The following is a 425,532-nucleotide window of genomic DNA, read 5'->3' on the forward strand; positions in this document are numbered from 1 at the left end:
GTCTGGCTCCACAACTGCTTAGAAACCTCTACAGAATTTGAGAGCACCCTCTGCCACGGCTGCACAGTGTGGGACAGTGGCTGCAAAGTAAAAGACTGAGAAGATTTGTCCCGGGTGGTAAAACTGGCACCTGTTAGGGAATTCTGCGATGTCGAAAGAAGAATCAGGAGGCAAACTCAGAGACATTCTGGAGACTCAGATGGCTTATGTTGAGAATAAGGTTTGCTGATCAGGAGAATGATAGAGCGAGCAGCACAGTGATGTAAACACTGGCAGCATCAGTTCTAAGGAGTCTCTCTGGCCTTGGGTTTATATACAGTTGGAAGGCATGCTATGTTAAGGTCACAATCCAAATATGGTGACAGGGATACAACAATTTAACCTTGTTATTCTTATGTTGTCAGCCAAATAGTTGTCTTTCATTCCTATGTTATCTTTACCAAGCGTCTCTCTGTCTCAGGGTCATGTTAGGGACTGAGTGAGCACAAACAGATCCTTAGTTTAGGAGAATCATGAGTCAAGGGTAACATCCTGTAGAGTAATCTGGGGTGACTGTAGGAAAATGAGGCATTTTTCCTCAACAGCACCGTCTAGTGAACAGAAACTCATTGACAGACCATAAACACTTTAAAGCAGAAATTGCACCTCATTGCATTGTTACACTTTTTACATTTTTTTAAAATACTTGTTTTTTTAATATTTGTTTTTATAAAGCTGTTTGTTGTTGTCTTTCATACTGTGTTGTTTTTAAAAGTGCAAACAAAGTTTCATTGTTGAAATGCAATGATAATAAAGGTAGTTGCTAGAGGTACGGACCCCTACTTTCCATTTGCCAATCAGATACGTGAGATCTGGTCACGTGACTCCCGGTAGACGCTGGAGGTACGGACCCGTAGCATCGGTACTACAGGTACGGACCCTAAACATGACCCTAACACTAACCCTAACCTTAACCTTTGCTTACCTTTCAACAGTTTGCAGTGGTTAGCAGCTTCTTGACTCGCAAGACTCGCGTACGGGTCCGTATCTGTCTGGCAAATGGAAAGTGCCGTATCCGTAGCCTGTGGGCTACAGATACGGGTCCGTATCTGTAGACACTACCGATAATAAATATCCATGAGTCCTCGAATCCTTCTTTGCTGTAGCTAAACTTCTCTATTTACAGACCCAGACCGAAAAGTTGAACACAATATTGATTTTACCAATTTATGAAGCCTTGCAAATTTGTTTTACTGGATGAAAAATTATTTCATGCTTTTTGAATTAATATTTATCATATTTATATTTTTAATATATGAGAAAAAATAAGGATGTAGTTGACAAAAGAATGAAAAGAGGTAAATTTCATCAATCAAAACTAAACAAGAAAAGCACTCTGAGAGCATATTACTCCACAAAGGCTGTTCATTCCCCCAAATGGCATCGTCAGAAATGCAGCATTTTTTTTTTTTTTTTAGAAATGCAACATTTGTTCATTAGTTGTTTAATTTAGTTTGTTGTTTAGAAAACACGACACCATAGAATGTGACCATTTAGTATAGATGCACCCACAAACAAAATAACCTTGTGCTGGTCATAGGCGTGTGTTATGCATATGTATGTTATGTACGAATACAAAATAGCATAACCTAAACATGTAGCAGGCAGCAGGAATTGATGAGATTCAGAAACATCCCCACAATTGAATGAATTGTTCCTTGTATCATTTCTGACTGATAAGTCCCGATTAGACCACAAAGGTTGTCATAGTTACAGTGACGCTGTGCCGCTATCTCCCAGTGATACAGAAATCTATCACAAATCCGTGGATCCAGAATAAGCTGTATCACTGCCAAAATGTAATCACTTGGTTCTTGTGTCATTTCTGGCCTTCCCTGTAAAATTCATCCAAATTCGTTAGTCCGTTTTTGAGTAACAGACAGACAAACCAACGCTGATCATCACATAACTCTGCTGCCTTCCTTGGCGGAGTAAATAGAGGTTGTTGCTATTCACACCCTTAATAGCCGATACAAACGGAAACAAAATTTCAAGTATTTTGAGTAACCCAACCATCACAGCCAGCACATAATAGTGATGATTTCCATGAGGACCATGATTAGAGTCCCAGATGAAACTCTTGCTTTTCCTCCTCTTGGTGTATCCACAAAGAAGCAAGGATGTCACAGAGAGGCAGCATGGCTCTGCAGGCCACAAACAGCTTATCATCTGTCAAAGTGTTCAGGTTGATTCCGTTATGCAGCTGCAGGGAGGCTGAGTCCAGCTGGACCAGACTGATCAGAGATCAGCAAAACACACAGTAGAATCAGAGAAGACTATTACCAAAAGATAGACCGACTTTGTGTGTGCGTTGGTGTGTGTGTGTGCCTGTAGACAGCAGATGGGCGCAAGAAGAATCAGTAAATTAATCCTCAACACATCGCAGAGCACTAATTACTGATTAATAACCACTGGACTGCTCACTTTGTCTTCCCCCCCCCTCTCATACTCAGTCAAATACAGGTTTATGTGTATGTGTTTAAACTGGAATTATCCGGAAAATGAGTCGGAAATGGATGGAGGTAGGTCAACAGAAACACAATCCGACAAACAGGGACAATGTGGTGGGTAAGACTGAAAGGACACACACACACACACACACACACACACACACACACACACACACACACACACACACACACACACACACACACACAGATTTGGTCAGAAAGAGGGTGGGAAAAAGACAGAGCGAGCCATGTAGAGATGCAGAGGGAATGAAAGTCTATTGTCTTTTCATCAGAGCATTTATTGTCTCCAATCCAATTACACACACACCCACATGCATGCAAGCATACACACACACACACACACACACACACACACATGGTTGCAGTTTACAATAGACACATCTATCTAACTAAAGGACAGTTATGGGACTTTTTCTGCTATAGAAACAGTGAGGGATAAAATACTGCACGTTCCTTCATCTGAAATTGCTACAAACATAAGCTTAATTACATCCGCTCTATTGTTGTTAATGATGCTGTTTCCAAGCATATTTGTGGTAACTTTTTCTTTCCTGTCAGAGAAGAAACTCCATGATTTTAGTGACTAATACTCTCTTCACCCACACAGGAGGAAGATGGATCATTGTCATGAGCTGGTGAAGTTTTTTGGCTGGTAAACACTTATGCCTACTCACAATGCCATGACAAATGGTCGCCTACTTCTTGCCCACTTCTGCTCGAGGCCACTGAGTAAAAATCAGTTTGGACTGATCAAAAAGACAAAGCTGTCTGGAAGATATTACAAGTCAAGTCTTAAGTAATTCAAGATAAGACCAAGCCAAGTCTGCAGTCTTCATCAGTAAAGTGCCAGCACTTACAAGCATTTTAGAACTCTGATTGTTGGCCATTGAAAAGAAACATACAGTAGTTTAAAGATTCTGATGAAACTGAACCCTGCTCCTGACACTATTTATGACTTTCATTTATTTTATTTGCTTTTAATCAATGTGTTGTCATTACCTCTTTGCACAGAATAGTCAGGACAACTCTTGGCTAGGTTATTAACTCACGTTAATGCAATATGTATTTTTACTCCACCAAGGAACACAGCGGAATTATGTGACAATCAGCATTAGTTTTGTTTGTCTGTTCGCAACATTACCCATAACCGGACTAACGGATTTAGATGACATTTTCAGGGAAAGTCAGAAATTATATATGGACTAAATGAAAAGATTTAGACAGTGATGCAGCTTATAGTCTGGATCCATGGATTTGTTCAACATTTCTGTATCATTGCAAGATAGTGACATGGGTCACTGTAACTATGACTACAAGTGAATACTATGTCAGCTGCCTGCTGACGACCACACGGTTGCGATCCTACTACAAATCCATCACTGTGGACTTATGGGGACTTGTTCATCAGAAATGATACAAGGAACAATCGACTAAATTGTGGTGGTGTTTCCAAGTCCCATGATTCAGTATCTGTACATAATGTACAGTGCATCCAGAAAGTATTCACAGTGCTTCACTTTTTCCACATTTTTTTTATGATGGATTAAATAAATTTTTTCCCTCAAAATTCTACACACAACACCCCATAATGACAACATGAAAATGTTTTTTTTTAAGTTGTTGCAAATTTATTTACAATGAAAAAACTGAAAAATCACATGTACATAAGTATTCACAGCCTTTGCTCAATACTTTGTTGATGCACCTTTGGCAGCAATTGCAGACTCAAGTCATTTTGAATATGATGCCACACTTGACACACCTATCTTTGGCCAGTGTCGCCCATTCCTCTTTGCAGTACCTCTCAAGCTCCGTCAGGTTGGATGGGAAGCGGCGGTCCGCAGTGGTTTTCAGATCTCTTCAGAGATGTTCAATTGGATTCAGGTCTGGGCTCTGGCTGGGCCACTCAAGGACATTCACTGAGTTGTTCTGAAGCCACTCCTTCGATATCTTGGCTGTGTGCTTAGGGTCATTGTCCTGCTGAAAGATGAATCGTCCCCCCAGTCTGCCACCACCATGCTTCACTGTAGGGATGGTATTGGCCTGGTAAAACGTAATGTATGCCATTCACTCCAACGACTTCAATTTTTGTCTCATCAGACCAGAGAACTTTGTTTCTCATGGTCTGAGAGTCCTTCAGGTGCCTTTTGGCAAACTCCAGGCGGGCTGTCAGGTGCCGTTTACTACGGAATGGCTTCCTTATGGCCACTCTACCATACAGGCCTGATTGCTGGATTGTTGCAGAGATGGTTGTCCTTCTGGAAGGTTCTCCTCTCTCCATAGAGAAATGCTGGAGCCCTGACAGAATGAGCATTGGGTTATTGGTCACCGATCTAACTAAGGCCCTTCTCCCCCGATCACTCAGCTTAGATGGCCGGTCAGCTCTCAGAAGAGTCCTGGTGGTTCCAATTTTCTTCCACTTATGGATGATGGAGGCCACTGAGGTCATTGAAACCTTCAAAGCAGCAGAAATTTTTCTGTAACTTTCCACAGCCTTGTGCCTCCATACAATCCTGTCTCGGAGGTCTATAGACAATTCCTTTGTCGTCGTGCTTGGTTTGTGCTTTGATATGCACTTTCAACTGTGGGACCTTATATAGACAGGTGTGTGCCTTTCCAAATCATGTACAATCAATTGAATTTACCACAGGTGGACTCCAATTAAGCTGCTAAAACATGTCAAGGATGATCAGTGGAAACAGAATGCAGCTGAGCTCAATTTTGAGCTTCATGGCAAATGCTGTGAATACTTTCAGGATGCAATGTACACATGCGTAACACACGCCTGTGCTCAGTATATGGACATTTTGTTTGTGGGTACATCTATATTAAATGGCCACATTCTATGTTGCTGTAATTTCTGATCATCAACAACTAACAAACAAATGCTGCATTTCTACAAAAACAATGCTACATTTCTGACTATGCCATATGGAGGAATGAACAGTCTTGGCGGGGTACTACGCTCTCAGAGTGTTTTTCTTGTTTGGAAAAGTACTCACAATTAATTTGTACATGCAAATACAATTGATGAACTTTTTAAACTGAAACGATAGGTTATTTTCCATTGTAGGAACTTCGGAGCCCTTTTAGATTTAGGGTATTCCCTCCACAAAGACTGATCCTGTAGGATAAGGGGAGTAAAGGTACTTATATCCCACTGTAGGTACTTCTGACTAGCCCTAAAAACTTGCTGTCTCCAGGCTGATTGGTAAACTCAGAGAAGACAAACCCTGATTGGTTAAATTCAAAGAGGACATCAAACACTTTTTTTATCTTCTCCTTTCTAACATGGGGATCTTCAATGTAAATTTCACCATACAGACTAACATAATAAACCTACATTGTTCTAGTTATTTATTGCTCATAGAACTACAGTCTCATCCAATACATACTATTTGTTGTTGGTCTGGTGCACTTGGAGTTTACACTGTGGAAAAGCTATCGGATCCTACAGCCTAATGGAAACAGAACGGCTGAAGAGCCAATTAGGGGCTGTTCCTGCAAATGTTTGCACTGTCTCCGCTTTCCCGGACTTCCTGCAGTAAGAGACTACTTTGTGAACTTTTTTGGTGGCACTGTAAACAGATACAGCAGTTGCTCTTTTGTTGTATTTCTGGCATAGTAGTTTACTGTACAGTAAAATCAATGCACAGTACCCATGGCAACCACAGGTGCTGCTCAATTAACAGGACTGACTATAGGGTCAAAACTGTAGTGTCTTTGGTTTCAGGTGTCAGAGTTGAAAAAACCCAAGTTAAGTAGCAGGACATTGTTTTTGTGACTGAACTCAGACAGAAATCTCAAGACTCAAATCTAAAGGGAAATTGTTTATCCTGAGTAATGCTAACTTTGCTGTGTATTAAAGCATTGTTGTACCCTGCAGACAGATCCTGATTCTTTTGTCCTGGTCAGGGTGATCATCTTGCATCCTGTGCGTCCCTTTAAGAGGACAGTGAGTCGTGAATGGACTGGAAACTCTGCACTCATTACTCAACATAATGGACAGACAGAGAAAGAGGGGGAGGAACAGGGAGGAAGACACTGAAGGAGTTAGTGAGAGTGTGAGTGGATATGTCCCACACTTGATCATGCAATATTACCACACTAATAGATAAAGTAAAAAATGCTGAGTTGCAGTTTTCCCACCTCTCTCCTGCACCATCTATCTCACTAACTGCTCCAGCCTGTGGAAGCTGCTATTTCTACAGGAAATTACCATAGAGCCTTTACTTCCCCCAAGAATGACCACATTAGCCTTATCTCCAGCAGAAACTACAATATGTGAAGCTATTTCCAGAGAATAACTCAGATATAGTCTCTATATTCCCTTTGTTCCTTTTCATTTTGGGAAAATAACATTTTAATTGAAAAATTACAGTATTTTGTGTGATGATTAAAACACCAGTGACCCCTATGAGTCCTATAGACCCAAGAAAATCATTCATATCTGACTGAAAAAAAAGTAATTTGAAATCTAATTATGAAATTATTCATCTTTAATTCTGAGTTAAGCTTTTTTGAAAACACTTTTCTTTTTTTTCTTTCATCTGCAGCAAAACCATCAGAGACATACCCACGTTAAGGGTCATAACCCCCTTGAACATTACACATTTGGCTCTTTTCGACCAGGAAGCTGAGACCAGCAATAATTTACATTAAGTGATGTTGAAGTAATTCTATAGGGATGTATATTGTTAATGCTTCTTTTATATGTTACAATTAATTCCACTTACGGTTTTTTACTGGAAGATTTCAACTGAACTATGTACGCAAAGGTGTTGTGTATAAGGGCATTTTTAATTTCATTTTTTTATATATAAAATTGAAATTTAAAAAAATGTGGTAGGAATATACAAATACAGTGCAAATTAGGAAAATACAATTTATTAATTTGTCCAAAGAAATTGTTACATGACTCACAGCTAAAGAATTTCAATCATCAGCACAAAAGACAAAGAGCTGCTTTGCAAAATATCTGGTTCTTTGATTAAAAGTAAAAGCTTCAGGAAGACGTGTACACAAACACTTTCAGCTTGACATTAACTACAAATCCAACTGTACATTCTGGAAAAACAAAACTTCAAATCACAGAGCTTGAAATTCTGTTGAAATTGAGTTCAGAGTCCGCAAACTGCAATGTCAAAGCATTTCGAATTGTTTACTGTTCCAGTTTGCACCTCTGACTGGCTTCTACGACAAAGGGAACCCAGACTCATGAGTATTGCAAGCTATCAGTACTGCCAAAATTACAGACAAACAGTGTTTTTTCTGTCTCACTTTGCTGGCATACAACAATATCTAAACTCTAACTGAAACAAAAGGAGAGAAAACTATTTAAAAAATACAAAACACATTTTCAAAAGTCTAGTAATCTGTGTATCATTGGAAGGCACGTTTTGTAATCATTTCATATTCATTGGATTTATGTTTTACTTCCCTGTTTTTTTAAGTTACTTTTTTTTTTGCCTTTTAGCCTTTCTTATATTTGACAGTGGAAAGAGAGACAGGAAATGTGGGGAGAAGAGTGGGGAAAAGACGTGCAGCAAATGGCTGTGGGTCAGACTCGAACCGATGGCAGCTGCTTCAGGGATTACATGGGTTCATGGGTCGGCTGCTCAACCAGTTGAGCTACCAGAGCAGTCTTTATGTCCCTATTAAAAAGGTGAAAAGGTAAAAACAAATAAGACGAACAGCTGTCGAGGTTTAGGATCAGATATACAGTACCGTTCAAAAATTTGGGGTCACTTACAAATGTCCTTATTTCTCAACGAAAAGCTTTTTTTTTCAATACAGATAACATTAAATTAATCAGAAATACAGTCTAGACATTGTTAATGTGGTAAATGACTATTCTAGCTGGAAACTGCTGATTTTTAATAGAACATCTACATGGGGGTACAGAGGAACATTTCCAGCAACCATCACTCCTGTGTTCTAATGCTACATTGTGTTAGCTAATGGTTTTGAAAGGCTAATTGATGATTAGAAAACCCTTGTGCACCCTTTTATTAATTTGTTAACATATGAATAAAAGTGTGAATTTTCATTAAAAACATGAAATTGCCTGGGTGACTCCAAACTATTGAATGGTTGTGCACCTAGTCCACTAGGGCCAGATATCCATCCATCCATCCATCCATCCATCCATTCATTGCCTATACAACACTGAATCCTCAATAGGGTCGCAGAGGGGCTTGAGACTATAGCAGCTGACTTAGGGTGAAGGCAGGGGACACTCAGGTCACCAGTCTGTCACAGGACTATATACACAGACAAACAATCACACTCACATTCACACCTACGGACAATTTAGAGTTACCAATTAACCTCAGCATGTTTTTGGATTGTGGGAAAAAGCCAGAGTACTCAGAGAAAACCCATGCATGCACAGGGAAAAAACTCCATGCAAAAAGATCCCAGGGACCAGGGATCTTCTATCTGTGAAGCGACATAATGTGCTCATTATGTTGCTAAGGCCAGTGATGCAATATCATTATTTCATCATTTATGATTGTTTAACCTTGTGTGTTAGCAGGCCACCAGTTGTTGTTGTTTTTTTGTTTTTTTTTACAGCGGCAGTTGAGCCAGAGGCAGAACTGAGATCAAGTCATAAAGAGCTAAGCTTTGGCTTAGAATAAAATTCAAAGTATGTACAGTTGAGGGTAAAGTAAAAGAAGCATCCAAGTATTAAAGCACATGATGTGGAGAAAGAAAAGGCTTGCGTGGTGCGGAAATGTACGAAAGGCAGCAGGTGCAGGAACCAGAAACAGTTTTCACTGGCTACTAACCACCCCATATATGAATCAGTGCAGGTGTAAATATATTTTGAAATAGCTATTCAGCAAAACATGCTTGGAAAAGTGTTTGAAAGGGCTGGTGTTTATTTTTTATTGATTCACACACACACACACACACACACACACACACACACACACACACACACACACACACACACACACACACACACACACACACACACACACACAGAGAGAGAGAGATCATCCTGCATCACGCCACTGAAACAGAGCAGATTAACATCTGTCGAGGACCAATATCACTAATGACTGGCCTCACAATATACACACACTCTGACACACACTAGACTTTGGATACCAATAGGTGCAGCATGTGTGTTGTGTACTAGCACATACACTGTACAGTATGTGCGTGTATCTGTGTCAGATGTGGGTCACTGTGTGTGTGTGATCTGTGTCTGATGATATTAATTTTAATCATCATCTGTCTGTCCACATCACAGCTGCCTCAGCACAGAACAGGAAAATCTAGACAACACTGTGGTGCCAAAAGGACTTGATAGTAATTCAGTTATCCATATGTATTCTAGCAGCAATGATAACCTGAATTACACTTTAGAGCAATCTACTTGTAGAATGCATGTTGTGAGAGGACATACATTTCAGGTGTTTTCACAAATCAGGGAAGACATGAACAGAATCAGAGAAGAAAGAATGTCTGCTTCCAGTATCTGTATTGCAGAGCTGCTTAAGTGGGTTTCAAGGATGTTGCTCGTTTGAGAATGTGTGATGTTTACACAGAACATTATGCAATTAAGCGCTGAAAAGCACATATGAGCAATATATACACACACACACACACACACACACACACACACACACACACACACACACACACACACACACACACACACACACACACAGTCTTTGTGTTTGCCTCTTCATTTGCAGAGTATTTTGTGAATGTAGTGTTAAATCAATGAATGTTTCTTCATTTGCTCATGGCTATTTTTTCTTTTTGCACCATGCTATAAATGTGACTTGTGCTGTAGAAGTGCTGGGCCCTGCTACCACACCGTTTACTTTTACTTAGACAGATCATACACAACTGTTCAACTGTGAAATTTCCTTATTTTTGAAAGAAAAGCAGCTTTTTTCAGTGAAGATATCATTCAAGAGTAGATAGAAAGACAATTAAAGTGTGAGTTGTCATGGAACACATAAAACTGTCTGGGTGACCATAAACCTTTGAACAGTGGTGTATATCCATTATATTATGTGATATTCACATGCTAGCTTTAGCCAGACATGCTTTACATTTAGTAAATATTAATACGTAAAACAAATTCAACAGCCAAGGTTATTTATTTAAGGTTACTTTCACATTTGATATGAAAATGATACATTCCGTATGCTGTGCATCCCTCCCCACTTACTACCCACAGATCTAACCAAGGAGCAGTCTCCTTAACACTGACCCACCCACCAGACAGTTTCTTTCTTAAATCTACAATTTATAAATACAGCATGGAGCTGCCAACATTTTCAGGAAAAAATGAGACGTTCCAGGAAATTAAAAACTAAACGAATGACTTACATGGGAGATGATTATTAGAAGCTGCAAACTGGAATTGTGTGAAGAACATGAGAACTTTTAGTAAATATCAGTAACACATGCCCATAATGATGCTAAAATGTTCACCATGCAGGAAGCTGTTGGGTTGATTCTGTTTGTTCCATTTCTATGATGAGGCATCCTCCACATCTGCTGACCCCAAGCTCAAACAGATTAAATATGATCCAGGCTTATTAGAATGTTTAATTATCATAATGTGCTCATTATGTTGCTAAGGCCAGTGATGCAATATCATTATTTCATCATTTATGATTGTTTAACCTTGTGTGTTAGCAGGCCACCAGTTGTTGTTGTTTTTTTGTTTTTTTTTACAGCGGCAGTTGAGCCAGAGGCAGAACTGAGATCAAGTCATAAAGAGCTAAGCTTTGGCTTAGAATAAAATTCAAAGTATGTACAGTTGAGGGTAAAGCAAAAGAAGCATCCAAGTATTAAAGCACATGATGTGGAGAAAGAAAAGGCTTGCGTGGTGCGGAAATGTACGAAAGGCAGCAGGTGCAGGAACCAGAAACAGTTTTGACTGGCCCATTTTTAAGGGAAATGGCTGGGATGAAAAGATCAATTTTGGGGATTTTGGAACTCATTGCAGTCGCTGGCAGCTGCATAGTAGAGTGGGTTACAGCCAAAGAAGGTGTGAGCTTCGGGGAGGAGAGGAGAGGAGAGGAAGAGGGGGAAATTGCTGGAGCTGGTGAGATGTGGACTGGTGAGCTCAGATAAAGCAGAGTCTTGCCAAGGATGGATTTGCAGATGAGTTGGTCTGATGAATGAGTGAGTACAGCACTGATAGATTTGTAGGACTGCCCATAACTCGTTAATATTTATGACGGCGCCAGCTGACCAAAGTGGTTTTATTATAATGTGCAGGCCAAGCTGAGTGCTCAGTGGCCCAGCTAGCATGCTCCACTAGAACCTTTTGGTTTAATATATTCCCTAAACCAGAAGGTTTTCCAAAATTATGTGAAATACATTACCGTTCAAAAGTTTGGAATCACCCAGACAATTTCATGTTTTCCATGAAAACTCACACTTTTATTCATGTGCTAACATAATTGCACAAGGGTTTTCTAATCATCAGTTAGCCTTTCAGTACCATTAGCTAACACAATGTAGCATTAGAACACAGGAGTGACGGTTGTTGGAAATGTTCCTCTGTACTCCTGTGTAGATATTCTATTAAAAATCAGCCATTTCAAGCTAGAATAGTCATTTACCACATTAACAATGTCTGTTCTGTATTTCTGATTAATTCAATGTTATCTTGATTTAAAAAAATCTTCTTTTCTTTCAGAAATGACATTTGTAAGTGACCCAAACTTTTCAATGGTAGTGTCTGTACTGTAAAAGTGGAATAAAGTCAAAGATAATAAGCATGATCATGAATATATATACCTAATGTCTGCAACTTTATTTCTGTTGCTCTCTGTTAAGCCCTTCCCAATCTTTGAATTTAGAAAACTTGGCTTTGAAACTAAAAGTAAAAACACAAGCACCCAAACAGCAAATTTAAAGACAACTATTTTCTAACATTCCCAGCAAGCTGGAAGTACAACACAAACCAAAAGAACATATGCTCATTTTGAAAAGGCTGAACATACAACTGACAATATATTTAGATGATGAAAATGTTTTAGTATTGTAATGTTTGTGTTACTTAATTTGAAACATGATGCCACTGACTGCTCATCTTCACTTTGTTAAATATTGGCCACATTCATCCCGCATGTATTGAGCATGTGCTCAGCTTGAACTTCAGTTTGATGTATCTGATGCGAGACTCTGACAATGATTAAAGTGCAGCTTGGTCAGGTAAAATTTGCCTAAAATACAGTTCTGAGAATGTGAGCCTGGACTGAAAAAGATGACCACATTAGCCCCATCCTGACCTGCTTGCATTTGCTTCAATTTCAAGGTACTCCTGCTGACATATTACACAGAATTGCACCATCTGAAGCCTGTCTGAACCTACAATGTTGAGCTTAACAAAAAAATAAATCTCTTATAGAGTAGACTTTTTTGGAATAATTTCCTAGCTCTTGAATAGGCACAGATCCACTGCTCGCTTGTCATGTCCGCTTTCCAAAGACAAAGATGTTACCAGCTCAATTCCAAAGTCGAGGCCTCAAAATGATGGTCCACAAACCAATGGGTGATGTCACAGTGGCTACATCAATTTTTAACACACATTCTGTCACCTCAAACAAATATTTGGTTAACACCATTCACATTTGAACTGTAAGAATTATTTTGCATACTTTGCTGCAGAGCTTTTCAAGATACTTGACAAATACGTGGGTCCAAGCATTTAAAAAACTCATCACTGCTCTTTGAATTTAGGCTTTCTCACTTGCTACAATTTCTTTGTGTGATTGCTGACTGACTGATCTGTCACTCCATTTTTTGATGATGCACTTTTGCACTGTTTGCTCTTTCTGGGTGTTCATTTGGGGGTCATTGTCATGCTGCAGAATGACTTTGGGACCACAATGGCATTGCATGATGGAAAGGAATCCAAACATCCAAAGTTCCTCAGACTTATGGCGAGTGCTGTATTTTGCAGTGAACGTATTAAAACTGTATTCTTTTCCCATGAATTTCAAAGGTATGCATTTCACTATAGACAATTCCACCAGATTTACTAAAAAAGACATTAGTAATGTTGAAAAAAAGCTTTTTCGCTGGAGATGCAAACATTTTCTCTAACGAGAAAAGCACTGAGAAAGTGCAGTACTCGCCAAGGCTGTTCATTCCCCCATATGGCATTATCAAAATGGCAGCATTTTTTATTTTTAGAAATGGTGCATTTGTTTATTATCGATTGATAATCAGAAATCTTGGCGAGATAGAATGTGGCCATTTAATATAGATGTACCCACAAACAAAATGACCTTACCCTGAGCACAGGTGTGTGTTATGCATGTGTACATTATATATGGATATCGAATCGTGTATGTAGCGGGTGGCGGGAATTGATGGGACTCGGAAACACCCCCACAACTTCATCAATTGTTCCTTATATCGTTTCTCACAGATAAGTGCCGATATGTCCACAGTGGTTGATTTGTAGTAGGATCGCAATCATGTGATCGTCAGGAGGCAGCTGATGTAGTGTCACTTGTAGTCATAGTTACAGTGACGCCATGCTGCTATCTCGCAATGAAGCAGAAATGTTTAACAAATCCGTGGATCCAGACTATAAGTCGCATCACTGTCAAAATCTAATCACTCAGTCCTTTTTTTCATTTCTGACCTTCCCTGAAAATTTCATCCAAATCCGTTAGTCAGTTTCTGAGTAATGCTGCAAACAGACAGACAGACAAACCAATGCCGATCGTCACATAGGTCCGCCGCGTTCCTTGGCAGACTAATGAGGATTGAAGGTCTATAGGAGATCATTATCCCACAGAAACAATTCACCAAACTAAGCCAATACAACTCCAGAGCAGCAGTAGGGTGGTTAAAATTCAGCATGACAGTTTTATCACTCTGAAAGCAGATCCGAGCTCAAGGCATGCACACACACACACACACACACACACACACACACACACACACACACACACACACACACACACACACACACACACACACACATGCATATATTCACATACATGCACCCACGCAGAATGTATGGGCACCTGCATTGACGTATGAGCAGATATTCAGAAACTCACAAACAAAACAAAACAAACACATGTGTGCACACTGCTCTACAATTGCACTCCCACATACATATACACACAGTGTCTTTGCCAGCCAGATGTAAGAAGGATTAACAAAATTGGCAGCCAACACAGAGCTCCTTATCCACTGGAGCTAATTCACTTTACTACACTACCTCGCTCTCGCTTCTCACTGGCAATCTTTGTCTCCATCTTCACCTTTTGATCTTCCTGTCTGTCTCTGTTTCTGTCTTTCACTCTTTTTCTATTCTGCTTTTTCTCATTTTTCTCATATCTGTGTCTTCCCCTATCTCCCCTCGTTCTCACTCCTCTGCTCACCTCTTCTTCTTTGCTGCTTTCAGTTCCAGTCAGAGTGCTTGAATTTCTTTGTCAGGACGGTGAAGATGTCTTGGAAAGCTCTTCATGCCTCTGGCAGTAAAAGCCCTTTGCTGATAAAGATGTAGCATAGATGGGTGACGATACTTGTGAGGCTCTGTGAAAATTGATGAAAGGCATGTCAGTGTTACTCAAATATTTGAAGCCATTATGAGTTATTTGACCTGTGTAACAAGATGAACAAGAGAGTAATTCCTAATATGAACAATCAAAACAAATACTTCTAAAAGCAACAATCATATCCATAAATATTTGGACACTGACACAATTTGTCATACAATGGGAGTGTGAACCCAAGCAGCAGGCGTAGACAGGAGGGTGAAATTAAATATGATTTAATTAAAAGAAACCAGAAAATTAAATGAACAGAAACACTGAGTGAGGGAGGGAGGTCGGAGGGAAACAACGGAGAGGAAAAAACAAAAATGTCTACAAACAAACACAAAATGTCCAGATCAGTCTGGCGTGGCTCTGAGGCACGCCAAAACACAACAAGTTCAACTGGCAGCGGGCCCGACGGGAACTCTCTGGAGGCCGGGCTGGGAACCGGCAGCGGGCCCAACGGGAACTCTCTGGAGGCCGGGCTGGAAACCGGCAATGGCGGGACCCCTTCGGGGGTCGGGCCGGTGGCCAGCGGAACTCCTCCAGGGGCTGAACTGGGACCGGGGGCCCCTCCGGGGGCTGAGCTGGGGCCGGAGCCGGGGGCCCTTCCGGGGGCAGGACTGGAAACGGCGTCCCCTCCGGGGGTGGAGCTGGAAACGGCGGCCCCTCCGGGGGTGGAGCTGGAAACGGCGGCCCCTCTGGGGGCGGAGCTGGAACCAGGGCCAGAAGCCCAGAGTGGAAGCCTGGACTGGGGTCAGAGGCCCCTCCGGGGGCAGAGTGGAAGCCTGGAATGGGGTCAGAGGCCCCTCCGGGGGCAGAGCGGGGGTCTGGACTGGGGACTGACTGGACTGGACTTGAGCTGGACTGGACAATGGCTGACTTGGAGTAGAGCTGGGCGGAACTGGATTGGACCTGAACTGGACTGGTTTAGTACTGAACTGGACTTAAACTGAACTGGACTTGAGTCGGACTGAATGGACTGGAGGGTCAGAAGGGACAGAAAGGACTGGAGGGAAAGAAAGAGCCGGAGGGACTGACTGAACTGGAGGGACAGGAGGGACTGACTGAATTGAAGGGACAGGAGGGATTGTGGCACAAAGTCTCAGCAGGTATTGGGGAGAAGCGCTACGCCTCCTCAAGGCTGCCGGAGAGGAGCTATTGCTCCCACAGGGCTGCCGAGGAGGTACTGTGCCCCTTCAAGGGTTCAGGGGAGGCGGTATGCCTCTTCAGGGTTAGGGGGGAGACGCTACACCTCCTCAAGGCGGCTGAGGGGGGGCTATGCCACCTCGAAGCTACCGAGGAGGCGCTACGCCTCTTCAAGGGCTCAGGAGAGGCGGGACGCCTCACCAAGGCCGCGGAGAAAGGCGGGACGCCTCACCAAGGCCGCGGGGAAGGCGGGACGCCTCCTTGAGGCTGTCAGGGAGGCAGTTCGCCTCCTTAGAGCAGCAGAGGGGGCGGAATGCCTAATAAAGGCTGCAGGTGGAGCATCTGGCTCCTGAGGTGTCGCGGGGAAAGCTCTTGGCTTCTCCAAGACTGCGGGGGGAGCGTTAAGCTCCTCCAAGGACACCAGGGAGGCTTTATGCCTCTCCGAGGGCGCCGGAGAGGCGGAACACCTCGACAAGGACACGGAGGAGGTGGGACGCCTCGAACAAGGACACGGAGGAGGCGGTATGCCTCAAACAAGGACACGGAAGAGGCGGTACGCCTCAGCAAGGACGCGGGGGAAGACTTAGACCTTCTCAAGGCTGTCGAGGAGATGTTACGCTCCAAGGCTGCGAGAAGGCTTTACGTCTCATCAAGGACTCGGGGGAGGCGTTTCGCCTCTTCAAGGACTCGGGGGAGGCATTCTGCCTCTTCAGGACTGCAGGAGAGGCGGGGAACCTCTTTAAAGCTGCAGAGGGGGCGGAACACCTCCCTAAGGCTGCAGCTGGAGCTTCTTGCTCCTTTGACGCTGCATGGAGAGCCTCTTGCTCTCTTAACATGGCAGGAGGAGCCCGTCGCTCCTCCAGAGCCGTGGCGGGAGTCTGTTGCTCCTCCAGAGCCGCGGTGGGAGCCTGTTGCTCCTCCAGAGCTGCGGCGGGAGCCTGTAGCTTCATTAGCACTGCAGTGAGAGCCTTTAGCTTTGCTCGTGCTGCAGCGAGAGAAGCGTTGAGCTCTTCTAAGACCGCAAAGGAGGCCTTATGCCTCTCCAAGACTGTAGGGTCTACAAGGGCCGAAGACGGGCTGATGGGCCCCACATGGACAGAAAACGTTGCTTTAGGCCCCTCAAGAACAGAAGGTGGGGCTCAGGCCTCCACAGGAACCGGAGATGGGGCAATGGGCCCCGCAGGAACAGAAGACGGGGCAATGGGCCCCACAGGAACAGAAGACACGGCGATGGTCCCCATATGGACAGGAGTCGGGGCGATGCCCCCACAGGAACAGGAGAGAGGGAGACAGCACGGGGCCTCTCCTCAGCCAAGAGTGAAGCGGCTCGGGGCCTCTCCTCAGCAGGGAGTAAGGCGACACGGGGCCTCTCCTGGGCAGGGAGAAAGGCGGCACGGGGCCTCACCTCAGCGGGAAATGAGACAGCGTTGACCTGCTTGGAAATAGTGGCAGCGTAGACCCGCTCAAAAGGTGAGGATGCATCTGGCCCCTCTAACACAGCAGGCAAGGTGACATGGGGCCCCTCCAGCACTGCAGGTGAGGTGGCGCAGAGCTCCTCAGGGACAGGAATAGGCGAGTTTCTTCGTCTTCTAGAGCCGCACCTTCGGCGACCAGCTTTTATGGTGGCGGGCTCTACGGCTAGTGGGAACCCAGGAACGGGAGGGTTGTCAGAGGAATGAAAGCCCCTAAGGTAGGAAAAAAATCTCACGGGCTTCAAAGAAGATTTTCGGGGGAACTATGGAGACGGGAACGCCTGCTGGGTTCTGATGTGGCCGATTCATTCTGTCATACAATGGGAGTGTGAACCCAAGCAGCAGGTGTAGACAGGAGGGTGAAATTAAATATGATTTAATTAAAAGAAACCAGAAAATTAAATGAACAGAAACACTGAGTGAGGGAGGTCGGAGGGAAACAACGGAGAGGAATAAACTAAACTAACTAACAAAGGACTGATCAGTAGACTGAGAAGGAACTAAACCAAAAACTGAACTAAATAACGGGGAAGATAACTCACAAGTCCATGGGAGGAAGGCAGAAGCGGGCAGAATGGAGGGAGCAGAAGGAGAGATGTGGCGAGGGCAGGGAAACAGGTAATAAAGTCCAACGGGAAGCTTGTGTCCAGGAAGCCGCGTGCAAGAGGTGGTGACCGGAGTGCAGGGGACAGCTGAATGCGTCGTGGCATGGATGGTGGAATATGGAGCAATGAACCGGCCGTGAGCTGTGCAAGGAGGCAGGCTTATATGCAGCGGTGATTGTCAATTCCTGCCAGCTGCGCTCTCCGCACAGCCGTTCATCGTTTGGCTGATTAAGCCAGTGCACTGGAGCAGAAGGATCATGACACAATTTTCAGCATTTCAGCTCTGTGCACATCACAGTGATTGGATTTTAAATTAAACAATCACGTGCCGACTTTCACCTGTAATTTGAGTGTATTTACATCCAAATCAGGTCAACAGTGGAATTACAACACATTTTATTCGTCCACCACCTTTATAAGAGACCAAAAGTAACTGGACAGTTAGCTGCTTAGCTGTTCCATGGTCAGGTGTGTGTTATTACCTCATTGCTTCTTTTACAAGGACCAGATAAAAGGTCTAGAGTTAGTTTAAAGTGTGGTATTCAAGGTTGGACTCTGGTGAAGTCAACTCTTGATATGAAATCCAAAGACTGTAACTATTAGTGAAGCAAGTCATCATTAGGCTGAAAAATCTAAACAAACTGATCAGAGAGATAGCAAAAACATAAGGCGTGGCCACATCAATAGTTTGGTACATTCTTATAAAGAAAAGACCTGGAAGACCACAGAAAACAAGTGTGGTGGATGACAAAAGAATCCTTTCCCTGGTCAAGAAAAAATAACCTTCACAACAGTTGGCCAGATCAAGAACACTCTGTAGGAGTGAGTTAGTATCTGTGTCAAAGTCAAGAATTAGGAAAAGATTTCACCAAGGTGAATACAGAAGGTTCACCACAAGGTGGAAACCATTGGAGAGCCTCAAAAACAGGAAGGCCAGATTTGAGTTTGGCAAATAACACCTCAAAGAGCCTGTGCAGTTATGGAACAACATCCTATGGACAGAAGAGTATGGAGAAGGGAAGGAACTACTGCTCAAGATCTAAAGCATACCACCTAATCAGTGAAGCATGGTGGTGGTAGTATCATGGTGTGGGTATGTATGGCTGACAATGGAACTGAGACTCTTATATTTTTTGATGATATGACTGCTGACAAAAGAAGTAAGATGATTACTTGAAACAAGACTTCGATTTCCAATCACCGCATGAGCATGGTTGCAAAATGAGCTCTGCTCAAAATGAATTTTCCCATTTTTTTCGTTTGCACTTTGTCTATCTACACTGCTGCATCATGGGTCCACGTGGAAAAAAATGTAAATGAGAAATCTGATTGATACTTCACAAAGATGGAAAAGGATGCAGAAAGGTTAGTGAACAACTGAAAACCATTTATCATGAATCAGAGTTGCAGTGGCTGTCCTCTAAAAGATGACACCACAGACAATCGACAATTTTGATTCATTTGACATTTGCAAGTAACAATGTACAAACTCTCCTGTCTTCTATAACATGTAGTTGTATACTGACACTAAAGCCCTGGCCATACAAGACAGAGACACAATAAAATAGTAAAAGAATAGTAAAAATGGGTCATGTGCATTCCATTAAACATTTTCAAAAGTTGGGTGACATAGACTACTCACTAGTTGGTAACAATTATAGCTATTTAACCACTGACCTGGTGCAGACTAAAAATACATGAAGGAAGTAGGTATACATATCCCATTTAAACTGAGAAGAAGATGCTAAGAAAGTTGGAAAAACTTACCCAGCTCCAGCAAAATGATTGCTGAACACATCAAAAGTGGTGAAATCTTTAGTACTGTGCTGTTTATTCGCGCCTTCTGCCTGATCTATGTCTCAATAAATAGCTTGTACACAATGTACTATTAAAGTTCTATCTGTAGATATGTTGCTATGTCAGCATTGCTACAGTGTAATCATTGAGTGGTGTCAATGGCAAAAACAAACATTTTCCTAAAGCTGTGCATCTTGGTGTTGTGAGTTGTACTAAAATGTGGTCACTCAGGTGTGGAGTCATTCCAAACTCCAACTTCCGGGATTTTTGTGGAGTTTGTCAAAGGCACATGCATCACTGTAATTGCATACTGTTGCAGCTGAGATCATTTGACAGCCCCTGTAGTACAAATCCTTACAAATGCACACATACTCAACCTGACATCTGATGGCACCACAGCTTGCAACTGGTCACCAGCACAAATTTGTATGTTAAGTTCTCCTTTTTTCTGATGAAATCTAGAGAACCAGAACTCCAGGAAGTTACTGCTCCTCACCAAGAAATAGTCTGGTACATAACCCCCTAACGTATCCTGGTAAATGCTGGTAACATATGTATCCATATGTTACCAGCATTTTTCCTAGGCTAGCTAAGTTAGCAGTCGTACGCTACCAATCAAAAGTTTAAGTTAATTGATAAATGCCCTTCTATTTGAAAGAAAAGCATTTTATTTTCAATAAAGATAACATTACATGAATCAGGAATACAGTCTAGACATTGTTAATGTGGAAACTGACTATTCTAGCTGGAAATGGATGATTTTTAATGGAATATCTACATAGGGGTACAGAGGAACATTTCCAGCAACCATCACTCCTGTGTTCTAATGCTACATTGTGTTAGCTAATGGTGTTGAAAAGCTAATTGATGATCAGAAAACTCTTGTGCAATTATGTTAGCACATGAACATAAGTGTGAGTTTTCATGGAAAACATGAAATTGTCTGGGTGACTCCAAATGTTTGAATGGTAGTATGCAGGGACGGCTGGTATAAATGGGCTAACAGGGCTAAGCCCTCCCAGGCCAACTCAAAAAAGATGAGAAATTATTTTTTAAATAGCTTACAACAGATTGTTTTAAGTTTAGGTGAAAACAAAGGTAGCAACATTACCAATCAGTCAAAAGAAAAACATAGAATATCTCTAAATGGGCTTATTTTTTTACAGCCCCAGCAGATACAGTCCGCTTTCATTCATTTCGTTCTTGTAAGTGATTGACAGGTGTCATGTCCCGCCCCGTGATTTACTGATCATTTGGGCTAACTTGAGTCAGCCCACAGGCCTTGACTTTGACCAATAGCAGCGAGTTGACGCAACGGTGCTGCTATTTGTGCCAGAGTTGGGAAGGAGGGAGAAAAGGTTAAGCTATGGCGGGCGTTAGCATGAACAAGTTGGATTATTTGCTTTCATGTCCATTTTCCTCAATGTCTTTGGAGGAAAAGCTGGAAGTTAAGAGACTGAGATCACATTGGCCGTCGATGTGAGCTTCTTTTCAAATAAGGTAGGCCCATGTTGACTTGTTAAAGGACCGTGACACCTTGTTTTTGCTGAGGTCATCTGTTGTACTGAAGGCGTGTTTTGCACTACATGTCGCCAAACAGTTGTAATGAGACAGTTGCAGCAGGCTATCTGTGGGAAGTCGTTGCAGTTGGAACACGTATTGTAGTGGGGTGTGTGTGTGTGAGAGTGAGTGAGTGAGAGAGAGTGTTGATGTAGAGCACTAAAAAAGTATAGTGTACCTGTAATTGATGTAACTGTGTATATCATAGGTGATGTTGCTTTTGCAGCTGTGTTAACCATTTAATCAGTATTATGCATTTGTTAGCCCACCCAACAAATTTCACCACCAGCCGCCACTGGTAGTATGTATATTTCACACAAAGAATGACATTAGTACTGTCATCTAACTCTCAGTAAGCAATCAAATGTATTACTCCTAAAATGTCAAATGTTTCTTTTAAATTCTACTGACATCAAGCCTTAAAGCAGATAGATTACCTGCTTGCCTTCACAGGGGTTTAAATCTTGGTCACCCAGACAGTCTCTGTGATTGCCAAATGTCACTCAATGGACACTTTTATCCAGAGCAGCTCAGTGTGGTGAATGTGAACCTCTTGCACATAATTGGCTGCACTGGGATTGACTGAAACAACTTCACTGCCTGACCCTAGATGACATGGTATAACCCAGCCCATGGGAAGGTTAAATCAGAGCCAGTAAAGCTAAAAACGCTACTGTGCCTGTGCTTGTATCAAGGGACAAAACGTCAGGGCCAATTGTAGAACAATGAACAATTCTTCAGTGAGGATGCAAAGGGATCATACTCTCTGTAGGTCCTGCTGTTACTGAAGTTGAATAAACTAAAAGGTATGGCAAAAGCCCAACTTTTGAATAGCATCATTTATCACGGGAAAGTATAGATCCAAGTATATGGAACACAATTCTGGGGACAACTGCAGCAATGACTGATAAAAAAGTATTTGGTCTCCTTTATTATAAATCAATAGATCCAGAGGTCACCAACCACAGAATGAACACTGGTTAATTTTCTGTGGCTTCCAATAGGTTGTTTGCTCTTGCTGTTCAAGATTAATGCTGTTTTAGCACATCAATGGTGAAAAAATAACAACAGGAAAAATTATCTGTTGGGATTTTGTTGCTATTGAGAGTGCAAAGGACTTAAACACTTTTGATAAAATAAAATCACACCCTCTCTACCACATGGTGCTTCATTTCATAAGATGATTCAACAGGAATGTTTATTATTTCTTAGTACTTACAGTTTTTCTCAATTGCTAAAACACTAAACTCTATTGTCTGAACCAAATTCTCAGTTGCCTGAACCCACTTATTGAATCAGTCACTCTTTTGGCAAAACCATAAGCACCTTTCACCTGTTTAGACACATCTTGTCAACACGTTGTCATTGTGATGGACCTGTGTTGCAAAATGGTGAGCAATGATACGAGGAATGAGCAGCCTTGGTGAAGTATTGCACTCTCTGACTGCTTTTCAAGTTATTGTCATTATTATTCAGCGACACAAAAGCAGTTCATTTCTAACTCAAATGAAGTCAGTTTTCAGCATAGACTTGGAAGCACTGGCTCTCTTTCTGTGACTCCCAAAGCACATGCCTCCTCACACCTTGCAATAATGTCCATGACAAACAGCACAAGATGTAACCTTGGTGGAGTTGAGCACCCGCCTGAACATTTTGTGCCAAGAATACAAACCTTCAGTCTCTCTTTTTCTCATCTGTTTATTGCAGTTCTTTGTTTTTTCATTGTGTCAGATTTTTACATGAAAAATGTGGACAAAGAAAGTCATGTTTGGATACCACAACAATAATCACGCAACGCACTTCTGCCATATCTAATTTACATGTGACAACTGTCAAAACATCATTAAATGTGAAATGTGTGCACACGTAATACATACTCAGAGCTCTGCCTTCAAGTTTTATCTGCTGCCATGTTTATGTTCTACCACAGGAAGTATTCCCAATGATTTCTGTCCATTGGTAGCCAGGCAGAAGTGTAGTGAGCTACTTCACAAAGCCAGTCATGCAACAACCTGAGGCCAGACTGACGCTAAAGCTGTGACACGACCAGGTGATGGCTGCCAGCATTTCGGGTATTTTATCACACTGATGAATCTCACACTGATGAGTGTCTAAAGTTGAAGTAAACTTGAACTAGTCAATGTTCTGGTACTCTGAGCGGAGAGTTTCTAATGCTGCACACTATAACTTCACATTACTGCATGAAAAGGAAGGAAACCGACATGTTTAGTTTGTGTCAGTCTGGGTTGAGAGCTTATTTCAAAAAGAACAGTGTTGAACATCTGACTTATTGCTTAAGAACCAATCGCTGTTAACCATCAGAATTATTCCATTTATAAAGAAGAAAATTGTCTGCTGTGATCTAAAGGATGTCTGAGTGAGTATCCAGTTTCTCAGTGTCACTTTCTTTCCAAGGCCATTTTGAAGTGGAGGCTGGACACCCGACAGACTGACATGCTGTGTACATGTCACATCACAACATGAAACCAACCTCAACTGTGCTGTCTAGACACACACACACACACACACACACACACACACACACACACACACACACAGGTCTTATAATGATGTCTGTATGGACGTGACAGGTGTGCTGGCTTAAAGACTTTGTCACTGTGTCAGCTGTGTGAGTGTGTGTGTGTGTGTGTGTGTGTCGTAAAGCAGAATGAGGTTGTAACATGAGAAAGTAGACAGTTTGTAACTCTAAACCTGAGAAAAAAGAAGAAAAACTGGAAGAAGAAAAGAAAGGGCGGGAAGAGAGAGAGAAACAGGCTCTTTATTATCACAAACCAGTGTTAATATTACCCACAAATTACATGTTTGCTGTGTCTGCAGAGCTCAGTACTTCTGGTTTTGTTGAGCTTTAAGTTTATACAACAGTATTTTAATCTATATTAAATATATTATACGTGGCATTCTACAGTGCTGGTCGTCGAGTGCGAGATTAATCGAGCTATAGTGTCATGTAAAAGTATTTGTAATTTCAAATTCTTTTTTTGCATATTCCCGCACTTAAATGTTTAAGGTCATCAAACATATTTAAATATTAGACAAAGATAACCAAAGTAAACACAAAATGCAGTTTTTAAATGATGACTTAATGTTTTAAGGGAAAAAAGCTATCCAAACCTACCTGGCTGTATGTGAAGAAATAATTGCCCCCCTTCTTAAATTATGAATTAACCATGGATAGTCTAATTTTTTTTGGAAAGTGAGTTCAATTTCATTGACCACACCAAAGCCTGATTACCTCCAGACCAGTTCAATCAAGAAACCACTTAAATAAAACCTGTCTGACAAAATGAAGTCGGAGATCTCAAAAAGCTGCAACAAAATGCCATTATCCAAAGAAATTCAAGAACACTAGAAATAAAGTAAAGTAACAGTCTGGAAAGGATTACAAAGCCCTTTCTAAAGCTTGAGAACTCCAGCGAACCACAAATGGAGAAAACATGGAACAGTGGTGAACCTTCCCACAACTGGCCAGCCGACCAAAGTTACTCCAAGAGCACAGTGGCGACTCATCCAGGAGGTCACAAAGGAACCCAGAACAACATCTAAAGAACTGCAGGCTTCCCTTGCCTCAGTTAAGGTCAGTGTTTATGACTCATCAATAAGGAAGAGACTGGGCAAAAATGGCACCCATGGTAGAATTCCAAGGCCAAAACCACTTCTGACAATAAAGGACATGAAGGCTTATCTGGTTTTGAAACAAACATCTGAATGATCCCCAATGAAGGTGTGTGTCTCGTTGGATCTGGCATAAAAGTAACACAGCATTTCAGAGAAAGAACATCATACTAACAGTCAAACATAGTGGTAGTAGTGTGATGGTCTGGGGCTGCTTTGCTGATTCAGGACTGGGATGACTTGCTGTAATTGATGGAACCATGAATTCTGCTCCACCAGAAAATCCTGAAGGAGAATGTTCAGCCATCCGTTTGTGACCTCAAAGCACCCTAGGGTTCTGCAGCAGGACAACAATCCAAAACACACCAGCAAGTCAGCTTCTTAAAAAAAACAAAAACAAAATTAAAGCTGCAAGCAGCGATGGACGGGTCCTCGCATCCACGCTGGTCGACGAATCCATGCACGTCCACCAGGTGGCACTGTGACTGAGAGTGTGTGCCGGCCTCTGAATCACATCTGGACCAGAGTTTAATCACACGTAAAATTTCAGCCAGATTGGAGCATGTTCAGACTAGTTATACAGCATTTACTGCCCATCCACCACCAGGTGGCGCTGTAACTCAGAGTGTATTTCAAACAGTGGATGTGATGAGGGTTGGACTCTGATCAGTCATGGAAAGTTTCAGGCTGATTTGACCATGTAGAGGCCAGTTATACAGCATTTACTGTCCATCCAACAGGTGGCACTGCGACTGAGAGTGTCTGTTGGCCTGTAGATGTGATCAGGATTGGATTGTGATCACACATGGAAAGTTTGAGGCAGATTGGAGCATGCAGAGGAGAGTTATACAGCAGTTGATGTTTCTTGGCGAAGCATCAAAACTCTAATGGTCGCCATGGCCACGCCATTTGGCTTCTGGTTAAACTTTTGATAACTTTTCATCACCAAGTCCTGCTGTGTGGACTGACAAAATTTCAGGTCTCCTGGAATTATCCCCTTGGAGGTATTAACTCTCAAAAATGAGAAAAATCATCAAAAATCTCACAATTAATCCAAGATGGCCGACTTCCTGTTGGGTTTGGGACATGGCTCCAAGAGGCTTTTTGTGCGTCCTGATGTGCTCTATAAGCCTCCCAAATTTCATGGATGGAGGTGAAACGTGCTGGGGGGGGGGCTGTTTGTTAAAAATACTGTAGGGGGCGCTATAACATGCACAGTGCCGAGATGCATACAGTGTCGTTCCTTGGGTCGATGGTGATGTGTGTGGTAATTTTAGTGAGCATTGGAGTATTCCTAACCTGTCAAACAGCACTTTGTTTTGCATGGCGATATTTGGTTGCTACGGCAACAGCGTTGCATGAAATGTCACACCCTTGACAGTGTGGGATTGTCAAGAGGTGAAGACTCGACTGACCAATTTCCAGCATGATATCACCACGTTTGGGGCCATTGTACCTGAAAATATAAGGCCTTAAACTTACTATTACCAACAGGTGGCGCTATGACTTTTTCAGAATTTATGAGTGTGGATGTGTTCAGACTGGACCTGGTGTCCATCATGTGAAGTTTGGGGCAGATAGGATCTTGTTCAGCTGAGATATGAATCGTTAAATTTTCATGGCGAAACATCGAAATTGGTTTGGCCGCCACAGACACGCCCTTTGATGACAAGTCACCATTTTCACTGAGATGCATCATCAATGTGTTCAGCCTGTTGTCATTTGAAGTGAATATGATCAACCGGGTAACAATAGGGCATGAAAGTGTAAAAGATGTCTATTTCCTGAAACCACAAGGTGGCGCTATGACTGTCAATGAATATCCCTATGTGGATGACATCAGGACAGGACTGTCATCATACATGTAAAGTTTCAGGCAGATTGGAACATGTTGAGAAGAATTAGACACCACTTCCTGTTTCATGGCGAAGGATCAGTTGTTTGAGGCTCCGCCATGGCCACACCTTTTGGCTTCTGGTTGAGTTTTTGATAACTTTTCATCAGAAAGGTCTGGTGCATGTACTGGCCAAATTTCAGTTCTCTCAGACTTATCCACTAGGAGCTATTAAGTTTGACAAATGTACAGCAAATTCAAGATGACCGACTTCCTGTTGGGTTTAGGGCATGGCTGTGATTGACTTTTTGGTGTGTCCTGATGTGGTGCATATGCCCACCAAATATTGTAGCTGTAAATGAAACATTGTGGCAGTTGGCCTAATGACCACTTTTTCAATTTTGTAGGTGGCGCTATAGAGCCATTTTTCCACACACATGCGTAACTCCCATAAAATATCAAATTTTTCGCCAGTCCTGATGTGCACGCCAAATTTCACGCGTTTTGGTTTATGATAAGGCCCCCAAAAAGGCAATTCATTTGCCGGGAGAAATTAATTTTGACAAATTTACAGCAAATTCAAGATGGCCGACTTCCTGTTGGGTTTAGGGCGTGGCTGTGATTGACTTTTTGGTGTGTCCTGATGTTCTGCATATGCCCACCAAATATTGTAGCTGTACATGAAACATTGTGGAAGTTGGCCTAATGACCACTTTTCAATTTTGCAGGTGGCGCTATAGAGCCATTTTGCCACACACATGCGCAACTCCCATAAAATATCAAATTTTTCGCCAGTCCTGATGTGCACGCCAAATTTGACGCGTTTTGGAATATGATAAGGCCGCCAAAAAGGCAATTAATTTCCCGAGGAGCTATTAAGTTTGAAAAATTTACAGCAAATTGAAGATGGCCGACTTCCTGTTGGGTTTAGGGCGTGGCTGTAATTGACTTTTTGGTGTGTCCTGATGTTCTGCATATGCCCACCAAATATTGTAGCTGTACATGAAACATTGTGGCAGTTGGCCTAATGACTACTTTTTCAAGTTTGCAGGAGGCGCTATAGAGCCATTTTGCCACGCACATGCGCAACTCCCATAAAATATCAAATTTTTCACCAGTCCTGATGTGCATGCCAAATTTCACGCGTTTTGGAGTATGATAAGGCCGCCAAAAAGCCAATTTACTTTACGGGAGAAAAAAATAAAAATAAAATAAATAAATAAATAAATAATAATAAACCCTAGGGTTTCAATAGGGTCCTAGGCACCGCTGGTGCCTTGGACAGTCGGTGCCCTTGCACCGCCTGTCCTTCGCACCCTCGGTGCTCGGACCCTAATGAAGGTTTTGCAGTGGCCTAGTCAAAGTCTGGACTTGAATCCGATTGAAATGTTGTTGTATGACCTTAAAAAGGTTGTTCATGCTGGCAAACCCTCCAGTGCTGCTGAATTATAATAATTCTGCAAAGAAGAGTGGGCCACAATAGCTCCACACAGAGAACATTGCCAGTTATAGAAAACACTTGATTTCAGTTGTTGCTGCTGAGGGCGGCCTAACCAGTAATTAGGTTTGGGGGGCAATTACTTTTTTTTACACAGGACCAGGTAGCTTTGAATAGTTTTTTCCTCTTGAATAAATAAAATCATCATTTAAAAACTGCATTTTTGTGGGGGATATATGCAAAAAATAAATAAAAAATAAATTTGAGAAGGGGGCAAATACTATTTCATGGCTCTCTATATATTGTGCATTTTTGATTTGGCTTGGTTGGTTTTCAGGTTTATTCTTGTTGCATTTGCTGCCTTTTAACACCCCCTCTCGTCTTTTTCATTCTGCCTGTCATTCTCTCTTTATTACACTTGATCAGTTAAATCTTCATTAATTGTGCAAAATCCACACTGCGAGCATTTTTTGCTTTGGAAATACATGAGAGGTGTTGTGTGGCTATATTTTGCTAGGTTGTTCTCGTGCAGTGATTTGTACACTTGTGTGTCTCCTTGTGTGCATTTTCATGTCTCACCAGTCACTGTGAACACAGTATTACCACAGATGCCTGACTTGTCCTGAGTTATACAAAACTGCAATGAGGGAAAGTGAAAACTTGAATTTCTCTTCTCCTCCTCTCCAACTTTCTCTTTCTGTTGACCTTCTTTAATTCATCCGTGACTCAATTCTTTTGTCTTCCCCTCTCTCACTCTTATCTTTTTCCTATTCATTTTTCCCCTCTCATTGTTCACATTTTTATTCAGTAGATGCTTTCCACTGTGTAAAAAACCACTGCAGTTTCATTTTGTCATTCTTTTTGTTTCTGTAACCTCTTTTTTTGTTGTTGAATAAAATATTTCTGTTCTTTCCTGACAGAAACAAGACAGAGAGGGAAATGAGATTTTAAACTTTTGATGGTCTGGTTAATAGAATGCCACAAACAACTCACATACTGACAGGTGAATCCACAAGAAGACAATAGAAACATGCAGCTGTCGTAATAATGTTCTTTTTGTATTATTTCACTCGTCTTCACACGTTTAACAACAGGATTTTACTCTTTAATTATTGCAGTGTTTTTCTATAATGTGCAGCATGTATATTGTATGGAAGGAAAATGACGAGTTTGCAAGTTTTGATATCTTTAAAATGAAAAAGGAGTTCTTAAACAGTTTAAATAGCAGTGTCTTCCTTCGTTGACATAATCTTGAGTTGAAACTGTTTTGTCCAAGCAGTAGAAATGTTCTTTTGTTCCAGTGGTGAATCTCACTCAACTCATCCATTGTAAGACTCAATCTCATTCACATGAATTCAACATTGGAGATCACAGTATGGAAAGAAAATGTTAGATTTATACAGCGGATTTAACCTCTATACATAAAGAAGACATTTCTAGAATGAAATCTATGATTCATGTGCTCTCTTTACATCCACTCATCTTCATTATTTACCTCTCACTATATGCACACGGTGAACTACCAGATGATTTCGTGTTGCAGAAGTTATGGTTCATGACCACCTCATAGCAAGGAAATTTCCTGCCTTCACTTAATGTCAGCTGGGGTAGGATCCATATCTTCATCACCCTCTGCAAGACAGAGCAGGTATAGCTAATAATGGATGGAAACTGAGCTTGTGGTGTGTGGTGAGCATTTTTTGTGTGACTTTCCAGTTATATTTCTCAGTAAATGTTGTTGTTCATTGAATAGGAACTGGAGAGAGGATTTTCTCTCTCAAAAATATTTTTTGAAAAACAGTTACTTGATTTGTTAAATACTTATGCAAAATGTCCATAAGTTGTTTTTTATATGCTAGAAGACACACTGTCAGCAAAATAAGCAATCGACACCATGGCTAGGCATTTCCATCCTGATATAGTAGTGTACCAATGGCAGTCTTAAAAACTTGGACTTCCAAGGTTTTATATGTAACAAACCAGAAGAACCAATCTGGTTAGCTTGCAGAATGGGACTTTTTGTATCATTATTACTCTGACAAAGAGGTGATGCCTCAGCGGAGTCAGAGTCTATCCAGAAAGTATTCACAGCGCTTCACTTTTTCCATATTTTTTTAATGTTACAGCCTTATTCCAAAATGGATTAAATTCATTTTTTACCTCAAAATTCTACACAACACCCCATAATGACAACATGAAAAAAGTTTTTTTGAAATTGTTTCAAATTTATTGACAATGAAAAAACTGACTTAAACTGACATAAGTATTCACAGCCTGTGCGCGATACTTTGTTGATGCACCTTTGGCAGCAATTACAGCCTCAAGCTGTTTTGAATATGATGCCACACTTGACACACCTATCTTTGGCCAGTTTCGCCCATTCCTCTTTGCAGTACCTCACAAGCTCCATCAGGTTGGATGGGAAGCGTCGGTGCACAGCCATTTTCAGATCTTTCTAGAGATAATCAATTGGATTCAGGTGGGCTCTGACTGGGCCACTCAAGAACACTCACTGGGTTGTTCTAAAACCACTCCTTCGATATCTTGGCTGTGTGCTTCGGGTCATTGTCCTGCTGAAAGATGAACCGTCACCCCAGTCTGAGGTCAAGAGCGCTCTGGAGCAGGTTTTCATCCAGGATGCCTCTGTACATTGCTGCATTCATCTTTCCCTCTATCCTGACTAGTCTTCCAGTTCCCGCCACTGAAGTACATGTCCACAGCATGATGCTGCCACCACCATGCTTCACTGTAGGGATGGTATTGGCCTGGTGATGAGTGGTGTCTGGTTTTCTCCAAACGGAACATATGGCATTCACTCCAAAGAGTTCAATTTTTATCTCATCAGACCAGAGAACTTTGTTTCTCATGGTCTGAGAGTCCTTCAGGTGCCTTTTGGCAAACTCCAGGCGGGCCTTTTACTAAGGAATGGCTTCCTTCTGGCCACTCTACCATCCAGGCCTGATTGGTGGATTGTTGCAGAGATGGTTGTCCTTCTGGAAGGTTCTCCTCTCTCCACAGAGGAATATTGGCACCCTGACAGAACATCGGCTTATTGGTCACCTCCCTGATTAAGGCCCTTCTCCCCCGATCACTCAGCTTAGATGACCGGTCAGCTCTCAGAAGAGTCCTGATGGTTCCAAACTTCTTCCACTTACGGATGATGGAGGCCACTGTGCTCACTGAAACCTCGAAAGCAGCAGGAATTTTTCTGTAACTTTCCACAGCCTTGTGCCTCGAGACAATCCTGTCTTGGAGGTCTACAGACAATTCCTTTGTCTTCATGCTTGGTTTGTGCTTTGATATGCACTGTCAACTGTGGGCCCTTATATAGACAGGTGTGTGCCTTTCCAATTCATGTTCAATCAACTGAATTGACTCCAACTAAGCTGCTAAAACATGTCAAGGATGATCAGTGGGAACAGAATGCAGCTGAGCTCAATTTTGAGCTTTACGGCAAACGCTGTGAATACTTACACACGTGGACAAAATTGTTGGTACCCCTCAGTTAAAGAAGGAAAAACCCACAATTCTCACTGAAATCACTTGAAACTCACAAAAGTAACAATAAATAAAAATTTATTGAAAATTAAATAATCAAAATCAGCCATCACTTTTGAATTGTTGATTAACATAATTATTAAAAAAAAAAAAACTAATGAAATAGGGCTGGACAAAAATGATGGTACCTGTGACGGAGCAGCCCCGTCAGCACACGCAGTAAGCATAAGAGGCTACAGAGCAAACATGTCCACATACACTCAGTACCGTCGATTTTACTTGCCTGGCCGGTTTTTTCTTTTTTCTCTTTGTTTTTCGGTTTTGCGCGGTTGGTTTCGGCGGCCGTCGGGGGTGCACACTCGGCGGCTGTTGGAGTGGTCCTCCGTTCGTGGTTTTGTCGGGTGGTGTCCGTTGTGGGGTTTCCGTGCTCCGTTCACGGCTTTACTCAGCCAACTTGAGCATACACAACACTTCCGTATTTATCCGCGTCTTACGTGGGGCGTGTAGGGGCGGCATTTCGTGACATTACGTAACTTCCTGGGTTTTGTGTAAAATAATATTATTTTTCGTTGTAGGGGGTTTTGAAGCTTCATTTTGAGTATTTTTGTTTATTATGATATTTGTGTAAATCCCAAAGTATATTGAGTTTGGTTTGTTTTCTGTGAGTGGAGAAATGACTGAATTTTGTTTCAATTACTTTGGAGGGAGGGGCTTCCTACTATAAAGAGGGGCACTCAACCACACAGAGCTGTGTGTGTTTTTAGGACTGGAACAGTGCACATGGTAGGTGCTTAGAAGATGTTTGTGTATATATGTAAATAGTGAATTTTGTAACTTTGGAATTTTTTTTTTTGCTGCACATTTTGGATGGATTACACAATAAAGAGCATCACCTTAAAAAGGAAACCAGCTGACTAGTCCATAATTGATTTTAAAGGACAGAGCCCACGACAGTACCCATAACTTAATATTTTGTTGCACAACCTTTTGAGGCAATCACTGCAATTAAACGATTTCTGTATTTGTCAATGAGCGTTCTGCAGCTGTCAACAGGTATTTTGGCCCACTCCTCATGAGCAAACAGCTCCAGTTGTCTCAGGTTTGATGGGTGTCTTCTCCAAATGGCATGTTTCAGCTCCTTCCACATATGTTCAATGGGATTCAGATCTGGGCTCATAGAAGGCCACTTTAGAATAGTCCAACGCTTTTCTCTCAGCCATTCTTGGGTGTTTTTTGGCTGTGTGTTTTGGATGGTTGTCCTGTTGGAAGACCCATGACCTGCGACTGAGACCAAGCTTTCTGACACTAGGCAGCACATTTCTCTCCAGAATGCCTTGATAGTCTTCAGATTTCATCGTACCTTGCACACTTTCAAGACACCCTGTGCCAGATGCAGCAAAGCAGCCCCAAAACATTACTGAGCCTCCTCCATGTTTCACCGTAGGGACAGTGTTCTTTTCTTCGTATGCTTGGTTTTTGAGTCTGTGAACATAGAGTTGATGTGTCTTACCAAAAAGCTCCAGTTTGGTCTCATCTGTCCAAAGGACATTCTCCCAGAAGCTTTGTGGCTTGTCAACATGCATTTTTGCAAATTCCAGTCTGGCTTTTTTATGAGTTTTTTTCAGCAGTGGTGTCCTCCTTGGTCGTCTCCCATAAAGTCCACTTTGGCTCAAACAACGACGAATGGTGCGATCTGACACTGATGTACCTTGGCCTTGGAGTTCACCTTTAATTTCTTTGGAGGTTGCTCTGGGCTCTTTGGATACAATTCGAACGATCCGTCTCTTCAATTTGTCATCAATTTTCCTCTTGAAGGCCACGTCCAGGGAGGTTGGCTACTGTCCCGTGGGTCTTGAACTTCTGAATAATATGAGCCACTGTTGTCACAGGAACTTCAAGCTGTTTAGAGATGGTCTTATAGCCTTTACCTTTAAGATGTTTGTCTATAATTTTTTTTCGGATGTCCTGGGACAATTCTCTCCTTCGCTTTCTGTTGTCCATGTTCAGTGTGGTACACACCTTTTCACCAAACAGCAGGGTGACTACTTGTCTCCCTTTAAATAGGCAGACTGACTGATTATGAGTTTGGAAACACCTGTGATGTCAATTAAATGACACACCTGAGTTAATCATGTCACTCTGGTCAAACAGTTTTCAATATTTTATAGAGGTACCATCATTTTTGTCCAGGCCTGTTTCATTAGTTTGTTTTTTTAAATAATTATGTTAATCAACAATTCAAAAGTAATGGCTGTTTTTGATTATTTAATTTTCAATAAATGTTTATTTATTGTTACTTTTGTGAGTTTCAAGTGATTTCAGTGAGAATTGTGGGTTTTTCCTTCTTTAACTGAGGGGTACCAACAATTTTGTCCACGTGTGTATGTACCAACCCGGTCTCACGGGGATTCGTCATGAATCCGCCGGTATAAACCACTTTCAGATGAGATTACCACAGCCGGTTTCGTTCGTGGTGAGCTGCACGAAAAACATGACGACATCGTGTTGGTGCGCACGAAACCGAAACAAAAACTTACATCACAGTTTCACGAATCCCCGTGAGACCGGGTTGCAACCATGTACATGTGATTTCTCAGGGTTTTTTTTTATTTTTAATAAATTTGCAACAATTTAAAAAAACTTTTTTCGCAATTGTCATAATGGGGTGTTGTGGATAGAATTTTGAGGAAAAATGGATTTAATCCATTTTGGAATAAGACTGTATCATTAAAAAATTGTGGAAAAAGTGAAGCGCTGTGAATATTTTCTGGATGCACTGTATGTGACGATCGGAGTTGGTTTGTCTGTCTGTCTCTCTGTTAGCAACATTATTCAAAATTGGCTTTACGGATTTGGATGAAATTTTCAGGGAAGGTCAGAAATGACCCAAGGACCAAGTGATTAGATTTTGGCAGTGATGCAGCTTATAGTCTGAATCCACAAATTTTTAAAAAAGATGTCAGCTATCAGAAATGATACGACTGGCAGCCATGGGAGAATACTGCACTCTCTGAGTGCTTTTGTAGTTCTTGTTTGAATCAGTTTGTGGTTTGAACATCTGTGGCTGAGTTACTTCAATATTACAACTTGCCACTGTGTTTTCAATGGAGCGAGAGGTGTTGATTTCAGAGATCTACCCATTCTCGAGGTGTAAAGTTACATCTAAACCATTTTAACTAAAAATGGGATGATTTTCATTGAATAAACCTGCTTCTAAAGACACAGCTTTAATTTACAGAGATGAGTTTTAAGGGATTTAATGAATGTCTAGAGAGGAACTTCGATGCAGAAATGAATATAAAGCAGAACCTACCCTTGAACTTGACCCTTCCTACAGTGTCTCCACCAGCCTTTTTATCGAACAAATCACACCAGACACACTACAGATGACTCCCAGACCCAATATACCCACATCTATCAACCGGTCCTTCACGGTGAGGCATCCCCATTGCAGTCTAAGGTGAAATAAACATGGCAGTATGAGTGTCATTGCTGCCCCGGTCACACTGCCTGTCAAACCCATCAACAGGGAGAACCTGGGCACCAGTAGAGCCAGCAGGTATGATGTTAGCAACAGGGCGCCGCGGACAACCAGAGCTGGACGAGACACACCTCGGCCTCCATGCTTGGAGTAAGATGAGACAGCAGCATCTGAAAGGAGAATGAAGCAGAGAAGGTGAAAAGATATCCAGTGTGTGTGAGGGTGACAGTGTGTTGATCATGTTTGGGGGTCACTCTGGTCTGACTCATTGCTGCACAGTTCCAGGTTCACAATCAGGGGATCATATTTTTAAATGTTATGACTTAAATATACTAAGGTGGTATAAGTAAATATTAAGTAACCTCACTTACAGTATAGTCAGAATTGTCAATTGACAATTTAAAAAGAAAAAAAAAAACACTGAAGAGGACAAAAATCGACTGAAACTCATTACATCATAATCTGAAGACTTCACAGCCATTGACAGTTGTTTCAGAAAATTTCAGCTGTGGTGAGCGATGTGTTGATAGTCTACATAAGGGTTATTTTTGACCTCTTTGAAAAGTTTTTTATGTTTTATCTATTTCATAATTACTCCACCAAGGAACACAGTAGAATCATGTGGTGATCGGCGTACATGTGTCCGTCTGTCTGTTTGTTTGCAACATTGTTCAAAAACGGATTAACGGATTTGGCAGAAATTTTCAGTGAAGGTCAGAAATGACACAAGGACCAAGTGGCAGGGATGTGGCTTATGGTTAGGATCCACGGATTTGTTAAAGATTTCCATATCATTGTGAGATAGCATCACAGCGTCACTGTAACTATGTCAGCTACCTGCTGACGATCACATGATTGTGATCCTACAACAAATCGACTATTGCGTACCACAAAATTTTTTTTAAAGATTTCATCCATCGGAAATGATGCAACAACTGAGAAGCATTGGCAGAGTGCTGTCTGAGTGTTTCCTTGTTATTTAGGAATTGACTATTTGTCTTATATGTGTATTTTTAGTGTCATTTACCAATGTTGTCATACACTCTAAAAATAATGTTTTGGCTTTACAAGCAAAAAAAAAGAAAGAAAAGAATAATGCAATAATGAAAATTTCAAATTAAACTATGTTCAACCAAAAAAAACTACATGGAGTTGGGGGAATTAGTTTTTCCTCTTTTCCTCCCTAAATTTTTAAGCTGATTGTACCAACTAGTTGAAGTTGCAGTACCAATGTGCTCCAGTGTTAAGTAGGCTGGAAGGAGAATATTAATCCTCAGCTCAAAGCAATAACTACAATTTTCTTCAGTGAAGAAACATGTAGTTATATAGTTGGAAAATCAAAATTTGAAAAGTTATGATGACATAGCATGATCAGTGGATCAAAACTCCACTTTTAATAGAAAGTCAACTGGAAGCTCATCCTCTGTTCCAGCAAAACTTTCATTAAACCGAAACAACTGGACACTGCCCATTATACACATTTTACTATTCATGACCTCTAAACTAATAAATTTTCTTGTTCAAGAGTAACTTTACAACATGACAAAGTAAAAAAATGAGTTTGAACTCCATTTTATAGACCAGCATCCAGGACTCTGCTTCTTCAGTCTTCTGATGCTCCACAGAATTCAAAGATATGTTCTACATGTTTTACATTAGTCAGTGCAACTCAGAAAACATACACTACCTGTCAAAAGTTTGGACACACCTCCTAATTTAATGATTTTTCTTTATTTTCTTGACAGTTTAAATTGTAGATTCTCACTGAAGGCATGAAAACTATGAATGAACACATATGGAACTATGTAGTAAATAAAAAAGTGTGAAATAAATCGAAACATGTTTTATATGTTGGATTCTTTAAAATAGCCACCTTTTGCTTTGAATACTGTGTTGCACACTCCTGGCATTCTCTTGATGAGCTTCATGAGGCAGTCACCTGAAATGGTTTTCAACAATCTTGAAGAAGCTCCCAGAGAGGCTGAGCACTTGTTGGCCCTTTTGTCTTCACTCTGTTCTTAAAGTTATGATGGACTGTTGTTTCTCTTTACTTAGCTGATTGGTTCTTACCATAATATGGATTCTAACAGTTGTCAAATAGGGCTGTCAACTGTGTACCATCCTGACTTCTGCACAACACAACTGACGGTCCCAACCCCATTAATAAGGAAAGAAATTCCACAAAGTCATCTTTAGAAGGCACACTTGTGAAGTGAAAACCATTTCAGATGACTACCTCATGAAGCTCATCCAGAGAATGCTAAGGATTTGCAAAGCTATCATCAAAGCAAAGGGTGGTTACTTTGAGGAATCTAAAAGACAAACATATTTAGAGTTTTTCACAATTGTTTTTTTCCTACATTAATCCATATATCTTGCTTCATAGTTTTGATGTCTTCAGTATGCATCTGCAATGTAGAAAGTAATATAAAAAAAGAAAAAATATTGAATGAGAAGGTGTGTCCAAACTTTTGACTGGTATCTACTGTACAATGCATATCAATCATCACACCCCAGATCTTAAAGTTAGACTCAAATGGAAGTTATAGTTTCTGTAAGAGGATCACACTTTAGGAAAGTCAGTGGCTCGGAATATGAGAATTTTCACCTCTAAGCACACAGGTCTGCAGTATTTCAGCAGCAGAGTAGAATGGTAGAGGGTAGGAAAGAAGGGCTTTAGCCAACAGACACAGGTTGACCAGAGGACGCAGGTCAGAGGGAAGGTTGTCAGTGATGACTTCGCTGGTCTCTGTCCCCCAGGTCAACACCGCCTAATGAAGGAAAGAAAGAATCCATACAATGAGTCAATAAGTCACTCCACTTGTGTGTCCCTTTTTCCATCTCTGCAGATCGTTGTCAGATGGATGCTGAGCAAAATGCAGACTCTTATTCTGTATTTCTGTTTTCACATTTGCATTTTTGTAATAATTTTACTATGAAAAAGTAAAATGAAGAAGCTGTAAAACTGAAGTGGGGCTGACACTACAAACCCATGTTTTGGGGGTCTTGAAAAATGTTATCTTTGAAAAGGTTGTTGTGTTAGAGCAACCTCTATCTAGTTGCCACTAACCAGCAAAGAAAACATAGTTTTCATGATGCAGGCTGCCCCATGGGTCCACCCCAGCATGCTGTTGAACTGCCCTCTGTCCTCCATACTGCCCTCTAGAGGAGGCAGGAAGATCTGTGAGGTGTAGGAGAAGATGATGACTCCCACTGAGACAATGAAGTTCTCTGGATCCACAGACAGGGACAGCGAAGACCAAGACCAGCTGCTGGCTCGACTCAAACAGTACAGCATGACCAACAAGCTGGAAGAAAAGATCACAAAAAAGTCTTGAAAATACATGCAAAGTTAATCTTTTAATTTAGTCAGTAAATACAGACTTACTTCATTTTTCATTCTGAGTTGTACTGAACAATGTAAGCAGGGCAAAGGGTAGGAAAAGAGATTAATAAAGTGGCAAATTTAAAGTACATCAAAATAATAATCTTGCAGTCTAAATAAAACCCTGTATCACCAGATGTGTTGATTTTTCCATTGTCAACTGAAAAAAAAAATCAAGTGATCCTGCATAGTTTCACAAAACCTCTCCAGTTTTATTTACTTTATTGAACCACTTAATAGCCAGTTTAGTTAGCTCAACAAATGTAATGTAATACCACAACCAACACACCATGGACATCCAAAAAAAGAAGCCACCCCGAGACTCTCAACCATCTGTAAACTGAAAGGACTTTACATTGCCCCTCATCTCCTTCTGTTGCAGTACCAAAGCATCATCCAGTCCAGCCTCCTGTACTGCTCCACCTGCTTCTATAGCACGCTAACTGTTAAAAACAAAACCTAATTCATACGCATACCCACCACAGCCTCCAAATTAAACAGTCTTCCCACACCAAACTTCACAGAATTAAACAACAGGGTCAGTACACAAATTGCTAACATAATAGAACAGGACACAACACACCCACTGAACACATGCGTCACCCTCCTCCCCTCAGGACATAGATACAGAACACTGAGATGCAGACGAGCACGGCTAGTCTGATGCCATCTGTTCTAGCAACCCTTAACAAAAGGCCAAGGTGATCTGACCAGAGTGAAAACTACACTTACATGTTGAACAGTGTTTCTGTAGAATGTCTTTTTGTTTTGTTTTTGTACTGTCCTGTTAATGTAAATCAACTGAAATGGTTCTGTGGAAAAGAATTTCCCCACGGGGACAATAACATCCAAGTCTAAAAAAATCTAAACAATTCTGAAAGCATCTCCAAAAAATCGAGCATTACTTCACTAACTAATGCTGTACAGCTAACCCAGCCCGAGGTGCCACAAAGTGCATTCAAGCAGTTACTCGGTGCAACATGTGGTTTGATGCTTTTATTTGCTGCTTAACCTCTGGTCCCTGGTGTGAATTATTCCAACAAAAGTGCAGTAAAAACCCAAACTAAATATCTCTATCTCTGCATGAGTGTTGAATTTTAAGAGACTGAACTGGGCCGTAATGTGTATGTGCGCAGGACTTAAAAGGCCAACAAAGCTCTGAGAGATCAGATAGCTCTAAGAACTCCAGTAGCCAGAGAAGTCAGACTGGTTCCTGTGTTTTCTGTCTCATGCAAAGCACCTGGCATTAGAAATAAATCAAAGAACCAGTAACAGCAGGGTACAGTGGGTGAGAACAGATAGCTTAACCAGCAGCAGCTGCAAACACCATGAAGTGTTGACAATGAGAGCACATTACACAGACTGGTGCAGTGATTGGTGACTTTTTCATGAGATACTGGTCAACCTGTACAAACCCACTGCTCTGTCAGAGCAAACGTCTTTCATTCCATCACCTGATCAGTATGTGAGCCAGAGAGCAGAGCAGACTGAGAGTGGAGACTGGTCTGAGATCAGTCAGCAGCAAGCAGGGCAGAAGGAACACCAGAGACACCAGTGAACACACTGATCTCGGAACAGCCAACGCTGAGAGACTGTCAGACAACAGACTGGTGGAGACGAGAAGATACAAAGTACAGGTCATCAGCAGTTCAATGACCTGAAAGAAAACACAAAGAGCCATTTTTGTGTCATATTTTTACTGGATATTGAGGGAAACAAAGAACATTTCCTCTCTTAAGTTAAGTTTTTTAGTGTAATGAGCCACAGGATGATGCAATTTCACTGGTTTCCAGTGCAATTCACTTTGAATAAAGGTTCTTTCTGAATCAAAAACAATGCTCAAAAGTGACAGTATTTTATGAATCTTCCACAGTCTTAGAAGATTGTTTCATATGTTTTAAAGAAAAGTCAGAAGGCTCAGTTTATTGATGTGTGGCCTCATTTGCAGAATACAGATTATGTGTGCTGGTTTATATTAGTGTTACCTGAGCTATATTAACCATCCATCCTCCCACTCCAGACCAGTTTGGCCACAGTCCTTTGCAGCAGGCCTCCATAATGTCCAGGTAGGTGCGTCGTACTCTGATCTTTGACACTAATCCTCCACTAAAATGTAGGGAAAAAAACAATTCTATTCATTGTGTGATATCAAAAAGAGGTATAAGACAATCCTTTATTGATCCCACACCAGGGGAAATTTGCATTGTTACAGCAGCAATAATCCAACCCAATCCAGCTTTATTTAGCCTATATAGCACTTTAAACAACCACAGTTGAAAAAATACACATCTCTACTCTGACCAAAGTAGAATTAAGATGAAGAATCCAGTATTAACATTGTGGTTTGTAAAATAAATCTAAAAGTGCAAGATGCAGCAGTGCATTTTTTTTTTTTTAAATTTCTGATCTGAGATGATGCTGATTATATTCAACCAGTTTTATGTTAACATCAGCCAGTGATGCTGATGTTGTACAGTCTGACAGCAGATGGTATGAATGACCTGCAATAGTGCCCTTTCTTGCATGGTGGATGTCTCAGTTTGCTGCTGAGGGAGCTGCTTCAAGTCCCCACGGTCTAGGTATAGGACTCTGCAAATTCACATTTATTTTAGCTGTGCCAGAACGGCATATCTAAACCTCATCACTGCTGAATGAATGAAATATTGGTGCATCTGGGCCGTAAAAACTCTCTGTTCACATAGAAGAAGAGGTTCAATTCCCCTGAAATGCCTTAATGAAGCAGAAGGAATACATATGAGAATGATTTTGTTCTCATAAATAATAATTACCACTGGTGAAAATGCAGAAGTGTAACTCCATCTGTACAGTTAGTTAAAGTGTGGTGCAAATGGGCCAGAATGTCAAACTGTAATATGATAATTAAGTGACATTGCAGGTAGCCAACAGGCCATGAAATTCACTAAATTTAACAGAAGCCCCACCTTCGCTCCTCTTCATATAAACAGGCCACCAGGGTCCTTCCTGTGTGGTTGCAGATCCAGGCTGACAGAACCAGCAGTACCAGACCCACATAACCTGACTGGACCAGAGCAAAAGGCAAACCCAGTACAAAGATTCCCTAAGGGAGAAGAGAGAGGCAAATAATGAACATACAAAGGTAGGCTGATAATGAGGTACATTAGAAATGTGGAGTGATGCCTCAAAACCTCCTTATGGAGCATCCTGGTATTTGAATGCTTAAGGCACAAAACATATCACAATGGCATTTCTGCTTTGATTTGCATGTCAGTAGCTTCTCTTCCTCCCTGTGTTCCTCATACTATTTACATGAAGCAGAAATGATGATTACCTTACACTCCTTCAGATGGTTTCTGTTATTTTGATTAGGACAGGATTTAAAGGTTTTCTTTTTCACTTGTTCAGTCAACATTTTCAGTGAAAAGGAAAAAGGAATAAAAAGGAAATTGTCTCTTTTTAATGATGCATCTATAGCAAAAAAGATGGAACATATTTGTACAGATGAGTGGTATATAAACAGTAAAAAAAACCACAAGGACATTTTCTTGTGATGAAATGGTAAATCTTTTTGGTGTCTCTATAGTGAAAAACAGGCTCTTCTGTTATTTAATGGTATATCTGCAGCAGTGGCGGATCTAGAAAATTTTATATGGGGTGGCAAAGGGGTGGCATGGGAGGACCGTGTGTGGAAAGCCCCATATATGTAAACAGATTCACACAAAAACACTTTTAAACTACTTATTGTTGAATAATGCAATGTTTCAACACACTCTCCAAGTAGTGCGTAGTATTTTGTACGTGGATTATTTGAAATTTGATGCGTGGGACGTAAAATGTCCTCCAATTCTGGAATGACCCTTATCATAATAATTTAAATAATCACTGGAAATGAGTAAAATGTGAAAAGTCAAAATAAATATAATAAGAACGGATGAGAAGGAATGGAAGAGAATAGAGATGAAAGAAGTGTTTATGATTGGACGATGAGGAGGCGAGGGGAGAGCTCTGGCGTGATGCCTGGAGAGTCTGAGGATGCAGGAGACCAGCAGGAGCAGAAGGAAGAGAAGAGCCGAGCTTTGGCCCAGCACCAAGGGAAAATGGAAGTGACTGCCAGACAGAGAAGAAGGAGGGAAGAGAATGGAGGTGAAAGTAGGAGGCAAGAAAAAGGAGGAGAGGCAAGAGACGAGAGGAGGAGGACACAGAGAGGAGAGAAGGTGGAAGGAGAGGTGCAGCCTCACTGCAAGAGAGCATGAGGTGGGATGAGAGGAGATCAGAGGAGACAACAAGCTACTTTGATGGAGTTGCTGTGTTTTGAATGTTGAACATGGAGATACGCAGACTCGGAGAGAGTTATGGAATCACATCATAGATGGTAGACAGAAGCACACACTGAGTATGCATAAACAGACAAGCACACATTCTCTCTCTTTCAAGTTACTATTTTGTAACTGGTGTCTGTTAGGCATATGCTGATAGAGCTTTGATGTTCAGATGGAGCTGCTGGGGATGAAAGCAGTTTGAGAGACGTCTGACGCTCAAGTATCTGATTTCATCTCCCCCTCTGTAGTTGCACTTCTGTTTCTCTCTATGTTTTTGCCAGCTAATTCCTCATTGGTTACTCCGAGCACAACCTGAAGCAGCTTCCAATCACAAAGGGCTAAAATAAAGCAAGAAAGAAATCCCTGATTGGCTTGAAAAAAAAATAAAGAAGAAGATGATATTTTTATTTTAACACCCAAGACACCCCATGTGTGCCTTATTTGGCTATAGCCAGGAGATTTCTTCACTTAAAGAAAACATAATAATAGCATTCACCTCCTTAATAGCCAGGCGTCTCATACTTCTTTCCTGGAAGGAGCAGGCACCTCCCAGCTTTACTAGATGGATTAGAGACATCATGCATTTTCTAAGACTTGTAAAAATAGAATACACCCTGAAAGGCACTTTGTACAACTTCAGTAAGACTTGGTCCCGATTTTTGGAAAATTACGACAGCTTGCAAGTCCCACTACATAGAGATGAATAAAAAATAGCAAAGTAGGAGAAGGATGGATGACATCCCCTCCTCTTTTATTTCTTTATTTTATTGTTCAGTCTTTATTTTATTTTATTTATTATTGCTATGTTAAATGTTATTTATTATTTAATTACTTACAAGTGCTTTGGTTTACTTCTCCATATCTTTCCTAATAATTGTATATTTAAAGGGGGAAAAAAATGACTCATCACAACATACACTAATGTTCAAAAGTTATGTTAAATGGTGCATTGTGTTAGCTCATGCTGTTGAAAGGCTAATTGATGCTTAGAAAACCCTTGTGCAATTATGTTAGCACATGAGTAAAAGTGTGAATTTTCATGGAGAGCATGAAATTGTCTGGGTGACCTCAAAATTTTGACTGGTAGTATGTACATGTCTGACACTTTTGCAGTCTTAGATTGATCACACACAGTACAATCACATATGTAAGATCTGGGCCTTGGGGCTAAAGGGAAGGCTGGGGTGGAATGGGACAGTGTGAGCAGGGCATGGGAGAGGAATGGCAACCTTAAATACCGTAACCAAAATTGACAGCTGTTCTGTGTTTTGTATTTTCCTACCTGCATTGTGTGTCGCAAACAAAATGTATTAAAAATGAAGGTAATAGAAAACTTTATTTTATTTTGGGCATGTTGACCAAGCACACACACACACACACACACACACACACACACACACACACACACACACACACACATACACACATACATACATACATACATACATACATACATACATACATATATATATATATATATATATATATATATATATATATATATATATATATATATATATATATATATGTCCCGAAGAGTCAATATTGGCTACCAAACAGCATCAAGAGGATCTTGGCAGCAGAAACTGAAAAATAAGAAAGATTTTTGCTCTTTAACCGCTCCACATCTGGACTTCCCAGTACAAGATTTCAACTACTGTCCTTCAGGTCACGTCCAATATTTTATGCCAGGACATGCCTTGTTCACAAAAACTGACAGAGAAATGTCTTTCCCCACCATGAGGGGATTAGGTAGAGCTGACACGAGCAGAAACAGACAGGTTTGACATTTAAGTAACTGGAAGTGCCAATTTTTAAACCATGACAAAAGTCCTATTCTTGAGTTCAATCAAAATTGTTTCATTTGACTAAATTCAATGGGAGAAAGACAGGATAAATGTACTGGACAAATGGGATTTAAACATATTTTTCGTAAAAATACGGCATACTCCTGAGTTAATCAAACGTATTAAACTAATTGCAACCGCTACTTCCGTTGTTGCAAGGCTGTCCATGTTGTCCATTATATCTGAATAAAATCAAACTACTTTTATGGTAAATATGATATCTGACAGGGAATGATTAATCTATCAAATCAGTCCATGGTGAATAGAAAATCAACTCTCAACTATACACTGGAAGTAAATCCATAGAAGTATAGTATGTGTACTGGTGGCTCATTACATAGGCTTTGTCTTATAATTAAAAAAAAAAAAAATTCCTGTAAGAAAAGAGTATGTCCAAAGTAACAACAAAACAGAAGAAATTATAAATTTCTTCATTTCTGAAAAAAAAAAGGACAGCGTCCTGTTATTTAATAGTGAATATATAATAGAAAAAAGTGGCTTTTGCTATTATTTAATGATATATTTTTTGCGGAAAATGTGACACTTCTGTTCTTTAATGGTATATTCACGGTATAAAAACTACAAACAGCTAAATAAAGTTAATTTAATAGTAGTAAATGGTGTAAGTACTAACTCACAAATGCATGACAGTTATGCTTTTCAGATCATCTAGGGACAAATCAGCAATAACAGAGCTACACTATGTACACTATATTATACTATACTTAGAATTTTTTTAAAAATGGGGACAAAATAGGGACATTGATCATTTTGTTGTGGATTGTGTTTGGATTTGAAAATCACAATTAACTTATACCCAACATTTTTAGGGCAGTTGAAAGTAAAATGTAACTCATAAACAGGCTGTCCTTTAATCATAGACAGATAAATATTAGTTCTTCTCAATGTAAAAAGCATGAAGTCCACACCTCTGATCTGTGATGAAGACACACAAACTGGAGCCGTCTCATGAACAATCAGTGAGGAAATCAAACTGAGCTTTATAATATTCCCAAGTTGGGAGCCTTGAGAGTTGGAGCTGGTTTTTGCATTTCTGGCAGGAAATTTTGTCTCTAATAAAAACTTTATTAAGCTGGCAGACAGTCATTTATATTGGCATCAATAAACCACCACAGGAAAATACATATTTTCTTTTTAGCCTCGATAAAAGATAAAACTGCTGTTCTTTTTTTCCCCCCAGTACTGAGACATCTGTTAGCAGACAAGACTGTGATCATTGCACTGACGACTGAAACTTAAAATTCACTCTTCATCTTGATTGTTAATGTGTTCTTGTCCACAATTGTGTAGGATTTTAAACAAGCATCCTGCAAAACATCACCTTTAAAACTAGAAAAGCACTCAGAGAGCACAGTACTCCACCAAGGCTATTCATTCCCAAATATGACATTGTCAGAAATTCAGCTTTTTTGTAGAAATGTAGCATTTTTTTGTTTATTAGTTAATGATGATCAGAAATCATGGCAACATAGAATGTGGCCATTTAATACAGATGGACCAACAAACAAAATGACCTTGCGCAGAGCACAGGTGTGTATTTTGCATGTGTACGTTATGTAAGGATACCGAATTGAGGTACCTAAATATGTAGCGGGTGCCGGGAATTTATGGGACTTGGAAACATCTCCACAATTTTTGTGGCCTTTTGGGCTTTATTTGATACGTCAGCGAAAAGGCAAACAGGAAGGGTGGGAGGAAAAATGGGGGAAGACATGCAGTAAAGGGCCGTGAGCAGGAATAGAACCCAGACCACTGCATCGGGAGCTATCTAGGCAACCAACATCCCCATAATTTAATCAGTTATTTCTTATATCATTTCCAATAGATAAGTCCTGATAAGTCAAATCAATGGTTGAATTGTAGTCATAGTTACAGTGACGCCGTGACACTATCTGGCAATGATACAGAAATCTCTAACAAATCGATTGATCCAGACTACAAGCCGCATCACTGCCAAGATGTAATCACTTGGTCCCTGTGACATTTCTGACCTTCCCTGAGAGTTTCATCCAAATCCGTAAGTCTGTTTTTGAAAAATATTGCAAACAGGTGAAGTAAAAACACCCTTCAACCATAACTTGACCTATCTGTGGCCTGAACTGACAGGATTACTGAACAGTTAAATTGGTGAAAAATTCTGATTACAGAATGCTGCAGGTAATGCACAACCTACAAAAGGTTGTTCATTCCACGTTTTGCAGAGTTTCGAAAAAAAAAAACTGCCAACAGGAAAGCACAATAAAAATTTGAGTTTGTTAAAATCACTATTTAGGTTTGGGGCTGAAATCTATAGCTAGATAAAAACTGAGGTTACATAAGTAGCAATTTATAGATTCAAATAGGCGATTTAAATCAGTTACTATGTGACATCATCAGTTTCCATAGCAAAATTTTTCCACACTGCCTGACAGAAACTTGGGCTCTCATGAAAAGAGAGAATAAGTTAGACAGACAAGCATCAACAAACCAAACACATAAAATATTTGCTTGTCCAGTAAATATCATGTGTTAGAATATAATGTGTGCATGCCAATCTGCTGCCATCAGCAGTGATTATAGTCTGTGTTCTGACAGCCATCTAATGCAAACACCTTTCATATTAATCCAGCTCAGCTCCTGGAGGAACGCGCTTGCACGCGTGTGTCTTCACTTGTCAGTGTTTGTTTACATGTGTCTGCGGATGTGGACACTGTATTCATACCCCATGAATGATGTCCTAATGTATTCTTCAGGGACCCTGTGACACTGTTCAATTACACCACAGTTATTCAGTGAAAGAACACATTTACATGAGTGCACTGTTTGAATACGACTAAGCATTTACAGCATAATGGGCTATTAGCATTACTACCACGAGGACACACTGTGACTGCAAGATCCTCTTTAAAAAAAAAAAGATTTGATTCATGCTTAATTTGATTACTGTAGAGCGCCTGACAGACAGCCTGCAAGACAAGGCATTGTTCAGTAAAATGAAAATACAATGGGAGCGAACAAAATAGTCTATTTAATGCTTTTTGAGCATAGTGTGTGTCTTAACATCTAAATAGTTGGCATTTACATTTTGCACTTATTTTTAACAAGAAGACAGATGGAGAGGGACACATTAAGTTTAGGGGGAATTGGAGGATTGATATGCTGAAACTGAATCCAAAAATGAATTTACAACTGCAATTAACATAAATTATGTTATGGGAAAGCATCTGGAGTTCCTAAAAAGGACTGAAGTGTAGTACAGTCTAGCATTAAAAAGCATTGCTGTTCATCAGGGGACTGAAAAACTGGGATGAAGAAAAAATATTTTATTATATTGCAATGAATGAAAAACAATGATCCAAGCTTAGTAAGTGTTCTGCCCGCAGATGACAATTCATCATTTCTAGTTAAATAACATACAGTTTAAAAAGCAAGTTAAAAGTATTTCATCAGAATTTTATTGTGAAAGATCAAGTTGGAAGTATTTCATCGGTGTTTTACTGTGAAAGGTTAAAAGGATCTGCTTTGCATTGTGGGACAGAGATGCTCATATGTACACACGCAGAGAGAAGCAGACACATGGTGACAGCATTCCTCCTGTTACGTTTTTTCCTACACCCGCGAAAGCAATGGCTGTAAGTTTTTCTTCATTGTTTAACGTTCAGGACGGCCATAAGATGCTTGATTTGACTGTTGTTTATTTGTAGAAATGCATTTATTGTGGTTTATTCTGTTTTAATCACGGTAATATATGCTAATGTCTAACTGTGTCAACACGTTTTTTAGCTTGTGAACGAGTACATCAGCATATCGGTGGCTTGCGTGACAATTTGCATAGCATGTTAACATAGCATTTAGTCAGTAGTTTGATGTTTAATGACTGTTTATAGCACTTGCTCGCGGTTTATATTAACCAGGCAACTTTACAACTAAGCTAAAAATGCCTTTTTTCTCTTCTCTGTTTGTATATTGCAGTTTCACTCATAAGTTTTCACCTGTCATCCATGAGATGCTAATAAAGGAGCAAGGCGCTCGCTTCCTGGCTCGTGAAAACCGAGTTTGGCTGGCTGTTTAACTGCGTTGACATACAAGTTGTATATAACACGTAGAGAGAACAGTACAGTGAAAAGCCATACCATCAGTGGATGTAAAATAAAACAACACAGCCATGGACACAGAAACCAGTGTCAGAGATGAACAGGCGAAGTCAGAAGCTAGCCTAAAGAATTCCATTGCATCTAAATCTTACAAATCTGCCCATAAAGCAAGCTCCAGACACTCAGCCTCTTCCAAGCCTTCTGTCGCTGAAGCAGCCATCAGAGCCAGAGCTTCAGCTGAGGCAGCGCGTACCAAGTCAGCCTACGCTAAAAAGCAGTTGGAAATTAAGAAGAAGAAAGCCAGATTAGACCTGGAAAAAGCTACTCTGGAAGCAGATTTAGAGGTCTTGGAGATCGAAAAGGAAGCAGCAGCTGCTTGCATCGAAGCTGAGGTCCTAGAAGCAGCTGCAGCTTTGGAAGATGAGGATGTGCAAAGTGGGAGGAGCACTGTTCCACCGCAAGTGGTGCAACAGAGAACTGAGGACTATGTGCAACGCCAAACACAGTTCAGTCTGCAAGTCAACACTCCACTCACACATAATGAGGTTTCCCACTGTGTGAAAAAGTCTTCTCTGACAACATCACCTGCAGTCAAGAAGGAAAAGCACACACATATCTTCTCACCTCTAGCTAATGAGAATATGTGTGCAGCCAATTACACACATACTCCAAATCCACAAAACAATCTCCAAAAACAATTTACCACAGATAACACTCTCACTCCCGGTCCAGTGGATGACCAGCAAAGACAATGCAATCAGCACCTTCCTCAGTACACCAGCAGCCCACCTATGATAGACTTTGCCAAGTTTCTTGCACGCAGAGAGCTGGTGACCACAGGTCTCACAAAATTCGACGACTCACCAGAGAACTTCAGAGCATGGCAGTCATCGTTTCTCAATGCAACACAGGACTTGGAGCTCACGTACAGCGAACAACTGGACCTCTTAGTCAAGTGGCTTGGTAAGGAGTCTTCTGAACACGTGAAAAGAATCCGAGCTGTTCATGTTGCCAACCCCAAAGCTGCTCTCGAATTGTCTTGGGATAGACTACAGGACTGCTATGCCACACCAGAAATAATCGAAAATGCCTTGTTTAAAAGATTGGATAGTTTCCCCCGTCTGTCTGCCAAGGACAACACAAAACTGAGAGAGCTTAGCGATCTTCTCATGGAGCTGCTGGTAGCAAAGGGTGATGGCTATCTTCCCGGACTTGCTTACCTCGACACTCCTCGTGGAATAAAGCCTATTGTAGAAAAACTGCCTCCTGGCCTACAGGACAAATGGCTTAGCATAGGTTCCAGATACAAGGAAGAACACAGAGTGACATTTCCTCCCTTTTCCTTTTTGTGGACTTTGTTTATGGCCAGGCCAAAGCCAGAAATGACCCAAGCTTTGTCTTGTCCAATAGCAGCCAATCTTACAACAAACGTGATAAAGCTCCCTTTAATCTGAGTGGGTTCAAGACTGCTGTATCTGTGCATAAGACAAATGTCACTGCAAGCTCTGATGCAGGCTCAGACAACGATCCTGCTCGCTATTGCCCTGTTCACAGGAAAACTCATCCTCTGGCTAAATGTAGAGCCTTCAGAATGAAAACACTGTTTGAACGAAAAAACATCTTAAAAGAGCACAAGCGGTGCTTTAAGTGCTGCTCTCCAAACCACCTTGCTAAAGACTGTCAGACTATTCTGAAATGTACTGAGTGTGAGAGTGACAGACACTGTTTTGCAATGCATCCAGACTCAGCCCATCTCTCTGCTCCATCACCCACAACTGAGCCAGATGCAGAACCTCAAGACAGCCGTGCACTTGAGGTGACGTCAAGGTGCACTAAAGTCTGCAGTGAAGGCAGCCCTTCTCGGTCATGTTCAAAGGTGTGTTTAGTACGAGTCTTTCCTCGAGGTCAGTCAGAGCGCTCTGTAAAAATGTATGTCATCCTTGATGATCAGAGCAACCGTTCACTTGCTCGCTCTGAATTTTTCCAACTGTTCGGGGTTGAAGGCAACCTGTCGCCATACATGATGAAAACATGTGCAGGTACGACAGAGATGACAGGAAGGAAAGCAGTGGGCTTTCAAATTGAAGCAATAAATGGAGGCATGTGCATGGATCTCCCACCTCTCATCGAGTGCAATGAAATAATGAACAACAGATCCGAAATACCGACACCAGAGGTCGCCCTTGCTCATGCCCACTTAAAACATATTGCTCCCAACATTCCAGAGCTAGATCCTAATGCTCAGATGATGATTCTACTGGGGAGAGACATGATACGAGTGCACAAGGTGAGACAGCAAGTAAATGGACCTCATAATGCACCCTTTGCTCAGCGCCTGGACTTGGGCTGGGTGATTGTGGGTGAAGTGTGCATCGACAGTGCTCATAAACCCATTGTAAGTGCCTTCAAGACTCACATCTTACAGAACGGACGTCCATCTCTCCTCACTCCTTGCCACAACAGCATTGATGTAAAAGAAAAACCAAGCTACGGCGGGGAGCAAAGGAGTGGCCATTTTAGATGCACATCAAAGCCCTTCTCAGCAGAAGACAAACTTGGGCTCAAGGTGTTTGAACGTACAGAGAACGACAACAAGTGTGCTATGTCCTTTGAGGATGAGATGTTTCTAAAAATCATGGAGAAAGAAGTCCATCAGGATGAAATGAACAGTTGGATTGCTCCCTTGCCGTTCAGGTCGCCTCGTCTCTCACTCCCAGATAACAGAGAACAGGCTTTGTCTCGCCTCAGCTCTTTAAGACGCACCCTCACCAAAAATCCTGAAATGAAACAGCAGTTCTCTGCCTTCATGGAAAAGCTGTTTGAGAACCAGCATGCAGAGCCTGCACCACCAATCCAGGAGCAACGTGAATGCTGGTACTTGCCCATCTTCGGTGTATATCACCCCCAGAAGCCAGCACAGATACGAGTCGTGTTCGACTCAAGCGCCCAGCAACAAGGAGTCTCCCTCAACTCAGTCCTGTTGACCGGGCCTGACCTCAATAACACTCTCCTGGGCGTCTTGCTACGGTTCAGAAAAGACCTCATTGCAGTCACTGCTGATATTCAACAAATGTTTTATGGATTCCTAGTGAGAGACGACCACAGAGACTATCTGAGATTCCTATGGCACAAGGATAACAACCTGTCGAAAGAGGTGGAAGAGTATCGCATGCGTGTGCATGTATTTGGAAACAGCCCGTCTCCAGCGGTCGCTATATATTGTCTCCGGAGAGCAGCTCAGCAAGGTGAGACAAAGTTTGGAGCAGACACCAGACAGTTTGTTGAGAGACACTTCTATGTGGATGACGGACTGATATCGCTTCCCACAGAGTCTGCAGCTATAGACTTGCTGAAGCGTACTTGTGCATCACTTGCTGAGTCGAACCTGAAACTCCACAAAATTGCTTCAAACAGCCTCGCTGTGATGCAGGCCTTTGAACCTGAGGAACTGGCTTCTGGAATCAAAGATTTGGGTCTTGATGATGAAACCCTGCCGACCCAAAGGAGCTTAGGATTGTGCTGGGATTTAAACACAGACACCTTCACATTCAAAGTAGCTGTTGCTAACAAGCCATACACTCGCCGTGGAGTACTCTCCATCATTAACAGCATATTTGACCCTCTAGGACTGGCGGCACCGGTGACAGTTAGGGGCAAATTATTGTTGAGAGAGCTGGCTGGTGGAATTCAGGATTGGGATGCCCTTCTTCCCGATGACAGACTGAGTACATGGGAGGCATGGAAATCATCGCTCCAAGAGCTGAGCAGCCTTAACATACCTCGCTGTTACGTACCAATGTCGCTCTCAAGATCCTCATACACCGAACTGTGTCTCTTCTCTGACGCCTCAAACTGGGCCATAGGGGCAGTGGCTTATCTCCGAGCTGTCACCGAAGATGGTCGCTGTGAAGTTGGATTTGTACTAGGGAAAGCAAAGCTAGCACCACAGCCTGAACCCACAATTCCCCGACTTGAGCTATGTGGGGCTGTTCTGGCAGTTGAGATGGCAGAGCTGATCTTAGACGAACTGGACCACAAACCAGACGCAGTGAAGTTCTACTGCGACAGCAGAGTGGTCCTTGGATACATCGGTAATGACTCGAAACGTTTCTTTGTGTATGTGCATAATCGAGTGCACCGCATACGCCAGACAACGTCCCCAGAACAGTGGCACTATGTCCCTTCAGAACAGAACCCAGCAGATCTGGCGACGAGATCTGTCTCCGCATCACAGCTTATGGACACAAGGTGGTTCAAGGGACCTGACTTTCTCTACAAGCCTCCTGAGCCTGAAGTCCATGCACTTTTTGAACTGGTAGATCCTGAAAAGGATGTAGAAGTCAGACCGCAAGTGACTGCCTTTGCTACCTGTGTTAAAACCAGGAGACTCACCTCTGAACGTTTTCAGCGTTTCTCCACGTGGGACTCCTTGTTAAGAGCTGTCGCCTTCTTAATTCACCAAGCACGTTCTCACAGGCCTGCAGACTCCACCGACCCATTACACCACACATGCAAGGGATGGCATCGATGCAGCAGGCCTCGTACACCTGGAGAGCTTGCAGCTGCTAAGAAACTTATACTTGAAACTGTTCAGAGAGACACATATCCGGAAGAGTATGCTGCTCTTCAAGCAAAAAGGGAAGTTTCTACTTCAAGTGAAATCCTGAACCTTGACCCCTACATGAATGATGGTCTGTTGCGTGTTGGGGGACGACTTAGACATGCTTCACTTGAATCAGAGGTAAAGAACCCAATCATCCTCTCAAAGCACAGTCACGTAACCAGACTGCTAGTAAGGCATTATCATATGGCAGTGAAACATCAGGGACGACAGTTCACAGAGGGGGCCATTAGGGCAGCTGGTCTGTGGATTGTTTCTGGAAAGAGGCTGGTTAGTTCTATTCTTCATCACTGCATAACATGTCGCAAGCTCAGAGGGAAGGTAGAGGTACAGAAGATGGCAGACCTGCCTCCAGAGAGACTCGACACATCCCCACCTTTCTCTTATGTAGGACTTGATGTGTTTGGACCGTGGGCAGTAGTCACTCGTCGCACACGAGGGGGTGCGGCTCACAGCAAACGATGGGCCATTCTGTTCACATGTATGAATACCAGAGGTGTCCATATTGAAGTCATTGAATCGTTGGATACTGACAGTTGCATAAATGCACTGAGGAGATTCTTTGCAATTAGAGGCTCAGCAAAACAGCTCAGGTCAGACAGGGGCACTAATTTCATTGCAGCTAGTTTGGAACTGGGCATGGGACAGCCTGACGAAAAACAAACCAGCATCCTGAAGTATCTCCATAGCAACGGCTGCACATGGAAGTTCAACCCACCACACGCTTCCCACATGGGGGGAGTGTGGGAGAGGATGATTGGAGTGACACGCCGAATATTGGATTCCATGCTTTTGCAGAACAAACACACTCATCTGACACATGATGTGCTGTGTACCTTAATGGCAGAGATATCAGCAATAATCAATGCACGGCCCTTGGTTCCTGTCTCATCGGACTCTTCCTCACCGTTTCTGCTTTCCCCTGCCATGATCTTGACCCAAAAGCCAAGCTTGCCTGCTCCACCTGTAAACTTTGCTGAAAAAGATCTCCTGAGAGCCCAGTGGAGACAAGTACAAGTGCTTGCTAATGTATTCTGGAGCCGCTGGAGGAACGAGTACATTAATACTCTGCACTCAAGACGCAAGTGGCATAAAACGCATCGCAACCTGCAACCTGGAGACATTGTGATGTTAAAACAAGGCCAAGCTCCTAGGAATGAGTGGCCTATGGCTGTTGTCACATCTACCTTTCCAAGTAGTGATGGCAAGGTTCGCAAGGTCGAGGTACGGACATCATCTAAGGGAACATCAAAGACTTACCTGCGACCCATCTCTGATGTCATCATCCTCCTTGAAAAGGACTAACAAGTAAAAGTTAAAGTTAGTGACATGGTAATGCCAGACGGGGAGTGTTCTGCCCGCAGATGACAATTCATCATTTCTAGTTAAATAACATACAGTTTAAAAAGCAAGTTAAAAGTATTTCATCAGAATTTTATTGTGAAAGATCAAGTTGGAAGTATTTCATCGGTGTTTTACTGTGAAAGGTTAAAAAGGATCTGCTTTGCATTGTGGGACAGAGATGCTCATATGTACACACGCAGAGAGAAGCAGACACATGGTGACAGCATTCCTCCTGTTACGTTTTTTCCTACACCCGCGAAAGCAATGGCTGTAAGTTTTTCTTCATTGTTTAACGTTCAGGACGGCCATAAGATGCTTGATTTGACTGTTGTTTATTTGTAGAAATGCATTTATTGTGGTTTATTCTGTTTTAATCACGGTAATATATGCTAATGTCTAACTGTGTCAACACGTTTTTTAGCTTGTGAACGAGTACATCAGCATATCGGTGGCTTGCGTGACAATTTGCATAGCATGTTAACATAGCATTTAGTCAGTAGTTTGATGTTTAATGACTGTTTATAGCACTTGCTCGCGGTTTATATTAACCAGGCAACTTTACAACTAAGCTAAAAATGCCTTTTTTCTCTTCTCTGTTTGTATATTGCAGTTTCACTCATAAGTTTTCACCTGTCATCCATGAGATGCTAATAAAGGAGCAAGGCGCTCGCTTCCTGGCTCGTGAAAACCGAGTTTGGCTGGCTGTTTAACTGCGTTGACATACAAGTTGTATATAACACGTAGAGAGAACAGTACAGTAAGGTTACCATCATAGTGAACTTGTGAGCTCATTACAGTGAAAGTAAGGCTACATGATATAGGAAAAAATGACACTGAAATTCTGTTTGTCTATGATACATACTGTGAGGAACTTTTATCAGATGACTCAAATATACTGTGGTACTAATTTTAAGAGGCAAATAAATTAATTGTGTTGCCATGTGGTGGCAACAATTGCAAGACTGTGTCAACAGAGCACCTGTTTTTGTTCCAAGTCAAGATTTTTGTAGCTGAAAACAACAAAAACAAAACAACTAATGTTGCATAAGTTCTTGCAGCCAAATGTTCCTTTTAAGCATTTCTCTGTTGTTTGCTGCTCATTTGGTTGTGCACATGTAGAGTCTTCTTGTCAACAAACTCTGTGTCTCATAAATGAAGATCTAAAAAAACTGCTTTGCATGCATTGTATGTGTATTCATGGACTTTGACTGGGAGCAGATGATGTTCTATCAGATAGCTTCTGCTATACACTACCATTCAAAAATCTGGGATCACTTAGCAATGTCATTATTTCTGAAAGAAAAGCATTTTTTTCAATGAAGATAACATTAAATGAATCAGAAATACAGTCTGGACATTGTTAATGCGGTAAATGACTATTCTAGCTGGAAACGGCTGATTTTTAATGGAATATCTACATAGAGGTACAGAGGAACATTTCCAGCAACCATCACTCCTGTGCTCTAATGCTACATTGTGTTAGCTAATGGTGTTGAAAGTCTAATTGATGATTATAAAACCTATGTACAATTATGCTAGCACATGAATAAAAGTGTGAGTTTACATGGAAAACATGAAATTGTCTTGGAATTGTAGTGTGAATTAGTCATCAAAAACCACATCCATGCAAGTTTTCCTATAGTATCAAGCAGCAAAGAAGTTGACAGTTATTGTTATATTTCAGTGCAGATTTGTTCTCTTGTCTTGTTAGGAAAAATGTTCAGACCATGCGTGTGCCATGTATTTGTGTACCTGTATAGCGTTTGTGACATTCCAGCTGGCTTCCCAGGCGGTGATGGTGGGATAAGGATTCAGACCTGTGCTGCTGGTATTGGAGCTCTGACCTGCAGTAGCTGAACTGATGCTGGCTCTCTCTTTTTTAAAGCTTCCACACAGTCCAGATGTCTCCTCCACAGCTCTGTCTCCATCAAGCTTCTCCTCTTCATCTTCAGAAAGTGTCTGTTGTAGCGCAGCCAGTCTGTAGGACCGTATCCTGTTCCCCTGATTCTGGCTGAAATTTAAGTTTTCCTTACTTCCCATCCTTCCAGCTTTCGTCTCAGAAGATTTTCCTTCTGTGTCATAACTTCCGTTGTTTTCAAACCAAAGGGAATCTTCAGTGGAAACAGCTGAAGTGATGGTGATGGTCTTGGTTCCAGAGGAGATGACAGTAGTTCTGGTTTCTTTAAAAGCCGGTCTCTCCTGCCATAAAGTGCTAGTGGATGCTGTCATGTCAGGATCCTGTGCATCATCTTTGTGAGTTAGAACCAAGCTGTTGTCTGTTGAGGATGTTCTTCTTGTGTCATCAAAGCACAGATTATTTGTGCTTGTCATATTGTTAAGGGGCAGTCTGCTGTCCTCACAGTAGGTCCGGTTCAACTCATCACTCTGAGTCAGAATCCGCATCTCCTCATCTTCTTGAAAGATTCTGTTTAACATCAAAACTTCCTTTAAGTTCATATTTTACTAAGAAACAGGACACGAAGAAAATCTTAGAAAACAGCATATTTTTACTCCTTGACAGGTTCCACAAGTATTTAGACAGAAAAGAACAGCAAAGGTGTCCAGTTATGTGATTGTCCTTTCATGTGCCGAATTACATGAATGATGGTTGACCACAAATAGTACGCTTCAATTTAACAAAAAAACAACAATAGTTGAAGCCTACACTTGTGTTTAATGTCAACAAAAATACTAAATAACATAATAAATACAAAAAAACATGTTTCAGAAAAATTATAAACCACATTTGCACATCCATTACGACTGACTTATTTAATGTTCAGATATGTTCACAGATCCTTGTTAGTCATAATTAACCAATTTACATTCATATATTCATTGATAATACAATATTTGAACAGTTTCTGGCATGTTTATTGTAAACCAACAGTTGAGTAAATCAGTACAGAATAGATATCACAATGTGGCTCACCTTGTTGTCCAGTCCAGATGCAGCCTTGACGCTGCCCATCCCCACAGAGACCCAACAGCACTCCAGGGCTGCCCAGCGTTTCGAACCCAGCGAAAAGAGCCCATCGTCAGCCTCAGTGTGCAGCGTCAACCTCTTTTACTCTGGAGTCTTCAGGTCTGAGGCAGCTGAACTGAACCTGGATACATAAGCATACAAAAATTCTCAGCCTAAAACACAGACGCACACCAAATTGTAGGCCGATAAAGTACACACAGGACTCACATTTACAGCCACATGAGCACATCTACATAAATACCCACATGCACAGGTGTGTATAATGACTGACAAGTTGGTGAGCTGTAACATTATAATATGCTGGTGCTTTCAGCGGTGAAGGAGTAAACAGCTATAATGGCCCACATAGTAAATAAGTACACTCAGAAACGTAGTGGCAAAACTTGAGCTAGCTGAATACAATCCAATTATTTCATATATTTATATGCTGCAATATATAAAGAATCATATATACAAGAGTAAAAAAATTGTAATAGTAATTAACATTGATAATCACAGACTATAGGTCATACACTCAATAAAAATATAAACGCAACACTTTTGTTTTTGCTCCCATTTTTTTTATGAGATTAACTCAAAGCTCTAAAACTTTTTCCACGTACACAATATCACCATTTCTCTCAAATATTGTTCACAAATCTGTCTAAATCTGTCTAAATCTGACAGTGAGCACTTCTCCTTTGCTGAGATAATTCCTCCCACCTCACAGGTGTGCCATATCAAGATGCTGATTAGACACCATGATTAGTGCACAGGTGTGCCTTAGACTGCCCACAATAAAAGGCCACTCTGAAATGTGCAATTTTATTACACAGCACAATGCCACATATGTGGCAAGATTTGAGGGAGCGTGCAGTTTACTAATCAGCAATTAGCCTTTCAACACCATTAGCTAACACAATGTAGCATTAGAACACAGGAATGATGATTGCTGGAAATGGGCCTCTGTACCCGTGTGTAGACATTCCATTAAAAATCAGCCGTTTCCATCTAGAATACTCATTTTCCACATTAACAATGTCTAGACTATACTTCTGATTCATTTAATGTTATTTTCACTGAAAAAATTGCCTTTCTTTTAAAAATAAGGGCATTTCTAAGTGACCAGAAAACTTTTGAATGGTAGTGTACAATACAGGGAGGTCAATGAAATAAAAAAAAACCCAACAACAATAAAATAGAATAAATATGGACAGGAGGTTGCATAAAGGAGGTTGGAACATTTCCATATACAGATGAAACCATAAAATGTCATTTTAGACTTGTGCTTATATAACTTTTATGTAGATTGATATAATTTATTGTATCAAATTTATTGTGTGTTATTGTCTTCTGTGTTATATTACTTTTTAATCCTTTTTTATTTACTTTTTTGATGTAAAACACATAAGTTACACTTGCTATAAAAAATGTAGTATACAAAAAAAATTCTAATTAGTTAATATTTAGTTAGAAATTACACATGAAAGTTATAGGATTCACCCACTGTTTTCCTGTTTCATGCCCTTAGTGCATCTGGATTTTTGTTGATGAGTGATCATTCCATGTTTTGCCCCAGAGTGTGGTTAGTTATGCAGGGCAGCAGGAGGAGCCATAGAACAGTAGTGTCTGGAATTGGGTGGACTGAACCAGAACTTCTTCTCCCTTCTGATGTACTGCTCTAGTTCTGCACAGCATTGACTGTGTAAAGACCCTTTTTGGATGAAATGCTTTAGCACCTGTCGGCAATGGCAATTTCATATGTTTGTATTTTTTAGCAGCTGTAGACTGTTGAAATATAAGCTCTGTGAACTGCAGTGAAAATTGTTTGATTAGCCTAAATTAAACCAATCAGAAACTCTATTCAAGGAGTCGCAACTCATGGTTTTTTCTCAAGAAAGTCCTTCATTCTGTGAGTAAATTGGTCTGCACTCATGTAGTTTTAACCTTAAAGTGGCATAGCCTTTTTTTCTGTGATGTAGCACATTTCCGTTTGAAACACACTAGATAGTACATGGCAAAGCTCAGCTTAAGTTGAGTAGGTTTGTGTCATTATTAAAAGAGGCAATTTTAACACACAATGCACAATGAAGTTAGGGGGTTCAAAAGTCATTAGACAAACATGCAGTCTGGAGTGAACTATCCAGATATTTCTGTTCTGAACTGCTTAATGGAGCAACAACATTACTGATAGGGCAAGAAAGGAATAGGGTGCAAATCTATCTAAAAACTCCCTCCAGACATGCATTTCTTTCTGTTAATCTGATGACATCTGAACAGTCATTTTCATGTCTGAATGAACATCCTGGTAACTTTTCCTTAAAAGTCATGACAGCAATCTTACTTGCTCCTAGTGATGTAATTTATTTATTTTTTATCACATTCACCACAACACAAGTCTGAACTGCATGGTACCACATTAACAGGCAGGCATGCACAATATCGCAATGCATTTCTTTTGGTGTAAAGAACTTTTTGGGAAGATTTTTTTTAAAAACCTGAATCAATGATGTTTGTCTAAAAACATCACAGACAGCAAAAGACATAGCTTGCAGCCAGAAATCACAGAACACCTCGCTCTCTTTGTTCTGTGGATACTTTTGTGGGGAAACTAGCAGTGTTACAGCAGCAAAGACAGAAAAAAACAGTACAAAAAAGAGCAGCTACAATGCCCACAGTACACAGATATAAAGAGACACTTTCTTGTTTAAGAAATATAAATGTTTATAGTATTAAATATAGAAATCAAAATAAAAAAATAAGAAAATGGTCATGTTATTGCATATATCTGTCTTTATATTGTATAGTGCCATGTGGACCATTCCAGAATTGGAGGACATTTGGGCTTCAAAATTTTTGAAAAATAAACCCTCTCTTTTGCAATTTTTAGGCAACAAATTCATCTATAGGTAACAAACTATCAAAGGCTTGATTGGCTCAGTGTACACATCAATGGTACTATTTTTATTCCATGTTTTATTTGTTGTTTGCTAACCCTACTCTAATCACAGTAACAGGGTTGCTAATCCATGCTAATATTAGCTTTTTCTCAGGAGTAGAAGCTAGATATGTAGCTAACTGGTACTGCTGACCAAAATGACAAACCTATTGATGGAAAAGAGTAAAAATTATTTGTCTTATTCTGATAATATACATCCCAGAGTTGCACGAGGTAGAGTGTCAAGGCTGACAATGTTATGAAAACAAATAGAAGAGAGGACATAGCTTTACTCTCCAGCTTATCATGTGATTCACTGTTTTCTTCTTCTACCAGCTAAAAAGGTTACGTCAACAGGGTTGCTGTGGGATACACATTCCATACATAATAAATATTATTTAAAATATTGTGTTGGTTAAAAATGTTCCCACAATTACAAGAGACATCAATCGGAAAAAAATTACAGAAAAAAGAAAATTTAAATTTAATTTTAACTGTTTTATTTGAAATTCAATTTGGTCATCATGGGGGTGGGACGACAGAAAAATGGCATTTTAGGGTGGGGGGAGGGCTATTCTTTTATTAATAATAATGATAATAATAATAATAATAATAATAATTTCTCCAACATTCTTTTCTTCTAGTTTCTTTTTTAAACTTTGCATCAGGACAAGTAAATTTACACATCTGCATGTTTTAGTATTTTGAACATGCATTATTTGAAATTTGATTGGTGGGATGTAAACTGTCCCCCATTTCTGTCTATTTATCTAGATATCTGATCTTCCTTCCACATGGTGTTAGAGGTTTCTCCTCCCCTCTGCCCTGGCAGGGAGTAGGGAGGAGGAGGAGGAGGAGGAGGAGGAGGAGGAGGAAGATGAACTTCTGTGAAACTTTTCCCTGACATTCAGCTGAGCCGCGCGAGGACACGGCGGAGAGGGCACCGCGCGCACATCAGAGTCGACAGGACGACATGAAGCGACTGGTGTTTATCACCGCTTTGCTATGGCAATGCTGCCACGGCCAGCAGAGAGGTAAGTCATGAAAGACTGATAGATAATCGATATATCATCAATACACGGCGCTGCGGAGAGCAGTCGGACCGCTCCGGTATCGTTCTGTCAGCTAACGTGTGAGCAGCTTGCAGGACCTCCAGCAGCACGGGCACAGGAAGCAACATGTTCTCCCACATCTGTCAGTTATCCAAAGTTGTCGAGAAAGCGGCCTCTGCTAAAGCATTCTGTACTTTTGTTTCATTAGCGGTGACAGTAAACGGCAGTTCATGTAAAAGTCCTTCAAAACCAAAGTCTTCTCTGTCACAAGTAAAACAACCACAAACCCAAAAGAGGACATGATGTTTCCCACAACTCTTGTTCTGCGAGGTCTCTTGCTTGCAACATTTGTTGTATCAGAGAGGCACAAACTTCTGAGGTCAGACAATTACAGATGGTTTTGTTATTTTTAGACCCATAAATCTTACTTGAACTTCAGCTTGTCAGCACAGTTGTACTGTGGCTATTTACACAACACAGATGTCATTGGTCTTCTGATTAGGCTAAACTATTTCTATTTAGTACATATATTTCATATATTAGTTTGCATGTTCTCCCTGAGCATGTGTGGGTTTTCTCCGGGCACTCCGGCTTCCTCCCACAGTCCAAAAACATGCTGAGGTTAATTGACTACTCTAAATTGCCCGTAGGTGTGAATGTGAGTGTGATTGTTCGTCTATGTATGTAGCCCTGCGACAGACTGGCGACCTGTCCTGGGTGTCCCCTGCCTTCGCCCGAGTCAGCTGGGATAGGCTCCAGCACCCCCCGCGACCCTAGTGAGGATAAAGCGGTGTATAGAGGATGGATGGATGGATTTCATATATTAATATGATGCGTGCACAAGGAATATGCTCCAGTAAACACATTCACAGGGTAATAAATTCATGGAGGCATTCCCCAATGACCTGGAGAAGATGCCCTTCCTAGAATGATAACTCTGCTTCACTGATCAGTCTTTCCAGGATTTCGCGGGCGTTTTTCAAGATTGTTGCGGCCAAAAATGCATGAGTTCACTAGCCTAGCCATGCTACACCCATGTTTCTGACGGCACAAGGGTCTAGGGAAGCTCGACAGGGAGGGAGGCGGGCTAAAAGGTTGTCTATCAAATCCCTCTGCAGCAATTGGGTAGGTATACAACCAATCAGCGCAACAAATAGGCTGACGTAGTTCCAAGAGCACCAGCGGATTGTGGCTAAGTCCCATTAGCTTCCCAACCAGCGGAGCCGCGGAGGCGCGGAGCCAACTGGTATATTAAGGATTTGCCATATCCGTCGGCATAAGTCCCAATACGTCTTTCTTCTCAATGAAACACTTAAGTGCCGTCCTTTGTTTATCTTTCAAGTTGAATGCTAGCTTCAAATCTTTAAGGGCTGTGGCCAAAGCCGAGTCGAAAGATAACTGTTTATTGTGCGCGGGTTGTTTCTGTCAGAATCGCCACGCCTCTGTCGTCACTTCGTTACGCCCGCCTTCTGACTCTACACTTCATGGTGATTGGTCCGGCCAGTTTTAGGAGAATCCAGCCTCGAGCCTTATGGAGGGTAACAAGACCCTCCCTGGCAGAGAATTAAATTCGTTGCCGTGGATTGTCTAGCGCGGCTAGGCTATGAGTTCGCAGCAGCTTTTCTAAAAAACTGTAATTTTTTAAAGTTGTGATGTTTTAAGCTTATTTATTGCGATGAAATCGCGGGAGACAGTGGCAATTGCTAAAAAAAGTTGTATTTTTTCAGCTTTTAGAACATGTTTCAACATTGTAATTGACAATATTTATTGTCAATGTGAATTATTTAACGTTCCAACCCATTTACACAAGCTGGCACACCACGGTGGTGGTTAGCAGCAGCCAGATACTGGTTTTACAGGAAGTTTTTGGTAGGTTTGAGGCACAAAATGATCATTTACTATTGAATGAATAACATTTGGACATATCTGTCAGTGGCCTAAAAAGTTAATTTCACTTCCTGGCACACATTTATTCACACACGCGCTCACGGCTTGTCACATCAGTTAACAAGAAAAACAATCAGACAGCGCAGTACTCCACCAAGACTGTTTTTATTCCCTGACCTTGCGCTGAACACAGGCATGTGTTATGCATGTGTACGTTATGAATCACGTGACGTAAATATGGAGCGGGCGGCCAGAATTGATGGGACTCAGGATATTTTTTGTTGGTAAATGAGAGACATCAAGATGGGACATGTCTGCATCTTCAAACCAAAAACAAGGAAGTGAATTTGGTGACGTACGTCCATTACGTTTGCGCTGAGGACTGCTATGATTGGTGGAACTCAAGGAAGACAGCCCAAAATTGCGGAAAAGTTGGGGTGAATGGACAAAATTGCAAGGTCGCGCAGAACGACTGAATTACAAGCAAGATATGCATTTAGAGCAGGGGTCGGCAAGTAGATGTGGCTTCGGGCCAAAATGTTTGTAAACAATCGAACAGCGGGCCAACTTGCGGGGGGGTGCGCTCCGATTCCGCGAGCGGGGGGGTGGGGGGGTGGGGGGGTGGGGGGGTGGGGGTGTGTGTTGTCGATACCGCGAGCAGCAGAGCTTCTACTGCTTGGGACACACGTCTCAATTCTGATCACAGATGTATTAAAAATGACTCCCGAGACACACACGTTTTGCACACACTGTTGCTCAGTGAAATCTGGCTGGTACAACCGTGTCCGACCAGTAGCGCAAACGCGGAGATGCCCGGCAGCAGCCAACCATGCGAGTTTCGTGTTGCGGTGACGGACTGGCTTGGCTCCGTGCCAAATCAAATTTTCAAAATCATCTGGCGGGCCAGATATTATTCCTGACGGGCCAGTTTTGGCCCGCAGGCCGCCAGTTGCCGACCACTGATTTAGAGGGTGCAGTACTCTGCCAAGGCTGCTCAGTTGTTATTTCATTATCATGTTTAAAAAATTAGTGGTCCACAGCGGTTGAATTGTAGTAGGATCGCAGTCATGTGATCGTAAGTAGACAGCTGACGTAGTGTTCACTTGTAGTCCTAGTTGCAGTGACGCCGTGTTGCTATCTGGCAATGATACAGAAATCTTTAACAAATCCAGGGATCCAGACTATAAGCCACATCACTGCCAAAATCTAATCACTTGGTCCTTGTGTCATTTCTGGCCTTCCCTGAAAATTTCATCCAAATTCTTTAGTCCGTTTTTGAGTAATGTTGTGAACAGACAAACAGATAAACTAACACCGATCATCACATAACTCCGCTGCGTTCCTTGGCAGAGTAATAATGCCACATCACATGGGATGCCTAGGCGACACTAACAAAGGATTAGATACTAGCTAGGTAGCTCGTCAGTTGACTAGCTAACACTGCTATAAGCAAGAGTGCTTAAAAAAATTTGTATAGCTAGAAAATTCTACAGCAAGCAAAGTAATGTGAAATTTTACGGCTGTTTACTTAAATATACAGTTGATTGTTGGGTAATGTTTGACCTATAGCCTGCAACAATTAGTCAAATCATCGATTAGTTGTCTTCTAGTAATTGGCGTGATGCATTTTTGAGAAAAGGAAAATAAAATTCTGAATTGAGCTTGGCAAAAGTAAACATTTTCTGATTTCTTTCCTCCATGGTGACAGTTAACTTATTATCTTTGGATTGTGGACCAAACAATTTGAGGATGCTATCTTAGACCTTGTGAAACACTGATGAACATTTTTGAACATTGTTTATAGACCAAACTGCTAATGGATTCAATGAGAAACTAAAAAATGCATTATTTGACAATAAAAGTAATAGGTAGTTGCAAAGCCCCCACAAAAAAACTCCGAATAGCTGCATGGGTGTATTTAGGTTTTAAGTGAAAATGAGTTATTTTGTAAATATTTCAGATAAATCTACCCTTTGAACAAATCATATAGTGAAATGCACTTGAGAATGAAACACTGCTCTTCTACTTGCTGTATTTGCGGGGCTGTGAAAGATTAATTTATGGGCTGTGTGTCTGTGTTAGGGCCGTGACATAGTCAACAATGAAAAATGAGCAACAAAGACGTAAGCAGAGATGCGGATTGACAGCTGAGACAAAAGCAATATATCATGGTTAACAATTAGAATCGAAATATTCATGCAAGTAGCCCTGTAATAGACTGGTGACTTGTCCAGGGTGTCCCCTTCCTTCACCAGCCAGCTGAGATAGGCTCCAGCCCCCCTGCAACCCTAGTGAGGATAAAGCGGTGTGTAGAGAATGGATGGATATTCATGCAAGTACTGCCACTTAGTGTAGTTAGGCAAATTGCCCCACTTAAACACTAAATGCAGTAGAATTTGACTATTTTTTTCTGGGGATTTAAACAAATGCTTCCAATGAAGATGATCAGTAACATATCGGTGTGTATTTGTTTGGTGCGTGTCTAGTGTGGATTGGTCTTGGTAACTGTCGCTTGAAAGATCAGACAAATCTATTGCTTGTCATGCCCCTTTCTATTTATTCCTTTCAAAACATCTCAAACTAACCCAGGAGAGCTCTGGACCTCCTGCAGAGGAGAGGAGGGTGACTGCTGTCTGGATGTGAGTCTTTCTGCATACTGTGAGAGAGAGAGAGAGAGAGAGAGAGAGAGAGAGAGAGAGAGGGAGAGAGGGAGAGAGAGAGAAGGCGAGGGTGAGAGAGGCCATCTACATTTGGAGCCTCATTACCGGGCTTGTCAACCAGGCATGCTCTCTATCAGGGACGGAGCTCAGATAGACACCAGGAGATAATCAGAAAGAGAAGAGAAGGAGGGCTGAAAGAGAGAGAGAGAGAGAGAGAGAGAGAGAGAGAGGTGCATTCAATACTTATGAAGCATTGGATGGGACGTTAGTGACAGAGAAAAGATGGATGAAACAGATAGACAAAAGGTTCAGAGGACGTAAGACAGAGGATGAGCTTGAAATCAGGGACTGAAAGTATAAACGAACAGTGTGAACTGAAAAGCTTTTGAAAATGTTCCTTCAGTAAAAAAAAAGGTTTTTTTTTGCTGGCTTGAGGGAACATTTTTGTCAAACAAGTTATTTCTTTTTTTTTCCTCCGTCAAGGAATGTGGTGAAGCTATGTGATGATTGCCATTGTTTTGTCTGAAAGTTAGCAACATCATTCAAAAACGAACTAATAACACGCCTGTGCTCAGCGCAAGGTCATTTTGTTTGTGGGTACATTTCTAATAAATGGCCACATTCTATGTTGATGTGATTTCTGATCATCAATAACTAATAAACAATTGCATTATTTTTTTTTTAAATAGCTGCATTTCTGACAATGCCATATGGGAGAATGAACAGCCTTGGTGGAGTACTGTGCTCTCTGAGTGCTTTTCTTGTTTTTGTAATTTGATGATGGTGAAAGTTTTAGTAAATTGTCTGATTTTGTACTTACTCATACAGATAGCTGATTTATCTATCAATTGAACAGTTTTAATATTTTAATAGGAAACATCAGATGATCTATTTCCTTCAATCACACTCAGACACGTTGACAAGCCTCATTTGGAAGTAAGCAATGTGCTTCAGTTCTGTGCAACAATCATTATTTATCAGTAGAATTGCTTTTCTGTTAGTTTGATTCTGTTTCTTCAGCACTGACTTTTCAGTATTTTAGCCATTTTTTTTCCAAAATTAAATGTTGATTTACTTCATCTTGCTTGTTAGACAATTTGAGACAGCAACGCATTTAAAAACTTCATATGGAGCTCGAGAAACCATTGTTATTCCAACATTTTATAGACTGATTAATATGCTGAAAGTGATCAGTAGAATAATTCACAGTGAAAATAATTCTAAAGTCCTAAATTGAGTTTTCTTTAACGCTACCAGTCAAAACCTTGGACACACCGTCTCATTCTATGGTTTTTGTTTGTATTATTTTCTACATTGTAGATTAATACTGAAGATCAACATTTTTTTTGTTTACAACATAATTCCGTATGTATTCTTTTATAGTTTCGATGTAATGTACAATGCATAAAATAATTAAATAGAAACAATTGAATGAGAAGATGTGTCCAAACTTTTGACTGGCAGTGTAGGTTATTTGACAGTACTAGTCAATGAATGTCAAGTCATATACTAATTCCACCGTATTATAACAAGGCCACAAAAGTCCAATTTATTCTTCAACAAACAGAATATTGCCGCAATACCTTTATCATTCTTAATTATCTAGCTCCTGTAAAAAATAGTTTTTATATTCTCTCTTATAAACCAACACGATTCTTCTTGCAATATAGGTTTTAAACTCTGACTTTCGACCAAACGAGAGATGGTATGATGCACGAAACTCTCGAGCCATGCCAAAAAACTGTATTGATGAAAGATAGTAAAATGTAACAATATGTGCCTGTCACTGTGGAGAACTGGAAAGCTCTGAGAAGCTGGCAGAAAAGTTGACTTGTTGGAGTTATGTGTGTATTAATGCGAATGTTACCCACATGATTTGCATAAATAGATGTGAACTAAAGCCACTAGAGACCCCACTGTGGAATGAATTCAGACAAGGCTTATAAACCAACTGAGAAATCAACATTTTTATTTAGCAAATCCTTGTGACTTATTTATAATACCGCTGTCCTGCAGAAACCTCACACTCTGTCTTCAAAATAGCAAGCATATTAGGAAGGTTGAAAAAACGGATTGATTTCCCTATTGATGTTTATGGTATTTTAGTATAATTAAAGGCGCTGACGGATCCTATGAAGTATTTTCTCCTTGGCAGGATCTATGCAAAAAAGTGAAAAATAGTTAATTTGTAGATAAATGGTCTCTTCACTACATGTGTGTTGATAATTTATGGTAATGTAGATTAAACCAAACTAGGCTGAATGTGATGTGAACTCACTCGAGGTATCGCAGTGGATGCAGTGTGAATCTAGAGTGGGTTTTCTGCCCATCAGAGAAATCAACATTTTTATGAGGTGAATTCATCTCAGTGTCATAATGTTTCTGAAATATGTTGATCTGACTTTTTTATGTTAATATGTGAGCAGCCGAGCTTAGCTGAATAGATTTGATGGTGTACACCAGAGGGAAAGCTCTCAACTTTTACTCAGCCTGGTACCCAAATTCCCTGAATATAATAAATGTGTCCTAGAAAAAAACAGGGGAAGGAAGGAAGGATGGAAAAAATAGTGTCGAGGATGAAAAAAGGAAACAAATCAGGAAGATAAGAAAGATAAAGGATTGTTTAGTGCCTTTGTGTTTGTGTTGTAATAAGGGGTTATGTGGCAGAATTATATAGACGTTGTTGAAACATGCAAATGAATGCAGATTGTGAATACATAAGTGGTGCATTTGTGTGTTATTTGAATAAAAACAAGCAATACACACTCATCACCTACTCCTAGACTGTTATTTACACAATACTGTTTGGACACTTAAAGTTTACCTTATCTTAGTTTTCACATGTACAACTATTACTGTATTTTCCTGGTTGTCAGACGACATGACAGCCAGACATTTTCAAAGAATGCCTGCATTGCCAAGCATTGACACCTCTGCTAATATTATTAATTTTTGCATTAAATGCTTGCAAATAGAAATGTACATTACAATTTTTCCAAAACTTTTACATTTCCAGTGTTATATAAGATAGGAAAAAATAACTCCTCACATTTGACAAGCTGCAAAATATCTTCTTTTTTTTTTCCCAGTAATTGAACTCCAGTCTTCTGTCCACTTGTCAAAATGTCCTTGAACTCTCAGTTGCTCCTGGTGTGTGTATGTATAGAATAAAATACAAGTCAGTGTGATCTGTAGCTGTACTGTGCCTTGTATGGACAAATGCACTGAATTGTATGTCTGACTATTAGAATTTACATGCGCAATTCTCTGAATACTCTCTTTTGTCTTCTTGAGCCACCGTTATCTATGGCATTCACAAAAAGTCGTGACAAAGCTAACTGTAGTGCAATTTTTTTTTATTTTGACATTTTTGCTCGAAAACATCTTGAACTAAATCTTAAAATGTAACATTCAATTTTTAACTACTCAAAATGAATTAAATGTTCTGTTCTCAAGATTAAGCTTACAGCACATGTATGTGTTTGTCTGTATGCGTGTCATTTATTGACCAAGGACAGCTTCACACTCTACTGTATTTGTAAAATTGTCTTTGGCTTCAAAGCAGCCAGTAATTAATCAGTGACATTGTGGCAAAGACACAGGTCACATGACCACCAACAGGTGTTTATATGTTTGTGTACTTCCCCTGGGTGCTAAAATTAGCCACGTACTAAGTTGGAAGTTTCTGTCAATAAGGAAGACAGTGGAAGTGGGTTTGGTGTATGGTGTGCTAAGTGGAGTGATGTGCAGAAGGTTTATTCATATAAAGTAAAGTGTGGATGCTTTCGAAACAATACCAAGAAGAATTAAGAAGAAATTAAGTGAAGAAGAGTAGTAGTGTTTGATGTGACCGCCCTTTGGCTGTAGTACCACACCAATCTACACCTGAAAAAAGTCGTTGGCAGGTATTTTCAGGGCTCAACAATTAATCAATTTCAAACCAATTTGAAGACTCCTCTGCTATGTTTAACAGTAATTTGTTTAGTGTTGGATGGAAGTCGGACGGATTGCTTGATATCACAAGACAAATAAAGAAAAGAGATGTTGTTTTTCCAAAAACAAATACAAGTGAAGCTTTCTGTTGAAACTGATAATGGTGAAAATGGGTATAAAGCGGGTGGGACAGTTAATGGGTTGCCTAAAACAAAGAGATTTATTTTTTGTCGTTCTCCAAAGTAAAACTTGAACAACATAGTGATGTGGTTATGGAGTTGTAATAATTATAATAATGAGTAACACGAAATTTCATGTAGCTCTTTCAATGCTCCCAAATGCTTCATTCTTCTGATTGCAGAAGTAATGCATGAGCTTGTGATGCATAAACAGTCTATTGTTTCATAAAACCTTGTTTGCACTAATGCATGTGTAATACAGCCCACAAAGTATTTGGTTGAGTTTGTTTTGCAAATTTGCATGTATCATTGTGAATTTGTCAGTGTATGCTTATTACAGTAGCATGTTAATATTTGACTTGTACTCTTCCCTGTGGGGATGTGTTGCCTCTTACAAAGCACATCTTCCACTGAACAAATTCTAGGTCTGTACGTGTGTGTGTATGCCAATGTGTGTGTGTGTGTGTCCTCGCTGTTTTGTTGTCAGAACAGCATTGATAATGCTGAGGAGAAAATCAATAGTTAATTCTACCAGGGACACAATAGCTGCTCTGCAGCTCCATTCTACGGTGGGCTTAGACACAGAAAGAAACAGGGCATGAGTTGATGCATGGGTAAGTGTGTGCATGTGAGTTTGCACCAGCTGCAGCACCCAGACTGTTAACTATGCCTGAAAAATAAACTACACTACTATATGTATTTGCAGGAAACAGAATAAAAATTCCAAAATAGATTGGAAGACAAACTTTAGGTTGGTGTGCAGCTCCCAGCAATGGAATACAACACAGAAACAACCCATGTGTGTGCAACACAGAATACATGGAAAATAATGGAAATTAATACAAGTGTGTTGTCAATAGCATCTGCTTCCCACATTGAGAGGCTTCAAAATATAAATGAACATTTTGGAAAGTCATGTGATTGTGGTCCAGCTTCAACATTTTAATGTGACCTTCCTGAAATAACAGCCAAAATTAATTATCTTCACTCTGAAGCACCAGTCCAGTGGAGTTTGATGGTTTCTACTAAGATTTTTTGACACATCTGCTGCTGATGTGGGGGGAATTGCTCACTAGTAGTGTTTTACTTTTAATCTACCAGGTAGCATACTTGGTATATCGGCTACGTCTTTGGAGTTTTACTGGAAAACCCATGTTAACTAAGCATTCAAGTCTAGGAAAACTCACCTTTTTAAAAACACACAATACATTTCCAGTTGTTTCACAATAACACTTACAGCTAACTATAACTATTAATTTAATCTGATTGATTAGATTGTTTTCTTGATTACTCTATTAATTGTTTGGTCTTTAAAATGTCCATAGACAGTAAAAACAAACAAACAAAAAACATGTTAAAATGTTTCAAAGCCCATTGGGAAAATCGGTTGGAAAAAAGGTTGGAAGTAAATAAACTGTTGTACTTTTTTCTTTTACCTAAACAATTAATTAATAAAATAGAATAGTCATGTAAGTTCTTGAGCAGCCATCTTATCCTAGCAGACTAATCTTCTCTATATTCTATCAGTTTCTGTCTTGAGAATCTGTTCTTCTTTGTCAAAAAAATCAACATTTACCTTCTTACTCCGCCAAGGAACATGGCGGAGTTATGTGATGATCGGCGTTGGTTTGTCTGTTAGCAACATTAGTCAAAAACAGATCCACAGATTTGGATGAAATTTTCAGGGCAGGTCAGAAATGACACAAAAATTATGTGATTAGATTTTGGCAGTGATGTGGCTTATAGTCTGGATCCACAAATTTTTAAAAAAGATTTCTGTATCGTTGATAGCAGCATGGCATCACTGTAACTATGACTACAAATAGCAGCCTGCTGACGATCACATGATTGTCATCCTACTACAAATCGACCACTGCAGACTTATTGGGACTTATCCGTCAGAAATGATACAACTGAGCAGCTTTGGCAAAGTACTGTGCTCTCTGAGTGCTTTTCTAGTTTTAAGTGTTTGGTTGGACTTTGTGAAGAAGCTGTGCACTTCTAGAACTCACAATAATAGCATCAAGTGAAACAGATGCGTTTTCAGTGCTAATGCATTGCATGCATGTCTGCCATATATAGAAGGTTGGCTTCGCTACACAGACAGACAGACTGATGGATCTATGTACGTTTGCTGTGCGATTTGTTGCTGTGAATTTGTGGCTAAAACACTGCATGCCTCACATACAGATGTGTCACTGCAAAAACAGAGACTGCTGTCCCTTATACACATAAACACGAACGCCTGCAGCTGCAAAGACTTTGGAATGACCTCTGTTTCTTCATTTTTCCTGTTTCATTCTCCCATCTCTCCTTTGCTCTCTGATCTTTCTGGGTGCTTATATTTTCCCAAGGAGCTTCCTGTGGTAACACATGGTGTCAATAATGAGCCCCCTATACACACACAAACACACACACACACACGCGCACACTTTTCCCCTCCTCCACTGCCCATAATCCTTCATCCCCTCTTGCTTTCCTTTTTCTTTCCTGTCCGTCTCTGACTTTTCTTTCCTTCTATCCTTTCGTTCCTTGTTCCCCTGATTGTTCTACTCTTCCTCTCATCATTTACTCCTCTGTCTTTCTTTTCGTTGCTTCGCTTCTTCTTCCTTCTCCTCTCTTTCACTTCTTTTGCAAGCGTGATTTTAGTTTAGTATTTAAAAAGTACACTGGTGAGATGTAGTTCTTCTGAATTCTGGAAGCATTTTGCACTTTGCTGCTTCTTTATTTCATATCATTGCCCCTCTCTTCTGTGACCCCTTATACATTTTCCCTCTCATCTCCCCACCCACCTCCTCTCCTCTGTCTCCCTTTCATCCTGTGTAGGAGTACTGTTGACAACCTCTGCGGCCATAGCTGAGCTCACTCTCTGGCCTCACTTTGTTTGTCTTGCTACTCCTTCAATGTAGGTTTCTGGAGGTCTTATTGTTTTGTTCTAACTCAAATCACTTGAGTTCAAAACCTCTGTTTATCCACAGAGAACACACTGAGAGCAAGCTGTCTTTTACAGGAGAAATCCGTCTGACACAGGCAGTTCAAAGATAGCCATAAAGCAAGACAGGCGCCCCCCAGCTTTGTTTTGGATTTTTTAGTTTGTGGGATTTGGTTTGTGTTTTTTTTCTTCTTCCCAGAGTTAAACTTTGAGAACTAGTGCTCAGTTTGTTGATTTTGGTCCAGGGTTTTCCTTTAAGCTGTTTTAATAAAACTTATCTAGGTCATATAGCTACAGCACTGGCTTATACTATAATGATTTATTCTAACCAAATGATGATCTGCAGTGGATGAAATGAGGTTTTCGCCAGGTTTATCAATTGTACTGTAGTTTTACAGTAAATAATCCTAGTGTGCAAGTCAGAGGAGTGAGGAATCAGATTCAAGACAAATTTATATTTGCGTACTGCTTGATACAATCAAAGTAGACATGCAAATCTTTTTGCCTGAGTTTTGACACTGATGGCCTCTGACTTGGGTTGAATACTGAGATTTGACATCCCTGTACTTCCAGGGAACTCTTGCCTAAATATACTCATGTTTCCCCAGGAAAAAGCTGTGTAAACCTTAGAATTTGCATGCTTGTGTGTCTTTGTGTGTGCCTGTGTGTTCATACAGAAAACTGTGATGTATGCTGTATATAGTATATATATTGTAACAATAATGCCTTCTTCAAACCTCAGTAATGCATAACTCTGGGAAAGCCAGGCTGCACAACCTTTTGTAAGCCTTAAAGTTGTACGAAATATCTGTCAATATTTTATGCGGTTTCTAAACTGATGTATCGATGTTGATTTTTAGTGGACCCTGGTTTACAACCATCACTGAAAAATTTCCCTAGTTCCATCAGTATGTATAGGATGTCAGTATTTTCCAAATTTACTGAGTCAGAAGTTAGCAGACAGTTGAAAACAATAATATTGTCAGTGTCACTACTGTTCGTTTTACCTTTATAAATAGTCGAACAAACACTATGTCTATCTATCTATCTATCTATCTATCTATCTATCTATCTATATATATATATATATATATATATATATATATATATATATATATGTATAGCATCTGTGTATTTTTTGCAGTGGACAGAAACTAAAGCAGCAACAAAAAGGATGAATTAAAGAGTAAAGCCAAACTTCTTTTTTGACTTTGTCATGCAATACACAGTGAAATTTTCAACCCAAGCAATCACAGATTTTATATAAATGTTACGCATAGCAAGCATTGTTTTCCCCTGTTGTTTTGCACCAGAGTACAGTTTCATGCCTTTGTTATCGATGCAATCGTTTCAGGTTGGAGCCAGTAACTGCCACATATGATAAGCGGCTAAGGACAGTGACACTTGAAACCTAAATAGAGCACATGGGTAACTTATACATTATGGTTATTATGTTGACAGACAAAGTGCATTGTGCACATTCAATTTAGCACTAAATCTAAATCTAAAGTACATTAATGAAGATCAATTAACCGAAGAAAAGATGACATTATTGTGGACCAAAAACGGATTAAGACATCCTAGTGAACAATAAAATTCAAACAAGAAAAGCACAGAGAGAGCGCGGTACTCAGCCAAGGCTGTTCATTCCCCCATATGCCATTGTCAGAAATGCAGCAATATTTAAAAAAAAAAAATGCAGCATTTGTTTATTAGTTATTGATGATCAGAAATCATGACAACATAGAATGTGGCCATTTAATATAGATGTACCCACAAACAAAATGACCTTGCACTGAGCACAAGTGTGTGTTATGCATGTGTATGGCCTAGCTATATCAAAATCACTTTATTTGACATGCGTATCTCATTTAAAATATTTGCCAAAAATGAATATGCACTACCTGAATTTGTTAAAATCAAAAGAATCTGTACTCTTTTTTTGCAACCAGAGTTGCATAAAAGACTCAGCTGTGATTAACAGTCAGATTCAAGGACTTTTCAGCTGAACTGCAGGATATGTTTACACAGAGCAGAGAGCAGAAAAGTTTTAAAATGTAAGCAGTCAATCTATACAATCATGATTTTTTCTTTCCATTGTTTGACTTTTTAAATTTTTTTCTACCTATTTTTTAAATTTTATTTTATCATTTGTAGCACTATACGTTTGTTATGCTGCGCAAAAGCCATTTTTGATTTCTCTCTACTTTCAGCAATGCTGTACTGCTTCCATTGATGTCTGACTTTGTTTTGCAGTGAAAAATGAGCCCAGACTGAGTAAAAATATGACAGGAGCAAAACACACCGACACCTTGTTGTCCAGTGGTTTAGGACTCCTGCATTGGCTGCAAATCTAAGCCATGCTTATCCCATAAACAACCTGAAACTTAATTCTTTAAAGCATCAGTCACTTTAAGGCAACTCAGAGCTGCCTGCTGTGATGTCTCCTGTTATGCACCACATTGTCTACACGTTTGTTTGGTAAACTTTTTGTCAGTACACGGTTTGATTCTTTTGCTTTCTTGTGGCTATATGTGTGTGTTTTTAGAAGAAATATAAAACTTTGTGACATTCGGAGTTGCTAACTTTTTTCTTTGATCTAGATAGAAACCTGATTAGAAATAGCAATCATTTCGAACAACTTTTAGTTTGATTTCTTCAAATAATTGAGCCAAGATAATAAAACTGAGTTGATTATTTCAAGGCACATTTCTGTAGGGCATATTTTTCCTTTGAATAATTTAGGAGACCCACTTAATCTTAACAGTAAACCCGCTGTAGCAGACTCCCACTAACATCACAATGCTTTGTAGATCGTGTTTCAAAAGCTAAATTTTTACACTTTTGTTGGCATGTTTGCTGTGGGCCACTGCAGAGAAAGAATGTTTGAGCTAAGGCTTCTTGTTAGACTGGGGCTTCTCTGAAGTCATGTATAGCTTGGCTTTAGTGGCTGCTAGAAATTACCAATTACCTCACCCACAGCATCCTTGTTAGACACATGGTCCCAATATGCTTTCCAGGATGTCTGTGAGTGTGTAAGAAACAGAAAGACTTTATTGGAGCAATCATTTGAATGTCTGTTGATGCATCTGTTGTTTCTTTCTGTGTGTCCAGCTGTAATGATTTTGCCATGACCTTCAATATGAAACTTCTAACCTTTCACCTTCATGACCGTTGACCTGTAAGGGTCACCATCCTCCACTCTGTGTTATCATGACCTTAGCTAGTTGTGTGGTCCAAGTCACAAGTATCTTATGAGTGTTTTAGGCTGTCCCTGTGCTTTGTGTAGTGATTGTGCTTTAGAGTCAGGCTAGATTAAGTCTTAGAGGAGGGGTTTTAGGATTTTTCACCATGCTTTATTTGAGTTTTTCTGAGGTCTGAATGTACCTCTCAATCTCAAATCACCAAGACAAATTTACTGTTTATATGGCTAATGTCTGTAAGACCCCCATCTCCTCCAAGGCTGCCAGCAGTGAGTGAATTTGCTTCAGTTAACCACCTCAAACCTTTGGCTAATTTGTCTTTAAGATTTGTTTGAAATATGGTTTAAAGTGAATAGTTTCCTGCATTAGTTGTAGTACTGTGTGAATGCATGACACTGTTTGACTAACAAGTAATATCTGACAGATGCAGTGAACGAAAAGTTGAATGACCACTGAAATGTGAACAAAAAGTAGTTCCCTTGCAAATTGCCACTTTAACTGAAATGCCTCTTATCGGACACTGAAAGCAACTAAACTTCAGCAGCTAAAATTGGTGTGTACTTCATCAGTACCTGCTAGGCTATAGCTTTTCCTCATTTGTAACTTTTAATTAAAATCAAATACGTACAGCCAGCTTGACTGACAGGTGGATAAATGAATGAATGGAAGTCTCGGACTTCCGAACCCAACAATCGCCGTTTCTGGCTTTACTGGCAAATCTGTATGCAGTGCACACTCTCTGTGCAGCACAGCTCCAAGATAGAAACACACACACACACAGAAACACACACACACACACACACACACACACACACACACACACACACACACACACACACACACACACACACACACACACACACACACACACACACACACATAGAAAGAAGCGGCAAACAGAAAGGCCATTATTTTGGGGCTGAATGTTTGTGTGATTGAGCTGATAAAGCGTCAGAGGAATAAGAGTCTATTAGACTGGCCTGGTTAGCTATGGATTTAACATTTATACGCACCTCTGTGTGTGTGTGTGTGTGTGTGTGTGTGTGTGTGCGCACGTTTGTGTGTGCCTGTAGATGTGTGACAAAGAGTGAAAAATACAGGTAGAGGCAGAGTGAAGGAGGGAGAAAGAGGTATGTGTTGTGTATACATTTTTACTTTTCCATTATTCCAGTTGCTTTTATCATCAATATTGTGTGTGTTTTTGTGTCTGTGTGTGTGTGTGTGCAGTGTATGGAGCGAGGGACGTATTCCGTATGTAATTTCACATTTCCATTATATTCTTTGTATTTCCATTATTCTGGTCCAAGGCAAATCCACAGAGAACCTAATGCAGAGCAAATGTTCACATCTGACATGAGATGAAATATGTGAAAAATGTGTATGTGTGTGTGTGTGTGTGTGTGAGTGAGTGGACAACGGCTATAGAAGCTTTGCAGGCCTGCAATAATAGATTGGTGACACCCGGGAATTTGGGGCGCTGGTCTGTGATTGGACAAGACCAGAGTAAATTGTTCTGCAATGTCATTTCCTGTTCAGCTTGCAGACATGTAGCAGAAAAAAATAGTTTCTTTTTAAAACCATAAATAATATCGTAATGGTTGACCTGATGTGGACAAAAACACCAACAGGCCAAAACAGACACAAACTGAATTTGATAAAGCAGGGGGATTAAATAATCATGTTGCTGAATGTCTCACAGGCTGCCATCCTCATTAAAGAAAGATGGTATTTGTTTTTGACATGTTTAGTTTATTAACTGCAATCAGTGTAATTTATAAATCCCTAATGGATACATATCTGTATGTTATCTTAATTAGCTGAACAAATTGTAGATGCATTTGCTGACTTGCTTTAACCAAAACACCTAACTTCAATTCTCAAAGCATTTACTTTACTGAGGAAAGAGCTTTACCACTGTTCACTCCCTGTGTGCTATCTGGTGTACTGTATTTATTTTTTCCATCATTTTTTAAAGGTGAAACAGAACTGTTGCATCCGTCACATTTTACAAACTAAGGGATTTTTTTTAACTACTTAACCTTGAGTTTGGAAAGACCAAATCCGCAGACACTCCAAGCATGGTTGTGAGCAATCCCCTCTAGAATCTCTGAGACCTTTTCTGATTATTGTCATATTCAGATGTTATGGCGTATCTTTAACTGTTCAGTTATTACTTCATAGGACTGTATTTCCCAGCATAGTAATCTGTACAAATGTGGTTAAAAAAACTTCTTCAGACTTCCAGGAATATATTGTTGATGCATAAATACAACATTTTATTTATTGAATTTTATCCCACATTTTGAAAAAAACAGTCAAATATATAAACTGAGTCTAATATATAGACAAAAGTATGACAGTTCCTCTGTCCACAGTAGTGTCTGAAGTACACTGCTCAAAAAAAATTAAAGGAACACTTTGAAAACACATCATATTTCAATACGGGGACAAACAAACTGGATATTAGCATTGATATGGACTGGTTAATGTGTTAGGAATGAAAAGTGCCACATTGTTTGATGGGAATGAAAATTATCAACCCCCCCAGGAGGGCTAAATTCAAGACACCCCAAAATCAAGGTGAAAAACTGATGTGGCAGGCTAGTCCATCTTTCTGAAATTCCTTGGCAGCAACTCAAAATGGTATTCAGTAGTTTGTATGGCCTCCATGTGCTTGTATGCATGACTGACGATGCTGGGACAAGCTCTGAATGAGACGACGGATGGTGTCCTGGGGTATCTCCTCCCAGAACTGGACCAGGGCATCGCTGAGCTCCTGGACAGTCTGAGGAGCAACCTGATGGTGTCGGATGGAACAAAACATAATGTTCCAAAGGTGTTCTATTGGATTCAGGTACGGTGAGCATGGGGGCCAGCTAATGGTATCAGTTCCTTCATCCTCCAGGAACTGCATGAGTTCTCTTACCACATAAGACTGGGCATTGTCGTGCACCAGAAGGAATCCAGGGCCATTGCACCAATGTAGGGTCTGACAGTGGGTGAAAGGATTTCATCCTGATACCTAAAGGCAGTCAGAATGTCATTGTCCAGCCTGTAGAGGTCTGTGCGTCCCTCCATGGGTATGCCTCTCCACACCATCACTGACCCACCACCAAACCGGTCATTCTGAACAATGTTACAGGCAGCATAACATTCTCCATGGCTTCTCCAGACCCTTTCATGTCTGTCACATGCGCTCAGGGTGAACCTGCTCTCATCTGTGAAAAGCACAGGGCACCAGTGGTGGACTTGCAAATTCCTGTGTTCTATGGCAAATGCCAGCCGAGCTCCACGGTGCCAGTCAGCGAGCACAGCGGGCACTAGAGGACGCTGGGCCCTCAGACCACTCTCATTACATCTCTTTCTGATTGTTTGATCAGAGACATTCACACCAGTGGTCTGCTGGAGGTCATTTTGTAGAGCTATTGCAGTGCTCATCCTGTTCCTCCTTGCACAAAGGAGCAGATACCTGTCCTGCTGATGGGTTAAGGACCTTCTACAGCCCTGTCAAGCTCTCCCAGACTAACTGCCTGTCTCCTGGAATCTCCTCCATGCGCTTGAGACTGTGCTGGGAGACACAGCAAACCTTCTGGCAATGGCACCCATTGATGTGCTATCCTGGAGGAGTTGGACTGTCTGTGGAACCTCTGTAGGGTCCAGGTATCGCCTCATGCTACCAGAAGTGACACTTACCCTAGCCAAATCCAAAAGTAGTGAAAAACAGTCAGAAAACATTAGGAAGAAAAAAATGTCAGTGACCTTCACCTGTAAACTCATTCCTGTTTTGGGGGTTGTCTCATTGTTACCCCTCTAGTGCATCTGTTGTTAATTTTATGAACACCAAAGCAGCTGAAACTGACCAAAAAGCCCCTCAGTTACTTACTTGACCAGATCAGTATCCCACATGTTTCACTGATTTGATGCAATACTTAGATTAAAAAGTGTTCCTTTAATTTTTTTTGAGCAGTGTATATACTGTTCACTGTACAGTTAAAGTTTGAGGATCAAACGTTTACATACTAGTCAGTGTTTGTTAAGTTCAAGTCCTTGAAATGAGTTCATAAAGTGTTGATTATGCCCATGAGCACCAGGTCAATCTATCTTTATTACTCTGCCAAGAAATTCGGCAGGGTTATGTAATAATTGGCGTTGGTTAGTCTTTTTGTCTGTCTGTTAGCAACATTACTCAAAAACTAACGTATTTGGATGAAATTTTTTGGGAAGGTCAGAAGTGACACAAGGACCAAATGATTAGATTTTGGTAGTGATGTGGCTTATTGTCTGGATCCATGGATTTGTTAGACATTTCTGTATCATTGCAAGATAGCAGCACAGCATCACTGTAGCTACGACACTATGAACGCTACATCAGCTGCCTGCTGGCGATCACACGATTGCAATCCTACTACAAATTGACCGCTGCGGACTTATCGGGACTTATCGGTCGAAAATTAAACAAGGATCATTTGATTAAATTGTGGGGCTGTTTCCAAGTCCCATCAATTCCCGTCACCCGCTACATGTTTATGTCACGTGATTTGGTATTCATACATAATGTACACATGCATAACACAAGACTGTGTTCAGTGCAAGGTCATTTTGTTTGTGAGTACATCTATAGGAAATGGTCGCATTCTATGTTGCCATGATTTCTGATCATAAATAACTAATAAACAAATGCTGCACTGCTGATAATGCCATATGGGGGAATGAGCAGCCTTGGCAGAGTACTGCACTCTCTGAGTGCTTTTATAGTTTAAAAATATTTTAGATTCTTAAATTTGGTTTCTTTGGTTTCATTTAGACTCTAGCACACCAGTAACGATGCATTGTAGGTGAACCAGCAGTGATTTCTTTACAAGAACAGAAGAGGGGGATTGGTTGTATCGACAGAAATGGTGTAGACTGCAGCAACTTGGAGTACAGTGGAACCTATGGTGGAAAAGCTAGAAACTGTCCAAGAACTTTCTGATGCTCCAGATAAAAAATAAACTTCAGAGGAGGGATTATGGTCAAAAAAACAAGCACTCATGCACATGATGAGGTCTACATCATAAACATAACCACTAATTGACAGTGTTAGTATAATTACTGTCACTGGCAGAAGAGGAAGACACAGATTTAATTAGGACCATAACCAACATTTTTTCTCAATTAATCTGAGGATGATTTTTATAATTTCACATGATTATTTACTGATTACTTTGTCTATAATCCATCCTGGTTTCCTGCAGGTGAAACTATCAAATGCTTTGTGTTTCTCAATGAACAGCTCTACTGTCCTACTAAAACACAAAAAAGCAACACATCTGAGCAGCCAAAAGCTGTGGATTTTGCGATTTTTTCTGAAATATGTATGTGATTATCAGAATTGACTGATCAATCAAATAATTGTTGCAGCTCTGTCTTAAACTACTGATTATTTCTTTTGTTGGAATCATGAATGTGTGAAAGAGTTACTTGTGGAACACAACACATCTCTTAAGCTGAGTCTGACCTCTGACCTCCCCCCTGTTGGGATCAATGAACTATCAAACCATTAGTTTATCCTAATATCAGGAACAAATGCCAGTCTGTAAAGCAGTAGGCATCAATGAAGCAATAAAGCAATATTTGGAAAAAGTTTCCTGACTCCTAAGAGAACATGACTTTTTTTTTTTTTTTTTTTAAAGCTGTGAGTATTCCAGTTTTTAATATCTGTGAGACTCATACTTTATGTTTCTTCTGCTGACCTTGTTTGGCCCCTTAGAGGAAAGCCGACCTAAGCATTCAGCCGAGCCCGAGGCTTGTTCTGACAGTGGGTGGGAGGTGGGTGGTCCGTCAGCACATTTATTCCTGGAGGAGCCTGCTGCTGTCTTCTAGCAACTCAACCAGCTCATTGTCCTTTGCTGGCTTGGGCAATGTTAACAAAGACTTCTGTTAGTTTGACTTCTGTGGGGTCTTGATCTGCTCTGCTTTGGGATATGCATTTTTTTTCACTGTTTATTGTTTTTCTTTTTTTCCTTTTTCTCCATTTGAGGTCAGATCTGTCCACGTTTGATTCACATTTCCATGTTCAAACAAATGCAAATTGTTCTTTAAATCTGAGAAGTGCTTTTGCTCAAATGTCCTCCCTAAAACATGACAGTGTACATGGCTTTTGGCACTGCACAGGTATTAATATTTCCACTTTGTTGTTCATTTGCCCTTTTGTGTATAACTATTTACAGTGGTGGAAAAAAGTTTTCGAACACCCTTAAAATTTTACACAATCTCAAATACTATATTGAAATATGTGTGGTAGCATCTTTTTTGTGTTTTGAAAGGTGTGGTTACATTAGACAGACACAAACAAATACAAATTATATAATTTTTTGTTTATTGTTTACAAGAAGAAACAACAAAATTAAATTCTGGACAGTTTCAATATGTCAGTTATTAACATTGTTGGTATCAAAGTCAACAAATAACAGAGAATGTGTTCAAAACTGAACAAAAAATAAAGCATCTCATCATCATATTAATATTTAGTAGTCCTGCCATTAGCACGTAGTAAAGCTCTAATTCTGGCTGGCATATTCCCCACATTTCACATTGTTGAGGGATAATCTTGTCCCATTCTTCTTGAATTACTGCTTTTAATTCTTCAAAATTATTTGGTTTACGCTATGAAACAGACCAAACGGGACTCATCTGACCTCAGAATCTTCTTCTAATTCCTGGCTGTCCAGTTTTTGTGTACTTGGGCCCAACGATGCCGGGCCAGCCTCTATGTCTCATTGATCAGGGGCTTCTTTTCAGCTTTGTAGGACCTTAAGCCATGATCTAAAAGTCAGCCAGGCACAGTGCGGGTGCAACACTGGACACCAATTTGGTTTCACCTCTGCTGTGATGTCATTTGGCCGTTTTTCTCTGCACATCAGGATGCAGTCATTTCTTGCTGAAGAAACTCTTGGTTTGTCTTCCAAGCTATGGATTCATCTGTATTTCTACAGAGTTTATCCAACTGCTGAAGGACTATATCTGTACTTCCTGGCTATTTGATGGCAGCTGTACCATTCCTGGCTGAGAATCTGTATCTTCAGGAGTGTTTCTTGCGTTAGGTTCTGAGTTTTAGCCATTTTTGTCTCTGAAGAACTTTCAAATGTGCTGGCTTTATATAGACATGAAGCACGGCAACAAAAATGGTCTTTTGATAAAAAGCACAACTTTTACGAGTAGATCACTGGTACCTTAATGACCCAATACCCAAAATCTCTTATGTATTTTTATGGAACCAATCAGTTTTAAGTTTTTAAAGGCTTTTTTAGCATTTGTTTACTATTTTGGCTATGACTTCTAAAAGAAATTGCACTTGAAGACCTAAGAGTGATTCTTAGAGCAATATTTCACAAATGCATGGTGTGTCCGTAAACTTTTTTTCCACCACTGTAGATGTTGATAATATTATAGATAATGGCCTTGGTAGTCCAGATTGCAATACAAACACACAGCTTTTATGGGATATGTTTTAATCTCTGTATGACCTGGTGTAGCTGTAACCTAATGTCATTTGAATTTATAGTGGTGGAGCTAATTTCCAGGTGGCCTACATAAAATTATTGGCAGACCGCTGAGTAAAACGGGCCCCACTCTAGACAAATGCATCTTGGGAAATGTAGAAAGGTATCAAATGGAATGCAAGGAGGTAAGGTTGATTAGAGGAAGGGGGATTAAAAATGATTACAACACTTAATCACAATTTAACTGCTGGAGATTCTTGACCATCACAGATTAATATTGTCTGCCATTATAAGAATATCTGGGAGGGTGTGATGGGGTCCTTTAATCACCCTCAGAGGGTAATGTCCAGTTTCTAACTCGCTCTGTGTTGTGCCACTGAAATGCACTTTTATATGTTATTCATGCATTTTTCCTTAGTCCTTAGTGTGCCACTATAATGAGCACATTATTATGACATGTGCATCACACTTACAACCTAATGAACATGTTCATTTGAAGTAGGTTCTCAGGTCTTAGTCACAGAGCCTTCACTAACATTGTCTGGTTGTTACACACACACATACAGACACACACACACGCTTTCCCATGTCTGCTTTTTTTTTTCTCTAAAATATAGTGTGTCCAATGGAGAAAAATTCCATCTGTTTCCCAACAGACACGCCTGTTGTATGTGTCACAGACTCAGCAGCTGTTCACTCACTGAAAGCAATTGGACAACTTTGAAGCACTCTTTTTCTATTCTACTCTTTCATATTTAGTTTTCTGGCGGCCTATGTTTTGTTCTAAAGACAGGTTTCCAGTTGATATTTCCTTTCCAAACAACTGAAGACTGATGATGTTTTGTGTGATACCAGACCACAAACCTGTGTTCAGTTTCTCTGATTTACATACTGACTCGGAACAGAGCAGAGCCCCTGTGTGCTTTTTTTTTATCATGGCACTTTTCCATAGCTCTCTGCTGATGTGTGTGTTTCTGTGTGTGTATATTTGCTGAGACAGCAGGTCTGTGTACTAGTGGCCAGCTCACAGCCGAAGCTGGTGATGCATGGAGGAATCAGAGCTCCAATAATGAGCGGAATCAGCCTTTAACATGGTAATATGTCATTTAGGGCCTATCCATTTAGCTAACGACTTGCTTCCTTTTGAAACCTATTAGCAGTAATGGTAAATAGCAGCTCCCCTTTCAACTCACATCTGATCTATTCCCTTTCCTTCTGTTAGCTCCTCTCTTCTCCTGTTATTTCTCTTTCTTCTTTCATTTCATTCCCTCTCTGTCTTTTTTGTATCTTCTCTCCATCCTTAATCCCTTTATTTTACCTTCCCCTACTGGTATCATCTCCTCTTTCATTTCTTTGTTCACTTCTTCCTCCATGTTTTTTTTGTCATTAATCTACTTCTGTTAGTCTGTTAATCAGTTTTGTCATTAATTCAAAAATTGTCCATTTTCTATCTATTTCCTCCTCTCCTCTCCTCTCCTCTCCTCTCCTCTCCTCTCCTCTCCTCTCCTCTCCTCTCCTCTCAGGCCCATAGGGGCTCATTCATAACATGTACCCATTACCCACCAAGCTATTAAGTTTGCTAACAGTGAGATCCATTGGGTGAAAATCAATGTCTATCCAGGGAGCAGTTTGTCTGTACCTCCACTGTAATGAATGCTATATACTCCAACACACACAGCTCTGTCGCTCTTCCTCACCCTCACACACACACACACACACACACACACACACACACACACACACACACACACACACACACACACACACACACACACACACACAGTGCTGGTGTAACAGATAGTTTTGTCAACCGTGCTACTAAACTTGAGTGAAAACAAATCCAGAGCAACATGAATGAACATTGTAATCAATGGTATATTGTGTTCACTCATCCTACTATTTCTCCTAATCGATCTCAAATAGTTTTATCTCTTTTCTTTTCTTTCTCTTAAAATTCTCATATGAACATGTTCACTGAAACAGGCAAGAGTCTATAAAGAAACTCAATCTTTATATGGTGACCAAAAAGAGAAAAAAAAGGATATTTAAAATGTCAATATCATGAGGCCTATAAGAATAGTTTCATAAAGCACTGCAGGCACACATACAGTATATGTTGAGCTCTTGCTCATACTCTAATGGATCCTATATTGTCAAGCACACATTTCAGCTGTGCTTGATCTAACCTGAACATTTCCCATGCCAGAGCAGTTAGTGGTAGCCTAGGGCCAGCTAATAGCAGATGTGTAGTCGTCAATGCAGGTCAGAAACGATGATTCAGCAACCTGTACTTCAGTTGTCGCAAAATCCATAGTCATTATTTCATACTGTACGAGAACCTTGTAAATCTAGGGTAGCTGGTCTCTATTCTGTTAATTTGAGTCTAAGCTTTCAGATGTTGAAATTATCGTCATCACTAATAATATATAGCATTTACTTAATGTTTGAATGTTGACAAGTGTCCTGTCAAGTTGAACAAATATCTAGTGTATTTAGCTTTCACTGTATTGAAATAGTACTCGTAGATTCATATTTGCATACTCTGTAAAATACTCTGGCCTCGCTCTGGTCACAGTGCCTCCTGTTAGTAGATTCATGTACAACCCAGGTCTACACATCTGTTTTGTATTTTATTGGACTGCAGAGATGTTATCTATGTTGACATTCAGATTTCTGCTGTTAGCAGACTGTAAAACTGTTTGAGCTAATGGTAAGGTCACGGCAGCCCTGCCAACTACATTGCTCCTAACTAACAGAGAGACTAATGGCAGCAGCTCTAGCTTCCATCAGTCTCTCTGATGGCGAGTGAGCTACATTCTCCTCACCACTGTGAAGAAGTTGTTCCCCAGAGATACCAGATGTGATTAATTGTGGTGTTCCTTTTGACTACTGGCTGTTCTTTTTGTGCACATTTTGTTGATTGGGCCCCATGGACACACCCACTCAACTCTTCAGCCAATTGTACACTGTTTCCTGTCACTTCCAGTGTCACTCATCAGTCATCAGAAGAATCGCGACGAGAGAAGCAGTGAGAGGAGGAAAATATCATGAGGAAAATGAGAAAGGAATAGGAAAATTCTAAGAATAAGAGGACTGCACAGACAGAGATGAACAATGTTAACATTGTAGAGTGTGTTCGGTTTGATCTGCGTGGTAAACGTTTCTTCCTAGAAGCTCATGCACATCCATCTGGATTTCCAATTCCCCTCAATCCCTTGTGACTCCCGCGGGCCACGTCAAGAAAATTATGTTATTTCCTGATCTGACAAATACAAAACACTTTCAGGATAGACAGACCTGCACATTCACGCCAAAAACATCGACATAAACACATGTAAGAAGCACAGTTTCTCAAACACACAGAGCAAGGTCTCTTGTCAGCACACTCTCTCCTCCTTGTTTTAAAAAGAAGGATATCGTTTTAGCATATACATTTAGTATTTTTAAGCTAAACTAGAAAATATCAAAATAACCAATAAATAAAAAATGCAGTACAAGACAAAATAAGGCATTTTGCAAACTTGCCTGTGGTAATGTAGTTATTGCATTGATATGCAGTTCTTTTCAGCATCTGACTAGTCAAATTGCGTCAATGTTTGGCTACAATAGAACATAAAGGACACATACAGTGGGTACGGAAAGTATTCAGACCCCTTGAAATTTTTCACTCTCTCTGTCATTGCAGCCATTTGCCAAAATCAAAAAAGTTCATTTTATTTCTCATTAATGTACACTCAGCACCCCATCTTGACAGAAAAAAACAGAAATGTAGAAATTTTTGCAAATTTATTAAAAAACAAAACTGAAATATCACATGGTCAGAAGTATTCAGACCCTGTGCTCAGTATTGAGTAGAAGCACCCTTTTCAGCTAGTACAGCCATGAGTCTTCTTGGGTATGACGCTACAAGTTTTTCACACCTGGATTTGGGGATCTTCTGCCATTCTTCCTTGCAGATCCTCTCCAGTTCTGCCAGGTTGGATGGTGAACGTTGGTGGACAGCCATTTTGAGGTCTCTCCAGAGATGCTCAATTGGGTTTAGGTCAGGGCTCTGGCTGGGCCAGTCAAGAATGGTCACAGAGTTGTTCTGAAGCCACTCCTTTGTTATTTTAGCTGTGTGCTTAGGGTCATTGTCCTGTTGAAAGGTGAACCTTCGGCCCAGTCTGAGGTCCTGAGCACTCTGGAAGAGGTATTCCTCCAGGATATCTCTGTACTTGGCCGCATTCATCCTTCCTTCAATTGCAACCAGTCGTCCTGTCCCTGCAGCTGAAAAACACCCCCACAACATGATGCTCCCACCACCATGTTTCACTGTAGGGATTGTATTGGGCAGGTGATGAGCAGTGCCTGGTTTTCTCCACACATACCGCTTAGAATTAACACCAAAAAGTTCAATCTTGGTCTCATCAGACCAGAGAATCTTATTTCTCATAGTCTGGGAGTCCTCCATGAGTTTTTTGGCAAACTCTATGCGGGCTTTCATGTGTCTTGCACTGAGGAGAGGCTTCCGTCGGGCCACTCTGCCATAAAGCCCCGACTGGTGGAGGGCTGCAGTGATAGTTGACTTTGTGGAACTTTCTCCTATCTCCCGGCTGCATCTCTGGAGCTCAGCCACAGTGATCTTTGGGTTCTTCTTTACCTCTCTCACCAAGGCTCTTCTCCTACGATTGCTCAGTTTGGCTGGATGGCCAGGTCTAGGAAGAGTTGTGGTCATCCCAAACTTCTTCCATTTGAGGATCATGGAGGCCACTGTGCTCTTAGGAACCTTGAGTGCTGCAGAAATTCTTTCGTAACCTTGTCCAGATCTGTACCTTGCCACAATTCTGTCTCTGAGCTCCTTGGGCAGTTCCTTCTACCTCATGATTCTCAATTGCTCTGACATGCACTGTGAGCTGTAAGGTCTTATATAGACAGGTGTGTACCTTTCCTAATCAAGTCCAATCAGTTTAATTAAACACAGCTGGACTCCAATAAAGAAGCAGAACCATCTCGAGGAGGATCAGAAGAAATGGACAGCATGTGAGTTAAATATGAATGTCGCTGCAAAGGGTCTGAATACTTCTGACCATGTGATATTTCAGTTTTTCTTTTTTAATAAATTTGCACAAATTTCTACATTTCTGTTTTATTCTGTCAAGATGGGGTGCTGGGTGTACATTAATGAGAAATAAAATGAACTTTTTTGATTTTGGCAAATGGCTGCAATGACAGAGAGAGTGAAAAATTTCAAGGGGTCTGAATAATTTCCGTACCCACTGTACGTGCTGTCAAAGCATCAGTAGTCATTGAACTGTAACCTCATCTTCAGGGAGCATTTTAACTTTAAGACTGAGAGCAACGAGCTGTGTTAGGACTGAGAAAATTGTTCTATTCTATTCTATTCTATTCTATTCTATTCTATTCTATTCTATTCTATTCATCGATATTGTTGTTGTTGTTGTGGGATTGCAGTGGAGTGTAGTGGTTATAGCTATGAGAAGATTACATCCTCTCTGAGGCCAGAGGTCAAGTTGCTCTCTCCTGTAAATCTACTCACTGGCATGTTTTCATTACGAGCACCAACATATCCCCCATATTCCCCAGACAGTGTGTGAGTCCGACAGTGTGTGTAGTGGCCTTGGCTGCAGGCTTGACTGTAAGTACTAACCAAGGCTAGCACCAATAGTTCCTACTTAAATCACGCACACACACGCACACACACACACACACACACACACACACACACACACACACACACACACACACACACACACACACACACACACACACACACACACACACACACACACACACACACACACAGAGTCATGTCTCTGAGGTGCTTGTGGATGATTTAACAAAGTCCTCATCACTGCCTCATCAGGTATGGATTGGGTGTGTGTGTGTGAGAGAGCAGTTGGACCATTGCAGGGCAGATTTACTGCTGGCTGGTCTGAGCTCAGCTAAATCACTTCAAACACTTATCCAGGAGTTATTGCACATAAACATTCTCACTGTCCCCCTCTTCCCTTTATATATATATATATATATATATATATATATATATATATATATACACACACACACACACACACACACACACACACACACACACACACACACACACACACACACACACACACACACACACACGCACACGTATACATTACTCAATAAGTTAAGGATACTGTTATTTACATAAGTGCTTTTCCTGTTTGGTCTGAATTTTAATGAAATAAGTAATAGTTGCCTTTGATATTACTATTAATGAATGAGAAGAAGCACTGTTTTCATTACTGCAATATTTACTACCCCAACAATTTAGACAATAACAAAGGTAGCCCTAAATAACCAAAATTGACAAAGTCAATAGCAGGTGTTTCCACCATTTGCTGCAATGACAGCTTGACAGCGACGTCTCATGCTCCTAACAAGCTTCATGATGTTGTTTTGAGGCAACGCGTTCCATTCCTCCACAAGTGCTATACGCAGTTCTGCCAGGTCATGTGGGGGTGGGGTACGAGCATCCAGTCGCTGTTTCAGCTGGTCCCACATGTGCTCTATGGGGTTCAGTTCAGGGGACATTGCTGGCCATACCATATGAGGCACTCCGACTTCCTTAAGTCGATCTATGACAATTCTGGCACCCTGTGGTGGAGCATTATCATCCATGAACAGAAAGTTGGGGGTGTGCTGGCGGAATTGTGGGATGATGATGATGGGTTCTATGAAGTCTCTGAGATAAGAACGTGCAGTGACTGAGCCATTTACAATCACCAAATCTGTTTTGCGCTGACTGGTGATGCCTGGCCAGACTGTTGCACCTCCAAAGCGAACCCTGGGGACCACGTTGACCTCAGTGTATCACTCACCTCGTCTTCTCCAGCAACGCTGACGACCATCATTTCTGTGGAAGGTGACCCAACACTCATCAGTGAACAGGACGGTAGACCACTGCTGCATTGTCCAGATCACATGTTATTGTGCCCACTGCAAACGGTCATGGCGGTGTCTTGGTGTCAGTGGAGTCACCTACAATGGTCGTCTGGCATTCAAGCCAAAGCGGTGCAGTCGGTTGCAAATGATTTGTGTGGAAAACCTAGTACCCCTCACTTCTCGTAAACAGGCCTGTAGCTGTGTGGCACAACGGTGTCTGAGTGCATAGGTTCTTAGGTACTGGTCATCACTGCGGTACATCACTCATGGGACTCCACTCCTGGGTCTGTCACCAACACTGCCAGTAGTTCTGTGTCTTGCTGCCAGTCTGCTGAAGACACTTTTGAGACGCACCAAGTTCACAAACAACATTTGACTGCCTGTTACTGACCTGAAGGTGTGCTATGGCCAAGTGGTGCTGCTCGTCCGTTAAGTGACGTCGTGTGTTAATGGCTGCTTGAATGATGAACTGGGAATGACTTACTGACAATACCAGCTTTTTATATCCCTAGAATGTTGAAATTGATGCTACATTGAAAAGGGTTGTCTTTTTGTATTTTTTGATATCGGCCCCAATATGTAAGGCGCTCTGTATGCAGTGAGATCATTATGTGGAAAACACAAAATGAGGTGTGTGTAGCACCCTAATACAGTTGCCTCCCAATCCCCAAAGTCACTGAAGTGAAACAAACACTTTATGTATGAAATCCACTGAGGACCTCACTGGTTTTTCATATGAAGGGTGAGCCTGTATCATATTTTCATAGATGCACGTTCATTTTATAGACAGGAATTGGTTTCATTCCAACCAGTAATACCATCAATTGGTCATCAATTGGTAATACTTACCAACAAAAGCTGTCACAATAATGGAAGGAAATTTTCGACTTACCCGCTAAACTGTTCATTACTCTGCCAAGGAATGTGGCGATTGGTGATGGTTTGTCCATCTGTTTGTTTGTCTGTTAGCAGGCAATCGTGTGATCATCAACAGGCGGCTGACGTAGTGTTTACTTGTAGTCATAGTTACAGTGACGTTGTGCCACTACTTTGCAATGATACAGAAATTAAAAAAAAATTATGGATCACTTGGTCCTTGTGCCATTCCTGACCTTCCCTGAAAATTTCATCCAAATCCGATAGTCCGTTGTTGAGTAATGTTGTGTGAACAGACAGACAGACAGACAGACAGACAGACAGACAGACAGACAGACAGACAGACAAACCGACAGCAATCATCACATAAACTCCGGCTTGGAGAAGTAAGAATAATAATGCTCTTAATGTGCAACAACAAGTCCTCCAATTCATACGACCGCATTGGTCGTTTGCACCGTGCACCGGAATACGACCTATGCGGTCGTGTGAACGTTTGCGCCCCTACGGGGAAAACGAACGCATTACGGGATTTAATTCGCGAAACGGCTTTTCCGTCGCAAAACGCCTTTTTTCTCACTTTCCCAACACGTTTTTAGGGTTATGGTTAAGGTTAGGGTTAGGGATAGGGACAGGGATAGTGTTAGATGAAAGTTTGTTCACGATGACGTTTCACCTGCGACTCCAGAGTGTTGATATTTACTCAACCGCCAGAGGTCGCATAGTCAAAACGTAACACTGGGTCGTAATACGGGCGTGTACAGACGACCTATGTGGTCGTTTTTGGTTTGAGGACAGGCTCTGTGCAAGGTTGGCAGTTTGATTCCTAACCACTCCAAGTAGCATTGTCTCATGTAGGCAACCCTGACAGCCAAGTTGCCCCCCTGACAGGCTGGCATTTTGTAAGCAGCTCCATTGCCATTGGTCTCTGAGTGTATGTGTGAATGGTGTAAAAAGTGTGAACATTTTGTAGAACCTAACTGTGGTTGACAAGGTGCTAAATAATGTGGACTATTTACCAAAACTACTGTGTATTGTCCCAATATTGTAATCCAATTTTGTACTTTAGTTGGTCATATTAGACTGTTAAATGTCACATAAAAATTAAAAATCAAACTGTTATGTTAAAATAAAAAGCTTCCCAGCTTTAGAAGGGTTTTCTTGTGACATACTGTTTAGAGAATGTAAAAGAAATATTATATTGACAAAGCCCTCCCATGTGGTAATTTAGCCTGCTTTTAAGTCTCCGACATTAATTTGACTGCCGAGAAAACCAGTGGCCTCCTGGGAGCCAGACACCCCACAGTCTGGATCACAGTGACCACCGTAGCCTCCAGCAGACACAGCCACTTCATTCAAACTGTTTGTGTGTGTGGAGAAGTGTGTGTAAGTAGGGGATTAACTGTCTATAACTTGGTGGGTTTCCTGTTTAGTCTGCGTTTATGACCATCTGGAAGAGGACAGCATTTCTAAAGGTCAACCACACAGACACACATACTTTAACCCACATCTCCTTCTCTTCTCTGATCTGGAAACAGACAGCATTTGAGGTTAATTTTCGTAAATTTGATGACATTGCAATCACAACTAAAAGCTTTATACTCAAATGAAAATGAGTGCAATTCTTTTCTAGCTATGCAGTACAACAATACAAAACAATCTAAGTGGTAATATGTGAGATCTTCTTGTAAAAGTGTTAATTACACTAATTATAGTGATTTATGAGTGGAAACAGTTACAATCAAACAGTTAGTGTTGCTTGTAGTTGCAGTTAATGGGTATAATGGCCAGTAGTGGACATGTGAGATGAGGCAAGAATGCTGGAGAAAGGAAGAGCTTGACATGTAGGCCATAGAATTATGTTTTGTACAGAGTCAATGGATTGAGATGAGCTGATGTCCTGACTCCTTTGATCTGTCCACAATCTCTTTCCTTCTCTTTTACAAGCGCTTTCTGCCTCTGTTCTCTTTGTGTAGTAACTCATTCATTGCTCTTTTTCAAGGTAGTGTGGCCGACAGACTGACTGCTTAGTTTTTCTCTGCAACTTCATTGCTGAAAGAAGCCCACACACACACACACACACACACACACACACACACACACACACACACACACACACACACACACACACACACACACACACACACACAGGGGCAGGAAGTCTTAGTGAGAGCAGGATGTTGACTTAGTTTTCATTTCAGCTTTCCCTGAAAACCCTGGAGGTCGACAGAAGAGCAGCCAACAGATGTACAACCAGAGTTGGAAGTAGGGCAACCAAAGTACAGATTAATGTAGGCTGCAAAAACCTTTAGGTACATTTTTGTTTACAGCAATAATGCAGAGTGATGACATTGAGACAAGCAGCAGGGTAAGACACACAGGCAGTGCAAAGGAGGACCACAGCATGGAAGGAAGCAGTGTGACACTGTTGACAGGGTCAGCAACAAAACATCATTTTCTATAAACAGAAGCAACATAAAGACAAATTTTACTTTGAACATTCGCTATAATTTGTTATCTCCAGTCCGACAGCCTTTTCTGACAGAGAGCTTCATTAGTAGTATATCGCTGTCTTCAGAGCCATCAGACCAGTGCTGCTGGTCTGTCATTGTCCCAGCTATCATATTAAAATCACAGCATCACACAATAGTACAAACAAACTGATCAATTAGGGCAGAGGTCGATCAACAACTGATGTTTTCTGAAAGGTAAAATTGCAATTTGTCAAGTTACTGTGGTGACTTTGAAGACACGGTTCTAAAAGCTTTAGCAGAAGCAACTGTCTTACAGTAAGGTAAAACACTGAAGATAGTCATAATATAAATGCACTTAAACTGATACTTAGCATTTTTGCTGGCCCTTTTCAAGGAAATTAACATGTTGCTGAACCTGTCCACAGTATTACAGAGCTTATCTTCTGTGCTGCTCCTTATGTTGTTCCTATTACACTATCTACTGTCTATCCACTATGCAACCCCACTTCAAACTAAACAAACTACGGTATTCCTTTGAACTAAAAAAGGCTTTAAAATCAGTATATAGTGATACATGTCAATATTGTGATTTCTGACTAAATATGTGGAAAACCAAGAGCATTCCCATCCTCCTTAGCAAACAAAGGAAGCAATCGTATGACAACATGCTACTCTAAGATAACAGGATAATAATTATTATCCCTCCTTAAAGTACACATGCTGGCTTTGTCACTGTGACCATGTTAGCATACTAAGTAGAATAAGTACAACACTACAGAAGTTGAGATATGGTGCCTGTATCGTTTCAGATGTTCAGCAGCAGTTACAAAGTGAACCACAACAAACTAGTTTAACTCTTAGATGCACGATTGATTGAAATGGTACACTCTTCAATAAGCAGGTCAAAACTGACTTGTTTATTAATCATTGTGTTTTTATGGCACTTCTGTCATTTTGGTAAAGAATAATCATTTGTATTATTGTTTGGATTAGATTTTTGTCCACACAAGACAGACTGGATGTTTGAAATATGTTTATTGTTCACCATAAAACAGATTTTCAACGTTTTGATGATTGAAAAAGAAGAATATTAGACAGAACACCAGTAGATGTCAACGTCCATTCTGTTGACATTTTCCACTCTTTTCCTCCAACTGTTGCTGCTCTATGTCCCTCCAAGTTTGTGCACTGCTTCACCTCTTGTATGATTTTATCAGTGATAAAGACCTTGGGGTAGTAATACGAATATTACGATCTCTTTAAAAGTCTAAAAGGTAATTTAAAAATGTAAATGGAATGATATCCAAAGCATGTTTTTAAGGATTAGCTGGAATATGAAATGATAAAAACTTTCCACTACAAAGGTATTGCAAGAAAACGACCTCACCTGGTCATTTTTGACCCACTTCTGCATCTACACTCTAAATCTAAATTTGTATCAGAACAGAAAGCCACTTGATGTCCAGGAAATGTAGTTTTCCATCTATTACAAAAGTTTATCCAACATGTCAATATGAACTATGTCACCATAGAAACAACACACAGCAACCAGGGAACACTGATGCCCGCCTGTGTGTGTATTTAATACTTTATTGTTGTATGTTAGCTTTTCTGAACTGAACTCATCAATAAATGTTGTGTGTGTGTCAGTGCAATATGATTAAGATGAAAACTGATTACATGCTGTATTTAAATCTTTCATTTGTAATGCTTCTAAAGTGGTGCCTGTTGGGTTCATTTCATTTATACAGGGCTGTACAGTGCGAGCGTTTCACTCGCATATGCACCGAAAAATAGATCGGTGCGAGTAGAAAAAATAAAAAGGGAGCACACGTGCGAGTACAGATGTCAACCCTATCATTCGCATTTGCTCCTAAAATAAATCCACACAAAGTGGATCAAACTAAAAGTCATAGCCTGCACCTTCTTCTTCAACAACTTGTTTTCACATCGGCACGCTACAACACGACATGGTCAGAAAACCCGTGAGCTCCTCTCGACTCTCAGGCCGTCTCCCCCACACAGTACCGAGCATCACACAGATCGCCGCACTTTCTTAAAGCGACAGGCTCCTATTTCTGTCTTTAGCTTTTATGAACACATTAACTTGAAATAACCAAATACTGTGTCTGTCTAAATTATGATAATGCAAATGACACTAAATTAAGCATGTAAAAAAGTGTAAATACCATAAAGTAATAACTGAACTAAAATTGTCATCAGTTAACACAATCTATGCATTCTGCACCTATAATCAGACTCCCCTAAGAATGCAAGATATGGCATCAAAATATGTCTGGTATTTATGTATAAAGTCTTTAATATAAGTATAGTTCTTAAGTATAAAGTCATTTCTTATTGTTGTTATTTTTATTGGGCCAGATAACAATATAATAGAATTGAAATTCTTTATTTGTCCCACATCTGGGAAATTATTTGCTACAACAACTACAACACCAAATCACAAAAGTTTAAAAAAAACAAACGAGTAAATTACAGTCTGTAAGAACAGAATAATAAAATAAGGGGCTAAATGATCACAGTATGGGAGATTAAGAACAGACAGACTATTTCAAAACTAGGACTTTAACAGAAATATGCAGGTTGAGTTAACTGTGCAGATTGTATGATATGAAATAAAATCTGGAGTCAGAATTTATCGGGCCACTTAACAAAATCTGACTCCCCTTATTGTTTTGGGGATCCAAGAAGTGACAACCTCCAAACTTTCTCAGCAACATCTGCACCTCTGCTGCTGTTGTATAATGTCTTGTGTACATGGTAGCTTCCACCAAGTTTTTTGCTTGGAAATTGGAAAAATGTAACACGATGCCATCTGAGTGATAATGGAAAATATGACAAAAGAAAGAAGTCAGTGGACCAATCACACTCCAAATGAAAGGAAGCCATATTGGTGAAAGTTTTTTCTTTTGTGAGAACAAAATCAATAATTCTTTACAAACTAATTACAAAATACACATACATATGTACACCTCATTTTATGAGAAAAAAATCAGACATAATTCTTTGCCAACTATTTACAAAATACACACACACACACTCTAAACATGGGCTTTGGTGTTTCCTTGTGACGGATGTAGTATAGATGTCCATCTGTAAAAAATACATTGGTTTATTAGTTCACAAAGTCCTGAGGACCAATGAAGCTGATGTATCTGACACTGGTGAGGGATGATAATCTATTTTGTGGGAGAAGCTTTGTTTGTGCAATGTCACTGTTAGAACTGCATCCATTTATTTGACCACCACCGAAGACCTCATGAGGATCAGCTTGGAGGGGCCATGGCTGGAGGACTTTGATCAAAGTCCTGCTGTGGACCGCTGGATGAACTCAGCCAAGCGTGCCAGGCGACTTGAATACAAAAAGATGTGGGACAGGGATGTTCTCTGTGTTAAATAACTGAGCCTACTGCTTGGCTTGTTGTGTGAATATTAATAATAAAATTGTGCGATTCATAGTGAAAATTCATAGTGCTCCTAAATTTTTTTCTGTGCTCCTAAATTTTTTCATTTAGGAGCACCTGTGCTCCTAGTGAAAAAGCTAAGCGTACAGCCCTGTTATATCTTTTTTCTTTTCAAACAGCTCTTTACACTTTCATCACACGACACAACAGTAAATTTACGCCATTTAGAAGCTAACCAAGATTGACTATTTTTTGGTAACTTCTGGTGCTTCTGTTCATTATTCACTGATTGTTTTCACCTTGCGCCAGTACTGAGGACTATTGTCAGCTGATGTCTTTTCATTTAGATTATATTATTTCGATCAGGGCTTCTCAACATTCTGATCTCGATTTGACCAAACAGCAAATCAGTCTGAATCCAGCCCATACCTGTTATGAGCACATTACATAATGAAGTGTAAAATTTTCTGTTTTTGTGTTAATACTTTATTAGTGACAGTATAGCTGGAGGCTGTTCTCATCCTGTCTCCAGACCAATATGGTTTCGCTGTTGCTTTGCCTTTGTCTAATTGTTGACATTATCGTCTGGGCAATGTGTTATAGAGAATATTGAATTGTTGGCCTGTTCATGCATTAATGCTACACCAGAGAATTAGCTACCACATGCACAGACTATGTTTCATTTTTCATTTTCACCTTTTATGAATGTAAGGGTTGTGGCGGAGACGGCCCAAATATTCGGATCCTTTCGTCCCGGACGCAAATTTTGCACACTGCTTTTGTTTTGTCTTCAGTAAAACTGAAGAATTCCCAAACAGTGGATGTCTTCGGCATCTTGTCTTGTGTTTATGCAACGAAGTGAAGTGTGACGTCAGAGTCGGCAGCCACCTGGCCATTCGGGTGGTGGTAACAAACACAAATGGATGAGCCGAGATGTTTATGATTAAATTAATATTAATATCCGGATACCGCCGTAGTGAACGAATATTCAGGTATTTGCGTCCAGCCCTAATATTTTCCCCACTTTAATGTTGAAGATCATCAAACAAATGTAAATATCAGAAAAGATAACCCAAGTTAACACAAAATGCAATTTCTAAATGATGATTTTATTTATTAAGGCTAAAAAAAAATATTTAAAGCTTCCTGGCCCTGTGTGAAAAAATAATTGCCCTTTAACCGAATACCTGGTTGACCCACCCTCAGCAGCAACAACTGAAATCAAGCGTTTTCTCTAACTGGCAATGAGTCTTTCACATCTCTGTAGAGATATTTTGGTCCACTCTTCTTTACAGAATTGTTTGGATTCAGCAACACTGAAGGGCTTTCGAGTATGAACGGCCTTTTTGAGGCCATGCCACAGCATTTCAATCGGATTCAAGTCCAGACTTTGACCAGGCCACTCCAAAGCTTTAGAAATGGTTTGGTAACCTTTTCAGACAGATAGATGTCAATGACTGATAGATGTCAGTGACTTTATTTTTCATCTGTTCCTAAATTTCTTTGGATTGTGGTGTTTTGTTGCAGGTTTTTGAGATCTTTTGGCCGATATTGTGTCAGATAGGTTCTATTTAAGTGATTTCTTGATTGAACTGGTCTGGAGGTATTCAGGCTTGGGTGTCATCTGTGAAACTGAACTCGCTTTCCAAAAAAATGTTATTAACCACAGTTAATTCATGATCTGACTAGGGGGAAATTACTTTTTCACAAAGGGCCGGGTAGGTTTGGATAGTTTTCTTCCCTTACAATATTAAATCATCATTTAAAACTGCATTTTGTGTTTACTTTGGTTATCTTTATCTAATATTTAAATTTGTTTGATGGCCCTAAACATTTAAGTGGGGGAAATATTCAAAAAAAAAAAAAACTTGACAAAGGCACAAATACTTTTTCATGACATTGTATGTCTGCCTCCATTTTTATGCTGCCCTATCTCAAGAGATATATTTGTGGTGTAATTGTGTCAGAGTTCAAGGGGCACACTGATGCAGGTGATGACTGCATGCAAAGTAGAGCAGTTTCTCCCAAAATTATTTGTAAGGCTGGTCAATATACCTGCAAAACACATACATAAGCAAAAGTAAATAAGAATACAAAATTGATAAACATGAAATAAGCAAGTGAAACCCACAGGCGGTATCCAAAGGGAGAATTACGAAAGACAACGGCTGGAGCTCCGTTAATAAGGGATATTTTTAGTGTGTTTTTACTGTCTTGAATGTCCTTAACTTGACTAGATGTTGCTTAAAAGTTATAGGTAAGTTTATTAAATGTTATTTTGTTATTATCAGTCGTTTTGGATCTCTGACCTTGAATAAAACCCCTGATTTAAACAAAGAGCTGTCACATAGGGTTCTAGATCTGATGCCTGTGCACAGAGCCAAATGTAATGTGAATATATTTTCACCATAATGATAGATAGTACATCCGTATACTGAGAGTAGCCTGTGCACTGTGCTGTCTCGGTATCTTGAGATAATTGTCTTGTTGTCTTGAGCCAGCAAATATTTTTTGTGTTGTTATTTTACTGGAGATGAATTATGACACAAGCTACCATCAAGCAACTATTGCAAAAGTAATTTGTGGTCTTGAGAAAACTTTTTGTCTATGCTTCTCAGTGATGGCTGACATTTACTAAAGTCACTTTTTGATAGAGGTTCATTATTATGAGTTATGTGACCATCAGCATTGGTTTGTCTATCCGTTTGTTCTCAACATTACTCAGCTACAGAAAAACAGATTTGGATGAAATTTTCAGGGGAAAGTCAGAATTGACACAAGGACCATTTGATTAGATTTTAGCAGTGATGCAGCTTGTAGTCTGGACCCAAGGATTTTTTAAAGATTTCTGTATTATTGCGAGATAGCGGCACAGCGTCACTGTAACTATGACTACAAGTGAACGCTACGTCAGCTGCCTGCTGATGATCACATGATTGTGATCCTACTACAAATCGACCGCTGCGAACCACACATTTTTTTAAACATTTCATCATAAAACAACTGAGCAGGTTGGTGGACTAGTGCTCTCTGAGTGGTTTTCTTCTTTGTACTTGGGATTCATACCGTTTTGCTCTTGTCTTGATGAGAAACAGACATAGTGCATTTAAAGCACTGAAGCAGATAAATTGACACTGAAGATTGTTTTGTCTGCAGGAGAAACTGTCAGCTGAATCATAAAAATTGACCACATGATGTTGGTCATGAGCAGACACAGGCAGGCATCATAACCACAACCAGTTAGCAAGGAGCTGTGATCTCAAATTACCAATTCTGGTTTTCTTACTGTGATGAGAAGTTTGATTCGTCCACATAATAAGACAATTTGATTGTAATTGCAAGACTGCAGAAGCAGACATAGCCACTGCAGATTTCACCAGCATAAGGACATTTTGTACATAATTGTCACATCTTTGGGCATGTGTTGAATCCGCCTGTCCTTGTTAAACTGTTAAAATCCCATTTCCTGCATTGCCTTGTTTATGAAATTCAACGAAAGAAGAGAAATCGTATTTTAGGAATTTGAAACAGCTAATCTAACAAAGCAGTTAGGTTTCCTCTGCTAGAGCTCCTCAATAGGTCCAGTGCTGATTCGTGTTTATTCCAATTTTGGGAATAAAGGCTGGAAATTAATTGTGTTTTTTTATTCACCCTTTTTTATAAAAGTGCAAAAATAAATTTGATCAGTACATACCCTTTCAATATACAAAATAAAAATAAAGACTTCCGTATCTGTAATACTCACTGCTTAAACTTTTGCTAAAAAAAACATCTTAAATGTATCTCCATTAAAGAATGTCATGATGTGAACTTTCAACAAATTGATAAACAGATTCTCTCTGTGAACATTTACATTTTCATAGAGAGCAGAGTAGAATCTTTCTTTTTGTGATCCCAAGAATCTTTGCCAGATTCACAATCTAAAACTGCTTCTCGGTTGAGAGAGAAAAAAGACACAGGGCATTTCAGTGTCAGATGTGAATGTATTTTGAGCATATTCTAGATGTGTATTCATTGTTCAGTAGCATATTTGTGAAAGTATTTTTTTACATGAGCATTTACAGGGGATAAAGGTCAATGCGTGTCAATATTTTTGCAGCTGTGTGTTAATGCACGTACACACCAGGTATGTCAGCGTGCAAATATCTGCATATTCAGGTTGTGTGTGTGAGAGAGGATATACAGGATTATTGCAGTCTCATTCCTCATTCCCCTCCTCGCCCTGACCCTTTTAAACAACACTCCATCTTTCTCTGGGAATCCCTCCATCCATCTCTTGCTTTCCATCAATCTTTCTACCTTTTTCTGCATCCATCTCTCTCTCTCTCTCTCTCTCTCTCTCTCTCTCTCTCTTTCTCTCTCTCTCCATCTATCTCTCTATCTATCTCTTTCTCTCTTTCACCTCCCAACTACTCGGGACGGAGGGAGAATGGAAAGTTACAGAGAGAGAGAGAGAGAGAGAGAGAGAGAGACAGAGAGATGATCCTGTCTTTTTCAACCTTCTTTTTATTCTATCAAGCATACATCTAGCCTCAAAACCCAACAATAACACATCCATCACACACACATAAGCACATACACACACTGCAAGGCAAGCAGTGCAGTCATCCTCTATCATGACAAAAGAAGCAAATAAAGTTTTATTCAGAATATAATAAGAAGCCTTTATAAGATAAAAAGAATATGCTGTCATCCTGTGCTTGTGGAAATCTGGTCAAGGAAGACATTTTCAACTGAGATTTAAAGTAGAATTCTGTATTGATCTACTTTTTTCCTTATTACCACACTGATGAGTTGCATGGTTTAGTATTCTCACTTTGGTATAATATACATGTCATGTGTGCGTGTGTCTGGTGATATATAGATGAAATGCAGGCCATCAGATGTTCACTTTTGACAGCAATAATGTTGTTAAAGCAGTTCAATTGGGCTGCCAAGACAGACATTTTTTACGTGGTTAATGCTTGAGGAACCAAATTTCACATCTGCAGTGGGGCTGCAATAAATCATCAACATAGCTGATACCAAACAATGATGAAATTAGTTGCCAGTGATTTTACCTGTTGATTAGTTCAGTCAGAATGCTCTGACATGAAGGCATTAGAGGTCCGTGCAGTGAAGTGTTCACTAGCCAACATGAGTTGCAGCCTGGTGTGATCATATAAAAGTGTGACCCACCTTCTCACAATCTGAAGTTTGCTGCAGATCTAAGCATTGAAGAACTGGGGGAATGATGATGAATTGACAGAAATAACTGGACCTAAGCATCAAGGAAGATGTCTTTTGAAACTACAGTTGCACTGGTCAAGCACAGTTAGGAAGATTATGATTGACATGTAACATTAGAGACTCACTGGGTCAAACATGGCAGCCTAGCCTAGCTGTTCGGACCCAATCTTAATGCTGCCATCTGTCTTCCACTTAGCCTCAGTGGTGAACCCCCATCAGACCGTCAACATGTCCATAACATTGTACAGGCCTGTATGTGTCTTTACTGGCCCTCTCTGTGTTCCTGTCTTTAAGGAGCTCATGAGAGCATGCCGTATGTAGTCCCAAATGTCAGATTAAAAAGTTTTCAGCATAATATAATAAAGCTTCGTATTAGAAGTTTGAGTTTTGTAGAAGTGATTGATATAAATCATTGAAGAAATATACTGTATATTACAGAAGCAACACGAGCATTTTAATTGTCTTTATTGTGACTTAGCATACACAACTTATCAAAAGCTTTAAACACCTCAGTTTTTCCATTTTTTTATAAATTGAAATTCAAATAGTTGAAGTCCAATTAATAGCTTGAAGGTACAAAGGTAAGTGGTGAACTGCTAGAGGTTAAAAAAGGTACCCAAAACTGAAAAATAATGTACATTTCAGAATTATACAAACAGGCCTTTTTCAGAGAACAAGAAATGGGTGAACAACTTAAAGCTGTTCAGCAGCAATAGAGGTTGATCAAGCCTTGAAAGTTGGTGCTACCAAACCCTACAGGTGTCCCAACTTTTCTTGATCACTTATATCCCCCTCTGTCTGTATAAAAATAGTATTGGAACACACCGTGGCACCATACCCTCCAGAGCATTATTTGAACAGGACTGCACTGCAGAAAGTAGTGTGTTATAAAAATGGTGAGGTAAAGGCAATTAACAATAGAAGAGAGACAGACCATCATAACACTTAAAAATGTAGGTCTTTCCTACAGAGAAATTGTGAAGAAAGTCAAGGTGTCAGTGAGTACAGTTTTCTTCACCATCAAAAGGCACACAGAAACTGGGGGAAACTCAAGGAAGAGGTCTGGAAGACCGAAAGCCACAACAGAATCAGAAGACAAGTTTCTGAGAATCAACAGCTTGGTGAAGGGCAGCTCACAGGACAACAGCTTCAAGCACGGCTTAACAGTGGTCATAGTGAGCAAGTCTCAGTTTCAGTTGTGGAGAGAAGACTTGGAGTTGCAGGTTAGACAAGTGGAGTTGCAGCAGGAAAGGCATTGCTAAGACATCAGAAAAAAAGAGGCTTGCCTGGGCCATGAAACACCACCAATGGCCTACTGAAGACTGGAAGAAGGTATTATGGACTGATCATCTTAGAAAATATTTGGTTCATTGTGCAGGGTTATTGTGCACCATCTAGTAGGAAAAAGGATGATTTCTCAGTGTGTGACATCAACTGTCATACATGGAGGAGGAAGCTTAACGGTCTGGGGCTGTTTTGCTGGATCCAGGATCGATGACATGTACAGAGTGAGAGGTACCCTGAACCAAAAACCACAACATTCTGCAGCACCATGTAGTACTCTCTGGTCTAGTTGGTCAGGGGTTCATCTTAGAAGATAATGACCCAAACTATCAATCCAAGCGATGCCAGAAAAAAAATGCCACAAGTGTGTTCAGCTGTTATATTCGCCAAAGGTGGTTACTTTGATGAGTCAGAAGTTTTGGTTTCTTAATTGATTTTTTTTAAAAGGCTTCATTTGTTTTGTTTTTTTTGTTCTATGCTTTCATTTCAGAGTACAATGAGATATTAACATGCATAATTCCTGGCTAACTGGAAAAATTTGGGTGTTAGTGAAATTTGTAATAAGGTCAAGCTCCAAACTTCATCTACTTTATTAACAGTTATATGCGCCTTTAATACTAGCAAAACATATAAAGTTGGATATTGAACAACTCCTTTGGCAATGACACTGCCCAGCTTTCACCAAGTATACTTATACATTCTGACAGTATTATAATTTAGAGCCTGTGTGGCAGTAAATCCTCTGAGACATCTGGTTAACAGAGCGTAGACGGGGGATAGAGGGGCCAACAGACAGACACAGAGACAGGTTACCATAGTTATCAGAGCAGAAAGAAAAGAATAGAAGGTGATGAACCTGAGGAGTGTGTGTGTGTGTGTGTGTGCGTGTGCATGTATATATGTGTGTGTGTGTGTGTGTGTGTGTGTGTGTGTGTGTGTGTGTGTGTGTGTGTGTGTGTGTGTGTGTGTGTTTAAGACAGCCACAGACCCGTAGGCAGACAATCATTGTGTCCTTGTCATTCAGTGAATCTGAAATGTGAAGCCCCGTCTTTATCCAGCCCTCTCCATTTCTCTGCTATCTCACCTTATTGTTCAACATAAAAGGCAAGAAAGAAAAAATGTTATCAACAGCTGAAGTCAGAGTTATACACATGATCAGGTTTTTCCAAGAAGTCTTGATGTTTAGTCGAAGTTGCTATGGCGGCCAATACAGACACAGAGAAGATCTCAAAGTGTTGAAATGTACTTTTCTCTTGCTGCTTCCTGCATTATTTTGTGAAAGCATTTTTTTCCCCAAAGTTGTTGTTCTCTGCACCAAGATAATTAAATTGGGAAAATTGTGTTTTGATTGAGATGGAATTAACTTGGCAACTTTATTTGGTTAAAGTGAAATGCTTGAAATGCTGTCCACAACCTAATTTAGCTATGTAATGAATGGTCTGAATGGGCTGAGTCAAGATCTCAAAATTGCTGCCCTCATCTCACATTTTTTCAGTGATTTGAATAGGTCTGCCGTTGGATTCATCAGTTTTTTTCCTAGTTGGAAAAGGCGACCACGAAGCCAATCAGAGCTTTGTAATAAGACATATGGATGACTTTTCCTTTAATGGGATTTCACAGAAGCAACAGTAATGGGGCCAAAAAGTGAAAAAAGAAACTCTCAAATTGGAATATTTCTCAGCTATGACAAACGACACTAAACTGACAAATAGATCTTTCACTACTGACAGGGTGGAGCAAAACAGCTCTGACTTTTAAATCAGAACATGGAACTAAAGAATAAATCTAATTATAAGGCTGTACACTGTATTGCAACTTGAAATGTTTTAGGAAGAATGACATCATTTGGCTAACTTCATGTATTTAGTGTTTAATATTAAATGACAAATATTAAAGCAAAAGTGGCTGCTGGAAAACTGGAAAGGATGGTTTTCAGAATTTCAATTGTCAAAATGAATCTAAGCCATGTCAAGTGAGACCCTTTGGACGCAACATTGGATTTCATTTTGCCCAAAATTTCTCACCTAGACTTGGAAGCAATTAAGTTCCCTTTTAGATCCCTTGTGAGTCTTTAAATCAGACATGCAGAACTGATAAGAAGCTTAAGGTATTAGCTGTCTCAAATCAAGGTAAAATGACACTTTTAAAGATTGCACTGTCTCCCACACACATTTGTATCTGGAGATTCTTACAGGTTGTGGATCAAAACCCAGAATGTTGGCTTAAAGCAAGAGGCAGCGGTTATAAATGGTATAGAGATGAACCATAAAAATTTGTTTCTGAAAACAACTGTTTTGATCTTGCATTAAGGCCTTACCTAAACACTAGCTATTTTTAGACAGGAATCTGAATTTTCTGCGTTGGCCGAATGACAACTCGATGTTCCTTCCTTTTTTCTTCTGCTGTGATAGGAGCATGGGTTGGTAGATTCAGAGGGCATTTCTGCATACATGTCTTGCATGCTTTATTTTCCTTGAGGGCTTTATCTTTTGCCAGTTGCCACTGTGGACATTTGGCAAGTGAACAAAAGAGTCCAGTGAAAGGAGCTGAACCTGCCCTCTGCTGACTAGGTTCTTTGAGAGGTTGACCAAATATCTCACTTAAAATCTTGATACATCCAAAAAGAAATTACACAATGGATAGATGAAACTGAAAAGATTTAGATATACCATGTACAAAAGCACCTTTGTTATTGTAATGTTCAGGTTAAAGGACAGAAAGGGCACGGCTTCATTTTTAAGGTTGGGAAGCAGGCATTGTAATAATTGTATTTGTGTGACTATAATTCATTTATTATACATACACTGCAGCACATATTACCAGTCAAAAATTTTAGAATGCCCCAGTATTTCCAATTTTTTTTAATTGAAATTCAAGTAGTTCAAGTCTAATGAATAGTTTGAAATGGTACAAAGGTAAGTGGTGAACTACCAGAGGTTAAAAAAGGCAAGGTTAACCAAAACTGAAAAATAGACATTTCAGGATTCTACAAAAAAGCCTTTTTCAGAGAACAAGAAATGGGTTCTCTGGCTCTATTGTTCTGCAGCAATAGAGGTTGATGAATCCTTGAAAGTTGGTGCTACCAAATCCTACAGGTGTACCAACTTTTCTTGATTACTTGCAACCCCCTATGTCTGCATAAAAGAAGTGTTGGAACACACAATGGCACCAAACTCCCCAGAGCATTATTTCAACAGTATTAGTGTGTTGCTAACAGTAGCGTGTTGCCATAAAAATGGTGAGGAAAAGGCAATTAACTCATTGGCTGCCAGCCGTTTTCAGAGCAAAGAGCCCCCTACTGCCAGAGTTTTTAAGAATTTTGACAGAATTTTCAAGACCTACAGAATATCAAGTTTTTAGACTACATAAACATTGAAACTATCGAAAGAAAGTGTAGATTCTCTTCTTTCATCAGGAAAAAAAAGTTTGTTTCTAGCATTTTCGGTTCTAAAGTTATCGGCAGCAGAACATAGGGTAGTTTCAGCAAAAACACCTGTTTTTGACCAAAAAACAGAGAAAACGAGCTTTTTTTTTGCAGAGAGGCACATCAATCACTTTGATGCCAATATTTTTTGGTTTAGTGACATCCCACACAACTGAACAGTTGTTTACTCAAATGAAACAACAAAAACAACTCGGAAAAAGCATTTTGAGGTCAACTTTTTAACCTTTTGTTAGCTAAATCATTTATTTACAAACAAACAACACAAGTCAACATTTTGGTTCAGAACAATACATCTTACAAAATTTAAACAAAATATTTTTAGGTGTGTGTGTATGTGTGCTCTCTCTAAACTCATCTGACTCTGCTTCGTCAGATGAGCTCAAGAGAGCGGTGGTGGCCAAACCGAAACCGAAAACTAGCGCGGCTTTGATCGCCAGCGGCTGTTGTCAACGACACTTTTTGCTGTCGGCCCACCATGGTCACTGTCTTTGTCATTTTTTAGGCCCACCGCAACACTCTCACGTTCCAATACTCCAGGATTTTCACCGACAAGCTCTGCCAGACTGTCCTGCAGCCCCCCCAGTCAAAAAACATGATTGATATCTATAGACGTCAATGGCAGCGAACGTTCGGATTTCAATTGACGTCTATAGACGTCAATGGCAGCGAATGAGTTAAGAATAGAAGAGAGACAGACCATCATAACACTTAAAAATGTAGGTCTTTCCTATGGAGAAATTGTGAAGAAAGTCAAGGTGTCAGTGAGTACAGCTTTCTTCACCATCAAAAGGCACTATGCAATTGGGGTAAACTCTGATGGGAAGAGGTCTGGAAAACCTAAAGCCACAACAGAATCAGAAGACAAGTTTCTGAGAGTCAACAGCTTGGCGATATGTGACTCACAGGACAACAGCTTTAAGGTTTGATAGGTCAAGTTGCAGCAGGAAAGCCATTTCTATGACGTCAGAATAAGAAAAAGATGTTTCATTGCCTGGGCCAAGAAACACCACCAATGGACAACTGAAGACTGGAAGAAGGTTTTATGGACTGATGAATGAAAAATTGATGTGTCAAAATTTGTGAATACATTTGGGTGTCTGAATAGATTTCTTTTTAACTTAATTGGTTTATTTGTTCTATGTTTTCATTTCAGAATACATTGAGACGTTAACATGTATAATTTTTAATAAAAAACTACAAAAAATGTAGGTATTCTAAAACTTTCGACCGGTAGTGTATACAGAAAACAGAGGCCAAAATTAAGAGATCAACCCCACATTTTGTGTGTAGGTTGCACAGGTTATGCTAATGCATTGTACATCTTTTCATTCTGTCTAGTAGTCTGGGGTAATGACTTGTGCTAAACAATACAATCCATCCTTCCTATAGCTTTCCAAATTATTGCAATTTTTACATGAATTATTTCAAATGCTTAATGCTGACTGAATCGGCTTTTGCAACATTTTTGCAACCGCACATATGTGTTGTCAGTGCTGATAAAAAATTTTAACTACATGGATATGCTAATGTGTACATTTTAAACTTTGCTCCTTGTCTCTTTCCTGTTCTGTATAAACACAGCCTGCCGTTCAGCCAAAAAGTCTCAGAATTTTTGTCAGTTAACTGTTGGTTACAGCTGAATCACTAATGGATTCTCAGTTGCTTTGGATATAAGCAAACAACTCTACAAAAGGAACCTGTACAATTGTAATTATGAGTTTGCACCGAGGAGTCAGGTTACTGCAAATACATTATTTTTAGAGACATATAGAGTCGACAAGTAATTATGATGAAGAATAATAATTGTAATCCAAGATTTGGATAATTTTCCTGAAGGAAGTTTTCATCACATATGATTATTTCAAGGACTATTAGAAAGTTTAAAATGTAATGGTTCTTTGTGTTTTCACAGTTTCTGGTTCTAATGAATGATGCAATTTTAAAGATTTTTTTGTTGAAAAAGGTAGCATGCCTTTCAAACCCACTAGCAGGATTTGTTTGTCAGATGTCTAAATAAACACAGAAAATAGTTGCCTGGAATGACCATTTTGGCTCACTGCATAGCATTTGACATCCATCATTTTTTCATACATCATTTTTGAGCGGACTTGCAGACAAAAAAAAGAAAAAAAAAAGCATTTGACATCCATGGGATCTTACTCACCGACTTGCTCCAATAGATCTTTTGACATTAGTCGTGCTAAAAATTGGATTGTAGGGCTGTGAAAACAGCTGACTGTCTATTGTAACATCATCCTCCTCATAGTCTGACTCACTGTATGTACACTTTGAGTATAAACATGCCGTTTCTGCCATTCATTTCATGCAGCTTTCTCATGCCCCATTGCTATCTGCATGCTATCATTTTCAAAAAAATCCCCTTTGTTACATGAAAAACAACAACATGAGACCAACACTAAGACCGGCCTCACTTCTGTCTGTTATTTATGCAAATTAATGACTGCCCTGGCCTCCATGTGTGCAATTGTTTCACCAAAACAATTCCTGTTTTGCAGGAACACGTCGCTGCATTCTCAGCTCAGCAGTACACAAGACGTTTGTTATCAGTTTAGAGAAATGGAAACAATCCATGGCTTTTTTTTCTCTACAGCAAAAAGATGATAAGCTGCAGTCATACCATTCTCCAGCACTGACACTGCACCATGGACACCGGTCTGACTTTGTAGGACTGCCACTCCCCTCAAACAGCATGTGAAATGACAAGCAATTTAGCAGAAATATGGCCTGATTTTAAAAGTACTTGTAAACAAAAATCAGGGTGAGTCTGTACAGTGTCCATCTTACTTTAGAGGGTTTTGATGAGTATTGAGATGCATAATTTACTGCTAAGTCCAACCATGAATAATTTGATTAAATTTAAATACCCTACCCTAATCATAGAAGTGTAAATGTGTTGAGTAAACAATGATAGGTTTATCTCTGTAAGAGCTTTGTACTTTGGAAGTCTGGCCTTTCTAAGTGGTGAGGGGTCCTTGGATGTGAAAGGTTTGGATGCACGTGTCTTTGACTGACTGTGTATATGGTATGTTGTGAGTATGTGTGTGAAAATGTGTACACATGTGAGAGAGACTTTGGGTGTCTCAGATGTTCTTCACAGTTCATCAGTGTTGACATCTGGCCAAACAGCTGGACTCATCTGGACACACACACACACACACACACACACACACACACACACACACACACACACACACACACACACACACACACACACACACACACACACACACACACACACACACACACTGTCCACACTTTCCCAAGTGCTTCTCCTCTGTGCTTTTCTTCCATTTTTTTCTCTGCTTTCCATCTCATCTTCCCTTCCATCTGGCTGGTCTGTGTACAAAAATATTGTAAATTGTCTGTACATGTCTCTTTGTTTATGACTGTGTACAAGTGCGCTTGTTGTAAAAGTTGTTGACCTTAAACCCGAACTGGGATGTGTTATGTAACATAATATATTTATGTGTTTATCAGTGTGTTTTCCAGACAGGAAATGTGAACCATATGTATGTTCAGCATTCCAGTACTGTCCGTCACTCTAAGCCCTCTAATTTGCTTTCACTATGGGAACAGCACAGGGCAGTTAAAAGCTGAGAAACTTACAGATTGCTCATCGTGCGTTTGTGTAGTAATGACATGTAGATGTAAATGATCGGTCTGTAGTTCCCCAGATGTCCATTTCTTACAATACAGGCTACTTTGGCTTGCTGTATAGCAAATGTCACACGTTTTATAGTATATGCACAAACTGATAACAAAATGATCTGTATAAAATTTATTTTATGCTTTTAATATGACTGAATATTTTTTGCAGTACTTTTGTTTGTATGCAAATCATGAATACATTGTTAAATGGGACAAAAATGTCCAGTTTCTGTTACTGGATAAATTTTGGACAGGCTATTTAAATGTCGGCTAAAGCTGGAAAATTGTGATCGTCCTTTCTTTATATACACACGTGGACAAAATTGTTGGTACCCCTCAGTTAAAGAAGGAAAAACCCACAATTCTCACTGAAATCACTTGAAACTCACAAAAGTAACAATAAATAAAAATTTATTGAAAATTAAATAATCAAAAACAGCCATTACTTTTGAATTGTTGATTAACATAATTATTTAAAAAAACAAACTAATGAAACAGGCCTGGACAAAAATGATGGTACCTCTATAAAAGATTGAAAACTATTTGACCAGAGTGACATGATTAACTCAGTTGTGTCATTTAATTGACATCACAGGTGTTTCCAAACTCATAATCAGTCAGTCTGCCTATTTAAAGGGAGACAAGTAGTCACCCTGCTGTTTGGTGAAAAGGTGTGTACCACACTGAACATGGACAACAGAAAGCGAAGGAGAGAATTGTCCCAGGACATCCGAAAAAAAATTATAGACAAACATCTTAAAGGTAAAGGCTATAAGACCATCTCTAAACAGCTTGAAGTTCCTGTGACAACAGTGGCTCATATTATTCAGAAGTTCAAGACCCACGGGACAGTAGCCAACCTCCCTGGACGTGGCCGCAAGAGGAAAATTAATGACAAATTGAAGAGACGGATCGTTGGAATTGTATCCAAAGAGCCCAGAGCAACCTCCAAAGAAATTAAAGGTGAACTCCAAGGCCAAGGTACATCAGTGTCAGATCGCACCATTCGTCGTTGTTTGAGCCAAAGTGGACTTCATGGGAGACGACCAAGGAGGACACCACTGCTGAAAAAAACTCATAAAAAAGCGAGACTGGAATTTGCAAAAATGCATGTTGACAAGCCACAAAGCTTCTGGGAGAATGTCCTTTGGACAGATGAGACCAAACTGGAGCTTTTTGGTAAGACACATCAACTCTATGTTCATAGACTCAAAAACCAAGCATACGAAGAAAAGAACACTGTCCCTACGGTGAAACATGGAGGAGGCTCAGTAATGTTTTGGGGCTGCTTTGCTGCATTTGGCACAGGGTGTCTTGAAAGTGTGCAAGGTAAGATGAAATCTGAAGACTATCAAGGCATTCTGGAGAGAAATGTGCTGCCTAGTGTCAGAAAGCTTGGTCTCAGTCGCAGGTCATGGGTCTTCCAACAGGACAACGATCCAAAACACACAGCCAAAAACACCCAAGAATGGCTGAGAGAAAAGCGTTGGACTATTCTAAAGTGGCCTTCTATGAGCCCAGATCTGAATCCCATTGAACATATGTGGAAGGAGCTGAAACATGCCATTTGGAGAAGACGCCCATCAAACCTGAGACAACTGGAGCTGTTTGCTCATGAGGAGTGGGCCAAAATACCTGTTGACAGCTGCAGAACGCTCATTGACAAATACAGAAATCGTTTAATTGCAGTGATTGCCTCAAAAGGTTGTGCAACAAAATATTAAGTTATGGGTACCATCATTTTTGTCCAGCCCTATTTCATTAGTTTGTTTTTTTAAATAATTATGTTAATCAACAATTCAAAAGTGATGGCTGATTTTGATTATTTAATTTTCAATAAATTTTTATTTATTGTTACTTTTGTGAGTTTCAAGTGATTTCAGTGAGAATTGTGGGTTTTTCCTTCTTTAACTGAGGGGTACCAACAATTTTGTCCACGTGTGTAAATATCATTATCATTTGCATAATCAAGAAAACAGGTGGAAAATTGTGTGATTATTATTAGTGATTGCAAGCAGTGTAGCTTGTCATCAAAACATGTGTCAAGCTTATATGACCCTATTTGGATTACAGTGAGCATATTCTTTTGGTTAATAACAGGAACAAACTCCCCTCGGTTGTAGTAACATGATAAATAACTTTATTTGTCCCCAAGGGGCAATTTAAAAGGGCATACAAGCAGCTTAAAAAGGGACAATCAAGCAAGACAACAGTTACACACAAAAAGTCAAAACAACATTAATAGAACATTATTCAAGAACATAACAACACTCACACTGATCACATTGCACAAAACTGAGACAGAAACATATATTCTTCAAGCTACTCTCTGCACCACCGGTCAATCTCACGAGCTCTGACCCGGAACTGATGATCATAAACACTTGATCATCAGCAGGCAGCTGACATAGTGTTCACTTATTGTCACAGTTACAGTGATGCCTTGCCGCTATCTCGCAATGAAACAGAAATTTTAACAGATCTGTGGATCCAGACTAGAAGCCACATCACTGCCAAAATCTAATCACTTGGTCCTTGTGTCATTCCTGACCTTCTCTGAAAATTTCATCCAGATCCATTATTCCGTTTTTGAGTCATGTTGCACACAGACAAACAGACAGCAAACGCATACCGATTGTCACATAACTTTATTTATATAGCACCCTTAAGAACAGCGTTCACAAGGTGTCCATCCATCCATCCATTCTCTATACACCGCTTTATCCTCACTAGGGTCACGGGGGGTGCTGGAGCCTATCCTAGCTGACTCGGGCGAAGGCAGGGGACACCCTGGACAGGTCGGTTCACAAGGTGTTTGACACTTAAAACATGCAAACACAGACAAGCAAGGAGACAAGGCAGAGCAGTCAAGTAAAATAAATAGTAAAAATGATCATAACTTAAATGAATAATTAGCTAGACTAGCACGCATATCAATCAAGGGAACTGGGCAGTTTAAAAGTTAAAGAATCAGATGGAAGGTTAAAAGTGGGAAATTAAAAATAAAAAAGAGAGAATTAAAGAATTAAAGATGACATCACACCAAAGAACCAGGCAGCTAAAATTAAAATAAAATGAGAGAACATCTGAAATAAACAGGACACAATACAAAATAAAGCACTAAAACTATTTAAAGCTAAAAGTAAACTTCACATAAAAGCAGGTCTATATAAGTGGGTTTTCAGAAGTGATTAAAAAGAAGTTACCGACTCTGCAAGCCTTATCTGCTTAGGCAGGTTGTTCCAAAGTCAAGGGGCTGTGTTGGAGAAACCTCAGTCACCCTTAGATTTAAACCTTAAATTTGGAATGACCAGAAGGGATCCACCTGAGGATCTAAGGCTGTGAGCAGACTCATAAGGGGTCAACAGATCAGAAATGTAGCTGAGGGTGTGACCCTGGCAAGCTTTGAAAGTGACCAATAAAATCTTAAAATCAATTCTAAATCGAACAGGGAGCCAGTAGAGGGAAGCCAGGATTGGTGTGATGTGATGTCTGTTAAAACACGCAAGAAGCCTCGCTTCTGCATTTTGGACAAATTGGAGGCGACAGAGGAGCTTAACAGGAATGCCAGAAAGAAGGGAGTTACAATAATCGAGACGGAAGAAGATGAGTGTATGGACAAGGTTTTTCAGGTCTAGATGTGACAGCATTGACTTAATCTTGGACATGAAGATTGGAGATGAGTTGTAAAGTTATGACTCCCCTTCTCATTTTCTAAATTTTAGTTTTCACAAGTCTTGAATGCAACATGATGTTTGCGTAGGGCTTTTTAAATAATGACTTCCAACAGTATTCTGGAAAAGAATAGGTGTATTTTGTGGAATTCTTCATAATAAATGTTTTCACACTATGGTTCCAGCGGTGATAAATATCCATGGACAGAAAATGAAAGTTGCTTAATCAACACAATGCAAATGATCTGTCTTTTGATGCAGTGTTATTAAATTGCTCAAAGTCTGCCCACATTAAACCTGGCCAAAAATGCTCTCTCTCTGCTTCTTTTATCCAAAGATAATGTGAACATGGGTATTTCAATCTGTGAAGGCTAAATGATATTAACTGCATTAGAATGTACCGAAAATACACCCAGATTAAATAATTTGGACGATATGAAACCCTTGCCCTCCCACTCATGTTCTAGGCTAATTACTCATAACCTCAGTACAACAGAAATACAAGCGTTTGTTGGCTCACTCAGACGCAGAGACACTGAAATAGTTTAAATGATTTGAAATACAAAGCCTGAATGCAAAGCAAAATGTCCTGGATGTTCCTAATAACCATCATAGCAGCATTTTTTCAACTTAACATATTTATTTTCTACTTGAAGAAGAAAATGAGCCTGACCTCATTTGAGCTGCTCTGAACACTCAAATCTGCAATTAGAGAAGATCTGACAACACAATTAAGTTGAACTTGGTGGAAATACAGTGTGTACTGCATTGACATTCTGTCTTAATACATGTAATATTGAGAATAAATCAACTGGCATTTTTAGAAACATGGTTGTTTGCTGTTCAGCCCGCAGATAGATGGCAAAATCAATACGCAGCAAATGTTGATGTAGGTTTGATGTGTTTCTCGCTTCGTCTCTCTTTCTTTTTAACCCTCCAAACACCAAAACAGCGGACTGATGTACAAATATTGATGAACCCGACTGTAGATCCTGCTCAGGGTAGAAGGGTTAACATTCTTTTTGTTGCCTCCTACAACAGAAAAGAAGTTGCATCTATACAGCTTCATCAGTACAGATGTTTCTCTTCATTATTTATTTCTGTTTGCAATTGTCTGTGTGTTATTCTTTTTCCAGGACTGTTCCCAGCAGTACTGAATTTGGCAACTATGGCAGATATAACAGCTAACGCTACCTGTGGTTCAGCGGGACCAGAGATGTTCTGTAAGCTGGTTGAACATGTGCCAGGTCAGCCAGTGAGAAACCCACAGTGTCGAACCTGTGACCAAAGGAGTCCGAAACCATTTGGTAAGAAAGATTTACACCCACACAAGACTTATTGTCTTGGTGATTACAGTAATCAATCATGCTAGATTAGTTAATTAGAGCACGATTGGCCAGATGTTAACCAATCACTTTGTCTGAAATGATAATTATCAAATGAGCTGAGGAATCACTTGCAACATGACAAGAAGACTGCAAAAATACCCTATTATCATTATTCAAACAGTCGATCAGGCTGTCATAATAATAGATCAACAATTCAATTAACCACTTAGCCGGTCGTACAACTAAGCAGCCAGTTAATCAGTTTGTGAGTGAAGAAGTCATTAACTAGTATCCAATGATTAGTTAGTCAACAAACCATTTAGTCAGTCAGCAATCACTCAGTGAGTATGTTCATATAGTAGTTAATCCACCCGTTAGTCAGACAAAAATAATGAATATAATGATGCAATACTGCGAACGGGATAAAATAGGAGAAGAGAAAAAGGAAGAAAGCAGTGATGAAGGTTAAAGCGAAAGAACGATGAGCTGATGAACTTGAATTTAATAAATTTAAGCCAATGACTGAGTCACTGTTCAAAGAGAATAGTTGGACCTTTCAGAAAGTTTGGATTTGTGCTTATGTCTTTTCTTGTTGAGAGTCAGATGAGAACAATTACACTGCTTTATTTGCCAGTTTAATATGAAGCAATGCATAAGAGATAGTTTAATGAAACATAACACTAGCTTCAGGATGGGAAAACCTGCTACAGTTACCTCTGAAGCTCTCTTAGCAATAACTCATTTGGAACTGGTATTAAAAAAAAAATGTCAGTTTTGTGTTTTTTTCCAAAGATATATGGATTATTTTTTGGCAGGGTGCAGAGGCTTAACACTTTTGCACACCAAATATTTGCTGCAGCAAGTTTTGGCGCACTTCAGAATAAACAACACAACCTGACTTGACTGTCTGACAGTGCTAATAGTTTTACAGCGCAACAGAGTGTTATAAAAATGTAACAGATTATCTGGACTTTAAATCAAATTTAATCCTAGTTATAATCTGCATACAGTTCTGGGTCCATCGTGAAGTAAAGGTCGTGAAATTGCCCTAAAAATAGTCTAGGGTGCATAGGGTTAATGAAGTCTTTCATTAGTTCTAGTACTGTAAAAATTTGATCAATGAGATGTAACATAATGCCAAATTTAGAGGTGTCTTTATTTAAGTGCTGTATACTATACTTCACCTTGGCTCTATCTTAATTAATAATAGAAGCCAAGTACTCAAGCACAACTAGGTAAGGCAGCAATAAAGATAATTTCAGAAAATATTAAAGGCATTATGGAGGATGTTTTTTTTTTTGTTTAATTTGTCTGATTCACATGAAATGAATATACTGACCTTTAGTGGATTTGTATGTATGGTCTCTAAAAGAATTAAAAAAAAAAAACTGTGGACGTGGCAGGACCTGAAAAACATCAGCCAATCAACGCGCTCGGACCGAGGCGTTTGCTTTGCTCCCTTTCCTGTCAATCAAAAATCTTCCGGCTCAGGCCTAGTTACGTAGATTACGTACGCCTTGGACTTACGTGTTTTGTGTATGTGTTGCTTTGGTATAGCTTCGTAGTTAGCTGGCGACTTGTTTTGCTCATCTTTTTTCACATAATGGCAGATAAAGATCTAGGGGGACCCAGCCGTAAAACACAACTTCACGAGTCCTACGCAAGTTTCTGGAGGGGGGCATTTCTTCGTAAATGTTAAGAGGGGGGAGGTTAGAGAGGGGTGAGGGAGAGGTTGTATGTGCACATGCGCATGCTACGTTCAAAGTCGTCGGAAATTAAATCTCCTCTAATGCCTTTAACTGCTAATTTTCTCTTAACTGGCTATATGATAAAGTGACCAACTGGCCAGACAATCTGATTTATTACATTACAACGTTTTGACAGTATTTTTTATTCATTTTCTGTATAACAGGAAATTGAAAGAGGAGACTGGAAAGATGTAGAGAGAGTTGAGTATGATAAAAGGAAATGATTTTACTGAAGGATATATGGAGAGTTTCTTTATTTAGCTAGAAATAGTTACCGTGGTTTTAATGAATAATGTCACACAGAAGTAACCAGATGACTGACATATGGCAGTCAAGCAGAAATAATGCATCTTCTCGAAAAAATCATCACTCACACTCAAGTACTCAAACAATCCCACACACACAGCATACATAGAAGCTCTGCTTTTTGACCTTTCCTTAATAAAGCTAGTGTGTGCAGTAGTAACAGCATTCAGAAGTAGATTGTGCAAATGGAATAATTTTTTTTTACTGAGAAGTAAAATTACATCATCTGAAAGGGACAGATAATTTATTATGTTTGAAAAATATAACTTCTCTTCCTTTCTGTATGTGTTTGTTTATAGAGCTTCACCCCATAGAATACGCAATAGATGGAACCAACCATTGGTGGCAAAGCCCATCCATCAAGAATGGAATGGAGTACCACTATGTGACGATCACACTGGACTTAAAACAGGTAGAAAACACAGAGAGTGTGTGGAGTGAGAAGAAGTATCACGTGCATAGAATATCTTTGTTCATGTTCTTTCATATACTATGTCTCTTTGTCTTTTCTGATTAACATACACTACTATTCAGAAGTTTGGAGTCTCTGAGAAATGCCCTTATTTGTGAAAGAAAAGCAGTGACAAGCATACAATCTAGACATTGTTAATGTGGTAAATGACTATTCTAGCTGGAAATGACTTATTTTTAATGGAATATCTACATCGGGTTACAGAGGTCCATTTCCAGCAACCATCACTCCTGTGTTCTGACACTTTGTGTTAGCTAGTCATGTTGAATTAGTGATTAGAAAATCCTCGTGCAATAATGTTCGCACATGAATAAGTGTGAGCGTGAGTGAGTAAGAGTTTTCATGGAAAACGTGAAATTGTCTGGGTGACCCCAAAGTTTTGAACTTTGAACGGTAGTGTATGTCAGCGTGTGATTCTTCCTGCATACACAACAACACTACATACACCAGTGTTTGACAAGTTGCACATTAGTCAATAGAAAAGTGCTTACAGTGCATTGTTGGACAAGTTGTTTTATGTTAAATACTAAGCTAGTCTTTCTCACAAAGTGCCTTTAAACAAGAGGAGTATCCAGAAGTGTTTCATAGCGGTGGCCAGATGGAACCAATGCAAATCTTTGGTGACACACGAAAACCAAAAGTCATGAATGAATGAATTAATGAATGAATGAATGAATGAAATGAATTTCGGAATTTTTTTATACTGCTTTTTCTAGAGACAAGTTACCAACTATGTCAAAATGATAGTTAAGTAATCACGTACTTTGGTTTGTACACTTTCTACTCTAATATCTGATGTGCATCGACAAATAGAGGTATTGCCAGACTTAAAGTTATTTCACAGCTCTTTAAAACAGCCCAAGAGAAGAAATGCTGGGGAGTACTTGAGGAATAAAGTTCACCCATAGGCCAGACTTCAGTAGCTTATTCATACTTTTAACACTGAGAATTCTGTTTGTTAATGCCACTGTTGCAAATGCCCTGCTGTGAAATGTAAAAATCTCTGACAGAAAACCTTTACATAACACAAAAATATTTCAATTTTATGATAAGATTTGTACGGTAAAATAACATCCAACTGTGATGGAGCTCAGGATTCAGGACTGAATAACTGCAGCTAGTAAACTGTACCAAATAGTATAAAACTGCTTTTAATAATAAAGACCACTTTGTTTTTGAACTCAAAGATATTTGTGCCCACATACAGTCATGTGAAAAAAATTAGGACACCCTATGAAACCCTGTGTGTTTTTTAAAAACATTTTTGACATATGGATATTTTATATTTATTTTAACAGTAATGAGAGATTCATGTAATATTACTGAACAATTAAAAATGAAGAAAATAATTTACAAAACTTTCTGTAAAATGTAATTTAGAAAAAATGCAATTTCTGGTGAGGAACAAATTACACATTTATTCCCACTTAAAAGGGCTAAAATCCCACATAGTTGTGTTATCTAGTGCACATGATTACAACATCAGTACTCAGCATTTTGAAGGAGGCTTGCCCTATTAAACCTCAGACATTTAGTTTAAAGTACTCCTAACTGTTGAAATGAGAGTGAACAGCATGGTGAGACCGAAAGAGCCGTCTGAGGCCATCAGAAAGAAAATTGTAGCAGCTTATGAGTCTGGTAAGGGATTTAAAAAGATCTCAAAATCATTTGAAATCAGCAGTTCCACTGTCTGGAAAATAATCTGCAAGTACAATACAGTACAGTACAATACAATACAAGAACTTTATTTATCCCCGAAGGGAAATTCAATACAATAAGGTGGAGGACTTTCAAAACAGCTGCCAATATGCCCGGGTGTGGTCGTCTGAGCAGACTGCAAGAAGTCTCCAAAAATCCCTAAAATGTCATCACGGGACCTACAGCAGGCTCTTGCTACTGTTGATGTGAAAGTGCATGTCTCTACAATCAGAAAGAGACTTTCACAAGCGTGCAAGGAGGAAACAGTTGCTCTCTATGAGAAACATGAAGGCCAGGCTGAAGTTTGACATGGAGAACGTAGACAAAGACCAGGACATCTGGAGTATTGTTCTTTGGACAGTCTAAAACTGAATTATTTACTCACCAGAACGAAGAACGTGTTTAGCGTAAACCAAATACAGCATTCTAGTAAAAACACCTCATACTCAACCTCAGCTGTGAAGCATGGAGGTGGAAATGTCATGGTTTGGGGATGCTTTACCGCAGCAGGACCTGGTCAGCTCACCATCATAGAATCCACCATGAATTCTGTCATGTATTCTCATTAAACATGGTGATTGTGAGACCATCTGTAAAAAAAACTGAAGTTGAAGCGGAACTGGATGCTGCAACATGACAGTGACCCAAAACATACCACGTAGTGAGTAAATTCACTAAGGACTGGCTGAAAACTAAGAAATGAAGAGTCCTGGAATGGCTGAATCAAAGCCCAGAATTTAATCCCATTGAGATGCTATGGGGTGACTTGAAACGGGCTGTACACGCAACAAACCCCTCAAACAGCTACAGCTGAAAGAACTGCATTGAGAAATGGGGCAAACTTTCCTCAGACCAATGTCAGAGACCAGTAGATGGCCACAAGAAGCATCTCACTGAACTTATTTCAGCCAAACGGGGTAACAGTAGCTATTAGGGTGTCTTCACTTTTTCCTCAGTTAAAATATGCATTCTTGATGATATCTTTTGTTTAATGAGAAAAATTTACCCAACATTAAATCACTTTCTTTTTCAGAGATAATTAAAAACAAGATTAGACATCGATATGTGAACATTTCTTTAAAAAGAACTGAATATTTAATGGGGTGTCCTAATTTTTTTCACGACTACATATGAACATGCGTTTGCATATTGTAATAATCATGAATGTGCACATAGTCAATGTGGTGCATGTTGATGAAGAAACATAAAGAGACAAATACACAGTGTGAAAAGAGCATTTCATCTAGCACTATCACATACATGAAGTCATACTGGTGTGGGATTCTTCTCTGACTTTGTACTGTGTGTTAATTGCTTGGAGACCTACCTCCATAATATGTCTTTTCAGTATTAAACTGTCATTTCATGTAGGACTGCAAAATGGTTTCCAAACTCCCTCAGAATGAAAGCTGTGGTTCACTTGGACAATTAGTGGGTGGGAAGGATGTTAATGGTAACTTATCATTATTGAAATCCATTTTAACTACTGAATCAAATCTGAGTATAGCCTCCATTCTCTGTGGAGAGACAAACCTTTTTCCATTTTTCTCGGCTCATTTAACAATGTCAACGACACGAATAACTCAGGCTTAGCTGTTGCATTGTGTGTATAAAGCATTCAGACACTGAAACAGTTATACATGTTTTAAAAAACAGGTCCCAAAATTTCATCCGCATCATTTTCATGGAGATTGGTCCAATGTGTCGTGTATGGTGCATTTCATTTTTGGAAAGGAACTTTTTCTGTTACAGTATGTAAACAGAGGGAGGGAAAATAACACTTGGGAATCAAGAGGATTAAATATACATTTTTTTTGTTTAATTGGTTTGTATTGTCAAGTGTCACACAAGAAGATGAGACAGAAGATGCCTGACGCACCTATAGAGAGAAACTGTACATATGACAGATTTGTACAGACATGGAGAGAGTACAGGTTGACTTTAACCAGGGAAACCTATTATTATAAACACTCCGCCAAGGAACACAGTGAAGGTTATGTGACGACTGTTATTGATTTGTCTCTTTGTCTCTCTGTCTGTTTTGTTAGCAACAAAAACGGAAGAGATCTGGATAAAATTTTCAGGGAAGGTCAAAAATGACACGAGGAACCACGTGATTAGATTTTGCCAGTGATGCGGCTTATAGTCTGGATCCATGGATTTGTTAAACATTTCTGCATCATTGTAAATAGTGGCAAGCTGTCACTGTAACTATGACAACAAGTCAACACTACGTCAGGTATCTGCTGACGATCACATGACTGCGATCCTACAACAAATCGACCATTGCGGACTTATCATGACTTATCCATTGGAAATGATACAAGGAACAATTGATTAAATTGTGGGGGTGTTTTCGAGTCTCATCAATTCCGGCTGCCTGCTGCATGTTGAGGTCATACGATTTGGTATCTGCATATGCACACATGCATAACACGCCTATGCTCAGCACAAGGTCATTTTGTTTGTGGGTACATCTATATTAAATGGCCACATTCTATATTGCCATGATTTCTGATCACCAATAACTACACTGCTCAAAAAAATTAAAGGAACACTTTTTCATCTAAGTATTGCATCAAATCAGTCAAACATGTGGGATAGTGATCTGGTCAAGTAAGTAAAAGAAGGGGTTTTTAGTCAGTTTCAGCTGATTTGGTGTTCATGAAATTAACAACAGATGCACTAGAGGAGTAACAATGAGACAACCCCCAAAACAGAAATGAATTTATCAGTGAAGGCTGCGGCATTTTTTTCCTTCCTAAATTTTTCTGACTGTTTTTCAATAGTTTTGCATTTGGCTAGTGTCACTGTCACTACTGATAGCATGAGGCGATACCTGGGCCCTACAGAGGTTGAAGAGTCCAACTCCTTCACGATGGCACATCAATATGTGCCATTGTGAGAAGGTTTGCTGTGTCTGCCAGCACAGTCTCAAGAGCATGGAGGAGGTTCCAGGAGACAAGCAGTTACTCGAGGAGAGCTGGACAGGGCTGCAGAAGGTCCTCAACCCATCAGCAGGACAGGTATCTGCTCCTTTGTGCATGGAGGACCAGGATGAGCACTGCAATAGCTCTACAAAATAACCCCCAGCAGTCCACTGGTGTGAATGTCTCTGACCAAACAATCAGAAAGAGATGTAATGAGAGTGGTCTGAGGGCCTGACATCCTCGAGTGGCCCCTGTGCTCACTGACCGGCACCGTGGAGCTCGGTTGACATTTGCCATAGAACACAGGAATTGGCAGGTCTGCCAATGGCGCCTTTTGCTTTTCACAGATGAGAGCAGGTTCATCGTGAGCACGTCACAGACATGGAAAGGTCTGGAGAAGCCATGGAGAACGTTATGCTGCCTATAACATGGTTTAGCATGACCGGTTTGGTGGTGAGTCAGTGATGGTCTGAGGAGGCATATCCATGGAGGGACGCACAGACCTCTACAGGCTAGACAACAGCATTCTGACTGCCATTAGGTATCAGGATGAAATCCTTTGATCCATTGTCAGACCCTACACTGGTGCAATGGTCCTTGGTTCCTTGTGGTGCACGACAATGCCTGGCCTCATGTGGCAAGAAAATTCATGCAGTTCCTGGACGATGAAGGAATTGACACCATTGACTGGCCCCAATACTCACCTGACCTGAATCCGATACAGTGCCTTTGGAACATTATGTTTGGTTCCATCCGACACCACCAGGTTGCTCCTCAGACTGTCCAGGAGCTCAGCGATGCCCTGGTTCAGATCTGGGAGGAGATACCCCAGGACACCATCCATCATCTCATGAAGAGCATGTCCCGATATTGTCAGGCTGCATACAAGCATATGGAGGTCATACAAACTACTGAGTACCGTTTTGAGTTGCTGCCAACGAATTTCAGAAAATGGACCAGTCTGCCACATCAGTTTTTCACTTTGATTTTGGGGTGTCTTGAATTTTGCCCTCCTGGGGGTTGATAATTTTCATTTCCATCAAACAATGTAGAATCTTTTTATTCCTAAAACATTATCCAGTCAATATCAATGTAAATATCCAATTTGTTTTGTCCCCGCATTGAAAAAAGATGTGTTTTCAAAGTGTCTCTTTAATTTTTTTGAGCAGTGTAATAAACAAATGCTGCATTTCTAAAGAAAATGCTGCATTTCTGACAATGCCATTTAGAGGAATGAACAGCCTTGGTAGAGTACTGCACTTTCTGAGTGCTTTTCTTGTTATCAGTAGTATTGGTGGTGGTGGTGGTGGTCATCAGATTAACACAGCATTGGTTCCAGATGTTCCCTGTCTTTTGATCATTTATCACTTTTGCGGTCCATGTAAATTTCTTCGGTCTTTCTTTGATCTTATGGTCAGGATCTAATCTTAACCAGTTAAATGTCCTTCTCATCCAATCAAGCTCCTTCTATTTGCAGTTTATTTCTGTCCTGAGAGTAGAATAATCATCAACTTGCTCAGATGCGATCACTTACCAGATGCTTGGTCTAGCAAGGTCATCCCAAACATTTACTGTCACCATGTTGCTTTTCTGTCAAAATGTTGCTCCTACAGCCATTGCGTTTTTAGGTTTATATTAGCACACCAGAATATATATGTTGTCATAATGAGCTCAGCCTGGATTTCATTGTATATCCAATTACAGCTACTGCTGTAGTTAATCGTTTAAAGGTGCAGTGTACAGCTTTTTAATGGGTGTATCTTTGTCATCATACAAAATATCATTCTACCCACTGTTGTTCCAGTAACTCTTAAAATGGGCTTGTATTTTTGAGCTGAAAACCTTGGCAAAAATCACTGTGACTGAGGGGCTGTGTACTGGCAGGGAATGATTTAGGACATCTAGTTTGGTTTAGAAGTGTGATTAAACATATTAATCTGCCACATTATAATTATGTGGTTGTCTTGAGAGTAAAACTAATGAGACAGATTTATTCATGGCCCCCTTGGTTCATTAAGAGAAGCCAGTCAAAAATTTAGCTAAAGGTTGAAAACAAGTTTCAGATGAGCAAAAACAACAATATTCAAGAAAAATGGCACAATATAATGATAAAATCAAAGCATCAAGCGTCAGTGACAGAAAAGCTACATTGACTCAAATAACTATTCAGGTGTTGGATATACAGGTAAAAGCCAGAAAATTAGAATATTTTCATAAACTTGATTTATTTCCGTAATTGCGAACAAAAGGTATAACTTTTACATTATATGTAATCATTGCACGCAGACTGATGCACTTCAAATGTTTATTTATTTAATTTTGATGATCATAGGTGGCAACAAATGAAAATCCGACATTCCGTGGGTCAGAAAATTAGAATATTACCTGAGGCCAATACAAAAACAGGATTTGTAGAAATGTTGGCCAACTGAAAAGTATGAACGTGAAAAATATGAGCATGTACAGTACTCAATACTTGGTTGGAGCTCCTTTTGCCTCAATGACTGCATTAATGCGGCGTGGCATGGAGTCGATCAGTTTCTGGCACTGCTCAGGTGTTATGAGAGCCCAGGTTGCTTTGATAGTGGCCTTCAGCTCTTCTGCATTTTTGGGTCTGGCATTCTGCATCTTCCTCTTAACAATACCCCACAGATTTTCGATGGGGCTAAGGTCGGGCGAGTTGGCTGGCCAATTGAGTACAGAAATATCATGGTCCTTAAACCAGGCACTGGTAGATTTGGCACTGTGTGCAGGCGCCAAGTCCTGTTGGAACATAAAATCCCCACCTCCATAAAGCAGGTCAGCAGCAGGAAGCATGAAGTGCTCTAAAACTTGCTGGTAGACGGCTGCGTTGACCTTGGATCTCAGGAAACAGAGTGGACCGACACCAGCAGATGACATGGCACCCCAAACCATCACTGATGGTGGAAACTTCACACTAGACTTCAGGCAACGTGGATCCTGTGCCTCTCCTGTCCTCCTCCAGACTCTGGGACCTCGATTTCCAAAGGCAATGCAAAATTTGCTTTCATCAGAAAACATAACTTTGGACCACTCAGCTGCAGTCCAGCTCTTTTTTTCCTTAGCCCAGGTGAGACGCTTTGCGCGCTGTTTCTTGTTCAAAAGAGGCTTGACACGAGGTATGCGGCAGTTGAAACCCATGTCTTTCATGCGTCTCTTGATGGTGGATTTTGAAGCACTGACTCCTGCAGCAGTCCAGTCCTTGTGAATCTCCCCCACATTTTTGAATGGGTTTTTTTTCCACAATCTTCACCAGGGCGCGGTGATCCCTGTCGCTTGTACACTTTTTCCTACCACAGTTTTTCCTACCCTTTGCCTCTCCATTAATGTGTTTGGACACAGAGCTTTGAGAACAGCCAACCTTTTCAGCAATAACCTTTTGAGTCTTGCCCTCCTTGTGCAATGTGTCAATGGTTGCCTTTTGGACAGCTGTCAAATCTGAAGTCTTCCCCATGTTTGTGTAAGCTTCAGAACTGGACTGAGAGACCATTTAAAGCCCTTTGCAGGTGTTTTGAGTTAATCAGCTGGTTAGTGGGTGGCACCAGGTGTCTTCAAACTTGACCCATTTCACAATATTCTAATTTTCTGACCCACGGAATGTCGGATTTTCATTTGTTGCCACCTATGATCATCAAAATTAAATAAATAAACATTTGAAGTGCATCAGTCTGCGTGCAATGATTACATATAATGTAAAAGTTATACCTTTTGTTCGCAATTACGGAAATAAATCAAGTTTATGAAAATATTCTAATTTTCTGGCTTTTACCTGTAAATGATTTTTGACCAGACAGAATGCTCTGTTCACTTTCTTACATTCTTTTCATTCAGTTTAAAGTACATTGTGTTTTGTGGTCTCAGTGGACCAAGGCTCATACCTAGCTGTTGGAACATTGTGAGATTGAATCTGTTCGTCAGTCTCCCATCTCTTCTGGTTTCTTGCCCCGTGTACTGCAAAGATGACTTAAAATTCATCTGAAATGCATAAAAAGAGAGCTAGAAAAGGAGGAGGAAAGTGTGGCATAACAGAGAAGGAACATGTGGAAAACAAAGCAAAGAGGTGCAATAATTTTCAAAGCTGTCAGGTTAATGACAATATGTTGTTTAAAAGATTTAAAGCTTTTTTAATGATAAAACAAAATATATAACTATAAATAGTTCAATTTAAATAAATATTTGATATGAGCATAAATTGTAAAATATGTTTCAAAATCTAATTCGGAGTAGCCCTGTGATAGACTGGTGACCTCTCCTAGGTGTCCCCTGTCTTCACCCTAAGTCAGCTGGGATAGACTACAGCCCCCCAGGACCCGAGTGCATACAGAGCAATATTTTCTCTTGCCTTTGTGGACTATTGTGTTAAATCCTCAAGCTTGGAATTTTGCTGTCGCCATGTTAGTCTTTTGAAAATGACGAAAATGACCGAGACATGGATCTGACTGGAAAAGTCAAGGACACTGCACAAAGTGATATAATAACAACCTGTCAATCACAAGGTAGCCCCACCCTAAAACATACCCTGCTTTTTTTGTCTATTCTACTTTAAATTCAACCAGAATTTACCAAATGAACAATATGCTGTACTGAAGGAGACATGAAACTAGCGACTGAGACCATAAACTCAATAGGAAAATGTTTACTGACGTAGCAAATCAAGAGAGAAATAGGGTTGTTTTCTCATTGACTTCTGTACAATCTCACTTCTTTTTGCAATCAGCGGAGTCACAACCTACTGGCTGTTAAAAAGAATGCAGGTTTAAGACACTTCTGAGTTGGCTTCAAACATTCAGATCAGGATGCTACGTCTCATTTTTGCACACAGTCAGTGGTTACAGTTTGTAGTATTAGCAAAGCATATAATAGTCACAGTAGCTAAAGCTAGGTAAGGGGCCTGCTTCTCGGGTCCTGCTATGGTTGTTCTTCCTCTGTTTCGCTGTTAGAGAGGTGCTGCCTTGTGGGATTTTGAACTCAAGCACAGAGTGCTGTGCTGTGTTCACGGTACCCTGAAAACAATGATAACAATAATAGAAAATTGTTTGCAGTGTTATTAGAGTCTTTTGCACATCTCTACCAATAAGTGACTAACCAGAGTGGCAAAATGTAGAGAACAGAAACTTGAAATTATAGCAAATGGTTGTGCACTCAAAGAGCAGAGTCCTTCATAAACAAACAAACCATAAAACTCTGAATGTTAACATCTCCTTTTTCAACAGTGTAATCTTCCTTTTACAATCTTTCTATTACTATGGTGACGCTAAGCCGAGACACAGACGGATGGATGGATGGTGGAAGTTACAGAATGACTCTGCTGTTGTCAATGCAGTGTATTAAGCAGAACCAACACAAAACAATTGCAATAAAATAAATAGTTAGATTTGAATGCTAATGTAGCATGAATATTGTGGTATTTCATTTCACACTTCTATTTTTCTAGTTAGAAGGGAAAAATAGAATTAAAGTAGTAGCAAAACTGTGGAGAGCTTCAGTGATCTTTTTTTCACCAATTAACACCTACGTACCTTCTAATTATACCTATAGACAGAAAGTATAGCAACAGTCATTTTGACATGTTCATGTCTTCAGACTCATCAGTTACACCTTTCTCAGTGTGGTGCAGCTGCTGAATAGTTATTCAGCCTTAAATAGTCTCACCAATACACAGACACACACAACCACATTATTTTCACTCTTATCTTTGTTCCAAAGGTAAAATTCATGCACAGACAATGAGATTTGCTTCGTAGTTTTACTCCGCCAAGGAACGCAGTGGAGTTATGTGATGATGGGCGTTGATTTGACTGTCTGTCTGTCTGTCTGTCTGTCTGTCTGTCTGTCTGTCTGTCTGTCTGTCTGTCTGTCTGTCTGTCTGTCTGTCTGTTTGTCTGTTTGTCTGTTAGCAGCATTACTCAAAAATGGATAAGCAGATTTGGATGAAATTTTCAGGGAGGGTCAGAAGGACCAAGTGATTAGATTTTGGCGGTGATGTGGCTCATTGTCTGGATCCACGGATTTATTAAAGATTTCTGTATAATTGTGAGATAGCGACATGGTGTCACTGTATCTATGACAACAAATGAACACTACATCAGTTACCTGCTGACAGTCACATGACTGCGATCCTCCCACAAATCGAATGCTGTGGACTTATTGGGACTTTTTCATCGAAAATGATTCAAAGAACAATTGAGTCCCATCAATTTTCGCCGCCCACTACATATTTAAGTGACACGATTCGGTATTAGTACATAACGTACACATGAATAACACAAGCCTGTGCTCAGCGCAAAGTCATTTTGTTTTTGGGTACATCTATATTAAATGGCCACATTCTATGTTGTTGTGATTTCTGATCATCAATAACTAATAAGAAAATGCTGCATTTCTGACAGCGCCAAAGGGGGAATGAACAGCCTTGGCAGAGTACTGCATCATTTTCTTGCTTTTTCATGTCACCTATAATGTAATCTACACTATTACAATGAATTTGGCATTTGTTTAATAGATGCTTTGAGTAACTTGTTAATAAATTGTTCAAGTGAAAAATGGTTTCAAAAGTGATTTTGAGTTAGGACTGGGCAATATAACTGGAAAATCTCTAACATTTAAATGTTTTATTTTGGTCGATAATGGTAATTACTGAAATTTTTAATGACCTATTTCTAATAAAGACCTTCAGAAAAAGCTTCAGAATTTAGCCACTTTCGCATGTTTATAAAGGTACATAGATCATAATTTAAATGGCAACACAACATTGAAAAACACCTTTACATAAATTTGGACAGATAAATAAATAGTGATAAATAAGGTAAGTTGCTACACTACACTGAGGTAAAAATTCTTAGTGAGCGGTCATTACTTGGTGTCACCAGACAGAGATTCCACACCTGCCTTCAAGTCTATCCTGATGTCAAGTCTGTCAGCTCTCAGTGCTAACTCATGTTGCTTAGGTGGAGATTTTGTGGAGCACAGGATTCTGAGTGTTTTTAGACCATAAAACCTGTCCCACAAGAGCAACCACTGGTACGTGTCGATTGAAGTCTCGAAACTAGAGTACTAGCATGCCTATGGGGACTTACACAGCCATAAAGAGTTTGCGTCTGATGCATTTACATGAAACTATCAGTCTATTAAGTTTCTTTTGGGCTAATTTTGATTAAGTGGCACAATCATTTTATTGTCCAGGATATTGTGGCTGTAGTTTGTTAGTGCCAAAAAAGAATCCTGAAAGAACTCATTTCAGTTTCCTCATAGTCCTATTACTACAGTCTCACTGACGTCTGTTTAGAGCATTGTTCATTTCAGCCCAACTGATAAATCTGAAATTTGCAGCATTGCCATTATGTCAGTGTGAAGATATGGTATTTGTACATTTCCAGCTTCATTTGAGAAGACTAAAAACTACCCTCTTGTCATCAAGTACCTGTTCAGTACTTTAGCTTAGCATGGTCGGTGACACTGGAGTGATTGCCTCTATGTGTGAATGTGTGAAAATGTGCATGCTCTGCGTATATGCATGTCTGAGGTTTGATCAGCGCAACGGAAAGCTATTTACCCTCCAGTGCACTGAATTTCCCTTGCGACCACAGTCATCTCACTCAGAAAATGACAGTGTGTGTGTGTGTGTGTATGTGTGTGTGTGTGTGTGTGTGTGTATGTATGTGTGTATGTATGTATGTGTGTGTGTGGTTATCGCCTGTGACGTCACCACTCTCATTTTCCATCTTGTTATTTTCGAGCCTCTCTGGACAGAAAGACTAAATAATGACAAAGAGTTGGGGATGGGGGTCCACGTGTGTCACTGTGTGTGTGAAGAAGATGGTTGATGTCTGTGTATGTTCTTAATCTTCTTTTTAAATGAATTCTGGAATCGTAATTCTGCATGATGATGCATCTGACGTGCTACAACAGTCCTCTGTAGAGATCCATGGAAGAGGGTTGAGCATCATTTCTGTCTTTGTAAAAACTTAGTTTTTAAGTTGTGGTTATTGCAGTGGTTTAATGTACACATTTAACAAAACTTTTCTTAATTTTCAAAAAGTCACTATTTTTGTTATTGTTGAGCTATTAAACGTCTGCCATATCAAACTAAAAGTTTTTCAGCCATGCCATGTGAAATCTTGTGTTGCCTTTGGCACTGGCAATAACATGCATATAAATTAAGAAATTACTAGTAAATGTATCAGGACTGTTGGCCACGAGGTGCTAAATTTGCCTTGCCATGGCAACAATCTTTTTTCAGCTTCAGACAGAATTCAGTTACATTGCAGTTATTATGGAAACGCAGCGATCAGTTTGATTGATGGACTATGGTCGAATCATGCACCAGCTATGCTCTCTTGGAAAATTTCCAAAAACTTGCTAAAGCACATGTATACATGCACTACCATTCAAAAATTTGGAGTCACCCAGACTATTTCATGTTTTCCATGAAAACTCACACTTTCATTCATGTGCGAACATAATTGCACAAGGATTTTCTAATCATCAATTAGCCTTTCTACACCATTAGCTAACACAATGTAGCATTAGAACACAGGAGTGATGGTTGCTAGAAATGGGCTTCTGTATCCCTATGTAGATATTCCATTAAAAACCAGCCGTTTCCAGCTAGAATAGTCATTTTCCACATCAACAATGTCTAGACTGTATTTCTGATTCTTTTTATGTTATCTTCATTGAAAATAAATGCTTTTCCTTCAAAAATAAGGACATTTCTAAGTGATCCCAAACTTTTGAACGGTGGTATGCACTATATGGAAACGAGTTTATAATTGGCAACATTGACTCTGCACATGCACAATGTATCCACAATGATTGAGTCTTAACCTTGAGAACTATGATCAAAATTAATAAAACGAAGTAAATTTTTTTTTTTCATAAAGTGCTCTATGAAAGATCTGATACAGATGTTTGAGTCTGGAGTCTCACAGCTTTCATGCTGGCTTGGAAGAAAATGGCATATCCATCTTATTGGACACATTTTGTGTGTTAAACGGTATTTTCTTTTTGGAAATGGTTCTGTGAAACTTACATCATAGTGGCATTTGGCAGCGTAACTTCCCTTTCTTTACTTTTTATTATAGAACAAACGCAACAAATATAACAGTATTATGGTCAGTGCTTTTAGCATCAGAAAAAATGTCTTCATTCATAACTGAGAGGACATAAATTAAACATCTGTTGTACCCAATGAAACTTTGTTGGTTTATTGTTTGACAGTAGCTTGAGCCAATGCAAGAATGTGGGAGAGATTGCAGCATCTGGTGTTTTGTGTAGACTAAAGCCTATTTAAAAGCTTAAGGCCAAATTACGACCCAGTCTGTGAGCGAGCGCGTTAGTGTGTATAGGCATTTTATTTTTGTGTGTGTTTTTTTTTTTGGCTGTTCAGACAGAGAGGCAGACTTAAAGAGAATGGATTTCAAATGGCTGTTACACAACAGGCCATGTCTCTGTTTTATCCAGAAGCTCATGTCAGTATATACTGCAGCCTATTTACTGTTTAAGTCAATGTGAATGAGTAATTTGTCTGTTTTCCATATGTCATATTATGATGTATGATTAAATTATTATTATTTACACCATATTATTTCTTCTGGAATTTGGGCAGATATGAAGCTCTTCTTGTGCTATACTCAAGGCTTCTCCTCAGATTGTTTTTAGTGACAGCTCAGTGGAGAAGTAGAAAGATTTTGCGATGAGATAAGTGAATGGCTTCACTGAATGTCTGCTGCTTGCTTGCATGCATTTAGTTTGGCAGTCAGAGATGTGGGATGATTCATTCTATGTCGAACTGAGCCAACAGCTATTTTATTAGTCCAGTGAGATTTTAACACGTTTTCATTTGAAGAGACTAGTCTGCATACCAGCTCTGTTATTCTGATGGCTTGTCCACCTGTGTGTGCATAATTGTGTATATGTGTTTATGTCTGAGTCCTAAAACGTTGTTTTATGATTTTGGGGCATGTTTTTATTTCATGCCTCTCATTCTGATCTTATGCCACTTGGTCTCTGATCAGTCTTTTGTTCCTTTGTACTTGAGTTGACTGGAATACTAACTGGAATTGGAGCCTGATGCCAGTTTATCAGGCCAGAGAGATTTTAACACGTTTCCATGTGAATGGCCTGTAAACACCAGCTGTTCACTAAAACCGCTGTCACTGTGTGTCCAAATCACTGTGAGACAAAATGGATTCTTCACAGTCTATTTAATTGTAAGCAACCCAACCATACTGGAGACAGAGCTTAAACGGACTGATTGAGCATTAAAATAAACATTTTAAGTGCTCATTTGGCTGTTGCGCTCAAATATCTTCCAAAAGCTGTAGCCTGGCACATCATGACTACTTTCTGTCAAGTATGTTACATGGCAACAGTAAAGTACTTGAGAACTTTGTGGAAATCAACAATGATTTGTATAGTTTTGAGCAATAAACTTGTATGTGAGATTCATAAAAGGACACACCAGAGGCTTAGCAACTGCTAATGAATACTTTTGCCTCCGCTCCTCTGAAGTCTCAACAGTTGTATATGCAGTGTATTAATAATTTAAATGAGGCAGTCTTTCTTTTTTAGAATTACAGAATTATTCATCAGTGCAAAAATAAAATCTGGGAAAAAAATGAATCAGTGATTGTATTAATGTTTAACTTTAACACTAACTAAATTTGTTTAGAGCATATGTGCCCTCCTTTGAGATAAAACAAGTACTCACATGAAAAAACAAGAAAAGCACTCAGAGAGTGCAGTACTCCGCCAAGGCTTCTCATTTAACATATCATTTCTGATTAATGAAATCTTTAAGAAAAATGACCTTGTGCTGCTCACAGGCATGTGTTATGCATGTGTATGTAATATATTTATACCAAATTGAGTGTTAATTACTCTTATAAAGGTCTGTTGATCAGTACATCAATTTTCACAAGCCTTTGTTTTACTACTGTTAAAATAACGGTTCACTTCAGACTTTTATTGTGAAGGTGTATTTTTTAATGCTACAGGCTTTTATTTTGTAACCATTCCAGCGGCACAGAAAGTGTTTATCTTAGAAGCGTTTTCTTGACATGATGAAGACGCTGCCGAAAAGTCCGAAAATTCACATAAAGATGTAAGAAAACAGTTCCACGCTATTGCTGTCTAGCAAAGGATGTGTCTAAACTTAGAAGCATGTAGATGCAATGGAGACAAGCTCTTACGGTGTTTGTGAAGAAAGGAGTGAAGATGAATTTGTGGTCAAAATAAGGCTTACGGCTAAACATAAATAAAAGCTTTGTGAAACATCAGGAGCTTCACCACTGTCTGGCTGGGGTTTGCTACATCACGTGACCTAAATATGTAGCAGGCAGCAGGAATTGATGGGACTCAGAAACCAGTTGTACAATATACCAGAGGGCATAACCAGGCCATGGGGCTCTTTAGCGTCTGCCATTATCTTCGGCAGGTGCGGCACAGAAAGCAAAAATGGGCAGTAACGAAAATGACTTGTATTTGGTGCTGCTTGGTGATCCTTTGAAGTTATAAGTTGCCTTTTAATTTTCTCCTACTACAAACTAGTTGGTATAGATTGAATACCAGTATCACCCTTTAACTTGTATACTTTGGATAAAATGAAGGCATGAAATATGTAACGTCAGTAACGTGTAACGTCAGTAACGCATGTAACGTCAGTAACAATATTTTACAAGAGTTAAAGAAGCAGTTGATAGTTTTAATATATACTAAGACAAAGGCTAGTTGCCTTCTCTAAAAATAGGGGGCAGCACCTCTTTACTTCCATGTTTAATAGGCCTCATTAGGCCTAGATGACAGCACTTATCAGTCTGTTTTACTTCCTGTTCTTTGTCTTTGGTTATTCACATGCATATAATCAGTTTGAAGATTTTCAGCCATCAAAATCCAGGAACATTGGCCATAATCAGGCAAGAAACAAACTTAAACTGATGAAATGAGCAATAAGAACAGATCAGGGAATAATTACAGCCATTTTGCTGAATTTTATGAGGAATAAGAGTAAACTATAGCTACAGGTCTATACAGGAAGCACATGTGTGATAGGCATACAGATAATTTGTTTTAAGTTACTGAATTGCATTCTAAACCAACAAGTTATTAAAGGGAAACTTTGATTTTTTTCAACCTGGGGTCTGTTTTCATATGTCATTTCATACATGTGAGTGATGGAGAAATGAATTTTCGACATAGCTCCAGTATTTAGCCAGGCAGGCAGCTTAGCAGCTCAGCTAGCGAAAAGTATGAGGCAACTTACCCCCCTCCCCCGCGTCAAAGTCTGCCCTAACGTGCTTTTTTCCCCACACTGACCGGCTCGGACCGGTGTTTTAGCGGAACGAGATTTGCTTTCTAGTGTCCTGAGATTTGGATGCAGACCACAACAAAGAGCGATCGCCAAGTAATGTGGAGGTTTTCGTTCACTTCTCATCTCTAGTATGTTGTGGGACACTCGTTGAGACTATCCGAGCCGGTCAGTGTGGGGAAAAAAAGCACGTTAGGGCGGACTTTGACGCGGGGGGCAAGTTGTCCCATACTTTTCACTAGCTGAGCTGCTAGCTGAGCTAGGGTTAGGGTTAGGGTTATCAGCTGATCCGTTCAGTAAAACATTGTTCATGTTGTTGGAAGTGTTCCATCCATTACTGTCCATGCATTTGTCCATTTTGTGTATTATTATGTAATCATTATGTACTTTCACAACCAAGTATAGGTTTAGGTCAGCCAGAAACATGTCTATATACTTAGTTTGTCATACAGTAAAAATTTTGAAGTGTTAATGATGAATAGAGAGCATCTAGTGAGACATCTTTCCATGCTGCGAAATTGTAACGTCAGTAACACGTAACGTCAGTAACACACATTTTTACAGATAAAAATGAATTGACTATCAATTTTGGAAAGGAACGTATTTTGCGAATTAGTAGACATGTATGCTTTCAAATGATATCACTATCAGTTTTCACCTCTTCCTAGTTGGAGGAGAAATTTCAAATAAAGTTGACTAAATTTTTGTCATGCCTTTTTTTCGTAACGTCAGTAACGCATGTAATGACAGCCCTGGCTCCATACATGGAAGTGATGAGGAAAATTTGATAATGCTGTCAGAGCAAATGGTGCCCAAGTATCACAGACACATAAGTTCAGAAACCAGTATTAAATAACACAGGAGCAACTGTGACATTTATCTCAAAAAATGTAACGTCAGTAATGACGGAATTGCCCAAATGAGGATGCCAGGCCAGTCTACTAGGAAGACGAAGGAAGCAGCACACAAACCACCACTACCGATCATCTTTCTCATCAATGCCAGATCCGTCTAACAGAATGGATGACCTAAAACTACAAATCTCTTGTGAACAAACTCACACAGGACTGTTGCATTTTGCTTATACTTGGGACTTGGATGCATTCACTCATCTCTTGATGTTGCCATGGACATGACAGGATGCACATATTTCACTGGGACAGAAGCAAAAACTCCAGTAAAACCAAATCAAGGGGATTGTGTATTTATATTCACAACACTTTTCTTGTGACTTGGAGTACCTGACAGTTCAATGCAGGCCCATTTACCTTCCGGGTGAGTTTACCGTTGTTATATTCACAACTGGTTACATTCCACTGGATGTTAACGCTAGCAGAGCCCTAAACAACTTGCACAGCACCATAACCTCACAACAGAGCACATATCCAGGGGCAGCTCATATCATAGCTGGGGATTTTTTTACCATGGTGATTCAAAGACGGCTTTCCCTAAATTTGAGTAGCACATCACTTGTTTGACTAGAAGGCAGAAACAACTTATTCTAACACCAAGAAAGCCTTTAAATCAACACCACTTCCACACTTAGACCAGTTGTCTGTACTCTTTAACTCCAGCATACATCCCCCTCAGAAGAAAAGCTCAACCCACTGTAAGAATTGTAAAAACATGGCCTGAAGGAGATTTCTAGTAGCTAACTGGCCAAGGAACTTAAGTGTTTCTTTGGCCACTTTAAAGTGAAAACAGCAGACACCACACCCTCACCAGCCTCAGACAGCTACATGCTCTCTGCGATGGAGCATGAAGTGAGGTGTGTGCTGAGAGCAGTGAATCTGAGGGAAGCTGCTAACCATGGTGGTATGTCAGGATTGGTACTGGATGACTGTGCAGATCAGCTTTCATCACTAACATCTTCAACATTTCCCTTCCTGGACTACCAACACCACAGCAGCAGTAAAGAAGGCACAGCAGCAACTCCACTTTCTGAGAATCCTTCGGAAAAAAAAACAACTTACAGGTAAAACTGTAAGTTTTTTTTTATTTTTAGCTGCCTATCTGTTGAGAGCATGCTGTATCACTCTCTGGCTCCCCTGCTGTTCAGCAGTGGACAGGAATAACCTCCAGAGGATCATCAACACAACACAGAAGATCCTCGGCTGTTCACTGCTTTCTATTCTATTCTATTCTATTCTATTCTATTCTATTCTATTCTATTCTATTCTATTCTCTGTGTATATAGGTTATATCTAGAAAGTCCCTGCAAACAACTACCGACAGTCATCTGCACTATTGCCTTTGTAGCATAGTTGAGTCATATGGGGCCACACTCTCAATGACTTGGTGAAAGTTGTCAGGTGTCACACCCCTTTGCACCCCCACTGGCCTTGCAGTGGCAGGGCAATTGTCCTTGCATTGTCACCACACTGCTGCCTGAACTTGCAATTGTCCTTTGGCAAGTTATATTTTTGTACTTAAATTTCTAAATATTACCTTCAGGTCAACAAAATTTCTTGAATTAAAAGAATTATTTAAACTGAATTTCACTGTCCATTGCAGCCACATAACATTAAATAATGGATCGTCCAGGTCTCCCATTCCCAAGCCGCTTGTATGCAGACTCTTGTGTATTAGCAGATATAGAAAGTGACCTAACATTGGTCTAAAGGAGATGACCAAGACACTGGATTTGAACTGTTTGAATAGTGGTAACTCTATTGGAATGATACTGCATTTTGCAAGTCTGTTTGAGATATCTTAACTTTTCATTTATTTGATGCTGGCCTATTTTTCCACTTAAGACATTTTCTGACTTCATTGTAGGCAGAAATAACAATGCCTCAAACAAAACCTGATGAAACCTGCAGATATCCTGGTACTTTTCGATTTTAGTTCTTGCAGTAGAAAAGAATCAAAACAGAAAATACATTTTCAAAATCTCTTTGAAACAAGAGTGTGGCCAATTAAATTCAGTTCAACATGAGCTCAGCATAAACGTACAAACCTGACAGTAAATGTCATAAATATGAGATAACATTTATTTACTAGCTGTGTGGTTTCTCACAGGCGGGTTATTGCTGTGGTTGTTTGTTGATACTGTGTTGAGCATTAGAGTTAAAAAAAAACAAACTCTCATCTGATCCACATCTGATCAAAACACAGAATAAGACACATTGCGATGCTCCACATACAAGCCTCATACGCTGCAGTAGCTAGCTGTGTTGATCTATGTTTAGCTGCTGGAGCTGCCTAACTGTCCCAAAGTTGTCACCATATTACAAGCTACCACAGAAAGCTCTCTTTCTCACACTCTCACACAAACACACACAATCATGTCCTCGGCTTGAATACAGGTAACAGTGACTCTTTGTAGGAGGTTTGAATGACTGCTATAAGGTTACTCTAAAAGACACTTTTACTTACACACACACACACACACACACACACACACACACACACACACACACACACACACACACACACACACACACACACACACCAAGCAGCTTTCTCACTTTTCTAATTGCTGCAATGTGACACTGCTTCCCACATCATGAGAAGAAAGAGGGATGCACTTGCAAAGAGAAAGGATGCGGTAAAAGACAGGGTGGTGAGGAGACAGGAGAGAGAGAGTTGGCATTTGACCTACATCTAATGTTTGTATCTATATGCATCTATCTGTCTGTCTAGTGGGCTAAGTGTGTCTGCTCCTTAACATATCTATCTGCCTTTGTGATCAGTAGTTGTGTTGTTTGAATATTAAAGCCCATTGCAAAATCAGATGTTTCAATAACTGAAAAATATATAGTCCAACATTCTACAGTGTCATCCATGTGTACAGTTTGATCAAATCCAAGTCTTCACAAACAACACACACTCTGGTTAGTTATGGTGGTGCTCTGCAGCAGAAAACAAGACTATAAACCAGATCACTGTCAACATCTAATCAATTAGTCTTTGTGTCATTTCTGACCTTCCCTGAAAATGTCATCCAAGTCCGTTTTAATATTAGTATAATATTAGTAATATTGCGAACAGACAGACAGACAGACCAACACAGATCGTCACATAACTTTGTTGCATTACTTGACAAAGTAATAAAGGAAATGTTGAATTTCTGAATTTGAATCAGCTCCCCCGGCTGAATTATTATCATGATGTTCATTATATTATGTTCATAATAAGTTCTGAACATAGAATGTTATATTATGTTCATTCTAAAATCAGTGATTTTTGACACATCGCTTTAACAATGTTTATGCAAACCAGTATGAGCAATAAAATCATAGCTGCTTCTGAAGGTGTCAGTATGTTATGAATTTTTCTCTCATACATTTAATCTTCTGTGTTTTCAGGTTTTCCAGATTGCTTATGTCATCATAAAGGCAGCCAATTCACCTCGCCCAGGTATGCATTCTGCCATATTATTTGTATTTCGACAGCAGCATACAGTTTCATCATTGCTGCTTTGATATAAGGTCAGGCAATGACTGTGACTGAAGTACAAGTTACAGATATATTTTCTGCTAACAGCTAAATGCCATGATTAAATTCTTTTGAGTAAATTCAATACAGTACATTTTTACTTCTGTCTTGATGTGCAGATGTTAAAGTTTGAAACCAAGCATTCAAAACATCAGTAATTGTCTGAATATCTGTTGGCATCTGTTACTGTGTTTTCCTAAACAAGCACCTTTTGACATCATTATGTGAGTATGTGCACAGCTATGCTTAAACACAATTTTCATAAAGGTACAGGAGTCGGCTTTTGTATACGGAGAGGTTGCATTTAAAAGGAAAAGTTACACAAGTATTTGCCAAAGTTTGTTGTCTCTCATGCTATGAATAAACAACTGCCCACTGGAAGACTAGTCCACAAGATTAAAAGTCAAATGACAACTAGGTTAACAGTAAGAGTGAAGGGTAATTAATTAATGTCAATCAAACTGTTGTTTGAGAACCAAATTTACAACAAAAGAAAAAGTTCCTTTGGGATTCTGGAATTTTCCAGTAGTAGCCATTTGCTGTATATTTGCTTAAAAACTATGATTTTTGAAAAGTACAAAATTTGTAAAATAAGTGAGTTATAAACTATATTATGAGTGCTATATCTTTGCAAATTCTTATTATCACTCTGTTATTCATTGAGGATTGAAAGTTTATTTAGATTATTATTTGAAATTATTGTGATCAGTGTAGTGTATTTGATGCTACAGTATGAGCAGATATAATGATGGAAAGATTTTGTGTTTCCGTGACAATTATGGTGATAAAGGCCAGCATGATGATGACATTGAAAGTGAGTTGTGCTTGTATGCAAGAAGTGTCTTTTCTTGTCTTTGTTTAGTCTTGTTCCTTTCATGTGGTGTAACAAAAGGTAGTTGCTATGTTGTATGTTGATTCTGTAAGCTAGAGCACTGGCTCTTCATATATATGCATATATACTCTGTTGAGTGCTATCTAATATATTTGTTTTTTCCATTAACTGGGCTCCATTTACTTTGCAGTCAATCAGTCCAACATCATAGTTTTTAAATGTTATTGACAAATATGGAATTTAATATTCTGTCAATATTCTATGTATATTAAGGAGTATCACCGAACAGAGGCTTGGATGTCCATCATTATGTTTATTGATCGCATGTCCACATTACACATTTAAAGCATTTCGTCAGTAATTCCTCCACCGATATTTTTGTCCACAGGTAATTGGATCTTGGAGCGTTCAATAGATGGTGTGACTTTTGAACCCTGGCAATACTATGCTATAACAGACACTGAGTGCCTGACAAGGTTCAATATAAATCCAAGGACGGGACCTCCATCCTACACCAGAGATGATGAAGTTATTTGCACATCCTTTTACTCAAAGATTCACCCGCTGGAGAATGGAGAGGTAACACTGGAAGTTATTACACACTGTAGACTCTAATTGGGTTGAGTTCAGGGTTGACAGGATTTTGGCAGTCGGTTGGGCTGACCAAGGCTTGGATACATGCATTGAGTCAGATTTGGTTGAGGTGGAATAGGTTGGGAGGGCATTACAATGAGTTAGATTAAGATGGGTTTACCTAAATTGCACAAAGCTATGACTGATTTATTGTATTACGCTGTCTGGGCTCTTCTCAAAGCATGCAGAATTTGACAATTCAACCAGCATAGAAGCTACAGAAATGCACTTGCTTGCAGTCCTCCAATAAGCCAACAGTGCATCATCCCGTAGAGTTCATGCTGATTTGTTGGAAAGTTTGCTCGAACTGGAACATGTTTCCTTTTGGTATGACGAACAATGCACGTGTTTATATACGCTGCTAGTGACTGCTGATGCAGCAGGACTCAGATTCACTCTTTTTTCTGCAACAGAGGTAAATTCAAAAGGACCCACAACAATACAAACAGAAACAAAACTGACCTAAAGTTATATTCAGGTGGCTTCAGACAGCTACAGCATGTTGTAGCTCTGTACAACACCAGTGCAGGTTGGTTAGAGATTTATGTTGATGTTGGGTGCACTGGGTGGGTGAGTAGGGTTAAGTTGAATCGGGTTGAATGTTGTTTAGTTGAACTGTCTAGAATTGCTTAATTTCTTCAACTAAGCCCTGCATGGCATTCCTTGCATGGAGAAGGCGAGGAAGAACATTTCCAAGTAGGCAGAGATCACAGTCAAGTTGGCAGGATGGGTTTTGAAACCCACTGGCTGCGAGACACATATGACGATCTGGGAAGCAGTAGTTCACTAATTAGAGGGAATGAAGGGTAGGTGTGCATGCAGATAATGATCAGGTAAGTAAATTATGTGCACTACCGTTCTGTAATGTTAACCAATGACTGGAAAAGAAGTTTATGATTTATTTTTTTAAAAAGCACTCACACTGACACACATGTGCACACAACTGTTTACTGCTTTGTTGCTTTGATCAGCCACATGTGATTGCATCCAGTACGACCAGCAAGGCAAGCCTGCTGTAACTGACATTAATAAAGAGAAAAGAGGACTGCAGAACACACACAAACAAACTCACATATACACAAATGTGCAGTGAAAACAAATTAATCACACATTTACATCCCACACAGGACTCTAATTGTAGATGCCTGTCTGAATGTGTGCATGCATTTTCAAGGGTGCTGCTGTGTGTTCTTGCACGTCTGCATACATGCGTGTTCAGCGTGTGTCTTCTTGTGTGCCTTTACTGTATGTGCTTGTGTCCTGCGGGGGAGCGCCTGAGGGGGTGCGAGCTGGGAGATGTCAAGAGCTGCAAGTAACGACGGAGGTGTCTGGATTTCTGTGTACATGTGTGTGTGTGCGTGTGTGTGTGTGTGTGTGTGTGTGTGTGTGTGTGTGTGTGTGTGTGTGTGTGTGTGTGTGTGTGTGTGTGTGTGGTTGACAGCTCCCGAGCCGTCTGATCACAGTGAAACCATAATGAGTCGTAGGCGATGTGTCACAGCAGCGCACACACATTCACAATGTCACCCCACCACTCATCACACACACACCAGCACGCACACATACACAACCAGTACCTTTGTTACTTCCAAGTTTGCAGCTTACACCCATCAAGTATTCCCCTTTGACGCAAAGACACACGCACACACACCCGCAAGCACGAATGCACACACACACACACCCACACACCCACACACCCACACCCACACACACACACACACACACACACACACACATACACACACAGAGTCAGCCCACTGCAAGACTTTTTTTTACAGATGCCAAGTCCTGCTTTTGGCCACATTATTGAGACAGACAGATGGACAGTCAGACAGGCAGGCAGACAGAACCTCACACTTATTATGTGGCTGCATGTTGATTATTGGTGATAGAGAATATAAATGATTGCTTCTCCCACTTCTACACTGATTCAGAGTCCCATATTGTTCTGCTTTGCAACAAATTAATGAATGTTTGTCTTGTCCCACAGTGTCTTTCAAGGTTTCACAGTGACTGTATAAACCTTAGTTTTAGTCCTGTTTTAAGCAATCTGTTTCAATGTTTGTAGCTTTAATGCAGCTGAGCTGCTGTTGTCCATGGTCCCTTCAGAAAAAAGACTCTCTCTGCATCTGTGATTGACATGAAGGAAACAGCGCAGTGTAGAACTGCAGCTTCGCAGTAGTTCTGAAATATCTTCTAGTTAATAGAAAGTCTTGATGGGCAGTATTTCAGTTTTATAGGCATATAGGCATATTTCAAACTCATTCCACTGTCTAACAACAGAAACTATGTAAATTAGGCAAGTGAGGAAACTTCAATCAGATTTTGGCTATAATAAAGAGTAGAAAGAGTAGAAGAATAGCAAACAGGTGTAAACATGCTGTGATCAGGTTGCAGTAAAGCACAAAAGATGCCATTCAAACAAAATAACCCACACAGTCTTTGTTTATTGGCTTCAACTTAAAGTTTCCCCATTTTCTGATTGTCCCGCAGTTTTACACTTTCCACAGAGCTGTGACCTGTAGGAATATGATCAAAGCCAACGCTAACGTTACCCACATAACCGTCGCAACATCCATCCATCCATTATCCATACACCACTCAGTCCTCTGTAGAATTGCAGGGGGGCTGGATGGCAGGCTCACCTGGAAGCAGTGCGCAGTGAGGAGGCAGGAATTTGCAATTGTTCATTTTGATAATTATTACTTACTCAGTTTTCTGTGTGGAATCTGGATAAATCTGGACTCTTTAAAAGGTGTCAGACTGTAATGTTGAGGGGGAGCTAGAGGAATGACAGTAGTAAGCTTTTATTTTGTGGTTCCAGCTTCATAAAACTCACAAAACATTGTAAAAATGGATTCTCATCATCTGAGACCTTCAAGGTAATCCTTTGCTGGCACCATATAAGGTTTGAGAATTAGTTCCTTAACAATCTACAGCAATAATTAATGTAATTTATCTTCCTAAGAAAGACATATCATTGCTATAGTATTAACCCCTGAAGTGTTGGACTCTTATTTTGCATTGTGGACTATACCTTATCAGTTATTTTCCCATTGCAGGATGTGTTATTCTCTATTGTATTAAATATATAATGTAAATGTGGCAGAAAAAACCTTTGAAATATAAAATTAGCAATGAGTGAGCTGAAAAAATTCCATTGTCATAGTATGGAGTAAAAAATCACAGAAATACACTCTTGATAAAGAAATAAAATAACTAACAAGCATGATTAGGGTTGTTATAGTTTTCCTTGGGATTTGTGAAAGGTTTTGTCTGTTTTTGATGTAGATGTACTGCAATAAATGCAGATGCCGCAGATTTTCTGCTTAATCAATGATATTGAAACAAGAGAGCATGATTAGATCTTCTAGTCTGTGAAGAATTGAGCTCTTTCATGTTGTGGAAGGCTGCGTTAAATTTTCCACTGATAAATTATGTTCTGTTTAAATTGGATGCTCCCATAAATAAATTGTGATTGTCAGCAGTAGCAGAGGAATCTTACAATCATGCTTTTTTCTTATTCAGTGTTTAATGGCTGTGTAGCGGGTCAGCTCACCCTTTGGTTAACTGTGCTGATGGTATGTCCCACTTTGGTGAGACTGGAAAGATAAAATACTATTCACTGATCTGTACTGGTGGGTGGATACTGTAGGCATCTGGTTTTATTGTGTATTTTTACCTCCGCCAGGAGGTTATGTAATCACCGGAGTTTGTTTGTCTGTCCGTCTGTGTGTGTGTGTCTGTCTGTCTGTCTGTCTGTCTGTCTGTTTGTCCGTTAACAGCATAACTCAAAAAGTCATGGACGGATTTTCACCAAATTTTTACAGGATGTCTGGAAGAGCAAGAGTAAGAATCGATTAGATTTTGGAGGTGATCCGAATCACCGTCTGGATCCAGGAATTTTTTGAAGGTTGAAGGACAATTGAGAGATGGCCTGGCGGCCATCTCTCAATTAGGCATCCTGTAAAAATTTACATCCTGTAAAAATTTGGTGAAAATCCATCCATGACTTTCTGAGTTATGCTGTTAACAGACAGACAGACAGACAGACAGACAGACAGACAGACAGACAGACAGACAGACAGACACACACACACAGACGGACAGACAAACGGCATGGTGGAGGTATGCGCTCTCCGAGTGCTTTTCTAGTTTTCTATAACTTCAGCCTTTTTGTGGTGCTTGCATGTGTTTGCATTTGCCAGAATATATTTTTTAGTGAACAGTACCTTTTTCAATAATTTCCAATGAAGTCATCATCTGTTGCTTTACTGTAATTTCAGTACCAATCTCCATGCTAAGGCTTTGGCTTTAATCCCTCATGAACTAAACTGATGTTACAGCTGTAGTGCTTGAGAGTGAGAGCTTGAGATAGCACAGAAAGGAGAAATGAGAAACACTGTAGTGAAGCACACATTGTTTGGAAACAAAGCATTTCCATTAAATATTGTAAATTTGTACTTGTGTTGGGCTGCATGGCAGCTTGGTGGTTAGCACTTTCGCCTTGCAGCTAGATTCGGCCTTCCTGTGATCTTTCTGCATGAAGTTTGCATGTTCTCCCTGTGCATGCATGGATTTTCTCTGGGTTCTCTGGGTTCCTCCCACATTCCAAAAGCATGCTGAGGTTAATTGGTGATTGTAAATTGTCCGTAGGTGTGAATGTGAGCGTGATTGTTTTGTCTGTACATGTGACCCTGTGATTGACTGGTGACCTGTCCAGGATGTCTTCTGCCTGGGATAGACTCCAGCCCCCCATGACTCTAATGAGGATGAAGCAGTGTATAGATAATGGATGGATGTACTTGTGTTTCATTCACACTTTGATCAGTTGCTCAGTTGTGTGTGACATTTTAGTGTTCATACATTTCAGCAAACTACTAAAAGACAAGAACACCATATAATTCTGTAAATTCGATGCAGAGTTCGACTGAAAATACAAACAATTCTACGAATGTGCAATAAATTACAAACTGGGAGCAGCCAGATACAAATTAACCCCTTAAGCTTCAGTGTACCGCCGGCGGTACACTTACTAATTTGCATAGGAATTTCAAGAATGTCCGACGGCTGCAAACACAATTATACAAACACTATACGCCGATGGAAAGCTTAGATTCTCATGAATCCGCCGGTATAAACCACTTTCAGATGCGATTACCACAGCGGGTGAGAAAAACACATTTGTCCGACAAAAACAAATATTCATCCATCCGTTCTCTATACACGGCTTCAACGCACACAGCGCGACTCACATTTCCGGGTTTATTATTACACATAAAAAAAAATTCCACAAAAAATGGCCATAATCCAACCTTTTACATCCAGATGACACAAGCCAGTAAACTATTTTATCCAAAACATGTCCTGAAGTCGGTATAAAATCCCCGAATCGGTCATTTTCAAGGAAATGCACCTCGCGATGCCCGTCCAATATTCCCTGTATTTTTCGTAATTTTTTTATTTAAAAATAGAATATTAGCGATTTTTTGTACTGAAAACGACTGGAATTGACTGCAGCTTAAAGGGTTAACTCCCTGGTGGACAGTCCAAGCTTGATTTGTGTACATTTTGTGAGGAGCAGGACAATCACCATAGTTCCACTATGAACTATGGGCAAGTCCCTACGAAAGGTCTGCACACATGCAGACTTACAGAAAGGGCACATAGTAGTGTCAGAGTTGACATCAGAGCCTTTATAGACTTGATGATTTGACAGTGGGACAACCTGAAGCTGTCTGTGAGAGTAGAGACAGAGATTGGGCTCTTGGCAGCATCAAACTGCTTTCCTCCTATTCCATCCTAAAATTCACTTTTAACCCATTTTAGATTAGTAGCCCTTTAATCAAACATATTACAACTCAAGCATCTTTTGGAATTTTATGTATATTATTACCACTTACAACAAGTAAAAACGGGGGAAAGACCACTAATAGCATATATCTCAAAACAGTAGCCTTATATTTTCTCAAATTTAAGAGTAAATGCAACCAATACTATCTGTTGCTGCTCATTCTTGATCCACTTACACTTTTTTCCCCTTTGGCTAATCAGAGACGGTTTCTTCTATCCACCCCTGTAAACAAACTAAAAGCACCATGAAGGTGCTTGTCTTAGCCACATGTCTTAATGTTACTCTGTTGTTGCATGTCAGTTTGACTGTTGCTCTGTCTATAGATCCATACGTCTCTCATCAATGGTCGACCGAGTGCCGATGACCCGTCCCCGACCCTGCTGAACTTCACCTCTGCCCGCTACATCAGGCTAGTGTTGCAGCGAATCAGAACACTGAATGCTGACCTCATGACTCTGACACTCCACGACCCCAAAGATATTGATCCCATTGTGACAAGACGGGTGAGGCTCAGAATACAGACATGCCACTTCTTTTCTTTCATTTATTTTTTTTTCTGTCTGGAAAGTATGGGAATCTGATTACAACATTTTACACACACACTCTCTCACACACACACGCACACACACACACACACACACACACACACACACACACACACACACACACACACACACACACACACACACACACACACACACACACACACACACACACACACACAGTCAAAACATTCTTTGTTTAGTGAGGTTAAAGTTGAATCTCCACTAACATGAGAGTACAGAGTGTTGCTTGCATGCTTTCATTTTGCCTCCTGATCTGTTGTATTGGTCATTAACACTGAAGCAGTCATTCTAACGTGTTGGTTCTCTCCTCCTCTGTCTCAGTACTACTATTCCATTAAGGACATCTCAGTTGGAGGGATGTGTATCTGTTATGGCCATGCCAAAGCCTGTCCACTCAACACTGTTACCAAGGTAAAATATGTGGCTTTCTCTTTCTCTCTCTCGGTCCAGCTGACAACACCATCATGTTAATGGAGCTCTTCCATTGTGCTGAACAGCAGCAAAGAGAGCCCTCAGGCATCAGCTTTTTGTTCATTGCCTTAAATCAGACTTTCGATGTGTGTGTGTGTTTGTGTCTGTCTGAAGGGGACACAGGTGACATAGTGAAGCGTTGTCTCTTGTGTCACTTCAAACAGCGGATTGTTTGATACCAGACACCTGATCTTTCTCTGGTTCTCCCATACCACCAATACCACCACACACACATGTACAGTCTTGCGCCCTTTACATGTCCCGAGGCTGAACCAAGGAGTTTGAGATGTGGCGCTGGTGTCTGGTCCCTTGGTGATGATGTCAATGGCAATAAGTGATTTCACTGGCGTGCAGAGAGCTTCACTTTTTTTTTTCTTCTCTCTCTGTCTGATTCCCATCAAAGTGAAAAACATTTGCTTCTTGTTTTAATGGCTTCACATATGGCCAACATGTACAGTTTAGAAGATATAATCACTTTTAAATATAAGATTTCAGGTACTGTACAGCCACACACACACACACCCACACACACACACACACACACACACACACACACACACACACACACACACACACACACACACACATGTGTGTGTTCCATTTTGGATTTCCATTGTGGAAGAATGCCATGAGTGTGTTCAGCTTTTATATCTGCCAAAGTGGGCTACTTTGATGAGTCAAAAGCTTCGAATACATTTTGCTTTCTAAATTGATTTTTTTTAACTTCATTTGTTTATTTGTTCCATGCTTTCATTTCAGAGTACAATGAAAAATTAACATGCATAATTTCCAATAAAAACCTGGAAAAATTGGATTGTTCTAAAGCTTTTGACCAGTAGTGTATATATGCAATACCTTGTGTTTTCACTACATTTTTACTAAATTAGTAAGCATTCAATTATTTACATTATTTCTCAAGTCTAAAGGTGGCACATTAATGTTAATGTATTTGTATGCATTTATGTGTTTTATGCATTTACACATATGTGGCATTCTGTTTTACTTACCTGTGACTTGGTAGAAAGTGTCCCCTGCTGTATGTTCCCACAAACCATTTAGCTCCTCGACTTTGATGTAAGTTCAAACAATTCATGCAGCAAGTCCTGGGCAGACTTTCAGAAAGCAGAAAAGGTGGAGACCTGGGAGATGATTTGTTGATGATCGTCAACAGAACATTTGTTCAGATGCATGCTCAGCACAAAGGCAGTCTGAAGCTGGAGCTGTACTGTTGAGTCTCAGATAAAAGGGGCAAATTTACTTGTGCCAACAAATCCAGACTTGGCTCTGGCTGGGCTATTGTACTACTCTCCTCTCAGTTAAATCTGGCACCCTCACCACATCAACCAATTTGCAGAAAGTCCTAAATTGAATTACTGAACCTCAAAGTTGGCAAATATCCTGCTACACTCTGCTTTGACTGTGTTTAGTTTCAAATTTATTTCTCTCCTGGGAGAAGAATAGTGAACCCAATTGCTACTAACAGAAAAATCTTGAAAGGGAACCAACTTCTTTCATTGCAGTTGGCTCTCCTGTGAATACATTGGTATTTGATAGCCTTTCAATAGGTCATGCATGTCAGTAATTACCTATTTGCAGCCCTCTATTTTTTACATTTGTGTGAATGTTTCAGTGTCATACAATAGTACACAAAGAAGACAATTTCCTTACCCACTCACAAATATAACAACATTTTTGTAGTGTATGATACTGAATGAGAATATATTCACAAAATAAAAGATTTTATGAGTTGGTGTAGAATTTCACATTGCAACAGTTATAAAAATAAACCCAACTATTCGGGATCAAGCAGTCAAAAGACAAACAGGTACAGCTTTACTTCTAAAAAATACCTTATTTTAGCCACCAAAATGTATCAAAAATGCAAATCAATGAAAATACGCAAATCTAGTCAATAACCTCCACTTTAAAAGAGATCAGCCAAAGAGAACTCCACTTGATATGTACTCTAGTATTGGAGCAATTTAGCTGTATGTGTTCAAACCGAAAACCAATTATTAAGAGAAGAATTGATACAGATAACCACATGCAAGGATTGACTGGATTTGTTCCTTACAATTTTTGTATATGAAACCTCTCAGGGCTGAATCTGTGTTTTTGGGATTGTCATCACAACAGTGCAGTTTCAATGTGAAAATGTTTAACAATGCTGACTATCCATTATGCCAGTGTTGTAAGTAACATTAACAATGTCATATGGACACAACTAATTTTCAGTGCATAGGGTCTTTTAACTGCCTTTTCTCTTTACCAAATTGGCATGCTTCCACAGCAGATATAGTGTCACAAAGGCAAAGGAAAATAGTAAAAGCAGCTTATTTTGGATTTGGTTGTTGAAGAGACTGCATGAATATTTCCATATTTCTAATTCGCTTGTATTGCTGTGGGTATGTCTCTGTCACACCAGCATAAACTTTTGCTTTATATTTTGAAAATTTAAAAAGTAGCGAGCTGAAAGGGAATCTAAAAGGCACCTTGAATGTTGTGTGTATACATATATATGGTTTTCATGTTACAATGTGAAATGCCTCAAGATGACTTATGGTTTGAACTGGTACCATATACACTACTATTCAAAAATTTGGGGTCACCCAGACAATTTCATGTTTTCCATGAAAACTCATGTGCTAACATAATTGCACAAGGATTTTTTTTAACCTCCACCCCTATGTAGATACTCCATTAAAAATCAGACGTTTCCAGCAGGAACAGTCATTTACCACATTAACAATGTCTGGACTGTAATTTCTGATTCATTTAATGTTATCCTCGTTGAAAAAAAAATGCTTTTCTTTCAACAATAAGGAGATTTCCAATTGACAAAAAACTTTTGAACAGTAGTGTAAATAAAACTGAATCGAGTTAAATTGAATTGAACTGACTTGAATTGAAACAAAATCTGGGCCTTCTTTGTGTGGAGTTTGCATGTCTTCACTGTGCCTGCATTTGTTTACACAAAGTTAAAAATCACTACTACTTCAAAACTCTAAGCCTGTTTTACTGAAGGTATGGCCAGTACACCTGACACCACTATCACTGTAGGTGTGGTTTCACATGCAAAGGGCCACAATTGATCAGTCAAAAAAGGTAAGCAATAGATTTTAACTCAGTGCAATTTCTTGAAATGAAGGGCTCTCGTTCTTTAATTATGTCAGAACAATCTCTGCAAAGTTAAAGAGAGATGGTTGACAACCTTCAGCATTTCTGTAGTCCAGGAAAGCATATGGTTAAGCATGCAGTACAAGCTCCTTTTGCTTGGAATTCAACAGATTTGAAGAAGAGGTGGCTTCAGTAAAATTTTTATTTGCCATGACTAAGATTGTTACCATGTTTAACACTTTCCTAAAGATCAGCTTTCAGGAAGCACAAGATCCATTTAATTTAACACACCTCACGGCTGACAAATGTCTGAAACTTACAGCAGTACTGTTAATGCATATGTATCATGTATTTGTGTGTGAATCTGTGTCTGTGTCCATATAGAAGTTCAGCTGTGAATGTGAACACAACACATGTGGGGAGAGCTGTGATCATTGTTGCCCAGGTTACCACCAGCAGCCCTGGATGGCAGGAACCTTCCTCACTCGACATGTCTGCGAGAGTAAGAAACAAATTGCCTACTTCAATTCTACACATCACCCCACTACCTTACATAAGTTCATCCACAACACATTTCCTCTTAAACAGAAACAACATGTGATTCATCAGATTACCTTGACTTGGAAATACCATGTTTATTGTAATGTAGCATGCTATAAGTTCCCTCGATTGTCTGTTTGTAGAACTTTGTGCAATATTAATACAGCAGAACCACAACTTAGGTACATGCCATCTACAAACATGAACTGTGAAGCAGTGAACTGAAATTTACATTCTTCCCAGCCATTCAGAATCACTCTTTGATCTAAGACTGTATAAAGCCATCAAAAGTCACCTTTGCATCCATTAACCTTCATCAACGATGTAGCAGTAGAAAGATGAGGTTCGAGGCTTCCACCTGTCATCATAAAACTAAGGTTAAAATGTGTAATCTTCATTTTATTTCACACAGACTACACCTTCTGAAAGGCTCTGTAGTCTTAGTGACCTGATAACTGCTTCTGCTGCCTTGATACTGACACAACATGACCTGAGGGATGAAGGATTCTGACTGGCACAATAGTTAAAGAACCAACTATGACATACTCAAACCATTCAGGGAAGGACCCCAATGTCTGAACAATTTATAGTTTGCACAGCATGAATGGATGTTATTACAACAGGTTTAATCACCTTGGTTCACAATTGTTGTTAAAAATGATATAAAGGAAGGGATAAAAAAAACTTTTTACTTGAAATGTGGCATCCTATGGAGGACTTTCTTGCACTGAGGGCATCTTAGTAGAACATAGGGGGCAGTAGGGCTGCATGATAATGGGAAAAACTGTCATGATATTTTGTTTTTCTGCGCTAAATATTGTGATATAAAAAAATATGGACAAATACAGACAAACCAACACCGATCGCCACATAACTCTGCCACATTCCTTGAGGGAGTAAAAATGAATCGTTCTAGATGCCTTTTGATGTAGAATATTGGCTTTTTTCAAGTGTGAACTGTTTTGGAAACATCCTCATATGGTGTAACACGAGCAAACACATTTGAAGTAGTTTTTTTTTATTGTGGATCAAATTCAGGTATGGCTTTTCACTCGTCATACAGAGCTTTCTGATGCTGAGTTCAACAAAGCATTTATGTTGTTCAGTGTATTGAAAGACAACTGCAAGACACCACAGCAATCAAACACAAGTACCAGTTTTTTTTTCCGTGCACATCACAGCTATGTTGATCTATATTTAGATCATCACACATACATATCACATTTCAATAAACTGAGCTGTGCTTTACTCCCATGTTGTGCTACACTCCTGCAAATTAACAAATCAGTATCAAAATAAGATAGAATATTCCTGACTCACCTCAATTCAGAGCATCTCCTAGAAGCAAAACATGTCATTGTACCCAAAAGGGTATGTTTGAAAACCATCTGCTTCTTGAGACACACTCCCGTTTTTCAATATTCACATGCAGGATATGATAGACAGTAGCTTGGTAGCTGTACACAATGAATCTTAGTCTTCATGCAGTTACTGTAGTGCAGCATCTTTGACAGGTGTGAGACCAAAAATTACTTGGAAAAGAGTGAAATAAGGCATTTTATTGTCACTTTTACCCAAGCTGATCCTGAGTGATTATATCGTAATAGGCTGTCTTCCAATCGACTATGCTTATTTCATTGTTGGAAGCCAAAATTGTGATTGTGATTAACATGATATTCGTTGTGCAGCTCTACAACTGACACTTCTTTGTTCAGTTAAATCTTTCTTTTCAGTGTTTCTCTCCTGCTCCTCGCTCATTTTGCTGTGCAGGTGTGGAGTCTGCATATCAGCAAACTCTGAATCTTCTAAATAACAAAGTCAAAAAAGTAAATACTAACACAGTACATCCAAGACCTCCTAACCTGGACAAAAAGTAAATGTTTTATCAGACATCCTTCTCTTGTACATTAGTTATGAAAAATGAAGACTGCTGTTTTCTTGTTTTTATCAAGCAGCAAAAAGGTTGTAGCATGATGTTTTTGAGTCATTTGCATCTACATTTGCACATCTTAATGTCAACACTGAAACTATATCTCATGCAGCCCTAGGGGGAAGCTCAACAGTGACATGTTATACAGGTTAGCTTTGCCAACTCTGAGATCGCTTTGAAATGAGCCAGATCAAAAGACAAGATTTCCACTACTCCTATTCCAACAGAGCTGTGAACACTGTCCATGTGGATTAACAGTGGCTGGAGGGTATCCATGCCAACTCAGGACTGTTGAGGTCATAACTTTCAGTGAAACACAAATCTTATAACATAGACCTTATAAAACAGTATGCATTGTGTCAGGATGTGGCTGCTACTCAGAGTATCTGCCCTTCAAACCAACCATTCTGGACTGAATTTATTGTGCCCTAAGTACCCATAACATCATTCCCAATCAAAGCTTCAAGTACAGTTTTCTGAACACAACTTGCACAGCTGACTTATGTAATCCTTGTTATTTAGAACCTTTTTTATTTAATGATATCCACAGTCATGTCACACAGAGCCGAAAGTGATTAGTAGTAAATCAAGAATATCTGTGTAACTCTCAAGAACTGAGCCATGAAATCAAGGTCTAAATAAAAGAAAAGCTTTGTGGCCCGGACTCAGGACTGTTTGAATGGAAGATTTCTAATCCAGACAAACTTCAAAATATAGTTTCTTGTTAAAATTTCTAAAGACAATAGTTTTATCAAACTCAACACTGAATATTAGACCAAATGTATCACACTACACAGAAATGGTCAGGGAAGGACGACTGAATAGAAAGAGCATTTTTTTTCTCCTCTGGAATCCTGTAGATGACTCATAGTCAGATTGTAAACCTTACGGCACTGTCTGAAAAGCAGGGTAGGATGTTTTTCTCAACTTCTGAGCAGAAGAAGTAAAGGGATTAGAGAAGTGCCCCCTCTGGCTGCATATCATATTTTGATGGAGGAGGCAGGACTCAACAAATCCTATCAAATACAGCTCTGCAGCTCACCAAGTTTTTGTGTGTGTTTTCAGAGTGTAACTGCCATGGTAAGGCAGAGGAGTGCTACTTTAATCAGACTGTGGCAGATCTTTCACTCAGCCTGGACACTCACGGTCAGTACAGAGGGGGCGGCGTCTGTATAGGCTGCCGTGACAACACAGCTGGCATCAACTGTCAGAGCTGTGTTTCTGGGTACTACAGATCCACCGAGGTATGTCTCATAAGGATGCATCTCCTTAGCGCACTTGAGATTTTACTATTTGAAAATGTTTACCTTCTTCACCTGTCCAGGTGAGTGCTGAGGAGCAGGAGCCCTGTACCCCCTGCTCATGTGACCCACATGGTTCTGTCAGCCAAACATGTGTTGCAGATTCCAGCCAAGCTACGCCCAGTATGCGCAAATCTTTACATTTTGTTTCTTCGTATGTCTGCATGTTATTTGTCTTGAAATATAGATCACTTCAGCACCTCAGTAGACACACATACAGACATTTAGAGCATGCACACAATTCACATTTAATTCATTTTAAAGTGGTCCTTCAGTAATTCCAGCATTTCATCGATTCAGCCCAGCTTGATTTCCTATGGGACTGAGGTTAGTCAGGTTCAGCAGCGCGCACAGAAGCTTCTGTTACTCAAAAACGTCTACAACAGGACAGAACTATTTATATTAGAGATAATTTTACTCCTCTGTGTATTTTTGCTGTTTTTATGTCAAGAAATTGGAGCTATTTTAGGTGCTGCCTCTTCAAAGAGATACACATGCTGTCTCACTCACACTGTTTTTAAAATGAATGTGTGTGTGTGTGTGTGTGTGTGTGTGTGTGTGTGTGTGTGTGTGTGTGTGTGTGTGTGTGTGTGTGTGTGTGTGTGTGTGTGTGTGTGTGTGTGTGTGTGTGTGTGTGTGTGTGTGTGTGTGTTTGATTGACAGGCCAGCCAGCAGGGTCATGCTGGTGTAAGGAGGGTTTCGGGGGTCTGCGATGTGACAGGTGAGAGACACACATAAGCACACACATATACCCATACAGAGGGAGATAAGACACATAGTGACAGGTGAGCAGAACCTTTCAGCTGCTGTCTGCTCCAATTAGTGTTTGGAAATTACCAGAAAGTTTGCATTAAGATCTTTGATGACCTTTATTATGGCTCTATGTCATTGAGTAGACAGTATACATTTAGGGCCAGCTGTTTTATTTGTAAATTTCAGTTCTGTTTTTCTTTGACTACAACATTCTTTAATCCGTAATGGATCCTGTCTGAGATCAAAAAATGCCTCGTGATACTCCATTTCCTGTTAAAATCACAACCAGTGAATCAAACTACAAACAACAGAAACACTTTTAATCTGACCTGTAAATCTCTGAACAAGATGCTTCATTGTTAACTTGTAGATCAGTTGTTGTGTTATCATTACGCTTTGTTGCTGTAATTTCTGGTTGGATCATCTTCTTTGCCGATAAACTCAACATCCCCGTGGATATCATCCAAATCCAATCTAATCTAAATGAACAGCCTAATCTAAACGACTCAACTTTTCCTCTAAACTTTTTAATGACCTGCGAACAGGCCAGAAGCATAAGCACTGTTTTTAACATCGTGCCTTAAATGCTGTTTAATAGACTCGCTTTAGCTCTCTCCCTCTGTTAATTAGGAAGTGGTTTCTTTGTGTATTCATGTCTGAGATAGTGCATGTATGCACATCACTGAGGTCAGCTTTTTGCAGCAAAGTGGAGGGTCAGTATCTGACTCAGGAGCAAGTTGACGAGGATAGACGCAATGGTTGTTAAGAGAATTGACCTGATGAAATTGTGGTTATGGCCTGGTCTTTTTAATCATCATCACCTTTATCTTTATTATTGTTATTAAACTCATTTGTCTTCAGGTGTGCTGTCGGTTATATGGGCTATCCGTCCTGTCAGCGCTGTAACTGCAGCCTGGAAGGAAGCACCAATGCTGACCCATGTATAACACCCTGCGTGTGCAAGGTACACACACACGCACACTTGTACAGACACAAATAATGAAAGCACTCTGTGCTAACCTTTCTAGCCCTGTCATCATTATTTTCACCACATTAACACTGCAATAACATGCTTTGTGCTCATAACGTCAGTTTGAGGGCAGCCCATAAACTTTCTTCATCTTTCCTCCTCTCTCTCTCTCTCTCTCTCTCTCTCTCTCTCATCTTACTCACATGCAGGAAAATACTGAGGGAGAGAATTGTGACCGTTGTAAACTTGGATTCTACAATCTACAAGGCGACAACCGACGTGGCTGTGAGAAGTGCTCCTGTATGGGCCTTGCTAGTCAGTGCTCTGCCTCCACGTGGACCTATCAGAATGTAAGCAATGTTACATGCATATTCTTCTCCGATGATGCATTTAAATCAAATAATATCTCATTTTGTATTTCTAAAAGGAATATGTTAACATTACTCTAATGTAATACTTCAAGCAGTGTCTGAGTCACTTTAGCTCGGATCACAATTTTCCTCAGTGTTTACTTCATTTTCAGTGCAATTTAAGGCCCCTCTATAAAAACAACACAAACATGGCTAGAAGTTAAAAGGACTTAGACATGTCTTCTGTGGCACCCCGGTAGTTTAACTGGTTGATCAGGCGACCCATGAACTGGAGCTATAATCTCTGATGGTAACATGGGTTCGAATCCAGCTCATGGCTCTTTGCTGCAGGTCTGTCCCCCATACTTCTCCCCACAATACCTGTCTCTCTCTTTCTCTCCACTGTCCTGTATAATAAAGCCTAAAAGGCCAAGAAATAACTTTTAAAAAAAGAAAGAAATGTCTTCTGTGCAGTGTAGCAGGTAGAATGCTGTAAATTAAAATAATGGATAAAGAAAGAAAGTTGAACTTTTTTTTCAAATACCCACAGGTGTTAAACTGGAAAAACATGGACTGTATATACGGTCAATATTTTACCACTTACATTTTTTATATGTTTCTATTTATTATTTCTATAGTATTTATTTATTTTCTATTCTTGGTTTCCAACCTGCTCTATGTGCTGCCTGTAGCCCCAGTTCAACTGAAAACGGTTAGATTTCTTTTGTCACATAACTGTTAGTTAACACCTGAGTTGCTTTATGATTATGTTGAGGGATGCAAAATGTTTAATTTTTAATAGAGTAGAGCTAGAGCAAACTGTTTTAGTTGTAAAGTTTTAAATCAGACAAATAGAACACCTTCCTGGGATCTTTCTGCATGAAGTTTGCATGTTCATGTGTGGATTTTCTCCTCTCAGTCCAAAAACATCCATCCATCCATTCTCTATACACCGCTTTATCCTCACTAGGGTTGCGGGGGGTGCTGGAGCCTATCCCAGCTGACTCGGGCGAAGGCAGGGGACACCCTGGACAGGTCGCCAGTCTGTCGCAGGGCTACATATATAGACAAACAATCACACTCACATTCACACCTACGGGCAATTTAGAGTTATCAATTGACCTCAGCATATTTTTGGATTGTGGGAGGAAGCGGAGTACCCGGAGAAAACCCATGCATGCACAGGGAGAACATGCAAACTCCATGCAGAAAGATCCCAGGCCCAGGCCGGGATTTGAACCGGGGATCTTCTTGCTGCAAGGTGAAAGTGCTTACCACTACTCCACTGTGCAGCCCGCCCAAAAACATGCTGAGGTTAATTGGTGATTCTAAACTGTCTGTAGGTGTGAATGTGAGTGTGATTGTTTGTCTGCATATGTAGCCTTGTGACCGACTGTCCGGTCCAGGATGTCCCTTGCCTTCACCCTAAGTTAGCTCGGATAGACTTCAGCCTCCTGCGACCCAAATGAGGATCAGCAGTGTATACATAATGGATGGATAGATATAGAATAGAATGATTTAACAAAATAGAATGATTTTTAACTTTTGGTCAAGTTTCCTGACAGAATGACATGTCACACACAAGCAGTTTAAGGTATATCAGTAAGGCGGAAATCAATGATTTTTCTGTTTTTACAGTTTGTGGCAATGATAAATGTTATAATTCTGGCAATTGTTGAACAACAAAATGGTAAGACCCGCTGATCTTTTTTGCATGAGTAGCCTTTAGTTAACAGCCTAGCCTTCCCTCCGTTTCACTCCATTCACATTTACTGATGTAAATCTGAATTGCATCCATTTCTGTGCACCACAGAAGAATTACTAGAAACTGATGGTCAATTATGTGACACTAATTGCTCTGCACAATTTTGTTGTGTGTTTGCCCTTATGACTCTGTCATACCACTATTTAGAACAGCGACATTTCAACGCAGAAAAAAAATAATGAATTCAGCAGAATCCCTGCAATTACCAGATCAGCTTGCAGGGGTGTAATAAGTTTGTTCAAATCTTTTATGTCTACTCCAACTTCAGTGAACTCTGATATGCAGAATTGTACCTTTGCAATTAAACAGTCTCAGCAGTTTTGACATTTGAGGAAATGGAATGCCCAAAACAGAAGAATCAATCTTTTTTTCGGCTTATTGTAGTTGTGCTGCACTGTCCTTTTTTAATGCAACTCTGTTCAGTTGGATATTAAGCTGCTGTGACCGAAGACATTTTCACTACACCTGCTGTTCAGTTAGCTTCCAAGCTATTTGTTTTGCTAATCTAGTTTTTGTGAATGTCTGGTTAGCTTGTTAGCAGTTAGTTTGCTAACTACTTAGTTAGCAAACTAACGGCTAACAAGCTATACGGTATATACAGTCCACCCACTTGCTCTATGATTAGTAACTATGCCATCAAGCTTGCATGACCTATACTTTATCTCTTTCTGGTATGACAAGGTCTTCAGTTTTTTGTCTGTGAGATTCAGTGCAACAAAAGTTAAACTCTCCCAAAACATGATTCCTCTGAATACATAGGTATAAAATGAAACTGAATTATTCGCTGACTGCCCAAAAGATATTTCTTAGATGACAGGAAAACTGCTCTTCCACACTGGTGCACCAGTTAAATAAATATATTTCAGGCACAGGTGCAAAATAATGTAAATCAAAAGTTTTTGGCGTAGCAAGTATTAAGGGCATCTGGACACAAATCAGTAAGACTAAATCTTTACCAAATACACTGTTAGGTCAGTGGAGGTGAAAGGCAAGGAGAAGGGTAAATATGTGGAGGAGAAAAGAGAAGAGAGGACAAGACTAGAAGGGAGAAGGAGAGACAAGACAAGAAGCAAGAGGGAGGAGAGAGGTGAAGCAAGAGGAAAACAGTTTTTGACTGACAGGCGGTGTGGGAGAGGAGGGGAGAAGAGACACTGACAGGATGACAGGTCTGATTTAGACACCGATAGTGTGTGTGTGTGTGTGTGTGTGTGTGTGTGTGTGTGTGTGTGTGTGTGTGTGTGTGTGTGTGTGTGTGTGTGTGTGTGTGTGTGTGTTCAAAAGGGGAAGCCAAGGTTAGGTTAATTGCAATGACAGATGTGTGTCTGGCTGTCTCTCTTTTACACACACACACACACACACACACACACACATACACACACACACACACACACACACACACACACACACACACACACACACACACACACACACACACACACACACACACACATTCCTTCAGGAGTTAAGAAAAAAAAACTCTCTCAAGGTGTCAGTTGCAGACTTCCAGGCTGACATGTGACAGATGTACAAAACTGTTAGATTTGTTGACTTATACGTTTTTGTTGAAACAACCTCTCATTTTGGGTGAGACCTTAAAATATCCCAATATGTAGAATTTTGAAAGTGCACATCTTATAGTGACACAACCAGAACAGATATGGATATAAATCTTTCACAGTACTGACATTTTCATAGCAGCTCTTTTTTATTTGACAACTATAACTGTTGAGTAACAAAAAGTAAAAAAAAAAAAAGTAATAAATACATTTTAAAACCTTCAATTAATTCTGTGTTTTCTATTTGGATTCAAAAAGTCCAATCAAAATCGATAGAAATGAGAGTTTGTCTGCTGTTCAGTTTATAATTATGTACTAATGCGCTACAGTTTAAAAGTTTAGGCTCACTTAGAAATGTCCTTATTTTTTGAAAGAAAAGTAGTTTTTTTTAATAACAATATCATTATATTCATCAGAATTACACTCTAGACATTATTAATGTGATAAATGACTATTCTAGCTGGAAACGGCTGAGTTTTAATGGAATAACTACATAGGGGTACAGAGGCCCATTTCCAACCATCACTCCTGTGTTCTAATGCTGCAGTATGTTGTGTTAGCTAATGGTGTTGAAAGGCTAATTGATGATTAGAAAACCTTTGTGCAATTATGTTAGCACATGGATAAAAGTGTGAGTTTTCATGGAAAACATGAAATTGTCTGGGTGACCCCAAACTATTGAATGGTAATGTCAGTTTTTTTTAGAAGTCAGATATTAAAGCTTGCTAAAGAGTTTTGGGTTATCGTTTTTGTTGAACAGAAAATGCGTCTCGCCAATAAAGTGAACTTGGCTCAAAAAACATTCACCCTTCAAGTGACTGTGCACTTTGCATGTTATGTAGCTCAACAAAGGAAACGATGGCAAGTTTTGTTATAGAATAGGCAAGACTTAGGTGGCGGATGGAGAAATCTGCATTTGATAGGTTAATATTTACAGTAGCAGCAAATGAGAACCACCAACTATGCATTGTAGATAAAGCTTGTCTACACTGAACATGACTGGTGACTTGCTTTGATGTGTTTGCTGTCACATACTAATGATCTGCAGACAGCAAGAAACTTCAATGCATGGACACAAATAATCTGACTTTTTATTTTTTTATTTTTTGTGCTGGGCAATTCTATTTGAAACTTTCTGATAATACTCCTCATACTGAAATCCTTCATATAAATACATGACCATTCAAAAGTTTGGGGCCACCCAGACAATTTCATGTTTTCCATGAAAACTCACACTTTTATCCATGTGCTAACATAATTGCACAAGGGTTTTCTAATCATCAATTAACCTTTCAACATCATTACCTCACAGAATGTACCATCAGAACACAGGAGTAATGGTTGATGGAAATGTTCCTCTGTACCCCCATGTAGATATTCAATTAAAAATCAGCCCTTTCCAGCTAGAATAGTCATTTACCATGTTAACAATGTCTGGACATTATTTCTGATTCATATAATGTTATATTCATTGAAAAAAAAAAGCTTTCCTTTCAAAAATAAGGACGTTGGTCAGTGATCCCAAGCGTTTAACGGTAGTGCATATCTTGTGTTTTAACTACATGTCTCCTGGATTAGTAAATATTTAGCTAATTACATTGTTTGTCAAGTCTAAATATGGCACATTAATATGTGGCATTCTATTTTACTTACCTGTGACTTTGTACAGTTTGTCATTTAACTGCTTTACTTTGATACTAGTTCAAACAATTCATGTAGCAAGTCCTGGGCAGACTTTCAAAAAACAGAAAAGGTGGAGACCTGTGAGATGGTTTGTTGATGATTGTCAACAGAACATTTGTTCAGATGCATGCTCAGCACAAAGGCAGCCTGAAGTGACCCAAACTTCAAACGTTAGTGTATATTGAACAAAAATGTTAAAGCACGATATAATATGTTATTAAATTCTATTAATTCTGTTTAACATAGGGGAATAAGTATTTCTTTTTCAAACATATTGCATCTCTACAACAGAAAAGATGTCATGAAACAGACAGAAGTATGACTATGTTGGAAATCATAATGGGCAGATGGAAAGTGGAGTCATAGACCAAAAATTATCTGTCAGTCATGAGTCACACATCTGAGCAGCAGGGACTTGATAAGGTCCATGATGCTGCTTGTAGAATGTTGCCCTACTCTTCAGACTCTGAGAAGTTGGCGGACATTTTGGTGGACAGATCATATTGTTGGACATGTTGATCCAGAGCTATCTAAAACCATTTCTTAAATGACAAAAGGCAGAACTGTAGACACTGAAGTACCCTGCTGTAGTACAGCTGACATATCATTATACAGCTGCCAACAGCCCTTTTTCCTGTAATTTGTGACTTGTACTGTGTAATTTGAATAAAGCTGCATTTTTATAGTCACTGGTCAAGCAGTGTCTGTGTACCGATCACTGTCTCTGATCATTGAGCTTTAAAGTGCTGCCTGATGAGGTTGTGGAATTAACTCAATGATCTAAAATTTTTCATTTTCAACAGCGTTAACCAGGACAATAGATATTCAATTTTTGACCTTTTTTTTTCTTTCTGGATGTTGCTTTCAGGAGAGCACCCTGACAGGCTGGCACCTGGTTGGAGACACAGGAGGGAGGGTGTGGTCTGTTCACAGACAGACGCCTCCATACCTGAGCGTCCGACATTCAGATGTTGTGAATGACCTTGGCTCTGCCTACTACTGGAACGCACCTGGACAGTACCTGGGAAACAAGGTTGGTTGCAAGAACACACTTAAATTCATCAGTCTGTACTCCACAGTCACATCATAATATAGTTTTTATTTGAGAAACAGTAATCAAGCTTATAGTTTGACTTGCCTTATTTGTCTTGAGATGTTGAAGTATGTATAGATTATGCCTGTAACTCTTTCTTGACTTGATTTTTTAATTCACCTTCTTCTACTACTGCTTTGTTATTTTATAGTATTACTTTGTACCGTGTACTTTCCATATATCCAAATGGATGCTTCCAGGAGCTTTTTTAATCACTACAAAAATATTTAATCAGCAATCAGACCAGTCATTGTCACAATCGCAGATCAGTTGTATAATTTTGTTCTGTGTTGCCTTAATCTGATTACACTTAAATTACAGGAGGGAAGCTGTAGTCTAACGTGTCGGGCTACTGCTAACTGGCTGCTTCACACCATTAGTTTTTCTTGGCGTTATACAGTGTAGTGATAGCAGCGACATGCAAACATGTTAACACCAATGTGATGCCTCATCAGCAGGACAGGCCTAAGTATATAGACAGATCTAGTTTATGACCTAAAAATACATCCCTGGATGGAATCTGGTGGGATTGCGTCCTGCTGGGATGTTCACCACCTCCTAGCCCTGCTTCTTTGGATCAGCTTCTGCTAATGTCGACTGTTTGAAATTTTGCTGTCGTTTTCTGTGGACACGATTAGACTTTATCACTCCAGCTGGTAAATAGCTGCAGACCATGTTTCTGAAGTCGAGTTGTTGCCCCACTACAACAACAGACTGACTGTGATGTTTGTCTGTGTGTCATGCCTTAGAGGAATATACCACTGAATTTCATTACTTTGCACCCTGCAGTCCTGGCTTGTCATCTCGCTTCTTTGTCTGAGCCTCTATCCCTCCCTCCAACCATCCCTCCATCTCTGCTTCTTTTCATTGGTCTGCTCCTCTAACTCTCACTCCATCTCTCCAGGTCTCCCATTTTTTACCTCCCTGTTCCTAAATCATCATCCTCTGCTTCCCCCAAGCTCTCTTCTCTCTCCTCTCTCTCTCTATCTCTTCGCTTGCTTTGTGTCTCTCGGGGTAAACAGTGTTTCGCCTGTTGAACTCGATAATCAACTGTTTTTCTCTTAGTGCACATGCACACATACTGGCGCACAGTAGCACTCACACAGACGCCCAGGTCTATATAAGTCAGATAATGATGTGTTTTGGAGGCATTAGGGACAGCGGAGCAGAACCGCATGCCTCCAAACATGGGAAACAAACAAATTACCACTGTGTTTGTGTGTACGCGCACACGTGTGTGATCGCTAGAAGTAGTATATCAGTACTGTATGAAAAAGCAATTCTTTGCTTCAATCTATGATCGTGTTACAGAGATAGATGCAATATAACTTGACGATGTGACTTGTTTACACACACACACACAAACAAACACACAAACACACACACACACACACACACACACACACACACACACACACACACACACACACACACAGTCTCGCGTAACTCATTTGAAGGGCCCGCTGTCTCTTTGCCCAATTGTGGGGTCCACCCTTTCCAGTGATGCTAGACCTTTGTAAAAAATCAGACAAGGTAAAAAAAAAATCTAAATCATAAATATCACTTCAAATTAACAAAATTCACAACTTTTGTCTCCACACTAGTTTTTTTGTCACATCTGGGGTCCGTTTTTGACATTTAGGACTTATGAGGTCTTTTTTCACACACACATGTACTTCTATACATTTTACATCTTAATGGGGACACATTTACAATCTATGAAAATGAATTACATTACTTGGTGTTAATTTTTGTCCAAACATGCTACAGGACTGAATCAGGATTTACACTGTAATTTACATTCTGTACATTCTGTATCTTGTCTCTTTTCACTCTAAAATACTATTATGATCTGTTGTTAAAGACAAATGAATGCAAAAAGCAGTATTAATTCAGTATTATTTTAATGACAACTACAACCTAATATAACTTTCTTGAGACAATTTTAGGTGTTCGACTTGAGAGGAACTTGATGAATATCTAAAGCCAGAATTCACTGATGAGAAGCTGGAACAGGAGCGAGAGAGAACAAGAGAGAAAAAGAACAAGACAGAGAGTGAGGAGACACAAAGAGACAATGAGACACAGACAGAGAACGAGAGACGGAGAGAGAATGAGACAGACAAGACACAGAGAACTAGACATCGAGACAGAACGAGACAGAGACAAGGAGACAGAGAGAGACAAGGAGACAGAGAGAGACAAGGAGACAGGGAGAGACAAGGAGACAGGGAGAGACAAGGAGACAGAGAGAGACAAGGAGACAGAGAGAGACAAGGAGACAGAGACAAGGAGACAGGGAGAGACAAGGAGACAGAGACAGAAAGATGAGACAGAGAGATGAGACAGAGACAGAACCAGACATAGAAAGAGAATGAGACGGAGACAGACAACGAAACACAGAGACATAACATGACATAACCCTAACTAATGAACAAAACTTCGCTGGCTTATGGAACATCCCACAACAAACAAAACATTCTCTGAACAGGAAGTTAGCCATTTTAAGGCACTAAGGTGGCTGCTCTGTTGACTCCATCATTTGTTTGTGTTTGTAAAATCAACTGTGCAGATAGTGTTACCTGGCAGGTATACTTTGAAAAAATAGAAACCACACACTGCTCACATCATGTAGCCATTCACTGTAGTTTTCTTCTGATGGCAGAAATGCGATTTTTGATAAAGTATTTTACTGCTTTCCAGTCTCTGTTTCCTAGTGCTTGAGGTTCTGCAGTAATACAGCGCTCACAGTCCACTTTTCCGGGTACTTGGCTTCTCACTATGAATTTCCTTAAATGTCTGTCAACTGCAGCAGATTCCTCTGGTGTCCAGCTTCTTTTGACAGCAGATTGTTTACCTAAAGAGGCAAAAAAAGACATATGTATATTTTTCATATAATAGAAGGAAAATATCTTCAATGTGGTCCAAGAACTGTAGCAAAATGAGGACAAATCTGGACACAATTTTCAAAAGCTTAATCTCAATTTCAGACAAAACTGAATATCTGAAGGGTTAATCAAGGCACCACTGCATTATTGCTACTAGTGTTGCTTTCGTCAACAAAATTATGACTAAATATTGTTGTCAACAAACCTTGATCACATGACAAAAACGAGGTGAGACGCAATGTAAATGCTGGTCATGTGACAATAACTGTAATTAAATATATAATGCAATATTGTTGACCAATAAAAACAAGACTAAATTTGGTTTACAAAATTAGAACTTTTTTGTTGTTGTTCTTTGTGACAACCAGTCTTAAAATAACACACACACACACACACGAGGTTACAGCTTATGTAGTTGCTGCTGAGACTGCTGATTATGTGATTCAGTAGTTGGCATAATTCAGTACTGTCTGTACTTTTCTGTTAACGAATTCCACTGTATACAGCCAGTGTTTCCCATCCCATTATATTTCTCCCAAGGTCCAAACCATTTGTAGTGTTGTTATATCTTTTAAAGTTTCTATGATTCAAAATCTGACTTCAGTTTACAAGCAATAACAGTCACAAACACACATTTTATTTGCACTGTTTAGTATATGTTGTTGTGGCTCCAGCATTCATGCACCTTGTTTCTCTTTATATTAAACTTGAATTGTTTTCTGGCATTTTCATGGTGCTATTTTATTTATTTATTTTATTTAAATTTGTGTGTGTGCACTAACATGTTTGGTTGATGAAAAATAAAATATAAATATATTGTAAATTCAAATCAGAGCGTCTTTCATGTCTGGAAGTGATATATTGTTGAGTCTATAAGGTAACAATAATATAACAAAAAGATAATTTTGAATTTTGAATTGTGCAATGGTTTTGGCTAAAAGAAAAATTTGGTTTTGTCTATACTACTTGGTATGTATACTATATTAACTTGGTTGAAAATAATTGCATTACTGAAAAGAGACTTAAATACAAATTTCATTGACTAAAACTACACTAAATTGTCATCAGTTTTTGTCGATTAAAACTAGAATAATAGTCACAGATAATTCTCACCAAAGCAAGACTAAAATGCTCAGACTTTTAGTCAACTAAAACTTGATTAGACTAATAAAATGAGTATGAATTTGACTAAAACTAATAAAAACTACAATGACAGCTTGACACACAGACTAGACTAAAACTAAAGTTGAAACAGGCTGCCAAAAACAACACCAGTTGTTATTGTTGCAAAAACCATGTGAATCATATCTATCAAGGAGATTGCAAACCTTACCTCTCTATTTTGTTGACACCATCTGCTTTTGGGCAGATGATGAGGTACATTCTTGTAGGGATGCCACACCATCATCATCTGAGTCCCCGCCTTGTGCCACACTGGCTTCTGGGTACAGAAAAAATAGAGTATACATAGATGTAGATAGGGTCAGAATTTGATGTGAGCAACATAACAGCAGAGATCCATCATGCCTTGTTTTGATATTTAAGGCTGTTGATGTAATGGTATACGAGATATTTTTTTTGGCACACTTTGGGCCCCTTAGTACCAGCTGGTTTAAACACTACATCCTGCCTAAGTACTGCTGCTGACCGTGTCAATCTCTTTAGGACCACAGCATACCATCTTCTGAATGACATGTCCAGTATGATAATGCTCCCTGTCACAAAGTCATAACTGATAATCTGAAACTGGTTTCTTGAACATGAGTTTGACAATGAGTATTCTGGACTCGGATGTCCTCCACATATACCAAATCTCAGTCCAGTAGAGCACCTTTGGGATGAGGTGGAACATCAGATTGACATCACAGATGTGAAGCTGGCAAATCTGCAGACATTGTGTGATGCCATCATGTCAAAGTGGAGCAACATATCTGAAAAATGTTTCCAACACCTTGTTGAATTCATGACACCAAGAATTAAAAGGGGTATACTCTGACCTAGGCCAGTTTATACCTGCTGACACACAATATGAGACTACATCAATCAAATGAATTTTATCTTGATTTTGGCACAATCAATGAAGTTAAATCAAGTATTTTAGGCAAAATAAGGTTACACAGTGGAGTAAGTGGTTAGCACTGCTGCCTTGCAGCTAGAAGATCCCAGGTTTTCATCCTGGCCTGGGCCTGGGATCTTTCTGTGTGGAGTTTGCATGTTCTCCCTGTGCAACTGTGGGTCTTCTCCAGGGTATCCAGCTTCCTCCCATCGTCTAAAAACATGCTGAGGTTAACTGGTGATTCTAAATCATTTATAGGTGTGAATGTGACTGTGATTGTTTGTCTCTGTGTGTAGTCTTGTCATACACTGTTACCTGTTCAGGTGAACTTTCACCCTAAGTCAGCTGGGATAAGTTCCAGCCTCCCATGACCCTAATGAGGATTATGTGGTGTATAGATAATAGATGGATGGACTTTAGGTGAAATATACTATGAGATATTATGCCAATGTAATGGTTTATTTCTGGAGCTCAAATCAAGCCAATTGTAATTTAAGCACAATACAAAGGTCATTTAAATAGATATTATACTGAAATCAGTTGTACAGTAACAACTGAAATTAACAACAGCAAATGTTGATGTTCTTTGATAATGTTTTGCTGACAGCATAATTTTATCTTAGTATGCAATTCAGTTTTTCCATTGATTTGAAACTTTAATTGTAATTAGTTCAAAGACATTTTAGTAAGAATAATGACTTGCTTGCTAAGCATACCTCTTCATAAAAAAAGAACAATTAAGAGCTTAGCATACTTAATCTCTTTGCGTCAACAAGTGTAAACAGGCCTAGGCAGAATATACCCCGGGGTATACTTTGGCCTAGACCAGTTTGTATTTTGTGATCGTGGAGTTAATCTGGCCAGTTACACCAGTAGTTGTACCTAATAAAGTAACTGCTAAATGTATGTATTATTAAAGTAAATCAAAGCTTACCTGTCATTTTTGCTGACACCGCTTCGTTTTGAGCAGATGATGAGGTACATTCAAATAGGGGTGGCACACTGTCCTCATCTTCTAAATCCTCTCCTTGTGGCACACCGCCTTCTGGGTACAGAAAACATTATATATATATATATAATGTTTGCTTCATTTTTTTTACTTAAAATATGAAGCAATTGTCAGTAAAGCAAAGTCTGGCTTTGAATGAGGGGAAATGATTTGAAATTATGCTGACTTTATAACCCCTTATTGCAGAATTATGAATAAAATATGAAGCTAGATGTTATTCCTCTTTCATTTCAGAAATAGTGGTTTGCTAGTCATGGACGGTGGTTAGCTTAGTGGCTCCATCCTTGAACCAGAGCATTCTAAACTACTCTTAATATTCATTTGAATGAAGCCGTTCAAAGCTCAGATTATAGTTAAAACAAAACTATTTAAGCACTATTATGATGGCTACTTGGGTTTTTAGTAGGTAAAGTAGATTGTTTGTTTTATTTCTAAAACATCTGTGAACTGGCATTGACATTTTGATTTATATCTGGAGTATATAACAGTTTTCCATGGTTGTAAACTTGATAAGGACACCACAATCAACAGAATTCTCATCTGTACTGACTAGCATAGCAGAGAAGACACAAAATCTTAACTAGATTGGCATATCTGAAAGTGGTCAATAAGTAAGAAAATCTGCAGCCATTCTATAATGCTAATAAAATGTACATACAGTGTTTAAATAAATACTAATTTTGGATAAAAGATCAAATAATTAAAGTAAAAAATTATATTACCTTCCATGTCCTCTTGTGAACAAGTCTCCATGGCAACAGTCTCTGAAATTGATAGCATATAAATGTATTGGAAAACTGAAACTGTTGTGATCAAGATGACAAGAGCATATAAAAGTACTACCTAAATAGTTGGACTGTTAATATAGTGACTAGAAATGTGTAGTTCCAATCAAAATATAAGCCCCTTGAACTTGCCCTCCTTATTAGTGTGTTAAGATCAAATACTTGCTAAAATGTAGGATTTACAGATTTAAATGTGATTTTTCACGTTTCTTTCATTAAATCTTAATCAGGCTGAATACCATTCACATCAAGATGAATCTCATCCAAACTCTTCCCTTTGTATTCTCCTAGCCGTCCCTGTTCCAACGCCAGGAGGACTTTGCTTATCTTCGCTAGCTGGAGGGTGCCCTCTGGAAGACGGTAGTGCTTTCTGTGGACGGCTATGTTATGTCCAAGGAAATCTGCAAGCTGGTCGAGCTCTGTTGTCTTCAGATTCAAAACAGTTGAGAGGGTAGCAATGTGCTTTCTGAGTTTTGTTGAAGTTAGTGCTTCTGGAGTTTTGATGCCATCACAGTCATTCACAAACTGCCTGATGCAGTCAGAACCTCTAAGGTAATGGACAGAATTTGGCAATGCAAACAAGTATCCATTTTCATTCAGCACCCTGCATTCTTGTCGCTTTTCAGTCAGAAGGTCAAGTGATTCCCTCATAAGCGGAGTGAGAAGAACAGGAACCTTCCTACCTCTCTTTCCTACAATGGTTATCCTGACAAAATGTTTGCAGAGCTTCTTCTCAAGTTCTGTAAGGGCCACATTAACATCTTCATGCGTTTCTGATGTGTCCTTTGATAAGTACATAGACAGGGGCATTCTGGATACCTCGCCTGCTCTCCTTCGGTTGAAGAGGATAACTTGCGCCAGAATCACTTTAGCAAGGTCTTTCCAGTTTGAGGGCGAAGACTTTTCTTTCAGGGCATTTAAGTGCTGCTGCTGTTTCTCAGTCAAATGACAATGAAGATTTTGCACATCCTGTGTGAATGGTAAGACTTGAGGAGCATTCCACTTGGCCTGGTCAAGTTGAGCCAGTGCTTGGCTTGCAATATCAAATCTCCAACTTTCTTGGTACAGCTGTGCAAATTCCTCAGCATCTTGGGCAGTTTGTTTGTCTTTCATCTTCAATGCTTCAGACTTAATGTACATGGACAAAGAATGCAAGCTGTGTCCAACTTTGCGAGCCAGAGATGGATATTTATATTTGCCAGTTTCCTCACTGAATCCAGAAAGGCCTCTTGAAGCAGTGAGAATAAGACTGTATTTTTCTGGTTTTATGAGTTCTTTAATAGTCTTCACAGAAGCATGTTTTTTTGCTTCCAGTACCAGTCTGCCAAGCTCTCTCAGTTTTTGTCTAATATATTGGTGCTGGCTAACTGCCTTCTCATTCTTGCTGAACAGTCTGTAGCCATACTCTAGAAGACAGCGGTCTTTCTTAATAGTAACAGCTATCATGTCTTGATTCATACCACTTAAGAATTTCCAGTATGCATCCTTAAATCCAGCTGGAGGAGGTTCAGCAAAAGCACATAATGCTTGGACTCTGGTTTTACCTGGCTTAGAGGTCATCGCCTGAGGCTTGAATTTGCAAACCTTAAAATGTCGCCACATCACACTTTTTGAGAATAAACCATAGCAGTACATGCAATGCATGAATCTTCGTCCTTCAGTTTTTTTGTTTGGTTGCTTCCATGGGATGAGTTTGCCTTTCTTGTTCTCCAAAACTTCAACGTTATGTTCAAAATTCCCCTTATTTCGGATATAATCTAATTGCTGTCTCCTTTCCTTTGAGTTTTTTGGTAAACTCAACACTTTCGCAACCTCAACCTTATCTTGGTGTCTACGGAGTAAGTGCCTTGACATCTTCTGAACGACTTGTCCACAATAGTAGCAGTGATGTTTTTTGTTGTATCTTCTTGAACCATCCTCCTTCTTTAAAACTGGATTAACAAAGACAGATGACTCTTCTTCAAGAGACAATGAAAAGCTTGCCACCTTGTTAGTATAAGTTTGGGCGATTTGCTCTTTATTCACTTCAGCATTGCTTTCAGGAAATCTTTGTGTGAAATCATCAAATCTTCTGCTCTGACTAGGGGACATGCTTCTGCTCTGACTGGGGGACATGCTCCTGCTCTGATGGGAAGATTTGGAAAACTTGCTCTTGCTCTGACTGGAAGACTTGGAAGGCTTGCTCCTTCTTTTACTAGTAGATACAACTGTACTCTTTCGATTCTTCAGGTCTAGTTCAAGGCTCCTATCACTGTCTGTGCTTTCTTCCACAGGATTTGGAATATATTCATCTTCACTGTCTACACTTGAGTCACTTGACTCCACAAGACTCTTGTGAATCTTTCAAAGAAAAAGAAAAAGCCCGAGTTAATACTTCAACCTCCAAATGAATATGACCATTTTACTACACTGTTAACTGTCTACTGCACTGGCACAGAAACATTAAAACCTATCTTGATGTGTCACTTGTAATGTAAAGGATAACTGCCTCATGCTTGTGTACCTCCACAAACCAGTCAAGTTGAACTTTACAGATATATATGTCCAGTCTTATCTGTATTAAAGACTTACCCTGACCCTTTAAGTGATAACACAAGTGAGTAAAAACGAGATGCTTACGGGTTGCAGCCTTCGTGAAGCTCTTTCAGACTTAAAGGAAGGGCCTTCGCTGCTGTCCTCACTTGAATCAAAAAGAGCATCAGAAAAATCTGGTATCCTATCCATCTGAAAAAGGAAGAAAACAGTATGACTATATATTTTAAAAAAAAACAGTTACAAGAAAAAGGTTTTGTTGAAAATACACAATAATTATTTGCATTCAGAACCATACCAATAAGCTCTTTGTCCTTCTTAACTTTGGAACAATGTTGTGCTCTGAATGCACACCAGAATAGTTTTTCATGGAATCCTCATCAGTTTCATCCACTGTGCTCTCATTTGAACTAAACAGAGGCTCACAAACATCTGATATTCTGTACATCTGCAAAAACAGTTAGATAACAGAGTGATGTCAAGGTATGGCAATCCGTCACAAAGAAAGGATTTTTAAACTACTTTACATTCTATTGCCATAAAAAAATAAAAGTGTCTGAGAAATAGCAGAATGTTTTCTGTACTCCTTTTCTTTCTAACAACCTCATTGCAGTGTAGATTTAGAAGTGGGTCTTCTATGCAGTCCTCATCTGTTTCATCACTTAGGGGATAATCCACGAGGGTTAACACCTAAATTCAATTAAACACAACATAAGCAGTAAGTAACATGGGTTTAATTATGACAGGTATTTTCCCAATAATATACTGTGCCTTATGAAAATATTCCCTCCTTGGAAGTTTGCACCTTTTTTGCTTATATATAATTGAATCACGGTCGATATAATTTGGGGGTTTTTTTGTCAATAGTGTACAAAAAATCTATTTAATCTCAAAGTGAAAAAAAGATTTCTATAAAGCAGAAAGCTATTTAATGTTAATTAATTTAAAATACATAACATAAATTATTGTATACATGTTCATCTCCTTTAGAGTGACATATTTAAACACAGGTCCAGGAAATTAGTGTCAGTAGTCTCACAGTTAGTGAAATGGAAATCCTCTAAGTATAAATGTGTCATTGTGTGATTGCAATATAAATACACATGCCAGTCACTGGGTTTTCAGTATTCCTGCTAAAATTACAGCATAAAGACAAAAGAATACTCCAAGAAACCCAATGAAACATCTGCTGAGTTCAGTTAAATCCATCAATATGAAATGAAAGGAATATGGCACATAAAAATCAGCCTAGAGCTGACTGTCCTGACAAAATAAGTGACTGTTCAAGAAGGAGAAAAGTAAGTGGGTGCACTAAGATACCTATGATTACTCTGAGAGCAGAAGGCAAATGTACTGGAGTGGCTATGTCAAAGCCCAGACCACAATCCAATGGAAAATTTGTTACTAGATGGGACAAGGGCTGATCATTCCCAATCCCACTGCAACCTGGCAGAACTTGAGCAGTTTAGAAGAATGGAGTCAAATTGCTGTGTCGGGATGTGCAAACATGAGATAGACCAACTCACACAGGCTTAGTGTTGTAATTGAGGGTGCATGCACTAAATATTGACTTGATCAGTTTGAATATTATATTATATTATTTTAGATGAAATGTTCTTAATTCACACTGCTGTGTAGAAATAGATTTTCACTTTGATATTAAAGAGATCTTTTGTTGCAAATTCTGTATAGTCAAAAAAGCCTAATTGTTTTTATTCAATGAAACAAAAGGAGAAAACATTTGCAAGGTGATGTAAAAGCACTTTAAGTTAATGATGTTATGAGCAATCATAATGTACTTGAAGAAACATATACCAGATGTTGCTGACATTGCAGTTGTCAATAAAGCAGTCTTTTGAAATTTAAAATGAAATTTTTTATAACTTCAACACATCTAAGTTGTGATTAACACGGAGCCCCTATGAGGGTCAAGACTAGAAACAATGTGGGTGTGTGATATTAACTGGGCCCCACATGGTGTATCCTGGTGTATTTGCGTGTGAGGCTCACAAGAAATTAAGACCACAAAAGTATGAGGGTGTGATGTGAACTGGGCCCCACACAGGGTGTACTGGGAACATGTGTGTATGAGGCTCACAAGAAGTTAAGAAGACAACAGAATGAGTGTGTGATGGATACTGGGCCCCACATGATCTGTCCTGGGAACATTTAGGTGTGATGCTCACTGGCTTCAAGATGTGGAGTAGAGAAATCTATGAATCTGTGATGTTAACTGGCTGCATGAGGACAAGATTAGAAACGTGTCTGTCAGAGGAACTTCTTTCCTTGAAATTGAAGTCTATATCGTCACCCTGAATGAAAGGCTGCATCAGACAAGCAGCATGAATTTGTCCTATCTTGGCAATCAAACTACACAGTGTGCAGACCAACAGTATCAACATTACCTGTGCATGAGCATCATCTTGGCTTGAATCCTCATGTGAAGCACCATGTATGGGGGACGTCTCAGTCTCTACTGCCACAGCAGGAGCCTGCCTGATTGTTACCTGGAATTTAGATACAAAGAACAACACATTAAGTACTTATAGACATCGTGTTCTCTATTTAGAAATATGCACATGTTACTGGAGTTCAGTCCATGTGAAAATCATGTTTGAAACAGCATAAACTGAAGGCGACATGTATACCATCATCTTCTCCAGAGATACCAACAAGTGTCACAATGTGTTATTGAGGGTTAGAATGTATCAAATTCAAATGAGCCTTTTCAAACATGCAGGTGCTCAAGTAGTGTAGAAATATACCTGCAATTGTCAGAGTTTAAATTATGACATGCATTGCACCAAGGATATGAAAGCACCTAACATGTGATCCACACGGAGGGCCCCATGAGGGTCAAGACTGGAAACAATGTGAGTGTGTGATGAACACTGGGCCCCACACAGTATGTACTGGGAACATGTGTGTATGAGGCTCACAAGAAGTTAAGAAGATAACAGTATGAGTGTGTGATGGACACTGGGCCCCACATGATCTGTCCTGGGAACGTTTAGGTGTGATGCTAACTGGCTTCAAGATGTGGAGAAGAAAAATGGATAAGTGTGTGATATTAACTGGCTGCATGAGGACAAGAGTAGAAACGTGTCTGTCAGAGGAATTCATTTCCTTAAAGGCCAACACTGTTTACATTACTGCATTACCTGTGCATGAGCATCATCTTGGCTTGAATCCTCATGTGAAGCACCATGTATGGGGGACGTCTCAGTCTCTACTGCCACAGCAGGAGCCTGCCTGATTGTTACCTGGAATTTAGATACAAAGAACAACCCATTAAGTACTTATAGACATCGTGTTCTCTATTTAGAAATATGCACATGTTACTGGAGTTCAGTCCATGTGAAAATCATGTTTGAAACAGCATAAACTGAAGGCTACATGTATACCATCATCTTCTCCAGAGATACCAACAAGTGTCACAATGTGTTATTGAGGGTTAGAATGTATCAAATTCAAATGAGCCTTTTCAAACATGCAGGTGCTCAAGTAGTGTAGAAATATAACTGCAATTATCAGAGTTTAAATTATGGCATGCGCTGCACCAAGGATATGAAAGCACCTAACATGTGATCCACACGGAGGGCCCCATGAGGGTCAAGACTGGAAACAATGTGAGTGTGTGATGTGAACTGGGCCCCACACAGTGTGTACTGGGAACATGTGTGTATGAGGCTCACAAGAAGTTAAGACGACAACAGAATGAGTGTGTGATGGATACTGGGCCCCACATGATCTGTCCTGGGAACATTTAGGTGTGAGGCTCACTGGCTTCAAGATGTGGAGTAGAGAAATCTATGAATCTGTGATGTTAACTGGCTGCATGAGGACAAGATTAGAAACGTGTCTGTCAGAGGAACTTCTTTCCTTGAAACTGAAGTCTATATCGTCACCCTGAATGAAAGGTTGCATCAGACAAGCAGCATGAATTCCTCCTATCTTGGCAATCAAACTGCACAGTGTGCAGACCAACAGTATCAACATTACCTGTGCATGAGCATCATCTTGGCTTGAATCATCATGTGAAGCACCATGTATGGGGGACATCTCAGTCTCTACTGCCACAGCAGGAGCCTGCCTGATTGTTACCTGGAATTTAGATACAAAGAACAACCCATTAAATACTTATAGACATCGTGTTCTCTATTTAGAAATATGCACGTTACTGGAGTTTAGTCTATGTTAAAACCATGTTTGAAACAGCATACACTGAAGGCTACATGTATACCATCTTCTTCTCCAGAGATACCAACAAGTGTCACAATGTGTTATTGAGGGTTAGAATGCATCAAATTCAAATGAGCCTTTTCAAACATGCAGCAGCTCAAGTAGTGTAGAAATATAACTGCAATTATCAGAGTTTAAATTATGGCATGCATTGCACCAAGGATATGAAAGCACCTAACATGTGATCCACACGGAGGGCCCCATGAGGGTCAAGACTGGAAACAATGTGAGTGTGTGATGAACACTGGGCCCCACATAGTATGTACTGGGAACATGTGTGTATGAGGCTCACAAGAAGTTAAGAAGATAGTATGAGTGTGTGATGGACACTGGGCCCCACATGATCTGTCCTGGGAACGTTTAGGTGTGATGCTAACTGGCTTCAAGATGTGGAGAAGAAAAATGGATAAGTGTGTGATATTAACTGGCTGCATGAGGACAAGAGTAGAAACGTGTCTGTCAGAGGAATTCCTTTCCTTAAAGGCCAACACTGTTTACATTACTGCATTACCTGTGCATGAGCATCATCTTGGCTTGAATCCTCATGTGAAGCACCATGTATGGGGGACGTCTCAGTCTCTACTGCCACAGCAGGAGCCTGCCTGATTGTTACCTGGAATTTAGATACAAAGAACAACACATTAAGTAGTTATAGACATCGTGTTCTCTATTTAGAAATATGCACATGTTACTGGAGTTCAGTCCATGTGAAAATCATGTTTGAAACAGCATAAACTGAAGGCTACATGTATACCATCATCTTCTCCAGAGATACCAACAAGTGTCACAATGTGTTAATTGAGGGTTAGAATGTATCAAATTCAAATGAGCCTTTTCAAACATGCAGGTGCTCAAGTAGTGTAGAAATATAACTGCAATTATCAGAGTTTAAATTATGGCATGCATTGCACCAAGGATATGAAAGCACCTAACATGTGATCCACACGGAGGGCCCCATGAGGGTCAAGACTGGAAACAATGTGAGTGTGTGATGAACACTGGGCCCCACACAGTATGTACTGGGAACATGTGTGTATGAGGCTCACAAGAAGTTAAGAAGATAGTATGAGTGTGTGATGGGCACTGGGCCCCACATGATCTGTCCTGGGAACGTTTAGGTGTGATGCTAACTGGCTTCAAGATGTGGAGAAGAAAAATGGATAAGTGTGTGATATTAACTGGCTGCATGAGGACAAGAGTAGAAACGTGTCTGTCAGAGGAATTCATTTCCTTAAAGGCCAACACTGTTTACATTACTGCATTACCTGTGCATGAGCATCATCTTGGCTTGAATCCTCATGTGAAGCACCATGTATGGGGGACGTCTCAGTCTCTACTGCCACAGCAGGAGCCTGCCTGATTGTTACCTGGAATTTAGATACAAAGAACAACCCATTAAGTACTTATAGACATCGTGTTCTCTATTTAGAAATATGCACATGTTACTGGAGTTCAGTCCATGTGAAAATCATGTTTGAAACAGCATACACTGAAGGCTACATGTATACCATCATCTTCTCCAGAGATACCAACAAGTGTCACAATGTGTTATTGAGGGTTAGAATGTATCAAATTCAAATGAGCCTTTTCAAACATGCAGGTGCTCAAGTAGTGTAGAAATATAACTGCAATTATCAGAGTTTAAATTATGGCATGCGCTGCACCAAGGATATGAAAGCACCTAACATGTGATCCACACGGAGGGCCCCATGAGGGTCAAGACTGGAAACAATGTGAGTGTGTGATGTGAACTGGGCCCCACACAGTGTGTACTGGGAACATGTGTGTATGAGGCTCACAAGAAGTTAAGACGACAACAGAATGAGTGTGTGATGGATACTGGGCCCCACATGATCTGTCCTGGGAACATTTAGGTGTGAGGCTCACTGGCTTCAAGATGTGGAGTAGAGAAATCTATGAATCTGTGATGTTAACTGGCTGCATGAGGACAAGATTAGAAACGTGTCTGTCAGAGGAACTTCTTTCCTTGAAACTGAAGTCTATATCGTCACCCTGAATGAAAGGCTGCATCAGACAAGCAGCATGAATTCCTCCTATCTTGGCAATCAAACTGCACAGTGTGCAGACCAACAGTATCAACATTACCTGTGCATGAGCATCATCTTGGCTTGAATCATCATGTGAAGCACCATGTATGGGGGACATCTCAGTCTCTACTGCCACAGCAGGAGCCTGCCTGATTGTTACCTGGAATTTAGATACAAAGAACAACCCATTAAATACTTATAGACATCGTGTTCTCTATTTAGAAATATGCACGTTACTGGAGTTTAGTCTATGTTAAAACCATGTTTGAAACAGCATACACTGAAGGCTACATGTATACCATCTTCTTCTCCAGAGATACCAACAAGTGTCACAATGTGTTATTGAGGGTTAGAATGCATCAAATTCAAATGAGCCTTTTCAAACATGCAGCAGCTCAAGTAGTGTAGAAATATAACTGCAATTATCAGAGTTTAAATTATGGCATGCATTGCACCAAGGATATGAAAGCACCTAACATGTGATCCACACGGAGGGCCCCATGAGGGTCAAGACTGGAAACAATGTGAGTGTGTGATGAACACTGGGCCCCACATAGTATGTACTGGGAACATGTGTGTATGAGGCTCACAAGAAGTTAAGAAGATAGTATGAGTGTGTGATGGACACTGGGCCCCACATGATCTGTCCTGGGAACGTTTAGGTGTGATGCTAACTGGCTTCAAGATGTGGAGAAGAAAAATGGATAAGTGTGTGATATTAACTGGCTGCATGAGGACAAGAGTAGAAACGTGTCTGTCAGAGGAATTCCTTTCCTTAAAGGCCAACACTGTTTACATTACTGCATTACCTGTGCATGAGCATCATCTTGGCTTGAATCCTCATGTGAAGCACCATGTATGGGGGACGTCTCAGTCTCTACTGCCACAGCAGGAGCCTGCCTGATTGTTACCTGGAATTTAGATACAAAGAACAACACATTAAGTAGTTATAGACATCGTGTTCTCTATTTAGAAATATGCACATGTTACTGGAGTTCAGTCCATGTGAAAATCATGTTTGAAACAGCATAAACTGAAGGCTACATGTATACCATCATCTTCTCCAGAGATACCAACAAGTGTCACAATGTGTTATTGAGGGTTAGAATGTATCAAATTCAAATGAGCCTTTTCAAACATGCAGGTGCTCAAGTAGTGTAGAAATACAACTGCAATTATCAGAGTTTAAATTATGGCATGCATTGCACCAAGGATATGAAAGCACCTAACATGTGATCCACACGGAGGGCCCCATGAGGGTCAAGACTGGAAACAATGTGAGTGTGTGATGAACACTGGGCCCCACACAGTATGTACTGGGAACATGTGTGTATGAGGCTCACAAGAAGTTAAGAAGATAGTATGAGTGTGTGATGGGCACTGGGCCCCACATGATCTGTCCTGGGAACGTTTAGGTGTGATGCTAACTGGCTTCAAGATGTGGAGAAGAAAAATGGATAAGTGTGTGATATTAACTGGCTGCATGAGGACAAGAGTAGAAACATGTCTGTCAGAGGAATTCATTTCCTTCAAGGCCAACACTGTTTACATTACTGCATTACCTGTGCATGAGCATCATCTTGGCTTGAATCCTCATGTGAAGCACCATGTATGGGGGACGTCTCAGTCTCTACTGCCACAGCAGGAGCCTGCCTGATTGTTACCTGGAATTTAGATACAAAGAACAACACATTAAGTAGTTATAGACATCGTGTTCTCTATTTAGAAATATGCACATGTTACTGGAGTTCAGTCCATGTGAAAATCATGTTTGAAACAGCATAAACTGAAGGCTACATGTATACCATCATCTTCTCCAGAGATACCAACAAGTGTCACAATGTGTTATTGAGGGTTAGAATGTATCAAATTCAAATGAGCCTTTTCAAACATGCAGGTGCTCAAGTAGTGTAGAAATATAACTGCAATTATCAGAGTTTAAATTATGGCATGCGCTGCACCAAGGATATGAAAGCACCTAACATGTGATCCACACGGAGGGCCCCATGAGGGTCAAGACTGGAAACAATGTGAGTGTGTGATGTGAACTGGGCCCCACACAGTGTGTACTGGGAACATGTGTGTATGAGGCTCACAAGAAGTTAAGACGACAACAGAATGAGTGTGTGATGGATACTGGGCCCCACATGATCTGTCCTGGGAACATTTAGGTGTGAGGCTCACTGGCTTCAAGATGTGGAGTAGAGAAATCTATGAATCTGTGATGTTAACTGGCTGCATGAGGACAAGATTAGAAACGTGTCTGTCAGAGGAACTTCTTTCCTTGAAACTGAAGTCTATATCGTCACCCTGAATGAAAGGTTGCATCAGACAAGCAGCATGAATTCGTCCTATCTTGGCAATCAAACTGCACAGTGTGCAGACCAACAGTATCAACATTACCTGTGCATGAGCATCATCTTGGCTTGAATCCTCATGTGAAGCACCATGTATGGGGGACGTCTCAGTCTCTACTGCCACAGCAGGAGCCTGCCTGATTGTTACCTGGAATTTAGATACAAAGAACAACACATTAAGTACTTATAGACATCATGTTCTCTATTTAGAAATATGCACATGTTACTGGAGTTTAGTCTATGTGAAAACCATGTTTGAAACGGCATAAACTGAAGGCTACATGTATACCATCTTCTTCTCCAGAGATACCAACAAGTGTCACAATGTGTTATTGAGGGTTAGAATGCATCAAATTCAAATGAGCCTTTTCAAACATGCAGCAGCTCAAGCAGTGTAGAAATATAACTGCAATTATCAGAGTTTAAATTATGACATGCGTTGCACCAAGGATATGAAAGCACCTAACATGTGATCCACACGGAGGGCCCCATGAGGGTCAAGACTGGAAACAATGTGAGTGTGTGATGAACACTGGGCCCCACACAGTATGTACTGGGAACATGTGTGTATGAGGCTCACAAGAAGTTAAGAAGATAACAGTATGAGTGTGTGATGGACACTGGGCCCCACATGATCTGTCCTGGGAACGTTTAGGTGTGAGGCTCACTGGCTTCAAGATGTGGAGAAGAAAAACGGATAAGTGTGTGATATTAACGGGCTGCATGAGGACAAGAGTAGAAACGTGTCTGTCAGAGGAATTCATTTCCTTAAAGGCCAACACTGTTTACATGACTGCCTTACCTGTGCATGAGCATCATCTTGGCTTGAATCCTCATGTGAAGCACCATGTATGGGGGACGTCTCAGTTTCTACTGCCACAGCAGGAGCCTGCCTGATTGTTACCTGGAATTTAGGTACAAAGAACAACACATTAAGTACTTATAGACATCGTGTTCTCTAATGAGAAATATGCATGTTACTGGAGTTTAGTCTATGTGAAAACCATGCTTAAAAAAGCATACACTGAAGGCTACATGTATACCATCTTCTTCTCCAGAGATACCAACAAGTGTCACAATGCGTTATTGAGGGTTAGAATGTATCAAATTCAAATGAGCCTTTTCAAACATGCAGGTGCTCAAGTAGTGTAGAAATATAACTGCAATTATCAGAGTTTAAATTATGGCATGCGTTGCACCAAGGGTATGAAAGCACCTAACATGTGATCCACACGGAGGGCCCCATGAGGGTCAAGACTGGAAACAATGTGAGTGTGTGATGTGAACTGGGCCCCACACAGTGTGTACTGGGAACATGTGTGTATGAGGCTCACAAGAAATTAAGAAGACAACAGAATGAGTGTGTGATGGATACTGGGCCCCACATGATCTGTCCTGGGAACATTTAGGTGTGAGGCTCACTGGCTTCAAGATGTGGAGTAGAGAAATCTATGAATCTGTGATGTTAACTGGCTGCATGAGGACAAGATTAGAAACGTGTCTGTCAGAGGAACTTCTTTCCTTGAAACTGAAGTCTATATCGTCACCCTGAATGAAAGGTTGCATCAGACAAGCAGCATGAATTTGTCCTATCTTGGCAATCAAACTGCACAGTGTGCAGACCAACAGTATCAACATTACCTGTGCATGAGCATCATCTTGGCTTGAATCCTCATGTGAAGCACCATGTATGGGGGACGTCTCAGTCTCTACTGCCACAGCAGGAGCCTGCCTGATTGTTACCTGGAATTTAGATACAAAGAACAACACATTAAGTACTTATAGACATCATGTTCTCTATTTAGAAATATGCACATGTTACTGGAGTTTAGTCTATGTGAAAACCATGTTTGAAACGGCATAAACTGAAGGCTACATGTATACCATCTTCTTCTCCAGAGATACCAACAAGTGTCACAATGTGTTATTGAGGGTTAGAATGCATCAAATTCAAATGAGCCTTTTCAAACATGCAGCAGCTCAAGCAGTGTAGAAATATAACTGCAATTATCAGAGTTTAAATTATGACATGCGTTGCACCAAGGATATGAAAGCACCTAACATGTGATCCACACGGAGGGCCCCATGAGGGTCAAGACTGGAAACAATGTGAGTGTGTGATGAACACTGGGCCCCACACAGTATGTACTGGGAACATGTGTGTATGAGGCTCACAAGAAGTTAAGAAGATAACAGTATGAGTGTGTGATGGACACTGGGCCCCACATGATCTGTCCTGGGAACGTTTAGGTGTGAGGCTCACTGGCTTCAAGATGTGGAGAAGAAAAACGGATAAGTGTGTGATATTAACGGGCTGCATGAGGACAAGAGTAGAAACGTGTCTGTCAGAGGAATTCATTTCCTTAAAGGCCAACACTGTTTACATGACTGCCTTACCTGTGCATGAGCATCATCTTGGCTTGAATCCTCATGTGAAGCACCATGTATGGGGGACGTCTCAGTTTCTACTGCCACAGCAGGAGCCTGCCTGATTGTTACCTGGAATTTAGGTACAAAGAACAACACATTAAGTACTTATAGACATCGTGTTCTCTAATGAGAAATATGCATGTTACTGGAGTTTAGTCTATGTGAAAACCATGCTTAAAAAAGCATACACTGAAGGCTACATGTATACCATCTTCTTCTCCAGAGATACCAACAAGTGTCACAATGCGTTATTGAGGGTTAGAATGTATCAAATTCAAATGAGCCTTTTCAAACATGCAGGTGCTCAAGTAGTGTAGAAATATAACTGCAATTATCAGAGTTTAAATTATGGCATGCGTTGCACCAAGGGTATGAAAGCACCTAACATGTGATCCACACGGAGGGCCCCATGAGGGTCAAGACTGGAAACAATGTGAGTGTGTGATGTGAACTGGGCCCCACACAGTGTGTACTGGGAACATGTGTGTATGAGGCTCACAAGAAATTAAGAAGACAACAGAATGAGTGTGTGATGGATACTGGGCCCCACATGATCTGTCCTGGGAACATTTAGGTGTGAGGCTCACTGGCTTCAAGATGTGGAGTAGAGAAATCTATGAATCTGTGATGTTAACTGGCTGCATGAGGACAAGATTAGAAACGTGTCTGTCAGAGGAACTTCTTTCCTTGAAACTGAAGTCTATATCGTCACCCTGAATGAAAGGTTGCATCAGACAAGCAGCATGAATTTGTCCTATCTTGGCAATCAAACTGCACAGTGTGCAGACCAACAGTATCAACATTACCTGTGCATGAGCATCATCTTGGCTTGAATCCTCATGTGAAGCACCATGTACGGGGGACGTCTCAGTCTCTATTGCCACAGCAGGAGCCTGCCTGATTGTTACCTGGAATTTAGATACAAAGAACAACACATTAAGTAGTTATAGACATCATGTTCTCTATTTAGAAATATGCACATGTTACTGGAGTTTAGTCTATGTGAAAACCATGTTTGAAACAGCATAAACTGAAGGCGACATGTATACCATCTTCTTCTCCAGAGATACCAACAAGTGTCACAATGTGTTATTGAGGGTTAGAATGCATCAAATTCAAATGAGCCTTTTCAAACATGCAGCAGCTCAAGTAGTGTAGAAATATACCTGCAATTATCAGAGTTTAAATTATGACATGCGTTGCACCAAGGATATGAAAGCACCTAACATGTGATCCACACGGAGGGCCCCATGAGGGTCAAGACTGGAAACAATGTGAGTGTGTGATGTGAACTGGGCCCCACACAGTGTGTACTGGGAACATGTGTGTTTGAGGCTCACAAGAAGTTAAGAAGATAACAGTATGAGTGTGTGATGGACACTGGGCCCCACATGATCTGTCCTGGGAACGTTGAGGCGTGATGCTAACTGGCTTCAAGATGTGGAGAAGAAAAACGGATAAGTGTGTGATATTAACTGGCTGCATGAGGACAAGAGTAGAAACGTGTCTGTCAGAGGAATTCATTTCCTTAAAGGCCAACACTGTTTACATTACTGCATTACCTGTGCATGAGCATCATCTTGGCTCGAATCCTCATGTGAAGCACCATGTATGGGGGACGTCTCAGTCTCTATTGCCACAGCAGGAGCCTGCCTGATTTTTACCTGGAATTTATAAACAAACAAAAAACACTAAGTACTTAAAGTACAGAATTGTATGAGTGTGTGATGTTCACTGGCTCCATGAGGACAACAGTGTAAAGTTGTCAGTCAGAGGAACTCATTTCTTTTAAGGCCAACACTGTCTGCCTCGCTCCATTACCTGTGTACACGCATCATCTTGGTTTGAATTCTCATGCAAAGCACCGTGTCTGGGGGACATCTCAGTCTCTGCTGCCACAGCAGGAGTCTGCTTGTGCGTTATCTGCAATTTAGATACAAACAATAAAACACTATGTGCTGACAGACATCATGTGCTGTTTTTCAGAAATCTGCACATTTTAAGTTTAGCTGAATGCTTATCAACAAGTCAAAATGCATTATGGAGACAGACATAAAACAGTAGCTGTTGTGCCCAAGTTCACCAATTTTTACTTTTGCGACACATTTTTTATACAAATTAGCAAAAACAAAGTACCTTTTTACGCCATGGCCATTCACAATCACCGTAGTTGTACTCAAGTTCAGTTCCAATTTCTATTTTCTTCACAGCAAATAGACACAGATGTGGTCTGTTGTTTACTATGATTTTTTTCATGATGCAGTTTGGAGATTTATGGTTGTCATTCACTAATCTTCCAAGAGAGCCATCTTCTTTTGATGCATCAATGCTAAAAAAATGTAACAGAAAAATGTTCATTTCTACAGCGTGCACCTATTTTCATTCCATTTAATATACATGTTTTTGACAGTGTGACGAGACTGAGATACTTTCATTACAACATATCAAGTTTCCTTGATGACAACTTACGTTACAGACTTAAACTTATTTATTAGACTAAATTGTTAAGTCTATCCCATGTGTGATTACAAAGATTGTTCCTATTGTCATTCATTAACCATTCAGAACTTTGTTTCAGATTGCAATCAAAACATAATTTCTGCAAAACACAAAACTTTCTTACCACCAGCGATGTTTTTGCCATTCAAATTCAAACAGAAATGTACTCTCTTTCTCGGAGTAGTGTCTGGACCGGCATTCTTCAACTGATATGAGTTCACCTCTGTATTCCAAGAGGAAAGCTCCTGGTTCAATGGGCTGGGTCACAAACACTCCTCTGCCTATGAGGACATAATTAAATACACATTTAATTGAAGAAAAACTGAGTTGTCTAAATTTTTCTAATAAAAAATTACCCACAGCTCATAAGTACTGTTTGGCAGAAAAGTCTCCTGTTGTGTGTTGCATGTGTGAAACAACATCAGAGGAAAACCAGCTGGGCATTCAGTGGTTTTCTTCTGTTGTATATGTATGGGAGAGACTTTCGTAAATAAATAGTACTGTGCATAATTTATACTGTGCAACTGTGTGGTGTAATATGCAATGATTCGCTGCCGCATACCTTTGTAGCTATTAATAAATCTTTCCATAAATCCCGGCTTGTCCCTTGAAGACAGAATATATGATGTTGCATCATCAACAGGCTGTATCCTTTTCTTCCTTTTTGACATTCTGTCTCTGTGAAAATAAAGCCCAAAATATGACACAGATTTTGCATGGGTATCTCATAAAAATACCTAAACTTATGAATGTATAACCAATGAAAATGTGATAGCACAATACCATAATGAGGAATTTTCTTGAACCCCTGAAAACAGTGGGCTACGGCTGCAACTAACGATAATTTTATTAGCTGAATAATTAATTATTTGGATAAAAAAAAGAAATACAGTTTGAATTTCCACTCGTGTAATAAGAAACAGAACATTAATTAAATTTCACAGTGCAAAAAAGTTCCCAAACATCCCTGAGTAAAAGTACATACATTTAATCACAAATATTCTAATAAAACTAGTCTTACAAAAACAGTTTATCCAAAAACTACTGTAGTGCATGCAAAAGAGAAATGTACCGCATTACTACCCATCAGTGCAACACAGTGAAACTCAAACAAAACTGTCACGTCACTCAGCCTGCCATAATATTTTACTAGATTTTGGTAGTTTTGTAGTACAACAACATTCATGCATTTGCACATGGCCACAGAACTTTACCTTACCTTAGTAGAGGACAGTGGCTCTTGGATGGACTGTTTAATGTCACACCTTCCTACCTGTGCTAGACTTATTGATTTATTAGGATTATTTATTTGCTAATTTGTGTTTATTTGTTAGTTTATATTTAGCATTATTATATTAAATTAATGGAATCTATTGTATGAGTTTATCATTAGTTTAGTATTTTTCTAAAAACTATTTATAGATAATTTATAAATAATAAATAATAAATCAATAAGTAATAAAGAAGTAAATGAATCATTAGTTTATGATTTATGAACAAACAGGATCAAATTAATTAGGTGATTATTTAAATAACACATATTAATAATAAATTCAACTAATTAATCAATAATCTATTAATTATTATTAATGTAAATAATTTTAAATTGTATTAACTTAGTTTTATTAATACATATAAAGTGTAAATGAATGGGTAATAGATTAATGAATGAATAAATAAATCCTAATTAAATAGTTAATAAATAGTTAACATTTATTTCAATATTAATGTATTTATTTATTTAAATTTAGTAGTTCATCATTACTTCATTATTTAATAATTATTATTTATGTATTATTTTTTTATTATTGTCAATTTATTATTATTACTATCATTTATCATTATTTTGATTTTCTGCTATTTTCTAATATCTATTGTTGCTATTATCTACTATTTTAGATGTATATCTGGTTCAGTGAGCTACTGGACACTCGAATTTTCCTTTGGGGATTAGTATAGTATTGTAGTAAGTGTTATAGTAGCAACGTGTCTGCTTTGGCCTGCTAGCTGTTAGCTCGTTCCTCATCTGTCTGTCCTGCAGAGATATTTTTCAGTGTCTTCCTACTTTTAAATCTACCTCTCCTGTCCCTCTCGACCCACTGACCAGCAGGCAGATGGGTCCCCCTGCATAAAGTGCCAGGTTCTGCTCGAGGGTTTTTCTCCCTGTTAAAAGGGTGTTTTCCTTGCCACTGTTGCCTTGGGGCTTGCTCTGGGGGTTCAGACATATGGATTCTGTAGAGCGTCTTGAGACAATTTGACTGTAATTGTCGCTATATAAATAAAATTGAATTGATAACTCATGGATGGTAAAGCTAAAAGCTAGTGGGCTAGCGGCTAATGGCTAGCGGGCTAACGGCTAGCGGGCTAATGGCTAGCGGGCTAACGGATAACAAGCTAGCAGCTAACAGCTAGCAGGCTAATAGCTCAAGGTGCTAACAGTAACCACTTACTTTTAATCAAGAAAAGCCCCTGTGTGGTGCTTTATTTAGTATCACTGCTGTTGTTGTTGCAAGTAGCTGGCTATAGAGGACAGACAACATTAAAATCAACAAAGTTCAGCTTAAATAAACTTACCTGTTTTGCTCAGCATGGCAGGCCTGGAGTTGACAGACGGAGATGGAGGAGTGAGTGTCATATGACAAGGAGGCCCCGCCCACACCTCATTCCATTGGCTGAGATGATACACACTTCAGGAAGTGTGTGTATCTGCTGCAATACCGCATTGCACCACTTGAGGGTCTCACAAGCACAAAAAATTTACACACTTTTACACACTACCCACTTTTTGCTACCTTGTGGGCCATGTGAAAAAAAAGCGGGAGGCATATCAGGGGAGTCTCCTGAGCTGAATTACATTGAAAACGGTGTGGGGCCCACGATTTTGGGCCCCACGCTGTCGCTGGGCCCCTCACTGTTGGTGTGCTCCTTGCTACTGAGCCCCACAAAGTAATAAATGCAAGTGCACACACACACACACACACACACACACACACACACACACACACACACACACACACACACACACACTGTGGTCTGTCATGTTAGCCTGTATCATTGGAAGTGACAGGCTGTGTGTGGAATAACAAGCGAGCAGTGAATTTGTAAATGTGTGTGACGATGTTCTTGTCCCTTGCATGTCTCTTGTGTCATTAATGCTATGGGTGCTCATTGGCCCAGTCTCCTGCTGTGTTGATGCTCATTGGTCCAGAAGTGTGTTCAGCCAATGCTCATTGAGTGTTTATTGTTTGTGTAGCTCCAGGGTCTGCTCATTCACAAGGATAGTCATTATTATCATTAAAGAGTGTTCCACTAATAGAATATTCATCCAATGTTTCCGGTTTATTTGATAGTGAAGATCAAATAAATGGAGTTTAGTGTTAAGAGCCACATATAACTTCAAGATGTTGCAAATGTAAGGGCTCTGAATTATTTTAATGAAATGTTTTGCATGTTAAAACCTGCTCTAAAGAGTTTTGACTTTCCTCAGCACTTCTCACCTCAAGGTCCATTTAGTGGCTCTTCTGGAGCACATGGACTTTGCTTGATGTCATGGAAATGCTAATTTATTTATTTTTCCTGAGCACTTAAAGCACTTCTTATCTTAAGGTGCCATTGTTGTTTCAGAACTTTTCGTCTGTGACACGAGGATACACTATTGTTCAGAAGTTTGGGGTCACTGAAACAATTTCATGTTTTCCTTGAAAACTCACACTTTTATTCATGTGCTAGCATAATTGCCCAAGGGTTTTCTAATCATCGGTTAGTCTTTAGTCTCTAACACAATGCACAATTAGAACACAGGAGTGATGGTTGCTGGAAATGGGCCTCTGTACCCCTGTGTTCAAAAATAAGGACATTTCTAAGTGCCCCTAAACCTTTGAACAGCAGTGTAGGTAAATGAAAAACACAGAGGATTTGGGAAGTTTTTAAGAAGAAACCAAATATGATAATAGCAATACAGAATTTTCAACAGCATCATTTTAGCTATCAAAAGCTGCCAAATTGTAACCTCCATATTTCTCTAACACTGATTTACTAACAGATTCACAGTCAAAACAGATGAAAGCTTCAAAACAAGAAATTCTCCTCATTTGCTGGAAAAGAGCAACAAAGATGGGCAGAAACAGAGAAGGAAAGAGTACTGGGAGATTGAAGTAAGGAGATAAAGGGATGATGGATGAACATGGAGAGAGGAGCAACATCCTTTGCTGACAGCTGATGAAAGGAAGCTTAAAATGTGCTGAAAAGCGTGTACAAACACACAACACAGCTTGCGTTTCATTTTATCCTGTATAACTCCTTCTCTAACTTTGCTTCTGTCTTCCCCAACTTTGAAGAAGAATTTCTTATCTTCTTTGTCTTTATTGTGTGTATAGTACTTTAGAAGAGACGAAGTACAAAATAATAATCCTTACATAGGAAAATGCCATACAACTTGAGTTACAAAAGTGGAAAATTGTTTAGAAAATGCTCCTATTGCATCTTGGTTATAGAGGCTGACACCACATGTTTGTGATGAATGAAGTCTGCCTTTAGTGTTTCAGTAAAATAATTTTGTGGAAGATATCCTTTTTTTCTGCAAGAAGAACATCAGCCTTTACTAGGCTGATGAGCTGTGACTTATGAGAGAGACAAATGTGTGTAGAGGAGTTTGTGTATAATGCCACTACTAATCTGGTCTTGATTGCGGGAGATGGATTTCCCCTTCTATTACCTCACTTCCTTCTCTCCCTTCCCTTTCTTTTTTTATTTACATGGCTGAAAAATTTCCTTTACATCAATCAAAGTGAGTTTGCTCCAGTTTTCATCAAATAACTCGGTGCCATATGGATTTTTTAGTTCTGAAAAAGATGTGTGAATAATTACACAACAACCGCATGGCTCAGGAAAAAGAAAAAAGAATTCTTTCTCTAGATTGTCAGTTCAGCAGCCTAAGTAATCACTGCAGTCCTGATGCACTGATGTATTTATTATGCAAACGCATAAAAAAAAATCCAAGGCACTGTGACTATGAAACAGTCTCATATCCTGGCAAATCCAACCTGTTAAAGACAGTGTTGGCTAAAAGTCTTGTATTTGTATCTTCATATACTTAAATATGAACAATTTGTGTCATGTTCATACTTAATATTGTTACAGTACCTCTGATGGCAAGTGGATTTGTGTCTTAGAGGTAAATCTTCACTGAATGCTTTCAATATAGGATGTAATCCTGCTGTTGTTTAGTACTTCAAGTCTCATACACAGCAAGCTGCTGGAGTTGACTTTCAAGAGTCAGTGAGCCGTGGGAATGCAGAACAATAATTGATTGCCTCTAAGAGACTGGAAGCAAATGAGTGAGCTGCGCTTCCTGGTCGTCTTCCTGGATGGGATGTGCATACTGAGTTACAGTGCATCTAACCTTCTCTCCTCTGCCACCAACAGTAATAATTATCGTGTCATAGTCTTGCACACAACCACTTTATAATTCATAATTGTTGCTTCCTGGTTGCTGTTTTTTTTTAAGTCGCACAGAAAAGTCAAAGTTTCTGTGCAACACTCAGCAGCATGTAAAGCTGGATAGAAATAAATGTTCTTTGACTCAAGTTTGCAAAAAAATGGAGGCTTAACCTCGATTGTTTTACTTTAGCTAATTTTAATCAAATAATCATGGCCTACTGTACATGAGAGAAAGTTAATGCATGTACATAACAGCACAGTATACAGTACAAGTGAGTACACCCTTGTGCTTGAATGGTAATTATCTTCAGTGTCAAATGATTCAGAGTGGTATCATCTCTCAATATTTCCATTATGTCAATGTTAAACAGTCGAGTACTTTCTCTAATGAACAATCTGAACAAAGTCTTTAGAATGACTGTATTGCAACTACAGACCCTGAAGTAGAAACTGACGCACAAATTTGTACACCTGCGATTTTCAATCAGTCTGACTGCATGAAGGTGGTCACAAAATGACCTGTGAGCACCAGAGCTTTCTCACTTCTGAAACTATGGGGTGTGTCTTTTTGCATGTCTGCATCATGGCTCCACTGGGACAACAATTTCCAGAGGAATGAAGTATCTGATTTTAAGACAGACAGATGGAAAATGATATAAGAAGGTCAGTGACCGATGAAAAATGAGTAGACACATTTGCAGTAGGGATCACTAAAAACAGAACAAGTCATAGTACCACTAATCAGAGCTGCAGTGGCTGTTTTCCTAAAGTGACACCATAGACAGTGCATTCCTTTCACAATCTGAATTTTAGATCTAGAAAATGGACTTAGCAAAATGATTATCAGTCATTTTTTGTGACAGCTCAAACAGTGCAAACGACATTGCATAACATCAACTTGCCTTGTTTCTTTGTCACAAAATTGCAGTATTAAACTTTGCTAAAGACCATGAACAAAGTAAGGTGAATATTAAGAGCACCTTCTTTGGTCATGACCAAAAATACATTTGTTCGACTCAGATGAGTTTGGATGACATATTTGGTTTGAACTTGGCCAGGACTACCACAGTAAATGCATAATCCTGACAGGGAAGCACAGAGGGAACAGTGTGATGATGTTGGGCTGCCTGAGTCCCAAAGACGTTGGGGAGATGACATTTAAAGATGAGACCATGCATGCCTGTGAATATACAAAAATACTGACAGACAGCCTGACGACCAGTCAGCAGCAGCTTGAAAAATCCTTCCTTCTAAACTGTTAGGTATCAGTTTTATAGAAGAGCAAATACTCTACAGTGTGGTTTAGAAGTAATTGAGTTACTCTACGGAGGTACAATTTAGGATGACTTGACATTTAATATATATTACACAGGGTGTACTCACTTCTGTTGTGTTCTTTATGTCTGTGCCCATGCATATATATATGCACAAATGTCTATGAACATCAAGAACATCCATCTCGCCATCCATCACCACCCCCATCTCCTTGGGGAAGAAAAGACCACAGCAAGTGACCAGCTATAACCCCAAACTTTTTTTGAGGCCATTCCCCATGCAGAGAACTTCAAATAAGCAGCTGATAACCAATCCACCTCATTGCTATTGTGCTGTTACTGAGTCAGAGTTCACACCAGACTGACCCCCAACCAAAGCACACTGCAAACAACAAAGGAGGCCCCTGTGTTGCTCTGGCGGCATGGAGTCTAAAGCAAGTAGCTCTACCTCTACAGCATGGCCGCACACAGCTGAAAAAACATTCTCACACACCCAAGAAACTGCAAGTCAATGTCTAACCAAGCACTCAAAAACAGCTACAACACAGAGAAGTTTCAGGGTGCACACCATCTGAAGCAAGGACATTGTAGTACTCCAGAGCACAAATGCACTGTGATTTTCTTTACCTTCTTACCTTCAGGATCTAAGACTGTAACTTTGAGATGTTGCAAATAAACCACATCTCAAAGTCCCCACTGCTAGTGACACTGACAAACTGGATATCAGATTTTTCTTTTTTTTTTGGAAGTTTTTTGTGTATGTATATCACACACATTGGCACACATGCATAGACACATACAAAAAGATCACTTTGGTCAGATGTTGTTCAGCATTCCACTGCCTATTAATCCGTCTGGAACCAATCGAACCCCACAGCTAGGAAGGACAATTGTCTGTGTCTATGTGTGAGTGTGTATGAGAATAAAAATTTGTGATGCCAATTCCAAACAACCAGAGGAAATACGTCAGAAAGACAACCCAGGTTTGTGTCTGGGTGCTTGTGTTAGTTTTCTCTGTTGTTCCTTCTTTCTTTAGTGTGTTGTGTCTGCCTGAATGTGTGTGTCATTTTAGGGAGGTTTGTTTTCTGAAGCTTTTGTGACAATCTGGTTTTCATTTGCTGAAGGATGATTTCCTTTGCCCCACCCCCTCTACCCAGTCCCCTGAAGAGAGCATCAGTTGCCATTGTGTGCTTTTATACCCTGGAAACTGACAGCAAACAGCCGTACAATGTTCAGAATATTTCTTTAAAGAAGCTAGCATGTGGTATGCACAAAAGAAAATAACATACTAATGGCAGTACTCCCTCCACACAGTGATTTGTTTCACTGTGGTTGCTGTACATTGCTTTGCTAAGTGGCGATGGTGCTGTTTCTTACCTCTAAAATCACCATGGTTCTATTTCTCCTTAGTGTTTGAGGTCAGGGAATCCAAGAATCCAAATTCCAGGTATCATAGTAAGAGAATATTTCCATTTACAATGTTCTCTCAAGAAAAAAATCCTTTGCAATGTTTCCTTGTCATTGAGTGTCCATCCATTATCTATACATTGCTTAATCCTCAGGGTGAAGGCAGGGGACATCCTGGACAGGTCACAGGACTACATATAGAGACAAACAATCACATCTACGTACAATTTAGAGTTACAAATTAACCTCTGCATGATTTTGCCCTGTCCTTGAGTGTGTGCTTCAATATTTGGATAATTGGATATTAGGAGAAGAAAATATAGTTGCTTCAGAAAGTGCTTTACTGTTAAGTACCACACACCTAATTGCATTGTAAGTTATTTTAAATGTATGAAATTGACATTTCTGCCCATATCAATCTCCACTCGATAACCAGTAATGACAGAGTAAAGCATCCAGCCATCCATTATCCATACAGTGTTTAATCCTCATTAGGGTCGTGGGGGTGCTGGAGCCTATCCCAGCTGACTTGGGGTGATGGCAGGGGACACCCTGGACAGGTCGTCAGTCTTTTCAGTCATTTGTAAAAGCCTCCTTGGCAGTTCTTTACAGCATTGAGTCCTCTTGGTTCAGTCTCTACAGGCATGTACACCAGGATTTAGAAAGTTTATCCCATTGATACAGTCAGCACCATCATTTATCCTGGAGGTCCACTGAAAGCTATTTGAACTGGCTCAGTTTTTGTCTTTACATGTAGTGTGAACTTTGGCATCTGATACACAGGTATGTTGTTTTCAAAACTATGTCTATTCAATTCAATTCACCACCAGTGAACCAATCAAGTTCTACCTGATTGTCCTTTGGAGTGTCTCAGCAAAAGGTCTGCATAATGTTGTAAATGAGATATTTCAGTTTTTATTTTACAAACTGCAAAAAAAATCTTAAAAAGGCCTTTTTATTATGTTATTATGGATGACTGTGAGCTAGTTGGTACAAACAAATGCAATTAAGGTGCCTGAATACTTTAGACATATATCATTTGTAAACGTGAATTACAGCTCTGGAGCAACCTCATTAAAATGTAAAGGGGCATTTTTTTTAATTGAATGTGTTAAATCAGAATTATTCCTGTGGCTCACATGTTTGTATAAATTGTGTCTCTGTATTCAGAGGTAGATAACAGTAGGTAAAAGGATTCACTAAGCTGCAGCGTCTGTGATTTTCAAGATGACAGTAAACATGTCGACTTAGACTTGTTTACCATCAGTAATTTCATCTACCTTTGTCTCTCTGCTGATTTGAGGAGCTGGAATGAGTTAATCAGTGGTCATCTACAAAATCATAGCTAACAGCACCACTAACTGTTACTTTGATATTAAGTACACAACAGCCTAGTAACATCTTAGGCTAGGTGAAATCATCACTTAGTTCACTGCTTCCCGTAGCCTCCTGACTACCAGGAAAAAAAATATTTTCCAATCACAATTTTGTAGATGCTCAAACAAATGTAGGTCATGATATAATTCTGGAGTGAGTCTGAACACAGGGCTGGTCTGAAAGTGCTGGTATGACTGGAAACATTTTGATCTAGTATTATCAATATCTATCTTTTGTGCCCCTCATAGTGTGCTAGTTCTCTTTATATCTTTACCAATGGTGAAGCATGTGTGTGTGTGTGTGTAACTAAAATCAAAACTGGATACTTTTCTTGAATTTATTGTATGTGAAAAAACATTGGATCACTAAACATGTAAGTCTACTAGCTATAAAATGTTTTTATGGATATTTTAAAAGTTTTCTATGAAGTACTGCTTGATCTCCACCGAAGGCCAAACTGTAGCATAAGTCTGACCTTTCTGAAATAACAGCAGCACTAATATTGGGAAGCCTAAACACATGTAAGTCATTGCAATGCCTTGACATTTGACGATTTATTGAATATTAATATTACAGCAGAGCTCATGTGGGAAGCAGAGTGGGGATTTCACATCACTCTACCTCTTTGGTGTACCTGGTGTGCAGAGAAACCTGAAGAAGTCAAATCTCCAGCAACACGTGTAATTTATAGAACTTCTTTTGGCTAGTAGCCTCCATTAGACTCCTTATAAAAAATTAAGATACTCTTTTACTCTTTTATACATTCATTATTTTTTTAAATAAGTTTTTCTTTTGTCAAACATGCTTATTACTCTCAGACAAGACTTAAATATGTTCTTTTTTTGAGCAGGACACCCAGCTCTCCACTGTAGTGAACACATCAACATTTTAAAATGTACTTTTGTATCAGATATTTCAGATGAATATGGTAAAAACTTCAGCTGCCATGAAACTTCCCCAGCTGATTACTTACATTGAGAAAGTGATTTTTTATATCCCAAGTTTTCTGACACTATATATTTAAATGTGCAAGTGAGGTGGTGTCCTTAGAATTGCACAAATTTGCATCAGCTTCTAGAAAACAAATCTGACTCTAGAGAGAGTCAAGTTCACAATTCTTGTATTATTTTGTTGCTATATTAGAGTCAAAGGTTTTTACAGAGGGATTTTAGGTATATCTGTTTATCAGTCCGTTAATCAACTGCATATACTCTCAACATAAAAACAAATCTATTTTTATCATGTTTATAGGAATAGGACGTTTTATAAGGCTGTGAATTATATATGAACAAACCTTTTAGAGCATAGAGAGGAAAACAGCTGGGTAGTATGGTTTAACAAAGTGCTGCTGAAGAGGAGATTTCTAGATCATACTAATTAAATCAAGAAAAGCACTCAAAGAGTGCGGTACTCCGCCAAGGCTGCTCAGTCGTTGTATGATATCCAACAAATTAAATCTTTAAAATATTTGTGGTCTGCAGTGGTCGATTTGTATTAGGATCGCAATCGTGATCGTCAGCAGGCAGCTGACGTAGTGTTCACTTGTCGTCGTAGTTACAGTGACACCAGTGGTACAGAAATCTTTAACAAATCAGTGGATCCAGACTATAAGCCACATCACTGCCAAAATCTCGTAACTTGCTCCTTGTGTCATTTCTAAACTTCCCTGAAAATTTCATCTGAATCAGCTAATCCATTTTTGAGTAATGCGGTAAACAGACAGACAATCAATCAATCAATCAATCAATCAAAATTTATTTATAGAGCACTTCACCACACTCAAAGGTGACCAAAGTGCTTTCCAGTTAAAATCAAACAGTAAAATTAAAATAAAAGGAAATTAAAAGGAAGGAACAATAGAACACGTCAAGAAAAGAAAAGAAAATGTCCCCACATTACTGAGTATTAAAAGCCAGTCCGAAAAAAATATGTTTTAAGGTGAGACAGACAGACAAACCAACGCTGATTGTCACGTAAGTCCACCACATTTCTTGGAGGAGTAAAGAGTACAACATACATTTTTTGGAAGTCACTACTTTTGTGTAAAAGCAGTAACTTAAGTACATCACCACAAAACATTCTAGGCTTATTAATAGCATTTGTTTATTGCACACAATAAATGTTGATAAAGACAATAATTATCAAGAAATACAGAGAAGGTCTGGAGTATGGTTCCCAGCTGGTTTGAAGTAATTATTGTGAATGGTTTTAGTTCAAATCTGAATAACTATACTTGATGCCATGAATCACATATATCCAATGTAGCACCTACAAAGATGAGAGTGAAAAGACAAAGAGAAGACATATTTGACACTGTAGCTTTTCTCTCACGTAAGGTCAGTGATTTTTCAAGGATTCTGAAGTTGTACGTTTTCATTCCAGCATCCAAAAGAGCATAGCTCCTGCAGAAGCTACAGTTCTCGTCTCAACATGTTTAAATGAGTGTTTTCTCTTTTTTTTAAATTCCTGTTGTGAAATGAGCTTACTTTCTTTTATCCCCCCTCCCACATACAGTATTAGAGTAAGCTGGATGACTTGTATAAACTGATATACACTTATAGCTAGGCAAAGGGTTCCAGTCTAATGAAGATTGTGTTGGGCTCTTGATTAGGGTTTTAACAGTGAGGATTATGTCTTGTTCTTCTTATTCTGGTCACTAAGAGAGCTAATAACAGGCTTATCGAGCTCACAGGGGATCCGGCTGATGTCTGCTGCAGCTGTGTGTGTGTCTGAGTGTTTATTGTTCCTTTATTTCCACTACCCATAATTCCACTCTCCCTGTGGTTGCTCTCTCCTGCTGTGCTATTCCACTGGTCTTTTCTCTTTCCTGTATTTTAAGTCTTTATTTCCTCTCCCCCAGGATAGAGATGGCTAATCAGGTTTTCATGGCAAAAGCTTTGATTATGGTCCAGGTTGAGTGGATGGCGTCACAGAAGAAGTTTTTTTTTTCTTTCTCTGAGAAATGCCAATAATTTTAAAGGAAGCAATTTGCAAAATTGAAATTGCAAAAAAAGTGGATTGAGAGTCATTCAGAAAAAGCTTTTTTTGCTTCTTCTCAGCTCATATTACTCTGAATGCTTTGTGAACACAACAACGGTAAAAATACTGAAAAAAAGAAGGACAAAACAGGGTAATCAGTGTTTTATGCAAAAACCCACAAGTGGATGAGTTGAAGTATCTGTAGATCTGTGCAACTTTTTGTGTTTTTATCAAAAATTATGCTCTCAACCAGCACTTATCAGCCTGGGGGCCATGAAGTACGAGCAGCACAAATCTGAAGGATCATTGCACAGAAAGGAAACAAACAAATAAATAAATAAATACCATACTTTTGCTCTGCAATTTACAATTATTTTGTTTTATTTTTGCTTCATTTCTCAAATCCATTTTTCCAAACACTTTTCAGATCTGCCTCTTTAGCCATACAAAACTGTATTAGAAACTGGCAAAGGAATCCACTCATTTGGTCACTGTTTTAATTGCTTTTGATGACAAAAATGTTTTGTATGGCTGCTCTGTAGAACTGTAATGCATATCCACTCCATAATAAACAGCCTGCTTTCATGTTTCATGTCAATCAATATTGACAATGTTAGAAACACACCAGTACTACACAACCTGCTGGTGTTTTATTAGGGGTTGACCCTTAATGCCCTGGCCATTTATCCAATCAGATTATTGTCATTATTTAATTTGATAGTGTTGTTATTTTTAAAAATTTATTCCCGATTAAAAAAAAGATTAAAAGAATTTTGAAATAGCCAACTTTATCTCTCGTGTTTCTCTCTATCTGGAGAGTAATATCCTGCCCACAGCACTGTCTGACTGGTTAAGGCTAATTCACACTTTCCATGTGACTGATGTGGACTTTGAAAGTGGACAGCACACAGTTCTATTCTTACTACTACATGGGTCAGTTTGCTTCAAAAGTGCATGCATTGCCAGTCGTATCAGTGGTTTTTTGTGTTCAATGCAGGTTGAAGCACATTTTCATTTCAGGCTTTGTTTAATAAGATATTAAAATAGACAATTAAAGGTCTGGTCTGTTGGTTTAAAGTATGAAACTTATTAGGACGGACACACCGGTGGAAAGCGCATGAGGATCGGTATCTCAGCACTCTCTGCTGATTGCAGGGCAGATGCTATAGTTGTACAGTGAAGGTAACAGCACACACAAAAAACAGAGCACATACCAGAATTTAAATTTTCTCTGACATTCCCTCATTTTGGGGCTGCACAGTGGCTTGGTGGTTAGGACTTTCACCCTGCAGCTAAAAGATTCCCGGTTCGCATCCTGGGATCTTTTTGCATGGAGTTTGCATGTTTATCCTGTGCATGTGTGGGATCTATGGGTACTCTGGCTTCCTCCCACAGTTAATTTGTAATTCTAAATTGTCTGTAGGTGTGAATGTGAGTGTGATTGTTTGTCTGTATATGTTGTCCTGTGATAGACTGATAACCTGTCAACCTGCCTTCACCCTACGTCAGCTGGGATAGACTCCAGCCCCATTGCGACCCTAATGAGGATTAAGCATCCATCCTCTATACACCGCTTTATCCTCACTAGGGTCGCGGGGGGTGCTGGAGCCCATCTCAGCTGACTCGGGCGAAGGCAGGGGACACCCTGGACAGGTGAGGATTAAGCAGTGTATCGATAATTAATGGATGAATGGATGGATTCCCTCTTTTTGATCGTGACATCTACAATCAAAATAGCGATACCTGTCTCACCTAAAAAGCACTTATAGAGGGCCTTGAACAAACATCTAACCTGAGCTGGACTGTCCACACGGCTGCCCAGATGAAGAAGGCCCAAAGGCGGTTTTACGTCATCAGGCTGCTCAGGAAGACCCAGGGAGCTGTCGCCCACTCACTACAGCGGCCTGGTGGAGAGCATCCTCACCACAAGCATCGCTGTCTGATATGGAAGCACCACCCAGGCAGAGAAGAAGGCTCTCCAGAGGGTTGTTAAGACAGCAGAGAGGATCATCAGGGCTGACCTTCATTCCATGAACCAATTACACACTGAACAATGCAAGAAAAAAGCCAACAGCATAATCAAAGACAAGCATCACACAACTCACTCTCTTCTCAAATACCAACGCTCTGTTTACAACCTGAGGAAAAAGAGAGCAGACAGCCTGCTCACACACAGGACATGTCTCTGCCACAGCCAGAGTGATGGCAGACACAACATAAGTAACTGGACTCACAAAAAACAATTCTCACTGATTCATGTGCACTGACAGGGATGTACCATACAACTCATAACTTATTTATATATTCACAACTTATTTAAAGTAAAAGAAAGCAGGATTTTAAAAGAACTGTTGTCCATCCTGGATAACCCTGCGTTTCACCCCCTGCTGGACAGGCAGCGGAGCAGCTTTCCCAACAGGCTGGTCCAGCTCCACTGCCACAAGGACAGATACAGGAAATCTTTCCTGCCACAAACAATAACTATGTTCAATGCATCACCCCTGGCTGGCAGAAAGCGTTCAGTCCTCTCTGTCTTTTTTCCAGCTCTGTAATTTGAAATTGCACACTTTTTTATACTCTTGCACTCTTGGACACTATTTGCACTATAACACACTTAAACCCTTTAAAACTCAAACATATAATATAATATAATATATAGATGATAAAAACATTTAACTTTAAAAAAAGTAATACTGATGTTTTATTTTTGCAACAGTGGGTCTTTCAGGGTTAACATTTTACATCCTTTCCATAGGGCATTTTCCTTTGTATGTTATTCTTGCTGTTTATTTTTTATTTACTGCACATTTTTACTTATTTATCTGTATTTAGGTATGGTGGCGGGATTGTACTCTTTCTACTGTAGCAAACAAATATCCCCTTGGGGTTGATAAAGTATTTCTGTTCTATTCATATATAAATGTTACCCCTGTACATTGACCCCCCCTGCCCTTACCCACCTCCCCGGCTGTTTTACCTCCGCACAACAAATTCCTCAAACTCTGTGTGCATGTACATCTGGCAATAAAGTTCTTGACTTGACTTGATAGGTGGATATGTATCATAGCAATATCCTGATTTGTTGCAGTGGAGTTTTTTGCTTCAGAAACGTAAGAATACAGTGGAGTGCAGATCAGCTCAGGGATGAGGAGGTCAAGCAGCAAAAGCGTGTGAAATGTGTAGGCTGTGTAGTGTGGGTTTAAACTATGATTTTACTGTCCTCTGGAGTCCAAATCAGCAAATGGAGGTAGATGGAGAATAAGTGTTATAGAATAAAATATCCATCCAAGTACACTTCCAGGCTCGCTGCTGGTGTGTGTGCATTTTCAGTCAGCTGCGAAATGGGTGATTCCTCCTCCTGGTTTAAAAACTGAGAGTAATGATGTAGAATGGAAGAGGTTTATAGAGGCATTAAGCCTACTTCTTACTCCCTCACTAACTCTCTCCCTCTCTATCTTTCTGTCTCGGGCTCTATATCTTTGTCTCTCTCCCTCTCTTCTTCAGTGTCCCCCTCTCTCTGTTTTTATGGTGGCATTATTATCTCGCTCTCCCTCCCATTACTGTTCAGGTTGGAGCAGAATAATAAATTTCAGGATCATGCAGATGCAGCGTTTCTCCAGCTGAAGCTCATTCTGTGGACTCGACAAAAATACTGCAGCAAAATACCACAAGACACCAATGATTGTTGTCTATACATGTCTTCACGTTTTAAACATTTAAATTTTTTTTTTTTTTAGAGAATCACAGTCAAGCAGAAGGATGCAATTTCGTGTTTTTGGTTTTGAATTGCACACGTTTTCTGTTTCAAAATCTGCATGATAGATCCCATTTTTCCTGCTTTGCCGAAGCTTCCAGCTGTGATCGGTCTAAAATTTATACTCTATGTGGTAATTGCGTGTGTTGCCTTGCAAACAAACCTCCACTCCCCTCATCCTGTCCACTTAGCTTTTCAGCATATTTTATTTCTACACTAAAACTGCCTCTAAATAATCTCCCCTGCCCATCTTCACTTTTTTCTGCTATCCTCTTCCCTTGATTTTGGTTACACTTTCCGTTATGTACCCTCTTATGTACCCTCCATCTCTGTTTGTACGCTAGTGGAGGCCTGATGACATTCTAAAAAGGAGGTCATGACTAAAACTGTAGCTAACTTTTCAGTTGTAAATACTGTAACTTGCCTTGTAGACTACTGTTTAAAAGTTTGGGGTCACCCAGACGATTTCATGTTGTCTGTGAAAACTCACACTTTTATTCATGTGCTGACATAATTGCACAAGGGTTTTCTAATCATCAGTTAGCCTTTCAACTCCATTAGCTAACACAATGTAGCATTAGAACACAGGAGTGATGGTTGCTGGAAATGTTCCTCTGTAGCCCTATGTAGATGTTCCATTAAAAATCAGCCATTTCCAGCGAGCATAGTCATTTACCACATTAACAATATTGAGACTGTATTTCTGATTGACACAATGGTATCTTCACTGAAAAAAAGTTGCGTTCCTTTCAAAACTAAGGACATTTATAAATGACCCCAAACTTTTGAACGATGTATGTCATGTCAGAAGAAACGCTGACGTTGTCTATTGATGTCACTTGTATAAATCTTTAAATGGTCAGTGTTTAGTTGGAAAATCAAAAGGTGTTTTGTCAGCTGCTGTACAAGCTATTAATCTTTTTTTTCTACCTCCAGCTTGCAGCCTACGGAGGGAGTGTGGTGTTCACTGTGTCGTATACTACAGATCAGCAAGAGCAAATGGCCATTAGAGTCACCTCAGAACCTGATCTAATCATAGAGGTAAGTTTTCAAACACACTCGCTTTGACATACTCAACTATAATGATGAGCGAGTTCACCGCATATCCGTCTGAATGTGTTTGCACAGGGGCAAAACGCCACACTGTGATTATTTTTAGAGGCAGTGGTAATACATTTTATAATCACAGTGCTACTTGCAAATGTGCACCACCCACTCAGTCCCACATTTTTTTTCATCGTATGTCATATGAAACACCAGGAGGAAGCAAGAATTGGGGTGTGTGTGTGTGTGTGTGTGTGTGTGTGTGTGTGTGTGTGTGTGTGTGTGTGTGTGTGTGTGTGTGTGTGTGTGTGTGTGTGTGTGTGTGTGTGTGTGTGTGTGTTTTAGCTTTTGCTACATTGTGGGGACCAAATGTCCCCACAACTGTAGGAAAACCGAAAACTATGTCACTTGTGGGGACCTCATTTCGGGCCCCACAAGTTTAAACAGTGTTTTGTTGGCCATGTTGTTGTTACTGAAAAAAGTAAAAGTGCAAAAACGTTTCTTTAGGGTTAGCCATTGTTTTGGTTAGGGTTAGGGTTTGGTTAAGGTTAAGGTTAGGGTTAGGGCAAGGGTTAGGGGTTAGATATGAATGGGAGTCAATGGTAAGTCCCCACAATGATATAAAAACATAGTATGTGTGTGTGTGTGTGTGTGTGTGTGTGTGTGTGTGTGTGTGTGTGTGTGTGTGTGTGTGTGTGTGTGTGAGTGACTGAGTGAGTGAGACAGAGGTGATTTGAAATGTCATAATGTCATCTGCCTGTGCCTGGTGTTTAAGTAAGCTTTCTATGGTTTGGTTGGCCGTTAGGCCACAACGAAACAAATTACTGATTCCCTTTATAAAAGAAAAGATCATTTCGGTCCTCCTGTGCCATTACAGTCCCAAATTTCCGACAAGGATCAGTTAGATGAGGCTCTAACAGGTGATTTTGTACTGAAAAAGCAGACTGACCCTTTCCAACAAGAATGACTTATGACATTTACATGATTGAAAAATTGCAAATAAATACCATGTACACTGGCATTCCAATTTTGGGGAGACATGTCTTTATTTTTAAATAAAAGCAACTCTGTTCAATGAAGATAAAATTACATTAATCATAAACACAGTCTAGACATTGTGAATATGATAAATGACTATTCTAACTTGAAACGGCTGATTTTTAATGGAATATCTCCATAGGGGCACAGAGGCCCATTTCCAGCAACCATCACTCCTGTGTTCCAGTGATGCATTGTGTTATCTAATGGTGTTGAAAGGCTAACTGATGATTAGAAAACCCTTTTGCAGTTATGTTAGCACATGAATAAAAGTGTGAGTTTCCATGGAAAATATGAAGTTGTCTGGGTGACCCCAAACTTTTGAACGGTAGTGTATGTAGTGCTCTCGGTGTGGCCCAACATTTGTGGAGAAAACGAAGTTTGCCAAACAACTGCAAATTTGAAACAGCAACAGGACAGCTACATTATCAAGCATAAACTATGCAGGGACAGTAGCGTAAGAAAAACTCAATGTTATTCTATCAAATTGGCTGTTTTTTGTCAAAGACTTGATCAGCCAGCCCGATCTCACGAGGATTCGTGAAACTGTCACGTAAATTTTTGTTTCGGCTTCGTGCGCACCAACACGATTTCGTCATGTTTTTCGTGCTGCTCACCACGAAATGCGCACCAATGTATTTTAAACGGCGGACTTTTCGTGCCACTCAGAACGTATTTCAAAAGAATGTGTATATTATATTTTTAATGTAAAACCGTGGCGAATCCAACGCTATATTTTGCATGACATCGTCCCTAAACATAACCCTAACCATAACCCTAACCATAACCTAACCATAAGCCGGTGGTACACTTACCAATTTGCATAGGAATTTCAAGAATGTCCGGCGGCCGGCGGCCGCAAACGCGATCACACAAGCAGTATACGCCGATGGACAGCTTAGATCGTCATGAATCCGCCGGTATAAACCACTTTCAGATGTGATTACCACAGCGAAAAACATTTCGTGGTGAGCGGCACGAAAAACATGACGAAATCGTGTTGGTGCGCACGAAACCGAAACTAAAACTTACGTGACAGTTTCACGAATCCCCGTGAGACCGGGTTGGATCAGCAGTACAATTAAGATGGGAAAACTATGAATATGTTGTGCTGCATGTTGATTTAGATAGTTCCACTAGTGCCAGTTCTGCTGGCACTAGTGGAGTATTGTTGCATAATTTAAATATCAGAAAACCTTCCTGTTAAAAATGATACCACTTCCCTTTTTATTTCTGTCAGTATTTAAAGAATAGTATGTTAATAGTAGCCATATTTCCTTTAAATTATCTTCCAATGTGGGCAGTTTGTGTAAGTGCAGTGCTCCACTCACTCTCATTTGTTATTTTTAGTTGGTTACTTCACCAAGGAACGCTGCGGAGTTATGTGACAATCAGTATTGGCTTATGTGTTTGTCTGTCTATTAGCGACTTTACTCAAAAACGGACTAACGAATTTGGATGAAATTTTCAGGGAAGGTCAGAAATGACTCAAAGACCAAGTGATTAGATTTTGGCAGTGATGTGACTTAGAGTCTCGATCCACGGATTTGTTAAGGATTTCCCATTGCGAGATAGTGGCCAGCATGGCGTTACTTTAACCAAGACAACAAGTGAACGCTAAATCAGCTACTTGCTGAAGATCACATGATTGCGATCCTGCTACTGAATTATCGGGACTTATCCGTCGGAAATGATACCAGAAACATTTGATTGAACTGTGTGGGTGTTTCTAAGTGTAACTGTTTTCCTTCATCCTTGTGTGAATTTTCAGACTTTTCGGCAGCATCTTGCTCGTCAAGAAACTGCTTCTTAGATAAGCACTTGTCTAAGAAGCGGCGGCTGGAATGGTGGCATATATTAAATAATACGCCTTCAAAATAAAAGCATACAGGGAACGGTTATTTTAACACTAGCAAAACAAAGCCTTGCAAAAAGTGATGAACTGATCACCAGACCTTTATACAAGTAATTTGCACATATGTAGATCACACGATTCGTTATCCATACGTACATGCGTAACACACGTCTGTGCTCAGCGCAAGGTCGTTTTGTTTGTGGGTACATCTATATTAAATGATCACATTCCATAGTGCCGTGAGTTCTGATCATCAATAATAATAATAATAATAATAGTAATGATAATAGTAATAATAAAATGCTGCATTTCTGACAATTCCATATGGTGAAATCAACAGTGTGCTTTTCTTCTTTTTACTGTGATTTTCATTTCCATATTGATATATTCAATTATCATATCAAAGTCAAATTTGGTACAGCGACTACACTAGTCTGGAGCCCTGAAAACGGTTGTAAATGGTTTGTGTAATCGTTTTAGTTTTAGTTTTTAGTTTTAGTTGCAATGCTAAACTCTTTGGGCAGATGATGTGACAAAATGCTTAGGAGCAGCCACATAGCAGAACCCAGATATAAGTTCCCGCTCACCTGGCGGTACTTTGCTGTAAGACACGGACTTTTCCTAAAGCTTAACAAATATATTGTTTTTGTTGTGGAAACAAAAGGTTAACAACCAGAGGAGCTCGAGTGTGAATGTGTGTGTTTATGTATTTGTGTCTGCACCATTATTTATCTTTACACACAGGCTATTGGCTTTTGCAACAGTGAAGACCACTAAATGAAGTAGCACAAAAAACAGCGAAAAACAGACAGAAAGACACACAAGCAGCTACAGCTTCCAGAGAACTGCTGAACTTAGCAATAAAAAATGCAGATTGAGTCTCTCCCTCTTCTCTCTCTGTGTCTTTATAATGAGAAGGTTGCAATATGATGTATGGCAGCAATAAGCAAAGCAGCTACGCTATTAGTTAACTGTTTATATCTCCCATATCAGTGAACAACATTGTGTGTGTGTGTGTGTGGGGGGGGGGGGGGTACACACAAAACAAACAGGCCTACAATCAGCTTAGTGTGTGTTTGTTTCCTGTGTGCCAGAGCTGAACAAATATTCCAGTTATTTTGCACACAAAACCTTTTACCAAATGATGTGTTAGACAAGAGGAATTTTTAATTAGAATAGCGTAAAGAATGTTCAGACACTGTATACGTAATAAACTGCAATAACATGTTGAAGTACCGGCTTCTCTTCAACTGACTGCAAAAAGAGACTAGAGATTATTTTTTTTAATTTTTAAAAAAATAAAACATCCAATTGAAATTTCCTTCTGTAAAGATGGAATTTTAAATTAAATACAGACACAAATGCAACGAAACAATTCAAATTTCATACCCTCCATTCAGTAATTGTGTTATGAAAATGCACGCAAGGTAAGAAAAAAAATGGTAAACTAGAGTAAAAAATGGATGGAAAGACAGATATAAGGCTGTTAATTCCCTCATATGGCATGGTCATAAATGCAGCATGCTTTTTCATAAATGCAGCATTTGTTTATTACGTATTGATGATCAGAAATCACAGCAACATAGAATGTGTAATACAGATGTAACCACTGAGCACAGGCATGTGTTATGCTTGTGTACATTATGTCCGGATACCGAATTGCGTGACCTAAATATGTTGTGGGCAGCAGAAATTGATGGGACTCGGAAACACCCTCACAATTGAGTCAATTGCTCTTTGTATTATTTCTGACGGACAAGTCCCGATGAGTAAACAGCGGTTAATTTGTAGTAGGATCGCAATCATGTGATCGTCAGCAAGCAGCTGACGTAGTGTTCACTTGTAGTCATAGTTACAGTTTCGCCATGCCGCTATCTCCCAACTAAACAGAAATCTTTAACAAATCCGTGGATTCAGACTATAATCAGCATCACTGCCAAAATCTAATCAACTGGTCCTTGTGTCATTTCTGAAAATTTCATCCAAATTCGTTAATCTGTTTTTGAGTAATGTTGTGAACAGACGGACAGACAGACAGACAAACCAAAAGCGATCGTCACATATCTCCGCCTCATTCCTTGGCAGAGTAAATATGGAATAAAATGGAAAACAGAAAGGAATAAAGAGAGAAAGGGATGCAGGAAAAGGACTACAGAAGAAGTGAAGGAAACAAGGAGGAAAGATACACTGTAAAAAACAAAAGAATATTTTTAGGGTTAAATTCCGGCAGCTGTGGTTGCCAGAACACTGCTGTAAAATTAGAGTAAAACATTTTCTTTATTTACGGTGAAGAAATGTGTTGATATCGTTGATTGCATGGTTAAAAAATGTGCCTCATACCAATTTTTTTCTGTAAGAAAATCTACACCTTTAAAATTTGTGTGTCCTATTATAAATGTTATAGCATTTTTTCATTATTAGCACAACAGTGCAAACAGTGTATTCAACATTTAATATGCATATTTTTAGCAATGAATATTAGCGCGAAAATTGCGGATCTAGCTGTCATAAATATTAAAGCATATGTCCGCTATTATCACAAAAGTACATCAATTTGACAGGTACAAACTGTATATTTTTCATGAAATAAATGCAAAAATTGCCATGTTACTTGTTATAAATATTACAGCATGTTTCCGTAATCAGCACAATATGTACATTTAAAATTAAATTTTTTCCGAGAAATAAATGTCAAAATTACAGTATTCTTGTTATACAGATTATGCTTTTTTTCTGTTATATAACTGTGCAAGAGTAGGGAAATGTATTTGTATTTTTTCAAGAGAAAAAACATAAAAACTGTTTTCTCCTGATTAACTCATTTATGATGATTCAGTGTTACATAAATTGCATCAAACTGTTTTAGACTTTACAGATTTGTACGGTCATGGTTTGACAGTTTTTCACTGCAAAATTTCCAAAACATTTTTACAGTATAGATAGATAGATAGATAGATAGATAGATAGATAGATAGATAGATAGATAGATAGATAGATAGATAGATAGATAGATTATTCATTCAAGTATCCAATAGCTCACACATATTATATACAATGATAATGAAACCCATGTACAAAAAAACCTGCAATAAAATGTGATAATTGTGCTGGTTGAAGAAATAAGTTGTCAAAATTGCTGATTTTTACAATAGAGGTAAAAAAATTGTTGCCATTTACAATAAAGAAAGAAAGGAAAGAGAAGATGGTAACTGGCAAGTAAATAAACAACAAGGAAGACAGAAACAATAAGGAAGGGAACAAGAAAATAAACAGAAGTGGAGAAACATGGAAGAAAGAAAACAGCGATAGATAGTCACAGACCAGTGAGCTTGTGTTATTTGAAGACGTGTCAGTGAGATCGACAGACTGGGAGGAGATGGGAGAAGAAGGAGAGGAGCACAAGTGTCGGTCTTGTTGTCAACAAAAAGCCTCTTCAAATAATGACAATAATGAACCACCTACACACTGTCAACCAGCTTTCTCCCTCTTCAGTTTCTCTCTCCTGCCGATGTCTCATTTTCTTTCTTTCTTTTCACTGCACTGTTTACTGTCTGCATTCATGTCCAAGTTGTGATATTTTTTGATACTTGGTTTTCTGAGGCACAGGAAGAAGCTTGTATCTCGATTCTGAGTATTTAGGATCTGAATAGATAATAATCTCTCTGTCTTTTGTGTGTCTGTGTGGTAAATAGTTTTCTTTGTCTTTCTCTCAGTCAGTGCCCACTCTATCAGTGTCCATCAGCACAGTTAGAAGAAATGTAAATACCCAGACTGCATGACAACAATATCAAGACCATTGTTCTGCACCAGAACTATACTTAATCTGAGCTTGAAACATTTGTCTTTAAATAGCATACCATCCACATCACAATAACAATATATATAAACAATATATTTTCAGTTATTACTCTGCCAAGGAACACAGTGGAGTTATGTGACGAACGGCATCTGCTTGTCTGTTAGCAACATTCCTCAGAAACAGATGAATGGATATGGATAAAATTTTCAGGGAAGGTCAGAAATGACTCAAGGACCAAGTCATTACATTTTTGCAGTGATGTGGCTTATACTCTGGTTCCATGGATTTGTTTAAGATTTCTGTGTCATTGCATGATAGCAGCACGGCAGCACTGTAAATATGACTACAAGTGAACACAAGTGATCGTCAGCAGTCAGCTGATGATTGCGATTCTACTACAAATCGACGGCTGCTGACCACGAATTTTTCCAAGGTTTCTTCCGTCGGAAATCATACAACAATTGAGCAGCCCTGGTGGAGTACTGCGCTCTCTGAGTGCTTTTCTTGTTACTCAGACAAGGAGGTGGAGTCTCAGTAATGTGACGATCGGCATTATTTTGTCTGTCTTTTCACAACATTACTTGAAAAACGGACTAACGGACCAATTGATTGGATTTTGGCAGTGATGTGGATTTATGATAACGGCACATTATCACTGTAGCTATGACAACAAATGAACACTACGTCAGCTGTGTGCTGACAATCACGTGATTGCAATTCTAATACAAATCCACCGCTTTAGACTGATCGGGACTTATCCATGGGAAATGACACAAGGAATCAGCAACCTTGACGGAGTAATGCGCTCTCCTCTTTTCTAGTTTATTTAGTTCTGTTAGTAACTCAAGATATTATTTCAAGTAACATCTAAAAACATTCAGATAGAACTAAAACTGTGCTCTCAACAGATAAAAAACATCTGAATATTGGTTGTAATTTGATGAATTTCCTAAGTTCTAGAGGTTTAGATAATTATCTGTCACACAATACCGCAAGGGAGACGTGCGATTGGTCCCAGCATGAGTCATACAGAACTATTGTCAATGACTAGAAGAACAAGGAGTCCTGCAAATAGATACAATGGCAAGAAACGAGCTCTGATCTCAAAGTCACAGTCGGTCTGTGATGACATGAAGACGCAGAAGCAGCCGAGATTGTTAAACTAGAATCTTCCATGTACGTTTACCTGAGACCTGGAAACTAAATTTTTAGAGGCAGTGGGTATATCTTTTGCAATCACCGTGCACCTTGCAACTGTACACCACCCACCCAGTCCCACATTTTTTTAATCTTATGTCATATGAAACACCAAGAGGAAGCAAGAATTGTTGCAAATGTGGGTGTAAGAGTGAGATAGAGAGTGATTGGAAAGAGTGAAATGCAAGGTTATTATCATAATATGGTATGGGGACTTTGCCTGTGCCCGGTTTCTGTGGCTTGGTTGGCTGTTAGGTGACAACGAAAAAAAATACTGATTACTTTTCTAAAAGATTGTTTAGACCTTTGTGTGCCATTACAGTCAGGGATCATTTAGATGAAGATCTAGCAGGTGATCTCATACTGAAAAAGGCAGACCGACTTTTTCCAACAGGAATGACTCATAGATCATTAGGTAGACTCAGTGAGTGGTTGAGACTGGCTGTCAGAAACTATGCACACGATAAGGATGTGGTGTGTGGCTTGACTGACCATAAGCTGTTGAGCGAGCTGAGCTAGAGGTCTGAGCTGTAGGTGAGTTACCCAATGGGTTTAGCAGAGGTGGAGCGCCTACTAGAGGGGCAGTTTATATTCATCAGAGGTTTGTTCAAATGATGACCCTCAGCTGTATCTGATGATACACACATATACATAGATTAGAGCACAAAAAGCAAAAGTGAAGAAAGGGCCCAATCCTAACAGGACTATAGCAGTGGTTCCCCAAATGCCTGAAAAACCCTGGCTGCCAAGTCCCTTAAAAACCTGCACTCAAGTAACCGTGGAGACCTGGTGCTGTTACAAAGGCAAAGGATGCTCTACAATACTACAATTCTACCATTCCATTTAACAGACACTTTAATCCAAAGCGATACATCGCTTTATACATCTGAGAGTAGATACAACACAAGCAAGGATCTAGTGTGGAGAAAACAACCTGGATAAGTGTCATAAAACATACTCACACCAGGCATACATTTAATTTTTTATTCTATTGTACTGAACTTTAAACGCAGTTAAAATGTTTAAATAATGTACGCAACATTTATTAATAAATAACTTTTGATATAACTGTACATCTTAAAATAAAGGGCAGAACTTGAAAAAATGGTGACTGAACAACCTGAATGAACTTATATACATCTTTAACAATACCTAAATTAAAAAAAAATAAACAATTGAACACTTTTAATTTTTTTCCCTGTCTTATGTCGCTCCCCTTATATCCCTGCTGCTTAATGGGAGAACTGAGCTGCTGCGTGTCCTGACAGTATTTTAAATCGTGGCCTGAATGGTGTCAGGGTCATTCTCAGACACATTTGGAGCTCATTGGTGAGTCTGCAATGATATTTAGTTTGGATTTTGTTCATAGATGCAAAGCTGCCTCGCAGCTGTATGTTGAGTGAAACATGTTCAACATGGCCAGGACTCCTTTCCGTTTAGGTGTCAATTTGTTTATTTTTCTTTTTGTCTGTCCTCCTCTCGTCTATCCCTCACCTGTTTTCAAAACTCAGCTGCGACGTTCAGCGGCTTCAATGCAGAGATCAATTCACTGGCTGAGTAGCGTCACGTGGGGTGGCTGAACTGATGTCAGAGTGTTTCCTGAGCCGATACACAAATGCCGTAAATACTGCAAAAGCTGTGCCAGTGAAATAGAAGTGACCCGTCAAATTTAAAATATCCGAAATGCGTTGCTAGAGACGTTTCAGGGATTTGAATCATTCTGCGCTGCAGATGCGTTAATTGCGTTAAAATTTTTAATCTGATTAATCATGCTGACGGATTAGTCCACGTTAATGCATTAATTTTGACAGCCCTAGTACTAACATAATTGCACAAAGGTTTTCTAATCATCAATTAGGCTTTCAACACCATTAGCTAACACAATGTAGCATTAGAACACAGGAGTGATGGTTGCTGGTAATGGGTCTCTGTGCCCCTATGTAGATATTCCATTAAAAATAAGGTGTTTCCAACTAGAATAGTCATTTAACACATTGGGAATGTCTAGACTGTATATTATGATTAATTACATGTAATCTTCATTTTTAAGTGACTTCAAACTTTTAAATGGTAGTGTATAGTGCCTAAAGCTTACTACGTTTACCTGAGACATGAAAACAGAATTAATGGATTCTAATTAGTGTACTTTTAGAGCACATAATACAAATGGAGCACATAATAGAATATGTGCTTGTGTTTTCAGGTGCAAGTTTTGCAACTGTATCAGGCATCCTCTGACATCTGTATGACTTCTGTTTCTTATGTGCACCACATATGATCTTTTTTTTTTTTTTTTACAGTTTTACTCTTTCGGTGCTTCGAGATTCCCTGATGACTCTTGAGACATGTAATAGGGATGCAGGCAGTTCCCTTGACAGCGTTGTTACACTGTCTCACTACTGTTCAAACAAATACACACAGACATGGCATGTACAGTTTCCCTTGAGTCAAACTTGAGCTGGAACAGCCTCAATGTGCAAAACTCTGTCTATGAAATTTGAAAATATTTATATTTTTGTGGATTTTGGGTCACTTTAGGAAAAGTTATCAAATTTTAGGTTAATATTTATTGTGTTTTTCCTGTTATCAAATGTCAGAAAGGGTTAAGTTTGCACCAAGAAAAATGTATAAGTTAAGGAACCACTTTGCTAGATTCCAGAAAAGGTACACAGCATGGTGAACTTGACTAACACATTGTAGCTTTTGATTTTTTTTTTTATTTGTCCACTGAATCTATTTTTTAGTTGTGATAAACAGACGTGAGAGACAATAAACGACAGACAGTAAAAGCCTGTCTTTCAGAAACTTAATGAACACAATTTTCTCTGAGGTGACTGTCCTTCTTGGCAATCTGCGTCTTTTCTTTGTCGCTCTTTCATTTCATTTTATCTGTGCATCTCTTGGCCCTGCTACTGCTTTCTCTGTCTTTATGACTCCCTCCACCTCTTCTCTTTCAATTAGTTTTTATTTAATGGTTTATTGGCGTGGTAAGCGCTCTCTCTCCCTCCATCAGTAGTTGTCACTCTGTGTTAGCCGCTACATGCCATTGATCTGTTCTCAACAAGAGATAGTCAGATACTAGGCCTGAGCTCAATTCACTTTGCATTTAGTCCATTCAAAATGTCAATAGAAACTGCAGCTCATTACCTAATGACACATCATTCACTTTCACTCTTTTTTTGAGATGAGTTATCATAGTATATTATATTCCTTGCATAAAAGAAGTGGAAAAAACCCCAAGTCTGTTGATTTATGAAAATATAAGTTAACTGAAACAAGGAAGGAAAAGTTGAAGAATGGGGTCCATTCTGTTTTGTTTTGTTTTTCTAACAGGGAGGCGGGATCAAGATTATTGACAAAAGGTTTGGCCAACCGGTGTACCCTTCCTCACCCAGCACCAATCACATCGTTCTTCTACCAGAGAACTTCCTGGTTGCAGAGACAGCGCAGCCAATTAGTCGGAGAGATTTCTTGTCTGTGTTGGCCAATGTGACCAGAATGACAGTCCGGGCCTCTTACAGCACAGAAACCAGTGCTGTTTACAGGTGGGAACACAACCATGCACACACGCTGGAAGCAGACCTGTTGGTGTAGACTATATAAAAGATGGATGCAGCCCTTTTTTTTAAGAGAAGTCTAGGAGGTGATTCCTTTTGATTTGTTCCCTCACTGGAAATTTTGCAAGTTTCCAGACTGTTTGACTGTGGTATGATGGTATTTTTTGTAAAATAGGCCACACTCACAGCCATAGCCCAAAGGGTGCATAAATGCAAGTGTACTGACTGATATGCTGTATGATATTGTTATTGACTGTTCAAAAGGTACCAGCTGTATACACAAGATGGCTGTAAGCTGCAGGTTAGAGTGCAGCCAACAAGAAGAGACCGGAAAACACTTGATAATAGCCAGCAATTTGTGGATTTCTTGTGCATGAAAGTCTGAGTTAGTGGAAATAATATCACATTAGCAGCTATTAGCTAATGTCAGAACTTGAATCAGAACCATTCACCTCAAGTTGAGACTCTCGGGCAGCTCTTAATTATTGCCTCTGAATATCCCTACTTTAACCTTGTGTATCCTAGTTATATAAAGATGTTTTATGAGGGTAGCTTAATGCTATCTGGGAGAAATGTTTGCCTGAGTGAATGAACTTCGGTCATCAACTTTTTAAAAGCCTAATCAGGAGTGAAGACAGACAAGCTGCCAATGTTCCAAAAGTTTTTGCTTGATATTTCTGTGTGTGCATGTGTGCATGTTTGTGTGTGTATGTGTATGGGTGGGTGTGTAGACTCCACTTATTCTCAATGCAGGTAGCAAATCCCTCTGCCACAGGAGAGAGGAGAGCATCAGCTGTAGAAATGTGTTCTTGTCCTCCTGGATATGCTGGAACTTCCTGTGAGGTAAACACACACATTAACACTAGTGCACAGAGACACATACTGACTGCAGGTTAAAAATTACTTGAACAATAGTCAATGTAAAAAAAAAAAGAAAATAAATTCTGATTGAACTCAGTCACCAGTAACCATGTATGCAAGTCCTGAAAAGGTCAAAGTTAGATAAAACCATGAATAATTCAGTGGTGTCAAACAGTGTCAGAGCGATGGACGTGATTTTTAGCAAATGAGCTTAAATTAGCTCTGAGACCTCTGTAGGGGTAGTTTTATTATAATGTTATCATTTTTCAGTTTTATTACATTGACTGATACATATGTTACTTAGCATTGTATTGTTTACTTAAATGGAAACTTGTAAACAATAGCACCATGTCTTTGTTTAGTTTTAGAATACAGCTGATGCACTGCTGTGCTTGCACTGACTAACTTTTTAAAAGCCATACATAGAAACAGACATAATCACATACAGAAAAATTACATACAGAACCATACAGGCACTACTGTTCAAATGTTTGGGGTCACTTAGAATTGTCCTTATTTTTTAAAACAAAAGCAGTTTTATCATTGAAGGGAATATCAAATGAATCAATGTGGTAAATGACTATTCTAGTGGAAAATGGCTGAGTTTTAATGGAATATCTGCATAGGGGTACAGAGGAACATTTCCAGCAACCATCACTGTTGTATTCTAATTGTACATTGTGTTAGCTAATCATGTTGAAAGGCTAATTGATGATTGGAAGACCCTTGTGCAGTTATGTTAGCACATGAATAAAAGTGTGAGTTTTCATGGAAAACATAAAATGTCAGGGTGACCCCAGACTTTTGAACAGATGTGTATGTAAACAACCACTTTAGGTGCCAATCTAAGGAGATAATGAAGTTCTTCAACACTACAGCAGCTTGAAAATACACAGCTCTGTCCTCTAGGAAGTTTTCCCATGTGTGAGCAGGTGGGACACTGAAAATCTCGGGGTGGTACCTCGAAACCAAAGACATAACTGAATTTCAGGAGTTCTATTATGGTGTTGAATTTGTTGTGTGTAAATGCACTCGCCTCTCTCTTTCTGGAAACGCTCTTATGGATCCTGCTCCTGTTTGATGCGGGATGTATTAAATAAATGAAGAGGGTTGTGACTTTGCAAATGTGTGTTTCAGGCCTGTATTCCAGGTTTCCGGCGAGTTAATGGGAATCTTTATAATGGTGTGTGTGAACCTTGTCGTTGCCATGGACACACCACACAATGCCACGAAGTCACAGGACATTGCCTGGTAAGATGAATAATAAGTTAATAATGTCATGTCATTGCTTGTTTGATCATTTTATTTCATTCAGTACTTGAAAACACTGATGTATTACTGTTTCTTTTATAGTAAACAAACAAGTGTTTCGGTGGATTTCTTTTTTCCATGGAAAGACATCAAGTATTGAGAACTTCAAGTTTAAAAAAAAAGATTTTTTTTCCTTTTGGAATTTATAAAATGCCAAAAAAATAATACGAAAATGAATAAATAAATTCACTCCTTCAATTGACAGCATTAATTTTTTTTATTGATTGAGGGTTAGGGTCAGATCATTTGGTTGGCAACCCTGAGCTAATTGTCAGTTTCAATTTTTAATTTTTTTTTACTGTGTAAATTGTAGGAATGAATATAGTATTCATGTCATCACTAAAATGTGATCGGTGCTTGGTGTTTATTGTGGCACCACAGTGTTATAAGCAGAACATTTTCCAAAATTTGTGAAATGATTATTTGTGAGAGGTTTAAAAAGCTAAGTGACCCAACTTATGGAACTTCAGTGAGACACATATTACTTGCATGACTTCATATTAGGGCTTTCAAAATTAACACGTTAACTTGGATTAATTCGTCATTATGATTAATCTGACAAAAAAATGTAACGCAATTAATGCATCCGCAGCGCAGAATGACTCTGAATCCTTAAAACGTCTCTGGCAATGCATTTTGGGCAGTTTGTCGGCCTATTATAGCATTTTTCAAAAATAATTGTCATCGGCCGGAGTTTTGCTGATTAATATATAGATACACATGTGGACAAAATTGTTGGTACCCCTCAGTTAAAGAAGGAAAAACCCACAATTCTCACTGAAATCACTTGAAACTCACAAAAGTAACAATAAATAAAAATTTATTGAAAATTAAATAATCAAAAACAGCCATCACTTTTGAATTGTTGATTAACATAATTATTAAAAAAAAACAAACTAATGAAACAGGCCTGGACAAAAATGATGGTACCTCTATAAAAGATTGAAAACTATTTGACCAGAGTGACATGATTAACTCAGGTGTGTCATTTAATTGACATCACAGGTGTTTCCAAACTCATAATCAGTCAGTCTGCCTATTTAAAGGGAGACAAGTAGTCACCCTGCTGTTTGGTGAAAAGGTGTGTACCACACTGAACATGGACAACAGAAAGCGAAGGAGAGAATTGTCCCAGGACATCTGAAAAAAAATTATAGACAAACATCTTAAAGGTAAAGGCTATAAGACCATCTCTAAACAGCTTGAAGTTCCTGTGACAACAGTGGCTCATATTATTCAGAAGTTCAAGACCCACGGGACAGTAGCCAACCTCCCTGGACGTGGCCGCAAGAGGAAAATTGATGACAAATTGAAGAGACGGATCGTTCGAATTGTATCCAAAGAGCCCAGAGCAACCTCCAAAGAAATTAAAGGTGAACTCCAAGGCCAAGGTACATCAGTGTCAGATCGCACCATTCGTCGTTGTTTGAGCCAAAGTGGACTTCATGGGAGACGACCAAGGAGGACACCACTGCTGAAAAAAACTCATAAAAAAAGCGAGACTGGAATTTGCAAAAATGCATGTTGACAAGCCACAAAGCTTCTGGGAGAATGTCCTTTGGACAGATGAGACCAAACTGGAGCTTTTTGGTAAGGCACATCAACTCTATGTTCATAGACTCAAAAACCAAGCATACGAAGAAAAGAACACTGTCCCTACGGTGAAACATGGAGGAGGCTCAGTAATGTTTTGGGGCTGCTTTGCTGCATCTGGCACAGGGTGTCTTGAAAGTGTGCAAGGTACGATGAAATCTGAAGACTATCAAGGCATTCTGGAGAGAAATGTGCTGCCTAGTGTCAGAAAGCTTGGTCTCAGTCGCAGGTCATGGGTCTTCCAACAGGACAACGATCCAAAACACACAGCCAAAAACACCCAAGAATGGCTGAGAGAAAAGCGTTGGACTATTCTAAAGTGGCCTTCTATGAGCCCAGATCTGAATCCCATTGAACATATGTGGAAGGAGCTGAAACATGCCATTTGGAGAAGACACCCATCAAACCTGAGACAACTGGAGCTGTTTGCTCATGAGGAGTGGGCCAAAATACCTGTTGACAGCTGCAGAACGCTCATTGACAAATACAGAAATCGTTTAATTGCAGTGATTGCCTCAAAAGGTTGTGCAACAAAATATTAAGTTATGGGTACCATCATTTTTGTCCAGCCCTATTTCATTAGTTTGTTTTTTTAAATAATTATGTTAATCAACAATTCAAAAGTGATGGCTGATTTTGATTATTTAATTTTCAATACATTTTTATTTATTGTTACTTTTGTGAGTTTCAAGTGATTTCAGTGAGAATTGTGGGTTTTTCCTTCTTTAACTGAGGGGTACCAACAATTTTGTCCACGTGTGTATGTTTCTCACCAACAGTAAATGCTGTTGAGTGTCATAGTCGTGCAGAATGATGCCCTTGCGCCGTTTAAGCTACAGTCAGGGAACATTACAGGAATGGGCTGAACGGACAGGCACGTTTGAAATGACGTGAAATTAACAGTGACTCAACATGTCTCCCGTTTCAGTTAAGAAAAATATTTAAAGCTAAAAAGGTTGCCATTACTGTCGGTCTTCAGCAACCATCATGATGTCACTCTTAGTTCTACTTTGTCAGAAAATCCTGTAACATAACCAATGCTGTAACAGCAGCTCACTGTGTGTGTTGTTACGGAGGAACAATAGTGTCGGACTATTTGTGACCACTATATATTTTTCTCTGGTTTTTATTTCGGTTCATTTGAGTCCTGACTTCATAGCAAAGAAAATAATGGAGTAGAGAAAATGTGGTTTAACATTAAAGGGCATCAGAGGACTGCAGAACTAATGTTTTGGCAGTAACTTCACTCATTATGTTGCTTATATACAGTATCTATCTATCTATCTATATCTATATCTGTATCTATATATATATATGTATAATCTACCTCTAATTTGCAGCAACAGGGCGTACAAGATAAGATGTATTTCATAACTAATTTCTAGATTGACTCTGTTTTTAAGGTTATATAATTTCCCAGAGGTTTAATGCTTTGTTGCATGTTTTTGTACTTGGAAATTCCTCTCTGTAGTAAAGTTAAGCAAATACTAAAGGACAAAGTATAGTAAAATAGTAAAATGTTCTGCCTGTATTTCATATTTTTGTTGTTGTAAGTGTTAAGGGACCAAAAAGAAGTTTTTTTCATCGTATATTTTTTAAGTTAATCGGCCGATTGATCAGTTATCAGAATTTTTTTCTGCTAAATATTGGAATCAGTATCGGCCTCAAAAAATCCATATCGGTTGGGCCAGACTAAACAGGATGTTGGCCCTCTCGGTGAGAAATTTGAGTACAACAAAACCAAGACGGAACAGCCAATCGACATACAGTAATATGGACACTCTGCAGGAAAGAGTTTTCTTTTCACCGAAGCCCTTCCAGCTTTAAGTACCACAGTAACGCAAAACATGCGTTAGTCTGGGATTCTAACATGAACCTGAAAAAATGTTTAATAAAAACAAATATACTTAACAGTTAACACCTTAAGTGTTAACTGTTAAATTTATTCTCTTCTTTCTTGAGTCTGTTTGCGCATGCAAAATGAGACACAATTTATATTGAAAATTATTTTCTTTTTTTAAATTTTATTTGTAGATTAGTATTGAAAACATCAAAAATATGAAAGAACACATATTGAATTATGTGGTAAACAAAAACATGTAAATCAGTAACTCTCGATGAGCTTCATGGGGTAGTTACCTGAAATGGTTTTCCAAGAGTCTTGAAGGAGTTCACAGAGATGCTGGGCTCTTATTGACTGCTTTTACTTCACTCTCTGGTCCTTCTCATCCCGAACCATCTCGATTGGGTTTAGGTCAGGAGACTGTGGAGGCCAGGTCATCTGACACAGCACTCCATCACTCCTGGTATTTGCGACTGCGCTTGAGAATACATTCAAAGTTCTTGAAATTTTCCGGGCTGACTGACTGTCATGTCTTAAAGTGATGATGGACTGTCATTTCTGTTTACTGAGTTCAGTGGTTCTTGAATATCCACTGTGTACTAACCCTACCTCTGCACAACACAACTGATGGTCTCAAGCACATCAAGAAAGCAAGAAACTCCGCAAACTGACTCTTGACAAGACCCACCTGTTAATTCAGAACCACTCCAGGTGACTACCTCATGTCGCTCATTGAGAGTGTCTAAAGCAGTAATCAAAACAAAAGGAGGCTACTTTGAATAATCTGAAATATAAAACATATTCTGATTTGTTTAATGCTGTTTTGCTTACAACATAATTCCATGTGTTCTTTCATAGTTTTGATGTCAGTATTAATTTTACAATGTAGAAAATAATTAAAATAAGTAAAAACCACTGAATGAGAAGATGTGTCCAAACTTTTGACTGGTAGTGTATATATTTAATTTTTCTGTATTCATAGTGATCTGTAATCAGTCATAATTAAGTCTTTTTGGAGTCGTTAGAGGAACTGCAGGGTGGAGGCACCTTGACTACACACACACACACACACACACACACACACACACACACACACACACACACACACACACACACACACACACACACACACACACACACACACACCAACCTGTTCATGTGCAACTCACACACTCACTTCCTAGTCTACACATTGCCTTAGGCTTAAGCTGTCAGTTATTATCAAACTAAACGCACACACACAGTAGTACACACACCTGTATGCACATACACTCACTAACATACACACATACAGTCACACAGGACACACACACACACCTGTGGGTTTTGTATTCCCATGTTATGTTTCATTATAGATGAGGATGATGCTGGGATGTGTCAGAGGGCGTCACGTCCTCAGATAAAGACGACAGACAGACAGGCAGGGAGGCTTTCTCTCTGACTCACACACACACACACACACATACACATACACAGAGAGGAAGACAGTTTGACACAAACTCACTCACAAACATGCACATAAACAACCACACACATCTCCCGTATACATATTCATACACAGTGACAGGCAGACAGATGCACACACCTCCTCCCTGAGGACTGTGATTTCTGGCTATCATTGAATGACTGAATGATGCCATGATCCTATAGGTTAACACAGTGAATATATGTCAGAGTGTCTTCCAGCGGTGAAGAGGTGTTTGATCTAAGATGAAACTGGAACATAATTGACACATGCACGCACACACACACACACACACACACACACACACACACACACACACACACACACACACACACACACACACACACACACAAACATGTGCACGTAGACAGCAACATGAAGCTGCAACTGTTGCTCAAGCGGACATATGACATCAAAGAAAAGAACAAGACCGACAGTCGAACTTTTCCAGTGGAAAGAGCACAATCTTTAAATTATTGGTAAAATGACCCCAAACATTTTTAATCCTGAAATGTTGAAAATTTCATTGTAACTCTTTTGGGCAGTTTTGACATGACTGCATTTATAGTATATGTGCGAGTCGGGGCAGGGCAGGAAGGCAAGGCCGTCAGAATGAGAGAAACATTATCAATAATAATAATAATAACGGATTAGATTTATATAGCGCTTTTCAAGGCACTCAAAGCGCTTTACAATGAATCCATTATTCATTCACTCTCTGGTGGTAAACTACATATGCCCTGGGGCAGACTGACAGAAGCATGGCTGCCAATCCGCGCCAATGGCCTCCGACCACCACCAACATTCATACACAAGTGTGAGTAGCAGCACTGGAGGAAAGGTGGGTAAAGTGTCTTGCCCAAGGACACAACAACACATGACTAGGACAGAGTGGGAATCGAACCGCCGACCCTTTGATCATTGGATGACCCGCTCTATCACCTGAGCCACAGCATTCATAGAATCATTATCATCAGTGGTATTGTTTCACTGGAAGGAGTGAATCTGGGGTTGTTGTCTTGGTTTTAGTTAAATAAATATATGACCAGTCACTCAGAAACTAGATTCACACTCGACATGCTATTGGTGGGCAACCTATATGTGTAATGTCAATCTTTATGTTAGCCAGGATGACAAAGGAGTCTAAATAACATTCAGAACAAAGAATTTTATTAATGATCATATTAATGTTTCAGCAAATAATGCTGAAAAGCAATCACAGCTATTCATTCCTTTTCGTTCCTAGTTTTGTAGGAAAAAAAATATTTTAAGTTGTGCTGATTCTAAAGTATGGGCCTGGGATGTTTTTGCATGGAGTTTGCATGTTCTCCCTGTGTGTGGGTTTTCTCCGGGCACTCCAGCTTCCTCCCACAGTCCAAAAATATGCTGAGGTTAATTCATCCATCCATCCTCTATATACCGCTTTATCCTCACTCGGGTCGCGGGGGGTGCTGGAGCCTATCCCAGCTGACTCGGGCAAAGGCAGGGGACACCCAGGACAGGTCGCCAGTCTGTCGCAGGGCTACATACATAGACGAACAATCACACTCGCATTCACGCTGAGGTTAATTGATCACTCTAAATTGCCCATAGGTGTGAATGTGAGTGTGATTGTTTGTCTGTATATGTAGCCCTGCGACAGACTGGCGACCTGTCCAGGGTGTCCCCTGCCTTCACCCGAGTCAGCTGAGATAGGCTCCAGCCCCCCCATGACCCTAGTGAGGATAAAGCGGTGTATAGAGAATGGATGGATGGATGATTCTAAAGTAGATAGACAGCCTAGTCATTGGTAAAACTGGGTATTACATGTGTCATAGCAGCAATATGTAATGCAAAACCTGAACCATGTCATACCTTTGACCACCTTTTTAATGCTGCTTTCTGCCTGGTAATAAGATATTTTGACAGTATTTTGTATTTTGACTTAATAACAGCAGGTCTTATTTGGTAAAAATATATCAACAAAGATCTGTTACTATTATTGCACTGCTGTAGCCCCCCAAGTATGTTAATTTTCACCTCGAGTAGCACCAGTTATACCAAAATAGAGCAGGTCTGTTTGAATCCTACACAAGCAATTAGCTGCAAATGAGCAACATTTGTGGCTCACTATTCACCTGCTCTTCTACCAGTTTGTGTTCAGAATTTTGTAAATTACACTGAAGGTGATGCAATATCAACAAGTAACGCACTCAGAGAATGCTGTACTCTGCCAAGGCTCAGTCATTGTGTGAAATGTGAATGAAATCTTTAAACAGTTTGTGGTCCACAGCAGTGGATTTGTAGTAGGACTGCAATCATGTGATCATCAAGCAGGCAGCTGACGTAGTGTTCACTTGTAGTCATAGTTACAGTGATGCTGTGAAACTTCTTCTTCTCGCAATTATACAGAAATCTTTAACAAATCCGTGGGTCCAGACTGTAAACTCCATCGCTGCCAAAATCTAATCCGTTGGTCCTGGTGTCATTTCTGACCTTCCCTGAAAATTTCATCCAAATCCATTCGTTCGTTTTTGAGTAATGTTGTTAACAGACAGACAAACAGATGGGCTAACCAACGCCAATCGTCACGTCTTTGGCGCGTTCCTTGTTAGAGTAATTATCAGTGTGTGCAATGCAATGATTTAACAAAATGCATTTTTGTTTTGATGAGTTTTTACCATAACAGAACATGCTTAGTGAATCAATTAGGCAACCTATTTGCTAGATAACTGGATGAACTTGGACCTTTTTGTCTCCTCCAGGACTGTATCCACAACACAGCTGGCCCCCACTGTGACACCTGTCTACCTGGTTACTATGGCAATGCCACCCATGGGTCACCTGAAGACTGTCAGCCCTGTGCCTGCCCACTCAGTCTTCCTAGCAACAAGTAGGTTCTGACGACCCAGGGGTTAATGCTGCCATGACAGCACAATTTAATCTAACATTTCAGTCTACCACTGCTTACCCCTATGACTCTGTGGCCCCTATTTCTCTCCATTGAAAACCTCTCTCCATAATCCTCTCTCCTCTGCTGTTCTCTCCTGACACTCAGTTTTGTTTTTCCGGTCTTAAGAGGCTATCACCACAGCTAGAGACTTCATCACCAAGGGTAGGAATGTAATTGTAGTGACATTAATAGAAATATCATCACCACAGGTAGACGCATTCACTAGAAGTAGAGAAACATCATCCCTGTGGGTGGAAATGTCATCGTAGTCATCAGAATCAGCATAATTGTGGCTGGAAAACTTAACACAGTAGAAAGCGCAAACCTCGCACAAGTCTTTAAATAATTTTAAACCCTCTACCATACGTTTTCTCTTATATGAAAAGGTGCTCATGCTGTGTCTACATCACAGGCTTAAATCACAGTTTCTTAGACTGCACAAACTACTTTCTGAGGAAAGCAAAAATAGTGTCACAGTCTAAAACATAAAGAAATGTATGAACACATATGTTGTGAAACCCAAACTCATGTCTTGTTCACAGTCCAAAAACATGCTGAGGTTAGGTGGTGATTCCAAATTGTATATAGGTGGACCTGGGAGAGGATAAAGCAGTGTGTAGATAGTGAATGGATGGGTGGATGTCTTGTTCAGGGTCAAGTATATTCTAAACTGCTCTTTAAATTACATGCAGCTTGTTCGCTGAAAGTTCCCCACGTCAACACATAGTAAACACGTTTGTTAAAAGAAAGCATGTCATTTAAAAACCGTTGGGCTGTGAGAATTTGACCCACACAGTCTGGCATGTGTCTCAGATGCAGCCCAGTTAAGTGACACTGGCCTATTTTCCCAGTAGTTCATACAGAATACATGCAGACACTGATGGCCAGTCATGCAGAAAATGTTATTAATTTATTGGTTGACCTGTGTTGCCCTTTAGACTCTTTAATTCATAGATTATCAAGTCCTGCCTTCATATCTTCGTGAACTTGTCCCTGTTTGGTGGCGTGGTAACTTAATGAAATGTACACTAAAAAAACTGAAGTCAAATGGTGACTAAAGTCTACAAATAGTGCTATGCTAGTCATCTGAGATGGGACTTGAACTTCTGTCTGAATACTGAAAGTCTGATGATTTACAGCTCCACCAGCCTGTCCAATGCAGGAATATAATTGTGATAGAAAGTCATGGCTCTGCTACGTAGCATGTGGTGATCAGTCCCTTCTTACCCACATGTGTGGGAATGATGTGCACTGATAACACTCCTTAAATGTTGTGATAACATTCAAAATTAGTCAGCAGACATAGCTCAGAAATTAAAAATAATTGTAAATGCTAGAAATGCATTACCTCAGACAGCTGGTATATAATGGTTGGTTTGGTTAGCAGTACTGTACTTAGCAGCAATTAAATCAGCAATCATAAACAACTCTAGTGGAAATTATACTAACAAATTAAGGTTCAATAAAGACTTTTTGAAAGTGGTGGATAAAATATTTCTATGATAGCTTGCTTGGCTTCAGATCTGACAAAATTACTGATGTAACACTGTCTGTTAAACTTTAGGGCCAAAAAATAGTTGCTGTGCTGGGACTGTAATGGTTGCTACTGGCAACGAAATCTCTGTTTCTGTTGTTTCTGGTAGAACTGGTCCGATTAGTGGAAACAGTGTATAAACATACACTACCATTTAAAAGTGTGGGGTAACTTATTTTTTTTCGGTAAAGATAACATTAAATTAATCAGAAATACAGTCTAGCAATTGTTAATGTGGTAAATGACTATTGTAGTGGAAAATGGCTGATTTTTCATGGAATATCTCCATAGGGGTACAGAGGCCATTTCCAGCAACCATCACTGTTGTATTCTAATTGTACATTGTGTTAGCTAATCATGTTGAAAGGCTAATTGATGATTGGAAGACCCTTGTGCAGTTATGTTAGCACATGAATAAAAGTGTGAGTTTTCATGGAAAACATGAAATTGTCTGAGTGACCCCAAGCTTTTGAATGGCAGTGTATATTAAAAATTACAAAAATATTTACCTCTCTTATCATAGATCTGCAGTTTCTCCAAATGGCCAGAGAGAGCTGCTGCATATATGTGTGATATTACTAGCATGAGTAGACACAAACAAACATGTACACATGCATACACAGGCAGCAGCAGCTGAGAATTTTCATGCACTCATGACATGTCATGTCCAAAACCCTAAGAGCTAAAGAAAGACACAACTCTCTCGCTCACCCCTCCCCTTCTCTGCCTCCCTCTACCCCCAGCAGTAATAATAGCTCAAAGGTGCCATGCCTTTCAACCCCTCAAAATAGCCATGCAGTCTCTAATGTTCACAGAGGCTCGTCACAAAAAATAGCCCTTCAGATTGTTCCAGTTATCGGTCATGTGTAAGTGCTTATGAATATCTCATGAAGTGCTTTCCCTATTAGTGTCAGCAAAAGATGCATGGTGCTGATTTACACGGAATCAATAGAAATCAGTTTAGATGTTGAATGCTGTTCCTATTATTTACAGCCAGGCTTAATTACTGTACTGCCAAGGACACTAATTTAGACTTTTCTGTAAGTCAATGATTTAGATTTTTATCTACTTAACAAATTTCATTGACATTTAGTGTAAGATCTCAGTCCATTATCTATCCATACATCCCATCATCATTTCTACCTACAGTGATTTATCCTGCCTTTGATTTTAATTTACAAAAACAACTTTCTTCACCACTTACACAAAATACATCCAAAATTCTACAGAACATAGTTACTGATTTATTTACTTTTCATATTCCCCAACTCTTTCTTCATGGTGTCTTTATGGTTGTAATTATATTCCATCATATTAAGTATTGTACGCAAATGTAGACAGCATATGTAGAGTTGCAGATTTGATGTTGATTTATGATAGAGCTGCAAAAAATGACTATTTTAGTTGCTTATTAATCTATAGATTATCTTCTCGATTAATCATATGGTCTTTAAAATGTAAAAAAAAAAAAGAAGTAAAAATGTTAATCAGTGTTTTTAAAACTCTCAAATGATGTCCTGAAATGTGCTGTTTTGTCTACAATCCAAAGATATTTAGTTTAATGTCAAAGGAGGAGACGGACAAGAAAAATATTCAGACTGACTTAAAATCTTAAACAAAAAAATTTAATTACATTTAAAATATATATATTGATATAGGCATTGATTTAATCATTTACAACTACTCAATTAATACATATTTAAATAGTACATGTTGTGCTCATGAGTGTGAATTGTTTGAAATTTGAAATTTGTACAACTAATCCTTGTAAAAATAGATTTTCTTCAAAAATCTGTATGTTTGTTTAATATTATTTTCTCTGAAAAATAAACATATCTGAGTTTAAAATACAAATTTCTCATCCACAGAATAAAACAAATGCACCGGATTCTGTAAAAATGCTCAGTTGTGACCAACATGACAAGAATTGAACGAGTTTTCAAGTAAACTGCAAGCAGTGTTTCCGGAAAGCAGAGACGAGACGACAAGAGAGACTAAGAGTAAAATAAAACATTCTGGATCAATATAACAAATGCAGCCCGGCTCAAAAATGGTATACACAGGAGCTACTTCTCAATAAGTTGTTGGAAAATATATTTTTCTTTCTAGAGTAAAAAGACAGAGTTGTGTAAAAAACATAGAAATTGTAGAAATTGTAATGATGGTAAACATCTACGTACATTACCATTCAAAAGTTTGGGGTCACTTACAAATGTCCTTATTTTTTTGAAAGAAGAGCTGTTTTTCCATGATGACAACATTAAATGAATCAGATATACAGTCTCGACATTGTTAATGTGTTGAATTACTATTCTAGCTGGAAACGACTGATTTTGAATGAAATATCACATAGGGGTACAGAGGAACATTTCCAGCAACCATCAGTCTTGTGTTCTAATGCTACATTGTGTTAGCTAATCATGTTGAAAGGCAAATTGATGATTAGAAACATATGTTAGCACATGAATAAAAATGTGAGTTTTCATGGAAAACATGAAATCGTCTGGGTGACCCCAAACTTTTGAGCGGTGGCATATAGGTGGACACTTGGAAAAATATGCACGTGGATCCCTTTTTTATTTTAGATTCTATAAAGTAAACAAGCAATTCAGCTTTCTTTATGTCTTCTTGCCATTTATGACATTTTATGGCTCATTCAGCAAAAGACTTTTTTTTTGAGTCCCCTTTCTTTCTCACCATGGTTGTTTCCATTAGTAATGACAGTTTCCATACAGGTGCAAGTCCTTATATTAGAGTGAAAAAATGAGCTCACAGTGAGGAAAAATGTGCCATCAGTAATTAACACCTTGCAACTGCTTTGGGTTCAGATAAGTACAACTGGTTTTGTACAGACACAACTGAGTTAATACAACAACAAAAAAAAAACAATCATTTTCACGTTTTTGTTTGTCAAGCAGGCTTATTTGTAACTCGCCAGCTCGCAAATTAATGAACTAGTCAGACAGCTAGTGAGTCAGTCTGCGGCATGGAACCCAAGCCAGCAAAACTATCTTTGGTTTATGGAAGTGGGAGGGTGACAGAACGCGGGTAAGAGACTATCACTTTTCTCTGTCTCTCTCTCAGGTCATTTAGACTGCAGTTTCCAGAGAGGGAGAGTGTTTTCAAAATTGGGAGAGTCTTAATGTACAGAAGTTCATGTATGTGTGTGTGTGAGAGAGGAAATATTGTAAGTGTCAGATTGTGAATGTAAGCAGGGAAAAGTGAAAGCAGGGACCCAGGGGTGTGTATGAGAAGACAAACAATGGCCTTAACTCGCCTCTGTCTTCTCTTCTTCCTCTTGCCTTTGTCTGCACTGGGACAACGCTACCGAACTCATCAACAACTTCAACAACAACCACAACAACGTCGCCATGGGAACCATAATAGCTTCAGTCCCACCTGCCACTTAGGTGAAGGAGGAGAGCTGCTGTGCGACCGCTGTCAGTCCGGCTACACAGGACCTCGTTGTGACAGGTAACAGTCAGTCAGAACACATAACAAGCATGAAAAATGATGCTTTCACACAGACAAACATTAAATCACTGAATTCATCATTGTTAGAAATGCACATTCATGTATCTCTTTAATTCAATTCAGTTTTTCCAATTTACCAGCATTTACATATCATCAGGAGCCATTAACTACTAAGTATATTTCATGATCTAACTGTGGCATCAATACTGAAGCAACTACATTATTTGAAATGTGCATAGACATTTGAGTGCATGCTCGTTGTTTTCATTGCTAGAACTATCTAAATAAATCACGCTTATAGTCAGCTGTTACCAAATGCCAATGGAGACTGCTGCTCATTAGCTATTTTCTGAGTATTATATGTCTCATTGTCCATCCCTCTTTCTGTCCGTAGCACATTTTGAGTTGAGTGGCATTTGTGTTCCATTAGCTGTGGGCTTCTTTACCAACTCAGAACTAATGAGAAATCTTTCTGTCTGGATGCTAGTCTTGTTAAAACTTCAGGCTATGCTGTCAGGTGATGACGCACACTGAGTAAATATAGTCCTTTCACCACCAAGGCTGACTGAAATACAACACATTCAGGCTCTTTTGTATTGAGCTGAAACTGCAAATATCTGAAATTCTGACTTGTTGTGAATAGTCTTCTGTATCTTTTAGTTTTTCGGAAAATATAATTAATGTCAAAGTTACTGTGCTTTATTTTTTTAAAAATTCAAAGCTTCAAAAAACCTCACACAAAGCCTTGTGCTCATTTTTAAAGGATTGAATAGGTTTCATTAAGGGCTTATATGTAGATCTTCAGTGATATGTTTAGCAGAAAAGCTACTGTCAGAAGACATAAGAGATAATATTACTCACTGAACATCAAATACACTACCCTCACCAGTTCCTAGAAAGCTAATGGTTGGTTAATCATTTACTAATGCTTTATGGATTAACCTTTGGGTAGCCAGGTTGTTTAACAAAACCCTTTGATAATTGTATGACAAATATGAATTCTTGCTAACTGATATCACATACAATGCCATGCAAAAGTATTTGCCCCTCTACAGAAATGTTTAATTTTGCATGTTTCTTACACATAAATTTTTCAGATCTATAGAAAGAAAAATGCTATCCAGCCCACATTGCCCTATGTGAAGCTATCAGTCTACCAAATGACCATATTCATTGGGCAGCTCGGTTCGGTTTCACCAGCTACACCCATATATAATTACTGCCAGGCTTGTTGAATGGAAACATCACTAATTGGAACCTGTTTGGCATTGTGAAGAAGCTAAAGGGTCTCAAAAGCAGCACTTGATGCTATGTTCTAAAGAGATTCAAGAACAGATGAGAAAAGATGTAGTTCTTTCCTGACTGACATTTATCAGTCTGGAAAGAACTACAAAGTCATTGCTAAGGCTCTGTGACTGAAGAGAACCACAATGAGAGACATTATCCACAAATAGAGACGCATAAACATCTTATCCAGGAAGTCGCAAAAGAACCCAGATGAATATCAAAAGAACTCAAGACCTCATTGGCCTCAGTTAAGGGTCATCTACATGATTCCACAATAAGGAAGACACATCTATGGGAGAGTAGCAAGGCACAAACCACTCCTGACCAAAAAGAACATAAAGGTTTGTCAAGCATTTAAAAAAAAAAAGACATATGGAGATTAGCTCCAAGACTTTTGGGATAACATCCTGTGAACCGATGAGTCCAAGGTGGAACTTTCTGGGTGTGTTCCACAAGAACAACATCATATCAGCAGTGAAACATGGTGGTGGTAGTGTGATGGTTTGGGGCTGCTTTGCTTCCACAGGACTTGGACGACTTATCATAATTGATGGAGCCATGAATTCTGTTCTTTATCAGTAAATCCTCCTGGAGAATATCAACCATCAGTTCATGACCTACAGCTCAAACACAAATGATTTATACAGCACGACAATGACTCAAAGCACGCAAGAAAGTCCACCTCTGACTCAGAAACAACTAAATTAAGGTTTTGGAGTGGCCAACTCAAAGTCCAGAGTTCAATTACATTCAGATGCTGTAGTAAGACTTTAAAAGGGCAATTCATGCTAATAAACCATCTATTGTGGCTGAATTAAAACTATTCTGCAGAGAAGAGTCACTTAAAATTCCTCCATGGTGATATAAAAACTGATCACAAGCTGTAACAAACATTTAACTACAGTTGTTGCTGCCAAGGGACCAACCAATTTGTGAGCTTTCTCTGTCAAATAAGAAATAATTATAAATATTAGTTTGATGGTCTGACACATTTATGTGTGAGAAATATGCAAAAATAGAACATTTCTGTATTAGGGCAAATAGTTTTGCATGGCAAACGCTAATTAATTAATAAGCAATCATAGGTTTCTTAATCTGTGTCAGTTATTAATTCTGAAGTTTCCAATATTGTTAATGACAGATCTATAAAGTTTAAAACATGAACAGTGTAATATAGCAACAAGCTACACAGCTAATAAATCACAGTGGCCTATTATAGAATGGTATGTATCAAACCAGTAGCTTTATAGTCATCATACTGGATGTAAAGGATACTGACAAGACTCTAATCAAACTAGGGCTGGCGGGGAATCACTAACACAAATGTTTATGCCCCTGACCATCTTTCCATCCATCCATTCATCCATCCATTCATCCATTATCTATACACCGCTTAATCCTCATTAAAGTCACGGGGGCTGGAGTCTATCCCAGCTGACTTAGGGTGAAGGAAAGGGACATCCTGGACAGGTCACCAGTCTATCGCAGGGCTACATATAGAGACAAACAATCACACTCACATTCACACTTACGGACAATTGAGAGTTACCAATTCACCTGAGCATGTTTTTTGGACTGTGGGAGGAAGCCAGAGTACCCGGAGAAAACCCACGCATGCACAGGGAGAACATGTAAACTCCATGCAGAAAGATCATAGGCCCAGGCCAGGACACAAACCGGGGATCTTCTAGCTGCAAGGCGACAGTACTAACTACCAAGACACTGTGCAACCTGCTCCTGACCAACATTTTAAAATAAATATATTGTATATGCAGCCTTAGCTGTCTCTTTTATAGTTTGTTAATTTAAGATTTTTGTCACTGACGACAGAATTACTGTCAATACGTTAATGTATACTAGATACTATGTCAACTGCTTTGATGTGTTTATCTTAAAATCTTTTCCCATTAAAGTATAAACATCCATATATGTTTTTAGTGAAAGTAGCAGATGAAAATGCTTAATAGCGGATGAAAATGCTTTTGCAAGCTGGTTACAGATTAGAATTCTGTTTTGCAATTTCAGTTAGTGTTTGTTGGGTATCTACATAGACATTTATTGTTATTGTAATTTAAATATCACGCTTTATGACTATGGAGATGAAACAATGTGCACAAAATATTTTTTCAGCTGCGGTAATTGTTGCTCCTTGTGAACATGAAACCTCAGCTCACTGCCCTGCATAGTCTGAATGCTTCGCCATGCTGTCCATAGCTGAATGTCTCTGTCTGCCTTTTAGTCTTTTTATAAACCTCATTTGCTACTGGAAGGCAAACTGACTCATTGTCATTTGATTGGCTGCTGAAAAGAAGCGACAGTAAAGGAGAAAAATAAATGGCAAAGATTTGGTGATAATATATGTATTTCTGATACATCGTACACAAGTATGATCTGGTAGAAAAAGGTTTACCCCAAAACATATTTAAGAATGCAGTTTGGTTTTAAAGTAGCATGATTATGGGAGACAGTGCTGTTACTATACATTTGCTTGTGCTGGTCCACTGAATTCTGCACTGTTCTTTATGCCTTCCTAGTTTTCGCACCACCCATAATCTAGAGTAACACCACTGGAGGTGGCTGTTTGTTGGCTTAGAGGTTTGGTGGTGGAAAATTAGAGTATATTAGTCCATAGTTACATGTCTTCTCAGTTTTGCAACATTCTAAAGCATAACCAGGTACCTTTGAGTGTTTGTGCCTGTTTGTTTATTTCAGTCTCTATGTGTGTGTGAATGTTTATACTGTGTGTGCAGCTGAATATACAGGATGCATCTGTGCATACATTATTATGTTCACGTGTAAGTGCTGTTCCGATACCACTGGAGCCTGCAGTCAGAGAAAGTTAGCAGCTCTTTGCTAAAGTGGAGAGAAATAAAGAGAGCTGTATTGACTCAGAACACATCGAAGCTGATGTAATGTAAAATAATATTTTTTATTAGTAATGACAGTATTAAAGAGGTAATCAGCAGTTGGTGTTTCTTGCTCTATTAGTCTAATTGATACCTGCTATGCACTACCTGCCATTACACTTCATTATCTCCAGTGCTTTTGTTGTTGTTAGTGGTAATTAATTGTAATGTGCCAATTTGTCTGTGTTATGGACTTTAACAAAATAAGCTACTCTATTCCTCCCATGCTAATAGACTATCCACTCACCGCTAAGTGATTCTGCTTTTCAATTTGCAGTACATAAACAGCCATTTAGAATATAGCTGAAAGCTCTTTAATGCGGCTGCTTAACAAATATGTCAGCTAAAACACTAAGACTCACTAGCTGCTATTTAGGATTTTCCAGTATGTTCAGATGTCATCTGTCTTGCAGATGTGATTTTTTTTTAGTTGCATTTAGTTAGATTTAGGTGACTTAATGCAACTAGCTGCTGATATGATAGATATGATGTACTTTAATTGATCACAATTTCATCTAGACAACAGGAGATTTATAATGAGGATTACAGTTAATGCTAATGTCACTTTATTTGTTGATATTAATGTTAGCAGCCTTGCAAATGACAGTAATTCTACGTGAAGCATCAGTAAAGAGGGACCTTTTTAATTTGATGAAATCTCTAATATAGCCATCACAGAAGTTTTTAAAAGAAATCTCTTTTCAAGCCTGGCAGGTGCTCAATATAAAACATTCAACAACAAGTAAAGCACTCAGAGAGTGTAGTACTCCGCAAAGGCTGCTCAGTCGTTGCATGATTTCTTATGGCTGAAATCTTGAAAAAATTCATGACAGAAATCTCTTCACCATAGAATGTGGCCATTTAAAATAGATGTATCCCCAAACAAAATGACCTTGCACTGAGCACAGGTGCGTGTTATACACGTGTACGTTATGATTACATGACCTAAAAATGTAGTGGGTGGCAGGAATTGAGGGACTCAGAAACATCCCTACAATTTAATCAATTGTTCCGTGATTTTGTTTCCAATGGGATAAGTCCGCAGCGGTCTATTTGTTGTATGATCACAATCATATGATTATTAGCAGGCAGCTGACGTAGTGTTCACTTGTTGTCATAGTTACAGTGATGGTGTTGGGTGCTATCTTGCAGTGATACAGAAATCTATAACAGATCCGTGGATCCAGACTATAAGCTGCATCACTGCCAAAATATAATCACTTGGTCCATTTTTGACTTTCTTGAAAATTTCATCCAGACGTGTTTGTCCATTTTTGAGTAATGTTGTGAACAGACAGACGGACGGACGGACAAATGTACGCCGATCAGCATAAAACTATGCTGTTCCTTGATGGAGTAACAAGACCAACAATGATGAAGTATTCGGGGAGAGCATGTCACTTGTCAGCAGAGCATTCGTTCAGTATTACTAGTAGCAGATATATTGTCTATTTTGGGTTTGTCTTTTTAGTGCCTTATGAAAATGTAAAACTTGGGGAATAATTGGATATAGTGCAATTTTTTAAGAACTTTCAAAAACTATCCATAGTCAAAATACACATGTGAGCTATCAGCACTTAAAATTCTAAAGTTATTTACATAATTTGTTTTGTGTGGGTGTAGTTTGATGGGACTGACAGTGCCCTGGTAACAGAAGCGACAACACAGAACTGTCTATTGGACACCTCACATGAAGGAACTAAAATGCTTTCAACTTTGACAGAATTGTTTATGTATGACTCCATTGCCTTGAGTAAAAAGAAGCAGAAGTTGACTTTAAAGTACAAGTAATGCTCCACTAGTTTTGCATGTTGGCTTACAGGTAGACAGCTGTATATTTGTAATGTTACGGATTTCAATATTTCGAGTGAGGATCAGACAGAATGTTGAAGTGGCTGCTTGATGGAAAAATTGTTGATACTTCTGCAATTCAGCATGACTGAGTGCATCGATACAGCACCGTTCAGACATGCACCCCTTTCCATTAACTTGGCAACTTCTGAATATGTCTGCCTCATTGTCTGAATGAACACGATGGTAACATTTTCATAAAAGTGGTGATGGCAATCAAACTACAAGGGACCGGGTAATGTTTCAGTCTCACTTTAATCACACTACAAGTGAGAACTGCACGCTGGCAGCAACTGTTGCTCTTTCAGAGGTTTTTAGACCGTTTTTGGTGGTGAAATGTGGAAGAAGCTTTTTCTAAATCACTTCATGCAAATTGAAGTCCATTGTTTGTGTGTATAGATCTAAAAAAAAAACTTTTCTGATTTGCTTTGCCCCATGAATTTTCATCTATAACAAACTGAAATGCCCATGAAAATGAAACCTAAATCCGATAAAGACAGAATATTAAGGTTGGATTAATGAGACTCATCAATAGTTAATGTAATCCAGGATTTGACAACATGTTAGCTATTTCAATTCAATTCGATTTTATTTTTATAGCGGCAGTTGTAATTCAGATTGTCTAGAATTCTACAATTTCACTTACCAAACACTTTTATCCAAAGCGATGCACATCTAAGAGTTCCTGCAACACAAGCAAGGATCTAGTTAGGAGAAAACGACCTGGATAAGTGTCATATAATAAGTTCAAGTGTAATAATAGGACCGTGGTGTCTACAGGCAGTGCAGACGTAATAGGATAGTCTTTGGTTGTTGTTTTTTTGTTTGTTTTTTTTTTTGCAGTCTGTCAAGTGAAAAGATATTTAGTGAAGAGCTGAATTTTTAGTCTTTTCTTAAAATCTGAGAGAGACTCTGCAGATGGAACATAGTTTGGTAACTCATTTCACCACCGGGGAACCACGGAGAAGAAGAGTCTCGCTATCGACCAGCCCTGTTGTGGTGGTTGTATCGGGTGCCTTTTGTTGGCCGAGCGTAGTGACCGGGAGAGAGTGTAGACCTGAATGAGTGAGTTCAGGTAGCAGGGAGCTGTTTTCATTGTAGCTTTGAATGCAAGTGTCAGAGTTTTGAATCCGGACAGCAAATGGAAGCCAGTGAAGCAATCTGAACAATAGAATGATGTGCTGTTTTTGACTGGTTGAAAACCAGACGTGCTGCTGCATTCTGGATCATCTTCAGAGGTTTGACCGTGCAAGAAGGGAGGCCTGCTAGTAAGGAGTTGCAGTAGTCGACGCGTGATATATATGAGAGCCTGGACCAGGAGTTGTGCTACATATTCAGACAGGAAGGGTCTGATCTTCCTGATGTTGTACAGGGCGAATTGACACGATCGAGCAACAGAGTTAACATGAGCCTCGAAGGTTAGTTGATCATTGATCGTGACACCTAAGTTTCTGGCAGACTTTGTGGGTCTGAGTTGAGTTGATTCAAGCTGGATGTTGATTTCTTGTTGAATAGAGGGACTGGCTGGGATGACAAGGAGCTCAGTCTTGGAGAGGTTGAGCTGAAGGTGGCGTTTTTTCATCCATGCCAAGGTATCTGCAAGGCATGATGAGATCAGAGCAGAGGCTGAGTGGTCGTCGAGGGGGAACAGGAATAGCTGGGTATCGTCAGGTGCTTTACAGAATCCAAATGGCCTGAACCCGCTGGCCAGCCAAGGTGAGAGGGACAAAATCAGAAGAGGTAGAACAGAAGATTAAGTTTAGTTTGCTATTTTTAAGAATCTTCTCATTGAATTTATTCCATACTTGCTGCATCAGACAGCAGCATGGATCCGCATGATCATCTTAAAAGCAAAAAAGCTGGGTGCATTTATGCACAATCTAACAACAGCAGTAATGCAATGAATTACTTAGCTTTCATATCTGTGATCAGCGTAAACTAGGATCATGTGACTGTTTACAAAGGTATGGAACATGCCGTACAGTTACACTGAAATTATTGACTGAAATCAGACCATCATATAATTTAGGCTAACATTTGCTGAATAAACCTACTTGGCTTACTCCCTCCAGCCAAACTTTAAATTGGCTCAAAGTAGGATCTCTTTGAAGCAGAAAAGTTAATTTGTGTATCCTACATCACTTGATGTGTTGTCTAAATCAAATATCATACCATGTCTGCCTCAGATTGAGGTAGATCTGTCTGAAAGAAGCTGTGGAGGAACAGTACCATAAAAGTGATCTATGTCTGAATGGTAGACTGCCATCACTTTACCGGAGTGATAATGTTACATATGTCTAAAAAGAGCTCAAGTCTTTGAATGTATTATGGTGACAGAAAACTGCTAATCAAACTGAAATGTGAACTGATGAGTCTTCATAAAAAACCGAAAAACTAATGTGTTTTACTCTCTATGTGCACGTCTCCCTCCACTCTTCAGTTTGTTAATAAACCAAATTCCATTTGATCACAAAATGCTTTAAAATAATTACATGAGAATCAGAACCTGTTTTCCCATGGCACCAACATCTCATTCATTATACTAAAAATAGGAGACATAGTTTTATGATCCAAGCTCTTCTCTCTTTCTTTATCTGTAACCCAGCACCAGTTAAGCTAACCATCCATTTCCTGTACACTCTGATGGTTTTGACCAGGTGTTAACCCCCTTAATATATCTCCTTAAGGCCTTCTGGGCTCCAACTATAAATACCTTCACTTCCTCTTGACGACCCAAGTAACTACACACACTTATATAGGCTGTATAGAGCAGAAAAGACTAGAGCTGCAGCTTTAAACAGCGAATTCATCTTGTAAATAAGGCTAAATACAAACACAAACACATGCTTTCTTCAGTCTTCTCTTCTATCAAGAAATGAGATTGCTGCCAGTACAGTTCTCCACTTGACTAGAAGGATGTACTTGTAGCGCAATACACACCAACAGAAATATATCCATGCAGACACACTTCAGCATCATGTGCACACACAAGCACACACAGAAGCTAATAAACCAGTTCTATTGAGTACCAAGGAGGGTCAGTGGTAATAATGGCTGGCTGCTCTTGACTCTTTCCCTCTCCCTGTCCTTTCTTTTCCCTCCTCTCTAAATTCAATTCTCTTTTCAATGTGAAGACCTTTCCCCTCCTCTCTAGCTCTCTCTCTCTCTCTCTCTCTCTCTCTCTCTCTCTCTCTCTCTCTCTCTCTCTCTCTCTCTCATTCTTTTCCTCTGTCCTCTCTCCCTCTTGCCTTTGCTTTCTGTGTCCTCTTTCATCTCAATTCCCTTTTCAGCCTGTGGAACTTTATTTCAGCTCAGACCTGCTTTATTTGGTTTCAGTGGCTCTTGTCACGGCACAGCACTCTCAGGTTAATATAATTTCCAGCATGTGAACATCCTCTTATTATTAATCAAATGAAACAGTCTGAGAAAATAAAGAAAATAGAAATATTTGAATGATTTGAAAGTTAGTACAATTCTGCATCCCTGTCATTGCTCTAGGGTCCTTATGACCATTTCAACTTTTTGTTTCCAGTAAGAATACCATACAAGAGGATGTAGCTTTATGATAGCATTTCTTTCACTTTTTTTTTGCTAAACATTATCAACTAGTTATTTTTAATGTAGTTTCATCCGGATATTATCCCAACCATGTTTTGCTAAAACATGTAGACAACTGTTCAAAAGCTTGGGGTCAACCAGACAATTTCATGTTGTCCATGAAAAATCACCTTTTTATTCATGTGCTAACATAATTTCACAAGGGTTTTCTAATCATCAATTAGCCTTTCAACACCATTACCTAGCACAATGTAGCATTAGAACACAGGAGTGATGGTTGCTGGAAATGGGCCTCTGTACTCCTATGTAGATATTCCATTAAAAATCAGCCATTTCCAGCTAGAATAGTCATTTACCATGTTAACCATGTCTAGACTGTATTTCTGATTAATTTAATGTTATCGCCATTAAAAATATCAGCTTTTCTTTCAAAAATAAGGACATTTGTAAGTGACCCCAAACTTTTTAACGGTGGTGTACATTCCACTGACACAACAACAACATCAGTAGTAAATTTCTACTTAATAATCTCTGAAGATGTATATTATTCTCCATTATTACTCCACCGAGGAACACGGTGGAGTTATGTGACGAGCGACGTACGTTTGTCTGTGCATATTACTCAAAAACAGAATAGCAGATTTGGATGAAATTTTCAAGTAAGGTCAGAAATGACACAAGAACTAACTGATTAGATTTTGGCAGCAATACAACTTAAAGTCTAGATCCATGGATTTGTTCAGGATTTCCATTGCGAGATAGCAGCTCACCATCACTGTAACTATGACAACAAGTGAACACTACATCAGCTGCCTGCTGATGATCATATTATTGCGATCCTGCTACAAATCGACTGCTGTGGACTTATCAAGACTTATCCATCGGAAGTGATACAAGGAACAAATGATTAAATTGTAGGGGTGTTTCCAAATGCCATCAATTCCTGCTGTCGGCTACATATTTAGGTCACATGATTCAGTATCTGTATACAACGTACACATGCACAACACACGCTAGTGCTCAGCACAAGATCATTTTGTTTGTTGGTGTATCACTATTAAATGGCCACATTCCATAGCTTCCTGTGATTTCTGATCATAAATAACTAATAAACAAATGCTGCATTTAAAAAAAATGCTGCATTTCTGACAATTAACAGCCTTGGTGGAGTACTGCACTCTCTGAGAGCTTTTCTTGTTCCCTATGAATTACTGTTTGCAGGAGTACCATTTAGACACTCATTACATCTGGTGTATTAATATAGAAAGAAACTATCATTAGATTTCATCAGTCCTTTAACTAATCACGTTTGTGGTCAGGAAGATAAACAGATATAGACTTAAAATTGTGAGCTTTCATCAAAATCATTTTACCATATTTGTCCTGTCAAAAATTCTCAAAAAAAAAGTTCACACCAAATTCTGTAAAAAATACAAGAAAATGTGCGCCTCCCATTAGTGACTCAGTTGTGACCAACAACTGAGTCACAGTATTTACACAAGTATTTTAGCACACTTTTTGACCATACTGCAGGCAGTATCTGCACAGAGACGACAGGACAAGTAAGGAAAAAAATGTAAAAAATGTAAGTAGTAAAATATCTTCAGAATGTAGAACCACCAGTTTTTTTCAGTATTGGTTACGCCTGTGGGAACTTGGAAACTATTGATCATATTGACTCCAGTTTTTTAAAATAAGTATGTAAAGAAATTCAACATTCTTATGATTTATGACATTGTGCCCAAGTTTTACTGCACAAAAGACATTTCTGAGTTTTCTCTACTTCTATTCCTGGTTGTGCTGTTTCCATAGAGGTGCAAGACTTTGTATTGCAGGTGCAAAGAAAACAATGGCCAGTAACCGTTTGGGGTTCAGAGAGTTAAGATGTATAAATGTTGAATCAAACCGAGACGGCCTGCTCTAAGTAACCCATGTTGAAACTGCATGAAGGAAATAAATCTCAATTTTATGAAATCTCCATCAGGGCTTATTTTTATAGACTTTGATTTTATTTCTGTTGATGCTTTGTTTGGTCTGCCCTCTAGCACTTCTTGTGTATTATTGGATTAATGTCTATCTCAGTGTGTGTGTGTGTGTGTGTGTGTGTGTGTGTGTGTGTGTGTACACTTGTTTCTGCTATTCCGGTGGGGACTTTGACCTGACTATTAGCTATAAAGGTGGGGACTTGTCTTACGGTGGGGACCTAAAATGAGGTCCAAACGGGTGGCAACACCGTTTTCTTGGCCATATTGTTGTTAATAAAAAATGTAAAAGTGCAAAAACGTTTGTTTAGGGTTAGGCATTGATTTGGTGATGGTTAAGGTTAGGGTTAGGGTAAGGGTTAGGAGTTAGATATGAGTGGGAGTCAGTGGTAAGTCCCCACCGGTATAGAAAAACAAACGTGTGTGTGTGTGTGTGTGTGTGTGTGTGTGTGTGTGTGTGTGTGTGTGTGTGTGTGTGTGTGTGTGTGTGTGTGTGTGTGTGTGTGATGAAAGTGTGTATTTAATATGAATAATCCAACAAGTGCCTTTAGTCAAGTACTCACTGGTGAGAAACATACTGTAACATTGCCTCTAATTCCAATGGATTCAACTGGATGAGCTTTATTGCTTGTTTATTTATTTTGATATTGGTTGCCAGCTCTAGTGAAAACAGCATTTTGCCAAGGTAAACAAAAGAAAAAGAAAAGAAATTTGAATCATTTTCTTTAGCTGAAATAAAGAAGAGAAAATGAACCAATGTACTTTTTTTGCCGAGTGGAAAGCTGAGAAGAACATTTTTCTTCAAGTATCATTTGCTTCATAAAAGCACAGTACAACTGCATTTTCAAGAGATGTATTCTGCAGCATCTGCTCTTTGAACAAAATAGTTGGAGAATTACAGGGTGACATCCTGTTGCTAGAACTGGAAAGCACAAAGCTGGGATCATGATCAGGTTTTGAGATGTTTTACAGCTCCTGTGTATGCAGTAATAAGATCTTTGACATGATCTTTATGGCATCGTTGTGTATTTGTCGGAGAGAGAAAAAAAGACACAGTTTCTGCAGTCAGTTTCAGTCCGGTCATTCTCAGTGAGACAGATTAGTGTCTATTTAATGCCACCAACGGGAATCACCTACTGCAACCTTGATGCGGCAGAATCTGTACAAGATTCACTAACATGATTGCCAGCTATGTTGACATGAGAAATGTGCAATTTATGATGCTAAATGTAAATTACTAGCATCTGCTAAATATTCCAAGCTATATTTTTTAAATGAACTATTGACTTGCTCCCAGTCAGTTGACCATGTTTACAGTGCAGGCGACATGAAACAGAATTGTCATGCTCTCCACGTCTCCACTGCCTCCTAGATGTTCCAATGGATACTACGGCCAGCCCACTGTACCAGGGGGTTCCTGCCAGCCCTGCGATTGCCATGACAACCTGGACCTATCCGTACCTGGCAGCTGCGATCCAATCACAGGCCAGTGTCTGCGGTGTCGCCAGGGTTATGGTGGCCTGGCTTGCAACAGCTGTGCTGAAGGTTACTACGGCGATGCCATCACAGCAAAGAACTGCCAACGTAAGTTATTAGACTAACAGCAAGAATTTTCAGCCAGTATTGTAAACTTAATTTTTGGTCCATGTATTTCAGATTATAAAAACACACACTCTTGCCAAACCAAAGCATTCACTCATTCTAATGACACATTTTTAAATTTTTTTCATGACCAGTGTATTTTAGCTTGTAGTAGTTATGCATGCATTAATTTGCTATAGGTGCTTTATTCTGTAGATGGTTGATGGGGGGGCGCTGAAGTCTATCCCAGCTGACATAGGGCAGATGGCAGAATATTCCTGGACAGCTTGCCAGTCTATTGCAAGGCTGATAGAGAGACATAGGCAGCCATGCATCTTACACCTATGGGCAATTCAGAGTCACCCATTACCTTAACATGTCTGGGTAGTGGGAGGTATCTTAGGCAGACTCATGCAAACTCCACACACAGAAAGGCCTCTGCCATAGTGGTAGTTAATATTAAGCAAATTATTGTTGTGTAATTAGCATCGTTAATTCTCTTCCGCTTGTTTAGCCAAAGTTACACTAGTTTCGTTTAAATTCCAGCAGAATGGTATGTTCAAAATTACAGACTTTTACTCTGCCAAAATGCAACTGAAGAGTTTAATTAGATGACAAGTCAGACTTTAGATCAACACTTTGACTTTACAGCTTGTGTTTCTAAGATTTTAAAAAGGGATTGCTTTGGTGACTCCTAGTGTTGGTGTCAGAAAAAGACAGTGTGCAGCACCATCTCCCATCCCCAACAACTGACCGCTGGACACTGACTATAAATTGGGTAAAACAACATTTTGATTAGATTAGTTTGTTTGATTTTGCCAGCGTATAGTGGTGTCATCGAAAAAGCCCATAATCAGAAAAAAAAAAGTCCACATTGGGACTTCAAGAGAGAAAACATAATCTGCTTCCCACTGAATTATTATGAAAAGAAATCATTACAATTACATTTATTATTATTATTTTTATTGTGTTTATTATGTAAGCCAGGGTTAGTCCTGCTCGTGTGTCTCAGCAGGGGCATTGCACTGAAGACCATTATTTCCTTGTAAAATGTAGTTTTTGGTCAAAGATAACTTTAATCATTTTACGAAAACACTGAGTAGATAGTGCACCATCTGGAATCTGTGTACGTGCGTGCGTGCGTGCGTGCGTGCGTGCGTGCGTGCGTGCGTGCGTGCTTGCGACAAGCAGCTGTACTAGTAGGAGGTGTGACGTTGGAGCAGCCCACTGACTGCCAGCTGTGTTCAAGAGTGAGAATATAAACTATACCTGTAAAGAGAGAGGGAGAGACTGAGAGGCAGAGGAAGAGAGAGATGGCAGAGAATATAGATGTACAGATGGCACTTGTTTATGAAAATCTTCATTTAAACCTGTGCTGTTGACAAAAACAATTGCGCAGACAGTACAGCAGGCAGAAAGACAGATTAACAGACAGACACCTGACGCTGAGCGACAGACGGGCAGACAGATAAAACTGTCAGAGCAGCACAAAAGCAGGTAGACAGGCTGACAGAGGGTATTAATGTGTATTTGATAGTTCATTGTTCTGTAGTTGTTTCCCCTCTCCACCCAGCTAAATGGTTATTGATTAATCAGCCTGATCTATTGCTGTCCTACAGTGCTGATTGGCTGCTTGTGTCTGGGAGATGGAGAGCTGTTATTGATCCTGTACAAATGACAAAAGACCACCAAGAATTATTAAAACACTACAACGCTCTCTCTCTCTCTCTGCTTCTATCAGTCTATGTCTCTCTCTCTGTCTGCCTCCCTCTCCCTAGCGTTCCCAGTCTTAATGAATTTTATTGAGTGGATCAGGAGAGTTCAGGCCGAGTCCATTTGTGCACAATTAGACTGTAAAAATCCTTTACTTTTTTCTTTTGATGTCAGAGTTCCCATCTGTGGCCATTTTTTTGTTGCGGCCATTTTGTATCTCCCCCTAATAGTGGCTCCGTTTAATTTCGCTGCCCAATTGAAAATGGTTTGATTTTGCAAGAAAACTAGACCACAAAGCAATTTGTCTAAGGAATAAATTCAAGAAAATGAACTCCTCTGACCATTTCTCACACAGGGAACAGTCATTGGAAAGTTGTTGAGCAGATATGTGAATTGCTCTGTCACACGATTGTCCAATCACTGGAACAAAGTGGATATGTAGTAATTCAATAATGTAATTATGCTTCCTGTGTGTTTGACACTTAATGAATGCTTCATAGATGATTCCAACAGTTGATCAATAAACTCTTTGGGGATCTTTGGGAAAACTCACAACTCTAATTCTACCACTCTTAAAGGCCTGTCGATTGCAGAGGCTCTGACACTTTCCATAGGACTAATGGGCCCAAAGTAGGAATAAAGAAAAATTAGAACCTTAAAGAAAAAGTAAGAACTTTGAACCAGCTTACACTGTGTTATAACCCAAATCTGTGCTTGAATTTAATGAGTCAGAAGCTATTACAACCTGAATTTTTACCACATGTACAAGCCAGTCATTTTCTTTTGATGTATATAAGATAACAAATATAATGTATTATCATATACATGATCAATAATGATCTTAAGTGCACATTTTTGTCAGATGATAACATGCAGTGGCTATTTTATCGTATTTACATCCCTTATAAAAATGCATGCTGCTCTGCCATAAATAAAAATATATACTTATGCTTACAGTTGTGTACATAAGAGCAGTTGCGCTTGAGTTTTAAAAGGAAATGAGAAACGCTTCTCTTGATACCTTCTTTTCAGATGACTTTACTCAAACTGCTGAACCGTGGATTCCACTACTTGAATAGCTCAGTGGTCAGTAGTGCCAACGTAATGCTTGAGCAGGGATTTTCTGAAAAATGTGTCATATTTTGTTAAGTTTCACTAGATTCATCATTCAGCACAATTTCATCATTGTGCAATCTTGAAGAAATATCATTTCCTAAGCTTTGAGAATATCAAATGATTTAAAAGTGCTTGCTTTAAATACACTACCATTAAAAAGTTTGGGGTCACTTACAAATGTCCCTATTTTTGAAAGAAAAGCATTTTAAAAAAAAATGGAGATAACATTAAATGAATCAGAAATACAGTCTAGACATTGTTAATATGGTAAATTAAATAATGGTTATCTCAAGAAAAATCTGGTACTGTACCTGTAATACCTCAAATGAGAGAAACTGTATTCGGGAGGTCCTTGACTTATGTTGGAATTCCGTTCCTACAGATTGATTGAAGTAGATTTTCACCTTAAATCGAAACTCCAGCGAAAATGTAAACGGAGCCATTACATGCATCACGATATTGATCAGTTTTTCATAAAAGTCCTGAATACCAATGACTTTCATGCATGTATGAGTCATTTTACAGAAAAATAAAAGAATATATTCCACAGTTTTTACAACTTGCTCTAATAATGACAATAATAATAACAATAATGTTCCTCAGTGTTTCGCCCTGCTTCGGGCGTTTTATTAAATCTAATTTCACTTCCATGATGTGTTGCCCTGAAGGCAGAATTATCGATATACTATTATTTTGAAGAAGCCTTTATTTTTGAAGTTGTCTGTTGAGAGTTTTCACTTTCTGTCCACTATTTTGATTTGTAGCTTTACACATGTAGCTACGTGCTTGCTTTTCTGGATCAACAAAAGCTAATTGGCATTAGAGTTTTGAAAAACCTGTGGTCCAGTCAATGAACAAGATTAGAAGTTTGGGTTAGAGCCACTGTGATCTATGAAAGAACATATATTTTGAGTTTATTGTCTATTAATTGAGACAATTTAGTACTGTGGATACTCTCCCTTGAAATGTCCATCCAGCAAAGATAGCTCCCTAAGTGTAAGGCATGAGGCTCAGTGAGTAAAAACTTCTTATCAGTAGCCCAATATCTGTACAACCAAGCCATCTCGACCACTCTTATGTGTGATCAACATTGAAAAAGGGCCCACACACTGCTTGTGATTTTTTTTTAATCTAATCAAATAGATTTGATGCCTAAGCCTATTAAAAAGTATTTTACTGACAATTAAATTTATTAGATTTTTTTTTGGTTCTGATGCAGTTGCCTCTGTCTATCTGTGGTTACTCTGTGGTCTTGAGTAGTCGTCCACTCACAGCACTATCTGACTGATAGAGGTAAGATAAGGTAAAATAGGAACTTAGTTTTTTATCTGGAAGGATAAATTTCCTTCTGTTGACAGGGAAATAATTTCCAGATCAAATGCTTGGAGGGCAACTGTGCTACCACTAACACCTTACATTTCCTCAGTGCTAGCCAATCATAAAGAAGGAATCTAAACAACGGCTGTTCTCTTTTGATTAAAATTGTTGTGTTAAGAGTTTGTATTATTCAAAAATTTTGAAAAGATTTGTGTTCCAAATATCCATTATTAATCTTTTTGATTGCTAATTAACTTATTGGCTCAATTTTATTTATATAGTGAAAATTACAGTTCAGATTGTCTCAAGACGCTTTATAGAACCTATATGTCTGAACCCCCAGAGCAAGCCCTAAGGGAACAGTAGCAAGGAAAAACTCCCTTTTAACAGGAAGAAACCTTGAGCAGAACCGGGTTCATATGAGGGGGATCCATCTGCTGCTGGCCGCCTAGGTTGAGAGGGACATGTTCAGAAGAGGTAGAGAGGGTGGGGGAGGGATGGGAGAAGAGGGGGATGGGAGACAAGGAAACATAAAACACACATTGGCATACACGCATGATGTGACAAACGTAAATTATATATACAAAGCGATACATAATGAATACAGAGTGACTGAGGAAATACAGAACAAGCTAACATTGAAACTGATTCTTAAATTTACTGATATGGTGTAAGACTCTGGTATTAAATATGACATATGTAGCTGGTATAAGATGCAATCCATGATACTCTACGTGGATAAAAAGAAAATGCTGCCAAAATGTTTTGTGGACTAAAGAAACTAAGGCTGAATTGTTACGGAGGAAGAAACAACACTCTGTATGGTGAATAAACAATTTCTACTCCTATAATTTGTTGATCAGACAGATTTCTGATTGCTGTATAACAGAATATAATGTATTTTTTCAACATTTCAAGTTGAAAAAAAAAACTTTATAGTCAGTGCCAGCACTGAAAACACAACCACAACATAAAGTATGTCACATTAATCCTGCAACAAGGCTTACATTGTAGCAAGTGACAGAACAGAGTCCAGATGGTCCCCACAGGGTGAAGCTAGGGGGGTGAAAGACTGTGTGAGAGAGAGATGTGTGAAACAGAGATGGGCATATATGTGCATTTTTTTTGTTAAATGTTTAATCAGGTGTGTATGTGTACATCTGCACGTGTGTAGTTAAGTAGGCGTGTATGTTTGGGTGGCTTGCATGTTTTCCTGCATATGTGTGTGAAGCAAGAATCAATGTGTGTTATATACCTTATGTGTGTTTCTGCCTCTCTTTGTGTGCCTGTGTATGTGAGAGCGTGTGTTCGTGTGTGGACATCTGCTGTACCGCACTCTTTCTCTCACTTTACCATCCGACAATCAGGTCTATCCTTCTGTCTCTTTTACTTCTAAGAGGAGAGAATGGCAGGAGGTAAAACAAACTACCACTACCCACATGTGTGATATCGAGTACGCTACTAATTTCTTGAGAAAGTGTGTTTTGGTTTTTTTTTAATGTGTCTTTGTGTGTATGCATGTGTGCTTCTGACAGCCCATCTACCAGATGGAAGCTGTGATGTTCAAGCTTTTAATTGTATATCTAAGGGGCTGATTGGCGTGTGTGGGTGTGTCTTTTTTTTCCACAATAGGGATTTAAGCACTTAAAGTTTAAATAAAGCTGAAGTCATATAAAGTATCATAATTAGATCTACTACGAGGAAATACAGTTTGGTATTTCTGTGACTAATCCATTCAGAGAGCATGAAAACCTGCATGTGCAGTAAGGCCATGAACTGAATGCTACACTCCCCTTCAAAAGTATTGGAACAGTGATTCCTTTATTTTTGCTGTAGACTGAAAACATTTCGGTTTGACATCAGATGATGAATATGAGACAAAAGATCAACATTTCAGCTTTTATTTCCAGTTATTTACATCTGGATCTGATACACAACTTAGAAGATAGCGCCTATTGTTCGAACCCATCCACTTTTCATGTGAACAAATGTATTGGAACATGTGACTGACAAGTGTGTTTTGTTGCCCTGGTGCGTCATATGACATTGATTATTCAAACAAGAAATGGCACTCAATGTCTGCAGATTGCATCTATAGTTAGAGATGTAACCTACATGAAAACCAGAGAGCTGACTCTGGGTGGACAATATGCAATTGTGAAGCTGAGAGAAGATTGAAAATCAATCAGAGCCATTACGCAAACATTGGCTATAGCCAGTACAACCATTTGGAATGTCCAGTAGAAGAAAGAAACCACTGCCAAACGGGTAGACCAAGGAAAACAACATCAGCTGACAATAGAAACATTGTGAAAGCTGTAAAGAAAGACCTTAAAACAATCAGTAGTATCATCAGCAACAACCTCCAGAGGGCCCGAGTGAAGGTATCACAATCTACTGTTCACAGAAGACTTCATGGAAAGTACAGAGGCTACACCAGAAGATGCAAGCCACTACATTAACAAGAAGTATAGGAAGACCAAGTTGGAATTTGAACAAAAGTACGGAGATAAGCATTAAAAAATTCTGGAACAAGGTTTTATGGACTGATGAGACAAAGATGAGCCTCTACCAAAGTGATGGAAAAGCTAAAGTTTGGAAAAAGAAAGGATCTGCTCATGATCCCCAACATCCAAGCTCATCTGTGAAACACAGTGAATATAATGTCATGGCTTGGGCTTGCATGGCTTCTTCTGGGACGGGCTCACTAATCATCATTGAACTCAGAAGTTTACACAAACATTTTGTCTGCCATTTTAAAGAAAGATGCAGCCAAACTGATTGGGAGATCCTTCACTGTGCAGCAAGATAATGACCCAAAACACACTGCCAAAACAACAAGAAAGGAGTTCATAAGGGGCAAGAAGTGCAAGGTTTTAAACTGGCCAAGTCAATCTCCAGACTTAGAGCTGCATTTTACCTGCTAAAGAGGAGACTGAAGGGAGTAACCCCTGAAAACAAACAACTGAAAGAGACTGTGGTGAAAGCCTGGAAAAGCATCACAAGAGAAGAATGAAAAACTTTGGTGATGTCAATGGGTCACAGGCTTGATGCAGTTATTACAACTAAATATTAAGTCTTATTCACTTTAATCTATTGTAAGTCTATCTTTTCCAAAACTTTGCTCACCTCAAAATTTGATGTTCCGTTAAAAAATAATGCTATTTTCTATTTTCCAACTAATGTTCACATGATTGTGATCCTACTACAAATCAAGCGCTGCAGATTTATTGGGACTTATGTGTTGGAAATGATACATGAAACAACTGATTAAATTGTGGCAGTGTTTCTGAGTCCCATCGATTCCTGTCGCCCGCTACTTGTTTAGATGATGATTCAGTATCCGTACTTAACGTATACATGCATAACACAATCTCTGCTCAGCGCAAAGTCATTTTGTTTGTGGGTACATCTATATGTTGCCATGATTTCTGATCATCAATAACTAATAAACAAATGCTGCATTTATGAAAAAAAGGCTGTGTTTCTGACAATGCCATATGGAGGAATGAAAAGCGTTGGCGGAGTACTGAGCTTTTCTAGTTTTCATTGCAGAGGATGCCTTGTCCATCTGTTTTCTTTGCAGTCTGAGGGACCCCAACTTGTAGAGCATATACGTATGTATAACAGTTAAAAGACATGTAAAAAGTCGTCCTCCTTTTCTGAACATCATGCATTTGTAAATGAAATGCTTTCTCTGCAGACTTGTTGTTGTAGATCTGTTGTTCTTGGAATTTTGTTAAGTTGACTGAATGCTACTTTCTGAAAATGACTACCAAAAGAAATGACTACATTTATTCAAACCAAAAATCTTCCACTCAGATTACTGTTTGATTTCAAAACATCAAGAAGACAGGTTTTTCTTTACAATACATGGATAGTCACATCACAGTGCTTTGTTATGACTGCAGGTAAAATTGGCACGTGCCTGAGATTTTAGCGTGCTTTCAATTTTAGGGGGAATCTCCCTTTTTATCCCCCGCCGGCCGTAGCCACGGAGGGGGGTATTGGCGTGGGCACGTCCATCCGTCCGTCCGTCCGCATTTCGTTTCCGGAGCATATCTCAGAGAAATCTCAGGGATTTCATTCATATTGCACCCAGGCCATCTCTATATAGTATAGATGTGCCTTCTGGGGTGTATGACCTTGACCTGATTTTCAAGGTCAGAGTGAGGCACTTCAAATATTTTTTGTTTCCGGATCATATCTCAGAAACTAGATGAGGGATTTCATTCATATTGTGCACACTAAGCCTGTTGGTAATGTAGATGTGGTTGTTGGGGTGCATAACCTTGACCTGATTTTCAGGGTCATAGTGAGGGACTTCAAATATTTTTTGGTTTCCAGATCACAGCTCAGAAACTACTTGAGAGATTTCATTCATATTGCGCACACTAAGCCTGTTGGTAATGTAGATGTGCCTTTTTTGGTGTATGACCTTGACTTGATTGTTTTTATTGTAGTGAAGATGTATCATTTTGTAGCTGTATCGCCCAGTACATATTATTATATCTTGTACTTAGAGGTACTATATATAAGGCGGGGGATGTTTTCAGCGGAGCGTGTTTATTTGTTCATGGTATTTCCTCTACCCATCTATCATGAGAGTGTCTTTAATCACTCTTGGACTGGTTGTGTTTCCTGTTTTGCATTGTAAACTCTTCATCTTGGCACTTTGGGAGGCCCAAATTGCAGTACCTCTTTGAAATGTTAAGTCTCATTCTTGCTTCAAGAATTTAAATTTATATGCAGTATAGTTCGTGAAGCATATTATCCATGTATTGTTCAGAACTACAGTAAATGTATTGTCAGTACTTGTTGTGATTGTGGTATGGTCTGAATATAGGGTTTGTCTTTCCTTTGACTTGTTTTATGTAAAAATACAGACTGGCAATATTATCTCGTGGGGCAATAGATGATTTTCTCTAAAATTCAGTGAGGACGATGTTAAAGCGAATATCTTCAGCTAACCCTAAAGAAGACCTTAAGCACAATCAGAACTCTTATCCAAACCACTGCAGTGTAAAGTAAACACACTCACAACCTGGGTTATTGTTAAATATACTAGTTCTCAACTTCAACTTTCCCTTTTTGCAGCCTGCCAGTGCCATACCAATGGCTCTGTATCTGAGGTGTGTAACAAGGAGACTGGGCAATGTCAGTGCAGAGAAAATGTGGTTGGACGACAGTGTGACGAGTGCATGGTAAGTTTTCTGAAAAATGTCCGTAGTATTTGTAGATATTGGCCATATACACTATTGTTCACAAGTTTGGGGTCACCCAGACAATTTCATGTTTTCCATGAAAGCTCACACTTTTATTCATGTGTTAACGTAATTGCACAAGGGTTTTCTAATCATCAGTTATCCTTTCAACACCATTAGCTAACAGAATGTAGCATTAGAACACAGGAGTGATGGTTGCTGGTAATGTTCCTCTGTACCCCTATGTAGATATTCCATTAAAAATCAGCCGTTTCCACCTAATATAGTCATTTAGGCCATTAACAATGTGTAGAGTGCATTTCTGATTGATTTAATTTTATCTTCATTGAAAAAAATTTGCTTTTCTTTTAAATATAACGACATTTGTAAGTGACCCCAAGCTTTTGAACGGTAGTGTCCATTGATGGGATTCTTGGATTTTTCATTTTCCACAGGTGGCTCTGCTTCTGTCCCTTTTTCCACTAAGTTGTTTTCATATGCTTTGTTTTATTCTGCAGTATTATATGCATGTGTGGAGTAAGCCACGGTTGAACCCCAGTCATGGTTGTGACTATATGCTCTTATTTGTATTTCATTTTGTCTTTCTCAAAGCTTCACATCAAATGTTTTTCAGTCCAACAATATAGTGAGCACTTTTTTGTATTTTTTATTTTTTTTGTAACTGAAGTTTGCTAATCTGTGATTGTGATTGGTCCAGCCTAACTGCTGGTGGGATGCTGAGCGTCAGGAGTGTATGCCCTGTCGCTGCAGCAGTCACGGATCCATTTCTCAGCGCTGTGATATTGAGGGCCGCTGCATCTGTCGCCCCGGCTTCGTGGGGCGGCGCTGTGACCTGCGTCGCCAAAGTTATGAAAGGCGGGAAACACGGCGGCCTGTGGAGCGCGTTCCCATAGAAGCTGTGCAGCAGAGATGGGGGGGCACTTCCCGCACTGGGGGGTGTCCCAGGGGCGCATACAGGCCTAAGACAGGGGTAACACATTGCATGTGGATGACAGTGGTGTATTTTAGGTAGCATGGGTGTGTTCCTGTTTAGTCAGAGTGCAGAAGTGTTGCACTTGCAGAGATATGCCGCAATCTGGCCTTGACATGTTTATTGTGCAGCAGGCGCTTGTTCTTGTGGATGGCATGGTTTCAAGGCCTCAATTTTTAAATCCTTGCATGGAAAGTGTGGTGTATATCACCTAAACTGTATACAAAGGGTCTATTAGCATGACTATGTTTTTCTTTGAAATACATTTTGAGGATTTTGCTAAGTGTAAGCTGTAATGCAAGGTCCAGAATGCATTATGTGGAAAAACATGTTCATAATTAATGACTTTTAACACTTAAATGGCTTCATGCAGATTAGACATCATCAGAAAATGTCACCTTTATGTAACTCAAGATGTTTGTTGATGCTGAAAATTGGTGTTGTAAATGTCAATAGTTTTTGGCAAATTATGATGTTCGTGATTTTAGGTAGCAAGATTCTGCATTGGCGATGCTAAATTGTACCTAATTTTATTTTTTTTTCCAAAAACTTTTCAAAGATTTTCTTCTTTTTATTTTTTTTTCCACTGTCACTGTTCAGTCTAATAAACCAACATTCCTGATATCTTATTTCATTTTCCATAACAGCAACCGAGATGAGTTTTAGAGTGTGACACAGCTTTAAATCACTATTTCAGTTTTTATGTGGCTTCTAATGGGAAACAAAAATGATTTAACTCAAGTAATTTCTTATATTCTCTTTTTATTCTTCAGTTGTTGATTTCCCTGATATACAAAAAACACGTCTTGCATTTGTGCCATTACAACTTCTTTTATTATGACTTTTGAGTGTGTGCAGCTTGTCTAACCCAGCTTCTGTAGTTATTTTGGCTTTCACTCATTGACTCCTGTGCTGTCCTGATGTTTCCCCAGCCTCAGACTCATGGCGTCACTACAGGCGGAGTGTGTGTCCCATGTCATTGCAACTCTTTTGGTTCCAAATCCTTTGACTGTGATGAAACCGGTCAGTGTCGGTGTCAGCCGGGAGTGACCGGGCCCAAATGTGACCGCTGCTCACGAGGATTCTTCAATTTCCAGGAGGGTGGCTGCACACGTAAGCAGAGATCTTTAAGCCTTTAGCTACAAAAACAAATCAAACCACAGAGATTCGTTTTGTTCTTATTTGTGCTAAAAGTAGTGTCAGCACTCTCAAAATGCTGTCCTTGTTAAACTACTGCTCTGTTCTTCTTTTTAATTTAAAGTTTACACAAAATGTCCGACTTTGAGAAATTGTATTTGAAGCTCGTCATTTCAAAAATGCATGTACATCCTTTCAAATCATTGTGCTACTTTCATAATTATTGCAAAGTAAATTATTTTTGTGCCCACAAGCAGGACAAAAGCACACAAGAATTTCTGAATGCAAGCTGCTGGCTTCTTCTGTTCTGCTATATACTGTGTGTGCATTTCTTTTGTTTCAGTTTCACAAGATGGTAACCATTTGCATCTATACCTTGAACTGTAAAAGGCCAAGCTGCAGAAAGTATAAATACTTCAAAAATCTGTTGACGTTGATGACAATCTGTGTAAAACATTTTGGCGTGTTTTCTGTATGGGTCATTCCAGAATTGGAGGACATTTGGGCTTCAAAATGTTTGGAAAATAGACCTTCTTTTTTTCTTTTTTTGCAATTTTTTGCTACATCTAATAGTTAATAAACTATCAAAGGCGTGATTGGCTTAGGTATCTGTGATGCCATTGTTATTTCATGTTTTATTTGCTGTTTGTTAATCCTACTCTGATCACAGTAAAAGGGTTGCTAATCCATGCTAATGTTAGCTTTTTCTCAGGAAGCTAAATATTTAGCTAACTGTTACTGCTGACCAAGAGGACAAACTTCCTGATGGAAGAGAAGTCAAGAACAAAATAGTCTTATCCTGACAATATACATAACAGGGTTGCATGAGACAGAGTGAGACATTCAATCAAGGCTGACAATGTTATGAAAATATGGAAAACAGAAGGGAGGACATAGCTTTGCTCTACCCATTCTTTTGAAAAACTGTTTGATGATGTTAATTCCTGCGTATCATGTGATTCACTGTTTTCTTCTTCTTCTACCAGCTAAAAAGTTTATGCTAACAGGGTTCTGTGCATGTTGTGGACACACGTTCCATACATAATAATTATTATTTAAAATATTACATTGATTAAAAAATATTCCCACAATTACAAGAAACATCAGTGAAAAAAAATGATACTAAAAGAAGGAGATTTAAATTTCATTTTAACTGTTTTATTTGAGATTCAAATTTGGTCATCAGGATTGTGGAACAAGAGAAAAATGGAATTTTAGGGGGAACTCCAGACTTCTTTGGTGTTTTTAAAAATATTTTTAAACATTCTTTTCTTCTATTTTTTTTTTTAGATTTGGCCTTAGGGCAAATAAATTTACACAACAACTGCATGTTTTAGTATTTTGTACATGGATTATTTGAAGTTTGATGGGTGGGATGTAAAATGTCCTGGGATGTAAGATGTCCTCTAATTCTGGAATGACCCATATGTCATTCCCCTAGCACTAGGACAACCCAAGAGTGGATGAGTTGGTACATATCACTATTGAATCCAGAGAAGCGTTATTTGACCCAAATCAGCATATCTTTTGTGAGCATTGAGGTCCTTATTAGTCATTCACGTTCACACTAGCAAAACCAGGGTTTTTTGGCTATAAAGCAAACCAAGAAAGTGGTCAGAAGACCCCGATACCAAACTGACGACTCTGGATAGCTACAATTAGCTTCTGAATATTTGCAAATGTGGCTGCAGGGCTACCTTGGCTTTGTCACACAATAGACCACTCAAACAGGCAATCAAACAGACAACCTTTTTACATATTCATGTGGGGTCACTGCCTGGTTGTGAAATGGTGCTGTTCACAGATCAACATGCTGCAGGTTGCCTACCCCTGCTCTATATACAAGATACAGTGTAACTAAATATTCAGAGAGAGAGATTGAGACAGTATGTTTTCATGTCAGACACTTCTTCTCAATAAATCCTATGCAAAAAAAAAAAAAGAGTTTTTTTTTTATATTTTCCTAACATTTTGTCAAATCGTGCAACGAGTCAGTCAAAATTGAAAGCCCTACTGAGCAGTCACTCATCATTATTCATTCAGACAGATGGTTTGAGAGGAGTAAAAGAGAATAATTTGTCAAAGCACCAACAGCACCTCTGAACTGAAGGGGAGGGTTATGACACCACCTCTCAGCCACATACAATGCAGTATTGGACTTTGCCCCCAGCTACACCTGAAGGTTGTGGCTGGGGGTTGCACAACAGTTGTTTTGCATGTCAGCACAACAACTCATCGGAGGGTGGGGGTTGTTGTGCTGACATACAAAACAACTGTTGTGCAATCCCCAGCCACACCTGGGCACATAGCACTACAACTCACCTGTATTTACTCTGTTTTTTCAGTTTATTTTACACCATAAACTTTTATCTCTACAGCATCATGTCCGGATCATTATGTTTTAGTGTTTAGTAACTGCTCAGTATGGTTGTCAATTTTGATTGAATCATGCACGATTTGACAACATTAGGAAGATATCAAAACACGTTTATTTATTTTTTTGGCTGAGGATTTATTGAGGAGGAGTGTATGACATGATAACATTACAAAAGAACAACTATCTCAATCTCTCTGAATATTTAGTTACACTGTTTCCTCTATGTATAATGCTATAATTGTCATATGGCTGATGATGGCTGATGATGCACAACACAAGTCATTTTTTTTGCAAAACAAAGCTTTTTATTTAATGAAGCTGTTGTCAGTCAACAATAACGTGAAAAACTTATGTGAAAAAGACAACAATGCAAACTATATACAAGGGGATGGTGAAAAGAAATAGAAAAACAACAAAGTAACTCCGAACACTGCACTGCAAACTATATACAAGGGGATGGTGTAAAAAACAAAACAAATAAACATTTTTTTATTTATGCATGTTTGAGTGTGTGTGTGTCTCTCTGTCTGTCATGTCCTTGTGCGACTGGCATTTCAGCAGTTACTAAGCTGTCCTTGGCGGGAACATACCCACTGCCATGGTATGTCCCTTCTACATGTACCGCATGTGTATCTGTAGCAGTCAACACATCGTACAGTGACGGAATTGTTCTTGCATTGATCATTCACCTGACACTTAACCCTTTTCCCGGGGCTAGGTGTGGGAGGCTGTTGTCGAAGCAAATTTTCCTCATGTGCCTTCTTTGCACCCACATGAGAGTGAGCCAATTCCTTTACAAGACCCACCAGGAAGTCCACCCGTCTCTCTTGCCTTCCGGTGCATGCGTGATACAGCACATATGCATTCAGTGCTGCCATGTCAATCATGTTGTAGAACACGGCGACTGGCCATCTCCATGTTCCTGTGCGCACACTGTACTCCCGCACCATCTGGTCCATCACATCCACGCCACACTTTGTGGTGTTGTATTTGGTGATGGTGTTTGGCTTCCTTTTGGTGGCATCCTCAGTCCCAACCACGCTGTGTAAGCTGACAGTGTATGCGCCCAAAAGGAAGAAGACCGTCTAGGTCATACACTGTCAGCGTGGCACCAGTGGTTGAAAACACCTAATAAATAACAGGAATTATTTTCATAGCACTTTTACACAGAGTGTCACACTTAGAAGTTGATGAGAGAAAACCTGTTACATACCTGAATGGTGAATTCTTTAGGGTCCGTCCCCTTGGCTGACTGAGGAATTTCCCGGCGAATCCTGTTGACTGTGCCGAGGATGGTGGTTTTCCGGCTAAGCAGTCGGTGTGCAAGTGACAGTGATGTAAAGAAATTGCCCGTGGTGACAGTTCTGCCCTTGTCCATAAATGGTTCCATCAGCTTCATCACTACACTCTCGGACAGTCTCTCCCCACGGCTCAGTCCCCAACTGAGATCTCTTTCTTGGTGGAGGAGCAGTCTCCTCATCTGCAATGTGAACAATTTCAAATTATGAGCAATGGAAAAGTCAAATGATATCACAAATGCATGCATAGCAGAAAAATGTCTTGTGCTTTAGATGACACTGAATGTCTGCTAAGGCGCAGGGACCTCAGGAAACAAAAGAAACACTGCAACAAAATGGAGGCTGTCTGATGCAAGAAAGCACCAAACTGTATTCACATGGTGCTATGTGCACAAACATAGAAGTGGAAAATACAAAAAAGCTTTTTTTCTGTATTTTCCACTTTCTTGCTTGAAATGAAATATGAAATAATATGAAATAAAAAGAGGATGTTTGGGAAATCTAACCTGAAGACAGCTCAGAGTCCGAACTCAGCTGAAGGTTGATCTCCTCTCCATCTGAGTCACGTGGGTGTACTTCGCTCAGGCTCATTTCCAGTACCTGCTGGGTGTTGAATCTTCTCTGCATCTTTGTTCTTTGGAGAGGAGGTTCGTACACCACAGAATTCCTCAGGGCACTGAAGTAGAAGGCTCTCTGCAGTGACGTATCCACCTCAGACGGAATTATCTTTCGTTTGGGAATCGCGTAGAGCAAAAAAAAAGTATCCACTGGACTTGTTGAAGTTAAAGACCACTCACCTCTCACCCAAAAGTTCAAATAACTGGTAGAGAGCTCAGATACTTATACTGCTGTTGGGAGTGTGGAAAAAACAAAGAAGACAAAACAACCAGTAGAAGGGCAATCAGACTCCCAGGGAAATCAGCATATCCAGCATACCAGAACTGTGTAGTGTATGTAAGACTGTATGATTGAGTGGATGTGAGACTTTGATAGTGTGTGTGCAAGAGAGAATGAATAATGAGTGACTGCTCAGTAGGGTTTTCAATTTTGATTGACTCATTGCACGATTTGACAAAATGTTAGGAAGATATCAAAACATGTTTTTTTTTTCTTTTTTGCTGAGGATTTATTGAGAAGAAGTGTCTGACATGAAAACATTACAAAAGAACAACTGTCTCAATTTCTCTGTCTGAATATTTAGTTACACAGTATCCTGGATATAGAGCAGGGGTAGGCAACCTGCAGGTTGTTGATCTGTAAACAGCACTATTCCACACCCAGGCAGTGACCCCATAGGAATATGTAAAAAGGTCGTCTGCTTAATTGCCTGTTTGAGTGGTCTATTGTTTGACAAAGCCAAAGTAGCCCTGCATTTGCAAATATTCAGATGCTAATTGTAGCTATCCAGAGTCATCAGTTTGGTATCGGAGTCTTCTGACCACTTTCTGGGCTTGCTTTATAGCCAAAAAACCCTGGCTTTGCTAGTGCTAGATGTGTGCAATTCCCCTAGACGAAAGCTGCAACTACATAAACAAAATACCTATTTGTACATGTCGATACACAATGAAAGGGACTAAGAAATAAAGGAGGAGGGGACAGAGGGAAGCAACAAAGATAAAAAAAAAATACGTAAAGATTTCACCCAGTGTCGGCAGGACAATGAGAAGATGGGAAATTGCTGACCAATATGAATGTCTTTTAAGATTGAACACATAGAATAAGAAGGATACAACCAATTAATAATGGAGCTAAAAAAATATGCATCTGGGCTAGTGAATAAGAAAAAAATAAATAATAAATATTTGATTTCCTTTTTCTCATTAGAATAGATTGTTTCACAAACTCTAATTCAGCTTAGCCCCTTAAGCTTCGGTGTACCGCCGGCGGTACACCTACAAATTTGCATAGGAATTTCAAGAATGTCCGACGGCTGCAAACACGATTATACAAACACTATACGCCGATGGAAAGCTTAGATTCTCATGAATCCGCCGGTATAAACCACTTTCAGATGCGATTACTACAGCGGGTGAGAAAAACACATTTGTCCGACAAAAACGAATATTCATCCATCCGTTCTCTGTACACTGCTTCAACGCACACAGCGCGACTCACATTTCCGGGTTCATTATTACACACAAAAAAAAATATTCCACAAAAAACGGCCATAATCCAACCTTTTACATCCAGATGACACAAGCCAGTAAACTATTTTATCCAAAACATGTCCTGAAGTCGGTATAAAATCCCCGAATCGGTCATTTTCAAGGAAATGCACCTCCCGATGCCCATCCAATATTCCCCGTATTTTTCGTAATTTTTTTATTTAAAAATAGAATATTAGCGATTTTTTGTACTGAAAACGGTTAGTTGAATGTATATTTATCATAAATCTCAACAATAAATGCTTGGTAGAAAAATTATGGACATAAGACACTTCAGAACATAATGTGTGAATGCTTGTGTGTTTGTCTGTTAGTATTTGTGTGAATTGTCGCTGTATCCATACAATCTATAAATAAACCATTACATCAGCATAATATCCCACAGTGTATTTTGCCTAAAATCCATCCATCCATCATCTATACACGGCTTAACCCTCATTACGGGTGTGGGGGAGCTGCAGTCTATCCCAGCTGACTTAGGGTGAAGGCAAGGGACACCCTGGACAGGTCACCAGTCTGTCACAGGGCTACATATAGAGACAAACAATCACACTCACATTCACTACAGACAATTTGGAGTTACCAATTAACCTCAGCTTGTTTTTGGACTGTGAGAGGAAGCCGGAGTACCTAGGGAAAACCCATGCATGCACAAGCAGACTTGCAAACTTCATGCAAAAAAAAAATCTCCGGCCCAGGTCAGAACATGGTCTGGGGATCTTCTAGCTCAGGGGTCGGCAACCCGCAGCTCTGGAGCCGCATGCGGCTCTTTCATCCCTCTGTTGTGGCTCCCTGTAACTTTGGAAAATAAATAATTAGCAGGCTATTTAATTAAAATTTATTTTATTTTAGATTGTTAATTTTTAAAAATTAAATTCTAAATTTGAAGATTATGGTGATCTTGTAACATAAACATAAAATAAAACGTTTAAAATGTTCGTCTGTCAAAATATGCATCCCAGCTGTCAATCTCCGACACTCACCGCCTGCGTGTATTCATTTGGAGTCCTGTTGATCTTTGGATCTCAGTGTTTGCTCTACATTCATTCAGCAGCGGCGGGCCACCATTCCTAAATCTTAGCCATCGCTCCTTCAAATTTCTTTCTTTTTTTATTGTCGCAAATCCACCACCGCCGCATGTCTCCGCCTTCACAGCAGAGTCCTGCATTGTGTCGGGTACTCGTGAGTACTAAGGTAAACTACGGATAATTGTCTTGCTCAGTATCTACTCTTTGATATGTCAGGTTAATACGACGTTACTCGCGAAAGCATGGCTCGATGTCACGTCCAGCATCCAGGCAGCTGGTCAGAGAGTCAGAGGAGTCTCGTCTTCGAAAATAGGGCAGCGACTTACCGGAGAAAAGTTACTCGCTGAAGATAAATAGATAAATAGATTTTACAAGTTAAATAGACATTCGCAAATTATTGATTTCCAGCTAACATTACGTAACATATGAGGTCCAGGAGCAAAAATGACATTAACCAAGTAAGATAAATATTAGTGGTAGAACACAATTTAAAAAAATGAATCATCTAGTTAGAGGCTTTGTAATTAATTAATCATGACTGATTAACAAAGGCATAGAGGTTAAAAAAAAAAGCGATATATGCAGTGTTGTCTTCATTTTAAATGCCAAAAGGATTTTGCGGCTCCCGGTGTTTTCTGTGGGAAACGGGTCAAAATGGCTCTTTGACTGTTAAAGGTTGCCGACCCCTGTTCTAGCTGCAAGGCAACAGTGCTAACCGCCAAGCTACTGTCCAGCTTTATTTTGCCTAAAATGTTTGATTTAATTTCATGTGCTTAGAATAAGATAAAATGCATTTGATTGATGAAATCTCGTATTGCATGGGATGTCTTTTAGTCTGGAAGGGTATATTCTGGGCTAGGCTATTTCAGCCACTGAGTATAAATTAGGCTAAGCTGGCCTGTTACACATAGATCCAGTTAGTCTTAGTTTAAGCACAAGTCAAAGAAAATTCAAAGATATATTATGCAGATATCTGTTATACAGAAACAGTTGAAAGCAAGACCAGCCAATATTGATGTTCTTTCATTGTGTTTTGCTTTTTTTTTTTCTTTTCAATTCAGTTTTTCCTTTGATTTGAACTTTTCAAATTGTAATAAGCTCAAGGACATTCTAGTTATGATTTTTCATAATGATTTGCTTATTGAGCATACCTCTTTGTAGAAAAACCTTAAGTAGCATAACAATTAAGAGTTTACCATGCTTAACCTTTACATGTCAACAGGTGTAAACTGGCTGAGGCCAAAGTATACCCTGGGGTGTACTTTGGCCTGAAGGCATATACTTTGGCCAGGGGGTTAATCTGGCCTGTTATACCGGGATCTTTCTGCATGGAGTTTGCATGTTCTCTCTGTGCATGCATGGGTTCTCTCCAGGTTCTCTGGTTAAAAACATGCTGAGGTTAACTGATGATTCTGAACTGTCCGTAATGTGAGTGTGATTGTTTGTCTCTATGTTTAGCCCTGTAGACTAGTGACTTCTCCAGGGTGTCTCCTTCCTTCACCCTAAGTCAGCTGGGATAGACTCCAGCCTCTAGCTGAGATTACAGTACTTTTTAAAAAAAATTGATAAATGTTCTAAATTGTTGTTTTGGACTGTCCTAAATTAGAAATAGGCCTAGTTAGAAATAGGCTTATTTAGATTGAAGATGGTGGTGCTCACAGCAACTGCGGCTAACTGCTCTCCCAGCCAGTGCCTTGAAAACAGACTGATAGACAGCCTTAGAACCTACAGCCTTAGAACCTACAACTGTCACAAACTCCTGCGGATAGGACAGGAGTTTATACAGCGCGTAACTGCTGAATTTATCGACTCACACAACATCCCGACGGGCATAACAAGAACTCCCAGGTCTTCGTGGATCACCATGCCCGCGGAGAGGTGGCATAGGTGGCGCTGCAGGGCCGGAGTGCTAACGTGGCTACGGAAACAACCACACAAACCACCGCTTTCGAGCATTTTTCTCTCGAATGCACGTTCCCTCGCCTAAAAAATGGATGAACTGAGACTCCAGGTCGCAGTCAACAACATTGTTAAGGACAGGTGCATCATTTTGATTACACAATCCTGGCTTAACGCATCTGTACCGGACTCGGCTATAGAGCTAGCCAGCTACATAGCCCATCGGCAGGACAGGACAGAGGACTTCGGTAAGAGCAGAGGAGGGGGAGTGTGCATATACATTAACAACAGCTGGTGTACTGACACGGTGACTGTCCACAGTCACCGTGTCTGGAGCTGGAATATGTGACTGTTAAATGCAGGCCCATGTACCTTCCCCGGGAGCTAACGGCGGTGTTCGTGATTGTTGTTTACATCCCACCCGATGCTAATGCTAGCGTGGCTAACGGACTACTCCACAGCAGCATTAGTAAGCAGATACCCCGAAGCAGCACACATCATAGCCGGGGACTTCAATCATGTGGACCTTAAAACAGTGCTCCCCAAGCTTCATCAGCACGTTAAGTGTGCCACCAGAGGAGCTAATGCACTGGACAAGGTGTACTTCAACATCAAGCTGGGCTACAAGGCTAAACAGCTAGCACACCTGGGCCAGTCTGACCACATGTCCCTGCTTATGATCCCCGCATACACCCCCCTCTGGAAAACTGCCCGCAGCACCAGAAGGACGATCACAACTTGGCCTGATGATGCCTCAGAGCAGCTGCAGGACTGCTTCGAAGGGACTAACTGGGACATTTTCGATCACCCTGACCTGGAGGTGTTCACAGACAGTGTTCTGTGCTATATCAAAAACCGCATAGACAATGTCACAGTGGACAAGACCATCCGGGTGTACCCCAACAGGAAGCCGTGGATGACCCAGAAGGTCCAGCAGCTGCTTAAAAACAGAAACACCGCCTTCAGGTCTGGTGACAGCGCTCTGTACAGTGCAGCCAGAGCCAACCTGAAGAGAGGCATCAGAGAGGCCAAGAGGGACTATAGGAGGAGGATCGAGGACCACCTAGAGAGCAACAACAGCAGACAGGTGTGGCGAGGGGTCCAGCACCTCACGAACTACAAGGCTGCGCTGACCAGCTGGCTAGAGTGTTCACCAGAATCTTCAACCGTTCCCTTTCCCAGTCCGTCGTCCCACCCTGCCTCAAGTCCTCCACCATCGTACCCCTGCCCAAGAAGCAACACATCTCCAGCCTCAATGACTACCGGCCAGTAGCTCTCACTCCAGTGGTGATAAAGTGCTTTGAGAAACTGGTACGGGGTCACATTACCTCACTCCTCCCCAGAAGTCTTGATCCCCACCAGTTTGCATACAGGGCCAACAAATCGACGGAGGATGCTGTAGCTACAGCGCTCCATGTGTCACTGTCTCACCTGGAGCAGCAGGGGACATACACGCGGATGCTTTTCGTGGACTACAGCTCCGCATTTAACACCATCCTTCCTCCCAACCTGGTGGGTAAACTGGAAGACCTTCGACTTCCACATTCCATCTGCATGTGGATCTGCAGCTTCCTGTCGGACCGCAGGCAGAGGGTGAGGGTGGGAGACCACACATCTGGGACCATCAGCCTCAGCATCGGCTCCCCCCAGGGCTGCGTGCTGAGCCCTCTGCTCTACACCCTCTACACATCGGACTGTACCTCTGCGCACCCCAGTAACACCATCATCAAGTTCGCTGACGACACCACAGTTGTGGGGCTCATCTTTGGGGGGGATGAGTCCGCATACAGGGCTGAGGTGGAGCAGCTGACTGGGTGGTGCAGAGACAACAACCTGCTCCTCAACACAGCCAAGACCAGGGAGCTGATCATCAACTTTCGGAGGACTAAAACAGACATTTCACCTCTGATCATCAACGGGGACTGTGTGGAGAGGGTAGAGGACTTCTGCTTTCTGGGAGTCCACTTGGAGAAGGACCTGACCTGGACTGTGAACACCTCCGAGTTACTGAAGAAGGCCCAGCAGAGACTGCACTTCCTGAGGGTGCTCAGGAAGAACAACATCTCCCAGAGACTGCTGGTGTCTTTCTACAGGTGCACCATCGAGACCATCCTGGTGTACTGTCTGTGCATGTGGTACACCAGCTGCATGGTGCTCAGAGGGCCTCACTGCATAGGATCATCGACACGGCCCAAAAAATCACAGACTGCCCTCTCCTCACACTTGAAGAGCTGCACCGCTCCCGTTGCCTCCGAAAGGCAGGAAAAATAACCCAGGACCCCTCTCACCCAGGACACCACATGTTTAATCTGTTACTGTCAGGCAGGCGGTACAGGTCAATCACTGCAAAGACAAAGCGGTTCAGAGACAGCTTCTACCCAACAGCAGTATGGGTTCTGAACAAAGGCTAGTTGCACTACCTCTTGCTATAACATAACTACCTCATGTCATTCCTGTATCATTCCACTCCATTCCCTCCTGCACCTTATTGTTATTACTTACTTAATTTGTTATTTTATTTTGCACCTTACCTTATTTTATATCTTTGTGTTTTTTTTAAAATCATATTTCTTCACACTGTTTTGCACTGACTGAAGAGCTTTTGCAATTTCGTTGTACTTGTTGCAATGACAATTAAAGTTCTATTCTGTTCTGTTCTGTTCTATTCTATTCTATTCTATTCTGTTCTATTCTATTCTATTCTATTCTAGTGTTATTCAGCCTGATGGTGGCCTCCTTCACATGCATCAACATGTAACATACTGAGACTTTACATGGACAGCGAACATTTGCAAATTATTTTATGACAAAGATGAGTGTGTAGAGGAATGCAGGAGTAGGGAGAAGGAATGGAAGGGCTCATGATCTAAAGCAGTCCACAACATCTGTCAAATATGGTCAAATCTTGGGACATGGCCATGTATTACTGCCTCTGGATGCAGCAGGATGAATTCTGAAGTAGGAAGAGCCCCATTACAATTTTTGTTCAGACTGAGTGAAATGCTGCAAATTGACAGGATGGCACACTCTCACGCTCATAGTACAGATGAGTTATGGTGCTGAACATACTGGGAAGGCAACCCAAGAGCACCTTAATGCGAAGCAAGAGAATGTTGTTCAGTGGCCAAGTCTGTCATCTGACCTTAGCCCATTGGAGTTAGTCACTCACTGAAAGCAAAACCGATGGTAGAAAGATTCACAAACAAGAACAACTGACGTTGACTACAGTAAGTTCTGGCAAAATATCTCAAAGGACGAAACTCAGCATTTGGTGATGTCTATGGGCTCAAGACTTCAGTCATTTATTGACCACAGAATTTGCATCAAAGTACTAAAAACAGTCATGATATTTAGAATTATGTTAATCCGTCTAATTACATTTGAGACTGTGGGAATGGAGGGACTTGTCATTCCTGAAAGGTTAATGCAGTATTTTTGTCAAACCTATTGATTTTAAACTGAAAGTCTACATTTCAGTCACATCTTGATTGCTTCGTTTCAAACCCAAAAGAGGCAAAATTATGAAAATTGTGCCACCATCCAAATACTTGTGGACCTTATGGTAAATTAGCTAAATATGACTGTACTGCAGCAAGATTTCTATTTACTAACATTATCTTAGAACATTAGTTTGTATAATTCCCACCCATGATGAGCACTGTAGATAGAAATAAGAGGGTTCCACACTGAAAGTCCATCGTCTTTCTGTTGCAATGACTCAAGGTTATACCATTTGCAAGTACAGGTCTGTATTTACACCTCAAATTAAAGGTCAAGGTTGGCACAGATGTAGGAATTTAAGCTTGTAGTGCGCTGGAATTACATTGGTTGTGTGGAGGTGGAATTATTATTGCGAATGTGGTAAAATGTGTGAATCTAAAAAAAGTAAAATAGCTTCTTCAAAAAAAGAATGCACTAGACCATGTGGGTTTTGTTTGAGACTTTTTATTCAAATTTTATTACTCTGCGCCCCAAATATTGATGATCGTTCTTTTCGATTTGCATTGCCATTTTTAAAACTGAAAAGATTCTATTGTCAGTATTTTCATTGTTGAGTTGTGCTGCCTTAGAACACATTCACTTGATTTTTTTTAATGTCTGTTCCAAACTGGAGTCTTTTTAATATTGAACATGTTCAGATTATTAAATGGTATGCCCTAAAACCATGGCAAACCAGGCAATAGGTGTTTCAAGCTTTGTGCTATCCAAAATGAGGAGTTAGCTTCCATGCATCCCAGGAACAGCTATGAATAGCTTTTTCCCACAATGCTTCTTATGCAATATATTATTGAAGCCAAACACTCTTAACAGCCAAGAACAACAGTCATAATTTTGCCAGAAAACCCGATCATGGAGCAAAAATACAAGATTGGAGTGTGAATTATTTGCTTTGAACCATCTTAACATTGCTGTCAGGGTGCAGGAATATGCCACTCATGTTCCAGGAATTCACTCTAGAATACAAACATGATTCACACTGTGGAATACAAAAAACCAAATGACTGAATGTTCCCATAACCAGCATATAAAACATAACTGTCATTAACATTTTCATAATTTTAAGAAATATCATTAGTCTAATTGAAATTTTCACAGAATAGCATAACCTTCTGTAAAGTTCTCTTCATGTTGCTTCAGCTAAAAAAAAAATGAAAATGAGTTAATTGGAAGAGAATAAAAATGAATTGGGAGATCGTAGATGGATTGGGTCTCTTACTATGAGTTTTTGTGCTGAAAGTCAATTAATTACAGTTTAAAATTCTTATAAAGCTGAAACTATATTATTGACACATATTACTGCAAGAAGGCCAGTCTCTTACTCTTTCACATCACTCCTTTTTTGAGGGATGTCAATTAATGTTAAGACAAATTCACATATTTCACAAATTCAGTCTAGCAAGAAGCACACTGTTGCCAGAATGTTTCAACCTCCGTTTGAGTAAAAGCAAAAAGTGGCAAGGTCACAAGGTCACTGTTCTCAATTCCAGACATACTACTTCTGTTTCAGTATGGAGTTTGCTGCCCACATGTCATGTTGTGACAAAGTGCTGTTTTTCGAAAAGATGTAAGCTACTGGACCAAAATAAAACATTGTTTGCAGGTGATAACCACACAGTCCTGCATTGAGACTGCTTTTTTTCAGCATTTAATCAAATAACATTTCAAATGTTTCTCTGTCCCACATCCTTTGCATTAAAACTCCTGAAACTACCTTCTCCATCTCTCCCCTTTCCCCTGCAGCCTGTCAGTGCAACCATGTGGGGAACAACTGTGATGCTAACACTGGACAGTGTATCTGTCCCCCAAACACTATTGGTGAGAGGTGCGACCGCTGTGCTCCCAACCACTGGGGCCATGACATCATAACTGGATGCAAGGTAGACTGAAACTGGATTGTCAAAAACACTCACTGGTATTTGTGCAACCTGCTTAGGTATCATGAGGAGTAAGTTTGCAAACACTGGAGAAGAGAACATGTTAAAAGATACTGTGTGAATATAATGAGACATTCATCCATCCATTACCTATACACTGCTGCTCATTAGGGTTGCAGGAGGCTGAAGTCTATCCCAAATGACTTAGGGTGAAGGTAAGGGACACCCTGGGCAGGTTATCAGTCTATCACAGGGCTACATATAATGAGAGATTTAGGATTGATCAATTTACCTCTTAGATAAATTTGTTTTAAATGAGCATTTTGAGCAATTTTGCTTCAATATTGATTCAGTCAGTAATGTTGGATAAATGTAGGAGATGTACTGCAGACATTGATAGTAGGTAAATAATACAATTCATCAATGTCTGTGTAGGTTCTCATTCATTCAGGTCGTGGTTATCCAAAGTTGTTTAAATCAGTCCACTGGACTTTAAGAAAGTTCCTTGAAGATGTTTTCAAAACTCCCCAAAAGAACTACTCAGCAGATTGACTCATGTGAAGGGGCTCATGCTAATGACCACCATTAGCAAACGAGGACATAGTGACTTCTGTGAAATTCACATTTCAACGACACCCATTGACACTCCCCGGCACTCCCAACAACCATTGTTGAGGAGCCAGACAGGTCTTGGCCATGGTCGTTGGAATATGAATAGCACTGACCACACCTTACAGAGGGTAAAAACTGAGGCAACACCACCAGAACTGAAGAAGCCTCTTGGAGGAGAGGTGAAACGTCTTCAAGAAACTTTCTTAAAGTCCAGTGGATTGTTTTAACACTAGGAATTCCGGCCCTGAGCCCTTTGGCACATATATCTCTGCACCCCAGAGAAGAGCCACTTGGCACTAATCCCTGGTTTACAGACGCTTTTGTTATGACAACGAGGCACTACCTGGGATTTCAAGTGTTGATCACCAGCCATTATCAGGGACAATGCTCACACTCCTCAGAAATGATCCTCATTTCAAAATGAATAGATAGTAGCCAGAGCCATCTGGCACAGTTCTGGGAGTAAAAAAAAAAAAAGTCAAAACCTGGGATTTCTACTTTGGATAACTATTAATCAATGTAGTTTATTTTGTGACTCAGTGTATTTTTTTGGATAATAACCTGCCACTGAATCTGTATTTTTTGCTGAATATAACCTTTTAAAATTCAAAGTAGCAACAAATATAATAAAACAAAAACATGTGGTATTAGCATTGTATTTTCCTACTTGACAAACATAATACAAGGTTCAACAGAAGTGAGCTTACACCTGTGAAATATCTCTTAAATATCAAATGATTCAACGTTGTATCAGATCTCAATTATTGCATTATTACCAAAATGAACAGTAGAGTACTTCCTTATGTGAATAATCACAAACAAATGTATTTGAAATACTACAGTATTTTGAAAATACAGGCCTCAAAATGGAAACAACAAAAAAACATCAAAAGTGAATACACCTGTGATCACTGACACACAAGTTGGAAAACCTGTGATCACTGAAACTAAATTTAGCACACCTGAGATTTCCAGTGACCCTAACTGCATGGACATGGTTCTCTTTCAACATTCGTTTCGGTATCTCACTATGGGACACGCTCTCCACTGTGTTCCCCAGAAGCTCTGTAACACTACGCCAGTCCTGACTGGCTGAGAAGCGTGACGTCGACTTACTGAAGGAGGGCCCTCCTCCTGATATAAGAGTCTGACGTAATGTCATCTTCTTCAGTCTTAAACCTCTTCTCGCTCGCAGAAGTATCTCTCAGACTGCTTTGTTGCTGACGGGCTAGCTAAACTGTTCTCAGAGCGAGCTAACAACTCGGTACGCTACCTATTGCGGCATCGCTGTCTGAGCTAAGTAGCTGGACTGTCTCTCAACAGTAGCTGCTGCGGCTAACCACCATACTAGCTGCTAATGACGGAGCTACCTTGTCTCGCCATGGATAAGGATATGCTTCCCGTCAAGGTGTGTACATGCGGGAACAAGATAGCGGGGGTGGATACCCATTCCGTATGCTCAGCGTGCCTCGGGCTGCAACATGCCCAGGACGCTTTAGCATCCCTGGCTACCTGTGAGCATTGTGCCTGCCTTTCTCTCAAAACCCGCCGACGCAGACTAGCACGCCAGGCTAGCCTGTCAGCGGGCGACCCTATGGTGGGGGCAACCATTCCCCCGCCTGAGGTGTCGAAAGAAAGCGCTGGGGGACACTCCATCCCCACCAGCGTCAGTTGGAGTGACCAGGTTGACGCGGTCGACCCGCTTATCGACCCCGACGAGTACGAGGCTAGCTTTATATTGGAGCTGGACGTCCTAGGAGGCAACTCCGACACTGGGGACGAGTCCATTAGCCTCGGTACTGATGAGGAAGAGGAGGACGTGGGGGCCTTCGTCCTCCAGCCGCCGGACGTCGGGGTCGCTGGCAGCGGCTCCTCCAGCCCGACTGCCAGCACAGACCTGCAAGAGGCATGTAAGAGGGCAGCTGCAAAGCTGGGCATCTCGTGGCCAGAAGCCCTCACAGAGACCCCCGTGTCTCGCTACGAGGGAAGAAGGCTACCCAAGGCCAAATCCTCAACAAAACAGCTTCTGCCGGTTTTTCCTGAGTGCCTGGAGGAGGCAACCCGGTCGTGGAGCAATCCACTCTCCGCCAAAAATCCCGTCCAGGGAGGGTCGGCATTAGACTGGGTCGACATGGAGGAGAAAGGCTTTTCTCACCTGCCTCCGGTCGAGCCCCTCCTGGCTTCTCATCTCCACCCCACACAGAAGTCCACCATGATTTCTGCCAGCCCCGCATTCCCCTCCAAGGCGGACAATTTTCAGTCATCACTGACTGAAAAAGGTTACAAGGCGGTGGCTATGACGGTGAAGGCACTGAACGCGTCGTCGCTGCTTCTAGCCTACCAGGCTGAATTGCAGGACGACATGTCATCCTCACCCACCCCTCTCGTGTGGGACGAGCTGTGCGTGGTGACAGACCTCTGCCTACGCCTGCACAGGTGTGCCGTCCAGGCATCTGGAAGGGCCATGGCCCTGATGGTGGCACAAGAGAGGGCCAGATGGCTCAACCTCTCCAGCCTCTCTCAGAAGGAGAAAAGCCAGCTCCTCGACGTCCCGGTGGACCCCAAAGGCCTGTTCGGCCCTGCGGTGGCCACCATGCAGAGACGCTGCGAGGAGAGGAAGAGGGAGGGTGAAGCACTCCAGCTTTGCCTGCCTAGGAAGACGCCACCCCCTCCTCCGGCTGTACCACGACAGACGCTTGGCCAGGCGGCAAGCAGACCTGTTTACCGCATCCCAAAACGTCCGCCGCAGCCCCCACCGGCTGGCCGCGGCCAGGAGAGGCCTCAGGAGCTGAAGGGCGCGTGGGCCAAGAAGCCCTTCACCGCCAGCGTGATGCCGGGAGGTCAACATGGTCCACCCGCCGCCACGAGCTCCAAGAAAAAGAGGCGCGCTACCTAGTGCGCTGTCTCCGGGGCGGGAGGGCGGACTCGGCCAGACGTTCGTGTCTTCCCCCCCGAACAATGTTCTGTTCATGGCAGGGCCACGTTCCGGACCCTTCAAGAGGAGTGCAGAGGCCGTTGCAGACCCCACAGTTCACTGCCCAGCCAAGAGAGGGAGGGCCAAACCAGCACGAAACCCTGTGCAGTTCCAGCAGTGTTCCAAAAGCACACACCAGTGCCCAGACACTCATTACTTCCCCTCCACACAGTTTTCATTAAAAATGTTACCAGGCGTGCAGCCAGGCCACGAGCCGAGGGCACGGCCGCCAGAAAACATGAAAAATATGGGGAAAACTCAAAAAGAACAGAGCATGGCTATGCAGCTGTGCATAAAGCCACAAGAGGACGCTATTGCCCCTCTTGTAACACAGCTGCAGGCCAAGCTCCCTGTCGCGACGGGCGAAATGAGCGCTGGTTCAGCGCAGCCACATGCGCCGTCGGGAGCGCGCCTCGGTCCGCTGTCAGATCGGGCACGCCAGTGGCGGGCATGCGGAGCCTCAGATTGGGTAATAAAGACTGTAACCAAGGGCTACAGACTCCAATTTATGTGTGCTCCGCCCCGTTTCAACGGGATTGTCCAGTTGCTAGCTCAGGGAGACAAAGCTCACATTTTGCTAGAGGAGATTTCTACTCTACAAAGCAAAGGAGCTGTCCGAATAGTACCGCCAGTGCACAGCCAGAGCGGGTTCTATTCAAGATATTTTCTAGTTCCAAAGAAGGGCGGGGGCCTACGGCCGATCCTAGATCTGCGGGCTCTGAACAAGTACTTAAGGGTGTACAAGTTCAAAATGCTGACGCACACGGCCTTGATACGCTTTGTGCGTCCCTTGCGCTTTGTGGGGATTGGTTCACGTCCATAGATCTAAAGGACGCTTACTTTCACATCCCTATCTACCCCCCTCACAGAAAATATCTTCGGTTTGCCTTTCGAGGCATAACCTACGAGTATCAGGTGCTACCCTTCGGTCTTTCTCTAAGTCCACGGGTGTTTGTGAAATGCACCGAGGCTGCCATCGCGCCCCTCAGGGAGGAGGGAATGCACTTGGCAACGTACATAGACGACTGGCTGTTAGCAGCGCAGTCGCCCCAGCAGGCCTTGGCGCACACCAGACGGCTCTCGTCGCATCTGGCGGCCCTGGGTTTCGCTATAAACTGGCAAAAGAGTGTTCTGTTTCCAACTCAAAACATAACGTTCATAGGCTTGTGTCTGAACTCACTTTCGTTCAGAGCATGCCTGTCGGCGGAGAGGGTGAAAGCCTTTCAGGCCTGTCTGGCACTTTTCCGCAGGGGCGTATGTTTAAGGTTCAGAACATGTCTCAGACTGCTAGGGCTGATGGCATCAGCGCTGACAGTGGTTTCCCTTGGTCACTTGTACATGAGACTGTTTCAGCAGTGGGTAGCGTCACTCAAAATGAGTCCGACACACCACGGTCACCGCCAGGTTCTGGTCACCAGGGCGTGCGTCATAGCGCTGCGCCCTTGGAGACGCACAGCTTTTCTGACTGCAGGCGTTGCCATGGGAACGATCCTGGCCTGGAAAGTTATAACAACAGATGCCTCGCTAGCGGGCTGGGGTGCCACGCACGAGGGGAGGACAATAAATGGCACGTGGAGCTCACAGATGCAGTATGTTCACATAAACTGTCTGGAGCTCCAAGCTGTGCGGCTGGCACTGAAACATTTTCTCCTTCTCGTGGAGGGGTGACATGTTTTGGTCCGAACAGACAACACCACTGTAGTGGCGTATATCAACAAACGGGGGGGCTGCGCTCACGTCATCTGCACACATTGGCACGCAGACTGATAGTGTGGAGCAGCTCTCGGCTGTTGTCATTGAGAGCCACGCATGTGCCGGGCGCACTGAACAGAGGGGCGGATTTGCTATCCAGAGGGGATCCCCGCTACAAAGACTGGAAACTCCACAGCGAGGTGGTGTCCCAGATATGGCAGAAATATGGCCAGGCGGAGATAGATCTCTTTGCATCAGGCGAGAACGCCCAGTGTCCCCTGTTCTATTCTCTGACAGATCAGGTCGCACCGATGGGTATGGATGCTCTGGCGCACGAGTGGCCCCGCGTCCTCCTGTACGCTTTTCCTCCATTAGAGCTGATCACTCCTACTCTCACCAGGGTGCGAGAGAGGAGCCTCTCGCTCATCCTGATAGCTCCGCGCTGGCAGGGGAAATACTGGCTAGCGGAGATATATCAGCTGCTGTGTGGTCAGCTGTGGCAACTACCAGCATGCAGAGACCTCTTGTCGCAAGCGCAGGGGGAGATCTTCCATCCTCACCCAGAGCGCATGGCACTGTGGGCTTGGCCCGTGAAAGGCTGAACCTGACTGCAGCCGGGCTCCCACAAAGTGTAATCGCCACTATACAGAGCGCCAGAGCCTCTTCCACGTGCAGCGCATATGATGGCAAATGGCGCGCGTTTGAGGATTGGTGCGTAAAAGCTGGGGTCGCGGCTTTCCTGAGCCCTGTGACAGTTATCTTGACGTTCCTGCAAGAGCTGTTGGATAAAGGGCTGGCCTTCTCCACTGTCAAAGTGTACTTAGCCGCTATATCGACGTGTCACATTGGCTTTGAGGGCAAAACGGCGGGTCAGCATCCGCTCGTTTGTCAGTTTATGAAAGGGGCACGACGCATTAGACCGGTTTCACGGAGTTTAACAACTCCGTGGGATTTATCTACGGTGCTTTATGCGTTGTCTCAATCACCCTTTGAACCGCTGGAACAGGTGAGCTTAAAGATGCTCTCCTTTAAGACAGCCTTACTACTTGCGCTGGCTTCTGCTAAGCGTGTGAGTGATATTCATGCACTGTCGGTCAATCCGTCATGTATGCAGTTTTCTATGGGTGATTCTAAGGTTTGGCTCAAACCGAATCCCGCATTTGTGCCCAAGGTTTTCAACCCGGCACTGTCAGGCCGCCCTATTGAGCTGTCAGCCTATCATCCTCCTCCTTTCTCCACACGAGAGCAGGAGCGCCTTCATACACTCTGCCCGGTCCGGGCGTTGCGCGTGTATGTGGAAAGAACAGCTGGTTTCAGGAAATCGGAACAGCTGTTCATATCATGGGCTACAGCGCATGTGGGAAAACCCTTAACGAAACAGCGGTTGTCACACTGGATCGTGGGGGCTATTGCAGCTGCTTATAATAGCAGGAATCTGCAACCTCCAGTCGGCCTGCGCGCCCACTCTACTCGTGGCATGGCTACGTCGTGGGCGCTCTTTCAGGGTGTTTCCATTGAGGAGATATGTGCGGCTGCTAGCTGAGCTATGCCGCACACTTTCTCCAGATTTTATAGATTGGATGTTACGGCACCCTCACTCTCTCATTCAGTCCTGAGTGTGGCAGCGGCACAGAATGTGCCTGCCCTGTGAACAGTGGATGAGTGACCAGTCTTCGAGTTAAGCTTGTCTGGCAATACGGGAGTCTCTATATCCCATAGTGAGATACTGAAACGAATGTTGAAAGAGAACTTTAGGTTAAGAAATTAACCCCGGTTCTCTGAAACATGAGTGAGGTATCTCACCAGACCACCCTCCTTGCCTGGAGCGAGGAAGAGGTGTGCTTAGTCAGACTGAAGAAGATGACGTTACGTCAGACTCTTATATCAGGAGGAGGGCCCTCCTTCAGTGAGTCGACGTCACGCTTCTCAGCCAGTCAGGACTGGCGTAGTGTTACAGAGCTTCTGGGGAACACAGCGGAGAGCGTGTCCCATAGTGAGATACCTCACTCATGTTTCAGAGAACCGGGGTTAATTTCTTAACCTAAAGTTATGGAAAATAAATCAGTTTTGGACCTGTGGAATGTATTTCTGCATGTCAGCATCCTGACGTGATATGGAAAACAATTGCCAGAGGAACTGACAAAATCTACCTATGAAAAATCACAAAAATTGAATTGGATAGTGGAAGGTCAGTGAGCAACTAGAAATCTGTTAAACATCCAGTTGCAGCAGTAATCAGGAGTTGCAGGGGTAGCCCTTCTGAAATGATGCCACAGACGGCGCGCAACGTTCACAAGCTCTGAAAAACAGATGGGCGAGGGCTTCAGAGTGCACAGGGGTTATCAGTGGAAATCAGAGTTTCAGTCACAGCTCAGACAGTGTGAAGGACAGTGCATAGCATCAGCATCTATAGATGGCATCCAGAAGAGAAACATCTGCTTACTCCTTATCAAAAATCTGCAAGATCAAACTTTGCTAAAGAACTTGAAAATAAGTCTGATGAATTTTGAGAGCTCATTCTTTGATCAGACTACACCAGGATAAATGTGTTTGGGCTGGTCAGGACTACCACAATGAATGCAGTCCTGATAATAAAACACGGACATGGGAATGTGATGATATGAGGCTGCATGAGTGCAAAAGGTTCTGGGGAGATGATATCGATAGATGGCACCATGAATGTCTTTGGAAATGCTCAAATACTGGCTGACAGTCTGTAGAATCTTGGCAGAAGAGGAATATTCCAGCATGGTAACAGTTGCCAAAATTACACAAGTTTCTAATGCAGAAAAAAAGTGTCAACAATGTATGTTCTCTGAGTTTAATCCACCTTTGGGACATTTTATAGAGACCGATAAAGCATGCACAACCCCTCCAGCAAAGACCAGCTGAAAAAATAATCTCTCAAGAATGACAGAACATCTCTCCAGAAATCTGTGCAACTCTGGTATCCTCCATGCTGAGCAGGATTTAGGCAAAAAAAAAAAATACAATAAAGGTTTGAATCTTAGTAATGAACTACCACTGTGGGCCTGTATATTTTAATATAGTTAGTCTAAACTGTTTTAATTGCTTTTACATGAAAACAAGCACACTGTTGTTCAACTCAGAAGTAATGTAATCACTCAGTAATATAATTACTGAGTGATATTGCACATGGGTGTACTCACTTCTGCAGGTCTGATTCTAATTTTGCCTACATTTTCCCCCTCATCTCCTTCCTCACTCTTTGTTGCCATGCTTGTTTTCAATTCCTTTTCATCTGTTCTCACTTTCTTATATCCTTCCTTCCAGTCAGATCTCTCTGTATTCCTTTCTCTAAATATTATTGTGCTTCTTCACAGTCTTTTGCCATAGTCGTTTTTTTTCTGGTCAAATTTCTGTCAATCTATCATTCCCATCTCCCGTGTTTCTGTTTTAACACAGCATTGAAAAGGAATTGTTGTGCACTAAAACTGTCTCATCAAAGGACCAAACGGCAACCACGACAGTCGCCTATTAGAAATAGACTATTGTGAGTTGAACAGTCAAGTATTGTTATTCTCAGATTAATCCAGAGGAGTTCATCAGAACAACGAAGAGCAATGAGACAGAAAAAAGTGCCAAAGGCAGCAGAACAAAGTGAAACACAGCAAAGTAGACTACAAACAGAGCATAGCAAACCAATAACAACCTGGAAATTACCAAAATAGATTCGCACAGCAAGTTCTTAAGCATGCAAAGTTTAATTAATTGAAGAATATTTAGAGACAAAGCACAATGACATTTGATGACAAGCTATAACACCTACAGCATCAACACTTAAAAGCCTGAGGCCACGGTTCTCAAACCGGTGAATTGCTCCCTTGGTTGGGGGGGGGGGGGGGAGTGTGGGGGGGGGGGGATTGGTTCCCCAAAGGAGTTCAAGTATTATGGGGTCTTGTTCCTGAGTGATGTGGAAATGGAGCATGAGATGGACAGGCGGCTTGGTGTGGCATCAGCAGTAATGCGGCCGTTGTACTGAACTGTTGTGGTGAAGAGGGAGCTGCGCTACGAGACAAAACTCTCAATTTACCAGTCCATCTATGTTCCAACCCTCACCTGTGGTCATGAGGTCTGGGTAGTGACCAAAAGAATGACTTCAAAGGTACAAGAGGCCGAAATCTCATAGAAGTAAGGGGAGAAACTCGGACATCCGGAGGTAACTCGGAGTAGAGCCGCTGCTCCTTCGTGTCGAAAGGAGCCAGTTGAGGTGGTTTGGACATCTAATTTAGATGCCTCCGGAGAGACTTCATTCAGAGGTTATCCGAGCACGTCCAACTGGGCGAAGACCCAGGGGTAGGCCCAGAACGTGCTGGAGGGAATATACAGTGGGTACAGAAAGTATTCAGACCCCTTGAAATTTTTCACTCTCTGTGTCATTGCAGCCATTTGCCAAAATCAAAAAGTTCATTTTATTTCTCATTAATGTACACTCAGCACCCCATCTTCACAGAAAAAAACAGAAGTGTAGAAATTTTTGTAAATTTATTAAAAATGAAAAACTGAAATATCACATGGCTGAGTGTACATTAATGAGAAATAAAATGAACTTTTTTGATTTTGGCAAATGGCTGCAATGACACAGAGAGTGAAAAATTTCAAGGGGTCTGAATACTTTCCGTACCCACTGTATATGTCATCTGGACTGGGAACGCCTCAAGATCCCCCAAGAGGAGCGTCTGTATTTGGAATGACCTGCTGCCACTTTTTTGCGATTTAAGCCTTTTGTCAAGATTTCAAAATTACCTGTGTCAACACTTTTAATTCAGCACTGAACGTCTTACTGTGATTCAACCACAATTGTTCTCATTTCAGCTGAACAGTTCAGCTCATGATAATTATGGTATTTCTGCAGCTTTTGCCTCAGAGCGCACACAACACACATCTGTTTTTTTTGGGTTTTCATCTTTGATTGAGACATTTGTCAACCGTAATACTGCAATGATGTTACCAAATTGTTTTTATTTAGAACACTATGCTGCCACAGCACTTTATTAGCAGGTGGAGTTTTAATGCCCTCTGAACCTCAAGCAGTTTCTTAGTGTTCATTTATGTTTTTTTTTCTTTTTCTGCCACACTTTTCTTCACTGTCAGCTCATTTTTCACTGCTATACAGAGATGTGCACCTCTATGGAAACAGCCCAACCAAGGCTAGAAGACCTCAAAAAAAGATTTTGTGCAATATTGCACAGTTTTAATAAATCATAAATCATGAGAAATATCAAAAATGGGTTGAATTTCTTTGATTATTTAATCTACATTTGTTCAGTTGTGATTAATGGATTTGTTTAACTTCCCTGAAGGAACTGGATGTTACATATAGTTAGACAAGGACTGTCAGAAACTTATAAATCTAATCATTCTTTTTGTTCTTACAGTTTCTGACTACTAAATGCTGTAATTTTAGCATGTTTTTAAGGATAGCACATCATTCAACTTGCCAGTGATTTTTGGGGTGCAGTGGCCTAAAGCCATTTCACTCCCTCTCCTCATGCATGCATGCAACCTTTCATGTTCACGTTTGGACACCTCAGTCAAAACTCGGTTTCGAATATGTGATGTGAAGTTCAGACATGCAGTGTAATCTTTTATTTTACTGGAATCCAATACAACTCATCTGGGAAACCTGCAGGTTGACTTTTGGCTACAGTCTGTCACAACAAATGTTTATGTTCTACAAAGAAACATTTGTTGGAGTAATATCTGAGTTTTCACAGCAGAAACAATATCAGTGTTCATGTTTTTGTATTTAGGAGTGTGGTTGCAGTGTGATCGGCTCGGTGACCCAGCAATGCAACGTGAATACAGGCTGCTGCTTCTGTCGTGACTCCTTCAGAGGAGAAAAATGCAATGAATGTCAGATTGGATACAGAGACTTCCCTCAGGTAAATGATCCAAATTAATGCTACTAATGTTGCTGTTACTGTAAAATGCCTTTTATTTTTATTGATGTAAGAGAGGAGACACTGGAGAGAATGTCTGATGAGATTCAATCATAATTGTTTGAGTTTTTGTAACTCTGCTTTGATAACGGAGAGGGCTTTTCATAGACGTGGCAATGTTATTGTTGATTTTTGTAAGCACTGAAGGCCTCAATTAAAGAATTTGTTCCCTGCTTGATTGATAGACTCCTAAAAATGCCATCACACCAATGGTTTCCTGTAGATCTGAAGCCATTTTTATACCAGAGCCAAACTTTTCGGGAACACATCAACATACACCCAGACAATTTCATGTTTTTCATGAAAACTCACACTTTTATTCATATGTTCACATAATTGCACAAGGCTTTTCTAATCATCAGTTAGCCTTTCAACACGATTAGCTAACACAATGTAGCATTAGAACACAAAAGTGATGGTTGCTGGAAATAGGCCTTTGTAGCCCTATGTAGATGTTCCATTAAAAATCAGTCTTTTCCAGCTAGAGTAGTCATTTACCAGATAAACAAGACTGTATTTCTGATTCATTTAGTGTTATCTTCTTTGAAAAAAACTGCTTTTCTTTCAAAAACAAGGACATTTGTAAGTGACCTCAAACTTCTGAACGGTAGTGTATACTTCTTTATCAGAGGTGCCTTATTTGAAATAAATAGATGAACAACATGCTGTACACAGGGGTGAAAGTAAGCCAGAACTGTCCGGTACTGCGTACGGGCAAAAGATCTGGTGGCGGTACGCCAGCCCGATCTCACGAGGATTCGTGAAACTGTCACGTAATTTTTTGTTTCGGTTTCGTGCGCACCAACACGATTTCGTCATGTTTTTCGTGCCACTCACCACGAAATGCACACCAATGTATTTTAAACGGCGGACTTTTCGTGCCACTCAGAACGTATTTCAAACGAATGGGTATATTATATTTTTAAAGTAAAACCGTGGCGAATCCAACGCAGGCAGGAGTGGGGGGTCCAGGCAGGAGTGGGGGGTCCAGGCAGGAGTGGGAGTTCCCGGGCAGCTGAACTGAAGAAGGCAGGAGAAAACAAGATCAGAAAACACGGCAGAAACTCAAAACAGAAAATGCTGAAGGCTAGAGCGCAAACCGAACTGCATGGTTCTTGTTCAATACTCTGGCAGGGAGTGGAAGGCTGAGCCGGTCTTTATTGCAGAGGTGAGTCGTTAGTGAGATGGTTGTCAGCTGCCCGGGAGACGTGGAGATAGTTGATTGCCTGAGTGGAGTCAGCTGGAGAAGCTAGACTCCACTCAGGCACCGAGCTGTAGGGGAAGGACAGGACAGAGGAGCGGATGGAAGATAGACAGGCCAGGCAGGGCAGAGGAACAGATGAGACAGGCGGGGCAGAGGAGTGGATGAGGGACAGGCAGGGCAGAGGAGTGGATGAGGGACAGGCAGGGCAGAGGAAACAGGAGAGGGGGAGAAAAGCAGATGGGAAAAGGGGTATTTGGGGATGTCAGGTGGGAAGGATGGGGGTGAGGAGGGAGCCCTGACAGCACCCCCCCCTCAATGGGCGCCTCCTGGCGCCCTACGGAGCCAGCCGGGGCGAGAACCCCCGGCTACCAAGGGCAGCCAGGAGCCCCCACAGGGGAAACTTGAAGGGCCCACAGGGGAAACTTGAAGGGCCCACAGGGGAAACTTGAAGGGCCCACAGGGGAAACTTGAAGGGCCCACAGGGGAAACTTGAAGGGCCCACAGGGGAAACTTGAAGGGCCCACAGGGGAAACTTGAAGGGCCCACAGGGGAAACTGGAAGGGCCCACAGGGGAAACTGGAAGGGCCCACAGGGGAAACTGGAAGGGCCCACAGGGGAAACTGGACTGGGGCAGGATTGGGACTGGGCAGAACTGGGCAGGACTGAACTGAGGGCAGGACTGGGCAGGACTGAACTGAGGGCAGGACTGAACTGAGCGGAGCTGAGGGAAGGGCCGGACTGGACTGAGTGAAGGGAAGGGCCGGACTGGACTGAGTGAAGGGAAGGGCCGGACAGAACTAGCAGGGCAGTAGCTCTGGGGGTCGGCCCGAAGGCTCAACTGGCCGAGCATGGATAGGGCGGAGGGTCCGCTCCGGAGGACGGACCGTGGGCCGGACTGGCTGGGGATGGACAGGACGGAGAGTCCGTTCCGGTGGGCGGCCCGGGGGTCGGGCTGGCCGTGGATGGGCAGGACGGAGTGTCCGTTCCGGTGGGCGGCCCGGGGGTCGGGCTGGCCGTGGATGGGCAGGACGGAGTGTCCGTTCCGGTGGGCGGCCCGGTCGAGGCTGGGCAAGCCAGAGGGTCCGTTCCGGGGGGCGGCCCAGAGGCGGTAGAGGCCAAGGCCGGACGGGCCGGAGGGTCCGCTTCGGGGGACGGCCCGAAGGCGGGACAGGTCGAGGCCGGACCGGCCTAAGGGTCCGCTTCGTGGACCGGACTGGTCGAGGCAGGACAAGCCGGAGGGTCCGTTCTGGGGGACGGCCAGAAGGCGGGACGGGTTGAGATAGGACAGGGCGGAGGGCACGCTTCAGAGGGAGGCCTGGAGGCGGGGCCGGCCGAAGCTGGACTCGCCGGAGGGTCCTCCTCCGAGGACGGCCTGGGGTCCAGACAGACATACGGGGCCGCTCCGGTGGACGGCCCAGGGACTGGGCAGGTAGGGACCGGACAGACAGGCGGGGCCGCTCCGGCGGACGGCTCCGAGGCCGGACAGACAGGCGGGGCCGCTCCGGCGGACGGCTCCGAGGCCGGACAGACAGGCGGGGCCGCTCCGGCGGACGGCTCCGAGGCCGGACAGACAGGCGGGGCCGCTCCGGCGGACGGCTCCGAGGCCGGACAGACAGGCGGGGCCGCTCCGGCGGACGGCCCGGGGGCCGGACAGACTGGCGGGGCCGCTCCGGCGGACGGCTCCGTGGCCGGACAGACAGGCGGGGCCGCTCCGGCGGACGGCCCGGGGGCCGGACAGACTGGAGGGGCCGCTCCGGCGGACGGCCCGGGGGCCGGACAGACTGGAGGGGCCGCTCCGGCGGACGGCCCGGGGGCCGGACAGGGCAGAGGGGCCGCTCCGGCGGACAGCCCGGGGGCCGGACAGGGCAGAGGGGCCGCTCCGGCGGACGGCCCGGGGGCCGGACTGGGGGCAGAGCCGGGTCCGATGGGTCCTCCGGGGGCGGCGCAGGGGCCAGGGGCCCCTCCGGGGGCGGCGCAGGATGGGAGGCGCAAAGCCTCTTCCTGGACTCGGGGAAGACCTTAGTCCTTTTTAAGGTTGCCGAGGTTCCAGGGAGCGGGGGCGGAGCGTCGTCGACCTCCTCGGGGAGCGGGGGCGGAGCGTCGTCGACCTCCTCGGGGAGCGGGGGCGGAGCGTCGTCGACCTCCGCGGGAACTGGGGGCGGAGCCGGGAGCCCCTCCAGGGGCGGAACCGGGAGCCCCTCCGGGGGCGGAACCGGGAGCCCCTCCGGGGGCGGAACCGGGAGCCCCTCCGGGGGCGGAACAGGAGCCGGGGACTGGAGCCCCTCCGGGGGCGGAACAGGAGCCGGGGACTGGAGCCCCTCCGGGGGCGGAACAGGAGCCGGGGGCGGGTCTGGAGGGGAGGCCTTAAGCCTTTCGACGGCAGCCGAAGTCCTGGGGGCCGGAGGCGGTGCGTCGACCTCCGCGGGAACAGGAGGCGGTGCGTCGACCTCCGCGGGAACAGGAGGCGGTGCGTCGACCTCCGCGGGAACAGGAGGCGGTGCGTCGACCTCCGCGGGAACAGGAGGCGGTGCGTCGACCACCGCGGGAACTGGAGGCGGTGCGTCGACCACCGCGGGAACTGGAGGCGGTGCGTCGACCACCGCGGGAACTGGAGGCGGTGCGTCGACCACCGCGGGAACTGGAGGCGGTGCGTCGACCACCGCGGGAACTGGAGGCGGTGCGTCGACCACCGCGGGAACTGGAGGCGGTGCGTCGACCACCGCGGGAACTGGAGGTGGGTGGCTGCCATGGGGAAGTGTGACGGAGCTGTCCAGGAAGTCCAGTATCTCCTTGGGTAGGCGGCAGGTTAGCTCAGGCCTCTGGGCTGCTAACCTGCGCGCCAGGACTATCGTGCTCTCCTTGCCAGACTCCTTCCACTCCCACCAGAGGTCGCTTAAGGCATAAAAGAAAACGCTGTTCTCCTTGCATGAAAAGAAGAAAACATAGGACGAACCTGCAGTCTGGGTCGGCACCTGGCTCGGGGGTACCGAGGACTGGGTCGGGGTCCGGTTCTGGGGAGCAGAGGTCGGGGTCCGGTTCTGGGGAGCAGAGGTCGGGGTCCGGTTCTGGGGAGCAGAGGTCGGGGTCCGGTTCAAAAAGATGGCTCCCGTGTGGACTGGAGACGGAGGGCCGGAGTGCGGTCTCGCTGAAGCAGAACCCAGGGAACCATGGTGCCTCTTGGAAGGCAATTTTACTGCCCAACGGGTTCCCCAGAAGGGAGAGGAGGAGTCATTCATCGACATGGTGGCTGGGAACTAGACAGGGGGCTCCAACAAAATTAACCGGGGGGTGTACTGGGCTTGACTGGATTTTAACAAAAGAAGAGTTACTCACAGGACTGACGGTGACCAGACGAGGAGCAGAGCAGAGGGATTCCAATTACGGGGACGGCGAGGGCTGTGAAGGGGAGAGGATTGGTCCAACCCCGGTAGTGGGCTCTCTGGGTCCGTTTGTTGGCCAGAGTATTCTGTCACGAACTGAGCTGGTGGACCTGAGCAGACAACCACACTACCAGGGCTGGCTGAGTGCAAGTGGTTTATTGATTGGGGTGAAAATGGTGGCTAGGTGGGGGAAAACCAGGGTGTAGGAGCGGGGAGTTCCGGGCAGGAGTGGGGGTCCAGGCAGGAGTAGGGGTCCAGGCAGGAGTGGGGGTCCAGGCAGGAGTGGGGGTCCAGGCAGGAGTGGGGGTCCAGGCAGGAGTGGGGGTCCAGGCAGGAGTGGGGGTCCAGGCCGGAGTGGGGGATCCAGGCCGGAGTGGGGGGTCCAGGCAGGAGTGGGGGGTCCAGGCAGGAGTGGGGGGTCCAGGCAGGAGTGGGGGGTCCAGGCAGGAGTGGGGGTTCCAGGCAGGAGTGGGGGTTCCAGGCAGGAGTGGGAGTTCCCGGGCAGCTGAACTGAAGAAGGCAGGAGAAAACAAGGTCAGAAAACACGGCAGAAACTCAAAACAGAAAATGCTGAAGGCTAGAGCGCAAACCGAACTGCATGGTTCTTGTTCAATACTCTGGCAGGGAGTGGAAGGCTGAGCCGGTCTTTATTGCAGAGGTGAGTCGTTAGTGAGATGGTTGTCAGCTGCCCGGGAGACGTGGAGATAGTTGATTGCCTGAGTGGAGTCAGCTGGAGAAGCTAGACTCCACTCAGGCACCGAGCTGTAGGGGAAGGACAGGACAGAGGAGCGGATGGAAGATAGACAGGCCAGGCAGGGCAGAGGAACAGATGAGACAGGCGGGGCAGAGGAGTGGATGAGGGACAGGCAGGGCAGAGGAGTGGATGAGGGACAGGCAGGGCAGAGGAAACAGGAGAGGGGGAGAAAAGCAGATGGGAAAAGGGGTATTTGGGGATGTCAGGTGGGAAGGATGGGGGTGAGGAGGGAGCCCTGACACTTTCAGATGTGATTACCACAGCGGGTTTCGTTGTGAGCAACACGAAAAACATTTTGTGGTGAGCGGCACGAAAAACATGACGAAATCGTGTTGGTGCGCACGAAACCGAAACAAAAATTTACGTGACAGTTTCACGAATCCCCGTGAGACCGGGTTGGGTACGCAGTACCAGGAAAAGATCCAGTGGTGGTACGCCGCTTTTCCACCGGTACGCCGCCCGTCTGCCTGCTATCGACCATTCACTCAGCAGTACGTGAGTGCGCATGTGTGTCTACTTTCCGTAGCACAGCGACTGCTATGGCCAATAGCAGCCAATAGCAAGGAGGTGTGCTTGATTTATTGCACTGGGACATTTCCCACAACTCGTCAATAGACATCAACAAGCGCTGCTTGCGCCGGGACGGGGCAAGCAGTAAATTACACCTGAAATTCCACACGTTCTTGTGATTGGCTGAAAAGCTTTAAACTGGATTTACAGCAGTTATCATCGACAGATGCATATTTTAAATCAAAAACAGAGAGAAGCACTACAAAACTGTCAAAAAAAATTTTGTCAAAGTAATAATGCAGAGGAAAATAACCTCTTTGATTAAAAGAAAAGACAGGGACACTGAAGAAGGGTTACCACAGAATATCAGAAACTAACTGCTACCACTATAACTACTTTAGGCCTCTGTGGAAAATCTTTTAGGTGATGTGTTTTGATGGTTAGTTCCATTCTGAGTGTTTGCTCGTGACCTCATGTCTGTTCTTAGAGCCTTGTATTCTGGATGTTTATCAGTGTTTCAATTCAAGCAAAAAGTTTACCGTATTTTCAAGTGTTATTAATTCCTACCTGTTCCATTGGCCTACAGTGAAAAATTAATGTTTTTATTTGTTTGTGTTTTAACTTTGCTATTTTTTAAATATATGACTTTAGAGCGAGACAACGGTTTTAGTAATAGTACCTGCAAGAATTTAAAACTACTTTCACCCCTGGCTGTACATAAAACATGTTGGCAGATACTGGGTACAGGTGTTATTCAATAACACATGAGAGTGGAATTGTGATGTTTTTACTCTTGATTCCAATGATCACAAGTTATACAAAAGTACTTTTAACAAAACATCACCGTCATCTTATCAGCGCCATGTTAGGCAAAACTTCACTGAATTTTACTGTACTTTCTTCTGTATTCTGTATTTTTCAAATTGAAGGCATCAGGTTTTCAGAAAGGGCACACATACTTACATATTTTTAGATTTGATGTTTGCTTCATTTTATGTGTGTTCATATTAGAGGACTAGTTTTTCATAAATAAAACTGTAACCAAATAAGAAGCACTGAACGATTCTTTTGTGAGTGCAGTGCTCAGAGAAACTTCATTTTTCACACAGTTAGAACTTAGTATCTTTGGCCGAAAGGGAAAATAACTGGACAACTTTGTTTTTTGTGTTTCTCCAAACTTTGCAACTGACATGGGAGTGAGACGATAATGAAAGCATTTTCATTTTGGAGGGAAGTTTAATGGTTTGGTGAAGCATAAAGCTAGGACACACTCTGGTAATTCTTCTCTCAGCCTGTTATGTTGTTGATAACAGAAACTGGGCATTGTGTGCATCTGCATTTCCCACAGTGCACCCAGTGCAAGTGCAACATCTCAGGATCGGACAGCCAGACCTGTGACCTGGAGAGAGGAGTGTGTGGCTGTGCTGACCGAACAGGAAAATGTAGCTGCAAGGTACAGTAAGCACACACTTCTGCTTGTGATGGTCCAACATGATCATATGGTGCATTTTTTTGCTTTCTATATCTTTCTATATCTTAGCCTATTCATGGTATGACACTCAACAGTACACGGACACAGACACTTTAAGAAGTCCAGTAATTACTCCGCCAAGGAACAGGATGGAGTTATGTGACAATTGGCGTTGGTTTGTCTGTCTATCTGTCAGCAGTGTTACTCATAAACGAATGGATTTGAATGAAATTTTCAATGAAGGTCATGAAATGACTAGGGCTGGACCCGAATATCCGAATATTCGTTCGCTACGGCACTATCCAGATATTAATTTTGGTATCTGAATATTCTGAATAACTCGTCTCTTTCCTGTCCCTTCGGCCCATTTCGGCTCATCCCACCGTGTTCTTCGGCTCATTTCGGCTCTTCGATTCGTGTTTGTAAATACCACCCGAATGGCTGGGTGGCTGCCGACTCTGACGTCACGCTTCACTTCGTTGCATGAACACAAGACAAGATGCTGAAGACCGGTTTTTGGGAATTCTTCAGTTTAACTAAAGACTAAACGAAGGCAAAATGGGGACCTGGGAGACCAGACGAACGGATCCGAATATTCGGGCCGTCTCCGCCGTCGCTGCCACGCCGCTGCGCCGCCGCACGAACCAGACGAACGGATCCGAATATTTGGGCCGTCTCCGCCGCCGCGCACCCCCCCGGTCAGGGGTTACGGGGCGGAACGAATATCCGGATATTCGTCTTTAATAGGGCCTGAATATTTGGAGGCCAGAATCTGTGGATCCAGAGTCTGGATCCACGGATTTGTTAAAGATTGCGAGATAGCCGCACGGCATCACTGTAACTATGACTACAAGTGGACACTACATCAGCTGCCTGCTGATGATTACATGATTGTGATCTTACTGCAAACCAACCGCTGTGGACCACAAATTTCATCCATCAGAAATCATACAATGACTTGGTAGAGTACTGCATTCTCTCAGTCCTTTTCTTGTGTTTGTGGGAAAATGAGAGTGGAATGTGGCATTTATTATTCTGCATCTTACCAGAGATGATAGTTAAGTTTTAAATGTCAATGCAGATTTAAAAACATACTTCACATGCTTTCTCTGTCCTTTCTGCCTGTATTGAGAGACAGCCCTTGTTTGTGTTTTATAGTATGTGTGTGCTTATGTGCAATTATTTCAGTAAATGTCACAGTTCTGAGTATGATAAGCATCCATACAACACATACACACACACACACACACACACACACACGCACACACGCACACACACATATTATGTTTTTCTATCATTGTGGGGACTTACCATTGACTCCCATTCATATCTAACCCCTAACCCTAACCCTAACCTTAACCAAACCCTAACCCTAACCAAAACAATGGCTAACTCTAAAGAAACGTTTTGCATTTTTACTTTTTTCAGTAACAACAACATGGCCAAGAAAACACTGTTTAAATTTGTGGGGCCCGAAATGAGGTCCCCACAAGTGACATAGTTTTCGGTTTTCCTACTGTTGTGGGGACATTTGGTCCCCCACAATGTAGCAAAAGCTAGAACACGCACACACACGCACACACACACACACACACACACACACACACACACACACACACACACACACACACACACACACACACACACACATTTAGAACTTCTATAATGCATTTTATTTGTAACATTCTTTTCTCTCCTCTGACTCTCAAAGAGTTCTAGAATCTTCCATCTGTGTCTTTGTGTGTGTTAGTATTTTGTTCTTCAATTATCTCAACAACCTTGATGTGTGAGTCGCTGGGACCTCGAGGAAGTGCAGCGTTCACTAAATACATGTAGGTAATGATGTGGAAACTAAGTCCCAAATCAAGGACCAGAGCCTACAACTTGACCGTGTTCTAATATCTAAAAAGTTTCTTTAAAGATCTTCAAAAGTCACCAGGAAAAGTCAGCATTCAAGGGCAGCAGAGTTTAATGTTGACAAAAAAAAACCAGGAGCAGTTCTTCAAAGTGGTAACACCACAGGAAGTACTGAAATAACTAAGTTGTGTAACTGAACTGTGCATCATCTTTATGCTGTGAGAGTCAGTTCTTCCATGCCTATAGGGCGTATTATTGAATAGACAGTTTTGACACCATTATATTTTTCTGAATCCATTGGTCAGATCTTGACATCAGGTTACCATATTCCACTGCTAGATCACACCAAGTGCAACACAATACAATGTGAAGACAGTCGCCAGGGGGCAACAAACAGTCAGGGGCAGCACCTCAGAACATTACACTACACAAGTATATTAAAAAGAGTACATAAATCAAGAGTCTTAATGGCTTTTGGCACATTAGGTTATCATTAAGCCATATTTTACAGAGAACACACCCAGACATGTTCAGACTTTCCCTAGCCTAAAAAGCCTAAAGGCTGTATTGCCTTAAGTGTACACTTGTGTTTTGAGTACTCCATATTTATTTTTTTTTAAAAGCATGCGATTTGTCTTCACACCAAAAGTGCATGTTTTACTTTATGATCTTCCACCTACATTCCAGACCTTTTTTTCCCTTAATCTTCTCACAGACACACAATATCATCAAAGCATCATTTATCAATATGTATTTCATACATGTTTCAACACTACTCATTAGTTTACCATGATAATGTCATCTTTTACTTTTAGCACATTGTACCAGAAAAAATATTACACTACAGTAACAGAGAAAACTCTGTTTTTGTTTACATGGTGGAAGAAATTGACCCAAAGGCAAAATTTTTTTTAAAAAAAGGAGCTGCACTTGCTTGACTTTAAGTTTTTGTTCTGAAACAAAACTGTCAGACAAGAAATGAAACATCTTCAAGAAGTTCAACCAGTCCAGTTGCCTTGTTTGACAGCATTATCTCAGTAACAACTAGTAAGGGCTCATTTTTCATTTTCAGACCCACTTTGTAGTTTGGAGAAACACTTATTAAAGCGATAGACCAGTTGGTAGAGATGTCAGAAGGTAGACTCTGAAGCAGTTTGCACAAGTATGGAATTTACCCTTTTCTTCCTGCTGTTTTTGTTCTTCTGTCTCTTCCCTCCCCTCTTTTTTCTGTCTTGTTATCTTTGCTCTTCTTGAAAAATTGGAGGAGTCTCCCTTTGGTTTTCTTTTGAGTCAAAGCTCCTGCAGCTCATTTTTCTTTTGTGACAATTCCTTGATTTTCCGCTGCAGGTCCTTTGTTGCTTTCTTTGACCTCATGGTTCCTGAGCATCTCTCGCTTCTTCTGCTCTCTCACAGCAGCATCTTTTCTGAGCTGCTGTACAGTGTTGTACTCAGTTGTCCAGGTTTCTTCTTTCTCGAGTTTGTTGTTGGCTTCTAGCAGCTGCTCCTCGGTTTTGAAGAGTGTTACAGAGAGATTCTCATTGCTCCTGTTGAGCCTGCAGACTTCCTGCTCTCTGATGGAGATCTGCTGTTGCAGGAAATCATTTTTGTCTGTCTGCTGATTGGCCCTGGAGTTTTTCAGGAGCTTCTCTCCAGACTCCTGATCTGGAGGAAGCTCTTGTGAGCTTGGTGATTGAACTGTGCCTTTTCTGCCTGGAGCTTTTCAACGACTCTATCCATTTGCTTGATGAGCTCCTGCAGAGGGTTGCGCTGCTGCATCAGTTGCATCTTCTCCTCCAGGTCTTGAGTCTTTTTTTCCATCTTGTGTTTGTCCTCCTGCAGTTTGGTGTTCTCTTCCTGCAGACTTTTATTTCTGTCCTCCAAGGACTTTGATTTGCTTCTTCAGACCCTTCTTTTCTTCTTGATCTTCTTTTTTCTGGTGGTTTTTGGTTTCTTGAAACTTTGCAGAGACTCTCATTTTCCAGTATGAGATCTGAGATTTTATCTTCTCTCAGGATGAGCTATTCTCTGACCTCTTCCTCAGCATCTATGACATCAGCAGAATTCATACTTGGAGTCTGGACCTGTGAAGAGGCCTGTTCCTCTCTGCTCTTTGACCTTGTCTTTACCTTTAACAATGTCAGCCCACTGTCATGCTTGGAGTTGAGGTTTTTACAGAGGCCTGGTCTTGCTCGGTGACCCTATTCTGGCTCTTGGCCTCCAGCTGTTCTCGCAGCTCTCTTAGCTGCCTGCTCTGGCTCATCAACAGTTCCTCCAGCTAGCAGCCTTTGGCCTTGCTGGTCAGGGTGCAGCGGAGGAAGTCTGTGTTAGATGGTGGTTCTGTAGAACATCTGTCGGTCTTTTAGAAGAAAACAGCAGGTGTTCTGATGGTTTAGGTATATTCCTGCATTCATATGCATACATTTACAGTGTTGACTGCAAAGTTAACTGCCTTTGTAAATTTTAGAACCAAACAAATTAGAAAATAACTGAAAGAAAATGAATCACTACATTTATATAGGTGCAAATATTATAATCAGTAGATATGTACAGACTCGGAAACACCCCCACAATTTAATCAATTGTTCCTCGTACCATTTCTGATGAATAAGTCCCAATAAGTCTGCAGTGGTGGATTTGTAGTAGGATCACAATTGTGATCGTCAGCAGGCGGCTGATGTAGTGTTCACTTGTAGTCATAGTTAAAATGATGCTGTGCTGCTGTCTCACAATGATACAGAAATTCTTAACAAATCCATGGATCCAGACTTTAAACCGTATCACTGCCAAAATGTAATCACTTGGTCCTTGTGTCATCTCTGACCTTCCTGAAAAAATTATCCATCAGTGTAATCCATCAGTTCGTTTTTGAGTAATGTTGGGCACGGACAGACTAACACACAGACAAACCAACGCCAATCATCATGTTACTCCACTGTGTTCCTTGGTGGAATAATTACAATATGAAATACAGCACAGTAAGAGACAAACAAACCAAACACACACAGTTACGAAGGGCTTCACTCACACACACACACACACACACACACACATAGACTTGCAAGGTGAAGACAGTAGTAGCTATGATAATGCAGCTGGTGATGAAAACGGAGTATGGCTCCAAACCTAAATGACAGGGCATTCACCATACTTCAGGTTGTGTGTTTTCTGACTGGGAGAGTTCCATTTGAGAAAACTGAAGATGGTCTGATATTCTGATTTCACTCCCTCTCACCACCTTATCTGTTTCTTTCTCTCTATATCTCTATCTCAGCTCAGTTCAGTTTAATTCTGAGGCCTTTACTGGGATGGAAATTTAAAGAAACAATATTGCCAAGCCATCCAAACACAACTAGTCTAAATATTTGGACAGTATACAATGACATTAATTGAAGCATTCTCCAGGGAGTGTTTTTTTTAATTTTCAGAGGTAAGTTGACTCTTTGAAATCTGAAATTACAGAGTTTAACATGCTAAAATAAAAGTTTCTCATTTCAATAAATGTCTTGCGTTCATTTTCTTTCTGTCCTTGAAACAAACACACACACACACACACACACACACACACACACACACACACACACACACACACACACACACACACACACACACACACACACACACACACACACACACTCACCTTTATAGACATAGAATCACATGGAAGCAAAGGGTGTGCATACACTTTCTTTCATCTTCAGAAGCTTCACAAATATGCAGTTCAGAGCATATTTATTTTGACAGTCCTAAATTGTTTCTTCTTCAGGCTTTGTAGTTCAATGCATTCAACTTAAAATAAAAGGTGAATACAATTAGACAAATCAGAAATCACGAGTGAAGTCAACTGAGTTTCAGTATCCCAGGTTTTTTTAAATTTGTGTGACACTGATCGCAGGTGTATTCACAGGAGTTTTTACTTGCGGCCTGCCTCAGTATAGTCTTTTTTTGATATTAGTTGTTCATAAGGGCTAATGCTCTCCTGTTCAAATTACATACAGTGTAATTAGTGTAAGGTTGTACAATTTGAAACTGTTTATCATTTACATTGTATTTTATTGGGTTGGACACACTTCTTTTGCATTATATGCCTTCACGTTCCCTGTTGTTCTTGGTCCTTACTCACGAACTTGCAGGACTTTCTGACAGAACTCACTATTAATTGGATGCAGTGTTGTGTTGACAGTTCTGTAGGCTTTGTCTTTGCAAACAGAAGACTTCATACAGAGCTCTGTCCAGAATGTCTTTTTAGATCAGTTAACTCTATTCAAAATGTAAACAGTGTAATAGGATTCCTACTGCCATCCCAACAGAACTAAGGCATCAAGTGCATTCTCTCTGTAGTATTGGTTGTCAGTACTTCAAAGCTCCTACATGTGATGCAGTCCAAATTAAAGTAACTACAACTGAAGAAAAAAAATGCAATTATCATAATATTTTAAAGACTATAAACACTTTTGTGACCTTGTGTTAAGGAACAATGTTACTACCACCTTCCTGCTGGCTTCTAGTAAAAAGTGGATTTTTGTAGTATTCCTGAAGAAATGTTTTAATGAAAACCATATATTGAAAAAATACCCCAAAGCTTATCTTAATTTGCTGTTTCTGTCTGCATGTATCTCATCTTAGGTAAATGTGGAGGGAGACAACTGTGATCGCTGTAAACCAGGCATGTTTGGGTTATCTGTACAAAATCCACTCGGCTGCAGCAAGTGTTACTGTTATGGACTGACATCCTCTTGCTCAGAGGCACAAGGACTTATCAGGATGTGGGTGAGTACACAGCTTCACAGTTTTTTTCTTTTGGTCTGTCAGTCTTCAGTTATTTAAGAGCGTCCATAAAAAACATTGTCATTATGCATACTGGAAAGGATTATTTACGTTTGTCAAATACAACTCCTACCATTACATAAGTTGATTAATAAAAATATAATAATTTTTTTTATGTAATTTTTTGCTCTGTACCCATGCTTAGCTAGGATTCCTTGCCTGTAATTTGTTGTAAGAGAGGCTCTGACCACTTTTTTGTAAGCTGGACTTGATTAACACACTGCCTGGGCCAGTTTCCTTGCTGAGACAACATACACTACTGTTCAAAAGTTTGGGGTCACCCAGACAATTTCATGTTTTCCATGAAAACTCACACTTTTATTCATGTGCTCACATAATTGCGCAGGGGTTTTCTAATCATCAATTAGCCTTTCAGCATCATTAGCTAACACAGTGTAGCATTAGGACACAGGAGTGATGGTTGCTGGAAATGTTCCTCTGTACCCCTATGTAGATATTCCATTAAAAATCATCAGTTTCCAGCTAGAATAGTCATTTACCATATTAACAATGTCTCAACTATATTTCTGATTAAATTAATGTTATCATCACTGGAAAAATTGCTTTTCTTTCAAAAATAAAGATATTTCTAAGTGACCCCAAACTTTTGAACGGTAGTGGATTTGAAAGCTGCCTATCTATAGATATAAGAGGCTTGTTTGAATATACATTGATCAACCACAACATTAAAACAACTTGCCTAATGTTGTGTTCTGTTGTTTAACCAGAAACATCAGTCCCCTGAGGATAGTGCAACAACAGCCAGGGGATCACCAAAAGTCTATAGGTGTCAACGTTTGGGAACCATTGTTGCCCTTTACAGCTTATGCAGCATTCCATCCAGTAATAGTAATAAGATGTTCCAATCTGGATTGAAGTAGTGGCCTGACCAACAGACAAACATGTAAAAACATAGATCCACTTTGCTAATTGGGCAAAACTGTAACCTTTACCACAAGATCACAGTCTACCCTAATAGAGGATCTATAGCAAAGATAGCAGAATTGTGGCAGAATGGCGTGAAAACCTGTACTCTATTTGTGACATGCACTAAAACACCTTAGAAATGGTTTGTGTTTGATTTTGGAAAAGACAAAATGAAGTGCAAAAACTCCATATACCAACATAAAAACAGGTATGTAAGAAGAGCAGACACCGTCAAACAGACAGTCAGCAAGTTGACTATCAGTTGTTGAGGCAGGTGTTTTTAATAAAGGCCTTTCATTGCGGAAATGGTTGCCATCGGCAATAAAGTGCCGTTTCCATGGTAACCGTAGACTTTTAGGATGGAGGGTGGCGAGAGACTTCATTTGAACAACAAGCAGTCACTTCATTTGTTGTTGACAGAGAGAGAGAGCAGGGGAGAGAGAGGGAGGGAGAGATGGACAGAGAGAGAGACAGAAAAAATGGAGACTTTATTGGAAAGAGGGAGATTTTTTCTGAACCACTGAATCGTGAGATTACACTGAGTGGAGTGGGACACACACACACACACACACACACACACACACACACACACACACACACACACACACACACACACACACACACACACACACACACACACACACACACACACACCATATCTGGACACTGTACACTTACACTATGCTAACACAGTACAAATGCATCCACATACACACTCTCCAACTCACACGACATGTTAGATGAGGGGGCACCAGGTGCACACACCCTCACACATTCCACCATAAACTCACTGCTTGTTTTTTTTCTTTTTTTTTTTTTTGTAATTTTCCTATGATGAGAGAACTGTCTGTGTAATTGGACAAACATATACTAGATATTGAATGTTGGTTGAAGATATTTTAATACAGTAAAGTTTGTGCGCGGTTTGTCCCGGGCAGACGAGCGGCGCCAGGTGTTAAAATGACAGCTCTGGTGGCTTGGTGCTTTCCGTTTTTTGGGGGGTTTTTTGGGCGCAGACTAGTGAGGCGGCAATTTCGGCAAAGTTGTAGTGAGGCGGTGGCCTATACGCCTCGTCGGTCATATAGGAGGGGAAACACTGTATTTGACAGTAGAGAAGATCAAGAATGTCTTCTAAGTTGAAGTTTCTGATGGCTTGCTGTGTAGACACTATCGTTCGAAAGTTTGGAGTCACTTACAAATATCTTAATTTTTGACAGAAAAGCAGATTTTTTTCATTGAAGGTACCATTAAATGAATCAGAAATACAATATAGACATTGTTAATGTGTTAAATGACTATACTAGGTGGAAACGGCTGATTTTTAATGGAATATCTACATAGGGGTACAGAGGAACATTTCCAGCAACCATCACTCCTGTGTCCTAATGCTACACTGTGTTAGCTAATGGTGCTGAAAGGCTAATTGATGATTAGAAAACCCCTGTGCAATTGTGTGAGCACATGAATAAAAGTGTGAGTTTTCATGGAAAACGTGAAATTGTCTGGGTGACCCCAAACTTTTGAACAGCAGTGTATACATAAAGAAAAACTTGAATGACAAGCTAAGATTCTGCTATCTGAAATTGGAAATGCTCCACTAAGTTAACCAGCGAGCTGCTAACTTTGTCAGTTTGATGTTTGGTACTGAGCAGGTAGTGTGTAGTGTTTTTTGTCTAACAGCTCAAGTGTTGGTATTGTGACAAACTAAGCTTCATTTGTTGCTTAATTGTTGTTACTTATTTCATTGTTGTATCAAGGAAACTGCAAGTGAGAAATATGTTGCTCTATAAAATGTTTGAAATGTAATTTATTTCAAGTAATACCTAAAACAGAAATGAACAGTTTCCCATTACATGTGTGACTACCTTTTTACTGTACAGCTGGTGTGTCCTCGAGGTAGTAACATAACAGATATATGAATTCTGTCCGCTGAACTAAAAAGCAGCCATCTTTAATTCCACATGTATTATTCACACAATATCCACATATCAACACTGCTGGACTACTGCAGCAGAAAGACACAGAGAGAGATAGATCCCAGGCTTGAGCAGATGAAACTATTTTTAAGTCCTTCCACTCAACCAAAACCCACAGTCAATAATAAAACCTTATATTATTCAAGTGATACTGAAATATCAACACGTGAAATAGGAGACAGAGAAAATGAGAAAGGGCTAGTTTTTCCTCAGACTGCGGGCAAGAACTTAAATATTATTCACATGCCATGGAGAAAAATAAAGACTGACACCTTTAGTTTCATGTTATATCCAGATATGAAAGATATTTACTGACTGCAATAACTAATCTAAATAACTGTTAAAGGTCACTACACTAACAGAGGAAAGCAATAAAAACTACCAATATTGGAAAAGAAAGATCACTACACAATTAAGTTCAGAAAAATACTAGTGTGTTTCTTTTTTAATTTAATGGTAAAGAGTGGGCCTTTTCAGAAGATGGTAAAAATAAGACAGTATTCTTAACAATAAAAAATATGAAAGGAAAGCCACTCTTTCCTGTACTGAAACTAGTGTGAAACAATTCAAGATTTTTCATCTGATTCAACTTTCAGGTGCCATTTTAATAAAAGTGTTTGGTTCTGCAAGACACATGAGCACAGCAACGGGAATGCCATTAAATGACATTAGATTCAGACCAGACAATTACCCACATAACTCAAAGGACTAGAGTTACCTATTCAACCTTTTTGCGTAATTTCCCAGAAAAGAGGCTTGGGAAACATGTCTGTTGACAGTATTTGTAGACAACAATGCTTCAAGTTATGTTCCTATCAAAGGCTGAGATAAAAGGTGCCTCCATTTGTCCAGTTTTGAGTCTCACAAAGATCCGTCTTCATTAGTTAAGGTATTCCACAATGCTCTGTGTCCTCAGATGAAACAAGACAAGTAAGAAAGGAAACAAATCAAAGGCACTGACATTTTTTTGTGACAAGACAGGGTTCCCAGATAAAATCCATTTGAAATGGCTGTCTGACAGAGTCAAAAGATGGTGAGGGTGGAGCATTGTTTGAGTCAGCATCATTAGGAGGTGAGGAAGAAAAGATATTATGCGACTGAAAATGAAAAGAAAGACCCAGACACCATACACCTAGACTTATAGTGGGTACGGAAAGTATTCAGATCCCTTGAATTTTTTCACTCTCTGTCTCATTGTAGCCATTTGCCAAAATAAAAAAAAATTCATTTTATTTCTCATTAATGTACACCCAGCACCCCACCTTGACAGAAAAAAACAGAAATGTAGAATTTTGTGCAAATTTATTAAAAAAGAAAATCTGAAATATCACATGGTCAGAAGTATTCAGACCCTTTGCAGTGACATTCATATTTAACTCACATGCTGTCCATTTCTTCTGATCCTCCTCGAGATGGTTCTGCTTCTTTATTGGAGTCCAGCTGTGTTTAATTAAACTGATTGGACTTGATTAGGAAAGGCACACACCTGTCTATATAAGACCTTACAGCTCACAGTGCATGTCAGAGCAATTGAGAATCATGAGGTCGAAGGAACTGCCCAAGGAGCTCAGAGACAGAATTGTGGCAAGGCACAGATCTGGCCAAGGTTACAAAAGAATTTCTGCAGCACACAAGGTTCCTAAGAGCACAGTGGCCTCCATAATCCTCAAATGGAAGAAGTTTGGGACGACCACAACTCTTTCTAGACCTGGCCGTCCAGCCAAACTGAGCAATGGTGGGAGAAGAGCCTTGGTGAGAGAGGTAAAGAAGAACCTAAAGATCACTGTGGCTGAGCTCCAGAGATGCAGTCGGGAGATAGGAGAAAGTTCCACAAAGTCAACTATCACTGCAGCCCTCCACCAGTCGGGGCTTTATGGCAGAGTGGCCCGACGGAAGCCTCTCCTCAGTGCAAGACACATGAAAGCCCGCATAGAGTTTGCCAAAAAACACATGAAGGACTCCCAGACTATGAGAAATAAGATTCTCTGGTCTGATGAGACCAAGATTGAACTTTTTGGTGTTAATTCTAAGCAGTATGTGTGGAGAAAACCAGGCACTGCTCATCACCTGCTCAATACAATCCCTACAGTGAAACATGGTGGTGGGAGCATCATGTTGTGGGTTTTTTTTCAGCTGCAGGGACAGGACGACTGGTTGCAATTGAAGGAAGGATGAATGCGGCCAAGTACTGTCACGCCCTCTTGCTACGGCAAACTGATTAATTACTTTCATGACGAGCGGCTGCGCTGAGGACACAGCCGGCAGTAATTACTGATCAGCGCTGTATAAAACAGAACTCGAGATGTTGCTCAGCGCTGCAGCATTGGACTACTCTCCCCGCTCATGAACACGCTCCTCTGTCAGTCATCCTGCTTGGACTCTGTCTGTTCCGTTCGGACTACTCTCCGCTATGCATCTCCCACTTACTGGATATTAGAGTCTGGCTCGCCTGTAATTACCGCTGCTCCGTTTGCACCCAGTTCCCCGTCTGCTTCTCAGTCTCTGCCCACCTCCGACTCCGTTTCCCCATGGCTGGACTTTTGTGAGTTACCTTTTAGGTTAGTTTTTGATTTACGTTTAGTTTTTCCTCGGCCTTCGGGTCCGCCCTTGGTTCTGTTATTTAATTTAATTCTCACCACGGCCGATTTGGTTCGTCGCTTTTTGTTTAGTTTGGATTACCTCTCTGTTTGTTCCAGTACATCTGCATTTTTGAGTGTTAATTTCAGTTTCATTAACCCTTGGATGCATGGCCAACCAATACCTACACTCTTCCATGGGTGGGGTCAAAAATGACCCCAATTGAAATCAATGCATTTTTGCAATAAACTTGAGACATTTCTTTCATGTTGGTTATACATTATATATTTTGTTCAACAAAAGAGTATTTTCAGTTTTGATATGTTCTTTCTTCACTTTTAATTCAAATTTTATCACATAACAATCACTGAAACGGTATCAAAACATGTTTAATCTTCCTCCGTATTTTAAAACAGACAGAGGGACACATAAAGGAGGTTGATTTCCAGGCAGCCTGACATCTCCAGGTGGACAATAGTCTGAGTCCTCTACATCTGAGATGTCAGATACTGAGTCAATGCCTCCAATAGGCTCTTCATCCCATCCATTCATGATCATTTTTAGGGCAACGTCCACAGGGATCCTAGCTGGCCTCCTAGCAGCCATGTTACCTTAGGTTGAAAAGAAAAGGAAAAACATGAGAAAAGACACTGTTTGAATGCACAAAACTATAAATCATTTGTAGCTTTGTAAGTAAATCTAAGGGCATGCGCGCACATACACACTCACACACTCACACACACACACACACACACACACACACACACACACACACACACACACACACACACCTCCACTTACATTCACACTGTTGTTACACTGTTATTACACAGTATGTTAGCTCACAGGATTGTTAGGTAAAAGTATTGTTAGCTAACACAAACACACACACACACACACTAACCCATTAGGTAGCCTATTATATGATCATCAATTATTCAATGGTGTATTTGTGTGTGTGTGTGTGTGTGTGTGTGTGTGTGTGTGTGTGTGTGTGTGTGTGTGTGTGTGTGTGTGTGTGTGTGTGTGTGAGAGAGAGAGTGTGTGTGTTTGTGTTAGCTAACAATACTTTAGCTATCAATCCTGTTAGCTAAGATACTGTGTAATAACAGTGCAACAACAGTGTATGAGTGTATGTGTATGCGTGCATGCGTGCGTGCGTGCGTGTGTGTGTGTGATTGTGTTAGCTAACAATACTGTTTGCTAATAATAATGTTAGCTAACAGTATTGTTAGCTAACAGTATTGCTAGCTAACCACAAACTAGGCAAATTTCACAGATATTCACATAAAATTCACATATTCTGTCAATGAAAAATAAGTTCATAAGTGGAGATAATACTTACATGTATAATGCTGTGCAAAAATGACCTCCTAGGTGGTGGGACTGCTGACATCAGTTGTATGAGGGACAGTAAATGTTTATTTACACTCACAGTTGCCAAGAACCAATGTTAAGTGAAATATCCCATTGGAAATACTTGGGGTCATTTTTGACCCCGCCCATGGAAGAGTGGGGTACTGATACAAAAACTGAATTTTTTGAAATTAATGAAAAAATGAATAAAAATGCAAATGGCATCATGTCACAAACATGTTTTATGAGGAATACCTGGAATATGAAAATATCAAAACTTTTAATCTTAAAGATATTAAGGAATAACAACCTCTGGGGTCAATTTTGACCCCACCTATGCAACCTAGGGTTAATTAAACCTGGTTTCCTTCAAATCACCTGCCTGTCTGTCTGCCTGCTGCATGGGTTCACACCTGTCCTTCTCGTGACAAGTACAGAGATATCCTGGAGGAAAACCTCTTCCAGAGTGCTCAGGACCTCAGACCGGGCCAAAGGTTCACCTTTCAACAGGACAATGACCCTAAGCACACAGCTAAAATAACAAAGGAGTGGCTTCAGAACAACTCTGTGACCATTCTTGACTGGCCCAGCCAGAGCCCTGACCTAAACCCAATTGAGCATCTCTGGAGAGACTTCAAAATGGCTGTTCACCAACGTTCACCATCCAACCTGACAAAACTGGAGAGGATCTGCAAGGAAGAATGGCAGAGGATCCCCAAATCCAGGTGTGAAAAACTTGTTGCGTCATTCCCAAGAAGACTCATGGCTGTACTAGCTGAAAAGGGTGCTTCTACTCAATACTGAGCACAGGGTCTGAATACTTATGACCATGTGATATTTCAGTTTTTCTTTTTTAATAAATTTGCAAAAAATTCTACATTTCTGTTTTTTCTGTCAAGATGGTGTGCTGAGTGTACATTAATGAGAAATAAAATGAACTTTTTTGATTTTGGCAAATGGCTGCAATGACACAGAGAGTAAAAATTTTCAAGGGGTCTGAATACTTTCCATACCCACTGTATATACCCAATTTACAGGGTTATGCTATTGGATGCAAGATAGCTTATGTGAGTCAGTTTCTTACTACATCATTATACTCACTTTTGTACAGTATGATCATGGGATGGATCAGATCCCATTTATGGCAAGTACATTATGGTAAAATGTTGTTTCTGAACCAAAACTGTCTCCTGCAGGGAAATTTTTCATATAATTTAACATCATTTAAATCAGCTACTATGCTTGCACAACAAATTTTAAACCAGTACCTTTGCTTAGTTCTTCCAGGATGTGCACCCAGTTCAGTTTTATACGCAGCATGGCATACAGTATGAACAGGAAATCTGAATATTAGGATTTGGGTAAGAATATTATTGAGCCAATACAGTACTGCACACCATTATCTCTTTGTATCCTAGTTAACACTGAAGCCAGAGCAGACGGTGCTTCCCCTGGTGGATAAATCCAGCGCTGTGGAAACCAGGAGAGGAGTTAGCTTCCAGCACCCTGAGATCCTGGCCCATGCAGAGCTTGTCACCTCGGCTCTCCCTGAGCCGTACTACTGGAAACTGCCAGAGCAGTTCAGAGGCTCCATGGTAGGAAACTTCTCTGTGTTTGTTGACTGTTTTTGTTGTTTCACAATGCATATTTCTGTTTTTTGTACATCCCTACCTCTACATTTTTAACTATGATGACAAGGCTGTATAGTTTTAATAGTTTTCTCCTGGATATTGTAAAAGAAACCTGTGCAGTTGATAAACCAAAATTACATTGCATTGAGTGTTGCTCACCAAGACCTACATCATTGAGGCTGGAAAAACACAACTTAAACTTGATTCCTCTTAAAAGTTTGAATGCTCCACGTGTTTCAGTCCATCTCGACTAGCATCTGGTCTCCCTTGTTTCTGCCTTTGCTGGCGCCACAATTCTTTTCATATTGTCACCGCCTGATGAGTGTGTGACCATTGGCAGTGTGTTGTCTCACAGGTTGCCTTTCAATCTCTGACTGTCAACATAAAAGTTATTGATTAAAAAATGAAAATATGCAATCTGAAATCAGGTGGCATATGTCTAAACATGAAATGTAACATTTAGTTACTCCGCCAAGGAACGGCAGACTTATGTGAAGATCGGTGTATGTTTGTCTGAGAATCTATGAATCTGTCTGTCTGTGTGAAACATTACTGAAAAATGGACCAACAGATTTGGATTAAATTTTCATTGAAGTTTAGAAATGAGACAAAGATCAACTAATTAGATTTAGGCATTGATGCAGTTTATAGTCTGGATCCACAGCTTTGTTAAAGATTTCCCATTGTGAGATATAGCTGCCGGCACAGCATTGCTGGAACCATGATGTGAACACTGTGTCAGTTGTCTGCTGACGATCACATGATTGCGATCCTACTACAAATTGACTGATTTATCACTTGGAAATCATACAAGGAACAAATGATTAAACTGTGGGGTGTTTCTGAGTCCCATTAATTTTTGTCACTGGCTACATATTTAGGTCACATGATGTAGCAAACCCCAGCCAGACAATGGTGAGGCTACTGATGTTTCACAAAGCCTTTATTTACATTCAGCCATCATCCTTAATTTGAACACAAATTCCCGTTTCTGTCTTTCAGTCATTTCTTCACTGTAAGAGCTTGTCCCAATTGCAGCTAGGTGCTTCTAAGTCCATATGCATCCTTTGCTTGACAGCAACAGTGTGGAACTGTTTTCTTTCATGTTTACATGAATTTTCGGACTTTTGGGCAGCGTCTTCGTCATGTCAAGAAGCCGCTTCTTAGATAAACACTTCCTGTGCCGCTGGAATGGTGACAAAATCAAAGCACATAACATTAAAAATACACTTTCAAAATAAAAGCATGGAGGGAACAGTTATTTTAACAGTAGCAAAACAAAGTCTTGCCAAAAGTGATAAATTGATCAACAGACCTTTATAAGAGTCATTTACACGCAATTTGGTATCCATACATAACGTCCACATGCATAACACATGCCTGTGCTCAGCACACGGTCATTTTGTATTGAAGATTTCATCCGTTGGAAATGATACGTCAACTGAGCAGCCTTGGCGGAGTACTGCGCTCTCTGAGTGCTTTACTAGTTTATTAGTTATTGATTATCAGAAATCACGGCACCATTGAAGGTATGCTGAGCACAGGCATGAGTTATGCATGTATACATTATGTACAGAAACAGAATGTGTACCTACCTGAATATGTAGTGGTTGCTGCAGACAAACATACAAACAAATGGACAGACAAACTAATGCTGATCATCGCATAACTCCACCACATTCCTTTGCAGAGAAATAAAAATGTAAAATGTCTTAATTGTATGATGTCTTCTGATTGTCTTCAATGAATTCTTTATGTCCCTCTTTAGATCACAGCATATGGTGGGCAGTTGAAATATGCAGTGTACTATGAGTCCAGAGATGAAACTGGTCCTTCCTCCTACGAGCCTCAGGTCATTGTTAAGGGGGGTCCTAACCACAACATCGTGATGACACGCCACATACCAGGACTCCAGATTGGTCAGCTCACCCGCCATGAGATTGACATGACAGAGGTACTGCTTGACTTTAAAAGAAAGTGGGATATCAATAGAAGACAACAGCTGTATTTGAAGGCAGATTTTTAAAAATACTCATTTATTAAATAAAATTTCTAAATAGAAGCTTCAGCCTTAAAATACTTAAAGTTATGTATTATCCTTATTTTCAGCAATCTCAGTTAGCCAATGCAAACACACTTTATCACATTATATGTGTTTGTACTTGCGTGTAGCATGAGTGGAAGCATGCAGATGGCCGGTCGATGACTCGAGAGGACTTCATGGATGTTTTGTTCTATGTGGATTACATCTTAATTAAGGCCTCACACGGCAACTTGATGAGACACAGCCGGTAAACACACACACACACACACACACACACACACACACACACACACACACACACACACACACACACACACACACACATGTCTGTCTTGCTATCTGTGGGGACTTACCATTAACTCCCGTTCATATCTAGCCCCTAACCCTAACCATCACCAAAACAATGCCTAACCGTAAAGAAACGTTTTTGCACTTTTACATTTTTATTAACAACAACATGACCAAGAAAACACTGTTTAAACTTGTGGGGACCGAAATGAGGTCCCCACAATTGACATTGTTTTCGGTTTTCCTACAGTTGTGGGGACATTTGGTCCCCACAATATCACAAGAACAAGTACACACGTACACACACACACACACACACACACACACACACACACACACACACACACACACACACACACACACACACACACACACACACACACAGTTCATGCCCCTTCATACTGTGTGGCCCAGTATTAAAAAAATGACTTGTGAGAAAATCTCTGCTTTTCATTTCATTTATATGTCAAGGTGTAATAGTAAAAACTGTCTGTTGTACTTCACAACCTTTTCTTCAGCAGCAGTAGAAACATTATAATCTGCTGCAAATTATCCTGATAGTTGTCTCTGAATATCCCATGTTATACATGTAGATACATTAAATGTAATGTACACCGATCAGGCATAACATTATGACCACTGACAAGTGAAATATGAACAACACTGACTATCTCTTCATCATGGCACCTGTTCATGGGTTGGATATATTAGGCAGCAAGTGAACATTTTGTCCTCAAAGTTGATGTGTTAGAAGGAAAAATGAGCAAGCATAAGGATTTTAGCGAGTTTGACAAGGGGCGAATTGTGGGACTGGGTCAGAGCATCTCCAAAAATGCAACTCTTGTGGGGTGTTCCTGGTCTGCAGTGGTCTGTATCCATCAAACGTGGTCCAAGGAAGGAACAATGGTGAACTGGCCACAGGGTCATGGATGGCCAAAGCTCATTGATGCCCATGAAGAGTGAAGGCTGGCCCGTGTGTGTGAAAGCACCAACAGTGGGCATGTGAGCATCAGAACTGGACCACGGAGCAGTGGAAGAAGGTGACCTGGTCTGATGAATCACATTTTCCTTTCATGGAAGCAGTATTCCCTGATGGCTGTAGCCTCTTTCAGCAGGAAATGTGCCGTGCCACAAAGCACAAATGGTTCAGGAATGGTTTGAGGAGCACAACAAGTAGTTTGAGGTGCTGACTCGGCCTCCAAATTGTCCAGATGTCAATCCAATCAAGCATCTGTGGGATGAACACAGAGGCCTCACCTCGCAACTTCCAGGACTTGAAAGATCTGCTTGTTAACATCTTGGTGCCAGATACCACAGCCCACCTTCAGGGGTCTAAAGGAGTCCATGCCTCAATGGTTCAGGGCTGTTTTGGCAGCAAAAGGGAGGCCAACACAAAATAATGCAGGTGGTCACAATGTTGTGCCTGATCAGTGTATAGCTTCTTGAAAGCATTGGAAGGCAAGCGCTTTCATTTTAGATTTTCCAAATGTCTGAGCAACCCAGGACAAACACAAAGGCACACAGTTACGAAGTTTTGCTGTATTAACAGACTTCTGACTTCTCTCTTCTAGTATTTCAGAAATCAGTCTAACAGTGGCTGAGGAAGGCAGACCAACCAAAGAAAGTGAGAAAGCCCATCAGATAGAAAAATGTGACTGTCCTGCTGGATACTCTGGACTGTCTTGTGAGGTGCGCACACAACTAAACACATGCAAACAAGATTTAAATCTGCAAAATGTAATTTTTCTCAAAATAGTTTTATGTGAACTCTAATGCATGTAATCTGTTGACATCAGACAGTGTATGTTCAAAGTATATGCAAGGGCGTGCAATTACGTGAGACTACCTCATGCAGAAGAGATAGATTAAGAGTAGAAGTCAGCTAGTAATGTATTTTTTAGGCTAATAGCTTTACTGATATTTCAGAGTTCAATCAAGCGATAACGATAGATTTAGATATCAATATGTTGTTTTTCAACATAAATGTATGAAACTGTTTTTCCTTCTTTGTTTCTTTGTTTAGTTGTTTTTGATGAATATTCCTCAGACTTGTTTTTAGCTATTTTACATTGGCAGGCACTGCAGTGCCGTGAAAAGCTATTTGTCCCCTTCTCAACTTTTTTTTTATGTTTCCCCCACTCAAATGTTCAAGACCATCAAATAAATTGAAATATCCAACAAAGATAACCAAAGTAAATACAAAATGCAGTTTTAAATGATGATTTAACTTTTTAAGGGAAAAAAGCTATCCAAACCTACCTGGCATGGTATGTGAGAAAGTAATTGCCCCCCTTATTAAATCATGAATTAACTGAGGCTAGTCACAGTTTTTTGGAAAGTGAATTCAATTTCAAACTTCTGTAATCCAAATAAATTCAATAAAAGATGAGAAATAAAGTAATTGACATCTATCATTCTAGAAAGGGTTGCAAAGCCACTTCTAAAGGTTTAGGGCTCCAGCAAACCACAGTAAGAGCTATAATTCACAAATGGAGAAAACACGGAACAGTGGTGAACATTCCCAGGAGTGGCCAGCCGACCGACCAAAATGACCAGAAGAGCACAGTGAGGACTCGTCCAGGAGGTCACTAAGGAATCCAGAATGACATCTAAAGAACTGCAGGCTTCCCTTCCCTCAGTTCAGTGACAGTGGTTCCAGCCCAAACCACTGCTGACCAAAAAGTACATAAAGGCTTGTCCTACTTTTGTAAACAAACATTTAAGTGATCCCCAAGACTTTGTTAAGAATACTATATGGACTGATGAGATATAAGTTGAATTTTTTGGAAGGTGTGTGTGTCATTACATCTGATGTAAAAGTTACACAGCATATTACAAAAAGAACATTATACCAACAGTCAAACTTGTTGTCGGTAGTGTGATGGCCCGGGACTGCTTTGCTGCTTTAGGACCTGGACAACTTGCTGTGATTAATGGAACCATGAATTCTGCTCTCTACCAGAAAATCCTGAAGGAAAATGTTCTGCAATTAGTTTGTGACCTCAAGCTGAAGCGCACTTGAGTTCTGCAGCAGGACAGTGATCCAAAACATACCAGCAAGTCTGACTTCTGAATGGCTTAAAAAACACAAAATGAAGGTTTTCTAGTGGCCTAGTCAAAGACTGGATTTGAATCCGATTGAAATACTGTGGCGTGACCTTAAAAAGGCTTTTCATGCTCAAAAAACCTGCAGTGTTGCTTAATTAAAACAATTCTACAAAGAGTGGACCAAAATATCTCCACAGAGATGTGAAAAACTCATTGCCAGTTATAGAAAACGCTTGATTTCAGTTGTTGCTCCTGAGGGCCCAACCAGTTATTAGGTTTAGGGGGCAATTACTTTTTCACACAGGGCCAGGTAGCTTTCAGTAGTTTTTTTCCTAAATAATTAAAATCATCATTTAAAAATTGCATTTTGTATTTATTTGGGTTGTCTTTGTCTGATATTTACCTTTGTTCGATGGTCTTAGACATTAAAGTGTGGAAACTATGCAAAAATTAAGAATTTGAAAAGAGGGAAAATACTTTTTCACGGCACTGTATGTTGAGTGATAAACAGTATAAAAATACTTATACTGTATATAGTCTTCAGGTTTATAGTTTCAGACATGCACTTCTTTCTGTCAATCTGATGGCATTTCATCATGAGGCCTTCATGTCCCAATAAACACAATGAACCTTTGCAATAAACTTTTTAGAAAAGCCTCAGCGGCAATCTTACTAGGTTTGACCAAGTAACTTTAATATTACTTTCAACACACCACATGTCTGAGCTACAAGCTGTCACAGTAGCAGAATGTGTGTGAAGTGATTTAGGGAAGGCTTTTTTTTCTTATTTCAGAATCAAAACAAGACAGAGAGCAAAGGACATAGTTTGTGTGCCAAATCACGAAACACTTTTCTCATGTGCTACAATTTTACATTCATTGACAAGTGAACTGTTCAGAAAAACAAAACTTTTATGGATTTAGACAAAGCCTGTAATAGGTCAGATTAATGACACCAATCATCAATGGAATCCAGGTTTTGATTTTTAATTGGGACTAAAGTTTAGTTTGCTTCTTCCAGCTGTTTGTGGGAGTCTTTCGACAGACTTGATTAAATACCTTCAGCATCAAACGGCAGCGAGAGACTTACACACTTTCATAACAGAACAAGATCTGCAGCTTTACTAATGGCATCTTGTTAGGAATCTGAATATAACAGCAAGTCACAAGATGTACTCACTGTTGATGAGGTACAGTTATTCAGTTGTTACATAGTGGTCGTCCTCAGGTTGAGCAGGGCGTTACTGCAGTAAGAAATGTCATCACAAATGGACTGTATTTTCAGCATTTAGCAAATCCTAAATAAGCTAGGCTACTAGTCATTTGGACAGTTTGATAAACTATTTTTAGTTTAAAATTGTTTCTTTTTTTATCAGTGGATTATTAAGTGTTACTTGTAATATTGTCTAATCTCGCATGTATGACAAATATCACACAATACTCACTAGTCCTCTCCATCACTGTGGTGGGTATGTCTGAAAGAAGCATTGAGGAACATTAAAAAGGAAATGACTGACTGAATGACAGAATGCAGTAGCTTTAACAGACTGATGAAGCCAGAAATATTTTATATCTGCCTGAAAAGGGACTCACTGAATATTTTTAATAATTTGTGTAATGACATTTCTTGAATAAAAAAAAACATTTTAATGAAATGTGATGCACTCTATAAGGAGATTATTATATAAAATGAAGTGACTGTATTTGTAGAAGTTATGTTTCAAACAGTAACAGCAGAGTGAGCTGAACTGTCCTCTTTTTCAGAGCTTGGAACAATGACTGCTGCTTTCGCACTGAGTGAGAATGACAAAAATGTAGAGGTCACAGACATGGCTTTCAATAGTATCTCACAAATTTCCAATTTACATTTCGTTCAGAGCTTTAAGCTTCTGCAATGCCTTTCAGACTTTCCTGTTTTTTTTAAGTAATTTTATTTTTTTATTTTTCTGCTTTGCTTAACCAGGATTAAGCCCCACTGAGCATCTCCTCTACTCAGTTGTGATTTTGTCAAAGCAATTGACTTTCAGCTGCGTTCAGCTCCTTCTCTTAAGCCACAGAAATCCTATGGCAGTGACTCAATCTTTAGTTTAATGAGGATTTTGAGAGACAGCTTATGATACACGGATGCAACAGTTCTGGGTATTTCTGCTGGACGGCGGTGCCTGAAAGTCATTTAGGTATTATTGTGTTAATCTCAAAGGAATACAAGGCTTGCCAGCAAACTTTTAACGATATTTTCCAACCTCTGTTTCACTTTGTTGCCCATTACTTGGTGTGCAGAACATTGCCCATCTATATTACCTGAAAAAAAATTACCTCTACATGTGATTTAGAAGCTACAGATACAGTTGAAAAAATGCCAAATAGAAGCCAAATAGCAAACGGTAGCTAAACGTGAAATGTTCAGGTCATAGAGGGCTTGGCTGACAGATGGCCGTTCTATTTGTAGCTGCCGTTGTTGTTAATAAAGTATTTTTAAACGGGCATTTAGTGCTAGCAGAGGGAACAGATGGCTCTTTAAATGGACTCCATTAATTATTACTGAACAGGAGAGAGAGGAAGAGAGAGTTACCTTGCATCTCTGCTTCTGTGTGAGTGTGAATACCTGCAGGTTTGTGTGTGTGCATTGGGCGGGTATGTGAGGGTGTGTGTTTGTGCTCAAAAGTTACTGAAGGGAATAACTCTTAATTGTGTGTATGTGTGTGAAAGAGAGAGTGGTCAACACTTGCCTAGAGAAGTAACGATTAGGGATAATTGTGTGTGTCTGCGTGTGCGCGCGCGCGTGCGTATGCGTGTACATTTGTGTGTGTGTGTCCAGTGTAAGACACAGTGTGAAGTTACAGTGGGAACACATGCTCAATCACAACTGGATCTTACAAGGTATTCGTTTTCTGTCTCTGTCTGTGCAGGAGTGTGCTGCAGGTTTTTACCGTCTTCGCACCGGTTCCCTGACATCTGTTCCAGCATCCAGAGTGCCCACCGCTGCCGGCATGGGCAGCTGTGTTCAGTGCCAGTGCAGTGGGCACTCTTCCACTTGTGACCCTGACACATCCATATGCCAGGTAAATGAGTGTGTGGATGTGTGTCTGGGCATTCTGCCGCTGGAGACCCTCACAGAGCCATATGCTGGGTAGTTTCTGGAGAAAAGATTGAGGTGAGAGAGTGAGGCAGGTGTGTGTATGTGTGTGTTGGAATTGATGTCAGGTACTGTAATTAGCCCTGCAATAATTAACGACCCCCCCACTTTACTCAGATTTTCTCTGGATCCGACCCAAATCTAAAACATATCCCTGCTTTAAAAAAATAGGGGAAGATAATCCTATTAACAGATATGTTTTTGAATGCATAATAAAACTAGAAAAGCACTCAGAGAGCGCAGTACTCTGTCAAGGCTGCTCATTCCTTATATCATTTCCGATAAGTCCCGATAAGCCTGCATCTGTCAGTTTGTTGTAGGATCACAATCATGTGATCGTCAGCTGATGTAGTGTTAACTTGTTGTAATAGTAATAGTGATGTTGTGCTGCTGTCTTCAACAAATCCATGGATCCAGAGAATAAGCCACATCATGGCCAAGATCTAATCACTTGGTCCTTCTGTCATTTCTGACTTCCTTGAAAATCCAAATCCAAATCCGTTATTCTGTTTTTGAGTAATATTGCGAACAGACAGACAGATGGGCAAACCAGTGCCGATCCTCACATAACTCTGCTGAGGCTCGGCGTCCTTGGTAGAGTAATAATCAATATGATTGACCCCAACAATTTTACAAAACATACCAAAAATGTATTTTAAGGTAGAATCCATGATTTAAATCCATTTTTTTATTCAGTGATTATTTCCTAATGATGTGTTTGCTATTTGTTTTGTGCATGCACTAAAGAAAATCCACATAACACAATTCAGTGTGCAATGACAGCGAAAGAGATAATAATTTTGGAACATGCTAACTGTTTAAACATGTTAAAACGCCAGTTCCTGCTTATTGAGGCCATATGCCCACAAGAGTACTTGTGGCTTAAATTTCCTTATCAACAAATTTGCAAGGGTCTGTGTGGACCCTTCTAATTACATCTGCATGTAGCTGAAAGGTTACCATCTGGGTGTAGCAAAACGCATCCCCACTGTATTATGAATAGAGCCATGCGTACTGTGTCTACCGCTGTTGACATGGAAATTACGTCCTTAATCATGGGCCAGAGTCTAAGACTTGACTGTGTTCAAATGTCCAAAAAGCTTCTTTAAAGATCTTCAAAAAATCTCCAGAAGTCAGCATTCAAGGGTGACAGAGTTTGTTGTTGACAGAAAATCCAAGAGTATTTCGTAGCATTGATTTACACCACAAGAAAATACTGAAGATACTGAGCTGTGCATCATCTTTTATACTGTGAGAGTTAGTCATTTTTCCAGATCTAAAGGACATATTTTCTGATAGACAGTTTTGATACCATTATTCCTTTCTAAATCCATTGATCAGATCTTTGCACCAGGTTATTATATTTCACTGTTAAATCATGCTTTACAGAGGACATGCTATTAGGTTATCATTAGGTCATGTTTTACAAAGAACATGCCCAGACATGTTCAAACTTTGCCCTGTTATTTTGTGACAGATTTTATGCATGTTACACCATTAGGTTGTTTGTACTATTGTTTTACAGTTATAGTACCTTAAGTATGCACTATTGTGTTTTGAGTACTCTACATTTCATCTTCTTCTACACTCACAGCTTCAAGGCCTTCCTTTTTCCTCTTTTTTCATACACACACACGCACGCACGCACGCACACACACTACAATCAAAGCATCGGTGATTACTAGAATAGTCAACATTATTTATTACACACATATTCAGCTCAATAGCATTTGCCAAGATTATATCATCTTTTACTTTTAGCACATCATACCCAAAAAATATTACAATACACTGTCTGCTTTCACATCAGCTATGCAGTAAAGATGAAGTGGCACCAACAAAATAGCAACTATCTTTTTCCAGACTTTACCTTTAATGCTTAACAAGCTATTAAAAAAAACATAAAAGAGATAATGTAACTTAATTTTTCTATCGATCGTATGTATTGTGCAATGTGTCATATACACTATTGCATGAAAACTTTTCAGATAATTTACACCATCTTGTATGTTCTTGCCAAAATATTTTTTTATTAATTATTGCTTAAATTATGGCAGCTACTGTAAGTGTACACATAGTAACCGTATAAATAAAACCAATAGTTTTATTTGTTTGTTTTATTTATTTAACCAGGTTAGTCTCATTGAGACCAGAGATCTCCTTTTTACAAGGGAGACCTGGCTAAGAGGGCAGCAGCATAACTTTAGAATAGAGCACACAATGGGGACCACATTTGATAATGAATCTCAGTGTCCCACGTTACACACTGTCCAACATGCAAACACCATTAGCAGAAGCCTTCATATACAACACATCTCCATAATCAATAACAGGAACAAGGTCGTTCTCATTCCTAGCATTCATTTTGATGCCTAACTATGGGATACGCCCCCTGCGTATGCCTCAGAAGCATTTATCTCATTACGCCAATCCTGATTAACTGGTGATCGTGACACCTGCGTCAGGTGGAGCCACCTACCCAAGTAGCCTGTACTTACCACACAGCATCACTCAAACACCTCTTTTCGCTTCATGTAGCGTATCTCAACTTTCTAAGCACTAGCTAGCTTAACCGTCCATTGATTGGAGCTAACTCAGCTATTGCTCTGTCGCCGAACGCTAGCTGCCAAATTATCAATCCTGCAGCCTGGAGAGTCGACAGCCCCACCACACCAAGATAAGGCTTTTTATATGGTTTAGAAAAACAGGTAACACTGTTTTGATTAATTAGCACACCAGCTAACACTGTTTCATGGTTGTTGTTTTTTTTTTTTGCCATATACTGAATGCGCACCTTAAAAGACAAATTGTCGTTAATTAAATAACCTAGATATTTGCAAGTAGATACCAATGAATTTGTTGACCATTCGTTGCTAAACTTTTTCCAGACAGACTGATCCCATAGTTTTTGAAGTAGGAAAGTACATAGCCTACATTCAGTTTTGTTTGCGTTTAAACAAGTGTCAAAGGCAGATCTATTTTTCTATAAAGCTTGCTTATATTAAGGTGGAGGATTCATTCCATTTGTAATACCATTATGTTGTTTAAAGTACTGATTTAAACCGCAATCCTTAAACTTTGAATTACTCATGTATGAAAGACTCAAACTTAGCACCATCACACTTATGTCAGACACATACTGACCACAAGCAGCCTGTAACTTATGGGGTATTATAGTAGCGAAACTATTTACTACAATAAGGCAACATAACTACTGAGGTACAGGGCAGCAGAGCGATACACAACCAGCATGAACGAGTCCATGAGCCTGAGATACAGATACAAATCTAAAGGCAGAAACGTAGCAAAAGTCACGTAGAAAGATATCCAACTGTGAAGCCCGCTTCACTTGGAGTCGGTGATTTGTCTGTTTTTCCAGCAGTTTTAGCCAAATACTTAAATTTTTCATCTGTTAATGTCTTTGTACGCATTGACAAATCTTTTTACATGTACAAATTTGAATACAGATTATCAGATTTATACACATTTGAAAAAATTACACACAAATTTTTAAAAGACAATTGCAGATTCCGAGTTACAGTATCAAATCTTGCTACAGACACACAAATTGAGATACAGACATGCAATTCCTGATACACATTTACAAATACTTTTGCTGCAATAATACCTCCACATTAACTCACCAAAAGCATCCTCACATACTACACAGCACTTGTGCTTCATATCAAAACAAGAACCTTCAACCTCGTACATTGAATAGTTGAACGAACTCAAGAAGTGTGTGTGTGTGTGTGTGTGTGTGTGTGTGTGTGTGTGTGTGTGTGTGTGTGTGTGTGTGTGTGTGTGTGTGTGTGTGTGTGTGTGTGTGTGTGTGTGTGTGTGTGAGTGAGTGATTTGGGGTGGGGAATGAGTAGGAAGTGTGGTATTTACTATTTATTGCTTTTTTTATGAGATCCGTTTTATGAGTGCTTGAATTTTATTGTATCATGCAATGACAATAAAAGCTGCATCTGACATGAATACTAATGTTTATCATCTCTTAATGTTCCCTGCTTTCTAATTATTTTTAACCCTTAGATGCTCCAGTGATTGGACCTACACTCTTCCATCAGTGGGTCAGAAATGACCGTATAAGAATCAGTGTTTTTATGCCTTTTTTGTCATTTTAAGAACAATCATTTGTATTATTGTTTGTATTATATTTTTGTCCACACAAGAATAATTTAATGTTTGAAATGTGTTTATTTTTCACAGTATATCAGATTTTGAACATTGTGATGATTGAAAAAGAAGATTATTACACAGAACAGCAGTAGAAGAATGTCAACATCCATTCTGTTGACATTTTTCCACTCTTCCTCCAGCTGTTGCTGCTCTATGTCCCTCCATGTTTGTGCACTGCATCACCTCTTGTGGGATATCATCAATGATGAAGAGCTTGGGGTAGTAATACAAATAGTAGAATTTCTTTAAAAGTGTAAAAGACTACTTAGAAATGTAAATTGATTGACATCAAAGACATATTTTTGAGAATAGCTGGAACATGAGATGACGAAAACTTTTCATTACTAAGATATTGCAAGAAAACAACCTCACTGGGTCATTTTTGACCCACTTCTGCATCTAAGGTTTCAAAATTTTTCCTCATTTTCATCTATTGCACCTTATCTCTACTCCTTTTTCCTCTAACCACATCCTCTTGTTTTCTCTTATGTCTATTCTTCTCAAGGTTGTTTTCCATTTCAGTAACTGGTGGGTCATTTTATGGCAACTTGACTCATTGTGCATGTTCCAACTGCTGAAAATTGAGATAAAAATATTTAGCTGAGGTTCAGGAGCAAGACCACACCTCAGTCATTCCCCTTCCTGTCCTACGCCCATATTTACCACGCTGTCCTTTCCACTTGTTGGTTCTCGCTTCTTGTGTGCATCCTCCCTATAATTCTAATAATAATAATACTAATAATAACTTTATTTATAAAGCGCTTTCCGTCAAAGTGCTGTACACAGAAACAAAAACAGATAATTAAAACAGATAAAAATAGAAACAATAAAAACAGAACAATAAAAAAGACATAAGTAAAACAAACAATTTAGGATTCATATGTAAGAGAAAACAAGTGCATTTTCAGCTTAGTTTTAAATACATTAATGGATGATGCCTGACTGATTTCAGCAGACCTTGGGGGTATTCCACGAAGCTGGCTAAAACAGGCTGTGCTTACGCCGGTAAGCGCGGCTTGAATAAGCGGCAACTTTAATCTCAGCTGCAAGTAGTTCCATGAACGAGGCTCAGCTGTTTTTCAGAGATGCTTCTTCAAGCCAGGCTGATCCAAGCTGCGGTTGAGCGCGCGTCCGGGGGAGATTAAAAGCCCCGACGTGTCGATCGTCGAAATGATGACATTACGTCTAAAAACAGAGCGGAAATTTTCTCTTCGGCGGAGCAGAAACTTCTCACGGAGTTGTACGAGGACTACAGGGAGATCATCACAAGAAAAGGCAACACGGTAGATAAATAAAGCTCGAGACGCTGCCTGGCAAAGCATTGCCGACTGTTTAAATGCGTAAGTGTTTATTTTCTTTTTAATGAAGCACTTAGTCTGAGCGTACACACGCACACATGTCTGAAAATTTCATTTTCAGAGGGCAAGTTTTTGACACTGATTAGGGATAACCCACAACTGCAGTAGTTGATGACTTTTTTTTTCCTCACCCTGAAGTTTGTCACACTACTGTGGCGCAGAGGAGATCAATCTTGATGAAATAAAGCTTTTCAAAACCCATTGAAGACATTTTTTATGTGTGTATAAACATATATATGCATATATATATATATATATATATATATATATATACATACATACATATACATATATATGAGAGAAAGAGGCTACAACATAGCCTGGTTTTGTGTAATGTGATGGTGGTTTTCACTTTTTACTCTGGTAGGCCTAATTCATGTTCTTGATTTGACAAATATATATCCACCATAGATGAATAAAGCAGCAACATAGGTAACACCTAAAACCAAAGTAGGAATACTTTGGAAAAAAGGGGCAACTTCATGTGGAGATGTTTCATCAAACACTCAAACTTTGAATAAAAAAGCAGAAAAAACATGTAGGCCTGTAGAGGAGATGTCATTTTTATTAGAGATGAAAGTGCTACTGTGCCCTACATTTAAATAAGGGAGAAGACACAAATGAGCTTGTACACAAAATAGTTATCATTTGGCATCACCTTTGGATTATCATCATGATCAGATTGGACCGCTGGTTAAAGGAAGGTATTCTTTATGGAAAACTGGCTGTTGTGTCCTGCTTATTTTAAGACAATCTGTGCCTATTCCTGTTACGTGTTGACTGCACTTTGAGGGTGAAAGAAGAAAGAAAATCAGATATTTCCAAGTATTTACCGCTGGTGGATTCTAACCCATGGCGCAATGAAAAGTAGAACCACATTTAATCTACTTAACTACGCTCTAACCACTGAGCCACAGTTGTGCACTGTGACAAAATGTGTAGTGTAATATGATATAGTTTGATTCACGGTTATTCCGGCGTTATTTAAAAAAGGTCTCAATTATGTCACCGAACAAGAACATCATTGATTACAGATCAATATGAATTTAATGCGGTTCACAGGCGTCTTTCTGAAGCTCGTCAGAACCTTCTCTGACATGGGGCTAAAGTAAGCTTGACTGTTAGCCTACCCCGGACCAGGCTTGTTGCTCTGGCTGAGTTACCGTAGTTACCAAGCCAGGCCTGCCCTAAGCCTTGTTGGTGGAACAAAACTCTCACTAAAGTTAGCGAAGCTGACCGAAATAAGCCAGGCTTAGACCTAAGCCAGCTTCGTGGAATACCCCCCTGATAAAAGGACATTGCAATAGTCTAACCGTGAGGAAACAAAAGCATGAATTAGGACCTCAGCATCCTGAAATGACAGACTTGGTCTGATTTTAAAGATATTTCTGAGGTCCTCAAGCAGAGGATTAACACTTTCAGGTCCAATCACCATCATTTCAGTCTTGGCAGAATTCAGGAGCAGGAAATTCGTTGATAGCCAGCGCCTAACAGCTGAGAGACAGGCCTGGATTTTATCAGTGTCAAAAACACTTTGAGGGACCAAGGGCATGTATAGTTGTAGGTCATCTGCATAGCAATGAAAAGAAATCCCAAAGGAGTGCAATATTTGACCCAAAGGTGTCAGATAAAGGGAAAACAACAGGGGTCCTAGTACAGACCCCTGCGTTACTCTATGCCTAACAGCACAGGACTCTGAGAGCACGTTGTTAAAGAAAACACTGTGAGATCTCTCTGACAGGTAAGACCTCAACCATTTCAGCACCTGGCCTGAGATGCCGAAATAATTCTCCAGTCTGTCCAGTAAGATGCCGTGATCCACCGTATCAAAAGCTGAGCTGAGATCCAACAACAACAGAACAGATGATGCCTTTGAGTAAACAGCTAGAAGCAAATCATTCACCACTTTAGTCAGCGCTGTTTCTGCAGAATGATTTGCCCTAAAAGCTGACTGAAGAGGCTCAAAAAGATTATTTAATGACAAATATTTCAATAGCTGAGTTGAAACCACTTTCTCAAAAACTTTTGACAAAAAAGACAGGTTTGACACGGGCCTTTAATTAGTAAAGGAGTGAGCGTCCAGGCCAGGACGGGTTTAACAATTGCAGATTTAAAATAAGCTGGGAAAACTCCAGTGGAAAGCGTTATATTGAGGATATATAACACATACGGACCTAATGTGGACCAAAGCTCTCTACTAACCCACGCTGGCAGAGGATCAAGAGAGCAGGTTGTACACCGAGCCGCCATGACAACCTCGGTGAGGCTTTCTAAAGAAACAGGCTCAAAATTCAGGAAACCAACAACACCATAGACAGGAAAAGTAACTAAGCCTTCAACATTGTCAGTTACAGACAGGAATTTTAGTTCTAATATCCTCTACCTTGTCATTAAAATACAACAGAAAATCATGGGCAGACAGATCAGAGCTGCTAATAACTTGGTGGTCTTGAGTGAGTTTAGAAACCGTGTCAAATAACAGTCTAGAATTGTGCTTGTTTTCCATAATAAAATTAGAATAATATGCAGCCTTTGCAGCAGACACCTCAGACTGATAAGATGTCAGACTGTCCTTCCATACCTGATAGAAAACCTCCAGCCTAGAGTGACGCCACTGACGTTCAAGTTTTCTGCAACTCTTTCTCAAGGTTAGTATGTCTGCATTTAACCAGGGAGTATGGCTCTTATTTGGATGCTTTCGAGTCTTTTCTGGGGCTACTGAATCTAGCAGACGCTTAAGTGCATCATTAAAAGATTCAGTGAGACAACGAAAGACTGATCAACCACATCAGGCAGTCCTAAGTTAAGATCCTGTAAGGCACTGGGGCTGATATATCGAGACAACCTTGTTGTTTTTGTCTCTGTACCCAAAACAGATAAACTGGGAATTCCAACATCAAATAAAATCAGAGAATGATCTAAAACTGGCAACACACAGGTTTCATTCACTGAAACGGACAGTCCAAAACCAAGCACCAGATCCAGAGTGTGTCCATGCTGATGTGTTGGACCAGTCACAAATTGTGTCAGATTAAAAGACTCAATAATGTTTAAAAAATCCTTGACCAATGGCTTGTCATCACAACAAATGGGAATATTAAAATCACCAACAATTAAAATCCTGTCATACTGCAGACAGAAAGACGTTAAAAAGTCTGCAAATTCAGAGATAAAATTCTCATAATACTTGGGTGGATGATAAATCACAGCAATTAAAACAACAGAGGATCTGTTTATGGTAAAAAAAAAAAGCTGCAATTTAAAGCTTGAGAAAGTACGAAAGTTCAAAGTCTGTCTACACTTGAAGTGGTCCTTAAAAACAGAGGCCACCCCTCCTCCTCTCCTCCCTGTCCGTCTGGGAGAGCTGAAGAACCCACATTCATGGGGACAGAGTTCCAGCAGGGGTGTCAGTTCACCTTCACGCAACCACGTCTGTGTCAAGAACATTAGACCCAGTTTATGGGAGTCAAAAAAGTCACGGAGGATGAAAGTTTTATTTGACAGTGATCGGGTGTTAAGAAGAGCCGTTCGGACTTTTTCCACATTATCAGCTGGCTGAGATGTAACGTCTGGACGAAGGAGGTTGTCCAGGATAACCTCACCTCCCCTGCCCCGCCTCCTCAGTGTCCTGCGGATCGGCATCAGCTGACCGAGCGACTCAAGATTGCAAGATTTGTTGTGTGGGGTCCACTCTCTGCGGATGATGACAGGGATGTGATGTGTAGCATAGTGATGAGAGGACCTATCTGTGATAACAGGCTGAATAGCAAGATGGGAGGGTGATGGAGGTGCCAAAGGAGGCCAGCAGGGGGAGTTAGTGCTGTCAACAGCGGCCTGAGATGGATCTGGAGATGGAAGCTCAGAGGAGGGGGTGCGGTGTCAGTCAATCACCCAGAGATGATTGAACGGCGTGTTGAATGTTAGCGGTTAGCATTCGTGAGCCCAGAAAATTTGGGTGAATGCCGTCTGTTTTAAAGAGAGACTGGCGGTTCCAGAAGAGATTAAAATTGTCAATGTATTCCACACTATGTGCTCTACATGCGGACATTAACCAGGTGTTGAGACTGAGGATTCGGGAGAAACGACCAGAACCGCGACCTAATGTGGGAATGGGGCCAGAGATAAAAACAGACTTACCGCAGTTCCTTAAAAAGTTTAAAAGCTCCTTAAAATCTTTCTTAGTCAGCTCAGACTGCTGACGAGCTGTGTCATTTGAACCCACATGAACTATCACTCCATAGATGGAAGGTGGAAGTGAGTGGAGTAGCCCCAAGAGCTTACCCAGGATTTCTGGGACCGTGGTTCCAGGAAAGCAGTGTGTGATAGCATTGAAGAAACAGATATGTCGGGTGATGGAATCTCCAACTATTAATGTTGTCGGAGAAAAGAGGGGACGAGGAGGAGGCGGTGGTTGTGGATCAGGAGAGGGCCGGTCGAGCTGTTGTTGTGGTGGGACTGTCTTTGAGATGGGAGAGGATCATGGAAGGCTTCCCGAGTGTCTCATCACGGCCTCCCTCAGAAGTCTATGGCGAGAAGAGGCGTTCAGACGGGAAGAGGGCCTTACCTTCCCGGTGGAGTGTGAAGCTGCCCCCGCGCTGTTATCCACCGCCGATGAAATACCCACCGCTGCCGTAGGCAGATGGAGACACAGGTGAGGAGCAGCCAGAGCCACAGCGGCAGGTGTATCAGCCCGATGGACAGGAGAGACAGCCTGACGAGCCGGAGGGTCAGCCTGGTGGACCGGAGGGACGGCCGGGTGGACCGAAGGGTTGGCCTGGTGAACCGGAGTGTTAGCCTGGTGGACTGGAGGGTCGGCCCGGTGAACCGGAGCGTCAGCCTGGTGGACCGGAGTGTCAGCCTGGTGGACCGGAGGATCAGCCGGGTGGACCGGATCGTCACCAGACAGAGGTGCATAGTAGTTGGAAAGGCTCAAACCCGGAGGTGAGACAGTCCCGTCTGAGCGCTGATTGCGACCGTGGACCACCACCTCCGACCAAGAAGGCTGATGGCTGGGGGTTGAGCAAGAGGAAGATCTTGGACAACTGGCGGGGTCCCAAACAACCGTGGCCTGGCTTGAAGTATGAAAGGAGGCGATATTTTTGGACTGCTCCGCGGATACCTCCATGAAGCTGGCTAACAGGGAGTCTTTCTTCCGTAGCTCGTCGGAGAGCCATCGTATGTCCTCCTTAAGGTCAGTGATCTTTTTATTTGCCTTTTGAAGCGATATAATCCGCAGAGTCATAAGCAGGCATAGTTTGTGTTGGCTGGGCGCCGGGCTGGAAGTGGTACTGCCGGGCTACCCGGTGGTGGTGGAGCCGTTTGTCCCGATGCTGGGCTAGCCGGTAGTGGAGCTTCTGGGCTGGCCGGTGGTGGTGCCGGTCACCGGGCTGCCGGGCTGCCGGGCTAGCCGATGGTGGGCGCGATGGTCGGGCTGCTGGGCTGGCCGGTGGTGGTGACGGTCGTCGGGCTGTCGGGCTGCCGGGCTAGCCGGTGGTGGAGCCGATGGTCGGGCTGCCAGGCTAGCCAGTGGTGGAGGCGAAAAGCACCAGAATTATTGATCTCTCATTCGCTGTCAGGAGGTAGAGGATTAAATCCAGTCCCTGGACTGTCTGTTACCGTGAGACAACAAGAAACAAAAATGGATCTGAAGCTCTCCTCTGCTGCAGTGACAGACTCTGTTGTGAACTACTGTCCGTTATGTCACACCTAAGGTAGTTAGCTAGCTAATGTGCTACAAACAAAACGGTGTGTTAGCAACACTCCACATGTCATGGTCAGGAGACTTAAAAACTTAGTGTCAGGATGTCCGAAAGCTAAATTCTTTAAAAACGGAGCTTAAAATTAGTCAAAAATATCAATTTTAGGAGACCTACCTTGCACAAGGTAGCACAACGCTACCTTGTGCAAGGTAGCACAATGCCGACGCATGCGCAGTCATGGAAAAGGAAGATATTTTTTCTGCGTGCTTTTCCTGTTCTCTCCTTTTTCTCAGGGTCCACTGGCCCAGAAGCCGCTGGTGATCATCTACTAAGCTTTTCCCCACACCAACATACTGATCCTTTGCATCCAGTAAACAATGAAGCTTCAAATCAATGGTGTGGTCCCAGCTAGTGAATTGCAACATAAAATTCACCATGTAGGCTACCATAACAGACCTCTACTGTTCTGTTTCCTTTACAGAACTAGAGTCACGCTTAGTAACTACTATTTGTCATTGTTTTGAACATTGCAGTAACATTGCAGTTGAAGCTGTTGCATCCCACACCACAATGGAAACACAAGGGCTGAAAGGGCCGATTATGGGGCACATTTGTGCCACCTCGTGCCTGCGGTGGAAAGCTGCATTAACTTTTTCTTTCTCTGCTGTAAATTTCTTCTGTCCTGTCCTCAATTATGTATTTATTCATGCTTTGTCATTTTTCATCTCAACAATCTTTTACCTTCAGCTCTACCGTTTTTTCCCCTCCGCCCTCTTTTATAACCTTTCTCATTGTCTTTTTCACTTCTGCTTAATTTCTGTAATTTTACTAGTTTGTTTCTCTCTTTCCGCTCTTTTCCTCCCTCTTCTTCTCTTCCCTTTCATTTCTGTCTTTGTCTGCCTCCCAGCCATTTTTCCTTCCCCATTTCTATCTTGCCTTCCATAACAGTGTCATTAGCATTTTCTAAGCGAGCGGACTAAATTGAAAATGCTATACGAGTTTGTTTCTGTGGTAATTAGCAGTAACGAGGAACACAGGAAGTTAATGGAAATGACTTGCCTCGTTAAGAGGCAACTTCCTGTAGTACTGATTGAAGTTCCCATTTTCAACAAACAAGTCGAACACATAAGACACAGGACCCTGGGGGTATGAGGAGGAGAGAGCTGTGTGTTTGTGTACAGTATGGAACTTAATTCTCTCTGTCCAAAGTGAAAGTGTATGTTTGATTCAGGGCGTGTGTGCGTGTGTGTTTATGTTTGGGGAGGGCCATTAATTGGTTGTCTGCATTGCTGAGAATTTGCCTATATTTTTATGTCTCCAGTGTGTACATATTGTTAAAATTTAATCTATTGGCATAGTGTCTGTCAGTGTGTGTGTGTGTGTGTGTGTGTGTGTGTGTGTGTGTGTGTGTGTGTGTGTGTGTGTCGGGCTGTGTAATATGCTGAGCCAAGAGGAAACTGAAAACAAAACATCTCTGAAAATATATGAAAATATTTGAGATATAATAATGCTTATGTGTGTTATTGTTGCTATACATGTAGAAAGAGGTGAGTGAAATCCTGGAGGGAAAATGTGTATTTCAGATGGCCCGCTCTTGAGGAAAGAAGCTTATTAAACTCTGTAACATGTGAGATCACACCTGTCAGCTAACAGCTAGCTGGCTGCTGTTGTGCACGCTCTCACAGCACCTCATCATGCAGGAGTGGGACTGAGCCCAAAAGCCATTCATTACTGTTTGTGTGGGCAACTACATTTCTTATCAAAAATAGTCCTGGCTAGATAAAAGTTTACCGTTGTGACGGCCTTGAATGACTCAGAAGCTGTGGGTGGTGAAAAGAAATGAATAATGATTTCCCTGCTGCTGCAATAGAGATGCTCAGCTCTGCAGAAGCAGCTGCGATCACACTGGGCACTTCCCAGTGATCGTCTGGATGTGTGAATCTGTATGCTCAATCAACTTTCTCTTGGAAAATAAAAGTCACTGTTTTAGCTTTGGTCTGTGTGAAACAAAAGAAAATCAAAAACAGACAGAAAACTTTTGACTTTGAATAGATTCAAACTGAATGTCTGTCATGTTGTCAAATATTTCACTCAGAGTGTCTAAATTTCCACTCCAAAGCCAAGCACACTGGTGTTATAAATATTACCAGTATCAAAAATCATGACGTAAAATGTCAACAGGTAACAATAACAGTATGCCACTAATATTGCTCCAGCTCATCTGGTGTTGGTGCAGTGATGCCAGGGTAATTCTAATTATTAAAAAACAAGCCTCTTCAATGCCAAGAGGTGATGAGGTGTCATCTTTTCAGTCACTCCTTGTCAGCTTGAAGCAATCAGACAGACACAGGAGACTGTACACAACTTAACGCATTCACACATTTCTTCATCATTAATAAGAGTCTCCAAAATATGCTAGAATCTGCTATGCAAGATTCCTTTTATTCAACAGATGCCTTCAAACCATTCCAATTTTCTGTTTTTCTTTTTTTGTCTTGCTCAAACAGATCTAATGTCTCTTTTTTTTGTGCCAGTGGCAGTTTCCAAATACAACATCCAGATAACAGTGTAGCTTCACTTCTTTTAATTTAATTAGAAAATTAGTTTGCTTTTTTGAAAGATGAAAAGCTTTCTCGATAAGCAGGAGGAAGTTTGTTTTTTTCTGACATTGTGTTACAGCCGCATTCATTATGCTCACAGTGGCATTCTTTATTTAAAACCAACCACACACACCAAGAAGTCATGCTAGGTGGAGGATGGTGGAAATTTCAGCACTCACGCATTGGGTTAGAGTCATGGAAGAGAATGATTGGAAGTCAATAGTGTGTGCACAAATTTATCATTCATTTCATGTGTCTGTAGAACTGTCAAGATAACACAGAGGGTGATCGATGTGAACGCTGTGCTCCTGGTTTCTACGGTGTGGTCCGAGGTTCTCCTGATGACTGTAAACCCTGTGCCTGCCCCCTGAGCAATCCTGAGAATAAGTAAATTTTCTGTTTGTGTGTTCTTAAAAATTGAAATCCTAATGCACTGATAATTTGTTGTGTTGTCATATCATTTTCTTGCAGCATAGACTGTATTTAGATTGTTTAACGTGTTTTAAGTAATTCCTGTCAAATATCTCGTTCTGTGTCTAGTTTCAGTCCGACCTGCGTAGCAGAGGGGTTTGATGACTACCGTTGTACCGCTTGTCCTGAGGGATATGAGGGCAAATACTGTGAGAGGTCAGACGCACACAGAAAACCACAATTCTCCCATCATTTTTCAAAACAGGGTAATTTTGGAAGTCCTGCAGTGTAATAGAGGCCACATAGCGAATCACATTTACAAGACTTTGGGAGAGGTTACAGACAATGACAATATTTTACAAGGGGTCCAAAAGCCTAAAACCACTGGTGAAGATACTTCCGTTTTGTATTTGTTTCAAATGTAATGGAAAGCTTTTCATTCCAAGTCATTTCAAAATACTCTACAATGTTCTGATTTGGATTTAATGACAACATGCACTGAAGGCTTGCATAAAAACATCAACAGCTTTTTGATGATCTGACACTTGATTACCATTAGAGAAGGTAAAATATATTAAAAATGTACTTTAGCGCTGTGGCAATTTCTCTCTCTCTTAACATCATCCCCTTCTTTAGATGTGCCACTGGTTACCATGGTAACCCAAGGAAGCCAGGCGGCCGCTGTGAGGAATGTAAGTGTTCCCTGTGGGGAGCGCTGCCCGGACCATGTGACCCTGTCACGGGACAGTGCCGTTGCAGGGTTGGGACATCAGGGCTGTCTTGTGACCAGTGCATGGAAAGGCATGTGTGTGGACCATCTGGGATCATCTGTAAGACTAACACATGGCTTGTGTTTATTGTTGTTTTTTTGCTCCTTTTGTTTTCCCTTGCCTTTTTGTTTCGCTCTTTGATTTCTTTTTGAAATTAAGGTATAGACCGACAGACATCCTTGCTGTCTGTTTCTACCATGTTTTTTCTGTTCTATCCTCCACACCCTGCACTGTCACCTGATGTTGTGATTTTTTACCTTATTTTGGTGATGAAATGCAAATGAGCAGTCAGAGCCCTTTTCTCTAGTTGCCATGGGAGACAGGAGATCGTGGCAGAAGTCAGATTCAAGTCATTTAGAAAATAATTTCAATGTCATTTGGAGCTAATTTAAACCTAATATGACCATAATGGCAGGGCCAATTTGGTGCCATTAGCATGTCTAGAGGTAAGTGTATGCAGGCAACTGAGAATGTAGAAGAAAAGGTTGTAAGACAGAGGCTGATGTGAAATTGCTCTCAGGTCAGTGAGAAAATTGCTTGCTTAGGTCTTTATGTGTTCAGACACAAGGCGCGTGTTCATAAATTGGCAGTGTGCTGCACTGCACCCTGGCACCGCACCACTCACCTCCACGTCCAGACCACCAAGTCCTGATGGTTTACACAGAGTGTAACGATCAGACTGCTGTACACTGAGTGATTGCACTTTGCATTTTGCCTGCTCCACCTTTCTTCTATTCTATTAGACACAACTTAGCACTTAAAAATTAACAGTCTTGAGTGAGGGAAATGCAGGCAGCCTTCACTTGCCGCACAACATCATTTGCATAGACATGCAGCTAAAGTAAAATAGGTGATGTCTCAGATTGCATTTTTAACTGTTCACATCCACATCCACATGAAATGTAGTGCTTAAGAATAAATGATCAACTTGAGGGGGAAACATACAGTCAGTAACATGACCTCAGATTACATCTACATACAATTCACTAGTCTGTTTGTAATTGATAAGAATTTGTTTGTTTTTTTTCTAGTTTGTAAATTTAATTTAATAACATTTTAAATACTAAGTATAGAAGAGAGCACTTTCGCCTTGCAGCGAGAAGATCCTCGGTTTGCGTCCCGGCTAGATCTTTCTGCATGGAGTTTGCATTTTCTCACTGTGCATGGGTTTTATTCAGATCCTCCGGCTTCCTCCCACAGTCCAAAAACAAATTGGTAATTGGAAATTGGTAATTCTAAATTGTCTGTAGGTGTGAATGTGAGTGTGATTGTCTCTATGTGTAGCCCTGTGATAGACTGGTGTCCGGTCCAGGGTGTCCCCTGCCGTCACCCTAAGTCAGCTGGTATAGACTCCAGCTCCCAATGACCCTAACAAGGATTAAGCAGTGTATAAATAACGGATGGATGAATAACTATAAAAGAAAACCCAAATCAAGTCAAAGATGTCATTATAAGAGCTACTAGTTACCTTCTGACCTTACCATGCAGCTTTAAAATGCAGAAATCTAATTTACTAAGCTAGACTGGTGACAGCCATTGAAATGTGTTTCCCATATCCAAGTTTACATCAGATTTTTTTTTTTTTTAACTATAAATCTACAACACCAATATGTGTATGGGACCACATGGCCAGATTCACTCTGAATAATGGTAATATACTGTATTTTGGAGCACAATAAATATATTAAAGACACAGTGACAATTTTTATATATATATATATATAGTGCTTTTATCCAAAGCGCTTTACATGATACATCACATTCACCCATTCACACACACATTCACACACTGATGGCGGAAGCTGCCATGCAAGGCACTAACCACGACCCACCAGGAGCAATTAGGGGTTCGGTGTCTTGCTCAGGGACACCTCGACATGAGCTCGACAGGCCGAAGATCGAACCGGCAACCTTCCAGTCACAAGACGGCCACTCTACCCACTGATCCATGCCGCCCCCACAATTGTGATACTAAATCAGTTGAATAAACCACCCGTAAGTTATTGTCTAACTAAAACAGGCACAAATATATATATTCTTGTATGTTACAGTTAACTGAGCCTGAGCCCTTCTGTCAAAATCCTCTCGTGTTTTAGTGGCTACTATTTGACTGTTAAGCATTTAGCTTTTACGTGTGTCCTTTTTTTTTTTTTTTTACAAAATGGCTTCTGTTTGCAAAGATTGGAATTGTTCAGTAAGGCAGGTCTGTCTGATTCCTTCAGGGAATGACTGTAAATGCATATAAAAATGTTGTATATTCACAACATTTGCTGTCTAACAGAGTTGCTCCTGCAGGCTGGTCCAGTGATTGTGCAAGAGTGAAGGGTTGTGCTGCATCTGAGAATTAGCTCAGCCCAACAAGATAGTGATAGGTTTAAAGAAATGCAAACCATCCAGACTGTATGTTCCCTCAATAGCAGAATGATTGTGAAGTGCAGCAGACCATTCTCCAGCGCTGACACGATGCTTTAGAGATACGTCTGGCTATGTGAGACTAAATGTACTCCTGTTACTCAGCCAAATCATCTTAGAAAAGATTTCCTTCCAAGCAACTTGAAGCTAGCCAAATATACATCAATTTGTGCAAACTGGTCAGATGTGGAGACACCGTGACCTTCCTTGCCAACTGTTGCAAGAAACAGGTGCAGACAATGATCCAAGTGAGGCTTTTTGTACAATTTCACAGCTCATACATGTGTAGTAGATGATATTTACACATGATGGGGAAATTAGTGAATACAATCTCTCATCAGTGAATGGCATGGATTTGACAAGCAGCTGTTTATTCCCACATGCAATACATTCGCTGTGAGTGTATGGGTTTGTGTGTATGCATGGCACTGCATGAATGCACTGGTTTATTTGTGTGTTGTGGTTTTGTCAGAGATTGATAGAGTAGAAACAGCTTTTATTTTATTTAATTTATCTTTGATTTCCCTTGTCAGAAATTTTAATTTGTGCAATAAATCAGCCTCTGGCTACAGAAGGGAAAAGAAATTTATACACACACACACACAATGCAGAAAAATGTGTGTCTCAGTGAATTCCCTGGTGTGTGCGCATGCTAGTGTGTGTTGTTAGCCTGCAGTGTGTGCTCATAATAGGTGCTTTTGCCTCTCTGTGCTAAATTTCATGCATCGGCAGGCCTGTCTCTCTGATGGCAGCGCCACTTAAACACAAAAACACAAGCAGTCACCACGGTCACATACTGATGTTTACGACCTCACACATAAAGCACCCAAACAAACATTCAGTTGTTATAAATACACTTAGACTACCATTCAAACGTTTGGGGTCACTCAGACAATTTCATGTTTTCCATGAAAACTCACACTTTTATTCATGTGCTAACATAATTGCACAAGGTTTTTCTAATCATCAATTAGACTTTCAACACCATTAGCTAACACAATGTAGCATTAGAACACAAGAGTGATGGTTGCTGGAAATGTTCCTCTGTACCCCATGTAGATATTCCATTAAAAATCAGCCGTTTCCAGCTAGAATAGTGATTTGCCACATTAACAATGTCTAGACTGTATTTCTGATTCATTTAATGTTATCTTCATTGAAAAAAAAATCTGCTTTTCTTTCAAAAATAAGGACATTTCAAAGTGATCCCAGACTTTTGAACGGTAGTGTATGTGTCTTTGATCTTTCTCAAGATATCTCAGATTGTTAACATTTATATAAAAATGCATTCACAAATTCTTGATGACTGTATGAAAATCCATAGACTGTATATAAAAATGAACATAGTGACCGTAATGTCACCCAATGGTATTTTGAAACTTCGAGTTTGGAATTTGCCCGACTGAGGTTAAACTGACTGAGAATTTGTGGACACTTCTCATACTGTTGTTTGTGTGTTTTATCTCTTTCTGTAGCCTGTGATGATGAGTGCTCGGGTTTGTTGATCAGTGATATGGACCGCCTGTATCGGATTATCACTGATGTCACTCTGACCACGCCCCTCCCACCACCTTATAAGGTGTTATACCGCTTTGAGAACATGACAGAGGAACTCAAGGTAAAAAAATCTTTGTCAAAGTGATTGGAAAATATATTTTCAATTAATTGTTTACTCATGTCATCAGTGAAACTGTTGCTGTTGCTTAGAGTTCACTTAAAGTTCCCCTGAATCAACTTAACACAATGTTATTTGCTTGCACAAATTGACATAATTCTGAAAAAGGGACCTTTGTTTTTCCACCCTCATTAAATGTACTCTTAATTCCTTAAAGTGGGGTTGTATAATGCGCACATTGGATTGCAACTAAAAACTCAAGGAAGCATTTTATTGAGCACATAAAAACAAGTATATACAAAAAGTATACTTCCTCAAGTGCTTGAGCATTTTTAAAATCATTTTTAAGTAAAGACAAATTTTAAAATAAAATACAAAACTTTTTTGGTCATTGTTGGCTCAGTTATTGTATATAGGTGACATATAGTGCAAGACATCAGATAAAAACACTTTAATGGTCATTCCAGAATGGGAGGACTTTTTACATCTCACTCATCAAATTTCTAATAGTCCATGTACAAAATACTAAAACATGCAGTTGTTGTGTAAATTTACTTGTCCTGAGACCAAATCTTAAAAAAAAATAAATAAATAGGAGAAAAGAATATTTGAACATATTTTTAAAAATACCTGGAGTTTCCTCTAAAATGCCATTTTTCTCTTGTCCCTGATGACCAAATTGAATCTCAAATAAAACAGTTAAAATGAAATGTAAATCTCCTTTTTTTTTTTTTTTTTTTTTTTTTTCATTGATGTCTCTTGCAATTGTGGGGAAAAAAATTTAATCAACATAATATTTTAGATAATTACTATGCATGGAACGGGTGTCCCGCAACAACCCTGTTAGCATAACCTTTTTAACTGGTGGAAGAAGAAGAAAACATTAAATCACATGATATGCTGGAATTAACATCATCAAACAGTTTTCTAAAAGAATGGCTAGAGCAAAGCTATGTCCATTCTACTATTTTTCATTTTTTCATAACATTGTCAGCCTTGATTGAATGTCTCACTCTACTCATGCAACCCTGTTATGCATATTATCAGGATGAGACAAATTCTTTGTACTTTTTTCTTGGCTGTTTTTCCATCAGTAAGTTTGTCCTCTTGGTCAGCAGTAACAGCTAGCTAAATATCTAGCTTCTACTCCTGAGAAAAAGCTAACATTAGTATGGATTAGCAATCATGTTACTATCATTAGAGTAGGGTTAATAAACAACAAATAAAATATAGAAAAAAAATGGTACCACTGATGTGTAAGCTGTGCTAATCAAGCCTTTGATAGTTTATTACCTATTATTGATGAATATGTATGAATATGACCCTCAACTCCAAATTTGATGTAATTAGGACTTTAAGATCACTGTCTTCATTTTTTTCTAAACTCCAGACTTTACTAAATCTGCAACCGTGTTTGCTTTAGCATTTGTTGCTTCATCTCACATACACATGTAGGCAGTTCACATTAACAGTTAAAAATATATCAGTCCAAATTCTGAATTACTTATGAAACAACTGGTTATTAATGTGAGACAGAACTACACAAAAGCAGGTTTTTCATTTCCAAGAGCTATATTCACTCAGTCACATACATGACATTGTCCTGGATGACTAAAGCTGTTTGAAAACATTTGAGAGAAAGCATAAATCTTACCCTTGTGATGTTTGTCCTCGTAAATGTTGTAATGGTAAATGATCTGTCACTCCTCCACCTGAGCCACAACCACAATAGTCCAAAAATATGTTTTACAAATGTAAAAAACCTTAAAACCCCTGTGTCATCAATCCTGGCTAAATGGAATATGTGACTGTCTGATGAGACAGCACAGTCTTCATTCACTCAACCTGCCTAATAGTTAGCAGAGCGTTGTCATTGATATTTCACAGTGCGCATGATTTCTAGTGTTTCTAAAGTCTTACCATTTTCTCATTAAATTGGATAAGAAGTGAGGAGTAATGGGATTAGAATTCCATATGTTTATCCCATATGAATTGTTTTTACATTCTTGACTGTAGCACAATCAAAAGACAGTGCATTTTAACAGATATGTTATGCTAGTTAATTCTTTCTGTTTGTCTTCCTTGCCTCTTGCCTTCGCTTGCTCATCCTCTTCTTTTCAGCTCTACAGCAAAGAGCCAGGCAGTTCAAAAGCCTAGCCCTGGGCCAAAATGTGTCAGACATTTCTTGCTGTAATTCCTTCATCTCTCTGTTTCTCTATTGCAGCACATGCTGTCGCCTCAAAAAGCTCCAGAGAGATTACTGCAACTGGCTGATTCCAACCTAGGATCACTGGTTGTCGAGATGGACCAACTACACAGCAGGGTACAAACCCTTTTGTTGTTCTTTCAACCATAATTTAGTCTCTGTCATTGTCTGCCTCTCATTCTCTCTTTACTATCTGTCTTTCTCTATAACAGTCAATGCAACAGTTCCACACAGCAAAGATACAGGTCTAGTTTTGGTCTCCAGAATGAAAAAGTTAAGACATGGCATCATGAGATATTGTACCGTTGTCCACTATACATAGGTTAACTTTAACCTCCTAAGACCTGGCGTCCACATATGTGGACATATTTTTTTCAAAAAGGGCATATTGTTCATAGTATTAATAATAAAAATAACAACAACAATAACAAAAAAAAAGCACTCAGAGAGCACAGTACTCTGCCAAGGCTTCTCAGTCATTGTATAATTTCCGACAGATGAAATCTTGAAACAATTCGTGGTCCGTAGCGGTCAGTTTGTAGTAGGATCGCAATCATGTGGTCGTCAGCAGACAGCTGACGTAGTGTTCACTTGTAGTCATAGTTACAGTGACGCCGTGCCACTATCTCGCAATGATACAGAAGTCTTTAACAAATCTGTGGATCCAGACTATAAGCCACATAACTGCCAAAGTCTCTCGCTCTCTCCATATATATATATATATATATATATATATATATATATATATATATATATATATATATATATGGATGGATGGATAGATGGATGGATAGATAGATACATAGATAGATAGATAGATAGGTAGATAGATAGATAGATATGCTGTAATTCCTGTGAAACAGAGTATGGATAACAATAATTCTGATTTTAGATCTGTATCACGCTGGACAATAAGAGTGATAGAACAGTGAAAGATTTAGAAACTAGAGAAGATGTAATTGCAGGAGACAAAATGGTCAATCTCAGTCACATAAACAAAGGAAAGTGTCCTAATTTAATATCTCCTATATCTATTATACATATTCAGTTACATTCAGTCACTCTTTTTAATTAAGAAATCTGGTTATTGGTGACAGGTTCCTGCTATCACATGCTGTTGAAACATTACCAAAAGCGTATATAGGTTCCAAATATTGATAATCTGCCTTTCAGTAATTACCAATAATTGACATAGGTGTCATCCCTGAAGAACACATATCATTCAATTCCTAATTCTCAACATTAAGGTTGGGTCATTCTTGGACTGTGGCAGAGATCCTCGCATCCTCAACATGGTAATGCTTCTGCAGGTGTATAGTGAAATCACAAATGCAAACATGCAAGTTGACACACTCTTAAAATATTGGCTTGTCATTTTTTTAGTTTTTTCAGAAAACAAAAGAAGCTTTTAACCTTGACCTAGACCATTATACTACAGGGGTGCAACCACAGGATCTGTTCAACTGAGGATGCAGGAGATTTTACTAGGGGTGGCCAGCATCATGAGGAGATGATTTAGGCAAAACAATAACTTTTGTCAAAAAATTCCTTCAGCCTGTATTTTGAGAAGGTGACAATTAGCAGTCACATTAACACAAGTAGTTACATCTCAAACATAATTGTGCCGTGTTTCATTCATGCTCAACAGGAACAGACTCAAAACTTTGCACCTCGTGGGCCTGTGTTGGACTCAATTTATGCTTATTTAAATTTCAATCAAATAAAGATTTTCATTAATATTACATCAAACATATTCAGATCATCTTTGTTTCTTATACAGACTGCAAGATTCTATGAACTCTTTGTCTTTTTATGCACTCAATTTTTATTTATTTTTTTTGTTTTTAAAATCTCTAGAGTCACAGTTGTGTGTAAGAAGAGTTAACCAAAATAGAAAAGCACTTTTTTAAGTGAAGGGGGGTCTACAGATGCCAAGTGGAGAAAAATAACACTCACATTCATGATGTCAAGCTACATCCTTTTAGGCACTGAGGCCTTGACATTTGTTGACAGCAATACTATCCCCCACACCCCATCACATACACACACACACACACACACACACACACACAAACTCCAGCTGAAATAATATAGCATGGTCTTGTCAAATCACAGTAATTACATACACATTCTCTCTCTCTCTCTCTCTCTCTCTCTCTCTCTCTCTCTCTCTCTCTCTCTCTCTATCTCTCTCTCTCTATCTCTCTCTCTCTCTCTCTCTCTCTCTCTCTCTCTCTCTCTCTCTCTCTCTGTGTGTCTGTGTGTGTGTGTTAAATTGAGTGTGGTAAGTTGTGTTTTCCTGTCTGTCAAGAATTCATCCATCTTGTGTATCCCTGGTCCTTGGTGTGGGTATAAATGTGTAAGGTTGTGTTTTCTCCTCATGTCAGTAATTCATCCATCTTTGTATTTGTTTGTGCACTGTAATATTGATAGTGTTTCTTGTGTATGCATTGCCATCATCATCAGTCTCTTTTTTCTTTATTTCTTATCTGTCTTTTCTCCAAGGCCTCATTCTTCATTGTTTCCTTTCCCTCCTTAGACAGAAGTCAATATGTTCACTTATTTAAGCTCTTGTTTATTGTTTGTGTGTTGTTCCATAATGTATGTGCATGTGTGCGTATAGGCCACTAAGGTGTCTGCTGATGGAGAACAGGTTGAGGATGATGCTGACAGGATTCATAAACGAGCTGAGGACCTGGAGCAGTTCATCAGGGATACACTGCTGGGAGCTAAAGGTAGCTGAAATAAACACCACCTCTCCTCCGTTCGCTGCCTCCATATCCTGCCAACTGGAATTTCTGGATTTATCTATTGTCTCACTAGTTTCATCTGTCATTAGAGTACATTGAATTATATTGCATCATATTAAATGTAAGGGATCCCAGTGGGAGATTTACATTATTACATTACTAGAGAATATAATAAAAGAATATGAAAAGGTAAAACAAGAAGCTAATGAAATGAATAATTATGATGACAGGGAATTTAAAATTGCCATTTGAAAAGAAATACAACATCTTCAGAAAGGTGCCCAGGTTGAATTGGATAGAAAATCATTACTGTGATAAATGATGTCATTACTTTCAAAACTGGTTTTGGTGTTAGTAACCAGAATCCCCGACAACAAGGGATTTTGTTGTGCTACAGCCTGCGTTTATTTAATTCTATCAGGCCCACATTGAAAGGGTGTTTTCAAAGTGACACAGCAGAAACATCTTCCTACTTCATAGTTAGATCAGTAATGGAAAATCTAGCTCAAACACAGCGACTGATGGGCCAGTGGCCAGCTGCCAGAGCGATGTGCCAGCTGCCGATGCAAAGTGTTGCCTGAACAATAGAGACAGATCCAGCAGGCTGCAGCATCACTAACCATGGCGAGAAAGAGTCACCCACCAAGATAATAGGCTCACTTTGCCTTATTTAGTTTTGCAACTAGTTAGTGAGTAACGTGCAGGTTCCCTGGGAGGATGGCTTTATGTGGCAACAAACGGTCAGCACAAGCTCAATGGTGCTGCCACATGTATACATGTATGGTTGGTAGAGCGCACATGTTGCTCAAACATAAATGTTAGCACACATGCATACAGCCATATTGTAGTCTGTTATTGGTAAATGTAAGCCCACTATTTTCCCTTCAGGGTTTTGTTTTCCATTAAGTCTGAAGCAAAGCTTCTGGCTCTTTTGCTGATACATGTTCAAATGTGTTCACCATCTAGTTGTTGTGTGTGGTACTTTTGCACAGATATTTTACCTTGCTGATCCCCAGCATTTTTGGGGTATTTTTTTTGCTGTCTGTCACATTTTTGCTCATATTGGGCTTGTTTTTCTCAATATAAAGTCCTACACCTCTGTGGCAACATTACCAACCATATCTAGAAGGAGAGACCTCAGAAATGTCTTTTACAGTATAAAAAAGTTATATATACATATATATATATATATATATATATATGCATGCATTCATGGAAAAAAGTTATTAGACCACTCTTGTTTTCTTCAATTTCTTGTTCATTTTAATGACCGGTACTCCTAAAGGTATATTACCTGAAGAATACAATGAACACAACAAAACAATGCAACTGATTACATAATACTTTATGTCCTATTTGATATGCTCAAGCTAAATTGTATTCCCATGGTAAATAAGCATCACTGCATATGCAAAGGCCTAGAGTGGTTTCCTGCTGACATTCAAACCATAGCACAACTCAGAAGTTGTCAGCTCTCACAAAATGCCTAAAACTAAACAATTATGTGAAGCCACAAAGGCAGCCATCTTGGCACTGCTGAAAATTGGCACGAGTGAGAGACAGGTAGTCAAAAATCTGAAGATCTTCAAAATAGTCATTCATTATACCAAGAAAAAACAAGCCAAACATGGTTCTACCAAATTGCTAGCTGGTCGCAGCAGGAAGCGTCTTTTTACCCCACGAGATGACCGTGCACTTATCAGTTCCTGTGTCAGGAATCGTCCTCAGACCTCCAGGGACCTTAAAAATGAGTGGGCACTGTGGAGAAATGTGACTTGTTTGGCAAGGAGAGTTGGAAACCGACTTCTTGAAGCTGGTCTGAAGTCGCACAGGGAACAGAAGAAGCCCTTCATCAACGAAAGGCAAAAGAAAGCCCGGTTACTCTTTGATGGGGAGCACAAGGATTGGACTGCTGATGACTGGGCTAAGGTTCTCTTCGCTGATGAATCCAATTTTCAGTTGTTGCCCACTCCAGCCAACTTACTGGTAAGGAAGAAGCCTGGAAAAGCCTACAAACCAGACTGTCTTGCCCCTACAGTAAAACATGGGGGTGGATCAGTGATGATCTGGGGTTGTTTCAGTATGGGTGGAACAGGGCAACTGCAATTGTGTGAAGGGTGAATGAACCAGGTCATGTACAGGGCTACTCTTGAAAACAGTCTTCTTCCATCAGCTGGGAAACAATTTCCTGCCTTGAATGACTAGATTTTCCAACAAGACAATGCCCTTTGCCACACGGCAAGGTCAGTTAAAGCCTTGATGGAGTACCAGAACACTGGAACCATGCCTTGGCCTTCTCAATCACCAGATTTAACTCCAATTGAAAACTTGTGAAAAATTATCATCAACGCAAAATGGAGAACCACAAGCCCAAAAACAAAGTAAATTTGTTTGAATTTGTGCTACAGTAATGGGCTGCTGTGACAGCAGAACAATGTCAGCTATAACCTTAATAGTTTGTTACTTTTTCTCTCTGGGCTTATGACTACAAACCTTGTCATAATCCTAGACATAATCATTTTTTCCAAAAGTATCGGTTAGTGGTAAAGTAGTAAATATTTCATTAAGTAAATGCCTGTTTGTGTTGACATCTCCTTGTCATTTTACACTTGTTTGTTCAAGTTTTTTATAGACTTGATGTTTTTAATTTTGCCAGTTCTAGGTTTAAATGCTTCTGTAAAATTTCCTGAGATACAAAACTTTGTGCTTCTGTACAGATGGTTCACTCTGGTAGTGATGGCTTCAGAAACAGCACCTCTCTCTCTCTTTCACACACACACAAACACGCACACACACACACACACACACACACACACACACACACACACACAGAGTCTGGTCTGCTATTCCCGTGGGGACTTACCAGTGACTCCCATTCATATCTAACTCGTAACCCTTACCCTAACACTAACCTTAACCCAGACCGAAACAATGCCTAACCTTAAAGAAACGTTTTTTGCACTTTTACATTTTTAGTAACAACAACATGACCAAGAAAACACTCTTTCCACCCGTGGGGACCTCATTTCCCCCACTGTGACACGAGTCCCCACCGAGATAGCACGTAGTCAGGTCAAAGTCCCCACCAAAATAGATAAACACGTACACTCACACACACACGCTAATGCACGCACGCGCACACACACATTTGTACTTCTATATTAGTGAGGACATCCATAAGCGTAATGCATTTCCTAGAGCCTTACCCTAACCTTAACTATCACAACTGATTACCTAAACTTAATCCTTACCCTAACCCTAACCAAACCTCAATTCATTCCTGTTCTCTATAAACAAGTCTTCACCCTCAAACATGGCTGTTTCAAAGTGAGGACCGGCCAAAATGTCCTCACTTTGTAAAAATGTCCTCACTTTCATAGTTAAATGCAGAAAATGGTCCTCACAGTGTAGCAAGTGCAAGAACACACACACACACACACACACACACACACACACACACACACACTGTGTTTTCCTATCCTTGTGGGGATCTACCATTGACTTCCATTCATATCTAACCCCTAACCCTAACCCAACCCTAACCTTAACCCAGACCAAAACAATGCCTAACCCTAAAGAAACGTTTTTGCATTTTTACTTTTTTCAGTAACAACAACATGGCCAAGAAAACACTGTTTCCCTTCATGGGGACCCAAATGAGGTCCCCACAAATGACATTTCTTTTGGTTTTCCTATGGTTGTGAGGACATTAGGTCCCCACAACAATAGCCACCACCTGATCACACACACACACACACACACACACACACACACACACACACACACACACACACACACACACACACACACACACACACACAAATACACTCTGCAAAATACACTCTGCATGTATAACCAGCAGGTAGTTGTTGCATCTTCTTGCCGGTGCAGCTGCAGCAGCTCCTCCCTCTTCCCCTTCATCAGTGGCTGTGTGACCAGCTTGCGATGTATTTTTCTCTTGTGATATCTCAGAAAAAAAAACCCCACAAATGTTGCACAGGAAAGGCTATCACTGAAATCTGAAAAATGGCTTTGTGCAGTGATTCCAAACCATCAGTGTCCTCCCATGAGGGGATTAGTATTTTCTCAGTGCACAAGAGTTGTGCAGCTCTTGTCTTCCACACTTCAACTGACCATCTTCAGGGAGGAGTGGCATTTTGCAGGTCATTTTGGCCTTTGATGCTTGTTTTTAGTGGCTGTCATGACTCACACCCCATTTAGTCAGTATGTTGCTTCTCTGTGTTCCATGTCAGTGTTAAAGATTGTGTTTTTTCAGTGATATGTAAAAAGGAAGGAGATTTTTTAAATAAGTTTAGTCAGGAATGACGGTTTGTGTTCCAGCATGGGCCTGGGGTATTTCTGTGTGAAGTTTGCATGTTCTCCATGTGCATGTATGGGTTCTCACCTCCCACAGTCCAAAAACATGCTGAGGTTAATTGATTATTCTAAATTGACGGTAGGTGTGAATGTGAGTGTGACTGTTAGAGTCTATGTGTAGCCCTGTGATAGACTGGTGACCTGTCCAGGATGTCCCCTGCCTTCATGCTAAGTCAACTGGGATAGATTCCAGTCCCCCATGACCCAAATGAGGATTTAATGATGGATGGATGATGGATGGATGATGGATGGATGGATGGATGGATGGATGGATGGATGGATGGATGGATGGGTTCAAGTGGTTCCTATTGACTTCAGAAACAGTTGTTAACCTAACAGTCCCTACGCTACATCCACCTACTTACTTTTTCTGGAACTTTTTTTTGTGCGGATGAAATCTTCTATGGGATCATGAAACTGTAAATGTTTCAACAACATTCGGTTATCCCAAGCTGTTTCTTGACATTTTTCTGTGTGGTAGCTCATAAGTTGAGCTTAAGATGGAAATAAGACCCTGACGTCATAATAAAACAAAAACATAAAAAGTGTTTGAACATCTGTATTTCCATTACAGCTAAACAAACTTTATCTGCTGTTCAAAGCTCCACGGCAAGCAAGTAACTGGATCAAAGTCACCCCCTGTTGTCCAATGTGTTGTCCTGTATGTTTACTGTTTCAACAAATGCTCCTTTCAGACTATCAAAATAATATGTTTGGTGGAAATAGTTATATGTAGTGCAAAGACCGTGTATATTCCAATAATCTCTTTTTTTCCACCTTTAAAGGTCCTATGTACACAGTCACTATTTCATCCTTGTTCCATTGTCTGACAACAGACCACAAAAGTATGAAAACAAGACATGAGCGCAGTACTCCACCAAGACTGCTCATTTCCCCATATGGCATTATCAGAAATGCAGCATTTGTTTATTGGTTATTGATGATTAGAAATCACAGCAACATAGAATGTAGCTATTTAATATAGATGTACCCACAAACAAAATGACTGTGTTGAGCACAGGCATGTGTTATGTATCAGTATGTTATGTACAGATACCAAATCGTGTGACCTAAATATGTAGCGGGCAGTGGGAATTAATGGGAACACCTTTACATTTTAATCAATTGTTCCATGTCTCATTCCTGACGGATAATTCCCGATAAATCTGCAGAAGTTGATTTGTAGTAAGATGGCTATCATGTGATCATCAGCAGGCAGCTGATTAAGTGTTCACTTGTTGTCATAGTTAGTGACGCCATGCGGCGGCTATCTCGCAATGATACAGAAATCTTGAACAAATCCGTGGATCCAAACTATAAACAACATCACTGTCAAAACCTAATGACTTGATCCTTGCATCATTTCTGATATTCCCTGAAAATTTCATCCACATTTGTTTGTCCCTTTTTGAGTAACGTTGCTCACAGACAGACAGATAGACAAATCATCGATCATCACATAACTCCACTGTGTTCCTTGGCAGAGTAATAAGAACAGCTTTATTGAGAATTTGGCTGTATTAAAATACAGTACACCTAATCCCAGTTTGTAGGTGGTTGGGGGCTTGAGTTATGGGAAAAGTAAGTGTCTTCAAATTCGCAGCTATTATTTTGCAACTCCAAGTTAATAGCATACAAAACACAATCAACATAGATTTTTACCATATTGAGAATTAAAATCTGCAGTCAACAGAAATCTGGACAGAGCAAATAGGTAGAAACGAATAAATAAAACATTTAACATTTGCCCAATAATACCAACAAATAGTGCCTACCCCAGCTTTAACTTAACCCTGGACAGCTCTAATTGAGTTCTAGTTTGACTTAGCAGGTATAAATGTGTTTTTAAGTGACTCTTCCTCCCATACAGTGATGTTGAAAGAACTAATGCGCTTCATGTAAAACTGTGCAGTTCACATAATTAGTTATTTTGATTAGTGTTATGAATTTTTTATGACTTCTGGGATAAAATGAAAGTTACCAGACCAACACATTCTGACTGGCGGTGATGAAACTGTCCTCTCCTTGTTTTTGCTCGTAGCTCTCTGGCCCTCTGCCTAATCACAGTGTGATTATGGTTGTGTGTGTGTGTGTGTGTGTGTGTGTGTGTGTGTGTGTGTGTGTGTGTGTGTGTGTGTGTGTGTGTGTGTGTGTGTGTGTGTGTGTGTGTGTGAGAGAAGAGGAAAAGAGAGAGACTGTGCCGTGGCTCACTGGATGATTGAGAGTAGCAATTAGAGACTTAATTAGTGGCTATCACAAACACACACATGTACACACCAGATACACAAACACTGATGCCAGTGTGCACACATTTATGCAACTGCGCACTCACAGCCACACACACACACACACACACACACACACACACACACACACACACACACACACACATAATGAGGCAAGAAAATACTGTACGCTCTTTCCTCAATGTGCGTGCACGTGTTTACTAGATACTATAATATGATTCCATCCACGTTTTAAGTGTTTAATTGGCTTTTAAATCCCACTATGTAATTATATGGTTGTGACACACACTTGCAGATTCACAGACACACACACACACACACACACACACACACACACACACACACACAAATACAAACTCAACATGTGCGCACAAATACACATGCAGTACAGCTGTTCATTAGCATGATGGCTTTACTTCTGTCTTGGCGCTAATCACATCATGTTTACATTTCAAATGAAAGGAAATGCTGCATTGCCACCACACACACACACACACACACACACACGCACACACACACACACACACACACACACAAACATTATTTAAGTTTCAACGTGCTTTAATCACACCATGTTTACATTTCAAATGAGAAAGGCATGCACCATCAATTCAGACACTAACAGCTTGTTGCACACACATCTACGTGTTGGAAATTCACACACACTCTCCCCCCTTATGTTTTGCTCTCGCACAGACACGTCTGCTCTCACAGATACACATACCCGCTGCTCATTAAGTTCCAGCAGTTTGAGTATTATTCAAGTGAGCCTTGGAGTGTTTTAGTGTGGTTTCGTCATTGATTGGTTTGAGATTTCACTGCTTTTAATTTGATAAAAGCAGGGCAAACATGAAGTCTGCCAAAATCACTGGCTTTGAATGGTGTTAAAACAGAGCGTGTGTGTTTGTGTGTGTCTGACTCTCAGCGTGTGTCTGTGTTTAAATGAGAGAAGATCAAATGGTGTGATTTTGTCTTTCTTTCTGTTTGAGCCTGTGAAGTTGAGACATGACAGAGTCTAAAGACAGTGTCCATCACTGTTGTACTGTACATCTGTTTACTGGTGGTACATTTGTTTAAAATACCAACATGCTCTACTGGATGATACTGTGTGCATATACATGATTTTTTTTTATTTCCGTATGTTTGAACATCGGTTTTGTAGCTGTTGCCATGGGATAGAACAAAGTAATGTTTGGTCTATTTTTTGTTTGCATTGTTGGTTTTTTAATCAGTTTACTGTGGGCCCCAATTCTTCCTCCAGTTTTTATTCAATTTTGAATGCTGCCTTTATCCAATGTATACTAACTAGACAATGCAGCCGCTACGTGCATTTATTCCATAAAAATGGAAATATACAGGTATATAAAAGTCTGGTTGATATTCATGAACAGAACATATAAACACTTTCTTTACAGCCAAACCAATGAATGATTTATTGGTCAGGAATGAAGAATTATTGGCTAGATTGACATTAATGTTGAAAAAACCTTCTTGGTGCTCTGAGGATGAATCCTACTGATTTTGGGGATCCCCTGACCTTACCTGGTCATCATGAATCAACATTTCTTTTTGTTCAGTACTTGACTTTATGACAAAATACCTGCAAAATGAATGTTAGACTCTTCAGTTTTAGCCACATTTATGATTCTAATGTTTGTGAACAAAAATGTTAAACTATGATGGTGAAACTGTGTTGTCTGGAAAACACATCTCCAAGATTTCAGTCCTAGATGATCTGCTGACCGTATTTACTGACACTAACAGCAGACATGATATATTCCTCCAGGTCACATATTTCCGGGGTAGCAAAAAGATATTTGGCCTTGTGTCATCATTCTGTGAGCAGCCATGATCTTTTTACTCCGCCAAGGAAAGTGGTGGAGTTGTGTGACGATCTTAATATGTTTGTCTGTCTGCCTATTGGCAACATTAGTCAAAAACAGATTTGTGGATCCATGGATTTGTTAAAGATTTCTGTATCATTGGGAGATAGCATAACAGTGTCACTGTAACTATGACTACCAGTGAACACTATGACCGCTGCCTGCCTGATGATCATGATTGCGGTCCTACTACAAATCGACTGCTGTTGACCACAAATTGTTTAAAGACTTCGTCTGTCGGAAATCGTGCAACGACTGAGCACCCTTGGCAGAGTACTGCGCTCTCTGAGTACTTTTCTTGTTCTGTACTGCAGACAACATGAGCTTGAGGACATCAGGGCATTGTGAAAGTGAAAGTGGGTTACCTCAGTGAGAAGTTGGAGGTGTGCAGCCTGTTGCCTGCAGCTGTTCTTCTCACAGCTCACTGTAGCTGCTCCTTCTCGTTCTGTTATTCCCTGCAATATTTCAAACTGATCTGCAGTTGAAAATGCCCAAAATGACTGTTGTCTTGATTTGTAGATGCAGTTTTGTTGAATGACAGCATTAAATGCCAAGCTTACAGACTTAATTATGAAACAATTACAAGAAATAAAACAAGTTTAAGTCAACTCGTGTTGTGGTAGTTAACCCACCGAACTCCAACTAGTGTTTTGTCGTGTTTTTACTCACTGTTGGCTCATTTTTCATAAGAATACAGAGTTCTGCACGTCTATGGAACCAGCACAAACATTGCTAGAAATAGGGACTACTAAAAAATCCTGCTGTGTGTGCTATAGGCATTTTATTACAACAGTTTTACTTAGTTTCCATATTTGTCTCCTATCCGCTTACAGCTTGCAGTTCAGCCAAATAATCACAGATTTTTTTTTGTCACTGTTGGTTTGCTGCAGAGTCAGTCATCACTAGTTAGTTGTCCTGAGTGCCACAACATTTTGCAATCTGTACAACTGGTGCAAACACTGCGACAGAACAAAGTTATTCATGTCAGGTTTTTATGCATAAATTAGGTACATTTTCACAAGTGAACTGAACCTCACACACAAATACTTCAATGAATCTTAGAGTTGCAAATCTTTCTGTTTTTACAGTTGATGGCTCTGAAAAAGTGTGATTATTTTTTTAAAAGCAAAACATACCTTTTAAACCAGTCAGTATTTTTTGGACTTCATAAGGTTACATGCTGTAAATGTAAAACTGCAGCAGCAGGAAGTGTTTAGTTTGTACTAGCTGTAACCCAATGCAGAATTTTTCTGGGAATGTGACCATAGATACCCATTTTGTGATACTGCAAATATATAAATATGCAACACTCTAATCACCAAGTCATAAGCAAAATCCTCATTTTGTTACCTAATTAGGTGGTATTGATTTATCAGCCATTTACCTGAATGAAAATCTTTGAGATTGCCGCTTTAGCATTTAGCTCAAAGAAACACTTTGCAAAACTATAGATTCATGGAGCAGCCAACATTGCTGTTGTGTATTTTTCTTGTTATAATATCAGTTCATAAACTAGCATTATGTAATGTAAAACTAGTTGCTTGTGGTACCAAATTCAGGGAGAATTAACACCCAAATCTGCAGCTCGAAATCGCTTTTTCAAATCTCTCTTAGCTTATTCACATTGCTAACATTGATTGATTAACATTACCTACCTAGTATCAAATTCCAGACACAAAACTGGTAACTATTTTGAGAAAAAGGTGACCATCTAACCAAAGCTAACAAGACAGATGTTTTTCCCAGGAGATGATAAAGAACAAAACTGATTTAAAACAGAGAATTAATATCTCACTATTTGAATTGTGGGCTGCACAGTGACTTGGTGGTTAGCACTTTCGCCTTGCAAGCTACAACAGTGGTCCCCAACCACTGAGTGGCGAACCTCCAGTCATTTGGTACCTGGCCGTACAGAGAGGAAAGAAACGTTTTATTTCATATTTTATTTCTGATGGCGTCCGAAGGGGTGTTTCAATTTGAAAAATGACTAGATTGTCTTCCTCGTTGCTACCATCTGTGCTTGTTTCCAGCACTTGATGTTAAATGAAGCCGTCAATCTGCCAAATTTTTTGAAAAAAAAAAACAACCATCTCTGGAGAGCTTCTTTTAAAAGAGGGTGAGCTTTGATGCTGACACAGAAGTAAATAAATACTTAAATAAGTAAGTACTCCGGCTTCCTCCCACAATCCAAACACAAATTGGTATTTTACTGAGGTTAATTAGTAACTCTAAATTGTCTGTAGGTGTGAATGTGAGTGTCATTGTTTGTCTCTATGTGTAGCCCTGTGATAGACTGGTGACCCGCCCAGGGTGTCCCCTGCCTTCACCCTTGCCTGACTCCAGCCCCTCATGACCCTACAGAGGATTAAATGGTGAATCAATAATGGATAGACTCGGATAGACTACAGCCCCCCATAACCCTAATGAGGATTAAGCGCTGTATAGATAATGGATGGATGGATATTTGAATTGATGGCAAACAAGAAAACCAACTTTATAAACTGATGACCGGTTTGTGTGTCTCAGCTGTTTGTGCAGGACCTCTGACCAAAAATTTTGGCCAAAAGTTGATTAGTTCAGCTAATTTAAGCTACCAAGCAACTCAAATATCAACAAAATGATAACAAAGGTACTTAAAGACATTTATACCTCTGCATTCACCAAGTTTTGTTTTTGTTGTTTGTGAATAATAAAGAAGTTTCACTATTTCCCACAGGAATTATCAGCAAAAGTGAAATAATTTTACTTTTAGTGCTTGTATAACTGTAACTACAAGAAATGAATGTGCCCATCTGCAGTATCCTCACAGCCGTCTCCCTGTGCGTCTGTGTGTCCAGACCTCCAATCTAAGGCTGCCGAGCTGAACCAGACGCTCTCACGGAGAGATGGAACTCCAGACAAAAGCCTGAGCGAGATGAAGGAGGAGATCCAGGCCATGCTAACTGAGATGAGAAAACGACAGCTGGGAGGGAAGAAAGGCATTGCAGAGGAGGAGAAGGAGTATGGAAACACACAAACACACAAACACACAGAGGTCATGTATCTCTCTCCCACACACAACAGAAACACAGATTTTGAGAAAACCTAGCCAACAGACTAGTCTTTGTTTCAGATACATGCAGCTGAGTGCACACAGACTATCATAGGTGTTAATTTCTTAATGAAAGAGTGAAAATGTGCCAAAAATTGTGTTTGGAAGAGGAAAATACTGAGTATATTTGCTGTTGTGCACTTTTTCATTTTAATATTTTGTGACTTGTCATGGGTTTTGTTAGTAAAGTTTGTTAGTTGTAAGATTCGCTTATGTATGTTTTTTTAAAGTATACACTACCGTTCAAAAGTTTGGGGTCACCCAGACAATTTCATGTTTTCCATGAAAACAGACACTTTTTTTATGTGCTAACATGATTGCACAAGGGTTTTCTAATCATCAGTTATCCTTTCAAGACAATTAACTAACACAATTGCCACGGTTACATGGAGTTTTTCATTTGAAATTAACTCCTTCGGTATCAACTCATTCGGAATTAAAAGTTTTGTTCTTCGAGTATACATGGAAATATTAATTTCGAATTACAGTTTACATGGACCGCACATTTATTCCCCTTCCTTAATTCCGCTGTAACGCTTGGGCGTTGGAAAGGATTCTGATTAAACAGGGAGTGGACGTGATGTATCCCTGTTTACCAAAAGAAAACAAACTCCATTTGCCACAACATTTCTTTTCCCCAACAACACGGAAGAACAACTAATAAGTACACTTTTTTTGTTTGAAGTTGTTTGGCTTATTTTATAGGTGAAGTGAGAGACTGACAGGAAACAGGGGAGAAGAATAGGGGGAAGACATGCAGCAAAGCGCCACAAGCAGGAATTGAACTGGAGCTGCTGCGTCAGGGACCAGCCCCTATACATGGTTCATTATGGAGTAAGATTACTGTCAAAAGTATTCATCCACAATTCTAACCATTCGTATTCGTAATGTTAAACGTTTGTATGTTAATAAAAAATGTGTACACAAAATTCTGCTGTCATATGCATGAGTTTGATAAATTAAGGGTTAGGATTGTTTTTACGAGTATGAACCTAAAAGTTGTGAGTGCAACTCTAATTTCTACGACTACGAAGTCTTCCCTGTGAGGACGAATTCAAGTTTATGGGTACGAGTAGAAAAATACTGGAATGACGTCACATAGGTCACAGGGGAAGGTAATCGAACACAGATTGCTCCAAACGCGCATGCGCCATTTATAAAGAGTAGACGCCGGGTGGACCCGGTGGACCTACCGGGGCAGGTGACGCCTCACAGGTCAAGTAAATAACACATCCAACTTCTTGTAATTTATTTATTTCATGAAACTGTACTGTTTTAATTGATATACAGTTTATGGACGAAAGACGGTACTGCTTAGCTTGCACGCTAACGAGCCGGGCCGGTGACACATTAGCCTTCTAATGCAAGGAGGCTAATGAGGAGGCTAAGGAGGCTTAATAACAAAACAAACATAATTTGAGATTATGAATCGTGGCAATTGGCGTATGAATCAGCCCATTGTACAGCCTAAATTGCTGTAAATTAAGTCCAGTTTTAGTTCTTTGCAAACTCAGACACGTGCATTAGTTTAGTTTACAATGAATCTGGCGGAGTTCGGTAAAGTTGGAAAGATATTCACAGATTCGGACTTCCGGCATCAATAACTCATGAGATATATGTTGTCAAAACATGAACGATGCCTCTTTCAAATCGTTGTAAGGTAGACAATGTGCTACAAGGCCAATTTTATCAAAAGTCGCTGTATTTCAAGCTACAGAAATAACATTGGCGTCTATGAGCAGCCGGCGGTGCAACGAGTGAACAGGGACCGTCTGCAAATAGCAAAACCGCTGCAACAGCGAAAAGAGACACTACACATATATTCAATAACTTCACTGTAGAGCCACCAAAATCACTGGAGCCATGAATGGGCTCTTGCTGGTCAAACTACAACTCTTGCTTTGGCGCTAAATTAAAAATCTGAATTTTAAGGAATTTTTATGTTTTGTATGATTATTTTATGAGTATTAAAATGGCACTTTTCTTCATGTATGTGGTATATTTTATATAACACACAGGAAAAATGGCATAAGGGCATAGTGTACTTGCTGTGACCTGTGCTGGTCAGACCGTCAGGTTTATTACCTCCAAGTATTGTCTGTACAGTCCTTAACTAGAAAAATATTACTCTCAATTTAACATTATGGTATAAATGAATCAATTGACACTGAAACTTTGCAATAAAGTGTCTTATCGTCTTTCTTCTCAATCATCAGTACTTGAGGTGACAGTCTAAACAGTTTGTTTGGTATATTGGCGTTATCTGATACTCTCTTTGGTAAGGATTGTAAATTCCATTACTATACAGAATTATGTGTTTGGACAAACAAGTACAGTCATACGCCAATTGCCACGATTCATAATCTCAAATTATGTTTGTTTTGTTATTAAGCCTCCTTAGCCTCCTCATTAGCCTCCTTGCATTAGAAGGCTAATGTGTCACCGGCCCGGCTCGTTAGCGTGCAAGCTAAGCAGTACCGTCTTTCGTCCATAAACTGTATATCAATTAAAACAGTAGTTTCATGAAATAAATAAATTACAAGAAGTTGGATGTGTTATTTACTTGACCTGTGAGGCGTCACCTGCCCCGGTAGGTCCACCGGGTCCACCCGGCGTCTACTCTTTATAAATGGCGCATGCGCGTTTGGAGCAATCTGTGTTCGATTACCTTCCCCTGTGACCTATGTGACGTCATTCCAGTATTTTTCTACTCGTACCCATAAACTTGAATTCGTCCTCACAGGGAAGACTTCGTAGTCGTAGAAATTAGAGTTGCACTCACAACTTTTAGGTTCATACTCGTAAAAACAATCCTAACCCTTAATTTATCAAACTCATGCATATGACAGCAGAATTTTGTGTACACATTTTTTATTAACATACAAACGTTTAACATTACGAATACGAATGGTTAGAATTGTGGATGAATACTTTTGACAGTAATCTTATTCCATAGTTCATCCGCTTAACCAATTAAGCCATACAGGCGCTCTTGGCTTTGCTTTTTATTGTTGTTTTGAAACAGCAACTCGACAAAGGTTGCAGAACGTGTACGTCGCTACGTCCTCGCTACGTTAGGAGCCAAGCATTCGCAGAATGACCAGAATTAACTGAAGCAGAATTAAATGTATACATGTCTCAAACGTACACCGGAATTAGTTTATTCGGAATTAACATCGGAATAAACCAGGTAGTTCATTCAGAATGAAGTTTGTTCGTAATGAACTTTTTAAATTCGGAATTAAGTGTTTACAAGGACTTTTTAAAGCGGAATTAACTTTTATTCCTAATGAAAGAAGAATAACAATTCCCATGTAAACCCACTGAATGAACCATTAGAACACAGGAGTGATGGTTGCTGGAAATGTTCCTCTGTATCCCTATGTAAATATTCTTTTAAAAATCAGCTGTTTTCAGCTAGAATAATCATTTACGACATTAACAATGTCAGACTGGAATTCTGATTAATTTCATGCCTTTCTTTCAAAAATAAGGACATTTCTAAGTGACTCCAAACTTTTGAATGGTAGCGTATGTTTGAGCTAAATTGACCAAAATCCCCATTCCGCCCACACATTTACACCCATCTGTCTTGTTTTCACTTATATTATTGCATTCACCTTGTGTGTTTGTTGTGCTTGTTGTTTTGTGGGGTGTTTCTCCACTACACAGAGAGAGATGGAAGAGCAGACAAGAGGAGTATGTGTACAGTTTTCCTTCTAAAATCCTTAAAAATATTTTTAGTAAATTACAAACTTGAAAAAACTAAAATGCCAGGGAGCTACGATGTTTGTAATTGCTGCTTTACATTCAAATATTTTATAATTTACATTTTTCTCACCATATTTCAGTACATGGTATCCATATTATGCATTTAGGTGCTGTTTTACCTTGTGTTCTGTTTAACTCACTGGTTTTTCTTTGCATTTACATTAAGAAAGTTAGCCAAGACTCTCATGATACTAGTGCAAAATCATTGACGAGCATCCACTCTGCAGAACTTTTTTCCAAGGCACTGCCTTTTGCAGCAGTTTAAGTGGAGATGTCTGCACTGTGTTTCCTCATGTAATGGCAGATTTGATGTTCACAGTGATTCAGACACTTGTTTCAATTAGAGTCTAATTGATTTGTTATCATACAGAAATGAATGGAACTCAGTGAATGCCTGGAACGGTACGAAAAAAATCGCAGTAATTTATAAAACAACACAATGCTCAGTATTGTTTGGAAAGCGGTTAGCTGATATGACAAGGACTTGAATTTGCAGGATTTGCAGTTAAAGGGGTCATAACATAAAAAGTAATCCTTTCTTTGATTGGTTTCTTTCTATGATTTCTTCTTTTCTTTTCCCTTTTTTGGCACTGGAGACATCAGGAGTAAATGCTTTCCACCGTGCAGACATCTCATTGCTTCATATCCTGAAGCCATGACTTGCTGATGTTTAACAGTGGTTTTTCACTTTGTTGCGCTCGCTCACTTTCTCTGTCTCAAGGCATTTGATGGAATTAGTAATTTGTTCACTTCATCCCTCCTTCCCCTTCTCTCTGTCTGTCTCTTTTGGCAGTAAATGTTGACGAGGCCGATGAGTTAATTAAAAGTATTACCGTAGGGGCAGAAACACAGAGAGACGTAAAGATAGAAGGAATGTGTAGTGAGAAGGAATATCAGAGGGAGAGGAGAACAACTGACAGATGAACAGTTAGAAGTAGTGGGAGAGTGTAGAAGAAAAAGGGGGCAAAGAGAAATTTTCCACTGTCACTGAAAGACTTGTCCATCAGCCTGCAGTTGATTATTTGACCTAACCCTTGATTAAGAATTCAACCACCCAAAATCGGAAGTACCAACAAATACTAAATGGATGCTTCAATGAACTGAGCAAAGCTGACACTGTTGTGCAAGTTTCATGTTAAATATATTATCATTTTGTATGTATATATTTTTTCGCTGAAAATTTTGTACACAAGCTGCAAATTTGACTTGGTATTTATATCCAATAGCATATTCCTATGTAGCATAATCTAGAAACCATCAGAAGGGTAATGGCTAGATATCCCTCCCCTTGTTTTTTTTTAACAAATTTATATGCTGCTTTCTTCTTGCTATTCCCCACAGGGTTCATTAAAGTTTCATCAGATCAAATCATTACCTTGCAAATATCCCCACAACTGTGTGAAATTGTCCTCTGAGTGATGTTAACTGGAGGAAACTAGATCCATGTTGTCCTAATTAATGCTGAAGGTGAAAAATAAGACTCATTAAAGGATGCAATAGTAAACATATGGTTATTAAACTGTTTTAAATGCTGTAAAGTGAGTATGTATTTTAAAAGTTCGTGTCATAGCAAAATATAACAAGAAAAGCACTCAGAGAGTGCAATACTCTGCAAGTACTCCCCAAGGTTGCTCAGTCGTCGTATCATTTCTGATCACTTGAAAAAATGTGTGACAGAAATCACGGCACCATAGAATGTGGCCATTTAATATAAATGTACCCAATTACCTTGCGCTGAGCACAGGTGTGTTATGCATTTGTACATTATGTATGGATACCAAATCACGTGACCTAAATATGTAGAGAGCGATGGGAATTGATGGGACTCCGAAACACCCCCACAATTTAATCAATTGTTCCTATTGTCATTTCCGATGACATTTCCGATAAGTCCCAATGAGTCCACAGCAGTGGATTTGTAGTAGAATCGCAATTATGTGACCGTCAGCAGGCAGCTGACATAGTATTCACATGTTGTCATAGTTACAGTGACGCTGTGCTGCTGTCTCACAATGACACAGAAATCTTGAACAAATCTATGAATCCAAACTATTAGTCACATCACTGCCAAAATCAAATATTTTGGTGCTTGTGTCATTTCTGACCTTCTCTGAAAATTTCATTCAAATCCGTTTGTCCGTTTTTTAATAATGTTGCTAACAGACAAACAGACAGACAAACAGATGGACAAATGTACGCCAGTCATCACATAACTCTGCTGTTCCTTAGTGGAGTGATGAGAAAATTTGGAAAAAACTTACGGTTGCATTGCAAATTTTGATAGGTGGATCAAATAAGCGGAAATCAATGAGTTAGTTCCGGCAGTTAGCTTGAGCCTCCTGTTAAACTCACATGGCATATATTATTCAAAAGAAGAGTTAAGGAAACCATATATGTTAAACTATCTGTAAAAGTAATCAGTTATAACCATAGAAGCCTCTTGGATGAGAGTTAAAATATCTTCAAGAAGCAAAAAGAGTCCAGCTGCCGTATATTGAACCTCTTAGAACAGGTGTGTCAAACTCATCTTAGGTCAGGGGCCACATGGAGCACAAGCTGACCTCAAGTGGGTCGCACCAGTCACAACATCATAATCTATAAATAACCACAGCTCCAAATGTTTCCCTTTGTTTTCGTGGAAAAAGGTACATTCTGGAAATGTTCACAATTAATCTTTTTAAGATAAGATAAGATAAGATAAGATTATTGTCAGGCGCCCAGATAGCTCAGCTGACTGAGCGGGCAACCCATGAACATGTGTCAAATGTAGCCCAAGGCCATTTACTGCATGTCATTTCCACACTCTTCTACCCATGTTTCCTGTCTCTCTCTCCACTGTTCTATATAATTAAAGCCAAAATAAAAGGAAGAAAGCTTTTTTGTCATTGTACACAGTGTACAGTTATATTCTGGATGACTTTCTCCCTTTCAAACATACAAGATAAATAAGTTAAGAAAATAAAATAAGAATAAAAAGTAACTAAATAGTGGAGTAAAAGATGTAAATAGAAGTTTTTACAAAAACATGTACAAAAACTATGCAAGTGGCAGCATAGAATAAAAGAACGGAGCATTGCAAAAGTGATGCAGTGGCAGATAGTGCAAAACATTATGAACAACCTGAAATTTCTGAAGACAATTTTTTTTTTTGAAAGTTCAGTTTCAATAGTATTATGCCTCAATTTATGTATCATTTACACATGAATTGCAGCTTAAAGATGCAGTGTGTCTACAAAAGCACAAAACACTCTGTCACACATATCTGGAACTGAGCAATACAGTATTTTACTTCATGATTAAAACAACTTGTCAAGGTTTAGAAATTACAATTTGCAGTTGATGTCATGTCTGTAGTTTTTACACTTTTGCAAAGTCATCCGGTGGGCCAGATTGGACCCTCTGGTGGGCCGGTTTTGGCGGGCTGTATGTTTGACACCCCTATTGTAGAATTATGAAGTTGCTCTGACTAATAAAACATTTTCACTGTGATGGAAATGTTCTCTTCTAGGATGAATGTCCCCGTCCATGGGGTACAAGGTGTCTCTCCATAGTTGGAGTATAAAAATGATGTGAATTGTATGTTATAGCCTGAACTGACATTTCCTCCACCATCAGACTTGGAGAATCAAAGTCAATGTGCAATTAAGCTGTTCCAGTAGCGTGATCGCCAAATACCATGCTACGAAACTTTATATTGGTTTCATTGGTTAATTTCTATTTCGTCTGCATCTAAGAAGACATCATCATATAGTGCTCTGCTTACTTTGCATTCTTGCTAACGTAAAAGCTCTACACTCAGTTGCTGCTACTGTTACGCCTACCCCAAAATGCACATGTAGCATCTGAGTCTACCATACCCTACGGAGAAAATTACTAATATCTCTGCTCACTCTCAGCTGCTCTGAGCTTGTTAATTCCTTGTGGGGAGGGATGAGATTGTTGCCTACATGCCAAATGCTAAGATTATACAAATACCCTACATAAATACTCTACATTTGCATTCAGTCCATCCCACGTCAGTGGGCTGATAAAGCTGTAGTTAGGGAAGGATGACAAATGCATAGCAAAGCTGTGAATTATTAATGAATGCTCCTTAAATGCTCCTTAAATAAGCCTGATGATAGTTTAAAGTTCCTTCTATAATCCATCCAACTCTGAATAGTTGTATGGCTTGCTCTGGATGCCTGTTGCATTCATTTTAATGCGTACTCTCTGTAATGCAAAATGTATGTCTTAGAATGTCTTTATTAAACAGACACATTTCTAAGGCCTTGTGGTTTGTTTTTAATTTTTCTTTAGAATCATGTTATGTCCCAGTTTTATCTGTTGGTGTTATTAATGTAGAATGTCAGTGTCCATTAGCACATGTTGCTTTACTGGCCCATCCCCTCACATACAACCACACCACCATTAGTGCAATATTTGAAAAGCTTTACATTGCTACAATTTATTCTAACTTAGCCTGAGGGCTCAATAGCAGAAAGTGTGCAGTTTCATTCCACTATTTCAATTTTCAGTCATATGGAGTGATTGTTGTCTTAACATGAATAGAATCTCTGTTGCACATCACAGCAACTCCCTCCTCTCTTCTCTCTTGTGTGAATTGTAGTATTCACATGTACAAAAGTATATCACTGTTCCACTAAACCACAATTAACATTGTGTGACATGTAAATAAGCTAATCCCTCCTCTTGTTCTTCTTTCAGTCTAGCAGAGGAGCTCTATCAGAAAGTCAAAAGAATGTTTGGTGACCCCTATCAAGCCACAGAAGACCTAAAAGCAGAGGTGATTATAGCTTTTCTTTTTTATAAAACTTTGCAAATAATTTTTGCTATTTTGCCTTTAGTTTCACTGAAGGAATAACATTAAGTTAATACCTCCTTATCTTCTTTTCAAGATAAAAGAGAAGCTCTCAGACCATGAGAAAAAGCTCCAAGAGGCCCAGGATCTGCTCAACTCTGCTCAGGGACAGACGAGGCAGGCTGGCTCACTGGCTGAACAAAACCAAGCTAACCTTACAGCACTGGAGGTGCAGACACACACAAATTTTACATATTTATCATAAGTCAATGTGCTTGAATGCTAAATCACATCTGTATAGTCTTCTGAGTGTGTAGTGTAAATAACTTGTGTTTAGGTGATTTGCTATTTAAATTGTGACAAGAATAAGAACTATTTGCCATTTTACTGCCCCACTGACCAGCAATGACCAATGACCAACAATTTTCATTGATGAACTGAGAATTAATGTGCAGTTTCCCCACTTGAAACAGGATGATTTCATCTATACAACTTTGAGTTGGACTCCACTCATTGACCAAACAGTTGCTTTTTTCTGTCCCTTCTTTTATTATGTGGTTAGCTGTTTTAGTTTAGCAAGTAGCAACAAAGTGACGTGTACAAGATGACGATTTTACCAGACGACTAGTTGATAAGTGAAAAAGGTGAAAAACCTTTAAACAGAAACACATAAGAACAATATTCACATTATTGCAGCTCTTTGTAAATAATAACAAACACTTCCATATATGCAACAATTACATCTCATTGACATAAATGTTATTTTACCCAATTTACACTGCTTTTCAAAAGTTTGGGGTCACCCAGACACTTTTATTCATGTGCTAACATAATTCACAGGGGTTTTCTATTCACCAATTAGCCTTTCAACACCATTTGCTAACACAATGTAGCATTAGAACACAGGAGTGATGGTTGCTGGAAATGGGCCTCTGTACCCCTATGTAAATATTCCATTAAAAATCAGCTGTTTCCACCGAGAGTACTCATTTGCCACATTAGTAATGTCTGGACTGTATTTCTGATTAATTTAATGCTATCTTCATTGAAAATAAGGACATTCCTGAGTGACCCCTAACCTTTGAATGATAGTGTATACTTGATTGACCTTATGCATGCATGGGTTTTCTCCAGGTTCTCCAGCTTCCTCCCAAAGTCCAAAAACAAGCTGAGGTTAATTGATAATTCTGAATTGTCCATAGATGTGAATGGTGAGCATGACTGTTTGTCTGTATATGTGGCCCTGTGACAGACTGGTGACCTGTCCAAGGTGTCTCCTGCCTTCACCTAAAGTCTGCTGTGATGCAATCCAGCCCTCCGTGATCCTAATGAGGATTAAGCGGTCTATTGATGATGGATGGATATACTTGATTGAAAAGACTATGAATTTCAGCTACAAAACAATAGAAGGATCAATCTGGATATGAATGTGCTACAACATGTTCATGTTTTGACATTATTAGAACATGTCACAGCTATTGTTTCTGGTTTGTTTTCTTGCAGAGGAAGCGGTCTGCAGTCAGTGGGGTGAAGGAAGAAGCACAGAAAGTACTTGGAGAAGGAGAGCGCCTACTGGAGGAAGCAAACCAACTTTCTGATAACATCAACAAGGAGTTAGAGGTACAAAGTCAAACCTAGTACAAACCTGATGGACTCTTGTCACTTTTTAAAACATCTGTCTGCTGTTGAATATTCTGAGGTCAGGAATTTGAAGTAGTTTAATATATTTTATTTTCAAGAAATACAAATATATTGTTTCTGTAATAAGTAAGTACTTTGCTGTCAGTGACAATATGGCAATAGCAAATACGAACAGAGAAGCTGATGTCTCAACTCCATATCACCAAACATGCCTCTAAAGCCTGTATTTTCTGCCTGTAGGACTTGGAGGAGATGGAGAGAGAGCTCGGTCCTCTTCATAACCAACTAGATGATAAAGTCACACATCTCACCAATGGTCTGAGTGATGGCAGCCTGGCTAATCATGTGCACGATGCAGAGGAGCATGCCAAACAGCTGAACGAATCTGCAGCCATTTTAGATGGGTAAATGCAGTGTATCACCACACATTAATACGTGTTTATACCTTTACTCCAAGGAAGCCCTGTAATTACTGCTTAATTCACATGGACTGTGCGTGATAAAAATGTATACTTAATATACAAATTATTCGTAGTATCATACTACCCTATTTCAGCACAAATTAATCAAATACAGGATTTAGAACTGTTAAAGGCATGAGCAGTTAAAATCAACTGCACAGATGTGATTTTATTAAAAAAACATGAATTGTCAGCTGAGAAAAGGATTGGTGGCAACAGTCCTATGAGCAATGCTAATGTGCTGTTTTTATGGATGAGGTGTCACTGAAACTGCTTGATAATGCTACCTCCGGTGTCATTGTCAGCTTAACAGTTCCGATCAGATCAAATACAGCGTTAAACAGAAGTGAGTAAAGCCCAGTCCAAAATGATCTAAAATTGGAACACTTTATAATAACTGCTTCACCTCTCAGTTATACAGTAAAGTATCTGTTTATGGCTAACAACAGTTCAATTCAATTCAAGGAATGAATGTTTTTTTTAGGAATGACAAGGAAACATATAACATACATTGGCATACATGCATGGATAGATGATGTATACAAAGTGGTGAATAATGATACAGAGTGGCTGGGGATATACAGATAAAACCAACATTGACTGATTCATAAGTTTACTGTTGTGGCGTAAGGCTCTGGCATTAAATATACAACATATATAGCTCATAGTAAGATCTAAAGAGAGTGAATTCAATGCAGTAATGGAATATATAGAACCATAGGTAATTAGAGAAGGGCTCAGTGCATCAAGAAACATCCCGCTGCAGCCTAGGCCCATAGCAGCAAAACAAGGGGCATAACAAGGGACGTCGAAGAAGAAATGAGTTGTGCCCCGTACATGCGGACGCCAACCGACCCCCTCAGGGTCACCCAAGTCAGCCCTAACTAGAAGCTTTGTCAAAAAGGAAGGTTTTAAGCCTGGTCTTAAACTTAGAAAAGGTGTCTGCCTCCTGAGCCCAAACTGGGAGCTGTTTCCACAGGAGAGGCGCCTGATGACTGACGGCTCTGCCTCCCATTCTACTTTTACAAATTATGGGAACTACCAGTAAATCTGCAGTCTGAGAGTGAGGAGTTGTGCTAGGATCACATGGTACTATAAGGCTTTTAAGATATGATGGAGATTGATCATTAAGAGCTTTGTATTTCAGGAGGAGGATTTTAAATTATTTTATAGACTTCACAGGAAGCCAGTGAAGAGAAGCCAGTATAGGAAGAATATGATCTCTTGTGCTAACTACCGTCAGTACTCTGGCTGTAGCGTTTTGGATCAACTGTATATGTTTAAGGGAGTTTTTGGGACATTCTGATTGTAAGGAATTGCAATAGTCAAGCCTGGAAGTAACAAATGCATGGACTAGTTTTTCTGCATCACTCTGAGACACGATGTTCCTGATTATTACAATATTTTTCAGGTGAAAGAAGGAAGTCCTACAGACTTGTTTTATGTGTGAGTTAAAGGACGTCCTGGTCAAAGATAGCTGCAAGGTTCCTTACACATTTTAGATTTACATTAAAGTGATGTTGAACAGGCATGTCATCACTTCTGTTGTGTATTGTACATTGTGTTATGTATTTCTTCATAAACTGCAGTGCTTTGAAATGCAATTACCACAGATATTTTTTTCCTCTTCCCTGTTCTCACAGCATTTTGGCTGAAGCTAAAAACCTCTCCTTCAATGCAACAGCTGCTTTCAATGCCTACAGTAACATTAAAGCAAATGTTGATGCAGCAGAGAAAGAGGCAAAGGCAGCCAAACAGACAGCAAGCGAGGCACTGGCACTGGTAAGAGAATGTAAACCTGCATAACACAGACTGCAGAACAAATTTCAAGTTGTCTAATTTTCCATATTTTCAAATCCTTCTCCATTGCACATTGTAGACAGTAAATTATTCCCCCCCAAAAGCTGCAGTGTAAATATGTTTATGCTCAATGTAATCAACCTCATATTCAGGTTCTGTATACATACTGTAGATACCCAACACCATGAAAGTGTACTCTCAGCACAAAAGATGGTGTGTATGCATGTGTTTGTGTGTCTTGCATGCAGTAACAGGAATGTAAGCTTGTGCTCCCTATTAGTCATGGCCGAGAGATCAAAGCATTCCTCTGTCCCTCTTCTTCCCTTCTTTTTCCCCTCTCCTGCTTTCATTATCATGACTACACACACCTGAAATATTTCTTTTCCTTCCTCTTGCCTTCTTCTATTTATTGTCATGCTTTTTTCCTCTCTCTTTTCCTTTCTATTTGTTTTTCTTTCTGCTTTCCTTCTCATCTCTCATTTTCTCTTCCCATTTATTGCATGATAGTTTATTTTCTCGTCTGTTTTTTAATTTTAATTTCCTGTGAGCCAATTTATGTATCTATCCCTTTCCTCCCAGCATTTCACCATTTTCTTTTGAAATCATTACACTTGCTTGTATTTTTTCACCTTGTGTCTTTATTTTTTGTTTTGAGAGCTAAAAAGACAGCCAAAGATATCAACAAAAGAAAGAGGAAATTGATAGTGTAGAAATAATCCACTGAATAGTTAAATCAGTTGAATGCCTTTCTCAGAGTGATTTAGCAATGCAAAATAGTGATGCTTTGATCTTACAGAAAGGTATTACTGTATGTAGATTACTGTACCTTTAACTTGAGCAAAACACACTTTTTAAAATTCATTTAGAATATTTTGGAAATATTTTTAGTAAAGGCATGTTCAGTCACACATTTTGCACTGCTGCTTTGTATGTAGGCTTTAGGTCCAAACGTTCCAGTAAAGGAAGCAGCTCAAGGTGCTCTTCGGAAGAGTCATATGCTACTAAACGAGGCTCGACAACTTCAAAATGATGTTAAAGGTACCGTGAGTATATGTATGTGTTGTGTGTACAATGTAAAGCCCCGACAACATACTATATATATTACAGGATAAAATTGTCAGTACAGTGTTGTAAAAGTGTTTCATCCTAGCTTTGAAACAGTGTGTCTGCTATCAGTGTCACTCTTCATCTGCTGCTCTATGACCTGCTGTCAATCACTCATCTCCATCAGGGAGGTGAAGGAAGTGATTTTATTAGTGGTCGGCCTTGGCTTCAAATCAAACCACTATCATCATATACTTTGTGTGTGTGTGTGTGTGTGTGTGTGTGTGTATGTGTGTGTGTGTGTGTGTGTGTGTGTGTGTGTGTGTAGAGAATGCAGATAGTGTGGCCGGGCTGAAGGGCAGAGTTAAAGCAGCGAGAGACAAAAGCAAAGACCTGCTCAAAGCTGTCAACGGAACCATGGCAACACTCAGCGCCATCCCCAACGGTATAACTGCATGAATACACCCTGTATGTGTGCGCGTGCGTGTGTGCTCATTTCGGAGAGAGATAAAGAGAGGATGGATCAATATCAGCGTGCGGATAGAGGTCGGCTGTTCTGGTAAACTCAACTTGACGTATGTCAGTACACACAGATACACACTGCAGTGATAGTGAGGTTGCTGAAAAGAAGTGATGCACATGGTTGTGTCTGCATCAACATACAGAAAACTCATAAATGTAACTGCTAAATGGATGAGACCTAGAGGTTATTGCAACATGTTTCATTTCAGTTTAAATCCCTGTGAGAGGGTTAAAAGTAACAAAATATGCATCGCATGTCATAGGGGGGTGTAGGAAGTGATGGGGGGGGGGGGGGGGGGGGGGTCAGATTGATATAGAATGTAAGATTATTGGTCTGGTTTTCTCTGGATTTACCCAACTTGATAACACAGTCACATGTCTGGACTGGGGCAAAGTTCACCAACAGTTTTCTACTGATTCCCATACAGTTTTATTATTAGCCAGCAAAATGTGTTTGTAGATTGACCTCGGTCTTCAGTTGTATCAAAACAAGTTTGATATTTATGCTCAGGCATCTGCAAGATTCTGTTCAGCTCGTCATAAGATCAGAGCACACATTCAGATTGACCTGTATCTTTATACTCTAAGCTCCAACAAGTATCAATATTTCGATATTTAGACAGCATATGTGTGAGTGCGTGTGTTTGTGTGTGTGTTTATGTGTGCGTGATGTTATGCAACTTCAAAACTGATTCACATCATGCTCAGTCCATACTAGAGGTGCAATAATTATGGGATTCATCAATTTATTGTCAACTACTGAATTCATTTCCATCTACTTTTTGATAATTCAGTTTGAGTATTTGCAGCTCTTAAAAATGTCTATTTTCTGGATTCTTTCCACCTCTATGTAAATGTTTGCACTGTTGAGAAGTAAATATTGAAGTCATCATGCTTTTCACCATTTTCTAACATTTACAAGACCAAGTAACTGATGGACTATTCTGTTGACAATAACCATAGGAGGCGGGAAATTAAAAAGATTGTATTAAACATTACAAAAGTAACTTTCAAAACTCTACTTAAAAATGCATCTCAAAAGAGCATTTCCTATTTCAGTGACATAAGTATTGCACAAATATTGACCAAACAGTCAAAAGTCACTGCTGTTTAAGGAGGCTGTTTCTCACATGGTGATTTCATTTTCACCCTGGGTTCTTCTTCATCTGACCCTCAGAAAACCTACCCAGGAATTAGTCTGATTCTTAGACCCTCTGAGCATTTACAGCCCCATCTTACTCCTGATCTGGATCATATTCAGCACCTAACCTTTGTTCTAAACTTGCACTATGCATTAACATATTATGCATAATGCAAGAACACAAAAATACAGAAAGGCACATTCAGTAACTTTTATTTTCCAAAATTTCTTCTTAGTTTTTTTGTTTCTAGGCCAAACAACTAATCGACTATTCTGTCTGTCTGTCTCTGTCAATCAGTCAGTTGGTCATTGAAAATAATTGTTGGTTGCCGCCCCTACAGTCAGTGCTACTTACTGGATCAAAACTGGACCTGAGAGCCATCTTCTATTGTCTCTGTTTTTAATTCCCATTCCCCACAATGACAAAATAAAACAAGTGCAACAGTCAGATAAGCTTCACCTGACTTAACTGACTTAACTAGGACACATCATGTCCAGGCTCAATAATGCAACGCCGCTGATTAATGTCTGTAATCTATTTATATTTTAAGATTGTCACATCATGTTCTTTGACAGATACAGCAGCTAAGCTTGCAGCTACAAAGGCTGTAGCAGCTGATGCTAATGCCACAGCCACAGACGTCCTAGAGCGCCTTGGAGATTTGAACCTGCGACTTGATGGCCTTCAGCGCAACTACAGTGAGCTGGAGGACACTGTCAATGCTGCCAATCAGATGATCCAGGACCCGGAAAAAAACAGTAAAGTGCTTTATTACTGGGTTGTTACATAGCCTAGCAATAGTAGTAAAATAAACACTATAACATCTCCTTTCAAATATTCTTGGCTAATTTAGCATTAATATAGACTTGCTTTTGGTTGGGTAGTTAAACATTTACCATAAGTAATAACTAATTATTCCTGCTGGGTTGTACAAATATTAGCTATTGAACTACTTAGTAGTGACAAGCTTCTTTTCTTTGTTTCCTATTTTTAATTTTACTTTCTAAATTTGGCTTCATACAACGTAATAGTGCAATCTTGAAACTCAGTACCATCTGAAAGATTCTGAAAGATATACCTGCGTATCTTAACTTTTGACATTTTGGAGTATGAAGTTGTCATCTCAGAGCCACCTACAATTGGTAAAGTCAAATGAAATTTGATATTTGTCTCTCTCTGTCTCTCTTTTTCCAATCCCCTACAGCCATCAGTATGTATATTTAATTTACCTTAATTTAAGCACTCATCATTGTAAGTGGTGCACCAATACTAGATTGTGACCATAACATTACCTCCCTGGCAGCACAAATTTCTAGACATTTCTTGCTCATGAAAATTAACTGGACAGTTTAAATCACTGGTTAAAAACAGTATAATCAGCAACACCGTGTTGGTGTGGTATTTTGGGCTTGATCAATATTACCCACACTACCAGTCAAAAGTTTGGACACACCTTCTCATTTAATGCTTTTTCTTTATTTTTTTAATACTTTCTACTTTGTAGATACTTACTGAAGATATCAAAACTATGAAGCAAAATATATGTAGTTATGCAGAAAACAAACAATTGTGAAATAACTATGTTAATGTTTTATATTTTAGGTTCTTTAAAATAGCCACCCTTTGCTTTGATTACTGCTTTGCACACTCTTTTTTTGTGATTATACTTTTTATTTGCACTGTCAAAAGAGCATGGACAAGCAAGATATGGCCTAATAGTGCACATAAGAACAAACAAAAACAAAAAAAGGGCAGATCAAATAAAACAAAGCAAATGATCAAACATAGCAGAGACATATCAATAGACTTTAACTGGTTAGAATGTCCTTAATTCTCGAGCAAAGTCCCTTCCATGCATTTTACCGTGGATAAACTGGCATTATTCAGTCGAGCTGTGGTCTCCTCTAATGATGCAATGTCCAGCAAGGATCTGATCCAGTAACATTTTACACTAATATCAGGTTTAAACCACAGCTGGAGGATTGTCTTTTTGGCAGCTGTGACGCCAGCAAATGCCAGACGTTTTTCACGAAGAGGAATCTCAATTGAGGAATCATCATTCAGTAAACAGGAACAGGGGTCTAACACAAGAGTAGTATCAAGAAACTTGGATAACATCTCAACAACATGTTTCCAAAAAATACTTATAGTTGGGCATTCCCAAAACATATGAAAAAAGGTGCCTGTGGCGTTCTGGCAAAGTATGCATTGTGGCATTTGAGAGATATTCATTTTAAAACGTATATATGGTGTCGTGTATGCTTTATGGATCATCTTATAATGAATTAATTGGTGCGCCAAGCACTTAGATGTTAATGGTAGATTGTTCCATATCTCCTTCCAGTCAGGTTCCACACCCAATGATTTTAGTTCTCTATCCCATATTGACATAACAGAGAGGCTTCATGGAGTTCCTCATCAGAAGATTGTACAGTTTTGTTACCAGGCCTCGTGAGAGGCTACCAAGAGGGATATGAGTAGATAGGGGATGTGAGCGTACTGGGTGCCAGGGCACTCCATAAGCTTTCATTGCGGATCTGAGCTGGAGATAAAGGAAAAAGGAAGAACCTGGGAGATCATACTGGTGCTGGAGGTCTTGGAACGTGCGCAAGGAGCCATTATCGCAGATGTCATTAACTGTGTGGATGCCTTTGGATGACCATGTAGGAGACGTAAAGGGTTGCTTGCCCGATGTTAAACAAGGGTTGTTCCATAAAGGAGAGGACAAAGTCAGTTTGAATGGACCACCCAGTATCTTTTCAGCATTATGCCAAGCTCTCAAAGTAGAGGACAGAATAATACCATATCTTAGTGTACTTTTCCGTCCTATCTGCATGAAAGGTATATCTGTAAGTTGGTTGGGATAGGTCAACCTAGCTTCTATCGGTCACCATGGAATCCGGGATTCTGGATCCATCCAGACATGCATTGATCGGATCTGGAAGGCAAGAAAGTAAAGTTTTAAATCAGGGACAGCTAGTCCACCCTCTTCTTTAGGCTGTTGTAGTGTCGAGAAACAAATCCTGGCCTGTTTGCCCGCCCAAATAAATTTAGAAAATTGTGAGTGTGCATTTTTTTTTTTTAATTTTTAGGTGGTTACATAGGCAGCATAAAAAATAGGAATTCATTTTAAGAATAGTGACTCTTGCTTGCATTGAGATTCTTAAAGAACTCCACCTTTGAAGATCCGCAGTTGTATTTTGCGTGAGTTCAGAGTAATTGTCTCGCAGGATATTTGACAAGGAGTCGCTTATTTTAATACCTAGGTACACAAAGGAAGTCACAATTGGAATAAATGAAGGTAAGGAGAGCTTGTCTTTCGAAGGGCCAATTGCCATTAATGCGGACTTTGCCCAATTAATCTTATAGCCAAAAAAATCTTGAAATTTATCAAATAACTGTAATACATGGGGATTGTTTTATTTATATTTGAGAGATAAAGAAGTATGTCGTCAACCAGTAATGAGATGTGATGAGAGGTGTCTAATAATGTGATTGGGGAGATGGACTGACTTTGCCTGACAGCCTGTGCAAGGGGTTCTAAAGAGAGCGCAAATAATGAAGGAGAAAGGGGGCATCCCTGCCTAGTAGTATTTGCAAAAACCTGTCAACACCGAGGCGGCCGGAGAGCAATAGAGAGCCTTAACCATCCCAATGAATGTTGTTCCAAACCCGTAGTGTTCTAAAAGTAACCACAAGTAGTCCCAGCGGAGACGATCGAATGCCTTAAAGGCATCAAGTGAGAACACTGCGGTGAATTCCTGAGGGGAATCAGCTAGATCAATTATATGAAGTAACCTTCTTAAGTTATCTGATGTCTCTCTCTCTCTCTCTGCCCGTTCCAACTCCATCTGGTGAATTTCGGCTTCAGTATTTACGGGTTCATAAAGCTATCCCCTTGGCTGAATGCTGAAGTCAATATATTCATCGTCGCTGTTGTAGTCAGACATGTTGTTGTTAACTTTACGAGCAGTAAACAAAGTGAAACCTGCGCGGCTGCCAGGTGGAGGCAGCGCGGAGTGATATGAAGGGAGAGAAAATAGTGCCAAGCGTTTACGAGGTCTGACTTTTTCATGGACAACGGTTTTGTAATGCAAATATATCACTCTTTCGAACACATATTGGTTTGAGAAGAAAACGCTTTATTTTCGTGACCCTAGCAAACTTGCCGGACTACCTTCGTCTGGACCAAAACCGGACAGGAACTCTGCTCACTGGATGCTGTCGGCAGTAAGTCTGTGTGAATGAACAACACTGCTGACGGGGATGCCATACAGATTCATGTCAAAAATCCCGAACTATCCCTTTAATGGGGTTAGGAGCATCAGTTCTGTTGTGCAGAAGTCAGGTTGGTACACAGTTGACAGCCCTATTTGACAGCTGTTAGAATCCATATTATGGCAAAAACAATCAGCTAAGAAAAGAGAAACGACAGTTCATTATTACTTTAAGAACTGAAAGTCCGTCAGTGCGGAAAATTGCAAAAACTTTGAATGTATCCCCAAGTGCAGTCGCAAAAATAATCAAGTGCTACGACGAAACTGACTCACATGAGGACTCCCATAGGGAAGGAAGATCAAGAGCCACCTCTGCTGCTGAGGATAAGTTCATTTGAGTCACCAGCCTCAGAAATGGCAAGTTAACAGCACCTCAGATTAGAGTTCAGATAAATGCCAAACAAAGTTCTAGCAGCAGACACATTTCTACATCAACTGTTCAAAGGACACTGTGCCAATCAGGCCTTTATGGTCAAATAGCTGCAAAGAAACCACTACTAAGGAAAATCAACAAGCAGAAGATAATTGTCTGAGCCAAGGAACACAAGGAATGGACATTAGACCCGTGGAAATCCATGCTTTGGTCTGATGAGTCCAAATTTGATCTTTCATCTTTGGTTCCACCTGCCATGTCTTTGTGCGACACAGAAAAGGTGAATGGATGGTCTCTACATGCATGGTTCCCTCTGTGAAGCATGTAGAAGGAGGTGTGATGGTCTGGGGGTGCTTTGCTGGTGATACTGTTGGGGATTTATTAAAAACTGAAGGTACACTGAACCAGCATGGCTACCACAGGACCTTGCAGCACCATGGCATCTCATCAGGTTTGCGTTTAGTTGGACCATCATTTATTTTGCAACTGGACAATGACCCCAAACACACATTCAGGCTGTGTAAGGGCTATTTGACCAAGAAGAAGAGTGATGGAGTGCTGAGTTTGATGACCTGGCCTCCACAGTCACCTGACCTAAACCCAGTCCAGATGGTTTGGTATGAGATGGACCAGAGAGTGAAGGCAAAAGGGCGAGCTAGTGCGCAGCATCTCTGGGAACTCCTTCAAGACTGTTGAAATTCCATTTCAGATGACTGCCTCATGAAGCTCATCGAGAGAAGGCCAAGAGTGTGCAAAGCACCAATCAAACTAAAGTGTGGCTATTTAGTAGAATCCATGATCATTTAAAAAAATATGTTTACTACATAATTCCATATGTGTTCATTCATTGTTTTGATGCCTTCAGTGAGAATCTACAATGGAAATAAATAGTCATGAAAAAAAGAAAAAAACATTAAATGAGAAGGCGTGTCCAAACTTTTGACTGGTAGTAAATGTCTGTAATGTGACTTAACAACAGTATTGGAGCTCCACCCATTCATTTTATGACCATCTTTAATAGTTATACAGTAAACAATAGATGCTTCTAATAATGCGTCCAGCATGAGCATGAGAGCTCTGCACATTGCAAGGCATCAAACTTCTTTCTTCTTTTCCTTTCTCTTCTGTAATCCTGTCTTTTTCAGTCTTGAGCTTATACAGTATATGTAAGTAAACAATGTAGAAGCATTGAACGCTGAGCTACACTAATTGTTTGGCTCTTGCTGGCTTTTCCATTTTTCTTTCTCTTCCTCTATATTTCTCCTCCTTCAGTAATTTCCTCAGCTACATTTTTTTTCATCTATTCCTGCAAGCTGTCCACTTTGTCTAAGCTGTGATATACTGTATATGATTATGAGAACAAGTATTTTATTGTTCTATATCCCTATTGTGCTTGATCTCTCTCTACCCTCAGTCCACGCTGCAGGAGCTAAAGTGAAGGATTTAGAGGATGAGGCTGACAGGCTGTTGGAGAAGCTGCAGCCTATCATAAAACTGCAGGATAATTTGAGGCGCAACATTTCACAAATCAAGGAACTGATCAATCAGGCCAGGAAACAAGCTAATTCAGTAAGTTGTTACTGAATTACACATTCACTTGTACAACTGCCAGTTCCGTCATATTTATTTTGAATTTAAATGCATTATGACATAGCAGTGACAACAAAACTGACACAATCATATAATTTTTTATGAAAAATGTTAAATATTTTTGTGTTTTTTGTGTTGTACATGCACAGATGCAATATATTATTTTTGTGTAAACAATTCTTTTCTTTCAAAACTTTCCTGTCCATCAGTTTAAAGCAGAGATGTCAAACTTGTTTTAGTTCAGGGGCCACATTCAGCCCAATTTGATCTCAAGTGGGCCCAGCCAGTAACATCACAGCATAATAACCTATAAATAGCCACAACTCCTAATATTTCCCTTTGTTTTAGTGTAAAAAAGTACATTCTGAAAATGTTCATAGTTAATGAATTATCTTTTTACAAAACATTATTAACAAACTGAATTTTCTGAAGAAAAATGAACTTAATTGTCGCTCAGATGATCATTTACACATGACAACTTACAGATCACAGTTTATCTACAAAGACACACAACATTCAGTCTCAGGTATCTTGAACTGAACAGTGTAGTATTTTACTTTATGACCAAAACAACTTGTGAAGATTGAGAAATTATTTAAAGTTTACATTCATTTACACATCTGTGTAGTAATCCTGAGCACCACACCACACAAACTAAAGTGGGAACTATAAAGAAAGAAAGTTAACCTATCCCTCTACCTTGTAAATGTATTAAATTTATACATAAAAAATACATAAAAGTTGTGGAAGTACAGTGAACAAATTTAAAACAAGTTTAAAACTTCTTGCTTTATCAAAGGCATATGTCTCCAAATCGAATATTGTATTTAAGTATCGCAGAATTTAATTTAATTTTTTATTTGTTCTGTAAGTAAATCAGATGTCTCAGATTTAGTAAATAGCCATCATCAGAGTAACTTTAATCCAGAACATCAGGTAGGATAAATCAAACTAAAATGCTAGATTAAAGTGATGACGCAAAAGTCTATATACCATTAATTGGTTATTTCACTTCTTTTCTTCCTGTTTCTAGATCAAAGTATCAGTGTCATCAGGTGGTGAATGTCTTCGTAGTTACCGCCCTGATATCAGAAAAGGGAGGTATAATACCATCATCCTTCATGTTAAAACCACAGTACCTGACAACCTGCTATTCTACCTGGGATCAGCCAAATATGTGAGTATATGTCCTGCTTATTTGAACACACTGTACAAATTACAAGATACACAAAAAGCTTATCCAGGTTCTGACACTTACTTGAATTTACTGTATATTGTCAGAACTATAGTTTAAAGATTTACACACAGACTGGACATTTTCATTATCTCACATTCTTTCCCTAAGACTTTCCTTAATTCAACTCAGAACCACATACATGACAACTTTTAAATGTGATCTTAACATTAAGCAGTTTTTGTTTTTGTCTGTTCTTCTTTTTGCTCCAGTCCCATGTTTTGTCAATGTTTCACTTGTTTTTCTCTGCAAACTAAAGTCATGCACCTTCATGGAAACAGCGCCACCATGGCCAGAAGGAGAGAGAACTCAGAAATGTCATTTGTGCAAAATAATAAAATAATAATGCCATAAATTATATTTTTATTTAAATTTGAATTAGATTTTATCTTATTATTCAATTTTAAAAATGTAAAAAAAAATGGAATCAACATTGACGATTCTTTTTCAAGTGACCACTGGTGTTGCCAGTGTTAGAGAAAAATGGTGTCTCTACTTATTATAGAAGTTTACTGTTGTATATTTTTATTAGGACTCCATCCTTATCTTATAAATGTGAACACAGCCTGCAGTTCAATCAAAAATTCCTTGAACTTTTAGTTTTTTACAGGATCGGATTACTGCAAACTGTTTATTTTGGAAATTTTTGAAATCAAGACACGCAGATCAAAGTGATTCTGATGAATATCACAATCTTAAGCTGAGATTTAGTTGTTTTTCCCAACCTAAGCAAAAGTAAAACATGATTAGCTCAAGAACTGTGAGAAGGTTTCAAATCTAATTATTCTTCCTAGTTTTACAGTTCTGGCTGATAATGCCATAATTTTGTTCTTTTGTAGAAACAATGTGCCCAAAATATAAAAAAAAAAAGACTATAAAACGTTAATATTTAGTTCACATTAGTTGGTAAACTCTTGATTACAACAAAAACAAACTACTACTGTGATTTATTATGTCAGTAGACACCAAAACATCATTTAGTAGTCATCAAATCCATTGAGGTAACTGATATGTCTGTGTGGCTCTGAGTGAAAATGGTCAAACTTTATCTAATTTTGCAAAATGTTTCATATTAATGCATTTATCATATTTAATATAGAGTTGGGATGCTGTATCTTGTGCAACATTTATCATACTTGAAAATGACTGCATTGCAAGACGTACAAAATAACAAAAAAACACACTGCATTCCACTCTTACACTACACACACATATAGACCTTCACACACAGCCTGCACATACTCCCATAGTGAATTGTCTAATATCAGAATAACTAATATGCTTTGACACCACCACCACCCCTATAAACATTGCACACCACTGTTTTAAGGTACCACTGATAATCCCAAAGTGTGTGGGTATGTGTGTACGCATGTATGTGTGTCTTAATGAGCAGCAGCAATTAGCAACAAGTTTACGTTGCTATCTGCTTTAGCCTGATTTCCCCAGAGAAATCTCTGCTTTGCTTCATCTGACTGGGAAGTCTTGAACGTGCATGCGTCTGTGTTTTTGTGTGTCTCACTCATATTCTCTAATAGCGAAGAATTCAGTATGAATACTAATTCTGTGTGTGTGTGCACCTCTAACATTTGCTAATAGTGTGTAATGCTAGTTGAATAATAATGATGCTACCTTGTGATCTGTACTAATGAATAATCGCCATTACCCCAGAGAGACTAGAAAGTGTGTGCACGTGTGTGTGTCTGTGTATGTGTCATTTGCGTCTTCAAATGTGACTCCCTAATAATCTCTAATTGTGTATAATACTATATGAATAATAATGCTGTGTATGTTCTTCAGAGACAGCATCCAGATGAGAGCATATGCTCAAAATTCACTTTTTCGGCTCATGCATTAGTAATAAGATCATTAATCAAAATACAGCAAGATCCAGTGAAAATCCACTTACAGAGACAGATGGAGGAAACTTCAGCCTTTATAGTCTCAGAATAGACCAGAGCTGGGTGTTAAATTGCTTTACTGTTCACTCATTCACTAGTCTCTGCATGATAGATACACCACGTGAGTCTCTGTAGTAAGAAATAATTGAGGGTTTGAACACTTATTAATAATCATCATTTTGCATTTCAGCCGTCGATGTTGCATGAAGACATTTTACTATGCATTGTGTTGCGTGTTATTGTGTATGTGGCAAGTGTGTCATCTCTGGAGCCAAGGGACAACATTTCATTATACAATGTAAATGCTTTTAATGGAAAGAATTCTAATTGACAAATGTTTCCAGATCCTCTTTTGCACTTTAAAGATACCCCACATTTACACCTGAGAGCAGGAGGTGCATGTGATCATCCATTATTATACATTCAGTATCTTTTTTTGTCTTGTGAGCGGCATGGATCAGTGGATAGAGTGGCCGTCTTGCAACCGAAGAGTGGCCGGTTCGATCCTCAGCCCGTTGTGTTCATGTCGAGGTGTCCCTGAGCAAGACACCTAACCCCTGATGGGTCGTGGTTAGCGCCTTGCATGGCAGCTTCCGCCATCAGTGTGTGAATGTGTGTGTGAATGGGTGAATGTGACGTATCTTGTAAAGCTCTTTGGGTACCTTGCAGGTATAGTAAAGTGCTATATAAATACAGACCATTTACCATTTGTTAAACAAAATATTCTACAATTGCCGGTAAAAAGAATAGAAAACAAAATAGAATTTTTTTTGTTTTGTTTTTTTTCTCTCAGACTGTACTGGATACAGTAAACTGAAGTTAATATTAGGTGCCGGTCATTGACTCTGTTGACATGATGACTTAACAAAAGCAATACAGTATTGTGTACAACAGCAATTTATATATAATTTGTTCAGCATATGTCCTCTGTGTGTTTCAGGTTGATTTCTTGGCTTTGGAGATGCGTAAGGGGAAAGTGAATTTCCTTTGGGATGTGGGCTCAGGTGTGGGGAGGGTTGAATATCCTCATCACACCATCCATGATGGGAACTGGCACAGGATAGAGGCGTCTCGGTAAGAGACGTGCGCACACATACGCAATCAGGCACATGTATTGTTCCTCGAACACATCGGTATGCACCATTGAAACAGCAATGTTGGCTGTAATACAAAGAATAGTCACATGTTGCATTTCACCAAGGGAACCAGGAATGTTGAGAAGCATTAAGATTCCTCTTGGTGCACAGATATTCCATTCAGACATACATGCATACCAACATGAACTCACAGACTCAGCTTATAATGTTGTTATTGGGCACTGTAAGGCAAAATCACATGAATTCACCATACATGCAAGTCTATAGCACATATTTTAAAGTTTCATTTTATGATGGGTATCAATTCTTTCTTAGTGCCACAAGGTATGTAATTCATGAAGCTTCTTGTTTTTATAGTTTTATTTTGACAGACTGAGATTGCATGTTTTATAGAGTGACTGATTTATTCTCTTTGTCCTCACTCTGGGCACTCTAATCTAACCAACAGCAACCAATAGTAACAGCAAAAATAAGCCAATAGCAGCTACAGGCCATCATCTCACTCATGCTACTGTGGAAAACACACTTCACTTGGGAAATCAAGAGTTTGCAGTCTTGTCAGCCTGTGGCATGTCATTACATAGATACAGTGTAATCTAGCAGGTTGTTTTTTTCTCTGTGGAAGGTGCAGCAGTTTAGTATACAGACCATCCAACCCAAGACCCATTCACACAAAGAATATGCCCCACCTGCATCGTGCATTTCCATCTGAGAGATTTCCCAAAGGTGTTTTCCAGTAGGATCACACAGACTATCAGTCTTAAAAATGTTCCCCTTTACAACACAGAAATGCTCTTCCTGCTTTGAAAACAAATTCCAAAGTGGGCAGTTTATTTTACTGTACAGCTCAGAGGTTCCACTGTAACCAACTGGTTCCACATTGTATTTGTATCATTTGTCTTTAGCATGAAGAGCCCATAAAAACTGATTCCAAGAGGCCCTCGCATCTTCAGTCATAGTAAATGTCTTCCAGAAAATACAGAATGGCAAACAAAATAAAATCAAACTCTTTCTCTCTTTTTCCTTCTTCCTGACTACAGCAATGGGTTGAATGGTACCATATCAGTGTATCCTCTGGAAGGCTCTATGGCTGGTATGATGCCGACACCAGCCAGTGCCAACTCGCCCACGGCGTATACCATCCTGGACGTTGACCAGAACGCCTACCTGTTTGTAGGAGGAATATTCACCACTGTGAAGGTGTCTGTCTGTCTCTTTCTAAAATAACATCAAAATCCTGTCTGCCTTTCTGTCTCGTTCTCTCATTATTATTTTTCTCTGTGCATCTTTTAGAAAGCAGATGCAGTAAGAGCAACAACATTCACAGGCTGTATAGGAGAGACTTTCTTGGATGGTAAACCTATTGGATTGTGGAACTACAGGGACAGACAAGGAGACTGTAAAGGTTGTGTTGTCAGGTATACAAAGCCATTCTGGAGTCTTCATACTTTTCATAAAATGTAATCTTTCATGGTGTGTTTCTCCTTGTTAGCATTGGTATCTAGTGTCATGCATTGCCATCACATACTGGGTACTAAACATATTAAAAACACACTTTATATAAGTTGCATGGTTGCTTTTGTCAAAATAAACTCATCAGTCAAAAACACCTGTCTGTGTAGTTACTTTCGCTGTAGATCTTGTAGTTAGTGTTTGTGACCTTTCCTATGTCTTTAGCTGTTGGACAATGAAACAAAGCAATGCTGAAATGAACTATTTTTTCTTTGTCTTTTTGTAGTCCCCAGCGTTCAGATGGTGAGGGGACAGTCCAGCTGGATGGTGAAGGCTACGCGGCAGTAGGACGGCCCACGAGGTGGAATCCAAATGTTTCCACCATCACCTTCAAGTTCCGTACTTTCTCCTCTGATGCACTGCTCATGTATCTGGCTACTGAAGACATGGTATGTATGCAAAACAAAGTAGTGTAAAGATCAAGAATGATGGCAGAGTCAAATTTAATGTAGTTTTTTTATATTGTAAGTACTCAGGTACCATCCTTAATTAGGCAGATTTGGATACAGTAAAAACTATGGATAGTTGAACTCAGATCAATACTTTACATTTCCCATTCGTCTATTGACATACACACCCAGAGTTGTTATGCAAGGTGTCAGCCTGCATTAGGGAGCAACTTTGATGACAGAGTCACAGCCAGCCTACAGTCATAGATTGCTGTCAAACCTACTATTAAGTTCTACAGAAGAAGATTTGGTCCACTAAAAATTGGGTTCAAGGATTCTGATTTTTTTTCAGTTCTTAACTTTAAAGGCAGGCATATAAAAACAGTCAGACATCTGACTTTTTTCTCAGAGTTCCACTCTGAAAATTCTGAACCTGAATAAACTTTTGACAGTGGGCCTAACACTATTTTGTAAAGTCAGTTTGTTTAGCAAGACAAAAAGGTAACAAGAGCCAAAAGTCTCAGTGCATCCTTTGCAATACATTAATAGTCATAGGTCAAACACCTACATTTTTAAGACTTTCCTTTTTTTGGACGTTGAGAGCTCAGAGGTTCCAAGGCTATAAACATATGTTGTTCTTATATTGAGTCATTCAGGATTTTTTTTTACCTGTAATGCACTGGCTTTGAGGTGCTTTGTGATCATCAGCCAAACAAATCTCTATTCTCTGATTCAATTATTGTATGGAGCCCCTCTGGTGACATGGTAAAAAAAATAAATAAATTGTGGCCACGATATAGCTATAACATATATATATAGTGCACAAAATACTACTTCGTTCGCACAAAATACTGTTCGTTTGCACGAAATACCAATTCGTTCGTACAAAATACTTATTTGTGGCCACGAAATAGGTATAACGTGCGCACGAAATACTAACACTATTAATATCAAGGTAGTGTCTACAGATACGGACCCGTACCCGTTGCCTGTGGGCTACAGATACGGCACTTTCCATTTGCCAGACAGATACGGACCTGTACGCGAGCCTCGCGAGTCAAGAAGCTGCTAACCACTGCAAACTGTTGAAAGGTAAGCAAAGGTTAGGGTTAGTGTTAGGGTTAGGTTTAGGGTCCGTACCTGTCGTACCGATGCTACGGGTCCGCACCGCTAGCGTCTACCGGAAGTCACGTGACCAGATCTCGCGTATCTGATTGGCAAATGGCAAGTGCCGTATCCGTAGTCCACAGGCTACGGGTACGGGTCCGTACCTCTAGCAACAACCTAATATCAATCCTGGACAGCTGAGTAAGCAAATTAAGCGTACAGTCTCTACAACCTGCAATAATCTGTGTCCTAGGATGAGTGTCTTTTCTTAGCTGTTCTAGTCCATATCTTGTTATCCGGCATTTAGGCAGTTATTTTTTTAGGCCTGTGTTTGATACTTTGTTGCAACGGGTAGCCTATCTGCTGACGTCTCATCCGATTTACAAACTTTTTATCTTCATCCTGTTACTACACGTAGATTGTTTTGTTGTGCTAATATGTAGCCGTAAACTAATTTGTGTCTGTAGGAGCTGCAGCCCTGCACACATATCAGAACACTTTTCAAGAACAGCTGAGGGGTGTAGGCATACTACTAAGCAAGGTGTGCTGACCATAAAACCACAGTTGTCTGTCACGAAAGCGTCTCTGTGTTAGATTCTCATCACTGATAGGCTACTGGTTCCCTTGGCAATGTATACAGTAAGCGCTACCGTAAATGTATGGCTTCGTCCGGCAGCATCATTAAACGCTGTGGTTCATATAGCCTATCTATTCCCTCAGCTGAGAGTCTGACACACATGATGCTACTTTCAGAGGAGATGTTCAGTGAAAAAGGCACTTTTTAAGATGATTTCAAGCTGAAACTCTGAACAGAATGTGGTCCGGACAAGGTTTGGTCTGCAGCATAAGTTAGCATGGTGATCTAGCCGGGTTAAAACAGAGACACCTTCGTGACACAGAAAACTCCGGTTTCATGCTCAACATACCTTGCTTAGTAGTATGCCTTGTCAAGTGGGGCCTAGTTATTTGAGATCCCAGGAGCAACCACCACCTAAATAAAAGCTTTAAGTAAACCAATGAAAAGTTAAAATGAGAAACTGTATAAGTTAACCACATGATTATGCTTATGCTTGATGCAAGAATGATTTTAATAGGCTGATATATATTCTGAAAATGATGATTGCTATAGAAGAGAATGATTTAAAATAAGTTATTTGATCATGCTAAGAAAAATGATTTAAAGAAGTGATTCAGTGTAACAAAGTGAGTTTTGAATGGAAGTAATCTGTGCTGTTCTGAGCTGTATGCAGACAGGATGGGAAAAGCAGAAGTCTCCTCAGAAATGAGGAACTTGGAGTTTCCACAGGATGACAGGATGGGCTCAGGCCTACATTGTCATGACAACTGAAGTGTGTGTAACAAGTGGATGTGTTAACAGAAAAGATTGAAAGAATGATGTATGTGTAAAAGGAAGAAGGTTGTGTCTTAAACCTATGAATTAATCACCTGGGCGTACCTACTAGTTAGAATTGTGTGTAGAAATGTGTATGTGCTAAGCTGAAGTCGAGCTAGGGTATAAAACCCAGAGACACAGACACTGAATTCGGAGTTCTCCCCCGGAGGGGAGAGATGCTGCTCGCCGGAGCTGCAAGAGATGCTGCTCGCCGGAGCTGCCGGGGAGCATCGCCAGAGTTCTGAAGAATCTTCACCGGACCCTTTTGCCCAAGAGACGTGAAGACAACGCGGGACTTAGGCTCCAGAGTTCGCTGAGAACATCGTTGGAGGCAAAGTCTTTTTCTGACTTTGTTCAACAAGCGAGGACCACACTCTGCTGAAAGGAGAGTCCTGAGAGGTCTGCAGTTGTCCAAAGAGATGAAGAGAGGCAAGCACCCACGGCATCCAGAGAGGCGCAGGAGGCAGCAGCAGAGGGCTGCTCCACTCCAGGGGCTGGAGGACCCAGTGACCCACCGCAACCTGATGAGACGGGGGCTTTCCACCACCACCATCCGACTGAGAAGACAGCTGAGACGCCCGCACTTGTGTTCCAGCTGCTACTAAAGATAACTGCCAGACCAACGATTGGCTATCGGGACCTCTCCACTCCCCCTGCCTATGAAGAACACCCTCTGCCCACAAAGAAGACTTCGTACTGAGTCTGCTGGTCCACGGAGGAGTTCAACTAGACGCAGGTCAAGACCGGGCGTGGCAGCTAAGGCCTGGTTGTCCGCTCTCTCTCCTAAATTTAATAATTAGAGAAGATTGTCAGGTACGCTCAATTTAGTTACTTTAGTATAATTTATAATCAAAAATAATTAAATTGTTTAATCATGAATTGATGCTGTGCCCCTGCTAATAATTGCTTAATAAAACGCTATATTGCATTTAAAGAGAAGTCTAATGAAATGATTATGATTCACCTATTCTGCATAGTGGTAAAAAGTTAAGTTGATTGTGTGCATTAAATCTAATGGTTCTTAAAGGTTACTTTAATCCAACTAGTTATTTAAACATTACCCCTGAGGTTAGTTATCCAAACCTCTAAAACGAACCTAGGAATATCAACAAGTGCCACAGTTTTAAGAGGAAAGCTGTCGTTAACAAACGTGGTCAATAAATCAATTCTACTACTTAGGTGGGCTGCTTAGTAAGAGAGTATTTATTGGAGTAAGAGGGGTAAGACGTTTGGAAGAAGACAGTTAGGACCTAGGCGAGTATTCCTCGACACCAGCTTAATTATTCTGCTGAAACCTGTTAGGTGGAATACTAATAGGCAGATAGAATCTGACCCTTTAAACGGAGAGCTGGTCCTGATTTAACCTGAGGAAAGGGTTAAAGAAGGCTATACTGACCGACAGCCTACACCCCTCAGCTGTTCTTGAAGTGTCCTGATATGTGTGCAGGGCTGCAGCTCCTACAGACACAAATTAGTTTACGGCTACATATTAGCACAACAAAACAACGTACCTGTAGTAACAGGATGAGGATAGAAAGTTTCTAAATCGGGTGACACATCAGCAGATTGCCGTTGCAACAAAGTATCAAACATAGGCCTAAATAAATAACTGCCTAAATGCGGGATAACAAGATATGGACTAGAACAGCTAAGAAAAGACACTCATTTTAGGAACATCACGTGGGTACTGGCCCGTACACAGATTATTGCAGGTTGTAGAGACCGTACGCTCAATTTGCTTACCCAGCTGTCCAGGAATGATATTAATAGTATTAGTTAGTATTTCGTGCGCAGGTTATACCTATTTCGTGGCCACAAATTAGTATTTCGTGCCAACGAATTAGTGTTTTGTGGGAACGAAGTAGTATTTCGTGCGCACGTTATAGCTATATCGTGGCCACAAATTATTTATTTTTTTACCATATCACCAGAGGGGCTCTGTATTATTTGGCACAGTTATTTAGTGTGCATATATAGAAGTGTTGGGATGTTTCCCATATACCTGATAAAAGCTGAACTGAAGTGACAGTGCGTAGGAGTTCTTCTCATTGTTTTCACCTCCCCATCTGCTCTCTGTAGAAAGACTTCATGTCCCTGGAGTTGTCAGAGGGTAAGGTGAAGGTGAGCTTTGACCTCGGCTCAGGAGCTGGCAGTGTCATATCACCTAACCGCCACAATGATGGACGCTGGAAATCTCTCACCGTGTCAAGAAACAAGAAACAAGGTACATACAACTCTAAAAGCAACAGAACGGTGGTCACTTACCAAGACTTATGAATGAATGGAGCTGTAAGTTAGAGGGGAGACTCACACAAGCTCTATCTATGTAGCTTGTCACCAATAGTGTCTCTTGAACTATTTCCACAGCCACGGTGACAATTGTAGACATCGACAGCAGTGCTGAGGAAAAGATTGTGGCCACATCTCAGGGTTCAGCTACTGGTCTGAACCTGAAGGAAAACCAAAAAATTTATTTTGGAGGGCTGCCAACGATTGGAAACTACAGGTACACAAACACTGCTGTAATGTATCTCCATGCATCTATCACATTTAGACAATCTCTCACAGACAACAAGGTTCATTTTATAAAAGGTCATAACGTGTTCTGTAGGTGTGATATACATTGTTTCTCATTCAAAGTATAGGAAGGATCTTTAATATTGAAGATAAAAAAGATTGTATTTGTAATGATTCTACTTATGTCATCACAGCAAAAAAAGCTTTGACATGCCAATGTGATTAAAGCTGTCTATTGATTTAACTGTGTAGCCTCTTCACGAAAAAACTCTTGTTGCACCTTGTCTGTCAGTAAGCCAATTTATGTGTGAGTCAGCTGAGTAGAAAAAATAGTTCAGTCAACCAATGGGTTGATAATGGTTTTGTGAAATGTGCTAATGCTTTAATATCATGTTTTGTTTTAACAGCATGACAGCCAGGTAAATAATGAAATGAATAAATAATTTTCATATTGAGAAATACTATAAAAATTGCTGATCACTGCATGAGGCTAGCCATGCTGATACTGCTGTACGGCCCACAGAGAGTGTGGATGTGTGAATGTTTGTTTCTTAGCTTGTCCCTGCAGGCTTCTGCTTCCCCGCCTGGCAGCTGGAAAGCACCTTTGCTATGCTTTCATTAATCTGAATTTGATGTTTGTTCACCGATATTTAGCTGGAGTGACTCTACTTTATGCATATTATTGTCATGAACATACACAAAATGTATTTTAGATGCGGATCAAAATGTTGCCCTACAAACAGTTTTGTCAGAGCTGCAAAAAGTAAAGCCTTAACACAGTGTATTATGTTGCTAATAATATTTTTTAACATGGGCAAGTCCTATTTTTCCTTCCCTCTTGAATAATAATGCAACCTTGACACAACTTGTTGTCACTAATACAACAAATCCCAATTATTAACATGGACAAACAACATATTCAGATTAAATTTGTTGGTGACGTCCAGGCATCACTCTCGCTTCTGGATACATGATGCAATAGTTTCACTGCTGCAGTAATTCACCAATTTTTATGACGCTCCACTGCTGAGGACAAGAAAGTGCATTGAATTTGGATTTTTTTTTTAAGCTCTAAAAACTCTTAACTGAAATAATCATAACTTCTTTATAGGTCAGAGGTCACGCTGAAGAGATATGCTGGCTGTCTTCGTGATATTGAAATTTCCAGAACTCCGTACAATCTCCTGAGCAGCTCAGATTACACCGGAGTCACAAAAGGTTGTTATGTAGAGGTAAGATTGTTCACTTAAATGTAGGCTTAGATTTATAGAATGTAGCGTTGCGGATTCTGTACTGTATGTGTGAACTTAATCATCTAGGTACAGTTTTTGCATTTTCGAGGTTAGTTGTGTGTGTGTGTGTGTGTGTGTGTGTGTGTGTGTGTGTGTGTGTGTGTGTGTGTGTGTGTGTGTGTGTGTGTGTGTGTGTGTTGAATATGTGCAGTATGTGAAATGGACATGACATACACAATATGACATTTTTAAAAAGCCTTGACATGTATTAATTGCACAACCTCCTCCTCGTGTTCATCCATTCTTGACCCTGCCTCTACTTTATTTAATTCAGTGTCTCTCTTTCACTCATATTTGCCATTCACTTGGTCTTCTTTGTATAGTTTTATTCAGGAAAGTGATTTTCTGGAAATAATGCAATATAACGACAGAAAGGTCATAAATACAAAGGCCAGTCTAAGCTGTTCAAGTTGTTCACACTCATCCCACGCACACAATTTATCTATAAATCATTGCAGCCCTAATATATAGACTCTTCTTCAATGGCTTTTTATGTCTGCATCATTCAAGTGTGTTTCAATCACACATGCACTTGTGCTGAATCTAGTGTGGAGCTTTCAAACCCCATAGAAGGTATTCAACATCATTTCTATACACTGCTGCCTTTCATAGAAACAAAAAACGCAGCCCTGCTCACATAGTGTATAAAGAGTGTATGAAAGATGATAAAGCCACGACATCCAGTTTTATTCAGTGAAGGTCGTTCTTTTGCTTCTATGTGTGTGCATGTGTGACATTGCATGTGTACACAGTGACATTAAGGGGACCAGCCTTCCTTTTGGAGGCACAAAGCTACTTCTCATAACATAAATATTTAGATTTTACGATAAAAACTTGATTTAACGTTAGTCAAAAAATTGGATTAAGCTTATCGTTATTTCACTAAAATTCAACCAGGCCCATCTTTCTGTCGTTTCCCCTGTCATTATTAACGATGGTAGTGTCTACAGATACGGACCCGTACCCGTAGCCTGTGGCCTACGGATACGGCACTTTCCATTTGCCAGACAAATACGGACCCGTACGCGAGTCTCGCGAGTCAAGAAGCTGCTAACCACTGCAAACTGTTGAAAGGTAAGCAAAGGTTAGGGTTAGCGTTAGGGTTAGGTTTAGGGTCCGTACCTGTCGTACTGATGCTACAGGTCCGTACCTCTAGCGTCTACCAGGAGTCACGTGACCAGATCTCGCGTATCTGATTGGCAAATGGAAAGTGCCGTATCCGTAGGCCACAGGCTACGGGTACGGGTCCGTACCTCTAGCAACTACCATTAATGATAGATAAAATTGTAGGCTGGGGGGACATGGAGCTTTTTAGGCTTATTGTCAGAGCGGATTCTTTGGTACTGTTAATGAGGAAAAAACACTCGGAGACAAGGATGACCCAGAGTCAAAATATTCATTTAAGAATATTTAGTAAAAACGCATTGGATAGTACAGAAAATACATGCATGCAGACTCCATGTTGATCTAGCTGGCATCAGACTGACTTAAACTAAGACAATATTCCTCTGCATGCAGCTGTTCACAACAAAGAGCGAATTCTAAACTATTACATGAGTTTTTAACTAAGAAGCTGTTGTCTTCTGATTGGTTCACACTGCCGGATGTCTTCAGTCTTCGTCCAACCACAGCCGTCTTCACCCTGTATTGAGAGTACTTTGCATGTGTGTGTATGTGTCTGCCTGAGGTGTGACTTCCTGTGACTTTTACACAGACTACAACTCTGCTCTCTGCAGACAACAGGTCTGAGCTTCTTGCTCAATTTATGCTGAGCTTTGAGTTTTATTAATTCAGCTTATTAAATTTATATTTCATAATAATACAACAATATCAATAATTTAATTATTTGTATAAGGCAGATTAATCTGATTTTATCCCTATTTTAATCTAGGATCCTCATAGGTTAATATAAGATTTCTATGCCTGTCCCCAATTTACTGTTAATTTAAGACATTGTTGATTACATTTTAAGTATTTTTCTTATGAACATTATATTTTAATCTTAATTCCCCAATATTGTTTTATGGTTTAACACTTTAACTTTTATTCTTGTTTAAACATCTAGCTGTTGTTTGAACCTTTTGCCCTGTCTCTGTCCTCTGTGAGTACGTGACAAGTTGCACATCTCTGTAACCGCAGACCCCCCTCTTTCTTCCAGGTATTGCATAGTTTTAACGGATGTTCTTTATTTTTAATTTAAAACTGTCACCTGTCCACACTAAACTGCCATCCTAGATGCTATTCTTATTTCAGTTTGTTAGTTTTGAAGCGAGGGGGAGAGTTTTCCCCTCAGCTCTTTGAAAGGTCAGTTGTAACCACAAGCCTTTAGTCAAGTGGAGCATCAAGCATTTACCTTAAACACACTTTCCTTTAAGTTAGATGTTGAAACCTGCACAACCTGCTTAGATCAACACTTTTCCAGGTTATGAGCTAGAACTCAAACATGCATTCATAAGCACTTTATTACATTTGATTATAGGGTTAATACAAGTTGCAAACACACATAATATGATCAACGAAGGTTAATGATGAATATAATAAGTAAAAGAGTAATTAAATGATGATTGTAAGTAATGAATAAAAGTAATAACATGATGATCATAAGTAATAAGCAAAAGTGATTAATATGATGATTGTAAGTAAAAGTGATAAAATGATGATCGTAAGCAATAAGTAAAAAGTAATTAAAATGATGATTATAAGTGATAAGTAAAAAAGTAATAAAATGATGATTGTAATTGATAAGCAAAAGAGTAATTAAAATGATTATAAGTAATAAGCAGAAAGCAATAAAAACATGATAGTTTAATAGATATGAAAAAATGAATATTCCCCACATTATGGAAGTGGACAAGCCAGAAAAATTGAGAACCACTGAGTTAGTTAAAAAATGTAAAAGTGCAAAAACGTTTCTTTAGGATTAGGCATTGTTTTGGTGATGGTTAAGGTTAGGGTAAGGGTTAGGGGCTAGATATGAATGGGAGTCAATGGTAAGTCCCCACAATGATAGAAAGACAAGTGTGTGTGTGTGTGTGTGAGAGAGAGAGAGAGAGACAGAGAGACAGAGAGAGAGAGACAGAGAGACAGAGAGACAGAGACAGAGAAAGAAATGAGTATGCTTTAACCCTTTGATGCACAACATGGGTCATAGATACCCTTTTTCCATTGAATATGGGTCTCTTTTAACCCATGTTGTGCATCAAAGTGTTAACTAAAATATCAGAGGTTTAACCAAACTCAGCTTCATGTTTTTTTTCTGTTCTTGTACTTTTCAAGCCACTTGTTTACTTTTTTATCTATAGTTTATGTGTTTAGATGGTGGACTCGTATTCACTGACATACACTGAAATATGTTAAGTCTCTCCTTTGTGAGATTAATAAAGTCTATCTTATCTTATCTTATCCAACTATTTCTTCTCTACCTTATTTCTTCTCTACCTTACAGAATCTGTACACGGTCAGTTTTTCTAAGCCAGGATACATGGAACTGGGAGGCCTTTCATTGGATGTTGGCACTGAGATCAGCTTGTCCTTCAGCACCCTAGCAGACACTGGGACCATACTTTTGGCAGTAGGTGGAGCTTCACCCATCAGCCAGCAGGTTATTTGTCCTTTGTTCTGTTCATTTAAAACTACTGTTGTAATTCTAAGCAAGGTTTAAATATATAACTTTCTAAACTTTAAAGCTGCTGTCCGGAGTTTCCGTTTGTTTTTAATTTATGTATCATTTTTTAACAAAGCTTAAATGTGTTAGTCTAGTTCGATACTATAATATAAAGTTAGTATAACGCGATATGAAAATTTATTCCTGAGCTCCGCCTTCCTCTCATTGACCCCCATGTTATTCCAAAAAGCGCCGGTCGCTGCCGACCAATCAAGTTCGAGCTTCAGCTTTGTCATGCTGTCAATCAATGGTTACGCGCACAGCAAGCAAGCCCATGCAGAGGTGGGCAAGCTCCACATTACGCAACCGCGCGCACATTTGTTTTGCTTGTGGAGGAGAGAGCATCAGGGATCAGCAACTTCCAGAAAAGTTACCAATCCCACGGCTTGTCAGGCCAAGAGACTGCAGGACGTTTTTTGGCTCGGGGTGCTCCCCGACCACGGCCTCCATAGCCCGCCTGACGGCTTCGTTTAGATGCCCGACCTCTGGAGGAAGATGTTGGGGCGTCTGGGACATACTCTTCGTCAGAGGAGTCATGCAATTCTGAACTCTAGATAGAAATAAATAAACAATGTAACACATATACACGCGTACACACGTGGACAAAATTGTTGGTACCCCTCAGTTAAAGAAGGAAAAACCCACAATTCTCACTGAAATCACTTGAAACTCACAAAAGTAACAATAAATAAAAATTTATTGAAAATTAAATAATCAAAATCAGCCATCACTTTGAATTGTTGATTAACATAATTATTTAAAAAAACAAACTAATGAAATAGGGCTGGACAAAAATGATGGTACCCATAACTTAATATTTTGTTGCACAACCTTTTGAGGCAATCACTGCAATTAAACGATTTCTGTATTTGTCAATGAGCGTTCTGCAGCTGTCAACAGGTATTTTGGCCCACTCCTCATGAGCAAACAGCTCCAGTTGTCTCAGGTTTGATGGGTGTCTTCTCCAAATGGCATGTTTCAGCTCCTTCCACATATGTTCAATGGGATTCAGATCTGGGCTCATAGAAGGCCACTTTAGAATAGTCCAACGCTTTTCTCTCAGCCATTCTTGGGTGTTTTTGGCTGTGTGTTTTGGATCGTTGTCCTGTTGGAAGACCCATGACCTGCGACTGAGACCAAGCTTTCTGACACTAGGCAGCACATTTCTCTCCAGAATGCCTTGATAGTCTTCAGATTTCATCGTACCTTGCACACTTTCAAGACACCCTGTGCCAGATGCAGCAAAGCAGCCCCAAAACATTACTGAGCCTCCTCCATGTTTCACCGTAGGGACAGTGTTTTTTTCTTCGTATGCTTGGTTTTTGAGTCTATGAACATAGAGTTGATGTGCCTTACCAAAAAGCTCCAGTTTGGTCTCATCTGTCCAAAGGACATTCTCCCAGAAGCTTTGTGGCTTGTCAACATGCATTTTTGCAAATTCCAGTCTCGCTTTTTTATGAGTTTTTTTCAGCAGTGGTGTCCTCCTTGGTCGTCTCCCATGAAGTCCACTTTGGCTCAAACAACGACGAATGGTGCGATCTGACACTGATGTACCTTGGCCTTGGAGTTCACCTTTAATTTCTTTGGAGGTTGCTCTGGGCTCTTTGGATACAATTCCAACGATCCGTCTCTTCAATTTGTCATCAATTTTCCTCTTGCGGCCACATCCAGGGAGGTTGGCTACTGTCCCGTGGGTCTTGAACTTCTGAATAATATGAGCCACTGTTGTCACAGGAACTTCAAGCTGTTTAGAGATGGTCTTATAGCCTTTACCTTTAAGATGTTTGTCTATAATTTTTTTTCGGATGTCCTGGGACAATTCTCTCCTTCGCTTTCTGTTGTCCATGTTCAGTGTGGTACACACCTTTTCACCAAACAGCAGGGTGACTACTTGTCTCCCTTTAAATAGGCAGACTGACTGATTATGAGTTTGGAAACACCTGTGATGTCAATTAAATGACACACCTGAGTTAACACACCTGTCACTCTGGTCAAATAGTTTTCAATCTTTTATAGAGGTACCATCATTTTTGTCCAGGCCTGTTTCATTAGTTTGTTTTTTAAATAATTATGTTAATCAACAATTCAAAAGTAATGGCTGTTTTTGATTATTTAATTTTCAATAAATTTTTATTTATTGTTACTTTTGTGAGTTTCAAGTGATTTCAGTGAGAATTGTGGGTTTTTCCTTCTTTAACTGAGGGGTACCAACAATTTTGTCCACGTGTGTAAATGCACTAAGTTTGATAAACAACGTCATCGACAGGGATACACGAGTGTAATCACATATTGAAACTTTACTCGTTTGTCCTAGCAGATTCATGTTATTTTGGTATTAGGACAAGTTAGACTCAATACAGCATTCTAACGTAATTCCTTTATTATTTACTAAATGTACCAAATGTAGAAGAGTGGAAAACAGCAAAACAGGCAAGATGCTGCAGCACTCCGGGCACTTCTCTCATGTACTGCGCGTGTGCACAAACAAAGGGGCGAAATCAGAGGGAGGCAGGGGGGACCAACAGTGTTTCGGGAGACGCTGCGATTCAAACTCCGGACAGCAGCTTTAAGGCTGGTAAGAAATAATTGTATGAAGTATCCTAAAGGAAAAAAAATGTGGAATTTGACACACAGGACAAATCTATTTCATTGAAATCTGCATACTATATTTTCTTCATTATTAATCTATTATGAAAACCTTTGATTCTATATTTGTTGCACTGCTTTACTCAGGTGAACATCAGTGTGATGCTAGAAGACCTTCATGTTACACTATACCTAAATGAAACTGTATGTGGAACAGTTTAACACAGTTTTTAATTTCCCTATAATTCACAATACCATTTTCCCACAAAATTTCTTGGAAAGTATTACAAAGGTTTGCATCCCCAAATTACTGTTATACCATGTTATGTGTAGAATAGAATAGAAATGGAATAATAGATAGAGCTCTTTTAGATAGAGCTCTTTATTGTCCTGAAGGAAATTTGTTTTCACAAGCTGTCATGTCACAACATCATAACATACATACAAAGACAAAATTCACAATATTCAAAATATGACACACAAAAATAAAGTTCAAGTTCAGTGCGGTGGCTTATTGAGGATGACGATAGCTGATGGAACAAAACTTCTGTTGTAACGGACATAATGCATAATAGTACTTTATTAATCCCAGAGGGGAAGTTTGTGTACTCAAAAAAATATGCAGACTAACTCCACAACTCTACGCTGGAAATATGAAAATTATAGTATATGTTTGGGCTTTATATTGTACTTATATAGACATGTCACAAATCGATCTGCATTACCGTTCAAAAATTTGGGATCAATTATAAATGTCCTTATTTTTGAAAGAAAAGCAGTTCTTTTTCAATCAAGATAACATTAAATGAATCAGAAATACAGTCTAGACATTGTTAATGTAGTAAATGACCACATTAACAGCCATCACTCCTGTGTTCTAATGGTACATTGTGTTCGTTAATCGTGTTGAAAGGCTAATTAATGATTAGAAAACCCTTGTGCAATTATGTTAGCGCATGAATGAAAGTGTGAGTTTTCATGGAAAACATGAAATTATCTGGATGACATCAAACTTTTGAGCAGTAGTGTAACCATTAAAGAATTTGTGTTTGATATAATACCTATATAATCTTTACTTGCTGTATGTAGCAGCAAATATGTATTGTTAATAACATGCCTTTAATCAGTGTCAAATTGTTTGGCTCCAAGAAAAACTCTACCACTGAATCTTAGTTGATAGATCTTTTCTAGAAAATTTCCCAACAATAAGCAGTTACATATTATTCTCCTTCAGGAAAATATTCAGAAACTAATGGACTTATAATTATTATCTCATGTTTGTTAAAATCTTTCCACCACAGGCCCACAGCACAAACATGTTCAGCTCCAAGAGGAGACGAAGACAGTCAGGAGAGGTGGGTTCAGCTCACGCTAATGTATGGCAAAATACTCTCCCCTTTCCATAAGTGAATGACAGATGCATAAGTGCATATTAATGAGATTTGCTTTTATTGGCAACATGGATAATCGGATTGTGTTTTGTCCAAAAACACACTCATCGTAATTCCCATTTGCAGATATGCAAAGACACGTACGCTGTAGTAGCACTAGTAGCTGTCTATTGTATAACTTTTAGCTGACTATGGCAACACACACATGCATGCCCACAAGCACCTTTTCTCTAAGTGAATTAAGTTTCCATGAGTGCATATTAATGAGATTTGACTCTGTTGGCAACTATGCTGATTAGATTGTCTCACGGCTAAAAACACTCTTGTTTTCGCACGCACACACACATACACGCATGCAGGCCCGCAATATACTGATACTACACTTTGTCAGCTGAGTCATTGCTCAAAAAATTAATCCATTGTTCTGTCTCTCTTGAAAACACCATGAGTAGCATGTTGTATTTACAGCCATATAAATGTGTGTGTACATGCATATGTGAATGTGTATTTCAATGTTGGATATGTGAGTTCATGCCTGCATCTGTGTGTGTGCAGTTGTGTGTCTCATTGGGTATGAGGACATTGCTCACATGAATGCAAAATTGAAAGTGTGTCTATGTTTACGTGAGTGTAAGTGAGAGAGGACAGAGGGTTACCTCTGGCTTATCCATCATCACTGGTTGTTGGGCGCATAAATCTATTTTTACTAACTATGCAGGCAGGCAGGGTGTGTGTGTGTGTGTGTGTGTGTGTGTGTGTGTGTGTGTGTGTGTGTGTGTGTGTGTGTGTGTGTGTGTGTGTGTGTGTGTGTGTGTGTGTGGAGAAAGGTTAAGCGAGGTTAAAAACACCATCAACTCAACTTGGCCCTGACTAATGGCTGTTTCAGGAAGGGACAGAGACGGAAGGAGAGCGAAGGGGACTGGAGAGAAAGGATGGAGAAATAGAGGTGGGAGATTTTAGAGGTGAAAGGAAGGATAGAGAAGAAAGAACAAAGCTACTGAGAAATGATAACAGAGGGAGGATAACATAGGAAAAAGGGAGAAATGAAAAGATTGCAAGAGTTGCCAGGAAATAGAAATGAGCGGATGGACACAAAGCAGAAAAATGGAGAGAAAGCTCGGTAGAGGCTTAAAGCAGAAACAAAAAAACTGAATCGTTCACAAGATGCAAGATATTTACCACAAATGGTGAAGATGATTAGCAAAGTGAAGGGACATCCATGATGGTGAATAGAGGAGTTGCTCATACTCCCTGTTTTTGCACCTGTTTTTCTTTTTGTTCAGATTGAAATTAAGATCATTTTGTAAATATGTAAAAGCTGCTGTAACTACATTACTTTCTGAAGCAGATGGAAATACTTGTAGCTCCTATGCACAAGCTTGAGTTACAATTTTTACATTTAGTAGACATTTATTTGAATGCCATGCTTGATCCTAAAATTAAATTTGACTTGTTTAAACAACCTTTGCATTCTGAGTAGAATACATCGCTATGTACCTTTCCACACAGGTTAACCGCTCCATGTTGAATGATCTCATGTTTGGTCTGTAAAATGAGTACTGAAAATAGAAATTGGGAAAACATCTATTACAGTTTCCAAGTTCCAAATTCACACCACTGTCCAGGCACTGTACAGGCAGTCAGATCATTTCAGTGCAGTCAAGTGTACTTCATTTCAAGACAGAATTTATTTATAGTTTGTGCTACTGTTCAAAAGTTTGGGGTCATTTAGAAATGTCCTTATTTTTGAAAGAAAAACAGTTTCTTTCAACAAAAACAACATTAAATTAATCAGAAATGCAGCCTAATGTGGTAAATGATTATTCTAGCTGGAAACAACTGATTTTTAATGGAATATCTACATAGGGGTACAGAGGCCCATTTTCAGCAGCCATCACTCCTGTGTTCTAGTCTAATTGATGGCAAAAGTGCTAACCACTACGCCACTGTGCAGCCCCAGATAGCAAATCAAGAACAGGTAATCAACACATAAGACCTGCAGAGAGAACAAAACACAAACTATGGGAGAGAAAAGACACAAAATTAGTAACATGCAATGATGGCATATGAATGTATATATATATAGCGAGAAACAGGAGAGTAGGAGAGAGGTGCTCAGTGTATCATGGAAAGTCGCCGAGCATCCAAGAGAGAGGATGTCTGCCTCCTGAACTCAAACTGAGAACATATTCCATCACAGAGGAGCCTGATAACTGAAGGCTCTGCCTTCTGTTCTGCTGCTGGAAACTCTGGGAACCACAGGTAAATAGGTAAACCTCTGGGAGCTAACTGCTCTGCGAGGATGATACGGAGCTTTAAGAGAGCCAATGAAGAGAAGCTTATACAGGAGAAATATGATCTGTCTTACTCGTTCCTGTGCAAACTCTGACTGCAGCATTTTTGTTCAGCTAAAGTTTTTTTTTTCATTGCATTATTGGTGAAAATAAGGAATTCCAATAGTCCAACCTCTGAAGGAATAGGGCTTTTTTGCATCACTCTGGCACAGAATGTTCCTAGTCTTGACAATTTTGTGACTTTGATGTGTGAGTTAAAAGACATTAACAAACATGATGAAAAATAGCATTCTCTGCTTGGTCAGAACACTTGTATGTGGTTAAATGGTGGGGGGTTGTTTGGTTTGAGTATTCAATTTTGGGAAAATTGGTAAAAGTGAAATAAAAAACAATTCTGTCAGAAAAAAGTACCGGTAGTTATTGGATGAAACTCCAGTTCTGTGAGGTGGTGCACAGCCCTCTAACAGACTTTACTGTTGTTTTTGTGGGGTGGCCCAGCTTTATTCTGTGGTGGCCACCCCTAGCTCACAACTAGCAGACTAAAATTCAAGGATATTTAGTATTCACATTACAGAAACAGAAGCCAAAGAACTTTTTAGATCAGCTATTAAACATGTAGTGTATATATCTGTTGTTTAGTCGTCAGTTCATGAAGTTGTCCCAGTTCTAGTTATCATTGCTGTTTCTCATGGTTCCTATTTCTGCCAAAAAAATGCAATTATAATTCACTAAAGTAAGGTTGCTATTTGTGCTAACATTTTTATAATTATGATATTAGATTCCACCACACATGCTACAGAAACATCTTTAGCATAGGCTATTTGTGCTCCACACAATTTTAATCGCTTAAGCCAATTTAGTTTTACAACCTGCAACTAGAATCGGCACAAAGGAGACCCAAACACAACAAGAAAAGCACTCAGAGAGGGTAGTACTCCGCCAAGGCTGTTTGGTCATTGTATAATTTCTGACAGATAAGTCCCAATAAGTCTGCAGCATTCGATTTGTAGTAGGATCACAATCATGTGCAGGCAGCTCACATAGTTACCGTGATGCCGTGCTAATAGAAATCATTAGCATATCCACGGCTCCAGCTTGGTCCTTGTGTCATTTCTGACTTTCCCTGAAAACTTCCTCCAAATCTGTTATTTTGTTTTTGAGTAATGTTGTGCACAGACAAAAAAACAGATTAACACAAACATATGCCGACCATCACATAACTCCACTGCGTTCCTTGCCAGAATAATAATATATTTATAAACCTCTAAAGTGTAGATTTGAAATATGGAATGTAGATAAATGTGTCTTTGTCTGTTTTTTTAATGTTGTATATTTCTCCCTTCTTGGTTTGTGTATGACTGTGTGTTAGCTTCATAGTCTTCCACCTGCAGGGTTTTCTGCTTGCATGTCTCCTCGTGTCTGTATGTTTGTCTCTTTGTATTGTTCTATTATTGCTCCGCCAAGAAAAGCAGTGGAGTTATGTGACGATCAGTGTTTGTTTGTCTGACTATTACTCAAAACCACAATAACAGATTTAGATGAAATTTTCAAGGAAGGTCAGAAATGACACAAGGACCAAGTGATTAGATTTTAGCAATCATGTGAATTAAAGTCTGGATCCACGGATTTGTTAAAGGTTTCTGTCATCACGAGATAGCGGCACGGCGTCACTGTAACTATGACTACAAGGAAACACTACATCAGCTGCCTGCTGATGATCACATGATTGCGATCCTGCTGCAGACCACGAATTGTTTAAAGATTTCATCCATCGGAAATCATCCAACAACTGAGCAGCCTTGGTGGGGTACTGCGCTCTCTTAGTGCTTTTCTTGTATATATTTTTGTGAGTGAGTTAATCTGTGATGGTTTTTGTCCGACGTTTGTCTGCATCTGTATATCTTCATCTGTACACTTGTGTGTATGTGTGTGAGTGTACTTGTACAGCTATCTTTGTAAGAACCAGCTTGAGATTTAGACCATCAGAGTGGGGAAAATCTGGAAAAGGAACATCATTTTGGCCAGGTCCTTGTCTCTCACACCGCTTCAAAGGGCTGTTCGAGGGTTAAGACTTGGTTTTAGGGTTAAGGTTTGGTATTCAGTTTAATTTAAGGTCCGGGTAAGGGGCCAAGGAGTGCATTACATCGGTGACTGTCCTCACAAAGATAGCCATACAAGCATGTGTGTGTGTGGGTGCATGCTGTTGTATCTGTGTGTGAGTGTGAGATGGTGCAGCGAGAGCCATGTTGTAGCTACATCTCAGTTCAATTTGTCCCCGACCTCAAATTGAAATTCCATTTTCAGGTGGTAAATTGTCTCCCACTTCGCCCTCTGGCACACAGTGAATTAAAATTCAAATTAGCCTGACCCTGCACCACTGCTCTCTAGCACCTCTCTGTCTGTCTCACTTTTTCTCTCTCCCCATCTCTATCTTGCTATTTTGCTCTCTGCCCTCTCATCTCTTCCCCCTATTATCCTCTCCTCTCTGTTCCTCTCATCTCTTGTTATCCTATTCCCCTCCTTTCCTACCTCTCTTATTTCCCCCCAATTTCTCTATATATACCCCACATCTCCCCGTAGTCATCTCCTCTTTCCTCTTTTTTTTCCCCCTGCTCTAATCCACAATGTCTTTCGTCCTATTTGCCTTTTTCCCTCCCTTCACTTTTTATCTGTTTTAGCTCTGTCTCCTTTCTTTTCCTTTTTTCTTCTCTACCAGCTGATCACTTATGGCACTGTGACAAAGATGTGGAGTTTAAACCGAGTTTAGCCGTTTATTGTTTTTATTGTGTGATATTGAAATGGTTTTAGATATACTTCTAAAGTTAAAAAAGATCAATTATGTAGATCTGTATTTTCTAAAATGATGCAGGTAACTTTCATTGATGTCTACCAGATTACTTTCAGCTGCCTGTTGATATATTCGGTATATATATTGTCTTTTCGTGTTATGAAAAGATAGACAACTTACTGGACAGACATTTTAGCTTTTCCAAATTTACAAAAAAAGTTTCAAAAAGTAAAAAGCTCAGGAAAAATCATAACATAGCTCCTGTCTACAAGGTCAACAAGGAACTTCTACACTCAACTCTTTGTGTTCGATGTTTGAAAAGTTCTACTTTTGGTTTGTTTCTAGGGAATGATCTATCAGATTCTTGTTTGTAATTTTATTTATAATTTAACAATCACATTTTGACCTTATGAAACATGTATTATCTGTTTTACCTTTTTGTCTGTAACTCACTTTTATTGCTGCTTACCTTGACCAGGAGATTCTTAAGAAAAATATGCTACTCTAAACAAGATAGCAAGAAACATTTATTTCATGCAAAATCAGTAAAAGTTACATTTTTGAAGTCAAATATCTCTGTTATTGAATCACCATCTGTCAGTAATGTTGGGTGAACTAGGTTGTTTGTTATGAAGCAGCTGTAACTGTACTGTATGAAGAGAAGTTCTAAAATTCAAAGCCTTTCTCTTAGTGCAACGACCTGAACTTTTCCTGCTCTGTTTCATCTCCTCTCCCCTGGCTTTGTGTCCTGAGAGTAGCTTGAATGTACGGATTCCCAAGTTAATATAGCTTACCTCTGATTCCTGCAGCCGTACCTCTCAGTCATGCTGAACAAAGGCTCTCTGGAGGTCTTGGTGTTTACTGGCAGCCACAGTCCACGTCGTGTCATCAGACGACCTGATCAAGGCACACTGAATGATGGTAGAGAGCACTCATTGCGCATAGAGAGGCTGCCTGGCAGGTTAGTGTGCCATGTGTGTGTATTTTTTTCAGTTTGTGTTCTTGTCTCCTACAGTATTTTTTAGGTCTTTACTTGGGAAAATGTATTTAATACTTGTTTGTCTCTGTTTCCACCAGATTCTTTGCAGTTCAGGTGGATGAGGAGGCCAAGAGAGAGGCAGCACTTCCCAATGACCAGCCAATGAGCTTGCAGCGTGTCTTCCTCGGTGGTATTCCTGCAGAAGTGGAGCAGACATCCAACAGAGTCAATGTCCCATTTGAGGGATGTATATGGAACCTCATGGTCAATGCAATGTATGTAAAATTTTGTACATTATTTAGAGCCGCATTTCTCTTTGTACAGAGCATATGTTTGTTTGAAACATTAACAATGAACATTTTATTGTGACCAGACTTGAGAAACCAAACTGTAACTATTTCTGTGTGGTGTAGAATAGGATCCTATTACTTCAACCCCTTCATTAGCTCTGGATGTGCTAAAATAACAAATACTTATTACTGGATGTAACTTTAGGAAAATAAACAATGGAGAATTGTTATGTTAACCTACACTACCATTCAAAAGTTTGGGGTCAGCAAGGCAACTTCATATATTCCATGAAAACTCACACTTTTATTTATATGCTGACATAATTGCGCAAGGGTTTTCTAATCATCAGTTAGCCTTTCAACACCATTAGCTAACACAATGTATAATTAGAACAAATGGGCCTCTGTACCCCATGTAGATATTCCATTAAAAATCAGCCGTTTCCAGCAAGAGTAGTCATTTACCACATTTACAATGTCTAGAGTATATTTCTGATTAATTTAAAGTTCTCTTCATTAGAAAAAATTTTTTTTTCAGAAATAAGTGCATTTCAAAGTAACAGCAAACTTTTGAATGGTAGTGTATATGGTGATGAGCACATCGAGGCGGCAGAAAGATGGCACTTGTTGTCCTCTCTTAGTTTAACCAAGCAGCATTTGTCTTCTCCGACATAAAACAGTCAGTTTCAAGACCCACACTGCACTTTTCAGGGGCAGAAGTACCTTCCCTGAAGTACAGTAGGTACTTCTTCCCTCAAAATGGTCCTGACACAGGGTTCTTGTAATAGGAACACATGCAAGTGTTTTGGCCAACTTCACTTTACTTTACAGTATATTTAAACTGTGCGTCTTCACCAAATTATTATTTTTTGTGGCGCTAGACAACAGGACTCATTTGGAAATTTTAAGATGCCGGGTTGAAGAGCAGTTGATATGATTGCAGGAGGTCATGATGGTGGTGTTGATGATGATAAAGCCTGCATCTCTTTCCGCCTGACCAGCAGTAATAGAGCTGTCCAACACCATAAGCATAATCATAACTCAATTTACACACCCGCATATTTGTGTATTTATGTTTGTGTCTGTTTCTTTATATCTCACTTCATTTTAGCCCCATCATCCTGACACTGTCATTTCTAACAAATCTGCATCGGCCTTTCTTTAATTGTCTTTGTGTATATTTTCTGTGGTAGGTCTCCTACCATGATGGAGTCTAATTTTATTATTATTATTATGATTATTATATTTCATTAAAGATATATTTTTTAAAAATCTCAAATAATTGTTAATCACATATACACCATCCTTTCATATCATGTCAGTGTACTGTGGCCATGACCCATCATACTGTCAAGGTGTTGTCAGGTGTCAGATTGTATACAAAGTAGATTTTACAGAGCTGCCTGTGTGAGTTTTTGTCAAGAATGTACTTATTGTAGTATTTAGCCTCAGCACACCCCAACAAGTCACTATAATCCTCATCCCAGAATTTTTGTAAATTCCGTTTGTGTCAGCTGAACAACTAGTCATTTTTCTATTTAATTGCATGTTCTTCTCTCAGTCTATCAGATTTCTCCCAGCCTGTTTCCTTTGAGAACGCTGAAATCGGCCGGTGCCCATACCTAGCTCCACCACCACCACCTCTTCTACCAGAAGAGGAGGAGCCTGAGAGGGACAAAGAGGATTTAAAGCCTCCACTGACTGCAGCTCCCATCACACCACCTCCAGGTCCTCCTGCTGTAAGTGGATAAAATGAACATGCGAACACACATGCACTTCAACATGCACAGGCACAATTTTCATGTTAATATTTTCAGCAGAATGTGAGTTTGCAATAGTTAAATGAAATAATAAGAAAAATCCCTTTCCGACATGTACTTCTTTCCAGTAATATGACAGCATCTGAACATGTCAGCTTCATGTCTAAATGAACACCCTGCTCACATTACTGGAAAAGTTAGGGCAGCAGTCTTAAGTCGGATCCCGTAACATTTCCATGTCATTGTCCTCATGATACAGGTCTGAACTATATGCAGTTACATTACTGGACAGACACAAACAAGTGACAGCACTTTGACTTGTGTGATTTGGGAGGTCTTTTTCACATTTCAGGTCCTAAAACATTACAGAGAGCAAAAAACCCATTCATTATGCTCTACAGTTTCAAATGTGCTATAAACTCAAATTTCCATAAAAATAAAACTTCAAGATTGTAACAGGTCAGATTAAGGAATCTCATAAATATGGAATGTTAACTGGTAGCGGCGGGACAAATATTAGCATCTCCAGAGCAAAAGAGCTGCAAGTGCTTATAATTGTAATTATATATATATATATATATATATATATATATATATATGTATGTATATATATATACATTTGTGTGTGTGTGTGTGTACACACACACACACACCCACACACACACACACACATATATATTCTATGTAACAACATTTTTTTTTCAAGTAGTTGTGAAATTTTCATCACACGTAGACAGAATTTTCATTGCTTAGGAAATCATTAATAAATTAATGGTATTAGTTGTGTGGACAGTTTGATAAGATTGCTATTTGTTTAGTTGTTGGCTTATATAGATTATTACTATGGTGGATATGTCTGAATGAAGCCATGATGAACACTAAAGGAAAAGTTATCTACCTATGTGACAAAATGCTGTCACTTTAACAGGCTGATGAAGCAGAAATTTACCCTATTTATAGTAGTGTACTAAGGGTCTGTAATTATAGTATTGTGATGGACATAACTTTTGTTTGGAAAGTCTTTTTTAAGCAGACTCAAAATGATGCATAAAAGAAGTGCATATGCTTTAGACACAGAATACTGGACAATATAAAGAAGAGCACCTGCCTGTGCACACACATTTGCAGAAGTGCACAGATACACTCCATCGTATTATTCTTTTTTCTGACTCTGTAATTCCATATGTACACGTACAAACACACTGAATTTTCTCTGATGAAATGCAGTCATGGCCTGCCGTGTTAGCTTAGAGATTCATCACACAGCAGTATACAGCCCATTAACTCTTCTTTATAGTCTCTTTAGCCTTGAGTCACTGAACTCCACCTGTAGCAGCCTGTCATACAGTGCGGAGCCATGGCACAATGCTAGGCTAACTGTGCATGCCATTTATGCTTTATGAGCACACAGCAGCCAACACTCCCAGCTTACATTTAGCCACTGTGCTATGAAGCTGGCAGGCTGTGAACTGTTTGTTTCATGCTCTTAGCACTGAGATCAGCAAGATGTATTCACATATTTAATGTATTTTATATCTTACCGCAACTATAGGTTATCAGTTACCCAGCTAACTGCTAAACTACACCTCTTAAGGGACACTGATCATGAAGCCCAGAGCCAGAGAGCTTCGCCAGCTCAGCTATAACTCTGTGCTTTGTTGCTTTATGGGCTGTAAGCTCATCTGCTTTATGATATAGACTGCAGGCTGTGAGAAGCAAGGGTTCCCTCATTCCACATCTACATGTTAACTGTAGTAGCAGCTGTAAGCTATTTTTATAATTAATTATTAGAGGTATTGTCTGTGTTGCTGACTTTTAAACAGACTTCCTTTATGCCCACAACAAATTACAGTTTACAAGTCTTTCCAGACTTCAAAGGCAAATGTAAAATATTTTTTAAAAGACGCAAATCTTCGGAGGACATGACCTTTACTGCAGCATCACAATGTGCAGATTATAGAAAACCAATGTCCCTTCTAGGTTTGCTTCTGTTCCAGAGTGTATTTTTGTATAGTGTGTCTTTCTTTGATCTTCATGAAAGGCTGAACATGAAACTGTGTTATTCAAATGATATTCTACACTACTTGGTTGTTACAGAATATGAACTGTTTGAAATTTAAGAAAGTATCAAAGTATTATTTATAGCTATTTCAAATAGACACCTTTTCCCCTTTCAGTGCAGTGCTGCCACTTTTTGCATTTTAATGCATCATATTTAACAGTGCTTATATGGTGACACATATTTCATAGTCGTTCTCAAACAGCAGTTTTTAAAGTTGTACGACACAGTTTTCACAGTTGGTGCATTTTACAGAGGGGTTGTGGTGCAACACTCTGTAATGGAGCTCTGCACACTGGATGCTACATGCATTTTTCATCATCAGTAAGAGGATATTGTCAAAATAAAGATGTAATCACAAGCTGGATCACAGCTGACAGAAAACAACAGTCTCAGCATGTGCTTGAATAAGGAAGCTTCTTTATCTTCCACTTCTCTTTCACAACAAATTCTCACTTCTGATTCTTTAAATAGTTGGTGGGCACCAACAGAGATGTTGAAGAGGCTCTGTAACAGCAATGAACCTCTGCATTTCTTTTGTACTTGCTGTTCTGAATGATAACATGACAACTGCCTCTGATTAGCTTTTAAACCACAGCTCTTTAATTTCCCCTAGTGACACTGAAATAATAAAATATTTGGACAATATATTTCAACTCCCAAACAGGTCTGTTTTACTTTACGAACTGGTAAATAATTCTACTTTTTCTTTCTCTAAAGGTAACACAATTTGTCATGATGAGGATCTAACAAGGGATGGAAGCTACTTTATGTTTAATGTGTTTATAGTCATCAGTTCTGTGGCTGCTCTCCATCATTGCCTGCCTGTTGCTGTTTGTGCTTTACATCACACTGCTGCCATTCTAGATCTGTGGCTGTCACTAATCTCCTCCATTACTTACAGGAGACCACACAGGCTGCCCCACCCGCTGTCACACCTACCGCACCCGCTGCTGTAGCACCACCCACTGCTAAGCAGGATCCCAGTGCAGACTTGGTATACAGACACGCACTTGTGCACTGGCATCACAGTCTCTATTTTATTGTTCTTAATAAATTCCATGAAAAGACTAAAGCAAACAGTGCATTTATCCATGTCATAAAACTTACTGACTTCTTCAGCTTGTCTGTGACAAATCCATTCAGTCCCCCAAGTAGTTTCTTGCTGAAAACCTGCTCCTCTGTATATCATTTTTGAACCATGTTACATTTATATTATTGATCAGGTATGTTTCATTTTCCTCTCAATATCTCTCTCATGTCTGCTCCTAAAGTCTGATGACATGTCACAATTTTGAGCTTCGATTTAGTCATTTATCTTGAGAGAACTGCACACTTTACTTCAAGGACATATAGAAAATGATTCTGTCTTTATAGTTCCTCGTTGATAAATGATGTCATTTTGGTGATTTTTAAAAAAAAAATGAAAATATATCTTTCAGGTTCAGATGGTTAACTGTTGTTCAGTGACAAGCTTGACTTGAGCATCTTGGAGTTAAATGCCTTGCTCAGGAGCCTTTGGCATTAGCTGCTGATAGAACAAAAACTGTTGCTTGGTGGATGCTCTTATGATGTATCATTTATGATAGGTCACCCATGTTTTGACTCACAGGGGTAAAGCTGTTTCATCTGCAGTATGAGTGGCCTAGGGCTTTTGTAGTTTCACTGCAAGAATTAAGTTTTAAACACTATTAAGCAATGTAGTGACCAGTGATAAGTGCTTTAGGAGCATTGCACAATCTTTAAATGGGTCATTAGTTGAGCTTTTAAACATTTGTGGCTAAAGCTAATTACTACCAGAGGCCAAAAGAGTAGCTCCTCTAAAACCTGCAGTACAATAAGCAGAGTGCAGATTCCATAATTCCCCCAAGTGATGGTTACTTTTAACAACACATGTACACTTCATTAACAGGCTCATCTTCACTTGTATACACACACACACACACACACACACACACACACACACACACACACACACACACACACACACACACACACACACACACACACAGGCACGCTTGCTCTGTCTCTCTCTCTCTTGCTCTCTCACACATGCACACACATTTCTGAGTAAATGACTTCAGCTTCTATTGGTGTGACCTCCAACCAAAGACTTGAATGGAAGACTGTCTTCCTTTTGTTAGCTTAATGGAAAGATGCAGAGGGGATGAGAGAAAGGGAGAGAAGAAGAGAAGGATGAAAGAGGACAGAAGACAGAGGAGAGGATGAGGGAGAAAAGGTGCAGCCATGGAGGAAGGGTAGAGTGTTTCTGAACAGAGTGGCACTCGCCTTTTGTTGGCTTAATGGAAAGACGGAGGAGAGGAAGTGGGAGAAGAATGAAAGGAGAGGGAAGGAAAGGGCTTCTGAGCAAGTGACGTCTGCCTTTTGTTAGATGGAGGAGAATAAGAAAGAGAAAAAAGAAGGAGGTTGAGGAGGAGGAGCGGATATGAGGACAGAAAGCGATAAGAGGTGAGTGTCAGCCGTAACAAAGCAAGGTCACGGTGTGGGGAATGTCTTCACTTGAAAGGGAACAAGAGAGGATTGAAGATTGAGACACATACACTCACAGACAGTCAATCATCTCAGATCCCCTCTCTGTGGCTAACTTTGTCTCACGCTGGAGATACGACAAAGCAGCAATATTATTTAATAAGATAACTGTATATTCAAAAGAGAAGAATAGAGCTACAGACGTGAGACAAAGGTTCCTGGAGGACAGGAAAACATGGAAACAAACAAAAAGAGGAGCTGCGGTGAGAGCGAATGAGGACAGGTGGATGCAAACACTGGAAATTGTAACAGGGGATGTGGTGAAGGAGTGTAGATGGGGAGGGAAAATTAGTACAGACACAAGGAGAGGAGAGAACAAAATTAAGAAAAGAAAGAAGAAAGGACTTCAAGTGATTTTAAGTGACAAAAGATAGGACAGTAAGATACAGAAAGAGAAAGGGAAACAGATAAGAACCAACGAGGAACAGACAGTGAGAAAAGAGGAGAGAGGAGAAAAGGTGATGAGAGGAAAAGAATGACAGGAGGATAAGATGGTAGGAGAAGATGTGGCAAGGTGGAAAAAGTCAGAAGAAGAGGAAATTGGACAAAAGGAGAGAACAAGTGGATGAATGAGGGGGCTTAAAGTAAGGTGAGCGTGGAATAGGAGGCACAATAGGAGAGAGGTTCTGTAGATCAGGAGCATTGGAGGAGGACTGGGAAGGATACAGCACAAGAAACAAACAGAAGGTAAAAGAATTGGGAAGGAATATGATGTATCAATAGTAGGAGGGGGAAAGGGAAGTAAGGAGAGGTGGTCAGGGCAGGTAAAGACAAAGTAGATGACAGGATGGGGATGCTACAGGAAATTTAAAGAGAAAAATGTCGATAAAAGAAGAGATTTTAAACAGTGGATGCATGTCTTGTGATCACAGGGAAGTAGGAATAGCAGGGAAGTAAAAAGAAGAGGAGGACAAGAAAAAGGAATAGTAGTGGAATGGAGAACAAAGACAGAAGGTGAAGTCAAGTGGGGGAAGAGGACATGATTTTGTAGTAGAAAGAAAAGGAAAGTCGCAGTTAATGCGAGTAAAGTAAGAAATATGAAAGCACAGGGAAGAAGAGAAGATGATGGATTGGGGAGTAAATATAAACAAAAGTGGAAGTGAGGAGAACAGAACAGGAAAAGGTAGAGTGGAGTAGAAGTGAAAATATGTGGAGAAGTAAGATGAAAGAGCAGATGAGAAAAGAGGAGTGGAGAGGAAAAGAAAGCAGGAGCAGATGGGAGGACAGGAGGGCGACATGAAATGAGAGAAAAGAGGAAGATTTGGACAAGGAGAAGAAGAGGAATAAAGCTACAGCATGTGGAAAAGAGGAGAGGAACATGTAGAAGATGATGAGTTAAAAGCCCCGAACTAAGACGACGTTAGATGTATTCCAACAATGACACCTTGTGGTCACTGGCTAAACTGCTTTCTGTGAGAAGGAACACTGTCATTTTGTTGAAATAACTTGCAGAAGCACTACATTGCTGGAGAAACCCAAATCTAGCTGAAAATTGTTGTGACATTTGGTTCAGATGAAATGAAAATATGTACAGGACTTCTAAGAATCTGTTAGAGGATCTAAAAGAAAAGCCAAATCCACATTGGCACTGACTGATTTAAAGTGAGAAAAAGCAAAATGATATACGTCTGAAACAAACTAAACCTTTTTTTATTGATCTCTTATATGATGTCCTGTTTGGTGATGTTTGAATGTGACCAACTAAGCCTTCAGGTCATTGCAGATCACCAGCAGGAACCCTATTAGTGTGAGTGGCATGGCTTCTGCCAGGGTGTCCAGGTTCCTGTTGACAAGAAGCGATAGGAGCAGTGTTCTGAGACCCTGTCAGGGGAACTGACATGTTATGTCCAATCTCCAGGATTCATGTGCTTCAGCTGTGGCCCCGACAGCGCTGGAAAAGGCATATCAGTTTGGACTGACTCGGAACAGCCACATGAGCTTTGCCTTTGATGACACTAAAGTCAGAGAGAGGTAAGTCGAAGTAAATCTCCACCTATTAGGTTTACTTATTATTCAGTTCTTTTTTGTGTGTGTGTACCATGGTTTTATTACTCTTTTAGTGCAATGTACACAGTGTTGCTGGTTATGTTGTATATTTAGGATTTACAGTTTAAATTATGTAGCACCTACCACAGACTAACCTTTTGAGAAATTCACAACACTGGCATTATAATGGATATAATTATATAATATCTGTCCATCCATCCATCCATTATCTATACACCACATAATCCTCATTAGGGTTATGGGGGAGCTGGAGTCTATCCCAGCTGACTTAGGGTGAAGGCAGGGGACACCCTGGACAGGTCACCAGTCTATCACAGAGCTTCAAAAACAGCCAGTCAGTCACACTCACATTCACACCTACTGACAATTTAGTGTTACCAATTAACCTGAGCATGTTTTTGGACTGTGGGAGGAAGCTGGAGAACCTGAAGAAAACCCACACATGCAAGGGGAGTACATGCAAACTCCATGCAGAAAGATCCCAGGAAGGACAGGACGCGAACCGGATATCTTTAAGCTGCAAGGCGAAAGTGCTAACTACCAAACCACTGCGCTGTACCAATCAGACAGTATTATAATATTAAATCAATATATGATTTAAAAACATGCAAATACTCAATAAACATCAACAGTGTGGAAAGATGTACAAGTTTTGGCAGATATATACATCTTTATGTAAAAATTCCTCATTATCGGTATGAGTACCACAATGAAAATGTCACATGTATGTAGCTGTAATTATCAAAATGTTTCTAGAGTACCAGAAGTACTTACAATTTAAAAAAAAAAAGATGAATCTTAAAGTATAATATACTATTTGATTACTGAGAGAAGGCTATTTTATATATTATATTACTTTTCATCTTTACTAATACATATTATATTTTACAATCTTAATTCAAAAGAAAACTCTTCATCTCTAATGAGTTGTTGCACTGAAATAAATATAGTTTTGTAGTTGTAGCAGCATGAAAATGAAAGACTATAATAGTTGCCTTCCACCAATGCAGATGTACCTTTATGTCTTCCCACATAGAACATACTCAGCAGCAAACACAGATGTGTGTGTGTTTTTCAGACCCCACCACATTGAGCACAGCTCTAAATAAGTAAAAGGAAAGCAGAACTGTGACTGATAGCTTTGACAGGTTAAGATGAAGTTTTGACAATCGCACAGGTGTACACCAGATCAAAATCTACTGTATAATTAAGAATGTGTTAAAAAAGTGAACATGTTGACTGGACCAGCCCTCAGAACAACCTCTATGTTCCAGAAACTGACAACAACAATACCAGAAAAATGATGAAAAGAGAGACAGGATACACCCGTTGTATCTATAGACAAGGTTATGGTTTATGCACAGTACTGTTCAAAAGTTTGGGGTCACCCAGACAATTTTATGTTTTCCATGAAAACGCACACTTTTAGTCATGTGCTAACATAATTGCACAAGAGTTTTCTAATCATCAATTAGCTTTTCAACACCATTAGCTAACACAATGTAGCATTAGAACACAGGAGTGATGGTTGCTGGAAATGTTCCTCTGTACCTCTATGTAGATATTCCATTAAAAATCAGCTGTTTCCAGCTAGAATAGTGATTTGCCACATTAACAATGTCTAGACTGTATTTCTGATTCATTTAAAAATGCTTTCCTTTCAGAAATAAGAACATTTCTAAGTGACCCCAAACTTGTGAGCGGTACTGTATGTTTGAAGTATTGTTCTGATAGTCTGGGTCGGCAGTGATCCAATGCCTGCCCAGTGACTGTTCTGGGAATCAGACTTGTAACATTTGTTTACTTCACACTCTCCCAGACTATAGGGCGGCCTGCTGTCCAAATCACACTGTGTCTTTCAACCTTCTGTGTATTTGTCAGTGCTAGAAAACACAATTCCATCATAAATATCTGACTAAATCAAAACTGCAATTTGTTTTTTGTGCCACTGCAGAAATCCGTGTTTTACCAAACTGAATAAAATCATTTATGTCAATATTTGGAACAGAAATATGCAGAACTTTATTAATGTATACTTACTTACAAGGTGTAAGTCAGGAGAAAAATGGGCATCAGCCCAGTCCAACATGTTTAATTGTTATTCACATGCTGTGAATATCAGATGTTTTTTTTAATTGCATACTAAAAATGATATACATAAACTCTATACCAGTATAATACTGTTTTAAATGGTAAATGGTTGTATTTATATAGCGCTTTTATCCAAAGCACTTTACATGATACGTCACATTCACCCATACATTCACACACTGATGGTGGAAGCTGCCATGCAAGGCGCTAACCACGACCCACCAGGAGCAATTAGGGGTTAGGTGTCTTGCTCAGGGACACCTCGACATGAGCTCGATGGGCTGAGGATCAAACCGGCAACCTTCCAGTTACAAGACGGCCACTCTACCCACTGATCCATGCCGCCCCTTTTAGAACTAATTTATTGTGTGTGTTTCTTTCATTTTCATTAAACAGTTCTCTGTGTTTGTGTGTTGTAGGCTAATACTGGAGTTTGATCTGAGGACAAAAGAAGAGTCTGGTCTTGTTCTCTACATGGCAAGAATCAACCACGCTGACTTTGTTTCCATACAGGTAACATCCAATGTTCATATGATTACTGTATGCAATTTTTTCCCTCAGTTTGTCCCAAATTTATTTTTTATGTTAGTTTAAGAAGCATATTGCTTTTCCAATATATGTCCCACAGCTTTTAACTACACTGACTCTCAAGTTATAGAATCAGTTCTGTTTGTGTCACAAAGCACTTGGTTTCCCTGTTCGTATGTAGTTTGTTTCACCAGGGACATCTCATCTGTCATCTCATGTCTCCTTGTGCACCCAGCCCCATTTTAACTATTTTAATGACAGTCACTTCTCTGCATGTTTGCAGGGTGGGTTGGGGGTGGGCGTGGGTGGTGGGGAGGTGTGAGTGTTCCTTTGTGTCTTCTTTGTACTGTGTGGGGTCAGGGGTGGGGTGGGCGGGGGGGTGGAATGGGTAGAAGATGAGGCATCGTTTTTAATCGTTTTTAATCTGTAAAGCACTTTGTATTGCAATTTCTTGTATAAAACGTGCTATATAAATAAAGTTTTGATTTGATTTGATTTGTCATCTCTCCATCATGAATCTGGTAGATCAAGGATGGACAGGTTTGTCTGGGTTATGACCTTGGTCATGGAAACATATCCGGCTGTGTTCCCTTCTCCATCAATGATGGTAACTGGCACAAGGTAGGACATACCTTCAGTTTTTTAGTAATGTTTCAGTTGTTCTGTGTCCCTTATGTGTTCTGTTTTGTCACCTTAATTTTCATAATTCTTTCTGTCCTTTTAGATTCGTGTGACTCGCAACAAGCAGAGAGGTCTGCTCATGGTTGATGGGCGATACAGTAAACAGATGATCAGTCCAAAGAAGGTTCATTATTTTCAGACTTTGAAAACTTTAATATAATCGCATGTACAAGTGGCAGACTAGCAAACAAGAAACACTTGTGATCGGAAAATATAAGACAAATGATTCAGTAAAAACCTCTGATAATGACGCATTTGGTGTTAAAAGATTGCTTTCATGTTGCATTAATTAACCGTCTTCTTCTCACCAGGCTGACCTGTTAGATGTGGTGGGAACACTGTATGTTGGTGGATTACCTCAAAACTATACCAGCAAAAGAATCGGACCGGTATCAACACACAGACACTCATGCATTTTTAAACAACAAGTTTTCACATTATCCCAGTTAAAATATTGACATTGGTGTGGTAATAATGTAACGATCAACAGAATCACAGTACAGTTTTAATTTCCTGTGTCAGTCTTCCATCAGGATTACAGTGTAGTAAATACCAAAGTGATTTGCTGCACATTGAGAGGTTTGCTATTTAAATTTTGAATGTGACTGTTTTTGTTTGTTTGTGTCTAGATTCTCTACAGTATCAATGGATGCATTCGTAACTTTAAGATGGTTGGAGGTCCTGTAAGCGCGAAGGCAGCCGCTCCAGGTAAAGGAATTGTCTTTTGTCAAGTATTTGTGCATCTTAAAACATGTATGTTCCAATAATCGACAAGTCTTTGTGCATCTTTATCTTGTACCTCGGTTACAATTACATAGATGGCATTTTAAATTTCACCCCTCTCTCTCTCCCTCTGTTCCTAGGTCGCTCTGAGGCTGTCTTTGAGGACTTTAAACTGAACATGGCCACACCCACCTCCAGTCATGTAGTTGGAAGGTGTTTTGTTGCTACTGAGGCAGGAACCTATTTTGATGGCACCGGTTACCTTAAAGCAGGTGAGATGACACACAGACAACTCAGCTGCATAAAGTAAGACTGTATTTACAATAGGAACATCATTTTCGACATTTGGCTGGCTTGTCATGGAGTTATCTACTGGTCAGCTGTGCAGAAAGACCCTTGCAATGACCTGTGAACCATCTACTAACTCCAGAAAAAATGCTCATACAAGTGAGTAATAATTTCTCTGTGTCTTTATCCAGTCTCCTCCTACAGGGTGGGCCTAGATGTGTCAGTCGCATTAGAGTTTCGAACCAGCAGAACCAATGGCGTGCTTTTGGCCATCAGTAACCAAGCCAATGATGGATTTGGTCTCGAGATTGTCCAGGGCAAGGTATGCAGCAATGACTAAAGGAATGGTTCAATACTTTGGAAACAACACTTGCTTTCTGGCAGAGGTTTAGCTGAAAAATTGAGTCTGAGTATTACACAATAAAGCACAAAGACGGAAAGCATCTTGTTTGGCTCAGTCAAATAAAATCCTCTATGAGCACATTCACATTTAGAGTTCACTAATTAGCGTATTATATCTTGTTTGTTTATCCACGCAAAGACTGAAGATCAGAACCAGCATTTCACTGTTTTATGAAGGGTTTGAGCCAGAAAGCTTCTTAACTCTATGCAGTTGCCAGGTAGCCAGCAGATTATGCTTCCTCTCTCCGTCAAGAAATAGCCCAGCTCTTCAATCCTGTAAGGCAGTATCATGCTTATGTTTGGATACTGATTAAACAAAGAGACACGGCATAATGTGCTTATCAGTGTACTTTAGAGGTGGTGATATACAGTTTTTGTCATGGTTGAAAAGATCCAAGATACCTGTTTCTTTGTGTTCTCAGTTTTTGTGCTAAGCTAACCAAGTTCAGCCTCATGTAAAGCTAGACTGTGCAAAGTATTCCAATGGCAACAATAAGAAGTTCATTTTCTGTAGTGGTCACATGCCCATAAGAAACCTGTCCGGCATTTTATATGCATTAAATGATTGGATTGGTAACTAAAAACCTCCACTCTCTCTGTCAGTTCATTGCATGTCACCAACAAGGCTAGCCAGACATATTGGTAGAGGTGTGAGTAGACTGCATAGGCAGATGAAGAGCAATTACAACCAAATGTGGAATCGTGGTTTCTCTTTTCTGTTGAACAGGTGATTCCCTGGTTTTGAGGTGTGGGGGTTGTGAGCTACATTGAATGTGGCTTGATGTGGAATGCACCATGCTCCACACCATTCCAGTGGCTTTACTCGTGGAATCATTATATTTAGGCAGTGTGTTGGGGGAGTGAATGTGAAGGGATAGAATCGGGGGGTTAATGGTGTTAAATCTCGCTTACGCTACGGTATGCAGCAGGTAAACTGTGCTTGCTGTGTGTCACAAGAACCTAAATGCATTCAGTTGGTGATTTTAAAAAAAAAAGCATAAATACGTATATGTTTTATTATAATAGTCCTGATTTGCAGTCCATTTTACACTGCTGGTATCACAATTAATAGTTTTGAAAATTGATAAGTTAAGTAAATTCTATTTGATAAATACCAGTCAGTATCTAGGTTTGGTCAAAGTTAAAGTGCAAATGAAGCGATTTTAAAGTTATTTTATTTTTTATTTTTGTAATTCTGTGACAATCAAACCTAAATACATGCATCAAGTTTAAGGATTCAAACTTTAAACATAATGAACAGAAAAAGCACTTAGAGAGTGCGGCACTCTGCCAAGGCTGCTCAGTCGTATTATTTCTGAAGGAATAAATCTTCAATTAAAAATTACCTTGCGTTGAACACAGGCATGTGTTATGCATGTGTGCATCATGTACAGATGCTGAATCATGTGACTTAATATGTAACGAGTGGCATGAATTGATGGGACTCAGAAACACCCCCACAATTTAATCAACTGTTCCTTGTATCATTTTCGATGGATAAGTCCTGATAAGTCCACAGTGGTGGATTTGCAGTAGGATCGCAATCATGTGATCGTCAGCAGGCAGCTGATGTAGTGTTCACTTGTAGTCATGGTTACAGTGACTCCTTGACGCTATCTCGTAATGATACAGAAATCTTTAACAAATCTGTGGATCCAGACTATAAGCCACATCACTGCCAAAATCTAATCACTTGGTCCTTGTGTCATTTTTGACCTTCCCTGAAAATTTCATCCAAGTCCATCAGTCCGTTTTTGAGTAATGTTGCTAAAAGAGATAGAGAGATGGACAAACGTACACCGATTGTCACAGAACTAAGCCGCTTTCTTTTGTCGAGTAATAAAGTTTAAATCCTTACCCTTAAAGGATTTAAAATTTAAGTATGGACATTTCAAAGCTAGAGTATGATCTGTGCACTTTAGCTTTAGTATGCTGTGCCCCAGGAAACAAATGTGTGTTTCCTAAAACTATTCCTTTAACCTAATTGCTTTGGTTTATGCAGTCTGTAGGTACAGTGTGTGCTTCAAGAATTAGAAGAATGCAGTTAGTTTTACTTGTGTATATAAAGTATATGTTGTTATCCCTATTTCCAGACAAAGAATATATAAATGATAGACGTAGACTATGAAAATAAATAAATTTCACTTTTAGCGCAAGCGTTAAACTCTTGTGTCCATCTACCTACCCTTCCCCCTAGTTACTCTTCCATGTTGATAACGGGGCCGGACGAATCACAGCAGAGCACATGCCAGAGGGAGATGGCTTCTGTGATGGCCAGTGGCACTCCATCATTGCCAACAAGCTCCGCCACAGGGTGGAGCTGGTGGTTGATGGGAAGCAGAGCAAAGCAGAGAGTCCTAATGCTCGCTCCAACACCTGCGATACCAACGACCCCATCTATGTTGGAGGGTATCCTGGTATGAAAAGCACAAAGACACTCAGACTTAAAATAATAGCTGCACATTTCAGTAAATTTACATCTATACATCTTTTCCATCTGTTGTAGTAAACATATATACAGTGAGAATACAGTACACACTAATGTGCCATTTTGAACAAACACATTGTATGTTGCTACACAAAAAGCCCCACCCTGATGTGTGAATGTGTTCCCTCTCTCTCAGATGGAGTTCGTCAGGCAGCTCTCTCCACCAACAGGTCCTTCAGAGGTTGCATAAAGAACCTGAAGATCACCAAGGCTTCTAAGACGATGGATGTGCAGTTCAACAAGGCTCTGGAAATTAAAGGAGTCCAGCCTCTCTCCTGTCCTGCTGTAGCTGGCTAACTGGTAGCATAGAGCCTCTTCATGGAGCTACACAGACCTATAAAGTGTGGAGTTTACTGCATTTAGGCAAGATCTCAGTATTGAAAGCTGCTCTGGTCAGATTCTCATGTAAGCATAACCCTAATCTATCATTTTGTTATCAGTAACTTTGATTTTAATGTGCCAAACGTTCTGTAAGCATTTTTCATGGAACCCCAGTACTAATACCAAAATATGTTTCATTCAGGGAATGAGGCTGTGCATTCATAAATGTTTTTGTAATCCTTAACGAATGTACTTTTAAACTAAAGCATGAACCATGACACCATGTGGACTCATCCCATTTGTGTGAATTCATTTTTCCTGTCTTGAGGCCTCAGTTCATGAAGACGAGTGTCCAACCTAAGAGAGAGATTTTTGAAAATTCTGAGCACCTTTGTCTGGCTAAACAAACGTAATCTTCTCAGCAGGATAGGCATCACCTGTAGAAAGAAAAGTGGGATTTTTGCATCTACATCTTGTTGCTTCTTTGGGGCTACCAGCATGCACAGTTACCTACTGATCTTTTAAAAGAGCAAGACAAACATTTTATTTAAAGACACAAAAAGCTCATTATTACATACTATTATATCATGTGGCTATAAGCCTTAAAATTCACCATTATGCTTCTAGTGAGAGACTGACAGTACAGCAGGAGACCCTGACTTCATACAAAATAAAAGACTCTGGTCAGTACATTTATAATGACTTAAATGCGAGCTCTCGCTGTGTCTCGTAGTTTAGGAAGAGGAAAATGTTACACTTTTACTCAGCTTTGTGATCAAAGTCAGAACCAAGAAATACTCAAGAGCACATTGCTTTTCAAAAATGTAAAACCTTTAATGAATGGGCTTAACATACATGTGTTTCAACTCAGTTCATCCTGTAACTCATAAGTTGTGGCTGCATACAACACTACAGGGGGTATTGACAAAAGCCAAAAAAAGCCTCCTTGAAGTACAGAGCTCTTAATCAGTATGAAAGAGACAGCAAAGAATAGGTTCCATAACAACAAAACAAATGTGTTTCTTGGCTATTTTTTTAAGTCAGTCTTTGTGTTTGACACATTTTTTGAAGCTAAGAAAGTTATATTTTATATTGTTCTAGTCATTTTATTTTCAATTTAATGAACAAAATGATTGAGCTTTTAAAACTCTACACAACAGTCAGTGACACCATTATATATTATATTACGAAGTGATTTCCTTTTCACACAGTTTCTGAATTCACAGTTACTTGAACACTTTAAGACCCGTCTTAGACCAGCAGAACATATGTGCTGGCATCACCTTGTCTGTTATCATGCTTTTTTCAGGATGCTACATATATTATTTGGTTATATCAGAAAGTAAAGTGGTCACGATGAAGCATTCATTTCTGAAAATGTTGAAGGCTAGAAACTGTGCAAGTGTTGCAGGTTTCCTGCTTTGTGAAAAAGCAAACATCATTTCCACATGACCTGGATTACTTATATCAGAGTCTGTAAAAATATCCCAAGAAGTTGTTCCCTGATGAAGATTGAGTTGAAACGTGTAGGCACTAAGCTGCCACATTAAAGAATTTTTAGTGTTACCTTGTTATTTTTTGGTTATGACTCAGCGAAGCGCAAGTCTAACCTCTTTCTCTTCTGTCCTTTGATGCTTTTTGATACTTGCATTTGTGAAGCAGCACTTCTCAGCCGCCTTGCTAAGCGTTTCATGGTTTGTTGATTAGGTTTAATAAAATGTTATTATTTAGACTTCTGCTGTAGCTCCAGGTGCTTACTGTATTCCAGCTTTTTGTCTTTGGGATATGTGTGACGTGTGAACATTAAAACCTTTCCTTGTCCTTCTTGAAGAGGGAGACCAGGGTCCTTTGAAGGTTTTGTGCTGGTAAAATATTTATGTAAATTTACCAGTAAAACAAAAACTTCTCTGGAAAAGAATGAAGAATTACAGTTTACACATGTGTTTTTTCTACATTTGTCCTACATAAACCTTGTTCCCTGAAAAGTAGTTGAGAATATCTGAATCTTTTCTTTGTTGAGGTTTGCTCTTACTCTTAAAGGAGTAGTTGACATAGAACATTGTCTAGTCATTCTTTTCTCACCTTGAAGTCAGTGACACCGTGTAAAAAGCTGGGCTTTTTTGTCTAAAGCTATACTGACTAGCTACATTGACCAATATCATGTTGACATGTTAAAATTTAGACTTTACCAGATAGGTTGGTGACTAGAAAATGAAAAGTTTTTCTTCTTTTAAGTTTGGGGTGCTATATTCCTGTAACATTCCACAAACCAAGAGATTGGATTGATACAATGGGGAACCTTTCACACATACTGCAGCTTGTGTCATCTTCTGTAATACTGAGAGGGCAAATTGAAGGTACAAGGTTTCTGTAGGACATAAAGTTCATGTTGTGCATGGTTTTGCTGAAAATACTGAAGTATCTGTTTCTTCAAATATATTCTTAGCAGCATCACAGAGCTTGTCCTGTCCCTCTTTGAACTGCCATGTCAGAGGTCTCATTTGTATGAACGTTACACTTTGGGTGGTGTCTCGTGGTAGCGTCCTTCACATTTTACATCTATTACACAGTAAGCTTTGAACTGAAGGAGGACAGTTACAGTTACATATTTTGCCCAAATCGTTCAGTCCTAAATAGGATTAATTTGTATTGAAATATTCAGCCTGGGAATTACTACATCAGAGAGACTTTCTGTGCAGTGTGCAGAATGTGATTAATGCCTTCCACGATGGAGAGTAATTTTGAGGTGCAATCAAGATGACATTGACATTTCTAAGAAGAAATTAGCTTTCTTGGGACGATCAATTTAAATAGGCATGGCTGAACACTGGGAGTAAAAGCAATGCAGTAAAAACTACTACAATTTAATCCTGTTATTTAGTCATAAGAACATTACTTTTTTGCCATTATTAATGATATGTACTGTAAAGTTGCTACATAGGCAATCAGCCCTGCAAATAAACTCATGTATTTGTTCAAATACTGGAAACTGGTTCCTAACAAAGACCAATGTTGCAATGCTACATTTATTTACGCAGTGAGAACAGACTTGGGAGTTTGATGAAACCCCAGTGTTTATTACTGAACCTCCACCAGGTGGTGCTGTTGCACTTCACAGCTCTCACCAAAGTAGAGACGCTGGAATCCTTGTTTATGATAACAGTTTAGAACTGTCCATTGCTAAATATCAAATGTTTTGTACATTATTTTCATATCCTAAAATTTTAAGTGACCACATTGAAATTGTACTATATTGGAAATGTGTGATAATTTTAATATCTATCCATCCATTATCTACACACTACTTAATCCTCCTTAGGATTGCAGGAGGCTGGAGTCTGTCCCAGTTGACTTGCGGTGAAGGCAGGTGACATCCTGGACAGGTCACCAGTCTGTCACAGTCTGTCTTCATATACAAACAATCACATTCGTATTCACACTTACAGATGATTTAGAGTTACCAGTTAACCTCAGCATATTTTTGGATTGCAGGAGGAAATTGGAGTACCCGGAGAAAACCCATGCATGCACATGGAGAACATGCAAACTCCATGCAGAAAGATCCTGGGAAGGCCGCAGCGCAAACCTGAAGCACCTGCCCCTTTTTCCCCTTGAAACCCAAAGTGCCCTTTTGTCAAAGTTTTTTTTTGAAATTTTATTCAATTTTATTTTATTTTTTTATTTTTGTTTCTGTGTGTGTAAAAAAGTATTTGAGTACCAAAATAATAAATAAATAAAAAATAATAATAATGATTCAGATCTACCCTCAGTCGGTCACATGATAGCTCTACAAATAATAAAGGACAGATTATGAATCAGCACCATGGAGCAAATCCATGGCTATACAGTATATGTCTAGGAAAGGTATGAAATTTAAAAGCAAGAACTCCAGGAAGACTAGCCACAGTTAAAAAGTCCAGTGTCTCACGGTGATCTGAATTCAACTTCAAAATAACATTAAGTTAAACAATCTAATTGTGGCAAGAAAAGAGTTTGAACCACTGACCTTCTAATCAGTAGTACAGAGACTTAACCATTGTGCCACTGCTTTCATGTTACACTTCATGTGAATATGAGTTCCTACAATTCATCCAGTCATATTATCAGGTGTGATGTTTTACGGTGTTTCAAATTCGTGCTCCATGTGCCCCCTTTCAACTTTGAGCACCTGCCCCTCCAAAGGTCTCTGCACAGCCCTGCACAGCTGTCCTGCTCCTGTGAATGAACTGTTAATTGTGTAGGTTCGACACACACACACACACACACTGCATACTGCACACAAATTCATCGCTGCGACCATTAGACCGCACACATACAATTGCAAACTCACACATGAACACAAACACTGACATTCAACAGGCAGCCTGAGAGGCCACATATATGTAGGAACACAAACACACAAATACCCCAAACACAAGATATATATATATATATATATATATATATATATATATATATATATACATATGGCATGCCGTTTAGGAAATTATATATATAATGAAAGTCGATATATATATAATGAAACTTGATATATATATAATGAAAGTCGATATATATATAATGAAATTCGATATATATATAATGAAAGTCGATATATATATATAATGAAACTTGATATATATATAATGAAAGTCGATATATATATAATGAAACTTGATATATATATAATGAAAGTTGATATATATATATATATATAATGAAAGTCGATATATATATAATGAAACTTGATATATATATAATGAAAATTGATATATATATAATGAAAGTTGATGTATATATATATATATATATAATGAAAGTTGATATATATATATATATAATGAAAGTTGATATATATATATAATGAAAGTCGGAATATAGAATGTTCAGATTTTCATTCCATCTATTCAAAGTTTCATTCCATATATTCAGACTTTTTCCTACTGAGCCCTGGAAGGACATGGCAAACAAAAACAGGAACCTTATTGGACATTTGCTCTTCAGATGAGCTCTTCTGTGATTATCTATCTGTCTTCATGGTTGTCACAGGGAACGGTGACTACGTTTGAGAAAACAGGTAATTTTTAGAGATGTTTTGATTCTGAACACTGAACGTGTTAGCATTAGCTTAGCTACTTAGCTTCGACTACATTTGCATCCCTACATAGCTTAAAGGTTAAACACATGCACCATATGTTGATGATAATGATAATATCTATGTTTATCTTTATAGCTGGTCTTAAGGCTAATTACGAGGCAGAGGTCAGCTGCTGCCTGGACACATCCATGATCACGCCACTGGTGGGACACAATTGTACTGGATTTCAGCTGAAGGCTGCTGTTCTGTCCAAACTGAGACATTTTTATTGTGACATACCCTCCACTGTTGTTAGCTTTTGATTCAATTTTTTTTTTGAGATGAGGAAATCACTATTGCATGTTTCTAGTTAAATACCCTACTTTTATGATATATCAATACAGCATGCACTTTTTATATTTTCCATCAATTTCACCCAAAAGTTGAATAACTATTTGTGAGCAGTGTATGTAGACACATAATAGAAGCACATTTCAATATATCTGCTGCAGTAGTGCAGTTTATCTACCTAGATTGGTGTAACAGTAAAAAAACAACAATATATGCTACTGATGTTTCTGACTAAAATCTGCGTGAAAAGCACAACTGCTTATCTGTCAAAATGTGTGTAACAAAAGTGTGCACTGAACACTGAATAAAGTCTCTGTAGATTATAGACAAAATTTGCATCTCTCATCACAAATTTCTGTTTATTCACCCAAAGTGCATGAGTAAAATACAAAACAGGTGAAGTACTAAAAAAGATTTATTTTCTAGAAAAGCCAATAGTCAACAATGCAGTTTAATTCTGGGACAGTTGCTCCAGCACCGACACCATGCGTCCCATCAGTGCAACCAAGGTTTTCATTCATCTTCTGGATGTTCTGGAGAATGGCAGAGGTCACGTCTTGGTGTCTTCCGATCTGTTCCAAGAACCGTTCCTCTGACCTCTCCAGATACTGCAGAGGATCCACAGCAGCTTCCTGGTTCCCTTTTCCTGCATAAAAGCACCAAAAAGTACTAGTTGTCAGTAATTATTTTCTATTTTCATAAACACAGTTAACTTAAAGTAAATGTTCTATTTTGTGATTTTAGGATGGGTCAAAAGATAACATACTGATCATGTTGATGTCTGCATAGTCTAAACAGATCTTACTTGATTTGGTCTGTAGAGAGGAGGACGGCGTGGAGGAGCTGCAGGACGGAACCAGTAAGCTGCGGACTAGTGCTCCTGGTAACTGGACCTCATCATCCAAGGCCGACAACTAAATAAAATGAACAAGACATGCTGTTGATAGCATCTGTAATACAAATGATTTTATCCATTAACTGATTTATTGCTTTGTCCATACAATGTTAGAAAGTGTTACAAATAATACCTGTAATAATTTCCAACAGTGATAAATGCCTTGTTTTATTTTACAACAAAAAACACCAAAAGCATCTGTGTATAAGAAATCAGTGCATTGGATTTCCACATCTGCAAAGCTAGAAAATCACACATCAGAATTTTACCTTGAAATTATGAAAATAGCTGCAGATTACCAGTACTCTTTACTTCATTGTGTTAACTTGATCATTTGAATCAGTTTTTTAGACTTGTATTACTGATACGAAACATAATCAACACATAAATTAAAATGTGTTCGCAAAGAGTTCACTGGTTCTTCAAGGAAAATTTCAATGATAACCATATAGTTCAGTAATATGATTAATGGGTCATTGTGTAACAGCGTGGGAGGTTCTGAACACAGGTCTGGTAATGAAATATTGCTGCTGCTTTCCTCCGGTTTTATAAGGAGTTGTTTCATAGCTTGTTAGCTTACCAGCGGCTAACTGGCTGGCAAACAATAGTTCAAAGCCAACCTCTAATCAGTGATCCGGTGTCCGGACCGCGTTAGCTGGCGGAACGTTCATAATACTGATGTGGGACTGTTGTAGCTAGCGTATTCATAGTAGGATAACAGCAGGATGTTGGAGAAATAAAACTTACCATTATCAGGATCGCTGGTCTGCATGGCAGACTCTTAGCGCATCGCACTGCTTGAATGTCTGTGTATTTCAGGCCGATTTCAAAATAAAACTCAATAAAATTCTCGTCCGGGTGAGTGTCCTTCATTGTCGCTTCGCCATACGGACATGTCCCTTCCGGGGCTCGGTAGGAAAAAAGATTTGATATATATATAATGAAAGTTGATATATATATATATATATATATATATATATATATGGCATGCCGTTTAGGAAATTATATATATAATGAAAGTCGATATATATATAATGAAACTTGATATATATATAATGAAACTTGATATATATATAATGAAACTTGATATATATATAATGAAAGTCGATATATATATAATGAAACTTGATATATATATAATGAAACTTGATATATATATAATGAAAGTCGATATATATATAATGAAACTTGATATATATATAATGAAACTTGATATATATATAATGAAAGTCGATATATATATAATGAAACTTGATATATATATAATGAAACTTGATATATATATAATGAAAGTTGATATATATATATATATATATCAACTTTCATTATATATATATCAACTTTCATTATATATATATCAACTTTCATTATATATATATCGACTTTCATTATATATATATCAACTTTCATTATATATATATCTCGACTTTCATTATATATATATATATCGACTTTCATTATATATATATATCGACTTTCACTATATATATATCAACTTTCATTATATATATATCAAGTTTCATTATATATATATATCAACTTTCATTATATATATATCAAGTTTCATTATATATATATCGACTTTCATTATATATATATATCAACTTTCATTATATATATATCAAATCTTTTTTTCCTACCGAGCCCCGGAAGGGACATGTCCGTATGGCGAAGCGACAACGAAGGACACTCACCCGGACGAGAATTTTATTGAGTTTTATTTTAAAATCGGCCTGAAACACACAGACATTCAAGCAGTGCGATGCGCTAAGAGTCTGCCATGCAGACCAGCGATCCTGATAATGGTAAGTTTTATTTCTCCAACATCCTGCTGTTATCCTACTATGAATACGCTAGCTACAACAGTCCCACATCAGTATTATGAACGTTCCGCCAGCTAACGCGGTCCGGACACCGGATCAGTGATTAGAGGTTGGCGTTCAACTATTGTTTGCCAGCCAGTTAGCCGCTGGTAAGCTAACAAGCTATGAAACAACTCCTTATAAAACCGGAGGAAAGCAGCAGCAATATTTCAGTCCAAGACCTGTATTCAGAACCTCCCACGCTGTTACACAATGACCCATTAATCATATTACTGAACTATATGGTTATCATTGAAATTTCCCTTGAAGAACCAGTGAACTCTTTGCGAACACATTTTAATTTATGTGTTGATTATGTTTCGTATCAGTAATACAAGTCTAAAAAACTGATTGAAATGATCAAGTTAACACAATGAAGTAAAGAGTACTGGTAATCTGCAGCTATTTTCATAATTTCAAGGTGAAATTCTGATGTGTGATTTTCTAGCTTTGCAGATGTGGAAATCCAATGCACTGATTTCTTATACACAGATGCTTTTGGTGTTTTTTGTTGTAAAATAAAACAAGGCATTTATCACTGTTGGAAATTATTACAGGTATTATTTGTAACACTTTCTAACATTGTATGGACAAAGCAATAAATCAGTTAATGGATAAAATCATTTGTATTACAGATGCTATCAACAGCATGTCTTGTTCATTTTATTTAGTTGTCGGCCTTGGATGATGAGGTCCAGTTACCAGGAGCACTAGTCTGCAGCTTACTGGTTCCGTCCTGCAGCTCCTCCACGCTGTCCTCCTCTCTACAGACCAAATCAAGTAAGATCTGATTAGACTATGCAGACATCAACATGATCAGTATGTTATCTTTTGACCCATCCTAAAATCACAAAATAGAACATTTACTTTAAGTTAACTGTGTTTATGAAAATAGAAAATAATTACTGACAACTCGTACTTTTTGGTGCTTTTATGCAGGAAAAGGGAACCAGGAAGCTGCTGTGGATCCTCTGCAGTATCTGGAGAGGTCAGAGGAACGTTTCTTGGAACAGATTGGAAGACACCAAGACGTGACCTCTGCCATGCTCCAGAACATCCAGAAGATGAATGAAAACCTTGGTTGCACTGATGGGACGCATGGTGTCGGTGCTGGAGCAACTGTCCCAGAATTAAACTGCATTGTTGACTATTGGCTTTTCTAGAAAATAAATCTTTTTTAGTACTTCACCTGTTTTGTATTTTACTCATGCACTTTGGATGAATGAACAGAAATTTGTGATGAGAGATGCAAATTTTGTCTATAATCTACAGAGACTTTATTCAGTGTTCAGTGCACACTTTTGTTACACACATTTTGACAGATAAGCAGTTGTGCTTTTCAAGCAGATTTTAGTCAGAAACATCAGTAGCATATATTGTTGTTTTTTTACTGTTACACCAATCTAGGTAGATAAACTGCACTACTGCAGCAGACATATTATTGAAATGTGCTTCTATTATGTGTCTACATACACTGCTCACAAGTAGTTATTCAACTTTTGGGTGAAATTGATGGAAAATATAAAAAGTGCACGCTGTAGTGATATATCATAAAAGTAGGGTATTTAACTAGAAACATGCAATAGTGATTTCCTCATCTCAAAAAAAATTATTGAATCAAAAGCTAACAACAGTGGAGGGTATGTCACAATAAAAATGTCTCAGTTTGGACAGAACAGCAGCCTTCAGCTGAAATCCAGTACAATTGTGTCCCACCAGTGGCGTGATCATGGATGTGTCCAGGCAGCAGCTGACCTCTGCCTCGTAATTAGCCTTAAGACCAGCTATAAAGATAAACATAGATATTATCATTATCATCAACATATGGTGCATGTGTTTAACCTTTAAGCTATGTAGGGATGCAAATGTAGTCGAAGCTAAGTAGCTAAGCTAATGCTAACACGTTCAGTGTTCAGAATCAAAACATCTCTAAAAATTACCTGTTTTCTCAAACGTAGTCGCCGTTCCCTGTGACAACCATGAAGACAGATAGATAATCACAGAAGAGCTCATCTGAAGAGCAAATGTCCAATAAGGTTCCTGTTTTTGTTTGCCATGTCCTTCCAGGGCTCAGTAGGAAAAAGTCTGAATATATGGAATGAAACTTTGAATAGATGGAATGAAAATCTGAACATTCTATATTCCGACTTTCATTATATATATATCAAGTTTCATTATATATATATCAACTTTCATTATATATATATATCAACTTTCATTATATATATATCAATTTTCATTATATATATATATATCAACTTTCATTATATATATATCAATTTTCATTATATATATATCAAGTTTCATTATATATATATCAACTTTCATTATATATATATATCAACTTTCATTATATATATATCAACTTTCATTATATATATATATATCAAGTTTCATTATATATATATCAAGTTTCATTATATATATATATCAAGTTTCATTATATATATATCAATTTTCATTATATATATATCAAGTTTCATTATATATATATCGAGTTTCATTATATATATATCAAGTTTCATTATATATATAATTTCCTAAACGGCATGCCATATATATATATATATATATATATATATATATATATATATATATATATATATATAATGAAAGTTGATATATATATAATGAAAGTTGATATATATATATAATGAAAGTCAATATATATATATATATATATATATATATATATATATATATATATATATATATATATATCAAGTTTCATTATATATATATCAACTTTCATTATATATATATATCAACTTTCATTATATATATATCGACTTTCATTATATATATATCTCAAGTTTCATTATATATATATCGACTTTCATTATATATATATATCAAGTTTCATTATATATATATCGACTTTCATTATATATATATCAAGTTTCATTATATATATATCGACTTTCATTATATATATATCAAGTTTCACTATATATATATCAAGTTTCATTATATATATATCAACTTTCATTATATATATAATTTCCTAAACGGCATGCCATATATATATATATATATATATATATATATATATATATATACATATATATATTTCTGACCTTCCCTGAAAATTTCATCCAAATCTGTTTTTTCTGTTTTTGAGTGATGTTGCTGACAGACAGTCAGACGGACGGACACACAAACGTGCACTGATCGTCACATAACCCCCCGCATTCCTTGGCTGAGTAATTATTTCTACTGGTGGGACTGAAAACAGTTACTGAAGACCTCGTTCCACCTTTGTTTCCCGTAGCTGGACAAAGTTTTTTGTTTGTTTTTACATCTTCGTCAAGGTTTTGGGCAAAATGTACAAAATGGAATTCACTCTGTGTTTGCCTGCAGGATGTTTTGTGAATAATGAAAAAGTTGTATTTGTGTTTACAGGGACTTTGTTGAGTGTTACATCTTTAGCACTTCTGGGAAAACTGATGGTCAGTGCAGCATTCAACATCACCTATGTTTACACATCTGAACTCTACCTGACAGTTATCAGGTAAATACACACTCTGCCAGATCACTTCTTCTTCCTAATGTTTGACTGAGTTATTCATGCATTTAAAACACTTATTTGCTTCAGAAACAGTGGTTTGGGAGTTTGTTCCTTGTCATGCAGAGTTGGAGAAATCCTTGTGCCATTTGTTCCCTCCGTGGTAAGAATGTGAGAGTTCATAGTTTAATCCAATCAGTTTTTGGGCTTCTTTTTTTCTTTTTGCTCACTGTGGGCTTATTTTTCTCTGCAATATAAAATCCTACACCTCTGTGGAAACAACACAACTGTGAATAGAAGTAGAGAGAACTCAGAAATGTCTGACGTGCAGAATGACACAGTTTTAATATTAGAATTCATAAAAAGGAACTCCAGCAGTGTTTTTTTTTTCTGTTGGAGAGAATAACTCACATGACGTGGACTCTGCACCTAATTTTGGATTATTGCAGTATAAATACAATAACAATAGTAATTAGAAGAATTTGAATTGTGATTTTCTCACCCTCTCATTTACAGTTTTTTTTTCGATTGCTAACACGCATTGGTCCAAACTGAAGTCACATCTTCAAAACTCTTAACGCAGCCTGCAAAACAGAAGTCCGTGTGGACCGAACTGTGAAACACTTTCCATTGCTTTCACACAAAATGCATTCAGTGACCACAGTCACCAAAATTCATGAACTCTTTTCTCAGTTACTACTTCATCACCTGCAAAACATGAGACTTTTACAGCACATTTTCAAATGCTAACACACTTTTTTCAAAACAGTTAAAACCACAATCAAAACAGAATGATGGGGGGGGGGGGGGGGGGGGGGGGACAGGTGCAGCCACATTGAAATCTATTGAAAACCATATCAACATATTGAAAATAAAAATAAATGAAAAGATTAGGTAATTACACACAGCTGCGTGTAGCTGTCAGCTGAAACCCGATTCAGGTGATTTGCGTTTGGCCTCATCAGAAACCATATAAAAGGAGTGGCTTCTGATTGTTTTTCCTTTGGAAATAAGGATCAAAGAGCACTGGTTCAGGTTGGTAGAGAGAGAAGAGTGGCCAGGAGAGGAAGATGGAGAGGAAGACCAAGAGCTGTGGTCTCTGATGAAATTAGGGCCACAGTGATTGACCATGGACTCTCTTTTAGAGAGGCTGGTTCAAGGGTGCAGCCAAACCTGCAGCGTTCAACAGTTGCAACAATTATGAGAATTTCCCAGCAAATCAACAGGTAAGACATGCATCCCACAATTACCATGTTGTACCAGATTTTACAAAAAAAGTCATCTGTTTTTACATCAGCTGGCATTTTGGGAAACCTATTGATTACAGTGTTTTGTGTTTCATATAACTGTACTCTCTTTAAGATGTATAGGCCGCCACCTACAGGAGGAAGAGGTCAAATTAATATTCTTTATTTTAGACGGTCATTGAGATGGAGGCCAGACCAACTCCACATGAATTTGTATATGTGGATGAAGCAGGATTCAACCTGGCAAAAAAAAGACGCAGAGGAAGAAATGTCATTGGGCAGCGGGCAACAGTTGACGTACCAGGCCAGAGAGGTGCAAATATTACAATTTGTGCAGCTCTCTCAAATCATTGTTTGATTTTACATAAGCCTCTCATTGGCCCAGATAACAGACAGACTCATTTCTTTTTTAGATGACCTTCATATTCTACTTGTGCCAGCAGGGGAGATTGGTCAAAGGGTAAGAAATACATTTGTTGTGTGGGACAACGTGGCATTCCACCACTCTGCTGCAATGACTGGTTCCCTGCACATTCCAGGATGTCTGTGCTGTTTTTACCTCCATACTCGCCCTTCTTGAACCTCAGAATATTTTTCATTGTAGAGGTGGAAAGTTTATGATCCCTCTCCACACAACCAGCTCTCTTTGCTGGATGCAATGAATGCTGGGTGTGGAGCTATTTCTCCTGAGGCCTGCCAGGGGTGGATCAGACACTCAAAGGTTCTACCCACATTGGATCACCAGAGAAGACCTAAGATGTGACGTGGATGGAAACATGTGGCCAAATGCAGACGACAGGAGGTGAATGTTACAGTATGCATGTGTTGTTGGTTTTTGAGTTTTATCTCTTGATTTCTATTCTGCCCCCTGAATTCTGCTTTTTTTTTTTTTTTTTGATTACAATAAACCTTTTTATTTTTGTGTGGTCCCAAAGAACCTATGCAAAGGCACAGAAAAAATAAAGTGTTCTTGAAGTAAAGTGCTGTGTTCCTGAGTCATTCTTGTTGCAATACATTATAATTTAGAACATTCAAAGTGCAAAGATCTTATTTTATAATAACATATTGATTTATTGAAAAAAAAATCATTCAAACTTGAAAGATCACAATTAATTTCATGTAATGCTCTCTGTTAGTATTTTGCAGTTCAGTGTGCCAAGAGTGACAGTGTTTGTTTCCAAAGTGAGACTATTTGCTCGTGTTGTGGTTGGATGAGTTTATTGTGAGACATGTATGAAGTGTTTTGTTGGTGAGAAACAGTTTTGGGGATGAAATTAACTGTTTAGCTGAGATGCATGATGGAAATGCAGGCTGTGTTAAGAGTTTTGAATATGTGACTTCAGTTTGGACCAATGCTTGTTGGCAACTGAAAAAAAACTGTAAACATATCAGTATTTGTTTACAACATTTGTCAATATAGACAAATATAATATGCATAAATATAAAATATATAACTTTCTAAATTTGCTGTGTTGTGGATAGTCAAATTGGGGGGGAAAAGCACAAATACATTTAAATTCATGATTTCTGTGTCTTTTTTTAACTATTAGTTCTACGAATAATAAAGGGCAGATTATGAATCAGCACCATGGAGCAAATCCGTGGCTATACAGTATATGTCTAGAAAATATATGAAATTTAAAAGCAAGGACTCCAGGAAGATTAGCCACAGTTAAACA

General features: G+C 39.9%; 4 protein-coding genes and 1 long non-coding RNA gene across 6 annotated transcripts; 3 read left to right on the forward strand and 2 right to left on the reverse strand.

The window, feature by feature from the left end:
* Positions 1-34,731: 34,731 nt before the first annotated feature.
* On the reverse strand, positions 34,732-58,176 carry LOC110952192 (vesicular inhibitory amino acid transporter-like). The gene is made up of 8 exons (XM_022195621.2): positions 58,044-58,176; positions 56,864-57,536; positions 41,850-41,986; positions 40,893-41,013; positions 40,362-40,564; positions 38,593-38,830; positions 38,131-38,293; positions 34,732-35,692 (listed from the first exon to the last, which is right to left on the reverse strand). Exons 1-8 carry the CDS (start codon positions 58,145-58,147, stop codon positions 35,373-35,375), a joined length of 1,959 nt encoding a protein of 652 aa, XP_022051313.2. The 5' UTR covers positions 58,148-58,176; the 3' UTR covers positions 34,732-35,372.
* LOC127537707 (uncharacterized) lies at positions 50,619-56,459 on the forward strand. Its single transcript, XM_051960751.1, has 2 exons — positions 50,619-55,381; positions 55,722-56,459. Exon 1 carries the CDS (start codon positions 50,738-50,740, stop codon positions 55,070-55,072), a length of 4,335 nt encoding a protein of 1,444 aa, XP_051816711.1. The 5' UTR covers positions 50,619-50,737; the 3' UTR covers positions 55,073-55,381; positions 55,722-56,459.
* A 3,710-nt stretch (positions 58,177-61,886) lies between the features above and the next one.
* On the forward strand, positions 61,887-413,391 carry lama2 (laminin, alpha 2). Of its 2 annotated transcripts, XM_051960749.1 has the most exons (72): positions 61,887-62,048; positions 116,469-116,639; positions 119,014-119,126; positions 140,453-140,504; positions 141,803-141,993; positions 148,222-148,401; positions 148,786-148,875; positions 152,437-152,554; positions 155,588-155,766; positions 155,847-155,946; positions 156,487-156,544; positions 157,438-157,540; positions 157,756-157,896; positions 163,769-163,933; positions 204,006-204,110; positions 215,336-215,547; positions 216,291-216,402; positions 217,558-217,671; positions 225,377-225,504; positions 230,486-230,572; positions 243,529-243,740; positions 252,981-253,087; positions 255,011-255,191; positions 269,224-269,360; positions 280,410-280,541; positions 287,795-287,899; positions 294,398-294,541; positions 302,853-303,029; positions 304,834-305,019; positions 305,238-305,356; positions 306,969-307,086; positions 311,354-311,506; positions 325,685-325,809; positions 325,963-326,049; positions 326,470-326,663; positions 330,491-330,633; positions 332,855-332,953; positions 335,460-335,571; positions 346,930-347,092; positions 355,662-355,740; positions 355,853-355,984; positions 357,259-357,375; positions 357,637-357,800; positions 359,501-359,639; positions 360,593-360,695; positions 361,030-361,146; positions 362,941-363,123; positions 368,430-368,584; positions 369,639-369,782; positions 372,681-372,814; positions 373,878-374,037; positions 374,131-374,255; positions 374,576-374,738; positions 379,318-379,462; positions 379,606-379,744; positions 380,867-380,987; positions 384,493-384,648; positions 388,599-388,652; positions 394,580-394,731; positions 394,848-395,024; positions 396,601-396,778; positions 399,763-399,855; positions 403,267-403,379; positions 405,926-406,019; positions 406,560-406,655; positions 406,759-406,839; positions 407,027-407,104; positions 407,345-407,423; positions 407,579-407,710; positions 407,918-408,048; positions 410,326-410,545; positions 410,753-413,391. In XM_051960749.1, the coding sequence occupies exons 1-72, from the start codon at positions 61,988-61,990 to the stop codon at positions 410,911-410,913; spliced, it is 9,489 nt and encodes a 3,162-aa protein (XP_051816709.1). In that variant the 5' UTR covers positions 61,887-61,987; the 3' UTR covers positions 410,914-413,391. The 2 variants fall into 2 exon arrangements, with proteins under 2 accessions (XP_051816709.1, XP_051816710.1); XM_051960750.1 differs by lacking the exon at positions 399,763-399,855.
* LOC127537708 (uncharacterized) lies at positions 168,231-187,092 on the reverse strand. The gene is made up of 12 exons (XM_051960763.1): positions 186,964-187,092; positions 186,477-186,669; positions 186,162-186,263; positions 185,903-186,004; positions 176,425-176,526; positions 175,669-175,770; positions 173,867-173,953; positions 173,562-173,711; positions 173,351-173,455; positions 170,669-170,710; positions 169,872-169,979; positions 168,231-168,322 (listed from the first exon to the last, which is right to left on the reverse strand). Exons 2-11 carry the CDS (start codon positions 186,594-186,596, stop codon positions 169,953-169,955), a joined length of 939 nt encoding a protein of 312 aa, XP_051816723.1. The 5' UTR covers positions 186,597-186,669; positions 186,964-187,092; the 3' UTR covers positions 168,231-168,322; positions 169,872-169,952.
* A 5,258-nt stretch (positions 413,392-418,649) lies between the features above and the next one.
* Positions 418,650-420,289, forward strand: LOC127537750 (uncharacterized). The gene is made up of 3 exons (XR_007947572.1): positions 418,650-419,044; positions 419,773-419,881; positions 420,041-420,289. It is a non-coding gene; the product is annotated as an uncharacterized LOC127537750 (long non-coding RNA).
* Positions 420,290-425,532: the final 5,243 nt, after the last annotated feature.

This window comes from Acanthochromis polyacanthus, chromosome 16 (assembly GCF_021347895.1).
Source record: "Acanthochromis polyacanthus isolate Apoly-LR-REF ecotype Palm Island chromosome 16, KAUST_Apoly_ChrSc, whole genome shotgun sequence".
NCBI lineage: Eukaryota > Metazoa > Chordata > Actinopteri > Pomacentridae > Acanthochromis > Acanthochromis polyacanthus.

Coding starts and splice junctions, on each gene's coding strand:
- LOC127537707 (XM_051960751.1), top strand. CDS start 50,738: ATGAAAACACTGTTTGAACGAAAAAACATCTTAAAAGAGCACAAGCGG.
- LOC110952192 (XM_022195621.2), bottom strand. CDS start 58,147: ATGGGCTCTTTTCGCTGGGTTCGAAACGCTGGGCAGCCCTGGAGTGCT. Junction 57,537..58,043: donor CATCTGGACTGGACAACAAG/GTGAGCCACATT, acceptor GATGTTAAACAG/AATCTTTCAAGAAGATGAGG. Junction 38,831..40,361: donor CTGGCTCACATACTGATCAG/GTGATGGAATGA, acceptor CTTTTCTTCCAG/CTTGTTGGTCATGCTGTACT.
- lama2 (XM_051960749.1), top strand. CDS start 61,988: ATGAAGCGACTGGTGTTTATCACCGCTTTGCTATGGCAATGCTGCCAC. Junction 330,634..332,854: donor ACATGACAGAGGAACTCAAG/GTAAAAAAATCT, acceptor TCTCTATTGCAG/CACATGCTGTCGCCTCAAAA. Junction 406,840..407,026: donor AGATGATCAGTCCAAAGAAG/GTTCATTATTTT, acceptor TCTTCTCACCAG/GCTGACCTGTTAGATGTGGT.
- LOC127537708 (XM_051960763.1), bottom strand. CDS start 186,596: ATGAAAAAAATCATAGTAAACAACAGACCACATCTGTGTCTATTTGCT. Junction 186,264..186,476: donor AATGGCCATGGCGTAAAAAG/GTACTTTGTTTT, acceptor TCTAAATTGCAG/ATAACGCACAAGCAGACTCC. Junction 176,527..185,902: donor AAGATGATGCTCATGCACAG/GTAATGCAGTAA, acceptor TCTAAATTCCAG/GTAACAATCAGGCAGGCTCC.